General features: G+C 40.5%; 3 protein-coding genes across 12 annotated transcripts; 2 read left to right on the forward strand and 1 right to left on the reverse strand.

Annotated features, from left to right (window-relative positions):
* Positions 1–12269: 12269 nt before the first annotated feature.
* On the reverse strand, positions 12270–352001 carry stk32c (serine/threonine kinase 32C). Of its 5 annotated transcripts, none has more exons than XM_087999200.1 (13): positions 351466–352001; positions 181049–181104; positions 101844–101995; positions 56615–56788; positions 54803–54840; positions 54531–54620; positions 50560–50663; positions 50348–50464; positions 29266–29391; positions 28928–29059; positions 25809–25876; positions 24703–24780; positions 12270–13939 (listed from the first exon to the last, which is right to left on the reverse strand). In XM_087999200.1, the coding sequence occupies exons 1-13, from the start codon at positions 351497–351499 to the stop codon at positions 13795–13797; spliced, it is 1314 nt and encodes a 437-aa protein (XP_087855326.1). In that variant the 5' UTR covers positions 351500–352001; the 3' UTR covers positions 12270–13794. The 5 variants fall into 5 exon arrangements, with proteins under 5 accessions (XP_087855326.1, XP_043568495.2, XP_043568496.2 ...); XM_043712560.2 differs by having other exon boundaries at positions 351404–352001; XM_043712561.2 differs by lacking the exon at positions 24703–24780 and having other exon boundaries at positions 351404–352001.
* A 22116-nt stretch (positions 352002–374117) lies between these two features.
* LOC122561386 (leucine-rich repeat-containing protein 27-like) lies at positions 374118–447340 on the forward strand. 3 transcript variants are annotated; one of them, XM_043713150.2, is made up of 10 exons: positions 374118–374316; positions 389527–389657; positions 409376–409434; positions 414400–414558; positions 428437–428629; positions 429095–429238; positions 435299–435398; positions 439888–440018; positions 443863–443989; positions 446996–447340. In XM_043713150.2, exons 1-10 carry the CDS (start codon positions 374167–374169, stop codon positions 447050–447052), a joined length of 1251 nt encoding a protein of 416 aa, XP_043569085.2. In that variant the 5' UTR covers positions 374118–374166; the 3' UTR covers positions 447053–447340. The 3 variants fall into 3 exon arrangements, with proteins under 3 accessions (XP_043569085.2, XP_087855106.1, XP_087855108.1); XM_087998980.1 differs by having other exon boundaries at positions 443868–443989; XM_087998982.1 differs by lacking the exon at positions 389527–389657.
* A 48101-nt stretch (positions 447341–495441) lies between these two features.
* pwwp2b (PWWP domain containing 2B) lies at positions 495442–539113 on the forward strand. Of its 4 annotated transcripts, none has more exons than XR_006314915.2 (5): positions 495442–495572; positions 496331–496752; positions 499369–501012; positions 508111–508316; positions 535838–539113. XR_006314915.2 is itself a non-coding variant. In XM_043712558.2 (5 exons), exons 3-4 carry the CDS (start codon positions 496598–496600, stop codon positions 500993–500995), a joined length of 1782 nt encoding a protein of 593 aa, XP_043568493.1. In that variant the 5' UTR covers positions 495525–495572; positions 495947–496146; positions 496331–496597; the 3' UTR covers positions 500996–501012; positions 535838–539113. The 4 variants fall into 4 exon arrangements, 3 of the variants coding, with proteins under 3 accessions (XP_043568491.1, XP_043568492.1, XP_043568493.1); XM_043712558.2 differs by lacking the exon at positions 508111–508316 and adding an exon at positions 495947–496146 and having other exon boundaries at positions 495525–495572; XM_043712556.2 differs by lacking the exon at positions 508111–508316.
* Positions 539114–562201: the final 23088 nt, after the last annotated feature.

Below are 562201 nucleotides of genomic sequence, written 5' to 3' on the forward strand. Positions count from 1 at the left end.
GTTCACTCCCTTTGAGTTAATATTCGGGGATAAAGTGAGAGGCCCTTTGAAATTAATTAACAAGAAATTGACAGGAACGAAGTCAGAGGTCTCACACTTAGAGTAGGTATCGGAGGTGAGGCAGAGATTAAGTCGAGTAGATAAGTTAGCTAAACAGCACCTAAAGAGGGCACAGCATAGAATGAAGCAGGTGGCAGATTAAAGCTCTGAGACATGGACATTTTCCCCAAGGGGATAATGTGTTAGCAATGGTACCAGTGATAAGAGATCCCTTTAAAGCCATGTTTAGTGGTTCCTATCAAATTGAGAAAAAGTTGAGTCAGGTGAACTATCTAGTAAAGATGTCAGATAGAAATAAAAAGTATCGGATATGTCATGTGAAAATGTTGAAACCGTATTAGACTAGAGAGAAAGAACTGGAGAAACGTGTTACTGCCCTGCAGAATGAGGAATCAAATCCAGATTTTGTGGATTTTGATGTGCTTCAAAATATGTTAAAAAATGAAGAAATCCATGAGGAGTGGGATAGGTTTGTAAACTACCTGTCTCAGGAGCATAGAACCCAGTTGAAAGGTTTGTTACTGCAGTAAGAGGACATACATAAAAATCAGATGGGGAGGACTAATGAAGTAGACCAAAGGAATACTGTTCTGAGAAAACAATACCCCTATCAGCCTCATCCTTTCAAATCCAGACAGGTCCAGAAGGAGTGGAGGTCATGTTCAACAAGGATATCATCAAACCGAGCCAGAGCGAGTGGAGTTTGCCAATCGCCTTAGTTCCCAAACTAGACAAGACTCAATGATTTTGCATGGATTATCAGAAGGACAATACTGTTACAAAATCGGACTCATATACAATTCCTAGATTGGAGGGCTGTATCAAGAAAGTCGGACAAGACAGTTACATCACCAAGTTGGACTTACTGCGTGGTTACTGGCAGCATCCTTTATCAGAGACGGTGAAAGAAATTTCTGCATTTGTAACCCCAAATGGGCTATATCAATTCAAAGTGATGGCCTTCAGAATGAAGAACGCACCTGCCACATTCCAAAGACTCATGAATAGAGTTGTGGCTAGGTTAACAAACTGTGCAATGATCTTTAGTTAGTCCTGGAAAGATCAGATGGTACAGTTGGCAGAGCTCTTTGAAAGCCTATGAGAAGCAAAACTGGTGATAAACTTAAACAAAACTGAATTCGCGAAAGCAGAGGTGATGTTCTTGGGACATAAAATCGGTCATGGCAGGTTGACTACTTGGAATGCAAAGATGAAGGCGATCGAGGAATTTCCACGAAGAAAGAGGTGCTTCGATTTTTGGGACTAAGTGGATTGTATCGGAAGTTTGTTCCAAACTTCAGCAGTGTAGTGGCACTGTTAACAGATTTGCTGAAGAAGAACATAAATGTTCGGTGGACAAAACAATGCCAGGAGGCATTCGACCATTTGAAATCAATATTAACCACTGCACCAGTTTTAGCTATACCAAACTTTTAGAAACGTTTTAAAATTGCCATTGATGCTAGTGACATAGGAATTGGAGCTATACTCTGACAGGAAGATGAGGATGGGATTGAACTGCCAGTTAATTACTTTTTGAAGAAACCCAACATCCACCAGAGGAAATACTCCACAATTGAAAAAGAACTATTGCGTTTGGTACTGGCCTTACAACTTTTAATAATTAGTCGGAGATGGTTGTGTACACATATCACAATCCTCTTACATTCTTGAAACGCTTTAAAGACAAGAATGTGAGACTATTTCATTGCAGTCTTATGTTACAGACGTTTAATTTGCAATTCATACATGTTGCGTGTCATAAGAATGTAATCGCAGATGCATTATCATGGATTTAACTGATAAAGTATAGATAAGATTGGTATCTATTCAATGTTATACATATGTGGGAAGAAGTTACTATGAACGTAGGTTAAAGTCATATGTATGTCATGATAATGTGGTTAAGGAATAGAGAAAGAAATGAAGCCTTCTTTTTATTATGATGGTTCATTTTTTCTTAAGGAGGGAGGTGTTATGAAGGTGTAGGTGTATACTGTACTTTTAAGAGAGTTTAAAAGCTAGCAAGGACTGACTGACAACACAGAGAGTCCTGAACAAAGTAAAAATGTAACACTTGGTTGAAACAAATAGCTAGAGTTGTGTTAAACAAATTAAAATTCAGCCAATCAGTTTAAATTATGCCCCAAGATACCAAAATCCAATTGAATTTGGAATATGTTTTTGATGATATCAAAACCAATGAAATGATCCAATGTTTTGAACAGTAAGGGGGAGAACTACAAAGAGTTGCTTGCTAGCAAAATAACTCTCTGAAAGATGCCTATCCATAAGAAATTTGTGCAGCAGCAGGCCGAAAATACAGCAAAAAATCTCCAAAGGAGAGTTGACAAAGCTGACTGGTTTTGAAGCATTATTCTATATGTTTTTGTAAACCTTAATCGGGGTGTTTTTAATCAAACCAGTGTTGTAGATTGGGAGGTAAAAGATAGGTTTAAGAGAACAGAGTTGTAAATAGCTGTTATTTTAATGTTCTCTGTTGGACTTAATGAATAAAATTGTTAATTTTCACTTTAAATAGTGGCTTCTGGGATAGTTCTTTGCATCTCAAATTTTAACAGATTACAGCGTGAGGTGGGCTTTTCCATGCGTCGGGTTTAAGTTAGCAGAGGGGTTTACCCCATGTCGTAACAATCATAAGCTGTGTTTAATTGATGAATTAAAATTGCTGATTTGTGATTTTTATTATGGAATTATGACTTTTGTAGCTTTATTTCTACAACGTTTATGTTTCACCATGATCTCAGTTCCAGATACACTGTTCTTAGAAGCATTTCAGTGTCTTGTGTAATTGACACCTATGTCCAAGGTATTATCTATTCCCAGATTTGCTCAGTAAGCAACATATTGCTGTTCTGACAAATGTTTGACATTGTGTTGCAAATTGAAGCTACTCCAATTTTCTACCCCAGCACAACAGAAGCTCCATTTGATGTAAAGATCACCATCTTCTGTAAATCAAGGTTACGGCAAATATAAAATTGCTTGGTTGTTGTCACTAAGGAGGCAAACAGTCAGCTTCAGAATTTCTGTGAGTACAGTCTTGTAAGCAAGTTCAGATTCTGGTTAAAACTTGCACAAAAGGAACATTTTTTGCAATGAAATGCATTTACTATTGTCCACTATCAAGGTAAGAAAATGTGATTTGTACAATTCATCTAGGAGCTGTCCCTGTATGACAAAGCCATTACACTCTCAAAATTCAAAGATATTATTCTTGCTGCACCAACTCTCAGTAACTGCTGTGCACTTTTTCATGTGATTTTGCAATGTTTTGCATGGAAAGCATGGACTCATTCATCTTTTCTACAAGTATGACTTTATTGATGAGAACTTCTACCTTAGAGTCATGGAGTCATAGAGGTTTTTACAGCTCAGAAAGCCGGCCAAATATTCTAAACTGACTTAGTCCCATTTGCAAGCATTTGGCCTATATCCTTTGAAGGGGTGACAAAGTTGATTGATGAGGGAAGGGATGTAGATGTGATATACATGAACTTTAGTATGGTGCTTGATAAGGTTCCCCATGGTAGGTTGATGAAGAAGGTGAAGTAGCATGGGTCCAGGGTGTTCTAGCTAGATGGATAGAGAACTGGTTGGCAAAGAGTAGTAGTGGAAGGGAGCTTCTCAAAATGGAGACCTGTGACCAGTGGTGTCCCACAGGGATCTGTGTTGGGACCACTGTTGTTTGTGATATATACACATGATTTGGAGGAAGGTGTAGGTTGCCTTATTATCAAGTTTGAACATGACACTAAGATTGGTGGAGTAGCAGACAGTGAAGGGGACTGTCAGGGAATACAGCAGAATATAGATAGATTGGAGAGTTGGGCAGAGAAATGGCAGGTGGAGTTCAATCCAGGCAAATGCGAGGTGATGCATTTTGGAAGATGCAATTCCAGAGCAAACTACACAGTAAATGGAAAAGTCCTGGGGAAAATTAATGTACAGAGAGATCTGGGTATTCAGATCCATTGTTCCCTGAAGGTGGCAACTCAGGTCAGTAGAGTGGTCAAGAAGGCATACAGTATGCCTTCCTTAATTGGATTGGGTATTCAGTACAAGAGTTGGCAGATCATGTTACAGTTGTGTAAGATTTTGGTTTGGCCACATTTGGAATACTGCGTACAGTTCTGGTTGCCAAATTGCCAAAAGGTTGTGGATGCTTTGGAGAGAGTGCAGAGGAGGTTCACCAGGATGTTGCCTGGCATAGAGCGTACTAGCTTTGAGGAGATGTTGAGTAGATTTGGATTATTTTCATTAGAAAGATGGAGTTGGTGGAGGGAGGGAAGGGTGGAACTTGATTGAGGCCTGCAAAATCATGAGAGGTGTAGAGAGGGTGGATCGCAAGAAACTTTTTCTCAGAGTGGGGGCTCAATTACTAGGGGTCACAAGTTCAAAGTGAGAGGAGAAAAGTTTAAGGGTTGAAAGCTCTTTACACAGAGGGTGGTAGGTGCCTGGACCACACTGCCAGCAGAGGTGGTGGGGTGGGAATGATAGCATCATTTAAGATGTATCTAGACAGACACATGAATTGGCAGGGAGCAAAGGGATACAGATCCTTAGAAAATAGGTGACAGGTTTAGATAGAGGATATAGATCAGTGCAGGCTTGGAGGGCTGAAGAGCCTGTTCCTGTGCTGTAATTTTCTTTGTTCATTGTTCTTTGTATATCCCTCTAAACCTTTCCTACTCATGTATCAATCCAGGTGCCTTTTAAATGTTGTAATTGTATCTTATGGGATTAGGCTTTTTTGCTGGAACCTAATGTCACAATCTCCTGGTGTTTTGGTGGGCATTCATAAAATTCCACCTTTGCTTTGCTTTTGTAAACTAATAATCACATTCATGTGCACTTGTTGACTCAAACGTTACTTTTGGTAATCTGACTTCCAATCCTGCCCGTTTCTTCCATTGATGAACTTACTCACAGAGTTTGTTTTAGAGGAACAAACGCATCGAACATCATCCGTTTCACAACAAGTGAAAATCTCAGATTAGTACATTCTGTTTCTGTGTTGATGGCATTTCAGTTTTGAGTCACTGGAAACGTTTTTGAAACATGTATGGGATGTCTTTTTTAAAGAGCTTGAATACTCATTTGAATACTCATTTGCTCTTCCCTTTGACAGATTTTAAACTTATCAAGAAAACAAAGCATTTAACTCTTGTTGTGCAGTGGTAATGCACATGAGGCCTGGGTTCAGGTCCTAGAGGTGCATCATAATGTCTGTGAACAGGTTGATTAGAAAATGTTAAAATATGAAAGAAAAATCTAACTGGCTACTTGAGTCACATGTTCCTTCACTCTGGAATGATCACTGCTTCCCAGACCTAGTGCCTGATGTTCCCGGTCGTTGCTGAGGCGATTGCAAACTACCCACAATTCTCTGACCCTGTTCCTACAGCTTTCAGCTTGAGTCTCCCACTTGGAGGTGATGTGACCTGGCCTTTTCCCCTTTCGAGAGCCTACTTTGACGATCGCATGCTTTTTTGATTTGGAGCTGGATGTGGTTGCATGGCTGTGTACTGAGTTCAGAAATCCTGGGCTTCATTCTGGTCTGTAGAGGATGCTGGGATTTATGGAACATCCATACATGGCCTTTGGGAAGATGTTGCTTGAAAGTCTGAGGAGGCTTCCTTCATTGGCCGTTTGGATGTGACTGCCCAGTACACAGACAATCATGTGGATGTGAATTAGAATTCATATAGGGTGGAAACAGTCCCTTTGGCTGAGCAAGTCCACACCAACCCTCCAAAGAATAACCCAGACAGATCCATTCCCTTATTACTCTACATTTCCCCTTGACTTAGGCACCTAACCTACACATACATGAACACTATTGGCAATTTAGCATTGCCAATTCACCTAACATTTTACACATCTTTTGGACTATGGGAGGAAACTGGAGCACCCGGAGGAAACCCACGCAGACACAGGGAGAGTATGCAAACTCCACAGAGACGGTCGCCCAGGCTGGAATCAAACCGGGGTCCCTGGTGCTGTTAGGCAGCGATACTAACCACTGAGCCACCGTGCGACCTAGCGTACGGATGTGTGCTGATGTGTTTTGTTTATGCAGTACCTGGCTTACAGGGAACATTGCTGCAGTCCACAGCTGTAACCATTGACTTTTTGATCTCCATTGCTCCATGCCAGGTCTGATGGTGCATTGTTCCACCATGGATGTCAGTTGGGGCTGCATGCATTCAATGACATCCCCTCACCCAACTCCGCATGACTCCCTTCCCTCCCAAGGTTGTCTTCCCACTGCACATTTTATATTGATTAGCCTTCCTTCAGGATTTACATCCTTGCTGCATTCCAGCACACTAGTCTGCAGAGTTTACTGCCTCAGTCTCCTTCCTACCACTGCGATTCCTGATAACCTTGCTCCCCCCAGTTCACTTTTAGTGACCCTCAGGATTGACCATGGGCCTGAACTTATCAAGAAAACAAAGCATTTAACTCTTGTTGTGCAGTGGTAATGCACATGAGGCCTGGGTTCAATGACATTGTGCAAATTAACTGGATGGTTGTGAATAGTAAGGGAGCAGACCCCTGACTGGTACGCATACAGCTCTTGATTGTCTTTCTGTGACTTCAGAGGGCTGACCACACGCCAGCTTGAAGACTGATTTTGCAGGCTGACCTCTTCTTACCATGGTGGGTCCACCTGACTGAAGAGGGTCTGCTCTCCTCCCCACAGTCTTGAAACATTGCCACCCAGTTGATATATTTGCACTGCGTTTGGCGTGTAAGTGGCTGGTACATGGTGTAGGTGCAAGACTGGCATAGCACAGCGCTATACAGCAACATATATATCCTCTAAACTGATCTCTGGTGTGGAGGTGCTGGTGTTGGACTGGGGTGGACAAATAATAATACTTCCAAATAAACCTGTTGGTCTATAACCTGACGTTGTGTGATTTTTTAACTTTGATCACTGCTGACATACATGACAAGTTACTCAGCTTTGCATGTGTGCTCTGAACTGCAAAGCAAGACAGAAATACCATGTGCCATTGAAATGGAGCTGAGTGGTAAAGTGCTAAAATGCAAGACAAGGCAAGGCAGGGATGCTGTGAGCGAAATGAGAGTGCACTGAGTGAATGAGTGAGCCCGAGATGTTCTCGGTCCGGTCTATGGGCTCAGTACCTTTCCCTCGCACAGAGTTTTCTGCATTTTAAAATAATTTGTTGATGGGATGTGGGCAACGTGAGCAATGCCAGCACTTATTACCTCAAGACCATTCAAAAGTCAACCATACTGTCGCAGGTTTGGAGTCAGTGGTGGGCCAGACCAGGCAAGGATGGCAGATTTCTTTCCCTCAAGGGCATTAGTGAAACAAATTGGTTTGACAATAATCAACATTGGTTATATAGTCATCATTAGGCTTGACTTTAATTTTGGAATTTTATTAAATTCAAATTTCACCATCTGCTGTGGTAGGATTTTAACACATATCCCCAGAACATTAGCCTGGGTGTATTGAATTACTAGCCCAGTGGCACCACCACTGCTTCCCCGAAAATACTCACTTGCCACAGTATCACATTGCATTGACAGCTCAGTGAACTGGCAGCTCTGTGCAAATTCTTGCCGAGAAGCTGTTTAACAACAACTGAAGCTATGCAATTTGCAAAGGCCAAGATGAATAAGGATTCAGTATCTAGGTGAATGAATTTATTGGAGCGATGACATGAAGAAAGTTCTGGCTGCTCTCAACAGTGAAGTGGAAAAAGCCACAACTGGATCCAGTCAAATATTCAGAGATTTTGTGGACGATGTTCTAAATGATGGCCAGTTGTAAGAAATGTCCATTCTTTTGGACATTGGTGCAACATATCAGCCATCAAGTGAATGTGGATTTAACCTCATGAACTTGATTTAATGAAAATCGAATAGTAATAGATCACAATGCGTTTGAAGTTAAACAAACTATGAAAAAATTTGCAATATGACTTCTGCTCCGCGGATGCTTAGACTACTCTAGTTTCCACACAGGCTCTAGAAAAATTAGACAGAACACTGATGTGCAGTTCTTCATTCAGTAATGATTTTGAGCACCATGAAGCACTTCAAATGGCAACACTATTTCACAAACATGTATACATTGAAGCTGAAACACACTTGTGAGCACATGGTTTGTGAACTTTAACTTTTAGCTTATTCTGTGCAAAGCAAATCCTTGTGCCAAACCCTCCTGACCATATCATGTAAAATAACGACTAAATCCCATTAATGCCTGTGATGCAGTAGCAAGGATTGTCTGCCTGGAAGGATGGGGTCTAGTTGCCAAGGTAGCAGATACCTGTTTATCTTTGCTCTGCCTGCACACAGTGCAGAAGCTACTCACTTCACAGTTTGCAGCGTGGAACATTATGTAGAACGGGTGGACTCTGTACCTTCAATGTCACAGTTGTGGTTGCCCCCTGGATGATGGTGAAAAGAGGACTTATGTCTACAGATATAACAATGTATTTACAGTAACTTGTCACCTGCGCCACCCATATGCTGTCAGAAAGTCAGAGTCCTACAGCACAGAGACAGGCCCTTTGGCCCAAACTGATCCATTCCAACCAAAATGTCCATCCACTGTCCATTTCCCTGCACATGGCCCATATCCTTCTAATCATTTCCTATCCATGCATTTGTCCAAGTGCCTTTTAACTGTTGTTAATGTACCTGCCTCAACCACTTTCACAGGCAGCTCATTCCACATGCATACCACCCTCTCTGTAAACATTTTGCCCCTCAGGTTCCCTTTTATTCTCTCCCCACTAACCTTAAACCTCTAGTCCTCAATTCCCCAACCCTAGGAAAAAGACTGAGTGCATTCACCCTGTCCATGCCTCTCATGAACCCCCTCAGTCTGCTATGCTCTAAAGAAAAATGTCGTAGCTTGTTCAACCTCTCCCTATAACTCAGACCATTGAGTCCAGGCAACATCCTTGCAAATTTCTTCTGCACTCTTTCAAGTTTAATAACACCCTTCTTATAACAAGGTGACCAAAACTGAACACAATACTCCAAGTGTAGCCTCATCAACATCGTGTATAACTGCAACAAAACTTCCTAATTTCTATACTCAGTGCCCTGACTGATGAAGGCCAGTATGTCAAAAGCCGTCTTCACTGCCCTGGCTACCTGTGACTCCACTTTCAGAGAACTCTGCACCTGAACTCACAGGTCCCTCTGTTCCACTACACTTCTTAAGACCCTACCATTCACCATGAAATTCTTACCTTGATTTGACTTTCCAAAATGCAAGACCTCACACTTACCTATATTAAACTCCATTTGTAATTTCTCGGCCCACATCCCCAGCTGATCAAGGTCCTGCTGCAATTTCTGATAACCTTCCTCACTGTCCATGATACCGCCTATTTTCGTGTCATCAGCAAACTTACTAATCCTGCCTTGTACATTCTCATCCAAATCATTGGTATAGATAACAAACAGCAATGGGCACAACACTCTTGCCTTTCCCTTCCACTATATCTCAGTGCATGCCCAAGTTCTGCAGTTGGGATGGAGAGAGTCTGTCCCGTAGTGGAGCCCATCAACCTTGGCAATTTGGTTGGGATGACTCTGGGGAGTTTAAGTCTCGAGGCTCCACTCACGCTGAATGATTCCTCTCCAGGGGGAGGCGCACTCTTCTTGGCTTGAATTCCCACAGTCTGAAGGTGGCGGGCAGGGTGAAGCTGAAGGCCTTGCTTACCTCTGAAGTGTCCTGAGAGGAGTCTTCTGGAGGTGGCCGAGTGTGTGTTTCCTCCTCTGGCTGGATACCTACAGGCACCATTCTGTCTCCATGTGAGGAAAGGGCACCCGGAGTGAGTGCAAGATCCTGAGCATCCCTATCGCCTTGCTGTTGTTGCTGAGCACCAATAGCTAAAGTGACAGCATGCATGTCTATGCATGTATATGGCGGAATCTGAGACTGCTGGACTTGGCTTTCCATTGCAGCCAGCACCCTGCCCATGGAGACAGCCAGATGATCACCTGCCTGAAGCAGCAGGGTCGTTGCTGCTGCAGTCCTGTAGGCTTTGCATCAGGTCAGCCAGTGCTCCTGACAAACCAACCTGCTTCGCTCATATGTTTGTATGTAGTCCCTGATTTCCAAACACCATGGGGTCCTCTTCTGGCTGGAGCTGAGCACGTGCCTAGGCTGCAGCAGTCCTCTGAGTGCAATAACTTTGGGCATTTCTTCATTGGCAGAGACATGGCAGTGAAGCTACCACAAGCAGGTGCTACTAACTTTAATGAAAGTTTCCACCGAGGGGTCAGTTTCTGAGCTGGAGGTGGGTACAGCAGACAGTCTTGCCGGTATGTCCTTTGAGCATCCATACTTTCAGTCTCAGATGTGGAGTAAGGGGATGTTTTGTGGGGCAGTCCTCTTGACCACCAGCACCATTGGCATCCCACCATGCCTGCATTAGACAAAAGAGAAAACGTGGCGACCAAGGGCTAGAAGTTGTGGCATGTACCCAATAAACTCACAGTGGAGGCCATGGGAGCAACGAACAATGAAATCTTACTTGTGTGCCAGGGCATGGAGGCTTTGGCATCTATGCAGGGGCAGTCCTGATCTTTGCTTTCAAGAGCCATGATCTTCAACCTTGTAAGGAGTGGAGAGACAAATACCAACAGCTACCACCTCTCCTTACTGTTTGGGCCCTGTGGTGAGCCATTATCCTCAATAATGTGAGAATGAGAGAGACTAAATGGGCTACGGTGGTTAGTGCTTGTGCAGGTGATGGAAAAGTAGTATGATGAGAAGGCTGTACAGAGACCATGCAGGGTGATCAGAGTGGTGTGGGTGAGAGTGAGTGAGGGAAGATGTTGCAGGCAACAGTGAGAGTTGTAGAACAAGAGTTACGGTGTCAGGTGATTACAGTTGTAGAGATATAGGAAGTGAGAGGTCAAAGAGAGTAAATAGTAGCATTTGTTTAACTTGGTGGAGTGAAGATGATCATTGACCATTTTCCCTGCATTACTGGGCATTTTGCTAGACCTGGTAGCAACCTCAGACTACGCTGGCAGGGTCTGCTGTCTTTACCTCTTCAGTTGGTTCTGTTTCACAAGGATATGTGGCCTCTGCACCATCTCATCCACCAGAATCTCCAGTTCCCTGTCCACAAAATGGAAAACCAACTTCCCCTCATTTGCCATGTCCAAGGTGAACGTCTGCTTCAATTTGCCAATGTTTGGCTACTTATGCAGTAGTCTTTATAGCATGACACCAGTCCTAGTGATACTGGTGTATCCTGGCAGTGCTAAGGATCTCCAGATGTGACAAATGGCAGAATTAGGATGGCATCAAACAAGAGAATTGCAACAGAGGTGTTGTAGGTAGTTAATGAGGCATGTTTGTGATGATAGTGTGTGGAAATGTTTCTCTTGGAGGAATACTCGCCATAATACTCAATGAAAATGACATTTTGCAAAAATATGAGAAGATTCAGTTCTTTGATTGTTTTACTGTGAACATATAAAACATTCTTAGGGGAAAACTCAAGGACCATTACTAGCCACTGCTTTTAAGGTAAACTGTATTGTGATATCTGTACCGATAAAAAAAGTTAATAATTACACAACAGCAACCCGATGAAGGAGCAGTGCTCTGAAAGCTCGTGCTTCCAAATAAACCTGTTGAATGATAACCGTGTGTTGTGTGATTTTTAACTTTGTCTACCCCAGTCCGACACCGGCTCCTCCACATAATAATAAAAAAAAATCAACATTCACAGAAATATTGACAGCGAGTTCGGTAGAGCAAGAATTTTCATTCTTGGTCTGGGAACAGAGACAGCTTTTATCAATTATCATTAGTTTGCCAGATGAGTAACTATTTTAGAATATTCAAGCCACTTAAATTGTAATTATATAGATACACGAAGTCACAAACAATGATTACTGAAAAATAAAACTATTTATATTAGTCCTGAATAATTTATGTTAATCTCAGCAGTTGCTGAGATAACTTGAGATACAGAGATTCACAGAGATACAAAGTCACAGAGATAATGAGAAAATATGGCTTCAATTTTTCTAAAGTAATCTTAGATTGTTTGGTCATGATAAATTTTGGGTACAATCTTGTATAAAATTCATTTCAGCTACTAAGTTAAATTTTGTTGTTTGAAAGTGGTTTTGTAAAATAAACAGTAAAAGCCTAATTGTTGTTATGTACAAGAACAAATTTATTTCCAACTTGTTTTTCCCAATACAGCAAGAAACTGGATCATGCTCCATTTCTTTAAATATTAAAAATTCAACATCTCAGTACTACAGAGATACAACCTCTTCTTGAAAAGTTTGCTCATCATTGCACATTTTCAAGGACCAGGGTTCAGTCCAAAACCAATGTATTAATCATGCAACAAAAAAATACATAAATAACATTTGAATACATACAATAAGTTTTTAAAATATAATTTACCATTTGTCATTTTTACTGACAGGTATCTTAAGTAAATTGAGCTACGTAACTGCTAACATTCAAAGGTTGAAATTCCCATCAGCAAAGTGTGCAGCAATCTTGTGCTACATTCCTGTGTGTGCTTTGTTTTTTTTAACACCACGTGCTGAGCTGCGTATCTTAAATTAGTTAACATAAAACCAGCGCACACAAAAATGCAGTGTAATAAAAGTACTTCATGAACATCACTGATTGAAATTTCTACCTGTTTCATCATGTCTCCCTAAGATTCTATCAATTATAATAGCCTATTGTAAAAGCAGCTGATACCAAACATCTGTAATGCGTATTGTATTAACTGCTATTTTGCTAACATATTTTGCAGTTGATCACACTATATGGTCATTCAAAGCAATAGTATACACGGGATGTGACAAATCGAATATTAATACAATTTCAAGCCATTTAGTTATATGCTAATTAGATATATCTAATTGCATGTTATGAATGAAAATGTCAGTGCTATAAAAGCTTTGGCATCCTTGCCCATAAGTTGTGCCTGCACATTTGAAACATTTTTGGAAATAGTGTAAGCTTCTGTATGAAAATTTGGTTCAATAATACATTTTCCTATCAAAGCCCACCACATAAAACTGTGGATACACAACAATGCTGTCACTATTTACACATAAAATCTTCCAGTTCTCTATTTCCCCTCCCACCCATATGAAAGATTATGAAGTGATAGAAATCTTTGTTAATTATATGTATTGTACGATAATGTAGTCCAACAGTACTCTGTAAATGTATTCTCTTCTAGTAAAATTATTGTACATTATTAATCAGCCTTTATGTCAAATTTGTATGAATATTATGACTCTTATTAGTCAGGACCATTGCATGGAAAGATTTTGACATACTATTAGCAAGACATGAACAAAGCGCAAAAACAACTGAATGAGAAATACAGATCCAACTTGTTTTGAACATTCAACATCCTATTAAACTGATGACATAATGTGCCATTATATGGTTGCATAGAGAATATCTACCTTTCAGTTCATAAGAGCATCAACCTGCCTATTTTCCAGTGTTTTTTTTTTAAAAATATACGAAATAAATTCACTGAGCAATGTTATTCTGTTGTAGTTCACTGGATATCCAGAGATTATTCAATGGATGATTTTCTTTTCCAAACGGCATTGAAAGCTTTAATAAAGCTTGTTAGCCCAGTGAAGCAGCCTGAGAAACATTAAGACAGATGGAAAGAGCAGCCTGACCTTTTAGTCCTAGCTGCTACTTGTTGAAGAACACACTGAACTACACATGTGCAGATTTCCACTTTCACCCTCATCTTCAGCAACTGCTTCTGGTTTTGCTTCTGCTTCAACTATTGATGCAGATGCCGTTGGTTCCTCTGGCCTCTTTTTTAACCTATGTACAGATTTAAAACACAGGAGATAAGAGAATATGCATTATTTTTGGGAACCTCTACTAAATATTTTTTGACAATGTGGTAAAACTGTAAATATATGAGATTATAAGTATGATCTTCAGTCAGACAGCCCTTAAAATTCATTAACATGAAACAATCTAATTAATTCAGTTTACACATAAACGTACATACACCAATCATAAATTAAAATAAGGAAGCTAATTAATGATTTTAAAAATCACACAACACCAGATTATAGTCCAACAGGTTTAATTGGAAGCACACTAGCTTTCGGAGCGACGCTCCTTCATCAGGTGATTGTGGTTTTATTAAAGCTTTCAATGCCGTTTGGAAAAGAAAATCATCCATTGAATAATCTCTGGATATCCAGTGAACTACAACAGAATAACATTGCTCAGTGAATTTATTTCATATATTTAAAAAAAAACACTGAAAAATAGGCATTTTGTTGCTCTTATGACCTGATGAAGGAGCGTCGCTCCGAAAGCTAGTGTGCTTCCAATTAAACCTGTTGGACTATAACCTGGTGTTGTGTGATTTTTAACTTTGTACACCCCAGTCCAACACCAGCATCTCCGAATTAATAATATGGCTTTGTTCAGTTGAATTTATACATTCCAACCAAGGTTAAAGTCAAACTGAATCGAAACTGTGCTGCTGAAATCATTCTTACCATAAATCACTGCCACTTTGTTTCTGAGGATAACTTTTGATTGTCTATTACTTCTGTGGCCGATGTCTTCTACATTTAATTGCAGATTGATTCAGCTAATCCTGACCCTTTTCTTTCTAAATGACGCTTGAGAGACCATATATTTCAGTTCATTGTGACTATAAATTCAAACAAACAAACTGCAAATTGTGTTTAGGTTTTGCATTTAAACAACAAGGAGTTGCGAGTCTAGCAATTCTCAGAGCAACATGTTAAAATTGCCTAGAAAAATTAATTTGGTGTAGCTGACGTAGGAAAATTCTACAATTTGCTTAAAAAGTGTGTGAAATACCCTCGTCATAGTGGCTCACTAAAATGGCACTCATGGTACTTTTCATGACCTTACTAATATCTTTTTGGAAGTTGGAATATAAATCATCACGTTTCAAACATCAGATCTTCAAAAAGTGAAACATTTCAATATGAAATGAATTCTATCACAATTTAGTGACAGAACTCTCAGTGATAACGTCAGTGGGGTAGGGCTGCAGATGTGTGAGGGCATGGGTGAGTGGGTCTGGAAGAGCTGTTGAGAAGTTGAGTTCAGGGAAAAGTGTTGGTCAGTTTAGGTTGGGTGTGGAGGTGCCTGGTCAGGGGTTACTGGATAGCGGGGTATTGGGTGAGGTTTGTTCAGAGTTTTGGATGAAATGAAGGATATTCGGAGTGTTGGAGTGAGGTTTAATTGGAGTGTTGTGTAAGAGGGAGGTTTGATGGGAGTATTGGGTCAGGTTTGATTGGAGGTGTGTCAGGTTGAGTCGTCAGCTTGAGGGAGTTGATATGGTCAGAGAAGATATTAATGGATGTGGGGTTGGTTCATTGTATCTGAAAAATGTGTTGCTGGAAAAGCGCAGCAGGTCAGGCAGCATCAAAGGAGCAGGAGAATTGACGTTTCGGGCATAAGCCCTGCTTCAGGAATGAGGAAAGTGTGTCCAGCAGGCTAAGGTAAAAGGTAGGGAGGAGGGACTTGGGGAGGGGCGTTGGGAATGCGATAGGTGGAAGGAGGTTAAGGTGAGGGTCATAGGTCGGAGAGGGGGTGGGGCGGAGAGGTCAGGAAGAAGATTGCAGGTTAGGAAGGCGGTGCTGAATCCGAGGGTTGGGACTGAGAAAAGGTGGGGGGAGGGGAAATGAGGAAGCTGGAGAAATCTGCATTCATCCCTTATGGTTGGAGGGTTCCTAGACGGAAGATGAGGCGCTCTTCCTCCAGGCGTCGTGTTGCCATGGTCTAGCGATGGAGGAGGCCAAGGACCTGCATGTCCTTGGCGGAGTGGGAGGGGGAGTTAAAGTGTTCAGCCACAGGATGGTTGGGTTGGTTGGTGTGGGTGTCCCAGAGGTGTTCTCTAAAACGTTCCGCAAGTAGGTGGCCTGTCTCCCCAACGTATAGGAGCCCACATCGTGTGCAGCGGATGCAGTAAATGATGTGTGTGGAGGTGCAAGTGAATTTGTGATGCAGTGGATAGCATCGTCAACCACGTCTGAGGGGTTCCTCAGGGGCCCCATGTCTGAGGGGCACCAATTCTAATACCGAACAACCCAGATGGCCTCCTTCTTCAAAGACCGCAATTTCCCCTCAGACGTGGTTGACAATGCTCTCCACTGCATCTCCTCCACTTCCCGCTCCTCCGCCCTTGAACCCTGCCCCTCCAATCGCCACCAGGACAGAACACCACTGGTCCTCACCTTCCACCCCACCAATCTCCAGATGCATCGTATCATCCTTCGTCATTTCCGCCACCTCCAAACAGACCCCACCACCAAGGATATATTTCCCTCCCCACCCCTATTAGCGTTCCGGAAAGACTACTCCCTCTGCGACTCCCTCGTCAGGTCCACACCCCCCACCAACCCAACCTCCACTCCCAGCACCTTCTCCTGCAACCGCAAGAAATGCAAAACTTGCGCCGACACCTCCCCCCTTACTTCCCTCCAAGGCCCCTAGGGATCCTTCCATATCCATCACAAATTCACCTGCACCTCCACACACATCATTTACTGCATCCGCTGCACCCGATGTGGCCTCCTATACATTGGGGAGACAGGCCGCCTAATTGCAGAACGTTTCAGAGAACACCTCTGGGACACCCGCACCAACCAACCCAACCATCCCGTGGCTGAACACTTTAACTCCCCCTCCCACTCCGCCAAGGACATGCAGGTCCTTGGCCTCCTCCATCGTCAGACCATGGCAACATGACGCCTGGAGGAAGAGCGCCTCATCTTCCGCCTAGGAACCCTCCAACCACGAAGGATGAATGCAAATTTCTCCAGCTTCCTCATTTGCCCTCCCCCCACCTTTTCTCAGTCCCAACCCTCGGACTCAGCACCGTCTTCTTGAAGGATGGTAGAGGAGGGCGGAGGAGGAGAAGCATTCTCAGCAGGAGTGTATAGCCATTTGGGTACAAGAGCAATCCTTTTCCCGATCTTCTTCCCGATCTTCTTCCTGATCTTCTTCCCGATCTCTCCGCCCCCACCCCCTCTCCGGCCTATCACCCTCACCTTAACCTCCTTCCACCTATCGCATTCCCAACGCCCCTCCCCCAAGTCCCTCCTCCCTACCTTTTATCTTAGCCTGGTTGGCACATCCTCCTCATTCCTGAAGAAGGGCTTATGCCTGAAACGTCGATTCTCCTGTTCCTTGGATGCTGCCTGACCTGCTGCGCTTTTCCAGCAACATATTTTTCAGCTCTGATCCCCAGCATCTGCAGTCCTCACTTTCTCCTAGTTGGTTCATTGTATGTCAGGATTGAGGGATCAGTTTGAATCTCATCCAGGAGCTAGAGTAGGTTTTAATTCCTACAACTTTTCCCAGACAACTATTAAGGTATGTAGGTAGGAACTCGATCTATGACTTAACTCAGGAATGTGAACTATTCTAGAGGGTTGCCCATGTTGGATAGTTCCCTATCAGAAGTTTTAACTTCCTGGGTTGTTCCTAGGTAGTCCGTGTTTCAGGACTTTCCAGTGATCCTCTAATGTTTCTGTCAGGGTGCATTAGTTTAGCAACTAGCTTCCAGTTAGAAGATCTAAGCCCATGCATTTTTATGAGACCTTTCATCAGGTCACCTCAAAGCACTCAATACACAATGAAGTACTTCTGAAGTGTTATAAGTAATTTTGTGCACAACTTACTGTTAAAAACAACAATGAAATAATAATCAGATAATACTTTTCAGAGGCGTTGATTGAATTGACTGTGATAAATGTTGAATTGGGCACAAGAGTAATCTAGAATAGAAGTATGATGTAATGCCAATTAGTTATTGTAAACCTAATGCTACAGTGAACCAATAATGTGTATCCAAGGCAATATAGTTTATAGAACATACTTTGTTTTAACAATCCACCAAAATGACTGCTTTCCAGGTAAATCCTGCATATTACTGTTTTGTGCAAGTTAAAGGAGCAGTCTGAAAAATTCTGTCTTCTTGAAAGATAATTGGCACAAAATTTTGAAGAGGAGTGTCATGAGTACCCCTAGAGACCTGAAAGAGGATCTATAGCACTCGAGCTAACTTCTGGTGTGAGTCATACCAGACACCATATTGGGGAGGATATTAATGGATGTGCAGTGTGATTCTGTCAGAGATATGCAGAGAAGGCAGCTTGTAAGGATAATCAGCGTGCAGTGCTGATGTGACATCACTTTTGCCATACCGGAGGTCAGTCCTTCCTCTTGTAACATTAAGCAGATGAAGATGTGTTCAGTAGCAGAGTTCCTGCCCACCCATACCATTTAAAGGGATCATCATCAAGAGGTCGTTGCTGCTTAATTCCTACTAACTCTTGCTTCAATGGTATAACAGTTTGATGCTTTCTAGTGTATTCTGAAATTGCTGAAGTTTTCCAGGAATACTGTAGAACAACATCACGATTTCTGCACAAAAATGGGTACATTCCTCTTGTAATGCAGCATGACTTAGAGATTGAACAAAATCTACTTAGAGCTGAAAGGATGGTAGAGGAGGGCGGAGGAGGAGAAGCATTCTCAGTAGGAGTGTATAGCCATTAGGGTACAAGAGCAATCCTTTTGCCTGAAGTTCAGTAAGGAACAATGTGTAAAACAGCCATGCCTCACTGGAATCTGCCCCTGCTACAGCTACAATGCAACCAAACAGCAGGAAGTGTACTGCATTGCCACAGCTGGCAACAAACTACTTTGACAGGATCTCCTTTCAGGTTGAATATTTACAACATCTCACATCCTGCTGACAGAAGAGTGGATGCTGACACCTTCTATTCAGTGAGAACTAACAACATGTCATTCTTGCTAGAGAGAGCAGGCTGAGCAATAAGTGAAAGCATCCCCATGTGGCAGGATGCATTAGACAGCACACATATTGCTTTGTGGGTGCCTCATTTTAATTCTGAGATGTACCACAGTCAAAAGAGACTAAAACAATATCAGCATCCAGGTGGGAGTAACAACATGCAGGAAATCATACTGGTCAATGTCTAATATCCTGGCAGCAGTTCTGATGTCTTTGTTCTGTGGCAGTCCTATGTGTGACCTACATTTGAGACAGCATATAACAAACCAATGGATTGCTTATGGACAGTAAGGCTTATGTGTTCACTGTCTTACTCATGGCTCTGGTACATGATCCGGGCACATACAGTATGCATTCAATGAAAACCGTGCCATCTCATGACATGTTTTGGAACACATGCATGCTGAAGTCAGGTTTCTGCAACCTGGACCCTTCATGGGGAACCCTGCAGCACTCAGTAGGATGGTTGTCAAGGTTAATGTTTCAAGTTTGATACAACTCTTCCTTAGAACTGTTCTGACAAAGAGTCATGTCAGTCTAAAAATGTTAACTCTGTTCCTCTCCCCTTGGATGCTGCTTGACCTGCTGAGTTTCTCCAGCATTTGTTTCAGATTTCTAGTATTTCACTTTTATTTCCATGTAAAGATCCATGGTCATCTGCTGCATTCTGCATAGCCTGCTCATCATGAAGGCACAGTCGTTCCCATCAGTCTGTTGCATTTAGCTCTGGAGCAGCAGGAACAGTTCACTTCTTTCTCATCAGGCTGTGCAGGAACAATTCACCTGACGTCAATAAAACAGAACCCCAATTCCACATTCGTAAACTGTCTTGCAACATGCTGTCCTGAGACTGAGCCTCACATCCACTGCTTGGGCATGATGGCAAATATAAAAGAATAAAACTGAACATTCCAAGCCATGCTGATAAATCAAATGGTATCTTTCTGCCTAGCACGATCAACTAATCACTACAGTGTCTGTTTCCTATTTATCTTTGCCTATCCTAATGCTACTCTGCAATGCTACCCCAGTGACTGCAGTATTGCTGGCGGACCGTTGCTGACTGTCAATCCAAGAGAAACTGCGGACAGCCTTGAGATTACCCATTGAGCAGCTTTGGGTCCAGAAGGTCACTGTTTCGATTGTACCATCTGAACATGGGCAGCAGTAGTTTGCACTGACTGCGCTGACAGGTGGAGATACTCAGAGTGCAAGGACTGTAATCGTGAGAGTAAGCAGACACTTCAGCAATCCAACTAATCTGTTAGAGGATTTCTCTGAGAGCCTTAAGCCCATTTGAAGCCTACAGAGAACAGATTGACCTTTACAGCAGGAGATTGAGAGTTTCCACTCCACCACCCAGATGTTGGGTAGTTTCAGCTTGTGCTGTAATGGAAGCTGAGACGTCGGGCATTAGACGTGGTCATCGCAGTTGGGTCCACAAATATGCTCATAAAGTTGGTCACCACTTTCATGTTACAAAGGATAGGCTTTTGGCTCAGTAGAAATGACGTGTCTAGAGGATGCTGGACTCTTCAAATCCACTTGACATTGACTGAATTCTTTCAGGCAGATCCACTAATTCAACAATCATCTCATTTCACATATCTATCAGTGTCTTTCTGTAACCTCTCTGATCAAAGTGCTCATTGGAGCCCTCTGCAGAGGTGCCTCTGTTACACTTGAGCCCTATGCTGCCCCACTGTCTTACCACATGCAGATCTCATTACTATGTTGCTCCTACATTACATACAGTGTTGCTTCTGAATGAATGGCTGTGAATATGAGACTGAGTGACTGGAGTTCTCCTTCAAGATTATCTTCTTCCTCTTCTACCTGTTGGTTTTCCACTACTACTGAATTAGTTTCACCTCTTGGGTATCTGAAAGGAGAAAGCCAGAAAGGTAGGGCTTGTGAGGAAGAGGGGGAACTTAAAGATGCATGCTTACACTGTTGGCTGCTTGCAAGCCAGACAGTGCATAGGATGAGGGGGAAATATGTATGAGAAGGAAGATTGGATATGAGGATACCATTATCTTCGAAGGTTCCAGCCTCATCACTGTCCAGGGCATCTACATTGTCCCTCCACTAATATTGAGCATTGGTTCTTCCATTACGATTGGGACTATGTACCTGTACACCCCCCGTCCCCCCACCCACTACCCGTTAGCTCCTGCAGCCCTCAGTTGTATATCACTTTAACCTGAAAGACAGATGAATATATCAATGAGCTTGTTGCAATCTGTTAGGATAATGTGGCTATTGAGACTAAGTAACTACAACTGTGTGCAAATTGTTATACATTATACAATTGTTGTTGTATAATGAAAGAGTCAATACTGGAGAGTGCATGTAGCTCCACCCAACCTGATGGTGTTCGAGTGTCTTGCAAAGGGAAATTGAGAGAATAGCTTTAAATCTCAGATGTGTCAACAATGTCTCCTGATAATCTGTGTAGCAATGTTTAACTAGACAAGCAGGAGGCTGGAAGAAAACAACAAGGCAGGCAGTATCAGAAACATCAAATTCTCCACCTCCTGATGCTGCCTGGCTTGCTGTGTTCTTCCAGCCTCCTGCTTGTCTACCTTGGATTCCAGCATCTGCAGTTTTTTTTTGTCTCTAACAATGTTTAACTAGTTAATGTCGCTTGTACCTATTACTACTGTGCAATAAACTACACATTGTTAAGACTTGATAGTGGCTGATCCACTACAAACGTAAAGAATAAGATCCTTAAGGCCCAGACAATGAAAGAGCATCCTTCTGCCCACAAATACCACAGCTGTAAGATGGGCTTACAGCTGTAAAAAGTGTGTGAAGGTGAGGTGAAGATATGGATGTTAGTGAAGAGTTCTGATTGATAGAGATTGTTGGGTATAGCAGGTGAGTGTTGGCAGTGTAGTACACTGAGCAGTATGTAGAGGCTGGTCATTCAGTTGATCAGATATGGCATTGAAAGTTGAACCCACTGATCTTGACCACTTACAAGAGGGCAATGGACTTTATGCAGCACTGCTTCTAGATTTTTGCGACTTGACTCTTTGTACTCTATCTGGTCCCACTGCCCTCTTCAGGGTTCCTGACTCCATATAGTTATGGGTGCATCTCTTCCAGCAAGGCCATAAGTGCCCTGTCTAAGAACCTTTGAGACCATTCTGTCTCATGTTGTACTATTATTCACATTTTTCTATATCAAAGGGACCTGTATCCACTCTTCCACTTCTTGCAGCAGAGACAATGTGCGTCCCATTTAAGAGGTTGGTGCAGGTTAGCTTTAACTACTGCCAACCTCTCACGATTTTAGGATCATGCAGTGACTCAACAGTGTGGTAAGAGCTAGCTGAACACTACAATCATGATACATTGCACTAAATGGTGTTGCATAATTGAGCATCATGAGCCACTAATCTGTTTTTATGAACAATCCATTTAACCCCCTGTGATTTTTACACAAATTGCACCTACTGAAGAATTCATGTGAACATTAAAGTTAATATCATGCATGTTGGCGGTGTTAGAGAAATTCAAATTCGTAGTTTCCTGTTCCATTATATTTATCTTGCAGTAAAGGGAACAACTTTGGCAAAACACAAATCTGCTTGACTACAGAGACATATGAAATGGTTACAATTAACATCTTTTACTTCTGCATTTCAACATTAATTTGACCAGAATGTTTTCAGTCCAATTCTTTTCTTGGAATCTCCATTCATATTTGCTACAATTCAGAAAATGTTTGGTGGAATAGGGCAAGAAAGGGACAAAGGCAACAGGAAGTCTGTTGTTTTGACCATAATGATGCAAAAAAAAGCAAATGGTCCTTTTGGTTTATGTCATCTCAACACATTTGCTCCAATAATTCGCTCCTAAAATGAAGAATATCTGGAACTCTAGGAAAGCTTTTCTGCATTGGAATGTTTGAAAAACTAGGTATTTAAGCAATACAATACACACAATTATGGTTAAAAAAAAACAACAATTATAAAGTAGAGCTGTATACCTCTGAAGATGTCTCTATAATACCATGTTATTCTTTGAAGTAGGTGCATTCCATTATAGGAGAGGTACAATAAACTATGTATTGTTCAGTGATATTCTTGTGGTACATCCACAGTCAAGAAAAAAAGGACCATTAAAAATTTAAAATGCTGAAATGCATAAACTATAAAATTATATCTTCAGATTTATTGCTACAGAAAAAAAAGTGATCAACTTACAGAATTCAAGCCACATCACTTGTAGCGTCAGCTGAAATCTTTCTACATATATTTAATGAATTGTGGGTCAATGGATTAAACATGGAAATTTAAATGGACATAATTTATAAATGCTCCCCAATCAATTTCTTTCAAATATAAATCTGCAATAGAATGAATGTAGCTCTCATGTGCAACAGAATGTGCTTACTTCAGGTCATTCAGGGAGCAAATGATATTGCTACCCAAACAGAGGCAACATATGGTGAGTCTTCACCGTCTCTTCCTTAGATCTGGGAAACTGATACAACTGATACATTCATAATAGTCAGTCATCCCACCTATACTGAAGCATTTTCCAAGCCCAAGGTACATACAGGGCCAATGAACTGAAGGTCAGCCAGAAGTCTGGCTTCAGACTGATGGTCTTCAGAGATTTACTACCTACTGGAGCAATCCTGGCTCCCTTACCTCTCCTCTAACAGGTAGGAGATAGAACATTGACATAGAACACAGAACTGTACAGCACAGGATGTCGTGTCAAACATGAGGCCAAACTTAACGAATCCCTTCTGCATTGGTCCATATCCCCTACATTTCTTGTATATTAGAATGCTTATCTAAAAATCTCCTAAATGCCCCTATCATATCTGCCTCCACCACCACCCCTGACAGCACATTCGAGACTCCTGCCACTCTCTGTGTAAAAACTTGCCCTCACATCTCCTTTAAAATTTCCCCCTCTCACCTTAAATGCATGTCCCTTAGTTTTAGACATTTCATTGCTGGGAAAAAGATTCTGACTGTCAACCGTATCTATGCATCTCAATTTTAAAGATTTTATTCAAATATCCCCTCAATCTCCGCTGCTCCAAAGAAAACAATCCAAGTTTTCTAGCCTCTCCTGAGAGCTCATATCCTTTAATCCAGGCAGTATCCTGGTAGAGCACTTCTGCACCCTGTCCACAGCCTCCACATCCTTCCTATGACCAGAATTAACCAAAGTCTTATAAAGCTCCAACATGACATCCTGATTCTTATACTCAATTCTCTGACCAATAAAGGCAAGCATGCCATACGCCTTCTTTACCACCGTATCTACTTCTGAGGCCATTTGCAGGGAGATGGTCACCAACTTCATCTACAAGACCCCAAAATGCAGCAGTATATACCTGAAACAACCCAAGAAGGAAGGAGCACCCCAACCCGCTGCAATAGCCACCAATGCAAGAAATCGTTGCTGAGTTTGTATTAAAAAGTTATAAAAATAAAATTAGTTTTGGTCTTTAAAAATTTGTCGATTTTCTAGTTTTTCCAAAATCTGTGTCTTTTGATCGCAACTAAACTATGATTTCTCAAAATTTGTGCTGTGACAAAATTACAGCCCTCCTCACAATACTCATTGCTCCCCAGAGTTACGTGCACTTTTACACTTTCACAGGTAATATCTTCCTTCTGGATTGTATAAGGACATTTCATTAAGTTTGCTGGACTAAATCAGCAATAGCAATCACTGACAAACATAAAGACCTTTTGTGTCTTTCCGAAGATTAAACCCATGTCATTACCATTTTCTAAAAGGAAGACAGGTGCCAGTCCAAACTGTTGGTTTTGATCTTGGTAAAACTTTGCACTGATTTTTCTCCCTAGGCATTTAAAAATATTTACAGTGAAATAAATCTGAAGAGGCACAATAAATATTACTGCTATAATTAAGCCAGTTTAACTTTACAAAAGAAGTTGTGTTTAACCTTATCAGTAGCAATGATTCATTCAATCTTTTTATTAGTTAAATACAAATGTATTTCATATGCCGGGCTGCACTGCTGATAGCCTAACCTAGTGATGGTAAACAGGACAAAACCACTGGTGACCTGATTCTTATCTCTCAATATCTCTTCAATACAGAGTTATTCAATTGCATTCCTTTTGTGAGCTTTAGCAACAGAATAGGGTGGGTCAACAATCATACAGACCTCCCATTTGATTAGCCCCTCAGTATATTATCAAGGATTATTGGGAGCTGGTTTGACTCATATTAAAAAAACCTAGTTTACCCTAAGCACGTCACACCATGAATGTAACCTAGAATCCCGTCCTCCTCAAAACCAGGCTGTGACGCAAAGTAATAAAAGAAGTAGAAACCATGCAAAACAAAATACGTACCCTACACAAGTGCCAATTTTAATTTGGCTGCAGCCATGTGAAATGGCTGTTCCAATGTAGAAGGTCCACTAATTTGACATTTATATTAAATCCTGGCAGACAGCAGAACAACTTACATTTATGCAACACCTAAGATGTGATAAATGACCCAATGCACTTCAACGAAGCATTATCACATAAAGTGAAATACTTTACGTGATACCAGGCTCATTAGTTGCATTTCCGCTGATGAAGTCCATTAATTCCACTTTGCTATCCTTGCAAATGTCTTGAATTAAAGACATTCAATTAAATTGTTAAAATATAACAGAATAAAAGTTTAGCTGATGGTGTGAAATAAAATTGCTTGAAAGATTAGTACCCTTGAAGTATGGGTGAGGAGATGAAGGGGTTAGTAAACCATGGGAAAGGTTAGGGTCGATATTCAGAGAATTGTTTTTTTCTGCACATCAGCTGCATTTGCTCTGTGGCTTTAAGGTTAACGATAAAATGCTCTTACCATACTTACTTTTCTCTGTTGAAGACCATAAACTCTTGTCTCACTACTTCTAAACACTCCTGGAGATACTCATTATCCTTTCAGAGAAATAAAAAGAACAATTACCAGAATTTTTGAATTCCAAACTTCTAAATGATCCTACTTGAACATATGTAGTGGTTGTGCCACAGATACATTGTTAAGTTCTGAATTTTTTACACACTTTCTTCAATCTCAAATATGTGTCTACATGTAATAGCAACTGGCCTTTGAGGGCAGAGGGCCATAGTTAAAGTATTCAACTGCAGCAGTCACTATGGTGAGTAAGAATGTGCTTTCTGTTCCACATTTTGTGAAGGTAAGGCTGGTAGGATTAGAGACCAATAGATGAATAAAGATATTGAGGTTCTAGTCAAGAATAAAAAAGAATCATCTATTAGATATAGACAACTGAGTTCAAATGAAACTCTTGAACAGTATAAAGAATGTAGGGGCATTCTTAAGAGGGAGGTCAGGAAGGCAAAGTGGATATGAGATAGCCTTGGTAAATGATGTTAAAGATAATCCAAAGAGATTCTACAAGTACATTAACAGCAAGAAAGCAACCAGAGAGAAAGTAGGGCCACTTAAAAATCAAAGAGGTTGTCTTTGTGTTGAACCTCAGGAGATGGGGAAAGATACTAAATGAATATTTTGTGTCAGTTTTTACTGTGGAGAAGGAATTGAGGCTGGAGAACTCATGGAAATAAATATTGAAGTTTTGAAAACAGTTCACATTACAGAAGTGGAAGTGCTGGAGATCTTAGAAAATATGAAGGTAGATAAATCTCCAGGACCTGATCTAGTGTATCCTTGGTCTTTGTGGGAAGTTAGGGAGGAAATGGTGGGACCCCTTGCAGAAATATTTGTACCATCTATGACTATGAGTGGGGTGCCGAATGACTGGAGTGTGGCTAATGTTGTGCCTTTGTTTAAGAAGGTATGTAAGGAGATGCCTGGGAACTATAGATTTGTAAGTCTGACTTCAGTGGTGAGTAAGTTGTTGAGAGTGATTCTGAAAAATAGGACTTACGTGCAGTTAGATAGGCAAAGAATGCTTAGGGATAGTCAGCATGGTTTAGTGCAAGGGAAATTGCGTATCATAAACTCGATTGAGGTTTATGAGGAAGTAACCAAGAAGATTGATGAGGGCAGGGTGGTTGACGTTGTTTACGTAGACTTTAGTACAGCCTTTGACAAGGTTTCGCTGGTAGACTAATTAGCAATGTTAGATCAAATGGGATTCAGGGTGAGCTTGCCAACTCGATATAAAATTGGTTTAACAGCAGGAATCAAAGTGATGTGGGAGGGTTGTTTTTTTGTAATGGAGTCCTGTGACCAATGGTGTTCCACAGGCATCAGTGCTGCATCCACTTTTGTTTGTCATTTACATAATTGATTTTGATGGGAATATAGAAGGCATGGTTAGTAAGTTTGCAGATGACACCAAGATTGGTGGTTTTAGTGGGCAGTGAAGAAAGTTATCTAAGATTACAAAGAGATCTTAATCAGTTGGGTCAAAGAGCAGACGAGTGGCAAATGGAGTTTAATTACGTAAGTGCAAGGTCTTGCATTTTAGTAAATCAAACAAGGGCAAGACTTATACAATTAAAAGTAAGGCCTTGGTTAGTATTGTACGCCTAGGGGTTCAGGTTCATAATTCTTTGAAGTTGCATTACATTTAGATAGGTAGGTAAGAAGGCATTAGCATGCTTGCTTCATTGCTCAGACCTTTGAGTGTCAGAGTTGGGACATTATGTTGAGGTTGTATTGGGTTTTGGTAAAGCCTCTTCTGGTGTTCTGTGTCTAGTTCTGGTTGCCCTGTTAAAGGAAGGATATTAAAAGCTGAAGAGGGTTCATAAGTGATTTACCAAGATGTTGCTGGGAATGGAGGATTTGAGTTATATGGGGAGGCTGGATAGGCTGCAACCTTTTTCACCCAAGGGTGAAATGGTAAGGTGAATGGCTGGTGTCTTTTCCCTCAGTTGGGGTATTTCAAAACTGGGGACATATTTTTAAGGTGTGAGGAAAAAGATTTAAAAATGATATGAGGGGCAATTTGTTTTACACAGAGAGTGGTTCATGGATGTGGAATGAACTTCAGAGGAAGTGACAGATGCGGGTACAATGTTCCAAAAACATCTGGGTAAGTACATGAATAAGAAATGTTTGGAGGGATATGGGATAAGCACAGGCTGGTGAGAATAGTTTAGTTTAGGATTATGGTCAGCATGGACTGGTCAGACTGTTTCCGTGCTTAGGGATAGCCTGTGCTGTATGACTCAATGAATGTAAGTAACAGCATAGGATTGTAAAAAAATCCTCTCAGAGTCACATTCTATTATACAGAATGTGTATTCTTGGGCTAGCTACCAAACTCCAGGTAACAGATGCAGATGCCCATACTTCTTTGTTTGAGTTAGTTTGTACTATATAGCGAACACAGCATAGATGGACTATTAAAGCACATTGCTATAGTTTTGGGTTTAAAATTCAAGACAGACCATTAAGGGGGTAACCATTAAGAGTTAATTAGATGTGACACTGAGTAATTAAAGTTAAGTGAAAAAGTGCAAGGAAAACAGGCCTGATGCAAAAACAGCCTGTTTTGACTGTGAGGAAACTGCCTGACTTTGAGGGTTGGTGGGAACCGCTGGCTTGTGTTGTGTACTTGGGGCCTCCTGGACTTGTTTTCCACTTAACTTTCAGGATTGGAGAAGTACTGTCGTTATTATGAAATGGGGATTCAGCATGTAACCTTGGATTCAGAACATCAGAGACTTTGCCCCACTCATTGAACTTTTCACCATCAGGCTGGGGTTCATGTGACTAGTGTCATGGAACCTGAGATAGAGCTCTGAGTGCCACAGTCAACCAAGGTCCCCAGTGGATAGAAAGATAAAGTGAGACTCATTTGTTTATAATATATCTATCAGTAGAATAGACAAACAATTATTAATCAATATATGTATTAAGTATTTTAACCCAATAAATTAGCTATATATTGAAGCGCACATTCTTCCTGTAATTATTTTGAACAGACCTTATAGAACCTGTTATGCACTTTCAGCTTAATAATACAATGACCCACTAAATGAATGAAGACTTACTGACTGGGAGCTATCCTTGCTGTTGTCCCTGGATTTGTTCTTTGCCAGCCTTTTCTTCTTTTTGTGCAGTGGCCTTGACTCTAGAATCATTTCTTCTAGTTCAAATGTGGGGTCACAGTGCAGCCGACCTTTCTGTTTAAATAATTGATAGTTACTGCTTGAAACTGTCATTTCCAAAGCTAATTGAGGGAACGCAGACTTTTTATTTGTCTTCTAAATACTTAAACAGTAATCTCTCATGTGAGAGGATGGACAGGTTATAGAATGTATTACAACTATTTGATTTTATCCACATTTACGATGTGCTTGCACTGAGGTAGGTGTTTTTCTTTGCTTACATTTGGAACAAAACCAGGTTCCATCTTCTTCTCATAGACAGCATCCCAACTGACGTCAGATAAGTAAGAGCAGCTTTGAATATCTGAAAGTCTGGACAGCCGGTGTTCAGGTTTGACGGTAAGTAACTGGAAACAAAAACAGTACTGTTCACTTATAATTTTAGTTTTAAATGTGCAGTTTTATTTGCCAATTGCATATTTTCATCCTACATTCATCTCTTAGACAGTATATTCCTGATCCTGGTCAGTCATTACATACTTATCTTTCTTCATATTGTCTATTTTTCTGATAAACACCAGTTCTGAGGAAGGGTCACTTGACCCAAAACTTAACTCTGATTTCTCTCCATAGATGCTGCGAGACCTGCTGAGCTTTCCCAGTACTTTCTGTTTTTGTTTCTGATTTACAGCATCCACCATTCTTTCAGTTTTTAAAACACCAGATCTCTGATAATGAATCCCTCTGCTAGTAGGAACAATTTCTCTGTCCAAACCCTCTTGATTTTGGACACCTTGATCAAATCTCCTCTCAATCTTATTTTATCCAATAAAAACCACACTCAATTTTCCAATCAATCCAGAGAACTAAACTCTCTCACCTCTGGATTGTGTTTGCATGTCTGTTTGTTTGTGTTTCTGTATATATGTGCCTGCGTATGTGTGTCCATCTCTGTGAGTGTGTGTCTCCATGTACATGTCTCTGGATGAGCATGTCTGTGTCTCTGTGTGCATGCATGTCTGTGTGAATCTGCACGTGATCTTAGTGTGAGTCTCTGTGTGCATGTCTCTGTATGATGTGTGTGTGCATGTCTATGTGTGCACGTACCTCGGTGTGTGTGTTTGCATCTGTGTGTGTGCATGTTTCTCTGTGTGTGTATCTGTCTGTATGTGTGTGTGTGTCTGTCTGTATATGTGTGTATCTGTCTGGATGTGTGTGTGTCTGTGTGTATGTTGTTAGCAGATTCTACTACAGGGGGTTAAGTGGGTGGATATTGCTTAGCAACCATAATAAGGTGTTTTATTTTTAAAATCCCCAGTAACCCTGTCTCTGAATTCAGTCTGATTGGCCCAATAAAATCCTAGTCAATGCTCTGCAAAGAGATTCTCACCAACAAGTTTAAATTGATTGGCATGTAGCTGCTGGGTCTATCATTGCATCCTTTTTTTTGAATAAGGATGTAACACTTACAATTCTCCAGCACTCTGGCATTTGACCATATCCAAGGAGTAATGGAACAATGTGACCAGTTCCTCCCAAATTCCACATTCACTTCCTTCAGTATCTTCAGATGCAGTGGTGAAGTGATAGTGTCCCTACTTCTAAGCCAGGAGGCCTGGGTTCAAGGTCGAGCTGACCCAGGGGTGTGTAAAATCCATGAACAAGTTGATTCATAAAATTGCTGCTTCCCTCTACATTGATATACTTGCAAATTGTTCTGATAAATAACTTTGGCAAACTGTGTCTTTTATCAGAGACACTTTGTGGTGTGTAGGAATCCTTAAATATTAATCAAATTAACATTTTTGAATTCGTGGTCTCTAGTGACTGAACTATCTGAAATTTGCAGTGACAGTATACGCTTTTCTTAAATTTGATCATTTTAATAGAAAAATATAAAATGTAATGATTTTTCATGTGAAAATTTTGAAAATAAAATCAAATTACATTCCACAGGCATCGAAGAGGCATTCCATTTGAATTGAGAATTTGATGCACTGTCTATATTATTGGTTAATTTTTCACACATTTTTAGCAATTATTTTGAGACAATTTTAGCTCCCTGCACCAATGCTTCAAATTTATAGAGGTTGTGAGTGAATTAGTTCCAAAAATAGCATTGGAAAAATTCAACTGGATGTCCAATCTGTGTAAATGGACTGTATGAAGAATGGCTCCTCCATTCAGAGATCTTGACTCTTCCATTCTCCCTGCTCCAGATCTCACTACAGCCTCTTTCCTCATCTTGCTGCTCCACCAGAGACAGAATCTATGATTGGAAGTGCAACAAGGGCAGGAGACAGGGATACTGTGATTTCACAGCTGAATGATTTATTTGGACCTGTACCCCCACACCATACAGTAGGAGGACAGGGCAGTGGTTATTCAGTGAACTGAGCCCACCCATCCAGGCCTTAGTGTTGGCAGCAGCTGTAGTTAGGGCAAAGGGAGTCTGACCCAAGTGTGGGGTGGATAGTAGGGCACTGAGTTTCAGAGGCTGGGAGAAGAGGGACTGATTCCAATGTGAGTATAATCGCATTTCGAAAACAGTATGGGAAATTTACTTAACATCAATTAACAAAAACATCTTACTGATGGATTCAAAATTGGAAGAATTAATATTATCTATGCATGCATTCTTTCTTATTTGTGTTATTCTCTCTGTCTAAAAAAGATAATCCTAAACAAAATCAACACAAATGCAGAAGTTAATGTTACCGCATGACTGAATCATCAAGAATGTCTCACAAAAGCCCTCTGAAACATTATTCTGACCCTCTTCTCTCCATGTTACATGCATATCATATTGTCGCATCCCAGGATGGGAATTGAAATTTAAAATAAGGTGTGAGCAATGACCCCACTAAATTATGTAGCCACACAGCACCCTGGAAGGTTTCCTGAAGGCATGGTGACATGATATGTACTACACCTACATGGTGATAGAATAAGATCTAAAGGGACCAAGCAATGAAAAAAATTGGCCCTGTACAATAACTAATTTTTACAGGGAAAACCAGGCACAAGTACAACCCCCAAGACATTCATATGTGTATGTGCAACTCTATAAAATCAAACCTTTTTAAAAAATGTAGCAAATTCAGTCACAGTGGACCCACTGTTCACTCTAAATAAGTCAATGCTTTGTTTAAATTACTAACTCTGTGAACCATTGAGTCAGTGGTGATTATCAAATAAATATTAAGACTGCAAACACCAAACCAAGACTGTGATCATTACTTTAAGTTCCCAATTCATCATATCAGATACCAAATGCTGGAGAGTACCAGCTAATGAAAGGTAAATATGAATGCATTTTAGCTAAGTAACAAGCACATTGAGTTTAGTTGCAGATTTATTACCTCACTATAGGAAAGTTCTCACGAAGATATGATCCACAGTTGCACACAGCAGTGTTACAAACAAATGATACTCATTAATGAAACTTTAAGACAATTCTGCAATTACAGATGAAGTGTCAGCAACTGAAGATGATTCACAGAGAATATAACACTTACAGTGAACAAGTGTATTGCTTGGCTTTATACTGTTAACAATTAATTTGTAAATAAATTGCATAATAAAAGAACTAAAGTTGATATATGGCATCTTCAGTTCTGTGTAGGTGAATTTTCACCAATAACTAATTAGAGGGCATTGATAAAGCCACCATTATTAAACAGGAAAAGTAAATTCTGCAGTACTGGATAGTTCAAGTAAAACAGAAAATGCTAGAGGCACGTGGTTGTCTTTATAACTTTTGTTATTCAACTTTCTGTGCTTTCTCACTTCGTAAAATCTGACAGATCATTCTTTTGTGCTTCTTGGTATTTTTAATTCCCATCCCCTTGTTCTTTTCTTAATTACTGTTTAATTTGTAATATTTTCTGGTTCTGTCAAAGCTGAAATTTCTATCTGGTTGCTTGCTCAATACACATTAATTGAAGTTTCCATGCCTATTCTTGTTTTACATGCTGTAGAAGAGATCAATTGTTCACAATATAATGGCTAAAGGTTAACTTTCCAATTCAGCTATGAAAAGTTTCAATATATTTTAGTAAAGGTTCACATAGGTGGTGGCCCACATCAATGAAGTTTTACTTGATTGAACTATTTGTGACAAATGGTGTTACACTAGGTGAAAAACAAGAAATGAAGTAGAGTTAGAAGGCAAATAATAGAGCCAGAGAGTCCAACAGGCCCTTTGACCCAAACTGGTCCATGACGACCAAACTGTCCACCTACGCTAACACCATTTCCCTGCACTTTGCCCACATCCTTTTAATCTGTTCCTATCCCTGTATTTGTCAAAATGCCTTGGTGAGCTTTCTTTAATTGGTCAGAGTATTGAGTACAGGAGTTGGGAGGTCATGTTGCGACTGTACAGGACATTGGTTAGGCCACTGTTGGAATATTGCATGCAATTCTGGTCTCCTTCCTATCGGAAAGTTGTTGTGAAACCTGAAAGGGTTCAGAAAAGATTTACAAGGATGTTGCCAGGGTCAGAGGATTTGAGCTATAGGGAGAGGCTGAACAGGCTGGGGCTGTTTTCCCTGGAGTGTCGGAGGCTGAGGGGTGACCTGAAAGAGGTTTACAAAATTATGAGGGGCATGGATAGGGTAAATAAGCAACATATTTTCCCTGAGGTGGGGGAGTCCAGAACTAAAGGGCATAGGTTTAGGGTGAGAGGGGAAAGATATAAAAGAGACCTAAGGGGCAACTATTTCACACAGAGGGTGGAACGGGTATGGAATTAGCTGCCAGAGGAAGTGGTGGAGGCTGTTATAATTGCAACATTTAAGAGGCATTTGGATGGGTATATGAATAGGGAGGGATATGGGCTAGGAGCTGACAAGTGGAACTAGATTGGGTTGGGATATCTGGTCGGCATAGATGGTTGGACCGAAGGGTCTGTTTCCATGCTGTATATTTCTATGACTCTAAATGTTAATAATGTACCCACCTGAACCACTTCTGCTGGCAGCTCATTCCATATGCATTCCACCCTCTGCACAAAAGAGTTGCCCCTCAGGTTCCCTTTTATTCTTTCCCCTTTAACCTTAAACTGATGCCCTCTAGTCTGCGATTTCCCAACCCTAGGAAAAAGACTGAGTGCATTCACCCTATCCATGCCTCTCATGATCTTATACACTTCAATAATATCTCCTCTCAGTCTCCTGTGCTCTGAAGAAAAATGTCCCAGCATGTCCAAACTCTCCTATAACTCAAGACTGTTGAGTCCTGGCAACATCCTTGTATATTTCTTTTGTACTCTATTCAGTTTATTAACACCCTTCCTATAACAACATGACCAAGAATGAATACAACACTCCAAGTGCAGCCTCACCAATGTCCCATATAACTGCAACATACCTTCTCAATGTCTCTATTCAAAGCCTTGACTGATGAAGACCAAAGGCCTTATTCACTGCCCTGTCTACCTGTGACTCCATTTTCAGAGAACTGTGCACCTGAACTCCAAGGTCCCTCTGTTCCACTACACTCCTTAAGGCCCTACCATTCAACAATAAAATCCTACCTTGATTGATTTTTCAAAATACAAGACCTCACACTTATCTATATTAAACTCCATTTGCCATTTCTCAGTCTACTTCCCTAGCTGATCAAGATTCGGCTGACATTTCTGATAACCTTCCTCACTATTCATGATACCACCTATTTTGGTGTCATCTGTAAACTTACTAATCATGCCTTGTACATTCTCATCCAAATCATTGATATAGATAGCAAACAGCAATGGGCCCAGCAATGACCTCTAAGTAAGTCCACTAGTCACAGGCCTCTATTCCGACAAGCATCCTTCCACTAATACTCTCTGCTAATAATTAGACTAAGAGTTAAAGTAGGTTATAAAAGAGCTTAGACAATCACTAGAAGATAAAAGAGGGCAGATAGGGAAGGTAGCAATGTATTGCGGATTGAAGAAAAGGATAGAGAGTGATTAGAAGTTTGTAGAGAAAAGAAGAAATGTTTATGACATGAGATGGCAATCCAAGTCGAATAATACTTGAGCTTGCTCCATGTTAAAAATATTCAGGTGTTGGTCCACTTGCAGGTCCTGCTCCCATTCATTCCAGAGGTGTGACCTGTGGCAAATTCATATGGGAAGCAGCTTACTGACAGGGCCATACTCACCAACCAAAAGCAGATGGCAAGAGTCAGATAGGGAAGATCAATCGCAGGAGCCCCAAAGGAAAGCTGGCCAGTAAAACCACTAAGAAAGATGCGCACTGCTCAGAAAGAAGGAGAGGGAGAGACTCCAACAAGATGGAGGTGTTCATTAAATGGTCCAATGACTTGTAAACACCAAAGGCTAGAATTGTCAGGGAGCACAAATAATTGATGATCTGTCAGTCGATGTGCTATGTTCAACCTTTCTGCATTTCTTCCATCAGTTTGATGAATGATTGGAACTTTGACTTCCCAATGTGAACAGCCTCTGGTGCATTGTTATGGGCTCCTGATAATGTGGATCCATGCATCTTCAGTAAAATGTCATTGTTGTACATGAATAAGAGCTACAATTCCAATTACCTTGCTGTATAATTGCTTCCCGAAATCCACATTTTCTGCCATTTCCCCTCATCCTACGAATTTTCATAGACAATAGACAATAGACAATAGGTGCAGGAGTAGGCCATTCTGCCCTTCGAGCCTGCACCGCCATTCAATATGATCATGGCTGATCATTCCTAATCATATCCTGTTCCTGCCTTATCTCCATAACCCTTGATTCCACTATCTTTGAGAGCTCTATCCAACTCTTTCTTAAATGAATCCAGAGACTGGGCCTCCACTGCCCTCTGGGGCAGAGCATGGCACACAGCCACCACTCTCTGGGTGAAGAAGTTTCTCCTCATCTCTGTCCTAAATGGTCTAGCCCATATTTTTAAGCTATGTCCTCTGGTTCGGCACTCACCCATCAGCGGAAACATGTTTCCTGCTGCCAGAGTGTCCAATCCTTTCATAATCTTATACGTCTCAATCAGATCCCCTCTCAGTCTTCTAAACTCAAGGGTATACAAGCCCAGTCGCTTCAGTCTTTCAGTGTAAGGTAATCCCGCCATTCCAGGAATTGACCTCGTGAACCTACGCTGCACTCCCTCAATAGCCAGAATGTCTTTCCTCAAATTTGGAGACCAGAACTGCACGCAGTACTCCAGGTGTGGTCTCACCAGGGCCCTGTACAGCTGCAGAAGCACCTCTTTGCTTCTATACTCAATTCCTCTTGTTATGAAGGCCAGCATGCTATTAACCTTCTTCACTACCTGCTGTACCTGCATGCTTGCCTTCATTGACTGGTGAGCTGAAAATGTGTTGCTGGAAAAGCGCAGCAGATCAGGCAGCATCCAAGGAACAGGAGAATCGACAAGTCGGGCATAAGTCCTTCTTCAGGAATGAGGAAAGTGTGTCCAGCAGGCTAAAATAAAAGGTAGGGAGGAGGGACTTGGGGGAGGGGCATTGGAAATGCGATAGGTGGAAGGAGGTCAAGGTGAGGGTGATAGGCCAGAGTGGGGTGGGGGCGGAGAGGTCAGGAAGAAGATTGCAGGTTAGGAAGGCGGTGCTGAGTTCGAGGGATTTGACTGAGTCAAGGTGGGGGGAGGGGAAATAAGGAAACTGGAGAAATCTGAGTTCCTCCAAACCGCCTTCCTAACCTGCAATCTTCTTCCTGACCTCTCCGCCCCTACCCCACTCCGGCCTATCACCCTCACCTTGACCTCCTTCCACCTATCACATTTCCAATGCCCCTCCCCCAAGTCCCTCCTCTCTACCTTTTATCTTAGACTGCTGGACACACTTTCCTCATTCCTGAAGAAAGGCTTATGCCCGAAACGTCGATTCTCCTGTTCCTTGGATGCTGCCTGACCTGCTGCGCTTTTCCAGCAACACATTTTCAGCTCTGATCTCCAGCATCTGCAGTCCTCACTTTTTCCTTCATTGACTGGTGTACAAGAACACCCAGATCTCTCTGTACTGCCCCTTTACCTAAATTGAGGTAATAATCTGCCTTCCTGTTCTTGCCACCAAAGTGGATAACCATACATTTATCCACATTAAACTGCATCTGCCATGCATCTGCCCACTCACCTAACTTGTCCAGGTCATCCTGTAATCTCCTAACATCCTCATCACATTTCACCCTGCCACCCAGCTTTGTATCATCAGCAAATTTGCTCATGTTATTGCTGATACCATCTTCTATATCATTAATATATATTGTAAAAAGCTGCAGTCCCAGCACGGATCCCTGCAGTACCCCACTGGTCACTGCCTGCCATTCCGAAATTGAACCGTTTATCACTACCCTTTGTAGTGACCATCACTATCAGCCAACCAATTTTCAATCCAATCTAGTACTTTGCCCCCAATGCCATGCACCCTAATTTTACTCATTAACCTCCTGTGTGGGACTTTATCAAAAGCTTTCTGAAAGTCCAGGTACACTACATCTACTGGATCTCCCTTGTCCATCTTCAGAGTTACATCCTCAAAAGATTCAAGAAGATTAGTCTCTTCTATTCATCTCTTCTATTCTTCCTTCTCCGTGTTTGTCCTCCCTCTGAGCTCCATGTGTCCTCTTGACCCATTTCTTCTCGCTAACATCAACCTGTTAGCTCATTTTCCCTGTGACTCCACCTACTTAATGCCTTCTGTACCCCAACAAACTTTTCTACAATCTTCATCTACATAAGATCAATCTCTGAATGAATAACTCTTGACCATCGTGCAGCTTAATACACCACTCCTGTGGATCCCATACCATGCTCGAGGCCTCAAACCTCTCGTTTTCTATCTTCCTCTCAATCTGCTACAATCTAATTTCCACCATTTGCTGACACTTCCAACCCCTGTTGCTTCTTTTCATCCATGCTCCCTAATATTTTCTGGCCCCTGATTTTTTTCTAAATTTGTCAAACTTCCCTCTAGTCTGCTTGCCTCTTTCACCTGATGTTCATCCCTAGGTCTGGATGCAGACAGTATCTAAGCATTGTTTCAGGAAATAACAGCAGCTCTCCAAAACAATTAAATGACCAGAGGCAATCAGCAATGGTTGCATCCTCATTGAAAGCCAAACCAGGCTTGCAGGTTGAATTGTGAATTGCTCGGAGTGTGGGGCTGACAAATGATGCAGGAATGCCTTCATTAATAGGTTCAAGTGAGACCAAAATTGAGGGGAAAAATGGGATTGAATTTTTTCACTGCAGATTTTTTATAGTTGCTGTGCAAGAGCTGTCACAACAGAAAAAAAAATCCTCACCTTCCATTTCCTACGGCTACAATAATCTTCTGCCAAATGTTCTGGACACAATATTATTTTGGATTGTGAAAATATCACCTAATTCTGACAGATCTGCATTTAGTTTTGCAGATTACATTCAATTCCAACAGTATCCAATTCAGGTCACATACGTGGAGTTAAAATACTATCTGTTCAGTTTGCTGGCCACAGTTGGGATACGTTTGTTAGGAAGGGTGGATAAGGGTATAGGTTGGGGCTGCCACATAATGTTAAGTGATGACCCACTGTATGCAATTTCATTCAAACCTTTCATTGCCTTATTTTAAATTGAAGTTATAGCTATAGGGCAAAGTCAGATAGAAAGAACTTCAATTATCAGCTGCATAGCAAATAATTTAGTGGACATCCATGTCTCAATTTCTGTTTTCTGTGCACAATCAAAACAACCCCAATGAGTTATCTTCCACCCTTTCTAATGGACTGAAAATCAGGGAAGCGTAGCATATTTCTGACTTCCACAGTAGGATCATTACTTTGGAAAACAGTAATCTTTGTCAAAGATTAATGTCAATTTCATGTCGATTAGCATGCTTAAAAGGGAACTGTGCAAATATGGAAGAAACTGAGAGCTGCTGTGGTAAACAGAGACATGAATGAACAAACAGCCTTTGGCAGGTTGGCTGTACTGCTCCTTCTGCTTGTGTTTATTTCACTTCCTCACCAGTCTGCCTTAATGAGGCCATAATCCCTGGAAGTACAAATACATCCAGTACACAATGCATCAAGGCCATTAACCTAGAGGTTCTGCTGTCTTACATCAGACTCTGTGGCTTTAATTAGACTGGGAAAGCAGGAAATGGAGCAGAGCTTGTTCGTACTGGATCTTCACCAAAGACTGAGTCTGCCGTTTTTATGCTATCATTTCCACTGGGAGATGCCACTCTCGATTACATAAGAACAGAAACATACACAACATATACAAAATATGAACCTTTGACACTGGTGCAAGTTCCATTTAACCACCAATCATTAGAACTCTCATGACCGAATGCATTGCTTCAGAAATTCAAGGGAACTTTGCCAACAGTGCTTTAGCAGTATGCTACACCAATGGGTTAAATTTGTGAGGTTTTGCACATGCGAATAGCTCAAGTGGTAGAATCATGTAGCACAAAAGGTCATTGCATAACACATTGTGTCTTTGAAAGAACTATTGGATTCATTCCACTCTCCTGCGCTTTCCCTAAAGCACAGCAAATTTCACCTTTTCTCCCCCATTGTAAAATTAACAGTGAATTTCAGTATGTGTTTTTTTTCCTTTAGTGCTTTGAGTTCTGACCAAAGGACTTTTTGCCAGCAACCTCGAGTGATCCTGTTGAATAAAAGAGTTATAGAAAAAAAAGCACTACTGCTGAATAGCAGTGGTGTGGAGGCAATGAAAAATATAACAGGCGATAAAATAAAGAGAAAGTATAAGAGTTATAGAAATTCCTTCTGTGTTCATTTTCAGCTTGTAGCTATTGTTTGCTTCTCAATGTAAAAAATGCACATTGTTACCTTCTTTCACATCTAATTGAATTGAATTGAATTGAATTAATTGTAGATACCTTTGCTCAATGGTCAAGACTGCTTTGAGCACTCATACATCAAAACTGTTTACACTCTAAGCATTGGCACTCCAGCAATGTTCCCCAACATAATGACCAGAGCACCCTGTCTATAATTGTTTTAATCACTGATTGATAACTTGCCCTCATAGGAAACACTTTTTTCTTTGACAAGTGCAAGAATGGTACTGTTCGATCTTGTATCATGCTATTAACTGTCAAACACACTTACTTAAAAATAAATTTATAATCTAATGAGTAACAGAAAATTAACATACTCTTAGTGTAGTTACTAATTTATTTTAGAGTAAGAAACATGAATAATTCATAATTCTATGCCAAAATAATTATAATATATCATCGAACAATGATTTTTATACCTAATTCTCAATAGTTTTGGGGTTTACAAAATCGTTATTTCATAGGACAGGATTTGAGATCTGGTGAAAAAAAGGCATATTTTCTCAGTGCTTTTCATCTTGCACTCATCAGGAAAATTTGCAAGGTAACACCTTAAAAGGAAAATATATAGAGACAAAAATAGAAATTTCTGGAAAAACTCAGCAGGTCTGGAAGCATCTAGGGTAAAAAAAAATCAGAGCTAACATTTTGGGTTGAGTGGCCCTTCGTCATTTTGTGTCTTGTATGAAGGAATAGTGCTAACTGGTTAACAAGTGAATTCTGATTGGTAGATGTGCTGCCATGGAGGATGTATTAGGTTAATGAAGATTGACAGTTGATTGTCAAGCTAGGTTTAAATTTTAAACCAGTCAGGTTGACTCTGATTGGTGCAGACATTGCCCTGAGAAATGATTGAGAGAATGGCTTCACTTATTCTGTTGAGATGAAACGGGCACAGAACAGGGCTCTATGCGTTAATATAAGCAATTTTCAGTGCACACAAATGCAGCATACTGTGAGCCAGAGTGATCATTTTAAATTGGTTGTTAGCATTATTCTTCACAGACTCAAATTATATAGCAAATGCTGCCCGATTGTGAAATAACATCTGATGTTGGACACTACGTTGTGAGTTTGTCAAACATGGGCTGGTTGGGAACGGTCATAGAGTCATAGAGACGTACAGCATGGAAACAGACCCTTCGGACAAACCTGTCCACGACGATCAGATATCCCAACCAAATCTAATCCTACCTGCCAGCACCCGGCCCATATCCCTCCAAACCCTTCCTATTCATATACCCATCCAAATGCCTCTTAAATGTTGCAATTGTACCAGCCTCCACCACATCCTCTGGCAGCTCATTCCATACATGTACCACCCTCTGTGTGAAAAAGTTGCCCCTTAGGTCTCTTTTATATCTTTCCCCTCTCACCCTAAACCTACGCCCTCTAGTTCTGGACTCCCCGACCCCAGGGAAAAGACTTTGCCTATTTACCCTATCCATGCCCCTCATAATTTCGTAAACCTCTACAAGGTCACCCCTCAGCCTCCGACGCTCCAGGGAAAACAGCCCAGCCTGTTCAGCCTCTCCCTATAGCTCAAATCCTCCAACCCTGGCAACATCCTTGTGAATCTTTTCTGAACCCTTTCAAGTTTCACAACATCTTTCCGATAGGAAGGAGGTCAATGTACCACCATAAGGAATAGGAACAAGAGTAGGCATTCGGCTCTTCGAGCCTGCTCTGCCATTCAATAGGATCATGGCTGATCTGGCATTCCTCACATCCACATTCCTTTGTTTTCAATGAAACTCTCAATTCCCCTACTGATCAAGAATCTATCCATTTCAGCCTTAAATATACACAAGGAGTCTCTCTCCATAGCTCTCTGTGGCAAGGAGTTCTAAAGACATCCCTCTGAGGGAAGAAATGCCTTCTCACCGCCACCTTTAATTGGTGCTGCTTTATTCTGAGACAATGCCCTCTCATCTTGACTCCCCATCAGTAGAAACATCCTTTTTGCATTTGCCCAGTCAAGATCCTTGCTCAGTATCTTGCATGTTTTGAAAAGCCAAAAGGATAGGCTGTTTAATACAATCTGAAGTTTGTATACCACATTGCTCATTTCTGAAAGTTACAACTACCTTTAGCCACAGACCTGGCATAAACAGTTCCTCTAATTACCCTCACTCACATCCAACTGCTCTCTTGACGCAACTTGACCATTCAACTCCTTTCTGATCCACTTGAGTGACTTCTGACTAAAGCCTATACCAACCCACTGCCTGACTAGCCCCTGACCTGAGCAACTCTCCCAATCTGAGCAGACAACTCTTGACTAGATCCAACTACCAATCACCACCCAAATACTCCTTTGACCCAGTAGAGCAGCCACAAGCTGACCAGCCTCTAGCCCACCTCAACCTGCTTCACCCATCTATCACCCAACACATCTGCCAAATCACCTATTAAGTTAGCCAGCTTATGCACTTATCTTTCCCGTTTATGTACTCCTACTCATCCATTCACAAATACACTAACATTGACACTGGGCAGCTAGTCCCATATAAAGGGGCATGCCTTCAGTGAAGATTCTTTTCACAGGTCTCTGCACTGCAGGATTTCTGAGTTGAGGGAGATTTTTCAGGAAGTTGCATGGCTGGGTTGATTTGAAATGTAAACACATAGGTGCAGGGTTTTCAGATTGTTCAGCATAGAATACAGTAATATGATGTTCACTGAGAGTATTGTACAATTATTTCTGTGAAAGTTTTACATTTTTATGAAAATTAAAGGAACCAGCACCTAAATAAAACCAAGACACCTTATTCTCTACAGAAAATATTTTTGACTTTAAAACACGCAAGATAATTCAGAGCCAAGTGCTATATTCAGAACAAATGTAACTGGAGTATATTTATAAACATATTTTAAGGTTCATGAATACCAATAATAACAATGGATATATTCATCTAGAATCTCAGATTGGTAAAAAGCAATTTATCAGCATAAAATATGTATTGTGCTTCATGCCTGTCTTTGCCCATTTTATATAGGACATTTATTGGGTGGGAGACTTTAAGATTAGATGACACAGGGACCACCAGCCTGCAATAGCAACAGTTTATATAAAGCTCCAATATATGAAGCTGCAAGACCGTTTTTGCAACACTATACATGTTTAATGCTGAGTCATCTACCAAGTAAATAACATGGATACCTACTGTTTTTGTTAATTGTGATAAAGGAATGTCTTTGTTTCACGAATGAAATTCATTAAAGCAATTTTTCAAACTTTCTGGTCACCACCTAACTAGTTGTATTGTAAGTTGTGTTACTGTTCAGAAGTATTTTAAGGTAGCTGGTTATTATACTACAGTCAGTTTTTTATAACACGATACTTCAGTTCTGGTGCAATCTTGTGTTATAAGAAAATCACACAATAGCCGCACCATTTAAACTAATGGAGCGGGGATCTGTTATAGCCAATACTGGTAAGAAAAGTTCACATTCTACAAAGAACGGTCTAAATTCTTCAATCACGTTAAAGCTAATTTGCATTGAGGAAATTAGCATTATAGCTGAACCAACTGTAATATAGAACTCACATGGGAATCCCATGTCTGTGTTCTTTGATAGAAAAGGAGAATTCTAAATGGAGATAAGCCAGCCAGTTTAGGCTTCACTACAAACACTTCACACGTTATCACCAATGCTTACACATATCACCTTTGGACAGAAGTGTACATACTTCTATTTATCAGAGTAACAAAACCAGTAGAGGTTCAGTACACAGGAAACACTGCAACATAGTTGCACCACCTGCACCATACTGATCTGCAGCCAAAATCCTCCTTCAGCACAGCACAGCCAGTAGCTGTAAATATCACAGCAGATTTAGCTTTAGGCTTGTTCCTAGGGACATCAACAACACAAGCCAAACAGTTATCTCCAGATTATAAGCAAGTAATTGATGTTGTGGTGGTGTGACAGTGTCATACCTACATGAATGATTGTAATCTCTGAAATGTGCACTCATTTCAGATCACCACCATGGCATGATACTAGTCAGACAGTTGGCAGAATGTCTTTAATTTACAACCATTTATTAGTCCAGAAAAAATTCTGAACTGATGAGGCCTCGGTTTCAGCCTGCAGATGTGTTCCATAAGGGGAAGCCACTGCAAGGCTCGAGACAACCTTGTCAACAGGATTCCTGAATCTCCAGCAGTTAACTAAAAGGCTCCTTTGCTTAGGTCCCTGTTCACAGAGAGCCTGCGCTGACAGCCTTTCAGGAAGGTCTCATGGCAGTGGGCCAGTTGGAAGGTTAGGATCAATGGTGGCCTGGGCATTGGGTCGGCAGGTAGTGGTGGGGGAGGATGGTGAGACTGAGGTTATGATGGTGGTAGAAGGGAAGAGGTAGTGGTTGGGATTGGGGCCAGGCAGGTGTTGGATGAGAGTCTTAGAGCGGTCAGAGTTTGTAGACCGTGGTTGAGGGCTGTCTGATAGTGTCTGGGAGAGAGTGTTAGTATGGGAGAGCGTGGTTAGTGCTGGGTGGGAGAGTTAGTGGGAGAAATTGGTAGTTTCAAGAAAGAGAAGTATCTAATAGCATTCAGGGAGAGCTGATAGTAGTTAACAGTGGTTGGGAAGTCTTGGAGGGACAGATCATGCCTAAAAGAGTGGTAGAGGCAGGAACCCTCATGATATTTAAGAACTATTTGGCCAAGCACTTAAATGCTGCAGCATTAATTCATTTTTTTGATTATCGTAGATCAAGGCATATAAGTTGACATTTAAAGTTTCAAGAAAGTCACTCCAAAAATGGATTCAATGTAATCACTGTGTGTAAAATATGAACAGCGTTCTTCTTACCAAAGGACCCTTATAAGTTCATCTTTCACCATGCATGGGCTGTATTCTGTGGGCATGTCTTGGCAATTTGGCCCATATTTCTGATATTTGATCCCACATGCTGACTTACAAGGTAAGTAAAACATCCTCTAATAAGTGTATAGCATTCATTACGGGAAAAGGACATTTGATTTATATGTCCAGCATAGGACTAAACATCAATTTTGGGGCTGAAAAAGATTGGGTAATGCTGTGCGCCGGCTCAACTTGCCAACCATGATCGATGGAACCATTTTTTTTCACCTGACCACTACTGTTTTGTGAACAGTGTACATGGCTCCTACATCTCCATTGTTCTCAGCATCACTGATGTGTCACAGCGTCTGTGGCTCAGACATCAGCTCATAAACCTAGAGACAAAGTTCCTTGAGTAACCAACACTCACTGCAGATGTGGTCACTGTGAATCACATTCCTTGCCCACCATCTCTACTCAGTCTAATTCAATTGGATGAAATATTTTAAACGTTTTCTTGACTGTATGCTTCAGTTTCAAGATCATTTTCTGATTTCAACGATGAGGCCAATCAAAAGAGAGATGGAAGAAATACTGACCAATCATTGACCTGTTTCCTGAGATATGTCACTCCTGCTCTGACAGGTAGAAACAGGTTGATGGGGCTCTTTGCTGCAGGTTTTTGTCTGTCAGCATCACTGCCTTTTTAATGTGGTTTCATTCTTCTCTGAAAAGGTCTCTCTGCCTATCCCCAGATTCACTCGCCCATCTACTGGACCCCTCATCTGTCTGCTGCCCTAACCACCTTATCATATTCGACTGCCACCCAACCCACTTACTTTGGTCTGACTATCTCCTCTATCCGTTCTTCAATGGTCATCCATTCATTAATATTTAAATGGACATTTAAAAGCATGCTATGGCAGCTAGTGCCATAAAAAGGTTTTGTGTATTGTCTTCCCCTTGAGGGTCCAGTACTATCATGAAGCTCTTTGATGGATGCTGCAATTTTTGAGACATCAGGTTTAGGAGACTTGCAAGAAATGTGGGGTAGCACTGGAGCAGTAATGGGGCAGATGAAAATTTGAGCTGACTGGCAAACTAACAATGGTCATCACTTGGCAGAGGATCTGAGCCAATGTTCTGGATTGAAATGCTCTTTCATTATGCTTGGCCAGATGAGTACTTCTCCAATAGTTCTCAAGAAGCTTGACACTATCCAAAGCAGTCTGCTTGATTGGGTTCCCATCAATTCCTTCAGCAATCACTCCCATTCACCACTGAAACACCGTGAAGTATTGTGTACCATCTGTAAAATGCACTACAGTAACTCACCAAATTTTCTTTGACAGTCCCTTTCAAACACACAACCTTTGTTATATAGAAGGACAATGGCAACAAATACATGAGAACACCACCGGCTTAAAATGACCCTCCAAGCCACACACCATCCTGACTTGGATTGGTATCTCTGTTCCTTGGGTATCAGTCTGTCAAAATGCTAGAACTCCCTTCTGAACAGCACTGTGGTTCAAGAAAGCAGCTCACTACCACCTTTTTGAAGACATTCAAGGAGGTAATAACTACTGATTGAGTGCACAACTTCCAGATTCTTAGAACAAATAATGAAAACCCCCGTGACAATAATTCTCTTTGGCTTGTAGATGTTGTATGACCTGCTAAGAATTGCCAGTAGTTTTATGGAAGAAATTTGATAATGAACATTTTAATGTGCTCACTACTAAAATGGCACAGCACAATTTTAAAAATTGCAACTTCCAACTGTGCCAGTGTTTCACTCGTTCAGAAAAATGGGTTCTAAATGTCATTGATTTCAGACATCCAGATTTAATTACATTGATGAATTGAACCATGCTAAGAATTGCTGGATGAAAGATTCAAGAGTTGAATAATTTGTGAAAAAGTGGATGACATTATCAGCATCACTAGCTTCAAAGGAAACTGCTTGTGTTTGGTAATGAGATGGGAACTCAGAAGCAAGCAACTGTAATCTCCTGATGTCCTTGTTTTATTGTTACTGTCCTTCAAATAAGACCTGAAGATGTTCAGTCATGGATTAGGTTAGATCCTTCATTATAATCAAACTTCTTTACATGCACCACTATGATTCCCTTATGACCTTGTACGATACTTAAGGAGAAAATGTATGATTCATTGACCTCATTTGATTTTATTAAAAGATTATGTGGTAATATAGCAAGGATGAGGTTTATATCCTGATAGCTCTGCTGATCTGACAGTTCACCTGTGACAAAGTTGTTGCTGAATTATGAATAATCAGTGTCACAAATTAGATTTAAGACTGCACGGCCCCTCTTAGTCACATGCTCCATTTATATAATCAAAACATATTTATTTTAAATACAAATTTATTAATATATATAAAGTGAAATGATTTATATTGAAACCTGTAAATGTGCTATTCCAATTGAGTGGCATTTTCACATGTGGCACAATGCCTTTCATGTAACCTACTTTAACATTCTTTCTCAGTTCTTTCTCTGACTTTGAAATTGAACATAATTGAGCATTGAAAGGGTGAAGCTGCGCTTGCCCATGGCTGAAAGTGGCAAGATGGGCATTATGGTATTTTTTTAACTGACAAAAACAATCAAAGGAAATGTTAGCTATCATTGCTATTGATACAGCTCAAATAATGGCCTTCACAGCTAGACAACAAAATCCTCTGAGTCTTACGATGATAGGACTAGAATGCAAACAGTAAGCCTCTGATAATGCAGCTCAAATGAAAACCATCTGATTTGAGATTTCCAATTTCTGTCTGAATTAGAAAGCATGACCTACCTCAGATGAGACTTTTTAAATAATTATAATTATATATAAGAGTAGGCACATATTTGTACAAGGATAGCAGTTTAAATTCATTAGACTTTGGGGAATTAAATTTTTGAAGGCAATCAGCATTGGATGCAGCGACTAGCTTTGACAAGCACCCCTGAAGAATTTTTTTCTCATCAGCAAAAAGATTAGAACCACAAAAAGGTATAAACAAGATAATCTCTGAGGAGTATCAAGAGACAAATAACATAGCAAAGGGGCAGAAACAATTTTGAAACAGGGTCACTGACCTCAAGAGAATAAATAACTGTTGCTTCACAAATTGGATAAGGGGGAAGATGTTCCTGAAATTGTTAGCTTTGTCATAGAATCGGAAAATTAGGTTTAACTATGTATAAATTTATATTATACTACAAATATTTAACAATTGGTAGAAATTAATATCCTTTTCAATCTTCTGTGCTAAGGTCAGGAATAGATATGAATTGCTTGACCAAATTTGAACAGTCATTAGTAATAAGCTAGTACATGAAGTGGCTGGAAAATGTCTTGGAGAGGACTTAACAATCGGTATTGGAATGTGGTCAATAATCCTAAGAGTCCAATGACAGGTGATAGGGGGTCTGACAAATATCATGAGATGGTGGAGCATGAGGTTGTCCAACATTGATCGTGTATTCACAGGATTGGATGTGTAGGTCAGAGAGGATGTGGCAAGCATCTATGTCAATGTTGCATGTAACCATTGTAATGTGATAGATATAAATATCCTGCCCTTGGTTGGGAAATGGAGATTGTCACTGGCCTCCGATCCCAACTATAGTTAAGAGGGTAACTGGGCCCCATGTGAAAGCCAGATTCAGAGCACTCTCTGGCCTCTCCCTCACGTGTGCTAAAGGAGCTCTGAATAAAGATCGATTTGTGCTACTGGATATGGGACTCAGACACTTCTTTAAAATCCCTTTCCCTTTAACTGTATTAAATCATGTAAACCAAGGTTGGAGTTATGTTCCTCTCCTTGGCAAGTCCAAGCATTACAAAATAGCCTCCTCAGTGGTTCTTATATTTTTTAGATTTGGTTCATTCCAAAGTTAATTGACTCTGAAACTGTAATGTCTTCTGGATAATATATCCAGAATCAAATTTCAATGACAGATCAGCATTGTGGTTGGCAGTTTACATTTGAGCATTTTTAACTTGAAGATTAGGCTGGCTATCTGGATTATGGGTAGACTCTGTTTCAAATATTAACAGAATTTGTGAGAATTCTCCATGACAATGGCCCTGATTTGGAGTGTTTCTTCCAGCTAATTTATATTATATATTTGGTGGCACCCTCCAAAATTGTACAGAAGAACTTAAGAACTAGGAGCTGGAGTAGGTCATCCAGCATGTCGAGCCTGTACTGCCATTTGGTAAGATCATGGTTGATCTTTTTTGTGGATTCAGCTCTACTTACCCAGCCACTCACCATAAATTTTACTGTTCAAAAATCTATCTATTGTTTTCTTAAACATTCAACAAGATAGCCTCAACTGCTTCTTTGGGCATGGAATTTCACAGATTCACAATCATTTGGATGAAGAAATTCTTCCTCAACTCAGTTCTAAATCTGCTCCCCCTTATTTTGAGGCTATGTCCCCTAGTTCTACTTTCGTCCAACAGTGGAAATTGCCTCCCTGTATCTACCTTATCGTCTCCTTTCATAATTTTATGCTTCTACAAGATCCCCCTCATTCTTCTAAATTCCAATGAGTATAGTCCCAGACTATACTCAATCTCTCCTCATAAACCAAGCCTCCCTACTCTGGAATCAACCTCGTGAACCTCCTCTGCACCCTTTCCAGCACCAGCAAATCCTTTCTCAACTAAGGAGACCAAAACTGTACACAGTACTCCAGGTGCAACCTCATCAGGAGCCTATACAGCTGCAGCATAATCTCCCTTTTTCAAAGTTCTGGCAATGAAGGACAACATTCCATTTGCCTTCTTAATTACTGCTGCACTTGCAAACTATACTTTTTGTGATTATGTACAAGGACACCCAGGTCCCTCTGCACAGCAGCATGCTGTAATTTTTCACCGTTTAAATAATTGTCCATTTTGCTGATATTCCTAAGAAAATGGTCATCCAATAAAATGGACAAGGATTAAAAATTGAGAGTAAGACATATTCCAAAATCAAATCTGTGCTTGTGAAAGGAAGACTTCACAGTGGATTCAAAAATTTGTTAAAGGATGAATGTGATTATGTGATTTGTACTTTTTTACTTTATTCTTATTCATTACAGAGTCCGATCATATCCACAGGAGGCTCAGAATGGTGACATTATTCTTTCTCTGTTGATTAAACTAAATCTACATGATTTATAATTATAAGCCACAACTTTAAAAATAGATAAGGAATAATTAGAATGTTGAAATGCAGTTTTCACAGTTGGGAAAGAATGACCCATTTTTCAACTTCTAACATTCAGAAGATACAGCTGGGATCAGACTAATTCTCTAGCTAATTAAAACATTGATTAACTTCCTACAAATAAATTAACATTCTCAACTTCAAAGAGAAATCTAAGTCAACCCAAAGTCCATTTTCTAATAATGCACAGATTTGCAATGTCCTTAAAGTAATATTGAGCACTATCAGCATAGTTTCCCATCTTTTATCCCTCTTGAGTTTGCGTAGCATTCCCTCAAATATTTTGTAAACATCTCAATTAATGTCTTGTACAGATTGCTTCATTATTTAATGACTTCTTGCATAAAACCAAGAACACTATTTTATTAGTGACCTTTTCCATCTGTGATCAAACAGTTTACAATTTCTCCAGAGATGTCGGTGTGTAACAACAGTGTTTTTTGGCAGTGAGTTTATGGAACTTGGATTAAACAATCAGATCTTACCTTTCTTAGCAATGTAACAACTTCTTTTGTCCAAGTAGAGGAGTATTGTACACTCACTGTACTGAATAGCTGAATCAGGGATTCAACTGTGACACTAGAATGGATGTCATATGGCCTCTGGCAAAAAGAAACAAAACCATTATCATCAAACTGGAGCACAGGTATAAGCAGTGGAAAATAACTAAAAGTTGATAAATTTCCAAAGACTGTACCCATCCTCGAAGAAGTTCATACGCAGTGACTCCTAGTGACCACCAATCTACTTCAAACGAGTATCCAGTGCCACCATTGACAAAGGAATGAAAAATCTCAGGAGCTGCCAACAACAAAGAACTGAATTAAGCAACAGAATCACTTTACCATGTAACCCAGTCTTCCAATCAAATAGTAAGCATTGCTGCATGCAAGGAAGAAAACACATGCATAAAGAAATGCAGTAAAGACTTTTAAGTGACTGTAATTTTGCAGAATACACCGGCCATAATTGTAATCTTCACAATGCCACTTGTTTAAAAAAAAAGATTCTCTACTTAATTCTAACTGGAAGAAACATTTTCTTTTGCTTTTAACAATTCCATTGATTAGTACACTATTTATAGCTTGTAACAATTTTGTGCACTGTAGGATACGTGCAAGTCTAAAGTAGATTCCTATGCAAACAATGACCCTAATATTTTAATAGCCAGGAGTTTGTTGGTACAGCATAGACTGGAGTAGCATTTCCGAAGCACGCAGAATCCACAACACTGCATGGGAATTGCCTGGGAAATTAAATTTTTCAATGGGCAATTCACGAAGAGGAACCCTTCAAAGTGCATTAAAATGAGAGATTTTGATGTATTCTACCTCACTTAAGCCTAATAGTTACCCAGGAAAAATTAGAGGAATAAATTCTAACAATCTCTAATTTCTTGGTCATGATTAAACTGAAGTTCCATCTCACCACTGACATCCTCATGAACCCACACGCTGAATCCCATTGTACCACACCCAACACCCCCCATATACCCACCCTGGCTGACCTGACCCTGCCAGACCCAATAATCTCCCGTACCATGACCAGTACCCACCCAGCCTGACTCTGCAACACTCAATCCACATCCCTGCACCACCCAGCCCAACTTTACTGAGCTTGAAATCACGCTGTACAACATTAGTAAAAAATCATTCATTAGCACATTCTGCAGTCCTTTATCTGAACAAAAACACCAACTCATTTAAAATGGAAAGGAGATTTAGAAGGTGTGTCTTGCTCTTACATTGATAAAACCTTGAGCACAGAACTCATTTAACCAAACAAAATTGATGAATTGAATCAGTAAAACAAGTCAAATTTGGCTTTGATCTATACATCAGGATTCAAACCTTCCATGTAGAATTTGGTAAGGTATTGGCTCAGAACTTACAACACAGTTACTTACAACTATTATCAAACCATGTATTTGCTTATTGACCATTTGCAGTGGCACAAAGAACACCCACCCGAGGGTTTGTAAGTCCAAAAAAAAACATGAACTACAATTTGTGCACAGATTTTATGATACTGTCTTTGCTTAAAAGTAAAATTCATCGATTTTTCATTAAAAGTTCAACAATGCATGATAATGTTTCGCAATTGTGAGGCACAAGTAACCTGCATCCATTGTGAGCAATCATGTAAACTTTGTGCCAATTAACAGCTCTTCAGTTTGAAACATTCATTCTATTCTTTGTCCACAGATGCTGCCTCATCTGTTGAGTAAAATCTGCATTTTATATTTTTATGTCACTTTTCAGAATTTGAAGTGCTTTGCTTTTGTATCTGTGCAAATAGTCAAGTGTTGTACAGCATTAAGTTAAAAATCACACAACACTGGGTTATAGTCCAACAGGTACCTCCAAAACATTGTACAACATATTAGGCTATTGGATTAACACAGTATGGAATGATTGTTTCAGTGACTTTTATTGCAGTACTTTGACCAAAAGGTGTTTGTACCGGGGAGGTGATAATTTGGGAAAGTTTTGAACGGCAGAGATCCATGGTTTCTGTCATGGAAACCAATGTCAATACACGCAATGACAGCCCTCATAAGGAATCCAAATGTATTGGCTTCCTCAGCCCTCTCTCATCCTTTCCTCCATTTCCTCCTCTAAGGTCATCACCAAATTCCCAAAGGCAAGGATTGCACCTTCGCGTTAGTACAGTGTGAAGGATTGCATCTTCACGTTAGTTACACTGTGAAGGATGCATCTTCACGTTAGTACAGTGTGAAGGATGCACCTTCACGTTAGTACAGTGTGAAGGATGCACCTTCACGTTAGTACAGTGTGAAGGATGCACCTTCACATTAGTACACTGTGAAGGATGCACCTTCACGTTAGTACACTGTGAAGGATGCATCTTCACGTTAGTACAGTGTGAAGGATGCACCTTCACGTTAGTACACTGTGAAGGATGCACCTTCACGTTAGTACACTGTGAAGGATGCACCTTCACGTTAGTACACTGTGAAGGATGCACCTTCACGTTAGTACACTGTGAAGGATGCACCTTCACGTTAGTACACTGTGAAGGATGCACCTTCACGTTAGTACAGTGTGAAGGATGCACCTTCACATTAGTACACTGTGAAGGATGCACCTTCACGTTAGTACAGTGTGAAGGATGCACCTTCACGTTAGTACAGTGTGAAGGATTGCATCTTCACGTTAGTACACTGTGAAGGATGCATCTTCACATTAGTACACTGAAGGATGCACCTTCACGTTAGTACAGTGTGAAGGATTGCATCTTCACGTTAGTTACACTGTGAAGGATGCACCTTCACGTTAGTACAGTGTGAAGGATGCACCTTCACGTTAGTACAGTGTGAAGGATGCACCTTCACGTTAGTACAGTGTGAAGGATTGCATCTTCACGTTAGTACACTGTGAAGGATGCATCTTCACATTAGTACACTGAAGGATGCACCTTCACGTTAGTACAGTGTGAAGGATTGCATCTTCACGTTAGTACAGTGTGAAGGATTGCATCTTCACGTTAGTACAGTGTGAAGGATGCAGCAGCCCACCATAATTCAGGAGGCACAAGCTGGACAGTGCTAGAGGGTACACTCCTTCACATTCAAAACTCACACAAAGGACTTTGCAGAACTTCTACAACAGTGTTTCCAATTCTGCAACAGCAAGTAAAGAGTCAAAGTCACATTGCAAGCTGAAAATGACTCCTTCTCTCGTACTGCCGGGAGCTTTCTTATGGTGTTGAACACACAAAAATGTGTACACGTATAAGAGAGAACATGCACAGGAGGGGTGAAGTTGCTAATGCCAGGCCAGGTATTAGATCAACATTAGACATTGACCAATGCTACAAACTGCTCACTTTGTATCTTTCTGGTGGACACACAGGACAGCAGCGTTATCACCCTGGACAGCATGAAGTTGGATGCAAGCCTTGCTGGGTGTGGGCAGGAGCAGACCACTGCCAATTGTCTTTTTAACTTAACTGTCTCTCACAGGACCAAAGCTACTGGTAGTACAGATCCAAGGTTTGCAGCCGCTCCAGAGTTTTAAATTCTAATTTGCCGGGAATGGATACTAGCTGGATCTCAGTAGGGAGTGAATGTAGAGTGAAGCTTGGCAGAGAGCTATCAGCAGTTAGAGCCAGATGGAGAGAGGATACAGGCTGAGGTCCAATGGAGACCGGGGGAGAGCAGGTACAAGGTGGGGCCTGGTGCAGATTGAGTGCCAGGTAGAGTTTGAAAGAACAGGGTGATCTTGGTAAAGTGTGAAAACAGTCTAGAATTCATTGCCTGTAAGAATGATGTGAGCTAGTTCCATCGTAACTTTCAAAAAGATTATGGAATAAATAATTTGTGAAGTAAACATTTACAGAGCTATTGACAACCAAAAGGAGGCTAAAACTTGTTGGTAACTCTTTTAAGAAGAGTTGGCACAGACATGATGGTCCCAATGCTCTCTTCCTTTGCTTTATTATTCTATGATGTTGCCACCACGAGAATGAAGTGCAAAGTGGAGATTTCACTGAAAGAAGCAGCTTCTTTCCAGATCACTTTATTGTCTATCAATGGAATCTGTTCATTTCTTTAACATCTCTCTAAAGGATTGATATGTAGTACAGATTTTGAATGGAAAAGGGAAAATACATTCAAAAATCATAGATTTACATAATGTTCCTTACCCATGTACGGCTTTGTTCCAGCGAGAGCGGTTGCTCTTTCTCCATCTTTAATAATCGTTGCTATGTTGAAGTCTGTCAGGTGTGCATGTCCTGAAAGAATGAGCTTGTTTAATTACAGAGGCACCAGACAATGGAACCACCAGAAAACAAATCAACACTCATACTTTGCATAATATTCACCGAAAACTAAGAAACACAAATAAATTCATCCATTATGTATGCCATTAGTAAGGAAACTGCATATGTCACCGGCTGCAAGTGCAAATTCTAACCTTGCTCATCAAGAAGAATGTTGTCAGGCTTGACGTCCCTGGAAAAGAAGTAGATAAATCCACAATTGAAGAATATATTTTAGTATGGGTACCATTGTATACATTTCCTTATTATTAATCATCTTTAGATCAGTTTTCCATTTCCTCAGAAACAAATCTATAAGTCTCAAATCATTTATCCATTTGTTATTTAATGATGGCTTTTAAGTTATGCATTACCATTAATCAATATAGCATTGTTATGGAAGCATACACTGCCACTGGGTCACCCTTCTCAGGTCAGAAATATACTTAATGCAATGTTTGTTATTGTTGTGTTGACCTATAATATTCCCAACCATACTTGGTTTGGTATATCATGTGTTGCTGGAAAAGCGCAGCAGGTCAGGCAGCATCCAAGGAGCAGGAGAATCGACGTTTCTGGCATGAGCCCTTCTTCAGGCTCATGCCCGAAATGTCGATTCTCCTGCTCCTTGGATGCTGCCTGACCTGCTGCGCTTTTCCAGCAACACATTTTCAACTCTGATCTCCAGCATCTGCAGTCCTCACTTTCTCCTTGGTATATCATGTGTCAAGAGCTTCTTTCTAGTAGGGAGTCCTACCATCATGGGGAGTTGGCAGGGCAGATCAATGTTCTGTACAAGATCCATGGGTTTGCCAGGACAACTGAAGAAGAAATTATACCAATATTACAGTCACAGTCAATATCTGAGGCAATAAGTATGTAGTTACCTCACAGAAAAATCATATCTTGAAATCATGTCCTGCTTTTCTCATGAATAATGTCACATTCGCTTGCAAGAATGCAAGGAACAACAAAAACATTCATCTTGAATAAAATTGTCAACCCCAGAAAATGTCAAGACTATCCATCTACAGTCTACTGTCAACATTTGATATTTCAAATTTGTGATATAAGCTGTAAAAAAAAATGAATTGATTGACTTGTAGTCATTGGAGTTTGGAAGGATGTGAGGCAACATTATTGAGACATGCAAAATGTTTCGAGGGTATGACTGGGCAGATGCAGAGAGGTTGTTTTGCTTTGTGGGAGAGTCTAAGGCCAAAGAGCATAATCTCAAAGTGAGAGGTAGCCCATTTAAGAGAGGAATGCAGAGAATATTTTGCTCACAGGGTAGTGAATCTGAGTAATTCTTTACTATAGATGGCTGAAGAGGTTGAGTTGTTAAGTACATTCAAGACTGAGATAACCAGGTGTTTCATCAGTAAGGGAATCCAGGGTAAAGGCGAAAAAGGCAAGAAATGAAGTTGAGGGTGATCAATGGGACAAGTAGTCTACTAGTGTTCCATGATCTTATTTGCAATTTGCATTTGCAATTTGTCTTTAGTGGGCTCTGATTATTTTACTAAATGTATTTAATTATCTATGATTTCCTGACATGTAGTGAAATAAAAGTCTATAAATACTAAAAATACTGTACAATTGAAGTCATTACATATTCTATAAATATATTAGGAAGAGATACCTGTTTTACAGAAAACGTATCCACTAAAGGTCATATAGATACATAATTCTAAAAAGAAATCTGCTAAAAGCAAGCAAGTGGGAAGCTGTATGAACAGAGATTTATACTGCTGAGGCAGATCTAGGTCAAAGCTATGTACAGAAACCCTGTTTTAAAAATATTCAGCAAGCAGAGAAGTCTAATAAATATAATTACAATTTCACTGTCAATTGTTATTTCAATACCTGAAACAGCTGATACTGTAATATAAAAGGACTCAAGTTTGTTTTAGGCACTGAGTAGAATGGCACATAAACCGAAATAATGCAGTTTTATCAGCATTTACCTGTGAATAATATGTTGACTCTGTAAATAGTCTAAGGCCAAGGCCATTTCACAGATATAAAGTTTCATTGCATCCTCCGTAAACTGGACATTTTGCTGAAGGTGATAGCGAAGATCTCCACCTAAGAGTAGGTCAACCACCATGAACATATCTTCTTCATCCTGGAAGGAGTACCTAAACAGGCAGGTTAAAAAAAAGGAGTATAACTTTCAACAAAGAAACTATTCCTCAATATACTTCTTTTGCACTGCGTGTAATTTCCGTAAAACATCAATGTATTTCTGCTTGGGATCAGTTTTATATATTTTTACAGCAATTACACATCCCTTTGAAATGAAACTGTTTTTGTATTTGATAGAGATTTAAATGAAGACATTAATATCAATTCAACAACATGCAAAATTGTCCAGATGTGCTGTGTTTATAAAGACTTGGATAAATTTGATCCAGCCAATTATAAGCACATCAGTTTACTCTTGATCAAAAGAAAATTCATGGAATATATCATCGATGGTGGCATCAAGTGGAACTTTCTCCCCGGGCCAATGTTTTTGAGAGCTCATTACAGCTTTGATCCAAACATGGACCAGACAGATGAATTTCAGAAGTGAATTGAGAGTTACTAACTGCCATTGACGTGAAAGCATTATACGACTGAGTATAATGGCATCAAAGGGCCTTAGCAAAACTGAAGTCAATGAAACTCTGGGGGAATCTTCCCCGATTGGATTCACACTTGATGTAAGAAAGATAGTTGCTAGCTAATAATTTCAGCCCCCAAAGATTACTGCAGGAATTCCTCAGAGCTGTGCTCTAGGCCCAATCATCTTTAGCTGTTATATTAATGATTTTCTGTGCAACATCATATCAGTTGTGGGGATATTCACTGATGATTGTGCCGTGCTGAGTAACATCCAGAAATTTTCACATACTGAAGCAGAAACATTCAAACTTGGACTGATTAGTGGTGAATCCTGGCTTGAAAGTTTTCACTGTTGTTTTATTGTTGTTGTGTCAAAATTCTGGAAATCCCTCCTTAACAGACTGTGGGTGCGTCTGGACAATATGGATTTATAGGGTTCAAACAGGCAACTCATTGCTATCTACTCAAGCACAGCTAGAAATGGATAACAAATACTGGTCTTTGTCAGTTATCCCACATTCATTGAATAAATTCAATTGAACAAATTAAAAGTAATAACTGAATAGTTTTAGATCTCAATTCCAATGTTTAACAATACCAGATGGTTGAAGAGACAAGTTTGTTTTTATTCATTTGAGTTATGAAATGGAATGTTTCTGGGTTAGGCGTAATGAATCTTGCATTTGTATATTCTCTACATTCCAGGAGTAGTTATAGGCACCCAATACAGGGTGCCTAAAATCCTCAAAGATGTAATAAGTTAATGATAACTGATCTCAGAAGGACTGATTATTTTCTGACTACAGTTCATACGTTCACAGGGTCATATAGCATAGAAAATGGCCCTTCAGCCCACCATGTCTATGCTAACCAAAAAAAACAAACTGTACTAATCCCATTTACCTGCACTTGGTCATAGCCTACCATACCCTGAGATTTTAAGTGCTCATCCAGGTGCTTCTGAAATGTTGTAAGAGAACCTGTCTCCACCACTGTCTCAGGCAGCACATTCCATATTTCTACCAGTCTTTGCTCTCTGGTTTGGTAAACAATCCTTGCATAAATAATAAACCTTTTCAGCCCATTTGAGGTTTTGAAATCCCTCTCAGGGGAAGTGATTACCACCCTGATTTTTTTGGCACCTAGAAAGGACAGGTGTCTCTGTGGCAACAAAGCAGTTGTGTGCTTTCCCTCCATGGCAACGAGCAGCTAAAATTCTTGCTCCACAACATTTTTGGCAGGTGATTGGGATCATTGAAATTTTAGGCTATTACTCTCATTTTCATAAGTACTATTAACATTCACTAAGCAGTGTTTTAGTAGGTACACACTGCTTAACTGCAGGCTAAATTGGATTTATATAGTTTAAACCTTTACACAGAATTAGAAATCATTTAGCTACTTAGTTTTCTTACCTTCTTGCTATTCTATGCATTAAAATTGATCATTTGAAGGTCATTTAAACTCTTTTTAGTTAGTGTAAATACAATTCACAATTAGCTAAGAAAAATTCCAAAAACAATAACATTATTTCATAAATTATATACACACCAGTAACTTGTTAAAATACAACCAACATGAATTAAGAAGAGGAGATTTGTGCTGAAAAATGTCAATTTCTTTGACTAGAAGGTTTGACTTATAAGGAGAGATTGGAAATGCTGGGACTTTTTTTCCTGGAGTGTAGGAGATGAAGGGTGACCTTCTCAAGATATGTAAAATCATGAGAGGCATAGAAAAGGTAGATAGCTGACAGCCTTTCCACATGGTAGGGGAGTCTAAAACTAGAGGACACAGGTTTTAGATGAGAGGGGATAATCACAAAAGGATCCAGAGGGACATTTTTTTCACACAGAGGGTGGTGTGTGTCTTGAACAGGCTGCCAGAGGTAGTGTGGAAGCAAGTGCAATTTTGTCATTTAAGAAACATTTAGACAGGTCCATGGATGGGATAAGTATGGAGAGATATGGACCAAGCGCAGGCAAATGAGACTTGTTTAAATTGTGAAAACTGGTTGACATGAGCAAGTTGGGGTAAAGGGCTTGTTTTTATGCTGTAGATCCTGTGATACTATAACTCTATGACTTCTTTTTAGATAAAGTAGGTGGCAACTCTTTGGATGATGCAATCTAGTATAACTTTCAGGAAATTTTTGATAATGTTCATATGAAAAACACAACTGAGCTAAGTTCCTCTAGAAACTAAAGAAACACATGGGACAACAGAAAAATATAATTGATGAGTAAGAGACAGATGACTCATGAGAAGTAGTGCCCCAGATTGGGCAATAGATTGACTGGAGTTCCATATGCTGCGCATTTCCAGCAACACATTTTCAGCTCTGATCTCCAGCATCTGCAGTCCTCACTTTCTCCTGGAATTCCATATGCACCTGTACTTGAACTTGTTTCTAAATTAATTCAGTATGCAGATGCCACAATCGTAGAATTAACTGATATTACTAAAATAGGCAGAGCAGAAGAGATCAAGAAAGGGCACAAGGTTTTATATTAGTTAGTCAATTAAGTTGACAGATGGCAATTGAAAATCAATGTGGACATTTGGCATAAGTTAGACATAGGTGAAAAATTGTATGGCTTATTCATACAATGAATGGAATTGAATTAATACATAAAAATAATGACAAAACCTCTGAGACCAATTGTAGATGAGTCAATATCTGTGCCTAGGTAATGTTGTAAAACAGTTAAGAAAGCAAAAGGATTGTCCAAAAATGTGCATGTTGGATTGATTGGCCATGTTAAATTGCCCAGTGTCCAGGGATGTGCAGGCTAGGCAGATAAGCCATGGAAAATGCAGGGTTACAGGGTTGGGGTAGGGGTTTGATCTGGGTGGGATGCTCTTTGGAGGGTTGATGGCCCGAAGGACCTGCTTCCACACTATAGAATTATAGGGAATTCTATAATTCTATCTGAGGAAAACAATACAATATGAAACAAAAACAACTATACCAACATGGCAATTCACTAATTGGAGCACTGTTTCCACTCTGGGGCAATTGTGCAGCAGTCTGATTTCTGCACCATACTTCAGTGAAGTAGGTTCCAAATTAGAAGTGTAGCCTTGTTCAATTTGTCCTTATAAGACTAACAAGCTATACTAAGTACCTATAACACTTTGGCTAAATAACATTTAGAATACAGTATTGCAGTTTAGTTAACAAGTTTACAGTAAAAGATGTACTTGCAATAAAAATGCAATATAAAGCATGACTTATCCAAAGAACACAATGAGAACACAAGAGTCATCTGGAGATACTGAAGTCAATGTTACATGTCTTGTAGAATCTCTGAACAGCCAACTGTAGACAAAGGACAACAGGGAGAAGTCAGAGTTTGAATTGGGTTTTGGACTGTGTTTTTTGTGAGAAGGAATCTGCTGTCAATGTTATGGCAAGAAAATTTGAAAGCTGCCTGCCTAACTTCCCATGAGTGCTCTTGGAAGCTCAGAGAATGAAAAACTAAATTATAAGTATTACTGCCTTTATCTGAGTGAACTGAAAAAGTGACCCTGATCAACATCTTCCAAAAATCAACCAAGAAAACTGTTATCTATGTCTGTGAAACAATGTATTATGAAAACCATTTAAGTAATCTGGCCAGTTTTGTTATTTCCTTTTGTATGTCACTTAACTGAATTTGCTTTTCTGTCTTTTGTCTGAAAGGGTTGAAAATAAAGACTGATGGTTTAAAGTACAGACCAATGAGATTACTTCAACGATTATTTTTTGTTTTGTGAAAGTTACTATATTTTAATAAATTGCCATGTCTTTTGTTTAAGATACAAACCTGTGTCAGGGATTGGTTATTCAAATGCCTGTTTAGGAACCATTGGGTCTGAATTTTGAGGGTCTTTGGAGGTTTTAGTTTTTACTGTGTTATGAATACAGAGGAACAACGGCTGATTTGGTTCAGCTGGCTGTGTCCTTATAATAATAGTGGCAAATGTTTATATTCTTTTCAACATTATTAATTTAAATATCATTCATGTTTCACTATAGTGCTTCTGCAATCTCACTGAACCACATAAAACCATATTAGATTTCACTTACAAAGTATACAATGAAACCAATGAATTCCTAAGTGTCCAAAAATAATCTATAAGATTAGTAGGCTCCATACATATAATTTTCTTTTTTACATATTTTAACAATTAAATATGGTCAAGTTTATTACCAACAGTAATGATCCAGGCACAGCAAATAGCATTTTTGGAAAGAGCCTGAGGTCACAGAGTCACAGAGGGGTACAGCACGGAAACAGACCCTTCAGTCCAACTCGTCCATGCCGACCTGATGTCCTAAATAAATCTAGCTCCATTTGCCAGCATTTCACCCATATCCCTCTAAACCTTCCTATTCATATACCCATCCAGATGCCTTCTAAATGCTGTAATTGTACCAGCCTCCACCATCTCCTCTGGCAGCTCATTCCATAAGCACACAACCCTCTGTGTGAAAAAATTGCTCCTTTCGGTCCCTTTTATAATTTACTCCTCTCACCATAAACCTATACCACAATTTCCCACGCACAAAGCACTGTTGAGAATCCCTAATCAGTCCTTATTTATTAGATTAGATTACTTACAGTGTGGAAACAGGCCCTTCGGCCCAACAAGTCCACACCAACCCTCTGAAGAGCAATCCACCCAGACCCATTCCCCTGCCCCTAATACTACAGGCAATTTAGTATGGCCAATTCACCTAACCTCACATTTTTTGGACTGTGGGAGGATAACAGAGCACCCGGAGGAAACCCACGCAGACACGGGGAGAATGTGCAAACTCCACACAGACAGTTGCCTGAGGCGGGAATTGAACCCAGGTCTCTGGCGCTTTGAGGTAGCAATGCTAACCACTGGGCCACCGTGCCGCCCATATCTTTCCAAATACATGTAAATCCTGTCCCTCAGGATCCCCTTCAACAACTTACCCACCACCATGTCAGGCTCATCAATCTATAGTTCCTTGACTTTTCCTTACCACCTTTCGTAAATAGCGACACCACATTAGCCAACTTCCAGTTTTCTGGCACCTCACCTGTGGCCATCGATGATACAAATATCCAGCAATCACTTCCCTAGCTTCCCAAAGAGTTCTAGAGTACACCTGATTAGGTTCTGTGTATTTATCCATTTTAATGTGTTTTAGGACATCCAGAACCTCCCCCTCTGTAATATGGACATTTTTCAAGATGTCACTATTCATTTCCCCACGTTATCTATCTCTCACATCCTTCTTTACAGTAAACACTGACACAAAATATTCATTTAGTATCTTGCCCATATCCTGCAGCCTTGCTGATCTTTGAGGGGCCCTATTCTCTCCCTAGTTACCCTTTTGTCCTTTGTGTATTTGTAGAATCCCTCTATGTCAAAGCTACCTCATGTCTCCCTTTTGCCCTCCTGATCTCCCTTTTAAGCATGCTCCTACTGCCTTGATACTGAAGTGATGAACTGTGCAACCATGGACAGGGAAAAGTGGGAGTGAGGACCGTATGTGGCCAAGATTATGACACAGTGGCATTGAGGGGCAGACAGCAGTCTGCAGGATGGCCGGGGAGGAAGCCAGAAGACTATCAGGTCGGTGTGGTTGCACAGTTGTCATCTGCACATGCATAAGCATCTTTTTGTTGGCAGCGTACACTTCAATGAAACATACTGCGTGGGAAACAGAATAAGACTTAACCTATAAAAATACCAACAGAATTGACAATTAGGTTATCAAGTTCAACTTGTATGTGTTCTTAGAGATCCAATGTTCTTGTAAACAAGAGTTTATTTTGATTTTGTGTGATTCACTTTCTTTCAATCTTCTCAAATGCTGTACAGCATTTTAATGCCACAGGGTCATAGAGATGTAAAGCATGGAAACAAACCCTTCTTTTCAACTCATCCATGCTGCCCAGATATCCTAACCTAATCGAGTCACATTTGCCAGCACTTGGCCCATATCCCTCTAAACCTTCCTATTCATATACCCATCCAGATGCCTTCTAAATGCTGTAATTGTACCAGCCTCCACCATCTCCTCTGGCAGCTCATTCCATAAGCACACAACCCTCTGTGTGAAAAAATTGCTCCTTTCGGTCCCTTTTATAATTTACTCCTCTCACCATAAACCTATACCACAATTTCCCACGCACAAAGCACTGTTGAGAATCCCTAATCAGTCCTTATTTATTAGATTAGATTACTTACAGTGTGGAAACAGGCCCTTCGGCCCAACAAGTCCACACCAACCCTCTGAAGAGCAACCCACCCAGACCCATTCCCCTGCCCCTAATACTGCAGGCAATTTAGTATGGCCAATTCACCTAACCTCACATTTTTTGGACTGTGGGAGGATAACAGAGCACCCGGAGGAAACCCACGCAGACACGGGGAGAATGTGCAAACTCCACACAGACAGTTGCCTGAGGCAGGAATTGAACCCAGGTCTCTGGCCCATATCTTTCCAAATACATGTAAATCCTGTCCCTCAGGATCCCCTTCAACAACTTTCCCACCACCATGTCAGGCTCATCAATCTATAGTTCCTTGACTTTTCCTTACCACCTTTCGTAAATAGCGACACCACATTAGCCAACTTCCAGTTTTCTGGCACCTCACCTGTGGCCATCGATGATACAAATATCCAGCAATCACTTCCCTAGCTTCCCAAAGAGTTCTAGAGTACACCTGATTAGGTTCTGTGTATTTATCCATTTTAATGTGTTTTAGGACATCCAGAACCTCCCCCTCTGTAATATGGACATTTTTCAAGATGTCACTATTCATTTCCCCACGTTATCTATCTCTCACATCCTTCTTTACAGTAAACACTGACACAAAATATTCATTTAGTATCTTGCCCATATCCTGCAGCCTTGCTGATCTTTGAGGGGCCCTATTCTCTCCCTAGTTACCCTTTTGTCCTTTGTGTATTTGTAGAATCCCTCTATGTCAAAGCTACCTCATGTCCCCCTTTTGCCCTCCTGATCTCCCTTTTAAGCATGCTCCTACTGCCTTGATACTGAAGTGATGAACTGTGCAACCATGGACAGGGAAAAGTGGGAGTGAGGACCGTATGTGGCCAAGATTATGACACAGTGGCATTGAGGGGCAGACAGCAGTCTGCAGGATGGCCGGGGAGGAAGCCAGAAGACTATCAGGTCGGTGTGGTTGCACAGTTGTCATCTGCACATGCATAAGCATCTTTTTGTTGGCAGCGTACACTTCAATGAAACATACTGCGTGGGAAACAGAATAAGACTTAACCTATAAAAATACCAACAGAATTGACAATTAGGTTATCAAGTTCAACTTGTATGTGTTCTTAGAGATCCAATGTTCTTGTAAACAAGAGTTTATTTTGATTTTGTGTGATTCACTTTCTTTCAATCTTCTCAAATGCTGTACAGCATTTTAATGCCACAGGGTCATAGAGATGTAAAGCATGGAAACAAACCCTTCTTTTCAACTCATCCATGCTGCCCAGATATCCTAACCTAATCGAGTCACATTTGCCAGCACTTGGCCCATATCCCTCTAAACCTTTCCTATTCATATACCCATCCATATACCTTTTAAATGCTGTAATTGTATCAGCCTCCACCACTTCCTCTGGCAGCTCATTCCATACACGCACCACCCTCTGCGTGAAAAAGTTGCCCATTAGGTTACTTTTAAATCTTTCCCTTCTCACCCTAAACCTATGCTGTCTAGTTCTGGACTTTCCCACCCCAGGGAAAAGACCTTGTCTATTTACTCTATCCATGCCTCTCATGATTTTATAAACCTCTATAAGGTCATCCCTCAGTCTCCGACGCTCCAGGGAAAACAGCCCCCGACTATTTGGCCTCTCTCTGTAGCTCAAATCCTCCAACCCTGGCAACATCCTTGTAAATATTTTCTGAACCTTTTCATGTTTCACAACATCCTTCTGATAGGAGGATACTTTGACTATCAGGTTCTGGTTGCCTCACCATAAGAAGGATAAGACTGCACTGGAGGGATTGCGGAAGAGATTCACCAGGATGTTGCTTCGAATAGAGCATTCTATCTATGAAAAGAGACTGATAGGCTTGGGCTGTTCTCTTGAGAGCTGAGTGGGGAGATGTATAGGATTATGAAGGGCATGGACAGGGTGAATTGGAAGCGGCTGTTCCTCTTGGGTGAATGGTCAATATTAAGGGGCATAATTTTAAGGTAAAGGGCAGGAGGTTTAGATTGGATTTGAGGAAAATCTTTTTCACCCGAGTGTGGTGGGAGTGTGGAATGCCTAGGAGGGTAATATAGGTGGGAAACTTCACAATTTTTAAAAGGTACACAGATAAACACTTGAAAGGTCATAACATTCAATTATATGGGTAAAGTGCTGGAAAGTGGGATTAATTAGTTTAGATAGATCAATACAGATGCAATGAGCTGAAGGATTCCTTCTGTTATATGACTCTGTGACTAAAGTTGTACATTAGCACAAGAAACATCAATAACAGCAAAAACAGATCCGGCAGATTGGAGAGAAACCAGAGTTAATGTTCGGGTTAACTGGCCCTTCCTCAGATCTCAGGATTAGAGTGGTGCTGGAAAAGCACAGCAGGTCAGGCAGCATCCAAGGCAAAAGCCCTTCATCACGGGCTTTTGCCCGAAACATTGATTTTTCCTGCTCCTTGGATGCTGCCTGATCTACTGCGCTTTTCCAGCACCACTCTAATCCTGACTCAAATTGCCAGCATCTGCAGTACCCACTTCTGCCTTCCTCAAAACTCCTCAACCTGAAATGTTAACTCTGATTTCTCTCCACAGATGCTGCCAGACCTGCTGAGCTTTTCCAGCAATTTGTGTTTTGCATTCACAGTTCTTTTGCTTTTTATTTTGTCATTAACATTGTGTTCGGCATATTATCTTTAAAAAAATGTATAGGATTATGTAAATACTAGACACTGGAATAGCAGTTCTGATGGAACTAAAGTTGTTATAATTTGTTTGAGTTGATTGAATTTGTCATGACCAGTGTTGTTGATTAATGCGTGATTAATCTGGCTTTTGGACACTAGATTTAGATGGAAGTAATTTCCTGTTATACTGTGGCTTCCTCTCTGAAATAAGCAATTCCCACTGTTTTTCTTTAAAGCTGGGCACCAGGCTACTTATTGGATTTTTCTCAGTGTTGGTTTCAGAGCTTTTGCTTTTTCAAACAGACTCTCAACCATTTCACCCGAGTTTCCGTTCTGTCCTCTGTTTTCTTCTCTCGCATAAATGTCTATGCTGCTGAAAAAAATGTCAGCCAGCCAAGTATCTGAATTGTTGTGAAGGACAACCAAATTCTCCCTAACCTGTTGAAATGCAGGATTATTTCCGTGCCAAGTCAACTCCTTTTGAGCTACTTTAAGAACTTCACTGAGGTCATTTGATGTTCAGCTAAAACGTTTATCCACCTTTTTTACTCAGTTCCTAACTTCTAATCTGCTCATGGTTCTCCCTATGCCACTCAATGCAATCTTTTCCTAAAGGAACAGTTATTATTTCCTTCATCTCAGTTTTTCCAGTTTTCATCAAAGCTTGTTTTTCCTCTGCTTCACGTGAGATGTAATCCTGTCGTTAATTGCATGATGACATTTTGTACATGCATTCTCTATATGCTTAATTCATGCTTCTTCAACTGTTAATTACTTTTTTTCCCTATAACCTGATTCTCCAATGTCTTTTTTAAACTTTCAGGTCAAGTTTCTGACTCTTTCAACACATTGGGGCAGCACGGTGGCTCAGTGCTTACCACTGCTGCCTCACAGCACCAGGGACCCGAGTTCAATTCCTGCCTCGGGCAGCTGTCTGTGTGGAGTTTGTACATTCTCCCCTTGTCTGTGTGGGTACCCTCCCAAAGTCCAAAGATGTGCAGGTTAGGTGAATTGGCCATGCTAAATTGCCCATAGTGTTAGGTGCATTAGTTAGGGGGAATGGGTCTGGATGGGTTGCTCTTCGGAGGTTTGGTATGGACTTGTTGGGCTGAAGGGCTCGTTTCCACGCTGTAGGGAATCTAACATCTTTATTTAATTTTAACATTAAGTTTATTCAAAATAAATATTCCATGTCATTCAAATTCCCAGACAAAATTTCAGTTTCAAGAGCCTTTCACAATCTTTCACAGAAGCATTGGAGACAGCGACCCTTTATCTCAAATTATTATTCATAAGTAATCTAGCCATTCCATAGGCAATTTTTTAGGAACGACATCCATGGTAACAAGACTATTAACCTATTTTACTTTTCACTTATAAAGAGTAAACAATTTCCAACAAAACCCAGTATCAATAATTCTTTCTTCAGTGAACTTCTTGGAAACAGTTTCATACCAAAGGCCACCATGAGCAACTGTGTTGCTTCTCTATCTCTAAGGCTAACAATCAAATCGCGTGCCTGACCAATTAAAGTTGGAGACACTTTATTTTAAGAGATTACTGCACATGATAAGAATCCAAATTAGCATGAATGTAGTGTGGTACAATCATGCACTACTACGGCTTGTCATCCTTGTTCATACTGGGATCTGGTCTTCCATAATATATATTTACACGAATTATGCATGCATTTTGGCATCCTCACAAGGATCTTGTAATGATCATGTCTGGAATAGGAATTGAAGTCACGAGGTGGCAGAGGTAACTGTCCAGTTTTAACTCAACCAAAAACCTGTTGATGTACCTTGTGAGGAAATTCACACACTCTCCTCAATAAGATTTCATGATAGTCTTTCGTACTAGAGGCTTTTTTTAAAAAAGTTCACTCATGGAATGTGGACTCATGCTGGTTGGTCAGCATTTATTACTCATCCTTCATTGCCTTTAAGAAGGCGGTGGTGAGCTGCCTTCGAGAACTGTTGCAGTCCATGTGCTGAAGATTGACTCACCATGCCATTAGAGAGGGAATTTCAGGATGTTGACTCAATGAGAGTGAAGAAATGGTGATATATTTTCAAGTCAGGTGGCTTGGAGAGAATTTGCAGGAGGTGATATTCCCATGTATCTGCTGCTCTTGTCCTTTTAGATGGTAATGGTCATTGGTTTGGAAGGTGCTGAGTAAGGATGTTAGGAAAATTTCTGTAGTTCATCTTGAGAATGGTACACCCTACTGTTACTGAACATTGGTGGTGGAGAGACTGGATGTTTCGTGGATGTGGTATTAATCAATTGGGGCTGCTTTGCCCTGAAATGTCAAGCTTCTTGAGTGTCTACGCAAGTAAGAAGTATTCTATCACACTCCTGACTTATACCTTGCCGATGGTAGATAGGTTTTGGGATTCAAGAGATGAGTTATTCTCTACAGGATTCTTATCCTTTGATCTGCTCTTGTAGCTACTGTATTTATGTGGTTATTCCAGTTCCATTTCATCTTCCAGGATGTCTATAGTGGGGAAATTCTGTAAAAGAAATGCTACTAAATGTCAAGAATCCGTGGTTAGATTGCTTCATATTGGAGCTGGTTATTGCCTGGCATTTGCCTGGTGAAAGTGTTGCTTGCCACCTTTCAGCCCAAGCCTGGATGTTGTTCAGGTCTTGCTGCATTTGGACATGGACTGTTTCAGTATCTGAAGAGTCATGTATGATGCTGAACATTGTGCACTCATTGGCGACCATCCCCAGTTCTGACCTTATGATGGAGGGAAGGTGCTGATGAAGGTTGGGAACTCTGAGAAACTCCTGCAAAGATGAACTGGAGCTGAAATGACTGACCTCCAACAATGACAACCATCTCAGTATGTTTCTGGCATAACTCCAACTGACAGAGAATTTCCCACCACACCCCCACCGATTCAAGTCTAGAACTCCTTTGTGTCAAACTTGGTCAACAGCGACCTTAATGTCAAGGGGACCCACTCTCATTTCACTAGCTGCTGTAAAGCACCCTTGACTGTGTATCAACTTGCACAATCCAAAGTTGGGATATATGTTACCTGACTGACATTTGTCAGGAGGACTGCAGATGCTGGAGATCAGAGCTGAAAATGTGTTGCTGGAAAAGCGCAGCAGGTCAGGCAACATCCAAGGAGCAGGAGAATCAACGTTTCAGGCATGAGCCCTTCTTCAGGAATGAAGAAGGGCTCATGCCCGAAACATCAATTCTCCTGCTCCTTGGATGCTGCCTGACCTGCTGCGCTTTTCCAGCGCTGACATTTTGTCAGGCATTAAATTCATACCTTTTTTTCAGTGCAACCCTTCTCTTGCATGCTAATGGGCTGTGGATGTCATTGGTTGGACCAGCATTTAACCCATTTTTCTAACCAGCCTACTCAGCAAGGTTGCTATACACCTCTAGAGCAGGTGGGACTTGAACCCAGGTCTCTCAGTCTAGGGGTAGGGACACTATCACTTCATCACAAGAAATGCCTATGCAGAATAATTCTAGAGAAGGTGGTAGTGAGTTGCTTTCTTGAATCACTGCAGTTCTTTGGGTGGAGAGACACCCCCAGTGGTATGTGGAAGTGAATCTCAGGATTATGATCCAGTCGCATTAAAGGAATAGAGAGTTAGTTCCCTGACAGAATAATGCATGGCTCGGAGGGGAACATGTAGGCAATGGTGTTCCATTGATAGTCTTGACTTTTGAAGTGGTAAATAATGTGGGTTTTGTCCAATCTCCAGTCCTTCAGTCTGTGCCTCCTATTTTGTAATCCACCTTGCACTATTATCATTTAACAGATTGCCTTGGAAACATAAATTGTGTTCTGCATCTGCAAGGCCGATATTTCCTGCTGATAAACAACAGTAATGATTCTTCAGTCCTTAAATACTAGTTTAGTATCTGATAATCAGTTGGGGACATAGGGAGTGAATGGTTCATTGAAAACAGAAAACAGGAAATAGGTGACTCAAATGGAATTGATTGCACTGGATGCTAAATAGAGTCAGCTATACCTTCATAAATAAAAGCAGCAATTTTCATTACGAGCAGGCTTAACCCAATTTTCCCAAGCTAATACTGAGCTTTCGGTCTACTTCCTTAATAGGAATTGATAGCTTATTTCCACATTCCACTTTCTGGAGCTGCCGACATGTGGGTGATGTGCACAACCATATACAAATGTTCTAATCTGCCATTTTCCCTGCATGTAGCACATTGTGATGTGCATACATAATCACTTTGATGAAGGCATTTTGTGTCTTGGTCTTGTGCGCCAGAGAAATGGCTCTTGAAATAGTCTGGATAATTAGGCTTTCCCTCCCACCCTTTTTGAAATCGGAAAAATAACTGACTTATTACACACAGATCGGCATTTGGCCTCTTGCAACGAATTGAATTACTTGATAAATTTTAGAGCATATGTCCAGAATCACTGTAAAAAAGCAACTTGTAGATTTAAGGCATGGTTAAAGAAGGTATCAACAATATTTTTTCATGTAATTGGAATTCATAAATCAACTTGATACAAGTTGCTATTTCAAATACTCAAAGGGGAAATTTAGTTCATGTTGAAGAGGATTATAAATCATAATTTTAAAAAGAAGCTAATAGATAAAAGGGTCTGGATGGTTTCTTTGCATCACAAAAACAAGGGAACTCTATTTTCAGGAGCAAACCTAACCAAACTGTTCAATAAAATTGCAATTATTTTAAAATAAGAAATAAGTCAAGTATCATCCAGCAAGTTACTTTTAAAAAATGATTTAACAAGAGAGAACAAACAAGCAAAATTTGGTAATGGCTGGAACCATAAAGGGATGTATTTCTTTCTGCTTTTAAGATCTGACAAGAACATTTGATTTAACAGTAATGTTTCTCCAGGACTCCTGAATGAGATACAATGAGGTACCCCAGTTTGAATAAAAATACCATGGGATAAAAATACACAACGTCAAATGGATATGGGGATAACTCATTTTAATTGTATTTCAGTAGAATATATCAAATGGAAAGAAAGCGTAGATACAATTAATTAAATTACAGCTTTCTCTTGATGGTATTTGTGTCCTTAGCCAAGAACCTTTTAAGAAAGCTCAAGACCAAACAGGGAGTAATGCACAATGATTGAGATGGAGACCCCACTTTCTGATCTTTTGATTTGATCACTTGATGGTCAAGAATTTGTATAATGATATTGGAATACTGGTGTATGCATTTTGATGTAATTTGATACATGTGAAGTAATGAACGCATGGGAGTGAATGGTGAAGCTGCACTGTATAATGGGTCTCATATACATACTCCTACTTGTCAAAATGGTTAATGCAGCCACAGAGCTACTGATTTTAAGACGATCAATGCGATCTGCTGAGAGGGAGTAAAAATTGCAGCGAAAGGAACTTTGCGTCAGGCAGTTGAAAATGTTGTGAGAAAATTGCTTAATACATTTTCGAAGAGGGGACTGTAAGAAATGCCTCACTTGCAGGCTCACTATTAGAGCAAATTGGCGAGCCAGGCTGTGAGGGGAGCAGTGAGGGAGTGGCCAGTAGTGAGTAGGGCAACTGGTAGGAGAATGAGGGGGATGGTGAGCGGGCAGTGGAATGGTCAGCAGAACAGGCAGAAGGATAGTGAGGGGAGTGATTGGTGGGGTGCTCAACACACTAGGACAGGGATTGGTGCCTTTGGCATAATCACTGCACATTGTCACCTCCCTAGAACTGGAACCTTGCTGCTAACTCCCTCTCCAATGCACTGCCACCCTCTCACTAAGGGCTTTTTCCCATGTTACTGTCCAATCCTCCCTCTGCAGATTGCTCCACTGACAAATGCCCTGAGCCTCTGGCCACTCCTGGCTGTCCTGCTGGCCACCCGGCTGGTCATTCTCCTCAATGTCCACTGGCCAGAACCCTTGCTGCGCCCTGTTTCACCCAGGGAGTGAGGCACAGAGGACTCTTTCTTAGCACTCCACTGGGTAAACAGTTTCCAATTCATTTCAGGGGCACCAAGTTGCTACATGAAATAAATGTTACATTCAAGCCCTCACCCAAGTCCTGTGTCATTGCTGGGAGGGACACCACAGGGACTGTCTTTGTGTGAACTGTGAGGGCACCTCCTACTGTTGCAGTTGCAACAAGCACAGCATAAGAAGTTGGGCTCCTGATTAAATAGGTAATTTTCACACAGGAAAGATCTTATGAAATTTTCTAATACAGCATTGATATTAAAAGAATCATAGAACACCTAAAACATGGAAGCAAACCATTCAAACCATTGATTCCACACTGATCCTTGGCAGAGCATCCCAGCCAGACCCACCCTCTCCCTGTAACCCTGCATTCCCCATGGCTAATCCACCCAGTCTGCACATCGTCAGACTGAGGGAGGAAACCACAGCGCCCAGAGGAAACCCACACAGACACGGGGAGAACACACAAACTCCACATTGACAGCTGCCCAAGGGTGGAATTAAAGCCAGGTTCCTGGTGCTGTGAGACAGCAGCACTAACTACTGAGCCACCACATCACTCAAACTACCTTCTCATTTTGCGATCAAATAAACAATGCAGGACCCAGTCGTGATAAGCGTTTGGCTTGAAACCTGCTGTCCTGTCACGTCCGTGCAAATGTTTTGAGACAGAAGATATTCCTGGCAAACTGGAAGGTGGGCAAAGTGTGGGGTGACTATCTTGTTGCTTGGGCATCTGCCCTGTGTTCACTGGATAGGCTGATTCAAATGAGTGATTGACAATGGTGCAAACTACCAGCCTGTAGAAACTGGGTTGTATTAACAAGAGCTCAATGTCAGGGGCAGTCTTTGTTGGGTCGAAATGCTTGCCAGGCAGCTGTCTTCTTCAGATGGAAGGAAGTCCCAGTGAAGAGTTCCCTAACACTTAGGCTAAAGAGCAGCATACTGCGTTTACAACTTTAATGAAATCAACACACTTTGTATCAAACGTCTGTTCACCTTCTGGTATCAGTGAACCATGCTCAATTGTTCGGGTTTCTATGTAATAAAATAATGTATCACATCTAACGTTTGTATCTTAAAAAAACCTTAATGATCTTAATATTCATCACTAATGACTGACTATTTATATTCAGTACCTGTATCTCAAATCCCAAAATTCTACATGCTTCATATTGTTGTGCATGCTCACAAAGTTCTCCTCTACTCATTTCCATTGCAGTCAGTCCTTCTCTTTATTTCACTGAAGGAGAAGCTAGTGAACAAGTATGCCCAGAGGCCAGAACCTCAAGGCCAGACACAAACACTCTTTGAGGAAAGGACTGTTGTGCTGGTGAAGTCTAAGCTTACTGTATTCCTCATTTAGTACCTGTGCATCAAGTTAATAATTTTCACAATTGTGATATGCTTTATGTGCAATGTTTCAGTATACTTTTGAAGTAATTTTGTTTTACTTTTCTCTTAAATCTTATCATTCTGTTTTGAAATGGTAGAATAAATGAAGGGAATGCATTATGTCCCAACTCTGAAAATTTCAAATCTACAGATTTCCCAAAACAATTGCTTTGTTGTGCTCTATATCTAATTTTATTGGGGTTTTCTCTATTGAAGATTTACATAACTGTAAAGTTATCTAAGATACAACATCAATAATTATGAAATGCTAGCTTTCACAGAAATATTATTCTTCAGTGAAAGATGTGTTTTATTACTGAATCTAAAATAAGTGAAACTGTCTTTTCCTTGATATAAAAATAGAAAGTATTGGAGATACTCAGCAGGTCTGGTAGCATCTGTTGGGAAAGAAACATAATTAATATATTGAGTCCAATAACTCATCTTTGGAGCTGAAGGGGACTGGAAACAATTTTTTTTATGCTGTTCATGCTCAGAAGAGGAGAAGGAGCAAGTGGTACAGATGGTGAAGGTGCCCAGAGCGAAAGGCAAATGGAATCCTAATGATAGCAGAGGAGAGATACATTGGAAGGAGAATGCGTGCTGATGGTGGGTGTACAAATTCTTTGACCTTGCTTCAGTCTTCCTTAAAGAGTCTATATAACATTCTAACCAATACACTTCACACACCATGTATGACTAACTACTAACCATCAGTGCCATTCTCCTACCATTCTTCCACACCCTGAATATTGTTTCTCCTTAAACATCATTTAAGGCATGGTGGCACAATGGTTAGCACTGCTGCCTCACAGTGCCAGAGACCTGGATTCAATTCCTGCCTCAGGCAACTGTCTGTGTGGACACTGTCTCCCCATGTCTGCGTGGGTTTCCTCTGGGTGCTCCGGTTTCCTCCCACAGTCCAAAAATGTGCAGGCTAGGTGAATTGGCCATGGTAAATTGCCTGTAGTGTTAGGGGCAGGGGTAAATGTAGGGGAATAAGTCTGGGTGGGCTGCTCTTCAGAGTGTGGACTTGTTGGGCTGAAGGGCCTGTTTCCACACTGTAAGTAAGTAATCTAATCAGTGAATACTTCAATTGAATCTGCCACCACCACACTTCCAAGCAGTGTTTACTAAACTCATGTTAAAAAAAGTTTTTTTTTCTCATATCATTAGTTTATTTTGCAAGTCATTTTATATCTGTGTCCTCTTTAATCCTTTTGCATCAAGGGACAGTTTCTCCCTGTCTACTCTGTCCAACTTTCTCATGATTTTGAAGTCTTGTATCAAATCTCCTTTTAGGCAAAGGAGACTATCCCAACTCCTCTAATTCATGCGTGATGTATCTCATCCCTGGAAGCTTTCTCTTCTGCATTCCCGCCAACACATTCACAACCTTCCTAAAGTGTGCCACCTAGAACAATACACAATGCTCCAGTTGAGGTCTAACTAGTATTTCATACAAGTTCAGCAATCTCCATTCTCCTGTAATCTATACCCTTGTTAATACAGTCTAGGATACTGTAAGCTTTATTTATTAAGCTCACTGTGCTTGCTCTGCCAACTTTAGTGACTTATGCATATATACTCATATTCTGTCTGCTCCTGTGCACTTTTTAGAGTTGCACTCTTTACTTTAGACTGTATTTCTTCTCTATCAGCTCACACTCCTCCACACTGAACTTCACATGCCATCTATCAATTCCAACTAACCATTTGTAATTTTACACTGTCCTCACAGTTCACAACGCTTCCAAGTTTTGAATCATTTGTAGAGTTGAAAATTATTGGCTGTATGCCAAGAACAAGATCATTAAGATATATCAGGAAACCTTTCTCCAGCTTGATATGTATCCATTACTCTTTGTTTCTGTCACCCCGTACGCAAATACTAAGTGTCACTACATATTGAGGTTCTATCATGTCGCCGGTGTTATGAAGGATGGGCCTGGCCTCATTGCTGTGCAGTGCTCCATGTAGCTGGACCATTCCGTATCATCTATTCCTCATGGAAAAAAATTTGCAAAAGGAAAACACCTTTTACCACATGTCCATTAGGCAGTGGTCAGCAAGTAGCATCTTTGAGTCCCGATGGGTAAAGGAAAGGTTTAATCCTGACCCAGGCTTCCCTGAGCAGACTGTTAAAGTCATTTGGCAGAATGACTCATTACCAGAACTTTCCAACAAGCACCAAGATGTGGCTTGGCTGGTGGTGAGAAGGCACTGTCTGTCAGATCCTTCATGTACACCCATTCACTATATGCCATGACACGCTGCCTCGGAGCGGTTGCGAGGAGATGAGACTGTCACACGTCTCCTTCTATATTGTGCCTTTGCAAAGGAAATCTGAAGAGTGATGCAGTGGTTTCGTCAAAGTTCGTTCCAAGCAGCTCTGTGGTGCAAGACTCTGCGCTTTACGGGCTGTTCGCTGAGATGCACACCGAGACAACATCAACAGTGCCTGGAGGACCATCAGCTCGGTGAAAGACACTCTTTGGTCTGCCTGAAATTTGATGGTCTTCCTGTGTAAGGGGTTGACCCCAAGTGTTGCAGAGTGGCACAATCCAAGGTTCAGGATTACATTCTGAGGGATGCACTAAAGCTTGGAACAGCTGCCATCAAGACACAGTGGGAACAGACTACCATCCAAGTTACTTCTGCCAAAATATAATGAGGGTCTATTCATTATCAGACACTCTCAGTCTCTCGAAATGTATGTTAATAGTATCTTGCATGAGTAAAAAATACCTTTGGTTGCAACTACTGAGAATGTCAAACTCCAATGTTTATGTTCTGTATAGTATATAACTCCTTTAGAAGGTGTGCATGTACGAACAGTCAATTTTCTATGAATTAGGCATATTTTTGCAATAAAAAACCTTGTAATTTACTTCTCTTCCAGATTTTTATTCCTTTCCATTCACTGTCATCTCCCCCTGCTTGAGATTTATAGAAGCATGTAAAAACAAACCCCATGGAAGTGCAGAATGTAAAATTGTGAATAAAATTGCATTCACTAACTTCAAGGACAACTCACCCATGAGTTAATGCAAAAGAAGTTTCTTTCTATTCAAAACAAATTTTGGAATGCACCTGTTCAGAGATGCTATTAAACCCTTCTGGAGCAGGTGAGACTTGAACCAAGGTCTGCTCAGTTTAGAGGAGGGGTGGGTAGGGACACTACCACTGTACCATAAGAGGGCCTCCCACAAAAGCAAGCAAATCCAAAAGCTCCAAGGAGTTTCACTTGCGAGTAGTCAAGGTTCCACTTAAATGGCCTGTTTGAGTCACCTTTTATCATCTGTTCCTTCTAAGTGAGAGCAAAATATCAGGTGCCAAAGTTAGGAAGTTAGGATCAATTTGATCCAAGGCAGTAAGGAAACAAAAATCATGCCTTAATTTCAACATGAATAAAGAAGAGATCATGAATAATGCAGTTATACAAACTACTATCAGAACCTTTAATACAGCCACTGAGGAATTAAGAGACAAAAGCACTGTGGTTAACACAAAACATTCTTTGTGTCTATTGTCTGTTCATGGGGTTTGGGCTTGCTATTAAAATTAGCTTTTAAAGATTTGGTAAATTTATTATGAACAGAGAAGTAAAAATAACTCTCACGTGTAAATTTGCTTCACTGCTTTAAAAAAAACAATTAAAATTTGGAACACACTAAGGTTAAAAAGGTTTTGCAAGATCAATTTTTGCGATACTCATGATGGCATGTGCCACATAACATGAAAACAAAAAGAATAAGTGTAAGCACTGAAGTGACCCAACTTACTTGGTCTGCACAACAATGAGACACCACTAGTGTCCCTGCTGACTTCACCTGCGGGAAGTATACCCCAACTCCAGCTCCGCGAAAACCGCCTTAGGGAACTGGAGCTGGATGAACTTCGGATCATTCGGGAGGCGGAAGGGATTATTGAGAGGAGTTACAGGGAGGTAGTCACACCTCAGGTACAATAAAAAGGCAGGTAGGTTACAGTCAGGGGATGGAAAGGGAAGTGGCAAACAGTGCAGGGAACCTCTGTGGTAGTCCCCCTCAATAACAAGTATACCGTTTTGGATACTGTTGGGGGGACCGACTTCCTAGGGGTAAGCCATGGAGTACAGAGGAGCAGAGCATTAGTGATTGGGGAGTCCATAGTTTGGGGGACAGATAGGAGATTCTGTGGGAACGAAAGAGACTCACGGTTAGTGTGTGCTTCCCCGGTGCCAGGATTTGCGATGTCGCCAACCATGTTTCCAGGATTCTTGAGGGGGAGGGGAGGGGGAGCAGCCCCAAGTTGTGGTCCACATAGGCACCGATGACATTGTTAGGAAAAGTGATGGGGATTTAAAGCAGAAATTCAGGGAGCTAGGGTGGAAGCTTGGAGCTTGAACAAATAGAGTTGTCATCTCTGGTTTGTTGCTCGTGCTAGTGAGGTGAGGAATGGGGAGAGAGAGCAGTTGAACACATGGCTACAGGGATGGTGCAGGAGGGAGGATTTTGGATTTCTTGGTGATTGGGGCTCATTCTGGGTTAGGTGGGAGCCCTACAAAAAGGATGGTTTTAACCTGAACCAGAGGGGTACCAATATCCCAGGGGGTACATTTGCTAATGTTCTTCAAGAGCGTTTAAACTAATTCAGCAGGGGGATGGGAACCTAAATTGTAGTTCCAATGTCCAGGCGGTTGAGAGTAGTGAGGTTAGAAATATGGCTTTAAGGTCACAAAAGTGCAATGGGAAGCAGGAAGGTGGTTTAAAGTGTGTCTACTTCAACACCAGGAATAAGGTGGGTGAACTTGCAGTATGGGTTGGTACCTGGGACTTCGATGTTGTGGCCAATTCGGAGACATGGATAGAGCGGGGACAGGAATGGTTGTTGCAGGTCCCAAGATTTAGATGTTTCAGTAAGAACACTGAAGATGGTAAAAGAGGGGGAGGTGTGGCATTGTTAGTCAAGGACAGTATTACAGTAGCAGAAAGCACATTTGAAGACTCATCTACTGAGGTAGTATGGGCTGAGGTTAGGAACAGGAGAGGAGAGGTCACTCAGTTGGGTGTTTTATATAGGCCTACAAATAGTTCCAGAGATGTAGAGGAAAGGATAGCAAAGATGATTCTCGATAGGAGCAAAAGCGACAGGTTAGTTGTTATGGGGGACTTTAACTTTCCAAATATTGACTGGAAATACTATAGTTGGAGTTTTTGCCCAATGCGTGTAGGAGGGCTTCCTGACACAGTATGTAGACAGGCCAACAAGGGGCTAGGCCAGGTGCTGGTTAATAAACTTGGCCAGGTGTTAGATTTGGAGATAGGTCAGCAATTTGGTGATAGTGACCAAAATTCGGTTACGTTTACTGTAGTAGTAGAAAGGGATAGGTATCTATTGCAGGGCAAGAATTATAGCCGGGGGAAAGGCAATTATGATATGATTAGGCAACATTTAGGATACACAGGATGGGGAAGAAAACTGCAGGGAATGGGCACAATTGAAATGTGGAGCTTATTCAAGGAACAGCTACTGCGTGTCCTTGATAAGTATGTACCTGTCAGGCAGGGGGTAAGTGGTCGAGTGAGGGAGCCGTGGGTTACTAAGGGGGTTGAATCTCTTGTCAAAAGGAAGAAGGTGGCTTATGTTAGGATGAGACATGAAGGCTCAGTTTGGGCGCTTGAGTGTTACAAGCTAGCCAGGAAAGACCTAAAGAGAGAACTAAGAAGACCCAGAAGGGGACATGAGAAGTCATTGGCAATTAGGTTCAAGAAAAACCCTAGAGCATTCTGTAGGTATATCAGGAATAAAAGAATGACTAGACTAAGATTAGAGCCAATCAAGGACAGTAGTGGGAAGTTGTGAATGGAATCCAAGGAGATAGGAGAAGCTCTAAATTAATAGTTTTCTTCGGTAAAAGACAATGTTGTTGAGGAGAATACTGAGATACAGGCTACTAGACTAGACGGGATTGAGGTTCACAAGGAGGAGCTGCTGGCAATTCTGGAAAGCGTGAAAATAGATAAGTCCCCTGAGTGAGATAGGATTTATCCCAGGATTCTGTGGGAAGTCAGGGGAGAGATTGCAGAGCCTTTGGCTTAGATCTTCATATCGTCATTATCTACAGAGCTACTGTCAGAAGACTAGAGTCATAGAGATGTACAGCACAGAAACAGGCCCTTTGGTCCAACTCTTTCAGGCTGACCAGATATCTCAACCCAATCTCAACCTGCCAGCACCTGGCCCATAACCCTCCAAACCATTCCTATTCATATACCTATCCATGTGCCTTTTAAATGTTGCAATTGTACTAGCCTCCACCACTTCCTTGGGCAACTTATTCCATGCACGTACCACCTTCTGAATGAAAAAGTTGACACTCAGGTCACTTTTATATCTTTCCCTTCTCACCTTAACCCTATGCCCTCTAGTTTTGACTCCCCCACTCAGGGAAAAAGACTTTGTCCATTTATCGTATCTATGCCCCTCATAATTTTGTAAACCTCTATAAGGTCACCCCTCAGCCTCCAACGCACCAGGGGAACAGCCCCAGCCTGTTCAGCCTTTCCCTATAGCTCAAATCCTCCAACCCTGGCAACATCTTTGCAAATCTTTTCTGAACCCTTTCAAGTTTCACAACATTTTTCCGACAGGAAGGAGACCAGAATTGCACACAATATTCCAAAGGTGGTCTAACCAATGTCCTGTGCAGATGCAACATGACCTCAATACTCTGACCAATTTAGGAAAGCATACCAAACACCTTCTTCACTATCCTATCTACCTGTGACTCCACTTTCAAGGAACTATGAACCTGCACTCCTATGTCTCTTTGTTCTGCAACACTCCCTAGGACCTCATCATTAAGTGTATAAGTCCTGCTAAGATATGCTTTCCCAAAATGTAGCACTTCGCATTTATCTGAATTAAACTCCATCTTCCACTTCCCAGCCCATTGGCCCATCTGATCAAGATCCCGTTGTAATCTGAGGTAACCCTCTTCGCTGTACACTACACCTCCAATTTTGGTGACATCTGCAAACTTACTAACTATACCTCTTATGCTCTCATCCAAATCATTTATATAAATAACGAAAAGTAGTGGACCCAGCACCAATCCTTGTGGCACTAGACTGGTCACAGGCCTCCAGTCTGACAAACAACCCTCCACCACCTCCCTCTGTCTTCTACCTTTGTGTTAGTTCTCTATCCAAATGGCTAGTTCTCCCTGTATTCCGTGAGATCTAGCATTGTTAACCAGTGTCTCATGGGGAACCTTGTTGAATGCTTCCTAAAGTCCATATACATCACATCTATCACTCTGCCCTCATCAATTCTCTTTGTTACTTCATCAAAAAACTCAATCAAATTTGTGAGAAATGACTTCCCACGCACAAAGCCATGTTGACTATTGCTAATCAGTCCTTGCCTTTCTAAGTACAAGTACATCCTGCCCCTCAGGATTCCCTCCAACAACTTGCCCACCACTGACATCAGGGTCACTCGTCTATAGTTCCCTGACTTGTCCTTACCATTTTCTTAAACAGTGGCATCATGTTAGCCAACCTCCAGTCTTCCGGCACCTCATCTGTGATTATTGATGATACAAATATCACAGCAAGAGGCCCAGCAATCTCTTCCCTAGCTTCCCACAGAGTTCTAGGGTACACTGATCAGGTCCTGGGAATTTATCCACCTTTATGCATTTCAAGACATCCAGCACTTCCTCCTCTGGAATATGGACATTTTGCAAGATGTCACCATCTATTTCCAGACATTCTACATCTTCAATCTCCTTTTCCACAGTAAATACTGATGCAAAATACTCGTTTAATATCTTCCCCATTTTCTGCGGCTCCACACAAAGGCTGCCTTGCTGATCTTTGAGGGGCCCTATTCTCTCCCTAGTTACTCTTTTGTCCTTAATGTATTTGTAAAATCCCTTTGGATTCTCCTTAATCTTATTTGCCAAAGCTATCTCATGTCCCCTTTTTGCCCTCCTGAGTTCCCTCGTCTAAGGATTCACTTGATCTATCCTGTCTATACCTGACAAATGCTTCCTTCTTTTTTTTTAATCAAACCCTCAATTCCTTTAGCCATCCAGCATTCCCTATTCTACCAGTCTTCCCTTTCACCCTGACAGGAATATATTTTCTCTGGACTCTCGCTATCTCAGTTCTGAAGGCTTCCCATTTTCCAAATGTCCCTTTACCTGCAAACATCTGCCCCCACTCAGCTTTTGAAAGTTTTTGCCTGATACGTCAAAATTGGCCTTTCTCCAATTCAGAACTTCAACTTTTAGATCTGGTCTATCCTTTTACATCACTACTTTAAATCTAATAGAATTATGGTCGCTGGCCCCAAAGTGCTCCCTCACTGACACCTGAGTCACCTGCCCTGCCTTATTTCCCAACAGTAGGTCAAGTTTTGCACCTTCTCTAGTTGGGACATCCACATACTGAATCAGAAAAATTTCTTGTCCACACTTAACTAATTCCTCTCCATCTAAACCCTTAACACCATGGCAGTCCCAGTCTATGTTTGGAAAGTTAAAATATCCTGCCATAACCACCCTATTATTCTTACAGATAGCTGAGATCTCCTTTCAAATTTGTTTCTCAACTTCCCCCCAGACTATTAGGGGGTCTATAATAAAATCCCAATAAGGTGATCATCCTTTTCTTATTTCTCAGTTTCACCCAACTAACATCCCTGGGTGTATGTCCGGGAATATCCTCCCTCAGTACAACTGTAATGCTATCCCTTATCAAAAAGGATAGTAAATGTTGTCTCTTTGTTCAAGAAGGGGAGGAGAGACATCCCTGGTAATTATAGACCAGTGAGCCTTCCTTCAGTTGTGGGTAAAGTGATGGAAAAGGTTATAAGAGATAGGATTTATAATCATCTCGATAGGAATAATTTGATTAGGGATAGTCACACAGTTTTGTGAAGGGTAGGTCATGCCTCACAAACCTTATTGAGTTCTTTGAGAAGGTGACCAAACAGGTAAATGAGGGTAAAGTGATTTATGTGGTGTATATGGATTTCAGTAAGGCATTTGATAAGGTTTCCCACGATAGGCTATTGTACGAAATATGGAGACATGGGATTGAGGGTGATTTAGTGATTTGGATTAGAAATTGGTGAGCTGAAAGAAGACAAAGATGGCAAATGTCCATCCTGGAGTTCAGTTACTAGTAGGGTACCAAAAAGATGTATTTTGGGTCCACTGTTGTTTGTCATTTTTATAAATGACCTGGAAGGGGGCATAGAAGGATGGGTTAGTAACTTTGCGGATGCCAATAAGGTCAGTGGAGTTGTAAACAGTGCCAAAGGATGTTACAGAGGGACATAGACAAGCTGCAGATCTGGGCTGAGAGGTGACAAATGAAGTTTAATGTGGTGAAGTGTGAGGCACTTTGGAAGGAGCAACAGGAATAAAGAGTACTGGGCTAATGGTAAGATTCTTGGTAGTGTAGATGAGCAGAGAGATCTTAGTGTCCATGTACATACATTCTTGATAGTTGCAACCCAGGTTGATAGTGTTGTTCAGAAGGCGTATGATCTGTTAGCTTTTATTGGTGAAGGGATTAAGTTTCGGAGGCATGAGGTCATGTTGCAGCTGTGCAAAACTTTGGTGTGGTTGCACTTGGAATATTGCATAGAGTTCTGGTCACTGAATTATTGAAATGATGTGGACGCATTGGAAAGGGTTCAGAGGAGATTTACTGGGATGTTGCGTGGTATGGAAGGAAGTTTCTTACGAGGAAAAGCTGAGGGAATTGAGGCTGTTTTCATCAGAGAGAAGACGGTTGGGAGGTGACATAAATGAGAGTCTTTCTCCTTGGATCGTGATGGCGAGCATGAGGGGACATAGCTTTAAATTGAAGCATGATAGGTATATGACAGATATCAGGGGTAGTTTCTTTACTCAGAGAGTAGTTGGAGCGTGGAACACCCTGCCTGCAAAAGTAGTAGACTCGCCTAATTTCAGGGCAGTTAAATGGTCATTGGATAAACATATGGGTGAAAATGGAATAGTGTAGGATAGATAGGCTTTAGTTTAGTTCCACAGGGGCAATATTGAGGGTCAAAGGGCCTGTACTGCGCTGTAATGCTCTATGTTCTAAACACATTAATGTCTATCCTTGGTGAGATTGCCAATCCTCCTACACCCTGAACCTTTACACCAGTTAAATTATGTGTATTGACTATTACTACATCATGTACTGTCAGCTCTGTTTCATTATACATCATTACAATTGTCAAGTCACATCACCAAAGCTTATTAACTCACATAGAGAAGACTTAACATCAGTATCTCGTCATGTGGAATTATTCTGCAATCATTTCAAGCATGTTCCTGCTTATTAAATATTTTGTTAATGCCTGCATTGGAACAGGAAGCCATTCAACTCTGAGAGTTTGTTCCACGATTTCATTATATCTTGATTGATGTAAATCATAACTCTCTCCACATGCCTTGGCTTATATCACTTCTTATAATTGGCAAGTAAATTTATCAACCTCATATCTAATGTTATTAATTATGCTTGCATTTACTGCATATTTCAGCTTCACATTTTCATCAACATATGCATACAAAATTGTTTTCTACTTTGTGTCCTGAATGGCCATAGCCTGATTTTGATATTATCTCCCCTTGTGCTAGAGTCATTCATGAGTCGTAATGGCTTTTTTTGATAATCCCCATTAATTGCTTTCTTCGCGATCTAATCCTCAGGGCTATGGTACCATTTTGTTGAAACTGCAACAATATCCAGGAGTTGAAATAATTGGACTTCAGCAATCACAATCAACTTCCCTTGTGCCAGCTTTGACTCCAAATTGTAGAGATGTCCTATTGATTTTTATTTACTTCAGCTTTGCTAGGGCTCCTCGATGCTTTACTCAGTCAAATGCTGTCTTGATGTCAAGGACAGTTACTCTCACCACACCTCTGAAATTCAGCTTGTTGTCCATGTTTTGACCAAGGCTATAATGAGATCAGGAGTTCAGTCACTCTGGCAGGACCCTAACTGAGTGCCAGTGCGCAGGTTATTAATGAGCAAGCTCTACTTGATCACACTGGCGATTACTCCTGTCATCGACTTGTTGATCGAGAGGGGACTGATAGTGCAGTAATTTACTGGGTTGAAATTGTCCTGCTTTTTGTGTATTAGACATAACTGGGCAATTTTTCTCATTGTGGGTGAGATGTCAGTGTTGTAACCGTACTTCAACTATTTGGAACATAAATCTGTTCCTGGAATATTGTCAGGGCCTTCACAAAATTCCATGACTTCAGCCATTTCTTGATATCACAATGGAGTGAATTAACGTAGCTTATGTCTAACAGCAGTGATGTTGGGGATGTCAGAAGGATGATGGGTTAAGTCCAAAATGTCAACTATCTTGCTCCTCAGATGCTGCCTGACCTATTGTACTTTTTCCAGGGCCACACTTTATTGACTCTGACTTTTCCAGCATCTACAATCCTTACTATCTCCTAGATGTCAGAAGGAGGCCAAACTGGATCATTCAGTCAGAAAGTTTGGCTGAAAATAGTTGTTAATGCTTCAACGGTGTCTTCCTCACCGATATACTGGATGGGAATATTTGTAGTGTCAGTGTGTTGTTTAGTTTTTTCCCAACATTCCCAATTGGATGTGTAAGATTGTAGAACTCTAATCTGAAGATTTCACTGGGACCACTGAGCTCGATGACATATTGTTTCTGCTATTGTCATGCATGTCTTGTAGCTCCACCAGACTGGCACCTCATCTTTCAATATGATTGGTGCTGCTCTTGGTATGCTTTCCTACACTCTTCATTAAACCTGAGTTGATCCTTTAGCTTGATGGTAATGGTGGAGTGAGAGAAATGGTAGGCCTGAAGTTACAGTGTGTGGTTGATTATAATTCTGTTGTAACATCTCATGGATGCCCAGATCTATTCTGAAACTTCCCTCATTTAGCACAGTGGTAGTGTTTCCTAGCGTGATGGACAATATCTTCAGTGTGATGGGGATGGGATTTTGTCTCCCTGAGAACGTGCCATGATTACAACATTGTCATGGACAGATAAGTCTGCAAAAGTTAGAATGGCGAGGATGGAATTAAGTAGACTTCTCTTTCTAGTTGGCTCCCTTACCATCAATCGGAGGGACAGTCTGAAAGATATGCCTTTCAGGACTCAGGCACTTTGGTCAGTAGAGTTTCATCGTCACCATTACTAAGAACAGTGTGAGATGGAGGCACCACTGTTGTTATCTCATCACAATACTCCATACATCACAAAATTACAAAATAAATTTAATTGTTTTACCTCGTTCCTGATATAGCTAATTGTAATCTCTCCCTGTTTTAAGATTAGAATTACAAAAATAATCCATCAACTAAGTTTCTTTAATAAACATAAAATTACTGATTTATTGTAAATCAAACCCTATACTGATAAGGTACAAAGCTAGTTAATACACAGTTTATAATATGGAAGTACTTTCCGTGTGCGCACGCGCACACACACACACAAAAACATTCCTTCGGCCAATAAATTTTCATGCTTGAAGGTAAAATAGATAAAGAGTAAGTTGCTCAGACAGTTGTTATCTGATGTTCAGGTACAGGGATGCTGCTGAATGAATGCAATTGCATCCGGGGACATTTACAGATGCAGTTTTCTGCGGAATGTTGTTGTATGCTGTCAGGGCCTTCTCATGTGAAAGTAACTGGACCAGAGACCCAATAGTAGACAGAGCCCATAACAAAGATTTCTCTTCAGGACGATGGAGCTGTGAAGCTTATTTCTTTGAGAGGATTCTTCCTAAATACTCCAAACAATATCTAAGACAGAAACTAGAAGCTAACAGCTATAAATCCAGGCAGGTGATCTTCAGTAAACAAACGCATGTTATCACACACATGTGACCACCAAGAAGTGCCTTAATAAAAATGTTTCAATGTCTTCTTATTGATGTATTTTTAGAAAAGCCACTTAACATCAATCCTTCTAAAGCAAGTAAAATCATTAAATATAAAGCCTTCATAATACTATATTTTATCCAGATTATTAATTCATTGAATTTAAATTTCACAGGTTGCTGTGGTAGAATGTGAACTCTTGCCCCAAGAACTTTACCATGAAGCTCTGGATTGCTCATTCCCAAAGAATTACCATTGTGAGGTTGTATGAATTGAGAAAGCTGATGGTTAACTAAGTGCTACATGTGATATGATATTATCAGCTGTATTTACGATTTTCAGAATCTTGAAAGTCATGACACAGAAACAGTTGCAATGCATTATTGGAAGTAATTAAAATCGGCATGTATGACCTGCTGTAATCATCTTTCCATTAGCTACTTAATCATTCTCTCGACAGAAACAGAACAGAACATTTTTATCACTGTGGTTTTAACCAAAAATACATGGTATTAATTAATGTTTTGAAGTAATCTGTTTACCGAATAAAGTTTCCTAGTGTATGGAATATCTTATCTCACTTTTCATTCACAGAATTTGCTTGTATTGTAGTTTAAGATCCTCTTTTTTTTTAAATCCATTTGATTTTTTTTGTGTGTTATTGTAAATTGAATAGTTATTAAAATAGCACGTGTTGAAAATGAACATGTATTGGGAATTTAATTCTGATGAATAGGCTCATCCAAAGCCAACCTTTGTCCAATACTTCTTGCATTTTTTAAAATTTCAAAGTTCCACTACCTTGGGAGTGGGGGAGTTCGCCCCTGTAAAGTTGTCATACTTCCATCAGAATTAGGGGATTTGCAAGGTTTGTGAAAGTTTGTAGCTCAGGTTGAGGTTTAGGGTGTAGGTTTGCTCACTGAGCTGTAGGTTTGATATCCAGACGTTTCATTACCTGGCTCGGTAACATCATCAGTGGTGACCTCCAAGTGAAGCGAAGCTGTTGTCTCCTGCTTTCTATTTATATGTTTGTCCTGGATGGGGTTCCTGGGGTTTGTGGTGATGCCATTTCCTGTTCATTTTCTGAGGGGTTGATAAATGGTATCTAGATCTTTGTGTTTGTTTATGGCGTTGTGGTTGGAGTGCCAGGCCTCTAGGAATTCTCTGGAATGTCTTTGCTTAGCCTGTCCCAGAATAGATGTGTTGTCCCAGTCAAAATAGTGTTTTTTTTTCTCCTGTGTGTAGGGCTATGAGGGAGAGAGGATCGTGTCTTTTGTGACTAGTTGGCGTTCATGTATCCTGTGGCTAACTTTCTTCCTGTTTGTCCTACGTACTGTTTGTGGCAGTCCTTGCATGGAATTTTGTAGACAATGTTGGTTTTGTCCATGGGTTGTACTGGGTCTTTTAAGTTTGTTGGTTTTTGTTTGAGAGTGTTGGTGGGTTTGTGTGCTACTAGGATTCCAAGGGGTCTTAGTAGTCTGGCTGTCATTTCTGACTGCCATTCAATTAGGGGAGGCAATAGCTTAGTGGTATTATCATGAGACTATTAATTTAGCAACTCAGCTAATAAGAAGGTTTGAATCAGATGGTGGAATTTGAATTCAACATAAATTATCTGGAATTAAGAATTGATGGATGACCCATGAAATCACTGCCAGCGTCGTGAAAATGCACCTGTTTCACTAATGTCCTTCAGGGATGGAAATCTGCCATTCTCACTTAGTCTGGCCCAAATCTGACTCCAGACTCTCAACTGCCCTCTGAAATGGTTTTACGAGTCACTCAATTGTATCAATCACTACAACATTTCAACAAAGAAATGAAACTGGATGGACCATCTGGCATCAACCTCGACACCAGAGAAACATGACAAAAACAACCCTGTCAACCCTGCAAAGGTCCCTTACCAACATTTAGGCTCTTGTGCCAAAATTGAGAGAGCTATCTCACAGACTAGTCAAGCAACAGCCGGACACAGTAATGTTCACAGAATCATACCTTAATTCTCTGGCAGAGAATTAAGCAACTTAGTGGAGGAGGAGGCTCTATAAATATCCCCGCCTCAATGATGGAAGAGCCAAGCACATCTTTGCAAAAGATCAGGCTGAAGCATTTGCAGCAATTTTCAGCAAGAAGTCTCAAATGGATGAACCATCTCAGCCTCCTCCAGTGGTCCCCAACATTACAGATACCATTCTTCAGCCAATTCAATTCACTCCATGTAATATTAAGACACAGATGGAGGCAATGGATGCTGCAAAGGGCCCTGGGCCCTGACAACTTTCCGGTGATAGCACTGAAGACTTGTGGTCCAGAACCAAGCTGTTTCAGTACAGTTACAACACTGCCAGCTACTTGACAAAATTAGTAACATAGAAAATAGGTCCAGGAATAGGCAGTGTGGCTTTTGAGCCTGCATCACCATTCAATGTGATCATGGCTGATCATTCAATCTCAGTATTCCATTCCCATCCTCTCCCCATACCCCTTGATCTCTTTAACTGCAAGGGGCATGTCCAGCAGACTCTTGAATATATCTAATGAACTGGCCCCAACAGTTTGCTTTGGGAGAGAATTCCACAGATTCAAAGCTCTCTGTGAAGAAATTCTTTCTCATCTCAGTCCTGAATGGCTTACCTCTTATCCTTAGACTGTGACTCCTAGCTCTGGACTTCCCCAACATCGGGAATACTCTCCCCCCATTGAGCCTGTCCAGTCCCATCAGGATTTTATGTTTCTATTAGATCCCTCCTCATTCTTCTAAATTTCAGTGAATATAAGCCAAGTCAAGCCAGTCTTCCATCATATGCCAGTCCTGCCATCCCAGCAATCAGTCTGGTGAACCTTAATAGCAAGAATGTGGAATATGGAAATGTGACAATGTGGAAAATTACCCAGATATGTCCTGTACTTAAAAAGCCACATAAATCCAAATCCAATCCAGAAGGTTACTTCTCCATCAGTCTACCCCTGAAAGTGTCATCGGTAGTGATATCAGCAGCACCTGCTCAGCAATAACCTGCTCAGTGACGCCCAGTTTGGGTTCTGCCAGGGCCACTCAGCTCCTGACCTCAATACAGCCTTCATTCAAATATGGACAAAAGTGCTGATTCTAGAGATACGGTTGGAATGACAGCCTTTGACGTCAAGGCTGCATTCGACCAAGTGTCTCATCAAGGAGCCCAAGTAAAACTGGAATCAGAGGAAATCTCCCTGGTTGGAGTCATACCTTACACATAAAAAGATGGCTGTGGTCGTTGGAGGTCAGTTATCTCACTCCAGGACATCTTTGCAGAAGTTCCTCAGCCCTCAGACCAACCATCTTCAGCTGCTTCATCAATGACCTTTCCTCCATCATTAGGTCAGAAGAGGGGATCTCTGTTGATGATTGCACAATATTCAGCACTATTTGTGACTCCTTAGATACTGAAGTAATCCATGTCCAAATTCAACATGGCTAGGACATTATCCAGAGACACTAACAAAGCCTGGACACTATCCAGGCTTGGGCTGACAAGTGGAAAATCACATTTTCCCACAGAAATGCCAGGCAAATACAACCTTCAATAAGAGACAATCTCACCACCACCACATGACAATTAATGGTGTGACTTTCACTGAATCCCACACTATCAGCATCCTAGGGGTTACCATTGACCAGAAACTCAACTGGACTCACCAAATGAATACAGTGGCTACAAGGGCAGGTCAGAGGTGAGGAATACAGCAGCAGATAACTCACCTCCTCACTCCCCAAAGCCTATCCATCACTTGCTTGCCTGGGTGCAACTCCAACAACACTCAAGAAGCTTGACACCATCCTGGACAAAGTAGGCTGATTGATTGGCACCACATCCACAAGCATCCACGCCCTCCACCACAAATGCAAGATGCACTGCAGAAATTCATCAAAGATCCTTCTCAGCATCTTCCAAAACCATGACAACTTTCATCCAGAAGGACAAGGGCAGCAGATACATAGGAACACCATCACCAGCAAGTTTCACTCTAAGCCACTTACCATCCTGACTTGGATTTATCACCGTTCCTTCACTGGCACTGGGTCAAAATCCTGAAATTCCTTCCCTAAGTGCATGCCAGGTCAACTCACAGAATGCAGCAGTTCAAGAAGTCAGTTCACCACCACTCTCTCAAAGGCAACTAGGGGCAGGCAATAAATGCTGGCCCAGCCAATGCCTCCCACATACAAAGAGTGAACAAACAAAAGTTTCAGATTATTGTCTGTTTTTTTATTATTCTGCTTAAAACAAACTACTTTTTGGATTTCGAACTGAACCTCAATCATCTGTATTCACTGATTCAGGGTCCCTAGTGAAAATTGTAGGAATTTGCACTCATCGCAAAAATATCAAAGTATCTTGGCAACCGGAATGCTGCTGCACTTATTGTAACTTCATCATCCTGGAAGAAGGCAAAAGATATAGATGAATTTATTCTGAAAAATACATGTTTTGTCTCACTGGGGTTGCATGCTAAAATCAAGCTCCACTGTTTCTGGAGCCATCAGAAAGTTAAAGATTTTATAAAACCTTTCAAAATCCTCCAATTTACCGATATTTTAGACTCAGGTTTACAGAAAGAAAGGACCATGTTTTTGCACTTCTCAAGAATAACTGTCTATTACAAATAAGTAGATTGCAGCTATTGGGAAAATAATTGTGACATATTTGCATTTACATATAACGCCCTTATAAATTCCCCCTGTTAAACATACAAGCGTGCAGACAGATACAAAACGACATGAGTGTCTTATATGGAGATAAAACTAGAAAGGCAGTTCAACGATTCTTGTCCATTGGGTTTGCTGAGATGATCCATTTGACTTGTCAGGACTTGTAGTTCCTTGACCTTTCTTCTCCTTGTACTTTAATATAGAGAAGGTTCTGCTATTACATGACAGTCGTGTTCATTTGTGAACTCACGCTATGGGAAACCACTGTGGAAAATTGTGCTGTAGAAGATCGCTATAGAAAATGACTATACCCGTTCAGTAGAAAGTTTGTGTTATCCAAACAGTGTCCATAATCTGTTAATTGCATTATAGTCAATTTGAGTTGATGAAACATGCGTTATATCAGAACAACTGACTCACAACTGATAAAGTCTCTGACCTATTGGCTAAAGTCACAGCTTACAGTCCCGATGAGGAAAAATAAACTAGCATTTTTCACGCTTGAGGTGCCTTTTTTTCACTGCAGAAATAAGGACAGCGCATTCCTTTCCAGAGGTCTGATGGCTACTGACCCCAACATTTATATCCACAGGCTGCTCAGCTAACTGGGAGCCAAGCACATAGTCACCGGCAGGCAGAAGGCCTTTGGTCACCGCTCTCTAGAACAGTCAGTTACTGCTGCTGGCAAAATCCCCACTTGTTCACACAACCTGGCTATAGGTCACTGAAAACTCCCCCACTGCTTGAACAATCAGCAGTGTAAACAGCACTTACAATGAGTCTCAGGTTTAAAATGTGCTGTAATTCTTTCCATCGTCTTTGTTATTTTGCAAAAAAAAATTACTACTCATTTTAGATCACAAACTAGAAAAATAAAATGATAGGGTCTTTACATACAACCCATGCAGAATTTTTGCTGATGGTCCTTTAAACACTGATTTTATTGCTGCCAAGTTCTTCAAAGTCTTTTTGCTCCCTGTAAATAACATTTGCCTGTCTGGACCACCTATCCATGAAGACACTTTTCCATGTATCAGCTATGATATGTAGTATTCCCTTTACACCACAAGTATATATAAATGTTCCTTACTGAGTTCCAACAGTTCTCTTTGAATGCCCTCTCAAAATGCCACAAGTATATATAAATGTTCCTTACTGAGTTCCAACAGTTCTCTTTGAATGCCCTCTCAAAATGCCCCACGACTAACACTGTATCTCTGAATTCTCTATCGAGTAATACAATCAATGTTTCACATAAAACTTCTTCGGGCACAAAATCTCTCTGAAAGAAGCATTCAAATTTTTTAAAAAATTATCTGTGTGTGCCTATCTAACTCAAGAACATTACATGTCATTTGGGTCTCGAGACTTCATGACTGACTCAAATCCTTTTCTCACCTAACATCCATGCATACAGTTCCAGGACCATTCATTGCATGTTGATCACTGCTTGAACTAGCCATTCTAAGCTTATATAAATCCACTACTACCCTGTCAGGAATTAACATACTCACTCTTGAATGGAGATCACAATCAGCCACATTTCGCAGAGACTGAGTGATTGTGACATTTGGTTACAAACAAAAGTATTCTGTCTACTTACTCAAAAAGATACAGTAAATCCTCTGTATCTGGGGAAATCACAAATTGTGAATTCACCAAAAAAAGCAACAACAAAATTCAATATCCATGGGCAAAACTTAAGTATCCTTGATTTTTTGTTTATTTTTAAACACGTTCTGCACTCACAAATTTCTTCATTCTCAGGGTTCTCAGGAATGGAACCCTCGTGGATACAGAGGAATGACTGCATTGGAATTTTCTAACTATTTGTTTTTTGCACCAGTCAATTTGAGTTACTTCAAGGGGATTAGATTGTTCCAGCAAATGTTGACCAATTGGCCAATGATCAAATGGCCTCCTTGTGTGCAATAAACCCCTATGGAAGCCCATATTTATAATTAAAACGAGTTAGTGAAGATTCAGTGACATCTAAACAAAACTGTGCTCAAAAATAGAATCTGCACACAGTGAGTCACTAGAAGGTCTCGACTGAGCATGTGCAGTTAAGCAGCAAAATAATTAGAGTCACAGAGATGTACAGCATGGAAACAGACCCTTCGGTTCAACCCGTCCATATAAATCGCATCTACTGCTCTGCCCTCATCAATCTTCTTTGGTACTTCTTCAAAAAACTCAATCAAGTTTGTGTGACATGATTTCCCATGCACAAAGCCATGTTGACGATCCCTAATCAGTCCTTGCCTTTCCAAATACATGTACATCCTGTCCCTCAGGATTCCCTCCAACAACTTGCCCACCACCGAGGTCAGGCTCACTGGTCTGTAGTTCCCTGGCTTGTCTTTACGGCCCTTCTTAAACAGTGGCACCACGTTTGCCAACCTCCAGTCTTCCGGCACCTCACCTGTGACTATCGATGATACAAATATCTCAGCAAGAGGCCCAGCAATCACTTCTCTAGCTTCCCACAGATTTCTCGGGTACACCTGATCAGGTCCTGGGGATTTATCCACCTTTAACCATTTCAAGACATCCAGCACTTCCTCCTCTGTAATCTGGACATTTTGCAAGATGTCACTATCTATTTCCCTACAGTCTATATCTTCCATATCCTTTTCCACAGTAAATACTGATGCAAAATATTCATTTAGTATCTCCTCCATTTTCTGTGGCTCCACACAAAGGCTGCCTTGCTGATCTTTGAGGGGCCCTATTCTCTCCCTAGTTACCCTTTTGTCCTTAATTTATTTGTAAAAACCCTTTGGATTCTCCTTAATTCTATTTGCCAACGCTATCTCATGTCCCTGTTTTGCCCTCCTGATTTCCCTCTTAAGTATACTTCTACTTTCTTTATACTCTTCTAAGGATTCACTCGATCTATCCTATCTATACCTTACATATGCTTCCTTCTTTTTCTTAACCAAACCCTCAATTTCTTTAGTCATCCAGTATTCCCTATACCTACCAGCCTTCCCTTTCACCATGACAGGAATATAATTTCTCTGGATTCTTGCTATCTCATTTCTGAAGGCTTCCCATTTTCCAGCCGTCCCTTTGCTAACATCTGCCTCCAATCAGCTTTCTAAAGTTATTGCCTAATATCGTCAAAATTGGCCTTTCTCCAACTTAGAATTTCAACTTTTAGATCTGGTCTATCCTTTTCCATCACTATTTTAAAACTAATAGAATTATGGTCGCTGGCCCCAAAGTGCTCCTCCACTGACATCTCAGTCACCTGCCCTGCATTATTTCCCAAGAGTTGGTCAAGTTTTGCACCTTCTCTAGTAGGTACATCCACATACTGAATCAGAAAATTGTCTTGTACACACTTAAGAAATTCCTCTCCATCTAAACCTTTAACACTATGGCAGTCTCAGTCGATGTTTGGAAAGTTAAAAGCCCCTACCATAACTACCCTATTATTCTTACAGATAGCTGAGATATCCTTACAAGTTTGTTTCTCAATTTCCCTCTGACTATTAGGGGGGTCTATAATACAATCCCAATAATGTGATCATTCCTTTCTTATTTATCAGTTCCACCCAAATAACTTCCCTCGATGTATTTCCAGGAATAGTCTCCCTCAGCACAGCTGTAATGCTATCCCTTATCAAAAATGCCACTCCCTCTCCTCTCTTGCCTCCCTTTCTATCCTTCCTGTAGCATTTGTATCCTGGAACATTAAGCTGCCAGTCCTGCCCATCCCTGAGCCATGTTTCCGTAATTGCTATGATATCCCAGTCCCATGTTCCTAACCATGCTCTGAGTTCATTTGCCTTCCCTGGTAGGCCCCTTGCATTGAAATAAATGCAGTTTAATTTATTAGTCCTACCTTGTTCCTGCCTGCCCTGACTGTTTGACTCACTTCTGTTCTCAGCTGTACCCGTCTCAGATCGATCTCTTTCCTCACTATCTCCCTGGGTCCCACCCCCCCACCTTATTAGTTTAAATCCTCCCAAGCAGTTTTAGCAAATTTCCCTGCCAGTATATTAGTCCCCTTCCAATTTAGGTGCAATCCGTCCTTCTTGTACAGGTCACTTCTACCCCAAAAGAGACTCCAATGATCCAAAAATGTGAATCCTTCTCCCATACACCAGCTCCTCAGCCATGCATTCATCTGCTCTATCCTCCTATTTCTGCCCTCACTAGCTTGTAGCACTGGGAGTAATCCAGATATTACTACCCTTGAGGACCTCCTTTTTAAATTTCTGCCTCGCTGTAATCTCCCTTCAGGATCTCAACCTTTTCCCTTCCTATATCGTTAGTTCCAATGTGGACAATGACCTCATGCTGGCCCCTCTCCCCCGTGAGAACAGTCTGCACCCTCTCTGAGACATCCTTGATCCGGCACCAGGGAAACAACACACCATTCTGCTTTTTCTCTGCTGGCCACAGAAACGTCTGTCTGTACCTCTGACTACAGAATGCCCTAACACAATTGATCTCTTGGAAGCCGACGTACCCCTCATTGCATTAGAGCCAGTCTCAATGCCAGAAACTTGCCTGTTTGTGCTACGTTCCCCTGAGAATCCATCACCCCCTACATTTTCCAAAACAGCATACCTGTTTGAAATGGGTATATCCACAAAAGGCTCCTGCACTAGCTGCCTACCTCTCTTACCCTTCCTGGAGTTTACCTATCTATATCTGAGACTTTCCCCCCTTCCTATTACTGCCATCCATCACATACTGTTGCTGTTGCAAATTCCTCATTGCTTCTATCTGTTTCTCCAACCGATCCACTCGATCTGATAAGATTCGCATCCAACAGCATTTATGGCAAATAAAATCCGCAGTAATTCTTAATCTCTCTTTAAACTCCCACATCTGACAACAAGTACATATCACTGCAAATGCCATTTTTGCTCCTTCACAATCTACACACCCAGAAAATAACACCGTCTCATTCCTCAAAAACACTGCCCCAGGTTAAATTAATAGCTATGGCTAATATTTTAAGTTTAATCAAGAGACGTATCTCCAAAAACATATAATCAAGAAAGAATCCACTATACTCTCTACTGCAGCCTTTCTCTTGGACAGACTTAAAACAACAATTAACTTATTTGATTCTGTGCTGTGAACTTCGCCCAACAGTTCCTCCAAGATTAGTTGTGAATTTCACTGTTTGTTAATTTTCCCAGATGCACTCCGATGTCCAGCGGTACACAAATTCAAACAGCAAAGGCAGTAACTGTGCAGGTTCGTTCGTTCGTTCGTTCGTTCGTTCTCTCTCTCTCTCTCTCTCTCTCTCTCTCCTGCACTGACCTCACCATGTGCTTCCTTTTAAAACTGCTGTTGTTTTGACTTTTTTTTCCAAAGTTCCAAAACAATGCAACAGCATATAAAACAGTGATTGCTGCTCCTGGAATTCGAGGAAATCACCTCTAACACCTAAAATACCTCAAAAAAAGGAGCAGCTGTTACAGCCAGAAATTTTTCCCGTCCTCCATCTTGGATTACCTAGAGTTTGGACAGAGGCAGGGGTACTCATCTCGTCACTGTCATGCATAGTATCCAGCAATCTCTCCATTGATTTTTAATTTTCTCACCAACTTCCTCCCCAGTCATCAGTGTTCTCACAGTTTTCTCATACTTTTTCCTCAGTGGTTAATATTCAAATGTGAGTCTTGACACTGTTCGGCTATTGACTGTACCAGGTATCAAAATTGAGCATGTTCCTAGCCTCCTGGACATCTTTACGTGCTTTTTGAAGAAACTTTGACACCAATCAAGCTGAAAAAATCCTGGACAACTTTCCTGTGCACACAGATCTGGCAAAGGTCTGATCAGTCATCAGTTGGATCTGTCATTCCAAGTCAATACATATGTGAACTCTGTTTCCTTCCATTAAAACTTGAATAACACAAGTGCCAACTTTAAATGAAAATTGGCTGCAATCACACTCAGAGCAGGCACAGGAAGTGGTTTGTACTGTAAGGTTGGGGTCTCTATTGTGACTGATGTGAGGCCTTCCAAAGGCAGTTTCATTAATCAGGTACATACACAGTCCAGGTTTAAGATATCTATCATACAGCATTCTGCATGTGACCAATGATATTTATTACAAATCCTGGTCACTAGCAATCTTGACCATATCATTGGTCATTAGGAAGTCAGTCATGGTCATCTCTATGAAATCGATGCATTCACGGGTAAAGGAGAAAGTGAGGACTGCAGATACAGGGAGATCAGAGTCGAAGAGTGTGTATCTTCCTTCTCATCTGTCCGCTCCGCCTTTCTCACTGACCTATCACGTTCATCGACCTATCACATTCCCAGCTACCTTCACCCCCACCCCACCCCTCTCCCTTTCAACTCTCAGATCCCTTGGACCATAAGCCTCATTCCCGATAAAGAGCTTATGCTCGAAACATTGCTTCTCCTGCTCTTCGAATGCTGCCTGACTGGCTGTGCTTTTCCATCACCACACTCTTTGACTGTAATCACAGGTGCCCCTAAAAGTGTGACGTGTGGGCTGCTGGTGAGCATGACAGCAGCACCACACGGACATGATGCATTCATAATGAGATGCACGGTGAAGAATGAAACTCCCTTGAATTGACACTTAGCTGGTCTATTTGGAAGATACCATCCTAAAACTTTACTACCTCACAGTCATTACTCAGCCCATCTTAAAACTTATCTGTTCATTGAGCCATGTGCTAATACGGTTTAGCAAAATGGGACAGTATGAAGTATGATCCGCCTGGACAACATTAGAAGCTATCACATGGATTTTTTTTCTCGGTGTGGTGCTTTAAATAAAGTTAAATCCTGAGAAATACTACAAGCGATTTCCAAGAATTTGTTTGCCAGAATAATGATAGAATGAAGGAATTAGTAAATGGTGAACGGCAATTAATCAGGTGAATGTAGGTTTATATATTATTGTTGGAGCCCTCATTTAGAATAGGTTTTAAATATTTTCTGGTGTTTCTTAGATGTTTCAATACATTTTTTTTTCACTCATGAGATGTGGGCATCACTGACCTGGCCAGCATTTATTGCCATTTGTATTTGTCAAGAGGGCAATTATGAGTCAACCACATTGCTGTGGGTGTGAGGTCATATATAAGGCAGATTCCTGATGAGTTAGACCGCAAATTTCCTTCCCTAAAGGACATTAGAGAACAAAATGGGTTTTTGCAACAATCAACAATGGCTGCCATTAAACTAGCTTTTATTCCAGATTTTGATTAAATTCAAGCTTCAACATCTGACACAGTGGGATTTGAACCCATGCCCCAGAACATTTACCTGAGCCTTTGAATTAGGTATCCAGTGATGTTTATCACTAAGCCACCACCTTCTGTTATAAAGCAGAATAGATTTCCAGCAAGGTATATACTTTCTGAATCAGAACTTGAATAACCATATTGATTCATTCCTCAGTGAGTCTGCTTCCCATTTCTATTTCCATTTCAATGTCACAAATTATTACAGTCATCACCCAAAGGCAGGAGTTTATAGTGTAACCTCTCTCCTATTGTGGGTTTGTAATTTAAAAGCTGGGTAATTTCTTGCATTCTGTCTTTTACTGAGACTACAAGGACTTTGTATTAAGAGTGCAATGACTTTGTTTCAATTGTCTGAATGATCTTCCAAATATGATGAACTATATCAATTGATTATTCACCTTGACCTAGACAACTGTGTATAAATATGCAAATTTAATTCTGTCACCTATCTGAGACATTAAACACATCTGTCACATTAAAATGCTTAAAAGTATATCTGTGTAAAATTATTTTTGAATGATATGAAACAAATATTTGCTTACCTTCATTCTGGTTGTTTTGTCATCTTAAATTGTGATCTCTATTCAAACTGACTAATACATAAAAGCATAATTTCTGGTTTCGGTTTTATAGTGATGAATGGAGCAACTGTTGTTGAACAAACACCTCCTTCACTGGTCTGCTGAATAAAGTCACCACGTTACACAGAACTATGCCCTAGGTATTCAGACATAAATACGACTGGACTTGATTGCAATGTTTCCTTGCCTCTTGCCATTGTTTAGAAATAGAAGTTCACACTATCAACATCCTGGCATTACCATTTATCAAATAAAATCTGAAAGAACTGCAGAAGCTGGAAATCAGAAACAAAAACAGAAATTGCTGGAAAGTCTCAGCAAGTCTGGCAGCATCTGTGGAGAGAAATCAGAGTTATGTTTCAGGTTCAGTGATTCCTCCTTAGAATTAAGTTCTGAGGAAGGGTCACTGAACCCAAAACATTACTATTTATAAGACTGGATAAGTGCAGTAGTCTGCCAACCCTAAAGAAGGCTTGAACCAGATGGGCTTCACAGCAATCCAATAGTTTCAGCATTACTGTTTCTGAGATAAGCCTTTTTAGGTCAGATTCTTTTGAATAACTCAATTGAAATTCTCCAGCAACCATGGTAGGAATTGGTTTCTTGTCTCCAGATTCCTCTCAAAGTGAGGAACAGTCTAGTAACACAACTACTGTACTACTTGTCCAGTTAAAAAACACTTCTAACTTTACCTGTTTCCATCCGATAGCCTCATGTTATTTGTTGCTGAAATCCTTATTCAAGCCTTTGTTACGTCAGGTCTCAATTATGTTATGAGAAGCCAGCTTTCCAACTTACACTGTCCAAAAACTTGAGCTCATTCAAAACACTGCCATGTTTATCCTAGCCAACACAAAGAGCCACTCATCTATCAATCCAATTAGCACAGACTTACATTGGGTCTTGGTCCACTCAATTTTAAAGTTCATATTTCAGGCAAATTTAAGGCCTTTCTCCAAAGATAACTTTGGAACTGAGGGAAGTAGGGTGTGTGTATTTAATTGGGTGATGTGTTGGGACACTGTATCTGTGCCAGCTAAATCCGGAGCAGGAAGACTTGTGGACAACTACATCAACTTAAGGATCTCATCCTGTTATTTCAGGCAGGAGAGGGAGCCTGAAAAGCAAGTCCTGGTGTACTTACTTGCAGGCTCCTGGGCCAATGGTGGATACATTGTCAATAGGTACAACTGTCCCCACAATGGCTCTTGCTGCAATGGGTTGTTGCCAGTCTGTTTAGCAACTTTGAAGAAGGCTCACTGTGAAGTGTCTAACCAACATTCCACATGGGAGGTCTTCCCCAAAGGAGCTGAGGTCTCCAAGCGGTGGCTGAGAAGCCCTGTTCCTGTATAAAATTATGCTCCTCTGTGTTCAACTCCTTCCATGGCCATGCCACTGCCCATCTTGGTAATCTGTTCAAGAACTCAGTTCTTCCACTGTTTATTTGTCCTACTATTGGCCACTGAGTAGCCATAAGCTTTAAAAAGTCTTCCTTAAACCTCTCGAACTCCCTCTGCTCCATTAAAGGTAAAAAATCACACAACACCAGGTTATAGTCCAACAGGTTTAATTGGAGGCACACTAGCTTTCGGAGCGTCGCTCCTTCATCCACCTGATGGATGAAGGATGAAGGAGCGACACTCCGAAAGCTAGTGTGCTTCCAATTAAACCTGTTGGACTATAACCTGGTGTTGTGTGATTTTTAACTTTGTACACCCCAGTCCAACACCAAATCACGCTCCATTAAAGTGCTCCTTAAAATATATTATTTGACCAAGCATTAAAGTGAGATGTGTGCAGGTCAGGATACCTGGATTCAATTCCTACCTGCTCCAGAACTGTCATTACATGTCTGAGCAGAGACTGTCCGAATATCATCTTCCTTGCCTTGATGTATTTCTGGATGAAAATGCCCCAGGATACTTTGCTATGACAAGGGTGCTATTTTAAAAGCTAGTTACTGCTATTGTTACTTGACTTAATTAATGTTATCATTTTGTCTGCATACTAAGAATAGCCAAAAATGAAATCTTCTCATTTGTATGAAGCTGCCATTAAACTCCCACTTTCTGTTGATTCATGTCTGCTTAGAGCAGCTAGCAGTTAAATCTTCATTTTCTAGAAATTTTTAGAAATGTAGAATAAATGATTGAGAAGTAAAAGTTTGTCAAAGATACAACCACCAACTAATAGAAACACTCATAACCACAGTCTCAAAGGATTTAGCTGTTAAGAACTTTTTTTTTAATATACAAATTGTACTTCACTTTTCCTCAGCTCTCAAGATAATGCTTCCCCTCATTTCTGCTAGAATTCAATAGATAGAGATAGGCCAGGAGATAGAATGTCAGAAATGGTAACTGAGCATTGGATACGTACCACGATGTTGTTGGAAACACTTGAAGGGAGATAGTGTGGCGGACATGTGTGGGAAGTGATGAAGCTAGATTTACAGTGTTTACAGAGGGAGGCTGATGGCATTTCATTAAAACTAGTGCTGGTAGAAATATAAACCAACACAAATAAATCAGTTTTTCTTAACGGCTGGTAGGTTTTTAGATCCGTACAGCCCAAAAAAGTTAAAAGAGGTATTCATCGCAGACTGAAGTTAGTTCAATTATCACATCACAAGCTTCATGTTCCAGATTTGGAAGCCAAAGTTCCTTTGGATTACAAATTGAGCAAGATGGCCCAATTCTAGCTTGGTTGACTGATCCAAAAGTCTAAACTACTTTGCAGATTCCTTTGATTCACAGCACTCGACGTGGCATAAAATTAACATCTCACAACTTAGGGCTGTGTTCTTACATGGAAATAAGCATGTTAACACTGAATGTAAATAGCAGTACCACAATGTATATTTAATAAAACATAAGATAGTCACCAGAGGTTTACTAAGAAAACATGTTCAATTTCCTGCAGGATCTCCAGTTCCCTGAATACATTTCGAACCTCATCTCTCTCGATGCACTGTTGCTTATTCATGTACTTCATAGCATACATTTTCTCTGTGTCTCTCTTTTGCACGATGCACACCTAGAAGGGACAAAAACAAGAAAATGGGTCACCTCTCTAAAGGAATTTACATTTAAAAGACTTCACTGGGAAAAAAAAATTGCAATCTGACAACTTGCTGAAACATTTTCCAGCTACACCTGGTTGTGGGACTTGCGTGACAATGTTAAAGCTAACTTAGAATGTTGCTACAGATTTCTATCTCTGCTGTATACTCAATTAACAATTCTGGAAATGAAAAGGATGTTACATCCCCTGTTATAATGCAGGTACTAATTCGTGACTGAGTCTGAGTGCTGTTGGCTCAGTATGTTTCAGGTCTACATCCAGCCTGAAATACTAGCTGCCAATATGCTCCCAGCAGAGAGGAAATGTTTTAAATCTATACAGGAGAGGTATAGAAAACATAATTACTCTATACACTGTATTGAAATTAAACTCCTATGGATGATTCCTATCATTAAAAACCCATAATGAATTACTTGGTTTAGCTCAGAACTGTTTAATGCCACATACTTTAAATCTTCATAGGAATAATATTAAATACACAGGAGCCTAAAATTAGAGCCAATGGATTTCATATCCTAAAGGTGGCCTTGGCTGACACGGAGCAGGACAGGATAGAAGCTGTACACCTTTTTATGAATTACAATATTATCTAGTCAGAATATCAACATGGCAGAGAAGAAAAGAAAGCCTAATTAACAAAATAGAGGAAAAGAAAAGCGAAGTGTGAGGAAAATAAACCACTGTATTTTCTGCCAGGTTAAGCAGCTGTAGAATGCTTGATAGATGATCAGGATCAGTTTGCAGTAGTCGTCTTTTAATAACCAGCATCCCATGAAGCCTAAACATTGCAGCAACATGATTTGGAATGTGAGAAGAATGATTAGCAATTGATGATTTTTAAATTCATAACAAATTGATTTGGAGCCCATTCAGTTCTGACTGATTGAAATGCTGTTAAAACTATTATTTTCCACTTTCAGATTAATTTTGATTATTAATATCATAGTAAGCCGCTACACTGTCATATTTATAGTTTGCAGCAATCAGTGCATGGAGATTTGGACTAAGAAGACTATATTAATATTGTACCCAATTACAAAATACTCCTGGATGCTAGCCAAATCCCTCAATCACAGCAGTCCTGACATTTAATTGTGGAATGATATTACTGTTTCAAAGTAACAGTTGCACCATGATGACTGTCAGCGCTTAATTAAAACTTTTAATTAATGAGATATGATTGCAAATTCCGATCGCACAATATGTAGTTTGAAATTAGACTGTACATTTTGAATGCAAAATGCACAGCTTCTTTTTATTACCACTTTCTCTAAAGAAGATATGAATAATTGCCCTTACACCTACTAAGCCAATTCACTCAGCATGCATCATGGACAGACTTCAGAACCCATGCAGAGATGTGATAAAGTTCTAGAAAATTAACTTCCAAGTATCTATTGCAGATGTCATTACATTGGACAAAACACCCTAATTAACAAAACAAAATTGGTATACTTATGTTCCTTTTACTACATAATTCCTTGCAACTAACATTCAATTCAAATCATGAACCCTTATACCAAAAAGCATTGAAATTCATAGTCCCCTTTCAAAACACCTATAATCATTTGTCAATTAAACTGAAATCACAGTTGAGATAATGGATGGTTGTAAAATCATTCAAGCAACATTTGTCCAGTAACATGATTATGCCAATAAACAAAGTGACATTGCAGAGAAGTTTTTTACACTTCTGACATAATACAATCTAATGAATATTTTTTACAGTCACTGATCACCATGTTGATTTACCTGTTTTAGTTTTGCTGGGAAATGCATATATTCAGTTCAATTTACTTCTGAAGGACCATGAGTTTATATCCTACATTTCAAACTATTGACTAGTTACAATATAGACAATTAAAACATCCAATGACTTGTATTTCCATGCACTTGGCATATGTGACAAACACATATGTTTTTGATTTTCCATTGTGGCTCATTAAAACTTCTTTTGTAAACCTTGAGAAGAGTCCCTCACTTAACTGGAAAGTAACAATTGTAGTTGTTTGATCATTCAAACGTTCTTTGGGCTGCATGTACAACTGAGTGCAATGTATTTGCAACAGCATCAGAAATTTCCTTTACTGATGTTACTCTTGGCTCAATGAGATTAACCTGTATTAATTCAATAGTCATTATAGTGTCTATTTATTGTGTTTTGCTGACTTTGATTATTGTTATTGCAGAGGTAAAGCCTTCAAGATGTCTCTTCTCAGACTTACTTTTCCCAGAGCATTGAGGACTTTGACAGTTTTCTTTTCTTTGTCAACTATTTATTGGTGAGTGAAGTGGAGTGCCAAATTTTGCTTGAACAACTGGAGTTCTGCTGTGAGGTCAGTAGCTTGCCAGTCCATTTGAGAATGTTGTTCTCCATTTGCAATGGTGTTATTGTAATCTTTCTGCATCTTAACAACATTTGTAGCAATTTATGCTGGTTGAAAAGCACTATACTGGTCTTGTGGTTACTGTTTTGTTGTTTTTCATTGTGATGAGTTATAGGCTATTGCACATTGATATACTGTGACAAATTATTGATTGTTGCTGACAGTGGATTGCAATCTGAGAGTTAATAGAGTCACTATTCACACGGAAAATATGAAAGAAAATTGGGTACTGTGTGTCTTCCTGACACTTTGCACCTCAAAATGTTCGAATTCAGTAGGTATAGGAGGACAGCGTTAGGCACTAGGTACACTCCTAAAATTACAGAATCCCTACAGTGTGGAAATAGGCCATTCAGCACAACAAGGCCACACCAACTCTCCAAAGAGCATCCCACCCAGACCCACCTATCCCTGGAAAGTTGTATTTCCCATGGCTAATCCACCTATCCTGCATATCCCTGGACACTATCAGACAATTTCCCATGGTCAATCCACCTAACTTGAATAACTTTGCACTGCGGGAGGAAACCGATGCTGACAAAAGCAGAATGTGCAAACCCCACACAGACAGCCTGAGGGTGAAATCAAACCCCGGTTCCTAGTGCTGTGAGACAGCAGCACTAACCACTGAGCCACCATGCCACTCCTGTGTGTCCTGTCCGTGTTCTGGTTTAGGATCACTTATAGAAGACTTAGATTGCACCATTAATAAAAAGCCGCTGGTTTCTTGCTATTGGGTCTGGACTGATTCAGTTACTGCTCTGTTTGTATTTTCAAATGGTGGATCTGTTCTCCTGAAGCACATTAACTGAGAAGCTAATCCATTTCACTATTTAATCGAATATACTCACAAACTTTCCTTCCCCTGTGGAGGGTACAGTAGAGTGAACAGAAGCACTTTTACTGGATTATTGCTTGCTTGTCCTGCATTTAGCCATAGTGCTGACACAAAGGTAGTAGTGACTTGGAGCTAACAAGGTAAGATGTTGAAGCAGTAGTCACTGAGCAATCTTTCAAAATATTCTTCCATCGGTGCACATTAGCTACAATCAAGGTTCTACCATATTGTGTGCTTTGCATTTTACTATGATGTTAACTCTCGCAGCACGAACATGAAATTGGGTTCTTACTGAGCACAAATATTAGAAGATTATTTACAAAGCAACTAAATATTTTACAATTTTATCGCAGACATTGGAAAAGTCTGGGATCAAGCAGAATGATTAATTGACCTTCCTCATGGATTACAAAGCACAGCAGTAGTAATTCAAGGTGGAACTCATAGATTTACACAAGAATATCATGTAGCATGATGCCACACAGATCTGAACACTTAATTCTCTTAAAGGGACATGCCTGCATGATCATACATACATACAGCATCACAACAACATCAATGATCTGAAATGTTAATACTGTTTTTCTATCTCTACAGATGCCTGCCAAACCAGCTGTGTGTTTTCAGCGTTTTCTGTTCTTGTGCTAGACTTCCATCACCTGCAGTATTTTTAAATAATATTAATCTTCCAATAATCAAGCCATCCAATGCCATTTTTCAGGCTCTGTTAAACATTAGAGGAGATTCCTGCCATAAAGCAGGAATAAATCAGCCTCTGGCGACTGTGACACTTTAAAAAGTGCCAGCTCACTAGGTCAAGAAAGGCCATTGGGTTTTGCCTCCACTTTCTCTGCTCTTCTGATGTCTAAATGGAGCTGCCGAAATTGGAATAAATCTATATTAAAACATTAAGGAAAATGTGAAACTCTTTTGTCTCCAAGCTTTTCGCCTGAAATAAAAATAGTGGGACTACCAACTGACCATATAAAGACATCTGGACATAGTCATAGAGTCATAGAGATGTACAGCATGGAAACAGACCCTTCGGTCCAACTCGTCCATGCCGACCAGATATCCCAACCCAATCTAGAATCACCTGCCAGCACCTGGCCCATATCTGTCCCAACCCTTCCTATTCATACACACATCCAGATGCCTTTTAAATGTTGCAATTGTGTTAGCCTCCACCACGTCCTCTGGCAACTCATTCCATACACATACCAGCCTTTGCGTGAAAAAGTTGCCCCTCAGGTCCCTTTTATATCTTCCCCCTCTCACCCTAACCTATGTCCTCTATTTCCTGACCTCCCCCCCACCCCAGGGAAAAAAACTTTATCTATTTATTCTATCCATGCCCCTCATGATTTTATAAACCTCTATAAAGTCACCCCGAGCCTTCGACACTCCAGGGAAAATAGCCCCAGCCTATTCAGCCTCTCCCTATAGTTCAAATCCTCCAAACCTGGCAACATCCTTGTAAATATTTTTCTGAACCCTTTCAAGTTTCACAACATCTTTCCAATAGGAAGGAGACCAGAATTGCACACAATATTCCAACAGTGGTTGAACCAAAGTCCTGTACAGCCGCAACATGACCTCCCAACTCCTGTACTCAATACTCTGACCAATGAAGGAAAGCATACTAAATGCCTTCTTCACTATCCTACCTACCTGAGACTCCACTTTCAAGGAGCTATGAACCTGCACTCCAAGGTCTCTTTGTTCAGAAAAACTCCCTTGGACCTTATCATTAAGTGTATAAATTCTGCTAAGATTTGCTTTCCCAAAATGCATCACCTCACATTTATCTAAATTGAACTCCATCTGCCACTTCTCAGCCCATTGGCCCATCTGATCAAGATCCCGTTGTAATATGAGGTAACCTTCCTCACTGTCCATTACACTTCCAATTTTGGTGACATCTGCAAACTTACTAACTATACCTCTTATGCTCACATCTAAAATTTATATCAATGATGAAAAATAGTGGACCCAGTACCGATCCTTGTGGCACTCTACTGGTCACAGGCCTTCAGTCTGAAAAACAACCCTCTACCACCACTCTCTGTCTTCTATCTTTGAGCTAGTACTGTATCCAAATGGCTAGTTCTCCCTATATTCCATGAGACCTAACCTTGCTAACCAGTCTCTCATGGGAACCTTGTTGAACGCCTTACTGAAGTCCATATACATCACATCTACTGCTCTGCCCTCATCAATCCTCTTTGTTACTTCTTCAAACAACTCAATCAAGTTTGACAGTCATGATTTCCCATTCACAAAGCCTTTTGACTATCTGTAATCAGTCCTTGCCTTTCCAAATACATGTACATTCTGTACCTCAGGATCTCTTCCAATGACTTGCCCATCACTGATGTCAGGCTCACTTGTCTACAGTTCCCTGGTTTGTCCTTACCTCGTTTCTTAAACATTGGTACGACATCAGCCAACCTCCAGTCTTCTGGCACCTCACCTGTGACTATCGATGATACAAATATCTCAGTAAGAGGCCCAGCAATCACCTCTCTAGCTTCCCACAGAGTTCTCGGGTACATCTGATCAAGTTCTGGGGAATTATCCACTTTTATGTATTTCAAGACATCCAGCACTCCCTCCTATGTCATATGGACATTTTTTGAGATGTCACCATCTATTTCCCTACATTCTATACCTGCCATCACCTTTTCTCCTGAGCACTTGGGAATTCTTTCAAAAGGGCTTTGTCGAATGGATCCTGCGAGGTCCCAGGGGCCACAGAAGGCTAATAACATGATGCCTGGTGCATTGTCGGTCTATAACTTTTGAAAATAAAATTTACAATATGCCCTATTGTGAGACAAATGAGCTCAATATTTGAAAGCTCAATATTTAAGCAATACATTTACATGGCTGTAACAATACAACTGATGTTAACATTAAATAATGATTACAGTAAAGATTTATCATAATAATACCAAAACTGATGCATTATGTCCATCAGAAAAGATTGGGCTTCATTCTCCAGAAAAAATAAGATTGTAGAGTAATCTGATAGAGGCATTGAAGATTACAAAAAAGGTTTGATAAGGCAAAAGTAGATAATTCCCACTTGTTGAGAAGACCAGAACTAAAGATGCTATAAATATAAGGTAGGCACAAACCTTGGTTAATCTATGATTAACCCACGGACTGTTTAGAATGTAGCACTTGCTACTATAAACAGTAGATGAGGAGTGTTTAAGGAGGAGCTAGATAATTATGAAAGGGAAAGGAATATGTGAATATATTAATTTAGATAAAGAGGCATAACGGGATCATGCAAAATATAAATGCTAACACAGCTGGAAGAATAATTTCTCTTGTGTGAAAGTAATGTAATGTCTGCTTGTAACAGGAAGGAGGATTATTAAGGTGACCCAATTATGTTCTGTTGATCAATATTACTCAGTTATACTTGATAAATGGATCTTACTAAACAAAGGAAATGAAGTAAAATTCTGTGGAATATGCTAATCTAAAATAAAAACTGAAATACTCAGCAGGTCTGGCAGCATCTGTGGAATGAGAGAGAGATAAAGAGAGAAAGAAACAAAAGGTAACACTTCAGATAATCAGATTTTCAATGCCCTTTTGTTTCATAAAAGGTTAGGAATAATGGATTTAGCTATAGTGCCATTGTTGGATTGCCACAGAATGTAAAAATGGAAGTGCAAATCTGGAATGAAGAGGATGCCAGCTCACACGATTTGGGCTTGTTTAAAATCTCATGGATAATGTCAAACTGGGTGTAAAAAGTCCCTGCCATCTGTTAAGTGCTCTCTGCTCTTTAAAGCTACAAGTCTCAGTGGTGATATTAGTTTAATCATTTCCCAAGAAATGGAGTTCAGTCTTTGAGAGTGCTGTTCCTCATGTGTACAACTGATCACATGGTATATTATGAACAATGCACTTGACCTAAAACTGTCATCCTGAGTGGAGTATTAGTCAATTATTAAGTGAGCTGGTGAATGCAAAGTAAAGTTCTTCAAAAACATTGGCCTATATTTTCCAATCTGTGGAAACTCTGTTAGGATTGGGCTTACATTCTCTTGTTTCAATTAATATTGAACCTGATGGATCTTAGAATCATAGATTTTTACTGTACAGAATAAGGCCATTTGACCCATCATCTCTGTTCTGGCTCCCAAAAGAGTTACCCAGCTAGTCCCAGTCTCTTAGTTAGAGGCAAAAAAAAATTGCAGATGCTGGAATCCAAAGTAGACAAGCAGGAAGCTGGGAGAACATAGCAAGCCAGGTAGCTTCAGGAGGTGGAGAAATCAACGTTTCAGGTGTAACCCTTCATGAGTCTCATTCACTAGTCCTAATTCTGTAGCTTTCTAAATTCATCACTTTAAAATATATATCAGCTCTCTTTCCAAATCTTGTATGAAATCTGCCCCCATCACTCTTCCCAGGAGCACATTCCAAATGCTAACAACTCTGAGTAGTTTCTCCTCAACTCACTCCAGCTCTCTTGCTGACAATTTTTTTTTGAAATTGTGATCTCTCGTTATTAACATATCACCTGGTGGAAACAGAATATCTTTCTTTACCCAGACAAAATTGTTCATAATTTTGAACATCTCCTTAAGGTCACCTCTTAATCCTCTCTGCTCCAAGGAGAACAAACCCAGTTTCTTGAATCATTCTTTGTATTTAAATTCCCTCACTCCTGATATTATGCTAGTAAATCTCCTTTGAACTTTCCCCAGGGCTTTAAACACCCTTTGTTAAATAAGGTGCCCAAAACCGAACACAACTGACCAAAGATTTGCAGAGGTATAGCATCACTTCCTTGCTTTTATAATCAATGCCTCTATTGATAAAGCAAAGGATCCTATAAGTATTCTTAACAAAAGTTTCAATTTGCCTGGCCACTTTCAGAGAATTATATACATGAACCCTGAGGTCCCTCAGCTCCTGAACCCCCCTGAAAGATGTACCATTGAGCCTGTACTGTCTCTCCAAATTTATCCTACCAAAACACATTACCTCACATTTGTCTGCACTGAAATTCATTGGCGAGGTATCTGCCCATTTGTCCAATTTGTCACGTCCCTGTGAAGTCACTCAACATCATCCTCACAATTAACTATTCTCCCTAGCTTAGCATCATCTACAAATTCAGAGATTTTGCCCTCAACACATGTCTCCAAATCATTCATATGTATCAGAAAAAGCAAGGGTCCCAACAACGATCGCTAGGAACACTACCTTCTACTCATCTCCAATATAAGAAATGCTATCTATACCTACTCTCTGCTTGCTACTTTTTAACCAGTTTCTAATTCATGCTGCCAAGGACCCGTCAATCCAAAACATCTAATTTGCTAACTCATCTGCCAGGTGACATCACATCAATACTTCTGAAAGTCCAAATATACAACATCCACAGCGTTACTCTCATGCACTTGCTTGTGTCACCTCCTCAAAGAACTCAATTAAATTTGTCAGACATGACCTGCCCTTAACAAAGTCATGTTGACTGTCTAGTATTAACTTAATTTTCTCTAAGTATATCTTTATCTTATCCCGCATTATGGCCTCCATCAGTTTTTCCACTGTTGACGTCAAGCTGATGGATCTGCAGTTTCCTTGAATTAATAACACTCGCTTTATTTAGTCTTTTCCATGTTAAATACCTGTAGAAACTCATACTATCATTTTTACATTTCCAGTTTACTTTCTCTCATGTTCTTAATTTTGCTTCCAATTTAGTTGTGAGTCATTCACCATTATTCTTTGTATTCTGTCCAATCATTTGACCTGCCACTAGACTTTGAGCAACCACAGGCTTCTTTTTAAGTTTGATGTTTTATCTTCTTTAGTTATCCATTGATGGTGGGTCATTCCCTTAAACATCTTTCTTTATAATGACAATATAGTTATGCTGAGCATCCTAAACTATTTCCTTTAATGTCTGACACTAGTTCTCCATTGGTCTACGTTTTAGCCAAACATACCAGACAGCTTTGGATCCCTCAGCTTTCATATGCACATAGTTATCCTTAATAAAACTGTTCTTCCCCTTTTCATTCAATAATATTATGGTCATTGCTATTTTGGGACGTTTTTATTCTGAGGTCAGAAATTATCATGTCACATTATCAGATACCAAGTGTAGTACAGAATGGTATCTGGTTGGTTCCAGAATATGCTTCTGTAGGAAAGTATCTCAGAAGAATTATTTGAGCTCATCATCTAGGTGACCATGACCAATTTAGTTTTCCAGTCTACAGATAGATTATTGATATTATTTTATCACAGGAAACCAGCATTTCTTACTGTTCCTCATTACCACCCAAACCAATTTCATCTGGTGAATCTAATGGTTTCTTTGACTAGGTGTAAGTTGCATTAAGCTTTTTGAATGGTTTTTCTATTGAAAGGCTGGCATGATGACATGTTGCATCTTACCAAACTCACCTGATCACTACTCTGTCTCCAATTGCCCATCGGAGACCAACAGATTGTATAGAACATAGAACCATACAGCACAGGAACATGCTCTTCGGCCTACAATGTTGTGCCGACCATTATATCAAATTAAACTAATCCTTTCTGCCTGCCCTTGATCCATATCCCTCCATTCCTTGCATCTTCATTTGCTTAAGAATAAGTCCCCATAAATCCACTATCCCCAGCAGTGTGTTCTAAACTTGTACCACTTTTATGTAAAATAAATTGCCTGTCACATCTCCTTTGAATGTTCCCCCTCTCATGTTAAGTGCATGCACTAATATTAGACATCTGGCAATACGATTCTAACTGTCAACCTTATCTATGCAGCTCATAATTTTATAGACTTCTATCAAGTCTCCCCTCAGCCTCCGCTGTTCCAGAGAAAACAATTGAGTTTTCCTAGCTTCTCCTTATATCTCATACCCTGCAATCGAGGCAGCATCTTGGTAAACCTTTTCTGTACCCAGGTGATTTTCCCCTTCTGGACAATCGCATGCAAGCAATCTGACAATTCCAAATGTAAACATTTATTTACAGTGACCAAAAGCACACATAATTAAAACCAACAGAGGCTGCAATTTGCCCCACAATGCAATCCAATGATGGCATCACGACCAATGGCAGTTTTGCATTCCACGAGTGCTTGTTGCACCCGGCCTTAATCTACTGGAAGCAGCTGTCAATGAGGTCCTGTCTGGCTTCTAGAGCCTGCACAGCTTAGCTTCATCCTCTTCAATGTCCTTCTTCTCCTCCTCCTCAGAAAACTGCTCCCCTCTGCCCCATTCCTCAGTACCCAGCATATTGCCACATGGCCTTCTCTAATTGAACAGAATGCAGCATGCTGGGATGCTGCTGCTCTCTCTGTCCATCCCCTAATCTGACCCAAGTAGTGGGACTACATCACCGCAACACATCAAATAGTTAGTAAAAACGTAGAAAACATCCCAAAGAAAACAATTGTTTTGCCAAAAATACTTTTCGTAAGCAATTACTAATCAGTTTACATTGTAAAATTCAGCAACAATTAATTTTGGATCCTTTTGATTAAATTAATTTTAAAAAGTAGCAGAAAAGATCAAAACTTTTTTTTAATAGATATTTTTATTGAAAATTTAACATGTTTTTACAAGTTTACAAATAAAAAAACAGCATAAACATTGATATACAATTAAATCTTAAATAAATAATAACTAAAATCTATCAAACAGAAAAAAGAGATACCGAGAAAAAAAGACAAAACTCAACTAACTTCTAATCTAACTTACAACTAACCAGAGTGTATGATTAAATCTCTTACATTATTCAAGAAAAGAAAAAAATGGATAACACAGAAATTGAGTAGTAAAGTACATGCTCAGAATGTGATAATATCAGATCGTAACAAAACCCATATTCATGTGGGATTCCTCTCCCAAGCGGTCCCTGACCAGCCAGATTTGCCATCTCAATTAGATAAAAGCCGAAATATCTATATTTGTGTAATTCAAGAAGGGCTGCCATATTTTATGGAATAACTCGGTTTTTTGGTGCACCATATTTGTAAGGAAGTCAAGGGGAATATATTCCATGATTATTCTGTGCCAATTCAAGAGTCCAGGAGGGCCCTCAGCCACCCAGTTTACCAAAATATTTTTCCTTGCACAGAAAGAGAGAATGGAAAATAATCTCTTCCCGTGCACATCCAGGGAGGGTAAGTTCGAAAAGCCCAAAAGGAGAAATACTGGATCCCCTCTAATTTCTGTTCCCAAGATTTCTGTCAGAGCATTTGCTACTTTAGTCTAATATCTACGGATCCATACGCAGTGTACAAGAGTGCCCACCTCTATTTTACATTTGGGACACATTGGAGATGCTCCTGCCTTAAATTTTGCCAATCGGTCCGGTGCTATATGGGCCCTAAGAAGTATCTTCAACTGAATGGCCTGAGTTCTGTTGCAGATGGAGATTTTTCTGGCATTTTCTCAAATGTCATTCCACATTTCTATAGAGATTTCCAGCCCCAAATCCTGATCCCATGTTTTAAGCAGATTGTCCACATCTTCCGATACTTCATCATGTAATAAATGATAAAGAGTGCTGACCGAAGGTACCCCCATAGGCTGTTACACTCTATGTTCTCTGTCTGGTTTATAAAGACTATCTAATAGTGTAGTCTTCTTCTGTATGTAATCTTGAATTTGGAAGTATCGAAAGAGATCACCATTAGGTAATCCAAATTTTTTATGCAGCTGTTCAAAAGACATCAGGACCCCTTCCTTCAAAAGATCCCCTAAACAAGAGATACCCCTGGATCTTCAGAGTTTAAAAGTGGCATCTGTAAGCCCCGGTTGAAACCCCCATGCCCCCACTATCGGAGTATAAGGGGATGTTTTATGTGAATTGCCCTCATTTTGCCGCATTATATTCCAAGCTTTAATTGTATTTAGTATTATAGGGTTTTTACAGTGATCCGTGATGATTTTTCTCTTGTTTGAAAAAAGAGGTTAATAAGTGGGCATTTTACTTGAGAAGCCTCGATGTCCAACCAGATTGATTGCGGGTCAGACAAGACCCAATCGGCTATGTAACTTAACAGGGAACTTAACTGATATTTCCTAAAATCTGGGAAATCCAGTCCTCCCCTTGCCTATGGAAGCTGTAGCTTCTTCAGCTTAATAAGGGGCTGTCTATGATTCCAGATGAAGGAACCCAGCCAGCCATACAATTTGCATAGTGCCAACCTCGGCAGCATCACCGGAAGCATTCGCATAGAGTATAGGAGACGGGGCAGGACATTCATTTTAATTCGTGCTATTCTGCCTAACCAGGAAATTGGAAGGTCTCCCCATTGCTGGAGGTCCTGCCTTATCCTTTCCAGTAAATGCACAAAGTTAGCCTTGTATAGCTGGCCAAATACTGGGGTGATAAAAATCCCTAAATACAAGAAACACTCCAGGGACCACCGAAAGGGAAAGTGGGATCGGTCCAATAAGTGGGATATACTAGTGAGGCCGCCCATTGGCATAGCCTCCGATTTTGAAAAATTAATTTTATAGCCTGAAAATGCACTAATTATATTAATAACTTGGATTAAGTGAGGCACGGACATCAGGGGATTACTGAGAACTAGGAGAACATCATCTGCATAACGGGCAATTTTATCTTTACCTGTACCAATCCTCGGGGCCGTTATATTAGGGTCAGCCCGTATAGCTTCTGCTGGTGGCTTGATTATTAGCGTAAATAGCAATGGTGAGAGAGAACATCCCTGACGGCAGCCCCTACTCACATTGAAGCTATCTGAGCCTAATCCATTGGTAATCACAATTGCTTTGGGATCATTATACAGTGTTGAGACCCATTTGGCAAACACCTTTCCAATGCCAAACCTTTCCAATGTGTGAAACAGATATGACCACTCAACCCTGTCGAATGCCTTTTCCGCATCTAATGAGACTATTACTCCCGGTATCTTTCCCTGATGGCAAGTTTGAATCACATTCAAAACCCTTCTAACATTATTGGATGATCTACAGCCCTTAATAAACCCTGTCTGATTCTCCTTTATGATATATGGCAATACCCTTTCTAGCCTCAATGCTAATATTTTAGAAAGGATTTAAAAATCTACATTTAGCAAGGACTTTGGTCTGTATGACGCACAATCTTCTGGGTCCTTTCCTTTTTTGAGAATAAGAGAGATATTTGGCTCTTTCAACGAAGGCGGGAGACAGCCCTGACTGTATGAGTAGTTATACATGTCCATAAGTGGACCAGCCAATATTCCTGTAAATTATTTATAGAATTCAGCTTGAAAGCCATCTGGGCCAGGTGCCTTACCGCTCTGAAGTTGCCTAATTGCGTCAAGTATTTCTTGGATTGTTAGGGGAACATTCAGGACCGATACCTGTTCCGGAGTTAGGTCCAGAAAGGTCAAGTTTTTTAAAAATGACTGCATCCTCCTAGCTCTATCTTCGCAATCCTGTGATTTATATAAATCAGAATAAAATTTTCTAAAGATTGCTTTAATCCTTTTATGATCATGAGTCAGAGTACCCGCACTTTCCTTGATAGATGTGATAGTTTGAGAGGCCTTTTTTTTCTCTGCGAGAAATGCTAAGTATCTACAAAATGTCTTTTGATTCACCATCACTCATAATATGAAACAAATGCCTGGATTAAATAAACAGGAAAATCAGAAATGTTATATTGTATTACACTGGTCACTTGGCATCACTGTTGGTGTGTTGACATATCTAGGTGCTGAAGTTGGAATTGCTCCGTTAGCAAGTATCGTTTGCAGTTAGAATTCTCAGGTCAGCAGTGAGGAAGCTAACCAAATTAACAGGTTTTTACTAAGTCTGCCTTCAAAACCAGAACTTTAAAATTGGTTCCAATTTAATTGGTGTCCTATTTATTAGTATCTGAAATGATGGCAGAAAAATTTAACAACACAATGTATAACACTTCTGCAGCATAAAGCATGATGACAGCTGTAAGCATGAACTTGTATTAAACAAAGCAATTATGAAAGCAAAATTTGAAGAATTTATTTGAGACTAATTTCTGTTTTACAGTTTGTGCATGATTGTTTACAAAATACCTGAATACATGGCCTCATTTCCCTCACTTGAAAGGAGAGTATGCAAGTGGATATCCGAGATGCCATTATTTTAATCACCTTCAAGAAACAATTCCAGACTGATTGCAAATGATTACAGAGGGGATTCCCTGCTGTGTGCCACATGGAAGATCATCAAAGATTCTCCTCAATCACCTCCTCTGAATGCTGAAGAGCACCTAACAGAGTCACAATGTGGATTCTGTCCACCAAGAGGTATAATGGAGCTGAACCTCATGCTAAGTCCAATTCCAAGAAAAATGTCAAATTAAACTTTTATTTATGACCTCGCAAAGACCCTCAATTGTCAAAATAGGAAGAGTCATGCAATATAATTTTCAAATTTGACTATCTGAAGAAATTCATCTCCGTTCTTCACCTGCATAATAACATACAAGTTATGAGTCTCACCAAAGGATCCACAATGGAACTGAGACATGTACAAAATGCAGTCAAGCAAGGTAATAGGTCATCTTCCGAGCAGCAATAACCTGCTTGTCACTGGGGTGGTGCTTCTCTACAAGCCAAATGGGTAACTGTTCAAACCATATCACCTCCAGATCATAACTAAGACCACCCCAACCTCTGTCATTGAACTACAATATGCAGACGATGCTTGTGTGTGCACATACTTAGAGGCCAAGCTTAAAACCATCATCAGTGCTTTCACAGGGGTATAAGAGAATCAACTTTAGGCTAAACATCTGGAAGATGAATGTTCTCTATCAGCCTGCTGTTGCAGTACATCGCTATCTCCTGACTATCAAGATCCACGGTGAGCCACTGGAAATGTGGATCAAACTCATATTTTGGAGTCTCCTTTCAGCAAGTACAGGCACCAACAAAGAAATTCAAAATTACCTGGCTTGCCAGTGCAACTTTTGGCCATCAGAGGATCAGAGAGTTTGATGGTAAGGACTGAGCCCCTCAAAACATTTCAAGAAGATAGCCTAGACCCTAACTTTTCTAATTGTTTCAAGTGGGTATAATGTGGATATTCCAGGATTGATGCAGTTGGTCACACCACTCAATTTTAAACAAAACAGAATGTATTTACAGACTACCGAATGAAACACAAACAATAGAGAACAAAATATAGAATAACTTATCTATCTTAAAACCGAACTGACTCTATCGCAACTTAAGGGCGGCACGGTGGCACAGTGGTTAGCACTGCTGCCTCACAGCGCCAGAGAGCTGGGTTCAATTCCCGCCTCAGGCGACTCTCTGTGTGGAGTTTGCACATTCTCCCCGTGTCTGCGTGGGTTTCCTCCGGGTGCTCCGGTTTCCTCCCACATTCCAAAAAATGTGCAGGTTAGGTGAATTGGCCATGCTAAATTGCCCGTAGTGTTAGGTGAAGGGGTAAATGTAGGAGAATGGGTCTGGGTGGGTTATGCTTCGGCGGGTCGGTGTGGACTTGTTGGGCCGAAGGGCCTGTTTCCACACTGTAAGTAATCTAATCTAATCTTAATGATGCTGTTCCAATTTCCTGCAGCATCCCATAAACACACCTCTTGGAAAAAAGGTAAATTCAAATACAGGCTCTAACAAGAGAGATGTCAGAGAGAGAATCAGCATGGAACCACTTTTCACTGTAGTTGTTCCTTTGTCCCCAGCGGTTTTTCTTGGTCCAAGGCTAAAAGTACACCAAACTAAAAAATTCCTTTAACTGGGAGAACTGGCCACTCCCCTTTCATTGTACAACTGTTTTAATAAAAAATAAAAGGCTTTACCCTGATTGTTGCCTTAGGCAATATCTGTTAGCCATAATCAGTGACCTAATCCCAGACAAATCAGAACCTCTACCTTTTACAACCCCTTTTGGCAAAAAAACAAGGACAACATAATCTTGTTAAAGGAGCAGCATCATACATACCTCAAACAGCACCAAGCTCATGGTTTAACAACAGCGCTAAATGACAGTTCTGTATGCATCAGAAATACGGGACAATGCACAACAGACATCTCAATTCTCTCGGTATGTATCACTCTGATGCCTCTGCAAAATCGAATGGCAGGAGAAGAGCTCTGATATCACTGTCTGCTTTCAGGCCAATTTCCCTAGCATTCAGGTACTGGCATTTATCAACCATTTGCACTGAGCAGACTACATCATCTACATGTTTGACACAAGACTTCTGAAACAAGCTCTCCACTCTGAGCTTTGTTGCCAAGAGGAATTAATAGGAATGAAGGTAAAATGCTTCAGGAATATCCTCAAAACCTCACTGATAAAATAAAATATGTCCAACAACTTGTGGGATTTCCACACCTAAGACTGGCCAAATCAGAGAAGAAGCATTTGCAAAGGTGTCAACCATCCCAAGGACTTCCAACAGGCCTTCCTGAAGGCCAAGAACACAAGATGAAGGAGCATGTAAAATCTAGCATCTCATCTACCTACATTTTTAAACACAACCTGTTCCATCTGTGTAAAGTTATCCAGAACCAGCTATTGGACTATTATTTCATCTCAGCCTCCACGATGTTGGAGTGGAAGAAAGACATTTTGGGCTTGAGGAACTTCCCAAGAAGGAAAAGGCAATGTTCTGAATCTTTTCCAATGCACTCAGTACTTCCCGTCGGCTCGGATTTGACAATAAATCATGAACAGTAGAACCTTATTGTTGCACCTATTTTACTGAGAAAAACCCATAATGTGAGAACATGTGCTCAACTTTTTTTTTGGCCAGATTAAAATAAAATGTGAATACTAAAAGTCTAGAAAGCTCCATAATCCTCTAATATTCTTCATTTTACATAAGAACAATAACATACTTAAAATGAACATCTAATATATAAAGTAGCCTATCTATCTCTTAAAAAAGAGAGGCAAGGTCATGAACAAGATTGGTTCAGTGAATTAATTCCCAATTAAAACACTCTTACTTCTTTATTCATTCAATAAAAGGCCAATGACCCAGGCTAATATTTGGAGAATGTATCAGATATCAAGAAAAAATTAAGCCTTGTGAGCCTGGAAAACCTTTAGCCTCAGAAAAATAGTAAAAGCAACAAACTATTCCTAATCCATTACCTTGCACTGACAAAGGCTTAAGAGATATTAAGAAATCTAATAATAAAAATAACTGGCCCTCAACCATTATATTTTTAATATGACATAAACTTTTCACTTCCTACCTCTCATATGCACTTGTGTACAATATCAGTATGTATGCTGTCATCAGCGATGTCTAACTGAATAGAATTAAAGCTATGCATTATGCAAAGGAAATTTTACTAGGTATGGGAACACTGAATATGTTTGCGCTCTTAGCTATGGTGTAATTTCTATAGATGAGTAGGCACAATACAGTAGATGTCACTGCTTACTTAAGAACAATACTACAAATTTTCTTGGAATATTCTTAAACTATATTCGGAGTCGATTTATTTGCAGTGGAGTATTTGCAGTACATTCAACATGATATGACTTGAAAAGTAAGCTTCCTTTAAGAATCTATTCGTGCAAAATTGCCTGCAAGCTTGTCTATAAAAGTTAATATTTCCAACAAGGTAACAGTGCAGCAAATAAAATGGTACAGATAAATCAAACTGTCTTACATACCATCCATTTAAAAAGAAAGTAACATTACAAGTGTCAGCCATGTGCAACCGCTATAATCAGTCATTAAATCTGTACAGGGCCATCTTTACCTGTTAATATTTACCAATAATAATAATGCTATGAGATGTCAGAATTGGATTTTCTTTATCATTTGATGGGATCTGTGTATCTCTGGCAAGGGCAGCATTTGTTGCTAACCTTTTGGTGCAGTGGTAAATATTTCTACTGGTCCAGCAAAGCTGCAGTTTTTCATCTTGCTCACAGTTAGAAACAACTTTTTCTACCAACCTAACAAATTTCAATGGATTCTGCCTACTGTTTGGGTTCTGCCCAAAGTCTACAGAGCCCCAACAAATTCTCTACTGGTTCTCCCTTGACAAGTTGTTTCATGACTGACTGTTCCTTAGCCCACTGTTCCATGGATAACTGCTTCTAATCCAGTTGTGTCTTGTTTTTAATTAGTTTTAATCCAAGAAGATTGAGTGCAAAAGGAGCATTCATACTCAAGCAAGAGAATTTGTGATGACAAAGTTCATAAAGATATTCTAACATTTGGTGTCCCCTTTTATTGGAAAGTTATTTACAGTATTGCTACATATTTAACTCTTTCTCTCCTGACCATGTGATTGTACCGTTGTCAGCTTAAATACTGTTTTATTAACCATGACAAACTAAGTGGTAATACAGTGACACTCACCTGGTGTTCAACTTGAAATTCATGAGATGACAATTGATATAAGAATTGTCTTGCCAAAAGGCTAGGCCTGGATCACCAATATCACCTAGGAGCAATTTAAGGTTCTGTTGTAAGCTGCTCTACCTCATTAAACTCTTTGCCTAGGCAATTATTTAACTTCTGGCTTTTCCGGGACCATATATTCTATTCTAGCACATTGTTTGAAACTGATGTGTTACAGATAAAGCATTCCAAATTACTGACCTTAAGCATTTGGTGTCTGTCCTACTTAGTGTACAGGTTTCTCATGTGTCTTTGTTTAGCTTAAAAATTGAATGAACTCTGTTGATCTCCTATTCCAAGTTTGATCTTCTCTTTGGATTGGTTTGTGCTTCCTGACTTCTGTTTCACTCAACCTCTGAAAAGCTTTCTCTAAAATCAAATACTCTTTGGAATGTAATTAATATAGTAAAGACTCAACAGCAATTCTCACAACAACTCTATCACATAGGAATTCTGATACTGAATCACTGTAGTCATATTTATGACTAATCTATAGGGATCATTAATTAAATCACCTATGGGATTTCTTGGATACCAAATTCATTAATTAAATCTTGTTCTTTCAGGAATTATATTTGTTCCGAGATTAGACAAAATGTCAAAGACTTTCAGTCCCTTGTCCAACTGTATCTGTTGCTTCTTTTAAACTTTACTGAGCTGCAATATCATTGGCTATACTCCCTATTATTTAGAGTAATATATTTACTTGCTCAGCTTCTGATTTAGTTCCTAATTGAGAAATAATTTTGTATTGAAGAATCGTTCCCTCCAAGATGTTCAATTATGTTCACTTTGAAATTACATATTTCCGGCAATTTTATTCCTGATGCCATGTCTATATCACCTTCTCCAGAATTCTTCCCAACGCTTCAGCTGATGGCCATCCCTTACTAGGTCTGAAATGCTTTTAATATTGACAGTATATTCTTCTTTGTCAAATGCTGCCATAAGGGTTTCTTCTGTTAATGTTTAGCTCTTCCCTACTGTTGACTGCCTGCAAAGAGCAGGCAACTTAAAGCTGAATCTGAAGACACTGAAAACCTCTCTGGCCTACACTACTTCCAACATATTGTATGAGCAGTTAAATCAAACTTGCACCATTGTTGACAATGCTATATGTGCATTCAAACTGAGACAGCACCTCACCATTGTGAAGTTTGCTGCTACAATCCTCTTTAAATGTAGAAAGCAACAGCATCTGCTTGAGCTAGTGAGGAAGAAGAAAACCACTTATTGGTCCAAGAGGAAGAAACTCTCGAATTGAACAAGAGGTTTATTGCATGTTGGCAAATAACTACAAGTTACATCAATATTATATTGTAATAGAAGCTGAGAAGAGGACCTGGTGTTTGGTCTTACTCCTTTGAGATCCTCAGTTGTTCTCTCACCAATCCATACAGCATCATCACAGGGGGGTGGTGCATAAGGCACCTCTCTATATTAACACTTTCAGATTCTTATACAATAACACTATCTCTCTGTGAACTAACATTAGATGGACTGCAGGTGCAAAAAGCCTGCAAAAGAAAACAGTTGAAACTCTGTTGATTGCTTAATGGGGCTATACCACATATATATCCTGCTTAAATGTATTTATAGTAAATCAAACTCGGCTTCTTGAGCTTTCAGCGTATTCTTCAAAGTGGGCCGAAGAAAGTAAAAGGGGAATCTGCAAAGAGCCAAATAGTGAATAGTTGACATGAATGATATACATCCAATTCAAATGAAATGTGACTAATATTCAGTGAAAGTGCTTCGTTGTCAGGTCATTTTTTTGTATTGGGCTTTGCTGAGTTGAACAATCTCCTTTCAGCCAAGCCTGAAAGTCAAGACAGATGGTTCTTTCTTGGAAACAGGCATAGTTTAGCTCATCCAAGTGTTAAATACATGCATGTTATCGTGGTTTCTGCAGCTAACCCAGCAATATTATGTGTGAAGAACTATGCTCTTCTTCAAAGTGATTCAATCCTATAATCAAACATTAATTGCTTTAGTGGAGAATATGTTGCAACTTTATGCTTGGCATTAAACAGAGGACTACTATCTGTAATGCAGTGTCAATATTATTCAGTAACAAATTTTCAAAAGATTCAGGTGCATTGATAGAACAAACTGGTGTAAAAAGAGGCAGATATAATACAAGAGACTACAGATACTGAAACTCTGATATAGAAATAGAAAATATCAGCATCTGCAAAGAGAGAAAATGAATTAACAATGTAATTCAATGACCTTTCCACAGAACCTTTGTAGGCATTAGTCAGCTGTCATCTCGAAAAAAACACATTTAATAAGTCAGTTTTTGACTGCTTGGGTGGTTTTCATTAGTCAGGTTAAGAGGTGCGTCTGTTGGTGACTTTATTTGGTGAATTGAGGTGAGCACACTGTGCGGAGGACTGGGCTGCATGATACATAGCCAACAGTTGGTGGCAGCAGCAGGTGGGGTTTTTGGGAGGGGGGGCGGCGGTGGTTTAGTGGAGAACAAAAGGTAAGTGAAGCTCAGCAACAACATGAAACTAGCTTGACCCAGCTTCTGGGAGGGATGGGGATGTGGCATGGGAAGGATGAAAGTTATGGATTGGCAAGAGGAGGGCATGACTTGACAGCTGTGATATAGGAGGGGTAGAAGAGATGATCAAATTGCTTGATTGTGGCAAAATAGCAGGAACGAGTATTTGACACAACCTATTATTTTAAAATTATTATTTGTGCAGAAATCAACACTCATTGGATTTCAATGAAAATAATTTTGCAAAATGGGAAGGTGAATGCCTTTTGTTTATTCAGGGAATGTTGGCATTACTGGGTTAGGTGTGCATTTATTACCATCTTGAATTGCCCAGATGGCATTAGGTACAAACCACTTTGTTGTGTATCTGGGGTCACACACATACCAGACCAGGCAAGGATGGCAGAATTCCTCCTCTCAAGGACATTAATAAATCAGTTGGGGTTTTATGATAATCGACAGTGCTTTATTATTTTAGATTTTTAAAAATTGATTTGAAATTTCACCATCTGCTATAGTGGGATTTAAACACAGGGCTCCAAAGTCCACTGATATTACCGTTATGCCACCATCCTCCCATAGTTAAAGAAGGCAACAGTGACGATTCTAAAGACAAAGAAAACAATATGTTTTTATTCATTCACAGGACGAGGGCAACTCCGGCTAGGCCAACTTTTGTTGCCGATCCCTAATTACCCAGAGGGCAGTAAAGAGTGAACCACATTGTTGTGGGTCTGGAGTCACATATTGACAGAATGGGTAAGGATGACAATTTTGTTCCCTCAAGGATATACGTGAACCAGATGAATTTTCCCTGACATGTGACAATGGATTCACAGCCATCATTAGACTCTTAATTTCAGATTTTTTAAAACTGGAAAATAATTCAATTACCACCATCTGTCATAGCAGGATTTGAACTCAAGTCCCTAGGATTAATGGTCAACTGATAATGCCACTAAGCCATCATCTCTCCTCTTATACTCTGTATCCACGGAGTTTCGACACAATCCTACTCCAATGGGCATGCCATCATGCAAATATGGCTCCAGGTAAACACAGCTATAATGTTGCTAAAAACTTGAATCTGAAAGAAGGATTTTATCAGACAAGATGATTGATAGGCAGTTGTGAAATCTTGAATGCTGAAATTAGAGCAGGCAGGTTTCAACAAAATATAATGCTTATTTCTCGAATGATTTGGAGCCCATCAAATGCAAACCTACAATTTTAACTCAGGAGAAAACAGTTCCAAATTAGATCTTCATTTGCATAAATAAGTTACAAGGCAACATTCTTGACAAAAAGTGATATTTATATTTAAAGGCCTGATTTTACAAGAGATTGGCTTTACGTAGTCTTTTTCAGAGTGAGAGGTTTTGATTCTGTTAAAGATTTTGATGAAAAAATGAGTACAATCTCATATTTTTGAAGAATTCTTTTTACAGGTTTTTACTAGTTCTTAATAAAAAATAATCCATAAAATGTTTTAAGCTAGCAACAATAGAAAACATAGCATAAAATACAGTTTCTAAATTTAAAATCTTGTTTATTATGTACGGTCTATTTAAGGTAAAAAGGAGTAGCAAAATGGATCATGTGACATGCTTTGAATTGACAGTCTTGAGGACATGTCTACTATGGGGATAAGAGACGGTCAAGCCAAACGGCTTGTTGGGAGGTACAAGGTATTCACTGATGTGGACAAAGGCAAGAATATTTCCATTGATTGTGGGCAGACTATTAGGTCCTGATTTCCATCGACAGTTCAGTTGCACCAAGGGGAGTGGGCTGAATTGGGAATTAGGTTAGGCAGCCCAGTAAGAGTCTAAAAGGCTTCCCATTTACTAAGGAGGCAGGCTGCATGGTAAGGCTGCACTGGGCACCAATACTGTCTCAAAGTTGAAAAATTAAGATTAGAAAATAAAGCATCCCTCTTGTACACTCCCCCTCGGCCAGACATATGTATCCTGTGTTTTTTTCTCCACCCCATGGCTTCTCTACCTGTCTCAAGGCTTTTTCCATCCCCTCTACTACTCATGCCAATTTGTTCTTCATAGCCCCTGCCCCACCTACCCATTTATTCATCCTCCATTACTCTTATGGCACTTATGCCTATTTACCCATCTCCTATAGCCTTCTTATATCAATTGAGCCACTCTAAACCCATTTATCAATGGCATTATTGCTCTTTATAGCCGTTTTACCATTCTATTGCATTTACCAATGGTCCGAGGCCTTTTTGCCTCTGTGTCACCCCATTCCCCCAACATTTCAATGCTCTTTATAATCCTAATGCCAACTCATACTTTAGCTGAAAATGTGTTGTTGGAAAAGCGCAGCAGGTCAGGCAGCATCTAAGGAGCAGGAGAATCGACGTTTCGGGCATGCAGCCCTTCTTCAGGAATCCAACTCATACTTTACCCTGGAGGAATTTCAATCTATTGACATTCCCCCAACTCATCCAACATGGAAACAAACATTTCCATTCAATAAGCAGTTGGAACTGTCTATCAAAATGCTCACTTGATAAGCACCCAGTGAAAATGATTCTTTGGGATATCTGTCATGCGGCACAAATTATTTTGTGGTTTTATGTGGACAGATGCTGTGAAATAGCTTTTTTTTTAACTTCATGCATTATTGTTGCTCCCAATGCAAAAATGGCTACCGTGATCCATTTGCACATACGTAGTCGCATTTATAATGTCATACAACCACAATATTAAATTTTAAACTGGTTCAAGATTTAGGAAAACACAGCAAAGTTTATCACCAGCCTGTAAATTTCTTTGGAAGGAAAATGTCTGGTTTCAATTAAAAGAAGGCTGATAGTTATATCTGTAGGCACCAGACAATTGAACAGTCATTGGAAGCATCGATTTGAAAAGAAAACATACAGACTTATGATCACTGTTGCTGTGTTTTCCTGGTTCTTACATTTAACTTCAGAAATTGTTGCAGTCTGGTGACTTGCTTCCTGCTTGGAATGAATTTTCGTGCAACAGACAGAGTTGTTTTTGGCATGTTCAGTCTGGTGTAACTCTCACCTTTCACATTTGTGGATGGCAACATTCTACCTAGTGACAGCGAAATACAACATTTTGTTTTGGATACATTCTTGATGACTTTGTCAGTCTGAGTGGCTTTGTGCACTTTTTACACACAAACATGCCTTTTTCACAATCCGAAAGGATACCTCTTCAGCAACAAAAGTGTCCTAGGACCAGGTCCAAAATGATACCTTAACCCTCAAAAGGGGAGACATATAAAGTATGTCCTCTAACCATCCCCAGTGGCCACTCATATTCCTGTGCCTACTTCTACTGACCAACCTTCCCCGCTTTTTCCTATATCACCAACAGATTGAGTATTCACAAGTAACCATGCACATAGGAGGAAAAGTATTGTCCTACTCCTGAAAGTTCTACATAACACTCTACACTCTATTGATAAGTGTACTCTACTGTCATTCATAAACAGACATTTTGGCATTTGATGACTTCTCATGTCAAAATGACAAAGGCAGATAGTTCTTGATGTATCTTGATACCTGCTGATACTTGATTTGATTTGATTTGATTTTTTTCTTGTCATGTGTACCTAAGTACAGTGAAAAGCTTTGTTTATGAACAGTACAGGCAGATTATAGGAAGCAAGGACATACAGATTATAGGGTAAAACAAAAATTTAGACAGAGGCATACAGGTTACGTCACAAAGGGCATGAGATGGGCAAGATCAACATTGGCAAGATCAGCATTATTTGAAGTTAGAGAGTCCATGCATCAATCTAATGATGGCTGGGAAGAAGCTGTGTTGGCAGGTCAACACCCGTTTATATTTCTTGGTGGGAAGCATATATTGACATTTCTTGAGAGGTTAACATTTTTTAACACTTTGAAGCACTCTCGTTTCCAGATACCAGAAACTTCATAATCCAATTTCACTGGTGAGAGCTGATCATTTAAATGGTCATCTGCATCTAGAATCAACATATTCAGAAACTATGAACTGACCCCAATCCTACCCCACTGAAAATGAGAATTGCTGTGTTGGGGATAGACTTTGGACTCCTGACTCTTTTGACATTTTTGTGCAATAGAGATGGTCTCCATCATGCCAAAAAATCAGGCCCTTAGTCTCCAAGTTTCACATGGAAGTGTTAAGGATGTCAATGCTTTAAATGATTTATTTATTTCAAAGCTTGAACGGAATTAAAGGATCTAGATGAACATTCATTAACATTTCTCATGAAAGTCAGTTTTGGGATGAAAGATATTCTTCCGTGAAAGGAAAAAGGAAACAAACCCTTGTGAATGCGGAACAGTTTTGGATTGGTTCCAGCACAATAAATTATCCACTTAAGGGATAGCATGAAGTAGAACGGTGATGTGAGATTTTCATTTCTGTTAAAGGTCACATAGCAATCTCTTCTGTAATTCAAAACATAAGTTGCCTCATGAATAGTCTCTAGTCAGTGTTTCTTCTGGTTTGCTCTTGCTGTAAACATTTTAAGATTGGAAATGTTTGCGCTTGTATGATTTTTCCAGTCAATCACTAGAAATGCAAGTGCCATTTTGAAAGGTATTCCTCTTTAGGGGCATTGCAATAATGTCCTTAGTTAAATTGAAAAACTTTCCATATTATCACAGTGCAAAGAGATAATTCCTTCACATCAGTTCTGGCACTGGTTCAACTCAGTTTTCCATCTCCTTAGCCTGTACTCCATAGGAACTCTTACACTTCAAGTAACTCACTTCTCTAATTCTCAATCTGTTATGGTTTTTTGCTATTAAACTATAAATAATAAGGTAACATCAAAAATTTTCAATATAAAAAAGCATAGAATATGGGAGCAAGCTAAGAGGTGAATTATATTTGGATCTCCTGACTTGGACATCTGTCTTCTAACTAATAGTTCCCTATATTCTTGACTCTCTTTGGGTAACACAAGATTTATAAATGCTCACAAAATAAAGCAAATTAAGCTATTATTGGAATTGCCTAAAATACCTGGACTATATATATTCAGATGCAAGAACATGGTATCACACTGTTCTCTCTTACTTAAGAAACAGAAGCAGGAGAATGTCAACCAGTCCTTTGAGCCACACTGCCATTTAATCACCTCTTTGCTGAATCTTTGCTTCAACATCATTTTCCTGAATTATTCCTGAATCCCTCAATTTTCTTTTAAGATGTAGAAATCTGTTAGATCAGTCTTGAACAGCCCCAATGACGGAGGCTTCATTGCCCAGAGGCAGGGAATATGAAAGTTTCACCAAGCTCTGAGTCTTCCTCCAAATCTCAGGCATAAATAGCACATCGTTTATTCTGAGCTTTTGTCCCCTGGTTCTGTTCTTCCTCAACACCACCAAATCTCCACCCTCCTGCATTCAGCAAGTCAAGTGTAACATACTTCCTATATCCACTCCATTGATTCCTATTAAAAAAATTGTATGTTTGAATGAGGTCACCTCTCATTGTTCTAAACTTCGGAATAATACAGGCCCAAGTCAATCAAATTTTTCCTCATAAGACAATTTCTTCATGCTAGGAATTAGTTTGTTGGTCTTCATTTATTCTCTCTCTGGCAAGTATATCTTCCCTTATGTAAGGAGATCAGAATTGCACAGAATAATCAAAACTGTAGCATTACGTCGTTGAAAGCATATGTGGTCACTTTAAGATAGAAAGTGCTTTTCTGAATTTAAAATACAGCCACAGTTGCCAGCTAAAGGTCAGGTTGTTCCAAATGTAACAACTGGCTGTCAAATGGATACCTGAGTTTTGGTTGTTGTTTTGACAATTCAAATTTAACCAATTAATTTAAATTATGCCAAGCATACCAGAAGCCATTGGAAGTTGAATTTTATTGTTTTGACACCTGGAAATCAATCAAATTATAAGAATTTAATGTGTCATGAGGAGCATATAAACCTGTTATCTTAAAAATTAGAGTGAGAACAACTGCCATCAATCAGCGAGCAACTAATTAAGAGTCGAAGAGCTATCTGCCCATCTAACATCTTGCTCTCAAATAAAGTAGAAAACACTCTCTATCAAAGGTACCTTTTCATGTAAAACACACTTACAGTAAAAAGAAAAAGAGATGACCCAGGGATATCAGCAGCCGGAAGAGTGAAGACAATGGGGAAGACAGAGACTGTGTGGTCTCGAGATTAAGTTAATGTAATGTTTAATAAGTGTGTTATTGGAACAGCATATTCTTTATAGAGTTGGAGTCAGATAGTAAGTAGTCAAGAAAAGGGGGTCTTGGATTTGTGAATAGTTGTTGTTTTGTGTTCACTATTAGAGTTAAGAAAATAAACTGTTATTTTCTTTAAATAGTAGAATTTACGAGTTCTCTGTCACTCATATTTTAACAGATTAAGAGGTGAGATGAGCTTTTCTGGGTGTTTGGTTTAATTAACAGAAGGGTTCGCCTCCGTGTTGTAACAATCGTCTCACCAAGGCTCTGTACAACTGCAGTAAGACATCTTTGCTCTTATGCTCCAATCCTCTTGTAATATAGTCCATTAGTCTATTTACCCTGTTAACTGCTTGGTGCACCTGTATGTTTTGTATTAATGGCTCATGAGCAAGGATAGCTAAATCCGTTTGAATTTCAGCACTTCACAGTTTCTTAAGAAATACAGTATTTCTGTTTTTCTTCCCAAAGTGGATAACCTCAAAGTTCTCCACATTGTATTCCATCTGCTATTTTCTTTTAAATCCACCCACTTAGTTTCTCCAAATTCTCTTGAAATGTCTTTGCAACCTCTTCACAACTTGCACTCCCACTTCATTTTGTGTCATCTGCAAACCTGGAAATATTATATGAAATCTCCAAATCATTGATATAGATTATAGCTGAGTTGGAAACACTGATCCTTGCAGTATCATTCTAGTCATAGCTTGCTAATCTGAAAAATGACTGAGTTATTCTTGTTGTTTTCCATCAATTAAGAATTCTCAAACCAAGCCAGTTTTTCATTTCCTTATCTCCAATTTTGTTCACCAATTTGTGTGGGACCTTAGTGAAAGCTGTCTGAAAATCTAAATATGCCCGAACATTAAACGTTCTTGTGGCACAGCGATAGTGCCCCTGCCTCTGGGTCAGAAAGATCTGGTTCAATCCATCTGCTTCAGAAATGCTGATTACAATTATCTACCATACCCACTAATTCCCTCTTACTGTTCTGATAGCTATATTGTCAGAAAACTCAAAGCATGATTTCCCTTTTATAGATCCATGTTGACTCTGCTTAATCCTGCCAGTAGCTCTAACAGTGCATTGCATCTTTTATTATAGATTTTAGCATTTTCCCTATAACAGATGCAAGGCTAACAGGTCTGTAGTTCTACATTTTTTTCTTTCCCTCCTTTTTAAAATAATCGGGTTACATTGGCCATTTTCCAATTGGTCAGGACTATACCAAAGTTTACTGCAGTTTTGAAGATGACTACCAACATATCTATTTTCTATTCATTTTTAAAATTGTTATGTGGGTCATCAGGTTGAGGGGACATAGCCGCTTTAAATCCTATTAATTACTGACATCACCTTTTTGTAACCATTAACATTTTGAAGTTCCTCATTGAAATTAGTCGCTAGATTCCCCACTATTTCTGGGACATTTTAAATACATTCCACTGTGAAGATAAAGCTATTTGCTTAGTTTCTTTGCCATATCCTTATTCCCCATTATAAATTCTCCTGTCTTTGCTTGTCATAGACTCACTTTTATATTTTGCTAATTATTTCCTTTTTACATACTGACAGAAAGTCTTACAGTACATTCTTACGTTTCTTGATAGTTTATTCTCAGATTCTATTTCTCGTTTTTTCTTGGTAATCTTTTGCAGAACTTTAAAATGCTCCCAATCATTAGGCTTACCATGTTGTTTAACAACTTTATAGACCTTTTCCTAATATTTGTTAATTTTTGACCACCATTGACTTATTTTCACATCTTGCAACCTCAGTGTCACATTTAACTAGGATTCGTTCTTCCAACCCTGTGTTCTCTCCACTACCCAGGCAGACAATCTCCACTTCAATCATTATCTTCTTCCTCAAGGATAGCTTACCCTGTCTGCTTCTCAAATCTTCATGGACATCCTGAAGTCTTATGTTGGACATCTTAGAATTTGAAGTGTTATTATTATGGTGTCATTGTAGCTCATAACAACTGGCTTTCAAACAGAAGTAAGGTAGTCTGAGAATGCCACAAGAAGAAGCCTCAGCTTATCTTTTGCTTTCAATGTCTGAATATTATCTGTAAGATGTGGTTGCAGAATGAAATAATTGACTGGGAAGACATTAAGCATGAGTGACAGAAAGTAAAAGCTGACTTCTGTATACAGTATTGATAGATTACCTCAGCTGGATAGCGAGAAAATCTGATTTCTATATTTCACACTCAGGTGTCATGTGCCTACTCAAAGCTCATCATTACAATTCCAGAAGGAAGGAAGGAAGTGGATAGATAATTGATTGATAATTGTCTGAAGTGAACTTGGCTCCAGGACATCTAAAGCATCAAATTTAGAATTCTCAGATTGGTGTTTCAATTTCTTCTTTCTTTTGTGTCACTCTGGATTTTAATACCCCTCAGCCTTGTCATATTGCCTCTTTACTAGCACCTTCTCAATCCTTAAACTCAGACTCAAGCCTCTTGTCCATTCTCTCTTCCTTCTTCTCATTACCGGGAGCTATGCCTTTTATGAGCTGTGCTTCAGGCCATGGGAATTCTACCACTTCTCATCCCCTTCCAGACTCTTATGGAAAGCATACCTCTCACCAATATTTCAATGTTATCTCCTGATATCTTCTTCTCTGATTTTGAACATGCTTTTCCTTTTAGTTTACTTCTGGGAAGATCCTTAAGATGTTTATATCTGCAGAAGACAATGTGTGGCTGCAAGTTTATGTTGTATATGAAATACCAAAGATTCCCAGCCCATGCAGGGAAAAGAACTTCAGTTTGAAACTACGCAAAAAGAAAATTTTGCCATTTCATTAATGTACATGCAAGAATGTTTGAAATAATCATGAATAAAGAAAAAGGCCATCAATTTGTTTTTAGAGTTAACCTATTTTTCGCAAGCAGCCTGTTCAGAGATGTTATCACACACCTCTGGAGTAGGTGGGAATTGTACCCAAGGCTTGGGACACTACCACTGCACCACAAGAGGGCCCCAGGTTATCATTTCTTGTGAGCTCGCAAAACTATTTTGCACCTGTATAGGATCAATTTGAGAGGGAGAGGGTACAGTCGGAAGTGACAGTACTTCTGTTGAATAAAGAGGACTATGGAGCTATGAGGGAGGAGCTGGCCAAAGTTCAATGGTGCAATACCTTAGCAGGGATGACTGTGGAGGAACAATGGCGGATATTTCTGTGTATAATGCAGAAGTTGCAGGATCAATTCATTCCTAAAAGGAAGAAAGATCCCAGGAGGAGGCATGGGCGGCCGTGGCTGACGAGGAAAGTTAAGAAACATATAAAGTCAAAAGAGAAAAAGTATAACATAGCAAAGATAAGTGGGAAAACTGAGGACTGGGAAGCTTTTAAAGAGCAACAGAGGATTACTAAGAAGGAAATACGCAGAGGAAAAATGAGATACGAAGGTAAACTGGCCAATAATATAAAGGAGGGTAGTAAAAGCTTTTTTAAGTATGTGCAAGGCAAAAAAATGGTTAGGACTAAAATTGGGCCCTTGAAACAGGGGAATATATTACGGGGAACAAAAAAATGGCAGAAGAATTAAATGGGTACTTCAGATCTGTGTTCACTGGGGAAGACACAAGCAATCTCCCTGAGGTAACAGTGGCTGAAGGACCTGAACTTAAGGGAATTTATATTTGCCAGGATTTGGTGTTGGAGAGACTGTTAGGTCTGAAGGTTGATAAGTCTCCAGGGCCTGATGGTCTACATCCCAGGGTACTGAAGGAGGTGGCTCGGGAAATCGTGGATGCGTTGGTGATTATTTTCCAGAGTTCGATAGATTCGGGGTCGGTTCCTGAGGATTGGAGGGTGGCTAATGTTATACCACTTTTTAAGAAAGGTGGGAGAAAGAAAGCAGGAAATTATAGACCAGTTAGTCTGACCTCAGTGGTGGGAAAGATGCTGGAGTCTATTATAAAGGATGAAATTATGACACATCTGGATAGTAGTAACAGGATAGGACAGAGTCAGCATGTATTTATGAAGGGGAAATCATGCTTGACTAATCTTCTTGAATTTTTTGAGGATGCAACTCTGAAGATGGAAGAGGGAGATCCAGTAGATGTAGTGTACCTGGACTTTCAGAAAGCTTTTGATAAAGTCCCACACAGGAGGTTAGTGAGTAAAATTAGGGCGCATGGTATTGGGGGCAAAGTACTAGATTGGATTGAAAATTGGTTGGCTGATAGGAAACAAAGGGTAGTGATAAACAACTCCATTTCGGAATGGCAGGCAGTGACCAGTGGGGTACCGCAGGGACCGTGCTGGGACCGCAGCTTTTTACAATATATGTTAATGATATAGAAGATGGTATCAGCAATAACATTAGCAAATTTGCTGATGATACTAAGCTGGGTGGCAGGGTGAAATGTGAGGAGGATAGTAGGAGATTACAGGGTGACCTGGACAAGTTAGGTGAGTGGGCAGATGCATGGCAGATGCAGTTTAATGTGGATAAATGTATGGTTATTCACTTTGGTGGCAAGAACAGGAAGGCAGATTACTACCTCAATGGAATCAATTTAGGTAAAGGGGCAGTACAGAGAGATCTGGGTGTTCTTGTACACCAGTCAACGAAGGCAAGCATGCAGGTACAGCAGGTAGTGATGAAGGCTAATAGCATGCTGGCCTTCATAACAAGAGGAATTGAGTATAGAAGCAAAGAGGTGCTTCTGCAGCTGTACAGGGCCCTGGTGAGACCACACGTGGAGTATTGTGTGCAGTTCTGGTCTCCAAATTTGAGGAAAGACATTCTGGCTATTGAGGGAGTGCAGCGTAGGTTCACGAGGTCAATTCCTGGAATGGCGGGATTACCTTACACTGAAAGACTGGAGCGACTGGGCTTGTATACCCTTGAGTTTAGAAGACTGAGAGGGGATCTGATTGAGACATATAAGATTATGAAAGGATTGGACACTCGGGCAGCAGGAAACATGTTTCCACTGATGGGTGAGTGCCGAACCAGAGGACACAGCTTAAAAATACAGGGTAGACCATTTAGGACAGAGATGAGGAGAAACTTCTTCACCCAGAGAGTGGTGGCTGTGTGGAATTCTCTGCCCAGAGGGCAGTGGAGGCCCAGTCTCTGGATTCATTTAAGAAAGAGTTGGATAGAGCTCTCAAAGATAGTGGAATCAAGGGTTATGGAGATAAGGCAGGAAGAGGATACTGATTAGGAATGATCAGCCATGATTATATTGAATGGCGGTGCAGGCTCGAAGGGCTGAATGGCCTACTCCTGCACCTATTGTCTATTGTCTATTGTCTATCAGGGATAGTTTTCTCCATATTAAATAATGATTGGTGTTAATTGAGCGTGTTATGCGGAACTACTCAAAACTTTGCATGAGTGAGTGAGAATACAATATCTAATCCGTGTGATACAGAGATCAAAGCAGACCGAGCAAGCATTCAGCAGAACAATTACGACCAGGAAGTTTTTACATCCAAACATCATTTAGAGGATGCCAGCAATGATGACTCTATTTAGGGGATTTATTCTTGCTTTCATAGACCTGGCAGGTGTCGCTCATTAGGAATGTCAATCACTCAGTTTGGTTTAAAAACATTCTCTTTCTTGAACTCTCTCATTAATAATAAATACCATATGTTTAAATACTCTTGCAGTCTGCAGCACATTTCTGTCAACGTATTTCTTCAATGCCACTTGCAAATATTTTCTCATTAAAATAATTTCTGGAACAAAGTAGATGTTAAAGGTTACACTTGCTGGATGTGTAATGTTGCAGCTCATTAGCATGCAAAATGCAGAAGCACTTTAATTAATTGGTTGGTCCACACATATATGGTAATCTACTTGTCTGCTAAATGAATAGATTGAAATCAGGTTGGACTGATTTAAGTGGCCCTATCCACTGAAAAGTCTTCTTTGCACCTTTGTAGCATGACAGGAACTGAAGACGTCGATGATGATGATGATGATGATGATGATGTACATAATGTTACAACTTTCATGTCAATGGTCACTTGCTCTTGAGACTCACAGGAGAGAAGAATGGAAACCCTGTAAAGGAGAGCTGTAATCAGTAACCTGCATGTTAGAATGTAAGTAAAGAGCTCACAAGGGAGTGTTACTCCTGGATATGGTAAAGCCAAAGATGCAGCAGACTCAGAGTAGGAGTAGGCAAGCTACATAAAACAGCCTGAAGTGCACAATGCAGACCCCCAGAAAGGAACCGGCTTAATTCCATAGAAGTAGCACTGTCGATGGATGTCAGCAGAAAGCATACTGCCAGCGGTGCTCACAAACGGCATGCCAGCAACTCAGGAGATTTCAGTATCAATTTGAACTAATGCCTCAGATTAAGAGCCATGAAGCACAGGGAAAGAAAGAGAAAAAACGCTGGCAGACCAGGAAAAAAAAGGCCTGAAGATTTCAAAGAAACAGTAGAAAGAAAAATTACAGCACTTATGCTGTTCACTGGGGTGCAGGAACCTGAAGGGATAGCAGCACCAGATGAAACACAGCAGTTTGAGAATGCTGAGGTCCCACTAAGAGATCAAAAATGAGAACTGTGCAAGCAACAGTTCCAGAGATACAGGACAGCATCAGGGTTACATATGAAAGGGCAAATATATCAGGTGAGTACATTCAGGCTTGAAGTGATGATGTCCTCATGCAGCAGCATTTAGAAAAAAGTACGAACAATTTCAAATCCACAGTCAAGGTGTTTGATCCATATTTTAGACTGAAGCAGAATCTGATGGTACAACTGGCAAGATTAGATTAGATTAGATTCCTTACAGTTTGGAAACAGGCCCTTCAGCCGAACAAGTCTACACCGACCCTCCGAAGAACAACCCACCCCCCTCTGACTAATGCACTATGGCAATTTAGCATGGCCAATTCACCTGACTTGCACATCTTTGTGACTGTGGGAGGAAACTGGAGCCCCCGGAGGAAATCCACGCAGGCACATGGTATATGATAATCCACTTGTCTGCTAAATGAATAGATTGAAATACAGAGGTTGGACTGATTTAAGTGGCCCTGTCCATTAGTCCAGAGGTTCCAGAAACAAGGAGAATCAAGAGAGTTATTTCACACAAACCTGCACCAGTTAGAGGGGTGGTGTGGATATGGAACATTAAAAGGTGAGCACTGAAGGGATTGGATCAATTTAGGAATCTGTGATGAAAAATTCAGATTTGATCAATTTAGAAGAGGAGCTGACTTTTGCAAACAGGATTTAGTCCATCACACAGGCTGAGGTTAAGGCCCAAAACCAGACCATCATTCAAGGTAGCATTTAGGCTGCCTGTAATTTAGCATGATGGCTTGGTCCCATGATCATTTACCCCAAAGCCTACCCAAAGAGCATGAGAAAAACCTCATCATCCATATTAGGATAAACAAGGCATGGTGCAAGGCAAAAATAAAACACCACAGGCATTGGGTAGGGGGAAGCTGGGTGCTGCCAAATATGGAAGAGGCAGACATTTCGAACACAACTGCATACTAAGAAATACCACATCACCATATTCTGTCAGATCAAAGGAGTCTCCCCATTACAGAGGCAACGCCTGAAAAAAAGGAAAATCACTTGCTAAAGAGAACATGCAAGTGATCAAAAATGAAAAGGAGCAAGACAAACAAATGGTTTTAGGTGAATTCAAATAAGTTCAGCAGAGGTTCTGGACTGTCATCTTACAAGTAACAGGGTTTAGCACAGAATTTAAATGAGATAAAGGGTTTCTGTTTAAATTTTGGTTAACAGCTTGCACTGCTTGAATTCAATTGATACTAAACCAACCGAGTATTAAACTGTAAGGTACAGAGACACAGATCTTTAAGTACAAGGTCCATTCACTACCACACTCAAAGGCTAAGAGATCAGTGAGATGCTATACATCTTGATAAATTGTAGCACATAGTTTTTAAACAGGATTCCTGCATTAAATTAGATCTTCAAGTGGGAGTGGTTGCAGTGCTACAAGAAGAAAATTATAAGGAATTTTATGAAGAATTCCCAGGACTCTTCAGAGACTTAAGACAGCTCAAACAAAGCGACAGCATTGTACTGTAGAAGCTTGTTAAGTCAATGGGTTTATACATTCCCTGAGAAGGCCCATAAGTGGACATCAATCATCCACCAACAGGTATCATTTGCCACTGCTAAAATCCCAGCAGAGCTGGCCAGATTAAAAGACATGGTTTCCACACCATCCTACCTGATTGCTCACTCCCCCAACACCCCCAACCTCCTAATCCCTTTTAATAATGTTGTAGCTTTCTCATTACTTCCTTCTTCACCTTTGAGCACAATCTTAGCGGGAGGACCAATCCATGCCGGGTGCTTGCCCTGTTTCTGCTTCAAGACATTCCTGGAAAATTAGGTGTTCCTGTTTCTGCTGGATGTGGATCTCACAGTACATCAGACCCACAGCTGAAACATAGTCTGGAAAATAGAGCCCACTGTCTGCATACAAATCCACCAGGTTCAAATTTTAGATGTTGTGGTTGTGTTGTACTCTTTCACTCGAGACTGTCATTGTGATGCAGAACTGTGCTCTTGCTTGGTTGTCATAGCTATACTTACGCCATTTATCTAAAAAAAGTCTTCAGTTGGTTGCTTGAGGCAAAGTAATTCTTACCTTTTTATAATACAAGTCTATATCCACCTCAGTACAATACAGCTTGTGAAATTGTGCTTAGATTCTTCTGTAGATTGATTTATACCCTCCCGAAATCAAAGATGAATAAAGATCCTTCTGTTCAACAGCTTTGCAGCTGATATATTCCTTTCACAGTTAGTTTGCGCCCTTGTACAATTGTTGAAAATAATTTTTATTCTGTGCCCTTTCCATAGCTATTAGTTCACCAGTTAACTCATCCTTGCTTTTCAGAGATGACAAAAGTCCTTTCTGATTTGTGTGAAGAATGTTGCTGGCTAGTCTAGGGTCACACTCATTTTGCAATCATAGCCTTCAGCTACTGTTCCAATCATCATAAATCTTTATTAGCTGATGTTGAAACTCTCTGGTGAGCATGTTTTGTTGAAAGCATTCCTCCCACATCAGTGTAAACTGCTAGCATGCAGTTTTCCCCAGAATCAGGAACTTCTTTATCAACTTGTATTTATACTGTGATCCCTGGTGTAGTGAATGGAATCATTGTGAATGCAAGTCACCCAAGACTCCATTTGTTTTAATAAGGGAGAGTAAAGGCAAATAAACACTGCAATGAGTTTCTTTAATCATCATGTGTATTATCAGATCTCCAGTAGTGTTGTTGTTGGATAAGCAATTGAAAAGATTGTGAAGAAAACTGTAAAGTACTACACATTAAGTGTTTTTTTTATTGGTTCCTCTGAAATAAATAACATTTTCCTTACAAGTGGCTCTGAGATGGTTGAGATCCTATAGAGGCAATTGTCCTCAGTCATGCTGGGCAAGCATTTCAAGAGTTAGAAACAATTGTTGTGGGTCAATCATTCAAATGCGGTCCCCCTTGATCTCACTGGGAACCCTACTTTCATCCTGTACCATGTCAAATGTATAATACAGCACTTCATATCTGGGCAAACTACTGCCCGTTATGCACCTCCTGCCCACAAGACCTTCTAGTCTGACTCGTGGCTGGACGCAAGGTGTACGAGCAAACATACACTGTCTGTGCTTGCACAACTCCTGCTGGTCAATCGGCATGATGAGCTGTAAAAATAATTCAAGGGAATTACGTCAAGGCTAATGAAAGTACTTTCAGGCAAGTCAGAGTTGGTCAATGGTCAGAGGCCAGAGGCGGACTTTTCTTAGAGAGTGTGGCTGCCATGTTGGAAGGGCTGAGTGTATGCAGAGGAGCAACACATGCTAAATGTGCCTAAAGATTCCAAATTAATTACAGTAATTTTGAATGCTTTTTGGTTTTGCAAGTATATACACTGCAAGTATATACACTGTTGAGGTGGCATGGTGGCTCAGCGGTTAGCACTACTATCTCACAGCACCAGGGACCCTGATTCAATTCCAGCCTCAGGCGACTGTGTGGAGTTTGCACATTCTCCCCGTGTCTGCATGGGTACCCTCTGGGTGCTCTGGTTTCCTCCCACAGTCCAAAAATGTGCAGGTTAGGTAAATTGGCCATGCTAAATTACCCATAGTGTTCAGGGATGTGTAGGTTAGGAGAATGGGTCTGTGTGGGTTACTCTTCAGAGGGTCGGTGTGGACTTGTTAGGCCAAACGGCCTGTTTCCACACTGTAGAGATTCTAAAAAACATTTCAAAACATGGAATGTTACATTTAGATTTTAATTTATTTTTATCAAAAGTCAAATGTCAGTTTTGTCCCTGCATTTTTCTCATATTCTCATTGAAGGTGTTGATTCTTACTGAGGTCTGGTGCTGAGTGTTGGCATTCCAGGAATTGAAGCAGAGATTTTGTTTTCTCAATGCATGTAATACAGGCAGCGCTGACTGGGCCGGTATTTATTGCCCATCCCTAGGTAACCCTGATAAAGTAGTGAAGAGTTGCCTGCTTGAATCATTACAACTCCCTTGGTGTAGGATCAACTATAATGATATTAGGGAAGGATTCCAAGACTTTGATCCAATGACACTTAAGAAACAGCAATATATTTCCAGGTCAGCATAGAGATTGTCTTAGAGGGGAACTTGCAGGTGCTGGTGTTCCCAAGAATCTACTGCTGTCATCATATGAGATGGTAGGTGAGTTTGGAAGGGTCTGTCTTCGATGACTTCATGAATTTCTATAGTGCATCTTTTAGATAGTACGCACTGCTGCTACTGAGTTTCTGTGGTGGAGGGAGTGGATGCTTGAGAATGAGGTGCCAGTCAAGTGGACTACTATGTCCTGGGTGATTTCAAGCTTTTTGAGTCTTATTGGAGCTGCACTCATCCAGGAAAGTAGGGAGTATTCCATCACACTCCTGACTTGTGCCTGTTAGATGGTGACAAGGTTCTGGGGAGTCGGGGGATGAGTTACTTCCTGCAGGAATTCTTACCTCTGATTTGCTCTTGTAGATGCTGTATTGATGTGGCTAATCCAGCTCAGTGTCTGCTCAATGGTAATCCCCAAGATGTTGTTAGTGGGAGCTTCAGAGGTGAGAATGCCATTGAATATTTTGGGACAATGGTTAGGTTGTCTCTTATTGGAGATGGTCATTACTTGGCACTTGTGTGGCATGACTTGCCATTTGTCAGTGCAAGCCTCTGTATTGTCCAGGTCTTGCTGCATTTGGACATGCATCTGAAGTGTTACTAATGTTTTAAAATCATCAGCGAACATTCCCACCTCTGACCATACGATGGACAGACAGTCACTGTTGAAGCAGCTGAAAATGTCTGGGCCTTGGACATTACCTTGAAGAACTCCTGCCGTGATGTCCTGGAGCTAAGATAACTGAACTCCAACCTCCCATAACCAGCTTCCCTTTTGCCAGGTATGACTCCAACCAGCAGAGAGTCTTTTCACCATTTCAAGTTTCAGGCTCCTTGAAGCCATACTTGGTCAAATGCAGCATTTGATGTCACACTGAAGAAACAAAAGCTTCCACTCCTTACAACTGTCCAGGTAGCTGCAGAATTTTAGTAGAAGGTTGTTGGATATTATCGAATGTGAAGGTGGGTTAAGGTTCGGGTCTTGTGTTTTGAGAAAATTGAAAATTAGGAACATATTCCCCAATGGTTGTGGAACATGGAGTCTTGGAATATTACCTGTTTTAAAATGTGCCATGAGATTATTAAATCCCAGCTCGAGGATTGAGAGGTAGAGTGCATACAGATCAGTGTACATGTCACAGTGTTCAGGAACTGCCCTTTGGTATCTCTGCATTTTCTTGACTTCCTTCTTGCTGTTCTTTCCCTTAGTGTTTCTTGTAACACCACATTGCAGTTTTCAGCAAAAACAACATTTATTTATATTGGGAAGACAAAAACTAATTACAGTTTATACTGGAAATCTGAAAGGAAAAGAGAAAATTCTAGAGGTACTCTGCAGGTCAGGAAGCATCTACAGAAACAGAAGAGTGACACTTTACTTTGATGCTAATGTAAAGAGTAGTCGACAAATCATTGTTTACATCATGTCAAAAGGCTTGGAAAAGAGGATACATATTTGACTTCATTATTTTCTGCAGTGTATTGTAATGTTGGTATAATCATAGTAAATGTTTTATGTGTATTGGACATAAATATATTTTTATTATAATAATACATTTCATGAATATTTATAGCAGTTGCCCACAACACAATTTGCAGACCAAGATATGGACTTCTGGTCAAAATGTTTGTCTATCCATGGCATGTTGTAAAAATGATACTAAGCTCCAACCATTTGTGCTTAGAGTAGAATGGTGATACCAATATTTCTGATGTTAATCTAGGGGCTATCCATTGGTCTGTAGTGAAGTATAAACTACAAATAAGTCTTTGCAGAAATGATCTTAGGCAACAGATGCAGTTTATTTTATTCAGTAACTATATAGAGATTACATGATGTCTTAGACATCTGTACTCTTCTGAACAACAGGTGTGTAAAGACATGTGAATATTCATGTGGAGGCTAGGCCAGATACCAATTACTGTCTGCCGGAACTGCTTCCAAGTGCCCAGACTATCTGGTGCTCCATCCAGTGGCTGTCTTCTATATGCTGTCCTGTCAGTACCAGTTCCAGTAAAAGTTCATTAATGATCAAAAGCAGTATTTGGTTGTGGTTCTTCAGTGGCATCAGAGATGGAAATCATTTCTTGTCACCCAATGAAATCAATGGCTTCGTCCATTTAAATCCAGCCATTAATCTTGAAATGCTTGTAAAGTTTTCTACTGGCTATATTTCCTTAACTTGGGCAACAGCAAGTTTCTTATGAATCTTGAGAGCAAAAATGCTTCCTTACTCAAGAGCAAATGTTTTGGTTCTAAACACAAACATATTCTCAAAACTCCAGGATTCTTTACAGTGAGACTCCTAATATTCCTTTAATGTTAGGGGCATTTCTATTTGCACTACATTCCTCCAGTGTGCAGGTTGTATCCTTGTGTGTTTTAACCAAGACTTACGATTTGCTAAGACAGAGATGTTGACCACTGTAACAAGCTTAAACTTGAGTAAGTTGTCCATCGACCTAAGTGAAGTCATATCCAGTTGTGCTGGGGGATCTCCTAGATCCCCTAGGAATGTCTCGAGTACTTTCTTCAAAAGAGGTATATCTTCAAATGAAGGTAGACGATGTACTGGATAGAGATGTTTGTGCATGCAACCACTATTGCTTCTGCTGTTCTTGAACTGCTGAAAACTTTTACATGTGACTTTGGAAGTGACTTTTTTTTAAACAAATGTAACACACTGTCATAGCTAGACACTGATTTTTTATTCTACAGTGCTAACATTGATATTAGTCGCTTGCTGTCTCATATTTTGCTTACTTTTTGTTCTTTGGCATGTGTCTGTTTAGTGCAGTTTGTGCTTTATGAAGTCGACAGTTGCTTTACTTTGGTAGAATCCCTACAGTGTGGAAGCTGGCTATTCAGCCCATTAAGTCCACACCACCCAAACTGAACCCACCCCCACCCCAGCACTCTGCATTTCCAATGGACAATCCACCCAGCCTGCATATCCCTGGACACTATGGGCAATTTAGCACAGCCAATCCACCTAATCTGCATATCTTTGGACTGTGAAAGGAAACTGGAGCACTGTTTTAAAAAATTCTCAAGGTCAGGTTCGTAGGAGAGTAGTCTGACACAGAACAAACGACCAAGAGGCGAGACTGCTAGAATATGGGCATTTTATTCCCCGCAGTGTCGCACAACGGGTCTGGTTTATGCTCACTCTACATGTTACAAAAACTGGGAGCCGTCAGTTCTTGTAGAGCGGTTGCCAACAACCCACGCTCGGCGGTTAAACGTAACCCCGGAGCAGACTCACCGAACTGGAGACTTTTCCAGCTTTTTATTCTTTTCCAGATATAAACATTCATGTGAACAGCAGAGCAAGGCTAAAAAACACATTCCATTCTGGTTACATACAGATAAGAAGATTCACACGGGACTAAGCAACACCTCCATTCCGGTTAGATTCACACATGTATTGGGACATAATTTTTAACCGTTTCACCACATTCCACTGCTTGGAATTTTACACCACATTCCACTGCTTGGCCCAATACATGTGTTACATTATGCAATTCGTTTCAGTTAATTTCAGTTCAGTCAATTCAGTGTAGTTCAATTCAGCTCAGTTCAGGTCTGTTCAGTTCAATTCAATTGTGTTCAATTCAGTTCCGTCCATTTCAATTCAATTTAGCTCAGTTCCATTTTGTTCCGTTCAATTTGATTCACTTCAGTTCCACTCAGTTCAGTTCAGTTCAATCCCATTCAATTCTGTTAACTCCGCTTCAGCCTTTTGGACATGCCCACATCCTCCGCTGTACCCCAGGCAAGGGGTTCTTCGGCAGGACTGGGATCCTTTCTCAAACAAACTGCCACGTACATGCCCACATCCATGCCATCCCGGGACGGTCGGGACCTCCACAGTTTGTTCTTCTGGTTTCTTAGTCGTTTTCCAAAACATTGTTCTGTATCAAAATCTCTCCTCAATTGCGATTGACCCTGCTCGACTACGCCAAATGTTTTAAAAAATTCTCAAGGTCAGGTTCGTAGGAGAGTAGTCTGACACAGAACAAACGACCAAGAGGCGAGACTGCTAGAATATGGGCATTTTATTCCCCGCAGTGTCGCACAACGGGTCTGGTTTATGCTCACTCTACATGTTACAAAAACTGGGAGCCGTCAGTTCTTGTAGAGCGGTTGCCAACAACCCACGCTCGGCGGTTAAACGTAACCCCGGAGCAGACTCACCGAACTGGAGACTTTTCCAGCTTTTTATTCTTTTCCAGATATAAACATTCATGTGAACAGCAGAGCAAGGCTAAAAAACACATTCCATTCTGGTTACATACAGATAAGAAGATTCACACGGGACTAAGCAACACCTCCATTCCGGTTAGATTCACACATGTATTGGGACATAATTTTTAACCGTTTCACCACATTCCACTGCTTGGAATTTTACACCACAAGCACCCAGAGGAAACCCATACGGACTCAGGGCGAATGTGCAAACTCCACACAGACAATCGTCTGGAGTCGAACATGGGCCTCTGATGCTGTGGGAGTAGCAGTGCTAACCATTGAGCCATCGTGCCTTGGTAAGGTTGATCTTCCCCTTTCAGGAGTTGATTTTCAAAGTCTCCACTTCCAAGGTGATTTGGATTGATTTTTCCAAATTTAAATCCTATTTTGACTGTAAAAGATCTGATACAGATCTGATCAAAAAATCCACAAAGAATGTTGTATGATACATATCCTGATGCTAGGCTCCATGTTCACAGGTTTCAACTAATCTATTGAAATAATTCATAAAACTGTCTGCAGATTCCCCTAGAAGTTGATCTCTTCTGCTAAGTTTTGCCCATTTGAGAAATCCATTTGTTGTTAAATTGTCAAAAGCTGTTATAATGACAGCAAAGGTATCTATATCTTGTTTAATTTTTTTTGGCGATTCATAACATCACCAACCATAAGACCTAATGAATATTGTAAAATATTAACTGACTTCAGAAGATGAGTCACTGGACCTGAAACATTAACTCTGCTTTCTCTCCATAGATGCTGCCAGACCTGCTGCGTTTCACCAAAAAATTATATTTTTGCTTCTGATTTCCAGCATTTGTAGTTCTTTCAAAATGGAGGACTTCCACCATTTTCACTTCTTCTTAGGAAGTATTTTTGAAGAAAATTGCCTTTGCCCTTCCTGTTGGGATAATTTGTGCCTTTTCCTTCCAAGAGTGGCACACTCCAATATTTTTTATAAATTTCTCTTGCTTCTGAAATGTGTTATTAATCTTAAACATCTTCTGCAGTGAACTTACAACAGATAAATTTGTTTCTGATGTTCCTGACTTCAATGTGAAGTTATGGCCCCATTATAAATTTTTGCAGCTGTATCTTCTAGTTCCTATTCATGAATGCAATAGTGCTTGTTTTGCTCGTATGATTATACAATAGGGAACAGCAGTAGGTCATTCAGCCCTTGGAGTCTGCTTCACTATTAAATAATCTCATGACTGATCTATTTGTGTTCCAAATTCCAAATTCCTATCTTCCCTTGATAATCTTCGATTCCTTTATCCCCCAAGTAATTGGGGTAAAAAGGTTGAGGGGCCAGCAGACAAATTTAGGATCCCACAAATCACATTCGATCAATCTGAAAAAGATCCATTCATGCGTAAAAGCGCTAGAACTGCAGGTGCTGGAAATCAGAAACAAAAAAAGAAATTGCTGGAAAAACACAGCAGGTCTGGCAGCATCTGTGGAGAGACACTTCTGAAGAAGGCTCACTGGACCCAAAATGTTAACTCTGTTTTTTTCTCCACAGATGCTGCCAGAACTGCTGAGTTTTCCAGCAGTATCTGTTTTTGTTCCATTTATGCATGCTCTATTTTTTTGCCAGCCAGCCAATCTTCTAGCAATGCCAATCAGTGAGCCCTGAAACCATGATCTCCGAGCAACACTGACGAATGCCTTCTGCAAGTTCAAAAGCAGACCATCAACTTCTTCCCTTAATCCACATTGCACATTATTCCTCAAAAATTCCAAATAGTTCAACACTATTTCCTTTTCATAGAACCATTCAGATTCTTCCTGATTCCTTGAGATTTTTCTAAGTGTCCAGATATAATCTTCTTTGTGACCAATTTTAACACTTATCCCAAGATGTCAAGTTAACTGGTCTATAGTTTGCTGTTTTGTCCCTCTGTTCCTTCTTGAATAGAGCAGCTATATTTGCTACTTTCCAGTCTAATAGAGCCATTTGAGAATCCAACAAATTTTGTAAAACTAACATCAACGCATGTTCTATCTCATTAACCAACTCGTTTGAAATCCTAAGATTAAATCAATTAGGATCCGGAGAATAATAGTGCAGCTCCATTGGGCTTTTTTGTTACTGCAAACCTAATAATTATAATTTACCAAGTTCCCCTATTCCTTCAACCCCCTCAGTATAGATATTACTGGGATTTGTTTTGTATTCTCTTCAATGAAAACAGAAACATGATATTTATCATTAATCCACCATTTCTTTATTATCTACTTATAACTCTCCATGTTCATCCTCCATCAAACTAACTTTCAATTTCCTTACTCTGGTTTCCACCAGCCTATGCTGACTGATATGTATTTAAAGTCTTCTGGTTAACTTGTTGCTTCTGCCTTAAAGCTTGATTTGTTTAAAGTAACTTGATTTCGTGCAGAATTTTCTATTCCATTCTTTTCAGATTCTTCTGTATTTTTTTCACTGTTGGTCTCTTCTTGGAGGCTGGTACAATTGCAACATTTAAAAGGCATCGGGATGGGTATATGAATAGGAAGGGTTTTGAGGGATTTGTGCCAAGTGCTGGCAAATGGGATTAGATTAGTTTGGGTTTCTGGTCAGCATGGACAAGTTGGACTGAAGGGTCTGTTTCCCTGCTATAGATCTCTGACTCCATGACTTTAGGGGTCCACCATTGCCAGCATGTTAGTGATGATATGAGATGACAGCCTTAGTATCAACCTTTTGAGGGTGGGGTAAGATAGCTGCCATCTATGCTAGTCAAGGGGCTTTCTAGTAGTCTGTGGTAAAGGATGATCAATGAATGAGTCTCAGTAAAAGAGGTTCTTATCTTAGATAACAGGGCGCAGTATATTACATCTCAGTAATTATACACTAGATACATTAACTCTCCCGCATATTAAATGTTACTAACAAGGCGTCGGCAAGTAATGTGCATCACCATGAGGAGACTCGGCCAGACTTCAATCGTTGCGTTCCTGATCTATCTCCAACTGCTCCAATCTACCCAATGCTCCATCCACAGGCTGTGTTCAATATCAGAGTTGGCGGAGCTACAGTTTAGCTCAGATTAACCCTTTCATGTGCATTAGCTGAAGCAACATCATCTATAATTAATATCAGTTTGACCTGCCAATTGGCACTGGATTCTGAAACAGAAACAGAAAATGCTGAGAATGCTGCAGCACCCATGGAGAGAGAAACATCAGAAACCAGGACTGTGTGGCTTGCAGGACCAATTCCTCACTTGTGGATGTTGGAATTTTTAAATTTCTAAAGGAAGATGTAATGGTCCAGAATTCATACAAGTAAAAGGAAAACAGAAACAGAGGGTGTAGGTACAAGGAATAATGAGCTGCAGGTTTTTGAGGGAAAAGCCAAGCAGAATTCCTGAGGTTAAGGAAGAATGGTAGGGTTGAGGAGATATGGGAATTTAGGGCAGAGAGCTCAAAAGGACTCCACGAAGGGAAAAGGAAAACAGGAGGGTTCACATAAATTTGACACTGTGCGATTGTGTAAATGTATGTGTAATAAGAAGTTAGATAAATAAAATATATAAAGTACTTGCCAGTATAGAAGACCACTTCCCTCGGGAAGGAAACAAACAGTGGGAGGCCATAGGTAGGAGCAGCTGAAAAGCTGCAAGCAGTCAACCATCGATTCACACGACCCAAATGACAGGTGTCGCTCATGAAATAATGAGCGTAGCTTCACATGAGGGTGATTACTGACACTCCGGTATTGCCTTTCCAACACTTGTGAATGAATGAGGATGCCGTCTGTACGATTTGAAACAGTAGGACATAACTGGCTCACATTGTGCAATGAATATAAAGTACTCTCCCTGACTCATCGATGAAAATAAAACAGCTGCTATTATACTCTGATCAGGACTATTTTGTACAGTTGTATTTTTGGATCTGTTTGGTCAAAATATTGCATAAACAAAAATAGCACTGACTGAGATTTCCAGGGGACTTTGTGTCCTGTAGGTCCCATTTACTACAGCGGTGCTCCCAGGAATAGGTTCTGCTGAAGTGAATGGCTGCCAAAGCAGAGAAGGGTCATTTTCTGAAAAAAATCCATCTGTGATGAATATCACAGCATTCAGGCACAATAAATCTTCACTTTTGCACTTTGTAGTGATTGGGACCAAGTGGACTGCATTGACTATGTGGTTCTTGATTGAGGTTGTTAACCTGTGCCAATCAGGAAAGCCTTGGCTGACCAATATAACCAGGAGACTGGGTGGTGGGGGTCCCCAGTGGAGGGCTCTCTATGCAGGACTCCTCCCCCTTTCTTTTGGGGATCTGGGGTGGACGGTGCTGCATGCAGCGGTTCACTGCAACTGCAGATTTTGGTGGTTCACGGATTCCCAGCCTAACTGCTTATTCTGTAGTGCAGTGGAATGTGTGGACCATGTATATATTGGATGTGGGTGCATGAACCCCCTTTTTGATTTCCTTAAAGACCTTCTCCTCTGTTTTTGGTTACATTGGCCATTTGAGTGGAAGATTGCGGTGGTTCACGGACTCCTAACCCAACTGCTTGTTCTGTGGTGCTTTGGAGTCCATGGACCACGTAGATATTGGGTATGGGCACTTGCACTCCCTTTTTAGTTTTCAAGAAAACCTTCTCCTCTGCATTTGGTTGCATTTCAGTCCCACACTCCTGATCTTTGGGCACCCGGTGCAGAGGAGGGAGGGTAGGTCAGAGGACATCCTCGCAGGTCTGCTACTGGGACTGCCCAAGCTGGCCATAAACAGGTCCAGGCAGCGGGTTGTGGTGAGGATCGTTATGGTCGATTGCCTGCCCCTCTTCTGCAGCTACGTCTGAGCCCATGTTTCCCTGGAGTAGGAGCACGCGGTGTCTACCAAAACCCTCGAGCTATTCAGGGAGTGCTTTATTTCTCCCTCCAACTCTATTTTGATTTAATCCCTGCCCTCCCCTTCACCTTTTTGATCATGCAGCATTGCCCTTTGATGAGAAGGGCATTGCTTGTCACTGGCCACTCGTTTGTTTCCTTACTTCCTGGTGGTGGAAGATGAATAAAGATTTACACACCCGTTGCTTTTCACTGTATCCTATAGTTGCAAACACATGACATGGGTGCTGGGGAAAAATAAATACTACCACAGTTAGGTGATAGTGTGGGGTTAAAAAAAACCGGGACATTAGAATCTCCTCAATGGAGGAACTCTGAGCTGGCTGGCTACAGCCAGCGTACTATGCACTAGTAAATAAAGGGTGACTTGGTGACAGGACCCAGTCTCTATGCAGTTATTTCACACTTCATAGAATTATTCACTCGAATCCTCATTTTGACTCAAGTGCTCTCTTTGTTGATTATGCATCTAGAAACAAAGTCATTGCAGGCAGCCTCAAAAGAACCATAATACATACACGAGTGACTAACTTCTTCGTTCTAACATTTTAGCAACAAAACACTGAGTTCACAAGGTGACAAAGTAGAGATCACAGAGAATTTCTCATCTATATGCTGTCCCTTGGCAACATCATCTGAAAGCACAGCTTCAGCTTTCACACATATGTTGACACCAGGCTCTACCTCACCAGCACCTCTCTCAACTCCCCCACTGTTGCTAAATTATCATGCTGCTTAGCCAACATGTAGTACTAGATGAGCAGTGATTTCTGGCAGTTAAATATCAGGATCACTAACACTATTGTGTTCAGTTCCTACTATAATCTCCAGACCCTAGTTACTGAGTCCTTTCCTCTTCCTGGCAACTATCTGAGGTTGAATGACATCATTCAACATCCCAGCATTGTACTTGACTCTGAACTGAATTCACAGTCATATATCTGCATTATTACTAAGATTGCATTTTTAATGTCTGTAGTCTTCTCCAACTCAATCATTGCCTGTTGAACTGCTAGTGAAACCTGGATTTCTGACTTTGTTATCAATAGACCCAGGCAGTGGTTGGTACTGCTGCCTCACAGATCCAGGGACCATGGATTGATTCCAGCCTTGGGTAACTGTCTGGAGTTTGCACATTCTCCCTGTGTCTGCATGGGTTTCCACTGGGTGATCTGTTTTCTTCACACTGTCCAAAGATGTCCAGGTTTGGTGGATTGACCATAACAAATTGCCTCGTAGTGTCCAGGGATTAGATTCTTAGATTAGATTCCCTACGATTAGATTCCCTACGGTGTGGAAACAGGCCCTTTGGCCCAACCAGTCCACACCTACCCTCTGAAGAGTAACCCACCCAGACCCATTTCCCCTCTGACTAATGCACCTAACACTATGGGCAATTTAGCATGGTCAATTCACCTGACTTGCACATCTTTGAACTGTGGGAGGAAACCGGAGCACCCGGAGGAAACCCACGCAAACACGGGGAGAATGTGCAAACTCCACACAGTCAGTCGCCCGAGGCTAGAATCGAACCTGGGACCCTGGTGCTGATGTGCAAGCTACGTGGGTTAGCCATGGGAAATGTAGGGTTACAGGGATGTGGTAGGGAGCTGGGCTTGGGTGGGATGTTCTTCAGAGGGTCAGTGTAGACTTGATGGGTTAAAGGCCTCTTTCCACATGGAAGGAGTTCTATAATTCCATCATACTTCAGATGGGACTCATACTCTTCCTTCCATATATCATAGGTCATCCAAAACTCTCCTACAAAATCTCCTTACATGCATGATGTCCCATTCAATCAACATCACTCTGTTCAGAGTTATATTGGCATCTCATTAAGCAATGCTTCAAGTTTAGAATCCTCACCCTCATTTTCAAATTCCTCCTTGGCTTTGCTCCTTCCTCTGTTGATAATATCTTGCAGCCTCACAAGGGTTTGAAACTTCTGTCTCCTTCAAATTATGGCATTGTGAATGTCTCTGATTTTAATTGCTCCACCAGTGGTAAGCATGTCTACAGTTGCCCAACCCTCAAGCTCTGAAATTCCCATATGAAGGAGAGTGAGGACTGCAGATGCTGGAGATCAGAGTCAAACAGTGTGGTGCTGGAAAAGCACAGCTGGTCAGGCAGCATCTAAGGAGCAGGAGAGTCGGCGGTTCGAGCATGAGCTCCACTTCTTGTGCGTCCTCTAAGGAACTCCTTTAAATCTACATCCTTGACAAAGCTTTTTGACCAAGTTATTGACATGTGTGGTTTGGTTTCAAATTCTTATTCATGCAGCTCCTGTGAAGCACCTTGGAACATTGACTACGCTAAGAGTGCTATATAAATGCTCATTGTTTCACTGATATCAATAAGGCAGTATTTAATAGGGATTCTTCCAAGAAGCTTAAAGATCTTGAAGTGAGGCACCGGTTTTAAAGTTAAGAGCTTTGCAATGGCCAACATAGGGATTGGAATCCAAAGGCACTCGTGATAAATGAAATCAGTTTATGGGTTTGCACATCCAGACAGTCATTCTGCACAAGACACAATTGGTAGCTCTGTTGAGATAAGGGATGCATCTTTGATTCAGTTGTCTAGGGAAAGAGAGATAAGATGGGTTGTCGTTACCTAGGTGACCGTCACCATATATGATGAGACGTTTAAAGTCATGCAACTGAAATGCTGTCCAGGAAGGTTAGGCTCCAGCTACTGCCTATTGAAAATAGCACATGGAGCCATGGTTACATCAAGGCCTGTGACAAAGGTAGCTGTGTTATTGAAGAAGTATGAAGGTTTGTGTATCCTATTAAGCCTGCACGCAGCAGAAGTCTACCACAGGAACCAAGTTTCAAGAGGGGGGTGTTTCATCCAAAGGCTATCTACATGCAAGTGTTTGATGGCTATTCATGTTTTTTTTAATACAATGTGTTTTACTTGGAACTGGTGGACTTGATCACTGCCTTTGTCCTCTCCAACAGGTCATGCTTGGCGAGCTCCCCTTACTGTTATCAATGGATTAATTCAAGATACTGCAGAAATTTAATCTTGCAGTTCTTAACAACACATTAACATTACAGCGGCCAGTCTAGTATCTGGTTCAAAGCTACTGGCTGGTCTTTTTATGTCTGATCACAGGATGTATGTGTGTCATTAGTTAAGCTAGCATTTACAAGCTGACTGCTATATCCATGGAATCATTTTCCGCGGTTTCAGCTACCCGTGATTTACTGCAGTTCAAACATATTATAGGGAACGTTCCAGCACCAGGGAACAGGAGCTGCTGGAAAGATAAATTTCCCATTGAAATGAATGGGTTCACTCCTATCCGCAGTTTCGAGCTTCTGCAGTCGATCTTGGAACATATTCCCCGTGGGGAACGACTACCCATCCCATCCCATTCAAAAAGGTACATGTTCAAATACACTCCAGAGACCCAAACACTCCAGTGCAGTACAAAAGGGAAATGAAACTGTTAGTTGTAATGTTTTTTGATGAGGTATTAAACCACAGCCCCAGCTACTAGTTTCAGGTGAATATAAAGGATATTGTGAATATTGGGATCATAGATGCAGGGCAGTTCTCGCTGAAGTCTTAGCCAATAATTATCCTGCACTCAATATTTCCAAAAGAAGTTATCTGACCATTATTTCATTGCTGTTTGTGGCATTTTGCTATGTGCAAATTAGTTGATGTGTTGCCTATATCATAACAATGACTAGACTTTGTAAGTGCACTACATTGGCTGTAAATCACCTGGGAACATCTTATAAATAAATCTCATCCTTTGGCTATCTTAATTAAAGTCTTTCCTTTCTGTTTCACTTCAAGCCATGTTGCAGTTTATTGCATGTTCCTGGGCTTCAGTTGCTGAGGTGACAGTTACTTCCTGGGAAGGGAGTAAGGACTGCTGCATGGAATCATGCTTTTCCAGCACCAGTGTGGACCAGAAGGAAGACAAGAGGGAGGAGTGCTTCTTTTCAAAACTCTTGAGCTTTCCTGTCATCGGATCCCACTACACCCAACGATCTGTTCTCTTCCTCTCAGTCCAACACCCACCAGGGTCTTCCCTTTACCTCCCATGGTCTCCCCCTTTCCACAATCTTATGTCCTGGACCATCTCATGGGTCTCCCCAGCCACTCATCTTCTTCATCCACCCACTCTCCTCCCCAGCTGCAAGCTGGTGCCAGAAGCTCAGTGAGTATGATAGCCAGCCAGCCCATCTCGCAACCTGCAGCCAGACAACAAGTTTGAAAATCACGGGGAGGCGATGGCCTGGTGGTATTATGGCTGGACTGTTAATCCAAGTAATATTTTGGCAACCTGGCTTCAAATCCTGCCACAGCAGATGGTGAAATATGTATTCAGTAAAGTATCTACAATTAAGAGTCTAACCATGACCATGAATCCATTATCAATTTCTGGGGAAAACCCATCTGGTGGACGAAAGTCCTTCAGGGAAGGAAACTGTCAGCCTTACCTGGTCTGGACTATATGTGACTCCAGATTCACAGCAATGTGGTTGACTCTCAACTGTCCTCTGACATGGTCAATAAATGCTGGCCAAGCCAGCGATGCCCTCATCTCATGAATGCCATTTTTAAAATTCAATCAGGGCCCATACTTCATTTCAGAGGGAACCTATTTTCTGCCAGTTTCTCTCCACTCTGAGAACACTTATCATCCTGCAAATGTTCAGGCTATGGTTTTCAGAAAATGCTGTTGGACCACAAAACAGTATCACAGCACAATAAGGCCAACTCACAAATCATTGATGGCATTCAGTTCCTTAGCATATTCACAGAGAAGTCTGCACATAAATATATGCTTGCACCCAACACCGGATGTACTTTGAGAGACTGAGTGCAGACACAGACTCTTTTCACACAAGCAAGGATTTGCACAGGAGGAGACATATTCAGAGAAAATAAATGTTATCATTAATTGTAACATGGTATTTATCTGCAAATATGAAAAGGTAATCTCAGTATTATCATAAGCTCATGCTGTTGATGTGCAGTAAGACTAAACTAAATCATCTTTGTTGTAGCTGAGGAGAAAGTATCCTCAAATACTCTTGCACCATGAGAGTAACTTTTTCACTTCACTGAAGTCACCATTGGTAGTAAATCAGCATCAATTAATAATGGGTAATAAAACAATGTCATAATGCTAATGTTGCATTTACACTTTGACATATTGAGAAAGTGCAGTAAACAGCAGCAGATGTTGTTATTCTTCATTCCCAGTTTTCTGCCACCTTTAACACCAACCTTCATGGTGTTGGCATTAGAAAACATAATTTAATAAGATCTATTTTATAAAGTTGGATTGTGCAAGTAGAATACTTGTCATCTACCAATATCAGCAAAATGTATGCTGATTCATGCCAAGACCTCTGGCACTTTTGATAAGCAATAGAGGAAAAGAATAAAGCATTAGGAGAAAAAGGAAGGAAAATTGCCTAATCAACATGTAATATGATCAGCAAATTCCTCCAACCATCAAGAAAATATCCCACCTGTTCAGTAACTTAAACATGTAATCATCAAATTCAAACAATCTGCCCACAGGTTCAAATGACAGTTATTACAATTCTGAAAATATCAACTAGAAACAAAACAGGAATACTAATACCATGTCTGGAAATAGTTAGAGCACCTAATGCCAGAATAAAACTTTTCAGTTGACTGCAATGTCACTAACGAAAAATTACCTGCTACTTTGTCATTGCTGATTGTGGGAGCTTCCTGTGTGCAAATTAATATTTCCCATATTTACAAAAGGGACTGCATTTCAAAATGACTTTATTGGCTGTAAAATGTTTTGGGACATCCTGGCCCATGAGAGCTGCAGGATAATTGCCAGTCTTTCTTTTCAACTGTGACATACCTACTTGGAGTGGATTTCAGTCAATGTCGCTCCATTTCAGCTGACAAGGAGATTTCCATATGAAGGAAATTTTCCATTAATTGCTGAGGCCAGAACATTATTCCACAGAGAACAGGCCAGACAGATATACTATTCAAACAATGATCAATGGTATGTAACAAACTCTTTACACCTCAGTACCTGACAAAGTCCCATGGTGTAGTCCATATCAAGTCACGCTCAAGCATGTGAAACAGCATTAGAAAATGGGGTAATGATTAGATGAGGAAGCATAGGTTTAATAAGGTAGAGATGAATCAAGACCAATTCAGTGAAAAAGATGTATCAAGAAATATAATGTCTTGAACAGGAAGTAAAAATTCTCATTTCACCCTTTCCCTCCCGATAGCAGTGACTGTAGAGAGTAGCTAAGAAATTATTCAGCTATGTACCAGTTGATTCCACTGTTTTAAAGCTGGCACATTCACTTAGTATGAACTGACACGGCATTGAATACTTGAAAAGGAGATCTTCATTCCATACTAGCGTAGAGGAGAATGAAATATTTCTAGACTCTAGTTTCTTTTGCAGTTTAGAAAATGTGGCAGTTAAATTGCATACAGGTTCTCTCAAAATAGCAATGTAATGGTGACCATCTGCTGTATAAAATAATGGTTCTGAAATGGTTAATGTAGAAGACTGCATTAATTTATTTCGAGTGATGATGGTCGATTGATAAACATTGGCTGGGACGCAAGGGAGAATTTCCCTTCTCTTTTCTCAAACAGTGACATGGGTTCTTTTACTTTTACCTGAGCAGGCAGTTTTGATCTCAGTTTGACATTTCAGTACTGTACCGGATGGTCAGCAACAATCCGTGTTCAAGTCTTTAGAACGCACTGACTTATGACCCCCATGGTGACAGTACTGGGCCAAGACTAATACCAAGGTTAATAATCCAACTGGCAGAATGAAAAGTCTCAAGATGTACCTGGAATTTGTACATAACTTTCTACTAGGGCAGGAGTATTTACCTAATTTATCTGGTAGACCCAACACTACATCCTTGAGCACTTGTTACTAAACCGCATTCAACAAAATCTATGTGAACATATTGTGGATAGAAACTGGTATGCCATTGCCCATAACTTGGGTGGTAAGCAAAAGGTTATTGATCTAGGTGTGAAGTTTTGAAGCTAAAATGTACCTTTAGCATTGCCCCAGTCATATTTGTCCCCCTTGTTCTTGGCATCTATGGACATTGTCTGAACTAAATATTAGATCAATTTAAACAGGTAAAGAAGATTCCTGGGTCTGGTGTATCTTTTCAAAATTTTATGAAAAAAATAGCAGCATGTGCTGTATGACTGCGGACTAGGTTCCCATTCCCTGTAGACATCCAAAGAAATATTAGTGAAAGTTTTTTTTTTGCTTTCTCTCATGTGAAAAATGTCAAGACTGCCATGGAACACACACTTTTACTTGTTCCAGATTAGACAGAGTCACAGAGATATACATAGAGATACATATAGAGATATATAGAGGGTCCAACCCGTTCATGCCGACTAGATATCCTAAATAAATCTAGTCCCATTTGCTAGCACTTGGCATGTATCCCTCTAAACCCTTCCAATTCATATACCCACCCGGATGGCTTTTAAATGTTGTGATTGTACCAGCTCTGACATTTCTTCTGGCAGCTTATTTCATACATGCAACACCTGCTGCATAAAAAAGTTGGGCCTTTGGTCCTTTTTAAATCTTCCGCCTCACACTAGAGGCAATAGGTTTACAACTCCCCCAACTCTGGGAAAAAAGCTTGTCTGTTTATCCTATCTATGCTCCTCATGATTTGAGAAACCTCTATAAGGTCAACCCTCAGCCTCTGGCACTCCAGATAAAATATCCCCAGGCTATTCGGCCTCTCCCTATAGCTCAAATCCTCCAACCCTGGCAACATCCTTGTAAATCTTTTCTGAGTCCTTCCCAATAGGAAGGAGACCAGAAATGCACACAATATTCCAACAGTGGCCTAACCAGTGTCCTTTACATGACCTTCCAACACCTGTACTCAATACTCTGACCTTCTTCACTATCTTATCTACCTGCAACTCCACTTTCAGGGAGCTATGTATTGCAATCAGATCTGTGAATCCTATCACACAACTTGTTGAAATTGATGAATAAAGTCAAAATAATTGAAACCCATGACTTCAATGGCAGCATTTTGAACATGGTGTCTTTACTTATCTTGGGATTTTTGCTACTAAGTGTCTCCCTAGAAGTGATATATGCTACATTGCTGTCTTCTCTACAAGCATTCATGCATGACAGCAGTGAATTCTGCTGTGAAGGGATTTTTCATTGATTCTCTTGTGGTCATCAGCTCAGATCACAATCTCCTGACCTAAGCAAGCCATGTGCATTCATCCCTCGACACTGCAATACAAGAATAAAATGTGCTAGCCTTCCAGATGATGGGGACCTGCTACTATAATATGTCCTACACAGGATAACCTTCTGTTAATGTTTAAGATGGTTCAGCACAGAACAATTTGCTGCTTATGAGAATGCATGGAGATATCAACAAGTGCTTAGCAACAAAAGCTGTTAATCCATTTCCAGATCTGTACCTAGGGGATGCTGGGTAACCTAAAGAACACTTTCAGTGTGGGATTCAGTTTCCAAGCTGAATTAACTGGCCATTTTCTTTTTGATGACAATGGCTCACAGTTTCATAAAGGACATACCACTTTTCCTGCCCTTCACAAATGGACCTCCAGCACTTGAGTCATCAGCATGTCCTCCCTCTTGGAACTTCTTGGAAAAGTACAGAAAAAGTCTTGAGCTGTCCTTCCTCCATGTACACACTTCTGCTTAAGCCATTTATGAGGCACTCTGCTTGATCATCATTTCTGCTACACCATTGGCCAGTGCAGTGTGCAGAGTTAGCCAGCGCAAATGTGATAAAAGGAGAGATCAGAGCTTTCCCAAAAACTCTTAGTAAATGAGTTAGATGAACTGCAATTGTTTTATATAGAGTGCATGATTAAACCAAAAGTCCAACCTTTTTGCATGATCTACTTAATTTCTTATTCAACTCTTTTTGGAGAATTGGCAATTACAAGGACAATAGCCCAAACATTATAAACTACTTGTTCACAAGCATACACACTTGAGAGATGGATCTTCAAATTACATTGTTAAGTGATTAACTCCGAGCTCTGAATTAGTGAAATAAATCCTATTCTTGGTTCATTGTAGCATGCTACATTAAAAAAAAATCGTTATATGTTGCTGCAATCTTCTGTTTATCCACAATTTATTCTAGACTGGACCTTTACTAAGCAATGAAATAAAAGTAAGTTTTTGTAACATCCGGTGTTGAGAACCCAGATAAGAGTATTTCATCAAGAACTGTCTGAACTATGGTGGAGGTCAGGAACAGAGTACAATATTTAAGGTTGAAATATATGGAAGTATCTCAGGTGGATGTCGCTACTTGGCCCTCTCCTAATGTCCTAAAGACACTGATATGTCTTGCCACTTTGACACACTCCATATGACATAACAAAGTAGCCATAAGTGGAGGGACTATGAGTCTTGTACAGCATCACTGCAGCTATGCTACAGCACTCTGCACTACCAGAACCAGCCACTGAGATCATAAGAACCTTTGTGCTATTAATCTGTGTTCTGTGGGAACTTTACTTACACTGGCTGAACTGAGGATATTTATTTGGTAGACAACATTGGCAAGTTCAGTTGCCATATGTGCCCTCCTTTCTGTGTTTCATCTCGGATTAAGTCCCTCTTATCCCAAATGTATGTTGTCTACAAGTTTTTGCATTTAAACACTGCAGACTGAAAGGCGAATGCTTGGTAGCTTTAAGATTTTTTTCTTTCCAATGTGTAAAATCATATAAAATCTTGAAATACAGTGAAAAATAAAACATATTTTCAGTCCACTTGGCTTAAAGTTAGGACAGTTCCCCAAAATTGATCAACTTTTAGGCATGCAAGCTTCATAAGGAAATTATAAATCATTTAAAGCTGCTTGATAGTTTTTTTTTAAAACAGTTTAGATACTGTTAGGCAGGTGGATGGAGTTTAACAGATGGTTAAATTCCAGTGAGAGATAAACTATCGTATTGTATTTGAATAGACAAGAAAATTAGATTTTTAAAAAAAAAAATACATCTCTATTTATCTTGAACCAATTAGTTCTACATTAGATATTTTTTCAAACATGACTGGCAGATGATTAGAAAATCTCAAATTAAATGATTAAAACTAAAGCACTTGGAATGTGGACCCTGGTTACTGGATTAATAATGTGGTTATCCAGATTCATTCCGGTAAATATATTGAGAAATGAAGATTTTTAAGTAATACTGTTGGCTGCAATAAAAACATTCATGTTAGCAGTTATTAATATCATTTTAGCTTTCTCTCAACATTCTGAAGTCATCAGAAATTCATTACTAATTGTTATTTGTTATGAATTTGGCAAACATATTTCATTGCTTGCCTGTCAGGATAATGGATAGTAGCTTTGTCAAGGTCATATATGCTTCTGCTGTATTAAGTATACCGATCCCAAGTTTATGCTATAGTTAGAACCCATATCAATTCCTGTCAAAGTACTGCCCCTTGGGAGACTATAGTGAAGAAAGGGTACACTGCCTATAAATTCGCTGGAACCAAAAAAAAACTACTTTCTAGGTTACGTACAATCGAGCGCTAAATACAGTACTGGCAGAGACTCACTTATATAAGAATTATTTTTGAACTATTAGATGTCACCTATCTTGCCTTAGTTGGCAAATGACCTGCTAAAAAAGACAATTATTCCACCTACCTTTTCTATTTGTTAAAGTACAGTGGTTTTCTGTCCAGAATGTTCTTTAAGTATATGCTGATCACTAGATTTTCAATGACCAATTTGTAGCTCATGGATGAGAATGTGAGAAAGACGAGCACTGCCTGTCAAGCCTGCTTCACCATTCAATACTATCATGGTTTATCTAGTGCCTCAATGTCACTTTCCTGCCTGCTCCTTAAAACTGGTCAATTCCCCGAGATACCAAAAATTTGTCCACTCAGCCTCAGGTATCCTCTAAATAGAGCATGCTCAAACCTCTGGGTTAGAGTCTTTGAGTGGAGAACTTTCTTCAGGCCTTCGTCCTAAATGATCAAATCCTCATCCTGAGACTGTGCCCCTGATCTAACTGTCTAAGATTCTTTCTCAAACACATTCTACAATAGTTTGTGAATAAGTTTGTACAACTGTTTAGTAAATCCACCAGCTTTGTTTAACTGATCTTAGTTGCCTGTAGTGTTAGGTGAAGGGGTAAGTGTAGGGGTTGCTCTTCGGAGGGTCAGTGTGGACTTGTTGGGCTGAAGGGCCTGTTTCCACACTGTAATTAATCTAATTCTATGATGAAAAGTGACTGAATGTCAACAAGTTACTTTCCAAGTAACAATACTTCCAAACTCCACACGAATCACCAACTTTCCATTGGATTTAAATTAATTTATTTCTTCGAATACCAAGATAAATGAAATATCTAAATTCAAAACATAGTGCAAGGAAAACATATTTATTTTAAATGTAATTTAATAATAACTACAACCTGGAAATTACTGTTTACAATGTTAGTGTTTGAAAATTTAATGAATTCATTTGAAATTCCTCTTTCCAATTTTCCAAATGAATTTTTACTTCCACAAATTCAATCATTTCAAACACTTTTTAAACATTTTTTATTTCATTGTTATTATTTTAAATCTAGTATGTCATACCTAGGGTAAAGTGTCGATCCACAGTATGGTATGCATGCAGGCTGTTTGGGAGTTTGCATAAAGAGAAGATACATTCTTAGTTTTGTATTGGATTTCCAGAGAACCAGCAAACAGAGAAAGATTAGAACTTAAGAGGTTGTCATTCAAATTGTCCAATCCTCAATGAACAAGATCAATGAAGCTGAGGTGGAGATGTTGAGAGAGTCAAGCTCTTAGGAGTGATGATCACCAACAATATGTCCTGGAACACCCACAATGATGCAATGGTCAAAAAGGCACAACAATGCCTCTTCTTCCTCAGGAGACTAAGAAAATTCAGCATGTCCATAAGGACTCTCACCAACTTTTATAAATAGACCATAGAACATAGAACATTACAGCGCAGCACAGGAACTTCAGTGCTCTACGTTGCGTCGACCTGTGAAATCAATCTGAAGCTCACCTAATCTACACTATTCTATTTTCATCCACATGTTTATCCAATGACCATTTAAATGCCCTGAAAGTTGGCGAGGCTACAACTGTTGCAGGCAGGGCGTTCCACATCCCTACTACCATCTGAGTAAAGAAACTACTCTGACACCTGTCCTATACCTATCATCCCTCAATTTAATGGTATATCTTCTTGCGCTAGCCATCACCATCCGAGGAAAAAGGTTCTCACTGTCCACCCTATCTAACCCTCTGATTACCCTATATGTCTCAATTAAGTCACCTCTCAACCTTCTTCTCTCTAACAGCCTCAAGTCCCTCAGCCTTTCCTCGTAAGACCTTCCCTCTATACTACCCATATCTCTATAATTCTGCTCCAACATTTAGCTGCACATGCTACAGCTTCTTCTTAGATATAAAGACAAACAGTGCTCATGAGTGTTATGATTGTTTGTCAAATAAGAGAGGCTGGAACATAGCCCAAAATCTCAAATTAGAATTGAAATCTATTATAAAGAATATTTATTAAAGATTCCATTCTTCTTCTAGTAAATGAATTGCTGTGTGGATATTGAGATAATCTATCTCATAACAGACATTACGGCATAATGCAATTGCAAAAATAATTGGAAACATTTATAGCAAGCCAAATGTTGGACTATGAATCAATGATTGCTTTGGCATTTTCATTTATCACAACATGGAGCCAGACTCTTCCAGACTTATTCATCAATGAGTAATTATAGTTATATAGTCAGAAACAAAAACAGAAATTGTTTAAAAGGCTCAGCAGATTTGGGAGCATCTTTGGAGAGAAATCAGAGTTAACACTTGGGGTCCCGTGACCCTTCCTGATTTCCAGAATCTGCAGTGCGTTTGGTTTTTAAATTATATAATATCCATTTTCTATAACAAGCAATTTTGCACCAGCACTGACTAGTATTGAATTATATTTACGGCTCCAATGTGCTTTGGATATGTAATTTAATCTTCTGAAGACCGATCATTGTATTTGATACATTTCTGAATTATTTTAGTAACCTTATCCATTGCAGAAAGATTACATCCTCTGTGGATGTGGCAAATGCTAAAATAAAAATGTTCTCCATTGTCATATCATACCAGCTTTATTCTAGATACAATATTTTGTGAAATAAAGGCTGTCACAAGATATCCATTTTCATGGATGCACAGCAACATTATATTGATGCCCTCTTTTAAAACAGTAAAAGCAATTCCCTTTTGGTTTAACAACATCCAACATACTTTTTTTTTGAATTTATATATTGACTCATACAGATGCAATTTCATACTGACACTGTATTTAACTTATCACAGATAAACTCTGGTATCTGTGAGCAAGAGCAGTCTCCTGGTTTAAAGATCCATGCTTAAGCAAAGCAAAAAGGATAGTAGTTGAAGCATCTGAGCGGGAGCAAGAGGCCACTCAGTGAAATGATTAATGTTCTGCATTTCTAATAGGCTGTATTATGAAAGTAAGGATGAAACCATTCAAGAGGCAGACCATAACGTAGCCATGGAAACAAAATTATCCCTGTCCTACATAGCACAGGCTTCAGTTAATTTAAGGGCATGCGAAGTCTGAAGGTGTTTATCAGTACTATTTTAAAAGAATAATTTTGCAAGATGATTCTTACAGTGGGAATCTCGCTACTTAGGAGAGCAGGTCCCACTTCTTGTGGCCCACAAGAATAAGTAAAAGAAATATTTGAATAACCAACCTTTGCAATCCCCTGATCTACTTCCTGTCAGATAGGTCAGATACGGGAAAGCTGTTGTAGCTGCCCTATCAGTCTGATTTTAAAATTGCAGTGAGGCCCCATGCAGCATCAGAGCCCAAGCTGCATATTTTTCACAAAGCCTTATTTCAGGTGGATGAAAAAAATGGCTGGTTAAATTGACATTCTCGAAAGAAGGTCAGAAGTCAGATGACGCTAGGTCATAGTCCAACAGGTTTATTTGAAATCACAAGCTTTCCGAGCATTGCCCTTTTGTCAAGTGAAGTTGCCCACTTCTTGTCCATCCCAGTCCAACACCAGCATCTCCACCAACTAATTTGCATCAAGCAAAAATGTCTGAAAACAGCGAGATACAAAAATGGGAGCAAGCAACAAATAAATTGAATTCTAGTTACACTATTCAATGGATGTGGATGCACTCTGAAAGAAACTCACTGACTTAATCAGAAGAGATAAGTTAAACAACTTGACAGCAATTCATTTCAAACCAAGTTGAAGGCAATTCTTGTGCACACACTTTTTCTTCTGGAGATCCTGTAAAAGCCTATTATCTTCACTCCTCCCACTCCTTTTTCAATACTATTCCTTCTCTCAGCACACCCGCAGTTAGACATTCCTGAGCTTTAGCACCTCCTCATTTGCAAGGAATTCTTTCATCTTAGTAGTCCCCTTTTGATAACAATTTGCTTTGCACCATTTTTTAGTCGACTTAATTTGCTTCATCTCTTACAGGAGAAAGCAGGTCGGACAAGAATGGCAGTCTGTTTATAGTAAGAGGGAAAGGCCCATGAAAGAAAGTCCTGACAACTGTTGGAGATGAAGAATATGGTTCCACCATGGGGATTACAATTCCACAGTCCATTCCAGAGCACTGTGCAAGGTCCATGGACTGTCATAATATTTTTCCAGGGACACAGTGTGAAATGGATTTCTGCGCTACTTTTGTATGATTGATCACTGTCAAATAGTTGGCATAACAGGATTTCCTCATGCATGCTGGATCAGCCTCTCCATGCTTGGTATCAACCTTTAGAGGGGTCATTGGACCTGTCAATGCATTTATTCTTACCCTGCTGCCAACTCAAAACATCTACCCAGAGCCAGAAGAACTGTCAATTCAGATTCATTTGTAATGTAACTCCCCTCCTGACCCACTCTCCACTCAGAAAGAATCAGATAACACATCAAACTGTTGCAACCCAGACTTCAGGCTGAACTACTAACAGATCATTTAACATGCAAATCGTGAAATATCTGAATGAAGATCAAGATAGGAACTGGTTTGTATGATAATAACTGAGTTTAATTTTGCAAAAGGTACCAAATTGATTTGGGACAGATGTGAGCATGGGAAATGTAGCATTCTCTCAAAATAGCAGCACCTCTGTTCCACTCTCCTGTCTACTCCTGCCTGTCCGCTAACCAAATGGTCAGGCAGTGACTGGATCTGCTGAGAGTCCAAGGCCTATAATGAAGGGCTTATGCCCGAAACGTCGATTCTCCTGTTCCTTGGATGCTGCCTGACCTGCTGCACTTTTCCAGCAACACATTTTCAGCTCTGATCTCCAGTATCTGCAGTCCTCACTTTCTCCTATAATGAGACTCGGAAGGATTGAGAGTCACAACACTATGTCCACCGCTATGTTCCAGAAATACTGCTCTACTCCTGTCAGCATAAGCTCACGTAGAAGGAGCAGTTGGGTAGGTAGCTGTACACAATAACCAATGTGGGAGAAGTTAATAACAGGGAAGCACTCAGTTGATAAAAAATAGCCATTTTATTAATGCACAACTGTTGGGGCTTAATCACTGTTCTATTTGCGCCTGCTACCTGCAGTGAGAGTGTTGGACAGAAAGTGAGTGAAGGCTTACCTGAGTGGATCCTTCTTGTACAATTTGTGCACATTGACTGAGTGATTGAATCAACAAGTAGATGGGTAATTCCTACAGAAACACAAATAACTTTCTTCAACTAGCCCAAAATAAAGTCAATTTTGATAAAAATTGTCTGTCCCTTTCTAACGTATTTCACCTCGATTGAAGCACTGGAGGCCAACAGCTTGTCCTTGAATACTGAGTGCAGGAACAAGAAATCAGAGTTCACATGGTAGGGGGGACACAGAAAGGTTTGGAATAGCTTGGTTGTAAATGCCCTTTAATCGCAATAATGTTGCACTTAATATCACATAGTTCACAGGTCCCCTTCATTTTCACTGATGGATCAATCTTGCAATATATTTAAAATAATGTCCACAGAACAATTTGTATGGTACAATTTTTCAACACTTTTGTAGGTTGTAACTCAACTCGCAGCAGTGATAAGAAATAATACATAGCCTCAGAGCGGACACTGGCTGGCCAGAGCATCAGAGTCATATACTAAACTTACAGCTCAGTTTAAAGGGAAGATATTTTTCAGTACACACTGCTGTTCCTGCCAAATTACTTGTACCAATTAAAACATTGTTTTTAAAGAAAATCTATATTTTCATTCTAATAGAATGAGTGGAATATGATTTGTTTGTAAATATTTGTTCCAGACACATGTGAGAAGACATACCTACTTGTTTAGCAGATTGTGGCAGACACATACAAAATGTTTGGTGTGGCCCATTCTACTGGGTCTTTACTCCTTTTTGATCTTTATAGGTATTTGTCTTTCATTGTCACTTTCTGCAGCTGCCAAAAGCACTGAGCCACAAAGGTTACAATGTGGCCAGCTAAGGTGGTAATGATGGCGTGAAGTTAGCTGCAGATTTTCCACCATTACCATCTCAGCAGTGCTAGTGTAAAGGAATGCCGAGACACAATCAGTGCTCTACTTTTGTGAGATCAGTAAAGAACTTCCAAAAAAAACTGTAACATCCCCACCAGAAAATCCAAGGGCAATCCAACACCAATATAAGGTGCTGAGGGTGCCAGAGATCTCGTGTAGCAGCAGAAATCTGGTTTAAACCAAATAAGCCAGAAGCTTAACTTGCACGGGACATTCAATCAGTGTGAAATGGAGTATAATTTACTCCAGGCAACAGGGGTCAGGCAGTTCAGTGGTCAATGGCCCGCCTTCCCAGGAATTATGGAAGGGATGGAAAGCCTGGTCTCCTATTACTGCCACCAATCTAAGACTGGCAGCACCTCATTGCAGTAAAAGCCATAGAAGGAATGGTTGAAGGTGCTGGTAATGTGCCCAATAGAGGCCCAGGATAATCAGAGACCCCATACTCAGGTGACTAACTGCAGGAATGGGAGTTGCAAGGATGGGTCACCATCTGGGGAATGGGAAAGCCAGGGGGGAGGCTTTCAGAGTATCCTCATCCCTTTATGATGTTGGGACTCTCTTGAAGACACTGGCTGCTTGAGAATGATGGACAGACGGGAGCCTGCAAACACCGGTATTCCTCATGGTGACCACCTCCACTCCCCAACCACCCCCCCCCCCCGTTCCCCACCTTTACACACACACACACACACACACACACACACACACACACACACACACACACACACACACACACACACACACACACACACACACACACACACACACACACACACACACACACACACACACCATCCCCCACCACCCCTCCTGCACACCAATGCCAGTCGGGGACCTTAAGTGTGCATTAGTTGTCAATTGGTAAGATGTAGCAGTAATCAGAGTGAGAGATGCCATAAAGGCAGGTAGGCAGTTAATGTGAGAGTTTGCTAAAATAAAGTGCTAAAACCTGCAGGACCTCATGCCAATGAACTCTCCAAAAAAAATCTGATGTATCCCAGACTTACTGAAAAAAGCACAAAATTCAGCACAGTGAGACTGATAGGATAGTCAGATATTTAGACAAAACTAGAGAAAAGAACAGACATCTCTCTTCATAATGATGATACTGTGCACTGCAACTTCAAAGAAAATGTTTTGTTGGTTTAACTTTTATTTAGCACACACCTGACCTACCTAATAATCAAGTCTTTTTGGAACAACAGGAGAAGCAGACGAGATAGTCATTCCATCACTGCAACCCCTGAGGCAGCTTGTGAAATTGGGTCACGTTGCAAACTTTCAACATTTTTAATTTTCACTTTCTTCCAGGACTTCTGTCCTCAACTGACTGCATGTTTTATCACAGCGGTACAACATAGCTTAGCAGAATATTGAAAAAAATCTCATTGTGAAATGCTTCCAATAATAATGTAACATCATTTTAAGGTTGCTACACCTCTTGCCAAAGTGATATTACACAGTACAATGGCTTCAATAAGGATCCAAGGAAGTAATTTAATTATTGAAAAGAGATGAAACAAAAAACTGTATCAGGCAGAGTCAAATGTAAGAAATGAGATCTCCTCAGTATGTTCAACTGAAAAGAACAAAAGCAATAGAGATGGTACATTAACTTATGCATAATAATACACTCATCCAATAATCCCTTAAATAGATTTTGTTATACATCTGGTTCAGAACAATCTGTTTTGGCTTTGAGGGGAGATAAACAGTACACAGAAAATCCACTGCCGATGTGCTAGAAATGTCATTGTAATAACAAAACGGGAAATTTTTCAGAGAGTTAAGCATTGTGGCAGAATGTCGTGATTTCCTTTGGAATAGCTATTAACATTTTACTGAAGTAAATACAAAAATACCAATTTGATCCCACAAATTCTCAACAAAAAATATTCAGGCAGGAACTTGCATTCAGAGCAATCATGGCACCTTAAACAACATGTCAAAGTTCTGTTCAATTATTGTGATATTATGAAAGAATGACAGAATGGGGAGGAGAGAAAGGGAAATAGCGCAAGAAGTTTCAGCTGTATATAAAGGAAAGACATTTACTATTTATCACCTCTTGGATATCTTCTTGCTTAAACTGCATTCATATTATTCAAAAGGAAATTATTGATAGTTTTGTTTGTTCTATTCAGTTCCCACCAGTTTAGTTCTGTAAAATATTCAATAGTTAAGTACTGACTTGGATGTAATTCTTTCACCCAACAGAAAGGAATAACTTCAGCACACAGCATCAAGCTAAACATTATTTTTAGATACAAAAAGGCCATTAGAACTTTGCAGCTAACAAGCCTTGAACAGTGCAGTCAAATTTTCATTTCTAGATTTGAAATTTGTCAAGATGTTGTAGCACTGTGAAGATTATGAAGCTTTAGCAGAATGTAATTTGGTTTTGCTTTTGAGGAGATGGCGTCCAGGCATATTGACAATATTATAACTGTTGGAAATGTGTTGCTGGAAAAGCGCAGCAGGTCAGGCAGCATCCAGGGAACAGGAGAATCGACGTTTTGGGCATAAGCCCTTCTTCAGGAATATTATAACTGTACTGTACTTTAAGCATCCTTAGTTAGCAACCTTAATGGATGCAAGTAAAAGACCATTCAATCTACTTTGTTCATTCTGTCCAACTAGACAGTATAACATTTAAACTAGCAAGGACTCTAATCAAGGGAAAATATTTCTGGTCATGCACAATTCACGCAGAAATGGCAAAATGCAAACAAATGCTACGGATCAAAACTCTCTGGTCATTTGGGTCAAATAGATTCATAGTGCCATAGTGTCATACAACATGGAAACTAACCATTTGAGTCAAATCGTTCGTGTCGTCCTAAATTAATCTAGTCCCATTTGCCAGCATTTGGCCTATATATCTCTAAACCCTTCCTATTCATGTACCCATCCAGACGCCTTCTAAATGCTTTAAGTGCCTCCACCACCTTCTTTGCCAGCTCGTTCCATACATGTTATCGACCTCTGCATGAAACATTCACCCCTCAGGTCTGTTTTAAATCTTTCCCCTCTCACCTTAAACATACACCCTCTAGTTTTGGACTTTGCTAATCTGAGAAAAAGACCTTGATTACTCAACCTATCCATGCCCTTCATGATTTTATAAACCTTTATAAGGTCACCCCCTCGGTCTCTGATGCTCCAGGGAAAAAAGCCCCAGTCTATTCATCCCCTCCTTACAGCTCAACTCCACCAATCCCAGAAACATCCTCGTCTATCTTTTCTGTGCCCTTTTAAGTTTAACAACATCTTTCCTATTGCAGGAACGCCAGGACTGAACAAAGTATTCTATAAGTAGCCTGACCAATGTATTTTACAGTTGCAATATGACATCTCTGTTCTAAATTTAGAGAGGCCATCGAATTTACATGGATACCTACAATCACATTGGGTCCCATGAGGAAGTACTGACATGGTTTAGACAGATTCAATGGGTTGCAGGAGGTATTTAAAAAGCAATATTTGTCCATTTGAGGCAAATGTAGCTTAGAGTTGCCATATTCACAGATGCTCACATTCACTGATACTATACTTGATCAGCTAAATAAAATGAGACCAAAGAACACTCTTCAGCCTAACAGTGAATGGTAATCACACCAATAAGCATAATAGAATGTTCAACACCCATAGGCAATGGGAGGAGACATCAGCAGATTTTTAAGATCCTCCCTGAAATAGTTAGTTTTATCAGCTTTATTGTCACTTGTACTCAAATGAGTACAGTGAAAAGTGTGGAAGTTGCTGCTTATGGTGTCATGTTAGGTACAAAAGTCCCTAGGAATAGCTTTTTCAGTTACAGTTCCTGGAAAAAAAGAGAAGTTTAAAAAATTGTCCAGCATTGCAAATTTAGGATTAAATTTTAAAATGGAGAAAACAAATTCAGAGAAGCAGTATTCCGACTCTGTCCATGTTGAAATTCAGTCTCATCATGACCGTTGGTCCACACCGAGACCATGCCAGGCCAAGAGATTGCCACATACTGCCCGATGATCACCATGTTTGGCCACTGGGAGATCGCCACAATGGGGCAATAGGGTACCATGCCAGGCTGAGAGACTGCCACGTACTGCCTGAAGATCACCACATTGGACCACTAGGAAATCGCCACGCCAGGCCTTGTCAGGTCTGTGTTGAGGCCTGGAGATCCAAGTGCAAGAGTTCTGAGGCAGCTAGGTTAGAGGCCGTGAGGTCCAAGACCAGGAGTTCCAAGGCTGGGACGTCCAAAGCCATTTGTTGAGGATAGAGGGCAGGTGAACCTTCTGCTCTAGACTCCCTAAGCTCCTCAGAGGCTTCCCAAGTTTCCTCTCTCCATGGCCTCTCTAAGCTGGCCTGCTCCCCAGTGATTGCTGACCAGGTCCTGTCAAAATCAGTCCCCTGCCACTTACCTCTTCAACCAGTTCCAACAATGATCACAGTTGAAATTGGCTGCAGTTCCAGCAGTGCTCACCTTTCCTTGTGGAATCAGAAAGCTATGTCATTGGCCAGCAGTTCTCGGAGGTAGCAGCTGCTCCCCAGTGGGGGCTGAAGTCTCATCCTCAGTAAAGTAAGACTCTGTTGAATGTAAGCCTGCTGTGGATTAATGTGCCAGAACGCAAGTGGACTCGTCACCAACGTTTACACCAAGGTTCAGGGACTCTGGTACAAAGTAAAATTCTACCTTCCTGGATAGGTTTAACAATTCCAAGACTATGTTAAAATAAGGCTGGGTAATTTTTCCCAAAGAAATTAAAGGAGCAAAATCAGCAGGCCACAAAATTTCTTCCCAATTTGTTACAGCATTATTCAGCTAGAAGCTAAACCTTCAGAAACTAGGTCTTTCAAAGTTTCACCAAGTTTCTGCTTGTGGTAGAACCCTTGTTTTCACCAGTACATCCAACAGAAATTTCTGTCAAAATTAACATTGGGGAAAGTGAGCACACGAAGCTCAAAGTTACTGTCACAAGCTGGGCCAGCTGGTAAATTGGCACGTTTCCTGAGGAAGGGCTTATGCCCGAAACGTCGATTCTCCTGCTCCTTTGATGCTGCCTGACCTGTTGCGCTTTTCCAGCAACACATTTTTCAGCTCATGTTGTTGTCAATGCGCAGTTTGATTGAACTCATAAGATCCAAAACTCCAAAATGTACAAGACAGACACGAACCCTTACAATTCCAATTGTCAGAAATCTATTGTTCAAAATATCCTGTGAGAAAATGGATATGGGAAGATTCAAACTTTAAATTTCTCTTCATATCTGCATGGAAATCCCAGTCCTTAATTTCTTTTTCATTTCTTTTCAGATGACTTTGGGGGCACAATGTGCTCAACACAAAAAAAACAACAAATCATACTTATAGTCCTATTGGTTCATTATCCAGCATTTCAGTACTAAACAAGGCACATACATATTGCCTGCAAACAGGCATCAGCACATCGATAAGAATCCTAATCAATTCTCTGTTCACTACTTGCATGTTTCAGGTCATTGCCACAAGCAATATGTGTTATGGACCAGGCCCGCTCAAAAGATTTCAACTAACTTCACTCGTTGCTCAAAGCAGGTGTAGAGTGGATATTCCAGGAGAAATGCTGCTGGTCAAACCACTTAGTTTTAAACAAAACAAAATTTATTCACAAGATTACTGACTGAAATACAAACAACAGAGAACAGAATACCAAATAATTTGAGCTATCCGAAAAACCAACAGGTTATCCCAACTTAACAATGCTATTCCCAACACTTGCAACAATCCCTATAAACACCCTTTGGCACAAAAGGTAAAATCAAACACAGGATCTTACAGGAGAGAAGTCAGAGAGACAGAGTACTAACATGGGCCTGCTTCTTTGGGTCGAGCAGCTTCAAAACTGCTTGACTGCATTCAGTGAATAGCCAGACTGCCAAAACCCAAATGAGAAAAAAGCTGAGTTGGGACTACTGGCTGCTCCCTTTTCATTGTACAAGTGTTTTTTTAAAGAACTTGTAAGCGTTTTTCCTGAGGCAGTATCTGTTAGCTATAATCAAACAGGCTCTAAAACCTTTCAAACCCAGAATTTTCAGAGTTTGTGTCTTTTACGCCCTGTCTGAAAAAAAAAGCCAAGGACATCATAACCTTGTTAAAGGAGCAGCATCATCACTTTTGTGGTGAACGTTATTGTTTTCTCACACGGAGTCATAGTCATGAGTCATAGAGATGTACAGCACAGAAATAGACCCTTCAGTCCAGCTCCTCCATGCCGACCAGATATCCCAACCCAATCTCGTCCCACCTGCCAGCACCTGACCCATATCCCTCCAAACCCTTCCTATTCATATACCCATTCAGGTACCTTTTAAATGTTGCAATTGTACTAGCCTCCACCACTTCCTCTGGCAGCTCATTCCATACATGTACCACCCTCTGCGTGAAAAGGTTGCCCCTTAGGTCTCTTTTATATCTTTCCCCTCTCATCCTAAACCTATGCCCTCTAGTCCTGGACTTCCCCACCCTAAGGAAAAGACTTTGTCTATTTATACTATCCATGCCTGTCATGATTTCATAAACCTCTATAAGGTCACCCCTCAGCCTCCGACGCTCCAGGGAAAACAGCCCTAGCCTGTTCAGCCTCTCCCTATAGCTCAAATCCTCCAACATCCTTGTAAATCTTTTCTGAACCCTTTCAAGTTTCACAACAACTTTCCGATAGGAAGGAGACCAGAATTGCATGCAATATTCCAACAGTGGCCTAACCAATGTCCTGTACAGCTGCAACATGACCCCCCAACTCATGTACTCAATACTCTGACCAATAAAGGAAAGCATACCAAACGCCTTCTTCACTATCCTATCCACCTGCAACTCCACTTTCAAGGAGTTATGACCTGTACTCCAAGATCTCTTTTTTTAGCAGCACTCCCTAAGACCTTACCATTAAGTGTATAAGTCCTGCTAAGATTTGCTTTCCCAAAATGCACCATCTCACATTTATCTAAATTAAACTCCATCTGCCACTTCTCAGCCCATTGGCCCACCTGGTACAGATCCTGTTGTAATCTGAGGTAATCTTCTTTGCTATCCACTACACCTCCAATTTTGGTGACATCTGCAAACTTACCTAACTATACCTCTTATGCTCGCATCCAAATCATTTATATAAATGATGAAAAGTAGTGGACCCAGCACCGATCCTTGTGGCACTCCACTGGTCACAGGCCTCCAGGCTGAAAAACAGCCCTCAACTACCACCCTTTGTCTTCTACCTTTGAGCCAGTTCTGTATCCAAATGGTTAGTTCTCTCTGTAGTCCATGAGATCTAACCTTGCTAACAGTCTACCATGTTGACTGCCTTGTCGGGGAACCTTGTCAACAAGGTTCCCTCCAACAACTTTCCCACCATCGACATCAAGCTCACTGGTCTATAGTTCCCTGGCTTGTCCTTATCACCCTTCTTAAACAGTGACACTACATTAGCCAACCTCCAGTCTTCCGGCACCTCACCTGTGAGAATCGATGATACAAATATCTCAGTAAGAAGCCCAGAAATCATTTCCCTGGCTTCCCAGAGAGTTCTAGGGTACACCTGATTAGGTTCTGGGGATTTATCCACATTTATGTGTTTCAAGATATCTCTTGAAAAGTTGATTTTTCTTCCATGTATTCTTGCTTCCTGCCAACATTTCTCTCTTTATCATAGCATGAAACTAATATTTGGTGCAAAATGGTGGAAAATCAAAATAATAATTAGACTCAAAAAGTGGGGCATTAAAAGGGCGATGAAGAAGCTAATGAAGAATGCTGTTCCACTTCTGTTCAGATACAGTTCACGTTTGTTAATGTATTGTCATGAACAAAATTTAAAAAGCATTTTAATATGGATCTTTAATGACTCTTAAACACACACTAAACAACCTAACAAAGATGGCTGCTATAATCATGTGGCTGGACTTTGTAATAACCTAGAGGAAATTACACTGAAGTCAACCTCAGACTGCCAATTAACCCCCATGTACCTCCTTATTATACTAATATTCAGGATGTTACTAAACTGGAAAGAGTGCAGAAAAGATTTACAAGGATGTTACTGACATGGGAGGGTTTGAGCTATAAAGAGAGGCTGGATAGGCTGAGACTTCTTTCCTTGGAATGTAGGAGGTTGAGGTGTGACCTTATAGAGCTTAATAAAATCATGAGAGGCATTGATAAGGTGAATAGCCAAGGTCTTTTCTTCAGGGTAAGGGAGTCCAAAACTTGGAGGCACAGATTTAAGGTGAGAGGGGAAAATTTAAAAAAGGACACTAGCTTTATCACACAGAGAGTGGTGCATATAACAAACTGTCAGAGGAAGTGGTAGGGGTGAGTATAATTACAAAATTTAAAAGACTTTAGGATAGGTACATGAATAGGAAAGGTTTAAAGATCCAAACACAGGCAAATGGGACTAGTCCAGTTTGGGAAACCTGGTTGGCATGGACAAGTTGCACTGAAGGGTCTGCTTTTGTGCTGTACGACGCTATTGAAAAAATCCACTCTCCTAACTCTGAGCAACGAAGGAGAAACTTCTGGTCTGTAAAAAGTAGTAACCCACACTTGTGCAAAAGTCACATTTCAGCAAAACATCCTCAGAAAATTTTCAAAGAAAGATATAAAGAGAAGAAACTGCCTCTAACTTCTCAACTGTTTGCTAATCAATCAACCCATCTCACAAAGGAATTGCATGTAGTTAACTCCAACTTTGGACTTTTGAATTCCAACTTAAAATTAAAGATATTGATAAATTGCTATATTTTGGCTTTGTATCTAAGTCATTCCTAATGCAATAATGACTTTATCTGTTCTGATTGTATATCTTTTGTTACATTTGTAAGTGCAATTGTTTTGCAAGATTTTTCCTTTGTGTAAGAGTGTGTTTAATAACCCCTACTTCCGATATAACCTTACCACAGCGTGATTACAGTTCTTGCCAAGTCAGAGTCCACAAATAGAGGGAGTAGGGGTTATACCCCCACTACATAAAAAGAGAAAAATTAATTAATTAATTAATTATGGGTAGGGATTGAGAATAGGGCGAGAGATTTGTTTAAGATCGTTCAACGTATCCATAATGATATTCATAGATTTGTATACTGTGTTTACTCCAAATTGCATCATTATTGTATACTTTAGCATTTTGGTTTGTTGATGACTAGGAAACAAATTTACACATTGAAGTGCGCAGTAATAAAATGTCCATATTTTGTTTTATACTTAAAATATTTTGGACAACAATGAACAGGCAGGTCTTGTGGTGCCAAATTAATTCGGAATTCAGAGCAGTCTTCAATTGGAGTGCTTCCTCGTTGCACTGGATCATCATGTCGGTGTGGGGCAGGTAGCAATGCAGTGGTTGGGTAGGGTGGAAGTCAAGCTATGCCCTCATTTATGGTACTTGCTGTCCGTGTCTTACTAAGTACGTATTCACACTGAGAAGTTTTTAGACATTAAAACAGCTTTTTAGAATACCAGTGAATGAGTCTGGGTGAGTGAATGAATAAGTGTGTAGTTATATCAGTGGGTAGGGTAGTGGAATAACTGAGGAGAGTGGCAGCAAAATAGGGGGGGCATATGAACATGGTGGGTAGTTGGGTGTGGGCGGCACGGTGGCACAGTGGTTAGCACTGCTGCCTCACAGCGCCTGAGACCCGGGTTCAATTCCCGCCTCAGGCGACTGACTGTGTGGAGTTTGCACGTTCTCCCCGTGTCTGCGTGGGTTTCCTCCGGGTGCTCCGGTTTCCTCCCACAGTCCAAAAGATGTGCAGGGTCAGGTGAATTGGCCATGCTAAATTGCCCGTAGTGTTAGGTAAGGGGTAAATGTAGGGGTATGGGTGGGTTTCGCTTCGGCGGGTCGGTGTGGACTTGTTGGGCTGAAGGGCCTGTTTCCACACTGTAATGTAATGTAATCTAATCTAATCTAATCTGGTGATAGTCAGAAGAGGAGTTCAAGGGTCGAGAGGACTAAAGGTGTTGTTGGGAAATTTGGTGGCGTTGGGTGGAGGAGTCTGTGGTAGGAGTCACAGAGTTGGGAAGAAGTTGAGGGTAGGAGGTGGGTTGGGTCAAGGTGGCCAGTTGTATAGATACCTAGGAATTAGACTAAGATTTTTCTTTCCAATATTTCTTGGGGATCTATTCAGGTTAGAAAATTGGGATGGTTTGAAGTCTCCATTTCTAGCACAGAATAGGAGACCTATTCAGGAGGTCTCTGACAGTCAGCAAATTCCCCTGGGAAGTTCAAACCTCCTGATCAATTCCCATAGAATCTAATGTTCCAAAATCCAGAAGATCTCAGCTATTATTAGCACAACACCACCTGCAACTCTCATTCCCATTAAAACTATCTGAGACAGAATTTTCTAACAAGCCTACTTTTTGATCTTCAAAAGACTTTTGTGAGATATAACTTCCATAGTCCGTAACTGGAAATAATACTGGGTCCATTTTAATGTTGACTGTTTGTTTGGCTGAGAGTTTTTTTATTGTTAATAATAGTGACAATTATTAAATGTTCTAATACCTCTTTGTTGTACAAAGTAATTATTAGTCTGTTTTCCTTCATAAAACAATGTGCACAGATGCCACCATAACAGAAAGTAGTCAATATTTTCGTAATCCAAATGGGCATCAACAATTAATTATCAAGGACAAAAAGCATATATTTTGCAATCAATTTTGCTGCACAGACTTTACCATCATTTTTAACATCGTAGAAGCATGTCCACATCACTCTCCAGTACCAAAACTACTTGGTTACTTGGAATAATTCTTGTTTCTTCCATTGTGTTATAAAAGGATTTTATATGTGCATTTGCCCTGGGTATACATAGGTTAACAATTACGTCGGAAGCAGTAATTGAGTTCCTTTGCATTAATGCCCCTAAACCCTAATCTATCTCCACCTTAAGTAAAACAAAAATATTTTGTCAATGAAAATTAAAATGCATTTTGCAATTTAAAATCTTTTGACCTTAGTAAGATAATAGATGATACAACCTGATGTAAGTATGATATGAAATTAATTGAATTACTTAAACCTGAAATTGAACTTGTGTTTAAATAATTCCTCTGAAGACAATTATTAAACTGACTTTATTGATGTATTTCCATTAATCCATTGTTCTGTGAATATTGTATATTAGGAAAAAGATAAGCACATTTATTATCAGTATATATCCACATTAGTATGAATTTTGAAATTATACCAGCAAAACCCCATTTAGTGTTGATCCCAACTTTCCCCAAAAAGATATTGCTGCATCTTCTTATTAATGCCAATGTGGATCTTGCTGTTGATATTGTTACAATGAGGTCAAGGGAGAATTCTAGGATGCTGGTGAAAGGAATCCAAATCTATGTTCAATTTAGCAAAGTTTGAGTATTGGATGGCAACTTACAAGTCATGGTCCTGCCTTGAAATTACTGCTGTTCATCATCAGAATAGGAAGATGCTAGAGCAATCCAGCTGCAATGCACTCTGTAGATAGTGCACTTTGCAGTCACAGCACCTTAGTGGCAACAGACTGAATGCTGTCTGCTGGTTGCTGTTGAGCTTTGAGTTTTGTAGCTGCGCCCATCCAGAGAAGTGACAATTATTCCATCATGCTCCTGAATTGAGCCTTGTAAAGGTGGACATGAATGCAGTGTCGAGTTTCTGCCCTGCCTTTGTAACCCTTTATAAGATTGCTGCAGTTTTCTTTCTGTTCAGTGGTGACCTCCAGGATATTAACAGTAGTGGATTTGTTGATGTTGAATATGGTCATAGCTACATACTTCCACAATGCAATGGTACTATCCAATAGGTTAAGCCTGGATGATATCCAGGTCCTGCTGTTGGCACTCATGCTAGTTGTGAGTGGAGCAGAATACTACAATATTAGTGAGCATTCTTACTTTACATTAATTACAGTGGGAGGTTCACTGACAAAGTCTATCAATTTTTCAATGAAGACTAGACTTAAATTGTAACTGATTTCATTTTCCAATGTGTGAGAAAATACACCTCCTTGCTCTGGAAATTATTCAATGGTAAACTACCATAGTAGATATTAAGCAATATTCTTGATGATCTAAAGGTAACACTGTGTAGCATTGAGCACAATTATACAGGAGTTGCATTTCCAGATTGGCAATCCATTGACCTGGATTAACAATCCAGAGACAAGAGTACAAATCTCACCAAGGCATTTTAATTTCAGTAAACACATTCGGAAATCAAATTTGGGGCGGCATGATGGCTCAGTGGTTAGCACTGCTGCCTCACAGCACCAGGGACCTGGGTTCAATTCCTGTCTCGGGCAATTGTCTGTGTGGAGTTTGCACAATCTCCCCATGTCTACGTGGGTTTCCTACGGGTGCTCCGGTTTCCTCCCACAGTCCAAAGACGTGCAGGTTAGGTGAATTGGCCATACTAAATTACCCGTAGTGTTAGGTGGATTAGTCAGGGGTAAGTGTAGGGGAATGGGTCTGGGTGGGTTGCTCTTCGGAGGGTCGGTGTGGACTTGTTGGGTCGAAGGGCCTGTTTCCACACTGTAGAGAATCAAATCTAATCTAATAAATTGGAACCATGAAAATACCAAATCGCTGTTAAACCCAACTCATTCATTTTGTGTTCTTTAAGGCTGGCAAGCTGCTGTCTTTATCTAATACTGGCTATATTTGACTCCAGATTCTGAGTTGCCCGCTAAAATCATCTAGAACACTAATCAATTCATCAAAACCACTATGAAGGTCTAAAACCGTTCAAAAAGGTGGCTCACCACAATCTTCTATGGGGCAGATAGAGGTAAGTGATGCTGTTGCCTTATCAATAATAGAAACATGTTTAAACTGTGAGAAACATCTTCCATCCAACTCATATTACTATCGACGGAAAACCATTGCTCAGAATTAGTAGCGTTAACTCATTTTTCTGAAATACCATTTGCTCAGATCTGCTTCTTCCTTTGAAGTTCTCTTGTACCAAAATATTGAAAATACAAACTTTATTTTTGTGCTAAATCCGAGAAGTATTTTGTCAGTTATTAATCTACTGTTAGGGATAAGCAAAACAAAACAGTTTCATGCCAAGACAGAGCTCAATTGCCCCTTTGTGCGATTTTCAGAGTGACTGGCTCTCATATCAACAGTTTTAATCAGATGGCGATCAGTGTAATGCTGTTTTATTGAAAGAGCAACTCGCATATCGCATTGACTTGTGGCTATCATATGGAATGCCACCAACAGAGGGCACTATAAAGGAGAGTGGGAATGTCATGGAGTGAAAAATGCAATCAGTGTTATATTATGGTCATACTTTAGTTGTTTCAAAGTCCCAAGAACCTAATACTCAGCCAAGAACCTCACAATTGGTTTTACCAGAGGAATACAATCTTCTTTCTAATACAAACCATCAAGATAACAATCAGCACTTACCATAAGAAATGTAAACATCAACAGTGCACCAAGTAGGCTTCACACCACTCACCAAACTACCAAATCTCATATTCCTTTACTTCAGGGAATAAGCAATTTTAAATGCGTAAACTACTCCTGCTACAATTAGTCAGCAGTGTGCAATTGATTATTGTGAGATTGCAAGGTCTTAAAACATCCATTCAAACAATACTTACCACTGTACAGAATAACTTCTGATGAAACAGTGGGATTCACAATTTTAGTCCCCATCATTATTTTATCTTCATATGGCATTACATGATTTAATTCACCTAATCTTCTGAAAATCGTGTTTTATGAAAAAATATTTGCATATCCAATGTAATGTAAATCCTTAACGACAAGGTTTAGTCAAGAGAATTAAAATGACAGTCAAAATAGTTACAGTATTTACATAAATTTAAATATCTCGCATTTCAACATGAAACCTTACTGGACAAAAACTAATTATCTGAACTTGAAAGAAATGTAATGGATTTTTTGATGCAAAATGAATACCCTTCTTATTCTCTGTGAACTGAAATCAATGCTTTCCTGTATTATAAAAGTAAGTACATTACATAAGTACGTTATTGGCATAGAGCATTTTAGTACCTCCTATGGTTGTGAAAGGTCCTATATTAAGGTCAGTCTTTATTTCTGTGGTGTGGTAAGGTATCTCAGAGTGTCACATGCCATATTGAAAAAATCTTCTCCTATTTCATTCTAAATTTGAACAGTTATTAGAAAAGTTGTATTTACCTACAACTGCCATGTGGAATAGGCCATGAATAGAATCCCTATTGTCCACATCATACAATCATTTTCTTTCATACCCATCATTCAATGTGTGTGTATCTATTTTTACTAGCAGGAATACTGACTCAAAAACGCAAAAAATTTGAAGTTATAACTGCCGTGATTGTAATGAGTTCCGGCAAGTGGACCTCATAGAATATGAATTCCCTGATTGGGGCTGTTGATTTGGTCCAACCAGGGAACCCTGACTGACAGATATAAGCAGAAGTGTCATGCATCCTGTTCACTCAGACAGCTGACTCTGAGGGAGATGAATCGGTGTCAAGGACTCTCCACGTTTTAATAAAGGGTGACTTGGTGACAGGATACTGGCCTCTGTGAAGTTATTTCAATAACCTATCTCCAATAGAACACTTGTAAAACTGTTCAATTCTTTGGGATTTAGTACAATGTATATCAGTAGAGGGAGGTTACATAAAACATCTTTTATTATTGTAAAACTTTATTTGATCTGTTTCTCAAAAACTAATAATCATGTTAACACATGTTAAATACAGAGGTAACTATACGTAAATGAGAATCTCATTGTTAAACTAGATAAGAGCATTATACTTATCAACATGACACTGGAAATGCACAAACCATACCTTTTCTACAGAAATCATGGTTTAAACGGAATTAAATTGAATCTTTCGATAACTGGAGTGTACTTGTCTTTGAACTTTCATGTCACTATAATGTACAATATGTTAAACATTGAAGCAATGTTAAATATAGATTTTTCTGACCTCATATCTAGAGAATTAATATTTAATGTTTGATATATAAAGCAACACTCACTTCGTACAATAAATTAATTATAAGCACTAGCAACATGGTATAACATAACCAGTTTCTTCTTCTATAGTTGTTTATGAGCTTAAACATCAAGCTACATTGTCCATAATTCCTTGCACAAATTATTCCAAACTATATGTTCAGTAAATTGATAAACAGAACCAATCTATCTTAGAAATTAGAAAATTTGTTTACACTTGTGGCATATATGTAATTATGCATAATGTGTAACTTGCAGTATAAATACCTTGCCAAAGCTCCCTTTTCCAATTGCACGTAGTATTTGAAAATGGTCAAAAGTCACTGCAAAAGAGAACATATTTATGTGTTAATAAAGTCACACTTATAAAGTGTTTATTTTCATATGTGAAAATTAGATTTCTCTCAATGCAGTCTCTCTTGCGTTATTGGGGCCTTACACATGTCAGTCAAAATTAGGAATTGTGATCAGTGGTCCTGGAAGAGTTAATAAATATACAATGTATAATACATAATACATGTATATGCCATAGCATCTTGGCACACATAATAATTGTAGAATGAATATTTCAAGTCCTTCATGTATTTAAATTGAGCTGATGCCAGTGAGCCACTCAGTTTGCAGTCGAGCAGGTATTTACTGTAACTGAATGACAGTATTAGTTTCTTCCACCACCTCATTTTACATTTCCTGAACATCTGCATTGTGTTTGCTGGTATCATGTATTCAAAAATGCAATTAGGTGATAACCACAGGAACTATCAGGCAGCCATGAGGTTGCATTCATTAGATGAAGCAGCCCAAGGGATTTTAGAGATGTGGTAATACATTGATAGTGCAAATAGCAAATAAAGTGCAATTTACATGGCGAATTAAGACAACAAAACTTAGTATAATGTTGGGTACAATTGTGTAGTTATTACAATAGGATGAAAGAATAATTTTAGCATTTTAAACACAGCAGGAGTGGAGTAATACACAAAGCATCTTCTAATAATTGTAGTAGCTCCATCTTATCTTATTTCTTATTACTTCTCTAAAAACCTAATTATCCTACAAATCCTACGCACAGTAGTTCAGTGGATATTTTTATGTTTTGTTTCAATGGAGCACATTGCACACAGACTAGATTTTGTCCTGTGTCGATAAGGCCGCGACCTCAAAGTTGTTTATGTTGGGATTATGGTGATCGATGTAATGTCCGAACAAAATACTGTAATGGCAAGTTCAAGAATATGGGTGATCCAAGTTTACCTGTTAGGAGCAACTCTGACATTGGGCGAGCTGCCTTATCTGATCTCCATGCACTGGAATGAACTGCATTTCAAAGGGCAGATAGCCGGGTTTACAAGCTAAAATTCCACATGTAGCCTTTCTGAGGAAGGACTGCGTGTGCACATCACCACAGAAAGCTTTTCAGACTCCAGGGAGAAGCAATCTCCAACTTTGTAAAAGTTCATAAAGTGTCATCAAAGAACTTAACTTTTCTTAGATAGTGGTCTACACAATTCATTGCACCCATGCTTCAGTAAGAGCTCACTCTATGAGCTTCCTCAGGCCTTTGGGAATGGGAGAGATTTCAATTCCAGCTGATCACAGCAAATGGTCATCATGAGTGACTATTGGAGGTTGCTGCTGATGTGAGTGATCATGGGGTCAATTGAAGGGAGTTCATATCATTTATAAAATCCCTACAGTGTGGAAACAGGCCATTTGGCCCAACAAGTCCATGTTGACCCTTTGATGAGCAACCCACCCAGACCCATTTCCCTTACCCAGTTACTTTACATTTCCCCTGATTAATGCATGTAATCTACACATCACTGAACACCATGGGCAATTTAGCATGGCTAATACACCTAACTTGCACAACTTTGTGACTGTGGGAAGAAGCCAGAGCACACAGAGGAAACCCATATAGATACAGGGAGAACGTGCAAAGTCCATACAGACAATCACCTGAGGCTGTAATCGAACCTGGGCCCCTGGCACTGTGAGGCAGCAGTGCTAACCACTGAGCCACAATACCACCCTATAGTGTCTAGTGTCTAGAAAGGATGAGTGAGCTCCTCCAGCTGCGGGGCTGGGGTTTAAATTTCACACTATCAAGGTGAAAGATGACTGAGAAAATTAACATTGAATGTTAAAGGGCTAGGATAGATATTGAAGAGTAAAGTGTTCCCACTCACTAGCCTCCTTAGTTGCATTGGCTACATGTGAGTATGACCCAAATCTACACCTTTTCAGAACCATATGCAGATTTAATGAGCATGAGGACTAGTCAGACAGTCTCGCAGTCTGACATTTCACTAGATCAAGGGGAAATCCCTTTTGCAATGTCTTACAACAGCCAGGAGTTCTCAGCATCAACGGAAACCTTATTTTCCCTTAATTAATTAATGCAGATAAAAAGGGCCCATGATGCCAGGGAGCGAGCCAAGACAAGAGGCCAATGATACTACCAGAGATTTGTCTGCTGGCAGACCCAGAGCTGGAAGGCTGCAGAGATGACAGGGGAGCATAGTATTTGGTCTATGTCAGACAACCAGTTCAGATTGGCTGGCATGAACAGTGAGGAGGATTTACACTTATTCATCAATGTGGGCTACCGTGGCAACTTACTACCACCTAATGAAGGAGCGACACTCCGAAAGCTAGTGTGCTTCCAATTAAACCTGTTGGACTATAACCTGGTGTTGTGTGATTTTTAACTTTGTACACCCCAGTCCAACACCGGCATCTCCAAATCATGCTACACATTTGAACTTCATCACTCCAGTAATTATTTCTTTCCTTCATTTGCATTGACTGTATCTTATGTTCAAGGTTGAAATGTAGGAATTTTGTTTGTTAAGTTATTGGACCATGGATTGTCAGAGCATTAGTTTAAGAGTTTTCATGGATAGTTATTCATTTTTCCATCTCACTTGGTACTTGCTTGGAGTTCAGGTTACCATAAACTATTTGAAAGCAACAATGATTAACCAAATAGTGTTAACAATGAATATTTTCTTGTGCTGCCTCAGAGAAATCCAATTATTTATCTGCATTAGAGATCAAGCCAGAGTATTATGTAATGATTAATTGTACAGTGTTTACCATGATTCTAGCAGCATCTGCATAACATTATACCTGATCTATGCCCTCCCACCTGTACGTTGATCTATGAAAATGGTCATCTTTTACACTAAGTGACAGCAAAAAGTGGTATGTTTTGGACACGATTAATGATAATCATTAAGTTAAATACCACCAGCTGATAGGTACACGCAACAACGATGGTGCAATAAAAAGCATTTGAAGCACTTTGGAAAAATTATCCTGTTTCAAGTCTAATTTGAATCGAGTAAATGTTTGCAAAAAAAAAAATTACCACCCAGTTCATTCATCAAAATTGATAAATTCAGTTAGTGTGCCTTCCATTTGCTACCATTTTAAGAAGCAACTTTTGCCATGTCTCACAACAGCCAGAAAGTCAACTGGCATCCCATCTGTAAAGAATATTTACCTCATTCCCTTGAATAACTCCTAATTTTAAACTTTTTGTTGATTTTTTTTACAGTTATATAGTCAATAAAATGTATTGAATATAATATAAATTACAATATATTAATATGAAATATTTATATCTAAAGTGCTAATAAGCACTTTAGCACTTTAGATATATAATATGATATTGTTGCTATTTTGCAGCTGTGATATTTATAAGATCAGAAATATTTGGGCTTCAAATGTCCATGGTTTGGCACAATATTCGAAGTGGCTGGTCTCTGAGTACCCAGTTATGACCCACTTTGAATGCCTTAAAAAGAGTAATTAAACATCAAAGGACTCTGCAGCATCCTGAAGATGTCAAATGCAAGTTATTTTTAGGTCTTATAGTAACTGCTTTAAACAATAACTGAAAAAGACTGGACAAAGTTGTGGTCAGTTGAAACAAATACTGCAGTTTCATCATTTGTCATATGGAAAAGGATATGGAAGATATAGACTATAGGGAAATAGATGGTGACATCTTGAAAAATGTCCAGATTACAGTGGAGGAAGTGCTGGATGTCTTGAAACGCATAAAGGTGGATAACTCCCCAGGACCCGATCAGGTGTACCCTAGAACTCTGTGCGAAGGTAGAGAAGTGATTGCTGGACCTCTTGCTGAGATATTTGTATCATCGATAGTCACAGGTGCGGTGCCAGAAGACTGGAGGTTGGCTAACATGGTGCCACTGTTTAAGAAGGGCGGGAAGGCAAGCCAAGGAACTTTAGACCAGTGAGCCTGACATCAGTGGTAGACAAGTTGTTGGAGGGAATTCTGAGGGACAGGATGTATTTGTATTTGGAAATGTAAGGACTGATTAGGGATTGTCAACATGGCTTTGTGTGTGGGAAATCATGTCTCACAAACTTGATTGAGTTGTTTGAAGAAGTAACAAAGAGGATTGATGAGGGTACCGTGGTAGATGTGATCTATATGGACTTCATAAGGTGTTCGACAAGGTTCCCCATAGGAGACTGGTCAGCAAGGTTAGATCTCATGGAATAAGGAGAGAACTAGCCATTTGGATAGAGAACTGGCTCAAAGGTAGAAGACAGAGGGTGGTGGTGGAGGGTTGTTTTTCAGACTGAAGGCCTGTGACCAGTGGAGTGCCACAAGGATCGGTGTTGGATCCTCTACTTTTTGTCATTTACATAAATGATTTGGATGAGAGCATAAGAGATACAGTTAGTAAGTTTGCAGATGACACCAAAATTGGAGATGAAGTGGACAGCGAAGAAGGTTACCTCAGATTACAACAGGATATTGATCAGATGGGTCAATGGGCTGAGATGAGACAAATGGAGTTTAATTCAGATAAATGCGAGGTGCTGCATTTTGGGAAAGCAAATCTTAGCAGGACTTGTATATTTAATGGTAAGGTCCTAGGGAGTGTTGCTGAACAAAGAGACCTTGGACTGCAGGTTCATAGCTCCTTGAAAGTGGAGTTGCAGGTAGATAGGATAGTGAAGAAGGCGTTTGGTATGCTTTCCTTTCTTAGTTAGAGTATTAAGTACAGGAGTTGGGAGGTCATGTACAGGACATTTGCTCAGCCACTGTTGGAATATTGCATGCAATTCTGGTCTCCTTCCTATCAGAACGATGTTGTGAAACTTGAAAGGGCTCAGAAAAAATTGCAAGGATGTTGCCAGGGTTGGAGGATTTGAGCTATAGGGAGAGGCTGAACAGGCTGAGGCTGTTTTCCCTGGAGCGTCAGAGGCTGAGGGATGACCTTATAGAGATTACAAAATTATGAGGGGCATGGATAGGATAAATAGACAAAGTCTTTTCCCTGGGGTCGGGGAGTCTAGAAGTAGAGGGCATAGGTTTAGGGTGAGAGGGAAAAGATATCAAAGAGACCTAAGGGGCAACTTTTTCACAAAGAGGGTGTTATGTGTATGGAATGAGCTGCCAGAGGATGTGGTGGAGGCTGGTACAATTGCAGGTGGGACTAGATTGGGTTGGGAAATCTGGTCGGCATGGATGTGTTGGACCAAAGGGTCTGTTTCCATGCTGTAAATCCCTATGACTCTATGACTTGCAAAATGAGTTTTTAATCAAATGATAATGCTGCACCAATCTCACTTAGAGCTGATACATCATGCATTCATGTACTGGAGAGGTATCTGATGTGTAACTTTTTTTTATATGAGCTCGGGAGTTATTGGCTGAAGAAACCATACATGCCAGTCAGGTATTTGTTCAATGTATCAAAAACAAATATAATTGGACTCTCAGTTTCAAGAGGAGATCTGAGCCGGTAATAGTTTTCATTTACTAAAGTTTATCAACTTACTTCCCCACTACAAAGAAAAGAAACCTCCATTGGAAAAGCTTAAACAATTGAGCTAACCAGCCCAGACTGTAACATTCAACCATATATCTCTCATCCCATTTCATGCGGCAACCTTATGACTGTTCATTGCTATTGACTATCTATGGTCACCTCTTTTTCTCACCACTGTGCTACATAACTGACCAGCAATCAAAGATATTTCAAAGCAAAATACTTTGGATTCTGATAATCTGAAACAAACGTGAACTGTTGGAGAAACTGAGCAGGTCTGGCAGCAAGTGTGGAGAGAGAAAAAAGAGTTAACATTTCGAGTCTGCTACGAGATTTCTCCAGAACTGAATACCCAGTCTCAAAAAGTTAACACCGTTTCTCTCCCCACAAGTGTTGCCAGACCTGCTGAGTTTCTCCAGGATTTTCTGTTCTAATCAATGAGGGTTCCGACCATTTGAAAAACTTTATTGAAGGTATTTACTATTTAACAGGCCTCTTCAACTGGACAGAATGGAAACATGCACAAATGTTAAAGAAATTGATATTTCTCTTTGATATATCTTTGATCTGCACTTTTCACATTGTAGCTTTATCCTGCCATGCACTTGGAATATCATGTGCAAAATGGCTGACTAGCAGGTAGCACATAGTTGACCTCTAGCGCAGCTTGACTTTCTGCATTAGCTACTGTCAATCTCAGAAACCAGAAGGTTTACAGTGCAGCAACAAAAGGTCTTTAAGCGTAGTAAATGAAAATAATTCACAGGTCTGCACTCAGATCGACTAAATCTTCCACAGGCTAAGCACAATACCTTTTTAGTTAGACATTTGTCCATTCCACTGAGCTTTGAGGCTGCTAGCCCTTTGATATTGACCCTCTTCTATTCTATGTAGTAGTGGCAGGCTCCACCCCAACTATACCCACTCTTCAAGATCATGCTCAGCAAGCCGTTCCACAGACACAAAGCTCATTATCAGCCCAATTATGCTCTCACAGAAACCATCCCACGAGAAACAAAGATGTGAAGTGGGGTAGGGACCTGGAAATTTTTCCCAGTCAACTTACCAACCCGGATTGGAAAAATCAGGCCCCATGAAAATAACTCCTTCCAAATGAAGGTTAATTATAAATCTGTAAATTGCATGCAAGTTACAAAATAGGGATGCATCACTGAACTACCAATAGTAAGCATTGTTGAAGATAGGAACTTGGATACACTGCAACTTATGAATTAGCACCACGCATCTTTGTTGCTTTCTCAATAAGTAAAACTCAAGCATGTCACATTATACTGCACTTTAAAAAGGATTGATAATGAAGGAGCTTGAAGTGAAAGTGATTTGCAAAAGATGCAAATTTGATATACAAAAAGAACATTTCACACAGTGAGATGTTTGAGTCTGGAATGCACTGCCTGAAAGTACAATGGAAGCAGGTTCGATCTGAGTACTTAAGAGGGCATCAGATGATTATTTGAATAGGAACAATGTGCAGGGAGAGAGAGAGAAGGCAGGAGATTGGTACTAATCACAGTGGTCATTCAGAGGATCAATGTAGATATGATGGGCCAAATGGCCTCTTTTTATGCCATAGCAATTCTATAATTACCAGTAACTATATGTTAGCAGGCATACCAAATTGCACCAATCATTTTCAGTAGATTGTGCATAGAATCATTCATAATACTATCTTCAAAGACTTATGCAATGCATACTTAATGGGGATATTCTATGGCTCTCAAAATATAGTTTATTGATAAATGTTTAAAATTATGCTTGAAGGCATTTTGACTTGAATATTGCAGAGTTGCAATTAAATTAAACTTTCCTCCAAACAGGTGTTTAATTGTATTGTTACAACCTTAACATTTACAAAATCCATTTCATATCAGGCATAGAGCCAAGGGCAAACATGTCAAATTGAAAATTACAGAACGAGCAATGAAACTATTTTTTTTTCCCTGCAACACACTCTACTCTGAGGTTCCTCAATACAATTTCAATACTTCTCCTGTTCATAAAGTGCATTCTTTGTATGAGCTACAGCTTGATGTGTTCCACAAGTCCAAACTTACAGTGCGTTATGGTTGAACGACCTTCGACAGCAAACCTGCCCCATTGAGCTTCTGTGACTCTGCCTCAAATTGCCTCTGAGCATGTAGACCTGCACTTTGGAATGTGCTAATCTGCAACATCCAGCTGAGGACAACTCTTTGCAATGGAAGACCAGCAAGATATGGACAGATCGAAGAATGTCTCTCATTGAGCTATTGGTCCCCCAGGTGTAGTTTATATTTGAATCAGTTTGCATTCCTGAGAACATCCCATTGAGTATGAAGTCCTATGTCCCAGCGCTGCTTGGGGTGAACCTCAACTAAAAGCACTTCATTTCTCTCCAGAACTTTCTTGCAAAAGTACATTCCACAAGGGGAAGGGTTGGTTAGCTCAGTTGGCTGGATGGCTAGTTTACAACACTGAATGATGCTAACAGTGTGCGTTCAATTTTTGCATCAGCAGAAGTGACCATGGTTCTCTTTCTCAACCTCTCCCCTTGCTTGAGGTGTGACGACTTTCGGGTTATACCGCCATCTGTCATCTCTCTCTCTAATGACAGAGCAGTGCTATGCTTCAGCAGGAGTACACAACTTTACCCTTTATCTTGACATTCCACAAATAGATGGACAACAGTTTCTTCCACAATCCTGTCACCTCGAGGGTATGTGTAGAGAGAATGAGACTCGGGATACTTAGCAAAGATCTGACAGCAAAGGCCCATCCCATTGCCAGCAAAGCTACGCCCTGGAGTTTGGTTGAAAGTCCTGGTGATGAGACATTCTGCCAATTAACTTTAACTGTCTGCTTGGGGTAACATCCAACTGGATCTACCACCTCCTTTTCCCATAGGATGTTATGTGCTGACCACTGTTTGACAGATTTGTGGTCAAGGGTATTTTTCTGCATTAATGTCAACACAAATTTCAGGTGGTGTGCCATGTTCCAGCTACTTGGCAAAGTAGCCAAACCCATCCTTCACAACTCCAGGGACAGGTACAACCTCAGCATGTAGTGGCGATACATGATATTTATATACTGAAGGTTACTCACAGCTCAATGTAACTGCACATAAAGGTGGTCATCAAGATGAGGGCAATTTTGAGTATTTTCTTCATCTCCCTTTACCTACAGATTTGTACATCATGTCCCTGTGAACATAGTTCATTTTCTTACCTTAAAATAGTGAGAAAGATGACTCAAGTGATTACAATGGTACAGCAGAGAGCAATGGGCCAGACCTGCCACATATAGGACCACTCACAGCACATCACACATGATGACCAGGTTCTTACACTCAATGAACAGGGAGCGTCGATTCACATGCCCAGCAATTGTTTTACTATTGTTGCTCATTCCTGCCTGTTTTTGGTGGACAATCTAGCCCCTCTGAGCTATGTCCCAGTACCTTCATGTGATCTGTCCTGTCATTGGAGAGAACAAGGTATTCATTAACCCAGTTTCCAAAGAACATTGCCTCACTATTGCCTCAACTTCCCTGAGCTGCCAAGGCAAATTCAACAGGTTGCAGGTCGTCATAGTTTGTGACAGTGGATTTGAGCAGAAAATGGGTGGCATGGGGAGGGTTTTAGCGGCTAGTACTGCAGACTCACAGCACCAGGAGGCCATGAACAATTCCAACCTCAGGCGATTGTCTGTGTAGAGTTTGCAAATCCTCCCTGTGTCTGAGAAAGTTTCCCCTGGGTGCTCTACTTTCTTCCCACGGTCCAAAGATGTTCAGGTTAGATGGACTGGTCATGATGAATTGCCCATAATGCCCAGGGATGTGCAGGCTAGGTGGATTAGTCATGGGAAATGCAGGGTTACAGGGATAGGTTGGGGAGAGGGGCTGGGTCTGGGTGGGTGTGAACTTGATGGGATGAATGGCCTGCTTCCACGCTGAAGGAATTCTATGGTGATGTTGTCCATGTACTGGGAGTACCGAGTGCCTCAGTAACCTGGGAGAGCCACCCCTCTTATGCCTAAATCCCTCCTGGTGGATTCAGCAAACTGTTCCATATACAACAAACACACAAGATACCAGAGAGAGGACAGCTCTGCCAGACTCCAGACTTGATTGGAAAGCTTTCTGATTCTCATGCATTGATTGCAAATGCAATAATTATGTTTACAAACCACAATTGGATTCAACTGCAGATCGCCACCACAAACTGCATTTGGAGACTATATCCATCATGTGAATGTGTGATACCTTGTCAAAGGCCTTCTCCTGATCCAGGCTGATCAGGCAAGCAGTTCAGGCTTCCTGACCCATACAAAGCTGATCATATGCCACGTAGCATGAGATTTTCAGAGATATTCTTATCGGCTACAACCCTGATCAGGGTGTATCACCATACCTGTCTGATCATTTCCCATCATGTGAACAGACAGGAGATGTAACATGTGTCCCATGTATTTTGCAGAAAATAATTTATTGGAATCAACGACCTGGCTCTACTATCACAAAGTCATAGAAAATATAGTTGTAGGTTTTGTTCTTGGGAACTATAGTTGACTTGGGGGAACCATCCTCAGTGAACTTATGGTAGGAAGACATAAAAACATTAATACTGGTGACCTTACCCATGTAATACTTGCCGTAGGCACCCCAACAAGTGTACTTGCAGCTTTCTCAAAAAGGAATAATGCTGTTTCTGTGCACCCTTTGCTGTATAAGATAAGGACAGAGCTTCCACTTATCACGCCTAGTGACCTTTATTCCTGCCAGATTTTAGTATAGATTACTAGATATTACTTACAGCATGGAAACAGGCCCTTTGGCCCAACAAGTCCACACCGACCTTCCAAAGAGCAACACACCCAGACTCATTCCCCTACATTTAACCCTTTACCTAACACTTATTTAGCATGGCCAATTCACCTAACCTGCACATTTTTGGACCGTGGGAGGAAACCCACGCAGACAATATGCAAACTCCACACAGACAGTTGCCTGAGGTGGGAATTGAACCTGGATCTCTGGCGCTGTGAGGCAGCAGTGCTAACCACTGTGCCACCGTGCCGCCGATTTTTGGTGAAGTTTGAAGTTCTCCATCAATTCTGGGACCAGGGTCTCCACCACTGATCTCACATGTAGGATCAATATTGAGGCTCATTATTTTAATCAGAAGCTGAAAATATCGGTAGATTTAGAGCATGTCACTTCAGATTCAGTTAAATGGGATCTTATGAGCTTTATATCATGAAGCATCTACCTCCTCCTGCTGTTGATTGCGTAAATCCAAGTTAAGTATTTACAGGTAGGAGGGCACATTTGGATACTTGTGCACTCAAGCAAAACTGTTGCTTTGTAATAATTTACAGAACTACTTTTAAAAATAAATGCTGCTCCTAGATTTGATGTAATTTACTACTTCACTTTCTGGATAGTTTAACAACTTCTGTAAATTTCAGTCATAAAAATGCTAAGTTTTTACAATAACAGTTAAAGCTAGAGACTATCGAATTCACTAATATGTGCACAGTTGCAATGCTGATGCGGGCAAGATATCTTGCTGTGGATCTAAGAACACTGTATCAGATGCAGCATAAACCCAAGGATAAACACATTTGAATTGCAAAAACTGAAAAATCACTTGGGCAGGGGCTGCAATGCAGGTGCCTGGGAGTGTTATTTTAATTTAATTTTGTAAGTATCCATTAAAGCCTTTTTATTACAGTTTCCCTTTAAAGGGGTGGTTATCAGTAAATTACTGTGTTTGATATTTGATTGTAGTTAAAGAGTATAAAGTGACACTTAATAATACTGTGGTTGGTTGGAAAGTTAGAATCTGCTTATTTGCAACACCTCACTTTGTAAATAAATCTAAAAGCAAGTGAAGGTTGATTTCTAACGGCCAGTTAGTGAAGGAAGAGGTCAGAGTTTTGACACCTTCCACTGTTATAACCTCCCTCATGAGCACACAACACAAACATATTTTTAATTCAAAGCCAACCAGGAGTAAATTTGTGAGAAATACTTCAGTTGTTATTAAACAAGTCATTAATAAGTCATAACATTGGTGAACTTTTTCACAAATACATGTCAAATCCTTATAATCTGACAAGTTGGCAACTACTCCATTGCTATCGATACACAGATTATTGCATCTGAATCGACACACAAATGTGATCACTTTACCATGTGTGAGAATAATCTCACACATTTAAAATTTCAACCTTTGATGAAGTGTTTTGCTCATGTAAGTTTATTTCTCCCAACAAAGAATATTTATCTTTGAATCAGAGAAACATGTAATTTGAAAACCTGACATATTTAATTATCTAAGGGATATTTCAGCATTAATGAATATATGTAACTGTTAACCATTAACCAGCAGAACTGGCATATTGCATACTAACCTAATCATAATTCACTGTAAGGCCTGATTTGAACCTGGTGATAGACAGTCATGACCAGATATGGTTTTGATCAATTAATTTTTTTTTAAGCTATTCTCATGAACCTACGGAGCAGTGGTGCTCCTCTGAGCTTGCAAAAGAATCTTCGTCCTTTCCAGCTCCAAATTACCTCTCTTATATCAATTCTAACTGCTCCCTCCAAACTCATGCATTATACCAGGTGTCATTCCTTAGAGTTAAAAGGAATGGTAATGTGCCATCTGAAATCTAAATCTCACCATCTCAGTGATTGCTGCCAGGAGTCTGAATCCAATTATTTAAATAACTCCAAGGAGTTGAGGTGGTCTTGCTCTGGCGTTGTGATCAACAAGATCCAACTGTCCACAACCCCATCTCACATGCTATGTTCCTGTCATGTTAGAGTATCACAATAGTAGCAGAAAACTGAACAAACCTCTTGTCTAGCACTTCTAATTTTCTGATGTGTTACTGCATTCGCTTATGTAGAATAAAGTGTTGAAAATCAGCCACACATTGAATAATATGTTAAAACTACAGTTGAATTCTATAAGCCAATTCAGGAACTAACTACTAAATTGAAAATGTGTAAAATTTAAGGAATAATATTCTATAAATGCTTTTAAACAGCTCGAGAAAAACTGGAGCATTCTTTAATAAGTGACAACCCCAAATAAGACTTCATTTAAATAGCTCCAAGCTGTTTGTATTTACAATCTGCACAATACTATGGGGTTCATACAGTTGCATGATTCTTTGGTTGTTCACAACTGGAATGATAACATTTAGGAATAAATATATCCTGTGAATCACTGGCAAGTGGTGACAATCACAGTGAAGCATTAATAATGTGACACAATTAGTAGAAGCTTGCAAAACTATAATCAATAATTATTAGGCTAGATGGTTCATTTACAGTATTGATTCTTTAATTCATTTTAATCTTACAGAGAAAAGCTTAAATTAGTTGGTATTTATTTTCTAAAAAATAGCTAACAGCAGAAACAATTTGTAATTCTTGCTTATGGAAAATAAAACTATGTTCAAAAGCAAACTTTTACCAGAATCACACCTCTCTTTCAGCTGCTGATAACTAACTGGGGAGTAGTATTTACTATGGTGTACTCTGTATGAACTGCTTCTAGACAGTACTGAAAACAAAAAATATGCTGGAGATCACAGCAGGTCAGGCAGCATCCATAGAAAGAAAGCAAGCTAACGTTTTGAGTCTTTATTACACTACAGCAGAAATGAAATGAAGTGTGGCAGGGACAGCATTTATGCTATAATTGGGGAGGTGGGGTTGGAGTGCTGGGGGAGGAAGGATGTTGATAGCTCAGTTTAAGAGATTGGAATGTGAGAATGGCAGAACAATGTAGGAGCAAATTACTGCAGATGATGGAATCTGTACTGAAAACAACAAATGCTGGAGATCACAACAGGTCAGACAACATCCATGGAGAGAGAGCAAACTAATGTTTCAAGACTAGATGATTCTTCAGTATAAATTAATGTTCTAGCCCTTGCTCTATCATGCACAGTAGTATATGTCATCAAATGGGAAAACCATACAAAGTAGCAAATTGGTTGACTATGTTACCTATGATCTACAGAAGAGAAGAAATAAGATTTGTGTCACAAAAATGTAGAAAAATTACATTACTAAATCATACTACTTATCTATTGACCTACTTAAAATGACAAAAATATAGCAACATCAATATAGCAACATAAAAATACAAGGAACAAAACAGGTTTAAATTCTGCCTTTTCTGTCAGAACTGCATCTCTGTACTGCTTATTGTGGATTTTGCTGCCTTTTCTGCCAATCAAAATGGTGGCTTCCCACCTTCTAAGCTTTTGCTTTCCCCCTGCAGCTAAGATGAAGGTTTACATTCTTACATGCAAAATGGATGTTTTCCCACCTTTCATATTCTAAAGTAGAACGTTTGTGCCCTTGCATAATATTTAAAATTAATTGCTGCAGCAAGCTTAATAAATCACCTTGCTGAAATCAGAGTTTAACTTGTGAATGTCCCAGTCTTATAATAATCTTTAAATTCTTCTCATTATTTTCTTCTGCTAAACTCATTGCCCTTTAGTCAACTTAGCTGCAATCTGTAGTGATTCAGATATTGTGACATCAGTACAAATTAATTTTCTAGTTCTTGCTCCATCTATTATAGATATTATACATATCCCACCATTTGGCACCATATAATGTTGAGGTGAAAACCAAGACCAAGTGGGGGAAATCTGGAAAAAAATCTCTTTATCAATATGAAACTGATTTAAGTAGTGATCCAATGCAACTATACTTAACTGGGCAACTGTTTCAGAGATTCCTTTCCTATTTAAATATCATCACTCCAAGAGAATATAATGCCTTTTCAGAATCACAGCTATATTGAAAATTGACCTCATTATGATGACTGATGGCTCTTTCAGCAGTAATGTATTTTTTTATAAAATAATGGCAAATAGAATTAGTATTTACTATAAATCACAATTAATTACTATAAATGAAAACCTAACTGCCTCATTGTTCATAATTCAAAGCTCTGGCTCTTGAAATAGCAATAATTGCATAATGGCCCTCTACTTATAGTAGCAAGTCAATGATATGATCACAATTGTACAATTGAATAGTGCTATCAAGATAGTGGTTCTATTTATTTTTGACTTAATGACTATAAAATTCCTATTTCTAATAAATCCTCTAAAACTAAAAACCAGTGTTCCAGTTTGTAGTGTACATTGACCAGTTGAAAGACAAATAATCATGACACAGTTTAGAATGACCTTCACCATAGGCAAGAGGTCTTCAATAGCTTATAATTTCATATAGAAATTTTTCTTATAATATAAGACTGAGAAGGCAACTTGATAGAAGCATATCAAATTATGAACGGTGCTATAGGGTGGATAGTCAGAGTTTGCCCCAGCGTGAAAATATCAAATTCTAGGGGGCATAGGTTTAAAATGAGAGGGTGAATGTTTACAGGAGATGTGCAAGGAAAGTTTTTACACAGAGGGTGGAACGGTGCCTGGAATGTACTGCCAGAGCAGGTGGAACAAGCAGAAATGATCACAACTTTTAAGAGACATTTAGACAGACACATGAACCAGCAGGGAATAGAAGGATATAGATCCTTGTGCAGGATTTGTTTAGAATAGTTTCAAGGTCGGCACAGTCATGGTGAGCTGAAGGACTGTTCCTGTGCTGTACTGCTCTATTTGTCCTGGGTCAGAAGTACAGACATAATCGTTATGCCACAAGAGCCCCATTAGTATCGGGGGTAGCTCCATGAGAAAGATGAGGGCATGTGTAATGCGGGATAAATTGCTTAAGGGTTAGAAAATTGATGAACATAGAACATAGAAAAGTACAGCACGGAACAGGCCCTTTGGCCCATGATATTGTGTCGAGGATTAATCCTAATCTAAAATAACGTCTCAATTCACTGTTGTCCATGTGCATGTCCAGCAGTTCCTAATGACTCTGCTTTCCACCACAATTGCTGGCAACGCATTCGATACGTTCACAACTCTCTGTATAAAGAACTTACCTCTGACGTCTCCGGTTTACTGCCTCCTAACACCTTAAAACTATGACCCCTCATGGCAGTCAACCCTGCCCTGGGGAAAAGTCTCTGGCTATCGATTCTATCCATGCCTCTCATTACCTTATATACCTTGATCGAGTCACCTCTCTTCCTCCTTCTCTCCAGAGAGAAACATCTGAGCTTAGTCAACCTCTCTTTATAAGCCCTCCAGTCCAGGCAGCATCCTGGTAAACCTTCTTCGCTTCCTCTGCAAAGCCTCAGCATCTTTCCTATAATAGGGTGACCAGAACTAGACACAATTTTCCAAGTATGGTCTCGCAGGGTTTTGTAGAGCTGCAGCAAAACCTCGTGGCTCTTAAACTCGATCCCTCTGTTAATGAAAGCCAAAACAGCATATACTTTCTTAACAACCCTATCCACTTGGGTGGCAACTTTGAGGGATCTATACGCTTGAACACCAAGATCCCTCTGTTCCTCCACACTGTCAAGAATCCTGTCTTTAATCCTATATTCAGCATTCGAGTTCAACCTTCCAAAATGCATCACTTCGCATTTATCCAGGTTGAACTCCATCTGCCATTTCTCAGCCCAGCTCTACATCCTGTTTATGTCACGCTGCAGCCTGCAACAGCAACAGCAACAGCATCTCCAACCTTTGTGTGTCATCGGCAAATTTACTAACCCACCCCTCAACCTCCTTGTCCAAGTCACTTATAAAAACTACAAAGAGCAGAGGCTCAGGAACAGAGCCCTGCAGGATACCACTCACCACTGACCTCCAGGCAGAATACTTACCACCAACAACCATTCTCTGCCTTCTGTCAGCCAACCAATTCTGAATCCAAAGTGACAAATCTCCACATATCCCATACCTCCTGACTTTATTAAGTAGTCTACCATGGGGAACCTTATCAAATGCCTTGCTGAAGTCCACATACACCACATCCACTGTCTGACCTTTGTCAACCTGTCTCATTATCTCCTCAAATAGCTTAATAAGATTTGTGAGGCACGCCCTGCCCCTCACAAAGCCATGCTGACTGTTTTTAATCACACTGTGCTTTTCCAAACATTCATAAATCCTATTCCTCAGAATTCCTTCCAAAACCATGCTGACCACAGATGTAAGATTGACTGGTTTGTAATTGCCAGGGATTTCCCTATTCCCTTCTTGAACGAGGAACAACATTTGCCTCCCTCCAATACTCTGGTACAACTCCCTTGGAGAGTGAGGAAGCAAATATGTTCGTCAGCGGTTTAACAACCTCCTTTCTCACTTCCTGAAGCAGCCTATGATAAATCTGGTCTGGCTCTGGGGACTTAGCAATATTTGCCAAAGTTTCCAGCACATTAACTTCCTCAAGCTCAATCTCTCCAAGCCTGGTTCCCGACTCCTCAAAGTTCTCATTCACATCAAGGTCCATTTTCTTTGTGAAAACCGAAGCAAAGACCTCATTTAGGGCTTCCCCTATCTGCTCAGACTCCATACACAAGTTCCCTACACTACCTCTGAGCAGCCCTACTTTCTCCCTGATCATTGACTTATTCCTCACGTATGAGTAAAATGCTTTTGGGTTTTCCCTAATCCTTCCTGACCAGTCTTTATTGTGCCCCCTCCTGGCCCGCCTCAGTCTGCTTTTGAGCTCCTTTCTAGTAAGCGAATGAACAATTAGAAAACAGAGACTAAGTGGCAAAGGACAATTATTCAGATGGAGAAAAGTCAAGAGTAAGAGAGTCATGCACCACAATAGAAATGGTGTACACATCATTTATATAATTCCAAAGTTTGTGAGAAGATTTGTAGCTCGGGTGCTCATTGCTGTGGTTCTGTTCGCCGAGCTGGAAGTTTTTGTTGCAAACGTTTCGTCTCCTGTCTAGGTGACATCCTCAGTGCTTGGGAGCCTCCTGTGAAGCGCTTCTGTGATGTTTCCTCCGGCATTTATAGTGGCCTGTCCCTGCCGCTTCCGGTTGTCAGTTTCAGCTGTCCGCTGTAGTGGCCGGTATATTGGGTCCAGGTCGATGTGTTTGTTGATGGAGTTTGTGGATGAGTGCCATGCTTCTAGGAATTCCCTGGCTGTTCTTTGTTTGTCAACGGAACGAGGACATGCCACAACCCAAAGGACTAGCCACACTACCATACATCAAGAACATCTCTGAAATGACAGCCAGACTACTGCGACCACTAGGACTTATAACAACACACAAACCAACAGCCACACTCAGACAACAACTCACCAGAACGAAGGACCCGATACCCAACATGAGCAAAACTAATGTAGTGTACAAAATTCCATGCAAGGACTGCACAAAACACTACATAGGACAAACAGGAAGACAGCTAACGATCCGCATCCACGAACACCAACTAGCCACGAAACGACACGACCAGCTTTCCCTAGTAGCCACACACGCAGACGACAAGCAACATGAATTTGATTGGGACAACACTACCATTATAGGACAAGCCAAACAAAGAACAGCCAGGGAATTCCTAGAAGCATGGCACTCATCCACAAACTCCATCAACAAACACATCGACCTGGACCCAATATACCGGCCACTACAGCGGACAGCTGAAACTGACAACCGGAAGCGGCAGGGACAGGCCACTATAAATGCCAGAGGAAACACCACAGAAGCGCTTCACAGGAGGCTCCCAAGCACTGAGGATGTCACCTAGACAGGGGATGAAACGTTTGCAACAAAAACTTCCAGCTCGGCGAACAGAACCACAGCATTTATATAATTTACATTAAAATTTGAATTTAGGAACAAGAAAATCAATATCAAACTTTGAAGATGAAACCAAACCAGAGTATAACTAACAATGGGGAAGAGTACAACAGAACATAATGGAAAACTTGTAGACTGGGCTATTAAATGACAAATGAACTGTAACATGGAAGTTGGGTAAAGAAAGACAAAATCATCACCTGCAAACTAGTAATAATAATTTGGTAAAAGTGCAAAGGTACTGAGAGAAATAAATAAATCATTAAACTTAGCCTCAAAGTAAGTAAGACAATTAAAATATTTGATGTTTCCACCCTGGGGAAAACCTCTGATTATGCACTCCATCAGCGCCTCTCATAATTTTATATTCAGGGCATTGTCTTTTGAAAAGAGAAGGCCTAGTGTTGACCAAATAGAGTTCTTTAAAATTATTACCAGCTTGGATAAACTCAGTGAAGTGAAGATGTCTACTTTTGAGGAAATTCCAAACCAAGTGATCATAAACACAAGATGGATACAAAGAAAACCAACTGCAAAATAAATTGGAATTTCTTTACTCAGATAGTGGAACCTGCTATGACAGGAAGCTGTTTCAGCAGAAAGATTCAATGTTTTTGAAAGGAAACTAGACAATTACATGTGACAATAGGCAAGATTTTCCCAGCAGGCTTCTGAATGTCACCATCAAACCCAGACTGAGGTCAGAAGCAGGGCTGGTTAGGAAACAGATCTCATTGTGATCTTCCTTAGAGAAGTAATTTAATGGGCTTTTCAATAAAGGATAGTGAGTGATCTGTGGAAGCTGAAATGTCAACCAGAGGCCTAGCAGCTAGAAAGCAGCATCAATAACAGGATGCCCAGGCAGGGAAGTGCTGTGGCTGTTTCTAAATGGAGATGCCGTCTCTCCCATAACCCTCTAAACCTTTAAAGTAAAAGTGCCTTTGCATCCAGACATGAGGGTGTTGAGGGGGAACCATTCATATTGGTTTAGAAATATTAACTCTGTTTCTGTCTGTACAGGTGTGATTTGGAGATGCCAGTGTTGGCACGAACAATGATCTGTTTGAGGTTTGGTGGTTGTTTAAAGGCGAGCAGTGGAGGTGTAGGGAAGGTCTTGGCGAGGTGCTCATCCTCATTGATAATGTGTTGCAGGTCACGAAGAACATGGCATAGTTTTTCGGCTTCTGGGAAGTACTGGACAACGAAGGGTACCCTGTCGGTTGCAGCACGTGTCTGTCTCCTGAGGAGGTCATTACAGTTCCTTGCTGTGGCACATCAGAACTGGCAATCGATGAGTTGAGAATCGTATCCCGTTCTTATGAGGGCATCCCTGAGTATTTCCAGGTGCCCGTCACATTCCTCCTCATCTGAGCAGATCCGGTGTACGCGTCGGGCTTGTCCATAGAGGATAGCTGTTTTAATATGTTTTGGGTGGAAACTGGGGAAGTGTAGCATTGTGAGGTTGTCTGTGGGTTTGCGGTAGAGTGTGGTGCTGAGGTGTCCATTCTTGATGGAGATACATATGTCCAAGAATGAGACAGATAGTAGTGAATAGTCCATGGTGAGTTTGATGGTGGGATGGTAGCAAACTGCCCGGCTTTCAGGACAACTCCATACAACCCTGTCACGGTAGGTGCTGCAAGACATAGATACCACCATTATGCGTGGGGATATCTCCCACCATGTACATGGCAGGTACTCATGCGACAGAGCTAACTTTGTCTATCTCATAAGCTGCAGGCAAGGATGCCCTGAGGCATGGTACATTGATGAAACTGAGCAACGGCTACGGCAAAGGATGAATGGTCACTGCACAACAATCAATAGACAGGAGTGTTCCTTCCCAGTTGGAGAACACTTCAGTGGTCCAGGACATTCGACGTCGGATCTTCGGGTGACCATCCTCCAAGGCGGACTTCAGGACAGGCAGCAGCAAAAAGTGGCCAAGCAGAGGCTGATAGCTAAGTTCAGTACCCATAGGTAGGGCCTTAACTGGGACGTTGCGTTCAAGTCACACTACAGTAACCACCATTGCACTATACACACACACAGACACTCCTACGCACACATGTGCGCGCGCGCACACACAGGCACTTCTATACACACAGATACACACAGACACACCTATACAAAGACACGCAGACACTCACACACACTTCTACAGACACCCACATTTCCACACTCACACATGCACCCTCTCACAGACATTGACCCTTTACACACACACACACAGACACACACATACACTCTCTCTCACAGACATTCACAAATCCCCATCCCAGAAACACACACACACACACAAACCCACATGCACGCACACATATTCATTTGTGGGGTGAATTTGAACTTGCAGAGTTACATTGTACTTTGCTCAAAAACTGCATGAATCCATGTAAGACTCTGTGAACTCATTTTTAAGATGAGAATCAGTCTAAACATTATGGAACAGACAACAGAACACAGGGGACTAACAACTTCAACATTTTATCTGGCTGACACCATTAGTAAGAGTTAACCTGAGAATGTAACTTTTAAAAATGTTTTGTGATTTACATATGAAGGAAGTGGCACAGGTGGCATGGTGGCATGGTGGCACAACAGTTAGCACTGCTACCTCACAGTGCCAGAGACCCGGGTTCAATTCCTACCTCAGGCAACTCTCTGTGTGGAGTTTGCACATTCTCCCCGTGTCTGCATGGGTTTGCTCCGGTTTCCTCCCACAGTCCAAAAATGTGCAGGTCAGGTGAATTGGACGTGCTAAATTGCCCATGGTATTAGGCGGAGGGGTAAATGTAGGGGAATTGGTTTTGGAGGGTCGATGTGGACTTGTTGGGCCAAAGGGACCGATGAGAAACTTAACAAACAATCAAAGTATTTTTCAATGTACAATTTCAGTTACATCACACTGTAAATGTTTGCTATAAATTCTATGTCTTACTATAGTGTCCTCCACAACCACCTGATGAAGGAGCGGCGCTCAGAAAGCTAGTGCTTTCAATTAAACCTGCTGGACTATAAGCTGGTGTTGTGTGATTTTTAACTTTATACAGGTGTGGGTAGCCAGGACCTGCTGATTTTCTCCAGAATGTTCTGTTTTCATTTGAAGGTCTCTAAGCCTGCCTAGGGTACTGCTCCTTCTGGCTTGCTACCAGGAGGCTTTCTCAAGGTCATCAAACTCTCTGCTGCTCCTGCTGGGAACCTGGGATCTGATTGGAAAATCCTGCTTGGCCTCCATAAACAGGCCTTTAATTGGATTACATGGATGTTTGCAGGCTGGCTTGAAATGTCACAGGGCTACAAGCCAGGCCCAATAGGCTGAAAGAGTCAGGTGAGAAAGATGGAATGGGATGCTTATGTAGTGTATTCAGGAGCAGACATGTTGGGCAGAATGGTCTATTCCTGTGCAATATATCCTATGGGATTACTGGACACCACCATTAAAAGACTAGACAAAGGAATATTGTAAGTTGTGCACTTGGCTGATAACATCTCCAGCAAATAGCAGCAATTTCTAGAGCCCCAATCTCAAAATAAAGTAGTGCAGTGTGAAAATAACTTGGTCACACTGCAACATCACCCTACATTCATCAGAAAAGACTGACTGAACATGATTGAACTTGTCAGGTTGACCAAGTCATTTTTGTTTCCCAGTGTAGGTGGGATATTCAAAGGGAGACCCTTCAAATCCCCATTGTAGCAGACTCCAAAGGAATTGCTCAGGGAGCTGAAGATTCACATATCAATTGCTCTTTTCCTTAGTTGGCCAAAAGCTGGCTGCACCAATTTCCTCACGGCAGTCTTATACCCAAACTCCAGCTTATTACGTGAAGGTGTGGAGATAATCTTGAGAACAGATGGAGAACTGTTCAACTAGGCTGCCTTCAATCAAAAACCAAAACCACTCCAGCTTCGGTCACAGAGCTGCAGTCTGCAGATGTATCTGTGGGTGTGCGCTCACTCAGAAACTGAACTCTAAGTCATTGTTGACTCCTTTTATGGTGCTTCTGAAAAAAATGGGCCTATTACAAACTCACAAAAAACTAAGGTCAACCAATTCCCAAAGTAAATCACCTCCCAGCATTGCTTAAACCAAAGGATAAGATTCAGGAAAAGGTGGACCATTTTCAGTATCTCGGGAGCCGCTTCTCAATAACAGTAAACATAGATGCTGAAATTCATCATTATCTCCAAAACGCCAGCTCAACCTTCAGCCAATTAAGAAAGAAAAAGGAAACATGATCCCCTTCATACACGATGGATAGTCTACTCATTTGATACATAGCATGTGGACAAATGAAGCAGTTAATGGAAAAGAAATAAGGGGTCTTTGCTCACAAAAGATAAAGGTGGATGCTTTAACATGTAACTAAGAAAAACCCTATTTCAGAGCAGTCAATATTTGATGCTTCAATAACCCTGTAAAGTATGTAGGTCAAACAAAAACAAGCCATACTGACTCCAACTGTTGTCATACCTCATTAATCTTATTAGTTTTGACAGATATTATATGATGATAGGATAGCTGATTAAGTACTTTGATTCAGAAAGACAATAGTATTGAGAAAAATGTTCTTCTTAGTCATGTTGACAGCTTCATGACATTGAGCTAACTGAAGTATAAAACAATTATTAATGGAAATGCCTAATGGCAAATTATGTTATGATTCCATCCTATAAGACAATGATTCTATCCTATAAAGCTGTGAATCTAGCATTTGTCTCTGAATATTGGAATAAAAAGAAGGGATGAAAGTGGATAAACCAGCTGGTCTCAAGCTAGGCACCGTAGTTGACAATGGCAAACTCAGATTACTGCTTCTTCAGTGTCACTGGATCAAAAACCTGGTATCCACTTTCTCCCTGCACCAGAGTGCAGTGGCCCAAGGCAGTTCACTACCACCGTCTCCAGGGCAACTTGGGATAGGCAATAAATGTTGGCCCAGCCAATGAAGCCTGCATCCCATTCATTAATAAAAAAGTTCAATAAGCCTTGTAATAAACCTGTGGGCAAGAACTATAACAACTTATGCTTGCATAACACTTTTAGCATCCCAACGCATTTCAGAGGAGCAATACAAAACAAAGTAGAACATGAACCTGTGAGAAGATACAAGGTTAGATTACCACAGGCTTACTCAAATAGGGAAGATTTCAGCAGTGACTTAAAGGAAGCAAGTAAAATCGAGGGGTGAAGGGAGAAACCTTCCAGAGCTTGGAGCATCCAAGACATCTGAAGACAGTGGTGGAGTGATGTTTAAGATATTAGAATTACAATGCAGATACAAGGTTGTGGGTTTGGGAAAATTTACAAACATTGGGAGGGCCAAATTTATAGAAGGATTGGAAAAGAAGAGCAGAAATTTTAAAATTAAGATATTGTTCGATTAGCAGTCAATGTATGTCAGTGAGAGGGTAACAGGGGAAATGGGACTTATTGCAACCTAAAATAATGTGTGCAGAGTTCTAGATAATGTCACAACTCATTGGGATACTGTGCTGGAAATGAAGCCCCATAATTCTTTGAGTCACTACAAAAGTTAAAGATTTCACAATACATGTACAATGATTTCCCAAGTTATCTGATTTTCAGACCCAGGTTGATAGAAAGCTCCAGTTCATTTGTAACCCAAACTTCAATTCCTACTTGTGACAGCTTACATGCTTTTCAAAACATGCAGTAACCCTTGGTTTTTAAAAAAATTCTCCCTCATTTCAATCCACAATTTTAAGAAAAAATATTTAGATTAGATTAGATTAGATTACTAATCTAATCTAAATATTTTTTTCTTAAAACTTCAATTCCTACTTGTGACAGCTTACATGCTTTTCAAAACATGCAGTAACCCTTGGTTTTTAAAAAAATTCTCCCTCATTTCAATCCACAATTTTAAGAAAAAATATAAATACAAAAGACAGTCTCTACAGTGACATCAAGTTCACAGGGGAACATCAACCAAGAATGAATTGGAATAGTTAGGTCAAGGTCTAACACATGCGTGGATCAGGGTTTCAGCAGTAGACAAACTCAGACAGAGCCAAGTTGAGTCAAGTGACAAAGGTGGAAATAGATGGGTTTAGAGATGGCATAAATAGGGGATCAAACGTTTATCCAGGATATGATGTGACACCAAGGTTTCAAATTGACTTGCTTAATCGCAGACTAGTGTCAGGGAGAGGATTGTAATCAGTGGCTGGAGAATGGAGTTTCAAACAGGGACCAAAAACATTTAATTGGAGAACATTTCTGCTCATTCAGTAGCCCACTGGGCTACTTAAGTAGCCCACTAATTCAGAAACAGTGGTGAAACCAAAAAAACGTCGCGCTGGTGTGAAGCAGCATACGGTCAGTCTAAATGTGAAAACTAATGCTGTGTCTTTGATGATGTTGTCAAGGGGAACAAATGGTCAAGAAGTCAGAGATTGATTCTTGTGGGCAGAGGTAGCAGTGCAGGAGCAAGAAGAGAAGTTATTGAAAGAGATTCTGGAACAATTAGTCAAATAAAAATGGAATAACGAGAGACACATTATCACCCAACAGACAAAGGAAAAGACATTAGAGGTAGATGAGGTGAACTGTGTCAAAGATTGAATACAGATCAAAAAGGATCAGGTGGCAACATGGTTTACCATTGTCACAGTCATGTAGGGTATAACTTCTGACTTTGATAAAGGCCATTTCGGAGGGAATCAAACAAGGGCATCTGAGAAAGATGAGAATGAATGTGATGTGACAACACCTTAAAGGAAATTGGAGATAGAATGATTGTTTGCAAGGATGGAGAGGTCAAGGCTAGGTTTCTTGAGAAGATGAGTAATGACAGTAGATTGAAAGGAAAGGCAAACATCAGTCAACATACTGGCCAAGAGGGCAAGTTGCATGATTAGCAGTTTAGTACAGATAAAATGGAGGAAGTTAAGTCTCAAGGTTAAAATGAGCTCACAAGAACATTTTGGAAAAAAGGAATTCTGCAGAAAGACAAATATTTTAATAAAGGGCAAGTTTGACTACCAATAGGGAGGGTCATGGCAGAGGCAGCTGTTCATTTCAATCCTAGTGGCAAAGAAGACATAAATTATCTGTTTTAGGAAAGATTTAACATGGCATTTTGCTGATTATCAGGGACAATTTAAAATGTCATTATTTCATTTTTTTAGGTGATTGATTAACATCAGTGATCAGCAGTTGGTTTGAATGTAAACTGAATATATAGGAAGGTGGATTGTTAGGTGAAAAACTCACCAGGTTAATAATTGCATCCAGCTTTCTAAAATAACATAATCTCATTTTCATCAATGTATTAGGTTAGAAAAGACCCTTGGGCAGTGGAATACTTCATGTCATTCTGTGATATCTTTTGGACATTATTTTTATTGGGACATTATCACTTCTTTTAATGTCTCTATAGACAGATCATTATGAAAATACGATCATTCAATAAAATTTAGGCTTTTGACTGCAAAATTATCAATTGATATCATATATTGTCCATTCCAAACTAGCGTCTACTTAATTAAAGCATTGTTCCAATTCAATTAGAAAACAGCAATCTACCAGCTTTGCACTGGTCGCTGTTTGATACAAAAACACAGAAGTGAAATGGAAAACAAATTACATAATTGTAATTACTACAGGCAAAATGGTGGAAAAGCATATGACTGTTCCAATGTGGTGTTCCACAAAGGTATAGACTCATTTAACTCTGACATCTTTCACATTCAAAGTTTTTGACTTTAATCATGAACTGTGGAAGGCAGCAATTAGCAGACAGGGCGATTCTCAACCACATAAAGCACATTGAAGGGTGAGTGAGACAGGGAATCAAACGAAACATCCAAGGATGAGGGACTGTTGCCGTCAACAGGAGACAAAACATTATTTACTTATGCTCACTCGGTTTTGAACACATTTCACATTTTCTGATGAATTGTAATATGAAATCTTTCATCTGGATCTGGGCCATCTCAAATTGTTTCACTTATTGATATTATTCACGTAGCATTAATGAGAAATAAGGTCATTCCAGGAATCAGAAAAGCTAAGTTTATCTTATTTGAAAGCAAGGAGGTTAGTAGGGATTGAATTTAAATTTTCAAGGTCACCCAAGGAACTGAAGAAGTAGTTCCACGTAAATTATTTATTATGGCAAAGGGTTTAAGTACCAGAATCACAAAGTTGCAAATCAGAAAGAAAGTTAAATAGAACTTATTCAGAGGAACACGAGGCTGAACTTTTACCATTTTATTTTCAGGGAAGGTTCCTTGGCTGACAGCAACTTTTCTTAGAATTGTAAAATACCGACAGTGCAGAAAGAGGACATTTGACCCATTGAGTCTTGCACCAACCCACCTGGACCTAGCCCCTACCCTGTCACCATAATCCTGCATTTACCTTGGCTAATCCATCTAACCCAGGGACACTCTAAACAAGTTAGCATAGCCAATCCACCTAATCTATACATCTTTGGACTATGGGAAGAAACCAGAATACCCAGTGGAAGTCCATGCAGACATGGGGAAAACATGCAACCTGCACACCGACAAACACCCAAGGCTGGAATTGAACACAGTTCATGTGAAGCAGCAGTGCTAACCACTGAGCCACCGTGCACACAATCTTTTGCTCTTCATTTAATAAGTTATGAAATCAACATAGAGAATGCTGGAGAAACTCACCAGGTCTACCAGCATCTCTGGAAAGAGAAACACAGTTAACATTTAGAGTCCAGTATGACTCTTCTACAGAACCCTTCAGTTGAACAAGAGGAAGAAGTCTCTTCGCAGGCTGATCCAGAGATAGCACTTTCATTCTGTCTGCCATCCCTAATACTGCCATGTTCAAACTAAGGAGGTTGAGCCTGCATCTGATCTGGGCATTCTAGCGAGTCTGCCCCCTCTTGCCACAAATATCCTCTGGTTATCTGTCCAATTCTTCCAGGGCAGCAGGGTGTTCGACAGAGCAGGCTCCCTCCACCTCATCTGCAGAACCCAGGACTGTACCTAGAAGGAGGGCACATAGGGATAGCACAGATGAGGCAGTGTAAATTGGTGGGACTGTTTTGTGTCTGGCTGGTGCATACGTTGCCAATGAGAATGCGTCAAGAAGCTGTTAACTGCAAAGCTTTTATTTTAATGGTTAGCACCTGCAGCCTCAGAGTTCTGGGGACCTGGGTTCAATTCCAAATTTCTGTGTTGAGTTTGCATGTACTCTCCACATCTACATGGGCTTCCGCCAGGTGCGCCGCTTTTAAAATTAGATTTATTGTCACATGTACTCACATGACTACAGTGAAAATTATACAAATCGCTACTTATGGTGCCATCTCAGCACAAAACTACCTTTGTACGGAATCTCTTTACACAGTCCAAACATATGGATGTTATGTGGATTGGCCATACTAAATTGCCCAGGGATGTGCAGGCTAGGTGAATTAGCCTTGCTTAATGTGGGTATTGGGAGGTAGGCTGGGATGCTCTTCAGAGGGTTGGTGCAGTTCATACATTCATAAGATATAGGAGCAGAATTACCCCATTCAGCCCATCAAATCTGCTCTACCATTTGATCATGGCTGACATGCTACTCACCCCCATTTTCTTGCCTTTACTCCATATCCCTTCAACCCATTTCCAATTAAAAATCTGTCTAACTCCACCTTGCCTCTATCTGCACTTCAGCGTTTCGATGATTCTATGATATTTAAATTCAAACGAGGCAAGAAGACTCTGATTGATAAAGGAATTGCCATGGAGATTGACGAGGAAATGGCTAACCCATAAGCTTTTATTTAGTTGAAAAGGTGCAATGTATAAGCATGGACACAAAGGACAGGATACTGTTTGACTGACATATTGAGAAAAGGGAGTTTGTTTGACTGACTCATTTCAAAGTTAAATTGGAACAAAAAACAAAGAGCAAAGAAAATTACAGCACAGGAACAGGCCCTTCGGCCCTCCAAGCCTGTGTCAATCTAGATCCTCTATCTAAACCTGTCACCTATTTTCTAAGAAATCTGTATCCCCCAGCTCCCTGCCCATTCATGTATCTGTTAAATACATCTCAAATGATGCTATCGTGCCCGCCTCCACCACTTCCACTGGGCAACGCATTCCAGGCACCCATCATCCTCTGCGGAAAGAGCTTTCCATGTATATTTCCCTTAAACTTTTCCCCTCTGACTTTGAACTCGTGACCACTCACAGCACCAGAGGCCCATGTTCAATTCCAGCCTCAGACAACTGTCTGTGTGGGGGTCCAGGTTCGAATCCCACCACAGCAAATGGTGCAATTTGAACTAAGAGTTTAACAAAGACTATGAAACATTGTCATCTGCTTTAGTAATGTCCTTTAGGGAAGGAAACTGCTGTCCTTACTTGGTCTGGCCTACATGTGATGCCAGATCCATAGCATTGTGGTTGACACTTAACCACCCTCTGGGCAATTAGGGATGGGCAATAAATGCTGGCCTGGCCAGCAATGCCCACATCCCATGAACGAATATATTTTTTTAAAAAATTTCAGTGATACTTTTCTATTGCATAACACCCCATTGGAACTCTTCCAATTACTCCAATCAGAGTAATCCATAGCTTCAATTTAATACCTTGATCTTTGAGCACCACTAAGCCTAGATATTTCAAATTACTCACTTTTCTAACTGTTCGCTCAATCTATACTCCTTCACGCTGGTCCTCATGTATCAGTTCAATACAACTGTCTATAAATTGGGTCTTTGATCTACTGATCTTCATTCCCCATCTTCTAGTGTTTTTCTTCAGTTATCCAGGTACTCAATCATCTCAACCACACAGCTGACCAGCGGCACATTGCCAAGCCAGCATTTATTGCCCACCCCTAATTGCCCAGGGGCAGTTAAGTGTCAATCACATTGCTATGGATCTGGGGTCACATGTAGGCCAGACTAGGTAAGGATGGCAGTTTCCTTTCCTAAGGGGCATTAGTATAGCAGATGGATCTTTTCCAACTCACTTGCTTGGTTATGACAGTCAGGTAGAGGAAAGGTCTCAGTATTAATCCTTGGGACAATCTAGCCTTGGCTTTGAAACTCTCAGTCTCCACACTGCTCATTAGTCTATTCTGACACTCCTTGTACATGCACCCACAAGGCAGAGGACTGCATGAATAGGTGTTCGCATTGCAGATGGGAAGTATATAAATAGAAGAGGAATGAGTGACTACCAGGCAGACTAAGGTGACAGGGAGTGTATTACAGAACTTGTGCTTGCTAATCAGTAACCCATTCTGGAAACTGGTGAGGGGCAAAAGTTCCTCAGCTGAGCATGGGTGTCTCAGCTTTGCTGAAAAGGGGAAAGAAGAATAGTAGAGAATTAGTTATGGGGATTCCACATTCAGGGAATCAGACAGGCATTTCTGTGGCAGTGAACATGCCTCAAGGATGGCATCCTGATGCCAGGGTGAAGAATGTCATTGAGCAGTGCTGGACATCCTTGTTGGGGAGGGGAATCAGCCAGAAGCTGTGGTCCACATTGGTATCAGTGACATAAGAAGGAAGAGGGATGAGGTCCAGGAATCAGATTTCAGGGTGAGGATGGAAATTAAAAAGCAGGACCTCCAAAGCAATATTCTCAGATTACTCTGAATGTTACATTCTAGTAAGTATAAGAATAGGAGGATGATCAGTTGAATATATGGCTTAAGAATTGGCATAGGAGGGAAGGCATCAGATGCCTGAGGAATTGAGGCCAGTTGTGGGGCAGTTGAGATCTGGACAAACTGGATAGGTTATACCATAATGGGACAGGGACTACATCCTCAAAGGGAGATTTACCAGTGTTTTTGGGGAGGTTGAAACCAATTCGAGAAGAGGATAGGAACTGGAGTAATAACTGAAATTGGAACTGGAGGAAATGCTGTATTAGATCTAGTATATGTAATGAAAAAAACCAGTGATTAATAACTTTATTGCAAAGAACCTTTCAGGATGATTAATCACAATGTGATAGAATTTTAGAGCATGTTTGATAGTGAGGTAATATATTTTAAAACAAGGGTGCTAAATTTAAATAAAGGAAATTACAAAGGCCCGAGGCACAAGTTGACTGAAGTGGATTAGGAAAAGATATATTAAAATACATGACTGAATATTGGCAAAGGATAGTCTTTAGAGAACTGTATTACATGATTTACACTTCTTCAAGGTGCAATATCTCAAAAATGGTCAGTCAACTGTAGTTAACAAAAGAAGGTCAAGATCATATAAGATTGAAAGAAAAAGCTTATAAGTTGTCAAAATAGTAATTCTAAGGATTGGTGGGTTTATGTAAGGAAAGCAGATAAGGAAAAGGAGAATACCATATAAATACAATCAAACTAAAATCAGAAAAATAGGATTTAAAAGCTTCAAAATGTATGCAAAAGGAAATGTTGGTCAATATTCCAGAATCATGAGAGTTTATAATGGGGAATAGGGAAACGGCAGAGAGGCTAAACAACTTTGTTGTATCTGTTCTTACAAAAGAAGTGACAAATCTCCCAGACTTAGAGATCTAAATGGCAGGGAAGTATGAGGAGTTGAAGGAAACTAGCATTAGTAAAAAAAAATTATACTGGAGAAATTAGCAGGACTGATAAAAGGACCAGATTATCTACATTCCAGTGGGCTGAAGGAGATAGCTATTGAGGTAATCAATGCTGTGATGATTACCTTTCAAAATTCTATGGATTCTGAAATGATTCCGATGGATTGAAAGGGAGAAGGGAGTGAGAGAGAAAAAGGAAGCTACAGACCTGTCAGTCTTATGTTAGTAAGATTGGACACTACCCAAGAGGAACTCCTGCAGCTGAGGTGACTGACATACAAAACAAGTAACAATCTTCCTTTGAGTATGTCTCTATTCACTGGAAAGCTTTCCTCCTGAGTACCATTGACTCTAATTTTAATACGGCTTCTTGATGTCACACTTGGTCAAATGTGGCCTTGATCTCAAGAGCAGTAATTCTCACTTCACCCCTGCAATTCAATTTTTTTCAGCATTGTTTGAACCAAACCTGTAAAGGGGTCAGGAGTTGGGTGGCCTTGATGGAATCCCAACTGAGTGTCACTGGGCAGGTTATTGCTGAGCAGGTGTATTTTGATATCACCGTTGAGGATACCTCCCATCACTTTAATGATGATTGAGAGTAGACTGATGGGACGTAATTGGCCAGGTTGAATTTGTTCTGCCTTTTATGTACAGATCATGGGCAACTTTCCACATTATCAAGTAGGTGGCAGTGTTATAAATGTACTGAAAAAGCATGGCTAGGGGAGCAGCATGTTCTGGAGCACAAGTCTTCAGTACTATTTCTGTGATGTTGTCAGGGGCCATGGCCTTTCCAGTATCCAGTACCTCCAACTGTTTTTTGACATCACAAGAAGTGGCAGGTGTGATGCTGGGGAGGTCTGGAGAAGAGCTGGGGGGATAGAGTGCTTGTGTCTATTTAAGACGGAGACAGACAGAATGTTAATTAGTAGGGGAATCAAGGGTTACTGGGAAAGTGGACGCAAAGAATATCAAATTGGCGCTGATCCTCTTGAATAGTGCAGCAGGCTCAAGGGGCTGAAAGGCCTAATCCTGTTCCTATTTCATCTCGTCTTTTCCTATAGTCCAGTCTGTGAGGTAGCTCTCCCCATTTTGACACTGCTCCCCAGGTGTTAGCAAGGATAACCTAATGGGGTAAACTAGTGTGTGCTGTTTCAAGTGGCAAGGTACCAGGTGGTCTGTCCAGATTCATTTCGTTTTTGAGACTTTTTAGCGATTGGTACAGCAGAGTGGCTTGCTTGGTCAGTTAAGAGGGCATCTAAAGGTCAACCTCATTGCTGTGGGTCTGGAAACACATGTTGGCAGTGCAAGCGAAGGACTACACTATCCTTCCCTAAAGTTGTTTTCCTGATAATTGGCAATGGTATTTACAGTCATTACTAAACTCTTAATTTCAGATTTTTATTGAAGTTCCACCAATGTCATGGCAGGATTTAAACCCACGCCCCCAGAATATTACCTGCATTACCAATGGATTACGAGCTGAGTGATAATACTACCAGGCCATCACCTACCCAAATTAGCTTGTGATAATAGACGGCTTATCTGATAGGAATCAGCACAACCATACAATTTTAGAAGATTTGACCATTACATCATGCGCAGTGAAATCCATTCTTTATTAATGGCTTATCTTTCAATTATGCAGAGCATAAGGCTAACCTTCTGAAAAGACTTTTTAAATAAAGTGTACGCTATAAATGTTTAAACTTATGCTAATAAGAGAATTTCCTCTAGTAACTCATTTACTGTAGTTGAAAGTGACCAGGGGCAAAAAAGTAAGGATATGAATTTAGAAGTGACCACTTGTGAAATCAGAAAATGAATGATTAACACAGTTTGCAGACATTCTTCTACTTCCCATTCTAACTGAGACATTAACCCATTCCTTAAACAAACTTGTATCTGTGCTAACATGCAGGAAAGTGATAACCCTAAACCCAAGTGTTAAGACTTCAATCCTTTTCAACCTAATCTTGGAACTGAATTCCAAAGAGATTTTGAAAGTAATACATCTCTGGAGATCAGAGATTGAATTAATTTCCTCACAAATTCTACATCAATAGCATCAGATAAAATAGCAAACAGCATTATATATGAGCTTTTCTTGGAATATTATCATACACTTATCATTCAAATCCATTGAACTAGATGAAAGCTACATTAATTAGTTTTAAGATACACACATAAACCTAAGTACGGGACAAGTGGAGCATTAGTTCGAATAAGTATATTGTTGTTCTTGAAAATGGCCATCAAGCTAAAATGCAGGCCAAAAGTTATCCATACCAATATTAGCATAGACTAGGGTGGCACAGTGGCTCAGTGGATAGCACTGCTGCCTCACAGCAGTAGGGTCCTAGGTTTGATTCCAGCCTTGGGTGACTGGCTGTGTGGAGTCTGCACATTCTCTTTGTGTCTGCGTGGGTTTCCTCCCACAATCCAAACATGTGCAGGTTAAGTGAAATGGCCATGCTAAATTGCCCATAGTGTTAGGTGCATTAGTCAGAGAGGGGTGGGTTACTCTTCAGAGGGTTGTTTTGACACTGTAGGGAATCTAATCATTATATTTTATGGAAATATCTGTCTGATGATTATTGCGAGGAAAACACTTGAAGTCACAGAAAAAATACTAAGTTATTAAACATTTTCAGGAAATTCATAGAAACTCATCAGTTCCAGTGAGTTTTTTTATTAGTAAAGTCAGTCCCACTTCACTGTGCAGTCTCAATAGAGGAAGCATAACTACCGCGCATAAAATCTGCAGTCAGCTGAGAAAAAAAAATAAAGTTCTTGCCAGTGTTACAGTACCCCTTTTTAATATTGAAGATGAGTCATAAAAGACTCTTTCGTATTTTGTACACCAGACTGAATTGCTGGGAATGAGTGCACAGACATTCAGACGCAAAGACTTACGCCGCCTTGCCAGCACCAACCTGCTCCGGGACAATTGTCTGGAAGCAAGATGACGTGCAGAAGAGCCACACCCTTGCACTTAGTGGAAAACCATTAATGGTTCCTGAAAACTGATAATCAGAAGCCAGCTGGAATTGCAAACATACTTTGCACCAAATAGACTCCAAGACTTGCCTGGCCTTAGATGTGGCCCCAAGCCACACCATGGGGGGGTTTCCTCCACAATGGAGGCCTAGCTGCGAAGGTCTATTTTAAGTTAAAACTTCTCAAAGCTGGAGAGAAGGAACTTACGATGGAAGTACGGTCTCTCTCTCTCTCTGTTTTACCTGAATGGCAGGCTGCTAGAACTTCTTGAGCTGAAGGGCCTCTACCATGAATTAGTCAATTCAGGGAAAAACAAACACACACACACACACAACATGATCAAAGAAAACTCTGCCAGCATTTTCAATTTTTATTTCAGATTTCCACATTCCACAGTATTGTGCTTTGGCTGTCAGATACCAGTTTTACTATGTCTGTTTGATCTGGTTTCAGATGATCAGATCAGTAAAGCTGTGCCATACAAATTACAAAGCAAAGGTACATTTCTCATATCCATTTTACAAAAGGATTTGGAGTCAGAGTACTGCTGTCTATACTGCTGGGTACTTCGTCAATATACTGAATGGCAGTTAGGCAAATCACGACTCTTAGTTGATAGCAGTGGTGGTTCTGGACTTGTTAATGCACTAACATGTTGTACCACAGGTTTTCATTGTTGCAAGTGCTATGCTAGAGTGCTCTACAAAATGAACTAACCTACAGACTGCACTTCAAAATACATGCTCTGGAACTACATGTAAAAACCTACATTAAAAAAGTTGTGCTTCTGGAACTAGCATTTCAATGCAAGGTTTTTAAAGAATACTACTGAACTGAGATTCCAAAATGGAATGTGTCGCTTTGGCATGAGATTATCAATGGAAGAAAACAAAACACAAGTTCTCCTTCTGATCTGTACCACTGAACAGCCTTTGGCAAGAAAAAAGACTTCTATTACTTTTGTAAATATTTGTGAGCCTGAGATCCACATTAGCGGATCCTTCTGTTATTCCAATGGATGAGTGTCCAGCAAGGAGCCTAACTGTTCACCGTCTAAACTTGGCTTCCTCAACCTGTGGGCCACAGCATAGCTCATTAAGCCTTTTAGTCAGACCTGCAAAGTGGTATTCCAAATAAAGGGAACCGGAGGGGTCTGTAAGGAGCTAATCCTCCAATTACAAGCTGCTTCTGCTGAGACATTGTTTGGAATTGGAGCAGCAGCAAAGGTCAGAGGTTTCAGGCCATTTGAAGCCTGGGGACTGACAGTAGGGAATCAGGGGTATGGGAGAGGGAAGATGAAGCTCTTCTTTCTATGCAGGTGCCAACTTCTAAAGGTATTGGAATGGCAGAATGCATTGGCAAGGCCACAAGGAGTAGTAGTTATAGACCTGGCACAAATGGTGTGCCAGACATGGTGGGAGGTAAATGTGCTTTGGCACTTTTGTAGCATCCAAGCTTCTCTTTGATGACATTAATCTCCAAACCCTGTTTTTATTACAGAGAACAGCATTCGCTATATATGTTACAGAGAACAGCAGTCCCTGTTTATATCGTACTGAACGGCAGCCTGTGTTTCGGCTGACTAGTCACGAATGATCAAGAGTGATAAAGAGAATGAGAGTGATTGTGATAGAGAGAGTGAGAGTGCGCGTGTGCGCCTGAGAGCAAGAATGTGTGCATGTGTGAGATTGAAAGTGCATATATGTACGCAGATGTATAAAAGAGTGAATATGTGTTGTTGTGTTATGTCTCACTGCTAATATGCAATATCCCTTTGAGACAAGCACATGATATCATTGCTGGATCATAGCATGGAAACTAATTGTATTACGTTTTCAAACTTTACCTTGCTGAAGCCACTTGCAGCATGTTATACTGAGGGAACCATGCTACAGGCTTACCTTAATTGCTCAGTACTAACCCAGGCATGACAGTGTGTGTATCTGTAATATGTATCTTGACACCAGGAGTTATAATACTGAATCTTTCAGTATGTCGTGACTCACATCTAGTTCTTATGTTACGAGAACAACTACCTACTACAAATATCCTGTTAAGGTAAAAAGCCCATGATTGCATCTATGGCAATGTAAGCATTAGAATGAGAGCATATGCAAGAGCAAGAGTGGGAGCGTGTGTGTGTACGTGTGTCTGTGTGAAAAAGAGAAAAAAGTGTCAATATCACCTTCCACCTTGATGTAGCGGCATAAATCAGTCTTCTCATTTGAAGCTTGTGTATAAAAATGTCTATGTGTTTGTGGTTTTGATAATAGCAAGCTAGGTTTCTAATTTGTTTCTTAAATTTTGTCATTGGCACTGAGATTGAGAAAACCGATGAGGATGTGGCCCCTCACTTATTCAAGTCAGACAACTTGGTCTATATTTGCATTATCCTGCTTGTGATGTTAAGCCAAATCCTAATTTGTAGATCTGGTTGCAGCCATTACATATGAAATCACTATTCGAGAGGTGAGTGGAAGAACTAGCTTTGTGCAAAGCTTGCTCATTCCACTGAGACCTGCATCTGTTCTCCTCAAATGTTAGGATTGTGTGATGGTTCCATTTGGATCATCTTACGGTGTTTTTCATTGCCAATGTAGGAGGATCCAATTTACAGGCTTCCCATTCCACTGGCTGTAAATTCACCAGACAAACCACAGAGCCAACTGAGCAAAGCTCAGCTCTGGTGAACATGCCTTCTCAGTACCAGATAAGTGGCAGCATGCAAGAAATTTGCAGACCTCCCAACAATACCTAAAGGATAGATAGATAAACATGCAAGTTTGTGAAGTGATATGACATCACAGGAAATTTGAGAGTTGCCTGATTGGTGAGTAACTGCTATTTAACACTGTCTGTGAAATGATGAAACCGCAAAAAATGTATTTTTAAACAATCTGTAATTATCTAGTTTATAATTATTTAAAAGAGTTTAGCATGAGGGAATTTCAAAACTGGTGATTTCATTTCTTATCTGATTCCTAAGTGGTAAGATTTATTGAATTCTAAGTTTTAAGTTAGGACAGCTGGGCGGCAAGGTGGCACAGTGGTTAGCACTGCTGCCTCATAGCGCCAGAGACCCGGGTTTAATTCCAGCTTCGGGCAACTGTCTGTGTGGAGTTTGCACATTCTCCCCGTGTCTGCGTGGGTTTCCTCTGGGGTGCTCCGGTTTCCTCCCACAGTCCAAAAATGTGCAGGTTAGGTGAACTGGCCATGCTGAATTGCCTGTAGTGATAGGTGAAGAGGTAAATATAGGGGAATGGGTCTGGGTGGGTTGCCTTTCGGAGGGTCGGTATGGACTTGTTGAGCTGAAGGGCCTGTTTCCACACTGTAAGTAATCTAATCTAATTGATTAGGAAAGGAGATATGCATTTAACAAATAATCATACAAATTAATTAGGAACATAGAAATTGTTGTAGCCCATATCGCCCCTCGAGCCTGTTTCACTATTCATGGTTGATAACGTGGCATAACTCCATATCTCTGCCTTTGACCCATATCTCTCAAAATCTTTGCTTAACAAAATTGCTCTATTTCAGATTTAAAATTAACAACTGATCCAGCATTCACTGGATGACATTTTCGAAAGAGCATTACAAACATCTACCACCCTTTGTGTGTAGAAGTTCTTCCGAACATCTCTCTTGAACGGTATGGCCCTAATTCTCAGGCTATGCCCCGTAGTTCCGGAATCCTCAATCAATGTAAAGAGCTTTTTTATTTACCCCATCTTTTCCTGTTAATACCTTGAAGACTTCAATCAGATCATCCACTAACCTTCTACATTCTAGAGAAAATAAGCCTAATATGTATAAATTGTCCTCATAGGTATCATTCTTGTAAATCTACTTTGTACTCCCTGCAGGCCAACATACCCCTGCTAAGGTGTGTTGTCCAAATCTCCTCACAGTACTCCAAGTGGGGCCTATCAAGGTCTCGTATATCTGCAGCACAACTTCTGCATCCTTGTACTCCAGCTTTCTTGATTATTTTCTGCACTTGTTTTAAAAATGTTTTCACCTAGACCCCCAAGTCTCTTTGGACATCCACTATATTTAACTTCATACCATCTAGAAATACCCTATTCTATCCTTTGTTGTCCAAAATAGATAACCTCACACCAGCTTACATTGAACTTAATTACCACAGATTTGCCAATTTACCTAGGCTACCAACATCCCTTTGTAATTTTTTGCTATCATCTATATTGTTTACAATGCTGCCTAACATTGTGTCATGGGCGAATTTAAATATTTCACTTTCTATGCCATTATCCAAGTCATTACGTAATAAATAATGTGACAGATCCTTGCTGGACACCTTTGGTCACATCATGTTAATTTGAATACCCACTCATTATCCCGACTTTTATCATAATTATTACTTTGCTTAAACACAATTGAGATAGCAGAATGGTGATGTGTATTCTAAGAATGTAGAAGCTCCTAGATGCCAGATTGATCCAGTGCACGGCCGCAAGAAATGTTTCCAGGTCAAATAGCTTCAAATCAGAGTCTACAAAATGCAGGGAAAATTATAGACAATGAGACATATCAAGGAGGAAGAATGTTCCCTCAACACTAGACTCCAAGAGGCACTCACTCCACTGATGTAAGAGTCTTCTCATTAGGTCATTGGTCAAGGAAAGAAAGGTATGACAGTAGGTCAGGCAGATAAGAGGACCCAGATGGATGAAGTACAGGAGCATCAGCAACTGTCCAACAGGTTTGAGGTTCTTTCAGGTATTTCTGGATGAAAGTGAAGGCTGCAGAGTGGTTGAGGTAACTGGCCATGGCATCTTGCTACAGGAAGCCATTCACATAGGGGATAAACAAAAAGGAATGTAGTGATAGTAAGGAGCAGTACAATCCAGAAGGCTGTAATGCCTGTCTTGTGCCAAAATTCAGGTCAACTGCTTAAAGCTGGAGATGTCCTTATAGTGGGAGGGGTGCCAAATTGTTGTAGTCATGGTCCATCTAAGTACCAATGACACAGAATGGATAAAGGAAGAATTCCACGTAGAAAGATTGTGATTATGAGCTAGGAGCAAATTGCAGAACCTCAAAGGCAATAATCTCTGGATGATTATTCACACCCTTCATCTAAGTATTTGATGTAAATTGCAAAACGTTAATGCCTGAGCACAGAACACTGCAGGATACAACTTGTCTTTTCCTATCAATCAGACAAATATGCATTTATATGTATTATTTTCTGCCAGACAGCCAATGTTTTATCATGAGCTTTTATACTCTGCAATGACCTTTGATGTGGTATTTTATCAACTGCCTCTGGAAATGCAACTATCAATGTCTCCAGGCTCCCTTTTATCCACAGTCATGCTATTCCTTCAAAGAAGAATAACAAATTGGCTAAACCTGATTTTCCTTTCATGAAACCATGCTGCATATTCCTGATTGCCTTGCGGGTTTTCCCATTGTCCAGCTACGCCTCTTTAATGGTCAATCCTTCTGCATGATAGATGTGAAATGGAATGGCCTATAATTTCCTATATGTGCCTCCCTCTCTTATTGAATACTGGGGTTACATTTGCTAATTTCTAATTTGATGGAGCCTTTCCTGAAACTAGTGAATTTTGTTAAATTAAAATCAATATAATGTAGTACTACCAAAATAGACACTCACTGCCTTTAGGATCCTAGGAGGAAGTTCATTGGAACTAAAGACTTAACAGATGGCAGTTTCATCAGTTTGTTCAATACTGCTCTTTAAGTGATTGCAATTTTACAAAGTTTGACCTTCACTTCCACCTCTCGATCCATAGCCACCACTGCAATGTTGCTCATATACACTGTGTGTGAAAACAGAAGGGAAGCAAAATATTTGCTCCCTTTGTTCACCTTTTGTTGCTTATCTATTACTAACTCCTCATTATGACTCTATTGTGGATAAACAGTCACTTAATTTACTTTCTTTTAAATTATCTGTTAAAACAGATAGCAAGGGTTTCTAAATTCATTTTTCCTCCTGATTAATCTTTTAGTTATTCCTTGCCGTGCCTTATATCTTGACTAATCATCTCACCTTCTGTACAACTTTCCTCAATCTTGATGGGTTATATGCTTTTTCCTCAATCTTGATGGGTTTCCTAACATTTCATTTCAACATGAAAGAAAAGTTCCAAAAGTAGGGGACCCACCATCAGTGGTAAATTTGAAAAGTTAAAGATAGTGCTGATCTTAAAGAAAAAACATATAATTACACAAGGATGGATGGCAGGTCAGTACACTGGACAGAATATAAAAAACAGCAAAGATTGACTATACTGAGCAAGTGGCCCTAGAAATAATGGATGTATTGGTGGTCATCTTCCAAGATTCTTTAGACTCTGGAATAATTACTACTAACTGGAGGGTAGCTAATGTAACTGCACTATTTAAACAGGGAAATAGAGAGAAAACTAAACTATGGATTAGTGAGTTTGACGTTGTTAGTGGGCAAGATGCTAGAATCCATTATCAAAGATTTTGTAGCACAGCATTTTGAAAACAATGGTAGAATCATAGACAGCATGGATTGACAAAATCATGCTTGTCAAATCTACTCAAGTTCTTTGATGGTGTAACTACTACTACAGTTGATCAGGGAAAGCCTGTAAATCTGGTTCATTTGGACATCTGGAAGGCTTTTGACAAAGTCCCATGTAAGAGATTCATGTGAAACAGTAAAACACGGGGTGGGGGGAGCAGTGTGTGTGGGGTGAATATAAAATTGGTTAAGAAACAGAAAACAAAAAGTAGGAATAAGTGTCTTTTTTTTTCTGAATGCCAGGCAATGACTAGTGGGGTACCACAGGGATCAGTATTAGGATCCCAGCTTGCATAATGTATCTTCATGATTTAGATGTGGGAACTAAATGTAATATTTCAAAATTTGCAGATTAGACAAAACTGGTTGGAAGGGTGAACTGTAAGGAGGATGCAGCGATGTTGTAGTATGATTTGGACAAGCTGATTGAGTTAACAACTGCATGGCAGAAACTGTATAATGTGGATAAATGTGAGGCTATCCACTTTAGTAGCAAAAATAGGAAGGCAGATAATTACTTAAATGGCTGTAATTTGAAAGAGAGGAATGTTCAATGAGACCTGGGTGCTCTCGCGCACCAGTTGCTGAAAGTAAGCAGACAGATGCAGTATGCAGTGAAAAAGGCCAATGGTATTTTGGCCTCCACAGCAATAAGATTCAAATACAGGATAAAGGATTTCTTATTCCAATTATACAGAGCATTGGAGAGGCCATACCTGGAAATATTGTGTGCATTTTTGGTCTTACCTGAGGAAAGATGTTCTTGCTATATAGAGTGTGCAGTGGAGGTTTATCAAGTTGATTCTTCTGATAGCAGGATGGACGTACCAGGAGAGATTGAATTGGTTAGGATTGTATTCGCTGGAGTTGATAAGAATGAGGGGGGGATCGCAAAGAAACCTGGAAATTTTTAACAGAACTAGACAGGTTAGATGCAAGAAGGATATTCCTGATGGTGAGAGAGTCCAAAAGTAGTGGTCATAGTTTAAGGATAAAGGGTAATCCTTATAGGACAGAGATGACGAGGAATGTCTGCACCTAGAGAGTGGCGAGTCTATGCAATTCACTGCCATAGAAAATGGTTGAGGCCAAAACATTATATGCTTTTAAGAAGGAGATAGCTTTTATGGCTAAAAGGATCAAGGGATATGGGGGGACGGCAGGATTAGAGTATTAAACTTGATGATCAGCCATGATCATAGTGAATAGCGGAGCAGGCTCAAGGATTTGAATGGCCTATTCTTCCTCCTATCTTCTATGTTTCAGTGTAAACATTAACGAGGAGGGAATAACTAGAGTATGAGAGAAAGTCAACTAGAAATATAAAATGAAAATAGAATAAGTGTTTCTATCGATTCTTAGACAAAAAAAGTTTACAAAGTGAATATTAGGAAAGGGAATCTGAGGAATTAATGATGGGAAATAAGAAGATGGTGTTAGATGAATTGAACAGGTACAGGTAGTTCTCCTATAATGCCATAGTTGCATTCCAGTGAAACCTCACTTAATAGAAATAATGGGGCCAATGGGAGAAGTGGGGTTAGGGGCAGATCAGCAAAAATTATCACTCACAATTGCTCAACTATCACTCAGACGTCTAATGCAAATTATAGTACAGCCTGAACAAAGGCTGAAGTCATACTTAACGAAACAGAAGTAACTTTAACACAGTACATTTTAAAAATGTAAGAATGCTGCTCCCTGTACAGTAGCTCTGACAGAAAGCTGCTCTGTCGGCAGCTGACATCAGCACGTACACAAAACGGCATGAAGACTGGCACAGAGATAGTGCATGCATAGACACTGATGTATGCATTGGCACCGGTGCATGCACAGAACAACAAGAACATTGGCGCATGCGTAGAACACCAATGAGATTTCAGCACACACATCATGTGCATGTGCAGAATGAAACACGGGAACCGATCCCCACTGGAATCGCACTATTGCCAACGGCGGGAAGTGTTCTCAAAAATACAATTCCCTAATTCTTCAGCGACGTTATAGCTAAATCATGCAACCAAAACATGCGTTTTCCCAGAATTACCTATATTTATTTTCACTCATCATACTAAAGATACATATAACATTCAAGAAATAGATGGAAATCAGGAAATGGAAGAAGTTTAAAATATTGACAACATAAGGAGAAGTGGTGCTGAGCTGCAGAGTGACAAGTTTCCAGCTGCTAACAGACTCCATCCTAGGAGCTTAAAATGAATTGCTAGTCAGATAGTTGGTTTATAGCTTTTAATTTTTAAAAATGCCCTCAATTTTTGAACACTTTAATTTAGTTGGAAAGGACCAAATGCAACTCCTTTATTCAAAAGGGGTGACAAGGCAGGACAAATATAGTTAGCTTAATATCATGAAAATATGTTAGACATTATTTTAATAACTTTACAGAACGAAATGTTCAAAGTAGTCAGACAGAGTCGACATGTTTCGTAACAGAGACATCATTTTCAAGCAATTTATTGGAATTCTTTGAGGAGGTAACATACTGTGGATAAAGGGTAACTAGTACAGTACTTGGGTTCTGGAATATTTAATAAGGTGTCACTTCAAAAGTTAGGGCATAAAATAAATGTTCATGATGTAGTGAGCAACAGGTTAGCATTGATAGAAATGGTTAGCTAACAGGAAACAGTAAGCATATAATGAATCACTTGCTAATTGGCTAAGTATAATGAGTTGGTGTGCAAAGGCTCAGTGCTGGACTTCAACATTTTACAGTTATGTATAACTTGGATGAGATGTCCACTTATATGATTACTAAATGTGATGACACAAAACTAAACAGGAACATAAGCTGTGAGGATGACATGAGGACACTACAAATGGATATAGATCAATTAAGGTAGTGGGCAAAGATCTGGCAAATGCAATATAATGTGGGAATATGTTAAACTGCCCATTTTGGCAAGAAGAATAAAAGGAAGATACATATTATCTATATGGTGAAAGATTTCAAAGCTCTGAGATGCAGAGGGATCTGGGTGTCCTACTACATGAATCATAAAAGTTAGCTTGCAGGTAACAGCAAGTAATTAAGAAAGCTAATAGCAATTTTTTTGTGGAAGGATTAAATACAAAGAGAGGTTATGTTTTATTTATAAAGCTTTTTTAGAGCACTGTGTACAGTATTGGTCTCCTTATTTAAGGATGATATAAATGTATTCAGAATGGTCTTATTAGACAACATCTGGAATGGATGAGTTTGTCTAATGAAAATAGTTGGACAACCAAGGCTTGTGTCTGTAGGAGTTAAGAAGAATGAGAGGCAAACTGATTGAAACATAAAATCATGAGGTGTCTTGATAAGGTGCATGTGGAATGATGGTTCCTCTTATGAGAAAATGTAGAACTACGGGTCTTTATTTAAAAATAAGTGCTTACTTATGTAAGACAGAGATTAGGAGAACTTTTCCCCCTCACAAATGGTTATGGGTCTTTAAGCTCCCTTCCTCAAACTTTTATGGAAGCAGAATTCTTCTTAAGGCAGAAGTAGATAGATTATTGATAAGTTAGGGGATGAAAGGTTACCGGGGAAGATAGGAATGTGGAGTAATCATATCAGGAGAAAGTGAGGACTGCAGATGCTGGAGATCAGAACTTAAAAATGTGTTGCTAGAAAAGCGCAGCAGGTCAGGCAGCATCAAAGGAACGGGAGAATCGACGTTACGAGCATAAACCCTTCTTCAGGAATGAGGAGGGTGTGCCAAAGCAGGCTAAGATAAAAGGTAGGGAGGAGGGACTTGGGGGAGGGGCGTTGGGAATACAATAGGTGGAAGGAGGTTAAGGTGAGGGTGATAGGCCGGAGAGAGGGTGAGGGCGAAGAGGTCGGGAAGAAGATTGCAGGTCAAGAAGGCGGTGCTGAGTCTGAGGGTTGGGACTGAGAAAAGGTGGGGGGAGGGGAAATGAGAAAGCTGGAGAAATCTGCATTCATCCCTTGTGGTTGGAGGGTTCCGAGACGGAAGCTGAGGTGCTCTTTCTCCAGGCGTCATGTTGCCATGGTCTGGCGATGGAGGAGGCCAAGGACCTGCATTTCCTTGGCGGAGTGGGAGGGGGAGTTAAAGTGTTCAGCGATGGGGCGGTTGGGTTGGTTGGTGTGGGTGTCCCAGAGGTGTTCTCTGAAACGTTCTGCGAGTAGGCAGCCTGTCTTCCCAATGTATAGGAGGCCACATCGAGTGCAGCGGATGCAGTAAATGATGTGGGTGGAGGTGCAGGTGAATTTCTGATGGATATGGAAGGATCCCTTGGGCCCTTGGAGGGAAATGAGGGGGGAGGTGTGGGCGCAAGTTTTGCATTTCTTGCGGTTGCAGGGGAAGGTGCCGGAAGTGGAGGTTGGGTTGGTGGGGGTGTGGATCTGATGAGGGAGATGCGGAGGGAGTGGTCTTTCCGGAACGCTGATAGGGGTGGGGAGGGAAATATATCCTTGGTGGTGGGGTCTGTTTGGAGGTGGTGGAAATGATGAAGGATGATACGATGTATCTGGAGGTTGGTGGGGTGGTATGTGAGGACCAGTGGGGTTCTGTCCTGGTGACGATTGGAGGGGCGGGGTTCAAGGGCGGAGGAGCGGGAAGTGGAGGAGATGCGATGGAGAGCATCGTCAACCACGTCTGAGGGGAAATTGTGGTCTTTGAAGAAGGAGGCCATCTGGGTTGTTCGGTATTGGAATTGGTCCTCCTGGGAGCAGATGCGGCGAAGGCGAAGGAATTTGGAATATGGGATGGAGCTTTTACAGGGGGTAGGGTGGGAGGAGGTGTAATCTAGGTAGCTGTGGGAGTCAGTCGGTTTATAATAAACGTCCGTGTTGAGTCGGTCGTCCGAGATAGAAATGGAGAGGTCTAGGAGGTCTAGGAGGGAGGAGTCTGAGACGGTCCAGGTAAATATGAGGTCGAGGTGGAAGGTGTTAGCAAAATAGATGAACTGTTCAACCTTCTCGTGGGAGCATGAGGTAGCGCCGATACAGTCATCGATGTAGCGGAGGAAAAGGTGGGGGGTGATGCCAGTGTAGCTGCGGAGGATGGACTGTTCTACATATCCAACGAAGAGGCAGGCATAGCTGGGGCCTATGTGGGTGCCCATGGCTCCTCCTTTGGTTTGGAGGAAGTGGGAGGATTGGAAGGAGAAGTTGTTAAGAGTGAGGACCAGTTCAGTCAGTCGAAGGAGATGTCAGTGTAAGGGTACTGGTTGGTACGGCGGGAAAGGAAGTAGCGGAGGGCTTTGAGGCCTTCGTGATTGGGGATGGAGGTGTACAGGGACTGGATGTCCATGGTGAAGATAAGGCGTTGGGGGCCGGGGAAGCGAAAATCATGGAGGAGGTGGAGGGCGTGGGTGGTGTCCCGAACGTAGGTAGGGAGTTCTTGGACTATGGGGGACAGGACCGTGTCGAGGTATGCAGAAATGAGTTCGGTGGGGCAGGAGCAGGCTGAGACAATGGGTCGGCCGGGGCAGTCAGGTTTGTGGATTTTGGGCAGGAGGTAGAAACGGGCGGTGCGGGGTTGTGGGACTATGAGGTTGGAGGTGGTGGATGGGTGATCCCCTGAGGTGATGAGGTTATGGATGGTCTGGGAGATGATGGTTTGGTGGTGGGGTCATGGTCAAGGGGGCAGTAGGAGGAGGTGTCCGCGAGCTGGCGTTTAGCCTCAGCAATATAAAGATTGGTGCGTCAAACTACCAGCATGCCTCCCTTGTCTGCCGGTTTGATGGTGAGGTTGGGGTTGGAGTGGAGGGAGTGGAGCGCTGCACGTTGCAAGGGTGAGAGGTTGGAGTGGGTGAGAGGGGTGGAGTGGTTGAGGCGGTCAATGTCGCGGCGGCAGTTGGCTATGAAGAGATCGAGGGCGGGTAAGAGGCCAGCCTTGATCTTAATGAAAGGTGGAGTATGCTCAAAGGGTGGACTGCCCAACTCTTGCTCCTAATTCAAGTTCTTAAATGCACAAGTTTCATTGCTGTATGGGTCCAGCTTATTTGTAAGTATTTCCTGTGACAGTACAGAATCACCACCTGGTCAAAAACGGAGTAAAAAGGCAAAATAGGGAGCAAAATATGCATGAAAATAGTTGTAAAAAACAATTAATATTAACACTGAATCTTATCTGTTTAGGATCTCTTCATGAGATCCGACAATCGGGTACTGGAACAAATCAGTGCAAAGATAAAACAGTCGCAAATAAATGCTTGGTGTCATCACTTTGTGTTTGCTCTGCTACTAATGCTTATTGCGATTCAACCAAAGATCTGCTGTCATGGGATGGCCATATTTGTCTCTCCTGCAGCTCCTCACACATTCACTGCTACTTGTCTGTGATACCTTCATCAAAATGTATATCTCAACCAGCAATGCCTCCAATCTCCATCCTGTTTCCCACTGCCAATTAGCTCAATAAAATCAAATAGTCACTTCAGTTATGAACAAAATAGTGCTAGTTATACAGCACCACGTCCTCAAGCCAGTGAAAAGAATGCATAATTTAAATTGGAGGTGTAGATATCACAACTATCCTTTTTCTAAAAAAGCAATGTGTAGGTGATGCAACAACAATTTCAGTGTGGCCATGAGATTAGTGGCTGGGGCATTGGATGTAGTAATATGCTGGGAATGTTAATCTAACTGAAGTAAACAATGCAAAAAATGTCAGGATCTGATTATTTTTAGACTTAGTCAATACTGGTAGGTTTGTGACAGCTTTCCCTTTCTAGTGTGTATGAAGAAGCTTCCAATGTGTACCAATCAAATCAATACTTGTCTCCCACCTCCATTGTTGCTTGAATTTAATTATCTCAAGCATAACCATCTTAGAATGGATAGATATGTTATGAAATATTCACTTAATTTTTACACACATTTGTAATAACTTGTTAATTATTAATTAGAATTTATGTGGCAAAGGATTAAACACTATTTAATCTGTTTATTTTTGTAATTTTTGAATAAGGCAGCTACTTCCTGCATGGAGTGTTCTTACTAGAAGGACGACTCAGAACGTGAAGCAATAGGGCACAACTGTAATGCTTCTTAACTCATATAATTACTAGAGCTGTAGCTGAAAGCCAATGCTTGAACACAAGAATGTGTGCCCAAACAAAATGTCACCTTCTGTACTTTATTCTTCCAGCAACAGAACAGTTGCACCAAAGGCAAGATTTGTCAGTTAATAGCTAACTGATGTACTGTCATTCAGTACATTTCCCTCAAGTGTGAACAAACTACAGTTCCTCATAGTTTCACCTTTCCAATGAACATTATCTTGGAGAGGTCAAAAACTTAATCTATTCACCATATGATTCATAATTTATACGTCCTTGGCCTTTAAAGTTATAAATAAATACAAGTTCCATAAATCCCAGAAGTTTTAAGGGCTTTATTTACAACTGGGTCATGTTCATGCCTTACTGAACCACTGATAAATGTCTGTTTATTTTAAATGAACTTAAAATTTGATTTTGTCTCAAGATATCTACAAATAATTGTTTGAAATGGAAATCATGGACCAACTTAGAGTGAATTTACACTGGAAAGAATAAATGATATAATCAAAGAGAAATTGAATAGAGATTTATGTTCAAAATCTTTGCGGGGATTCTTTATTGGCTGTTACATTAAAGTAGGATGCTATGTTATACAATCTATTTTGAAGAAAGTCTTAAACAGCAGAATGTATATTGATTCTTTCCAAAGGCTCCAACTACAGCTTTCAGACAGTTACAGCTTTTAGTAGATCAAAAAAAAATGAACAAAAGGAATACAGAGCTCATACCACAGTGTTCCATCTAGACAGTGTTGTGACAGAAATGAGCTGAGTGCATAAACTAGTCCCATTACTCTGTGGTTCACAAGACAAATTTGATTTACCCAGTTCATGACATGGCAAATCATATTAGATCTAGGATAAAACAATTAAACAGATTTAAATAAATACAAAATTATTAATTTATTATAAAACAAAGCCCTCCATCTTTGTGGAATAATTTGAGTGTGAAGTTTTTGTGTCTAACTCAGAGTTACAATTGACTTTATTGGAGGGTTTAATCACCAGGAGATCTAGGGAGTTCATAGCCATAGAACCTAGAACAATACAGCACAGAACAGGCCCTTCGGCCCTTGATGTTGTGCCGACCTTTTATCCTACTCTAAGATCAAACTAACCTACATACCCTTCATTTTACTATCATTCACGTGCCTTTCCAAGAGTCGCTTAAATGTCCCTAATATATCTGACTCTACTACCATTGCTGGCAGTGCATTCCACACATCCACCCCTCTCTGTGTAAAGAACCTACATCTGACATCTCCCCCCAAACCTTCCTCCAATCATCTTAAAATTATCCCCCCTCGTGATAGCCATTTCTGTCCTGGGAAAAAGTCACTGGCTATCCACACTATCTATGCCTCTCATCATCTTGTACACCTCTGTCAAGTCACCTCTCATCCTTCTTCGTTCCAATGCAAAAAGCCCTTCTCTCGCAGCATCTTACCAAAGTCAACCCATTAATTACCAATCATGCCTCATGGCATCTCTCACATCTGATTTCTGCCCATCTTGCTGCTCCCAAACAACTCATCAATCAGTGGATATCCCATAATTCATGGCATCCTTTGTGCCTGCACCATCTTTAAAAGCTGTTTGTGTACTCGGGCCAGCACTGTCAGTCTGGAACTACGGTGCACATTTGCCCTGGGCATGGTAGATAGGGAGAATGTTGCCACAATGCTTTGTAGCTGGGCTCCTGAGCACCCTACTGGACTAGGCCATGGCTACATGGGAAGATGATGGCCCAGTGGTATTATCACTGGACTGTTAATTGAGAGACCTAGGTAATATTCTGGGGACCCAGGCTCAAACCCCACCTTGGCAGGTGGTTGAATTTAATAAATATCTGGAATTAAGATAATGATGAACATGAATCCAGTGCTGATTGTTGGAAAAAGCCATCTGATTTACTAATGTCTTTAGGGAAGGAAACTGACATAATTACCTGATCTGGCCTACATGTGACTCCAGACACACAGCAATGTGGTTGACAATTGCCTTCTGGGATGGGCAATAAATGGTGGTCTGGCCAGTGATGCCTTCATCCCTTGAATGAATAAAACAAACTTCACAGCTGATCCTGGGGCCAGAGGAAGGCCATGACTACCAACCCATGTTGGTCTGATCTGCGGTTGCCATTGAGGCTAAAGGAGACTGAGCTATCTGGATGTAGGTTTCTCCATTCCACCACAGTCACTCTATGTCTGCTACTGTAACCAGCTCACACCAAGGCTCAAGCTCTAACACTCTCATTATCTCCCGCAGCCTCTTCCTCTGGTAGTCCTACACACCCTAACCCTTAACACCTCCAACTCAATGCATGCCCTCTGCATTGCTCTGAACCATCCTGCCAATGGAGTTAACTGACCTCATGGCTTATTTGTGATTTGGAGTGACGCCAATAGCATGGGTTCAATTCCTGCACTAGCGGAGGTTACCATGAAGGTCCCACCTCCTCATCCTTGTCCCGTATCTGAGGCATGGTGACTCTCAAATTAAACTCACCACCAGTTATCTCTCTCTAATCAGTCCTAAGGTCTTCTGGAACTATAGTGACTTCAACCTTTTACCCTAGTCTGATTTTGCACAACAAGAAGTAGCCAAACAGTTGGGTGAATTGCTACAACTAGTTTTGAGCAAGTTTTCCACTTACACAGTAGAGAATTTATTTACATTTGGAAACATGACAACAATAGATGAGCTCACATTGCTAATCTATTCATCAATGTACCCCTCAAAGAAGCCACAGAGATCTGCACTATAGGACTACATTGTTATGATCTCAGTCCACCATCACTCTGTGAATCAGTATGCATTAAAATTATGAACTTGCACAGTTGAGTTCATTTGTAATGAGATCATTTTTACCCAAGTAAGTGGTGCTACAGTGAGATCACCACTCAGCCCAGCTCTCATAAACATCTCAGTTGGATTCCAAGAGAAGCGTGGGAAGATGGACTGACACCTAACCTCTTACATGTTGCATATTTCCAAAATGTAGACATTGCATTGTTATATTTGAATCCGTAGATGCATATAGGAAATTCTTTACATGCCTTAATCACATTTGAAATGGAACACTCAAATGAGTTCCCTTTGCTGAAGAGAATTCTGGGTAATCCAAGATAGAGGTTGGGAAATGGTTGTGGCTGTAAGAGCTGCCCCTTTTTTGAGGTATTTTAGGTGTTGGAGGTGATTTCCTCGAATTCCAGGAGCAGCAATTACTGTCTTATATACTGTTGCATTGTTTTGAAACATTGGGGGTCAAAAATGCAAAACAATGGCACTTTAAAAAGGAAGTCAGACAAAGGCAGTGATCATATGATCACAGAAAGATACCTACACTGCTGTCTGACACAGCATGAATCTGCACAGTTATTGCCTTTGCTGTTTGAGTTCAAGTATATCTGGACATCGGAGTATGTCTTGGAAAAATGAACAAACAGCGAAATTCACAGCTGAACTTGGAAGAACCTATGTGGGAGAGCTCACATCACAGGAACAGGTAAGTACATAGATTTTAATTATAGTCTTGCCATAAATCTACAATAGTTCTTTCTTGATTATATGTTTTATTGAGATCTGTCTCTTGATTAAATTTTAAAAATATAAGCCGTAAGTATTAAGTTAGCCTGGAGCAGTTTTTTTTAGAGCAATAAGATAGTGCTATTTTCTGAGACTGTAGATTATGAAGGAGCAACGATGGCCTTTAGTACAGTGATATGCTCTTCCTGTTGGATGTTGGGGTTTAGGGAGAGTTTCCACATGAATGAGGATTATGTCTGCAGGAAGTGTCTTTGGTTGTGAATCCTATCATACTCGGTTGGAGTGGCAATTAGAGGCAATAAGGAATTCACAGGAGCTAGGGGTGTGTTGGATGGCAGTTATAGGAAGGGAGAAAAGCTGCAGATACAGTCAGGTTGATGGGTTAACTTCAGGAAAGTTAAGAGGGCTAGGCAGGTAGTGCAGGAGTGTCCTGTGGCTATCCTTATCTCAAACAAGTATGCCATTTTGGAGAATGTAGGGGGTGATGGACTCTCAGGGGAATGTAGCACAGAAAGCCATGTTTCTGATACTGAGAATGGCTCTAATGTAATGAGGGGTATGTCAGGTTCCAAGCGATTGATTGTGATAGGGGACTCTCCAATCAGAAACACACAGACATTTCTGAGGCCAGAAGTGAGAAGCAAGAATGGTGTGTTGCCTTCCTCGTGCCAGAATCAAGGATATCTCAGCAAGGGTGCACAATATTCTCAGATGGGTGAGGGACCAGCAGGAAGTCGTCGTACACATTGGCACGAATGACATAGGAAGGGAAAAGGATGAGATTCTAAAGGGAGATTATTCAAAGTTAGGCAAGAATTAAAAAGCAGGTCCTTGAGGTTGGTAATTCTGGATCAATCCCAGTGCTGCGAGCTAGTGAGGGTCGGAATAGGAAGATAGAGCACATGAATGCATGGCTAAGGAGTTGGTGCAGGGAAGGAGGGTTCACATATTTGGATCACTGGAATCTCTTCTGGGGTAGAAGTGACCTGTACAAGAAGGACGGAATGCACCTGAATTGGAAGGGGACTAATATATTGTAAGGGAGATTTGCGAGAGCTGCTCGGGAGGATTTAAACTGGTAAGGTCGGGGGGGGGGGGGGGGGGGGGGTGCGGATAGTGAGGAAAGAGGCCAATCTTATACAGGTACAGTTGGGAAAAGGAGCGAGTCAAACAGTTGGGGCAGGCATGAACAAAGCAGAGAACAAGGTAGGACTGATAAATTAAACTGTACTTACTTCAATACACGAGGTCTAACAGGGAAAGCAGATGAACTTATGGCATGGTTAGAAACATGGGACTGGGATATCATAGCAATTACAGAGGTGTGGCTCAGCAATGGACAAGACTGACATCTTAATGTTCCAGGATACATATGCTGCAGGAAGGATAGAAAGGGGTTCAAGAGAGGAGGGGAAATAGTGTTTTTGATACGGGATAGCATTACTGCTGTACTTAAGGAGGATATTCCAGGGAATACATCCAGGGAAGTTATTTGGATGGAACTGAGAAATAAGAAAGGAATGATCAACTTATTGGGATTGTATCATTATATAATACCCATTCCCCCCACCTCCCATAGTCAGCATGAAATTGAGAAACAAATTTGTAAGGATATCTCAGTTACCTGTAAGAAAAATAGGGTGCTCATGGTAGGGCATTATAACTTTTCAAACATAGACTGGGACTGCCATAGTATTAAGGGTTTAGATGGAGAGGAATTTGTTAAGTGTGTACAAGAAAATTTTCTGATTCAGTATGTGGATGTGCCTACTAGAGAAGGTGCAAAACCTGACCTACTCTTGGGAAATAAGGCAGGGCAGGTGACTGAGGTGTCAGTGGGGGAGCACTTTGGGGCCAGTGACCATAATTCTCTTAGTTTTAAAATAGTGATAGAAAAGAATACAGCGGATCTAAAAGCTAACATTCTAAATTGGAGGAAGGCCAATTTTGATGGTATTAGGCAAGAACTTTCAAAAGTTGATTGGGGCAGATGTTCAGAGGTAAAGGAACAGCTAGAAAATGGGAAGTCTTGAAAAAATGAGATAACGAGAGTCCAGAGACAGTATATTCCTGATAGGCTGAAAGGGAATGCAGAATGCCTCGAGAAATTAAAGTTTTGGTTAAGAAAAAGAAGGAATATATTTCAGGTATAGACAGCAGAGATCGAGGGAATCCTTAGAAGAGTATAAAGGCAGTAGGAGTATACTTAAGAGGGAAATCAGCAGGGCAAAAAGAGGACATGAGATAGCTTTGGCAAACAGTGTTAAGGAGAATCCAAAAGGATTTTATAAATATTGTTAAGGACAAATGAATAGGACCCCTCAAAGATCAACAAGGCAGCCTATGCGTGTAGCTGCAGGAGATGGAGAAGATACTAAATGGGCATTTTGCATCACTGTTTTTACTGTGGAGGACATGATAGGTACAGAATGTGGGGAAATAGATGGTGACGTTTTGAAAAATGTCCATATTAGAGAGGAGGAGGTGCTGGATGTCTTGAAACGCATAAAAGTGGATAAATCCCCAGGACCTGATCAGGTATATTCTAGAACTCTGTGGGAAGCTAGGGAAGTGATTTTTGGGCCTTTTGTTGCGATACTTGTATCATCGATAGTCACAGGCGAGGAGCCGGTAGACTAGAGGTTGGCTAATGTGGTGCCACTATTTAAGAAAGGTGGCAAGGAAAAGCCAGGGAACTATAGACTGGTTAGCCTGACATCGATGATGGACAAGTTGTTGGAGGGTATCCTGAGGGACATGATATACATGTATTTGGAAAGGCAGGGACTGATTAGGGATAGTCAACATGGCTTTGTGCATAGCAAATCATGTCTCACAAACTTGATTGAGTCTGTTGAAGAAGTAACAAAGAGATTTGATGAGGGCAGAGCAGGTAGATGTGACCTATATGGACTTCAGTAAGACAGTTGACAAGATTCCTCATGGTAGACTGGTTAGTAAGGTTAGATCTCATGGAATACAGGGAGAACTAGCCATTTGATACAGAATAGGCTTGAAGGTCAAAGACAGAGGGTAGTGGAGGGTTGTTTTTCAGACTGGAGACCCGTGACCAGTGGTATGCCACAAGAATCAGAGCTGGGTCCACTGCTTTTTGTCATTTATGTAAATGGTTTGGATGTGAACATCGTAGGTATAGTCAGTAAGTCTGCAGATGACACCAAAGTTGAAGGTGTGGTGGACAGCGAAGAAGGTTACCTACTTCAGAGTACAACGGGATCTTGATCAGATGAACCAATGGACTGAGGAGTGGCAAATGGACTTTAATTTAGATAAATTTGAGGTGCTGCATTTTGGAGTGACAAATCAAGGTAGAACTTATACACTTAATTGTAAGGTCTTGTGGAGTTTTGCTGAACAAATAGACTTTGGAGTGCAGGTTCATAGTTCCTTGAAAGTGGACTCACAGTTAGATAGGTTAGTGAAGAAGGCGTTTGATGTGCTTTCCTTTATTGGACAAAGCACTGAATATCGGAGTTGGGAGGTCATGTTGCACTTTACAGGACATTGGTTAGGCCACTATTGGAATACTGTGTACAATTCTGACCTTGCTGCTATTGGAAGGATGTTGTGAAACCTGAAAAGGTTCAGAAAAGAAGTGATGGAGGCTGGTACAATTACAACATTTAAAAAGCATCTGGATGGGTATATGAATAGTAAGGGTTTCGAAGGATATGGGCCATGTGCTGGCAAATGGGACTAGACGAGGTTAGGATATCTGGTTGGCATGGATGAGTTAGACGGAATCATCTATTTCTGTCCTATACATCTCTATGACTCTATGATTCTTTGAAGTCTTAGTTGAGATATTTTTCAATATATGATGTAAACTCAAATAGCTTTTAGACTCTTGGTCCAGAAAGGAAGTTGCCATCAAACTAAAAATACATTCTGTCTACAAAAATTAATAATGTGGGATATGAAATTCAGTGCCAGTGTCATGTCAAGAATGTAGGCTATATGTTCCAAAAACTGGTGGACTATATCAAAGGAGTATAACACTGCAGCTGATCAGAACAAACAAGCCCACACTTTCAAAACTTGCATCAGTGCCTAACAGTTGATGTGATTTCCCAGTTAGACAATGTGATACACTCACATGTCCTGGAAACTACATGGGGTCCTGTTCTATCCTGAATGAGCATATACAGAGGAGCCTTGATTATCTGGCATTCAATTATCCGAATATTGGATTATCCGGCAAGATCGCAAGGTCCCAATGTTTGGCTAAACTATGTTATCCGGCATTCGACTATCCGGAATACGATTAACTGAATGAAACATTCCCGCCCATCTCCTTCGGATAATCGAGGTTCCTCTGTACATGCACTGCACTTTTTCAACTCAACAAAATAGGTGACAGCCATTTGCTGGTTCATTTCTCAGGACAAGGCCTAATGACCTACCTGGTTAAAAATGTAAACAATGTTTGTTAATTAACTGTCAATCACCATTAACCACTGCATTTCCCATGGCTGTAGCTCTATTACTTGCAAAGAATCATCCCTCTTGTCTCACCATGTGTAAATGCCAACTATTTTTCCTGAAATTGGCATTCTTGCAAATTGTTCTGATAATTGCAAGAAAAAAAATTATCAACAAAATGTGTCTTTTTCAGCAAATCACAAACCATCAAATAAAAAAATTAACGTCTTCATAACAAGGGTTCAACTTCCCTTCAGACTGTTCGTCAGTTGAAACAACGTGCCCCTACTTGGAGAAATTTTGCAAAATGTTGATCATTTTACCACGTAACATACTTCATGGGGATTGAATATTCTGTGGAAAAGGGACAAAATAACGTGGCTTTTGTACGTCAAAACTTTTATTCCCTGCTCCTGAGGGACTGACTATAACAGATGTCAAATGCGAGCAAATCAGTCACCTCTCCAATTTAAGGGCACTGCAGAAAATATGAAAATCTTCAAAATAAACTACCAAATATCTCTAAAATGTCCTCCCAAGCCTCCAACCTTTGTATGGGGTTTGGTTAGCTTGGATGGTTGGCTCACGTGCCAACAGTGTGGGTTCAATGTCTGCACTGGCTAAGGTTACCATGAAAGACTCTCCTTCTCAACCTTCCCCCTTGCCCAAGGTGTGCCTACCCTCAGGTTAAAGCACCAAGTCATCTCTAATGAGAGCACAGCCCTGTGGTCAGCTAGGACAATGGAGACCTTTATATTTACATGTGTAGTTGCTGGGATGACAAATTCTAAAAAAGGAAGTAAGAGCAGTAAGCTATGCATGGTCAAGGAAAAGAGATCACATCCAGAGTGCGTCACAGTCCATGTGAGTACACAGAACTTGGAGTCAGCATGGGGAATCTGTGCACAGGAGGAGAGGTGCTCTTTGCTTGCTTGCTGTGGGATGAGCAATAAATGTTGGCCTCATCTTGTGAATGATTACAGAAGGACCTCCAGCAGCAGGTGGTGATGGTGAGGTTCATAGTTTGTAAGTCTTTTACAAGATAAATTTTCATAGGAAGAAATGAAGCCGAGAATTGGGAACCCAGAACAAAAGAAAGAGTGACTTCACAGGAAATCCTTATGTTCGCCGGTTGGTAGCAACTAATAATTTGACTGCTTATTATAAGTTACTTTCAGATAAAAGGTAAATAGGGGAAATATTTTCAGATTACAAACTAAACGACCAGTGGGAAATTTTTTAAATCAAATTGAGAACAAAGTTAAAGTTGCAGGACTAGGGGATGTGTTGTACCTGCAAGATGTGAGAGCTGATGATTCCCATTGTGGTTTGTAGTGAGCACATCTTTAGCAAGTGCGAATTGCATGAAGAACTCTTGCTCAGAGTTGATGAGCTGGAGTCTGAGCTTCAAACACTGTGACAGGTCAAGGAGAGGGGAGAGATAACTGGACGCTGTGTTTCAGGTGGTGGTCACACCCCTACCACAAATTCAGTCAGTGGTGAGGGTCAGAAGGGTGTGACAATGAGCGATATAGGTAGAGGGATTCAGGAGGTAATGCTGAAGGAGCCTCAGCCCTTGAGCTTTCTAACAGGTTTGAGATTCCTGTTCCCTGTATGGATGAGAGCAGGGACTGTAAAGAGAATAAGAAACTGACCATAACACTGTGGTATAGTGAACCATTCAAGAGGAGTTAGAAAGAAAAATGTAATTGTAATTGGGGACAGTATAGTCAGGGGAATAGACAATGCTCTCTGTGGCCAGGACTGAGAGTCCCAAAGGCTGTGTTGTCTGCTTGGTGCCCAGGTTCAGGATATCTCAATCTGGGCTGCAGAAGAACTTGGAGTGGGAGGATCACAGTGCTGCCCAAAGGGTAGCACTGAGAGTTGAACTCAGGATCTTCCAGTGACTAACCAGACACTTTAACCCACTTAGCCACAGGGTCCAGGTTTGAATCCTGCCATGGCACATGATAGAATTTGAATTCAAAATTTAAAAATCTAGAGGTAAGAGTCCAATGAAGTCCAATGAGAGCCATTGTCAATTGTTGGAAAAACCCATCTGGTTCACTAATGTCTTTTAGGGAAGGAAATTGCCATCCTTATCTAGTCTGGCTTATATGTGACTCCAGACCCACAGCAATATGGTTGACTCTTACCTGCCCTCTGAGATGGGCAAGAAGTGCTGGCCTCAGCTTGTGAATGAATAAAAAGAACCTCCAGCAGCAGGTGGTGCTGGTGAGTGAGAGCAGCTGGAGCAGTTGAACAGACCATCTCTGGTAAAGATGGCATCATTGGGAGAAAGAGCCTCATGGATAAAAAGAGTGGTTAGACATAGGATTGTTTAAACCCAATGTAAACAACAGGCTTCATTCCATGTATGTACTGTAACTCCATCTTCCTTCACCTTAATTTGCTGCACGTTTATAATGATCTGATGTTTAATGATCTTTGGGCCTTCTGTGTATTCAAATCCCACAACACATTGACAGAAGTGATTTCCCTGGAAAAGGGAACCTAACATGAATTTACAGCAAATTCCCATAACATTCACTGATTCTTAGCTACTGTGGTCCCTGAGCCCTAGATGGTTGACCACATCTAGAAACGTGGTATCATCTAATTAGATATTAGCACTGAAAGAAATCCAGAACTGAAGAAACTTAAATCACTTACAGGAGTGACTAACAATGCTATTCTTTAAAAATATGAGGTCTGAACTGAAACATACAACTGCCAAAAGTGTACCAGGTACAACAAGTTCTATCAACTCTTTTATGAGAATTATGAATCTGTAGCCAAAAATATGGATCAAATTAACAGTGTAGACATTTGGAGCTGATTCATACATTTTGTGGTTAAGGTGATCAAACCAAGCTTTCACAGAATAATTAATTACATTGGCTGATCCTTGCAATAACACAATTTCACTTAACTAATTCTGTCAATGATCTATTTACAATGATTTAGTTGTTGGAATTTATTGGCTGTTTAGAGTTAAACATTCCATACAGTGTGCTGACTCTGGCTATGGAATCATTTCTTTTTATGACATTTATTGTGTAGCTGCTAAATAAGGAGTAAATTAGGCCAGTTCCTCAGAGAGTCTTTGGCTAAGGGTAGGAGGATAAATGTTCGTGTATTACACCATACATTTTGTATCTGCTTCGCAAGTCCTACTTAATCATAACTTTTCTTCAAAAATGCCAAGAAGTTCAACTTTCAGCTTCAGATATTCATAGATGGAATACAATCAACGGTTTTGTTTCCCTCATCGAAAGAAAGCGATATTGGCATTGGATTCATTCCACAGAAAATTTACCAGATATGGAAGGATTGTTGTCGGTGTGTTTTGGGCTTGTATCATTAGCGTTTAGAAGAATGTGAGGTGACATTATTGAAACAATAATATCAGGCGACCAACTGTGTGGAGTTTGCATGTTCTCCCCGTGTCTGCGTGGGTTTTCTCCGGGTGCTCCGGTTTCCTCCCACAGTCCAAAGATGTGCAGCTTAGGTGAATTGGCCATGCTAAATTGCCCGTAGTGTTAGGTAAGGGGTAAATGTAGGGGTATGGGTGGGTTGCGCTTCGGCGGGTCGGTGTGGACTTGTTGGGCCAAAGGGCCTGTTTCCACACTGTAATGTAATCTAATCTAATGTAATCTAATCTAATCTAAAAAAATCAAAGGTTTTCTGGAACTTGTTGGACAGGTTTTTTGTTCCCCCTTGTGGGATAGTTATGGAGCAGAGAGCATAATCTCAGAGTGAGGGGACAGAGATTTAAGACAGAAATGAGGAAGATTTTTTTTCTCTCAGACGGGGATGGATCTGTCGAATTCTTTAACACCGAGGGCTGTCAAAGTCGGATTGTTAAGTATATTCAAGGCTGTGATAGACAGATGTTAAATCAGTAAGGGAATCAAGTCTTAATGGTAAAGTCAGGAAGGTAGAGTTGTGGATTACCAAAGAACATAGGACAGTGCAGCATAAGAACAGGCCCTTCAGCCCACAATGTCTGCACCAACCATTACGCCATTGTAAACTAATCCTATCCACACATGATCTGTATTCCCTGCTTGTTCATGTGTCTGTCAAAATGCTCCTTAAACTTTGCTAACATATCTACTACTAGAACCTCCCCGGCAGCACATCCCATGGTACCTACCATCCTCTGTGTAAGAAACTTGCCTCACACATTTCCTTTAAATATTCCCCCTCTCATTTTAAATCTATGTGCCCTAGTATTAGACATTTCCACCTTGTGAGAAAAACTCCAGCTGTCCACTCTATTCATGCCTCTCATAATTTTATATGCTTCTATCAGATTGCCCCTGAGCATCCAACATTCTCATGAAAACATACAAGTTTGTCCTCGCAGCTATCAGTTAACGACTTCAGTCCAGCCACATTCTGGTAAACCCCTTTTGCAACCTCTCCCAACCTGCACATCCTTCCTATAGTGTGGTGACCAGAACTGCACACAGTCCCCCAAATGTGGCCTAACTCAAGTTTTATGCAGCTGCAATATGACTTGCAAACTTTTATACTCAATTTCCTGATCAATGAAGACAAGCATACATTTTTTAACCACCTTATCCACTTTCCGGGAGCTATGGGGTTGTACCCAAGATCCCTCTGTTTATCAATGGTTCTAAGGGCCCTGCCATTTACTGTATACTTTCTTCTTGCATTTGAACTCCCAAAATGTATCACCGCACACTTATCCAGATTAAACTCCATCTGCCATTTCTCCTCCAACATTCCAACTGATCTATAATCTATTTTACACTGTCCCAACTTTCCTTACTATCTAGGACGCCACCAATTTTAATATCATCAGCAAACTTACTGATCAAATCACCTACATTTTCATTCAAACCATTAAGATAAATTATAAACAGCAGAGGTCCCAGCAGTGATCCTTGTGACATACCAATCGTCATAGATTTCTCGTCCACCCCTCCACAACTACCCTCTGTCTTCTATGATGAAGCCAATTTTGTATCCAATTTACCAACTCAGTATGGATCCCAGGTAACCTAATCTTCTGTACCAGCCTGCCATGAGGAACCTTGATAAATGCTTTAGTAAAGTCCATATAGGCAACATACACTGTCTTATCCTCATCAATCATCGTTGTCACTTTCTAAAAAAACTCTGTTATATTTGTGAGACAAGACCTCCCCACACAAAGCCATGCTGACTATTCCTAATACGGCTGTTCTTTTCTAAAAGTGAGTAAATCCTGTCTTTAGCCTCTTCTCCAATAATTTCTCTACCACTGATGTAAGTCTCACTGGCCTATAATTTCTTGTATTATCCCATTGCCTTTCTGGCCATGTTCCAGTTTTGGGGACTTTGCCTGTGGCTAAAAAGAATACAAAGATTTCTGTCAAGGCTCCAGCAATGTCCTGCCTTGCCTCCTTCAGTATTATGGGATAGATCCCATCTGGCCCTGGGGACTTACTTACCCTAATGTTTTTTCAAGACACCTAACACCTCCTTCTTCTTAATACTGTCCTTTTCCTTAATGAATAATGTAATGTACTCATTAAAGACCTCGCCTACTTCCTCTGACTCCAAACATAAATTCCTTTCTTCACCTTGAATGGAACAAGCCTTTCCCAGGCTATCCTCTTGCTCCTAATAAATGTATAAAATCAACTCATCTATGATTCCATTGAATGTGGAGCGGACTCAATGGATCAAATAACATATTTCTGCTCCTACATGGTGTTGTGATTCTTCTAAAGTTATTCATACAACAATGCTTGCACACTTTATGCTGACCATCAAGAGTGATATTTCATCTCAATTAGCTTAGCAAATTGATGGATATGCTTTGATTAAATAGCCAGCCAGAGGGATCAATTGATTAAAATACTCTGTAATGCCTTAAAGTTGTGAAAGAGGCTATACAGATGTAAGTGTTTGCTTTCACAGTGGAGATACAATTGTTTCAGGCTGCATTGATTGTCCAACAATAACTGTCCACAAAGAGACTTCCACCTTACAGTGTCAATGAACTTGCATTTTAATTCAAGGATTACAGTCTAACTCATCCATGAAGGAGCTTTGCATCTCATTGAGTGTACCTCAGTGTGGAATTAAATTTGCATTATCCAATGAACCTCCAAGTTTCATTCTAACTTATCCACATTTCCTTGAAGTCTTTAGAGAATGTAGTTGCTGTTCATGAAATCGAAACACTTAAATTTCAGTCAATAAGTGAGGAGTTCAGTATACGTGCAAAACTTTACTCCAAAAATAAATTCTTTTCAACCTAGAAGATGGTAGTGACAGCACAAACAAATCACCACACACAGTGTGGGAGTTGTATCATGGCCTCGCTTCTACACCCAGACAGACCTGTACATTTACAACAGCTAGATGATATTGCAGCATTTGATGTTCAGTATAAAGGCACCTGGCTCAGCTTCAGGCACTCTCTCTGCATAATGGAGTCAGTGAGACAGTTGATTGTCTGTGTAATTTACAACAACATCAATAAGCACAGAACCCAGATGGTGTGTGTAAGTCTATGATATTGTCCAGTACTTCCCAAGAGCTGAAAAACTACACCATGTTCTTCGTGACCTGTAACACATTATCAATGAGGATGAGCACCTCACCACGACCTTCCCCACACCTCCACTGCTCGCCTTTAAACAACCACCAAACCTCAAACAGATCATTGTTCGTAGCAAGCTACCCAGCTTTCAGGACAACTCCATACAACCCTGTTATGGTAGGCACTGCAAGACGTGTCAGAGTGTGGACATGGATACCAGCATTACGCGTGGGGACACCTCCCACCATTTACGTGGCAGGTACTCATGTGACTCAGCCAATGTTGTCTATCTTATATGTTGCAGGCAAGGATGCCCTGAGGCATGGTACATTGGGGAAACCAAGCTATGGCAATGGATGAATGGGCACTGCACAACAATCAACAGACAGGAGTGTTCCTTCCCAGTTGGAGAACACTTCAGCAGTGCAGGACATTCGACCTCGGACCTTCGGGTGACCATCCTCCAAGGCGGACTTCAGGACAGGTAGCAGTGAAAGTGATTTTTAACTATGATATTGAAGCCCTGTAACTAGTGTTGTAAATAAATTCAAGATACTGATCTCAACAGAACCACACTATTTGTTAAAAATCACACAACGCCAGGTTATAATCCAACAGGTTTATTTGGAAGCACTGGCTTTTGGAGCGCTGCTCCTTCATCAGGCGGTTGTGCAGTATAAGATTGTAGGACACAGAATTTACAGCAAAAGTTTACAGTGTGATGTAACTGAAATTATACATTGAAAAATACCTTGATTGTTTGTTTTAGAATGGACATGTTGGTTTCAGTTCTTTCATATGTAAATTCCAGAACGATTTTACAGTTACATTCTCATACTTGAATGTAATTGAATGAATAAAGGAAAGCATACCAAATGCCTTTTTCGTTATCCTATCTACCTGCAACTCTACTTTCAAGAAATTATGAAACCGCACTCCATGGTCTCTTTGTTCAGCAACACTCCCGAGGACCTTACTGTTAGGTGTATAAGTCCTGCTCTGAATTGGCTTTCCAAAATGCAGCACTTCATATTTATCTAAATTAAAGTCCATCTGCTACTCCTCAGCCCATTGGTCCATCTGATCAAGATCCCATTGTAATCTGAGGTAACCTTCTTTGCTGTCCACTACACCTCCAATTTTGGTGTCATCTGAAAACTTACTAACCACATCTCCAATATTCACATCTGGATCTGATGAAAAATAGTGGACTCAGCACCGATCCTTGTGGCACTCCATTGGTCACAGGCCTCCAGTCTGAAAAACAACCATCCACCACCATCCTCTGTCTTCTACCTTAGAGCCAGTTCTGTATCCAAATGGCTAGTTCTCCCTGTATTCCATGAGATCTAACCTTGCTGAGCAGTCTCCCATAGGGAACCTTGTCGAATGCCCTACTGAAATCCATATAGACCACATCTACCACTGTGCCCTCATCAATCCTCTTTGTTACTTCTTCAAAAAAGTCAATCAAGATCGTGAGACATGATTTCTCATGCACAAAGCCATGCTGACTATCCCTAATTAGTCCTTGCCTTTCCAAATAGGTGCAAATCCTGTCCGTCAGGATTCCTTCCAATAACTTGTCCACTACCGACCTCAGGCTCATGGGTCAAAAATTCCCTGGCTTTTCCTTATGACCTTTCTTAAATAGTGAGACCACGTTAGTCTTCTGGCACCTCACCTGTGATTATCGATGATACAAATATCTCAGCAATGGATGCAGCAATCACTTCTCTAGCTTCCCACAGAGTTCTAGGGTACACCTGATCAGGTTGTGGGGATTTATCCACTTTTATGCGTTCCAGCACTTCCTCCTCTGTAATATGGGCATTTTTCAAGATGTCACCATCTATTTCCCCGCATTTCATATCATCCATGTCCTTCTCCACAGTAAATACTAATGCAAAGTACTCATTTAGTATCTTCCCTATCTGCTGTAGTTCCACACGTAGGTTGTCTTGCTGAACTTTGAGGAGCCCTATTCTCTCCCTCGTTACCCTTTTGTCCTTAATGTATAATAAAATCTCTTTGGATTCTCCTTAACTCTATTTGCCAAAGCTATCTCATGTCCCATTTTTGCCCTCCTGATTTCCCTCTTAAGTGTACTCCTACTGCTTTATACTCTTCTGAGGATTCACTCGCTCTATCCTGTCTATACCTGACATATACTTCCTTCATTTTCTGAACCAACACCTCAATTTCTCTAGTCATCCAGCTTTCGCTACACCTCCCAGCCTTTCCTTTCACCCTAACAGGAATATACTGTCTCTGGACTCTCAATATCTCATTTTTGAAGATTTCCCATTCTCCTTTTATCCCTTTAACTGCCTAATACCATCAAAATTGGCCTTTCTGCAAGTTAGAACTTCAACTTTTAAATCCAGTCTATCCTTTTCCATCACTATTTTAAAACTAATAGAATTATGGTCGCTGGCCCCAAAGTGCTCCTCCGTTCATACCTCATCCGCCCTGCCTCATTTCCCAAGAGTAGGTCAAGTTTTGCACCTTCTCTAGTCGGTACATCAACATACTGAATCATGATCTTTTCTTGTACACACTTAACAAATTTCTCTTCATCTAAACCTTTAACACTATGGCAGTCCCAGCCTATGTTTAGAAATTTAAAATCCCCTACCATAACCACCCTATTGTTCTTACAGATAACCAAGATCTTCTTACAAATTTGTTTCTCAATTTCCCGCTGACTATTAGGGGGTCTGTAATACAATCCCAGTAAGGTGACCATCCCTTTCTTATTTCTCAGTTCCACCCAAATAACTTCCCTGGATGTATTTCCAGGAACATCCTTCCTTAGTACAGCAATTATGCTTTCCTGTATAAAAGACGCTAATCCCTCTCCTCTCTTGAATCGCTTTCTATCTTTCCTGTAGCATTTGTATCTCGAAACATTAAGATGCCAGTTCATCCCTGAGCCACATCTCTGTAATTGCTATGATATCCTAGTCCCATGTCCCTGAGTTCATCTGCCTTCCATGTTTGGCCTGTTGCATTGAAATAAATGCAGTTTAATTTATCACTCCTATCTCATTCTCTGCTTTGTCCCTGCCTGCCCTGACTGTTTGACGCGCTCCTTTTCCCAACTGTACCAGTCTCAGATTGATCTCTTTCATCACTATTTCTCTGGGTCCCACCCCCTCACCTTACTAGTTTAAATCCTCCCGATCAGCTCTAGCAAATCTCCCTTCCAGTATATTAGTCCCCTTCCAATTCAAACGCAATCCATCCTTCTTACTTCAACCCCAGAAGAGATTCCAATGATCCAAAAATGTAAATCCTTCTCCCGGCACCAGCTCCTCAGCCATGCATTCATCTGCTCTATCCTCCTATTCCTGCCCTTACTCGCTCATAGCACCAGGAGTAGTCCAGATATTCAGTAATCCAAATGCCTTTGAGGACCTCCTTTTTAAATTCCTGCCTAAGTTTCTATATTCTGCCTTCAGAATCTCTTTTTCCTTTCCAATGTTGTTAGATTACACTTAAAAACCATGCACTTATCTATTCCAGTGTTGTGAGCTCTCCCACACAAGGTTCCTCCAAGGTCACTCTGATGTCCAGAGATACATGAGCTCAAATAGCAAAGTCAGTAACTGTGCAAATTCACTGCTGTGTCAGATAGCAGTGTAGGTTTCTTTCTCTCTCTCCTTCACTGACCATGTGGTCACTGCCTTTTGTCTGAGTTCCTCCTTTTAAAACTGCTATTGTTTTGATCTTTATTCCCCAAAGTTCCAAGACAATGCATTGACATAATGAAAGAACATTCCCTCATGTCTGAGGTAGAATATTTGGATGCGATTAATGTTCATTGAATGTTTGCATTCCACATAAAGTCCATTGTAATACTGTAATGAAAACTCCATAGTACATAGAGTTACTACAGAAATACAGACTCCACAATGTGCATAGAGTTAATACTTTAATATTGACACTCCAGTTAATATATGATATAGACTGCACATATGCTGTTAATCAAGGTATGTGCTCCTTGTATGCACAAATAAAGCAGCAAATGGAAAGTGATGGCCTATTGGTGTTATCACTGGACTGTTAATCCAGATATCCAGATAATGTTCTGGAGACCCATGTTCAAATCCCACCATGGCAGATGTTGAAATTTGATTTCAATAAAAAGGCTTGGATTAAGAGTCTACTAATGACCATGAATCCATTGTCAATTGTCACGGGAAGAAAAACCCATCTGGTTCACTAATGTCCTTTAGGGAAGGAAACTGCCAACCTTACCTGGTCTAGCCTACCTGTGACTTCACACCCACAGCAATGTGGTTGACTCTTAATTGCCCTCTGGCCTATTAGGGATAAGCAATAAATGCTGGCCTAGTCAGAGATCCTCTCGTCTCTGAATAAAACAAAATCAGATTCACCAGTATTTACAATTACTGCTGCAATGTAGGCTCCTCAGTATACACAGTTAATAGTGACACTGACTCCACAATATACAGAGTTAATACTTATTACAAATTCTTTAGTATGCTGTTAATGCTCTGGTATATGTTCCACAGCACTCTGTAAACATTGCCAATCAATTCCCATAGGAAAATGGCCTGGTTAATTAATGGTTAAGTGCACAAATTTAAGTATCAAAGTTATTATTTTGATCTCAAAAAAAACCATGGCAAGGATCACGAAGAGGTGCAGTAATAATAGTTTAGTGTTATCAACATTGTTATGAAAGCAATGAAAATGGGTCACCGCTTATGATAAGAATGGGAAAAATTCGGCCAAGGACAAAAATGTCTGCCTGTCTTTTGGACTCAGGTCAGACTTTGCAAAGTTCAAAATAGCTATTCAAAAACAGGTTTATTGCCAAACCTCCGGATTTTGAAAAGTTAAACTAGGTTGTCTCAAATTAAACAAGAATGATGATTACAATACTCAGTGTTGCTGATTATTTTTATTGGACACAGTACCCTTGCTGAAGTTGAATGAGATTTTAAACATATTTTCAGTACAACCTGCTTGCAATTGTACTTTATGCCTCTCCTTCCATAAAGTTAATATTCCACGTGCTTTATTAAATGCTTTGCAGATCGGCCACCTTTTCTGATAAGTGCACAAATACCCTGACAAATCTCTCTTCTCATATCTACTTTAACATTATCCATTTAGTATGCGTTCCTGAAGTTCATTTTTCTGAGCAACACTATCACTTTCTTTGTTCATCTGTTCCACCAGCCTCTGTCCTCTTAATCACTACACTATTTATGATATTTCCAAATTCTGCATTACCTGTCATTTTCAGCATTGCAACCTGTAAACTTAAATCAAAGTTATTAATTCTATGTCAAAAACAGCAGTAGTCCTCATACTGAACCCTGGCTGATGTGACTGACTACCTCCACTCATTCAAAAAGTCATTATCTATCCATCCTGTTGTTGCTCCTGTTACGCCAGAGGCTTCAAATTTCCTTGCAAGACTAATGTTTCATATTTAGGAGAAAGTGAGGACTGCAGATGCTTGAAATCAGCGTCAAGAGTGTGGTGTTGGAAAAGCACAGCTCGCCAGACAGCATCCGAGGAGCAAGAAGATCAACGTTTCGGGCATAAGCCTTTCATCAGGAATGAGACTTGTGGGCTGGGGGTGCTGAGAGATAAATGGGAGAGGGGTGGGGCTGGGGGGGGGAAGGTAGCTGAGAATGCATTAGGTAGATGAAGGTGGGGGAGAAGGTGGTAGGTCGGAGAGGAGGATGGAGCCGGTAGATGGGAAAGACAATGGTTAAGTCAAGAGGGCAGTGCCGAGTTGGAAGCTTGGGATTAGAATAAGGTAGGAGAGGGGAAATTAGGAAACTGGTGAAATCCACATTAATCCCATGTGGTTACAGGGTCCCAAGGGGGAGGTGAGGCATTCTTCCTCCAGGCGTCGGGTGGTTAGGGTTTGGTGATGGAGGAGACCCAGGAGCTGCATGTCCTTCGTGGAATGGGAGGAGGCATTAAAGTGTTCAGTCACAGGGTGATGGGGTTGTTTGGTGTGAGTGTCCCAGAGATGTTCTCTGAAACAATCTGTAAGTTGGCAATTTGTAGAGGAGAGCACATCAGGTGCAGCGGATACAGTAGATGACATTTGTGGAAATACAGGTTCATTTCTGTCGGATGTGGAAGGATTCTTTGGAGCCTTGGACAGAGGTAAGGGGAGTTTTGTGGGCGCAGGTTTTGCATTTCTTAGGGTGGCAGGGGAAGGTGCCGAGAGTGGGGTGTGGACTGGTGATGAGCCAATACAGTATACAGTGGACAAATAGATACAGTAGATGACATTTGTGGAAGAGCTTGCTGTGTTCTTCCAGCCTCCTGCTCATCTACCCAGAATTGTTAAGCATCTAATTTTACTCTTCTTTGTATCAGGTTTTACTTATTGCCATCACAGTAGATTTCCAAATAGTTATTTGCATCTGCAGCTAACCAAAATTATTAACCTACATCCTGCATATACACACATGGCCACAAAATCAACTTCCTTTCAAAAAAAAACTGTTCATTCTAAGGCACCAATAGTGCAATGCTGGCTTCATTCATCTTGGCAGCAGTATGGGATTTGCATGTCTATAAATATTCACCTTGTTTTAGACAAAGCAGAATAGATGATCATTGTAGGCAAGTTTTAAATAGGTATCTGAACAGGCCTGCACTAACCAACAAATGTCACAACAGGGACTGTGAATCCAACAGTAAGTTGAGTCCTACTGCTACGGCATACTTTAGAACATAATTATCTAAACTTGTAATAACAATGACTCCAAAAAACTGATACTCGAAGCTCCAGCTGACAATCCCAATAAAATAACCATATAATGTAAATCAAAGCATAACTGATTCACAGGACTCAAAATTTCCTCATGAAACATAAAGCAAGACAGCCCAGGAAGGTGCTTATAGTAGCAATGAGAGTGACATACCAACTTAACCTGATGCAGATAGACAACGATCTGTTTCATCTCTTTATTAATAGACTTTGATAAAATCAAATTTTTGATTATCTCCAATTGTTGATTTCCTGCATTTATCCTACTTAATGAACTGCTTAAAGGATAATTGCAGGAAATCAACAATTGGAGATAATCAAAAATTTGATTTTATCAAAGTCTTTTAATAAAGAGATGAAACAGATCGTTGTCTATCTGCATCAGGTTAGGTTGGTATGTCACTCTCATTGCTACTATAAGTACCTTCCTGGGCTGTCATGATGCAGTTGTACTGGTGCACCCCCTCCTGAAGTGTGTCACATGTCTGAACAGGTTGATTAAAAATATCTACACACTCCTGCCTTTAACAATAATCTCACACCCCTCCCTCATTCACACCATTACTCTCACCACTCTCTTCAAATGTCACTCTCACCGCCTAGCCCAGCTTGCACTATTTATGCTGTCACACTCAATAACACCCGCAGTTTGTCAATTGCCCCAGCCACAGTTCACACACGTTCTCTGACTCTTCCAACTCTGTCCAATCATTTTCTCACTCGTCTTTTGAAAGTTCAGAAGCATTGACTTCACAACAATGCCACTGACCTCTTGGATCAAGGTAGCTATGCTTTAAAATACATAAGGAGCATAGCGGAGATACTCAGTGTAAAAAAAAAGCTTTAAAAGAGAGAACTGATGACAGTGATGTAGTTTGAGTTAAATCTGTGATAAACTGATGACTAGGTGTAGAAACAGTAAACACTAGTGCTGAAGTAGAACATCCACAATCTCTTTTTTGCTCACGACCAAATCTATCCCAGAATCTTCTCTTTCTGTCTGTAGGAGCAACGGAAACTGGAACAGCAATTTCTCATTTCATTCTATTGGCAGTGGCAGCTTAGGAATCAGTAAATAATTAATTCTTAGTCTTTTAATTAACTAGCCTTTAAAATTAATAGGAAAATATCAAACTTATCTCACTTCAACACCTTTTGATTCTAAACTTGATTGATGCTTCTGTACTGCAACTTAGATTTATTGGCAGTGATTCTCAGGAGGGTTGTCTTGTCTTCTTGATGAGGTTTATGCATGAGAGATTGCTGTTCTTACATGGCCACAGGACATATTCGAATTATGGAAGAACTTGGCTGAAACTAATGCCCTTTGAATGATTTCTGGTCTCACTCACCTGTTTCTGCATCTAATCATCAGTTGATCACAGATTTAACTCAAACTACATCAACGTTATCAATTCTCTATTTTAAAACTAGTTTTTTTTTGACACTGAGTATCTCCTCACTGCTCCTTATGTATTTTAAAGCATAGCTACCTTGATCCAAGATGTCAGTGGCATTGTTGTAAAGTCAATGCTTCTGATCTTTCGGGTTCAAATCCCACATTGAATGTTAAAGAGGGCGCATTCATAATACAACCAAACAGTGAAATCTTTCCAACAAGATGTTAATGTCAGGTAGTTAGAGTGGAAGAGATTTCTGGATAACCATGTGAGGGAATAAAAACTGGTGCCTCTATCATCACTACCAATGGTTCCAGGCTACAACATGCATGTAAAACTACAACTTAGAGAGTTGTTGGTTTAGATGGTTGGTACTGATCAGACTAGTGCCAATGTGAGTGGGTTCAATTCCTGTTCTGGCTCAGGTAGATTCAAAATTTGACCCCCTTGCCCTACACCGCCTGGAATTTGTAGGGCTATGCACGGGACCTGCCATCAAGCTCAGAGAAACCCATTCTTTAAGGAAGGAAAACTGCTGTCCTTATCTGGTCCAGTCCAGATCCACAAAAAGAACCTTGTTGATCCTCACTTCCCTCTAAAATAGCCTTCCAAGCCATTCAACTTATTCAATTACTGAAAAACCTGAAAAATGAAATAAAACTGGCTGAGCCAGGAAGGACACTAGCAAGCTCAGCCCTGTTGACCTTGAAACGTCTTCCTTACTAACATCTGGGGGCTTTTCCCAAAATCGGGAGAGCCATCTCACAGACCAGCAACAGAGTCATACCCAGGAAAACAATCAATGTCACAGACCATCTCTATCCCTCAGTATATCCTGTCCCAACAAAGGTGGCATGAAGTCAGGAGGCAGTTGGCCTGGGAGTCCTGAACATTGATACCTAACCTCATGAAATCCTTAATAATGGGGGGAACTAAACATATCAGTGCAAAAAATGAGGCTGAGCATTTGCAACAATATTCAGCTACAAGTGTCAAGTGGATAATTCATCTCATCTGCCTCCATAAGATCCCCAGCATCATAGATGTCAGTTTTCAGCCAATTCATTTCATTCCACATGGTATCAAGAAATGGTTGGGGATACTGGACACAATAAAGGCTAAGGGCCCGAACAGCATTCTGCCAGTAGTACTGAAGTCCTGTACTCCAGAACTTGTTGCATTCAGAACACAGATATTCCAGTAAAACTACAACACTGGGATCTATCCAACAACATGGAAAGTTGCCTCGGTGTGTCCTGGACAGAAAAAGTAGGACAAATCCAGCTTCGCTAATTACTGTCCTAAAAGCAACAATCGCTGGAGACACTCAATACGTCTGCCAGTATCTGTGGACAGAAGATAGAGTTAATGTTTCAAGTCCAGTGACCTTTCTTCAGAATCAATAGCAGCTGGGAGAAAGTGCTTTATATGTTAGTGGAGGGTGCGGAGGGGGGGATGTGAGTTGGGAGGAGATAGGAGTAGGCAGATAGGTGGAGATGGAGCCCAGAGAGAGAGTGAATAACAGTTAGGCAGGCAAAGAGATGGATGATAGTGTGTCAGGGAGAAAGAAAAGTTGATAATGAGGACCATAGTTAGGTGAAAATGGGTTGGCTGTTTTGAAAGACAGAGCCAGGGGTGTGCAGGTGGTTAAAGGACATAGAGGAAGGTGTTCAGGTTCTAAAATTATTGAACTTTATATTGAATCATGAATGTTGCAGAGTTCCCAAACAGAAGATGAAATGCTGTTCTTCCAGCTTGTGCTGAGCTTCACTGGAGCACTGCAGCAGGTCTGAAATAGAGATGTTCGCCAGGGAGCACAGTTTGTACCAACCATTTAAACCAACAACTCTCTAAGTTGTAGTTTTACATGCATGTTGTAGCCTGGGTCATTTTTGCAGACTAATTGTGGTGTTCTGCAAAGTGGTCATCCAGTCTGTATTTTGTCTCCCCAGTATAGAGGAGATCACATTATGAGCAGTAAATAAAGTGGACTGGATTGTGTGAAATACAGGTAAATTGCTGCTTTACCTAAAAGGTATATCTGGGGCTTTGGATAGTGAGGAGGGTGGGAGGTGGTAAATGGGCAGACGCTGTACCTTCTGCAATTGCATAGCAAGGTGATATGTGGATGTGGGAGAGCGGAAGAGGAGAGGACCATGTATCCCAGAGGGTATGGTCCCTGCACAATACTGAAAAGGGAGGGGATGGAGGGGAATGTGTGTCTGGTGGTGCCATCCCACTGGAGATTGCAGAAATGACAGCTTATGGTCAATTGGATGTGGATGCTAGTTGCATGGCAAATGAGCACCAGGGGAACCCTATTGCTGTTGTGGGAGGGAAAAGAAGAATTAAGGGCAGAAGTATAGGAAATGGGTTGGACACAGCTATAGGCCATGTCGACTATGCTGTCCCATTAGTCGATTCTCAGTCATCAGTCGTGTGATGGAATAGGTCATCAACTGTACTAACAGGCAGCACTTGTTTAGTAATAACCTGCTCATGGATACTCAGTTTGGGTTCTGCCAAGTCCACTCAGCTCCTGACCTCATTACCGTCTTGTTTTAAACATGGACAAAAGAGATTAATTTCAACGGTGAGGTGAAAATGATAGCCCTTGACATCAAATTTAAATTAGAGTCAATGCAAATCGATGGGAAAATGCTTATGTTTGTTATTGTTGGAGGTCAGTCAGCTCTGATCCAGGAGTTCCTCAGGATAATGTTCTCAGTCCAACCAGTTGCTTTGCCAATGGCCTTCCATCCATCATATGTTGAGAAATGGGATATTCGCTGATGAGTGCACAATGTTCAGTACCAATCACAGCTCCTCAGATGCTGAAGTAGTCCATGTCTAAATGTAGCAAGACATGGACAATTTCAAATTGTGGGCCAGCAAGTGTCAAATAATAATCATACCACACAAATGCCAGGCAATGGCCATCTCCAACAAAAGAGAATCTAATCACTATTTTTTGTGAAGAATTACCGTGACTGAAGTACCCACTATCAACATTCTGGAGGATACCATTGACCAGAAACTGGACTAGCCATAGAAATCACAGGATCATAGAATGTTCACAGTGCAGAAGGAAGTTATCCAGCTCAGTATGTCTGCACCAAGTAAACGAGCATCATGACCTAATACCAGTCTTCTACTTTTTCCTAATACCCTTGCACACAATTTCTATCCAAATATTCATTAAACACCCTCTTGAATGCCTTGAAATAGAATGGCTATATGAGCTGGTGAAAAGCTATGAATCCTGCTACATATACATCACCTCTTGACTCCCTAAAGTCTGACCACCACTAACAAGGCCTGATTCAAATTTGTGAGAGAATACTCTCCACTTGCCTGAATGGGTGCAGTTCCAATAACAAGAAACCTGACCACATCCAGAACAAAGCAGTCGACTTGACTGGCACGACAAATATCCACTCCGTCTACCATCGATGCACAGTTGCCACTCAGTATGTGCTATCTAGAAGATGCACAGGAGAAATTCACTAAGACTCCTTAAACAACACCTTCCAAACCTATGACCACCACTTTCCTGAAAAAGGGCTTATGCCCGAAACGTCGATTCTCCTGTTTCTTGGATGCTGCCTGACCTGCTGCGCTTTTCCAGCAACACATTTTCAGCTATGACCACTACCACCTAGAAGGACAAGGAAAGCAGATACTTAGGAAGACCATCACCTGCATGATCCCCCAGAGCATTCACCATCCAAACTTGGAAATAATACCTTTAGTTGAAAATTCCAGAAACCTCCTCCCTAACAGCATTGTGGGTGTATTTACAATGTCTGTAGTACAGCAGTTCAAGGAGGCGACTTTTCAAAGGCAACTAGTCATGAGCAATAAATGCTTGCCAAGCCAGCAATGCCCACATCCCATAAACGAATAAACAACAAGAAGAGTGAAAAGGATAGGCTCTATAGGGGGAGACCTGGAACCAAGAGTCAGAACAAAGCCAAGCACAGGAATTTTGTGAACATTCTTGATATCTTTTCATCAATGGACAATGGCATCTGAACTTAATTCCCCTTCTCTTTCCAGTAGTCTAGGAATAGATCATAGAACAGTGCTGAGATAGAATGGGGTGGCACTGCAAGAACTCCTTCTGAAGAGGTTACTGAACAAAAAGAGATGAAACAGTTTAATTCCAATAGCTGCAAACTGTAACACATTTTCTGCAGTGTCATATTGATTCTAATTGATATTTAATTGTGAATCTTGCTCTTCCTGTGTGCGCTCCGTGGAGACTGCTGATTATTATATTTAAATATACACCTTCTGTTTGACAGGTGCTAAATAGAGACTTTGGTATATAACAATATCCAGAACACAAACAGGAAGCTAATGCAGAAAATAAAAATTGTTAAAACAGATTAATTTTTGAAGGTAGCTTGGATCTGTTTGGATTTTCTGTTTAAATATTCATAACACATGTTGTAAACCTCTTCTGTTAGTTATTGTGTAATAGCAAATTAGTGCCAAGATATTTGAACACAATAGAAATAATAGCATAGTAGTGCCAAAATGCTGAGAATGTGCTAACATATGCATTCTAGCATATCCACTTTTTGAAAGCTTATAGAACAAAATACAAAATTTGACAACATGCCACCAAAGGAAAGATTTGATCTGATGACAGTTGAAGAAGTTGTTTTTAAATGATGTCTTCAAAGAGGAAAGATAGAGAAGCAGAGGGGTTTACAAAGGAAATTCCAGAGCTTGAGACATTTTGGCAACTAGATGACCATTGAGAGAGTGACTAAAATTGGGGAAGTTCAGGTGGCCAAAACTGAATTGGAGGAATGTCAATATCTTGGAGGATTGTTGTATTGGAAGAGATTACAGGAATAGCAAGGAATGAGCATCTGGTTAGATTTGACAGCAGTGTTAAAATTTAGACACTGCTGGAATGCAGACCAAACATAGATAAACGAGCAGAGAGATTACAGGTAAACAAGATGCGGTGCTAGTTAGGACATGGACAACAGAGTTTGGATGGATTCAATTTTTTTAGAGGCCATTATAAAGCATAAATGCTTTACAGATCTAAATAGGAGGACAAGTGTAAGATTCTGCCATTCCTGAAAAATAATAAATAGACTTTTGAGACTGTCACAAATGTATCCTCACTGTTCCTATGCTGTGATGGATACAAAAAGGCAACTTGTGTCATTCTTTATCGTTGCAAAGTTAGGTCATCTAAATATTTGAGCTACATTATGCTCCCCTGAAGAGCTGGTGAAATCTAAAAAAAGGAGACTTTAAAAAATACAGTATTTTTTTTTAAAACAATCATATGTGAGAGCAAGGATGCTTCTGACTTCCAAGGGAAAGAAAACTGAATGCCAATGCAAGGACGTTAGAAAGAGGAGCAGGAGCTGAGTTTGCTCCACCAGTCAAATATCATCACGGCTTAGGCTTCAGCTTCACTTTCCTGCTCACTCTCTGCAGCCCTTGATTTACTGAGACAAAAATAATCTCACCATCTCAGCTATAAATATAAGGGCCATTCACAACTCTATGATTGAAAATCCCAAGATTTATGACACTTTGGGTGAAGAAATAATTCCTCATCTCAGTCATAGATTATTTGCCCTCTAACCTGAAACTGTACCCCTTTGTTCTTGACACCCCGACTTGGGAAACAACATGCAGTATCTATCCTGTCAAGCTTCTTTGGACTCTTGATTGTACCTGAAGGCGAGTGCTGCCCCTTTAAGAGAATAGGTCAGGTGGCCCAGCACAGGAGCTTTGAGTCAGTCTAGGTCTGACTAAATAGCTGTCGAGACATGTAATAAATTGTTCCCAGTTCAAATTCCACAGGCCTACCTCATGGTCTTTTTATAATTTATAAAATGACTTAAATATTATAGTGATCACCACTCATTCTTCTAAACTCCAGAAAACTTAACTCCAATTTCCTTATGTCTTAGCTTCATATCTTAGAGCAACTCTTTGATCATAGGTACCAATAGTGAAGTATCACCATGCTGCCTCTGATGTAAATGAATCCTTTCTTGGAAACCAATACCACACACAGTAGTTTCAGTTCAATACCACCAAAACTCCACACAAATATACTAAGACTTGGTTATTGTTATAATCTAACCTCCTTGCAATGCAGACCTGTATGCCATTTGCTGTCTTATTTATTGGCTGTGCCTGTACGTTCTCTTTCTGTGTCCAATGTATAACAGTCCCTCTGAACATCAACAAGATCCATTTTTAAGAAATGTTCTACTTTTCTATTCTTATGATCTGCACATTCCCATTCTGTACTCCACCTCCCAACTTGCTGTCTATATTTCTTTGCAGACCTCCCTTAGAGGTTGCATTCTCACTCAGATTAGTATAATAAGCAAACTTATAAACTTACACTCTGCCTCTTCACTCAAGTCATTAATATAGATTACAAAGTGCAGAGGTCTCTGTACTGATTCTTACACACTCCACATCATAAACCGACGGCTTGGAAATGTCCTATTTTTCTCGACCTTTTAGTTTTTGTCTATTAGATAATGTTCTATCCATTTTAATTTATCTCGAGCATAAGCCCTTACCTCGTGTACTAAATTTTCTGAATGATTACTTTAGGCTCACTAAGCTGTTGTTCCCTGTTTCTCTCTCCCTCCTTTCTTGCTAAGTGATATTTCCAAACTTCCAATCCGTTGGGACCATTTCAGAAGATAAGGAATTCTGGAAAAATGTTGCTAGCATTTCCAATATTTCTGCAGATTTCTCTTTTTAGAATCTTAGGATATAGGACATCATATCCTTTCAGTTTAGTTCCTTCTTGAGTACTGCTTCCAGTAATATTATTACCTTAATTACCTCACTCTTATTAACTCCTCGATTACGCATATAGAGTTTCTGTCTTTGATTGCAATAATAGACATAAAATTTTTGTTCAATGCCTCTAGCATCTCCTTAAAGCAGAAGACAGACTCTATGGGCAAAGTGCATGCAAAATTAGCTCCCTTTTGATGGCGAGGAACTGGTGTCCGGTGAGAGAAGAATTTGCTCTCTCCAACACAACCTAGCACCACTTCCACAAGAGACAGCCATGCCTGCCAACAGATGTAGGAGAATTCAAAAGAAATTGGAAGTACAATTCTCTCAATGCCATGGTCATCTGAACGAATATGCCACAAAACACAACCCATCGAATTGGTGGCTTCTCCAAAGCTCTCACACAACATGACATCTTATTGCATCTTATGCAGATCCCATACTTCAATGGAGCAGACTTCCAAATTTGTATTTTGTAGTTAAAAGCTTTGATACAATCAAGGGCTTTGCATATCAAACAGTAAAAGAAACACAGTCACTAACAAGAACATTTAATGAATGTCACGTTTGAGCATAAACCAGCTATCACTGATTTCCTTCTACTCTCTAAAACGCAGTGCAGAAAGGAAATGATGTAATGCTACTGGACAGGAAAAAAGAAGCGCACTGACACACTGAAATGAAATTGAACAGCACAAACACTAATATTACACTACATTCTAAGTTATAGTTGTAGGTCTGAATTTTAACACCCAACTTGGCCCATATCCCTATAAACCCTTCCTATTCATATACCCATCCAGATGCCTTTTAAATGCTATAATTGTACCAGCCTGCACCATTTCCTCTGGCAGCTCATTCCATATACGCACCACCCTCTGCGTGAAAATGTTGCCCTTTAAATTATTCCCCTCGTAGCCTAAACCTAGGCCCTGTTGTTCTGGACTCTCCCACCCCAGGGAAAACTTATCTATTTATCCTATCCATGCCCCTCATGATTTTGTAAACCTCTATAAGGTCACCCCTCAGCCTCCAACGCTCCAAGGAAAAACAGATCCAGCCTATTCGGCCTTTCCCTATCGCTCAAACCCTCTAACACTGGCAACATCCTTGTAAATCATTTCTGAACCCTTTCAAGTTTCACAACATCCTTCCGATAGGAAGGATACCAGAACTACATGCAACATTCCAAAAGTAGCCTAACCAATGTCCTGTACAGCCGCAACATGACCTCCTAACTCCTATACTCAATACTCTGACCAATAAAGGATAGCAATCTAAATGCCTTCTTCACTATCCTATCTACCTGCGACTCCACTTTCAAGGGGCTATGAACCTGCACTCCAAGGTCTCTTTGTTCAAAACTCCTCAGGACCTAACTATTAAGCGTATAAGTTCTTTAGTTTTTCAAAATGCAGCACCTTGCATTTATCTAAATAAACTCCATCTGCCATTTCTCAGCCCATTGGTTCCATCTGATCAAGATCCTGTTGTACTCTGAGGTAACCTTCTTCGCTGTTCACTAAGCCTCCAATTTTGGTGTCATCTATAAACTTAATAACAAAACCTCCTATGTTCATATACAAATCATTTATATAAATGACGAAAAGCAGTAGACCCAGCACTGATCCTTGTGACACTCCACTGGTCATAGGCCTTCAGTCTGAAAAGCAACCCTCCACCACCACTCTCTGTCTTCTACCTTCAAGCCAGTTCTGTATCCAAATGGCTAATTCTCCCTTTATTCCATGAGATCTAACCTTACTAACCAGTCTATCATGAGATACCTTGTCAAACGCCTTACTGAAGTCCATATAGATCACGACCACCTCTCTGCCCTCAGCAATCCTCTTTGTTACTTCTTTAAAAAAGTCAATCAAGTTTGTGAGACACAATTTCCCACGAACAAAGCCAAGCTGACTATCCTTAATCAGACCTTGCCTTTCCAAATACATGTAAATCCTGTCCCTCAGTATTCCCTCCAATAACTTGCCCACCACTGATGTCAGTCTCCACCAGTTTAAAGTTTCCTGGTTTTCCTTACCACCTTTCTTAAACAGTGGCACCACATTAGCCAACCTCCAGTCTTCCTGTGACTATTGATGATACAAGTATCTCAGCAAGAGGCCCAGCAATCACTTCTCTAGCTTCCCACAGAGTTCTAGGGTACACCTGATCAGGTCCTAGGGATTTCTCCACTTTTATGCATTTCAAGACATCCAGCACCTCCTCCTCTGTAATTTAGACATTTTTTAATATGTCACCATCTACTTCCCCACATTATATCTTTCATGTCCTTCTCCACAGTAAACACTGATATAAAATGCTCATTTAGTATCTTCTTCATATCCTACAGCTACATACCTTGCTGATCTTTGAAGGGCCCTATTCTCTCCCTAGTTACCCATTTGTCCTTAATGTATTTATAAAATCCCTTTGGATTCTCCTTAACTCAATTTGTCAAAGCTATCTCATGTCCCCTTTTTGCCCTCCTGATTTCCCTCTTACTGCCTACAGTCTTTATACTCATAAGGATTCACAAAATCTATCCTGTCTATACCTGACATATGTTTCCTTCTTTTTTTGAACCAATACCTCAGTTTCTTTAGTCATCCAGCATTCCCTACACCTACCAGCCTTTCCTTTCACCCTAACAGGAATATACTGTCTCTGGATTCTTGTTATCACATTTCTGAAGGCTTCCCACTTTCCAGCCATCCCTTCACTTGCAAACATCTGCCCCCAATCAGCTTTTGAAAGTTCTTGCCTTATACTGTCAAAAATGGCCTTCCTCCAATTTAGAACTTCAACTTTTAGATCCAGTCTATCCTTTTCCATCACTATTTTAAATCTAATAGAATCATGGTCACTGGCTCCAAAGTGCTCTCCCACTGACACCTCAGTCACCTGCCCTGCCTTACTTCCCAACAGTAGGTCAGGTTTTGCACCTTCTCTCATAAGTACTACCACATACTGAATCAGAAATCTTTACTATACACACTTAACAAATTCCTCTCCATCTATATAATATATTTTTATTAAGAAAAAATAGATTTTTAAATATTACAACAAATACAAACAATGCAATTCAAAACAGTACAAAAATAGTACAAAACTAAACCCAAATAACAAAAAAGATTCCCCAACCCACCCTCCTATACGAATGTATAAACATATATAGAGAAGTATAAAATTTAAAAAAAAAACCTAAACTAGCTATTTAACTAACTAAATAAATACCTAACAACAAACAAATAAATAGTAATAACTCAGCCCAGCCAAACAAAACACTCATACATTCACAGTTCCTCCTCCCTGGATATTGGACTCATGAAACACAATCGTTATGGCTATATTAAAGCCCTTGTTAGTGTGGCAGATAAATCTGTATCCAGGTATTTCAAAAAGGGCTGCCATGTCTTGTAAAAATTCTCAGTTTTGTGGTGTACCATATTTGTGAGAAAATCCAGGGGAATATGCTCCATCACAATCTTCCGCCAACCCGACAGGCCTGGGGGGTTTTCTGATATCCAACCTAGCAAGATATTCTTCCTTGCACAGAATGTAAGAATATTGAAAAGTTTTGCCTTATGTGAATCTGCAGGAAATACAATGGGTAGGCCCAAAAGGAGAGAAATAGGGTCCTTCTTCACCCCCACACCTAAAATCCTCTCCATTGCACCCACTACAATGCTCCAATATGTTTGAAGCCTGTCATAAGGGTAAGAGTACCCGTACAGACCTTGCACTTGGGGCATGCTGAAGATACCCCTGGTTTAAATTTTGACAAACGGTCTGGGGCTAAGTGGACTCTGTGGAGAATCTTCAACTGTAAAGCATGGGTCCTATTGCAAATTGATATCTTCCTTGCATTCTCCCAAATATCCTCCCACGCCTCTGAAGAAACTTCAACACCCAGCTCTCTTTGCCACATCTTGCAGAGTCGATCAGACTCATCTGAGGTGGCACCCCCAATTGGTGATATAGAGTACTGACAGAGAGTGCACTCTTAGCCCTTAGTACCCCTCTTTTTATGTCAGATTTGTAGGGATCAGTTAAAAGTGTGGTCCTTTTTTGAATAAAATCCCTAACTTGAAAAAAACGAAAGAGGTCTCTATTAGGTAACTCGTATTTCCGTACTAACTGATCGAGGGACATCATTACATCTCCCTCAAATAAATCACCCATACAAGATATACCCCTAGCTGCCCAACGTTTAAATCCTGAACCTATCATTCCTGGCTGAAAACTCGGCATACCCACTAAAGGTGTAAACAAAGATGTTTTGCCAATATTACCTTCCCTCTGCCGAATTGCCCTCCATGCTTTAACAGTATTGATGACTATTGGGTTATGGCAGTATTCCCTAACTGTCCTCACCTTGTCCAAAAACAGCAAACTGGTCAGGGGGCACCTTGCATGGGAGACTTCGATATCTAGCCATATAGAAAGAGGGTCCCCACAAACTCAATCACTTACATAAGTCAAAAGCGAGCTTAATTGGTCATTTTTAATGTCCGGAAGGTCTACTCCCCCCCAACTGTGAGGCAACTGCAGTTTGGCTAATTTAATGAGGGGCCATTTACGGTGCCAGATAAAGGAGCTGAACCAACTGTTCAGTCTCCTGAGTGTTTGTTTATTGAAAATCAGGGGGAGCATCCGTATAGGGTATAGCAAACGAGGAAGAATAATCATCTTAATATGCGCTATCTGAACCAACCATTAGACTGGAAGTGCCTCCCATCTTTGGAGATCTTGTTTAATTATTTCAAATAATTGAGTAAAATTGGCTTTGAACAGGGAATCCAGAACTGGAGTAATGAATATGCCCAAATACACAAAACCCCCCTGTGACCACCTAAATGGGAATATATAGTCACTCTCAAGAGCCAACTCTTTCGTAAGACCACCCAGAGGCATAGCCTCTGATTTAACAAAATTAATCTTATACCCTAAAAAAGCGCCAAACGCGTGAATGCATTGTATCAGGCAAGGCACTGAAACTGCTGGATTTGTCAAGAAAATTAAAACATCACCTGCATACAGCGAGATCTTATGTAATTTTGACCCCACTTCTGGAGCTGATATATTGAGATCCCCACGAATGGCCTCTGCCAACAGTTCAATCACTAACGTAAAAAGTAATAGTGAAAGGGGACAGCCCTGCCGGCTGCCCATAGAAATAATAAAATTGCTTGATTGTACCCCGTTAGTAATGACCGCAGTGAGAGGTACACTGTAGAGAACCTTTACCCATCTTATGAAAACCTCACCCAGACCAAACCGGTCTAGAGTATAGAAAAGGTACGGCCACTCAACTCAGTCAAATGCCTTCTTTGCATCTAAAGAAATCACCAATCCCTATATTGACTGATGTTGGCATGCTTGGATTACGTTAAGCAGCCTCCTAACGTTATTGGAGGATCTGCGACCCTTTATGAAGCCCGTCTGATCCTCTTTAATAATAGAGGGTAACACAGTCTCCAGCCTTAACACAAGAGCCTTAGAGAGGATCTTAAAGTCCACATTTAAGAGACAGATGGGCCTGTATGAAGCACAGTCTTCTGGATTCTTTCCTTTTTAAGGATAAGTGAAATATTGGCCTCTCTCAGAGAGGGTGGGAGACAAACCTGACTGTATGAATCATTAAACATATTCAGCATCGGGCCTGACAGTAAACTTATAAATTCCTTATAGAATTCACTGGGAAGTCCATCAGGACCGGGTGCCTTTCCATTCTGAAGCTGCCTCACAGCTTCCTGCACTTCTTGCTCTGATAATGGGGCAATGAGAAAGGACTGTTGTTCGGGAGTCACACCCGGGAGCTTCAGACCTCTAAAAAAGGATTCCATTTTGGCCTGCCCCTCCTCACAATTCTCAGACTGATATAACTTAGAGTAGAATCTCTGGAACGCCACATTGATCTTTTTAGAATCACATGTTAGGTTCCCAGACCCTTCCCTAATCGCTTTAATGGTTTATGGGGCACTTCTCTTTCTGGCAAGGTATGCTAAGTATTTGCCTGGCTTGTCACCATGCTCGTATAACCTTTGCTTTGCAAAAACCAGCTCCTTCTTTGCCATCTGCGTGAGTATGGAATTTTAGTGCAGACCATAGTGCCGTAATCCTGTGTAGTTTGACCAATGAGGGTCTGTCAAAATAGGCCTTCTCAGCTGCCTTCAACCGTGCTTCAAGGAGACGTTGCTGCTCACCCTTCTGCCGCTTCCTACTTGTGGAATATGCAATAACTAATCCTCTGGCATAAGCTTTAGCAGTTTCCCAGAGAACAGATGAGTTATCAATGCCCGAAATTCCCTAGAGAAATACTCCACAAACTTGCTGTCCATGAGAATAAAGGGGTCCATTCGCCAGTACTTTGAATCCACTGTAACATCCTTAATTTTAACCATGAGGTACACTGGAGCATGATCAGAGATAGCAATATTACCAATTGTACAGGACGCCACCAGATGCAGGGTTACCGCAGGGGTCAGAAAAAAATCAATCCTCGTGTGACATCTGTGCAGATTGGAGAAAAACGTGAAATCCCTACCTGTAGGGTGGAGACATCTCCAGACGTTCACCAATCCTAATTCCCCACACAAACCCAATAACTGTTTAGTTTGTGCAGAGGGTATCGAGGGACCTTTAGGCAACCTGTCTACTGTGGGGTCCATGAGGCAGTTAAAATCTCCCCCTATAATGACGTGCCGAGACTTGAGACTTATCAGTTTAGAAAAAGCATCTACCAAGATTTTAAGAGGATGAGCTGGGGGACAATAAACATTAAAAATGCCATATTCTTCCCCATTTATCAAGGCTTTAAGAATTACAAACCTCCCGTATGTGTCTTTAACACATTCCAACAATTTAAATGAGAGATTTTACCTTACCAATATAGCCACTCCCCTACTTCTGGTATTAAATGATGAAAAATAAACTCGGTCAAAGCCATTCTGCTGTAATTTCAGATGCTCCTTGTCATCCAAATGTGTCTGCTGTAACAAAGCAATATCCACCTTCTCCTTTCTAAGACTCAAGAGTACCTTCTTCCTCTTAATTGGTGAGTGACTTCCTTTGATATTCCAGATACACCATTTAATCAAATCATTCGCCATAGTCTTCTGCAATTACATTTAAATTCCAGAGAGGAGGAACCCGAACCACAAGTTGCTGAGCCTTCGTGTCAGATGGTCCACCAAATATAAAAACTACATAAACTAAAACCACTACATTTAACAAACATACAAAATTATTAAAAATAAAAACAACAAAAACCAGAAAACAAACCAACATATAAAGCTCCAATAGCACTGAGTAGGGGAACTCACCCCCTGCCCGGAGGGGGCTACTACCCATCGCAAACTGCCCATAAATAGGCATCTAACCATCTCAACCACCTTCACGTCTCCCAGCTAGAGCTGCATCGCAAGCACAAGCTAAAAAGAATAAACACCTCATAGAATATCAATATGAATAAAACAAACATTCTTTTATAAAAAATAAAGGGGAATAAATACCCCACCCATCCTTTGGTATGTCCTAACTTAGAAATTTAAAATGTACATCTTAACCACCGCCAGACATAGTTTGAACCAAATTATTATCAATAGAGGGGAAAAAAAGGGAAAAAACAAAGTTCCAACCGGATTTACTCCATTTCTTTTACAGAATGATAAACGCATACCCAAGCAACAATATTTATACATACTACAATTGTTTAAATTAGGTTAGTTTGTCCACAAAGTCTCTTGCCTTCTCCGATGCGTCAAAGAGATGCATGGATCCATCTAAGGTGATCCGAAGCACTGCCGGATATCTCAGGGAGTACTGAATCCCAAGCTCCTTCAATCTTCTCTTGACACCATCATATGATTTTCGTTTCTGGATCACCGCCGCTGAAAAGTCCTGAAAAAACATGATCTTAGACCCCTCGTAAATTAGGGCCTTTGGATCCTTCCCCTGGAGTCTGGAAGCCTCCATGACTCTCTCCTTATCCCGGTAATGATGGAACCACACCAGGAAAGGACGAGGGCGTTGACCCAGAACCGACCTCCATGCTGCGACCCGGTGAGCCCTCTCTATCTTCAATCCTCTCACGCCAGTCTCCAAGTCAAGAAATTTCGGAAGCCAATCTTCAACAAATTCCGCAGGCCGCTCACCCTCCTTACCCTCAGGCAGACCGATGACCTGAATGTTTTTCTCCTGCCCCTGTTTTCAAGATCATCCACTTGGTCACGCAAATTACAAACCTGCATCTTCAGGGCTTGGATCTCTTCCTTGAATGAACTGGCATCAGCTTCCACCACTGTGACCCTGTGCTCCACCTCATCCGTCCTCTTCTCCAGGTCTCCCAGCTGCTGCTCATGCTTCTGCAGCATGAGAGAGACTGGAGCCAGCTTCTCTTCAATCTGTTTCCCCAACATCTCGCGAGAGTTCGAGAGCTGGTTCACCAGGTCCTGGAGAGTAGTCGGCTCTGAGGCTGCTGCAGGCTGACCTGCAGGCCCGGCCTCAGATGCTCCTCCTTCCTTTTTAGGCATTTCTGGACAGCTGAAAATACAGGTAAGTCAATTTTTAAATGTTTCTTGGGGCTCCACAATCTTTCCAACACCCCAAGAAATCCTGATGACCTGAGTTGGGTGGGTTAAAGGACCATCCTGCTCCTGCTGCGATGCGAAGCTCTGGAGTGTGATCTTCTCAGATCGCCGCCATCTTAGATCCCCTCTCCTCTCCATCTAAACCTTAAACACTATGGCAGTCCCAGTCTATGTTTGGAAAATTAAAAATCCCCTTCCATAACCACCCTATTATTCTTACAGATAACCGAGATCTCCTTACAAGTTTGTTTCTCAATTTCCTGCTGACAATTAGGGGGTCTATAATACAATCCCAATAATGTGACCATCTCTTTCTTATTTCTCAGTTGCACCCAAATAATTTCCCTGGATGTATTTCCTGGAATATCTTCCCTAAACACAGCAGTAAAGCTATCCCATATCAAAAAAGCTACTCCCACTCCTCTCTTGCCACCTGCCGCTCAACCCCCCCCCCCCAACACACACACACATACACACACCTTTCTATCCTTCCTGTAGCATTTGGAACATTAAGCTGCCAGACCTGTCCATCCCTGAGCCACGTTTCTGTAATTGCTATGATATCCGAGCCCCATGTTCCTAACCATGCCCTGAGTTAATCTGCCTTCCCTGTTAGGCCTCTTGCACTGAAGTAAATGCAGTGAATTTATCAGTCCTTGCTTGTTCTCTGCTTTGTTCCTGCTCACCCTGACTGTTTGACTCACTCCTTTTCTCAACAGTACCAGTCTCAGAGTGATCTCTTTCCTCACTATTTCCCTGGGTCCCACACTACCCACTTTACTAATTTAAATCCTCCCGAGTAGCTCTAGCAAATCTCCCTCCAATATATTAGTCCCCTTCCAATTTAGGTGCAATCTGTCTTTCTTGTACAGGTCACTTCTACCCCAGAAGAGATTCCAATGATCCAAAAATGTGAACCCTTCTCCCCTCCACCAGCTCCTTAGCCACGCATTCATCTGCTCTATCCTCCTATTCCTACCCTCACTAACTCGTAGCACCGGGAGTAATCCAGATAATATTTTCATAAAATTAGCAGCCTCTGATTTATCGTGGATTACAGCTTTTAAAGAGGGAGATTAATTTTCACAGGTCACAGGAAATTCAACAGCTGGGATAAGGTGTTAATTGCCTTTACCAGTGATGTTTGTGGGCCAGGGTGAGCAGTGTGCTTTATCCTTGGCCCCCATGATTCCCTGCCCATCAAAGTGTCCTCCCAAGTACAAAGATCGTGGTATTAAGGGTTAGAGCCACCTCCCCACTCTTCGGGTTTAGGATCACATCCATCCTGATCCTAAGGCAGTTCTGAAGTGCTCGTTGCCTAAGGTTCATGTCAAATTTGTCAAATCAGATTTTTCATATAGTCACAGAGTTAAACAGCACAGAAATAGACCAACTCACCCACGCTAGCCAGATATCCTAAATGAATCTAGTCCCATTTGCCAGCATTTGGCCTATATCCTTCTAAATCCTTTCCATTCGTATACTCATCTAGAAGCCTTTCAGATGTTATTATCGTACCAGCCTTCACCTCCTCCTCTGGCTGCTCATTCCACCCTCTGCAAGAAAAGGTTGCCCCTCAGATCCCTTTCAAATCTTTCCCCCTCACCTTTAACCTGTGCTTCTAGTTCTGGACTCTCCTATCCTGGGAAAAAGACTTTGGCCATTCATCCTGTCCATGCCCCTCATGATTTTATAAACCTAAATAAGGTCACCTTTCAGCCTCCTACGCCTCAGGAAAACAGCCCTAGTTTATTCAGCCTCACCCGATAGCTCAAACCCTCTAATCCCAGCAACATCCTTGTAAATCTTTTCTGAATCTTTTCAAGTTTAAGTTTGTACATTCTCCCCACATCTGTGCGGGTTTCCTCCAGGTGCTCTGGATTCTTCCTACAGTCCAAAGATGTGCAGGTTAGGAAAACTGGCCATGCTAAATTGCCTATAGTGTTCAGGGGTGTGTAGGTTAGCTGCATGAATTAGAGGAAATGTAGAGGAATGGGTCTGGGTGGGACTTTCTTCAGAGGGTCAGTGTGGACTTGTTGGGCCGAATAGCCTGTTTCCACACTGTAGGGATTCTAGGCTTATCTACGATGGTTATCTTTTCTGTAGCAGGGAGTCCAGAATTAAATGCAATATTCTAAAAGTGGCCTCACCAATGTCCTGCCCAGCTGCAACACGACATCCTCAATGCTATACTCAATATATTGACCAATGAAGGCAAGTGTAAAAAAAAACCCTCATCCTATTTACTATTATAGATTTACAATAAAAGACAGATTAAGATTTCAAGTCAAATCAGATTGGTTTTCAAGTGGGAAACTTGTGAATTGTGATAGATACATGGAGTTAAAATTCTACAGCATTTTGGAAAACCTGGATTTCCAACTTTTCTATTCAAAACACTTTCCCCCAAACCTTTTCTTGGCTAACCCTTCCTTGTTAACATTTAGGCTTTTAACTAATTACAAATTGGGTACTGAATGAAAAATAGCAGCCCAGAAACGTCTCAACTGACATTTGAAAATTTAATCACAAATCCATTATCTAAATAAAGCTAAGGGCTATAACACGATAGGGAAATGACTGTAGCATCGGAATCCAGTGGGCATTGGACACCAGGCCTACTTCCAATCACTTATAACAAACACTGCACTAATTATTTTTGTTTCTATTTTTGTGGAATAAAGAGTTATCCATTACAACATTTACTTTATGAATAAATACTGAACATGTGCATAAAGAGCTAGGTCATAATTATTGTGTAAGGGCTTCAGGATCCTTGAGCAACCTTAAAGTGATGCCACAGAAATGTACATCATTGCGAATAAATAGTACAGGGTGGGTCAAGTTAGAAATTGCACATTCTGGAAGAATGCCACAAGACTCCAGCAAGCTGGACTGGAAAATTCACTTGAGCACATGGATATGGCCATATGAAGAAGACAGATTAGACCTTACCTAATATAGCTATTAGTCAAATCCTGGTTTGTCTGTGATTACCATGTGTAGCAATATATAGAACTAATCTTTCATAAATGGTGTTATTTGGAGGCAGTCGAGAGAAGCCTCATGATCGTGGGTATGGAGGGGTTTTCTTGTGAGGAGAGGCTGAGTAGATTAGGCTTACTCATTGGAGGAAAGAAGAATTTGAGGAGACTTTATTGCAATGTATAAGATTGTTAGGGGCTTAACAAGGTGGCAATGGAGAGGTTGTTTCTCCTTGTGGTAAAGTCTATGATCAGAGGGAATAATCTCTAGTAAGTAGTTACCTAGTTAAAATAAAGATGAGGAGGAAATATTTCCTCTTAGAGGGTAATCAATCTATTGAATTACCACAAAGGGTTGTCAAGGCTAGGTTATTATATATATTTAAATCTGACAGAGACAGATTTTTAATCATCAAGGGTTATGAGGATACAGCAGTAAAGTGGAGTTGAGGATTATCAGATCAGCCATAATTTCATTGATTGCCAGAGGAACTCAATGGGCCAAAAAGCCTACTTCCACTCCGAGATCTTCTGAAGTCCAAGCCTGAAGATAGTTCTTGACTTTCCTTTCTCTTCTGTCTCAAACCCAAATTTGCAATATGGCATCAAATCACGTGATTAAATAATAACAATATCATTGCATGAACCTGGGACCTGAGTTTGGAAAGTTCCAAAGATGCATACTCTCTTACCATCCCTTGTATGTAGGTATATTTAATAAATCTTGTTAATGTTAATATTCACTTCTTTGAATTCAGACCAGATCTTACTACATCCATCTGTTACTTGACAATCCATGCCTAATCAGAAATGTATTCCACTTTCAATCAATTGTCTCATTCATATATAACGATAAATTTACTTTTTTCATTAAATTTCAGGCCTTTCTCAGGAGTAAAGTGCTTTCTCCATCTCCCAAGTTATTTCTTCTCTTACATCAATATATTTTAATTCCACATATTTTAAAACTGGAATTACTCCCAACTGCTGTCTTTTCTTCATTCTGCACATTTTCAACTTTAACGTAATGTTCCTTACATCAATGTTGAGTCACTTTAACTTATCAATTATTAATGGTTGATTACCAATGTGACAGAAATTACAGGAGAAGGCATTGGCAACAGTTGGCAAACCCCAAGACTTCATTTTATACCTCAGCACTGGGTTTGCCTTCTTAACTACCTCTCAGCTGATAAATGTTTGGAAACTATTTTGAGCTTTACGTGGTCACGTACTCTTAAAAGTTTCTGACCTACTTGAAAATTCTTCCAGACAGCTTTTTAAATGCTCGAGTTCCAGGTTATCCATACATCAAGACTGTTGCATATGTCTGGGCTAATGGGTTATAACAGCAAATTCTAAACATGGACAAGATTGTTCTGGCAAAATATCTCAAGGTCAACTCTTTGCCACTGGACTGTAAGGCAAAACAATGCTCTTCACTCCTGCTAGCATTGAAGGGTCCAGATAATGAGCCCCAACACGTTCAGATCACTTTATCTGATCAAATAGCTGCCACTCATCAAAAGAAAAGCATCTTCAATTATTGCTTTGATATTAAAATAAATGGAACTAAAAACAGCGCATAAACGTGATACTAACACCTGAACCTATTCATTATTTCAGTGTGGCTTGTACAGGGTTGACCTTCAATCAAGTTATTCAGTTGAATGTCTACTGAACATGGGAAAGCTGATGAAAGTGATTCAGGCATCTAAAGGAACTGACAGTTCACGTGAAATAGCAGAATGTAAGTAACCTAATTTCACTGATAGATATCACATCATTGTCATGATTCACTGCTTTAAAAGGATGTTTCAAGTCTTGCTCCAGAACTCAAACTTAATTACAAATGCAAAAGTAACAAAACTCCTGCAAATTTGAAATGGAACTCATATTCCATGTTGACAATGCTTCGAACTACTTGCCCAACCTTAACCTTTTGGAATGAAAATCTGCATGTAGACAGCCTGTCTCCATTACACTACATTTGTAGCCTGGCAACTCCATCTACTGATTAGGTTGCACAAACTGGTCTGACATTATAATACAAAATCAGTCTGACATCGACCAAGAGCAAGTTTCCATTGAGAAATTAAGCTTCCTTTGTTGCTAGGCTTCACAGAATAAGGCAATACTGTTTCCATGGTGATCAAAAAAGGTAATGGGAGGTGAAAAAAGGTTGAAAAGGAGTTGTAGGGATCACATTACAAACAGAATAGCTTTCTGACAATTTTAACCTTGGTGAACTTCTGGTAAGGTTTAATTCTCTTTCCTTATAAATATCTGTAGGTTATTAGAATGCTTATTTTGGTTATACAATGACTTAATGTGCTGTGTTTAAGCATATCCCAGCACAAACAAAGCAGAAAAAAACAGAACTTTGGGAAATACAAAGTTGCTTCAACACTATTAAATACATCAGTATCGAATAGAGTTTGACGTAACTGTAGCTACAGTTTAAATCTCAAAGTGCCAATACCCCATAATTCAAAGCACAACACTTCATTTCACATACATTTACTAGCATGTGGAGTTATACTTGCCTTAAATTGAAAAACTATGGTGAAGGCCAAGGTTTTGTATGATAACAACATACAAAGAATTTAAAAGGATAAAAGTAATTCAGTCAATCAAAAACTCTTGATCAGGTAACATAAAATTGAAGGCCTGAAGATCACTTGAGAAAGAAAGGAATTGTTTATATTCTAGAAAGGCCATTGGTCAAGGGTAGAACTGGAGCTAATCTTTCCATACTTAAAAGAGTATTTATTCACAGAGATTCCCAAGCAATGGACCAAGCTTTCAGCCCCTTCAGCACCTTGAACGTCTCAATGTGATCATCTTTCATTCTTATAAACACCAGAAGAATATAGATCTGATTTACTTTGCCTCTCAAAACAATGCACTCATCTACTGAGTCTTTGTTGTACTGTCTCCAATCAAACACATACATTTTTAATCAACAGACATGTTATGATGCGTCTCTGAAACACTGCACCACAAGAGTCATCAATGCAAGTATATCCTTTCCTAAATAGGAAGTCAAAAAAATCACACAGTATTCCTGGTATAGTCTTACCAAATTCTACATAATTGGAGGAACACTCCTTTATTCTTAGACTTCAATCTTTTGCAATAAAGACCAAAATTGCAAATGGCTTCATAACTTTTGTTTTTTGTATGCAGAGACCCAAGTCCCTTTAAACATTAATATTTGCAGTTTAATGCCTTTAAAAAAAATGTTTTATATTATTACCAAAGTGAATAAAATCACACTTTCCCCTTTATGTTCGATTTGCCACCTCATCACCAATTCACTTAACCTAAGCTTCTTGCAGACTCTGTATCCTCCCCACAGCTTTTATTCCTACCTCGCTTTATATTACCAGCAAACCTACATTGAGAGAACAAGGTATCTTTGATCAAAGGTTCATTATAAAGAGCTGATTCCTTGAGGCTCAATTGTGACCACGGTCTGCCAACTTGAAAATGCTGCAATTGACTACAATTACTAAACAATCAACAGGAGCAAAGATAAGGAAATTCACTGAATTGAGAACATGGTGAAGGATGAATTGGTACACAAGATGTTTGATGTGTTTTGATTTCAAGACGGGGGAAAGGAATACGTATAATGGTATAAATACAATTGAGGTGGAATGTTAAAAAAACTGAGAAAAATAAAATCATTAATATTACACTCTAGGAGTTCTGTTAGCCCGCACCAACTAACCCCATCACTCCTTGGCCGAACACTCCACTCCCCCTGCCACTCCGCCGAGGAAATGCAAGTCCTGGGCATCCCCTATCGCCATTCCCTTACCACCCGATGCCTGGAGGAAGAATGCCTTAGCTTCCGCCTCAGGACCCTTCAACCCCATGGCATCAATGTGGATTTCACCAATTTCCTCATTTCCCCTCCCCCTCACCTTATCGCAGTTCCAACCTTCTAGCTCTGCACTGCCCTCATGACCTGACACATCTGTCCATCTTCCTTCCGACCTATTCACTCCATCTTTCCCTCCAACCTATCACCCTAAAACCCACCTCCATCCACTTATTGCACTCTCAGGTACCTTCCCCTTAGCCCCACTCCCCTCCCATTTATCTCTCCACCCACGAGGCTCCCAGCCTCATTCCTGATGAACGGCTTTTGCTTGAAACATCGATTTTCCTGCTCCTCGATGCTGCCTGACCTGCTGTGCTTTTCCAGCACCACACTCTTGACTCTCTGCTTGAGTTTCACTCTAAGATCGGGGGCACCACTGTACTTAAGCAGTTAAAAATCACACAACACCAGGTTATAGTCCAGCAAGTTTAATTGGAAGTACACTAGCTTTCAGAGTGCTGCTCCTTCATCAGGTGATAGTGGAGGGCTCAATCATAACACAGAATTTATAGCAAAAATTTACAGTGTGATGTAACTGAAATTATACATTGAAAAATTGATTGTCTGTTAAGCCTTTCATCTGTTAGAATACAGTGATAGTTTCACTTCTTTCATGTGTAAATCACAAAACCTTTTTTTAAAAAGGTTGCATTCTCGGGTTAGCTGTTAACAATGGTGATAGCTGGACAATATGTTGAAGGTGTTGGCCCCCTGTGTTCTCTGTCTATGCCATGATGTTTAGATTGATTCTAATCTAAAAAGTGAGATAATGGAGTTTTATATAAATTCATGCAGGTTTTGAACTCAGAGTTCTACATGAATGCATGCAGTTTTTGAGCAAAGTACAATGTAACCCCTGCAAGTATAAATTCACCGTGGGCGGCACGGTGGCACAGTGGTTAGCACTGCTGCCTCACAGCGCCAGAGACCCGGGTTCAATTCCCGCCTCAGGCGACTGACTGTGTGGAGTTTGCACGTTCTCCCCGTGTCTGCGTGGGTTTCCTCCGGGTGCTCCGGTTTCCTCCCACATCACAAAGATGTGCAGGGTCAGGTGAATTGGCCATACTAAATTGCCCGTAGTGCTAGGTAAGGGGTAAATGTAGGGTATGGGTGGGTTTCGCTTCGGCGGGTCGGTGTGGACTTGTTGGCCCGAAGGGCCTGTTTCCACACTGTAATCTAATCTAATCTAATCTAATCTAATCTAATCTAAAATATATGTGTGTATGTGGGTCTTTGTCTGTGTGTGTGTGTGTGTGTGTATCTGTCTGGGTTGGGAGTTGTCAGTGTGAGAAAGTGTATGTGTGTGTGTAGTGAGTGCAGATTGTCTTAAGTCTGTGAGGGGGTGCACGTGTGAGTGTGGGAGTGTGTGTGGGTGTCTGTGTGTGGGTCTGTGTGTATGTGTGTCCATGTGTATGTGTGTATAGGAGTGCCTGTGTGTGTGTGAGTGTGTGTGTGTGTAGGAGTATCTGTGTATGTGTGTATAGTGCAATGGTGGTCACCTGTAATGTGACATGAACCCAAGGTCCCGGTTGAGGCCCTCCCTATGGGTACCGAACTTAGCTATCAGTCTCTGCTCTTCCACTTTTCTCTGCTGCCTGTCCCAAAGTCCACCTTGGAGAATGGTCACCTGAAGGTCCGAGGCTGAATGTCCTGGACCACTGAAGTGTTCCCCAACTGGGAGTGAACACTCCTGTCTGTTGATTGTTGTGCGGTGCCTATTCATCTGTTGTCGTAGCCTTTGCTCAGTTTCCCCAATGTACCATGCCTCCGGGCATCCTTGCCTGCCATGTACATCTTGTACACGGCAGGTACTCATGTGACTCAGCCAACATTGTCTATCTTATACGTTGCATGTGGGTCTTTATCTGTCTGTGTGCGTGTGTGTCTGTCTGGGTTGGGGGTTGTCAGTGTGAGAAAGTGTATATGTGTGTGTATGTAGTGAGTGCAGAGTGGCTTAAGTCTGTGAGGAGGTGCATGTGTGAGTGGGAGTGTGTGTGTCTTTAAGGGTGTGTGTGGGTGTCTGTGTGCACGTCTGTGTGTATGTGTGTCCGTGTGTATGTGTGTATAGGAGTGCCTGTGTGTGTGTGGGGTGAATTTGTATTTTGTGGTGTGAATTTGTACTTGCAGGATTACATTGTACTTTGCTCAAAAACTGCATGCATTCATGTGGAACTCTGAGCTCAAAAACTGCATGAATTTATGTAAAACTCCGTTATCTCACTTTTTAGATTAGAATCAATCTAAACATCATGGCATAGACAGAGAACACAGGGGGCTAACACCTTCAACATATTGTCCAGCTATCACCATTGTTAACAGCTAACCCGAGAATGCAACTTTTTTTAAAAAAAGGTTTTGTGATTTACACATGAAAGAAGTGAAACTATCACTGTATTCTAACAGATGAAAGGCTTAACAGACAATCAATTTTTCCACGTATAATTTCAATTACATCACACTGTAAATTTTTGCTATAAATTCTGTGTTAGGATTGAGCCCTCTACTACCACCTGATGAAGGAGCAGCGCTCCGAAAGCTAGTGTGCTTCCAATTAAACTTGCTGGACTATACCCTGCTGTTGTGTGATTTTTAACTTTGTACACCCCAGTCCAACACTGGCATCTCAAAATCGTACTTAAGCAGGGATGTCAAAGTTGAACTGACCAATAGAACCTAATCAGTACAAGTGAGTCATTTTTTTTTTAAATGAGACTCAAATTTTGGTTGTAGTGTTGGCGCAAGGGATAAAAATTTTTATAAATATCATCTCAATCTCAAACATATCATCTTAAATATCATTCTGAAACAAATTGAACATCATTATTCATACATTCTAGTGTAAAAATGTTTAAAATGCGATCATGTATTTTATTTTCCAGAGCACTGTCACTATTTTACCCTTATAATTTTGAAATAACCCACCAGCAATAAAGTATTCATAAACTCAAAGTGGTGTAAATTTGCATAAACAGTCAGCTTAGTTTGAAAAGCATCAAAACAAGAAAGAAAGTCATGTATTTATATAGCTCCTTAAACAACCTCAAAGCAGTTCACAGCCAAGTAATCAACTTGCAATATAGCAACTGTTGTCATGTCGGGAAACATGGCAACCAAATTAGGCACAGCAAGGTACCACAAACTGAGAGAGAAATTACCACGTACTTTGCACTGGATTGTGTACAGCCAGCTGGAGTGGGCACAGAGAACTCCATGAAAGGCTGTGCATCACACTCCTTGTGGTGGGGAAAACTGTAAGCAATTAGTCCGTGGCAGGAAGATAGCAAAGCAGGAAATTCGCCTCCTCTCAATGCTGGACAACTCATTACGCACTTTGGCCTGATTTAAAATTGTCTCCATATTTGAGTGAAATTCACACAGGTCTCTCTCACACATAAAAGCTGGCAATTTATATAGGGCTTCCTTGGCTCACTGACTTCAAGGGGACTGAATCAAAAGGCAACTGGATGAATCTTGGAAATGTTTCCTCCGTGTAAAAACTTGCTGAGCTGACACTCTGAGGGGCAGCACCTCAGGCAGGAGGTTCAGTCTTGGGTCCAGAATATAAAGAAATACTGCACAACTGTGATACAGAAGGGCCACCCCCTTGAGAAAACAACAGAAAATTGAGTCCTAAAGGGGAGCACTGTTTGCAAGGAAACTGAGAGGTAGTGGCAGCATGAGAATCGTCTCCCTAGTCTTCCTTCGTTCTCGAGAAGTGGGAAGCTGGGAAAAGTGCTGACTGGTTTGTGACATCTCAGAACTCAGTTGAACCTGTTGATTCCTCTAAATGATCTTATCTGATGGTGTGGGGAATCTTCTTTTTGTGTTGTAGGAGCAGAAATTCATATGCTGGAGATTTAATCTGCAGATTAACCTGCAGAGCATCTTTTTTTTAAAAATCTGCAAAAACAATCTCTGACACAGAGCTAGCTGGAGTTAAAATACAGTGGCAGCTTCTGTGTGGGCATCAGGTGATTCAGGCTTCCCAGATTTAGAACTGCTCCTTGCCATGATATCTGGTGGCAAGTCCACATTATCCACATTCATGAACTTGCTGCCATTTAATTTGGTTCATCTGATCACTAGGGAACGGCTCTGAATCCTCAGTGATTTTCAGGACTGCTGAAGGATGTCACTTGATCTAAATCCAGCCTTCTTTCTTCAGTTCTGATAATTGGTGAATAAATGATGGAAGCACAGAACATAGCACATTACAGTGCAGTGCAGGCCCTTCAGCCCTCAATGACATGCCGACCTGTGAAACTAGTCTAAAGTCATCCAACCTACACTATTCCACTCCCCTCCTCTTGATAATAGTAATATTTTGCATCCAGATTGGCTTACAATCCAAAAGAGGTTAAACAGCAGTGAAGTGCTTCCTCTGTAAAACACGGAATTGTCAGCCTAGATTGGGTATCTAATTCTCTGATGTGGGGCTTGATTGTTTTTTGTTCTGATGGTAGAACTACTCTCACAGCCACAGCTAACACCCAAGAATGGACAGTCCAATTCTACTGCGTTGATCGCTGGCAGTCTTTGATCTGTAAAAAAGGGTTTAAGATGTTTGCTGCAGTCTCACAAACAGGTTTTCCCATTTCACTTATGTGTAGCAAGTTTATTGATATAGTAAAATAACAATCAATTTGAGGTAAAATATATAATAGCTTACTGCAACTGAAAGTACAGACATCATAAATATAAGTTTGTAACACTATGTATGGATAACTTTTAAATCACTTAGGTCTTCATTTTGATTGGTTTTTGCAATTATCTATATGGTATACAGTATGACATTACTTAGTGGCCCCCATGGGGAGTAAACTTGTTGCTTTCATTTAAGATGGTACAACTGCTATCCTCATCCCTACACAAAGTATGTCTTCTTATTTTGCAGTCACTTGGTTGAAAGTGGGTAATATTCTTATTTTTGTTCCCACGCTCTATTTGTAGACAAGTTATATTAAGCTCTTGCCCAGAGAAGATTTTTACACCATGGACTCTCCAATAAATCCTCAAGCATCTTGATGTTCACCAATGCCCAGCCAGCAACAAAGCACCTCGAATATTCTCTTGAAAATAAATCTTCAAAAAACAGTTTGCTCATTTTTTTATTGATGTCATAACTTTCAACTTATGCACATATTTCTCATAACTTAACAAAAACCTACCTCAGTTTTGAAAGCCAGAATCTAGAATCAACATTTTGAGGGTAGAGTTTCTATGTTTCTACAATGCATGTGGAAAAGGGTTTCCTCTTCTGGATTACATTATACTGAATGGTCTAGCTTTAATTGTAGCTATAGTGACTGGAATGATGTCAGCAAGGTAGACCTCATCGAATATGAGTTCCTTGATTGGGGCTGTTAATCTGGTCCAATCAGAAAGTCCTGGCTGACAGATATAAACAGGAGATTTTTTTCCTATCTTCCTGGTGGTGGAAATTGAATAAAGATTCGTGCACCTTGTGTCTCTCACTGTGTCTCACACCTGCACACACACACACCATGGGTGCTGGGGAAAAATAAGCACTACCGCAGTTAGGCGGTAGTGTGGGGGTTAAATTAAAAAAAAGAGAACAAAAAAAATAATCAGGAGATTCAGAGTCTCTTCAGTTTAGGGCACTGACTCTATACTGGCTGGTGTTACAGTCAGTATGTTACTGTTAATTTCTGCTTCCCTTCTTTTCTGGAGGGGGAAAACCTGATTACTGAACTGGCTGAATTATTTAGCCAGTTTGTTAACTGACATTCTTTTTAGTGAGGACTGATTGTTAAACTCCTGATGCACATAATGTGTTTCAGGTATAACTCAGTTCTCATTAGGGGATTGTTGTTTCACTGGCTGGTTACAGCCTATGTGTTACTCTTTTCTTTTTACTCTTTGAGAAAAGGACAATGTTAATTTTGTGGTAGGGCTTAGCCCTTGGACTCTAGTTTTCTTTGTTTTTTTAAGATGTGTCTTCAGTTTTTATTGGTGTTTTGATTGAGCCCTTGTTGAAGACATACATTTTACCAGAGGAGCTGTTCCTGTGGGGAGGCCTAGCCCTGGGACTGGGACTCTGAAGATTGAACACCTGTATGTGTGCTGGGAGGTGAGCAGTTGCTGTATCCTGGAGTTTGGCATCAGACCTTCCTTTCAAGAGTTGACCAAACCCCTGTGAGTTAACTGCACCTGTATGATGTTCCTGTGAGTGGGCCTGGTTTTCCAAGGCTAGCCCAGGACTCTATGGAGACTGAACGCCTGTGTGCTGTGAGGTGTGCATTTGCTGCCTTCAGGAGTGGACTCTGCCCTTGGTTTTGGACTCTGTTTTTTAGCAACGGACTCTGCAGTTTGCAGCGGACTCTATTTCTGACAACGTACGTTTTATACTGGAGTGGACTCTTCCTAGAAATGGATTTTATATTTTGAAGACTGCATAGATTTGGGCTGTGTACCAGAAAGGACTCTTCTTTTATTTTATTATTTTGGTAATTAACTGTATTGTGGTGTTTCCTGAGTCTATCACCTGCCCTGTCTTGTGTGTCCCTGGGTCTGGCAGGCCTTGCTGTGAGCTGGGAGGCTCATGGGTCGTCCTGAAAGCTGTCACCCCGAAAGCCGGAGGGTGGGTAGGTCACCCTGTGAACATGAAGGTTGGTAGGCTGTCCCGAAAGCCGGAGGGTGGGTAAGCCACCCTGATGCCAGTTGCCCCGAGAGCCAGATGGTGGGTAGGCTGTTCTGAGCGCTGTCGTCCCGAGAAGGGGTAATCGTGACGGGCTGTCCTAGAGGTGGTCGAAAGGTGTCAGAGCAGCCGAGAGCCAGAAGGTGCGTAGGGGCGGGCTGAGATCTGGAAGGCTTGTGTGCTACCCTGCACGCTGTCGTCCCAGGGAAGAGAATGGGCTGCCCTAGAGGTGGTCGAAAGGTGTGCCAGGATAGCCCACTGGCTGGATGGCACATCGGGGTGGGTGAGAGTCCAATGGTATGTAGGGGCAGACCGAGAGCCAGAAGGTGAGTAGCCGTCCTCAGTGCTGTCACCCCAGGCAGGTACCGGGGCGGGCTGCCCCAGAGGTGGTCGAAAGGTGCTGAGGGTGGTTAGTGAAGCCGGAAGGTGGATAGGCCGTCCTGACTGCTGTCACCCCGGGCGGGTACCAGGGCGGGCTGTCCTAGAGGTGTTCGAAAGGTGTGTCAGGGTGGACCAAGAACTGGAAGGGGCATGGGATGGACCGAGAGCCGGAAGGTATGTAGGGGTGGGCTGCCTTAGTGGTCGGAAGGTGGGAGGGACAGGGGCTTGCTGGGTCTGTATTGTATGCACTTTATGTAACTGGATTGTCCTTTATGTACAAATGTCATTGTTGCTGTCTTTTATATGTGGAACTGGGATTTGAGGTTTGTCCTCATCTCCCTGTAAACTGGTTGAATGGTAGGGTTTGGGGCCTGGCTTTGCTGCTCTTCTCCCTTGTAAAATTGTTGTTATATACAGCTGTAAATGTAACTGTTTTTCTGTAAACTGTGTTTTGTAATCTGTTTTATTTTTTAAATATTTTATTAAACAAGAGTGTCAATCATCCTGTTCCCTCCGAGCTGGTGATGTTAGAATGGGAAATGCTATCTTTGTGACAAAACTGGGCAGAAATCCACTGTTCAGATTGTGCTAATTATGTATGGTGTGCTGATCACAGATATTGAAAATTGAAAGCTATACTACAATCAAAATGTAGCACTCATTTGAGAACACAACAACTCAATTTTTGTATTTATTTTTAAATTCCTGTCACTATAACTTCAGGGGGCACTTCTGTGGAGTTATTTCAGTACCTATTTCCTATTCTTCAACAGAAACAATTTCTCCAGAACGCCCCATCAAATCCCTGTAAGACTTTAAACACTTGGACCAGACCAGGTCTATATTCAAAGGAGGGAAATAAGCATCGTAACTGAGCATTTGCCCTGAACCAATTCTAAATGTTATTGTTAATACTTCTAGAAGAAAACTGCATGGGCTGAAGTAAACAAATTCAAAACACTGCAGTAGGTCATGAGCTATTAAAGACATCTTGTATGGTTGAAAAATTCTGCATTGTCTACATGGCACCCAATAACATTAGCACCACACATTCTGCTGCTAACATTCTCAGCAGCACCATAACATCCTGTATCGTTCACGGTTCCACTTTATTTCACACAAGCACAAGCGTTTACATAAACCTCCACAATATTTATTCTTTACCTTGGAGGGCCCCCTGAAGTTATAGTGACAGGAATTTAAAAATAAATACAAAAATTGAGTTGTTGTGTTCTCAAATGAGTGCTACATTTTTATTGTAGTATAGCTTTCAATTTTCAATATCTGTGATCAGCACACCATACATAATTAGCACAATCTGAACAGTGGATGTCTGCCCAGTTTTGTCACAAAGATAGCATATCCCATTCTAACATCACCCAAAATCCAATAATTGCATGAAGTTGCTCTGTTGCACTGCTTGTAACTGCTTAAAATTTCTGTTTCACTTGATATGTTCAAGAATTCATTTTCTGGAGAACTAGGCAAGTTTTCTGCATTGTTCCAGATGGGCCGAAGTCAACTTACTAACAATGAACAATTCTGAATCAATGTGACTATAGAAGAAATTCAATCCATACAATTCTGATCATTTATGAATCAAAGACCTGTAAACTGTTTGCATTGACATCTTTCTTTCCACAGTATCATGAAGTCCACCAGTATATTTATAAAGCTCCCTAGGTTAAAAGCAACATACTGCAGATACTGGAAATCCAAATTAGAATCGGAAAATGCTGGGGAATCTGAGTTGTTCTGGCAGCATCAGTACAGAGGGAAAAACAGAGTTAGTGCTTCAATTCCAAAGACACTTCCTTGGAATTTTTGCAAAGAAGAGTCTTTGGACTCAAAGCTTTAATTTGTTTCTTTCTCCTCTGATGTGGCCAGACCTGCTGAGTTTCTCTAGCATTTCCTGTTTCTATTTCAAATTCCTTTGGTAATCTATATGGGGATTCACAAGTGATCTTTGAAAAAAAGTGAAGCTAGAGGTCAAGGCAGAACAGAGGTTGGGCCAACAGATGTGATTTATTACCATTTGTAAAGCATTCCATTCTGCTCATAGTTTTGTAATTAACCATTATAAATTTCTGTGTCCAAATGAGACCTACTAGTTAAAAAGATGGTGCCATTCCTCCTTCAAGGCTATGATTTGGGCTACAATTCTCACACTTTTTTAAGTACCAAGACAAGACAGAAGATATCTGTCAGTAATAGGCTGCCAAAGAATCCTCAGGCACAGTAGTTTGTGACAATGCAAAACCAACTTCAGAAACTAAAGAAAGACAAACTATAATTCAGGAGAATGAGGAAGCTAAGAATGCAGGCCAAAGAGCCTGGCTGTTGTGCAAATTCCACTGATCTTGATTGGAAACAAAACTTCTTCACTTATTTATTTATTTATTCACAGAATAGAATTGTCACCGTCCAGGTCAGCACATGTTGCCTTTGAAAAGATGGTGGCAACCATGTAACCTGCTAGGCCATTTCAGGGAGCAGTTAAGTGGCAACTACATTCAGCCTGGAAATAGGGAGAGGCTAGACCATGTAAAAATAGCAGGTATCCTTCCCTGAACAACATTTGTAAATAATTGTTTTTTTTAACAAATGCAAGATAACTTCATTGACACTATTGCTGGTATGAGCATCTTATTTCAGATTGAGATAATCGACTGAATGTAAAATCTGTAACTACTGTGAGATTGGAACTCATACCTCTGGATCATGAGTTTCAGCCTCTTGGTTACTAATCCTGTATCCACAATTAAACAACATGACTGATCTTGTGACTTAACACAAAAATTATGTCCTTTGACTGCAGTAAGAATGAAGAACCCTCTACCTCCCTCCCCACGAGTATATTTATCTCTTCTCTGTATCACTATTGCTTCAAAATCATTTGTTGCACAGCAATTAAATGTGTTCCTATTCCCAGTTCCCACTACATGGTGTTTCCACTTGCTCAGTTGCTGAATAGTATGCTCAATTACCTATTCTTCTTAGTGCCAGTACTGTAGCAGAAGCCTTTGTGGTGGATGGCCAGTATAGCTCAAGGCAAGGCTAACTGGATGCTAGCTAAGGAGGTGGGAAACTGGAGCAAGGTTTGAATTTGTGTGAGAAACCTACCTCTGGTGGGAAACTTAGTGAAATTTGAATTTTATGGGGTGGGCCCTTAATTGAAATGGAGTCAAGTTTCTGTCTAATAAAAGCTGATGCGGACTGGGATGAAAGACTGTCTGATGAAGCATCCTGTCCCTCAGGATTCCCTCCAACAACTTGCCCACCATTGAGGTCAGGCTTACTGGTCTATAGTTCCCTGGCTTTTCTTTACTGGCCTTCTTAAACAGTGGCACCACGTTTGCCAACCTCCAGTCTTCCAGCACCTTACCTGTGACTATCGATGATACAAATATCTCAGCAAGAGGCCCAGCTATCACTTCTCTGATGATGTGGGACATATTCGGGCACACACACAAGCCATCGCTGAAGCTACTGGTTGTCCTGAGGAAGACGTTTTCTGCTCCAGTTTTTCACTTGTTACGAGTCACTAAGGTAGTTTGCTGGAAATCAAACCCCACTATTCCCAGACTGGAGTCCTCACAAAAGTTAAATATTTTACAAACTACGCAAAGTTCCCCAATTTATTTGATTTTTGGATATAGATTGACATAAACTATGACCACATTTCTGTACTGAACAAGAATTACTATTTATTACAAAAACAATTAGATTCTAGCTACAGGTAAATAACTGGCATATAACACTCCAACCCCGTTACTGATTCCCTCTTATATGCACAGATAGACATGGAAAGTAGCTCATTTGGCAAAAGGAGAAACAGTTCAGTAGTCTTTGTCCCAGGTTACGTTGCTTGGATGATCGTTATGTCTCATCTACTGACCAGCACATTATTTCAGTCATCTTTCTCTAGATGTTTCCACTGTTTGGGAAGATGACAGTTTCAGTTCTGAAAGGTCTCTGGCTCATTTTGAAAGTCACAGCTTACAAGAAAAAAAAACTGCTTTTCTTCAGATCTAATGTTAGTTTTGACTGCAGAGAACAGGGAAATTGTTCCCAAGCTGAGGAAGAACTGAACAATTCTCTCTCTTTCTCTACTTGTTCACAGCTCCAAACTGTTCAGTTACCAGGGGGAATCAATCAAACATTTGTTCGCAGGCAAAATGTCTTGAAACAGTTAAAGGTGGTTAAATCCCCAAGACCTGATCAGGTGTACATGAGAACTCTGTGGGAAGCTAGAGAAGTGATTGCTGGGCCTCTTGCTGAGATATTTGTATCATTGATAGTCACAGGTAAGGTGCTGGAAGACTGGAGGTTGGCAAACGTGGTGCCACTGTTTAAGAAGGCCAGTAAAGAAAAGCCAGGGAACTATAGACCAGTAAGCCTGACCTCAATGGTGGGCAAGTTGTTGGAGGGAATCCTGAGGGACAGGATGCACATGTATTTGGAAAGGCAAGGACAGATTTGGGATAGTCAACATGGCTTTGTGCGTGGGAAATCATGTCTCACAAACTTGATTGAGTTTTTTGAAGAAGTAACAAAAAAGATTGATGAGGGCTGAGCAGTAGATGTGATCTATATGGACTTCAGTAAGGCGTTTGACAAGGTTCCCCATGGGAGACTGATTAGCAAGGTTAGATCTCATGGAATAGAGAGAGAACTAGCCATTTGGATACAAAACTGGCTCAAAGGTAGAAGACAGAGGGTGGTGGTGGAGGGTTGTTTTTCGGACTGGAGGCCTGTGACCAGTGGAGTGCCACAAGGATCAGTGCTGGGCCCTCTACTTTTTGTCATTTACATTTACATATATGATTTGGATGTGAGCATAAGAGGTACAGTTAGTAAGTTTGCAGATGACACCAAAATTGGAGGTGTAGTGGACAGTGAAGAGGGTTACCTCAGATTACAACAGGATCTAGACCAGATGGGCCAATGGGCTGAGAAGTGGCAGATGGAGTTTAATTCAGATAAATGCGAGGTGCTGCATTTTGGGAAAGCAAATCTTAGCAGGACTTATACACTTAATGGTAAGGTCCTAGGGAGTGTTGCTGAACAAAGAGCAGGTTCATAGCTCCTTGAAAGTGGAGTTGCAAATAGATAGGATAGTGAAGAAGGCGTTTGGTATGCTTTCCTTTATTGGTCAGAGTATTAAGTACAGGAGTTGGGAGGTCATGTTGTGGCTGTACGGGACATTGGTTAGGCCACTGTTGGAATATTGCGTGCAATTCTGGTCTCCTTCCTATCGGAAAGATGTTGTGAAACTTGAAAGGGTTCAGAAAAGATTTACAAGGATGTTGCCAGGGTTGGAGGATCTGAGCTACAGGGAGAGGCTGAACAGGCTGGGGCTGTTTTCCCTGGACCGTCGGAGGCTGAGGGGTGACCTTATAGAGGTTTAAAATTATGAGGGGCATGGATAGGATAAATAAGCAAAGTCTTTTCTCTGGGGTCGGGGAGTCCAGAACTAGAGGGCATAGGTTTGGGGTGAGAGGGGAAAGATATAAAAGAGACCTAAGGGGCAACTTTTTCACACAGAGGGTGTACGTGTATGGAATGAGCTGCCAGAGGATGTGATGGAGGCTGGTGCAATTGCAACATTTAAGAGGCATTTAGATGGGTATATGAATAGGAAGGGTTTGGAGAGATATGGGCTGGGTGCTGGCAGGTGGGACTAGATTGGGTTGGGATATCTGGTTGGCATGGACGGGTTGGACCGAAGGGTCTGTTTCCATGCTGTACATCTCTATGACTCTAAAAGTGCTACTGTCATTGATAACTGGTCACCAGTTCATAAGCCAGTCAACACGTTGTTACCAAGAAATGTTACATCTGTGCACTCCCTCAGCTGCAAATTATCTGCAATTCGAACTTCCATTATTGCTTGATAAAGCAGTTTTTACAGTATGCTTGCCATGGGTGTAAGGTTATTTACATACAAACATAAGCCACCCTTTCAAACATTGTTTTTTTTATTTCAGTGGGTTTTGGGAGACAGCTGCTGAAGGTCAGTGGCCTCCAGGAAAATATAAACGATTAACAAGGACAGACTTTAAATAAGCTTTTGGGTCTCTTAATTAGCATTTTTAAGACAGCCAGTGAGCTCCAGGCCAAAGATACCTTCCCAACCCCCAGTTTCCAAACTTCTGGGAAACCTTATGTCATCAGAAAAACAGGGGAGATAATTTAGATGCACGATGATGCTATTATTCAGCTGTCTGCCAATTCAGGCTTCAAAATTCCAAAACCTTCCATTTCATTTAGCTACTTGGGAACAAATTGTTTCAAACCAGGATCCTAGTTCAGCTAGTTTTCAAGCACATCGGGACAGGGTGCTCTGGAAATGTTGATGTGCAAATGTCTTTGATAACATGCCACATAAGACATGTTAGCAAGATTGGGATTAATGGGACAGTGACAGCAATGGATACAAAATTGGCTTTGAGACAGAAAGCAAGAGTCATAGTAAAGTTGTTTTTCAGACTGAATGATTTTCACAATTATAAAAATAAGATTGTGTGAGAACACTTCTTCCTATTCCCCATGTCCAGTGTGCTCCATGAACTCTCTACTCTGATTTTGTTTGAGGATTCTGTTCACAATCAGATCAAATTCACATTCATCAGCTAGATTCCTTTCAGCTGTCAACATTCTCCCCTCTCTGTTTGATGCACACTTTTCCTACAAAGGCACTCGGATATAGAAGGTGATAATGATTGCCTGGATTTCTCGACTCTCATGTGTGAAGGCAGGGATCGTGAAGTCTGGCATGGGTCACCACAGAGATCAGCCACTCAATCTGGGTAGGCTTGTGTTGTATGAAAGTATGTTTATATGCTCTTGAACAGCGTATGAATTAGGGCCAGGAGTAAGTCATTCAGACCCTCGAGCCTGCTCTGCCATTCAATAAGATTGTGGCTGATACAATTACTCCACATCTCCAATAACCTTTCAAACCCTCCCTTATCCACAATCGATCTACTGCTGTCTTAAATATATTCAAAGCTTGCTTCCAGCCCCTTTTGAAACAAGGAGTTCCAAAGAATCATGCCTGTCAGAGCACAAAAAAAGTCTCCTCTCTTGAATGAATGCCCCCTGATTTTTAAAGTGACCCCTAGTTCCATATTCTCCCACAGCAGGACACATGCTTTCCATAACCATCCTGTCAAGAACCGTCAGGACTTTATATGTTTCAATGAAAGCACTTCTTACCTTTCCAAACTACAGCAGATACATGCTCAGCCTGTCTAACCTTTCCTCAAAGACATTCAGCTCTTTTCAGGTATTAGTCCAGTTAACTTAGGTGACTACATCCTCATAATGAACAGCATGATGAATCAATGCATTTGAAGCAGACTTACATTGCAATGAGTACCTAATAGTGACATTTTAAGGTGTCAAGATATGCTTCCTTGCTAATACTTTACTTGTCCAGATGTTCTAACTCCTCAGCAGGCTTCCCCAATGTGTTAAGACTTCTCTAAGGACATGGATATTTTTAGGGCTTCCAAACCCCACACTGCCCTTTGAAAACAGAAGGAAACAAAACTTTCTTCTTATCTTCATAATGTGATTCCTAAACATCAAAGAGGCACATGTGTGCTTTGCATACAAGTCATTCTGACTCCCTAAACACAGTCACAGCAAAACAGCATGTTACCTGGAAGGCAGCGGAAAATGGCTTTGCTTCCAAAAAAAACGCAGGCACAGCATTTTTCACCCCAATTCCAAGTTGATATTGAGAGATGAAAATCTCACTACATATATTTCCAAATCTTAATTTGTCTCTCTGTAAAAGGATTGAAAAGTTACAATCTATGCTATTTACTTCATCATTTGATATGAGAATTCTTCAATAAAATTGGCTATTGATTATACAAATTGTTGTGATAGGGCCAGAGATGACCAATACCCGGCACCAGAATGAAATTAACATCAGGAAAAGGAAAATCCATGTCATGGAGATTGTCCTTTCATTGCCTGGAGCTTTCTTCAAGGTTAGCAGTGAGTGTTGTCACCTTGCTGCTAAATCGGGACCAATGGCACCATGAACATCAAGAAAGCCTATTCCTAACAAGTGAAAGAGAGTCCTAGTTTCAAAACAGGAACCAAATTTTGAAATTCTTCAATGTTGAAAAAAACAGTCAGTCTTGAAACAATGTCTTGACATAAGGAAGGCACATGGTATGAGCCAAGAGCAATGCCAGGGTCTGTGATTAATGTCCCTGGCTGGCAGTCGCATGTGATGAAATCATCCAGCATGGAGACAGTTTGCAAAAGTGAGGTTTACTCTTTGTTCACAAACCTCCTTTTCCGCCTTCCAGACATGGGCTTGGCAGCTATCTATCTAATTTGCAGAAGTCAGCCAGAATCTGAGCACATCCTTCCATTGTGTGGAACACTCATACCCGAAAGATATGCTGAGTTGCCAGGAAAATTGGAAATCTATACATATAGGTTAACTACAGATGTGTAAAAGACTTCAAAACACAATTCAGGCAGGATATACACTTTCAAGAAGCAAATTACCATTTTAAGTTAATGCACATTGTCACTGGACAATCTTGTACAGATGCACAATGTGTTGCATGTCATCACATTTGAAAAGTCTTAAAAATCTTAAAATTAAACATATTTTGACAGACTTTCAGTGAGAGATTGGAAAGACAGCTGCATCACAGAAGCTGCGATGTTTTGTGCTGCTTTGTGAATTGGCAACATTCGTGTACACTATGTTGAACCACATTACATGGCCCTCATTTACAAACCACCGGCATCAATAATGAAAGAAAACACACTGCAGGACTAGTGTTCTCAAATTTCCTGACCAAACCATTCACATTCTACATCTTGCCATTTTACTCCTAGTCATGGCAACCAGACAGCCCTGAGGCCAAAGGATTAGAGTGTTTCCCCCAATTTAGTTTTAATTTTACAGTTATTGAACATTCCCAGGTTTGATTAAATAGAAAATCTACTCTTTGCTTGTCAGCCAATTTATTGCTCTATACTCAAAAATGGCATTCAGTTTGGGCGAAGTTCACAACACAGAATCAGATAAGTTAATTGTTGTTTTAAGTCTGTCCAAGAGAAAGGCTGCATTAGTGAGTACAGTGGGTTCTTTCTTGATTATATGTTTTTGGAGATAAGTCTCTTGATTAAACTTAAAATATAAGCCATAGCTCTTAATTTAAACTGGTGCAGTGTTTTGTAGAGGAATAAGATGGTGTTATTTTCTGGGTCTGTCGATTGTGAAGGAGCAAAAATGGCCTTTGCAGTGATATGTACTTCTTGTAAGATGTCGGAGTTTAAAAAGAGTTTAAGGGTTACTGAGGATTATATCTGCCATAAATGCTGTTGGATTCAAATTTTGTCAGATTGAGTGGATCGGTTGGAGAGACAGATAGAAGCAATGAGGAATTTGCAACAGCAACAGTATATGATGGATGGCAGTTATAGGAAGGGGGGAAGTCTCAGATACAGTCACATAGATGGGCAAACTCCAGGAAGGGACTCCTAGGGCAGGAGTCTTTTGTGGATATACCCATTTCAAAAAGGTATGCAGTTTTGGAAAATGTTGGGGGTGGTGGATTCTCAGGGGAACGAATCACGAACAGCCAAGTTTTTGGTATTGATTCTGGCTCTAATGAAACAAGGGGGACGTCGGCTTCCAAGAGATCAACTGTGCTAGGGGATTCTGTAGTCTGAGGTACAGACAGATGTTTCTGTGGCCAGCAGAGAAAAAGCGGGAAGGTGTGTTGTTTCCCTAGTGCCAGGATCAAGGATGTCTCAGAGAGGGTGCAGAATGTTCTCACAGGGGAGAGCGGCCAGCAGGAGGTCATTGTCCACATTGGAACCAACGATATAGGAAGGGAAAAGGTTGAGATTCTGAAGGGAGATTACAAAGAGTTAGGCAGAAATTTAAAAAGGAGGTCCTCAAGGGTAGTAATATCTGAAGGGAGATTACAAAGAGTTAGGCAGAAATTTAAAAAGGAGGTCCTCAAGGGTAGATTACTCCCAGTGCTACGAGCTAGTGAGGGCAGGAATAGGAGGATAGAGCAGGTGAATGCATGGCTGAGGAGCTGGTGTATGGGAGAAGGATTCACATTTTTGGATCATTGGAATCTCTCTTGGGGTAGAAGTGACCTGTACAAGAAGGACGGATTGCACCTAAATTGGAAGGGGACTAATATACTGGCAGGGAAATTTGCTAGAACTGCTTGGGAGGATTTAAACTAGTAAGGTGGGGGAGGGGGCAGACCCAGGGAGGTAGTGAGGAAAGAGATCAATCTGAGACTGGTACAGTTGAGAACAGAAGTGAATCAAACAGTCAGGGCAGGCAGGGACAAGGGAGGACTAATGAATTAAACTGTATTTATTTCAATGCAAGGGGCCTAACAGGGAAGGCAGATGAACTCAGGGTATGGTTAGGAACATGGGACTGGGATATCATAGCAATTACAGAAACATGGCTCATGGATGGGCAGGACTGGCAGCTTAATGTTCCAGGATACAAATGCTACAGGAAGGATAGAAAGGGAGGCAAGAGAGGAGGGGGAGTAGCATTTTTGATAAGGGATAGCATTACAGCTGTGCTGAGGGAGGATATTCCCAGAAATACATCCAGGGAAGTTACTTGGGTGGAACTGAGAAATAAGAAAGGGATGATCACCTTATTGGGATTGCATTATAGACCCCCTAATAGTCAGAGGGAAATTGAGAAACAAACTTGTAAGGAGATCTCATCTATCTGTAAGAATAATAGGGTAGTTATGGTAGGGGATTTTAACTTTCCAAACATCGACTGAGACTGCCATAGTGTTAAAGGTATAGATGGAGAGGAATTTCTTAAGTGTGTACAAGACAATTTTCTGATTCAGTATGTGGATGTACTGACTAGAGAAGGTGCAAAACTTGACCCAACTCTTGGGAAATAAGCCAGGGCAGGTGACTGAGGTGTCAGTGGGGGAGCACTTTGGGGCCAGCAACCATAATTCTATAGGTTTTAAAATAAGGATGGAAAAGGATACACCAGATCTAAAAGTTGAAGTTCTAAATTGGAGAAAGGCCAATTTTGATAGTATTAGGCAAGAGCTTTTGAAAGTTGATTGGAGGCAGATATTCGCAAGTAAAGGGACGGCTGGAAAATGGGAAGCCTTCAGAAATGAGATAACAAGAATCCAGAGAAAGTATATTCCTGTCAGGGTGAAAGCAAATGTTGGTAGGTATAGGGAATGCTGGATGACTAAAGAAATTGAGGGTTTGGTTAAGAAAAAGAAGGAAGCATATGTAAGGTACAGACAGGATAGATCGAGTGAATCCTTAGAAGAGTATAAAGGAAGTAGGAGTATACTTAAGAGGGAAATCAGGAGGGTAAAAAAGGGGACATGAGATAGCGTTGGCAAATAGAATTAAGGAGAATCCAAAGGGTTTTTACAAATATAGTAAGGACAAAAGGGTAACTAGGGAGAGAATAGTGCCCCTCAAAGATCAGCAAGGCGGCCTTTGTGTGGAGCCACAGAAAATGGGAGAGATACTAAATGAATATTTTGCATCAGTATTTACTGTGGAAAAGGATATGGAAGATATAGACTGTAGGGAAATAGATGGTGACATCTTGCAAAATGTCCAGATTACAGAGGAGGAAGTGCTGGATGTCGTGAAACAATTAAAGGTGGATAAATCCCCAGGACCTGATCAGGTGTACATGAGAACTCTGTGGGAAGCTAGAGAAGTGATTGCTGGGCCTCTTGCTGAGATATTTGTATCATCGATAGTCACAGGTGAGGTGCCGGAGGACTGGAGGTTGGCAAACGTGGTGCCACTGTTTAAGAAGGCCAGTAAAGAAAAGCCAGGGAACTATAGACCGGTACGCCTGACCTCAGTGGTGGGCAAGTTGTTGGAGGGAATCCTGAGGGACAGGATGTACATGTATTTGGAAAGGCAAGGACTGATTAGGGATCGTCAACATGGCTTTGTGCGTGGGAAATCATGTCTCACAAACTTGATTGAGTTTTTTGAAGAAGTAACAAAGAAGATTGATGAGGGCTGAGCAGTAGATGTGATCTATATGGACTTCAGTAAGGCTTTCGACAAGGTTTCCCATGGGAGACTGATTAGCAAGGTTAGATCTCATAGAATAGAGAGAGAACTAGCCATTTGGATACAGAACTGGCTCAAAGGTAGAAGACAGAGGGTGGTGGTGGAGGGTTGTTTTTCAGACTGGAGGCCTGTGACCAGTGGAGTACCACAAGAATCAGTGCTAGGTCCTCTACTTTTTGTCATTTACATAAATGATTTGAATGCGAGCATAAGAGGTACAGTTCGTAAGTTTGCAGATGACATCAAAATTGGAGGTATAGTGGACAGCGAAGAGGGTTACCTCAGATTACAACAGGATTTCGACCAGATGGGCCAATGGGCTGAGAAGTGGCAGATGGAGTTTAATTCAGATAAATGCGAGGTGCGGCATTTTGGGAAAGCAAATCTTAGCAGGACTTATACACTTAATGGTAAGGTCCTAGGGAGTGTTGCTGAACAAAGAGACCTTGGAGTGCAGGTTCATAGCTACTTGAAAGTAGAGTCACAGGTAGATAGGATAGTAAGAAGGCGTTTAGTATGTTTTCCTTTATTGGTCAGAGTATTGAGTACAGGAGTTGGGAGGTCATGTTGAGACTGTACAGGACATTGGTTAGGTCACTGTTGGAATATTGCATGCAATTCTGGTCTCCTTCCTATCGGAAAGATGTTGTGAAACTTGAAAGGATTCAGAAAAGATTTACAAGGATGTTGCCAGGGTTGGAGGATTTGAGCTATATGGAGAGGCTGAATAGGCTGGGGCTGTTTTCCCTGGAGCGTTGGAGGCTGAGGGGTGACCTTATAGTGGTTTACAAAATAATGAGGGGCATGGATAGGATAAATAGACAAAGTCTCTTCCCTGGGATCGGGGAGTCCAGAACTAGAGAGCACAGGTTTAGGGTGAGAGGGGAAAGATATAAAAGAGACCTAAGAGGCAACCTTTTAATGCAGAGGGTGGTTTGTGTATGGAATGAGCTGCCAGAGGAAGTGGTGGAGGTTGGTACAATTGCTACATTTAAGAGGCATTTGGATGGGTATATGAATAGGAAGGGTTTGGAGGGATATGGGCCGGGTGCTGGCAGGTGGGACTAGATTGGGTTGGGATATCAGGTCGGCGTGGACAAGTTGGACCGAAGGGTCACTTTCCATGCTGTGCATCTCTGTGACTCTATGACTCTATTACTATTTCAGGGAAAATTGATCAATGTCTGTGCTAATGATTATTGCAAGATCCCACTTAATCCTCCAGAGAATCACTTGAGAATTTTGGCCACTGAATTTTGAACACTGTGCTATCCCTCAAATGCTCATTTTGAATGTCAGTTCTGCATTTCTTACTTTTTCAGGATGCTGCTACTTGCATTTTGGGTTTGTTTTTCAGAAGGTTTGCAAGTTGTACTTGTGTTACTGATAAAGGCATGCTTCATTACCTGCAACCAGTGTGATAAACTGAAAGATTTCCCAGCTGATATTATATCTCTTCAGGCTATGCTTTTGTGCATTGTTCCATGACTTCATGTTTTAACTTGGTCTGTTCCAAATTAATCTAGAGGATCTTGATTGCAATTTAATGTATCTTCAGTGTCAATAACACTGCCATAGTCAAGAAGCTCATAGTTGGTAACACACTGACACCTCAAGTGTCACATCTATTGCAATCTGTGGTTATTAAATCAGTGATGAATTAATTGATAATACATTGAGGTTATAGGAAAACTATATTAAAAATAAGAGTAACATAGAAATTGGCAGCCAGAGTAGACCATTCAGCTATTTGATACTGCTCCACCATTCAATAGTATCATGGCTGATCATTCAACTCAGTATGCTGTTCCTACTCTCTCCTCTTTGGTCCATTTAGCCGTAAGAGCTCTTTTAATTTCTTCTTGAAAATATTCAATGTTTTGGCCTTGACCACTTTCTGGGGCAGAGAAACCCACAGATTCACAACTCACTGGGTAAGGGTGAGATATTGTCCCTGAAGTATCTGGCTGACCATGAGCAGATGACGTACTATTATTTTGTACGAATATCTCGTGTTGATTGCCAGATATCTGAGTTCAAGGCAATTATCACGCTCAATAATGTCAGAAGCTGACTTAATATTAGAAATATAATTATTCCTCCAGCAATGTTTCAAGGGAACTGTGGAAAGTGATTCAAGTCCCAACACTCTTGTTCCATTTCATCAATGCATTGTTATTATTTGGGAATGGGATCTATCAAAGAAACGGACCACAACAGAGAAAAAAATAGGCAAAATCATTTTGTACTCTGATATACAAGAAGGACCAGGTTAGGTAACGGTAACTTAATGAGCATGTTTGGAAGCATGGCTTAAGCAGGATAAGAAAATGATTCAAAGCTTCCCTGTTTTTATATCACTGATCAATTGTATTTAGGTACTGATCTTGCTTCGCAAACAAACACCAATTAGCAGAAAGAAAAAGATAGCGAGAACAAAAAATAATGAGAACTATGCTGTGACAGAGAAAAAACAAACACATTAGATCAGAGAACAGCAGAAAATAAAGAAACAAACAATCACACAGTACAGAGGGTAGATAGAATGATAAATTTAAAGTGGAAAAGTATAAAGAAGTCTTTCAGAAGGATTAACCAAGTGGTTACAAAAGGCACACATAAAACAAAAAAATGATAAGAAAGCAAGAAAACAGGATGAACAGGTTAGAAAAAAAATCACTCATTTTAGGCATGCTATGAAAGTAATTCAGTTGGTTATCATACAAATCTACTTTTGCCCCTGTGATTTTTTTTTAAATCTGCATGCTCTAACTGTCATCATGACACACATAGATTTCGAGTTTAGCAAGAGCATATCTTCTTAATTTCCTTCTATATTGTTGTAGGTGAATTATATGGACAGTAAAACCCTGAAATGCTGAGACAGGCCAGAACTAAATAGACAATAACACTGGAAATCACAGCAAGTCACCTCACACCTTTTGTGAGTTGTGAAACTGTATGAAAAATTGAACACTTCTTTGTCTGATCCATGCGAGCTTCTAGCCCAGTGTTTCCCAAAAACATGCCTGATGTTTCTAGATTGTAATTAGCAGGTACAATGTTGTGGGTATCAGAGATATGGCTGCAAGGGGATCAGGGCAGGGAACTAAACATCTAAGGATAGCCGTTCTATCGAAAGGACGGGCAGATGGTTAGAGGGAGTGAGATTGTTTTGTTCATATGAAATGAAATTACAATAACAAGAAGTGATATAGGGTTGGAAAGCATATAATCTGTGTGTGTAAAGTTGAGGAACTGCAAAGGGAAAAAGACCCTGATGGAAGTTATGTACAGGTATCCTAGCAGTAGTCAGGATATACAACAGAAAATAAATCAGGAGCTTAAAAAAACCCCACTAATATAATAATCATGAGGGATTTCAATTTACAGGTGTACTGGGAAAATCAGTTTGGTCACGGATCTCTAAAAAAGGACTTCATGGAATGTCTCTGAGATTTGTTTTGGAGGAACCTGTGGTGGTGCCCACTATGGAATGGGTAATTCTGGATCTGAGGCAGACTTGATTAGGGAGCTGAAGATGAAAGAACCCCTAGGGGAAAGTGACCATAATAGAATTTACCCTACAGTTTGAGAAGGAGACACTGGAATCAGATGTAATGGTATTATAATTGAGAAAAGGTAACTACAAACATGAGGGGGGAGCTGGTTAGTGTTGTTTCAAAGGATAGTCTAGCAGGGAAGATGGTAGAGCAGTAATGGTATGCGTTTCTGGGGTAATTTGGAAGGCACAGCAGAAATTCATCCTGAGGAAGAAGAAACATACTAACAAGAGGATGAGACAGTCATGGCTGACAATGGGTGTCAGGGATAGCAAAAAAACCAACATAGAGAGTATATAGGATGCTGAAGATTAGTGGGAAGGCAAAGGATTGGGAAGACTTTAAAACCAACAGAGAATAAGTGAAAAAAGCAATGGGGGGGGGGGGGGGGGGGGGGGGTGAGGGAAGAAATATGAGGGTAAATTAGGCAGTAATATAGAAGAAGATTGCAAGAGCTATTTTTTTCAGATATATTCAAAATGTAAGACAGAGGCAATAGTGGACACTAGATCACTAGAAAATGAAGGTGGAGAAGTAGAAAGGGAGACAAAGAAATGGTGGAGGAACTGAAAGGATACCTCGCATCATTCTTCATGGTGGAAGACATTAGTAGCATACTAGAGCTTTGAGTGAGTAAGGGGGCAGAGGTGAGTACAGTGATTATCACTGAAGACAAGATGCTGGGAAAGATGAAGAGTCTGAAGGTGGGAAAATCACCCAGACAGGATGCTCTACACCCCATAGTTCTGAAGGAGATAGTTAAAGAAATTGCAGAGGCATTGGTGATGATCTTTCATGGAATCACTGGAGTCAAATGAGGGTTCTAGAAGACTAGAAAATGGCTAAAATAGCACCCCTGTTTAAGAAGGGAGGGAGGCAGAAGTTGGGAAATAAAAGGTCAGTTATCTTGACCTCAGTCTATGGTTTTAGAGACCATTATTAAGGGTGAGATTGCAAAGTACTTGGAAGTGCATGGTAAAACAGGACTGAGTCAACAAGGAAGGTCATGCCAGATAAATCTGTTAGAAATTCTTGACTTGGTATCAAGCAAGTTAGACAAAGGAGACCCAGTCAGTGGATGTGATCTATTTGGAGTACCAGTAGCTCTTTGACAAGGTCCCACAGGAGGGTGTTAAATAAGACAAGAGCTCATGTTCACAGGGGTAAGTTACTGCCATGGATAGAGGATTGGCTGACTGGAGGGGGCAGACACTAAGAATAACGGGGTCTTTTTCAAGATATTAGCAGGTGGAGTTGTGCGGAGGTCAAGGTTTGGAATACAATTCTTCGGGTTATACATTAACGATCTGAATGAAAGAACTGAGGGCATTATTGCTAAGTTTGCAGATGACAAAAAGAGAGATGGAGGGATGGGTAGAGGTCAGGAAGCAAGCAGACTTCAGGAGGACTTAGACAGGTTAAGAGAGGGGGCAAAGAAGTGGCAGATGGAATATAATGCAGGATAGTGTATGTTGATAGGAAGTATAGAGGTGTACATTAAATTCTAAATGGGTAATGGCTTCAGAAATCAGAAGCACAAAGCGTCTTAGGAGTCTAGTTCAGGATTCTCTTGAAGTTAACATGCAGCTCCAGTTGGCAGTTAGGAAGGCAAATGCAATGTTAGCATTCATTTCAAGAAGGTGAGAATACAAGAGCAGGGATATACTGCTGAGGCTGTTCAAGGCTCCATATCTAAGAAAGAATGTGCTGGACTTGGAGGGGTCCAGAGGAGGTTTATAAGAGTGATCTTGGGGATGAAATGTTTGCCATATGTGGAGCGGTTGAGGACTCTGGTTCTGGAGTTTAGAAGGAAATAGGGGGATCTGACTGAAACTTACAGAATACTGAGAGGCCTGGATAGGGTGGACATGGAGAAAGTATTTCCACGAATGGGACAGTCTAGGATCCAAGGGAACAGCCTCAGAGTGAAGGGACGATCCTTTTGAACTGAGATCATGAGGAATTTCTTCAGCCAGTGGTGAATCTGTGGAACCTATAGCTGCAGACGGCTGTGGAAGCCAAGTCTTTAAGTGTATTTAAGATAGAGATAGATGGGTTCTTGATCAGTAAGGGGATCAAAGGCTACGTGGAGAAGGCAGGAGAATGAGGTTGGGAAACATATCAGCCACACTCGAATAGCGATCAGACTTGATGGGCAATCACAAAATTGTGTCACACAGCCCTCTATCTCCATCATTGACACCAAGGAGCATTAAGATTTCAATCAATGAAAGCAATGAAAACTTCTTTAATTTCTGAACATGCCTAAAAATGCGAGAATTAGTTTCTTTTCCATACACGCTCCTGTAAAATTATATATTGATCTCATAACTCTACCAAAAACCTTCAGCAGATTTGACAGTTATAACTCCAGCATATTTCCCTGAAATTTGAGTACTTCGCTGGAAGTATAATTTAAAAGTCTTTCATTGTCTTAGTTTTGCATAGTTTTGAAGTGCAAGAAATATAACACTGGCTATAAACTTAAAGTATAAAATATTGTTATTGCAAATATTTCCAACACTCAACAAAACCTCACAACTAAATCACAATTTAAGTTTTGATGGAATTGTTTAGTGGAAATGCCAGAACTAAGGAGGAATTTTATTTACATTGTATGTATAATTAGATTAAAATACTATTTTTACAAGTACACACAAACTCCCACAGCACATTTATAATGCATATCTGTTTTAGTACATAATAACCCACATGGATAAATAATACCGTGAATGCATTAACCTCTTTGATGTGGATGGACAGTCCGCTGGCTGCTAGACAGAAAGCAAAGAGTCTGGGGTTAAAAGGCAACAATTCAGAGCAACAAAAGATGGGAACTGGCATTGCACAAGTATTAGTGCTGGAACCACTAGTGTTCACAAGTTATATTAATGATTTAGATTTCAGAATCAAAAACAATCTCTATATTGTCAATGAGATTGAATTGAATTAGGCCATACCAAGGAGGCTAGCTAAAATTGTACGAGGCTACTAATAAATTCACCGAATAGGCACACAATAGACAATGAATTTCAGCATAGATTAACGTGGGGTATTATGTGGGAATTCATCATTATTAGCTATTACACAGGGCTAGAACACCATAACAAAAGCAACCCAAGCACTCGGGTTTATTTCCAAAAATAATGAAATTAAAAGTAGAAAAGTTATGTGCAATTTCCATTGTATCTGGGTTCCATCACACTTCGAGCAATATGTAAATTTCTGGTCTGCATTTTGTAAATAGGATAAAGTCCTGTTGAATGGCTCACGCCCAAAACATCGACTCTCTTGCTCCTCGGATGCTGCCTGACCTGCTGTGCTTTTACCAGCACCATACATTATCAAGTCTGACTCTTTAGCATCTGCAGTCCTCACTATCTCCTAAAGTCAGAAATCGCACAAGACCAGGTTATAATCCAACATGTTTATTTGAAATCACAAGCTTTCAGAGCACTGCTCCTTCATCAGGTATAGTGACTTCACCTGACGAAAGAGTAACACACCAAAAGATTGTGATTTCAAATACAGCTGTTGAACTATAACCTGGTGTCTTGTGACTTCTGACTTTGTCCACCCCAGTCCAACAGTGGCACCTTTGCATCATGGCTACCACTGACATTATAAATACGATGTAGAGGCAGTAAAGAGAATGCAAAAAAGATTTACAAGGATGACGCAGAATTGTACATGTGTGTCTATCTAGAAAGGATGAACTGGCTAATTTCCCAATTCACCTGAGGAGATGACAAAGGAACAAACTAATCAGAGGTCTATAAACATGATGATGTGGATTGACACATTTGACAATGGGGCAAAACCTTACCACCTCAGAATATTTCTGTTGCCACAATCAATGATCATCTGGGATGCAGCCACTTAAGAGACTATCTCTGCAAACCCCATCTAACTCAGGGCAGTTGATGTCCTCCCCAGTTAAAAGGGCCAAACAGAGTTTGCAAAGTTGGTGCTGCTTATTCATGCAAGAGCGAATGAGGGCACTGTGTAATGAAGGTGCTCACTGCAGATTTCCGCAGATTTAAAAATAAAGAATAGCCAAGATATCCGGACATTATTTTGTGGAATGGGTACCTACCCATTGTTTACAGCTACAGCTATGACCCTCTGAATTGCGTGGCTTTGTAATGGGGGCAATTGGAGGAGGCATCAATGGTCCCTACACTGACCATGCTGGGGCTGGCCTTCCCACACAGTGTGTAGCCCAGCCTGATGTTGGTAGGTTCCAATGACAGAATCATCTTGCCCCAGTTAATCTAAGTGGTTACATGCTGTTGGCAAGAAACTAGCCACTTTTACAGTGATTAAAAGCAAATTACTGCGGATGCTGGAATCTGAAACCAAAAGAGAAAATGCTGGGAAATCTCAGCAGGTCTTGCAGCATCTGTAAGGAGAGAAAAGAGCTGACGTTTCGAGTCGAACTGACCCTTTGTCAAAATTTTGACAAAGGGTCAGTTAGACTCGAAACATCAGCTCTTTTCTCTCCTTACAGATGCTGTCAGACCTGCTGAGATTTCCTAGCACTTTCTCTCTTTGGGTTTACAGTGACTCCGCAGCAGCAATATCACTTGGAGGCAAATAAAGCGTCAGGGAGCAGATCCAATGTGCCATCTTCAAATGTTACTCCCAATCATATCTCCAATGGACTGGGAAAATTCCATCAGTGAGTGCATTTCCAATTTTGATGAAATGCAAACTAGGAATCAATGTAAATTATCACTAAAAAATCAAAAGGAAAATTTGGAATAAACTACTTTGCTTAGAGAGTGTTGAAAATGTGGGACACCTTATCACTGGGAGCAGTTGAGATAGACAGTTTTTTTTTATTATTCATCTGTGGGACCTGGATGTCGCTGGCTTGCCAGCATTTGCAGCTCGTCCCTAGTTGCCCTTGAGAAGGTGGTGGTGAGCTGCCTTCTTGAACGTTATGGATACCTTTAAGGGGAAGCTGGATAAGTGTTTGAAGAAGATGAAAATAAGAGGGTTGTGCAGCTAGATTTAGATGAGGACAGAGAAATGGCACCTGACTGGAAGATAAACTGTTTGGGCAAAAAAGGTTTCTGTTGCTAAATATTCTGTGTAATTCTACCTCAGGAAGGATGTCCACTTCAGTAAGTACTGACAAGACTGTTTGCATCCTGCTACTCAACAGTGCAAATTTATTCAGAAAGAATTTAATGTCTTTGTCAAAACATCCAGACTGATATGTTTATTGAGAAAATGTCAGAATTAAAAATCATGAAACTGTTTTTGGATGAAAATAATCTAGATACTTTTCAATTAAAAAAATCATTTTGTTCTTGCCAAGGCAAATCACGTTTAGTATGAATATTTTTCTTCCAACCTCAGTTGCAGACTGCCCCATTCTGTTGAAAAGAGTTCCCATTAGACTTTAAATCTGCTGAGAAACCTTGCCCTAAATTATTTTGGTTCATGTTTCCTAGATTACACTTAAAGCTGATTCCAAACTCACTTCATCTTCCAGAGTGTTTACCCTTGCTTTGAGATCTTGGTAAGTATTCATTAATGTATCTCCAAATATAAACAGAAAACTTTGCCTGCAATTACATGGTATTATCCTATCACTTTAGTCTTTCATGATGCTTACCATCTAGTTCAAATTATGTAATAATTAGGTAAAATATCAGTGACATAGTTGTTACATCTTTATAGGAGAAAGTCTCATCAAACTCAAGAATAGAAAATAACGTGGACTGTGATCTAATATGAAATAATTCTTATGCATATCAATGCATGTTTTTCTTTGTTACACTCTTCCTAACTCTATAATTTTGCTAGCTTAAATTTTCCTGTGAAGTTTTAAATTTATTTGACTACCCTCTAATCAATAGCTTGATTAATGGAAAATGCTGCCATTAGTTACAGCCGCTTTTTCAGAACTGACAATCTCATTGAAAATGATTAGTTATGGTGCACTTAACCAAAAGAATCTGTTGCTCAAAATGCTCATGGTTCATTGCATCAAATTTGCAGTTTGTAAATCAGTTTCAATTGATGCTACAACATCCTTACCAGCAGTAAGTAGGCATAGGAATTTGTAGTCAAGGGTGTAGTGCTGGAAAATCACAGCAGGTCAGGCAGCATCCGAAGAGCAGGATAATCCATGTTTTGGTATAAGCCCTTCATCAGGAATGAGGCTTCTGGGCCGAGGGGCTGAGAGATAAATGGAAGGGAGGCGAGGCTGGGATAAGGAGAAGGTAACTAGGAATGCAATAGAAATTTGAGGGTGCAAACATGAGGATCAGTGGTCGGCACAACATCGTGGGCTGAAGGGCCTGTTCTGTGCTGTACTGTTCTATGTTCTATGTAGAGAAAGCGAGGTATGCAGATGCTGGAGATCAGAGCTGGAAATGTGTTGCTGGAAAAGCGCAGCAGGGCAGGCAGCATCCAGGGAACAGGAGAATCGACGTTTCGGGCATAAGCCCTTCTTCAGGAATGAGGAAGGTTTGTCCAGCAGGCTAAGATAAAAGGTAGGGAGGAGGGACTTGGGGGAGGGGCGTCGGAAATGTGATAGGTGGAAAGAGGTCAAGGTGAGGGTGATAGGTCAGACTGGGGTGGGGGCGGAGAGGTCGGGAAGAAGATTGCAGGTTAGGAAGGCGGTGCTGAATTCGATGGATTTGACTGAGACAGGGTGGGGGGAGGGGAAATGATGAAATTGGTGAAATCCGAGTTCATCCCTTGTGGTTGGAGGGTTCCTAGGCGGAAGATGAGGCGTTCTTCCTCCAACCGTCGTTTTGTTGTGGTCTGACGATGGAGGAGTCCAAAGACCTGCATATCCTTGGTGGAGTGGGAGGGGGAATTGAAATGTTGAGCTACAGGGTGGTTGGGTTGGTATCGCCGACTGTATCGGCGCCGCCTCGTGCTCCCACGAGGAGGTTGAACAGTTCATCCACTTCACCAACACCTTCCACCCCGACCTCAAATTCACCTGGACAGTCTCAGATTCCTCCCTCCCCTTCCTCGACCTTTCTATTTCTATCTCAGGTGACCGAATCAACACGGACATCTACTACAAACCGACCGACTCCCACAGCTACCTGGACTACACCTCCTCCCATCCTGCCCCCTGTAAAAACGCCATCCCATTCTCCCAATTCCTTCGACTCCGCCGCATCTGCTCCCAGGAGGACCAGTTCCAAAAACGCACAACCCAGATGGCCTCCTTCTTCAAGGACCGCAATTTCCCCCCCGACGTGGTCGACGATGCCCTCCACCGCATCTCTTCCACTTCCCGCTCTTCCGCCCTTGAGCCCCGCCCCTCCAACCGCCACCAGGACAGAACCCCACTGGTCCTCACCTACCACCCCACCAATCTCCATGTACAGCGCATCATCCGCCGTCATTTCCGCTACCTCCAAACGGACCCCACCACCAAGGATATATTTCCCTCCCCTCCCCTATCAGCATTCCGTAAAGACCACTCCCTCCGTGACTCCCTCGTCAGGTCCACACCCCCAACCAACCCAACCTCCACTCCCGGCACCTTCCCCTGCAACCGCAGGAGGTGCAAGACTTGCGCCCACACCTCCCCCCTCACCTCCCTCCAAGGCCCCAAAGGAAACATCCATATCCGCCACAGATTCACCTGCACCTCCACACACATCATCTATTGCATCCTCTGCACCCGATGTGGCCTCCTCTATATTGGGGAGACAGGCCGGCTACTTGCGGAGCGTTTCAGAGAACACCTCTGGGACACCCGGACCAACCAACCTTCACCCTCACCTTGACCTCTTTCCACCTATCACATTTCCAACTCCCCTCCTCCAAGTCCCTCCTCCCTACCTTTTATCTTCTCCTGCTGAACACTCTCTGCTCATTCCTGAAGAAGGGCCTGTGCCCGAAACGTCGAATCTCCTGTTCCCTGGATGCTGCCTGACCTGCTGTGCTGTTCCAGCAATAAAGTTTCAACTTTGATCTCCAGCATCTGCAGACCTCACTTTCTCCACTATGCTAGCCCTCCTCCAAAAAAACCTGAATGTCACTGACCATGTCCTGATATACCAACAGTGCAGTGGTGAATGTGGCAGCTCCAAAACATTGCCTTCCACTGTCAAGAATGAAATGTGATTCAAAAATGGCGAACACAGGTTTATGGACTCCTCCATCGTCAGACCACAACAAAACGACGGTTGGAGGAAGAACGCCTCATCTTTCGCCTAGGAACCCTCCAACCACAAGGGATGAACTCGGATTTCACCAGTTTCCTCATTTCCCCTCCCCCCACCCTGTCTCAGTCAAATCCATCGAATTCAGCACCACCTTCCTAACCTGCAATCTTCTTCCCGACCTCTCCGCCCCCACCCCAGTCTGACCTTTCACCCTCACCTTGACCTCTTTCCACTTATCACATTTCCGATGCCCCTCCCCCAAGTCCCTCCTCCCTACCTTTTATCTTAGCCTGCTGGACAAACTTTCCTCATTCCTGAAGAAGGGCTTATGCCCGAAACGTCGAATCTCCTGTTCCCTGGATGCTGCCTGACCTGCTGTGCTGTTCCAGCAATAAAGTTTCAACTTTGATCTCCAGCATCTGCAGACCTCACTTTCTCAACCAACCCAACCACCCTGTAGCTCAACATTTCAATTCCCCCTCCCACTCCACCAAGGATATGCAGGTCTTTGGACTCCTCCATCGTCAGACCACAACAAAACGACGGTTGGAGGAAGAACGCCTCATCTTCCGCCTAGGAACCCTCCAACCACAAGGGATGAACTCGGATTTCACCAGTTTCATCATTTCCCCTCCCCCCACCCTGTCTCAGTCAAATCCATCGAATTCAGCACCGCCTTCCTAACCTGCAATCTTCTTCCCGACCTCTCCGCCCCCACCCCAGTCTGACCTATCACCCTCACCTTGACCTCTTTCCACCTATCACATTTCCGACGCCCCTCCCCCAAGTCCCTCCTCCCTACCTTTTATCTTAGCCTGCTGGACAAACTTTCCTCATTCCTGAAGAAGGGCTTATGCCCGAAATGTCGAATCTCCTGTTCCCTGGATGCTGCCTGCCCTGCTGCGCTTTTCCAGCAACACATTTCCAGCTATGTTCTATGTAGGTAGATGAAGGTGGAGGAGAAGATGATAGGTCGGAGAGGAGGGTGGAGCGGATAGAAGGGAAAGACAATGGACAGGTCAAGAGGACGCTGCTGGGTTGGAGGCTTGGGATAAAGTGGGTGGAGGTGAAATGAGGAAACTGGTGAAATCCACTTTTTAAGAGGTTAATGCGCCAAACTGCCACAGCGTCCCCCTTGTCAGCTGGTTTGATGGTGATGTTGGGTTTCCATATGATTCTGTACTCTTCTTTTTAAACTGCTTATCCCCAGTGACTGGTTTTGAAGAGCTACCTCCTAACTTAAACTCTGTATAATTACATGAACTTTGTTACGAGGTGATCACAAACAAAATTTCGACACACGCCATTCGATACTGATGCTCCTCGAAGCAGCCGTACTAATTTTAGACTGTTCTTTGATTCCGACACATCCTGACAGACAGTTGAAGTCCACAGGAAAACAATTAAACTCAAGACCTGGAGCACCTGGTATGTACTGCCACTAAATTTCCCACTGATCATAGCCCAATACTGAGGCCCAATTAGCAACTCATGTCAGTCTGAAGATACACAAATTAATTTTAAATTATCCAATCAGAATTTGTAACAATTGAGCTAATCTTCACCTCAGTGAGTGTCCTGCACTTTCTGTGTTGTGAACAAGAGCCCTAAACATTTCCAACTTGAGCTACCCATCTCAGGAGCCTAAATCTGGCTCAATATTTCCACTTGACAAATCCAAAACAGGGATTTTACATACAAGGTAGTTACTAATAAATCTGATAGGGAACTAAGGGGGAATGTCTTAGAATGGTAGATTTTGAAGCCCATTCCCATAGAAAATATTTGAGCTAAACAGTTCAACCAAAGTAAAATAGTTTGGATCAGTGAGGGTAAGATTCAGTAGAAAGAGAAGCAGCATTGTAGTTGGATTAGGAGGAGACTTCTATCTGGCATTAATATCAGTACAGACCAGTTTGACAAAATGGAAAATATTTTGTCTAAATGTCTGTAAGTAACTGATTAAATTTCATTTAGTCTGGAACTTGTATAAAGATTATTAGTTTAGCTCTGAGACTTGAAAGAGGAGTCGCAGATAGATAGGATAGTGAAGAAGGTGTTTGGTATGCTTGCCTTTATTGGTCAGTGCATTGAGAATAGGAGTTGGGAGATCATGTTGCAGACATAAAGAACATTGGTTAGGCCACCTTTGGAATACTGCATCCAATTCTGGTCTGCCGTCTATAGGAAGGATGCTATGAAACTTGAAAGGGTTCAGAAAAGATTTACAATGATGTTGCCGGAGTTGGAGGGTTTGAGCTGTAGGAAGACCCTGAATGGGCTGGGGCTATTTTCCCCGGAGCATCAGAGGCTGAGGGTTGACCTTAAGGAAGTTTATAAAATCATGCGGGGCGCAGATAGGGTAAATAAACATGGTCTCTTCCCTGGGGTGGGAGAGTCCAAAACTAGGCAGCATAGGCTTAAGGTGAGAGGAGAAATATTTAAAAGGGTTTAAGGGGCAACTTTTTCACACAGAGGGTGGTACGTGTATTGAATGAGCTGCCAGAGGAAGTGGTGGAAGCTGGTACAATTACAACATTTAAGAACAGGAAGGGTTTACAGAGATATGGGCCAAATGCTGACAAATGTGACTAGATTAATTTAAGATATCTGTCAGCATGGACAGGTTGGATTGAAGGGTCTGTTTCCATGCAGTATATCTGTATGACTCTATGACTATAATGCTGTGAATCATATTTGAGAGAAATTATACATTTTTTAAATGATCAGCTATTTTCAATGCAAAAACATTGTTGTGATCCAAGCAAAAATAGGGTTATCCTAACTTCAGATATGGCCTCATCTCTGTCATTTCAGTAGCCAGGCCAACTCACAAATGATGGAAAGAAAAGGCAGTGTATTTAGCAGTGCTCACTTTAATGCAGATGAGTTGCAAGCATGGTTGCAGGGACAGCAGCAAGGAAGAGTGGTCCCTAATTAGGGATGAAGCTTGGCCAACAATCAGTGCAATTATCCAACTCTGTCATGCCCAGCTGTGAATGAGGATACATGTCCTGCTCACAAGCTCAAAGTGAAGTTGAACAGGTTCTGACATCGTCACTTTTTAGGAGGTCCCTAGTATGGCACAAATACATCTGGATACTCACCTTCAAAGGATTTCACACGCCCATTTTCCTTTTGTTCATGTCACTTAAACTCAGTGACAAATTTGTTAAGATGATGAGCAATGCAATGCAAACAGACGCTGAGGTGTTCAGACGTGGGCTCTCATTTCCTGCTGTATTTGGAGTGAGGGATTCTCCATTGAGCTCACAGCCTTGGAACCAGATGGTAGACTGGTTCTCAAAAAAGTTAGCGAGCCAGCATTTTTTATTATACTGGGCAGCAGGCACCATGCCCTGTGGCACATTGAAGATCTCATGTTAGCTTCCTAAACATCAGCCACTGATGAACAAATTGTGTTTCTGTAGTTGTACATCCTTTGTGCACTGACTACAAGCAACTCCTTTCTCTGCATGAACTTCAAGAGTTGTTATGAAGAGTTCTGATGCACATAAGTGTTCTGAAGAACGGTCTTTGGACCCAAAACATTCTCTCTCCACAGATGCTGCCAAACCCGCTGAGAATTTTCCAACAATTTCAGTTTTTGCTTCAGATTTCCAGCATCCACAGCTCTTTGTCTTTTTTATATAGTCTCCCAGATTCAGTTAATAGCTTAATTCTGATTGGAAGCTGATGCCTTCTGGACATTGATCAAGTTAAAGCCAAAAGATCACTTCACTTCAAATCTTTCCCAGGTCATCTTTATATTGATACATAGCACACTGAATTAATTTACATCTATATACACAATTAATTCACCTGCTATTTATCTCTCTAAGGTGACAAAGCCAAAAACCTTTTGAAATTCTATGAATGCAGTTTCAATTCTATTTATTTCTTTTCTTTCCCAGAATGTGTGTATTGCTGGGAAGGCCAGCATCTATTACCCATTCTTAATCTCCCTTGAGAAGATGATGGTGATTTATCTTCTCGAAACATATGGTGCAGGTACATCCCATAGTGCTGGAATGAAGGATTACGATCCAGCAACAATGAGCATTATGACATCCAGCAATAGAAATATACAAGTTTCCAAATTGACAGAGCTATTTTGAAAGAACTGAAAATTCGACAACAGTTTCAGTCTCCAACTCCCAATACCCTTCCTGTGTCCAAGTATTTCTCAGATGCTGCCTGCCCCAAGGCCTGAGTCTGTTCTGATAACAGAGCATCAAATACAGTCCAGAAACAAGCCCTGAGCCTCTCAAGACCAGGCCTAACTCTCATCACAATTTCATACCTACAAGATCGATGGGTGCAGCATTGACATTCAATCTCAGGACTTCTATTTAATTTTGGAGGTCTAAAGAAATCAAAACGGTGGTATTTCAATTTCCAGGTCGCCCTTAGCTTGTAGCACTGGTCCTTTAAGATCCTCCGATCTGGATGAGCCCAAAATAACATCAACTTTTACAGGTACTTAGCAAAATAGTTATCACTCAATCGAATGTAGAGGAAATGAAGTGGCAGAGTGCATGAAAACCCTGCCCTGCTCTCATTTCCACTTACTGCTCTTCATTCATGATTGATCTCTGTTTAGTGATGGGCAGATACTTGATAAAACTGCTATGTGTAGAAATGAAGAGGGCCTCCAACATCAAGACGCACGGAAAAAATTACAGTGGGGAAAATATAGCCTGACAAGAGTTAGCTGAGGCTGAATTATGTGGGTGGACAGGGAGCAGGAAATTGCTGCAGGACTGCACTATTGGAGTCCGGTTCCTAAGATAAAAATAGTCAGCGAACATTCATTCAAAAGGAAAATAACTGCTTTGAGACAGTGCATTGCAGACACAATGTTGGCCCCAAAATTAACTTGAAGATGCAATGGGAACAAGGATCTGGGAGTGAGTGGGTGGGTTGACATTATGGGAAGCCCAAGAGTAAAAGCAGTGCATCTCCATGTTTTTTTCTAAAACAGCAACTTAGGTATATTTTCACTTCCCAGTTGAAGTCAATTGTGCAGCAAAGGATACGCTGAAAGCCTCCATAATGCAACCTCAACAGCAACAAGGCAACTTGTAGAAAGTTACAGTTAGAATAAGCAGCAGCAGAAGACTTCTCTCTTTCAAATTCAAATGTTTGAAGGCCAAGCCCTCCTTTAGTGACACCTCACAATGCACTGCTAGAGGTGCAGAGAATCAGTAACGTGAGGAAAAAATGAACAGTTCTTCTAACGAGGCCATGGCTGGATGTGGAGCAGGAGATCAGCAGCAGAACATTCATGCCAGAGGCCCATTCAGTACAAGAAGTGTGCTAAATAATCCAGCCAGGTCAGGAAACAAAAGTGTAGTTGCATTAGCCTATAATCTGCTGCTTGCATCACACCATCCCTACATTATGACACACATACACACATTTACCTTCCATACAAAGCTATCCTTCTCTTTGCAAGAGTTTAGTTATATTTCCACCTGTCCATCTACTAGCAGCAGTCATCTCTTCCTTTCACAAATTCATACTTCTCCCTGATAAATCAACATCAGAAAAAGGTCTGCATCCATCAAATTAATGCATACTCTTTCTGTTACCTGTAGGTCTGTTCTTCCTTCTGCTGTAGAAGAGAGCACATATACCTGGGCAAAGGGAAGCTTTGAAGGGAATCCTCCATAGGTTGCATGATTCACAACAACGGAGGAACTAGCAGAGAGATCAGAGTCATTTCATCACCCCTGGTGTCACAGATCTGGAAATGGAGGCCTCCCAGCTAGTGAAACAATTAAATATCAGTGACCCACACGTCATGTGGAACTCCGTCATGCTGATTTGACTTCAACAGCAAGCAAAACATTTATATAGTGATAGGCTACAGCATACTTAATTGTCTAGGACTAGCTTTAATTATAGTTAACCTTGTTTCATTATTAATCATCTTTTCATGTTTATACTCCAGACGTACTTATTCTTGGGATGTTTATATCATTCCTTAGTTTAGTCTACCTTAAATGAAGTGAATTACAATTTGTGAAAGAATGTTACTGTGCATAGATTAATATTTAATACGTATATACAGGTGAAGATAGTCAAAGGTTGAAGGTAAAAAGTAAGAGGAAAAAGCCAAAGTATACATTAATTTGATGGATGCAGACCTTTTTCTGATGTTGAGTTATCAGGGAGAAGTATGAAATTGTATAAGGAAGAGATGACTGCTGATAATGGATGGATAAGTGGAAATATGAATAAATTCTTACAAAGAGAAGGATAGCTTTGTATAGAAAGTAAATGTGTGTATGTGTGTCATAAAGCAGGCTTGCAAAGACTAAATGAGGGGATGGTGTGATGCAAGCAGCAGATTATAGGTTAATGCAACTACACTTTTGTTTCCTGACCTGGCTGGGTTATTTAAAACATTTCTTCTACTGAATGGGCCTCTGGCATGAATGTTCTGCTGCTGACCTCCTACCCCTCATCCAACCATGCCTGTGTTGGAAGAGCTGTCTATTTTTTCCTCATATTACTGAAGAGGGATATTTCTTTTTAGATTCTCTGCTCCTCCAGCAGCACATTGTGAGGTGTCACTAAAGGAGGGCTTGCCCTTCAAACATCCGAATTTGAAACAGAGAAATCTTCTGCTGCTTATGACTCTATGACTAATTCGGGTCTTTTACATCTGCAGGGCCTTCACTCACATAACAACAGTCAGGGGACCTTGCAGGAAACAAATCCTAAAGGTGTACTGTCACAAGATTTAGGTTTACCATGCATTGGCGCAGATAGGCACATTTCAGGGGGAGCAATAAAGCAGATAAGTGTCTAAAAATATCAGACCCTTCATTACTCAGAGCATGCAAAATAGGTTCGATTTGCACAAGTTTGCCCTGTTAAACTTGACAGTCGGTTGATCTATCGTTTAAAATTGAGCAATTGACTTTTTGCACTCATCCATGCAAATGGAAAGCATCCCATCACAATCAGAGTTATGCTTTCCAGATTCTGAATGCGCTGGGAACTCTGGAGTAAGTTACTCAGCACAAAATTTCCAACTTCTGACCTGCTCTGGTAACCACAGTACTTATTTGGCTGGTCCAGTTCAGGTGTTGATGGTGGGTGATTTAACAACAGTATTGCTGTTGAATGTCAAGGGGAGACCATTAGATTCTCTCATGTTGGAGATGATCATTGCCTGACAATTGTGTGATGTGAATGTTGTTATTGCCGAGGGAGTGCCATTTGATCTCACAGTCAACGACACTTCCCATCACTATGTTAGTGATTGAGAGTAGTGTGATGGAACAGAAATGGCCAAATTAGATTCGTACTCCTATTGAAAAGACATACGTTGGTAATTTTTCACATTTTTGGATAGATGCCAGTGTTGCAGCTGTACTGGAATATATGTCAATAGGAAATCCGCCACTTCCGAAAGGATTGCATGCAGTCAGGCTATTAAATGTAGAAGTCAATGATTGAGTCGATCTTCCCAATGAGGTTGCATTATTCTTGGGTTTACCTCCCACTTGCTCTTCAGGATTATAATTCATCCAGTGAACACAAGAAAATACTTAAAACAGCAAATTAGTTGAGCTAGGAAAATCAGATAGACAGGAAATTACAGCATCGTTACTTATAAGATTCACTGAGAGGCTGTGTTTTTCTCTGTCCAGAAGCTTAAAGCAGAGTATTAAATCAAGGAGAAGAATCAGCAGTAGGGAATGTAAGAATAGGTCAGTGTATAAGAAAAAAACAACAAATAGCCAATTCCGACATCTTCTGTTCAATGCTTTCGGATCTCCCGTGGCGTTGCTCACAAAGGCTACACTTTTTAACAACAGGGGTGTTATCATCAACATGTGATATTTATAAAATGGATGTCCTACATGGAAGATGTTTACTTTTGTCATGCTAGCTGAGGAAATTAGCATTCTTAACTAGTTCAGGAACAGTGTAGCACACTGCAAGGTTGACATGGAGGGGAATAAGTAAGAGCTCAAAAAGATTATAACTGTAATTAAATAATCTCTAATATATAGTATATTAGCTACCATTCCTACATTTGTCACCATAATGTTTTTTACACTTCAAGATTAATTTTATGTTGACAATATTTTTAATTATCCTTTAGTGTGATTCAGCTTTATTTAAATGCAGGCATTTCTCTTTTTGGAATTCTAACCTTCCCTCGAATTACACTTCTGCTGTACACCACTCCATTTGCCTAATTTGTTCAGTCAACTTCTTACACTTGCAGAGTTTGCCTCTTATATCCCCCTGTATGCTTTCTTTAGCTCAGACTTTCTTATTTGCATTCCAATTGCCCTAATCGTCAATTTCTGAACTTTTGGTTTTGGTTAATTATTATTCTCAGACATATACTTACTGCCAGGGTTAGACCTACAGGCGCAGGCTGGGAGATGACGGAAGATGTATAATCATATGGAAAGCCCATCACCTTCCTGACTGTGCAGGCACAGGAAAGGCTGCGATCAAGTCAATTGAGGTTGCTAAGTGATTAATTAAGAGCCATAGAGGGGCCTCCCCATACTATGCTAATATTTTACAAGTACAGGGTATAGGCATAAGTTACGAAGGGAAGCCACCAGGATAAAAAGTCATGGCATCCCTGTATGCGCTTTTGTTAAGTACATTCTGATTGCACACCATGTAGTTATTGGAAGATAGAGGACTGAACCACTGTTGGGATAAATTGGTGAGTTTCAGGATGGCAAGTTTTAAGTAGTCGAATGGCACAGAGGTCAGTATCACTTACAACCCACAATCTTGACTTGGATGAAGTGACCAAGGATATTGTTGTCAAATATCCTGATTATGCAAAGAAATTTAGGAAAGTGAGTTGTGAGAAGGGCACAAAGGGTCTGCAAAGGGAAATAGATAAGTTGCAGAAATGGAAAAGGTTTGACAGGTGGAGTATAATTAGGGAAAATATAAGGTTGTCCTCTTTGGTGGGGAGGCTAAAAAAAAACAGATGCTGCAGGCCAGAGAGATGAGTGTCTTGATACATTCATCATCCGCCCATCAGCATGTTGGTAACCAAGCAACTAGGAAGGTCAATGGTATGCTGGACTTTATTGCAAGGAAGATGACAGGATAAAAATATGGAATTCATGATACAACTGTTCAGAGTATTGGTTAGACCACACCTACAGTACTGCAGACAGTTTTGGCTTCCCTATTTAAAGAAGAATTTAACCTCATTGGAACCAGTTCAGAGAAGTTTCATTAGGTTGATTCTTGGGATGAAATGGTTGTTTGGAGTTTGCAAAAATGAGACATGTGCTTATTGAAACATGCAAGATTCTCAGGGGACTTGACAAGATAGGTGCTGAGAGGAGGTATCCTCTCTCAGAAAGTCGCCACTCTTTGATATGGTTAATCCGTAGTGTGCAGAAAAGTCTGGGCCATTCAATACGTACAAGGGTGAATTGGATTTTTGAACTGCAAAAGTGAGGAGGGTTTTGGAGGGGGACAGCAAGAATGTGGAGTTAAGCCCACAATTCGATCACCCATGAACATACTGAACGGTAGTGAATGGCCTTCTCCTGCCTGATTTCATCAGCTGTGTTCTTCATATTCATTCAAAGAATTCAATCATTGCTGCATTTGAAAGAAGCAATTTAATTTTGTGATCTGTCTTTCTTTTCCTTGCTCATACATCACAGTTTTTTTTTAATCTCATTAGTAGTGAGTTAAATGGCTTTCCAAAAACATGTCTTCCTTTGAGTTGACTCCCTTAGGAGGGCTCCTGCTCACTACCTTCTACAAATAATTGTTTATTCTGAACGTCTTTAACATCAGAATTCGCTGAAAAATTGAGACAAGATGCATATCAACTGCTTGGGAAGTATTATCTTAATTAAATCCATCTTCATATTACATTGCCATTTTCAAGGAGAATTATGGTTTCATTCATATCATTTTGACTATATTCTTCAAGGCTTTTTGTATTTATATTTTCTCCTATCAGTAGTCTCTTGAGCCTGAATATTATTCCTCTAGTGTGGACTCTGATACTGTGCACATTGCTCTGAGGTTTTATTAAGGCTTCATAGGGACCTTTTTTTACCCATGGTGCTGAGATTCTACTTCTTATGATACAATCTAGAATTCAATTAGTTTTTCTATTTAAGATATTTCAACCACAGAGTTCTTTGAATCCCCAAGTCCCTCTGCACTTTCACAGCACTTAGCTGATTTCCATTCAGAATATAGTTAGTGTTTCTTAAAAGACAAGTGCAGCACTTCTTTCTCAAGATCCATTCTGGCAAACTTTAGCTCAGGATTCCATTTTCTAAGTCAGAAGTCACACAACACCAGGTTATAGTCCAACAGGTTTACCTGAAATCACAAGCTTTCAGAGCATTGCCCCAATCCAACTCCAGCACCTCCAACTCACTGTTTCCATTTTCTAATCTCCCATTCACAAAAGGTGGTGTGTAGGTAACCAAGGGAAACCACATGATGTTATTCCAAACACTAAAAGAAATTCTTCTTTCTATTTTTAAGGCAGAAAGTCACACTCAAACAAGGATGATTGTAGTGAAAACAATCAATGTTGGAGATCATATCGGGTCAGACACCATTAGTAAGCTAATGTTTCAAGAGGTCTTACCGACCTCATTCCTAATATGCATAATCTTGCCCTTCCAACTGTGGAATTGGAGCTAATTGCAGAGCGGACCAAAGTCCAAAAAGACAAGTACTTTTTCTACCTTTTAAACTCATGAGCAGTTGTGCCTGCAAAAATGCCTTGCATTTATTTAGCACCTTTAACACTGTAACATATCTTGCAGCATATCATAGAATCTGCATTCTGACATTAGTGTCTCTTATTTACCACAAAGTAGCTATGACATTATTGGTCAAAATTTAACATTGTTCCACATAAATTGATATTTGGAACATATGATCAAAAGTTTGCTTAAAGAGGATGGTTTTAGAAGTATCTTAAAATGGAACGAGAGACGGAGAGCTGAAAAAGTTGAGGGATGGCATTCAAGAGCATGATATCGAGGCAGCTTAAGTAATGACTGCCAATGGTAGAATGATGAGAAGTAAATGCTCAAAATGTGGAAACTGAAGCAGTGCAGAGATATCAATGGGCTGTAAGCTAAGGGACTTTACAGGAATAGTGATGTTCTAGGCTAAGAAGGGGTTTAAAAACAACAGCTTAAAACTCATTAGGGTCTAGATACTTTTCTCTTTGTGCAGAGATCTCCGATTATGATAATCCTGTCCTGAATCAAAAGAAAAAAAACAGTAAAATTGGTGAACAGGACATACTCATCTGAGTCATCTTGTATGCTTCAAGATGGAGTTCCAGTCTGATCAATACATTCATTTCATTTCCAGGTATGACAAGTTTGTTACTAGTATTGTTTGCCCATTGAGATAGTAAGCTGAGTTATCTGACAAGCAATAAGCAGAGGATCTTCAAGTAATGCTTTGAAATGTTCAATGTGCCCTGCATGATATGTTAGAGATTCTTCAAAATGCTGATCTGTTACCTATGCATTAAAGCAACAGTTAGTAGGAATTCTGTAATTTGTAATAAATCCAATAACGCCACAATGATCTGAAGGGCATTCCTCAATGATGTTTTTGAACATTGAGTTGTTATTGAGACCCAAGACTCCACGTTATAGCAAATTTTCACTTTTAACTTCAATATGCAGGAGATTGGTTAAGACAATCACGATGGAAGGCTTTACATTCCTAAATGATGGGTCACAGATCTCTTTCTTTGATCAAGTTCAGATCCTGGTCATTGCAAGGCAGACTCAACATTGGAGAATGAGAGACAGATGAGACAGTTCCTTCTCAGAAACACAACTGTCCAAAAACCTGAGGGAATTGGAAAAATGGCAACTGTGCAAAGGCTCAGCCTAACAGCTGATTCAGGTACAGGTATTCCCCCACTTTTCCAACATCCGCTTTTTCCAACATCCTGGTCATTGCAAGGCAGACTCAAAATTGGAGAATGAGAGACAGATGAGACAGTTCCTTCTCAGAAACACAACTGTCCAAAAACCTGAGGGAATTGGAAAAATGGCAACTGTGCAAAGGCTCAGCCTAACAGCTGATTCAGGTACAGGTATTCCCCCACTTTTCCAACATCCGCTTTATGTAACTTCGCTTTTACGAAAGACCTACATTGGTACCTGTTTTCCCAAATCCGAAGAGGATTTTTTGCTTTCACAGAAAACAGCAATACTTTTTTCCTATGTAAATCATGTACCTTCGCTTTACACCGTTTCCGGCTTACAAAAGATTTCCTGGGAATGCTGTCCTTTTGAACAGTGGTGGCTATCTGTATTGAAGTGCTGACAATGGATGCAAGACCATATAATGACTAGCAGAGAAATTCAACACCAAAGACATGTGATCAGACTCTCACCTCAGAACAGAATGTTGCCTCTACCCATGTAGAAGGTGCACAAGATTATGTAAGAGGTTCCACAAATAATACTCTCCCAAAATTTAGGATGAGGAAAACAAAGTGAGAGTTCATGTATAAAATTGTAACAAAATAAATTGGCTGCATTTTCACCTGAATGTAATGTGGAGAGTTATGCTAAAATTTGGCATAATAATGAAGTTGTTGGAGGATTGACAGGCTTGTGTGATTGTGGAGGGAATGTTGATTAAGCTGAGCATGTTATTCATTGAGTCAGAATAGTGCAATTGACACACATGCACTGTTCTTGCAAAGCACAATTACAGTCTTAAACAAAAGTCCAATCAATGATTCATGAGTCAGAGTCTGCATTTTTCCTTCCTCAATCTACTCCACTTCTTTCTCTACTAAGGTTTCAGGTTATCTCTCCCCATACACATGAAAAACACACAGATAATGCATTCAAACTTATCTGCTAAAACATCAAAATTGCCATTCATCTGGTCTACCAGAAGTTTGGCAGAGATGTGAATGTTGCATCTGCATTCTGTTTACAGTTAGAGAGGAGGTTTGTTTAGGTCTTTAGTCAAGATTGTAATGGATATCTTAAATAATAGTCAGTTGTCCAGTCTGTCTGAACCTTCAAGTAACAATGACAAAGTGGACTATTACAAAATGAAGTTATCATAGTTACTGCCAAGGAGCATGCGTACTTGCATCAATCTCTTTCGTAGAGAGACAATAACCTGCGCTTTAATAGAATAGCATTCCAACACATGTCTGCTTTTATTATTAGGTCCCATGGGAGTCACCTTTGAGCCTTCAATGAGATTCTACACTTTATAAAAATTTGCCATACAGTAGTACTACTACATCAGCTCAAAACATTGCTCATTGTTCATGAGGAAAATTATGGAAGTGTTTTCATGGTCAAATAAGGACTTAGATGTCACTGAATCCATAAACTTAGTGCAAGTTCAACCATACCATTATTATTATCCTTCTGTTTTTTCCTGAATAATTACTTTTCCTGAACAGATCACTTTTCAGACAGAGAAACACAGCTCCAGTATTTAAATAGGCACACCAAACATGCAAGTTGGAGCAGTAGGAGTTAGCATAGAAAGGTAAATGCGGTTTTCAATGGAGTTGAAACAGGGAAAAACCACGCCCTGTTTCTTCAGTGCCTCCTTGAATGTGGTGCTAGGGAATATTACAGACCAGGAGGAGATGCTGTACTGTTCTCTACTAATGGGAGGAAGACTCTTGCTACAGACACAAAGAATAATATGGTTAAAGGTTGCTGAGGTGACCTGCAGCAGGAGTGTGGTGCCAATGTGATGGATCCAATGCAGGAAGTATTTCTGCAGGGAAGGAAAGGTAAGAACAATGGCATTTTGCCTACGTCCTGATTTGTGTATCACCCCATCCCTTTCACTCTGCCTTCTTAAGCTTTCTTCAAGACCTCGCTTCTCACAAGAATGTAACTTGCAGCTACACCTATTTTTCTCTGTCTATATATTTCCTCAAATTTTCATTTATTAATCTACCACTAATACTCAACCTTATCATAACACTTTTTCATTAACTTTGGGGTGTTGTCGCTTTAAGATCTCAACACGCAAATGAGAAAAGCTCCCTGGTTATATCACATGATCATAGGGTCTGTGCACCGTAGCATTCAGCATAAACTGTCTGGTAAAAACAATGACTGCAGATGCTGGAAACCAGATTCTGAATTAGTGGTGCTGGAAGAACACAGCAGTTTAGACAGCATCCAAAGTGCTTCGAAATCGACGTTTCAGGCAAAAGCCCTTCATCAGGCCCTAAAGGAGCCTTCCACATCCATCAAAGTTTTACCTGCACATCCACCAATATAATTTATTGTATCCGTTGCTCCCGTTTCAGTCTCCTCTACATTGGGGAGACTGGATGCTTCCTAGCAGAGCGCTTTAGGGAACATCTCCAGGACACCTGGCAAGAAGAGGTAGAGAAGGCCCTCCATCAATGTTTCTATTAACAGCTGTATCGGGGTGGCAATGGAAATCATTGGAAACTCAACGTGTCAGATCACTGGAGATAAGGAGATGAAGGCCTGTCAGCCAATTGATTCCAGAATCAAATACCAGGCAGTCAAATGACATGCAACACTCAGTCACGTTGACTTGATGTCAACAGCAAGTGAAATCTGATCATGTACATAATGATAACGTCAAGCATTTTTACCTTGACAGCAATCATTCACTGCTTTTATCATCCATCACTAGGTCTCCTATGGTAATAATAACTGCTCTGAGGAGCTGGCTTTGAGGACTGCATTATCACAGGAATTACACAGTCTGTACCTCAGATACTCACAGCTCAGCAAGACTCGCTCAACAGAGCTAGTCAATCAAACTTCACACGTCAGTAATGAACAGATGGTGGAGACAGGGACAACTGTAATGAGTCCACAATAGAACCCCAGGACTCTCCATGTTCTGCATTCCATCTGAGCATATGCTGTATCCTGGGGCTATCAATGTGGAGGATTCCTCTGGAACAGTGTCAGAGATTGTGTGGTGCGCTGACAGGCACATTGAACTGAACATGAGTGCAGAGTGACAGGAGAACTCTTATTCAAGCATGAGCGGCAGGCTGCTGGAGGTCCATTTCAAAAGTATCAGTTTTTTTGGTAGACTGACCAAACGCATTTAGTAGGAATCACAAATATTGCAGGCCTTCAATGATGACTTGCCCACCTGGAGTGCAATCTTAATTTGGTTGCATGATACCCTAGCCTTAGTCATGTGCTACCTACTGATCTGCAGCAAAATGTCCTCGAGCAAATTGCCAGCTGATAGGTAAAGCTGGACCATGTAAGCAATGATGATCAAAGGGGACTTGTTTTCATTTCTCACCCATTGCAACCCACTCCGTGGCAGCACCTCACTTGTTAAATTGTATTGCAAAGACAGATGTCATTCCAGCATTATTGCATGTGGAGCAGTCTGTGGTAAGGTCATCATGGGTTTGGAGGTTAGCAGTCCAGAGCATTTCCCCAGCCAGAGCACCAGCTTGAAACATCTCTCTCAACTTTGACTGAGGCCATGGGGTTTGCACATATTAATCAGAAAATATAATCAGAAGTAGCTGCACAAGAAGAGTCAATGATGGGTGATGATACAATGTTACACTGTTGCAGTCTGCTCTGTATTGTATAGGGCTGGATTTTGCACAGAGGTGGTGAAAGGAAGCTCAGAGAGTATCACCATTACCCCTCTGAGACTGGCTGTGACTTCAGAAGTGGGTCATCCAGATTTAGAGTAGGAATTGTCAAATTGTGCCCTGTCACTCAGGTCTGCCACACAGGTTGGACTGGTGAGACCTCAGATGCCAGTGATCAATGAAATCAGTGAGAATCGTAACTTGCTCACCCCCAAATCACTAACAGTAACTTCATTAAAAAGTTACAGCTCATGTGTTCATATATAACTTGTTTTTAATAATGCTACGATGAATAAAAATTGATGGACAACAGGTCTGGCCATGAAAAAATAATTTTACATGCATGGAGTGCTATTAACTAATTAATTGGTAGATTTGAAAACTATTTTTAACAGCACTTCTTTTTTCAAAAAGTTCTTTTCACAATATTTTAAGCATCTCTGCTCACCCCTTCCATTTTAGAGACCTTCACCAAGACCTTCATTGATGTGTACTGAAGAGCTCCTCCAGATCTCTCCAGGCACTTGAAGCACACTTTCATACTGCACATGGCTTTGCTATGCAATATCTGGTTACGATGTATTACTTGCAGAACTTCAGAGCCTCTCTTCCAGCTTTTCAGAAGTGTTATCAGCCATTTTTTATGTCAATATCCATTGTCCTCAAGCTACCAACTCAGTTTTAAAGTACAAAGACTCCAGGAGGTTTGTACCTGCCCACGAATCTTACGCACAACTGCTCACAATTGCTGGATATCAACTGCATACTGATGGAGTGGAAAACCTCATGGATTATCTACAGATACCTTAATTACAAAATATGAACACATAATATGAACACTAACAAGAGTACCCACTCATTTTGTATAGTACAATTATAGGTGATGGTTACATTTTGCTGGCTCTGCCAAACAAACCACTGTGTATTATTCACTTGTGTGCCACCAACTGCAAGGTACTACAAAAATCTCCAGTATAACCCCAGAAGGATGCAGAGGCAAAACTGTTGAGAACAGCGGGGAACTTGACAGACGCTAGGTAAGCATATACTCCAGGTACAGATGCCAGCGCGCCTTATTGGAAAAGTCTGGAACTGTCAGCAATCCTCTAGCACAGCAGTCTGAGCCTCCTGAAACAGGAGGCTTACACATCAAGGAAGCTTACCCTGAACCTGTAGATCCTGTGTACCAGCTCTGGTGTCCAGTAAGCTTCATGTTTCTTCTCATCTCTCCTTTCTCCCATCAAGTGACAGGTCTGTCACCACTGCTGCTAACCATCTTGGTGCTCATCTGCAGTCCACACTAACATCATAAAAACAGCAACCATGTTGATCTGATTGAGCAGAGCTCCAAATTGCAAACCAAACCTCAATAATTTGAAGACTTTACTTGTACTTTACTTGAATAAATTAATCATGAATAAATTAGAATCTGTGTAAGTGCTGTGAAACATTACTTTTCCACAAGGAGATAAGACAGTAATTGTCAGTACTGTGTACATATTAGCATCCTTTCCTGATAATAGTTTCAACCCCCTCAATTGCTGCTGTGTTCTTATGTTGTTTTCAATTCAGAGTTCCAGGAAAGCCAGAAAACCCACACACTCAAAGTTAAACATGAAGACTCCTGCTCACAGAGGCCCAACTGAGCAAATAATATACATTAAATGGAAATGCACCCCTATCAGCGAGGTAGTCCATGTATAACCTAATGCTAAATAAGCACTGCCGCTGTTAGGCCGTGCTTCAGCTAACAGCCCTTCAGCCCAATAAGTCCACACCGACCCTCTGAAGAGTAACCCACCCAGACCCATTCCCCTACCGAATGCACCTATCACTATGGGCAATTTAGCATTGCCAATTCACCTAACCTGCACATCTTTGGATTGTGGGAGGAAACCGGAGGAAACCCACTCAGAAACGGGGACAATGGGCAAACTCCACACAGACCGTCACCCGAAGAGGGAGTCAAACCCGAGTCCCTAGCACTGTGAGGCAGCAGTGCTAACCACTAAGCCACCGTGCCGCCAGTCTCTTCACTTCAGGGGACTGACTCAGAGCTGACTGGACACACAGCCAGTATACTGTTGTGAGGAGGAAGGGGAAAAAAACCTAATGCTCTTCAGCAGAAGATGGAAGACAGCAAATTCGATCAAACTTCTGTACATTCCATCAATTTCACTGGCTTTAATCTTTCAACCATTTTTGAATTTTTCAGTTCCAGACTGCTAACATCCAGCCTTCGGCTTTTTATTTCATACATCAGTGGAATGAAGATAAACTGAAGAACATAAAACTCCCTCCATCTTACTCCATATAATCTTATCTGCATACCTTGCTAAACAAGAAGAAACAGATAAACGTAGATGCTGATTTTGATGTGGAATCCATTTAATAGGATTATCAAACAAAATGGGGTTGCATGAAACTCCCCTAACATTAATGCAAGGTATCCAAAGACTTCGAAGTATTTTTGGCTTGCCAGATTGGATCTGTTCCTACATCAATCCTTCCCAAGTGTTACCCAGCAGCTGAGGCACAGCAAAAGGAGATGCAGATGAGACCATTCCCTCTCAGAATGCCATCATATATATGCACCATAGCCAACCTGTGCAGAAGCCTGGAAAAGTTGCAGATAGTGAACACAATCACTGAGGCTGATCAGCTAACAGGAGAGTAATTGCAAAAACATATATTGGCCAGCACAAAGGCACACCATGATCACAAGTGTGTCATTTGATGTTTGGTGATGAGACAAGATTAAGCAGGAAATGCACTTGGACAGCAAATATTTGGGTTTACTTCCTGGATTTAGCAAAACACATTTGAACGTGTAAAAATGTCTTTAATACTGCACCACTCCTGAATCTGATGGTAGCGCAATTCACGGATATCCAAGAACTTTTCTTGCTTTCCACAAATAATTCCCATAAAATAAATTAAGAAATCTAAATTCATTCCAATAAATTCCTTGGTTTAGAGGCAATGTTAGAAAGTTCACGTTTATTTGCTGTAGCAAAAATCAAAGCAATTTTCAATGTGTAGTCAGAGCGAGACTTTACTACTTAAATACCTGTTTAAGCTGTTAATTATTTGGATTCAATGGTGTAATTAGAATCACAGTAACAAAAATGCAAATTGTGAGAGAAATGTTTTCTCATTTTGATATGATTCTTCTAACACACTTCACATTTTCCTTACCACAGGAAATGACAGCCTTGAAGTTGAGCTTCCTTTTGATGCGTAGCCAAGACTAGAAATTCTAATAGCAAATCAGATACCTAAAATAAAATAATGTCATAACAGGTTGCAGAATCAACGTGCTTTATCACAACACTTTCGCCCCTCAAGCCATCTTTTGGTTATGGTCACAATCTGCCATAAATTTCCAATGGAAATTTTAATGACTAGTTGTACCAGAGGGTGTCCTGGAATTGCAAGTAAATACTTCTCATATTTAAGGGTAATTGCATCACATTCGCTTTACTGTAACTGTTTGCTATCAAAATTAAACAAGTATGTTTAAATCATAATAGTCAAGTCCCACACAACATCAAAATAGTCTGTCTTGTATTTAGGTTGCTTTCACTTAGATGAAAGCTAAATTATAAAGGAATAACAATATGGTTGAGGTTACAATTGATTACTGTCTTTTGGGATTAATCTAGAAAATAATCAGCGAATACATGGAATGCATGATGAAGACTAATGTGAAATGATTTATGCACAATTTTGGTCAGCAGTAAGTTAACAGGTCAATCAATGTTTGAATATAAATCATATCCCATGGGTCTTCCTAGAGTAGCCTCTTTATTGTTGATTGTTTTTTTATGTGTTCATCAAAGTGAGAATATCAACCCTGGAAATGGATCATTTCCAGTTCTGGTACCTAAAATTGTCTGACTAGTATAATTCCTTCATTAGCTACTTGCAGCTTTTGATACTGCTGATCATACCATCTGCTGTCAAAATACTTTCTCTCTTGTCTAGTCTATTGGAAGCCACAATATCATAAGATATATGGCTGATATGTTTCTAAACCCCATTCTCTTGCCTTTTCCCCATAACTTTGATGCCCTTACTAATCCAGAACCTACCTATTTCTGTCATAAATACACTCAATGACTTGTCCTCCACATTCTTTTATGGCAATCTGTTCCACAGATTCACTATCCTCTGGCTGAAGAAATTCCTCCTTATCTCAGTTCTAAGGGTCACCCCTGTCTTCTGAGGCACTGTCCTTAGGCCTAGTCTCTCCTACTAGTAGAAACCCCTTCTCCACATCCACTCTATTCAGGCCTCTCAGTGTTCTGTCAGTTTCAATGAGATCTCCCCTCATCCCTCTAAACACCCTCAAGTACAGACCCAGAGTCCTCAGCTGCTCCTCTTAGGACAAGTCATTCATCTGAAGGTCATTCTCACTATCCTCCGCTGACCCCTTCCAATGTCAGCACATCCTTCCTTCGACATGGGGCTCAAAACTGCTCACAATATTTCAAATGCAGTCTGACCAGAGCCTTATACAGCCTCAGCAGTACATTCATGCTCTTGTATTCTAGCCCTCTCAAAATTAATACTGACATAGCATTTGCCTCCTAACTGCTAACTGAACCTGCATGTTAACCTTAAGCGAATCCTAAATGAGATCTCCCAAATCTCTATGTGCTTCAGAATTCCAAAGCCTTTCTCTATTTAGAAAATAGTCTCCATCTTTACTCTTCCTACCAAAAGTGCATAACCTCGTACTTTCCCACATTTTTATTCCACCTGCTATTTCTTTGCCTACTCTTTTAATCTGTTTGAATCATTGTGCAACCCTCTCACCTCCTCAACACTATCCAACCTATTTGTGTGTCATCTGCCATTGCTGTGTCATTATTTACCCATCAGCTTACACATCAACAACAGCAGGAATTTCTTGCACTGCATAGTTTCTTATCGGGTCCTCCAAAAGTCTATCTTCACTTTCCTCATCTTCTACACACTGCCCTTTGGCAACATTATCTGAAGATACGGAATGTATGCTCATGACACCTAAATCGATCTCTCAGATCATTCCACTGCTTCCATAGTATCAGACTGCTTGCTAAACACTCTGTCTTGAATAAAATAATTCTCAAGAGCTTCATGAGTCTTTAGAACTCTCATTCTTAAGAGGTAATGTAAGCAGAGTCCTTGAATATTTTTAAGACAGAGGTAGTTTTTTTTAATAAAGAAGGGAGGGGTATAGGCCTATTGTGGATAGGCAGGAATGCCAAGTAATCAGGTCAGCCATAATCTTATTTTAAGGCAGAGAAGGCTTGAGAGGTTGAGTGACCTACTCCTGCTCCTAATCCGTATGTTCATAACCATAATTTCTCTCTTTTACACAGTCAGAAGGCCAAAGCCATTGTCTATGAACTCACAACATGAACTTCATTCTGTTTGCCAGCTGCTGTGTCAAATTAAAGACTGCTTACAACTGTGTCCTCCATTATTCCAAGCAACACTGAAAATACACAAGGGTGACAGGCAACATTGTCCTGAACACCGCAAAACACCTGGAAATTCAATCATGGAGATGATCGAGGCAACAAAACTTACCCCTATATGTGGAATTGCTGCAATATCTGAGGTGTTGCTGATAGGCTCCAACAGAAACACAGATGAGAAGCAGCCATTATTGGAGCAATACTGTGACACAGATGGAGAAAAACATGAAGGTCAATGCAACATGAAGATTGTAATCATTGATCTATTGAAGCCTTATGATCGAATAGAGATCATAAGGAAGAAAATCAGAGAAGGTGCTAGAATTCATGCAGTTCTTGAGAAGTACATATGATTTTTACAGGACATATGTAAGTAGTGCCTGACAAGAAGCTGTGTGGCAAGACTGAGAGTTTCAAAGCCAAAGCTGGAGGGCACCATGAATAGACAGACCTTTGCTCTTTGTAAATTTCAGAAATGTTCCAGCTGATTAAGAGAGACTGGAAGTTCCATGGTCAATTATGTTTCTGGTTGACTTTGAGCTAAGGGTGGCAATGATGAGAATATGTCTGAGTATAGTGAGAATGAGGAAAAAACTTTGGAATATAGGAGTAGACCCCAGATGCAATATATACACTGTCAATGTCAGACTAGGGGAAAGGGGTTGGAGAGAAAGTATAAAGGGTTTGGTGAAGATGTGGAGAAAGTGAGTAGTTTCAACTTCAAAGTGACAGTTAGGGAGAAGATGGATGTATGAAAATGCAACATCTGATTGATGTAATTTGTAAGAATATATTATTTCATGGGATGTAGATGTAGCTTTTGTTTCCCACCCGAAATATCCTTGAGCTGAATGACTTGTTTTTCATTTCAGATGGTAGTTAAGAATCAACAATGTTATTCTGGATCTGGAGTTACGTGTAGTTAAGAATGGTAGATTTCCTTTCCTAAAGAGCATTAGTAAACCAGATGGATTTTCTTAACATCCGAAAATTTCTAATATCCCTCTGGTATGGTGGGTAATTTCCATGGTGAATCTGAGATTTAATTTCTTCCTGCAATCAAGGGCACTGTACAGAGACTCAGGAATTTCAGCCCAGTTTACACCGAGTACTACATTTTTCACCGAATCTCATTTTATGGTGGGTCTCCATAATGCTGGTGGATCATCTTTCTCCATTTCCTCCAAGTGTTTTGCCACTGCATTCTTCCTTCAGACCTTTGGTCTTCTCTTTCTTGGCAGTCAAATCTCAATTTATCTCCCTCTCTCTGCAACAGATTATCATACCATTTCAAACCCTTCTACTTTCTTTGACTGTTGGAGCGTGAACTTGACCTTCCTCTCATTCCACATATCTATTTCAGCATCTGCAAGCTAATAATACCCCTATATAATGTCCCTATCTTTCTAATTTTGCCAGAAGTTTCTGCACAACAACAAGACTGGACTCAAAACTGCCTTGTAGATTCTTCTTTTTTTCATTTTCACTGATATGTTTCTATTTGTCTACATTCCTTTACACTGTAGAGGAGTTAGTAATGTAGTGGTAATGCCATTGAACTAGTAATGCCATTGAACAGATGCTCAGGCTAATGCTTTGAACACACAAGTTCAAGTCCCGCCATGGAACTTGTGAAATTAAAAAACAATTAATAAGATCTGGAAGTGGAAACTAGAATCATAGAGATGTACAGCACGGAAACAGATTCTTCGGTCCAACCTGTCCATGCCAACCAGATATCCAAACCCCATCTAGTCCCACCTGTCAGCACCCAGCCCATATCCCTCCAAACCCTTCCTATTCATATACCCATCCAGATGCTCAGGCTGCAATGAGCAGCCTCATTAAATGTTGCAATTGCACCAGCCTCCACCACTTCTTCTGGCAGCTCATTCCATTCACGTACCACCCTCTGTGTGAAAAAGTTGCACCTTAGGTCTCTTTTATATCTTTCCCCTCTCACCCTAAACCTATGCCACCCTAAACCTATGCCCTCTAGTTCTGGACTCCCCGACCCCAGGGAAAAGACTTTGTCTATTTATCCTTCCATGTCCCTCATGACTAGTCTAGTAATACTAAGGCAATAAAGAAAGATCGTCCACCAGCATTCTGGAGAGATATTAGAAATGCAACCATGCATTGCAGCCATCAGTTACAAAGAATAGGTGCAGAAGATGGGACGAAAACCACACGGGATGATTTTCATATTCAGATTACTGCTCATGTTTTTACTGAACAATCAGAATTAAAATATTACAATAAAAATTAATAAATCTTCAAGTAGAAGACATTGCAGTATCTGGTTCTGGTATAACTGTATCACATCATCACAGAAGTATTGTACTTTGCCAATATGCCCTCAAACTACACTCTGTTCCAAAATTATATCTCAGCAATCATCTGTTCACCCTGGACTCAGACCAAGAATAAAAATGAGCAAATGTGGGATCCAGCCATAAACCAACTCTAGCCATTGAGTGGTAACAGCACACAAGGATATACTTACAAAAAAGGAATATTAATATAACTCAAATATTTAGCAGATGAATTCAGCCCATTGAGTAATTGTAGCAATCTGTGATGGTATTTATCCATCAAATCTATGAAAACAAAATTTATTCATTTATAAAGTGTATAATACCAATTTAATTGAAATTAGAACCCACCATTACGACAGTGTACATAGGGACTTCTGAACTGATAAACTCATTTCAGTATCTGACTCAGTTCGATTCTAAACAATGCACACGATCATTTGCCAAGTTGATTCGGTTAGAAATGTGGCAACTGATATAAAATTTCTTTTAAATGGTTTAAATCATTCTGTTAGTCCCCACAGTCGCAATGTTGATAAGTGATGTCAGTGAAGTGGAAAGAATATTTTCTGCTTGTGGAAACCAATCAAGCACTCCCAGAACAAATCTAAATCATATGAATCCAAATGTTCTACCTTAACATAAGCCTCAGAACAAGCCCTAAAAAAGGTAGAGTAATGCTTGTCTTTCATCATTGGATTTAACTTCAAAGAGTGAGTAAAACTGTTAGCTTAGTGCTGGCAAATTTGGGCTGGTTTGTGCTTTGTTGACTCACATGAATGAGCAACCAAATTGAAAGTGCTCAAAATCATTTGTCTTGACCTAAAAGTAATCAGAAAGAAAGCATTCATTCAATCCATCATCTGGGCTGGTTGCCAGTGTACTGAGATAAAAGAACAGTCCCGAAACCCACCCACTTCTTTTGTGAATTGCTATATAATCTATTTCAATATAAGATGGTAATAAAACGGAAAACGATTCCAACGTCCATGCATTTCTAATGGGTAATGCTGTTAATTTTATCTCTTCCAGAAAGTGGCTACTGAATAATGCAATGGTGTCTTGAACTTACTTTGAAAGATACTTTTAATGCATCTTTGTTATTTACATTTGATAAAGTGTGGAGTTTTCCCTCACAGTCATGTCAAACCATTCACTCCTCTGGGACTTGATGCCCTCAAGCTGAGCAAAAGTGCTGTAATATAATCCTGTGGTACTAAATTCTCTTGTCACAACAACATGACTTACATTATTTCAGGTTCACAAAACCAACAGTTTCTAACTAGTCACCGTCATTGGCTAACAGGAAGCAGAGAGTACGAATAATAGGTCTTTTTCAGGCTGACAGGATATCATGTGGTGTGACACAGGGGTTCGTGCTGAGGCCTCAACTCTTTACAATTTACCGGAAGTCCCTAGTGTCAAACTTACAAACACTTCTACTCATGAATGTGATCCCTATAAATGGTCCGTTAACAATAACTTTAAAGATCTGACATATGAACACCTCCTTGCAATTACGAATGGCTATTTTATATTGTCCTGTGTTGTGTTTTGACTTGCGTACAAATCGACTGCCTGTATATCATTAATTTGGATGAAGGTCTGGGAGGTGACTTTATTGATGACAAAAAGATAGGTAGGAAAGTGAGTTGTGAAGGGGACATAGGGTGCCTAAGTAGGTCAGTTAAGCAAGTGGGCAAAGATCTGGCAAGTGGATTACAATGTGGGAGAGTAAAATTGTCCATTTTGTAGGAAGAATAAAAAAGAAGCATGTTGTCGAAATGGTGAGAAGTTGCAGAGCTGAGATGCTGAGAGACCTGGATGTACTTATGCATGAATTGCAGAAGGTTATTGTACAGGTATAGCAAGTAATTAGGAAAGCTATTGAATTTTATTTTTTATTGTGAGGAGAATTGAATTCGAGAGTAGAGAGTTATGCAGCACATTGGTGAGACCACAGCTGGTGTACAACGCTGATCACCATACTTCTGGAAGGATGCAGTTCAGAGAATGTTTACTAGACAAATGCCTGGAAGCAATGCATTGCTTTATGAGGAAAGACTAGACAGGCTAGGCTAGTATCCTCTGGAATTTAGAACAGTCAGAGATGACTTAATTTTTTTTATTCACTCACATGACATCGATATCACTGACTGGGCAGCATTTATGGCTCGTCCCTGGCTGTCCTTGAACTGAGTGGCTTGCCAGACCTTTTCATAGAGCAGTTGAGAGTCAACCAAAATGCTGTGGATCTGGAGTCACATGTAAGCCATATCAGGTGAAGATGGCAGATTTCCTTCCCTGAAGGACATTAGTGAACCAAATGTTTTTTCCTGACAACGAACAATGGTTTCATGGTCACCAGTACAGTCGTAATTCTAGATTTTATTTTGTTAACTTGAATTCAAATTCCACTATCTGCTGTGATGGGATTCAAACACAGGTCCCCAGAACATTAACTGAGTTTCTGGATTAATAGTCTAGCGGTAATGTCACTAGGAGAAAGTGAGGACTGCACATCAGAATTGAGAGTGTGGTGCTGGAAAAGCACAGCAGGTCAGGCAGTACCCGAGGAGCAGGAGAATCGATATTTCAGGCAAAAGCCTGACTTGCTGTGCTTTTCCAGCACCACACTCTCAACAATAATATCAGTAGACAACATATTCCACCATCAATTGTAGAGAATGAATTGAAACATACAAGGTCCTGGCGTGACTTTATTGAGTGAAGAATCTAGAACTCAGGTCATAGTTTAAAAATAAGCACATGTCCAAGATGAGTAAGCATTTTTTTCTCTTAGAGGGTTGAGAGTCTTTGAAATTCCCTTCTTCAAAAGATATGGGATGCAAATTCTTTAAATATTTTTAAGGCAAAAGTAGCTAGATTCTTGATTATCAAGGGAATGCAAGATAATCAAGAATATGCAGGACTGTAGAGCTGAGGTTAGAAATCAGATCAGCTATGATCTTATTCAATGGCAGAGCAAGCTCAAAGAGTCAACTGGCCTGCTCGTGTTCCTTATTTGTCTGTTTGTATCCTCATCAACAAATGGATTTCTTTTGTAGAATTTTCATGAGCATGGAGTCTAAATAACAATACAAACATTCAAGCATAGCAAATGCACACACAGTGTAGTTAAAGTAAATGGATGTTTCTGATATGAGCAAGTAGCGTTCCTTATGGGCATATGTTAGGTCAATGCTGAATTTATGATAAACACAATCAATATGGGCATTAAAAGAATAATGTAAACATTTCCCGATAATTTCCTGATCATAGGTTAGTACAGGAGAATATACACAGGGTTTATAGCAAATACAGTTCAATGTGGACTACCTTCCAGATGACATCATGCATAAAATTTCATTCCTCTCTTTTTCTTGCACATCCATTACACACAGTTATTTCCCTAATTGTTGATGACTCCTCTCGACTTCCTCCTCAGATATCCAGCAACACACTGTCTGTATTGAGTAAATTTGATTCACTGTATATGATGCTTATGGTATATATAAACAATTTAGACTTGAATGTAGGAAGGTTGATAAGTAAATTCACGATGCTATGAACATTGGTGGGGTGATAAATAGTGAGGAGGATAACCTTAGATTATATCTAAGGATGATATAGACTAGCTAGTCAGATAGGTTGATCAATGGCAAATGGATTTTAATCCAGATAAGTGTGAGATGATGCACTTGGACAGGACACAGATAGCAAGGGAATACATGATGAATGCTTGGACCATGGGAAGTACCAAGGATCAGACAGGCTTTGGTGTACAGGCCCAAGGATTTCTTAAGGCAGCAGGACAGGTTCATAAAGAGGCTAGGAAGGCATGTGGAACACAAATTTATTAGCTGAGACATAGAGTGGAAGAGCAGGGAGGTTATGCTAAGCTGTATAAAACATCGATGAGGCCACAGCTAATATGAGCAGTTCCAGAATCTACATTATATAAGGCATGTGGTTGTAATGGAGAGGGTGCAAAGGAGGTTTACCAGGATGTTACCTGGGCTGAAGAGTTTTAGTTATGAAGAGAAATTATCAGACTGGGGCAATTTTCCTTTGAGCAGAGGAAACTGAGAGGGGACATGATTGAGTGGACAAAATTATGAGGAATTGAAAAATGTGGTTTTTCCAGCACCACATTTTTCAACTCTGGTCTCCAGCATCTGCAGTCTTCCCTTTCTCCAAAATTATGAAGGGTGTAGACAAGTCGACAGGAAGGAACCTTTCCTTTGATGGAGGAAGCAATGACCGGGGCATAGATTTAATATCAGGGGCAGGAGGTTTAGAGGAGATGTAAGGAAAAGCATTTTCACCAAGAGGGTGGTGGGAATCACTGCCTGAAAGGGTGGAAGAGGCAGAAAACTCATAACATTTAAGAATTTTGTGGATGTGCACTTGCATTCCCAAGACATACAAGGCTGTGGGCCAAGTGCTGGAAAATGGATTAGAATATTCAGGTGGCTATCTTCAATCAGCGCAGACTCAATGTGCCAAGGGCCTTTTTCTGTACTGTAAAACTCTATGACTCTATGATATAAAAAGCAGGCTGAGCAAACCAGGTACACTAAAGGCTATGGGCCCTGACAACGTACCATCTGTCATGCTGAAGACTTGTGCTCCAGAACTAGTTACACCTCAAGCCAAGCTGTTTCTCTAGAGCTACGATACTGGCATCCACTTAACAATGTGGAAAAATACTCAAGTTGGCCCTGTTCACAATCTGGCCAATTGCTAACACGTTGACCTACTGTCAATCAGCAGCAAAGTGATAGAAGGTATTGCTGATAGCATTGTTAAATGACACTTAAAAATAAATAATCTGCTCACTGGTGCAATTTGTGTTCTGCCAAGACCACTCGGCTCCTGTCTTCATTGCTGTCTTGATCAGAATGTGGATAACAGAGCCAAATTCCAGAGATGAAGTAAGAGTGACTACCCTTGATATAAAAGGACATGCAGACTGTGGCATCATCCCCAGTAAATTGGAATCAGGTGGGAAAACCCCACTAGTTAACACAATATCTAACACAAAGGAAGCTATTTGCAGTCATTGGAGGCCAATCAGCCTCAGAACAACACATAGGAGTTCCTCAGGGTAGATATTTTCCATATCAACCTGTTCAAAGATGTCAATTCTGAAGCAGGTTGGACTTGAACCTGAGGGTCCTAGCACAGAGTAGAAAGGCTACCACTGCACCACAACAGCCCCTTTAGTTCCTCAGGGTCGTGTTTTGGGTCCAACCATCTTCAGTTACTTCATCAATCTCTTCAACATGCGATCACAAGTGGAGATGTTTGCCAATAATTGCACAATGCTCCATTTCATTTGTGACCTCTCAGATAATGAAGCTGCCTCTGCAGGTACACAGCAAGACTAGGACAATATTCAGATTTGGACAAATAAGTGACAAGAAACATTCCTGCTATGCAAGTGCTAAGCAATGACCATCTCCAACAAGAGAGAATTTAATGATCTCCTTTTGACACTCGATGGCATTCCCATCATTGAACACCTATAATCAACAACATTAGGAGTTACCACTGATCAGAGATTTAACTGGGCCAGCCACTTAGATGATGTAGCTACAAAAGCATGTCAGAGCCTGGGCAGAAGAATACATCACAACCTTAAGCATGCATACTTTGAGCAGAGCACCCACCACAAGGAAAAGGCACTACCATTCACCATATCTATATCCCTCGTGATTTTAAAATGTTTCTATTTATCTCAGGTTGCGCTGGCATGATTTGTCGCAATGTGGACGTGATGCAATTTGCAGCTGACTGAGAAAAGATAACAAAAGAAAATACTAATTATAACAAACCTGACCATAAACAGAATAAACACTAACTTCATCACTGACCCATATTGAAGACTGGTGAAGCTTAGTCTCTATTTGAACCTTATGTGGGAAGCTGGAAAAATGCCTGGTTTGAAGCAAGTGGGAGAATCTACTACATTGGGCCTGTCTTATTGCAAAGTAAAGTAATAAATAGAATTAGCTGATTACTTACAAATTGTCCAAAGTTAAATAACTTTAAACCTGTTATTGCCCTTTGAGAGAATTTTTGTGTGTAGAAGTAAACCTAAATGCATAATATGTAATTACAAACCACAACAAGTTTTGTGTATCCTGTTTAAGTCTCTTATATACAATAAAGTTTGTTTTGTTTGACAAGAAGTGGGAAACTTGGCATAGTTCTATTTATTAAAATGAGGTATTGGAATTCTTTTTCAAAGTTAACAATTTGAGTTTGGATTGTAACACAATTTTCCCAACTGTAGCTCTGCCACCAATTTCAGGTTAGAGGGTAGCGGAGGGAACATCCAGCTAAAGTTTGAATCAGATATGGAAACACAGAGAGGTTGATCAGTGTAAGATCTCAACATAGAAGAGAGAGACAAAACTTTTTTGTGTTAAATGCTAGAAGTTTTAAATTTCATTCAGTGCACCTCCAACCTCCATTTCACCTTTGCCCTGATTTATCTGCCGTATCCATTCATTCCCTCATATGCTCAAAGATTCACATTTCCTAACGGCACTGATCATCAAGATATATTGAGCTACTCAGACAAGTTCTGCAGAATGAGAATTTACAAACTACCTTATATTAGTCTTGCACTCTGGCTGCTGAGTAAGCAGGTTATACGTTCAAATATCATTACAATAGTGTCTGCATGCAAAATTACTTCATTGGATTTAAAGCACTGTGGATAATCCCAGGACATCAAAGATTAACTTTACCTTATATTTATACTGAGTTATACTGAAAGATTAGCAAGCGCAACAGACTGTGCTCAGCTGGATATTTCAATGGAAACGTGACTCTGGTTGGGATATTTTCAAAATGGCAGCCTTCTCTGGCTGGTGGCTGTAAGTCTCACATAAAATTCAGACTTTCAATCTCACATGCATGAGAAATAGGGCAAGTTTTAACTCTGGTGCGTCTTTCATGTTTAAGTTAAGGGTATATCGATAGGGCAAAATAAAGAATTCTTCACTGCATCTAGCCTGTGTCATATCTTGCCAGAAGTGTTTCAAATTTACAATTAATCCCAGTGCTGGTATAAGTCATGATAAAATTGCATTCTTTATCATTGGCCCAGATCTTCTGACCTCTGAATGGTTTGCCACAGGATATAAAACCCAAGATGTGCATCAGTTCCCTGTGAAAGCCCCAACATGCTGATCCCAGTGGAACTGACTGGGAAATTTGAACTTCTGAAAGGCAAATCCCCCGACTCCCCAGAGTCCTCTGCAAAATAGGCAGTGTATTGGACCGTGAAGAGTAGCACAGGGCCTTGTTCAGATGGGCCAATGGGACAAGGAGTGGCAGATGGAGTTTAGTTTAGACAAATTTAAGGTGTTGTATTTTGGTCAGGCAAACCAGGGCGGGACTTGTACACTTAATGATAGGGCTCTGGGGAGTGTTGTCGAGCACAGATCTAAGGGTGCAGGTGCATAGGTCCTTGAAAGTAGAATTGCAGTGAGACAAGGTGGTGAAGGAGGTGTTGACATGCTTGCCTTCATTGGTCAGAGCACTGTGTATAGGAGTTGGAATGTAATGTTGCGGCTGTACAGGACATTGGTGACGGCACTTTTGGAATAGTGCGTACATTTCCAATTGCCTTTCGATAGGAAGGATGTTATTAACTTGAGAGGATGCCTAAAAGATTACAAAGATGTTGCCGGGTCAGGAGGGTTTGAGCCTCAGGAAGACGCTGAATAGGTTGGGGCTATGTTTCCTGGAGCCTCGGAGGTTAAGGGGTGATCTTCGAGAAGTTTATAAAATCATGAGGGACATGAATCGGGGATATGGTCAAGGTCATTTTTCCCAGAGTAGGGGAGTCCAAATCTAGACGGCAAAAGTTTAAGTTAAGAGGAGAAAGATTTAAAAGGGACCTGAGGGGCAACTTTTTCATGCAGAGATAGCACATGTATGAAACAAGCTGCCAGAGGTGGAGGCTGGTACAATTACAACTTTAAAAGTAATCTGGATGGGTATATGAATAGAAAGGGTTTGGAGGGATCTGGGAAAAATGCTGGCAATTGGGACTAGGTGAGATTGGGATGTCTGATCGGTATGGATGAGTTGAACTGAAGCATCAGTTTCCACGTTGTATATCTCAATGGCTTCATGACAGCTGTGCAGTACTTATCTGCGTAGTTACCCAAAAAATGGAAACAGAATAAACCAGGTATAATTCTTGGTAATATCAAAAATGACTCCTCAATCATTCATACAGATGCCATCAAAAAATCCTCTTACCCGCCCAACTTACCCACAATTCAGCCGTCTAAGCTCCCTGAACCCCCCCAAACTATCTTTTCTGACCATGCTAAGATCCAACCATCCTGCAATCCAATCTGACTAGCCTTGATCTAACTAACCTTCCCAGCCCATGCCACCTCAGCCACCGAGCCAGTTAAACTTACCACACAGCAGTTAATGCAGTAAAAAGGGGATGTGGATTGTCTTGTCTTCTCTTTATTGCAACCTGATGGTCCCCTCCCCAAGGGACTCTGCACTCTGCATTTCTAGAGAAACCAGGTTCAGAAAACCTGTCAAGAGATGCAGAGTGGTGTCTAAGGAAGGAAGTTAAAGTGGAGCAGCAGTCCAATGATAATGATTCCAGTCCTCACATGGCACAATCCAATATACGTCAAATTCAGTTTAAACAATAGGTGTATTGAATGCAATAAGAGGAAATAAATAAATAAATGGCATCCTATTACACTTTCAAGTTATAAATGTAAATATTGTCATATTTAATTATCTTTACTAAAGGGGTTAATAATCAGGGAACATAATCTAAGATATGAGGTAGAAGACCTAAAGGAGAGTTATGGAGAACTTTTGCAGTCAGGAATCTGGTGAGAATCTGGGGCTCACTGCCTGAAAGGCAGAGTTAGAAACTCTTTTAACATATAAGCAGTGTTTAGATGTTTACTTGCATTGCCATAGTCTCCAGGGCAATGGACCAAAGCTGGAAAATGGGACTGTGTTGTCAGATGTTTGTTGTGTATGGACAGGATGGACAGAATGAGCGCCTTCTGTATTGTAAATGTCTATGAGTTTATGAAAGTGTTAAGCAGTGAAAATGGTTTAACTGCTCTCTAAGCACAAAATGTTTGCAGTATCATTTAATATTTTTATTTAAGAGACTCAGCAAGGGATCAGAGTGCATCAAAATTTGTGAAGCATATAATACAGTGCACAAATCTAGTTGAAGGTTTTTGAAGCAGTCACGTACATACTGGATGTTCATTTATAGACTTCCATAAACATTTATTTGGGTTCCATATATAGACCATGAGAGAAAATAAAAGCATATGAAATTAGACGTAATCTTGGAATGGATGATAATTAGTTCTAGATCAGTGCTCAACAAGGGGGATAAATGGAATTTATTATGTTGATCATGATATAATAAATGATGTTCTTCAGGAAACAGCACAGGGGCCTCTATATCTTAATTAGACATATCAACAACTTAGATGGAGGAATAAACAGTCGTTTAAACAAGTCTGCAGATGATGCAGTCAATGAGGAGACATAATAGATTATGTTTATGGGAAGAGGAAGCTTTAAAGGACATAGACAGGTTGAGTGAGTTGAACACAATGTGACAGATGAGGTAACTCTGGGAAGCGTGAGACATTCATTTCGGATACATGGTAGAAGAATCAATAGACCTTCTTAATGGTGGAATGACTAGGCGCTGTGGAGGAGCATTGGGAATTGGTTATGAACTCATAACTAGTAATAAAAACATTAATACAATTTTGACTTTTATCTCAAAGGAGCGTAAATTTAAAAAAAGCAAGTTATGCTTCAGTTGTGTCGAGTTTGGTCAGACTCTATCTCACATATGAAGTTCAGTTTTAGCTACCACGGGAAGAATACAGCAGCTTTGCAGGAGCAGCACAAATTTACAAGTGACACAGGAGTGAAAACAATTAAATTATGGGGAGATGTTACATAATCATGGCATTAGTCTCTTCAGTTTAGACAGTTATAAGGTTGTTTTAATTGATATGTAAGAAAATTATGCAGGGAATAGACACTGAGGGTCAGAGTGTTAACAGTCAGATCATTTCTGGGTCCAAGCTCCATGCAATATAAGTGCCAGTGAGGTAATGCGATTTTTAAAAAATGAAGTTGCTAATTAATTCAGGGGAGAGTTCAGCACCCAACTAACTAGCAAGAGGAGCAGCTTGAGGGTGGTTACCCCATAAAAAAGTGTGATTTTAGGAAGAAAACAACAGCCATTACTGGGCTTTCTGGTAACTGATAGAATGCAGCAGGCAGGAGAGCTGAGGGATAGCAGTCTCACAATTCACCAAACTGTTCCAAACACACACTCAGGTACTTAACCCACTCTGCTTAAGCAGTGGTAATTTTGTGCCATTGCATGGACAGTTCAATTTGACTCTTTTATAGATATACATGAGCTTTGATGAATAGCCACCATACATAATGGCACAAAAACAGAAATTGCAGGAGAGTCTCAGCAGGTCTGGCATTGAACATCACCGCTCTATAGAAAGGTCACTGAACCCAAAACATTAACTCTGCTTTCTCTCCACGGATGCTGCCAGACCTGCTGAGATTCTCCTGCAATTTCTGTTTTTGTTTCTGATTTCTTGTATCCACAGTTTTTTAGATTTTTTAAACAATGGCTCCCTTACAGTTATACAATAAACTGCCCTGACTGTTCACTCAATCCCGTTATTAGCATTGAAAATTCAATTCTGTGCCTCTTTAATCTGTCCTGGAGGAACAAAAAGACTGATGTACCATCTGAATGTAGAAATTTATAACGCATGCCCATACCTGACCTTGTCTGCACTGGCAATTGAAAGTCTGGCTCAGAGAATCCATTTCCTCTGAAGGAGGATTTGTGAAGAAGGAAGCATAGACTTAAACTGGACCTCAGCCATTTTGGTGTGAAATCAAGAAAATACTTTCACAGATAGGGTAGTGAAAAATTGGAATTCTCCAACTTCTTAATGGTTGTGAATGTTGAATTTCAATTGGAATTTCAGGACTGTAGTTGACAGAATTTAGGTGTGTAAGGTTTCCAAGGGATACAGTCAAAAAATTGGTTAACTCATTTGAGATTCAATTCAGGCAACAGAATTACATAGCATAATAAGTTGAACACCTGCGTATGTTATACGTTCCTGAAATAAATTTAATTCTGCCCTTGTAGATCAAAAAGCAGACATATGTGGGTTTATGCTCAGTTTCCAGAAATGCATATGATCTGATCCCAAAACAAGAAAGGTATAAGCATACACTCAATGTAAAGGTCTTCATTGTTAAAACTTCCAAACTTAAAAATAAATAAATGATATTTTACGTGGATCTAATTTATGATTTGAGAAAAGCATTATTTTCTTTTTGCGCAATGCCTCCTTGAAGCCAAAACTAAAACTGTGGATAACTTTGAAAGGAAGTAATTGGTTTCTTGGTTCATCATTAGGTTTCGAGAAATGCTATGTAACCTGAGATTGTTTTGGGGATAAAAGTTGAAGCAAAAAGTGAATAGAAAGTAAATTGCAGTGTGTTGGGTTCTAACCTGTTTTCCAACAATAAAATGTTCAGCAACTACCCACAGGTTCTCAGTAAGTACTGAAATTTTAAGTACAAGCAAACTTATTCTTCAAATAAATGGCAAATTAGTTATCAACTAAGCTATAATGCAAATTGAACAATATCCCCTTTAATTGCAAACACATATTCATGCACAGACAGAACATCTCTCACATAAACACACACTGCAATTATGAGTGCAAATGTTAGGGAAAACACAATGGATCAAGATATCAATCGTAAAGGATACAATCAGGTCTTTTTTTCTCTCACAGTCCCTTCAGTTTCTTATCAATAAGTTCACATTGCTGTTGGTGCAGAATGGTGGGAAATCTTCAAACCCAGATTTAAGATTCTGCTGAGGCAATGTTAGAAATCCTGATATTTTGAAACTTTATCAAGTTTTTCCAAACTACTTCACTGAAAGACATGAGTGCTCCTTTTGTTCCAAATTTTCACTCTTACCAACTGAGATTGACAGTGCTGAATTTCACAAAGTTCTTCAGCAATTGCCCACAGGTTCTAGGTGAAAGTGAGGACTGCAGATGCTGGAGATCAGAGTCAAGATTAGAGTGGTGCTGGAAAAGCACAGCAGGTCAGGCAGCATCTGAGGAGCAGGAAAATCGATGTTTTGGGCAGGAGCCCTTCATCAGGAATCTGATTCTAGGTAAGTACTGAAAAACACCCATTGCCCCAGTCCAGACCCTGTTGCTAGATGAGTGTAGATCTATGAGTGGTCTTGAGGTCTTTTTGTTCAACAAGTAAAGCAATAAAACTTCACCCTTACTTCTCTCTAACTTTGCTGGACACTTTTTTTCTAATTTGTTTTATTGTAAATAGCAAGTGGACAATATTATTCTTTATACTATAGCAAACATGCATCCCAGTTCCAAGCAATTACATGGCAAATCATTTGCAAACCCAGCAAAGTCGAAATATCCATCTCCCAGTGATCACAATCCATAAATATATGTTTCTATGTTTCTATACCTGCCCAAATATGCTTCCATCCTAGGCAGATGAAAATCATTTTCAAAATGTGGTTCATTACCATGTAACATGACACACATGCAATAAAACATTAAAAGTTACATTCTTTAATCCTCATTCACTCTTTACACAAGGTTTATACAATTTCTTACCACTTCTTATCTTCAAACAATATCAGCATCACCCATAATAATTTGTCAGAAATTACTTTATCTTTTCCAGTGAAATGAACAATTTTTATATTATAAAGTTAAATTATGCTATGTTGTCTTTGCAGTTATTACAATATATTAATACATCAAAGTAAATCACACAACTAGTTACAAAATACACAACTTGGATTTATAAGTGTTTAACATTTGGCAGTAGAATTTTTCAATATAAATATTACGACTTGACATTGCAACAATCCATTTTGATTTACCAAAAGCTGACAACACTTTATACCTATTGATATCCACAGTACTGTACTTGTAAGTGCACCTTCAATAAATTAATCAAAGTAAGGAATGAAGCACTGCCATCCTATCAACAAAGTCTTACAATGAATTAGATATGAATCTATTTTTGTTACTGTCTTTCTTTTAATGTGATTCATGCAGCATTTAATTGACTTGGTTTAAGTTATAATGAAAGGCTGGACAGGCTAGGACTCATTTTTACTGGAGTGAAGGAAATTGAGAGGTAACGTAATATAGGTTTATAAAATAATGAGGGGTTAAAGGTAGATGTATTTTCCCTCGGATAGGGCTTTTCAAGAATGGGGCATATTTATAAGGTGAGAGGAGAGAGACTTTAAAAAAAGACACAAAGGGTAAATGTTTTCAAAGAGGGTGGTTCATGTGTGTGAAATGAACTTCCGGGGGAAGTGATGGATGAGTGCACAGTTACAACATTTAAAAGACACTTAAATATGTACATGAATGGGAAAGGTTTGGAGGGATATAGGCCAGGTGCATGCAGGTGGGATTAGTTTAGTTGGGATTATGTTTGTTTGCATGCTGTATGACTCCATGGCAATGAATCTATGACATATCAGATTTAGGAAGAAACAGTATGGGTGAACTCCAACTGCTTTGGCTAGGTTCAATCAAGTTATTTTCTGACGAACTGAATCGCTATCCTCACTTCAACTTGTATATCTGGGCTTATAGGATAAGCGTGTTATTTCTGCTGATTCCCCAAATCTATATCATGTTTGACAAAGTTTGACAAATCCCAAAGTAGTTCTACAGATTTCTTTGAATTTCATAAGCAATCATAGTAGACCTTTCTATTGTCCTCCTCAAAATGTGAAATATGATGTCTAAATGTTCCACTATTTCAGCACTGGCAAACCCGATCGTGGGAGTTCAATCTCCTCTGACCTCACTCTTACTGTCTCTGTCATTCCTGACAATTCTCACCATCTGACATACTTGCTCCTTTTTATCTTCTTCTCAAAATTGGCATTGTTTTAACATATTTATGTGTTTTAACCAATTCTTTTTCCTGCGATCTGGAGTATTTATCAAATAATTTACATTAATTGTCCTCTTAAATTACCTTGTAAGAATGTTTGAACTTTGTTTTTTGAAATTTGTCCTGTAAAGGTAAAATATACTTGCACTTTATCCCCTGTTTGAAAATCATTTGCTTTCAGCATGTGTGAATGCCCAATCCTTGCCTGTGAAGATTTCAATGTCCCTGCGTTGTATTGCATGCTTCTGTGAGTCTTTCTTGTAACATGGACACATCGTCTAACATTGAGGATTGATGTTTTGGTCTTAAAAATGTTTCCATGACCAATTTTAATGTACCTCTTATCTCATGGCCAAAGATTGATTCAAATAGACTAAACCTATTTTGGGGAATCATTTTTGCATTTTATTTGGGGAATCTCTGGTAAAAAATAAGAGGAAATCCAAACCATTATTGCATCTTGAGAATGTTCACAACAACATGCTTAAGAATCTTTTGGCATCCCTCTAAGGTTCCATGTGTTGTGGACCTCAATTACTTTATCCCAAATTGCTTATTATGTCTTGAGAAATTCAAGACAATGTTGAAACCTTGGTCTGTCTGTATTTTGACTGGTAACTCATTACAAGTAAAAAAATTGAGTTACTTGAGTTTTCACATTACTGCTTCATCAGTAATTGTCCTAAGGAAAATAAAATTCTAAAAATCAACTTGTCGCATTCATAATTGTACGGATATAGTGGTATTCCATTTTGATTTTCACCAATGGTCATAAACAGTCTATGAACACTACTGAATCAAGCATAGAATGCTGAAAAAACTCAGCAAATTTGTGGAGTGCGAAACAGAGGTAACTTTGAGTCCAGTACGACCCTTTTTCAGAATTGTTCTGAAGAAAAGTAATACCAGATTCAAAACGTGAGCTCTCGCTCTCTAATACCAGACCTGCTGAGTCTGTCTACATTTTTGTGTTTGTTTCAAAGTTCCAGCATCCACAGTATTGTGCTTTTATCACACTGCTGAATAAGTTTTCAAAAACTGATAAGGGTACTAATGGTGCCAGTTTGATCTTATGTTGAGGTTTTCCCACATGATACATACAGTATATTTTAGAGAAGTGCACTACACCCCTATGAAGATCTAGCCATTATTAATGCCTGCTTATCAATGCTTGAGTTTTGTATATTCCCATGGCTTGCCATTGGAATTTCATATGCTACCCATAATATCTTTTTACGATATCTGGGCGGCACCACAATGTGATGAACAGTTGTTCATTTTTCATCTGCACATCTGTGTGGATATCTTCTCTTCATCACCAGAATTCCCATTATAACATAACAATCTAGAACAACTTCAGCTTCCACTACAGCTTCAGTGATCACTGATTGTACTGACTTGCTTAAGCATAGATCTTCTTGTTGTGTTTCAACTCAAGAAGACTTACTCAACACTTCTTTTGAATTTCCTTATTTTTGAAAAAATGGCTCAACTCCTCTAACATCTGCTTGTGGTATCACTTTGAACTCTGGTGATGGACTTTGCTTAGCCGTTGCCCTAGCCACTATGTATTATGGAAAAACATATGGGACTTGTTCTTGTCACTATTTTGTCTTTTTGAATTCACTCAGACTGTCTGTGTTTACGCAGAAGCTTTGTTCCAGCTTATTTATTCGCAGGAGTAAGTTAAACCTCTCTACAAGTAAAGTCTGAACAATTCCAATTGTGACTGTTCCAGACATTAAGTCACATTCTTATTGCACTTTATGCAAAGTAACTGGTATACTTTCTCCACTTACTTTATTTATTAAAACTTTGGCTTGCAATGGAGTCTCTGGGGGACATTTGTCTTTCTCCAGCAAAAAAGTTTGCATAGTTCCTGTGTAACTTAATACAGTTGTGTGCTTAATCACAGTATTTAATGAAAAGGAGGTGACATTTCCTTTTGATGGAAATTCTTTATATTCTCATGTACCTTATCCACCTTTTCTACACTCACCGCAATATTTATGAACGGTCTCCTAATTGTGTCTTTAAAGCCACAATTTGCTCAGTGGTATTTTCTTTCTGAGCTCCTCTTCCGGATTCATCATTACAACTCCAGTAAGCCCCATGAGCTCCCCATACAACTTCCAGCAATCTGAATAAAGGTGTCTCACTTTGTTACAATGGAAACACTTTGGCACTCAATTCTTACTTGAGAGAGAATACCTAGGGCATTTCCAGTTGTCCATTTTTAAAATTCTAGTTATTTTCCTTACCTTTGGTCTCCCACTTTCTCGGATTCATATTGAAGACAGGAAAAATGCTTAATTTATTGGATCAGTTCAAAATCATCAGCCATCTCTGCTGCCCCTCTAGCTGGTGCAACCTTCCGGGTTCTAATTACTAGAGATGTTCATATTTTAGTTTTTCACATTTTTGAATTCTTCGAGAGAATAACTTTTCAGAGTTTCACACATACATATATATATATTCCCAATGATGTCCAAAATTACGCTTCTTCACTTTTTCAAATTCAGTCTAGCTCTGGCCAGGCTGTTTCCTTATGTTTTGAAAAGATTGTCCATATGCTTCAGAAACTAACTGATGACACCCAGAATAGTCTTTTTACTGCCCCAGAATCCATCAAAAACTCTTCTGACAATGATGCATATATCTCACGGGCTCCACTCGCCAACCTGCTCTGTACCAACACTGGCCAGCTTTTCTTTGGCTACTTCATTTGAACAAAAGAAGGATTTCTCAAATGTCATTAGGGCCTGTACAAGTTCAAACATTTCCTTACTGGGCCTCAGGTTACAGCTAGACTATTCCTCATTAGGACTTCCTCTGGACTGACGTCATTTAATTAAAAATTCCAATGTTTTCAGCTAAAATTCTTTGTTTTTAATCTCCCTCATTAGCCTTTTCTCACTCCTTGACCTCTAAATTCAGGCTTTTAGGTGTTTTCGCTATTTTCTTTTTCCTCTTTCTGAAGTTCAAGTTTAAACTGTTAACTCCTAATTTGCTTTCCATCCTTTCAATTCAAACTCCATTTCCGATTCTTTGCAATTCAAATTCTAACTGCTTCATTTCTTTTTAATGTTCAAACTGCTTTAACCAGAACAGAATCATTACTAACTCTGGTAACTCATTACATGGAATACCTGGTGTCTCTTATATTTCCATGAATCCCAAATGATGTGCGAGCATGCTAATTATACTTCCTTCGTAGTTTTTGCAGGAAATTCCACCTTTAACTCCTTTGCCAAAGATTAACTTCAGCTAAAATCTGTAAACCACTCAGGGATGCCGAATTTATTTTTAGATGGCTTTAGCTGTGTTTTTATATCGTGAGAACCCAGGTAACTGTTCTTTGTCCCTTTGCCATGATGCCGTTATTCCGCATATTGTGTTACATTGTCTACATTCAATACCCATACCAAGTCCTTCAAGCATTCGCTACAGCTCTCTTGGGAAGAACATTGGAAATCAAGGCCCACCACTCCATGAGGTATTTATCGTTTTGCACTTTATCAGTATGAAGCATGTGTGGCGACTTCAGATGGAACACTGCTGCTGAAGAATCTAACTCAGAGACTGAAACGATTCAGTGTGAAGTGAGAAATCCGACATTACCCAGGCTGAGTTGGAAAGACTGTGAGATTGCACACAGTGCCACATTTCTGCAGGAAGTAACACAAGCACTTGAAAATATAGGACTATAAAACATAGGAGCAGAAATAGCTTTGACAGCCCACTGAGTCTACTCTGCCATTCAATGAGATAATTTTGAAGACTTGATAGTCCTCAACTCCATTTTTCTACCTTTGCACCATAACCCTCGATTCCTTTATTGATTAAAAGTCTATCTCTGCCTTAAATAAAAACTTAACGATGAAGCCTAAATAGCCATTTGCAGTAGAGAACTCCACAGATTAACAACCCTTAGAGAGGAAATACTTCTTCACATCTTTCTTAAATGGGTGACCCCTTACACTGAGAATATGCTCTCCTGTCCCAATTCTTTCCCACAAGGAGAAACAACCTCTCTGTATCTTTTCTTTCAAGCCATCTAAGAGTCTTATACCTTTCAATACGGGTTCCTCTCATTTTTCTAAACAAGTATCACCCAACCCATTTAAGGAAAGTTAGCATTTCATTGGAGGCAGTTCAGATTAGGATGATCACCAGTGCAAGGATTGTCTTACAAGCAAAGGCTAAACAGGTTAGAACTCTACTTACTGGAGTTTAGAAGAATGAGAGGTGATCTGATTGAAATACAGAAATTTCTTCTCTTAAGGTTGAGAGTCTTTGGAACTCCTTGCCATAGAGAGCTGTGGGGGAAAGTTCCTTGTGTGTATTTAGGGCTAAGATAAATAGATTTTTGACCAATAGGGGAATAAAGGGCAACAGGGATAATGCAGAAAAGTGGACAAAAGGGATGTCATCAAGGAGCCAGATGGCCTAGTCTGTTGCTATTTCTTCTGTCCTCTGGTCTTATTAACTGACGTAACCTCTCCTTCTCAGACAATGCCTCCAATCCCAGAATAAACTTTGTGAATCTTCTCTGAATTGCTCCAGTGCCGGGCTGTCTTTCTTAGGTAGTGGGACCACAACTATTCAAAGTATAACAGTTATGGTTTAACAGTTGTGACATTCTACTGTTTTAGCAAGATTTCCCTGTTTTTACATTCCATTCCTTTTGAAATAAAGGTCAACAGTCCAGTTGCCTTCCCTGGTTACCACTAAACTTGGATGCAACCTTCTGATTCTTGCATAAGAACTCCCAAGTGACTTTTTGCAGTGGCTCCCCATAAAAATATTATTCAGCTCTTCCATTCTTCTTGCCAAAATGCATATATTCACATTTTCCCACATTATATTCCATCCATCAAGCTTCTGCCCACTAACCTATCCTGTCTATGTACCTCTCTAGACTCTACGTCATCTTCACTACTTGCCTTCCCATTTATTTTTGTGTCATCCAGAAACTTACAACAAATCCAAAAACACCAGGGATCATCCTCATGAACTTTTTCTGAACCTCCTCCAATGTAGTGTCACCTTTCCTTGAGTAGGTTTTCTGATACTTGTTGGTGCGCTTTCTGGTACTAGACTGCCCCACAACGGGTAACAGTCTCCCAGAATTCATATTGTCAAGCCCCTTAAGAAGCCTATATGTTCAATCAGTTCACCTTAATTCTTCAACTTCAATGAGTAGAGTCCCAACCTGTTTAGCCTTTGCTCATAAGACAATCCCTCTACCCCGGGGATCATCCTAGCAAAGCATCTCTGAAGTACTTCCAATGCAAAGATATCTTTCCTTAAATAAGCGTACCAAAACTGCTCACAGTGCTCCTGATAAAGTCTCACCAGCACTTTGTACAGTTTCAGTAAGACATCATTACTTTGATACTCCTTGAAATAAGGGCCAATATTCCATTAGCCTTCCTAATTACCTGCTACATCTGTGTGTCAGCTTTCTGTGTTTTGTGCATAACAAGCCCAAGTACCTTTATTTTGCAGCTTTCTACAGTTTTTCTCCATTTACATATTATTTTGTTGTTTTGTTCTCCCTTCCAAAATGAACAACTGTAACTTAACCAGTTAGTATCTCTCCGTAAATAGTTTGTATCCATCTCGCACCTGTCTTATCACCAAGTTTGAGTCGTGTGCAAATTTAGCTGGAGTATATACATTTCCTTCCTCCAAGTGATTAACATATTTTGTAAACAGATGCAGTCCCAGCATTAATCCCTGTGGAACTCCACTGATTCTGGTTCACCAATCTGAAAAAGAACCCTTTATCCCCACTCACTGTTTCCAGGCCATTAGCCAATTCTCTACCCATGCCAATATGCTACCTCCAACACTGAGTTCTTATGACTTAATCTTTCGTGAGGTACCTTGTCAAATGCCTTCTGGAAGTTAAAATATAATATATCAACTGGTTTCTGGCTATCCCACTCTGATTGATAACTTCCTCAAAAAACTCAAATTAGTCAGACACAATTTCCCTTTCATTAAACCATGCTGACTTGCCTGATTAAATTTTGATTTTCCAAATGTTTTGCTATTACTTCCTTAGTAATTGATTCCAATACTTATCAACATTATACGTTAGGCTAATCAACCTGTACTTAATTGCTTTTTGCCTTCCTCTCTTTTTGAGAAATGTTGTCACATTAATAGTTTTTCAATCTGCAGGTAATTCTCCAGAATTCAAGGATTTTTGGAAAATTACTACCAATGCATTCCTATCTCTGTAGGATCCTAGGATGCAAGCCATCAGGGCCAAGGAACTTATCTCCTTTATACCCATTGGTTTGCCTAATTCTACTTCTCTTGTGATGATGATGGTACTCAATTCCTCCCCGGTACTCTTTAGCATCAATGGAATTTTAACAATTCCCTGCTTCCCCCTTATTATTTCTGCAGTCTCATTCTCGAAAGTGCTATGTTAAATTCGGCCTCTCTCCACCTTTTTCTATAGTTAAACGAGCACTTACTATCTATTTACATACTACTTGCTAATTTGACCTTCTTGTTTATTTTCACCTTTTACTATTTCCTAATTCATCTTTAGTTGGCTTTCAAAACCTTCCAGACTCTCTGCAAAGCTTTTTTTTGTTGTATTAAGTGCTTAAAGTGAAATCTTTCCATTTTAAATGTCCTTCATCTTTTAATTAGTGTTTGATCAATATTGTGACCATTAAAATTTGTGACAGTGAGACATAAATGTTTGTCCAGTAGTTTTCTTTCCATCAGCACGTGGGGATTTCTTTTATTTAAAGGTTACTGGTCCCTACAGGGATTGAAATTACTGGTTTTGCTAATTTTGCATTGTTCCCCAAATGGATAATTCACATCTCCACAAGGTGCTACTGGCTCTAGGTGACTGCTTTTTAAATGATTATTTTGTTAGCCATTTTCAATCTTGTAAAAAACATAATTGTGGACCATTCTTTCAATAAAGCAAACTTCCCTTAAAATGCAAAAACCCAACCCAATCATTGATAAGCAACTTATACTGTTAGTACTGATTATGTTAGTCACATTTGCAGAGTTTTAGCTGATCTCAAGTTTACAGAGGGCAGGATAAGGGACACTGATCGGGGTGCCTAGTGACATCTAAAGATAATAAAGGCTATTAAAGTTTTCATCAGCAAAGCAACTAAGGCAGGGACAGCATTGAAGGATGTTACAAAGGTGGAATAGAAAGCCTTAGCATGGGCATTGATGTATGTTCATGAATTCAGTTTGGGATCAAATATGATATTAAGTTTTTGAAGAGTCTGGTTCAGCTGCAGACAGTCACCAAGAGGAGGAATAGAATTAGTAGCTAGGAAAGGGATTATCACTCATCGTTACAATAGTAAAGAAATGCTGCACTGTTGGAGATTAGATTCTCTACAGTATGGAAACAGGCCCTTTGGCCCAACAAGTCCACACCGCCCCTCCGAAGAGATACCCACCCAGACCCATTCCCCTACCCTATATTTACCCCTGACTAACGCACCTAACACTGTGGGGAATTTAGCATGGCCAATGCACCTGACCTGCACATCTTTGTATTGTGGGAGGAAACCGGAGCACCCGGAGCACCCAGAGGAAATCCACACAGACACAGGGAGAATGTGCAAACTCCAGACAGACAGGTGAAAATTGAACCCAGGTGCCTGGTGCTGTGAGGTAGCAATGCTAACCACTGAGCCACCGTGCCACCCCTAAATGTCTTTTTTTAGATGAGATCAGTTTTACGGATGTGAAGGCATCACAGAGGGTACAGAAAAGATTAATGAGATTGATTTAATGCATGAGGGACTTAGATAGAGACAGAACAGAAGATGAGGGGGGTTTATAGAGATGTTTTGAACAGGTTGGTGACTGTTGCCATTGACAGAAGGTGTGAGAACAAGAGGCCATGTATTTAAGGTGATTGACAAAAGAAGCAATGGCAACATGAGGTTTTTTTTAATGCAGATAGTGGTATTGCAACATACTGCCAAGAGTATGGTAGAGGCAGATTCAAGCTTGGCTTTTGAGAGAGCATTATACAATCATCTGAACAGAACAGAATTGCAAGACAATGGAGAAAAAAAGTGTGAGGGATTAGGTCGAGCTGAATTGTTCTTGCTGAGAGATGGTACAGACAGAAAGGACCAAATAGCCTCCTTCTGTGCTATAACCATGCTATGACTTTTAGGGAGAATATGGGAATTCATCCCATGTTCTGTCCAATATTTGTTCCTCTATCAGCTTCTCTCACTGCTGTGAACAGAGTTGCTGCATGCAGTCCCATATGGCTATGTGGCTGGATGATAAAGGAAGCCCCTCCAGGACTCAGATAGGACAAGAGGGAATAGTTTTCTTATGACACTGTAATATAGGATATTATTTGTGATTTTGATAAAAGCCACTTTGGAACTGATTGGAAGGATTCAGACATGGACTTCTGAAAAAAAAATCCACACGATTTTCGGAGGCAGTAGGTTCAAGGATTTAAAAAGGAAAGATGACAAGATAGGTTTCAAGGATACGCATCAGTTACTTTTCTTCCAGATAGAAGTGATGGCAGATTTGTAGGAAAGTGAGATTACTTGAGGAAATTGACAATATAGTGCAACTTTTACGACCACAAAGCAAAGATATGTCTTCAGAAAATAGCGATAAACCACACAGTGTGATTACGTTGGAATCCAGCTTTATCGCTGTTACCCAGTCGAACGTTTTATCAGGCAAACTTTAATGAGTTCTGACGAGGCATTTGTCTCTAGTGCACGTGCAAGTCACCTTTCCAGAAAATGTTACTGCTTCACAAACATTGTTTTCAAACATGTCTCAGGCGCTATGCTGAAACATGTTGAAAGTTCATTATTTTTTCATAGACGAAAGCCAAGCAGGGATTAAAAAGTTTTTAGTCTCTCTAAAATGCATACATCGTGAAATTACACATTGCAATGATAGTATTGTGGTTTTTTTTTCCTTCGCTAACAGCTTTGTGTGCAGATTAGCATCCACTACATCAAGAAGGATCTGGCATAAAATATGCTGCAACATTAAAGAAGCACCCATTATGGTATTATCCATATTACTGACAAATCCAATTAGGCATCAATGTAATCATGTCGTTCAGAGCGCAGTAAGTGTGCTTAAGGTAATACAGGATCAGAGCTCCGGATCTGTATCTGGTTCAAAATTGAATAACATATATAAGAGAGAGAGAGAGATTGAACCCGTGACTAATGTATTTCTTGTGATGCTGTATTTGGATTCTTCTTGGGGTTTCAGTGATGAATACGCAAAATTTGACACAACATTGTCCGTGACAGTTCATTTGTTGTTTCCATTTATTCTGTTTGTTGTTCTAAATAAGTGGAAATTGAACTGACCACTGAGAAGCGAAAAAAAACTTTCTAAATAGATATGAAAAACCTCCCCTTAATCATGAGCACCACCACCACCCCCCCATAAAAAGTTATTTACATTGGTTTTATTGCATTGACTAGAATCAGCTCATTACAGGTAGACATAAATGGAGATTAACCTGCCCCCGGTACGACAGAAAAAAAAGCAGAAACGGTTCGGTGCTTACCGCCCTCCTTCTCATCAAAAACCGGCCGCTTTGAAGAACTGTTCGCTCCCATCCTCTCTCACCTCTGAGACCTTTAAGGAGGCGAGCCGCTGGCATTCCTTAGTTGGTTCGACACGAGGAGGGCTGTGGACGCGAGCATCTCCCTGCTGTCACTTCAATCTCACGGCCATAACGTGCGGCTTCCCAGTCTGCAGCCTGTGTAAAGGTTGAGGAGTCTCTGAAAGGTGTTGGGAAGGGGGTTGGTGTTGGGAGAGGTGGTGGTGGCGGGAGGGGGGGGGGGGGGGGGTGGTCGCTGAGTGGAACACTACTAGCTGGAGAACAGGGCACACGGATGGTGGCTTTCGAAGCAGCCCGCTAGCTTATTCCCACACCACCGGCACTGGTACATCGCGGGCAAACGAGGAGTTCAGCTGCTGTTTGTGTTTCCACCTCATCCACACTCCCACCACCCACTCCCCCCCAAACAAAAGTCCTCTCCTTCCTGACAATATCAAGCTGGGAAATGGCTCAATTTCGTTTTTCTTTCAAATTACGGCGAAGATCCAAGAGCGAAAGACAATGGCAGGGGGCTGCTGTGATTGCCTTGCTCCTCACACACACACACACACACTGCCAGCCTACTCTCACCCGGCTTACCCCATTGTACCAGCTTACAAAGTGCGACGTGATGGGAATCCACTAGATCCCGCCCCTCCGCCGCCACCATTGGCTACCCTGCCGGCCACTCTGGGGATCCCTTAGCTCCATTGGCCGCCGATCCAGTCAATCATTGAAACTGACCACCGCTGTCACGGCTTGCAAGGGAAAGCGGGAGGAAGCAATCGAGTATTTTGTTTTTGCACAAGCGAACTCAATTGGAGGGATGTGTGATTATCCCATTTACATCGTGGAGACGACTGGGACTTTTATTTATCCAGCAGCGTTGCATTTATAGAGAGGCGGGGGGAACAATCTCAAACCGGGATGAAGATTTGGGATCTCGGAGGTCTCAGTGGCAACGGGAACATGGTCTGGTCAAAGCCTGCACACATTGAACACGACCAGCCCAAAACTGTTCAAGTGCAAGTCAACAAAGGGATCGTACAAACAGCAACAACAGTCTGCAACACGGGGCTGATATTACCCCGCTAATATGCCAAACACCCTGAACAGACAATCATGTGTGGCCCATTTCCATTTCCTTTTAGATATCCCACCAACACGGTGGTACAGTGGGTGGCACGGTGGCACAGTGGTTAGCACTGCTGCCTCACAGCGCCAGAGAGACCCGGGTTCAATTCTGTCTGTGTGGAGTTTACACATTCTCCCCACGTCTGCGTGGGTTTCCTCCGGGTGCTCCGGTTTCCTCCCACAGTCCAAAAATGTGCAGGTTAGGTGAATTGGCCATGCTAAATTGCCCGTAGTGTTAGGTGAAGAGGTAAATTTAGGGGAATGGGTCTGGATGGGTTGCGCTTCGGCGGGTCGGTATGGACTTGTTGGGCCGAAGGGCCTGTTTCCACACTAAGTAATCTAATCAACAGGAACCTTCGTGATCCACTCGTCATCCTTACAGTTTCCTTCCGACTTCCTACCCGGCGTTTGTCTCTTACTCCCACACCTTTGTGTCCAGCAACATCCAGGGCTCTTCTTAACTAAAGAGCTGTGTAAATCATCAATTCAAGATCTTCAGCAAAAAAAAATATAGCTCATAGCAAAACCCTAATTTCCTTTCATGGAATGAAGGCAGCCTCCCTCTCCTCCCGCACAGCGTGTCAACTACCTGCTGAGCAATCTCAGCCCAGTTTCGAACTGTTCACTCTAAATTCTGAATTGTACAGGTTACAAGATCCACTGGGTTTGTTCGCCGGTGGGCTAATTCCTATTGGTTGCAACGCATTTGCTTCAGAGTTTGAATACTCGTTTGAAACAGAGAGAAAGAAAGTTGTTACACCTCAATAGGGATTTTTATTTTGCCCATGCTCTGTTATTACGCACATTGGGAACATTACCTAGAGCCCCTCACCGAAGTGTGATTCTGCAGCTAATTAATGTTTAGGATTCATTTTAATCTTTCGTGTGCATTTCAAACAAGTATTTCAAGGTAAACGTCTAATTTTACATCCTGGCTAGTGTTGATTTAAGCAAAACCAGAAATAGCTCGATAAACTCAGCAGGTTAAACTGGATAAACTCTGCAGGTGTGGGAAAAAAACAAAGTTAACGTTTAGAGTCCAGCGATCCTTCTTCAAAACAAATGCTGCTAGAACAGCTGAGTTCCTAGGGGTTTTTTTTTCAGATCTTTACCATCTGATGTTCTTGGTTTTCTGGTTGATTTATGTTGCCTGTAGTTTCTGTGCTCTAAACATTCTCTAATCATAGAATCCCTACAGTGTGGCCCATGAAGAACATTCCATCCAGATCCCCCCACACTTCCCCCACAACCTATCCACATTACCCTGCATTTCCCATGGCTAGTCCACCCAGCCTGCATGTCCCTGAACACTATGAGACAATTTAGCATGGCCAATCCCTCTGGGAGAAAGTGAGGGCTGCAGATGCTGGAGATCAGAGCTGAAAATGTGTTTCTGGAAAAGCGCAGCAGGTCAGGCAGCATCCAAGGAACAGGAGAATCGACATTTCGGGCATAAGCCCTTCTTCAGGATTCCTGAAGAAGGGCTTATGCCCAAAACGTCGATTCTCCTGTTCCTTGGATGCTGCCTGACCTGCTGCACTTTTCCAGCAACACATTTTCTGGCCAATCCCTCTAACAAGCACAGAGTCATAGAGATGTACAGCACAGAAACAGACCTTTCAGTTCAACCTGTCCATGCCGACCAGATATCCCAACCAAATCTAGTCCCACCTGCCAGCTCCCGGCCCATATCCCTCCAAACTCTTCCTATTCATATGGCAGCTCATTCCATGCACATACCACCCTCTGCGTGAAAAAGTTGCCCCTTAGGCCTCTTTTATATCTTTACCCTCTCACACTAAACCTATGCCCTCTAGTTCTGGAGTCCCCAGGACTGTGGGAGTAAATGGGAGCACCCGGCGGAAACCTATGCAGATACAGGGAAAGCATAGAAACTCCACACAGACAATTGCGCAAGGTTGGGTCCCTGGTGCTGTGTGGCAGCAGTGCTAACCACTGAGCCACCATGCCACTTTGCCACTGACTAATGGGTCAATGGACAATGATGGCACGTGCATGGAATGAGCTGCCAGAGGAAGTGGTGGAGGCTGGTACAATTGCAACATTTAAAAGGCATTTGGATGGTATATGAATAGGAAGGGTTTGGAGGGATATGGGCCGGGTGCTGGCAGGTGGGACTAGATGGGGTTGGGATATCTGGTCAGCCTGGACGGGTTGGACCGAAGGATCTGTTTCCATGCTGTACATCTTGAAGACTCTATGACTCTATAAAGCTGGCAAAAACATGTCCATTCTATCCCTTACTTCATTCTAATTAATGAAGAGGACATTATTTTACTCAAATATTGTTGATATTCTGGGACTGGAGTGAGAAATGATCAATACTGAGAAGGATTGCGATGAATTACAAGAAAATATCAACAATTGCAAATAGGTATGATGTCAGCAAATAAATTTCAACAGAGATAAATGAACCAAGAAAGTTGGGGATGAAGCATATAGAAAATAAGAATGCAAATGCAAAAGAAGATTAAAGGGATCTGGGAGTAGAAAGAAACCATCAGCAAATAATGACACAGGATTTATTTCTGGAGGGAATAAATTGAAAGTGAAGAAATTATGTTAAACATAAACGGAACCTTTGTTAGAACACGCAAGCAGGAGGATAGTTCTGACATCATATTATCAGAAAGATATAGGGGAACTGGAGACTGTGCAAAAGTAATTTATAAGAATGGTACCAGAAGTGTTGGGAAATATCTATCAGGAAAGGATGAACAGGTTGGCTCCTTTGAAAGAGAGGCTTAGGAATAATCTAATAGAAGTCTTCAAATTATGAAAGATTTAGGCACAGTTAATGTGCATCCATATATGATTGTGAGCATAAAAATCAAGTAAAGAATTCAAATAAACTTCTTGATCCAGACAATGGCAAGAAAGAGGAGCATGCCTCACAGGGAGTGGTTGAAGTGAATCAGGAGGCCAGATAGACATATAATGGAGGCAATAAGGATTATGCTGATAAGGTTAAATGAGAAAAGATTGGGGGCTCAAGTGGAGCATAAATGTCAGCATGAACTGGCTGGATCAACTGCCTATATCTGATACAATTGAATTTAATGCTAAATCAGTGTGTTCTCTTTTTTGCAAATAGTAATCAAGGAGGAAATGAACACCTTATTTTACTGATGTCAACAACTTTCCTTGTATAATTATATTTTGTGGTACATCTTGAAGACTGGTTAAAAAAAAAGACATGCCATTTTAGACAAAGTAAAAAAGCATTGGGTGCTAAGTTAGGAAGGTGGAATCCTGCCCAGACACTAATTTAGGGCCTCAATTGGGCAAATCATGCCCACTTAAGGTTATCATCCCATCACCACTACTGGTATTCAACTAGCAGTGGGTGGCAGAGTTGGCACACAAGAAGCCCAAAAATGCTCTTTTGGGCTTCAGGGAAGTGGCAAGAGTAGGGAGATCCCTGACACAGCTGCATGCTTATTTAAGGGACACAGCTTCAGGAAGTTGGATTCTGCTCAGAGATAACTTCCTGACCTTTTTCCTTTCCCTGCTCTCCTGCTCCTACACCCTGCAACCCAGATCCAGCCCTCACTCATCTTTCTCTTGTGATCCCACATCGATCCTAGGCCACTAGTGGTTGCAATGCCAGAAGCTGCTCTCCCTTCTGGTAGTGCTAATGGCAATAGAGAGCCACTGGTTTTTGATTGGTGAGATTTCTTCCTGCAGGGTCCTTAATCCAGAGGTAGGTGTGACACCGGCCATTTAAATGCTGAGGCTTTTAATACCACTGGGCTTTCACCAACAGAGGCAACAAATAGGTTCCCTCCAAAAGACCATAAAATGTAGGAATAGAAGTAGGCCATTCAGTCCATCGAGTCTGCTCCATCATTCATTGAGATCATGACCAATCTGATAATCCTGAACTCCACTTTGCTGCCTTTTCCCCATAACCTTTGACTCCTTCACTGATTAAAAATCTATCCCCATCTTAAATATACTTAACAAGCCAACTTCAACAGCCCGCAACATAAAGAATTCTATACATTTACTATCCTCTGAAAGAAAAACATCCTCCACAACTCTGTCATAAATGGTTAATCCCTCTGAAAGTATGCTGTCTGGTTCTAATTGTCCCACAAATGGAGGAGAGGAAATAAATGCAATTATTATCAATGTAGAAAAAGTACTAGGGGAACTAATAGGGCTAAAGAATGATATGTCCCATGGACCTGATGGGATGCATCCTAGCATATTAAAAGAAGTAGCTAAAGAGATAGTGGACACATTGGTAGTCCAATCTTCCAGAATCTTTAGATTCTGGCAAAGTCTCAGAAGATTGATAACCTGCTAATGTAACACCTTTATTTAGAAAGGGAAAAAGAAAAAAATGGGTAGATTTGCTCAGTTAGTTTAATCCAAATATTTCAGAATTACAAACCTCCTCTATCACACCTTCAAGCAAGAACTTTTTTTTATGTTTATTTACTCATAGGTTGTGGGTGTCACTAGCTGGGTCAGCCTGTATTGCCCACCTCCTAGTTGCCCATAAGAAGCTTGTGCTGAGCTGCTTTTTGATGACAGTAATCCATGTGGTGTAGGTAGGTCCACAATGATTTCTTTGTTCAAGGAAATACATGTTATCCATATGTTTCATAATGTTTCTGAACAGTGCAGATTGTCTTGGAAAATGAAAATAAGAGGAGCATTCATGCTCTTTATACTAGTCCACTGCACTTTCAGCTGTGGGCTGAAAATTTGGTGAAGGTTTAGCTATAACTTCTTTTTACAAGAGTTTAAAATTACTATCAAGATATGAATTAAATATATTTAAGACTACTCAAAACTTTTAAAACTGTTTTAGTTTTTTTATATCAAAGGTGAATTAAATATCAAAAGCCTTTGAATAATTAGCTCATTAATGTTCCCTTTACAAAACAATCTACTGTAGTAGAATATGAGGGACATTCAAATATGTGATGAGATTAATACCATTAATTTTTTTTCTAGCAATATTTCACAAAACCTTTTTTATATATATTTGCATGCATTTCATGTTTGTCTGCTATATTGAAAATGATATGTTTTATACAACTATCCTGCAACTCATTCACAAAGACCTCATCATAATTGAATAAAAAAAATAACAGCATCATCCAAAATGATTCCAATAAGAAAGCTTCCAATCTCATAATTTGAATCATTCTTTCAATCCATGCAGACCAAAAGCATCAAAATAATATCTAATGACAAATTTAGAAGGTATAATAGGATGCAATTTAAAGTGATGTTGAAAGTAATGTGTTGAACGCTTGCACATCAGAGAGGAGAATAGAAACTTTTGAAAACAATTTCTGGATTGAATGTAAAAAAAAAATTAAAGAAATATTATCTGGAACAGGACTGACATATCCCCAGCAGTCCCACCCTTTCCCACCTATCTCCATGCCCTGCAGAACCACATACTCTGTCCCAGTTATACTCTACTTCTGACATCCTATTCCGTACCCAGCCTTGTTTTCAATATTTCCCCTCTGAAAGTTGTATCAAAACCTCCACTCACCTGTTCAAAATTTCCATCTCACTCAAACAATCACAGCAATCAATGTGATGGTCTTCCTGGCTTAGTATGAGAAAAGATTTGTTGTGGCAAGTAGCTTGTGTTCATATCTGTATAAATATCTCCAAATCAATTTTGTTCTCCTTGCTTGAGAAATATAAGCTTATATGTTTAGGTCTTAAGATTAGATTTCCTACAGTGTGGAAACAGGCCCTTCAGCCCAACCCAATGCTCCAAAGAGTAACCTATCCAGACCCATTTCCCTCTGACTAATGCACCTAATACTATGGACAATTCAGCTGACCTGCATATCTTTATGACTGTGGGAGGAAACCAGAGCATCCGGAGGCAACCCGGACAGAGGCAGGGAGAACGTGCAAACACCACACAGACAGTCACCCGAGGCTGGATTTGAACCTAGGACCCTGGTACTGTGAGGCTGCAGTGCTAACCACTGAGCCACCGTGCCACCTGGTCTAATGCGGAACAACTTCTGTTGAAGATGGAGAAATTGTAAAAAATAAGCTCCACATTGCAATAGGTTTTATTTCTAAAAATTAGTAACAAAGTAAAAAAAATCAACTTCACACTCATGGTCATTTGAACCATTGCTAACACTTAAGAGAGGGAACCAAGTGAAAATTTGGTAAAACAGCTAACTTTACCAGGACACAAGTGCAAATATTTGGAGACAGAAACTTCTAAATTCATCTCTCTGCTTTCTGAGCAATTAGGTACGAGTAGCAAATGTTGGTCTCACCAGTGATGTTCACATCTTAAGAAAGATTATTTTCAAAAAGTCACAGGAAATGTTAAAGCACCTGAATTTAAATCACTGCTTCCCAAATACTTGTGAAAAAGAAATTTACTGGGAAATGTTTGAAGTGCAGGGTTGGGGTATAAGTATATGTCTTTCAAAGAACTAACACAAACATGGTGAGTCAAATGGTCTCTCTCTGTGCTTTATGAATCTATGAAATTCATATTATGAATTATGACTGTGAAAGTCAGGAAGTTACAGAACCAAATCTTCATTTGCTTGTGTATAGAAATTTATAATCTTTCGACTATAATTAATCGATTTTTAAGCTGAAGGTATGAATAACCTATGTATTCCCACGTTTTTAATGAGACTGGTATTCACACTTTTCAACTATGCAAATTTGAGATAAATTATGGTTGAAATATTGCACTTATTGTGATGTGGTTTTGTTGTGTTTTACATAGTGTCCTTTTTAAAAATCTAAATGGAAGGTTTTTTGTTTTTGTTTTACAAGCTGAGTCTTAACACTTTAAAATTTTGATTATATAACAAGGGATCCCAATGGTCAAGATATTTCTACAATTGTTGCAAGCAATTAACTCACCAGCATATTGTATACAGTATTAAAATCTTTCTACAATTATAGCACTGTTGGCTGCTGGGTTGCCGATGTTGTATCTCCTGGGAATGTCGATATTAGCAATTGCAGGGGGTCTCCAGCTGAATATTAGCATTTGTAAGTAATGCTTGATAACTGCTGACCAAATCAATAAAAAGATTTCAAAACATCTAATTTTTAGTGTCTTGCCAAAAAAAACTGAAGGCATTACTCTTTTAACACATTTTAATTATTAACACTTGCAAGCTGAAAGTAGGAAAGAGATTAATGCATGAAAGGTTACTTCAGAAACTGGAATTTCATTTAACGGTGTTTTACTGGCTGAGAGTTTACTTAGATTAAATTATTTTAAATGTTTGTTTAATGATAAAAATGATTTAGTTACTTGACATTTTACCATGAAATACAAGAAGAAAAGCAAAGTTTTACTGAACAGTGCATCTTGAAAATCTTGTTCTGCACTTTCAGATACTTTGTAAGAATGAATGAAACCTCATTTTTAATAGAGGATAACACAAAGCATTTTACAACCAATGGATTATTTTTGAAACAGAGTTATTGTTATTATACATGTAAACTCAGAAAATCAGAGTCCAACAAAAAGGCCTGATACAAAATTGGTTTGAGTAGTATTGGTTGAAAGAAGAATACTGGTCAAAACATTTGTTCCTCTTCAGATCGTGCTGTTGAATCTTTTACATTCATTTGAAACGAGGAGTGAGGGAGAATGGGCAGAGAATGAACAATGGGGAAGCAAGGATGGGAGATGCATTCAGCCAATGACAATGAACATTTATTGGAACTATCCCTACAATTTATAGCAAGGTTAATGCTGGAAACAATCAGCGCTTGAAAGATCCAGCTTTGCAGTATAATATTGATAAAATATTGTTTTACATTCAGTATTTTGGAAAATGGGACACATATTTTATGACTGCACTGAAGAGATATTTTTGGATCAGATTTTGGAACCCATAATGAAGCCCAAACTAGCAACCTTCTAATTTATAGTCAGAATATCTGACTGAGTCACTGCTAACTGAGTCAAACTGACAGGAATACCAACAGAGCCATCTTTTGGTAGTACCATACACATTCGTTGAAATCTAGGTCTGCATGGTGTGATGGAAAATAGTTCAGTAAAACAGATTGTCATGTTCAAAATAAAAATAGACATGACATAATAATAGAAACAGTAGTCTGTGCATATTCATTGTCAGAAGATGGTAGCACTTTTTGAGTAATTCCGTGAATAGAACAGTTTTATTTTAAAATTACTTTCTTTCCCCTCTATTTTATATGGAATAATTAGTGTTCCCAGATGGCAATTGCATCTTTTTTGTTAAGTACTTCTTCAGCATTTTTTTCATAATGACATATTTTGTTCAATTATGCAAATGAGTAGAAATATGCAATTATCATATTTTGCTAGATACGTTTGGAATGTCATGTCTTATAAGTCACAAGGGCCATTTCCATTCAAGCTTAATGCATTTTCTAAAATCCTGAAGAGATGATGCCACTACTGTAAAACATGCACAGATCCTGTCTGTCATGTTCTACCTGCAGTGCCCCAGTTTCAAAGTCACTGCATTCTGCTAACCAGGCAAAAAAATGCACTTCCTTTTTTCTTGACCCCCATGGACATATGTCTCTGGGTTGTCAGATGTCCTATTTCTGTTTCTAATTAATCCTTAGAGGTTATCTTTCCTGAAAATAAAAACATTTTTGTCGCTAAGGGAGCCTTACATAGCAAGGGTGCAAACTGACATCCTGATAAAAACATTAGCATAAGTAGAAAACAAGCAAAAGATTTTAGAACAGTTTTTGCAGAAATTCAAATGGTTTCAAATGCTTCCTATGAGTTTCTGCATACATTTTCTCACAATTCCACCTATCTCCCCTGTCTGATTAGCAATTTTGCCTAACATCAAATCCAGGTGTCATGTTTGACCTCAAGCAGAACTTTCTATCCAGACGTGTTCTATGAACAACCACTTTCTTCCATTTTTGAAAAAAAAACACCTTTACCAAAAATAATCTCTACTCCCATGGTCTTAAGAATCAAGTTTATTAATGCTCACATAACATAAACTGTGACTCAATGGATGTAGTACTGCAAACATCCTTACAAAGCCACAAAGAGTTCAATTGCCCTAGTTCACACTACACTAATTCTGAGCCCATTTTAATCCCGACCTACTAATGCATCCTCATTCATCCTATCCTTAGATCATCAATTACACATTCACTTGCACACTTTGTTCCTCCACATTGATCTATCGTTTGTTGCCCATCAATCTTGCTCCACTATTGGTAACCACTCTTTCATCCATTCCCCATCTTCTCGTAGGTGCTTACTCAAAATCTTTCTCATTAAAATCTCTTTATATATTTATCATTTCTTTATTTGAATTCCATTTCTACATATTTTTCCCTCTTAGTGAGTGCATCCATTACTTTTCATTGCACAAAGCAATTCAAATTCTCTAGGAGAAAGTGAGGACTGCAGATGCTGGAGATCAGAGTCGAGAGTGTGGCGCTGGAAAAGCACAGCAGGTCAGGCAACATCTGAGAAGCATGAGAATCGACATTTTCAGGCATTCCTGATGAAGGGCTTTTGCCCAAAACGTCAATTCTCCTGCTCCTTGGATGCTGCCTGACCTGCTGTGCTTTACCAGCACTACACTCTCAAATCCAAATTCTCTCTTGAGTGTGTAAAATATTGAATGTATGAATAATTTGGGGTTCAGGGGTCAGAAATACCAACAAAAGACAGTTGAGTATTTGTACTTAACTTTAAGTTAGTTTATTAAGTTTGCTAAGAAATATGTTAGATGCGATGGCCCAGCTAAATAGACAGGAAAAGTAACAAACTGGGACACTGAGAACAATTCACTGATTCAAGATAATACAAGGTCAGCAACTGATCTCTTGCCAAAATGTATGGAATTCTTTCCATCTTCCCTGGTCCACCTTGCATCATCATAGGCCTAGTGGAATTATCGCTGGACTGTTAATCCAGCTAGCCAAGTAATGTTGTGGGGACCTGGGTTTGAATCCTGCCATAGGGGAATTTGAATTCAATAAAACTCTGGAATTAATGATGACAATGAATTGAATGTCCTTTACAATAGAAGAATATCCTTTATTGTCAGGAGTGCAGTGAAAAGTTTGACAATGTCACCTATTACGGAGCCATCTTAGGTACAAATATTTAGGTACAGGTCTTAAATACAAAAAAGGAATAAAACAAAAAATAGTTGCATTACTTTACAGTGTTTAAAGAATAAGTTAGAAATAAGACATATTTAAAGGATTGACATTGCAGTCAGATGAAAAAATTTCAAAAAAAAAATTACATTAGCTCAGTGCAAGGGCTTCCACACAAGGTCTGCCTGCCCGTGCCAGACCTCAGACCAACAGCCATCCCCACTCTGCGCCAAACATCCAGTCCACTCCACACTTACTCTCTGCTGCTCCAAGGCAAACTCTAGGACTGCTTCCTCCCATGCCAGCTTGCACACAGAACTCGCTCCATGCACAGGCCTCCACTCCGGGACTGTCTCCCCACAGCCGGCCTCCACTCTGGGATTGTTTCCTCACAGCCGGTCTCCACTCTGGGACTGTTACCCCACAGCCGGCCTCCGCTCTGGGATTGTTTCCTCACAGCCGGTCTCCACTCTGGGACTGTTACCCCACAGCCGGCCTCCGCTCTGGGACTGTTACCCCACAGCCGGCCTCCACTCTGGGACTGTTTCCCCACAGTCGGTCTCCGCTCTGGGACTGTTTCTCCACACTGGCCTCCGCTCTGGGCCTGTTTCCCCACAGCCGGTCTCCGCTCTGGGACTGTTTCCCCACAGCCGGCCTCCGCTCTGGGACTGTTACCCCACAGCCGGCCTCCGCTCTGGGACTGTTACCCCACAGCCGGCCTCCGCTCTGGGACTGTTACCCCACAGCCGGCCTCCGCTCTGGGACTGTTTCCCCACAGTCGGTCTCCGCTCTGGGACTGTTTCTCCACACTGGCCTCCGCTCTGGGCCTGTTTCCCCACAGCCGGTCTCCGCTCTGGGACTGTTACCCCACAGCCGGCCTCCACTCTGGGATGTTTCCCCACACTGGCCTCCGCTCTGGGATTGTTACCCCACAGCCAGCCTCCGCTCTGGCACTGTTTCCCCACAGCCGGTCTCCATCCGGGATTGTTTCCCCACAGCCGGCCTCCATTCTGGGACTGTTTCCCCACAGCCGGTCTCCACTCTGGGACTGTTTCCCCACAGCCGGCCTCCGCTCTGGGACTGTTTCCCCACAGCCGGTCTCCACTCTGGGACTGTTTCCCCACACTGGTCTCTGCTCCGGAACTGTTTCCCCACAGCTGGCCTCCGCTCTGGGACTGTTTCCCCATAGCCGGCCTCCACTCTGGGACTGTTACCCCACAGCCGGCCTCCGCTCTGGGACTGTTTCCCCACAGCCGGTCTCCACTCTGGGACTGTTACCTCACAGCCGGCCTCCACTCTGGGACTGTTTCCCCACAGCCGGTCTCCGCTCTGGGACTGTTTCCCCACAGCTGGCCTCCGTTCCAGGATTGTTTCCCCACAGCCGGTCTCCGCTCTGGGACTGTTACCCCACAGCCGGTCTCCACTCTGGAACTGTTTCCCCACAGCCGGTCTCCGCTCTGGGACTGTTTCTCCACACTGGCCTCCGCTCTGGGCCTGTTTCCCCACAGCCGGTCTCCGCTCTGGGACTGTTACCCCACAGCCGGCCTCCACTCTGGGATGTTTCCCCACACTGGCCTCCGCTCTGGGATTGTTACCCCACAGCCAGCCTCCGCTCTGGCACTGTTTCCCCACAGCCGGTCTCCATCCGGGATTGTTTCCCCACAGCCGGCCTCCATTCTGGGACTGTTTCCCCACAGCCGGTCTCCACTCTGGGACTGTTTCCCCACAGCCGGCCTCCGCTCTGGGACTGTTTCCCCACAGCCGGTCTCCACTCTGGGACTGTTTCCCCACACTGGTCTCTGCTCCGGAACTGTTTCCCCACAGCTGGCCTCCGCTCTGGGACTGTTTCCCCATAGCCGGCCTCCACTCTGGGACTGTTACCCCACAGCCGGCCTCCGCTCTGGGACTGTTTCCCCACAGCCGGTCTCCACTCTGGGACTGTTACCTCACAGCCGGCCTCCACTCTGGGACTGTTTCCCCACAGCCGGTCTCCGCTCTGGGACTGTTTCCCCACAGCTGGCCTCCGTTCCAGGATTGTTTCCCCACAGCCGGTCTCCGCTCTGGGACTGTTACCCCACAGCCGGTCTCCACTCTGGAACTGTTTCCCCACAGCTGACCTCCGCTCTGGGACTGTTTCCCCACAGCTAGCCTCCTCTCTGGGACTGTTTCCCCACAGCTGGCCTCCGCTCTGGGACTGTTTCCTCACAGCTGGCCTCCGCTCTGGGACTGTTTCCCCACAGCTGGCCTCCTCTCTGGGACTGTTTCCTCACAGCTGGCCTCCGCTCTGGGACTGTTTCCTCACACTGGCCTCTGCTCTGGGACTGTTTCCCCACACTGGCCTCCGCTCTGGGACTGTTTCCCCACAGCGGGCCTCCGTTCCAGGATTGTTTCCCCACAGCCGGTCTCCGCTCCGGGATTGTTTCTCTACATCCGGCCTCCGCTCTGGGACTGTTTCCCCACACTGGCCTCCCCTCTGGGACTGTTTCCTCACACTGGGCTCCTCTCTGGGACTGTTTCCTCATACTGGCCTCCGCTCTGAGACTGTTTCCTCACACTGGCCTCCCCTCTGGGATTGTTTCCTCACACTGGCCTCCGCTCTGGGACTGTTTCTCCACAGCCAGCCTCCTCTCTGGGACTGTTTCTCCACACTGGCCTCCGCTCCAGGATTGTTTCCCCACACTGGCCTCCGCTCTGGGACTGCTTCTCTGCTCGCTCTGCAGACATCTTGTCAATCCCTCGAGAGCGACCTGCACTTTTCTGTTGAGAGATGACCTGCACATTTTCTCATGTAGAAAACTCTCAAGGCTATTTCATATCACCTCTCTAAAGCTGAGGAAAGACAAACAGAACATTCCGGAAATGCTCAGCAGGTTGGCAGCACGTACAGCTCTGATGAAATGTCACAGATCTGAAACCTGAACTCCATTTCTTTCGCTGCAGATGCTGCTGGGTCTGCCGTATTTTCTGTGATTATTTTTATTTCACATTTCCAGCATCTTCAGCCTCTCGTCTTTTTGTGATGCTGAGGCAGATTTGAGGACATTTTGAGACCCATCCCGAATCAGCTTGTACAGGGATGGAGCGAGGCGGAGACACTTTCGGGAAGGAAACTGCCAGCCTTAACAGGCCTGATCTACATGTGACTCCAGATCCATATCAATGTGGATGATCCTTAAATGTTCTCTGGGCAATTAGGGGAAGACAATAAATGCTGGCCTCACCAGTGAGACCTCCATCCTGTGAATGAATAATCAAAAAGGTGGTTGCCTGATGAGGACTACCAACTAATGATGACTACCCTCCCTGAACACCGTTTAATACAGTATACTTTATCTCTAGGGCAGGTAGACATCAATGATTCATTTGAACATTTCTAATGTAAGGATCCAGGACAAATACCTGAGATGTCACAATGGTCACCTCCCTTCCCGTCCATTACTTTAACCTGAGACCAATTTTGCTTTGTCTCATGTCGAAGGCCATTTGCTAGCCCTCACCAGAACGTTACAGATAAAGAATCCAAGAATACAGCCACTTTCAGGAATATCAACATGGAAGCCAGAATCAAAAGAGCTCAACATTTCAAGGGGCTGTTAATGTTGTTTTTCCAGAGAGACAATCTACAAGGCTTCTTCACTGGACTGATAATGTCACCCTGAGAGAGTGTTACTACACAACAATTGAATTTTGTGACCCCAATCTGAAAGCAGACTAATATTTCACAAAATAAGACTGTGTTGTGTAAATATTTCATCCATCTTATTCTTGAGAAATGCTTTTGGAGATTTGAAGTGGCATGGTGGCTCAGTGGTTAGCACTGCTTACCTCACAATGCCTGGGATGACCTTGGGCGACTGAATGTGTGGAGTTTGTACATTCTTTCCCTGTCTGTGGGTTTCTTCCAGGTGCTCTAGTTTCCTCCTACAATCTAAGAATGTGCAAGATTGGGTGGACTGGCTATACTGTTCAGGGATGTGTAGGTTAGGTGGTTAGCCATGGGAAATTCAGGTGTTGGGGGTATGGAGGTGGGACTGGGCGATATTGTTTTTTTCTCTGCTGAGGTGGCCTTCTGCTATCATTGTCAATTCCATAAGAATTCTAACCTTATGCTAAAAGTTTCCATTTATAACATTTCCATTTCTTACAAGCTGTTAGTGTTCAAACAACAAGACACCAGTAAATAACTCCAATTAACTCTGTATCAGAATGCAGACCACTCAACAATCAAGAGCTGGGAGACAATCGAAGAAGGAAAGCTTTCTTACATGATGTATAAAGCTTCCTTAGTTTTTCCCAACCGCAATTTCCTCTCCATATCAGTGTAATATTTTTTCATTCTTCTTCATTCAGACCAGCCATCTGTGCCCTATTTAAGCAACACTGCACAATAGCTTTGGAACTGTGACTCAACTTGACTACATACCTATGTCTTAAAAGCAATTGCTCTTAAAAGTAAGAGCAGCAAGAATAATTCATGCTGAACTCTGAAACAGCAGAGTGAGAAAGCATTTATCTTGTTAGTAGGGAGTAACATTTGAGGAACGTTTGAGGACTCTGGGTTTATACTTGATAGAGTTTAGAAGGATAGGGGGGATCTAATTGAAACATACAGAATATTGAATGGCCTGGACAGAGTGGATGTTGGGAAGATGTTTCCATTGGTAAGAGAGACTAGGACCCAAGGGCATAGCCTTAGAGGAAAGGGAAGGCCTTTTAGAACGGAGATAAGGAGAAACCTTCTCAGCCAGAGAGTGGTGAATCTATAGAATTCATTGCCACAGAAGGCTGTGGACAAGAAGGAGGCTGGAAGAACACAGCAATCCAGGCAAAATCAGGAGGTAGAGAAGTCAACATTTCAGATATAACTGTTCTTCAGGTCCTGAAGAAAGGTTACACTCAAAACATCAACTTCTCCACCTCCTGATTTTGCCTGGCTTGCTGTGTTCTTCCAGCCTTCTGCTTGTCGACTTGGGATTCCAGCATCTGCAGCTTTTTTGTCTCTAACAGAAGGCTGTGGAGGCCAGGTCATTAGGTATATTAAAGACTGAGATAGACAGGTTGTTGAGTATCAAGGGGATCAAGAGTTATGGGGAGAAAGCAGGAGAATGGGGTTGAGAAACTTATCAGCCATGATTCAATGGTGGAGCAGACTTGATGAGCTGAATGGCCTAATGTCTGCTCCCATGTCTTATGGTCTTACAGAGAATTAATAAGGTGAAATTAAATACAAGGAATGGATGTAAAAGAATAGTGCTTATGTATCTGGAGTATTGTGTCTAGTTTTGGTGTCCTTAATTGAGGATGTGGTGGCACTGGAAGCAGTTCAGGATGGCTCACCAGGTGGATTCCAGGGATGGGAGGCTATCATACAAACAACAGTTGAATAGATTGGGCTTATACTCACTGGAGTTCAGAAGAATGAGGGGGAATCTGATTGAGGTATATAAAATGATAAGGGAGATTGATAAATTAGATGTTGAACAGATTTCCACCTTGTGGGACAGTCTTGAACAAAAGGGCGTAGACATAGAGTGAGAGGAATTAGGTTCAAAACTGAGATGAGGAGAAATTACATGTCTAGAGGGTTTTGAATCTGTGGAACTCACTGCCACAGAAAGTAGTGGAGGCAGAATCAATCAATGGGATTTAAGAAAGAAATAGATATGTTTCTGATGAAAAGTAGTGTAAAGGGCTATGGAGAGTAGGCAGGAAAATGGAGTTGAGACCAGGATAAGATCAGTCATGACCATGTTAAATGGCAGAGTGGATCAAAGGGCTCAATTGCCCACTCCTGCTCCTAATTCGTATGCTTCTATGTTATTGTATCTGCAATTTGAGTCTCATTAAGCTGCCTGGGGTATTTACAAGACTCACTTTGCATCTTTTCAATGTCACAAAAAGATAGATTCTTGTCAACTCAATGCTAATTTTAAAAAATATAGCAACAGTTCAGAAACTATTTTGTAGTGCTTGGAAGTATGTTTTTAAGCTTGAATCATTATTATAGATTAAATGAAGATTGAAATTGGTCATTTGATCGGCTACAGTAGATCCAGTGATACTCTATAGGTCCCCTGATTATGACTCAACCACATTTTATATTAATCCTGTAACAACTTCAAAAATCTTACCATTCAACAGAAAACTTTGTTATCTTTCCTAAGAAATAATTCTGGTTTATTCCATTGGACTTTAAGATTAGACCTTCTGAAACTAAATAATGACTGCAAAAGATAAATTCTAAGTTTAGATTTCATTAGAATTAGTGTGAATATATCAGTGTCAGAGCACAATTGAATATTAAGTACAGAAAACCATTGTGGGGGTTGGTTAGCTGAGTTAGCAAAATTAGCTGGAAAACTGGTTTGCAAAGTAGAGTAAACATCAACAGTGCTGTTAGTGGCCAAGATTATCATGAAGGTCCCACCTGTTCAACTTCACCTTTACCTAATGTGTATTGATGCTCAAAATTTGTCTCTCCCTATCAGAGTAATTATAGGACATTATGGTGGCTTCACTTTTTTTGAGGAATACCAATGCGATCACTGTGTTACTTCCATCATTTGTCACATGGAGCTTTTCGTCAACTCTTCTCACAGACAGTGCTGACAATACCTGCACCACATTGTTAACTCAATGTTAAGTATCAGAGTGGAAAATGTGCAGTAGCGAGCAGTCAATAATGCAACTATTGTTATGGCATGAAGATCAACAGCCAAACCAAATTAGCCTGTCTACCTCTGTTCGCAACACGGTAAATTTAAACCATCGAAGACCCCCAGATCAGCGCTCCAATCGTTCCTAACCACATTTTCGAATAACCAATACCAGACTTTGTGAATAACTAATTTCCAGACACCAGTTTTATCTTAAGCAACATACTCAGCAATTTATTATATACAATGACTTTAGCAGAGAGAAAATTAAACAACATGGTAAGCTGATTAATGTCCTTGCTTGAAACCCAAACATCTGTTTTCAGACCCCATTCATGCAAAAGACAGACAGACAAACAAACACAGTTAAGGGATAAATAAAAATAAGAAAACTGGCCAGTTTACTCAAAAGGCTTTCACAAAGCATTGTTCACAGATATAAACGTGCATTCCATGGCCTCTTTCCTTGAAACCTTAATCAGGGTCACCTTCTCAGTTCAGTCAAGCAAAGGCAGCAATACATCTAACTCAACCTTCTATGTTTTGGGCTACTGGTGTGGCAGATTAGGCAGGGAGCTAACAAATTTCAATTTATTTAATATTGTCACTTGTACCAACGTACAATGAGAAGAGAATAATGTTGCTGCCTCCGGTGCCATCTTCAATTACAGAATAAATTCATTAATAAACTAATTGTACAATTGTAAAATACTGAATAACTGATAGTAGATTGATGTTCCTGAAAGAGTAACTGCTTCAAAACTTCATCCTTCCCTCTCTGTAGACATCACCCTCTCTTCTCATCCAGTTGCCACCACTTGACATCACCCCTGGGGTCCTGCCAATGTGCTCTTTTTCTGCCGATACTAAGCTGCAGACAGTTGCACTGCGTGGGTCCTACCCTCCTCTGATGAAGGAAATCTATCGTCAGGTCCTGGCTCCGAGTTAACTGATGCTGCCACCAGCGATGGGGACGGAGATACACCCGGCCTGGATCTCTCACCCGAGGACATCAGGAAGAGGCCCCAAGGCAACCAAGTATTAAGCTGTCTCTGCAGCAGTCCAGACCATCTCTCAGAAAACATAGTTTAAAAAGAGTTTTAATTCTGGTTCTGCCCTGATAGATTGATTGTACTTGTCATTGTAGTTGTTGATTGGTAATTTAAACCTTGAGAAAAGTCAATGAGACCCACCTTGACACTGAGGTCATTTCACTCCATCTTTTATGCTTTTCATAAGCAGCGAGCTGAGATTCTCAATAGACAGTGGTGAGAAGCCACTTGGCAGGCATTAACGTTTTTTAACCTTCTTGCTAATGGGACAACTTGCCTCATTAATATTCATCCTCCCACCTTCGCAAACTCACCAAACAGGGCATGTTCCACTGGCACTGGCCGCGCACACCCCACAATACAGAGACATTAATATCCAATATGCACCAGCCTCTAAGAACCCTCATGGCACATTTCCAATCCATTCATAGGATGTTTCTGCACTTGAATACCGAACCGTGGTCTACACCATTGTAGTACTGCAGCAAGGACATTGTGCACGCACACTCTCAGCTCATGGACTGGACCAGATTGCATCGCTGGGCTCTTTGCTTTATCACAGTGATCTGAGCTCACCTGGATGCTCACAGGCTGTGTGCCTTTTTGCTCTTTGCTCCCTCAGCCAGAGATACCAGGCTCACACTATTGCTGTGCCATTAAGCATAGCCACAGGGACTGGAAGCTTGTCACAGCTGTCCTCCTGGAATGAAAAAGAGAGTGTGGATAAAAGAGTATTTCTCAGGATGGCAGCCGGTGACAAATGGTGTTCTGCAAAACATTGGGACCACAACTTTTCACTTTATGCAATAATGATCTGGATGAAGGAACTGAAGGCATTCTGGCTAATGTGCAGACAATACAAAGACAGATAGAGGGTATTGAATAGCAGGGAGGCTGCAGAAGGATTTGGACAAGTCAGGAGTGTGGGCAAAGAAGTGGCAGATGGAGTACAATGTTGGAAAGTATGAGGTCATGCACTTTGGTAGGAAGGATAGAGGCATGGACTATTTTCTAAATGGGGATAAAATTCAGAAGTCTTGAAGTGCAAAGAACTTGGGAGTTCTAGTCCAGGATACTCTCAAGGTAAACTTGTAGGTTGAGTCTGTAGTTAGGAAGGCAAATGCAAAGCTGGCATTTATTTTGAGAGGACTTGATTATAAATGCAGGAATATACTTTTAAGTCTCTACAAGGTTGTGGTTAGACCACATTTGGAGCATTGGAGCATTATGCACGGTTTTGGGCCCCATATCTCGGGAAGGATGTACTGGCCCTGGAGCGGGTTCAGAGGAGGTTCATGAGAACAGTCCCAGGAATGAAAAGCTTAACAAATGAGGAATATTTGAGTACTCTAGGTCTATACTTAATCCAGATGAGGGGGGGGGGGGGGGGGGAATCTAATTGAAACTTAGAGAAGACTGAATAGCCTGGACGTTGGGAAGATGGTGGGAGAGACTAAGAACCGAGGGCACAGCCTTAGTGTAAAGGGAAGACCTTTTAGAATGGAGATAAGGAGAAACATTTTCAGCCAGAGAATGGTGAGTCTATGGAATTCATTGCCACAGAAGGCTGTGGAGGCCAGGTCATTGAGCATATTTAAGATGGAGATAGATGGGTTCTTGATTATCAAGGGGATCAAGGGTTATGGAGAGAAAGCAGGACAATGGGACTGAGAAACCTATCAGCCATGATTGAATGGTGGAGCAGACACGATGGGCTGAATAGCCTAATTTCTAGTCCAGTGTCTTTTGGTTTTATGGTCTCCCTCCACAAGTAAGGGGATTAAAATTGTCTACAATGCTCCATGTACAGTCTAATTAATGCCATGTAGAGTTGAAGCAACATCTCCCAACTTCAATTTTCCATTAGCAATAAATGCCAACATTTTATTTGCCTTTCTTATTACCTGCTGTACCTGCTGACTAGTTTTCTGTGATTCATACACAAGGACTGATCTCTCTGCACCAAAGGAATCAGAGGCTTCACCAAACTATTTAAAAATCACCCCTTGACCTTTTAATTTATATGAAAAGCAAAATCTTCAACATTTCTTTTCACAGATGCACTGAGGCAGGGATGTTCCCTAGAAGATGAAAACAATAGAGAGAAGGTGAATCAGAAGATGATGATGTCATATAAAAATAGTCAGTTTGGTAATACAAGTGAGAAGCCAGTTAAATATAGAAGTTTAAAGATGCAGTGATAAGGAGGCAAAGAAAAAGTGAGAAGAGACTTGGAACATAAAGAGGAAACCCAAAAAACCTCTGTAATGTGAACACACCAGAAGGATAGGAAGAAGGAGATTGTGAGTCACTGAGGACAAAGAAAGAGATATTTACTTGGAGACAGACAGCATGGCTGTGTTCCTGAATGAGTATTCTGCATCTGAATCTCCCAGGGGAAAAGAAAATGCTGCCAAAGTCATAATGAAGGAGGAGATAATGAAGACACTGGATAGGATAATAATTGATAAAGAGAGGGTATTTGAAAAATTATATTGGGACAAAAATAACACTGCTGTAAACAAGGGTGAGTTAACTAGCTATTCACACTCCTAGTCAGATTGTTGACCTCTGCTCTGTCTGTCCAACTGTTCTTCTCTCTCTTTGGGCTCTAACTCCACTTATCATTTACTCCTTACCCCTCTTCCTCTACCCTGTCTTCTGCATGTAAACCAACATTTTCCTAGCTACCATCAGTTCTGAGGAAGGGTTACTCAGTCAGAAACGTTAACTCTGAGTTCTCTCAGCAGATGCTGTCGACCTTCTGAGCTTTTTCAGCAATTTCTGTTTATGTTTGTGAGTTGATTAGGAAATGTTACCATGGATTTGCTAAAAGCAAACCATGTTTAACTAACTTGGTTCAATGTTTTGCAAAGGTAGTTGAGAGGTTTGATCAGGGCATTGTGGTTGATGTACTGCATATTTCTTTGGTAGTGCAGTCATGACAGGATCAGCAGCTAAGTGTTAGTTTCAGGACGATCAAATAATAGAATTCACTTCAGGCACGTTGGTGCATTCTGGTGAACTATTTCAGCAAACTTTAATCATTACATAATGTATGTGCAGGTATTAACTCCATCATAAAGGAAATATTAGCAGCAGCTCATCATTTCTAATTGCAAAAAAAAAGACACAGAGGTAACTAAAATATACACTTCAAGATATCATGTTGTAGCATTACAATTTGTAAATCAAATGATACTGCTGATAAAACTGTCCCTCTGTTTCCCTTACTGGTCTGCTCTCTTTATACACCTAGCCCTCTATAGTACTATTCCAACAGCACTACCCAGATAAGGATAAAAGGTGGAACTTGAAACACTATGTTCCAAGTGCTCCCAGTGAGATAAAATTCATGTATTCAATAGTCATGTGGTAAGAGGTCTGTAAAGCAACCATGTATTATCCAGGGCCAACAAAAAATGCTGAAAATAACGAACTGGACTACCTGCGGTAATAAAGGTACATTAATGTTCTAAATGAATATTCCAACTGTAAAAACAAGAAAAAAACAAATTTAACCTGCAGTGTATTTCAGCTTTATTTTTAAGATTACCAATTCACTTTGTGAAGGTTTCCAGTCTCCAGTCCTCTTGCTCAGAGCTCAGGGCGTTTGCACTTTGTGTGAGTACTCTGCAGCCGCTTTGTTGCTGCTCAGACGTGTCTGTGTCCGTCGCTATGGAGACTGCGGTGTTTGTGCGGAGACACAGTCGGAGCGGAGGGTGGCCCGGCCCGGGCAGGGGGGGCTCTGATGGAGCATGGGGACATCCAGGACCGACTGGCCAGAGCTGGCCACCTGCCGACTGAGGGGACGGCCCCAACCCAGTGTAACATGGTGGATCTCAGCGGAAAGGGGTTGGAGAGCTTACCAGAGGACATCCTTCAAATGGCCAGCTTACAGGTGAGGCAGTCACCGAGCTCAGGAACAGGAGTTCCGGGAACCCCAGCGGAGGGGTGCATATAGGGCAGGTAGTGCTGAGTACAGACTGCCCTCTAGTCCCCCCGCCAGCAGTTCCAACATTGACACTGCCCCCAGTTCCAACGCTGACACTGACCCCCCAGTCCCAAAACTGTCCCTGAATCCACACACTGACATTGGCCCCCAGTCCCAACACTGACACTGTCCCCCAGTCCCAACACTGTCCCCCAGTCCCAATACTGACATTGTCCCCCAGTCCCAACACTGTCCCCCAGTCCCAACACTGACACTGCCCCCCAGTCCCAACACTGCCCCCCAGTCCCAATACTGACATTGTCCCCCAGTCCCAACACTGTCCCCAAGTTCCAACACTGACACTGCCCCCCAGTCCCAACACTGACATACCCCCCCAGTCCCAACACTGACACTGCCCCCCAGTCCCAACACTGACACTGCCCCCAGTCCCAACACTGACACTGTCCCCCAGACCCAACACTGCCCCCCAATCCCAACACTGACACTGTCCCCAATCCCAACATTGACACTGTCCCCCAGACCCAACACTGACACTGACACCGAGCCCTGACACTGCCCCCCAATCCCAGCACTGGCACTGTCACCGAGTCCTGACACAGTTCCCGAATCCCAACACGGACACTCTCCCCCAGACCCAACACTGCACCCCAATCCCAACACTGAAATTGTCCCCAGACCCAACACTGCCCCCCAATCCCAACACTGACACTGTCCCTAGTCCCAACACTGCCCCCCAATCCCAAAACTGACACTATCCCCATTCCCAACACTGACCCCAAGTCCCAACACTGTCCCCCAGTCCCAACACTATCCCCCAGTCTCAACACTGATCCCCAGACCCAAACTGACACTGTCCCTGAATCCCAACACTGCCCCCAGTCCCAACACTGTCCCCCAGTCCCAACACTCTCCCCTGTCCCAACACTGACACTGTCCCCCAATCCCAACTCTGGCCCGCAGTCCCAACACTGGCACTATCCCCCCAGTCTCAACGCTGTTCCCCAGTCCCACGCTGATCCCCAGACCCAACACTGACACTGTCCCCTGAATCCCAACACTGTCCCCAGTCCCAACACTGTCCCCTCATCCCAACACTGTCCCCCAGTCCCAACACTATCCCCCAGTCCCAACACTGTCCCCTGTCCTAACACTGACACTGTCCCCCCAGTCCCAACGCTGTTCCCTAGTCCCGACACTATTCCCCAGTCTCAATATTGACACTGTTCCCCAATCCTAACACTGACACTGTCTCCGAGTCCCAACACTGTCCCCCAGTCCCAACACTATTCCCCAGTCCCAATGCTGATCCGCAGACCTGACACTGACCCTGAATCCCAACCCTGTCCCCAGTCCCAACATTGTCCCCCAGTCCCAACATTGTCCCCTGTCCCAACACTGACACTGTCCCCCAATCCCAACTCTGTCCCCCAGTGCCAACACTGGCACTATCCCCCCAGTCTCAACACTGTTCCCCAATCTCAATATTGACACTGTTTCTATTCCTAACACTGACACTGTCCCCCAGTCCCAACACTATCCCCCACTCCCAACACTGATCCTCACACCTAACACTGACACTGTCCCTGAATCCCAACACTGTTCCCAGCCCCAACACTGTTCCTCAGTCCTAACGCTGTCCCCAGTCCCAACACTGTCCCACAGTCCGAACACTGTCCCCAGTCCCAACATTGTCCCCAGTCCCAACGCTGACACTGTCCCCCAATCTCAACTGTTATGACACGGAGTAAACTCTCCTTCTTAATTTAAAGCCAGTGACACAGACAAGATTTATCCCATGCAGTAATCTGTAAAAATTCGACTGGCCAAGTACTATCTAAAGTAAAAATTAACAACTTTATTTCTTAAAGTATAACAGAGAATAATTAACTAACCACTATTTACAATTTCTTTCTCTAACCTATCTTTGACCTTCCCTTCTATAATGCTAGTCCGATAAAACTCCCAATTAAGATTTACAAAACAACACTTCTTATCTCAAAACCAGGCAGCTGTAAGTGCTTGTCTTTGGATCGTCCTGTGTCTTTTTGTCTTCTTGCTAGGGATTTCTGTGTCACAGGTTACTGATCAAAAAGGTACTTCTAAGAAAGATTTTTTTTCTCAAGCAATTTGCTACATGCTAGGATTTGGCACTTCTCCTCTTAACTGTTCAATTTTCCCCTGGTCTTATAGCCCAGACCATCGGACTGTCATTGGCTTTTAAGATTGTCAATATACTCAATTCAGAGTTGAAAAATGTGGTGCTGGAAAAACACAGCAGGCCAGGCACCACCCGAGGAGCAGGAGAATCGACGTTTCGGGCATAAGCCCTTCTTCAGGCTGATGCCCGAAACGTTGATTCTCCTGCTTCTCGGATGCTGCCTGGCCTGCTGTGTTTTTCCAGCACCACATTTTTCAACTCTGGTACTCCAGCATCTGCAGTCCTCACTTTCTCTTAATATACTCAATTCAAACTTGTTTGGAAATCAGTATTTCTTTTCGGGGTATATTTTAACTGATTGGCTCCAACTCCAATGTCATTAGCATTGATGGCCACTTTAAAAGGTTTTGAAAAGTTTGGTGTAGCTAAAACTGGTTTGGTGGTTAATATCTATTTCAAATGGTCGAATGCTCCTGGCGTGGTTCTGTCCACCGAAACCTTGTGTTCTTCTTCAGCAAATCGGTTAACAGTGCCACTACACTGCTGAAGTTTGGAACAAACTTCCGATAGAATCCGCTGAGCCCCAAAAATTGAAGCATCTCTTTCTTCGAGATTGGTTGTGGAAATTCCTCGATAGCCTTCATCTTTACGTTCTGTGGGGTCAACCTTCCATGACTGATGTTATGTGCCAAGAACGTCACTTTTGCTTTCGCAAATTCCGTTTCATTTAAGTTCATCACCAGTTTTGCTTCTCCAAGTCATCGTTCAAATAGGTTTGTTAACCCAGCCACAACTCTGTTCATGAGTGTTTGGAATGTGGCAGGTGTGTTCTTCATTCCAAAGGGCATCACTTTAAACTGATATAGCCCATTTGGGGATACAAATGCAGAAATTTATTTCACCACCTCTGATAAAGGTACCTGCCAGTAACCATGCAGTAAGTCCAACTTGGTGATGTAACTAGCTTGTCTGACTTTCCTGATACAGTCTTCCAATCTAGGAATTGGATATGAGTCCAATTTTGTAACAGCATTGACCTATCAATAATCCACGCAGTTGTTCAATCCCATCCGATTTGGGAACTAAGATGATTGGCAAACTCCACTCGCTCTGGCTTGGTTCAATGATGTTCTCGTCGAACAATGCCTCCACCTCCATCTGGATCTGGCTGGCTTTGATAGGATTAAGCCGATAGGAGTGTTGTTTTATCTTCAAGATCTGATGCCACCTTTTTAAAGCTCCCTGGGATTCAGGATGATACGCACTGGATTTAAAGTGCTGTATACCTAAACTATCCATAACCTCCTTAACAGCCTAGCAGGAAAATTTGAACCTTGGTCCGACTGAATCTCTCTGGGTAGCCCATGTCGCATGAAGAAAGTTACTAACTCCTCTATCACCTTTTTTGCCTTGATACTCCATAATGGAATTGCCTCTGGAAATCTGGTAGACACATCCATTATGGTTAACAAGTGCTGGTTCCCACTTTTAGTTCTCAGGAGGGGACCTACACAATCAATTATAACCCACTTGAAAGGTTCTTCAAATGCAGGAATTGACAACGAAGGTGCCTGTTGCATACCCTGTCATTTGGCATGTATGACACGTATGGCAAAAGTTAACCACATCCTTGTGCATTCCAGGCCAAAAAATGTTTCTGTGCTTTAGCCTGAGTCTTTTGCACCCCTAGGTGATCTCCTACAGGTAGTCATATGCTACCTGTAACACTTCCTGTCTGTATGCTACGACAACACAATCTGGTGCATGTCGCCCCATGTCTCCTCTGTACTAACCTGGCGTGGTCTCCATTTCCATCTGAGGATTCTGTCTTTCAGATAATAACCCTCTAGAATATTCTCTACCTCCTTTTCAGGATACGCATTCACATATATATCTTGTCTTGCTGTTGCAAGGCCCTTAGCCTTTCAGGACTAAACACTTCTGTCTGACCCTCTGCCTGTTCAGGTTTTTCCTGCACCATTACATCAAACAGGGTATCTGCTAACTGAACCTCAACTCCTTCATCTTTCTCTTTACTTTTCACTTCATGCTGTAATTTATGATAGTGGGATCTGGTTGCCACACAGTCTAGGAAAATACCAGAATATTTCTGTTTTAACGCCTCAGTTTCTTGGTCTTCCTTGCGCTTCTCCACAATAAGGGGTGCCACTCCCACCTTGGATCCTGCCAAATCAAACTGAATTCCTGCAACTGACTCTCTGTCAATCACTTCCACTGTTACTTCCCCAGTCTTAAGTTGGCACTCCAACCTGATCTTACATAGGGGAATGCTAAATTTCTGTCCATCTATCCCACAAATTACCACACTCTGGGGTAACAGATCAAAAAGAGTGCATATTCACTCACCCCCTACTATCAGCAACTGGTTAGATCTGTATCTCTCAAAATTAAAACTTCCTGTCCATCTCCCCTGTTCTTTCTGAGTAAACCTTGTCTACAGAGGTGAATGCTTTATAGAGATCAGGTACTAACTCCATACCCAGCCCCTGCCTAGGCTGTGCACTCTCCTGTAGCTCCTCAGCTCTTGTTGGAGTCTCCTTTACTACCTGCACTAATGCCATTGGCTTAGCTTCTTTTACCACATCTTTTCCCACAGTGCATTTATTTAATGACCAGCATTGTGACTTTACGTGTCCCACCTTACCACAGTGGAAAAACCTGAGGCCTTTCATCTCATTTCCACCCTCTTGGGCTTCTTTAACCTGTGACAAACTCTTACCAGTGCTCTGTACCTTTGGTTTAGTAGAGTAGGATTTCCCCTTTTCCCAACATCTATACCTCACAGGACAAAAGTCTGGACGGACATCTGTTTTATGCACCAACATGTACTCATCTGCTAATTCTGCTGCCTTTCTCACTTCCTGAACTTTCTGTTCCTCCACATGAGTAAGTTTTTAAACTCCTCCAGCAGAATAATCTCTCCTAGAGCCTCAAATGTCCGATTTATTTTCAAAGCATGCACCAAATGATCAAAATGACAATGTCTAATTCTTTCGAACTCAGCGTAAGTCTGACCTGGTTCCTTCTTTGTGTTTCTGAACCGCTGTCTGTATGCTTCTGATACCAATTCATTAGCACTTAAAATCGCCTGTTTAACCTCTTCGTAATCTCATGACACCTCATCTGACATCACGGCAAATACCTCACTAGCTCTGCCTACCAGTTTATTCTGAACTAACGTTATCCATAAAACCTCGGACCACGCCATCTGTCTCGAGAATTTTTCAAATGAAATAAAGAAGGCTTCAACATCTTTCTCATCGAAATGTGGCAGAGTTTTGACATATTTTTATATATATATATATATATATATATATATATATCACTATGTTCTCTTTTAATCTCCATCCTATTAACTTGACTTTGCTGTCTAAGTCGCAACTCCTCAAGTTCAAATTCTCTCTCTCTCTGTCCTTCTCCCTTTCCTCTCTCTGTCTTTCTCTTTCCCTTTCTTCTCTCTCTTTCTTTCTCCCTTCTCTTGCTCTCTTTCTTCCTCCCTTTCTTCTCTCTCCCTACCTTTCTTCCTTTCTTCTCACTCTCCCTTTCTTCTCTCTGTCTCTTTCTCCCTTTTCTCTCTCTTTCTCTCTCCCTTTCTTCTCTTTCTCTTTCTTTCTTCCTTTCTTCTTTCTCTCCTTGCTCAGCCAAGAACCTTCTCTCTCTCTCTCTCTTTTTCCTCTCTCTCTTTCTCTTTCTCTCTCCCTCTCTTTTTCCTCTCTTTCTCTCTGTTTATCTTCTAACTCCATTTTCCTCAATTGTAATTTATGTTTTTCTACCTCTACTACACTAGTTTGTTTCTCTGACACACCTAAGTGTTTGAGTAACCCCTTTACAATTTCAGCTTTGTTTTTGTCCTTGGTTAAACCCAAATCTAACTTATTTGCTAATTCTAAAATTGTGGTCTTATTCTTTCCTTCTAAACTTTCTTGGCAAATTTGAGAATCATCTTCAAATCCCCAAACCTCTTTTGCAATTTTAAGAGCCATTTCTCTCACTTTCAATTTAATCAGCCACCAAGTCATCAAAATTAAATAAATTGTCTCACCTATGTTTTGTTTAAAGAACTAGGACACTAACATGCAAGTGTTTAAATCTGCTAGGATTTTTCGTACCCCTAAATCTATTCAAATCTGTCTAAACCAGTTCAAATCATGGACCTAGAACCATAGGAATAGGAGTAAGCCATTCAGCCATTTGAGGCTGTTCTGCCATTCAGTGAGATCATGGCAAATCTGTGGCTGAATCGATATCCCTTAGTCCCATATCCTTAATACCTCTGCTTAACAAAACTTTTCTATCTCAGATTTTAAATGAACAACTGATCCAGGTTCCGCTGCTGCTTGCAGAAGGGAATTCCAAACATCTGTCACATTTTGCATATAGAAGTGCTTCCTAACATCTCTCTTGAATGGTATGGTCTTAATTCCCTCGTACTAGAATCCCCAACCAGTGGAAATAGCTTTAACTACTCTGTCTTTTTCTGTTAAATCTTGACGACTTCGATCTAACCTTCCAATTTGTAGAGAAAACAGGCCTAAATTTGTATAATCTCTCCTCATAACTTAATCCAGGAGTGTAAACCTACTTTGTACTCTCTCAAAGGCCAGTATAACTTTCCTAATCTGCTCAGAGTACTCCAAGTGGGGTCTCGCCAGAGTTTTGTACAACTGCAGCTGAATTTTTGTGTCCTTATACTCCAGTCCTCTAGATAAAAAGGTCAGCATTCCATTAGCATCCCTACATGAATGATTTTGACACCAGGTCTTAAGCTTCCAGTGCAGTACAAAGCAGAAGGCCCCAGCTGCATTGTTGTGGATATTATATTATACGGGCTCTGTCTTAAAGACAGGCTGCCTCCTGAAAGAGAAAAGTTGCTGCATTGAAAATTCTTGCAAGTTGAGCCCCAGTGATGACAGGGGAATCCCGATTGATGGGTGGGACATTAGTGATGTAGGTAGGTAGAAGAAGAAGAGATATACCCATGGGTCTGTGAACACCATTTTCAGAAGGATACGGAGGAGGTGGCTCCTAGCCTTGGCCCAGACCTGGCAGCAGTGTTCTGGAAAGTCTGATGGTCCTATGCAGTTGGTTAACATCAGGGAATGGTCAGCACCTGACCTCTGCTACCTGCCATAACATTAACTGTTCATACACCATACCCCCATCACTCACCAGCTCCAGGCCCTGGTACTTAGAACTCACACCTAACTTTGAGAGACTGAGCCTCACCTTCACACACCAATACCGCTAGTCTCTCATCCACCCCTTACTGCCTTTGCATAAATCCGGTATTCAGCTAAGGCAAGAACTTCATTGTTCTACAAACCTGCTGACATCCTGTCCTCTCCCTTGCAGAACGAGAAGACACAAAATCAAAGGTAGTAGGACAGAGCTGATGGGGGGGGGGGGGGGGGGGGGCAAGGACCTCTTGCATGTCCTGAGCCTGATATCCACAGCACTCAATGTCATTGACAACATTGAGAAAGGTGACATTTTCCTGCCTTATGCTGCTTCTCAACTTCCAACATACCCTTGTTCTGCTATCTGGCATGATGAGGATGCTGCTGATGGTGTGACCATGGTGCCTCCTTCCTGCTTTCCACCACACCACTCCCACTTTTCCTCAGACTTTAAGTTTCTGCTTTCAGAGATGCAAGAGCTGCTAATAACCCAGCCACAGTTGCCCCAGGAGGATAAAAGAGCAACAATGCAGCACAAACAAAATGGCCCTGTCAGTTGACCTGCCGCTTGTAGGCACTCGCTCATAGACACTGCCTGTCACTTTAAGCATGGTATAGAGGTACCATCCACATGTGGTAAAACACTGGGTACAAGTGGGCTACTGCCAGGTTGGGGAATAAAGGATCTTTTGTTTGTGAGTTCACTAGAAGGAAAGTTGGCAGACAAGTATGATTGCAATGGACTTGGGTGAAAAGCTGAAAGGGAATTGTCTTCCTCCTGTCACTGACATGTAGCAGAGGAGTCCAGACCCAACTGAGCAAAGGCCATGGCTTAGAGCTTGCCATCTCCACAGTATCTGCTCCAACTCCTTCTTATGGTCGTGACATAAAGGCATTGCCATCACAACATGCAAACTAGTGCAGACATTGTATGGACCTGCCATCCCTGTTTGAATGAGAACATTTCCTCTGGCAAATTCAGGAATGCACTAAAACTTATCTGGAAACACACCTGAGTACTTTCAGACACCTTGCAATAGAATAAGATCAAAACATTTATCCTGCCTGTAATCAGGTTGATTGGCATTTAAATTAACTTGAATGTGGAGCCCAAATGCTTCTTTTTTTTCAAGATCTAACAATGTAGGTTTTGCCAGGATCTGGAATCCTGGAGCTATATCAGCCAGTGGAGGAGTATTAAATCAGGTCTGTGTCAATTCAGCAAGTGTAAAGTGCATGCAGGTTCACAGCTGTGTGCACCCATTTCAGTGGCACACAAGTAGTGTCCAGTGGCACAGCTTGCAAACATTCACTGCACAATTGAATTTTGCACTCATGGTTTTTTTTAAAAAAAATTAAAATAGATTATAATCAGTGGGATTGGCAGTTCCTGCTCCAATAAGTAGATATAATATGAATATTAATCTTTGGGCAAATCAGTTTATGGCACTTTTTTTGTAAATAGCTTTCAGTTTATTTTACTGTAGATCACACATTTATGTGTTTTTGGCAGTCTTCAGCAATACATGTGACTTAAACCTTTCTCACATTATCTTCCCATACATATCAAGTTGACACCTCCTGTATGGTTAACACTTCAGATGCATCAAAATGTATGTTGTAACTTCTTAAATTATTCAAAAAACTTGAAATGTAGCAGTAAATGTATTTCCCACCCACATCAATTCAGTGCTATTTAATACATTTTTCCATCTGTGCAGAAAGAGAATTATGTGGCCAGGTTTTTCACTTTCAATATTTAGGGTGGTAACTTTGAGTAAATACAACTGATTGCTAATTTTCTGTTACTGTGATTTGTAGTTCATGATCCCCGTGGATAATTCAGCTTGACCATGCTCTTTTCACCATGTCACTTGAAAAAAAAGCTGCCAAGTTGCCTAAACATTGCACTGAAAAGATCATTCACTGGAGCTTTTATAAAGAAACTGAACCATGAACACAATAATATAATGCCCCACGATCGGGCTAAATTTTGGACAGAGAGGAAGGAATAAAGCTGGATGGGAGGGTGAACTGTGTGGAGGATGCAGAGATGCTTGTGTGATTTAGACAAGTTGAATGAGTGCCGAATGCAGATGAAGTATAATGTGGATAAATGTGAAGTGGTCCAATTTGGTAGCAAAAACAGGAAGGTAGATTAATCTCTGAATGGTGACGGACTGGGAAAGGACTTGGTATTCTTGTATTCAAGTTACTGGAAGTAAGCATGCAGGTGCAGCAGGTGAAGAAGACAAATGGTACGTTGGGGTGCATAGTGAGAAGATTCAAGGATAGGAGCAGGGATGTCTGACTATAATTATTTAGAGCCTTGTGATGCCACATCTGGAGTGTTGTGTGGCATTTTGGTCTTCTTATCCAAGAAAGGATATTCTGGCAATGGACAGAGTACAGTGAAGGTTTTCCAGATTTACTGCTGGGAAGGAGGGACTGACATGAAGAGAGAGTGAGTTATACATATGACTTATTCTCACTTGTTTAAACTCCTTCCTACTATTAAATAAATGGAAGAATTTTTGTGCAGTACAAGTTGATCTCCCACCATGTTACATAGGCAATTTTACTTTTATTGAAAATATTGATTCCACTTTCCAGAGGATCTTTCATCTTCTATTTTCTGATGTTTTCATCCTCAACAATCGGTCACTACGGTTCAGAAAAGCGCAGCAGGTCAGGCAGCATCCAAGGAGCAGGAGAATCGACGTTTCGGCATAAACCCTTCTTCAGGAATGCCCGAAACGTCGATTCTCCTACTGCGCTTTTCCAGCAACACATTTTTCAGCTCTGATCTCTAGCATCTGCAGTCCTCACTTTCTCCCACTACGGTTCAGAGTTCAGTTACGTTAATTCACTTGATCTACTTTTCTATATTCCACAATATCTTTGATGACTCTAGATATATTACCCTGATCATCAAAATACTGCCACCATTTGGTTTGGACCAATTAGCCTTACATATGTCTGTTGAAATGAATGTTAGGCAACAACTTTTGCAGCTTGATTGGAGCTAGACCAAACATAAAACTTTGCTACCTTAGATTGGCATCCTAATAAACAACTTAGAAAATAGGAGTGAGAGTAGACCTTTCAGCCCATTGAACCCATGTCACCATTCATGGCAAAATGCCATTGTCATATTCTTGCTCTCTCCCTATACTCTCTTGACGCCTTGAACTTCTATTTATTTCATTCTTTATCTTGGCCTCTATAGCATTTTGTGGCAAAGAATTCCACAAGTTCCCCACCTTCTGAGTGAAAACATTTCTCTCAGTCAGAAATAGCCTACTCATATCCTCAGGTCATTACCCTTTTTTGTGGATCCCCTGGCCAGGGGAAATCTCATCCCTGCATTCACTCTGTCTAGCCCTATTAGAATTGCATGTTTTAATGAAATGCCCTCTCATTCTTTTTAAACTCCAGTGATCACAGGTCCATTTGACCCAATCTATTCTCACACGACAAGCCTGCCATCCCAGTAATCAGTCTGGTGAATCTTTGCTGCACTCCCTCTAAGCTGCAAATCTTTTCTTAAATAAAGAGACCAAAACTGCACACAATATTCCAGGAGTAGAACAGGACTGTGCTGACCTTTTTGTTCCTGTACTCAAACACTGTTGCAATAAAGGCCAACAAACCATTTGCCTTCCTAACTCCTTGTTGCATCTGCATATTTGCTTTCAGTGACTGGTGTGCAAGGACACCCAAGTCCCTTTGAATACCAACATTTCCTAATCTAGCACAATTTAGATTATATTCTGCCATTCTGATTTTCCTACAGAACTGGAAAATTTCGCACTCACCTATGTTGTATTGCATCTGCCAAACAATTTGCCCACTCACTCCACGTATCGTATTCACTCTGAAACCTCTTTGCATTCTCTTCACCATTCACAATCCCCCCAACTATTTGTGTCATTAGCAAATTTCAAATTATAAAGTTTGATTCCATTATCCAAATGATTGACATATATTGTGAATAGCTGGGGTCCAAACACCTACATCTGCGATACCAAACACATCACTGCCTTCCACTCTGAAAATGACCCATTTATTGTCTGCGAATAAATTCTCAATCCATACCAACATATTACCACCAATTCCGTGTGCTTTTATTTTCAACGGTAACCCCTTATGTGAAATCTTATTGACAGTATTCTGATAATCCAAATATAGTTTGTTAAACATAATTTATCTTTCGTAAATTCATGTTGACCTTTGGTATTTTGTAAGTGACCTGTTATTACATCTTTTATAAGGGGCTTACATTTGTCTGGACTAATCATTTCCTTTTTACATTTCTGCAAAACCTCTTATAATTACTTTTATGTTCTTTGCGTGCTCACTTGTACCTTTTATCCATCTTAATCAACCTCTCAGTGCTCCTTTGCAGAATTGTAACGCGTTTCCAATTCTCAATCTTGCTAATATTTTCTGACAACTTTATATGACCCCTCTACAGATCCAAGACAACGATTAATTTCAGTTTTTGGCTCTAGTTCTATTATATTTTCTTAGCTCTGTTTTTCAGTTGGAAAGAATGTATAATTGTTGCAATGGGGCATGCATTTATTCCTTAAATATGAACCATTAACCGTCCACTGTCCTAACTTTTAGTGAAATTGCCGATCAATTTCAACCTTTCACTCATAAGGTTATAAGATACAGGAGCAGAAATAGGCTATTCGGTCCATTGAGTCTACTCCACCATTCAATGAGATTATGGTTGATCTGATAATCCTCAAATCCAATTTCCTGCCTCATCCCCATAACTCTTGATTTCCTTATTTATTAAAAACTGTCCATCTCAGTCTTGATTATGTAACCAATCCTGACAGCCCTTTGCATTGAAGAATTCCACAGATTCACTGCCCTCATGGAGAAAATGTCTGCATTTCTGTTTTAAATGGGTGACTGCTTACTCTGAGATTATTCCCTCTCGTCTTAGACTCTCCCACAAGTGGAAACATCTACCCTTATGAATCTTATGTTTCAAAACCATCCATACCAGTATCACTGAGAGAATCTTCTCTGCACTGCCTCCAATGCCAGTATATTTATCCTCAGAAAGTAGGATGAAAACTGATTAGAATAGTCAGGGTTAGTCTGACTCATGCATTGCATCTCTTTAGCAAGACCTCCCTATTTTCATACTCCATGGTCTTTGAAATAAAGGTCAACAGTCCATTTATGTTCCCTAATATTTGGAGCTAGCTTTTTTTGATTAAAGCTTTCTGCAGTCTTTCTCCATTTAAATCTTCAACTTGTCTACTCTTATCAAGGTGCATAACCTCATACTTTCCCACAATATGTTATCTACCAGGCCGTTGCTTACTCACCAAGCCTATCTATATCCTTCTGTAGATTAAGTGTGTCATCCTTACTACTTGCGTTCCCAGCTATTTTTGTGACACCCACAAACTTGGCAATACCACATTCACTTCTGTCATTCATGTCATTGTACACCACTCACACCTTCATAGTTTCTTTTGTTTAAGTTTAGGACCTAAGGCTCAGATTGGATTATTTCACTTTCTATCCCAGTGAAGAATTCTATTGCATTATGGTCATGGGTGAAGCAGCCAGGTGCTCAACCAAGCCAGACCTACTGTTGCATGTGATGACAGCAGTCTGTTTGGTAAAATGTTTTGATTCTGTATCAAAATCTGCACTTGTACCCCTGCAAATTTGCTAGTCAGTTGTGCACTAAGAATTTAATTCTGAGAACATTTCATCAAATTTTAATAATTTCATATTAATTATGTTTAATTCTATACATGTGGTGGCTTAACTGGGGATTTGCACGTTCAGTTTCAATCTGAAACTGCAGTTGTTGGGTAAGGAGGTGCCTATTAGTAATGTGTATCTCTATAAAGAAATTTTATGATAATGTGTAAAGATTGCCTCTAGTACTAGCCTTTACCATCTGGCTTCTGATTTAGAACAATATAGCTACTGCTCTAAAATCTAAACAAAAGTAAGACTAATCTTGAATATTGACACAGACTATAAGTTTTAAATTTAAAACATTGCCTGTGTTTATTTAAGGATTTGTGAAATTTGTGGGAGCTTGTCAGTGTTATAATACAAATAATGTCACTATCTCTTAAAAGCTCTGAATGGCTTCATGTTGAGATTACCTTGCCTGAGATAATTCTGCAATAATATGAAATTATTCCATTTATGTCACATGAGGAACATTTGAGGACTCTGGGTTTATACTTGATGGGGTTTTGAAGGATGAGGGGGAATCTAATTGAAACATACAGAATATGAATGGCTTGGACAGAGTGGATGTTGGAAAGATGTTTCCATTGGTTGGAGAGGCTAGGACCCGAGGGCACTGCCTTACAGTAAAAGGAGGACCTTTTAGAATGGAGATAAGGAGAAGCTTCTTCAGCCAGAGAGTGGGAAACCTATGGAATTCATTGCCACAGAAGGCTGTGGAGGTCAGGTCATTGAGTATATTCAAGACTGAGATAGATAGGTTCTTGAGTATCAAGGGGATCAAGGGTTACTGGGAGAAGGCGGGAGAATGGGGTTAGAAACTTATCAAGGACATGCAAATCCTGGGTTTCCTCCACCATCAAATCCTAGCCACCCAACTTCTGGAGAAAGAACACCTTATGTTCCGCCTTGGGACCCTCCAACCACATGGCATCAATGTTGATTTCATCAGTTTCCTCATTTTCCCTCCACCACTTCATCTCATATCCAGCCCCCCCAACTCGGCACTGCCCACTTGTCACCCACCCGTCCATCTTCCATCCCACCTATCCACTCCACCCTCCTCTCTGACCTTTCACCATCAGTCCCCACCTGCATCCACCTGTCGCATTCCCAGCTACCTTCACTCCAGCCCCACCCCCTTCCTATTTATCTCTCAGCCCCCTTCACCACCTCCCCCCGCTCCCCCCACCCCACCAGCGTTCCAGATGAAGGGCTTATACCCGAAACATCCTTTCTCCTACTCCTTGGATACTGCCTGACCTGCTGTGCCTTTCCAGCACCACACTCTTGAGTCTGATCTCTCGCATCTGCAGTCCTCATTTTTCCCTGAGAAACCTATCAGCCAGATTGAATGGCAGGGGGACTCAATGGGCTGAATGGCCTAATCTTATGGTCTTATGCTTTCCCAGTGCCTGAGCAACACACTTGCATGTCTACAAATATGTAAAAGTGCAAATTAGTTGATGGCTAAAAAGATTAGGACAAACACAATCATCACTTTGAATAAAATGTTCAAGAAAAATAAATTTTAATCACATTTTCTTCTTGCTGGCAATGGAAAATGAGATTTCACCTTCACATCTCCAACTGCTAATGAAGCAAATTAATTCTATATTTTGAATTGAACTATAATTTGATTATTTAATTTGTTTAATATGATATATTCCTGGCAGTATTGAAGAGCTACTGTCTTGGAAATACTGTCTTTTGAATGAAATTTTAAAACAAAATGCAAAACGACGATGTGTTTCCTTAAAAGGATAAGATATATTTCCAGCATTTTGGCTAATATTGATCCCTCAATCACCATTCCTAAAACCAAATAATCTGGTCACTATCACGTTACTGATTGTGGGAGTTTTGTGCAAATGGGTTACTGTATGCCTTAGACAGCAAGAGTAACTATGCTCTCGAAGTACAGTACTTCACTGGCCGTAAAACACATTGAGCTGTCCTGAGGCTGTGAACGTTACTAAAACAAATGCAACTTTTTCACTTATTTAATCATAAGATGTCTATTGTCACATGAATCACTAAAATAATTTTTTCCAATAGCATTTGTATCTGGAAGGAAATGCCATATCTGAACTTTCTGAGGATTTCTTTCATCAATTACCAAATCTTGTCTGGCTGGATTTACGAAACAATAAACTCAAAAGTCTTCCTTGCTCAATCGGAGACCATAGGTTTGACAACTTTTTTTATTGACTTAAAAACATATAGTTGCGTGCCTCTTTTCATTGTGTTATTTATTACCAGGCGAGAAAATACTGGTCAGTTATTATTTTCCTGCTAAGAACCTGTAGTTATTTTATCAGAGACATGAGCACAGAATTCAAGCTAGTGCTGCAATGATGTAGTGATGATTACTACATTGTCAGAAGTGCTACACCTTGGAAAAAAAATAATGAAAGTGAGGTTTGTATGCTCTCAGGCAGATGTAAAGAATTCTGTGGTGTCATTTTGCAGAGCATTTACAATATCTTTGGTGCCCTGCCAATATTGATCCCTCAGCCAACATCACTAAAAGCAAATGATCAGACCATTATCACATTACTTTTGTGAAGTAAGTTTGGAGGATGATGGATCAGCTTTATAATTATATTCATAATTTGAATTTATGATTTGGATGAGAATAATTAGCAATCAGAATTTCAAGACGGTATCAATTTGTGAGTACAGCTAATACTGAGGAAGAATGCAACATACCATGTGCACTCATGTAAAAGTCAATTTTTTTAGACTGTTCTTAAAGGTTCAATTTATAGGGTCAACTATTACACGGGTACTAGTTTTGAGGAGCTGAAATTCATGCGGCACTTTAAAATACAGTATTATTAGCAGTAGTCAATTTGATCGCTCAACTAATCCTGGGTAAAGAAGAAAAACACAATGAATTATGGTAAAGGTAGTTACTGGATAAAAGCAAGAGAAGTAAGAATGAATTACTGGTAGGAAATTTTATTCATACATACTGGTACGAAAAGCCAACATATCAAAGATTCATTGAGGGGATCCAAGATGGTGGGCGATCCAGGAAGATCGCATTGCAGAGCTCCGCATCACAGCACAAGCAGGACGACCTTTCAATCCACCCAACTTGGAGCATCGTGATTTCCTGGGACTCCAGAAAGATCGTAGAGTCCCAAGAAACTTTTAAAAGTTAACTTACCTGTGTTTCCAGCTGTCCAGAGATGCTGAAAAAAGGAGGAGGAGTATCCAAGGTCGGGTCTGCAGCCCAGCCTGCAGGATCCTTGAACTCTATTACCTTCCAGGCCCTAGTGAACGAGCCTGCAAAATCTCGCGAGATGTTGGGGAAACAGATAGAAGAGAAGCTGATTCCAATCTTTCTCATGCTGCAGAAGCATAAGCAGCGGCTGGGAGACCTGGAGAAGAGGACGGATGAAGTGGAGCACAGGCTCACAGTGGTGGAAGCTGATGCCAGTTCATCCAAGGAAGAGATCCAAGCCCTGGAGATGCAGGTCCATACTTTGCACGAACAAGTGGATGATCTGGAGAACAGGGATAGGAGAAAAAACATTCGGATCATCGGTCTGCCTGAGGGTAAGGAAGGAGAGTGGCCTGCAGAATTTATTGAGGACTGGCTGCCAAAATTCCTTGACTTGGCAGCTGGAATGAGAGGATTGAAGATCGAGAGGGCTCACCGGGTTGTAGTGCGGAGATCAGGTCTGGGTCAACGTCCTCGTCTTCCCCTGGTGCAGTTCCATCGCCATCGGGATAAAGAGAGAATCATGGAAGCTTCCAGAATCCAGGGGAAGGATCCAAAGGCCCGAGTTTACGAGGGCTTTAAGACCATGTTCTTCCAGGAGTTCTCAACGGCAGTGATCCAGAAAATTAAATCTTACGACGGTGACAAGAGAAGACTGAGGGAGCTTGGGATTCAGTACTCAGTACTCCTTGAGGTCTCCAGCGGTGCTACGGTTCACCTAAGATGTATCGACACATCTCTTTGACACTTCAGAGAAGGGCAATAGACTTTGTGGACAAATTAACCTAATCAAGTCTTGTTGGCGTTGTCTTTTTCTTTTTTTTTCTATTGATAATAATTTGGCTTAAACTATGTTTTGTGGTAGTTGAGATATGCATTTCCAATTTCTAAGTTAAGATCTACCAAAGGATGGGTGGGGTATTTACCCCTTTTTTTCCTTTAGCAGCTTTTTATTTTATTCATATTGGCATTCTATGGAGTATTTACTTTCTTTTCTGCTTGCGTTCACCATGCGGCTGTAGCTGGGAGAAGTGAAGGTGGGTGGGATGGTTAGATGCCTACTTATGGGGATTTGTGATGGGAATTTGTCCCCTCTGGGAAGCGGATGAGTTCCCCTATTCAGCATCATTGGTGCTTCGTATGTTGGTTTGTTTTTTGGTTTTTGTTGTTTTTAATTTTTAATAGTTTTGTAGGTTTGTTAAATGCAGTGCTTTTAGTTTATGTGGTTTTAATGTTCAGTGGATCATGTGACACTAAGGCTCAGTGATTTGTGGTTCGAGTTACTCCTCTCTCGAATGTAAATGTCACTGCAAAAGGTTATGGCTAATGACGTGGTTAAATTGTGTACCTGGAATATCAAGGGAAGTCACTCCCCAATTAAGAAGAAGAAGCTACACTTGAGTCTTAGAAGGGAGAAGGTGGATTTTGCTTTGTTACAGGAGACACATTTGGATGACAGGGAGCATTTGAAATTACAGCAGAATGGCTTTGACCGAGTTTATTTTTCATAATTTAATACCAGAAGTAGGGGAGTGGCTATATTGGTTAGGAAGAATCTCCCATTTAAATTACTAGAATGTATTAAAGACACACGCGGGAGATTTGTAATTCTTAAAACTTTGATAAATGGGGAAGAATATGGTGTTTTAAATGTTTATTGCCCTCCAACTCATCCCCTTAAACTTTTCGTAGATGCGTTTTCTAAACTGATAAGTCTCGAGTCCCGGCCCATCATTATAAGGGAAGATTTTAACTGTCTCATGGATCTCACAGTAAACAGGTTGCCCAAAGGTCCCTCGATACCCTCTGTACAAACTAAACAGTTAATGGGTCTGTGTGGGGAGTTAGAGTTGGTGGATGGCTGGAGACATCTCCACCTTACAGGTAGGGATTTTACATTTTTCTCCAATCCGCACAGATGTCACACCAGGATTGATTTTTTTTCTGACCCCTGTGGCAACCCTGGACTTTGTGGCATCTTGTACAATTGGTAATATTAAAATCTCCAATCATGCTTCAGTGTACCTGTTGGTTAAGGTTAAGGATGTTACAGTGGGTTCAAGGCACTGGCGAATGGATCCCTTTATCCTCAAAGATAATACGTTTGCGGAGTATTTCTCTAGGGAATTTCGGGCATTCCTAGACATTAACTCAGGCTCGATTGATAGTCCATCCGTCCTTTGGGAAACTGCCAAAGCCTATGCCGGGGGGTAGTTATTTCCGACTTTGCCAGTAGGAAGCGGCAGAAGGGTGAGCAGCAACATCTCCTTGAAGCGCGGTTGAAGGCAGCCGAGTAGGCTTACTTTGACAGATCCTTGTTGGTCAAACTACAGAGGATTACAGCGCTGTGGTCTGCATTGAATTCCATGCTCATGCAGATGGCAAAGAAGGAGCTTCCTTTTGCAAAGCAAAGGTTATATGAGCATGGTGACAGGCCAAGCAAATACTTAGCATATCTCACCAGGAGAAGGAATGCTCCACAAGCCATTATGGCAATCAGGGAAGATTAATGCGGCATTCCAGAGATTTTACTCTTAAATTATACTAATCTGAGGGTTGTAAGGACAGGCGGGCCAAAATGGAACCTTTTTTTAAGGATCTGAAGTTCCTTGGCGTGACCCCCGAACAAGAGTCGTTTCTCAATGCCCATTATCAGAGCAAGAAGTGCAGGAAGCTGTGAGGCAGCTTCAGAGTGGAAAGGCGCCCAGTCCTGACGGACTTCCCAGTGAATTCTGTAAGGAATTTATAAACATACTCTCAGGCCTGATGCTCAAAATGTTTAATGATTCATACAGTCGTGATTGTCTCCCACCATCTCTTGAGAGGTTAGATTCCCTACAGTGTGGAAACAGGCTCTTCAGCCCAACAAGTCCATACCAACCCTCTGAAGAGTAACCCACCCAGACCCATTTCCCTCTGACTAGCACAGCTAACATTATGGGCGATTTGGAATAGCCAATTCACCTGACCTGCACCTCTTTAGACTGTGGGAGGGATCCAGAGCAAACCCACGCAGACATGGGGAGAATGTGCAAACTCCACACAGACCGTTGCCCAAGGCTAGAATTGAACCTGGGTCCCTGGCACTGGGGGGCAGCAGTGCTAGCCACTGAGCCACCGTGCCACCCACAGTGAGAGAGGCCAATATTTCACTTATTCTTAAAAAAGGAAGGTCCCAAAGGACTGAGCTTCATAAAGGTCCATTTCACTCTTAAATCTGGACTTTAAAATCCTCTCTAAGACTCTTGTGTTAAGGCTGAAGACTGTGTTACCTTGTATTGTTGAAGAGGATCAGTCGGGCTTCATAAAGGGCCACAATGCTCCAATAATGTTAGGAGGCTGTTTAATGTAATTCAAGCGTGTCAACAACAGTTAACACAGGGATTGGTGATTTCTCTAAATGCAGAGAAGGCAGTTGACCGAGTTGAGTGGCCGTATCATTTCTATACTCTGGAGCGTTTTGGTTTGGGCGAAGTCTTTATAAGACGGGTAAAGGTTCTCTACAGTGACCCTCTCATGGTAGTCATCACCAAAGGGGTATGACCAAGCAATTTTACCATTTTAGGGGCAGCTGGCACGGCTGTCCTCTTACACCATTGCTTTTTACATTGCTGATTGAACTATTGGCAGAGGCCATTCATGGGGATCCCAATATACCAGCTCCAGAAGTGGGGTTAAATAACATTAGACTTTGTTGTGGTTCTGTTCACCGAGCTGGAAGTTTTTGTTGCAAACGTTTCGTCCCCTGGCTAGGCGACATCATCAGTGCTTGGGAGCCTCTTGCGAAGCACTTCTTTGATGTTTCCTCCGGAGTTGTTCGTATGTGGCGCTTAGTCGGTTAGCGCAGGATTCCCATTTCCTGGCTTGTCTCAGCGTCTCTCGCCCGTAAGTGTTCAATGTTTGAGGAAACATCAAAGAAGCGCTTCGCAGGAGGCTCCCAAGCACAGATGATGTCGCCTAGCCAGGGGACGAAACGTTTGCAACAAAAACTTCCAGCTCGGCGAACAGAACCACAACAACGAGCACCCGAGCTACAAATCTTCGCACAAACTTTGAACATTAGACTTTGTTGTATGCGGACTTTGTCCTAATTTTTTTGTCAAATCCAGCAATTTCTGTGGCCCGCCAGATACAATGCATCTCTTTGTTTGGCGCTTTTTCTGGGTACAAGATTAATTTTGCGAAATCAGAAGCTATGCCTCTGGGTGGTCTTACGAAGATGCTAGGTCTTGAGGGTCATAATCTATTCCCATTTAGATGGTCACAGGGAGTTTTGTGTATTTGGGCATATTCATTACTCCAGTTCTGGATTGGCTGTTTAAAGCCAATTTTGTTCAATTATTTGACAAAATTAAACAAGATCTTCAAAGATGGGAGGCACTTCCAGTCTCGTGGTTGGGGCGGATAGCGCTTATTAAGATGAATATTCTCCTCCATTTGCTATACACTATACGGATGCTCCCCCTGATTTTCAATAAGCAAATATTCAGGAGACTGAATGGCTGGTTCAGTTCCTTTATTTGGCATTGTAAGCAGTCCCTCATTAAATTAGCCAAACTGCAATTGCCTCACAGATTGAGGGGAGTGGATCTTCCAGACATTAAAAACTACCAACTATGCTTGCTTTAATCCGACATGAGTGATTGGGCTTGTGGGGATCCTCTTTCAATATGGCTAGATAGCGAAGCCTCCCAGTCAAGGTGCCCCCTTATCAGTTTGCTGTTTTTGGACAAAATGAGGCCAGTTAGTAAGTATTGCCATAGCCCAATAGTCATCAATACTGTTAAAGCATGGAGGGCAATTCGGCAGAGGGAAGGCAATATTGACAAAGCATCTTCTTTTACACCTTTAGTGGGTATGCCAGGTTTTCAATCAGGTATGATAGATTCAGGTTTTAAGCGCTGGGCAACTCGGCGTGTGTCTTGCATGGGCGATTTATTTGAGGGAGACGTAATGATGTCCTTCAAAAAGTCAGTACAGAAATATGAGCTCTCTTTTTCATTTTTTTCAAGTTAGGGATTTTATTCAAAAAAACACTTCACTTTTGACTGATCAGTACAAATCCGACAGAGAGAAGGGGATGCTCAGTGCTAAAAATACACTTCATGTCAGTACTTTACATCATCAGTTGGGGGGTGCCCCTGCAGCTGAGTTTGATCGATTCTGCAGGGTGTGGGAGAGAAAGCTAGGTGTTGACATTTCCTCAGAGGCATGGGAAGATATCAATTTATAATAGGACCCATGCCTTACAGTTGAAGATTCTCAACAGAATCCACTTGGCTCCTTACCATTTGTCAAAACTTAAATCAGGGATATCTTCAACATGTCCCAAGTGCAAGGTCTGTACAGGCACTCTTACGTGTTGTCTCTGGTAGGCTCCAAACATATTGGAGTGATGTGGCAGGTGCAAGGGTGTAAGGGTGGAGAAGGACCCTTTTCTCTTCTTCTGGGCCTGCTCAGTGTGTTCCCTTCAGATGTGCATAAGAAAAGAACTTTTCAATATCCTAACTTTCTGTGCAAGAAAGAAGATCTTGGGTATCCAAAAACCCCCTGGGCCAGTCAGATTAGCGGAAGATTGTTATGGAGTATATTCCCTTGGATTTTCTCACAAATATGGTACACCACAAAAATGAGAATTTTTATAAGACATGGCAGCCCTTTTTGGAATATCTGGACACAGATTTATCTGCCACACTAACGATGGCTTTTATATAGTCGTAATGTTTGTGTTTTACGAGTCCATTATCTGGGGAGGAGGAACTGTGAACGTAAGAGTGTCTTGTTTGGCTGAGCTGAATTATCACTATTTATTAGTTTGTTCTTGGTTATTTATTTCGTTGAATAGCTAGTTTTTTTTAATTCTATGTTTTTCTACATATGTTTATATGTACGTACATGAGGGTGGATTGGGTTTTTTTTTGCTTGTTTTTTTTGTACTGCTTTGAATTGTATTATTTTGTATTTGTAATATCTAAAAATTTATTTCTTCAATTAAAATATATTTTAAAAACAGGTTCATTAAAATCCTGAAAAATCATGCTGTTCAACACTGTCATGGCCTGGTATAATGGCACACTTAAAAATGAAACATTTATTAAATTTTAAATGTGTAAGCGCCTTGAACTTGCCCACCAAATTCCTCCGTTTTCCACCCATGTACTCTCGTGTAATGGACCTCAGCAACATTAACAAATTTGTCAAAGAATTAAAGATACATGTAGCTAATACATCTCACTTTTATTCCAATATAGTGGCACAATTAAAATGATTAACTTTTTAACGATATTAACTTTTGGATGTATAGTGAACAAAATGCAGGAAATACCGATCGATTTAGTACCGGTCTGAATAAATGAATGAATCAAAACGTAGTAGTAAACCAACTGGGCTAAGTAGAGTTATGAATGAATGAATAGAGACACAATATAGTAAACAAAGAGCGATCAATAGAGTTACCGATATGAGTGAATGAATGTGATTTCGTTTAAGTAGGTTAATGGGAACGTGCAGTTTCTTTTGTAAGAGTTTTATAATGCCATATAGTAGGGTTGACTTTTACATGAGATCGATTTATACACGAGTATATACGGTAATGAAAGAAAACATTTGTAAACTTTAGACTTGGGAGTTAAATGGCAAATGAACTTTAACATAGATAGGTGCGAGGTGACCCACTTTGGTAGGAAAAACAGAAACACCTTTTGAGAAAATGAGAAACTAATCTGGGAATGAAAGCAAAAGTATTATTGATACAGATGAACATACAATTTCAGAATAGCATTACTGGTCAACAAAATAAATTGAAAATCAGAAACTAGTTTTACATGCCTAATTTTGCATTCTCAAGAAGTCACATCATTTATTTTTGAAATTTGTTAACGTTGTATTTGAGTAAATATTGAATTTTGAATATGAGAATACAGCATGTCCTCAATTAAAGTTAGGGTTGTATTCCTGAAAACGATAACTTTAAGAAAAGCTTTGAATTTCATAGAAATCAATCGTAAATATGAACTATAGTGCCCTCCTTAGCAGAAAAAAGTAAAATATTACACTTGTACCTTTTAAGTTGAAATATTGTAGCGGCTAAATTCAGACATTGGTTCAGTTAAGTGACTGTTAAAATAAAATACATTTAAAAATATAAAAGAAAAATGCAACATTCTAGTTACAGGGCTTTGTGTAGTAGATCGGTGGAGATTAAAACTGGATGTGGTTGGGGATGGGGTTGGAGAAAGGGGGTGGGGGGGTGCTTTCCTCAATGAGCTCTGAGCCTTTTGGGAAAATTGCATATTCCTGGCCATATTGTGACCACTGTCTGGATTTGTCTTTTGGGAATCTACAGAGCCTCTTGCTGCTGATGTTGTGTCGAGGGTCCACGTTGGCTAATGCATGGAATTTGCTCAATGACTGGGTGGAGGGGGGGAGGTGTGGTGTGCTGGTGTGGCTGAGCCCGCTGCGATGGCAAACAGACTTGTGTAGTTCATGGCTCCTGGGGCCGCTGATGGGTTCTGTCTAGGCTGGGATTTCAAGCGGAATACAGCTTTCTCACATTGCCGTGGGCATCACGGTGTCACAGTGGTCAGCACTGCTGCCTCACAGTGCCAGAGACCCGGGTTCAATTCTCGCCTCAGGCAACTGTCTGTGTGGAGTTTGCACATTCTCCCCGTGTTTGCGTGGGTTTCCTCCAGGTGCTCCGGTTTCCTCCCTCAGTCCAAAAATGTGCAGGTCAGGTGAATTGGCCATGCTAAATTGCCCGTAGTGTTAGGGGCAGGGGTAAATGTAGGGAAATGGGTCTGGGTGGGTTGCGCTTCGGCGGGTCGGTGTGGACTTGTTGGGCCGAAGGGCCTGTCTCCACACTCTAAGTAACCTGATCTAATTGAATTGCTATAATACTGGACTGCTGCCACGCTCCGTCATGGTTGGCATCTGCAGGCTAAGGGTAGAGGTCTACCATGCTCAGTCATAGTCAGCATCCTGTGGGCCAAGCCAGCAGAACTGAGCAGGCCCTGCGGATGGTAGCAACCTCTTGGGGTGGTGTGAGAGGCATCCGTGGTGTGGCTGGGTGCTTTATGGGTGGGAGCTCCTTGATGCAGACCATGGGCGGAGGTACATCATCAGAAGAATCTGCAAGTCCGAAGGATGGGGGCAACCTCACATCTGAGAGAGCACGGAAACAAAGAAATGGTGCTAATTGGCACAGGTCCTGTAATATAGTTTTTAAAAAATGCTAAAACGACACCTGCAACACCCCACAAAACTTTCAATCCGAATATGAAAATGCTAGGCAGGGCAGCATTAAAGGTGGACTCCTTGTAAATGCCAGGAAATAATGTGGCTATCCGAACCAGACACAGAATGGTGGAGCAGTTCAGCAGGTCTGGCAGCATCTGTGGAGAGAGAAAAGCAGATTTAATGTTTCAGATTCGGAATGACTCATTTCCAGAATTGAGTTCTCTCTACAGAGATGCTGCAGGACCCAAGCTTCTTCAGTATTTGTTCTATCATTTGTAGTCTTCACTGTGTTTTGTTTCAGTTTGATTGATGTGGATATGTTCGTTTATGATTCATTGCTATGTTTCCATGAGATTTGTTTGTACCAACTAATTTTGATGTGTGATGGTTTATTTTGATTGCTATTATTTGGTTGATGGTGAGAAGAATAAGATTCGTCAAAGAACAAGCAGTTTTAGGGGAGACGATGTATACTGGTAGAGTCACTAAACTAGCAAACCACAGGCCCAAGGTAATTCTCTCCAGACACAGATTTAAATCCCAGTTGGTGGCATTTAAATTCAATTTAAAAATCTAGAATTAATATGTAGTCTCCATAATGCTGACGATAAAACCACTGTCTATTGTAAAAAATAAATCTGGGTCACTAATGTCCTTCAAAGAAGAAAATCTGCAATCCTTCCCTGGGTGTATATGACTTCAAACCCAGAAAAATGTATTTGATTTGTAAATACTGATGAAATTACCTAGCAACCATTCATTTACATCAAACTGCTATAAAAAGTAAATTCAGAAATGAAACTGAACTGACCAGCCAACATTGACCAGAAGCTACAACAGAGCAATTAATCCTTTCAGTCCAACTGAATCTTCCTTTCTAACATCTTGTGAGCTCTGACTGTCGTTGTGAGATCACATAAAAATATTGAGAGTATGAAAAGTGAATAAGATACCTGAGAATTTCAGAAAGTTTTTGTCAAGAGGAAAGGTAACTCTTTATTTCTCAAATGAGGTAAGTAAAACTGAAGTCACGCTAAGGGAGGCACTCAAACTCTTACGTACAATAAAACATCTGCAGATGCTGGAGATCTGAAACAAAAACAGAAATTGCTGGAGAAACTCAGTGGGTCTGGCAGCATCTGTAGGAAGAAAGCAGAGTTAATGTCTTCATCAGAACCTGTTGGTAATTAGGAAAAAATGGTACTTATGCTGAAAAAGAAATGGAAGGAGTGGGGGAAGGGGGAGGTGAACAGATTGGTGGAGACGGAGCCCAGGGGATGATATGAACGGAGTAGGTCAACAAGGAGATGATGGATAGCAGACCAGGAGAGAAGAAAAGCTGAATTGAATGATATAAAAGATGGGAGTGAATGAACTGTGCTGAATGCAACCCATATGATGCGATAATAGTCATAGTCATAGAGTCAGACAGCATGGAAACAGACCCTTTGGTCCAACCAGTCCACACCAAACATAGTCCCAAACTAAACTAGTCTCACCTGTCTGCTCCTGGCCCATATCTTTGCAAACCTTTCTTATTTGTGTAGGCCGAGTAGTATGTAGGAATGTAGCTGTGGTAAAAGCAACAGGAATGCCATGACCGGAATGGGTGTGGGGTGGATGAAAAAAAATGTGGAAAGATGGAACTAGACTCTAACTTTATTGAACTCAATGTTGAGTCAAAGAGACTGCAGGATCCTCAAGTGGAAAATGTTGTTCTTCGAACTTGCCTTGAGTCTGAGCGGAACATTACATCAGGCCTGTGACACAAATGTTGGCATGGGAACACAGCAGTGTGTTGAAGTGGCAGACATCTGGAAGCTCAGGGTCATCCTCTCTATGTTTTGTCTCCCTAATGTAGGGAGACCACATTGTGAACAGTGAATCTGCTCACCTCTCCTCTTCCCCCCTTTCTCTGCCAAACTTTGGCTTCAACATAAACACCACTTTTTCCTAGCTACTGAATGTTCTGATTAAGAGTCATCAGATTTGAAATGCTAACTCTGCTTTCTTCCCACAGATGCTGCCAGACATGCTGAGTTTCTCCAGCCATTTCCATTTTTGTTACAAACTCTTTTTTTGAAGAATGTTTCAAACATTCCCATTGGAGTGCCACAAGGATCAGTGCTGAGTCCATTACTTTTCATCATTTATATAAATGATTTGGATGTGAACGTCAGAGGTATTGTTAGTAATTTTGCAGATGACACCAAAATTGGAGGTGGAGTGGACAGTGAAGAAGGTTACCTCAGATTACAATGGGATGTTGATCAGATGGGCCAATGGGCTGAGGAGTGGCAGATGGAGTTTAATTTAGATAAATGTGAGGTGCTGTATTTTGGGAAAGCAAATCTTAGCAGGACTTATACACTTAATGGTAAGATCCTAGGGAGTGTTGCTGAACAGAGAGACCTTGGAGTGCAGGTTCATAGCTTCTTGAAAGTAGATTTGAAGGTAGATGGGATAGTGAAGAAGGCATTTGATATGCTTTCCTTTATTGGGCAGAGTACTGAGTACAGGAGTTGGGAGGTCATGTTGCAGCTGTACAGGACATCGGTTAAGTCACTGTTGGAATATTGTGTGCAATTCTGGTCTCCTTCCTATGTTGTGAAATATGAAAGGGTTCAGAAAAGATTTACAAGGATGTTGCTAGAGTTCGAGGATTTGAGCTACAGGGAGAGGTTGAATAGGCTGGGCTATTTTCCCTGGAGCATCGGAGGCTGAGGGATGATCTATAAAATCATGTGGGGCATGGATAAAATAAATAGATAAAGTCTTTTCCCTGGGGTCGGGGAGACCAGAACTAGAGGGCATGGGTTTAGGGTGAGAGGGGAAAGATATAAAAGAAGGAACTCTTTCATGCAGAGAGTGGTATGTATATGGAATGAGCTGCCAGAGGAAGTGGTGGAGGCTGGTACAATTGCAACATTTAAAAGGCATCTGGATGGGTATATAAATAGGAAGGGTTTGGAAGTATATAGGGCGGGTGCTGGCAGGTGGGACTAGATTAGGTTGAGATATCTGGGTTGAAACTTTATTGCTGGAACAGCACAGCAGGTCAGGCAGCATCCAGGGAACAGGAGATTCGACGTTTCGGGCACAGGCCCTTCTTCAGGAATGAGCAGAGAGTGTTCAGCAGGAGAAGATAAAAGGTAGGGAGGAGGGACTTGGAGGAGGGGAGTTGGAAATGTGATAGGTGGAAAGAGGTCAAGGTGAGGGTGATAGGTCGGAGTAGGGTGGAGGCGGAGAGGTCAAGAAGAAGACTGCAGGTCAGGAAGGCGGTGCCGGGCTGGAAGGATCCGGCTGAGACAAGGTGGGGGGAGGGGGGATGAAGAAACTGGTGAAGTCCAAGTTCATCCCCTGCGGTTGGAGGGTTCCCAGTCGGAAGATAAGACGCTCCTCCTCCGACCGTCGGGTTGTTGTGGTTTGGCGGTGGATGAGTCCAATGACCTGCATATCCTCGGTGGAGTGGGAGGGGGAGTTGAAATGCTGTGCCACAGGTTGGTTGGGTTGGTTCGTCCGGGTGGCCCAGAGGTGCTCCCTGAATCGCTCCGCAAGTAGGCGGCCTGTCTCCCCAATATAGAGGAGGCCACACCGGCTGCAGCGGATGCAGTAGATGATGTGGGTGGAGGTGCAGGTGAATCTGTGGCGGATATGGAAGTTTCCCTTGGGGCCTTGGAGAGAAGTGAGGGGGGAGGTGTGGGCGCAAGTGTTGCACCTCCTGCGGTTGCAAGGGAAGGTGCCGGGAGTGGTGGTTGGGTCGGTGGGGGGTGTGGATCTGACAAGGGAGTCGCGGAGGGAGTGGTCTCTACGGAAAGCTGATAGGGGAGGGGAGGGAAATATATCCTTGGTGCTGGGGTCTGTTTGGAGGTGGCGGAAGTGACGGCGGATGATGCGCTGTACATGGAGATTGGTGGGGTGGTAGGTGAGGACCAGTGGGGTTCTGTCCTGGTGGCGGTTGGAGGGGCGGGGCTCAAGGGCTGAGATATCTGGTCAGCATGGATGAGTTGGACTGAAGGGTCTGTTTCCATGCTGCACATTTCTGTGACTATTAATACAAAAATATAAACTAAACTTAAAGGTGTATGATTCTGTCTACTTTAAATTTCATTTACCAAATAATAATAGTATATCATAAACCTTCATCACATGGGATTTCCAGACGTCACATAACTGCTGGTAACTACCTGCTTTGCTGTGCACCCCTGCTGGGGGCATTTAATTTGTCGTTGGACAAGTGCTTTGGGAATTGCTCTTCAGTCGGTGGACATGAAACCTGTGAGAATGGGCTGCCCAGTTGATGTCTCCTTTTTCTGAAAATATCCTGCATTCGGGTGAAAATTGTTTGTTCTTCTGAGGGAGTGACGGAAAGGACTGCTCAATATTCGAGATCCTGAATAATCTATGTCTGAAAGACTCCAAGGACACAATGATGTGACTGACACACATGTCAGAACATCAGTGACAGACTTTGAAACATTCTGTAATTTATCCTTTTACATTTTTATTTTTAGAAAGCCTGAAAAGAAATCTGCAATGACATTCATCTTTTTCTCTTTACCTGCACAAAGAGAGAGAGAGAAAGAGAGAGAGAGTGTGTGTGTTTGTGTGTGTGTGTGTTCATGTGCATGTTTGTGTGTGTGTTTGTGTGCACGCATGTGTGTTTGTGTTTGTGGGTGTTTGGTGTGTGCATGCGCGTGAGTGTGTGTCGTGTATGTGTACATGTGTGTGCACGTGTGTATGCATATGTGTGTGTGTTTGTGTGCATGTTTGTGTATGTGCTTGTGTGTGTTAATGTTTGTGTCTCTGTGTGTATTTTGTATATATGTGTTTGTGTATGTGTGCATATGTGTGTATGTGCGTGTGTGTGTGTTTTGAGGATATTTAGAGGGATAAACATTCATACTTTGATATTCCTGACTGGGTGTGTACATCTTCATTGCAAAATCTTGTTTTGATAACAATTTTGTTTCTTTAGAAAACTGGCTATTTTTTTTATTTCAAACCCACAACTGATAAAGTATTTAATTGATTATTTTAGTATCTGAAATATATTATATTTTAGGCTATGACTTTTGGAGTATTGGACAACAGTGCTCTTTTCTAGCCTCAGTTGTCATAAGTCATACTCATAGAATTATATCTTACACACAGTGACACTACCATCACTATCCCTGAATATGTCCTGAACCACTGGCAGGACTGATGCATGGAAAGTGGTGTCAAAATGGTATACAACTGGGAAAGAGTCTTCCCAGGTTCTACCTGATGCCATAGCTTTGGCATGTAAGCACTTGTCTGAATCCATGGCGGTTGCTGTGGCAAGCAAGTTTACAGGAATACTTAGTACCTGTTGTACATGTACTTTGACATTGCTGTCCATCATGTGAGCCATGAATGCATTCATATGTTTGCTCTCCAGAAGGTGTCAAGGAATCTTGACCTCCCTCCAGGTACCTCATCCCTACAAGGGTTGAGGGAGGTACCATTGCACACCAACAATGAGGAAGTGCAACAGGGAGGCCCAAGGACTGTTATCACAGGATTGTCCATTTGTCTCCTACCACACCACCTTCCTTCTGCTAGGGACCCAAATATCTCCAATCAGCTGAGGCCTTAGAAGGAACAGATTTGTGAATGTTATTCAATTTCACTTTCTAAAGTTTATTTCTTTTAAAATTCCAAGTCTATGGTTCATTTTTTAAAATTTCTGTCTTTAAGTTAAATATTTAAATGTGATAAATTCAGGGCATTTTACTTTCTGGTTTGCTGTCCGTGAGACTGCTTCAATTTGATTGCTTATCCAGCTAGCTGACATCACTGCAGTTGAATATCAACTCATCCTTTTAACTTGTGCCAGATTCAAATTGACGTTGGGAAAGAGGAGTTCTGTGTCACAGAGATCACAGGATCTTTGTGAACAGTCTTCTTTCAGGGCAAGAATCGTTGCTTCATGCTTGATTAGCATATTACAAAAAATTCTGTAGCTACGAAATTAATTGATGTGACAACAATCTTATTTGATTGCACAAATAGTGCATATAATAAATTGATTGTTTTGTGTGAAGTGGTTCACCAAGAATGTTTCAATCTTGGTACATCTTGACTGCTCCAACTTTCATAGAATCCCTACAATGTGGAAACAGGCCACCTGGCCCAACAAATCCACACCAACCCTCTGAAGAGCATCCCATCCCCCCACCTCATTACTCTACATTCTCCCTGACTAATGCACCTAACCTACACATCCCTGAACACCATGGGCAATTTAGCATGGCCAATTCACTTAACTTGCACATCTTTAGATTGTGGGAGGAAACCGGAGCACCCGGAGGAAACCCAGGCAGACACGGGGAGAATGTGCAAACTCCACACGCCTGAGGCTGGAAATCGAACCCAGATCCCTGGAGCTGTGAGGCAGCAGTGCTAACCACTGAGCCACCGTGCCACCCCAAAAGTTGTTTTGTAACAATATCATCTGGCCTAAGTGAATTAATGCCCTGCAAATTTAACTTTTAATACCTCCAATACTATATTGTTTTAAAGGTAAAATTACTTTGATTTTTACCACATAAACATTCATATTTACTACTTTTAATTGTGTTTTGTACAACCTAATAAATTTTGTGGTTGTTTCCTCCTGGCTGAATTTCATTGAGCACTGCTTCAGTTTACACCACAGGACCAGTAAATCTGAACATATGCGAACTCAGTGGTAATCAATCAATCAGCCGTTCACTACACCCACTAATTAGCTCCCAATTACCTGTTTGTCATACAGTTGCATTGTGCAAAAGACTTAATTGACATAATTGCAGGGCAATTGGAGGCTTCAACTAAAGCGTTGCACATAAAGCAGAGTTCAATTCCCATAAATAAAAATCTGCTTACAGTCAGAACATTTGTATTTTTATATAAAAGGAGGAACATCACGCATTCCAAGATGCTTTGCAAGAGATCAAAGGATGTTAATCATGAAGAGGGCATGTGTCACTGAAAGCAGAGGAAGTCCAATAACCACAGCATTGGATGAGTGGCCTGCTTACAATATGGTAATGACTGCAAAGTCCAAAAAGAAAGACGTAATTATATAAAGTTCTTTCATGATCACCATGCATTTCAAAACCTTTTGCAGCCTTTAAACTGCTGTGGCTGTTGTAATGTCGGGAATGCAGTAGCCTGGTTGATAACAGTAAACCCCCACAAACAGCAGTGTAATAAAGATCAGATCAGTTGTTTTTGTGATGTTGCCTGAGAGACATTGGCTGGGGCATGACAACACAGGGAAATAGGTGGGATATTTTATGTCATACAGTTGTACAGCACGGAAACAGACCTATCGGTCCAATTCGTCCACGCTGGCAAGATATCCTAAATTAATCTAGTCCCAGATGCCAGCACTTAACCTATAATCCTTTCAACCCTTCCTACTCCTGAAAGGGTTTTCGGTTTCATGCCTCATCTGAAAAACAGATTAGTTCATCTGTATGGTTGATTGAACTCCGCCAACTAAGTTTGCAAAATCTGAAATTTGAAGATTATTTTGCTTTGTGGATGAATGACATGAACACCTGCCAGCAAACCTATCAAAGTGCCTCACTTTAAGCCACAAGCTTCTGCTTGCTCTCCTTTTTTTTGATCTAAACTTTCCTCAATATTCCAACCAGTTTTCTGAAAATTTCTTGAAACAGCTGGCAAAGGGGAATCATTTCTGGGATTATTTTGTTGATTCCTGGATGGCAAAAAGACCACTTTCCATTTTCATTTTGATGGTGATGTGGCGTAGCCATCCCCTATCACTTGCTATGAGAGTCATCATCCCATGAAGCGTTTTATTGAAGTAGGGCTTCAAAAGCTATCACTACTTTACTTTAACTCTGGGCTGCTGCTTAAAATCAACACCACTACCAATTGCTCAGTGGCTGTTAAGAAGTTGAGTCAGGCCCAGAAATTATTTACAAGTTTGCTGATTATGTTTAGTTTGGTTTTGCCTGTTTCTGCCATTTAGTTCTTGATAATAGGTACAGCATTGCTCCTGGTACATTCTTTTTCTCCTCCTTCATGTGACTCTGAGAAATGGCCAACTGACCCTACCTTGTCAGCATTGCCTGTATCCCAAAACAAATATTTAAGAGAAAAGATCATGTACAGCTGATATTTGTTGAGAAGCACTTCATCAGTCACATTAACCTTTGTCAATCAACGGGACAATTAGATGAAAAGCAACCATCTGTCTGGATGGCTGACTTGCAGATAAAGGCTGCCCTCTGCAGTAATAACCCATCATATCAATCCAGGTTTGTATAGCAGATATGATAATTGAACAGTCAGGATTTTCATTCAATATAGAGATTCTGAAGACATACATCAGATGCCCTGACAAATCCGGAGGGGTACCCAGGAAGGAGCTAAACAGGGTTAGAGACAAGGAGTCATAGAGATGTATAGCACAGAAACAGACCCTTTGGTCCAACTCGTCTATGCCGACCAGATATCCCAACCTAATCTAGTCCCATTTGCCAGCACTTGGCCCATATCTATCTGAACCCTTCCTATTCATATACCCATCCAGATGCCTTTTAAATGTTGCAATTGTACCAGCCTCCACCACTTCCTCTGGCAGCTCATTCCATACTCGCACTACTGTCTGTGTTAAAAAGTTGCCCCTTAGGTCCCTTTTATATCTTTCCCCTCTCACCCTAAACCTATACCCTCTACTTCTGGACTCCCCCACCCCAAGGAAAAGACTTTGTCTATTTATCCTATCTATGCCCCTCATGATTTTATAAGCCTCTATAAGGTCACCCCTCAGCCTCCGATGCTCCAGGGAAAACAGCCCCAGCCTATTTAACTTCTCCCTATAGCTTAAATCCTCCAACCCTGGCAACATCTTTGGACATCTTTTCTGAACCCTTTCAAGTTTCACCATAGCCTTCCGATAGGAAGGAGACCAGAATTGCATGCAATATTCCAACAGTGGCCTAACCACATCCTTTCAGAGTTAGGGATTACTGCATGCTCTTAATTTTTCCTTCTGCAAATGATGGCTGATTAAGGCCTTAGAAAGGAAATGACCAGAGTTAGTGAATTCCTGAATGAAAGAAGACAGTGAACAAGAAAACCATTTCTAACTGCAGGACACCTGCAGGCAGAGGTCACAGGGACACCTTTAGCTAAATAATTCTTAGGTTAGCTGCAATACCTTCCTACCTTCATTGTTCACTTTTGAATACACATCCAATCTGTTAAATACAGATATTGAGGTCAGAGTTGGCTTTACTCTCAGAGTAAACTAATGGTCTACATTTTTACCTTGTCCACAAGATCAAGGCCATCTTTGTCATAAACACTGCAGTAACCCTCTGCTGTAATCCGATCCATGGTACTAACTTCAGAGGAGTGCTCCAAGTGCCATACCACCACATTTCCTTATCTTTACTTTGTCCTCCAGCACTATCATCGCAAAATACATGTGTAGAGTTTAGCTACCATTTTATGTTAACAACATATAATTTGCATCCTTGCTGCTGATCTCAACTCCACAGCCACTGTGCTTTCTGATGTGTAAAGCTAGAATTTTCTCTAACTCCGCATCAGCAAGACTGAAACAATCATTTTTTGCCTCCTTTCTGAACTCTGCATATACCCCATGATTTCCCTAACTGTTTGTTCACGCTGAACCTGACAGGTACAGAATCATAATGCTATCTTTGGAGCTTCAAAGCCTGTTCTCATATTGCCAGTCCAATTATTCTCAATTACAATATGTTACCTGTCACTGCCCTTTAGCTCACCATTACTTCCACCCCTTTGGTTTTTTTCAATCCAGGCCCCGCCCTAAGCATTCCTTTCTGTGCAAACATCAGCATCGTATCCAAATATGGGAACCTCAATTATCCATACAAGGTGGGCGTGCACTATTTCATTCGAATAATTGATTATTCGATTAATCGATTCAATGCCTTTCCTCTGGGGCTCGGGAGTTTTCTATTAAGTCTGCTCCCTGTTCAGGAGACAGCAGCAACACAACTGCATGTGAGCCCTCCTCCCCAACTGCCCTCAATCCCACCCACCGCCTGCCCCCCCCCAAACCCCATCCAACACTACCCCCACCCCCGCCCCTACAAACCCACACCCACCCCCCCAAACCCCATCCAACACCGCCCCACCCCTGCGCCCCCAAACCCACCCCCACCACTGCCCCCCAAACTCCATCCAACACCACTCCCCCACCCGAACCCCCCCGTCCACCCCAACACCACCCCCACCCACACGCCCCCAACACCGCTCTCACCTCTGTTCCCCAACACCACCCACCCAACACCACCATCTATTTTCAACATTATGAGGTATGAGGACCATTTTATTATGGTAAAGGAAATATATACAAGTATAGTTTGTTTTAATCAGTTCACTTCATATTTATGTTGTCTTTTACAGGTGCCTTAAAACATTGCTTCTTGAAGGGAACCTTATCCGAAGGCTGCCAGTGGAACTTGGTTCGTGTGAAATTCAAATTCTATTCATTGGTTCATTTTTTTCATTTCAGTAAATGTGACAAAAGCAAAACTTGACATTTCAGAGTCAAAAATGGTTAGCCAAAATGGTCCATTAGTAACAGTCTGCATAATAACTCTAGACTGGGACAAGTTTCCGTTTATTGTAGTTGACTGATTTCTTCTTCACTACTGTGTATGAAATTAACTTCTCTTGTCATTCCCTTCTCTGAACCACCAGCATTCCTCAGTTTAGTGTTCATTTACTTGTCATGCTGCTTCGTAACCCTTTCTATTACAATGACCCAAATCTTCTGTTACAGCTGGTGAGAGTAGGCTGCTAAAAGGAAGCTACTCAACTGACCCTGTGGTGACAAAAATGTATTACCTGCTATTACAATAGATAATAGACAATAAGTGCAGGGGTAGGCCATTCGACCGTTCGAGCCAGCACCACCTTTCATTATGATCGTGGCTGATCATCCTCAATCAGTATCCTATTCCTGCCTTATCCCCAGAAACCTTGATTCCACTATCTTTAAGAGCTCTATCCATCTCTTTCTTGAAAATATCCAGCTACTTGGCCTTCACTACCTTCTGGGGCAGAGCATTCCATATGTCCATCACTCTCTGGGTGAAGAAGTTTCTCCTCAACTGTGTTCTAAATGGCCTACCCCTTATTTTTAAACTGTGTCCTCTGGTTCTGGACTCACCAATCAGCAGAAACATGCTTACTACCTCCAGACGTCCAATCCTGTAATATTCTTATACGTCTCAATCAGATCCACTCTCATCTTTCTAAACTCAAGTGTATACAAGCCCAGTTGCTCCAATCTTTCAACATATGATAGTCTTGCCATTCCGGGAATTGACCTCGTGAACCTACGCTGCACTCCCTCAATAGTCAGAATGTCCTTCCTCAAATTTGGAGATCAAAACTGCACACAGTACTTCAGATGCGGTCTCACTAGGGCCTTGTACATCTGCAGAAGGACCTCTTTGCTCCTATACTCAATTCCTCTTGTTATGAAGGCCAGCATGCTATTAGCATTCTTTAGTGCCTGCTGTACCTGCATGTGTGCTTTCATTGACTGATGTATAAGAACACTTGGATCTCGTTGTACTTCCCCTTTACCTAACTTGACTCCATTTAGATAGTAATCTACCTTCCTGTTCTTGCCACCAAAGTGGATAATCACACATTTATCCACATTAAACTGCATCTGCCATGCATCCATCCACGCACCTAGCCTGTCCAAGTCACCCAGTATTCTCATAACATCCTCCTCACATTTCACCCTGCCACCCAACTTGTGTCATCATCAAATTTGCTGAAAGCACTTTTAATACCTTCATCTATATCATTAATGTATATTGTAAACAGCTGTGGTCCCAGCACCGAATCTTGTGGTACCCCACTGGTCACCACCTGCTATTCTGAAAGGAACCCGTTTATCACTACTCTTTGCTTCCTGTCAGCCAGTCAATTTTCAATCCAAGTCAGAATTTTGCCACCAATACAACGTGCCCTAATTTTGCTCATTAATCTCTTATCAAAGGCTTTCTGAAAGTCAAAGTACACTACATCCACTGGCTCTCCCTTGTCCATCTTCATAGTTATATCCTCAAAAAATTCCAGAAGATTACTCAAGCACGATTTCCCCTTCATAAATCCATGCTGACTCTGACCTATCCTGTTACTGTGATCCAAATGAGCTGTAATTTCATCTTTTATAATTGATTCCAGCATCTTTCCCATCACTGCGTCAGGCTAACCGGTGTATAATTCCCTGTTTTCTCTCTCCCTCCTTTCTTGAAGATTAGGACAATATTAGCCACCCTCCAATCCGCAGGAACTGATTCTGAATCTATACAACATTGGAAAATTATTGCCAATGCTTTCACGATTTCTAGAGCCACCTCCTTACATACCCTGGGATGCAGATATAAGGTCCCGGGGACTGAGCAGCTTTCAGGTCTAGCAGTCTATCCAACACCATTTCCTGCCTAATATAAATTCCCTTCAGTTCATCTGTTACCCTAGGTCCTTCAGCCCTATTATATCTGGGAGATTGCTTGTGTCTTCCCCAGTGAAGACAAATCCAAAGTACCTATTCAACTCTTCTGCCATTTCCTTGTTCCCCATAATAAATTCACCTGCTTCTGTCTTCAAGAATATACTCTTAAGTATACTCCTACTTTCTTTATACTCTTCTAAGGATTCACTCGATCTATCCTGTCTGTACCTGACATATGCTTCTTTCTTCTTCTAAACCAAACCCTCAATTTCTCTAGTCTTCCAGCATTCCCTATACCTACCAGCCTTTTCTTTCACCCTAACTTGAATATACTGTATCTGGATTCTCATTATCTCATTTCTGAAGGCTTGCCATTTTCCAGCAGTACCTTCATCTGCTAACATCTGCCCTCAATCAGCTTTTGAAAGTTCTTGCCTAATACTGTCAAAATTGGCCTTTCTCCAATTTAGAACTTCAACTTTTAGATCGAGTTTATCCTTTTCCATCACTATTTTAAAACAAATAGAATTATGGTTGCTGGCCCCAAAGTGCTCCCCCACTGACACCTCAGTCACCTGATGAAGGGCTTTTGCCCGAAATGTCGATTTTACTGCTCCTCGGATGCTGCCTGAACTGCTGTGCTCTTCCAGCACCACTAATCCAGATATCTGGTTTCCAGCAACTGCAGTCATTGTTTTTACCTCCGTCACCTGCCCTGCCTTATTTCCCAAGAGTAGGTCAAGTTTTGCACCTTCTCTAGTAGGTACATCCACATACTGAATCAGAAAATTGTCTTGTACACACTTAAGAAATTCCTCTCCATCTAAACCTTTAACACTATGGCAGTCCCAGTTGATGTTTGGAAAGTTAAAATCCCCTACCATAACTACCCTATTATTCTTACAGATAGCTGAGATCTCCTTACAAGTTTGTTTCTCAATTTCCCTCTGACTATTGGGGGGTCTATAATACAATCCCAATAAGGTGATCATCCCTTTCTTATTTCTCAGTTCTACCCAAATAACTTCCCTCGATGTATTTCCAGGAATATCCTCCCTCAGCACAGCTGTAATGCTATCCCTTATCAAAAATGCCACTCCCCCTCCTCTTTTGCCTCCCTTTCTATCCTTTCTGTAGCATTTGTATCCTGGAACATTCAGCTGCCAGCCTTGCCATGTTTCTGTAATTGCTATGATATCCCAGTCCCATGATCCTAACCATGCCCTGAGTTCATCTGCCTTCCCTGTTAGGCCCCTTGCATTGAAATAAATGCAGTTTAATTTATTAGTCCCACCTTCTCCCTGCCTGCCCTGACTGTTTGACTCACTTCTGTTCTCAGCTGTACCCGTCTCAGATCGATCTCTTTCCTCACTATCTCCCTGGTCCAATCCCCACACCTTACTAGTTTTAATCCTCCCAAGCAGTTCTAGCAAATTTCCCTGCCAGTATATTAGTCCCCTTCCAATTTAGGTGCAATCCGTTCTTTTTGTACAGGTCACTTCTACCCCAAAAGAGATTCCAATGATCCAAAAATGTGAATCCTTCTCCCATACACCAGCTCCTCAGCTATGCATTCATCTGCTCTATCCTCCTATTCCTGCCCTCATGAGCTGGTAGCACTGGCAGTAATCCAGATATTACTATCCTTGAGGACCTCCTTTTTAAATTTCTACCGAACTGTCTGTAACCTCCCTTCAGAGTCTCAACGTTTTCCCTTCCAATGTCGTTGGTTCCAATGTGGACAATGACCTCCTGCTGGCTCTTCTCCCCCCGTGAGAACATTCTGCACCCTCTCTGAGACATCCTTGATCCTGGCACTAGGGAAACAACACACCATTCTGCTTTTCTCTGCTGGCCACAGGAACGTCTGTCTGTACCTCTGACTACAGAATGCCCTAACACAATTGATCTCTTGGAAGCCGACGTACCCTTTGTTGCATTAGAGCCAGTCTCAATACCAGAAACTTGCCTGTTTGTGCTACGTTCCCCTGAGAATCCATCACCCCCTACATTTTCCAAAACAGCATACCTGTTTGAAATGGGTATATCCACAAAAGACTCCTGCTCTAGTTGCCTACCTCTCTTACCCTTCCTGGAGTTAACCCATCTATGTGACTGTATCTGAGACTTTCCCCCCTTTCTATAACTGCCATCCATCACATACTGTTGCTGTTGCAAAATCCTCATTGCTTCTATCTGTCTCTCCAACCGATCCACTCGATCTGATAAGATTCGCATCCAACAGCCTTTATGGCAGATATAAACCCTTAAACTCTCTTTAAACTCCCACATCTGACAAGAAGTACATATCACTGTAAAGGCCATTTTTGCTCCTTCACAATCTACAGACCCAGAAAATAATACTGTCTTATTCCTCTACGAACACTGCTCCAGGTTAAATTAATAGCTATGGCTTATATTTTAAGTTTAATCAAGAGACTTATCTCCAAAAGCATATAATCAAGAAAGAATCCACTGTACACACTACTGCAGCCTTTCTCTTGGACAGACTTAAAACAACAATTAACTTATCTGATTCTGTGCTGTGAACTTCGCCCAACAGTTCCTCCAAGATTAGTTGTGAATTTCACTGTTTGTTAATTTTCCCAGATGCACTCCGATGTCCAGCGATACACGAATTCAAACAGCAAAGGCGGTAAATGTGCAGGTTTTCTCTCTCTCTCTCTCTCTCTTTCTCTCTCCTGCACTATCATCTTACATTGTCAATGTCAAAATATATTGACTTGCCAGTATTGAAATTCTTTACTTTGAGCCTAAAGTCTGCTCCACACCGGCAAAAACAAGCTGAAATAAAACTAAAATCACAAGTTATTTATTTTAAAAAGTGTTGATGTTGTATTCAGGAGCAAGATAGTCAGGAATGCAATTGTAGACACAACATTCTTTTTAAACTCAGGATGTTTTATTGAACTGATTGATTTTCTAACAGGTAATCTGACTTCATTGAAGGCACTCAACCTCAGAAAATGTCCAATAGAGTTTCCTCCTGAAGTTATAATGCATCAAGGATTAATGGCGATCCAGGCTTTCCTCAGAGAGCCAATAAGAGCAAAAGCTGAACATACTAGTTTATCTGCTCATGATACAGGTACAGCCAGAAATCGCACCATCAATGTCTATAAAAGATTATTACATACTCGGTGTATATACAGAGATATCAGCTAAATTGTTTAACTACTATTTTTAGAATGCTTTCAGTTGCATTCTTTACGTTCATACTTCTAAGCAAATTTCTATAATTTAGTGTATTCTTTGTCAATTTGTGCTTCTGCAAAACATAACTGACGTAGGCAAGTTTATACTTCATATAAACTCCAAGTTGATCTTGCATTAAAACATCTGCAATAGTGTATCTCAAAATGACCACAGCGATACATGTTAGAGTGTCCAACAAATAGTATTAAAGCAATTGCATTACACTTCTCTCCAAATTTACAGGTACAACAGCTGTTTTGGCTCAGACCAAAACCAACGCATTATGTGAACTAAAATTGTCTGGACGTTGCATTCAGATTATGATTCAGATTAATTATTTAAGGTACTCAGGCATGTTAAATTAATTTTAAAATTCAGCATAAATGAGCAATTTGATATGCTCAAAACCAGTTTTTTCCAGAATCTTAAACTGGGATTGAATAAAGTACATTAGCTCTTCAGCAATATGGAATTCTGACTTGCAGCTGCAGTGTGGAAATAACCAATTGAATTGAGTAGCAAAGCAATTTGTAGGACTTGACCTATTTATTTTCGTCTTACACAGCATTTGGAGGGAGAACAGTCAGAGGCTGAAAATTCTGTATCAGGAAAGTAACCTCCTGTCTCTCCAAAGTCTGTTCACCATGACAAGGCACAAATCAGGAATGTGATGGAATGCTCTCCACTTATATGGGTGAGTGCAGCCCCAAAAGCATTAAAGCAGTCCATTTGATTGGCACCACGTCTAATAATTTCAACATTCACTTCCTGTACCACTGATGCACAGTGGCAGCAATAGATACCATCTACAAGCTGCACTGCAGCAACTCACCAAGACACCTTTGACAGCAACTTACAAACTCAAAACCTCTCCTGTCTAGAATGACAGGGAAGGCCACTCCAAGCCACACACCAATCTGACCTAGAATTTCATCACCATTCCTTCACAGTCATAGTGTCAAAACCCTCAATCTCTCTCCCTGACAGAAATGCAGGTGTACCTTCATTATATGAACTGCAGCTCACCACCATCTTCTCTAGGGCAATTCAGAATGACCAATATTTCCTGACTCAGCCACTGACACCCACATCTGGCTGTTCTTTTCATTAAAAGTTAATTATCTATCTGATCCTTTGCCATTGCTATTTATCCTCTGCACCAGACAGATGATCAGTGGCCACAGCAACATTATATTGATGATTTATGATCCATGTACTCTTGGTGCTATGGACTAGACCAAACTCAAGGTAGTGGCACAGGAAATTGTAGGCTTAATGAGTGCAGAGTAATATTGCAAGGACAATGGGGATACTATGGCATCAAGAGGCATATTTTGTCCTGTTTTCTTTTAAGGGAGAGATTGAGTAAGAGATGCTGAGCAATCCATGATAATGCAAGCAGCTTTTGAGGCCTTGAGTTTTTTTTTAAAGTTGGGACAATAGAAGCAGCCTGAATGGGTGTGACTCAGCTCTCACAGACCGGGATTTCTAGTTTTTTAAAAGATTTTTAAGTTTAGCTTTAAGCAGTTGCTGTTGGAGTGTCAATAGAGTTGGAAGCTGCAGTAAGTGTCTCCTGGCTGCTACTCCCTCTGAGTTTTCTCTTGATGTTTTTTCCTTCTGGGTTACCCGTGAGACATATCCACTTTCTGAATTTTGCCAAGAGGTGTGTTTATGGGATGTTCCTATATTGGAACAGTTAATTAGTATTAGTTACTGTATCTATTATTCTGTTAAGGTTTCCACTAGAGTTGAGTTGTTCTAAGTTCTTCTTTCTTTTGTTGTATTTTAACTATAGTGTTTGAATAAATTTGGTTTGCTTAATGTCGAGTAATTTGATCAATCAAATTGCACCTGGAACACAGCACTCTACATTGTCTTTAAAATAAGAAAAAGCTAAGATCCAGGCTACCTTCTTAAAATACTTTAAGGGGATCTGCCCTGGTCTATTACAGGGCATATTCTAGGATCCTGGAAACTACATTCAAGTGAGACATAAGGTTGTAGTTTCGAGGGTTAGGTGCAAACTTCTGTTAGGGAATTAAAACAAGTCTTGTAAACATTATGATTAATGCTGCAAGCTATGTCAACTTTGTTTATGTTAGCAAGAAGAGGAGGATGAACGCTTCTGGGTGGGTTGAATGACTGCCACTTTAGCAGCAATGAAAAAAACTGAGCTTCCTATAAGAACAAGCAGAGGAGGTGTTAGATGGGCAGATTGCAAGACAGAGAAAGTGTGTTAATAGGTTCTAACCAGGATGGTCAAATAGAAACTAAGAGTCATAGGCTTCCTTTGTGCAGAGAATTTATTGATTGTATCAGTCCAATAGATCTCTTCCCCAGTACTAACTGATTCCCTCCCCCCTTTTATATTCTGGGAGTTAAATCAATTAATTACCATCACTAGTTTCCTTATAGTCTTAGTTATCTGTTATATAAATACAGAGAAAGAATTTTGGAAGCAAGTAATCAGATGAGAATGGATAGAGTCAAAGTAAAGACTTGCATTTTGCTCACATCATTCTTATCCTGAAGAGGTCCTAAAGTGCAACCATTGAGATACTTTTGAGTACAGTCACTGTTTCAATGGAGGAAGGAAAGTGACTGCATTTATACTTTGGAGACCATAGTTAGGGTAAACCGACTGAATAGAGTAAATGGGAGTGTTGGACTAGGATCAAAAAGACAAAATCGCTTTACACAGTGAGATTGTCTGTATGGTCGTCACACCATCTGGCTATGTGCTGCCACATCGGGCAGTTGATTATTTTACATCTGATTCCCTCTTTGTTGCAACCATGCTTTACACTCAGTTCCTATGCCTTGGGCTGGTGTAGCCAGAGGAACTGGGCTTAATTTCATATGCACATAAAGACATTTTCAATTTCTTTAAGCTTTCAGCTCCCCTTTTATATTGTTCTAAATCTCTTGTGCTCTTCTTTATTCACCCTGCCGTGTGTATTTACATTCTATTTTAAATTCATTTTGAAAGATTCTCACTGTACAGGAGAGAATTTGAGATATATTGAAAAACATTACCCTCTTTGAATCATTATTTTAAATGCTTCATCCTTTGGGTTTTGGAAGCTGACATTTACAGAATGCAGTTTTCCTCAGAGAAGAGAACAGTACAGTCTCTGCTGTGTTGCAGGTGAAAAGCTGACTGTGTTAAGATTAGGAGCAGGACAAAATGAAAAAAAAAGAAATTACCAGTTCAAATGTCACCAAGGCTGAAAATGTAAACAATTTTTTTAATTCACTCGTGAGACATGAGCATCTCTGGCTGACCAGTTCCAAGTTGCCCTTGAGAAGGTGGTGTGAGCTACCTTCATGAACTGTTGCAGTCCACTTGCTATAGTTTGACCATTATTCCTGGATTTTGATCCAGTGACAAAGGAAAGGTGATATATTTCCAAGTCAGGATGGTGAGCAACCTTTGGCGGGGAGGCAAGGTGGTGTGGATCTTGCAGCTGGTGGTGTTTCTATTTATCTGCTGTCTTTTCTGAGCTGGAAGTGATTATGGGTTTGAAATTTGCTGTCTAAGGATTTTTGGTGAATAACCTTTAGAACTTTGCAGAAAAGCTCTTTAAACAGTCCAAATAAAGTATGATTTTACATCCTAGCAGTGGAAGAAACACCAGAAACATGTACCATGGATATAATGGCAGCTTCTTTTATGAATGCTTCTAGTATTGCAAAGGATGCATTAGATCCTTGACAGAAGAAATAGCAAAGGCAGGTGTTAATTTGCTTGAACAAGATTGGAAGATAGCCAACAGGGATGAGGGTGAACTGCCTGCCAGATGGGGGAGCCTTCATTGTCCCATCCGCGGAGGATGGAGTGTGAGATGAAATCCAGCCCCTGCCCTTGCTTTTGAACCCCTATCCCCATGATCCTCTGCCATGATACTTAGAATGAAACTCACTTAATCATCCTGCAAAAGTTGTTCAGAGAAATATAAGTCTTATTTGCAATTCTAATTTATAATTTGACATGAATTGTAAAACAATGCTTTTTGGTAGGGAAATCCCATTGAGAACAGGAAATCATTTGAAAAGCACAGAGACCTGAAATGTTCTCCTTTTATTTTCAGAAGTATTAAAATGTCTCCTCACTTTATCAGAGATTTGTGTATATCTTGCAATTCTTCATTAAACATGGCCTGAAGTGAACAATATCATAGTCTGATTGATGTTTACAACACAAAAAGAGGCCGATTGTGTCCATGCCAGTCAGCAAAGATCTGACTGCACTAATCCCATTTTTCAGATTTTGACCTAGAGCTCTGGAAGCTATGGCAATGCAGGTGAATATCCAAATGCTGTTTAAATGCGATGAGAATGTTTGTCTCAACACCCTCTCAGGCAGTAAGTTCCAGACTCCTACCACCCTCTGAATGAAAAGAAGTTCTCCTCAACTCTCCTCTTAGCTTTCTATCTTTTATGTTAAATGTATGCCCCTGGTTATTGACCCCTCCAATAATGAGAAAAGTGCCTTATTATCCCAGTTATCTGTAAGACAAAGAATATAATTTGAGACTATTTGACCGAGTTCTTTTGTGGATGGTGTTGAAACCCAGTTTCATCAATGTCAAAATTTAAAAGAATTTTGTCGTTGTAAGAAATATAGTCAATTTTACATTTCTCTTGCACATTCAAATTGTCTATTATGATACACATAAGTCACTGTGCTTAACATTATAATTTATAAATAATGTATTGCTCTTCTTTCTTCTCAAATCTAACTGATTCCTTTTCATACATGCTTTTATAAAGTTACATCATTTTAGCTCTTAATTGTAAAGGATGGAGAAGCTCACAATACATGGCCAGGTTCTGGATGTCAAATTGTGTTTAAATTGCTTTCCATTTCTCAACTTACTGGTAATAATTTGATACACTGTTGTAAGTTGAGATATATTTGATTTGGTTGTAAATTGGATTGGTGTTCTAAAGACAAATGCCATATCTGAATGGATTATATATATTTGCTCATGTCCAAACAAGGAGAACGTGAGGACTGCAGATGCTGGAGATCAGAATTGAAGAGTGTGGTGCTGGAAAAGCACAGCTAGTCAGGCAGCATCCAAAGAGCTGGAAATTCGACGTTTCAAGCTTAAGCTCTTCGTCACCATTCCTAATGAAAGGCTTATGCTTGAAATGTCGATTCTCCTGCTCCTCGGATGCTGCCTGACTGGCTGTGCTTTTCCAGCACCACACTCTTTGACTTATGTCCAAAGAAGAAAATTATTTTTGGTGAGCACTGTATGGTGATAAGAAAAGGAAGATATTATTTATTTAGCAGCTTTCACGGATTCAAGGCATTTCAAAATGTTTTAAAGCCAATGTAGTACTTTGGGAATGTAGTAATTGTTGTAGCGTGAGAAATTAATATATATCTTAAATTCATATGTACTGTAGTTAATTAGTTGCTGAGACTATTTTTGCATGTAAAACATTCTTAACATGCTTGATTATAACATGGGTAAAAAGTGAACTATGATATCAGGATTTTTATACTGCTGAATATAATATCCAGAAATGTGTTGAACTCAGTCAATAGAAGTTAGATGTCTACCAATCATTAGCACTTACTGGTCTACATTTACACTTTTTAGACAGTAGAGATGAAAGTAATGTGTAAGGACATTAAGATATTAGCAAGCTGTTTATTTAAGCATAATTTCAGTGATCTAGTCTTCATTTGTACTATGAATAATCATTGGTGGAAATTGCTTTGAAGTTATTTGCTGACAGAATTGCTCATTCTTCTATTCAAAAGCTAAAGTCAATGGTAAAAGTGTGGGGAAAAGCAATTTTTAATGATGAGGTTTTCTTTGTATTGATAACAAGTTTAACACATATGTACTATAACAACTTGATCAGCTCTGACCTCATTGAATGGTGGAACAGGCTTGAAGAGCTACTCCTTCCTGTTCCCAAATTGCTATGAATTATCTAAGAATATAACTTTAATTGCACATTGCAATATTTTCAAATCTTCTGGTAATGGGAGGATAGTTGAGGAAATATTTAACATTGTGGCATCTAATTTCTTCACCTAAAATCATGTGTGGACTATTAAAACCACAATAAATGCAAAATCTGTAATACAAATAACCTGTTACTGTTACTTGTACTAGAAATGGTATTGAAATTATAACCCCATTAGAGCTGATTTCCGTGGAGTTAGTAAAGGAGCTACATTTTTCTTTAGTTCATGTGTAATGGAAGATTGTTTGTTTCAATTTTGTAAACAGGATTTGCTACCACACTGCAGCAAGAGGCGCAGCTTATCATTGACGATTACAGGAAAAAGGTAGACAGGGGGCTTCTACCTAGAAAGGCTGTCAGTGAAGTCTGGAAAAAGATGAATGTTAGCAGTGAGTTCAAAATAGTCCAAGTAATAAGCTGATTCACTTGCAAGTGTAAATAGCAGTAGTCCCTTAAAGACAGGAACAAAACTGGGGGGCTCATGCAACATCAATAACTGAATGAACATTGCTCAAATGGTTTTAGAATAAAACTTAAACCTAGTGGATAGCACTATCTGTATTCATCGTGAATGTTCATTGGATGCAAATATATAATGTAACCTTGCTATCGTGTATTTATGATGTATGTTATAAATGTTGGTATCTCATCATGTAAAGATTATGAATTAAACAGGTGAATAGTGGAAAAATAGATAGTGTAATTGTATTCTTTAAAGTATCCTTCTTAACCTAAGTTATATCTTGAATGTGATGTGAACTTGTTTATAGTCTATTTTAACCTTCCTCCTTCTTTCAGGTGTAGGTATTTCATCTTTCTGTTAGAATCAATAGCTACACCTTGTTCTAAAGTCTGTTAAAATATTTTAATGACAAGGAAAGAAAGAACCAATTGTGTTCTGTTTAAATTTCTTGGATGCTAACCATTGTATGACTCTGTTACACTTTATCTGACAACCCCATTAAATCAGAAATATTCTTCAATGGTATTGTTGTAAATATATCTCTCCCATTGTATTTCCTTTTGAGAGAGATTCCAGGTCACTGTCGTAATTAGAAATTAGATGAGATTAATGTGACTCCACTTCACTTCCCCTGACTTATTTATTAGCCAAAATCTCCTGAATGTATCGATATTATTTCATTAGCAGAATCATGACCAGTTTCTATATTTAAGAAAAAAAAGATTAATTAAATCATTTAGAGAATTTTTTATAAGCTGGTCGAATTTGCAATATTATACCTGTCCTCAATCACCAAAATATATTTGTGTGTTTCACTGTATCCAATTCTGAAGGGGAAATGATGGATTGTGTCTTGTGATCCAGACTGTATTTTGAGAAAATGATCAACTCATTTACAGAGACGAGTTTTCCAACTGTGTAATGCTGCTTTGTACTTTGCAACTCCTTTATGAAATGAGCCTATGTATTTTTGTATATGGTTAGTTGTGATATTTATTTACCAAGTAAACACATAGAAGAAAAATACAACATGGCCTACTTCAAGATCCATAGCAATTTGATTCATTCTTAACTGTCATCTGAAATCACAATCAAGCTGTCCCATTATAGCAAAGTCAAATAGAAAAGTCAAAGGGAGTAAAACTAGACAGACTACCTGGAACCAACTCAGGAACTGGAAATGAGCAATGGCATAACCTGCCTTTCAAGCCTCCACAGTCTTCCTTACTATTATAAAGCAAAAAACTGTGGGTGCTGAGGTCTGAAACAAACAAAAACAGAAATTGCTAGATGACCTCAGCCAGTCTGCTGGCACCTATGGAGAAAAGACAAGAGTTAACGTTTCGAGTCTATGAGTGAAGAAGGGACACCAGACTTGAAACATTAACTCTGTTTTCTGTTGATAAATGCTGTCAGACCTGCTGAGTTTCTCTGGCAATTTCAGTTTTCTGTTTCTTCCTTAGTAATTTTGTACCAAAATCAGTAGAACTGTAGTCAAGCCTCAACCTGATTTGGTCATATTCACTGAATCAAACCTTACACCCAGTAACCCAGACATCACCACCATGCCTGGGTATGGCTTGCCCCAACAATAGGACAGATACTGCAGAGGCAACAATACAGTGATATGTAGTTAGAAGGGAATTTCCATGGAAGTCCTAAACATTAACTCTGGACATCATGAAGCTTCATGGCTCCTGGTCAAACATGGACAAGGAAATCTCTGACTGCTTTCCACTTACTACACTTCCTTGTTGGATGAATCAGTATTCCTCTATGCTGAACAAATTTGGAGGAATCAACTGAGGATGACGAGGGCACAGAGGTAAGGGACTTCAATAGCAATCACCAGAAGTGGCCTGGTATTACATTTAACCACAGACAGATCCATTTGATCCCTATCTGCCAAATGGGAGGAACTTATTTGATTTCATCTTCCCCAATCTACCCATAACATTGCATCTTCCATGACAGTACAGGTAGGAGTGGTATTGCCAAAGTCTTTATGAAGGCAAAGTCCTGCTGGCATACTTAGCATACCTTGCATGATATTATATAACACAAGCATAGGTGCTAAATGGCGTAGATTTCAATAAGATCTAAAGGCTCAAACTTCTAACATCCACAGAACATCATGGGCATTAGCAGCAGCAGAACTGTATTCAATTGCAATCTGTAACCTCATTGCTTGGCATATCCCTCACTCATAAGTGTCAATGAAACATGCAGGAGCATATACCAAAAGCAACTCCAGGCATAACTTAAAATGAGATGGCAATCGGGTTAAGCTAGAATAAGCATGCTGTGGCAGCACATAAGAGGTGGAGCTAAAGGATCCAGCAACCAACTGAACAGGAGGGGGTGACAACCTAAATATCCTCCTCATCAACAATTAATGCAAGATGAAGGTGAATCATTTCCAACCAGCTTCAACAAGACATATTGAGTGGATGATTCAGCTTGACTTACTTCTGAGGTCATCAAGGATCATAGTTGTAGTTTATGTAGGTGCTAACAACATAAGTAGAACTAGGAAAGAGGAGCTAGGCACTAAATTAAAAACCATAACCCCCTGAGCCACTTGAAAATTAGCATAGGGTACATAAAATTAGAGAGATGAATACATGACACAAAGAATTAGATTCTTGTTTGTGATTCCCTGGCACCAGTAATGGGAAAAGTGGCAGCTGTACTACATCTGAGCTATGCTGGGGCTCCAGTGTTCTTGCAAAGGATATAACTAAGGAATTATTGAGGGTTTCAAACTAAATATTGGAGGCAAGAGATCAATTGTGGAAAGATATGATCCGTCTAAGAGAAGCAAAATAAGAGAGGAAGACAGTAAATGCACAATGAGGGTCAGAGAAGGGCAGGAAGGGACGAGAGAAAAGACTCAGGGATAGCATCAAATCTAAGGAAAACAACATATAACTGATCAAAGATGAGAAGCAGTTTAGATGATTGGTCAGAATATAAAGAGTGGCTGAGAATAACTAACAGGTTAACAAGGAGGAAGCAATTAGATTATAAGAGAAAGCTTGCTAGAAGTGTCAAAATGAATAACAAGAGTTTATACAGGTACTTGAAAAGAAAAGACTAATTAAAGTGAGTGATGCCCCTCAAGAGTGTGAGATTTGGGATTCATTGTAAATAATAAGGAAATGTTGGATGAAATGAACAAATAATTGCTTCTGTCTTCAGAAGATGCAAAAAATATTCCAGTAACAGCACTATGGGTGTATCTGCGGAATTCAAGATGGTCACCTATAACTCTTCTTTCTCAAGGGATAGGCAATAAATGCTGCTGAGCCAGCTAAGCCAGATCCAATTAATTGAAAAAAAAAGCATGCCATCTTATATTGAGATGTTACTTCCATTTCATCACTTTCACGGAATCAATATCCAGGAATTCTCTTCTGAGCAGTATTGAGGCTGCATCTGATGGAATGTAGGATTCCAAAAGTGGCTCATCACCACCAGGACGATTAGGTAAAGACAATAGTTAGGCTTAGCCAGAAATGCACACATGATAAAATAAAAAAGAGCAAGTCTCTCAGGGCAGAGAAATGTATTGGCAAGAATAAAATAGCAGTAGGGAATGCAAATATTCAACATCATAGCCTGACAGAGGGCCACGAGGCTATAATTGCTTTCTTGGTTGCTGAGAGAAGTTTGAAGCACACACAAATATGGGAAAGGTAGCAACAGCAGTCGTATCAGATATCTATGATTGATAATGGATAAACACAACTTATAAGTTTTCAAAACAAAGTATTGTAAATACGAGCATTTACAACCCGCAAATTCTGAAGACGTTGAAGAAATGATATTTTCACATTGTTCATTGAACTGTTAGTGAGAGAGCCTGGTGCTTTAGAATTTTGATTACTGAAGGAAGTAAGGCAATTCCAGTATAGATAGTGCATAATTTACATGTAAGACAAAGAAAATGGTCTTGTGCAATATTTAAATTTCTCATGAAAATGATATCTGTGTTTACAAATTTATCTCATCTTTCTTGTACATTGGGGTTGCTTGCATTTTGTTTTACAAATTTAAACATTTATAATATGAACTCCAATATCCCAACAGCTGGTGAAACTACTGTCAAGAATTTTACTTGAGAGGAATAATTGTCATTGTATTTTGCACTTCCATTCAATTTTCTTGTCCAATCTGAATTTTTTTTTGCTAGACATCAATTGGTACTATGTCAGTGCAGAGTGGAGCCTTATTTTTTCCACAGCTTTGCTGTCACCTGGGAAACCTCAGTTAATGCAAGCATTTCAGCTTGGAGGTTGCCTGCAGCAAAAGTCAATAGCTGCAAAAATCTTAAAGGTAGAGCATTCAGTCATCAGAGACAAGAAAAGGGAAAGCAAATTGTTTTTTCAACCTTGTGATTTGACCCGCAAATTCTGCTGGATATGAATTCATTTGTACGAATTTGTACGAAAATTCCTTACAGCAACAGAATCAAACCTTAATCATTTTAACATTATAACACATTTAAACCAAGCATACTCAACATAGTAATGAATGCTACATCAAATCAAGTATGAAGTTGCACAATATTTTTATAATTGAGGTCCCCTGGAATATGCTTCCATTGTCATAATTTCTTTGTCTGTTTGTGGAAGATGGTTTAGTTCGTAGAAGTCTCTATTAGAAGTGTGTTTCAGTCAGGATGAGATATTCCATCTAGTGGCCTGGCTGAAATGTGACTTCTTCATATTTCAGTGCCATTTGTTTTGTTATAACAGTCTAAATCTCCATTCCACCCAAAAGCAACCATTTCCACGTTCTTGATGTAGTTGCAATTTGGGGGCCCAACCATTTTTAATGTAATTAGCTGGCTATAATCTGCTATTCACAGAAACGTTATTTTTTTTCACAGAAGATCATTGAGTATTATTATTGTTAGGTGGTATGTCTCATGTAAACAGCTCTAGAATATACACTTTGGCATTATAAGCAACAATGCTGTGTTTTGAATGGAAACTAATCAGTAGTTAGGTTTGAATTATACAATGAAATTACAACGTAAGTAATAGTCAGGTTTAGCAGGTACTTCAGATTGTATAAAATATAGTTCCCTGGTTTTTGGTGGCCTATATAAATGATTTCAACTTAAGCGTAGACAGCATGCCTTCAAAAATGTGCTCAGATTACAAAAGAAGGCCATGTGGTTCATTGTGCAGAAAAAAATGTTGTGACTGCAGGAAAGTATCAATGTATTGGTCAGCGGCTAATGGAATACAATCTCAACAAATATGAGGTGATTCAATTAGGAAGGGCATTCACAGCAAGGGAATATATAATACAATACTAGAAGTATGAAGCAGCACAGCTATCTTGGAGCCCCTGAGGCAGGAAGACAGGTATGTAAGGTGGCTTAGAAAGCGTTATGTATACTTCATTAGCCAAGGCATAGACCAGAGGCCTGTTACCAGTGGTGTGTCATAAGGATCAGTATTGGGTCCACTGCTTTTCGTCATTTATATAAATGATTTGGATGTGAAATTAGGAGGTACAGTTAGTTTGTAGATGACATCAGAATTGGAGGTGTAGTGGAAACAGAAGAAGGTTACCTCAGATTACAAGGGGATCTTAATCAGATGGGCAGCTGGCCAAGGAGTGGCAGATGGAGTTTAATTTAGATAAATGTAAGGTGCTGCATTTTGGAAAGGCAAATCAGGGCAGGACTTATACACTTAATGGTAAGGTCCTGGGGAATACTGCTGAACAAAGAGACTTTGGAATATAGGTTCATAGTTCCTTGAAAGTGGACTCACAGGTAGATAGGATAGTGAAGAAGGTATTTGGTATGCTTTTTATTGGTCAGAGAATAAAGTATAAGAGTTGGGAAGTCATGTTGTGGTTGCACAGGACATTGATTAGGCCACTTTTGGAATATTGTGTGCAATTCTGATCTCCCTCCTATTGGAAGAATGTTGTGAAACTTGAAAAGGTTCAGAAAAGATCGACAAGGATGTTGATAGGGCTGGAGGGTTTGAATTATAGGGATAGAGTTGGTGAACAGGCTGGGGTTGTTTTCCCAGGAGCATTGGACGGCCTTAAAGAGATTTATGAAATCATGAGGGGCATGGATAGGGCAAATAGACACGGTCTTTTTCCCTGGGTTGGGGGAGTCCAGAGCTAGAGGGCATAGGTTTAGGGTGAGAGGAGAAGAATTTTGAAGGGGACCTAAGAGGCAATGTTTTCACACAGGTATGGAATGAGTTGCTGGAGGAAATGGTGGAAGCTGGTACAATTACAACATTTAAAAGGCATCTAAATGGGTATATGAATAGGAAGGGTTTTGAGGGATATGGGCTAAGTGCTGGCAAATGGAACTAGATTGGGCTGGGATATCTGGTCGGTATGGATGATTGGACCGAAGGCTCTGTTCCCATGCTGTATTGCTGAATCTATATATAAAACTATTGTTACGTTGGAGTACTATATTCTGTTCAGGTCACTGCATTATGGGCAAAGTACGATCTAACAAGAAGAAATTTATGAGAATGTTGTCGGGAACAGATCATTTCAGCTGTGATAAAAGATTAGACAGGTGAGATTGCTTTCTTAGGTGGTGGATTTAATTGATGTGCATAAACCTACGAGGAGCCTAGAAAAAGTGGATCAGAAAGACCTAATCCACAAAGCAGAGAGGTCAATAAGTAGGAAGCATAAAATTAGGGGGTGTATTGAGGTGAGTGTTTTTCCCTAAGGGGATGGTAGTTATCAGGAGCTCAGTATCTAATCATTGAGTAGGATCAGATTGCCTATTTTAGGCCACCACATAATGTTCCCATTTTCTTTCTTCTGTGCCTTAAATCTCTATAATTCTCCATCTATCTTAGAAGTCTTAAAAATAATGTTAAATAAAAATATAATGCAGTCTATCAAGTGAAACTCTGCTTTGTAATTTGGGCTGAAAGTAAGTTTTTGACTTAAATGTTCTTTTCCTGTCTGTGCAGAAACAATTTGTCTCTGTTTATTACTGTTTAGAAATCTCAGTCAAAACTGAGTTGGGTTACTGAGTAAACAAAACTGTTGTGTGTTAGTATATGCATTCACAACATGTTTGAGACACCTCCTTTGTTAATAGAATGTAGTGTGTGCTATCTAAGTAGCAAACATGATATCTGAAATGGTTTTTGTAATGATACTGTATCCATGAGTTTCCATATGCTGTGTACCTTCAGTATCCAGAGTGTTAAGATCCACAGTTGCTTGTTATCTATATCCTGTAACTTGACATGTCGCATTAATGATGTTACATTTTCATGACTTGTCCTTTGATTTTCTTTTTAGAAATGCCATTAATTGAAAAACTACAATTGAATGTCCGAACAGGATCAAGTTTAAGTTTCTCTGATGAGAAAGAGCGCCAAAGATTCAAAACACTAAAGCAGAAATTAATGCAAGAAGAGAAAAAAGATGATTCTTCCCAGACTAAGAAGGTCTGGGGTGCAGGATTCCTATCAAGCATATCTAATATTCCTAGGTAAATGAAAGCATGAATATAATTGAATTACATGCTTTGCTGGATAGCTCGAGCCAGTGGAAGAGCAATCATAATATTCTTTCCAATTTTGCATAGTGCTGCACGAAGCAACTCACTTCTTCCACTGCTCTTATTATGCTCCAATTTGATACTATAATGAAGATTCTTTTCTGCAACAAGTTGTGGCTGGATTCATAAACTGCCTATCAGATGGTTCAAAATGTACACATGTCATCAATTAAATCCAGGGCGCTGCTAGCTATTAACCCATTCTGAGGAACAATCACTTGACCTGAAATGTTAACTGTGATTTCTCTTCACAGATGCTGCCAGACTCTGCTGAGACTTTCCAGCTGTTTCTGTTTTTGTTTCTGATTTACAGCGTCTGCATATTTTTCAATTTTTACTTGGCTTTTAGTTTGCTATTTATGATCTAAACATTTAGTCTTATATTTTGTATTTCAGAGAGAAGACTCCTAATCTAAACATATTATTTCCCGAGTTGACAGCATATGACATGACTATTCAGACAAAGAGAAAGCGTGAACTTAGATTAGCTGCAATGAAAGAACACAAAGAAAAACAGGCATTTATTGAACAGAGGATGAAGTGAGTACAGTATTTCTCTGCATCTCTTGTTAGTGAAATTGTGTGTTTTATTACAACTGTGTCCACAAAACACTTTAGTTCTGCTATTTTCACTAAATGCTGAGTGCTTGTAGCAAAACAGCCTTGATACATTTTCCTTTCTACTGAAATTATATTTATCGAGTATAGTCTTTGAATTTTATGTATGTCTTCAAAATCCTTGAAAACTTTGACTTAAAATGTTTGGGTTGTGACCAATTTACAATAAAAGATGATTTGATGATATTCTTGCAGTTAATAAAGTCTGTTTGAACAGAGTTTTAACCAGATGTGAATTTATTCTCTAACTAGAATTTGCTATTTTGTACTTCATCATGAAAATGCTAACTTTTTGACAAATGGATTCACAAAAAAAGGCTTACAAATCAATTTCAGCATTTATTAAAGGAAATAGTTTATTAAACTACTGCAACACATTTCAAATCTCAACATTTACTTTAAACATTTCATTTACTTTTCTAATTTCTATGGGTATAACGTTGTTCACCACACTGGAATCCCTCCATTTCATGGTACTCTGATTGTGCCAGTATTTTAGCCAAATTGAGCAGGAAATGCATTATTTCATTTCAGAACAAACTTTGTTAAAGTAGATATTTCTCGAATGAAGAAACATTGCACTTTTAAACAATAATGCATTGCAGTGGGGTTGAAATTGCAAAACAGGAATCAAGTTCCTCTGCAAGTTCAGAGCCTTCAGCAATCTGTCTCGACTTTATGGTTTGTGTCTAAATTTTGCTTGTGCTAATGCTTTGTTTAAGTAATAGGCCATACTCTCTGGTCAGTGTTCTTTTTAGCAAATATTTTCTCACATTATTTTTCCTTCTGGAAAATGGTGAGGAGGTGATGGGAGGATTCCTGGCCTGGTTATCAGCCTCTTCATAGTTCCTTGAAAGCGGAGTTGCAGGTAGATGGAATAGTGAAGAAGGCATTTTGTATGCTTTCCTTTATTGGTCAGAGTATTGAGTACAGGAGTTGGGAGGTCATGATGAGTCTGTACGGGGCATTGGTTAGGCCACTGTTAGAATATTGCATACAGTTCTGGTCTCCTTCTTATTGGGGCGATGTTGTGAATCTTGAAAGGGTTCAGAAAATTGATACAAGGATGTTGCCAAGGTTGGAGGATTTAAGTTATAGGGAGAGGTTAAATAGCCTGGGGCTGTTTTCCCTGGAACGTCGAAGGCTGAGGGGTGACCTTATAGAGGTTTATAAAATCATGAGGGGCATGGATAGGGTAAATAGGCAAGATCTTTTCCCTGGAATGGGGGAGTCCATAATTAGAGGGCATAGGTTTAAGGTGAGGGGGAAAGATATAAAAGACACCTAAGGGGCAACTTTTTCACGTAGGGTGGTGCATGTGTGGAATGAGCTGCCAGAGGAAGTGGTGGAGGCTGGTACAATTTCAACATTTAAAAGGCATCTGGATGGGTTTCTGAATTGGGAGGCTTTGGAGGGTTATGGGCTGGGTGCTGGCAGGTGGGTCTTGATTGGTCGGCATAGTCAAGTTGGACTGAAGGGTCTGTTTCCGTGCTGTACATCTCTATGACTCTATGAGTCAATGTTAAACAATATCCATGGTCAACAAATCCTGGCTTGTGACTTCAATCTGGAACTTCTGTCCCAGAGTTAGGGACCCAACTACTGTGCCACAAGACTTGAAGTGGTGCATATTCTTTGTTATTCTTCTGACTGCCTCGGAAATATCAAAGGCTTTTTCAGAAGCCACTTGCTGTTGCTAGAGATCATTTTTAGAGAGGTTCCCTCTGCAGAGGATTTGTGGCACGTGCATACAGGACAAACAGCAGTTTAACTCTTGCACCAATCTTACTAGGATCATATAATTCTGAACTAAAAAGTGTAATTAGAATATTTAATTCAATGTAAAATTGTGTACAGGAAACTAAATAAAGAGAGAGAAATTAAGATGGAATTAAAAGAAACAGAAGAATTATGAGGTAATTTTTTTTTCAGTTTTTAAAATTGCAAAATAAAATTTTCAGAGCTAGCAGAGACATTTGGCAGTAGTTGAGAGTTATATCACAGCATTAATGTTTTCCACAAGCCTTTAACTATTTTGCTGCTGAGTTTATTAAACAACCAGTAAGTAAAAACAACTCAATGTCCTAACATTGATTTTAAAGTTTAGTGTGTCAGAGGTACGTTTATAATGCAGCCTATAGAACAGATTTGGGCCAGTTTCTAAATTTCCGTATTTAATTGGATGTATACTGATGTCTGAAATTGCTGTGAAATTGCTCAATGCTGAAAGCCTCACATTTATTCTCAAAATAAATTTTGAGCTATCGTATTTCAATACGACTTGTGCGGTATTTACATTTATACCACAGACAAATTTTAGTTTTCTTTAAGCTTTGTTTTAATACTTTTTTAAGAGAAGTTGAAAGAAGAGGAACCTATCTTGCATTTGTGTGCAAAATTGAAAGAAAATGCATTACGTTGTGTGCTATAATTCAGCCGTTTGTTTGCATTAGAAAATGGAGGTAATAGGTTTGAATACTTTTACTTTTTAATTTCAATTTTTTTGATATGTTAATAATGTTTTTAAGTTCATTCAAATATTGGGGCTCCTTTCAATTCCAACACTCTGCCCACATTTTATTGGGGGAACAGCAGTAGCGTGATATAAGTAGTGCAAACCATCTTTCAGATGTTCAGATTTTCTGTTTGTGTATCCCAACCTCCTGCCTGTTGAATTAAACATATGTCACCAGAAGAAGCAGCTTGCAGGATGGTGACATCTGTTGGAATCACGCCGATTTTGTTTGTATAGACTTCTATAAAAAGCCTAGAGAGTCAGGATCAGAATCAAACAGAAATTGGCCTCATAGATAAAGGCAAAACACTGTGAACATTGGAAAACTGAAACAACATGGAGAGTGTTGGAGAAATTCAGCCGGACTGATGCCATCTATAGTGAGAGAAATAGTCCTAACATTTCATGTTCAGAATATGTCCCTTTTTCAGTTTTGACTCAAAGCATTAATTCTGGTTCTCCATGGATGCTAGTTCTGAGTAATATCTTACTTAATAACAACTGTTGATTGCCATTGGGAAAACAACAAATTCTAAACACTGTAGTTATACTACCACTATAGAATTCCAAAGTTTAACACATTGCTTGGTTACGCCCTATCGAAATATATCTTTAGAAAGGTGACATTTTCTCTCGATGTTGGTGGGTCTGAATTCCAAACTTAGAATTTTCTAAGTTTGAGCATTGTATTTCAATTTCATAAGAGTCAATAGTTTTCATTCAGACAGATAGTTGCTTTGAAACAAACTGCACAGAGTTACATTCAGTTGATGGAATGCTGCTGGTAATCAAAGTCCAACATGCAGCACATGCACCACCACTTTCTTGATGCTTCCAGTTTGAACCCTTTGAAAGATAAAAATAACTCATTTATGTTGAACCTTTCATGGCTGTAGGATGTTGCAAAATGCTTCCCAGTCAATTACTTTTACAATATAATGACTTTTTTTTACGGAAAATCTGTTGACAAATCAGCAATAGCAATTAGTTAGCAGACCAAGCGATATGTTCTACTAGTGTTAATTGAGGGGTAATGTTGACTAAGGCATCAAGAAATTCTATTGTTTTTCTTTAACTAGTGCCATTGAATCTTTTATATCCAGTTGGGAGGAGATAGAAGCTGAGCTAACTGTACCTCATTTTTATTTCACAGTAACCCTTCTGCATTTTCTGTCTCCCTTTCTGCTTCACTCCCATCTCAGGCTGAGAGCTCTGTATCTCCCTTTCATACTACCCCATCATTCCACTACCCTGATATTCCATGTTCACAATTCTGTAAAGATTTTTTTAGGTCCTTAAATAGCTTATACCATATGATTTTGCTAACTTGAAAGATGCATTTTCATTCGGATTTTGCTCATCACCTCTCATGGTATTATAAGCAGTTTGTGATCTGGTTGTTGACAGGTTGAAAGGCATTTAGACTAACTGTGTGAAGGTGAGGCTCAGAACTGACGTGCAGCTGCCCAAACACAAATGCAAATCAGAAATGTTGCTGAAACCTTAAAAATTATTGTAACTGAAGTAAATTTGGCAGAACAAAAATCAATGTATGATACAGCTGGGGACAAGATTTGTTTTCAAATGCTGGTTCCACGCATCAAGGAGTTTAGCTAATTTGAAACTAAATAAAGTTTTCAATACAATAAATGCCCATTCGTCAGATGTTTTAATTCACTCTGAGGTTCAATCGTTTCATCAAAAAGCATTGAGCATAGCCAATTATTCATGACACTATGAATGTCTTATAATTTTCAAAGTTCCAGAACACAATTGTCTGAAAATGTTTGAGAAGTGCTCAGTTTTATGTATCCTAAATGTTATGTATAAAGGTGCTAACTTATTTCCACGTGAGTCTCTGCATAATACAATTTGTATTTAAATCAATTGTACAGTAGAGCATTTCTGTTTGGACTTCAATGGAGTCAAGCCATCCCTGGAACCATTTGGAAATCATCAGTGGGGTGCAATATTGTGAATCCTGTCCCCATTCAGAGTACAGCTATTCTCACCAGTGATAGATATGGTTGCATGTCATAACCACCATCCTGCACAACTGACCAAGCTCATGGTTCCCTGCAACTTTTGTAGAACGCCACAACATCTGGATGATTTATGGTTCACTATTCCTGTTAAGATTTATGAATCATAGCATAGATTAAGAAAATGATTGAAAGGTACATTTAAATGTAACCATGCCACTACTTCCCCCACTCCCAACCTCATGCCACGTCCATGTCTCCTCTTTGGTTTGGGAATTATTTTGGCAGAAAGAGATAGCCAACCATTTGGTTCCCCACCTGGGTTCATTTGAAAGGGTTAACTGACCTCCACGTTTCTCAAATGCACTAGCTCAGATGGATCTATCTAAACAAACTGATGTGGATTGTTTACATTATATGATTGAAAACTTTATAAGATTATAATAAGTTATTTGATCTGTGGTCCATTTTATCAATGTGTGTAACTATGTGGACATTATTAAGAGAGATGAAGTGGGGAAAGCTACTGTTACTGCTGCTATAATTACTCTATCTGACGTATTTATAAGGTGTTTGAAATGACAGATTTTTTCAAAGTGTATTTCTCAATGGATGTCTTCTTTATCCCCAATATTTCAAATAACCTCCCCTCCCATTCCCTGACTCCCTTTCCAGCCCTCCCCCACCCTTCCCTTCCTCTAATAATCCTTCTTTCCAGCTACCAATTGGATTCATTAAGCCCATCGACCAACCAGGTTATACTGTCTACCTGTTTTCACCTATCCTTACCTCACCACCCCACCCCACTCCACCGCCCACCCACACTCCTCTCCTTTATCTCTGCTCCCCTTACACCCCACTTCTAGTCCTGAAGAAGGGTTAAACCTGAAACGTCGATTTCTCCACCTCCTGATGCTGTCTGGCATGCTGTGTTCTTCTAGCCTCCTATTGGCAAACCTTGGATTCCCGCATCTGCGTTTTCTTTTGTCTCTGAGACTAGCAAGTCTCACTCTGTTATACATTCAGCTGACTGGAATGAAGTTTTCACACATTGGACTCCTTTAATCCAAGGCAAATCTACTGATTCAGGAAAAAAGCTACCTGTCTCAGTAGCAAAAAAAATCTGCCCTTTAGCCATGAACTTGTTGCTATTGTAATTTATATTAATATTCCTTCTGATTCCATGGTATGGAGAAGCCAGTGTTGGACTGGGATGAACAAAGTTAAAAATCACACAACACCAGGTTATAGTCCAACAGGTCTATTTGGAAGCACTAGCTTTCGGAGCGTTGCTCTTTCACCAGGTAGCTGTGGTGGTCCTGGTGTTGTGTGATTTTTAATTCTGATTCCATGTCAAGCTAAAATCTCAGTCAACCTGTGTTCAGTGTTCCAATTCAATATCATTTATCACCTTACTTGAATTTGCCTTTGTTTTATTTTGAATTTATCATTGATAGGAGTAAACAGAATTGCACTTATTTACAGAGACCAGCGAGCATTGAGAGAATGGAGAGAACAAGCTAAGTTAATGCAAGAGCAGAAAGAAATAGAAATAAAGCAAAGGTCTGCAACAGAAAGGAACAAGGTACTGGCAATTTTAAAAAAAAATTCTACTATCACTTCCAAAATAATTTTATTTAACATTATCAAAGTAGATGCACTTGTACTTTGGTATGTTCTCAATATAGTTATGACAGAGCAATTGACCAGCTTAGATTTTCAAGGATGTTGACCTTGTTGAAGTACTTGGTCCACTATGAAAAGCAAGTCTCATACCTTAAACAAGAGGGTACTTGGAATATCTACCCTATGGTAAACAGGATCATGTCATGTCATGTACAATAAAGTAAAACTGATACCCCTCAGTTCAAATTATACAATGCAATTTTTTTATTTGTTTATGGGATGTGGGCATCATTGGCTTGGCCAGCAATTATTGCCATCCCCTTGATCTGAGTGGCTTACTAGGGCCATTTAGAGGAAAGTTAAGAGTTAACCACATGGCTGTGAGTCTGGAGCCACCTGTAGTCCAGGCCAGGTAATAGCTGTTAATAATTCAAAATTAGGTGTGCAGAGCACAATTTCAAAATCTGCAAAGATGAAATGTTTGAGTGTCTGAACTGTGAGGGAAATTGTGTTATATTTTTAAAAGATGTAGGCTGGTGCCATGAACAGAAATTTAATGTAGAGAGCAGTGAAATGATAATTTTGCGAGTAAGAATGGGGAGAGAAATATAAAGAAGGATACAGTTCAAAGCGGGGATCCAGAAATGGAGCACCTGAAGGCATATGGATGCAAATCACTAAACGTAGCAAGGCAAGATAAGAACGTGGATAATCCAGCAGATAGGATCTTGGACTTTATAAAGCAAGGCGAAACGAATATAAGATTAGAATTAAAAATTATTGTGTTCAGTTCTGACACCACATTTTAAGAACAACACAAAAGTATTACGAGTGGGTGCAGAAAAGATTTACAAGGGTAGTGCCAGGGATTAGGAGCCTCATTTTCACAGAAGAAAGAGAATAACTGAGGTTGTTCTCCTTAAAGCAAAAGAGGTTGAAAGTTAATGTTAAACATGTCTTAAAAATCATGAAGTATCTGGCCAAGGAGATGGGGAGAAAAGTTGTTCCCTTGACAGGAAGGTCATAGACACTAATTTAAGATCAAAGGCAAAAGGCTCAATGGGGACATGAGAAAAATCCTTTAATGCAACTTGGAGCTAGGATATGGAAGACACCACTTGAGAGTGGGGCAGAGGCAAACTCAACCGAGGTCCTTGAAAAGAAATTAGAGAACTGTCTAGGAAATAAGAGGAAAGCCACAGGGAAAAATGTCGAAGGAATAAGACCACCTGAGTTGATCCTACAGAGAGCCAATAATTACATCACAGAAGACCTCGATGTAATACTTTATATCAGTCAGTATGACTACAATTTGATAGAGATGTCACCTTCAAAATTTCAACCTGAACGAGTGTTGAATCCCAGGTCTCAGAGATAAAAGAACTATGACCCCACAATTTGATCTTTCCCATTCAGCCACACCTCTAGGAATGTAAATTTTAGATTAAAAAACAGGTTGTGTTAGTTAGCTGAATGTATTACTCCATAAACCAATGTTATGCATAAAGCTTTGTAATCAATTGCATTTTTATTTTGACATTTAATATCCATTTTGAGTAAACCATTGACATATTTCCAGAATTCATAGGGTTCTAATTGCTCCCAAATTGTTGAAAGTAACATGCACACAAGTATAATTATATTTAATGTTTACAGGCTTATCAGGAATTTCTTTTTTGAAAAACAGACTTTATGTAACTGTGCAAAGCTATGCCAACAAACTAAATAACCAATTGATGGAGGTTATCAAGTGCTGAAGTGTTTTACAACTGCCACATATTGTTACAGACAAAAATGTATAGTTTACATGCAAAGTAATCAGCAATTCTATTATTTAATTAATTTGAAATATAACACTCCCTAATGTATGAAACTCAAGAGCACAACATACCCACATGTAAATTCAATTGTTAACTCAGGTTGTTAAGTAAATGCAACAACCTATAAACAGCATCAAACCATTCACAATCCTACCAATACAAGCTAAGATGTTTCATAGATTGGGTCACATCAATGGCCAGTCATGATACAAATGCCACAAATTGGCCTGGAACAAAGTCTGCGTATTTGTACCGAAATGTCATTACCTAATCCTAAGAGACTGCAGTACAATGATGATCATCATCTTGCACCTGCTGTTTCCAGAAAAAAAAGTGTAAAGATAGGAGTGACCTTATAAACCACTTAATATGTTGAAAAGATTTAAATTGTTTACAGCTTGCCATCCTATATCCATCCCCCCATATCAGCATTTAACAGTAAAATCTATACGTAAACATTCCCAAAATAGAAACCTCTATTTAGGTATTCATAAAGGCAAAAGTTCCTGTCTGAGTTTGACCATTATGATTTGGAGATAAATCAAACAAATCATTGATGCTTTTTGAAATAAGTTAATTGTGGAAAAATTGCAGGCTGCACCTATGATTGTGGTTACTTTGGTGAATATTAGACAAGAAACAACATTGGATGTTGAAAATGTCTTCATTTTTAGTGACAGTTGTCTTATGTATATGATTATGTCAAAAATTCAGTTACAGATTTAAATTCCAAACTATTTTGATGTTTGTTGAGTTTATTAACAATATTAATAAAACTGTTAAAGTAGATTGATAGACAATAAAGCTCACGAATAGTTTGGTGTCTAACATGTTTTGGTTGGGGCACAAATAGACTACCTATTGGGAACTTATGTATCTCAGGCATGTGATTGTCCACTCATGACTTGAATATGTGAAACTTCAAAGAATATGCTTCTGGCAAGTGGCAGAAACATGAGGCAAGCAATCTTACCAGAAATACATAGGATTGGGAAGAAAGGAGCTAGAGATGATGCAAAAAGCTTCAGCTAATGGAAGCTTACTTATTGATCCAAAAGGGACCACTGATCAATCGGGAGGTTGGACGCTATGAGGATTGTCATGAAAAGGTGATGGTCTAAATCAGGCCATGGGAATTTTGCATCTTCATTTGCTACAAAACCTTCAATTCTGACACCCTTCAATAAAAAGGATGTTATTATATTGGAAAAGGTGCAAAAACCAATTTACAGTGTTACTGAGACTGGAGGGTCTGAGTTATAAAGAGAGGTTAATGGGGCTGAGACTTTTATTCCTGGAGTATAGAAGGCTGAGGGGTGACCTTATAGACGTTTATAAAATCAAGAGGGGCATAGATAAGGGGAACAGCCAAAGTCTTTTGGGCGGCACGGTGGCACAGTGGTTAGCACTGCTGCCTCACAGCTCCAGAGACCTGGGTTCAATTCCCGCCTCAGGTGACTGACTGTGTGGAGTTTGCACGTTCTCCCCGTGTCTGCGTGGGTTTCCTCCGGGTACTCCGGTTTCCTCCCACAGTCCAAAGATGTGCAGGTCAGGTGAATTGGCCATGCTAAATTGCCCGTAGTGTTAGGTAAAGGGTAAATGTAGGGGGTATGGGTGGGTTGCGCTTCGGCGGGGCGGTGTGGACTTGTTGGGCCGAAGGGCCTGTTTCCACACTGTAAGTAATCTAATCTAATCTAATCTAATCTAATCTTTTCTCCAGGATAGAGGGGTCTAAAACTAAAGGGCAGAGGTTTAAGGTGAAGGGGGAAAAATTTAAAAGGGATCTGAGGGACAACAAAGGTTGCCAAAACAATTGGTAGAGGTAGTTGCAATAACCACATTTAAAAACCATTTGGACAGGTACATGGATTGGAAATGTTGAGAGGGATATAGGTCAAATGCAGGCAAATGAGACTAGTTTACTTGAAAAACTGATCAGCATGGACGAGTTGGGCCGAAAGGTCTGTTTCAGTGCTCCATGATGCTATGAATCTATAAATTGGGTGCATCAAACAGACACATTGATGTTTCAGGACTTTGTAATGGCAGATGTCTTGCCCACTTTCAGTTGCGTATAAATCTGATATTGCTTGTTTAAAAAAACATAATTTTTGAAGATTTGGACACCAGAGTATACCGTTTAATACTGTGGTATTGAGCTGTACGAAAATCAGTTTCCTCCTGAAAATGATATTGGTCATCTTGTTACAAGTTTGGAAAAAAAAATATGGATGCACTCATGAGGGACATAGAAATTTCAAAACATGCTCCAAATGTTGCTTATAAGAGCCAAAGGAAATCTTTGACCATGTGAACTCTTTTAAAGCTATCCAGTGAGATTTTGCAATCTATCAATGGTATTTGGACAGCCAGATGTAAGAATTAAATTCATGCCATCCTCTGGATAATAACCTCCTTACCTTACCAATGTAAGCTGAAATGCAAACAGAAAATGCTCGAAGTTTGGCAACATATATCAGTTTTTATTGATGGATCGTTAACTTCAAATCACTGTTTTGCTATTCACATTTTCTGCCTGACCTGTTGAGAATTTCCATTACTTCTTGTTTTGTTTCAGATTTGCAGTATTTTACTTTTGTAATAAGAGAGTTGGTATTTTGTTCTTAGATAGTGAAGAGTGCACCATATGCTACAGATCCAAACTACTACCAAAATGTGAGAGGTGGGGATTTGAAAGGGCCACACACCTGTGAACCTATGCGAAGATTACATTCCAGAAATGAAATGGAAGAAGGAAGGTGTGTTTTCTGAATTATTTTTAATTGCATTCTCAGAAATGCTCATCAATACTAGGACAATATTAATATTAAAAGGCATACTTTTTATCTTAAATAATTACTTTTCGTATTTACGTTGTTCAAAACTTTCTTTAACAGATTAATGTTCAAAACTTCCTTTAGATTAGTTAGTTTAAATGAGATGCTTTGCTGTGAAAAGCGCTGGCATGTTGGTTCAGTGGTTAGCACTGCTGCCTCACAGTGCCAGGAGCCTAGGTTCAATTCTACCCTCACCTGACTATCTGTGTGGAGTTCGCACATTCTCTCTGTGTCTGTGTGGGTTTTCTCCCATAGTCCAAAGATGTGCAAGTCAAGTGAATTGGCCACGCTAAATTACTCATAGTGTTAGGTGCATTAGTCAGAGGGAAATGGGTCTGGATGGGTTACTCTTTAGAGGGTTGGTGTGAAGGGCCTGTTTCCACACTGTAGGGGAATCTAATCTAATCTTATTCTTCTTTCAGCACCTTTGTTATAAAGTCAGAGAGTCATAGCGATGTACAGCACGGAAGCAGATCTTCCAGTCCAACTCGTCCATGCTGACCAGATATCCTAACGTAATCTCATCCTATTTGCCAGCACTTGGTCGATATCCCTCCAAATCCTTCCCATTAATATACCCATCCAGATCCCTTTTGAATGCTGTAATTGTCATAGCCTCTACCACATCCTCTGGCAGCTCATTCCATACACGTACCACCCTCTGCATGAAAATGTTGCCTCTTACATCTCTTTTATATCTTTCCCCTCTCACCCTAACCCTATGCCCTGTCGTCTGGACTTCCCCACCCCTTGTCTGTTTACCCTTTCTATGCCCCTCATGATTTTATAAACCTCTATAAGGTCACCCCTCAGCCTCCGACCCTCCAAGGAAAACAGCCCCAGCCTATTCAGCATCTCCCTATAGCTCAAATCCTCAAACCCTGGCAACATCCTTGTAAATCTTCTCTGAACCCTTTCAAATTTCACAATATCCTTCCAATAAGAAGGAGACCAGAATTGCACACAATATTCCAAAAGTGGCCTAACCAATGTCCTGTACAGCCTCAACATGACCTCCCAACTCCTATACTCAAAGCTCTGGCCAATAAAGTGAAGCATATGAAATGCCTTCTTCACTATCCTATCTACCTGCACCAGTACTTTCAAGGAGCTATGAACCTGCACTCCAAGGTCTCTTTGTTCAGCAACACTCTCTCAGACCTTACCATTAAGTGTATAAGTCCTGCTCTGATTTCCTTTTCAAAAATGCAGCACCTCACATTTATTTAAATTAAACTCCATCTTCCACAATTCAGTCCATTGGACTATCTGGTCCAGATCCTGTTTTACTCTGAGGTAACCTTCTTCACTGTCTTCTACACTTCAAATTCTGGTGTCATCTGCAAATGTACTATATACCTCCTATGTTTGCATCCAAATCATTTACATAAATGATGAAAAGTAGTGGACCCAGCACTGATCCTTGTGGCACACCACTGTACATATGCCTCTAGTTTGAAAAGCAACCCTCCACCACCACCCTCTGTCTTCTACCTTCTGTAACCAAATGGCTAGTTCTCCCTATATTCCATGAGATCTAACCTTGCTAACCAGTCTCCCATGAGCCTTACTGAAGTCCATTTAGATCATGTCCACCACTCTACCCTCATCAATCCTCTTTGTTACTTCTTCAAAAAACTCAAACCAGTTTGTGAGATATGAGTTCCCAAGCACAAAGCCATACTGACTATCTCTAATTAGTTCTTGCCTTTCCAAATACTTGTAAATTCTGTCCTCAGAATTCCCTCCAACAACTTGCCCTTCATCAATGTCAGGCTCATCGATCTATAGTTCCCTGGCTTTTCTTACCTTTATTAAACAGTGGCACCATGTTAGCCAACCTCCAGTCTTCAGGAAGTTCACGTGTGAATATTGATGATGTAACTATCTCAGCAAGGCACCCAGCAATCACTTCTCTAGCTTTCCACAGAGTTCTAGGGTACACCTGACCAGGTCCTGGGGATTTATCCACCCTTACCCATTTCAAGACATCCAGCACTTCCTCCTCTGTAATATGGACATTTTTCACAATGTCACCATCTATTTCCCTACTTTTTATATATTCTATTTCAAGACGTAATTAATTTGTTTTACAAATTTGCCTCAATTAGCAAGTATTTTCTTCAACAAAGGATATTTTTGTTATTATAAGGAAATATGTTACCTACATAAAATAGCTTTACCTTGTCCAGCTTTTTCCTCTGTAGATTTTAGACCTCCATTAATTAATCAATTGCAGATGGAGGTATAGTTTTCTATTGAAAGCCTCGAATTGTTGTTGCTAAGGTATGCAACTATTTTCATTAGTATTATTTTCTAAGGTTTATCTATAGTTGTTTGTGTTGCTTTCACACAGACATGCAAATTTCTTGCTCATTGTAAATTTTAGTAATATTTTACCTCAGTATCACAACAGGGCCACATACTGCTCTGTAACCCTTTTAAAAATGGCACATGATTGATTTTTGAACTGTGGAGGAAATGCTCCTTTTAAAGTGACTCAGACAATATCGATGAGAGTGGTGCAGTGATAATGGTCCACAAAGCCTGGGTTAAAGTCCCATCCACTCAAAGTTTAACGATTGTTACGAGGGCAGCCAGGTAGGCCTCATAGACTATGACTTCCCTGATTAGGGCTGTTAATCTGGTCCAATCAGGGAGCCCTGGCTGATAGATAAGAATGCGAGTGTCAGACATCCAAACACTGTGAGAGTTGGTTCTGAGGAGGCTGAATCAGTGTAAAGGACTTTCCATGTGTAAATAAAGGGGTGACTTCATGATGGAATACTGGCATCTGTGGAGTTACTTGGAACTTGTTGATTAAAAAATATCTACAAAAGAGGAAGAAACTTTCCTGGCCACACATTTGACATGCTGGAACAATTGTTCTGATGTGTGTGCTGCAACAGGGTGCTTGGTAACACATTCTGCAGAGAGTTCTCAGACTATTAATGTTAGGCTCACATTGCACCAATATAGCTCTAGTCAGAAGCTGACAACTAATAGAGATGAGAAGCAGCAAAAAGATGGATGACATGGTGGTTTCAGGAGGACGTTGTGTTCCAAGGATTTCTGCAGAAATTAGCATTTGATTATTCGACTTTAATGAAGAGCATCTTCTGTTGTGATCTGCCTTTATTTTTAATGGAATGTTTATTTTCTCTTTGTTAAAAAAAATTGTTTTTAATTCAGTTAGTCTGGGAGAATGATTTGGAAAGGAAGCAATGGCGATAACTTTAGTTGATGTCTTATGTTGTGTATTATTTCATTGTTAAGAAAGGTGCATCGTATGTTTAACGTGATCCAACACTTCTACACTCTTCATCCTAACCTGTCATGTTCTCAAGGATTTGGGTTTTAAGGGAATGAAAATATTGAAAGCAGATTAATGGAAAAGTCTTTTTTTTGTCATACACTGCAATTATAACATCACTTCCTTTTATTTTCTAATTTATTATTTCGTAATGATAGAGATTTTACATCTGAAAGTGTAGGAGTTAAGTATTGGCTAACTTCTGGTACTGAGAGCAATACATTTCGGAAAGCCAAAGAGAAAGTTAAGCAGTTGACAGGAAGCTGTATTTCAATGATAAGATTTGGTTTACTGATATAAGGAGTCCACAGCTTTTGGGTTCAGCAAAATAATAGGTTAAAGTAGGAAATCTGATTGCACACAATATATAGAAAAGCAAGCAAGCAAGCAGTTTTAACCTTGAATTAAGAGATTCTCTGGAAGTTCAATATATTTTTATTAATTATTCTGCAGAGCAGCAAAAGATCAAGAATTGAGGGAACGGATTCAGCAACATATCAAACTGCTGCGAGAAAGAAGAAAAAGACAAAAGGGAAACCCTCAAGAAGAACTAGAGGCTGCAAAAGCAGATTTAGAAATTGTATGTTCATCAAACATTCTTACTTGAATAAGTTAAATTTAGCATGGCTTTGTATTTTTATAACCAATTAATTTATTGCTTTCTTTCAAGGCTTTTACGAGTAGATTTTAAGAATTAGAAAGAAAAAAATTCATTGCATTCATGGAAGTTTTTTTATAAAATGTCTAGTGGGAAAATATTGTACTTTTACTTTTAAAGAGAGGCTAACTTCTGGTACTGAGAGCAATAAATTTCGGAGAGCCAAAGAGAAAGTTAAGCAGTTGACAGGAAGCTGTATTTCAATGATAAGATTTGGTTTACTGATATAAGGAGACCACAGCTTTTGGTTTCAGCAAAATAATAGGTTAAAGTAGGAAATCTGATTGCACACAATATATAGAAAAGGAAAAGAGTATAGGGCAATTTATTTTTAACTGAGAAGCAATGCGAAAAGAAGTCACACGCAACTGCTGACCAAAATAACTGATGACATTAGAGAGATGCATACATTGCACACTAAAAGTTCATTTTTTTGCTGTCCAGTTTTATTTCCGCTCATTTCTATATGCAAAATTATAAATAAAGGAAGAACGTATGTTCATATAGTGCCTTTTATACCATTCCTGTTCCAAGCTAACTTTTGAAACATAGTCATTGCTATGACTAATCTTTGAACCGATACAAAGGCAATAAATGAGGTTACTACGTTTGATATTGTCTACATAGACATTATCAATGCTTTGATAGGTATCCTATCTTGTAAACGACTCAGTGAAATTGGACCCCATGATAGTTCCAAGGGAAAATAGTGAGTTGAATCCAAAATGGGCTCAGAGGCATGGTACAAAGGATAATGGTTCTTAGTGTTTTTGTAACTGCATTGTTATTTCCATTGGGGTTTTCCAGAACACGATCCTTTGCATTTTGTTTTCTATATCAATGATTTAGAGGGGCATATGTCATAAGTTTGGAGATGTTATAAAATTGACCATTTGATTGACTGTGAGGAAAAAAAAGTGTAAATTGCAGGAGTAGGATACCACTGGACTGGTTAGGTGGGCAGTGAGTTAAAATGCATTTAGGAAAGCAAGTCAGTCAAACAGATGGAAAAGGTTGAGGGGAAATTTAATTAAAGTATAAGTAATTATGAATGATCTAATTAAATTGGATAGGAAGGACTTATTTTACTTCAAGAAAGGTCAGTAACCGGAGGCATAGAGTTAAAGTAATTGACAGAAGTGTTAAAGGGGAGTTGAGGAGAAATGTTTTCAGCCAGAGGGCAATGGAGAGGTGTAGCTCTGGAATTCACCGAAAGAATGATGGAGGCAGAAATACTCATCACATTTAAAAACAAAACCTTACCTGTGCACTTGAAGTATCATAATGTAAAGAGCTTTGGATCAAGACTCTGAAAACGGAATCAGATGAGTCACTTTCTATCAAGTTCCACAGGTACAGCAGTGGGTTGAATTACTTACTTCTAACCATTACTTACTTCTTACTTCCGGGTTTGTAGGTAAATGTTGTATTGGATTTGCTCACAGCAAGATCCCACAAACAATAATTAGATAAGCAAACAGCCAATTTACTTCATCAATCTCCACCAAAAGTGATTGAAGTCTGCACAGAGACTTGAACACAAAACTTCCAGTTGAAGCAAAATTCAGGACTGTTTTTGTTCAAGAGTGCTGTTAACAGTGGGAAAAACATATGATTAAATTAATTGTCTTAGCTGACTTTCTTCAGTAGAGGTGATGCTTGTAGCTAGAATATTTTTGCTACTGAAATGTTTTTGCTACCATTATTTTTCAAGAAAGAAGAAAACCAGACCGAGCTCTTGACTACCAAAGAAAGTAGAAGAACCACATATTATTCCTGGCATATTATCTACATTACTCAGCTTATATCGAATAAACTAATTCTGCCCATATATTACATACATGCATATATATTCTATACATGTGTGTATATCTATGAATATATGTACATGTATATATACACACACACATCTTGCTCTTCCTGAACATATATATTGACTTAATTATATATTTATTACTCAAAAATGTATCTTTTTAATGGGAAAAACCTACTTCAAACCTGCACCGTCAAAATTTATTGGTTCCTCATAACTGCACTTGGTAGAGGAAGGAAACATAGGAACTAAAGACTGAGTGTTATAAAACAGCATATTATTTGAATCCCAGTGAAACAGCACCATTGTAATGTACTTGACATTTTTGCATTTGAATAAAGCTCCTGTGAAAGTAGCACAATCTTCCTTTAAGCTCAGCTGCCATGCTTTCAGTCAGGCAGTTCCCATTATGCAGGCCTACTTCTGTCAAATTATATCAAATCATCTTCATTCTACTTATTTTGTTTCCATTGGTTGTAGTTAAAACAAACACTGGCTGTAAGATGAAACAAGGCAAGCAGTACTGGCCTTCATTGCCAAAGGTATTCAATTTTGAAGTAGATCTGCCTTACTGCAGTTATACACGGCCTTGGTGAGACTATACCTGGAGTATTACACACAGTTTTAGTCTCTTACCTAAGAAATGATATACTTACCATAGAGGGAATGCAAAGCAAGGTTGCACTTTTTTATAAAATTGCCTTTTGTGGTTTTTGAGTTCCTTAATCTTACTTGGAGGGGTGAGTCTTGGAAATGTGTTGATATTCTTCCCAGATGTTTGTTAGTTCAGACACGTCAATCCTCAAATTTGCAACAAGAAATTAAGCTTATTTTTCCAAACAACTTCAGAGCAATCTGAAGTATGAATTTTTGAATCTTTGTTGAAGTAAATTTTGATTGGAAAACTTATTTTCAAGTGCTTACTTTTACTTCGGAGAGGGACTGGTTGAGAGAGATGACATAGGGAAGGAAACATTAACTCATACATAGTGTGAATATTAGGGGGAAATAGATAGAAGTAACATTGCACTATAGTTGTTTAGAATTCACAAACTACTTTCATTAGAATATAACTTTTAATCTGTTTAAAGATTTCTTTTTGTCTTTTTGTGTAGGCCACAGAACTGAAATCTACAGTGGCTAGGAGAAAAATCATAGGGAATCTCTCATAAAATAAGGTTATTGTGATTGCTGGAGGAATTTTATCCAGAACTTTATCTACTATCCATTCCCAAAATGCTGTTTCGAGCAAGAAATGATAATGGACTGTCACTGCACTGAAGAATATCTACAGGTGATAATGGAAGTTCAATAATTAGGGGGATTGTTATTTAATATTCTGTCAAGAGTCAAATTGAGTCAGTAGTTATGTTCAGTTGGTATATGCTGTTCAAAACATGCTACCTTATAATTATTTCTGTCTGTAACAAGAAATAAATAATGAGTTATTAAACCCTTTCCTTCTACGTATATACAAATGTTCAAGTTATATTATTTAACTTACTGCAATGCACAATATTGCATACTTCAAATAGTTAATAAAACCCAATGAGTTCAATTAATTTTGTTCTCACCCATCACAATTTAGAGTCGAAACAAATTAATGACTATTGTCACTGATAACTTATTGAGATGCTTTTCTTGAGATTGGATTTCTTTGGTAGTTTACAAGAAGTGGGAACCATTTCTGTATGAACTTATGTGGAGTGTTAGCCAGTTATTACAGGTGATTCTCCACCAATAACAAGGCTGACAAAGATCACTGTCCTTGCTAAAATGACCATGTATGAGCATTTGTCATAGCTTTTGTGGTACTACCTTAGCATTCAACAGCTAATTCAACACATTCCTGGTGCATAAAATGAGATTTCTCTAGCATTATGCTGTAACCCATCCTAAAGAGTTAGCCACAGTGTATTAATTTGGAATGCCAAAATGCTCTTTGGCATCAAATTGTTTGTTTTTGAATTATAATTTTGATCTTTATGTATGTTATTAATTAGCCTCAATGGGAACTGTCAGTGGAGAGGGTGGTATTCAAAGCTTGTTTCCTGGGTTTCCCTGGTGGAGTTGAATAATCATAGTCTGCTGACAAGACAGCATTTGGGCAGTGAGCTAAACCAGGTTACTAGTTAGCCTAACTTCTGTTGTTGGGAAAATGTGAGCCCATTGTAAAGGATAACTACTTTTCATCATTTATGTAAGTAATTTGGACGTGAGCATAAGAGGTATAGTTAATAAGTTTGCAGATGACACCAAAATTGGAGGTGTAGTGGACAGTGAAGGTTACCTCAGATTGTAGATGGTCCAATGGGCCAGATGGAGTTGAATTTAGATAAATGTGAGGTGCTGCATTTTGGGAAAGCAAATCTTAGCAGGAGTTATACACGTAATGGTAAGGTCCTCGGAGCGTTGCTGAACAAAGAGACGTTGAAATTAAAAGCTGTGCAATATTGTTTTGTAATAGGTATCCATTGCTCTGTTGGCCTCCTGTTGTTTTCAGGTATATGTCTTATGAAAACCTTTCACTATGTTTAAAAGTCTCAAAACTAAAATGATGGAGAAATTTTCATTGATAGCATTTCTGTTCATCTAGTATGGAGAGTATACACTAAGTGCCTATGACAACAAACTCCGCTGCTTTGGATCAGAGAAGGAAGTGCAAATTGGAAAGTGATGAAATTTAGAAACTTACAGTTTTATTTAAGGCATGCTGTTGTTGTTGATGAGCTGGATAGGATTAATCTATCCTGTGAGATGTTGGTTTGGAAAGTGTTCTGGTAAAAAGTGCAAAGAATTTCAATCCTCAGTATCAGAATGAACTTTCTTAATGCCATTAATAAGACTAGCTGCCTTGAAACACTGCAAACCAGTCTGGTTCATGTATTATCCAATTGATTATCATTTAGACTTTAGATTACACTTTAGTGACACAGATCTCTGTCAAAAAGAAAAATATTAATGTTGAACTAAGAGGAAAATAATGACAGAAGTCCTACCTTAATCCTTTCCCTTGCTATCTGCATTTTATCCAATTCAAAACATTTTAAATTATAATTTCCTCATATGTTGCTTCTGGTCCAAAAAGGAAATTGAACTTTTAAGGGTTCCTTTAAACAAAGGACAGCTAGAGAGAGGAACTCCTGGAATGAAGTGAGAATGATTGCCCTTAATATCAAGGCAACATTAGATCATGCATGGCACTGAGGAGCTCAAGCAGAACTCAAATCAATGAGAATTAGAGGAAATGCTGATTGACAATGCCTAGCACAAAGAAAGATGTTATTGGTTGCTGGAGATCAGACATCTTGGCTCCAGGACATCTTTGTAGGAGTTCTGCATGATAGTGTCCCAGGCCTAACTATCCACAGCTGATTTATCAATGACCTTCCTTCCATCACAAGGTAAGAAGAGGTGTTAGCTGATGAATGCAACTTCTCCAATATCAGACAGTCCATGGATAAATGCAATGAGACTTGGACAATATCTAACCTTGAATTAAACATTCACGTAAGTGGGCAATGGCCATCTCAAACAAGGGAGAAACTAACTTGTTGTTTAATTCTGACTTCCTCACTATTAATATCCTAGGGATTATTATTGACCAGAAACTGAATTAGACTGGTCAATTAAATGGAATCTACAAGATCAGGTCAGAGATTAGAAATTATGCAAAAAGTAACTCACCTCCTGGGTGTCTTTCCACTGTCTATAGGGCACAAGTCAGGAGTGTGATGGAATACCCTCCACTTACCTGGATGAGTGCAACCCCAATAACACTCAAGAAACTTCACACTATCTAGGACAAAACAGCCCGCTTGATTTGCACCACATCCACCACTGACACTCAATAACAGCAGTGTGTACCATCTACAAGATGCACTGAAATAATTCACTAAGGCTGCTTAGAAACATTTCAAACCTGGTGAGCACTACCATTAGAAGGACCAAGGTAGCAAATTACAGGAACACTCCTGCCAGCAAGTTCCCTTCCAATCCACTCACCATCCTGATGAGGAAATATATCATCATTCCTTCTTGTGTCATTAAGTCAAAATTGTGGAATTCCTTCCATAATGGTATTGTGAGGGTAGCTACACTAAATGGACTCCAGCAGTTCAAGAAGGCAGCTCACCAGCACCTTCTCCCATGAATGAATAAAGGAATATCTGCTAGTTGGATACAGTTTCAAATAAAAGTCCTTTGGATTCATTTGATTTGGTGGTTAAAGAATTGATACCTAAATGGCAGTCATCAAAAATTAGCAACAATTTTGAAAGAGAATGTTATTGAATGAGGTCATTTATAGGTTGGCAATACCATTATAAATAGATGGTGCACATCCAGAGAGAAAAAAATAGAGCTTTAAATCAAATTGAAAACTTGGATATAAATTGCTACATTCAATGTGCTACCACAATATATGGACTGCCTTTTTACACTGACAATCGATAGTTCTTTGAAGTAGTACACATTTATATGGGAACATAGAGTTGGAAGGAGAAACAAGTATACAACATGAGGGAGCAATTAAGATATTAGTCAAAGATGAAGTGTGGTGCTGGAAACACACAGATGGTCAGGCAGCATCCGAGGAGCAGGAGAAATGGTATTTCGGCAGAAGCCCTACAATCAATTCATGATGAAGAGCTTATGCCCGAAACATTGATTCTCCTGCTCCCCGGATGCTGCCTGACTGGCTGTGCTTTTCCAGCAACACACTCTTCAATTCTGATCTCCAGCACCTGCAGTCCTCACTTTCTCCCACAATTAGTCAAAGCTGCCAGACTACCATTAAAGGAGAAAGTGAGGACTGCAGATGCTGGAGATCAGAGCTGAAAATGTGTTGCTGGAAAAGCACAGCCGCTCAGGCAGCATCCAAGGAGCAGGAGAATCAACATTTTGGGCATGAGCCCTTCTTCAGGACTCCTGAAGAAGGGCTCATGCCCGAAACGTCGATTCTCCTGCTCCTTGGATGCTGCCTGACCAGAGTACCATTAAAGGCAGCAATGATCAAGGATAAAGCGTACCAGATGAGAACAGCCTTCAAACGCTAGCCAATGAGCAGATGAGGCAGCTAAGGAAGCAGTAGAAGAGAGGCAAGCAAAGAAATAGTAGGGCCTTAACAGATTAATTTGCATCCTCTTTGGCCTCAGGCGAGGATTGAGAGGGCTGGAGATTGGCCAATGTTGGTTCTTTGTTTAAGAAGGGAAACAAAGATAATCCACATAATTATAGGCCGGTGAGTCTGACGTTAGTGGTGGGGAAGCTGCGAAGATACTGAGAGACAGGATTTATTCACATTTGGAAGCGAGGAGACATGCTATGGCAGCATGGGGAAGGTCATGTCTCATCAACTTGGTTGAGATTTTTGAGGTGACAAGAATGATTGATGAGGGAAGGATTGTCTACGTGGATTTTAGTAATGCATTTCATAAGGTATCTCATGGCAGGCTCATGGGATCTGGGGTGAGCTGGCTAGTTGGAAAAAAAATACTGGCTTAGTCATAGAAGACAGAGAGTAATGGAGGAAGAATGCTTTTTGGAATGGAGATCAGTAATCAGTGTTCCACAGGGATCAGTGCTGGGACCTTTGTTGTTTGCAATATATCTAAATATTTGAAGCAAAATGTAGGTAGTCTGATTAGCAAGTTTGCAGATGACCCCAAAATTCGTGGAGTTGCAGAAATTGAGGAGGATTGTCAAAGAATACAGCATGATACAGATAAATTGCAGATTTGGGCAGAGAGATGGAGTTTAATCTGGTAAAATGCAAAGTGATTGATTTTGGAAGATCAAATTCAGGTGCAAATTATACAGTAAATGGCAGAACCCTTAAAAGCATTCACATACAGAGGGATCAGGGTAAACAGGTCCATAGGTTCCTGAACGTGGCAACACAGGTGCTAAAGTGGTCAAGAAGGCATACAGCACACTTCATCGGCCAGGGTATCAAACATAAAAGTTGGCAAGTTATGTTACAGCTGTATAAAACTTTAGTTAGACCATATTTGGAATATTGCATGTAGTTCTGGTCACCACACTATCAAAAGGGTATGGATGTTTTGGAGAAGGTGCAGAGAAGATATACCAGGATGTTGCCTGGTTTTGAGGTTTTAATTATGAGGAGAGGTTGGATAAACTCAGATTATTTTCACTGGAAAGGTGGAGGCTGAGGGGGTGACCTGATAGAGGTCTACAAAATTTTGAGAGGCAGAGATAGGCTGGATAGTCAGAGGCTTTTTCCCAGGGTGGAAAAATCAACTACAAGATTGCACAGGTTCAAGGTGAGAAGATGAAATCTTAGGGAGAAGTGCGGGGAAGGTTTTTCGCACAGAGTGTGGTGAGTGCCTGGTATGCACTGCCAGTGGAGATGGTAGAAACAAGTATGATAACAATGTTTAAGGCGTATCTTAATAGACACATAAATGGGAGGTAAACAAAGGGATAGAAACCACGTATGGGCCATAAATAGAATGTTTAAATAAGGAGTAGGAATCGGCAAAGGCTTGGTGGGCCAAAGGACCTGTTCCTGTGCTGAATAGTATTGGATATGACCAACATAACCTGGGAAGATCAGTCAAAGTCCATTTGTTGTACAATCCCTGACCTAAGGGGTCATGGAAGCGATTATAAACAGTATTCCCACAGAGTCTGGGAAAGCCCTACTATTTGGTTATTACTGACCTATTTATGAAGTGGGTTAAAGCTTATCCCAAATGGGTTTGTTCATCTACAACTGTTGCTTGAGCAATGAGATCAAAGAAGTAAATCCTCGATGGGATTTGATTAACATTAATTGAGAAACAGGTGCTCCCAGAAAACAAATCAAATGGCTCCATATTTCAACCACCAACTAGTGACAAGGACATAACCCATTGTCCTGGACAAGCGCCTTGATAGTTTTGGCTGCAAGAACATTAAACCATGACATCAGCCATCCTCAAAACAATATCGACAAGTCAGGGAAAGTGCTGATGCTGAGGCAAGTTTTGGAATAGTGTTGGAAAAGGATGATGAAACTGCATATGTTAATGTACACCATGAGCTAGTACCCAATATTCTAATCATCTCTGGTATTGACTTGCCTGACTGGTGTTCAATTCAGAATCTAGTAAAACAAGTGACCACACAGCTGGTTTTGTCTAACAACAGAAAGAATGCCAAGGGCTACACTTCTTATTTGGGGAGATGTGCAAATGCAGCACAAACTGGTCTATGATGCCACTTGGGCATTTAATGCAGGGACCTCAAGAGTAAATGTGATTGATTGATCAAAACATTCAAACAGTAAGTTTCCAAATTAAGAAAATTCTAGAAAAAGAACAAGTAATCTAGGACAACTAGCTTGGTATAGACCAAGACCTGATTTGATTAATTCAGAGCATGCCCACCAGCTGGAGAGCCATGCATGGACCATTAATTGATTGGAGGAGAAAGTGAGGTCTGCAGATGCTGGAGATTCCTGAAGAAGGGCCTGTGCCCGAAACGTCGAATCTCCTGTCCCCTCATTCCTGAAGAAGGGCCTGTGCCCGAAACGTCGAATCTCCTGTTCCCTCATTCCTGAAGAAGGGCCTGTGCCCGAAACGTCGAATCTCCTGTTCCCTGGAGTCATTCCTGAAGAAGGGCCTGTGCCCGAAACGTCGAATCTCCTGTTCCCTGGATGCTGCCTGACCTGCTGTGCTGTTCCAGCAATAAAGTTTCTCCATTAATTGATTGATCAATGTGTAGAAACATTTCTCAGACACTGAGATCAAGAATGGTCAGCACTAATGCATCATGCAGATAAGAGACAATTTGAAATAAATTCATGATAATATGAAGCCTCTGTGGATAACAAATGTGCATTTGCTTAACTTGTCACAGCATAGAGAGTATAATCTGACCAGCTACCTGCCTGCTCAGGGGTTTAATATACATGTAAAACTGATGTGGTATGTTGTTATATCTGTAAATAATATGTTAATTGACATTATTGTGGCAATCCCAATTATACCAGAGTCAACACTCATTGAGACATTACAGAGAGTAGAGAATATTGGGATAATTATGGGCCATTATTATGTAAGATATCATTACATATCTCCACATGCAGTAGAGATAGAAGGTAAGTGCCACTTTAGGTTGATGTAGTGTGGAAGGCTCTTTGGTAGTAGACTGAAGAAACAAGGTGTCGGCTTAATGCAACAGTCAGCTACACAAGGGAAACTATATGGAACCAACTCCCATTGCATATTTGGGCACAGGGTGCTATTAGAACATAGAACATAGAAAGGTACAGCACAGAACAGGCCCTTTGGCCCACGATATTGTGCCGAGATTTAATCCTAATGTAAAATATAGTAGCCTAACCTACACACCCCTCAACTCACTGCTGTCCATGTGCATGTCCAGCAGTCGCTTAAATGTCCCCAATAACTCTGCTTCCACCACCTCAGCTGGCAACGCATTCCATGCATTCACAACTCTCTGCATAAAGAACCTTTCTCTGATGTCTCCTTTATACCTTCCTCCTAATATCTTCAAACTATGACTTCTCGTACTCGTCATTCCTGCCCTGGGGAAAGGTTTCTGGCCATTGACTCTATCTATTCCTCTCATTATTTTGTACACCTCGGTCAGGTTTCCTCTCTTCCTCCTTCTCTCCAGAGAGAAAAGTCTGAGCTTATTCAACCATTCTACATAAGGCAATCCCTTCGGTCCAGGCAGCATCCTAGTAAACCTTCTTTGCACCCTCTCCAAAACCTCTGTATTTTTCCTACAGTAGGACGACCAGAACTGGACACAATATTCCAAGTGTGGCCTCACCAGGGACTTGTAGAGCAGCAGCAAAACCTCGTGGCTCTTAAACTCGATCCCCCTGTTAATGAAAGCCATAACACCATATGCTTTCTTAACAACCCTATCCACTGGGTGGCAACTTTGAGGGATCTATGTACTTGCACACCCAGATCTCTCTGATCCTCCATACTACCAAGAATCCTGTCTTTAATCCTATATTCAGCATTCGAGTTCGACCTTCCAAAATGCATCACTTCGTATTTATCCAGGTTGAACTCCACCTGCCATTTCTCAGCCCAGCTCTGTATCCTGCCTATGTCGTGCTGCAGCCTGCAGTAGCCCTCTATACTATCGACGACACCTCCAATATTTGTGTCATCTACAAATTTACTAACCCACCTCTAAACCTCCTCATCCAAATCATTTATCAAGACTACAAAGAGCAGAGGCCCAAGAACAGAGTTCTGCGGGACCCCACTCAACACTGACCTCCAGGCAGAATGCTTTCCATCTATTACCACTCTCTGCTTTCTGTCAGCCAGCCAATTCTGAATACAGATAGCCAAATCTCCCTGTATCCCATACTTCCTGACTTTATGAATGAGCCTACCATGAGGAACCCTATCAAATGCCTTGCTGAAGTCCAGATACACCACATCCACTGCTCGACTGTCGTCGACCTGTCTTGACACCTCCTCAAAGAACTATTGACTTAGCACTTCACAAGATTACCCATATGTGAGCAATTGATCCTGTCCTATAACTAGCCATGAAGTATGTTTATACCCTCGGATACTAGCTCGGGCGAGAAAAATAGAACAGATGGAAATGTACAGGAGAGAAACAGTTAACATATATGCAAAGGAAACTGTAAAGGAAAAGCTAACAAAGTACTTGAACCATTCTCCAGCGTAGTTCGACTTTTGCCTGAACATCTTGCAAGTGTTTAAAATGAGGTTCAGCAAATGCGTAGAGTATATTATCTACTGGAGTGATAAACTAGGGCATTAGGTGGTGGAGAATGAAAAGAAAGGGCAAAACAACTAAATTGATGACAATGACCTGGTCAAGGGCTGAAAGGTTGATTGCTGAAAGGGTTGAGTAAGTGTTAAATGATTAGAAGTATTTCAGTAGAATAAATGGAATGAATTTTAATGAGAAGATCTCCTGGTGATTGTTTCAAACCTGTAAGTGAAATCCAACTCCTGTAGGTTGAATTTCTGCTGCACAGTGAGTATTGCTGCAAAGGCAAAAACATTCAGTAGTGATATAAAATATGGAATTGCTGAAGTATCCTTTAAGGAATTCATTGACTATGATCTGTTAATTTTGCCTATCTTTTGCAATAGGAATCAATTCCTTGCTTGTTTTCAAAGAATATGTTAATTAAAACAAGTTGTTAATTGATATGGTATCAACTTGTAGATTTAAAAATCTACATCAGCAAGCAATTAGTAATAAGCTTGTTCCATTTTAATTTTCACCAGCCCAAATTATTAAGTAATTGCTTTGCATAATCAACAACAACAAAAGCAGAAATTGCTGGTAACACTCAGCAGGTCTGGCAGCATCTGTGGAGAAAAAGCAGAATTAACATTTAAGGTCCAGTGACCCTTCCTCAGAACTGGACCTGAAACATTATCGTTGCTCTCTCTCCACAGACGCCGCCAAACCTGCTGAGCTTTTCCAGCAATTTTTGCTTTTGTTTCCGATTTCTAACATTTGCAGTTCTCCAATGGAAGTGTTCCAGCGCCACCAATGGGAGAGTGGTGTCATTACAATACCAAATTTGCATTGGTGCTTTTCATAATCTATGTGCAGATAGAGTCATGGAGATGTACAGCACAGAAACAAACCATTTGGTCCAACTTGTCCATGCTGACCAGATATCCTAACCTCATCTAGTTCCATTTGCCAGAACTTGGTCCATATCCCTCTAAACCCTTCCTATACATATACCATCCAGATGCCTTTTAAATGTTGTATTTGTATCAGCCTCCACCACAACCTCTGGCAACTCATTCCATACTCGCACCACCCTCTGTGTGAAAAAATTGCCCCTTAGGTCCCTTTTATATCTTTCCCCTCTCATCCTAAATCTATGCCCTCTAGTTCTGGACTCCCCCACCCCAGGAAAAAGACCTTGTCTATTTATCCAATCCATGCCACATAAAACGGAAATGATTCCCCCAGGCCTTTAAACTTCCTCAACTCTCCTTCCCAAGCTGAGTCCCACTGACTCTTGGGCCACTTTATGAATTCCAAGTCATTTAATTGTGATGTTAAGGTTGAAGCATTTGCCAAAACCTATAGATTCTGAATCCAATTCAAAAGGCCAGATGATATTATATTATGGGATATTCCAACAGTGGTGAATGCGGACTTTAAAAAAGGGTGACATTATGCTATGTGGTTCAATCTATTGTTCACTAATACTTTTCACCCAGAAGTCAGCCCATCCATCCCTTGTCCCATAACCTGTGCAGTGCAGTGCCCTTGTCCCATAACCTGTGGCCTGGCCCCTGGCCCCTCACCCGAGAACAGTGACTATTCCTCTCGGCTTTTTGCCTCAGATCAAATGTAAGCTCCCAGTTGTGACTCATCAGAGGATGTCAAGATCATGGCTGGATTGTAATTGTACATTGGAGGATTGTCAATTGAGCTGAGCTGCTCATGGTGATCTTTATGTTGGCTTCGCCCTAACTTCAGTTTAGTGTCCACCCATCCAAAGCAATGCCCACTGTCAGAGCCCAACCCCAGGCCAGGGTGTCCGGAACACAGTCAGAGTGATTGTGAAGAAGGAACAGGAGGAAAGAACACTGGTTGATCAGACTTCTTTGTGAAGAGGGGTTTCCCAGAGTGCTGCAGGCTCCAAACAGTGGATATTTCTGTCTGCAGGACTTCCTCAGCGGGGCAAGATATTTTCAACATGTCATGGATCCACATGACCCTCTCCTGAAGGTATTCGAGGAGGAAGGAGGTGAGAGCCCCCTCTCTGTCCTGTCTGTGGCACCATTCTTCATTTTCCCAGGTAGAGGAGCCGATGTGTTACAATCCATGTGTCCAACCCCACCCCCTCCCGGTGCCAGGAGCGGATATTCCAAGCTTCCTGGGAAGATACAGAAAACATGATTGGAATCTGGACCCAGCAAGTGGCAGGTCAAGCTGACTCTAAAAGTTGATGTCAGTGGAAACACCCTCCTTCCAGCTTCATGATTGGAGGAAGCTGACGTTACCTGATAATTGCCTTGAATATGCTGAATCTGTGGAGGTCAAGGCACATAGCAACGGACTACAAAGCGACCCTCTGCAGGGACTACAAATACAGGTGAGGCACCTGACTAAGGACTGCAACGAACCCAAGAGAGCAAAGAGACCAAGTTGTTGTGGGGAACCACGCTGCCTTTACAAAGCCTGTCGAAGAAAAGGGCCACTAATGCAAAATGGCCAGAACTAGAAACACAATCATGGACCCCAAAAGTGCAGTAAGATGGCACCCTCCAATAAGACAACTGAGAAAAGGAATAATCAGAAGGAAGGCGTGATGTGTGGAAAAAGGAAGGAAGATTCCCAGATAATAACAAGCCATCTGAGTCTGCACCCGAGAATACAGATTCAATGGATCAGGAGGCAGTGAACAAGCAGGAGGGTGTGTGGCAGCTAGTGAGGAACAACTGTGAAAGGAAAACCCTTCAGTCACACAGGACCAGCACAGACCAGTAGCAGAGAGAGACAGATGTACGAAGGACACACTGGCAATCCCTCTCTTGAAAAAAATGGGCAGGACGATGACCCTAAAATAAGAAGAGGCAAAGCACCAAAAGGAGGGAGGAGATGAGCAAGCCGGAAAATGCTGGACATCATGAATGACCTGTCAAAATCCCCTCATCCTGATATCGGGAATAATGAGCTACTCAGTATCATACAGAGTATCATCTGGGCAATCGCAAGCAGCAAGATGAAGAGCCAGCAAGCCTTGCTTTTTGCCTCAGAGGCTCCCAAGATAACCTTCTGGTCCAGTGTCCACACTATGGAACAGGATAAGATTAGATTCCCTACAGTATGGAAACAGGCCCTTCAGCCTAACAAGTCCACACCGACCTCCAAAGAGTAACCCACTCAGACCCATTCCCCTACCCTATATTTACCCCTGATTAATGCACCTTACATTATGGACACTTTAACATGGCCAATTCACCTGACCTGCACATCTTTGGATTGTAGGAGGAACCCAGAGCCACCACGCAGACACGGGGAGAATGTGCAAACTCCACACAGACAGTCACCCAAGGTGGGAATCAACCCAGGTTCCTGGCACTGTGAGGCAGCAGTGCTAACCACTAAGCCCCTGTGCTGCCCCAAGCAATTCTTTTCCCAGAAGGTGCACAGGGAGAGTTCTGTGCTCAGCGGCCTGAACGAAGAAGATGGCTCAGTAACGTCATTCTCAGTCTGACATCCTGAGGATCAGCCAATCATTTTATGACAGAATGTGTGACATGAAGCCCACAGACAGGGCAGCCTTCCATTTGTTCCCATCCTTTATCATGGAAGTGTTAGACAACAAGATGTGGGAGGGACTGGACCAGCTGTTACCTCTGGATGAACTGACCAGGGCCCTCGAGTTCTTAAAAAGAACAAAACTCCTGGAAGTGGCAGCTTACCAGCTGAGTTGTATTCTGCTGTGTGGGTCTTGATTGGCCAGGACCTGCTGTATGACAGTGTGCCTCTGGCAGTGAACAAGTGCTAATCCATGAGGAAAAGTATCATCACTCTCATCTCCAAGCAGAAAGGGGAGAGGCAGGAAATAAGAAATTAGAGACCAATTTCACTGCTGAAACCAAATTATCTTGACTAAGGTCATTGCCAACTGGGTCAGGTCTGCTCTGGGATCAGTGATTCACTCTGACCAAGCCTGTGCAATACCGAGCAGGAAAATTTCTCGTGCACATCAGGGATATGTGCAGGACAGGGGAGTGGATGCCAGCCTCATCAGCCTGGACCAGGAGAAGGCCTTGACAGGATATCGCATACCTACAACTGGGACATGCTCTCAAAAATGGGCTCTGGGGAGGGAACCTGCAATTGGATCTGACTGCTCTACACCATAATCAGCAGTACATTCTCAAAAAACAGGAGGGTATCAGAAAAATACCCTGAAGGTGCTGGGGTATGGTTCAGCATGCTGGAAGTGCTCCAAAACTTGGAAGGAGCATATCGCCAAGGTGAGGCTGAAACCCGGCAGATGGGAGCACCGTTCCCTCTCCATGTGCGTAAAAACCCAGTCATCAGGTGTGAGGTAATCTCTCTGGTGTTGTATGTGGTGCAGGTCTGGCCCATTCTCTGTAACTGTGCTTTAGCATTCACCTGAACCATCTTCCAACTCCTCTGGAGGTCAGAGATAGAGTGTGCCTGCAGGGGTACCATGTACAAAGGTTTGGATAATAGGTAGGGAAGAATGTGCCTAACACTCATCCTGATGGCCATCCTTGTGTATGGCTGCATCAAACTGGACATAGACCCTGAATGCATAAAAGCCAAGAGTCACTACAAACTGGTTCTACCTGACCCCAGTTTACATAGTATGGGCCTGACCTTGGCCCTGCAGAACATTGCAAGTAATTGGACCATTCCATATCACCTGCCCCTCATGTAAAAATTTGCAAAAGATAAACCTTTGATCACAAGTCTGTAAGGCAGTGGTCAGCATGCAATGTTTTTGAGACCCTGTGGAAAAAGGAGAGGATGGATCCTGTCATATATTTCTCTGAGCAGACTGTCAAAGTAATTTGGCAGAATGTTTTATCACCAGAACTTTCCAACAAGCACCAAGACATTACTTGGCTGGCAGTGAGAATGGCACTGTCCACCAGATCCTTCCATGTACGCCTGCTCTCCGTGTCTCATCGCATATTGTCCATGAAGCTGCTGCAAGGGATGAGACTGTCAGACATCTCCTTCTGGAATGAATCTTAGCAAAGGAAGTCTGGGGAGAGGTGCAGTGGTTTTTCTTGAGGTTTGACCTGAGCAGCTCCATAATGCAGGACTCTGTGCTCTACCTCTGTTCCCTGGAGCGCACAGCAAGCCAAACATCGATTGCACCTAGAGAACCATCAACTCAGTTAAAGACGCTCTTTGGTCTGCCCAGAATTTGTTGGTCTTCCAGTGTAGAGTTGTCCTCAACCAAGTGTTACAAACTGGCATATTCCAAGGTCCAGGATGATGTGCAAAGGAAAGCACTGAAGCTTGGAGCAACTGCTGTCAGGGAGATGTGGGAAAAGACCATCACCTAAGGTTTTTTTGCCAAATATAATGATAGTCCGTTAGCTGTCAGACTCTCTTGGTGCCTGAAAGTGAATACAAACAGTTCCCTGCACAAGTAGGAAATGTCTTTGTATTTCGCAACTGTACAGAAGCTCTGAGTAATGTAAAAATTCCAAAGTTTTGCTTACTTTTTTTCTCTCTGCAAAGACTGTACAGAAATGATTTAGAATGTTTGTACGTACAGATGATTTTTATGAATAAAGTATATTTTTGAAATTAAAGAAGTGGCCATCCCCTCAACTTGAGGACAATGATCCTGCATCCTGGACCTGCCCCCGAACCCTAATCCAAAAACAGTGGCCCAGAGTTCTACCTGAGTATTGTGACCTCCAGGAGACCTGGCCTCAGTTATTGGACTCTGGTGTACACCATTGTTCCAAGCTCTGGTAGGATCTAAGGTTAAACTTCAGTAACTTTCTGTTGCTTCTTTGATAGTGCCTTCCAAACCATAACCTCTGCTGGGGGGGAAAGTGAGGACTGCAGATACTGGAGATCAGAGCTGAAAATGTGTTGCTGGAAAAGCGCAGTAGGTCAGGCAGCATCCAAGGAGCAGGAGAATCGACGTTTTGGGCATGAGCCCTTCTTCAGGAATGAGGAAAGTGTGTCCAGCAGGCTAAGATAAAAGGTAGGGAGGAGGGACTTGGGGGAGGGGTGTTGGGAATGCGATAGGTGGAAGGAGGTCAAGGTGAGGGTGATAGGCCGGAGTGGGGGTGGGGGCGGAGAGGAGTTTGGTGCACTGACCTTTACACCGCTGAGGCTAAACACCAGCTCGCGGACACCTCTTCCTACTGCCCCCTTGACCATGACCTCACCTCCCACCACCAAACCATCATCTCCAAGACCATCCATAACCTCATCACCTCAGGGGATCTCCCATCCACCGCCTCCAACCTCATAATCCCACAACCCCGAACCGCCGTTTCTACCTCCTGCCCAAAATCCACAAACCTGACTGCCCCGGCCGACCCATTGTCTCAGCCTGCTCCTGCCCCACCGAACTCATCTCTGCATACCACGACACGGTCCTGTCCCTCTTAGTCCAAGAACTCCCCACCTACATTCGGGACACCACCCACGCCCTCCACCTCCTCCATAATTTTCACTTCCCCGGTCCCCAACGCCTTATCTTCACCATGGACATCCAGTCCCTGTACACCTCCATCCCCCATCACGAAGGACTCAAAGCCCTCCACTTCTTCCTTTCCCGCCGTACCAACCAGTACCCTTCCACTGACACTCTCCTTCGACTGACTGAACTGGTCCTCACCCTGAACAACTTCTCTTTCCAATCCTCCCACTTCCTCCAAACCAAAGGAGTAGCCATGAGCACCCGCATGGGCCCCAGCTATGCCTGCCTCTTCGTAGGATATGTGAAACAGTCCATCTTCCGCAGCTACACTGGCACCACCCCCCACCATTTCCTCCGCTACATCGATGACTGTATCGGCGCTGCCTCGTGCTCCCACGAGGAGGTTGAACAGTTCATCCACTTTACCAACACCTTCCACCCCGACCTCAAATTCACCTGGACCGTCTCAGACTCCTCCCTCCCCTTCCTAGACCTTTCCATTTCTATCTCAGACGACCGAATCAACACGGACATTTACTATAAACTGACCGACTCCCACAGCTACCTAGACTACACCTCCTACCACCCTGCCCACTGTAAAAACGCCATCCCATATTCCCAATTCCTTCGTCTCCGCCGCATCTGCTCGCAGGAGGACCAGTTCCAATAATGTACAACCCAGATGGCCTCCTTCTTCAAAGACCACAATTTCCCCCCAGACGTGGTTGACGATGCTCTCCACCACATCTTCTCCACTTCCTGCTCCTCCGCCCTTGAGCCCTGCCTCTCCAATCGCCACAGGACAGAACCCCACTGGTCCTCACCTACCACCCGACAAACCTTCATATACATCGTATCATCCGTCGTCATTTCCGCCACCTTCAAAAGGACCCCACCACCAAGGATATATTTCCCTCCCCTCCCCTATCAGTGTTCCGAAAAGACCACTCCCTCCGTGACTCCCTCGTCAGGTCCACACCCCCACCAACCCAACCTCCACTCCCAGCACCTTCCCCTGCAACCGCAAGAAATGCAAAACTTGCGCCCACACCTCCCCCCTTACTTCCCTCCAAGGCCCCAAGGGATCCTTCCATATCCGCCACAAATTCACCTGCACCTCCACACACATCATTTACTGCACCTGCTGCACCTGATGTGGCCTCCTCTATATTGGGGAGACAGGCTGCCTACTTGCAGAACGTTTCAGAGAACTCTGGGACACCCGGACCAACCAACCCAACCACCCCGTGGCTCAAAACTTCAACTCCACCTCCCACTCCACCAAGGACATGCAGGTCCTTGGACTCCTCCATCGCCAGACCATAGCAACACAACGGTTGGAGGAAGAGCGCCTCATCTTCCGCCGAGGAACCCTCCAACCACAAAGGATGAACTCGGATTTCTCCAGTTTCCTCATTTCCCCTCCCCCCACCTTGTCTCAGTCCCAACCCTCGAACTCAGCACTGCCTTCCTAACCTGCAATCTTCTTCCTGACCTCTCCGCCCCCACCCCCACTCTGGCCTATCACCCTCACCTTATCCTCCCTCCACCTATCACATTTCCAATGCCCCTCCCCCAAGTCCCTCCTCCCTACCTTTTATCTTAGCCTGCTGGACACACTTTCCTCATTCCTGAAGAAGGGCTCACGCCTGAAACGTCGATTCTCCTGCTCCTTGGATGCTGCCTGACCTGCTGCACTTTTCCAGCAACACATTTTCAGCATAACCTCTGCTACCTAGATATAAAAGGTAGCAGATACATGGGAACACCACCACCTGCAAGTTCAGCTCCAAGCTTCACTCCATCCTGACTTGGAATTGTATCATCATTCCTTCACTGACACTGGGTCAGAATCCTGAACTCCTCATTAATATCACTGCCGGTGTATCTCCAGCCCACGGACTACAGTGGCTCAAGAAGGAAGATCACCATCAACTTCTCTGGGGAATTTAGGATGCGCAATAAATGCTGGTCTAGCCAGCAAAAACTATATCCCATGACAAACAAAAATAAAGCTGACTATATATATTGCAGACTCTACTCCCTCAGAATTTTATTAAATATGTAGGTGCTGACTGGAGGAGTGTGCAGAAATAAAGCACTTCTCCACTGGGGATGAAGACAAATCAGCAGGGCTTACAACACAATTGGAATATACAATAATGCTGATCTTTGGAGAAAATAACACAGTGCCATGTTCAGCTGCTTAGTATAGAAACAAAAATAAAATGCTGTTACTGATTTTCAATCTCTTGCTATTAGGGACATAACTTTTGATGCACTACATTGCTTCATAATTTTTTTTAGTATCAAATCATTATAGATGACATTAGCTCCATATCATAAAAAATAAATGTTATTTATATTGTGCCTGTATTTTTTTTATTGTACTTAATTATCTTCCAATAACTTGTATCTGAGGCTCTTCGAGGCTATTAATAACATGGACCTAGAAATAACGACCAACACACTTCATACACATTGTTCTTGATTTACATCCAGGGTCACAAGAGCGCAACTGGCCTAAAATACTGCCTAAAAATTCAATCATTTCAACCAAGTCCTGCTTTGATTAATCCTGCAGAAAAAATGATATTCAAAAATTAGCATAAGAACAAATTGGAAGTATTAATAAAAATTAATAGGACACGGGGATCCAATCCATGTCAGTGAAAGGCAAATTTATACTTCAGAGTTGTGTGAACACTAATGTCTATTACAGCACAGACAGCAATAGGAGATGGCATGTAGTATTGGTGCCATATTAGTAATTCAGAGGCCCAGATAATACAGTAGGATTCAAATCACAGCAGATGGTTGGAATTTTTTTTTAAAGTCTGCAATGAAATGTCTAATGATGACCATATAACCTCAGTGGATTGTAAAAATGCATGTGGTTCACTCACGTCCTTTGGGAAGGAAATCTGCTTCTGGCCTACATGTGACACCAAACTCACAATAGCATCGTTAACTGTTGACCATCCTCTGAACTAACCTTACCAGACACTCATCTGGACAACTACAGGAGGGCAATAAATTCTTGCCCAGCCAGAGAAGTCCACATTTCTGAATGAATTAACAAAAAGTGAATAAGTTCAAGTTTGTAGAGGATGGAACGTGGGATGTCACCGGGGAGAACATTGGAATAGTTAATTCCAGACATAATGCAAGAATACCCTAGCAGTACAGTCAAGTGCTAAGAACATGCAGATTTTTTGGATCGGGTCATTTGCCTAAATATTCACAGATTCAGGGACTGAATTAATGATGGTAGGATTGGAAAATTTTGTGCACCAGATACTTAAAGAAATAACACAATTACACAATAGTATCAGAATCAGATGATAAAAATGCTGAAAGGTACAAAAGGCAACCCAACTCATTAGATACCTTTGCCAAAGCTGAGGGAAGTAGTTTAGGAGAAGTAGCCTAAATCAGAAAGTGTAGGCCCAATTCAGCAGGCAAGTTCTCAGCAGCTCTATATCATAGTAGTGCATCATTGATTTGATGGGCCAAATAGCATCCTTCTTTACTTTTATGATCCTAGATTAAATTGTGAAGTGTGATCATCTTGATAAATCCAGATTGTAGCATTAATGAAAGCAGGAATGCCCTGGCTGACCTATAGTGCCATTGACCGCACAGCCCTGTAACACATGAAAGCATCATGTATCCTTGCAACAGATGACCACAATTCAGTCTCCATATCTCTGCAGTGTTTTATCAGATTATTTATTGTTGTCACTCACACTGTTCCAAATCATATATACTGTACTTAACTGACAATAATTTTTAACTAGAGATTTTATAAGGATTTTCCTTTGTTTTGTTTCAGAAATGTGAACATCATCAATTTACAAATGATAATAATTACAATCATTAAAAGTGGATTCTATGGGCAAAACTTTTAGGTCTTGCCAGGGTTAGGAATAGATGCAGATGTGATACAAAAATACCAACACCAACCAATATGCCAATTTTCCAACATCGTTCCTGGTGAAACAGGTTTGGTACACGGAAAGTCTGATCAGTTTCACGAAGCAGCCGGCCTATTCAACTCATTGAGAATCTTACTAAGAAAAGTCAAAGGATGTCAACTTTGTTGGCTTTCAGTGTCCTGAAGCAATGGAGGGCAATTTAGCAGTCAGTTAGGGTGAGCCAACAGCCCAGATAGGACTATATAAACTCCCCTTGCCAGGGTGGAATGCAGCCCCCAGTAGCAATGGCATGGCTCCAAATCTGTTTTTCATACACTTTTTTTAAAAAACTTAGCTGAGATGGCACCTTCATATTGAACCAACAAATAGGTTACTTATTCCTTCCTGCAGCCGACTGTTTCTATTAAACTCGGAGACCTTTGTTTTGCCATCCTGCTGCAAGAATCTGCCTGCCACCCTTCATTGGACATGAAAACTGTTTGTGTGTCGATTAAGGGGCTTCTCCAGTCAAAATCACAATGGGTGACTGTTATTCTCTGATATTGGGTTCAGGACCCAGAAAGAAGCCCAACTCCTGTTTACTATCTTCAAAACAAAAATTTAACCCTGCATATTTGCCAGCTATTAAAGTTACTTCTGTTTTAATCTCATTAAGTATCAGAATTTATAACCTTTTCTGTGGTCTTTGCCTTTTTTTCAAGGTAGCATCTCCTGGGAGCAGCATTTCTTCACTTCAAGGCTGCATCATAATTACTTGTTCAGTTTGTGTATGCCTATACCCTGACCTTGTGTATTGTGCAAATCATTCCAATGTGACCAATGCACTGAAATTCCACAAAGCTGATGTTTAAAGGTTACGAATGTCTCTGACACCTGTAAATACTGTTGCTCTTTGTCTGCTTGTGCATTTTCCTTAACCATCTGTTTAAAGTATCATTACTAAGAGGTGGCACTGTAGTACCACACAGCATTGTAGCAATCAAGCTGATAACAAAGCATTTGCATGCTTTCCTGGGACTGTGTTGTGATCAATCTACCCATGAATCCTGACTATCAGGATGTCATTATTAAAATTCCAATGATTGGCACAGTATTATGTGAACTTTATAACAACTCCCTTGTGCACAATTGTGATGTTAGCTTTATTGAACTTGTGAACAAAGGATGTGCATTATAATGAATTAAAGATTCTGTTCACATTGTATTCATGGTTTACTAAACAACGAGCAATCATTTCATTCTCCTTCCTTAAACCTCCTACTTAGTTTTCACTGGCAGCAATAAAAGAGTTATGTATGTTCCCATGTAATCAGCACATACATCAGCACACAATGTGATTATCTTGGCCTCATAGATTGTTTGCACAATCATTTTAAGTGTAGGGATGGGCGACTTCATCAGATACAGGAATGGCTATGCAGGGATGTGAAGAATGGAATTTGCTGGGTAACTTATTCCCATTGTTACCTTGAATTAGAGGCCTGAAAAACACTAGTAGCCTATTCTCCTATGATATAAATTGTTGCAATCACTTGAAATTTGGCATTATTGTACTTGTCCTGATGACTGAAAGATGGAAAGCTTTAGCAATGTGTATCCTTTTCAGCAAAATACCTGTAATTCAAAACATTCAGTGGGCTTTAATGTGTGCTTTGTCTCCAAAAGGGCATTTGAACTTAGTGCTGCATTGCTTTTTATCTCTCATAACATAAGAATTGGGCATAAGTAACATGAAATTACATTATATTTATTGTAGCTTACTGGCATTTATGCATAAATATTACATTCAGGGCACTTCAGTGTCTGGGCTAACTTTAAACTATTCAGTTCTAAAAAGTGGCATGCTTCTATTAGCATCACATGCTTCATGCCTGAATTAAGATATACTTTGATCCCCTCAGGTCACATGTGCTATGATACAGAGATGAAATCATGAGTATGTGTGTCGAAGAATTGAGCCCAATTGAAGAGACCACACAAGCCAAAGTGGGTGAAATTGACAAGCTGTTTATTACAAGTGATATGGCTGGAAGAGAAATTGACTAGGCTGACACAGAACTGACAGTCTGTCCAGGTAGATCAAGGCTTCTCTTCCCTGAGCTGAGAATCAAGCCAGTTTTTAATAGGAATACTGTACAATGATGCTAATTAAAAATAGTGAAAATACGATGGTCTTGATAATCAAGTAATAAAGTTACGATGGTGATAATCGCAAAGCAGTTATCAGAAGAATGTCCTGAATGTAGATACAATGAAACATCCTGGCAGCATCAATGGGATCAGGAGATTCCAGCTCTCTTCGAGGGTAGATGAGAATATCCCTTTGCTTGGCATTGTTTCCATTGTTGCTCTCCTGTGAGCGAGGTATTCTGGTGCCTCTCCGTCTGACCTGAACTTTGTGTGGTTTTGGTATCACTGGGGTATGAGACTGCCCTCAGGGCTTTGGGACAGCAGTGTTTATCGGGTCCAGGAAACTTATTGTCAGGTTGTCTTGGGAAGTGTATTCCCTGGTCTGCGAGTGACTGTGGTCATGTCTGGTCTCCCTTGTCAGTCTGTTTGGTCAATGCTGAGGCATTCTAGGTGTTCCTTGAATGTTTAGGACAGGCTTGATTTTCTGTGTTCTGTATGGCCATGCTGTGGGTAGGCAGGGTGGCAGATCTTTTCCCACAATGTTTCTTAAAGGTATACTCATGGACTGTGAGACATAACATGTCAAACTTCTTCAATGACATTAACCAGGTATAATTGGCTTATAAGCCTGATGCTATAAATCTAGAATTACAGGCTGTAAAGTATATGCATGATTTTGCAAAATTAAATCCATCCAGAGCAGGATTTTCTCTTCCCTGATGTGACATGGGCAATGGTGAACAAGTTGGAAAAATGCAACAAGCTTGAAAAAAATCAGAATCTCAGAGAGTTGTAGAGCATACAGTATGGAAGCAGACCCTTCAGTCCAAGCAGTCCCTGTGGACCATGTTCCCAAACTAAACTAGTCCCACCTGCCTGTGCTTGGTCCATACCCCTTCAATTCTTACCTATTCGTTAACTTATCCAAATGTCTTTTAAATGTTGTAACAGTACCTGTATCCATCACTTCCTCTGGCAGTTCATGCCACAAACAAACAACTTTCTGTGTAAAGAAGTTGCCCATTGTGTCCTTTTTCAATCTTTCTCCTCTCACTTTCAAAATATGCCCCTTAGTTTTGAACTCCCTCACCTGAGGAAAAAGACCCTTGTCATTCACCTTATCTATGTCCCTCGTGATGTTATAAACCCCTCAACTTCCTATACTCCAGTGAAAAAAGTCCCAGCCTTTCCAGTCTATTTTTACATCTCAAACCCTCCACTCCTGGCAACATCCTGGTAGATCCTGGTAAACCATCTTCAGTTTTAATAATATCCTTGCTATTGAGAAAAAAGTTTCAAATTTTTCCCCTTACGCTTTAAATGCCAATTTAAGGGTCTTGCCATTGTTATTTCTCCACATTTTCTGCATCACTTCCAATTCTCCTCTCTTTCCCTGAGAAACGCAAATCTGCGAGTTCCCAACAGGAGAGTCATTTCTGACATGTATCTGTGGCTGCAGCTTGTCAGTTGTTTCTACTGGCCATCATTCAACTGCATCTGCAGAACATGGGCAATAATGAAAAATATGGGAGAATTGTGTAAGAAGTTAGATAAGGCCTTTCTTGATACCAGGAGCAATTTGTTGCACTTTCAAGCAAAGTTGCATGTACTGAGATGAGACTCTCACTAGTGAGCAGCAAAATGCCTGTTGAGGAGGATTATTGCTTCTTAACATTCTCATTAACAATAGATTTCACCTCATTATCATGCAGCTTTCATTTTGTAATACCCATTGCAAAGAAACAGGAAAGCAACAATTCCTAACATGTAGGTCAGACAGGTCAATTTCAACTTGTCACTTGTTCCTCTCGGCCATCATCATGGACATGCTGCAGCTGTGTCTCAGACATCAGCCACACACACACGCCCCCAACATGCACAGATGCTGGCATACAGCAACTGACAGTCTTTTAGAACACCCATGAGATCCAGGTAATGTTCTGGCACCAGTTTGAATCCCACCATGGTAGATGATGGATTTGAAATCAATAAAAAGGTCTGGAGATGGGTTCCATATCCCACAGTGCCCTTTGAAGTCTTGCAAGTAGTGTGCTAGTCATGGTCAGACTCCACCTAAAGTCGGTGACGATATCAGTATGCAAGGTCCCTCAGCAGATGATTGACCATGTTCCAGCCCCTCGAATGTGTGCAGACTCCACCCTTAACCGAAAGATACCAGGATCCTCAGAGAGACAGCAGCAGAGGAGATACCCCATGCAAAATGAGACGATTGTTTGAAAAATCATGAAGTGTGTATGGCATGCAGGCACCTGTGTTGCAGGTGTGAGATTTACGTTCACTTTGATATACAGTGTCCTACAAGCTAAATGGGACTTGACTGAAAGCCAGTTCCAGTAGATGACAGCTAGATACAGCAGAAATTGTGAAATGTAAAGTAATCGGCGGTCATCATGCCAGCTGCCAGCTTGCATTGTCTGGTGAACTGCTGCCTCTATTTGTTTCATTCGTGTTCACCTCTGACAGCAAATAAAACTCACTTTGGAAATGTCCAAAAGCTTGCCTGTCTGCGACTATTGCCTACTGGACAATTAAGATTCTGGTGTGCATTGAAGACAATGTTATAATGAATTACAGTGGAATTGTAAGGATGGGATGTGGCTAAAGACAGGCAAGCTGTATGACCTTGTGGTTAGACAGAGGCAAGTAGAGCTGAATGTATCACCAAGTGTCATCTATGCTAGATAATAAAGGCTTTCTTTCTGTCAACAACTGTATAACATATGTACATAAGACCATGAGAACTAGGAGCAGGAGTAGGCCATTTGGCCCCTTGAACCTACTCCACATTGAATTAGATCATGGCTGATCTTTTTGTGTCCTCAACTCCACATACCCACCCTCTCACCATAACCCTTAATTCCTTTACTGTTCAAAAAAATCTATCTTAGCTTTAAAAGCATTCAGTAAGGAAGCCTCAACGACTTCACTGGGTAAGCGATTCCATAGATTCACAACCCTCCAGGTGAAGAAGTTCCTTCTCAATCCAATCTTCAATCTGCTCCCCCTAATTTGGAGGCTATGCCCTCTTGTCCTAGTTCCAACCACCAGTTGAAACATCCTCTCTACTTCTTTCCTATCCATTCCCTTTATAACCTTGCCTGTTTCTATAAGATCCCTCCTCATTCTTCAGAATTCCAATGAATATAATACCAGTCTACTCAGTCTATCCTCATAAGCCAACCCCTAAACTCCAGAATCAACCTTGTGAACCTCCTCTGCACCACTCCAGTGCCAGCACATCCTTTCTCAAGTAAGGAGACCAAAACTGCACCCAGGTGTGGCCTCACCAGCACTCAATACATCTGCAACGTAACCTCCCTGCTTTTAAACTTAATGCCTTTCGCAACGAAGGTCAAAATTCCATTTGCTGCCTTAATTACCTGTTGCACCTGCAGACCATACTTCTGTGATTCATGCACAAGGACACCCAGGTCCCTCTGCATAGCTGCATGCTGCAGTGTTTTTACCATTCAAGTAATCATGCTTTTACTGCTATTCCTACCAAAATGGATGATTTCACATTTATTAACATTGTATTCCATCTGCAAGACCTTTGCCAACTCACTTAAACTATCCATGTCCCTTTGCAAAGTTTCACAGTCCTCTGCACACATTGGTCTACCACTGAAATTAATGTCATCCACAAACTTTGACACACATGAATGGTCCCCAACTCCATCATCTTTATAATTTGTGAATAATTGCAGTCCCAACACTGGTCCCTGAGACACACCACTAGTCACTGATTGCCAACCAGAAAATCACTCATTTATCCGCACTCTATGCTTCCTATTAATTAACCAATCATCTATCCATGTTAGTACATTGCCTGTAATGCCATGCATCTTTATCTTATGCAGCAGCCTTTTGTGCGACACTTTGTCGAATGTCTTTTGGAAATCTAGATACACCACATCTACTGGGTCCCAGTTCTCCACCATGCTTGTATTGTCTTCATAGAATTCCAGTAATTTAGTTAAGCATGACCTGCCTTTCATGAACCCATGCTGCGCCTGTCCAACGGGATAATTTCTAACTAGATGCCTTGTTACTTCTTCCTTGATAATAGATTCAAACATTTTCCCCACTACAAAAATTAAACTAACTGGTCTATAATCCCCTATCTTCTGTCTACCTCCTTTTTTAAATGGTGGTGTCATATTTGTTGTTTTCTGATCTGCTGGAACTGCCCCAGAGTCCAGTGAATTTGGGAAAATTACCACAATTTCTATTTCTCTTGCCATCTCTTTTAGCACCCTGGGATGCATTTAACAAAGGCCAGGAGACTTGTCTATCCTTTGCTCCATTAGTTTGCCCAACACTAACACTTTCATGATAACCATTGTTTCCAGGTTCTCACCTACCTTCATCTCTTTGTCAGTTACTGGCATGTTATTCTTATCTTCCATTTTGAAGACAGACACAAAATACCCTTTCAGTGCCTCAGCCATTTCCTCATATCCCATTACTAAATCCCCCTTCTCATTCTCTAAAGGACCAATGTTTATTTTAGCCATTCTTTTTCATTTTGTATATTTCTAGAAACTTTTGCTAGCTGTCTTTATATTGGCTCTAAGGTAGAAGAACAGCTTGTAGATATGAATGTTTGAGTCTGACGTCTAGCAAGGAAGGAGCTGTCCTCTCTGCAGTGAAAAATACTTCAAATCTGACAGAAACTAATTTATTTTCCCTTACCAGTTACTGTAAGCTCTGGCGCTTAATTAATAAGTGAGAGAGTTAATATGTGAACCAGTCACTTTGTGCTTCTTGCAAGCAAGAGAACATACTTGGAGGAAGAAAATGAAGGAGCTGCAAGTCCTGACAAGCCAAAAGGATAATCTCAGTGACCTCAGTGGACAGGGACCACTGAACTGCATTCCCAGTCTTTCCCTCTGCCCATGTCATGCAGATCTTTTTGTGCCTGTCATTCTATGCGTACAGGAGGATTTTTATAAGGAGTTATATGTCGATGGTTCATTATTTGTTATTGTAGCTAGAATCTAATTGTTTGTAATAAATAGTAATCATTCTTAAGAACACTACAGAAACTTGGTCCAGGCCTCTGTCAACCCAAGCCTGAAAGATAGATAAATTGAGAAATGTTGAATATTTTTATAAAGTCTTTAACTTTTGTGATCATCTGGGAATAGCTGGGCTTGCTTTCCAGTGCACTAAGTTAATGAGGCATGACAACTGGGGTACAAGGGCTACCCCCTCCCTACATGGCTGCTGATACAGTTACAAAACCCTCACATTGGTGCAGAATGCAGGCACAGCACTGCTCCCTCTTCCATCAGTTCCATAATGGTACAGACTTTATGCCTCAGTAGAATGTGGTTTTGATGTCTGGACTGCTCTAGTGGGGCTTTTAAGTGTGGACCAAAAAGATATGCTATATCACCGTGGCACACTGTGCCCTTCACAGCTGGAACTGAAAAAGGAGGTAGGTCCTGAATCTAAAGGAAATGGGGGGTCGACAGCAAGTTTCTGAGGATGAGGATGAGGATATTGTTAAGGAGATCCTTCCAAGACAGCATGATAGAACAATGCATCGAAGAACACAAGAATCCAGGGATAAATTCATTGAAGTCTTCTTCCAGGATAAATAAATTAGTTTGAACTTTCAATAACTGCTAAAGTTTCTACTGGTTATATGACAAATAGTCCCTGTTTACTGAAAAGGACACGTGAACCATGTCATTTTTGTATCATTTGAACTTCTCTGTCACTGAATAAAAATTTTCCTATCCATTTGATTGTACAATTTTTATCTTCAGGTGATCCCAGTTTTATATGTCTTACTGACCACTTAGGAAACAGCATTAGGTAGGAAATTTGGTTTTAAGGCTGCCATTAGGATACCGCATTTAAGTGTTGTGCAATGAATGTTCTCATGATAGCTAACATTTTGAGAGAAATCTCTTTTTGACACCTCTATCATTGGTTAGCCTTCAATCTTCCAAAGTGCACGCAGACTGAAAAGTTACTCTGAAATATGTGAACATCCTGCAGGACTGTGTTGAATATATGAGAGGCTGTGATGAGGCCAATTTTCTCTGCAAACCACAATACTATGAATTAACATAGAAATGTAAACTTCCCATTGTATATCGCCCAGTTTGAAAGGCAACACCCTCCCTTGAAAGGTGGAATGATCCTTTCTTTCTGAGGATGTGTGGAATCTTCACTGATTCCATACTCTCACTGGTAAATGTATGTATGTGTGGAATGATACATGCAGTCCAAGTCCTAGCACAATCTAACATCAATGGTAGGGAAACTATTGGAAAACATTTTGTGGGACAGAAGCTTAAGAGACAAGGATTAATGTCAGCATGGTTTTGTTGGGGGTAGATCATGGTTAATTTTTTGAGGTGAATAGATGTATGGATGACGTTAGTGCAGTTTTATTTTGTTTATTTACTCAGGGGATGTGGGCATCACTGGGTGGCTGGCATTTATCACCCAAGTTGCCTTTGAGAAGGTGGTGGTGAGTTATCACTACATATGTATGCTGTAGATAAACACCCCCTTAGGGTGGGAATGATGTAGTCTACATGAACTTCAATAACGTGTTTGATGAGGTCTTGCATTGCAGACTCACTAAAGAGCTAAGGGCCTGTGGGATCCAGAGCACTTTGGCAAATTGGATCCATTGTTGACTCAGTGGCAGGAAGCAGCAACTGATAGTCGAAGCATGTTTTTGTGACTGCAAGCCTGTCTCCAATGGTATGCTACAGGATTTGATCCTGGATCCCTTCCTGTTTTGTGTGTAAATTAATGATCTAGATGTGAATGGACCAGGTGTGACCAGTGAGTTCACAGATGACATAAAAATTGGTGATGCGGTAAATAGCGAGGAGCAAACTCGACCACAAGATGATATAGATGATATAGGTCCATGGCAAATGAAATTTAATCCTGAAAACTGTGAGGTGATGCACTTTGCGAGAGCTAACAAAGCAAGGGAGTACACATTGATTGGTCGGCCCCCCCGGAAGTACAGAGGATCAGAGAGATTTTGTTCTGCATGTCCATTAAATCTTGAAGGCAGCAGGAGAGGTAGATAAGGTGATTAAGAAGACATATGGGATACTTGTATTTATTAATCAAAGCACAAAATACAAGAGCAGAAAGGTTATTGTGAAGCTGTATATCATGTTAGTTACTCCACAGTTGGACTAATGTGTGCAGTTCTGGTTGCCACACAATAGGAAGGATGTGATTCTACTGGAGGGGTTTGCAAGGGAGATACACCATACACCAGGATATTGCTTGGGCTGGAGCAATTCACCTGTGAAGAATGGCTGGATAAGCTGGAGTTGTTTTTCAAAGTGCAGAGAAGGCTGAGGGGGCACCTGATGGAGGTATATAAAGTTATAAAGGGCATAGAATAAGGTAGATAGAGAGAAACCTTTCCCCATAATAGAGGGGTCAATAACACGGAATTACAATATTCAGGAAAGGAGTGGGAGGTTTAGAGGACATTTAGGAAAAGTAGTGAGTCTGTGGAACTTACTGACTAAAAGGATAATAAAGGCAGGCTTCCACCACCCCAGCTATGTATGTTGGGACTGCACTTCAATGTAGTGAGACGGACAGTAAAAGGAAAACATAAGAAGTGCAAATAGACGGACACATAATTGTAAATAGCCTTATTCTTTTATGTTGTTACTTGCACTCTTAAAGTATCTGTTCTAGTATTATTTTTCATATTGGATCTGATTAAGCTGGACTGTATGAGAGATGATCAGCCTCTTCATAATCCCAAGATGAAAGATATTGTAATGACCAAGCATTGCTCATCTCTCACATGAAACCGACTCTTGACTGCGATAACCTGAGGCATCAAGGATCCTTGAACTGCGACACCCAAGGCTGCAACCAAAATGTTGCACTTTGATGTGGAATAAATTGAAGCTAAATACAGTATGCAGAGATTATCATAGAGTCATTGTGTCATAGAAGTTTACAGCGTGGAAAGTGACCCTTCAGACCATTTTGTCCACGCCAATTATCTAACATTTATCTATTCCAATCCCTTTTTCAAGCACTAGGGTGATAGCCCTGTATTATATGGCATTTCAAGTGCTCATCTAAATAGTTTCCTACTGCAAGCTTTTGCATTATTGGCAGCAAGGAGGGGGAGGCACTATTTATCTCCAGAGTGCCCTGGAAATAAGATTCATGGCTGTGTGTGTGGTGTTCCTCCTCATGAGTGATTGCTGGCACCATCTGCTCTTCCTGAGAGGAAGGCTACCTGGAGTGAGGATGAAGTCTCTTGTCTCCCTCTTCCCTTGCTATTAATGCTGATCGCCATGACTACAGAATATTAAAGAACTATTTAGATGAGCACTTGAAATGCCATATAATACAGGGCTATCACCCTCGTGCTTGAAAAAGGGATTGGAATAGATAAATGTTAGATAATTGGCGTGGACAAAATGGTCTGAAGGGTCACTTTCCACGCTGTAAACTTCTATGACACAATGACTCTATGATAATCTCTGCACACTGTATTTAGCTTCAATTTATTCCACATCAAAGTGCAACATTTTGGTTGCAGCCTTGGGTGTCGCAGTTCAAGGATCCTTGATGCCTCAGGTTATCGCAGTCAAGAGTTGGTTTCATGTGAGAGATGAGCAATGCTTGGTCATTACAATATCTTTCATCTTGGGATTATGAAGAGGCTGATCATCTCTCTTACAGTCCAGCTTAATCAGATCCAATATGAAAAATAATACTAGAACAGATATTTTAAGAGTGCAAGTAACAACATAAAAGAACAAGGCTATTTACAATTATGTGTCCATCTATTTCACTTCTTATGTTTTCCTTTTACTGTCCGTCTCACTACGTTGAAGTGCAGTCCCAACATACATAGCTGGGGTGGTGGAAGCCTGCTTTGCAGGTGGCCCTGTTGGCCTAGAAGGGTTGGGCTGTAATCCTTGTGGAATTTAAGGCTAGAGGACCCAGACCTGTTGTAAATTGTCCTGCACAGATGCAGGCTCACTTTCCTACTGCAAGCTTTTGCATTATTGGCAGCAAGGAGGGGGAGGCACTATTTATCTCCAGAGTGCCCTGGAAATAAGATTCATGGCCGTGTGTGTGGTGTTCCTCCTCATGAGTGATTGCTGGCACCATCTGCTCTTCCTGAGAGGAAGGCTACCTGGAGTGAGGATGAAGTCTCTTGTCTCCCTCTTCCCTTGCTATTGATGCTGATCGCCATGACTACAGCAAAGGAGTGCATATCTGGCAGAAATTGAGTGTGCTGGACTTCACTCAAAAAAGAATGAAAACCGCCTGGACATTCCATTTGGTTTCACTATTTCTCCTAGAACAAATTGACTGAAAACAGCCAAACTAAAAGACCACAAAATTTTAATTATTTGTTCCAGTTTGAGAAACATTGTACTGGGACACAATACAACATACAAAATGGTTTTACATCCTTTTATAAAGTCATTTCCAGTAATTTAAAAATCAGTTAACACACAGATAAAGGAGAAGACAGATTTTATTTAAATACTTTTCTTTTATGATAAAAGTATTTTCAGCTCAATTAGCAAAGCTGTTACAAGTTATCACTCTTAACTAATCCAATGGATGTTTTTAACATTCTAAAAGGTTTCCAGATTGTTTTGGTTTATGGAAATATTTGTGTTTAATTAAATATAAATGAGTTTGAAATGAAAATTCAGTAGAAAACCTCACTTTTCAGTATTTATACCCAGAATACCAATTGTGGCCAAAGTTGAAATTCTACCTTGTTATGTACTCTGCTTTAAGGTAAACTTTGTGTACAGTAAGTTTGAAGATCTTTAAAATCTGCTAATGCTGCATCTGCTGCTGATGGTGAATTAATATGGGTGGTACGTTGGCACGTTGGCACAGTGGTTAGCACTGCTGCTTCACAGTGCCAGAGACCCAGGTTCAATTCCCGCCTCAGGCAACTGTCTGCATGGAGTTTACACATTCTCCCCGTGTCTGTGCGGGTTTGCTCTGGTTTCCTTCCACAGTCTAAAAATGTGCCGGTTAGGTGAATTGGCCATGCTAAATTGCCTGTCGTGTTGGGTAAATTTAGGGGGGTGGGTTGGTGCGGACTTGTTGGACCGAAGGACCTGTTTCCACACTGTAAGTAATCTAATATTATAAAGATCTGGTGTGCAAATGATGAATCTATAAATCAGTAAGACTACGTATTTATTAATGGTTATTCTCACAGCCATAGCTCATATTTAGCACAATGAAAACTTACTACCATTGAAAAAGTACACATACTGGAATAAACAAGCCTTATATGTTCAAGTTACTTACTTCTTACCTATGGCAAAAGTGAGGACTGCAGATGCTGGAGATCAGAGTCTAGATTATAATGTTGCTGGAAAAGCACAGCAGGTCAGGCAGCACCGAGGAGCAGGAAAATCGATGTTTCGGGCAAAAGCCCTTCATCAGGTTTCATTTCTCATGAAGGGCTTTTGCCCAAAACGTCGATTTTCCTGCTTCTCAAATGCTGCCTGACCTGCTGTGCTTTTCCAGCACCACTCTAATCTAGACTACTCCTTACCTATTTCAGCGCAAGGCGACACTGGATCTCAAATTGTTCAATGAGATCTGATTAATTAATAACCTTTTCATGAAGGTATCACTGTGTATTAGCTACCATAATAGAATTGAATTATTATATTCAGTTTGCAGGAGAGAAGAATGGGTCAAAGACTAGTTGTTTAAACTGAAATAGGGGTAATTATAAGGATATGTAGTCAGAGCTGACTAAACTAAATTAGATTAAAGGATAGATAATTAGAGATGCAGTGACATATGTTTAAAAAGATATTTCAGAAAATGTTAAATAATTACATTCCAACAAAAAAGAAAAATTCCAATTGGTGGAGCCACCATCCATGGTTACCTTAAAAAGTTAAAGACAGTATCAAACCCGAAAAGATATCATATAATTGTGCAAAGATAAGTGGCAGGTCATAAGATTCGAATGAATTTGAAATAAATTCTAAACAATTAATAGAAAGGGAAAAGTAGAGAAGGCAAGAAAGCTAAAAAAGCTAAAAACATAACATATAGTAAGTTTCTACGGCTAGAATTTATAGGTACTTATAAAAAAGAAAATCACTAACAAAGATAATGTTGTCCTGAAGAAATGTGTCTGGGGAACTAATAATGGAAATAACAAGACGGCAGATGAATCAAATGGAAGTTTTGCATCAGTATATATTATGGAGGATACTAGTAATATCCCAGAATAGCTGCAAATCAAGGAGGGAGGAATTCAAGAAAATTACAATCACTAAGGAAGTGGTACTGAGCAAATGACTGCAATTGTGGGCTAACAAGTCTTCAGGTCCTAATGGATGTCATCCTAGTATCTTGAAAGAAATGTCCAGTGAGATAGTTAATATATTGGTTTTAATCATCCAGAAATCCCTAGATTTGAGGAAGGTTTCATTAAATTGGAAAATAGCACATGTGACTCTTGTAAGCAAAAAGAAAGGAAACAAAAATCAGGGAAGCCAGTTGGCTTAATATCCATCATAAGGATGATGAGAGAAGCTATGATTAAATAAATTATAGCAGAGCATTTAGAAAAATCAGTTAGTCAGAGTCAAAATTGTGTTATGGAGTCATAGAGTCATAGAGATGTACAGCATGGAAACAGACACTTCGGTCCAACCCGTCCATGCCGACCAGATATACCAACCCAATCTAGTCCCATCTGTCAGCACCCAGCCCATATCCCTCCAAACCCTTCCCAATCATATACCCGTCCAAATGCCTCTTAAATGTTGCAATTGTACCAACCTCCACCACATCCTCTGGCAGTTCATTCCAGACATGTACCACTCTCTGATGAAAATGTTGCCCCTGAGGTCTCTTTTATATCTTTCCCCTCTCACCCTAAACCTATGCCCTCTAGTTCTGGACTCCCTGATCCCAGGGAAAAGATTTTGTCTATTTATTCTATCCATGCCCCTCATAATTTTGTAAACCTCTATAAGGTCACCCCTCAGCCTCTGACGCTCCAGGGAAAACAGCCCCAGCCTGTTCAGCCTCTCCCGATAGTTCAAATCCTCCAACCCTGGCAACATCCTTGTAAACCTTTTCTGAACCCTTTCAAGTTTCACAACAACTGTCCGATAGGAAGGAGTCCAGAATTGCACGCAATATTCCAACAGTGGCCTAACGAAATGTCCTGTACAGCCGCAACATGACCTCCCAACTCCTGTACTCAATACTCTGACCAATAAAGGAAAGCATACCAAACGCTGCCTTCACTATCCTATCTACCTGAGACTCCACTTTCAAGGAGCTATGAACCTGCACTCCAAGGTCTCTTTGTTCAGCAACACTCCCTAGGACCTTACCATTAAGTGTATAAGTCCTGCTAAGATTTGCTTTCCCAAAATGCAGCACCTGGCATTTATCTGAATTAAACTCCATCAACCACTTCTGAGTCCATTGGCCCATCTGTTCCAGATTCTGTTGTAATCTGAGGTAACCCTCTTCGCTGTCACCACACCTCCAAATTTGGTGTCATCTGCAAACTTACTAACTGTGTCTCTTATGCTTGCATCCAAATCATTTATGTAAATGACAAAAAGTAGAAGACTCAGCACCGATCCTTGTGGCACTCCACTGGTCACAGGACTCCAGTCTGAAAACCAACTGTGAAAACTGTGTTAGATTAGATTAGATTAGATTAGATTAGATTAGATTAGATTAGATTACTTTACAGTGTGGAAACAGGCCCTTCGGCCCAACAAGTCCACACCGCCCCGCCGAAGCGCAAACCACCCATACCCCTACCCCTACATTTACCCCTTACCTAACACTATGGGCAATTTAGCATGGCCAATTCACCTGACCTGCACATCTTTGGCCTGTGGGAGGAAACCGGGGAGACACGGGGAGAATGTGCAAACTCCACACAGTCAGTCGCCTGAGGCGGGAATTGAACCCGGATCTCTGGCGCTGCGAGGCAGAAAGGGAAATTATGTTGTGAAAGGGAAATTATGTTCACCTCATTTATTGGTTCTTTGAAGAAGTAACTTGTGCTGTGGATAAAGGGGATGGTTTCCAGAAATAAGTTGATAAGGTACCACTTTAAAAGTTATTTTGGTGGAAATAACAGCTTATTGTGTAGTTGGTAACATACCAGCATGGATAGAACTTTGGCTCGCAAGCAGAAAACAAAGAGTGGGCATTAGTGGGTCATTATCTACTTGTCAAGAGCCACAGAGATCAGAAATGGGACCTCAACTATTTACAATTTTTATCAATGACTTGGATGAAGAGACTGAGGATATGCTTAAATTTGCTGATGATACAAAAATAAGTGGGAAAATAGTTTATAAAGTCATAGAATCATAGAGATGTACAACACAGAAACAGACCCTTCAGTCCAACTTGTCCCAACCCAACCTAATCTAATCCCACCTGCCAGCACCCGGCCAATATCCTTCCAAACCCTTCCTATTCATATACTCATCCAGATGCCTTTTAAATGTTGCAATTGTACCAGCCTCCATCACTTCCTCTGGCAGCTCATTCCATATATATACCACCCTCTGTGTGAAAAGGTTGTTCCTTAGGTCCCTTTTATATCTTTTCCCTCTCACCCCAAACCTATGCCCTCTAGTTCTGGACTCCCCCACCCCAGGGAAAAGACTTTGTCTATCCTATCCATGTCCCACATGATTTTATAAACCGATGATCCAGGGAAAACAGCCCTCGATTATTCAATCTCTCCCCATAGCTCAAATCCTCCAACTCTGGCAACATCCTTGTCAATCTTTTTTGAATCCTTTCAAGTTTCGCAACATCTTTGCAATAGGAAGGAGACCAGAATTACACGCAATATTCCAACAGTGGCTTAACCAATGTCCTGTACAGCCACAACATGACCTCCCAACTCCTGTGCTCAATACACTGACCAATAAAGGAAAGCATATGAAATGCCTTCTTCACTATACTAACTACCTGCGACTCCATTTTCAAGGAGCTATAACCTGCACTCCAAGGTCTTTTTGTTCAGCAGCACTCCCTAGGAACTTACCATTAAGTGTATAAGTCCTGCTAAGATTTGCTTTCCCAAAATGCAGCACCTCGCACTTACCTAAATTAAACTCCATCTGCCACTTCTCAGCCCATTGGCCCATCTGATCAAGATCCCATTGTACTCTAAGGTAACCTTCTTCACTGTCCATTACACCTCCAATTTTGGTGTCATCTGCAATTGTCAAGATAATGGGAGGAGATACAAAGGGGTATACATAGATGTAGTGAGAGGGTAAAAATCTGGCAATTGTCCATTTTGGCAGAAAGAATTAAAAAATCATGTTATCTAAGTGGTGAAAGATTGCAGACCTCTGAGAAGGTCTTGGTATCCTCCTGTATGAATTGCAAAAGGCTTCTTTGCAGATGCACCAAGTACAACATTTGGCCAAGCATTTGATCATCAACGAAATATCACTTTCTGGACTGGTGTAATTTTTGTTCTATGAAGCAGCTTTGTACATTTTACTGCATTAAATACAGAACTGCAAGTGAGAAGTACAACAGCATATGGGCTAAGGCAATGCAGCTGAACTATACCATGGAAAGAGAAAGTACTCGTTCTTTGTGAGATAGAGGGCCAGAATCTCAATTCAGAGTCAACTAGAATGCCAGAGCTGCAGTCTGACTCATCTCTTGGCAGCTGCTAGGAAAGGGGACAGTGCATTAGCAGAGTGTTGCAGCAGGACGCAAGGTAAAAACAATGGCCATTTATCAAAACCAAGTAGAACTAATGTATAAACTAAGAGATCTGAAAATGAACATGTCTATTAATCCTGATCTTATCTATTGTCCTCAGTTTAATTGAAGTATATAGATAGACAAGGCAACAAAGCGGACAGCATGTCTAGACTGATGCATTCCTACTTGAGAAATAACTTGGACAACAATTCTAACACAGCAAATTGTATGAATAATGCAACAGAAACAAAGCAATACTTGTGCCCTCATAGACACAAGAATTTGTGGAAAGAGCATCACATGAAGGAGACAGTGTGGATACAGAAGGAGAAGTGATTTTTGGAAGACAGAGTGAGGACAGAAAAAAACTTTGGTATGGTAAGAATTAGAAACATTTTTAATTAGGAGAAGAATTTAATCAGAGAGAGCAGATAAAATAAAACATGCAGGTAGAATTTGTTCTGATGGCACTTCAAAAAACAGTGGGAAAAACACCTCCAATTGCATTAAGGTGCAATTTTATTCAGTTATTCAAATAATGTTGGGACCACTTCAAAAATAATGCACACAAAGGAAAAGACAAAATGTTTCCATGCTGGCAAATTCAGAGAGGGTGCTCAGTATAAGAAACCTCAAGGGATAAAATACTCCTTGATAATGTGACAGATGGGAATTGATGGTAAATTTTCAAATTAAGGCAGGAAATTACATTTAAACTGTCACCTTTTGGTGCCAAGTGGAGATACAGCTGATTATTACATTACAGGTTACAATTAATATGTGAGTCGAGAGTGCAGTGCTGGAAAAGCACAGCAAGGCAGCCAGCATCCAAGGAGCAGGAGAATTGACGATTCGGGCATAAGCCCTTCATCAGGAATGCCCAAAACGTCGATGCTCCTGCTCCTTGGATGCTGCCTGACCTGTGGCGCTTTTCCAGCACTACACCCTTGACTTTGATCTCCAGAATCTGCAGTCCTTACTTTCACACAATTAATATGTGACCCATACAATAATTTTAACACTGATGCTCTGTAAATATAAAAATGTACACATTGCTAAAAAAAATGAACCTGAAGCTATTTCTCTTGCACTTTTCAGGACTAGGAAGCAAGAAATCAAACTTAGCTAAGGAACACCAACTTACGCTGTATGAGAAGAGGTTGCTGATTGGGTGGACTATGATTGACCTGGAGATGCAGCATGAAAACAAAATGTTGAGGGTGATTTGCTTGAGGATTTTAGGGTTTTGAAAAGAACAAGTTGGGTAATAGAGAACGCTTTTTGGTGGAGAATCCTAGGGCAAGGGAACCTAATGTTAAAATCAAAGTGAAGTCATTCAGAAAGGAGATAGAAACACTTCTTTGCGCAAAAGGTGGCAAACATATGGAAATCTGTCCCACATGTTACAGTAAATCTATCAATAATTCATAGTTATAAATCAGAGATTAGATGCTGAAGATATTAAAGAATGAAAGATGTGCCTCTTTATGTAAGTTTTCTCATGACCTCCAGATGTCTCAAAGTGTCTTTTAGTCAATCATGTCCAGTTTGAAATGTAATCGCTTCCGTTATGTAAGAAGCACAGCAGCAAATATACACTTGGAAAAGTCCCACAAGAAGAATTGTGATAATGAATAGTTACATCTTTTTGTAATGTCGATTGAAGAATAATTTTGGACGCAAGAGACTTTACTTCAAATTTGGACCTTTACATTGGTCCAGTAAGAAGACAAATCCTTGCTTTAATGTCTCATTTGAAAGACAGCACCCCGCTCCCCCCACTCACCACCCCTCCTCTCCCACACCGCACCCACTCCCCCACCCCCAACATTCAGCTGTCATTCACTGGCTGACCTTTAATTCAATTCAAAGATGACATCTATTCATGCTCAAAGGTTTCTACTGATGGGCATTAAGTGACAAATGGGTCACACTCAGAATGTTGGCCAAATATAGCATGACCACATGAGGTTGTGCAGGATTTGCTTATTTTTCTTTCCTTCTATGGCACTGCTGTACCTCAACATTGATGCATTTGGACACAAAATATGATGCAGCTTGATGGACTATTTGCCAATATTCCAAATGACTTTGTTTTCTTATTTTATGGTCTTTTTGACTGTGGACCAAAGAGGAAAAAGAAATGTTTTTAAAGTGAAGGAAGTAACCTGACATTCATTGTAAGTCCTAGTTACACAGCTGTTTGTTCAAACAGTCGTGGAAACCGCTTTTGCAGACGAACTGAAGCAGCAACTGACAACAAGTAACTGATTGATCTGTGGACGAGTGACCAATTATCAATGATAAAGGCATCTCTCCTACCAACTACAAGGCCATTTGCTTCCCAGTAGCTCAACAGATGGGGTTGTGAATGTTCAGGGCAGAAGCTATTGAACTTCAGCAGGCAGTGGAGCAATGTTTTTAATTAGGTCATTTGATGGAGGTGTCATCGGTTAGACCAACACTTATTGCTCATCTCCTAATTGCCCAGGTGCAGTTAAGAGTCAACAATATTGCTGAAGGTCTGGAGTTGCATTTAAGCCAAGAATGGCAGATTTCCTTCCTTGAAGAACATTAGCAAATCAGGGTTTTTATGACAATTGATAATGGTAACCATTTGGGCAGCTTTTTATTTGAAATTTCACTTGAATTCAAAGTCAGATTAAAGATAATTAATGTATTTCCCCTTTCCAGTTGCTGTAAACTGTGACTTTTAATTGATAAGTCAAAGACCTTTGTGAGCTGGAACCAGTGCCTCCTACAAGCAAGTGAATGTCTCTTGAGTGACTGAGAAGTAACGTTCTGATGAGCAAAATATTATCTCCACTGTCCCTGCAGACAGGGTCCTCTAAACAACATGATTGCAAGTGCTGGAGACTCCATTTAGTGGCATTATGCACCATGCCGGCAGTCTGGGATATGCGAAAATCTCTTCAGACACAGCTTTAAGAAAGCTGCTCATGCAGACAGCAGCTGGGAGAGCTGAACATTTGTATACAATACAGAAGAGAAACTCATGGCAAGATCAAACAAGGCAGAAATTATAGTCAATGCTGGAAAGCACCTAAGATCAGAAGACTGCTTGGAACACTCTCAACCTACTGTATTCATCATCAAAGGCAGTTACAAATTGCATTGGGAGCCGATGGTCTGGAAGAACAGGCCCAAGTTGGGGTTCAGTTGAAGAATGAATGAACACTGGAGGCTCTGTGAGTTTAATGGAAATCCCTTGTGGGCATGCAGAAAGCTTTAAAAAGCTGCATGATTTATAGGCTGAGAAATTGAAAAGTAAAAGAAGTATTTACAGCTCAGATCGAGTTTAGCTATTATAGCAAATAGACACCACACAGCACAGCTACAGTAAGGGAAATCAAGGGCCACAGAAACAATTTAAGACTGGATCACAGACACAGAAACACTACTTAGCGTAAATTAAAGTGATAAATAGTCAAACTAAAAGCCTAAGCAGACACACTTTAAGAGAAAAAATGTTAGGACAATACTAAGGCACCAGAAAAAGTAAGAGATCCATTGCTTAAACTGTGGTAAACGCTGTAAGCACATACTTAAACTGCACACAGCAAGACACACAGGAAAAATGTGAAGCAACAGGGTTTATTGAATAACGACTACAAACAATGGGAGTCATCTAAGAAAAGCTGGTACAGGAATGGGATTCATCTTATCAAGCTTCAGAAAACAGGATTCAGTAAAGCCATTGAGACAAAAGGATTCAATCTACCTTTCTTCCAATTTATCCAGCTGCAGTTCAGACCGCCATGGTCTATACACTGTAGTGGCTGGAGAAACTGGAAGTGAATATGTTGGCATAGATTAAGCTTACCAATCAGTAGGCATGCACTTTCAGTTCAGCTGTGCAGCTGCTTAGATGGAAAGTTGGATTGAATCACTTATTCAAGCCACAGACAGTGGGATCAACTCAGTCTGGCAGAGTCTTTGCCAGATTTAGTAGTCAAAAAGAAGATTTGACTCCAGAGAAAGCTATTTAGTTCTTAAGACATAAACCCGAAAAGAGGAACACGAGATACCACTTCAGAGAGTAAGGTGAATATCAGATACTAACAGTCGATGTCAGCACTGTGGAATGCAGAGACCTCAGGCACAAGCACTGCCCAGGTATTATTGATATTGTTCCAGATTTTCTGGGGAGTGTCAGTTGTCAATATCAAGTTGCATTCAGTTGCAAAATTCCAAATCCCAGCCATTTTTCTGCTCTATTTTTCATTGATTATTGAACACTGTTCAAATATTTTTGACCAACTCATATGCTATATTTAGTTTTTCATTGAAACTCAAAGCTTAGACTACAAACATAGTCACTGAGCTTACTTTATAGTTTTCTTTCTTTAATTATTTTAAGGGGTTCTCTCACCTCATGTCCATATATTAGTGGCAATCTCATACAGTTGCTACTCCTGCTCTTCTTTTTCATGAAAGAAGGAAGCTCCAGATTTCTGACAGGAAATGCTGCTCAGGGTTGAGTGTTTAGAGTATTTGGAAGTGCATGGTAACACAGGGCTGAGTCAGCACAGTTTCATCAAGGAGACGTCATGCCTGACAAATCTGTTAGAATTTTTTGAGGAAGTAAAAAGCAAGATAGATGAAGGTGAGTCAGTGGACTTGATCTATTTGGATTTCCAGAAGGCTTTTGACAAGGTGCTGCACATGACACTGCTAAATAAGATAAAAGTCCATGGTATTCGGGGTAAAATACTAGTTTGGATTGAGGACGGCTGACTGGAAAAATATCTTTTCAGGCTGTCAGCTGGTGACAAGTGGAGTTTGCAGGGGTCAGTGTCAGAACTACAATTATTCACGTTTTACATTAACGACCTGGATGATGGAACTGAGAGCATTGTTGCTAAGTTTGCAGATGACAAAGAGAAGTGGAGGAACAGATAACGTTGAGGAAGCAAAGAATCTGCGGAAAGACATGAACAGGCTCGGAGAGTGGGAAATTGTGAGGTTACGCACTTTGACAGGAAGGATGGGGCATAGACTATTTTCTAAATGGGGAAAGGCTTCGAAAATATGAAGCACAAAGGGACTTGGGAATCCTGGTTCACGATTCTCTTGAGTCTAACATGCAGATTCCATTTGCAGTTAGGAAGGCAAACGTGATGTTAGCATTCCTTTCAAGAACACTAAAATACAAGAGATGTATTTCTGAAGCTTTATAAGGCTCTGGTCAGACCACATTTGAAATATTGTGAACAGTGTTGGCACCAGAGCTAAGGATGGATGTGCTGACATTGTACAGGATCAAAAGAGTGTTACAAAAATGATCCTGGAAATGAAGGGCTTGTCATATGAGGAGCAATTGAGGATTCTGGGTCCTCTGTAGTCGAATGAGTTAGGAAGATGAGAAAGCATTCTTTTTGAAACTTACAGAATACTATGTTTCTACTAGTAGGAGAAACTAGGATCCAAGAGCATTTCCTCAAAGTGAAGGGATGATCCTTTAGAACTGAGATGAGGAGAAATTTCTTCAGCCAGGTGGTGTCGACTATGTACACTCAATGCTACAGAAGGCTCTGGAGACAAAGTCATTGAGCGTAGAGGTAGAATCTCTATAGTGTGGAGTCCACACCAACCCTCCGAAGACTAACACACCTACACCCATTCTCCTATTACTCTACATTTATCCAGACCCATTCTCCTATTACTCTACATTTACCTCGATCAATGCACCTAGCCTACACATCCCTGAACACTATGTGAAATTTAGTATCGCCAATTCACCTGACCTGCACATCTTTGGACTGTGGGAGGAAACCAGAGCACCCAGAGGAAGCCCACGCAGAAATGGGAAGCATGTTCAAACTCCACTCAGACAGTCACCTGAGGCTGGAATCGAACCCGGATCACTGGCACTATGAGGCAGCAGTGCTAACCACTGAGCCACCGTGCCGCCCTCCACTAAGCCACCATACCATGTGTTTAAGACAGAGATAGATAGGTTCTTGATTAGTAAGGGGATCAAGGGTCATGGGGAGAAGGCAGAAGAATGGGATTGAGAAACATATTCGCCACGATCGAATGGCAGCATGGGCTCAATGGGCAAAATTCTGCACCTGTACCTTATGGTCCCTCAGAAAGGCTGATAGATCTCTCATAGAGCCGACAGCAGTCAGCTGCCGTATTTTGAAACTTAAAGGTCTGACAGACACTTTATAACATCTGCTGACAAAGGTTAAGTACCTGAGGTAGGTGGTTAAGATGCTTGGAGGATCGGGTGTCAAATGGATGCCAGGTAAATCAAGTGCCAAGTAGGTAGGGTATTGTGGTGCCAGTTAAATAGAGGTGTCAATTTGATAGGTTACCAGCTGGGGTAGGGGTAAGGTGCTAATGTAAAAGATGCATGGGAACCACATGTTAAGGTAAGTCAGAAATGTGGCTCTACATAGAGGTGGGGAAGGTAAGTGTAGGGAATGGGATGTTATGGGCCCAGTGGTGGGAGAATCACTCAGGTCTGGAAGGTGGATTTTATCTTAACTATCCTGTCTGATAATATCCCTTTAAGTTATTAACATAACACTCTAGGTGATCTTTCCTCCTATTTGCAAGTGTTCATTACATAATTCACACAATGGAGTTGCTTTATGATATGATAAGGTGCAGTGAACCTCTAGAGACAGGTAATAATGCTAATACATTGTCTCCAGTAGCAAAATTTCCAATCCTAGATTTTTTCTGCTCCAGTTTTCATTGATTGTTGAACGCTTTTCAAATACTTGGGCTGAAAACATAGTCATAGAATCATAGACTCCCTACAGTATGGAAAGACGCCATTCAGCCCTTTAGGTCTGCACCAACCCTCCAAAGACCATCCCAGACTATCTCCATGGCCCTGCATTTATCAGGGCTAATTCACGTAACCTGCATATCCCTCGACATTGCAAGACAGTTTTTGCATGACCAATTCATCCAGACTGCACATCTTTGGACATTGGATTAGATTAGATTAGATTACTTACAGTGTGGAAACAGGCCCTTCGGCCCAACAAGTCCACACCGACCCGCCGAAGCGTAACCCACCCATACCCCTACATTTACCCCTTTACCTAACACTACGGGCAATTTAGCATGGCCAATTCACCTGACTTGCACATCTTTGGACTGTGGGAGGAAACCGGAGCCCCCGGAGGAAACCCACGCAGACACGGGGAGAACGTGCAAACTCCACAAGTCAGTCGCCTGAGTCGGGAATTGAACCCGGGCCTCTGGCGCTGCGAGGCAGCAGTGCTAACCACTGTGCCACCGTGCCGCCCACTGTGGGTTGTGGCAGGAAACTGGAGCACCCAACGGAAAGCCAGGCAGAGATGGGGAGAACGTAAAAATTCCACACAGACAGTCACGTGAGACTGGAATCAAAGGTTCCAGAGCTTTGGTTTATTTTTTTTTTCTTTAGTCATTTTAAGAGGTTCTCAAAACTTATGTCCATATATCAGTTCAAAAGGACTGAATCATGTTGATTTATTGCAGCATCCCAAATAGCAAATAATCACAAGTGAATTCTTTTACTCCATTCAAGAGACTGTTTTGGACAATAGCTCTATTCAAGGGCTTTCAAATTTGATACCATCTTTCTAATGTTCCTTGAAATTTTGGGTGGCAAGATGATGATGTAAATTGTTTTAATTCCTGATGAAGGGCTTATGCCCGAAATGTTGACTGCTCCTTGGATGCTGCCTGACTGGCTGAGCTTTTCCAGCACCACACACTTTGATCTCCAGCATCTGCAGTCCTCATTTTCTCCAAATTGTTTTAATTCCCAAACTTTATCATTTTCTTGGATATTTGAGACATTTGAACTTTGATATGATTGCATTTCTTTGGGTAATTTATATCTTGTAAAAAAAATTGAACTCACTTGTCCTCTGTCATTTTGTATATTTTACAAAAGGCACTGCTTTTGAAAATCCTGTCAACTCATTCATAATTGATAAAAAATACTGATTCTCACTCCTAGTTTTAGGTTAGGGTCCTACACAGCGTATTAAGGCCCTTGTAAACAATTCTTCAAAAGCTTGTATTAGAACTAAAAGTGCAGGTTTAATGGCTGGTTAGGATTTCCCCATTACAAGATATGTATGGTGTGTCTTGAAAAATTCAATCACAAAATGCAATGTTGGTCCAAAAAAAGTATTAATATTTTATTCTGTGTTTTCCTAATATCTTAATTATTCACCCTTGCAATTTCATGGGAAATCATAAAAAGAAGTATGCTACTCAGATGGAACTGCTACCTGCTGGACTACTACCTATTCTTCATTGCCTGATATTCAAGGGACCTCCATTTCCTCAGTAGTGCTTTATCTTTCAAATAACTCTTTGCCATTGTTTTGATTCCATTTCGAAAGAGACACTTTCCAAATAAGAAACAATCCACAATGTTCCTCCCATAACATTTCAGTTTATTTTATCATTGTTTGTTGCCCCACCACCCTCAGTGAGGCCAATATCTTTGAACCATAGAATAGAATCATAGAATCCCAAAAGTGTGGAAATAGGCCCTTCGGCCCACAAAGTCCACACAGACCCTCCAAAGAGTAACCTACCCAGGCCCATTCCCCCAGCCTATTATCCTATATTTACCCATGATGATTGCACCTCACCAACACATCCCTGAAAACTATGGGCAATTTTGCTCCACTATCTTTGGATTGTGGGAGGAAACCAGAGCACTCAGAGGAACCCAACGCAGACATGGGGAGAATATGCAAACTCCAGTCACACTGGGGAGAGAGCATTCACCTGCTCCATATGAGGGAAAGGATTTTGTCTACCTCCTTTTCAAAACAGTGCCGTCATATTTGCTATTTTCCAATCTGCCCCAGAGGGTAGCAAATTTTTGAAAATTACTCAAGTGAAAAGGAGGAGGTGTGGCTCAGGTAGAGACAGCTGGGATCAAGGGAATCCTGGAAATGTAAAGGCAATACAGAGTTTATTGAAGAAGGAAGTCAGGAGGATGAAAAGGGGACATGGAATAGCTTTGGTTAAGAAAATTAAGGTGAATTCAAAAATGTTCTTTCAGTATATTAAAGGAAAAAGAATAACTAGAGAGAAAATAGGACCCAGGCTGGGACAGTGGCTCAGTGGTTAGCACTGCTGCCTCAGAGGGCCAGGGGCCCAGGTTCAATTCCAGCAGCTAAGTCCCCAAGATAAAATGAATTCATTCCACAGGGATTTATTGCACAACTTCAACTATAACGTTTCACTTTACTAGGTCACTCTTCGATCCAACTCTGCATAATAATGTTGGATTGTAACCGTCATACTGGAGGGACTCACTGATATCTTCAATCTCTCCCTCCTACAAGCTAAAGTCCCCATCTACTTCAAGAAGACCACAGTCATCCCAATACCAAAGAAAGCAAATGCAACATGCCTTAATGACTACCACCCAGTGGCTTTGACCTCCATGACCATGAAGAGTTTTGAGAGGCTGGTCATGGCTCACATCAACTCTAGCCTCCAAGCCTGCCTTATTCCCCTGCAATTTATCTAATGATGTAACAGGTCTATAGTGGACACCATTTCCCTAGTCCTGCACTCATTCCTGGAACATCTGGACAACAAGGACATCTACATCAGATTCCCACTCATTGACGACAGCTCCACTTTCAACACCATAAACCCCTCAAGACCTATCTGAAAACTCTGACACCTAGGTCTCGCTCCACTCTCTGCAACTGGATCCTCAGCTTCCTGACCCATAAATCACAATCAGTGAAGGTAAACAACTGCACCTCTTCCACAATAACACTCAACATTGGAGCCCCCAAAGGATACCTTCTTACTCCCCTACTGTACTCCCTGTACATCCATGACTGTGTAGCCAAATTCCAAACAAATGCCATCTACAGGTTTGTTGATGTTACAATCATGGTAGGATGGGTATCAAACAACCAACGAGTCAGAATACAGAAAGGAAATGGAGGGGTTGGTGGTGTGGTGCAATGGTAACAACCTCTCTCACAACATCTGCAAAACAAAAGAACTGATCATCGACTTCAGAAAGAAATGAAGAGAACATGTACCCATCTACATCAAAGGAGCAGGGGTTGAGAGGGTTGAGAGAGTCACATTCCCATGAGTGATGATAACTGACAAACTGTCCTGGACTTCCCATTTAGACGGGTCAAGAAAGCACAACAATGCCTCTTCTTCCTCAGATGGCTTAGGAAATTCAGCATGTCCATAAAGACCCTCACCAACTTTTAAAGATGCACCATAGGAAGCATTCTATCTGGGTGCAAAATGGCCTGAAATGGCAACCACTTTGTCCAGGACTGTAAGAAACTACAGAAGGTAGTGTGCATAGCCCAGACCATCATGGAAGCCAACCTTCCACCCATGGACTCCATTTACACTTCTCGCTGCTGCGGAAAGGCTGTCAACATCATCATCTCACCTCAGTAATGCTCTCCTACAAACTCTTCCATCAAGTAGAAGACACAGAAACTTGAACGCATACACCAATAGGTTCAAGAACGGCTTCTTCCCTGCCATTATTAGACTAATGATTAGACTGTCTAAGGTCAACTATTGGTGATCTTGCTTCACACACCACCTGTGCTGTATAACCTGTCTGCCTCATTCTGTCTAACGGGTAAACGTAGAGCAATAGGGTAGGGGATTGAGTTTGGGTGGGATACTCTTCAGAGGGTCTGTGTGGACTTGTTCGGCTGAAGGACTTGTTTCTACACTGTAGAGACGCTATGATCTATGATCCAATGGTCTGCATGTCCTTGCTTACTATGATCTGCCTGTACTGCTCACAAACAAAACTTTTCACTGCACTTAGGTACATGTGACTGCAACAAATCAAATCAAATTAAATCAAATATATATTTCCAAACAATATTTTCTCTGTCATTTACTTATCTGGTGGGAAATTTGTATCATCAGCCAGCATTAGCAACTGACTTGCTACCATGTCTCTAAATGTTGTTCATGGTTTTCTCCTTGATTTAATGAATAAGAAGATAGCTCTCCCTTCAAGACAAAATATTCAGAGCACCAGTGGTCCAGTTCTCTTTTCAATACTTAAGGAAAAACATTCTTGATTATCCTATGTCATCAGTATCTTCTTGGTAGATGCTAAGGAAACACATCTCCTTTGTACTACAGCCACAGTTTTAATATACATCTCCTTTTCTGATGTGCTCTGTTCTGAGCGTTTCTTAGGCATTCCAACACTACAATCAGTCTTTCATTTAATTTTCACCCATTGGCTTTGGCATGTTCATTCTTATTGCAATAGAATGATGTTACTTTCTTGATTCACCTTTGGATTATAACCTTTCTTCTTTATTATTTTGGCATGCTTCTGTTTGTTCCATAAAACTAGTGCCTCTTGCACGTGCAGAATTTTATTCCTCCAGTTTCCTGGTGTATGCCCATGTGGCCATCTCTCCACGTGCAATTCTTTACGTAAGATATCATTAAACTCTGCCAGAATGGCTGCTTCTTGGATCTTTGATACTTGAGACCTACCTAAATAAGTCTTATGGTTTGCTGGAATACTATTTCTTAATACTTCCATTATCATTATTTCTCTTAAATTCATAATTTTTAAATCTCTGTCTTCAGTGATCAATGTAGCATTTACTTTTGCTCCTGCAAATTTTTCAAATGTCGGATGAGGCTTACTTCTTGTATTTATTTAATTATTAAGCTCCAGGGACAAACTCGTAAGCATTGAGTATTGCTTTCTTTTTAACAGTCCCATGGTCGGCAGTTGTTCTTCTGACAGGCTAGCATACAACTTCATAGCAAATGGAAGAGCTTGTTTGTGAAGGAGGGAGCCCACTGAAAGGAACACATGACGAAGCCTTGTCAAGAACATATAGAGGCAAAATCAGGGTATTGTAGAAAGTCTGCAAATCTTTCAATTGCTTATCCTTTGATTCTACAAGCAGCACCTACCCTTGTGTGACAGACTCTGCAGATTGAGCTTTGGACAGTTCAACCATTTCAGAAGCCATTAAACCTCAGTGGAATCAGTCACCCGGGTTCCTCAGGGGCTGACTAAGAGATGCTTCCATTACGTCATCAATCCAATTATCTTTCAAAATGTGACACTGGATTGAACAAATACATTGCAAACTTGCGAACTGGTTGTCCAATCCGAACATAAAAGTTATGATAGTGCAGGGTTCCTGATTGAGAACCCAACGGCTTACTTGTTTTGTTTCGTAGTTTTTAAATTGGGGCGTATTTGTAAATAACTTTCACCAGTTTATTTGGGTTATATCCTAGTCTGTTGCTTTTAAATGGTTGAGGACAAACTATTGCACGAATATGAATGATCTCATTTTGGCTTTGATTTATCTCTTTGGAGCTTTCAGAAGTTTAAGAATATTTATGTTGGCAATGAGTTGTCAAACAGCAACACGGGCAATGGTAAATTAATTCGCTCGCAAGTGAGCTAAATGTATTGGTGGCACCATAACTAACAATAATAAATGACATATAATGGAGCCACAAGAGGACGCTATCTGGTGCTTCCGCAAGACATCGTTTGTATCGCCTTATTAGTCATCTTGCTCATTAGGCCACTGTGGGGCGTTTGGTGCTGGCAGCTTTAAAGACTTCAAATGGTGTACCTTCAGGAAATCGTCTACGTGTAGTGTTCAGTCGGTGCATTCTCAGGTATTATTTATTGCTCTTTTTACACGATGGCGTCTTTTTTTTATCCTTTAAATGTGATCTGAGGCGTTTCTCTCAAAGTAAAAATCTATTTAATCTCTTCCTGATTTGTTGAAGGTACATATATCTCGGTTTTAGAATGACCAGTTTAAAGTTTCTTGTTAATTGTACAGTACAGACTTGGATGTATTTACTTATTGTTTTAAAACAGACGTTGCGAAGTAATTTAAACCTAATCTTACAGGACGAAGTAGAAGAGTACATGTTTAAGCACTATACTTGCAGCACAATTATCTTTTAAAATGATTGCATGGGTCCTTTAAGATGTTGGTAGTTGACTACACAATTGATCTAACCCTGCTTGCTGTGTTCAATAGGCCTGTGACCAACACAAGAACCAGATTTGAGCTGACGTCTATCGATATCTTACCGTATTTATTAAAGATCTCGGAACACTAATTGGTTATATTCCATAATTGAAAGCTATCTACATTAAGAGTCGAACGCCAGCAGCTGTTTAGAAGTGTGATATGTGTTTCCATTATGAAAAGAATGAACACAGCTACATCCTAATTAAGTATGGCTCTCAATTTTCCCTAAACATTTCTGCTTGGATGAGGATTATAGTTTTGTTGTGTAAATTGCATAGAGAGCTTGAGGAAGTGGATCAGACGTTGGGGGCGGGATGAAAGGTGTTTTTGTTTGTGTTATTTTATGTGAAATAGTGAATTTGTGTGTTTTTCTCTTCCCCGCCCCCCAAGGAGCTGTTCTCCAGCAGCACAGCCTGCACTCCAAGCTTCTGCTGCACCGCTGCCTCGAGCTCCGGGGATGGGGCGCATGCGCCTGCCGCTTCGCTCCGGGCCCTGTGACTGAGCCGGCCTTTGATTGACAGGTTGAAGGACGAGGCGCGGGCACGTGCCGGCGCTCGCTCCCGCCGCCGCTCCCGCAGCGTCTCCCCTCCCCTCCCCCCCCCCATCCCCCTGGTCCTGGTCCAGGGCCCGCACCTCGGCGTTACCCCGCCAGCGAACATGGCGGCGCTCAGCCCGGAGCCCGCAGTGGGGCGGCTCCGAGCGGGCGCCCAGCTCTCGGTCACGGTGGAACACGTCGTCAGCGGCACCTTGGTGGTGTCCACCAACTTCGGAGGGAGCAGCTTCACCGGGATCCTGATAGATATGGCCAAGAAGTAAGTCCTCTTCTGCCCCCAATTTCTCCCCCCCCAATACTGCCTGAGCTGGGAGTCACCTAGATTAGACTGTGAACACCAGGCCTTCAACAACTGGGGCAATGAGTAACTAACATCAAATTAAATACACACTCAGATATGACCCTCCTCATAAAATAAGGGTGTTTTTTTTTCTTTAGAAAGTAATACTTAATGTAACCTACTTTATAACAACGTGGAACTATTTTATAATGTCCAGTACCACCATTCTGCCTGGCCATTTGTATTATTGGCACCCACTTAATGGAATTCCCATATTTTTACTTCCCTACTGCCTTTCCTATATTTTGGAAATTTCACCCAGGAGCATATCAGAGTTGTTTTTTGTTCTATACAGGTTTTGTAATTAAGTGCTCTTTTACCAACATAAACTATCAAAATGTTATTTAGGAAAATTAATGTACAGTAAACTGTTGTGTCGGCTGTACGACCTACTTGTTTGTTTGTTGATTGACACCATTATCTTTGACTTTTCAGCAACTTTTTTTTTTACAAATGGTTTAGTTTAAATTGCAATAATTTGCATTGCTACTTACTGGTCAGTACATGGACCCATCTTTCATTTATAATGCAGTAAGGTAAAGATCCATATGTAATATGCATCTTAACCATGAATTTACTTGATTAACTTAATATATTGTAAACACAGACATCAATTTTTATTTTATCCCTTTTTGCTTGAATAAATGTCATATCAATTTGTCTTTCACATACTATCCCTAACCTAAATCATAAACTAATGTACTGCATTTGTAAAGTTTATCTTATTGTGGCAAAAAAACGTTGGGGCTGTTTTACACTGGCTGATGCTATACATTAGTACTTGTTTAAGGATAACTAGACGTGATGCACACAAGATGTTCTGATATCCTGTTGCTCTTTCTATTGTGGTAACAATAATTTGTTTGGCTAGATCAGTGCATTCTTTTAAAAGTTGCAACAGCAAAAAAAAAAGTGATGCCTCAAACTGAAGCTTTAGATAGCCGCAGTAGTGACCTCTGCCCCTATAGTTCAGAGATAGCAAGCTTTTTATTTTAAAAAGTAAGAGTTTAACTTTATTATTTTTGACTTCCCTGAAAAATATACATGGTTCTTCACTATTAAATTATATGATTTGATTCAGTTCAAATTGTGCTTGGAGTACTGCTGGCATTGAATATTCACTGAGTGCCCTACCATTTTTGACCCTTTTGTCAGGTTGATGTGAGCCGGCAGGAATTGTCTTCTACATTCTTTGCAACATTGGGAATGGTTATATCGTTTTGGGCCTCTTGTTCCCCTTCACAGTCTCCCTCTTTTAAAATAACAAATTCAGGACATGAAAAAAATCTGCAACAAAATCAAACTTAAAATGTTCATTATAGTGGAGCAGCTGCTGTGCAGTTGCAGTCCTTTTCCCTGGTGAGTCTACTCAATTAAAATAAAATGCATGCCCTGAGTTCAGTCTCAATTTGTGTAGGGCTGACGTTGGCTTAGGTTACAATAAGAAAATGAACTGTTAGGTGTATCACTCCTCAATATTATTGGGGATTCAATATTCAAACATTTATAGCTACTGAAGATGCTCAATGATATTTATTTTGGCTTTAATACAGTCACCCAAGATTTGTAGATGCATAATGGCCACTTGGATGGGTCATGGAATGTGCCCCCTCCCCCAACCTTCCCTGTTAATTTTGGTATGGAGGAAGAAGCTTGCTGTTCTATTTTGTAAGATGTTCTGAATGTGACTTTTTAGTGGTCATGCATAAATTTGTGGGTGAGAAGTCTTAATTTCTCAAGTTCCTTTTTTCAAGATGGAAATTTAACTTAGTATCACTTCACATCTTTTTCCCCCACCCACCCTCACAACCCCCTTGACTTGATAACTCTGATATTTATCATTTCTCCTATTTTAAAAAAAGTTTAGTTGTGTAAAACTGTAAAGAAACGTTGTGATCAATCTTTTGAATTGTATGCTGACATCATTGTCATAAGAAAATATTACAGACTTGATCAGAGTTGATATTTTGAACATGGTGCTTTTACTTGCAAATATGATCTGATGTATGTTCAGATCAGCTTCCTCCCTGTCGTTTGCAGGAAATAGAGCATTGTCGAAGTTTAAAAACACCATTGCATTCTGTTGCTTTTTTAAAACTTTTATCACTTTGCTGTTGGTCCTTGTAATAGACTGACCCTGCTTTTAAATAAAATGCCTTTTTTTTGTAGACACTTTAATCATGTGGTAAGTATCTACATAGTTTTGCATGCCATCATATCATTGGTTTCAAATTTCTGAACTGCAACTATTTTCTGACTCTGCCCTTTTGTTAACTCCACAAAGGAACCTTTTATGCTAGACATTCAAGGCCATTGGATACTGAAAATATGACATAACTAGCTTCAGTGGTCAAATATGTTCAGCCAAATTTTGATCTTTTTGATTGTGATGCTTAGATTTAAATTCCAGTATTAAAAGCTATGATCTTGCAGTTTAGCAAAGTGCAGTGCACAACTTGTATGAATTCTGATCAGAGTCAGGGTGGCTATTCATTTTGTGTTTTTTTTTTTCCTTAAATTATTTTTATTTGCCAGGTCTGGTTTGTATGGTGTTCTCCCAAGCCAGTTTGCCAAGCAAGAGGAGTTTGCCGCCAATTCGTGTGCCAGTGACGTTCTTGATGGAAAAGAACAGGCAGTGTGTCAAACTGAGTCGCAGCTCTGCAACATGCAAGTTTCCAACACATTAGGCAGAGAACAAATTTCACCTATTCAGCCATTACCAGAAACTGTGCCTTGCTTTCCACCTTATTGCGAAGGTGTACCTCTACCACAGCCATTAGTATTGAGACAGACTTACAATCAATGGGTTCCCCAGCCACCACCTCGGACAATCAAGCGTACAAAAAGACGCCTGTCAAGGAATCGCGATCCTGGTAAGCTTATAATGAGCACCATCAGACTGCGACCAAGGCAGGTACTTTGTGAAAAGTGCAAAAACACACTAAATCAGGAGGAGGATGATGATGACAAAGATAGACACAACAGTAAGAATGAGAAAAAATCTAGCATGGAGGAAAATGAAAAGAGAAAACCTGAGGTAATGTGCTGTGAAAATAGGAAAATAAAAAAGGAAAAGAAAGATGATAAATTTTCTGGTGAGCTGGTACATCGAAGCCCTGTGATAAAAATATCATATAGCACTCCTCAAGGTAAGGGAAAAGTTGTAAAAATTCCCTCACGGGTACATGGTTCAGTTGAGCCCTTTTGTCCTAAAAGGTTATTGCAAAATGAAAGTGTGGACCAGGACAAGAATGCAAATTGTGAGGAAATGGAGGTTCTTCCAGAAAAGTCATTCTCTAGTCCACCTGGAACCATTCCAAAGCTAAAACTGACTAGACCGTTGCATTCCAGCGCAGACATCCCACCACCTAGAATTCGGTTAAAACCTCATCGGCTCAGTAATGGGGACAGTGTTGCAATTTATAAGGCTGAGCTTGTAGATAATGTAAATAGCAATGCACAGCCTAAAAGGAGATCAGATAATGGTACACTTCATTCTGAAGAATCTACAGGAAAGAGTTCAGTAGAGACGTCAGGGAGTTCTGGGGAGGAGGACCAATGGCGGTACAAGAGGAGTCGTCGAAGCAAGGATCAAGATGATCTGACTGTGTATTTAAGTTATAGGAAAAAAAGAGCAGATTCGTCTAGTTTATCAGTCTGTAGTAATGATAGTTTAGATGAATCGAAGTCTTCTAGTTCAGAGATGACTTCGCCAGAAGTATGTGATTTTGCACCTGGAGATGATGCTTCTGTGTCGTCGTCTTCCAAAGAAGAAAAGACAGTGCCTCCTTTAACTGTGAGACTTCACACCAAAACTGTAATGAAATGTGTAACAGCTGAAGGCAGGACTATATCTGTTGGAGATATAGTATGGGGGAAAATTCATGGCTTCCCCTGGTGGCCTGCCCGCGTTCTCAGCATTAGTATTAACAAGAAGGAAAATGGGGCTCCACAATGGCAGGAAGCCAGAGTGTCTTGGTTTGGATCACCTACAACATCGCTACTTTCTGTATCAAAAATCTCCCCATTTTTGGAATATTTTAAATTGAGGTTTAACAAAAAGAAAAAAGGAGTGTACCGCAGGGCGATTACGGAAGCTGCCAAGGCAGCTGATCACCTGACACCTGAAATTCGATCTCTTCTTTCACAATATGAAACTTAACTGAGCAGCAGCAACAGGTGAGTGACAAACAATTTTTTATTGAATTTAATTATGTGGACTTCTCAGTAATTGTTTTCACGCTTTAAAATTAAGCAAAACTGTTCACTCCAATATTATGGGAAATTGCTCCCTGTGAATCTGATGTATCAACTGACTCAAGTCTGCAGACTGAAAAGTATTGTGCAATACCTTTCTGGCTAAGAACATCCAGTCTCTAGCAATAACAAAATACCCTTTGGTCTATCAAGCCCTTGCCATATAATCATGGTGTGTACTGTCATGATTGGGTGCTGCCTACATCCCAACAGTTGTATGATTTCTTGGGAAGTAGTTGTATGATTTCTTGGGAAGCAAAGAAAAGTGTCCAATTAGGAGAAAAAGTTTGGGTTGGTATAGATTCATTCAGACAGTCTGAACTAGCCCAGCTGGCAGTCTTGCCTGTTGTTTTACTATCTTTTTATAGAATGAGATTTTTGCTTCTATCAGGAACTGGTTACAGGTCTCAAGTGAAGACTTTTTGCTTTAAATACAAGAATGGGCCCTTTGTTCTATGGCTCCCATCAGTACATGGTTTACAGGTGGCAGGGGGGTGGGGCTTCTAAACTGGCCCTCCATGGAGTAACCTGTGTGAATGATCCTATGTTTTTCTACATCCATTAAAATCTATTGTTGGAAGCACAATCTTGTCCTTCCATTTGAAATACCACCTCCTACCTAATAACCCCCAAAGTCATGCATCTATAACGTGATAGCCTTTGTTTTAAGTCTTGATATAATTGTTATTTGAGCTGGGAATCATCCTTGTGGTTTTGGCCCTTTTTCCAAAGCCCCTCAGTCAACAAACAAGAGGGCCAAAACTGGGTGCAGTATTCAGAATATATTTGAATCAAGGTCTTGTTTGAGACAAATGGAATGCTTCGTTTTGTATTTGAATAAGTCGATTAATACAACCTATCATTTTTGGATATAGCTCTGTGGCATTGGTCATGGCCTTTTTTTATTAAGGATGAACTTTAACTCCAAGATGTTTATTTTAACTGATTATTTTTTTGCATGAGGGATTTCGGTGTATTTGGAGCCCAAATACATAATTCTACACTTCATCTCAATTAAATGCAATTTTATGCACTTTGGTATATTCACCCAGTGAATTAAACCTGCTGACACAAATATGTTCCCCTCCATACTCTCCCAACAATTAGATAAGTTTTATCATCTATAATGTTCCTGCTAAGCTCCTCTCAGTAGCAGAACTGCTTGGAAAGTACTGTGCAGGCCTTGATCTATTTAAAGATAGTACAGCCTTGCGTGGTGGAAAACAAAATTAAAATATTCATTATCTGCCAATTTGCAGACCATTCCAGTATAAGCATTCTATCTACCTTAGATGAGGCGTTTTTAAAAAGAAAACGATCATTTATTTTGGTAAGGGTGTCGCTGATCATTAGTGTCCTGAGCAGATCCACAGCCGTCAATAACTTCCTGATGGGAACGCAGCCAATAGTTGGTCCATTTTAAATTTCAGCTGATTTCTGGAAGTTTCCGTCTGGTAGAATAAGGTGATGAAGTACTAAGTTCTTATGTTTCTGCCTTGCTACCTTACTAACTACTTCTACATTTTAAAACAAAACCCAATTAATATAGTATTGGGTCTTTTTCTATCTCTCTGAAGGAATCATGAGGCACTCTAAAATAAGCAATTATGTGACCTATGTTAAACATTCAATTAATGGGCCTACAATGCCCTGAATCTCACCTATTATCCTTTGAAAATCTGGTCATTCTTCCTAAAATCCAAAATTCAGTGGCCTGTAAAAAGCTGTGTGCAAATGAGTTGTATCGTGCATGTTCCATATATTTCCATCACACTTCTGGGTTGCTGGTAAGATGCTTATAAATTCCATGTCGTAAGTTTTACATTTAATCTCCTACTATGCAACAATATAGCTTGCTATTGAGCGACATTTCTGGAGTGAGGATTGATAGAAGGTAATAATTTAAAACTATTTCCTTACCTTGAGTTCATTTTAGTCTCTCCTTTTGAGAGATCTTTGAATCAGTCCTGTACATTCTTTAAGAATCCTCTGACTATTTAAGCTGCAAGTGCTTTACCATACCCACTATTATTGTTCATCTTCTTTCTTGATGTCCTCTTAGCTGCTCTCATTTCTCTTATTTGCACATGTGAATTCTATTCTTGTTCTTATGCCTCAATAGGGTAGCACACTGGTAATAAAACTGTGCTATTCCCAGAGTCATCACAGATTTTCAAGATTTTCTAAAAGTATGCAGAATTGCCCAATTTATCTGTTGTTTGGACCAAGGTTGACATAGCACATAGCAAGATTCTGTGCAAATAAATTACAAATAGATTCTAGCATCAGGCAAACCATCTACATATAATTCTACTAGTTAAAATCATAAACCCCCTTGTGTGCACATAAAAATCTTTTTTTAGAAAGGGTATTATGGTCAGAGAGACCGACCGAGAAAGCAGTTTCATGGTCTGTGCGCTGGGGTTCATTGAGATGTCATGCCCTTGATCTTCCTTCTCGGGTACTTCTGCTAGCTTTACGGAGGCACAGAGTCACTGGTTCACATTTTGAAGTCTCTAACTAATTGGTTATGAGCAGGAGATTTTATTGCAGATAGGAGACCAATTCCTTCCTTTCTGGAGATCCAATGGCATCACACCAAAGCATTTACACCCATATGTTGATGCACTAACTGGGAGCCAATCATACAGTTGTTGGCAAACAGAAGGCCTTTGGTGCCAATAACTGGTGACCAAATTCTCCAGATCAATCAGCAACTTGTTCTGGTCTCTTACTTGCTCGCTGGTTTCCAGATTTCCACCATTGCTTATTTGCCTGCTCTCATTGCTCTGTCTGTGTCTGTCTGTGTCTGTCTGTGTCTGTCTGTGTCTGTCTGTGTCTGTCTGTGTCTGTCTGTGTCTGTCTGTGTCTGTCTGTGTCTGTCTGTGTCTGTCTGTGTCTGTCTGTGTCTGTCTGTGTCTGTCTGTGTCTGTCTGTGTCTGTCTGTGTCTATTGAAAACAGTCTTTATTAACATTTACACATCAACAAAAATGTTTTCAAGTCTCTATTGTAATTTTAGATCCATGTCTTTTCCTTTTAAAACTCTTGATAATAGCATTTTGGTTAGAGTAGTTTTTAAAACTGACTTGTTTCTGCTTAGCATTAAATTTCTGCATTGTCTTGCCCAGTCTGTTTCCAAATTGTCAGCTACTTCTATAAAATTAGCTTTCAAATAATATTTTGTGCATCTGTGATGACAAGTTACCTAATTGTGCCGAGCCAAATCTCCTTGATTTGATGACCAATGCACGTTGCACTTTTAGTTTTGCCCAATTTGGTTTAGTCTTTAGAAGTGTGATACCAATGCACACTTTAAGGTTGTGGAATGTACAGGGCGTTAATATTGGCTGTGCGATGCAGCATTAGAGTTCAAGTGAATTTTAATTCTCTTGTTTTTATTTGATGGACCACAACAGTTGGAGTACTTGTATGAAATTGATTTGCAATGAGGATTTCTAACTTTTAGTACTGTACAGTTTAAAATTAATTTGCCATAGTGAGGATTCCTGTTTCATGCCGTTTCATGTGCATTTAAGCTATGCTGTGATTTAACCTCTTTTGGACTAATTCACTTAGATCCAGTATGGAATAGATCAATGCATTGAAAAAAGGTTTCTCTCCAGATGTTTATACAGCTAATAAGGAATGTATTATTTAACTGTGTTATTTAGCATCAGCAATTCTCTAGTTGTCATACATAATGAAAACTTGATTTATGTAACCAAATATTAATGGCTTTGTATCAAAATATGTAATTCTACAAATCATTAGATTTTGATTAATAACATTGTATTTTAGATGTTTTTAAAACTTTATGGATGCCATAAATATAATATTTAAGTGTGACATTTCCTCAGAACAAAAACAAGTTAGAAATATAATAAACTGAACAAATGAAAGTGCAAAAAGTAGGGAAAAAGGTTTATGCAATTGTGAAGGAAAGGAGAGATTAATTAGCAATAAGGTTATATGGTACGAAGTCAGGGGATTGCAACAGAACTTGTGGAGGGTTTTATTTCTTGTTTTTGCACTTTGGGTTCCTGTAACTCATCCTTTGTTTTCTTTAATATAAAGCAGACTAGAAAGCTGAAGTAGTGAACCAATTAAAAAAACTAAACAGGCAGTATCTGTATAGCGAAGTAGATGCTCACTTATTTCCTTAGGTGCTGCCTGAGCTAATTTTTTTTTGTATTTTTATCTTTGCTTTCATAGAATTTGGTTTTGGTCCATATAAATCCACTAATTTGACTTTTAAGCTAAAGTAACTTGAAATAGTTAGGCTCTTTAGTCACAGAGCTAATATTTGTGCTTTGTAGTGACAATGCAGTCATCAATTCCATGTTTTGGGAAGGATGCAGTCTTTAGGGATTTAAAAGTCTGCTCTTGCCTATTTTTAGAGCATTGTCTCTAAATAGATTTTGATTATTTGATGCGGACCTCATCTGTTCAGTATTTTGATGTCGGGAGTCAGGACACTTGTAAAGCCCAATATATTTCACCGTATTAATGCTTCCTCATTTCTCTTATTCTTTCCTATTTGTTGCTCTTAAATTGTGTTCACTGACCAATAATAATGTTGGTATGGAGTCTGTCCTGCTTTATTATAAGATGTTTCTATCATATATTGTGTTAGGTAAGCCATTATGCTAGAATTTTTAAAATTTAACTTGTAAAGATAGCTCTTTTTTTTGTGCTAACCCTGTAAATGAGTGTACTGCCGACTGGATGCATTAAGCACTAATGCCACATATCTTTCATTTTTGACATTCTTAACTCTGTGTGGCTAGCTGCCACATTTTCATGCAAGATAGCCAACCAGCTGTACAATTGGCTTTGCCTTGTGTGTGACTTTGTCAACAATTCATTAAAATCACTTTCTACATCCTGTTTACTTGGGGATGTCTGGATTTTGCAAAGATATATTATTCATCTCTGGAGCAACTACATTTTACTGAAGCTTTTCTCCATATATGTTAACTTACATTTTGCTGACCTGGGGTGTCGCTGAATTACTGTTGTAAACATTTGAAGAGGCAAGGATTGATGAATATACTTGGTTTGAGAGTCATTACTGAGATCTACTTTTCTTTGAAATTCAGTGGTTCATTTGAATTAGTGTGAAGATGACATCTTAAAATTTCACACAGCCGGAAATTCAGGAAGACTTGAAAAGTCAGTTGGGTGGAGCAGTAGGATATATATTTTCATGTGTAGGATATATGATGTGATATTCATAGCTTCAAAAAAAGAGCTAACCCTCAGGGGAAAAATGTTGACTGAGGTGGATAAAGAATTATGGTTCATATTTCCCTGAAAGTGAGTTCAGATTGACAGGCTGTCTTTATTTTTATATGTAATGTTATAAAACAGTTATGCAAAATTTCATTTAGCTACAGTTCAAGTATTCTGTGCAGTTTTATCATGCAAATCATAAAGTAAATCCATGTGACTAGCAATAATGGAAAACTTTAGATCTGGAAAGATCCTTTAGGGAATTGATATGGTGGAGGAAGATTTTTTTTTTTATATCCCTTTTAAAACTTTGATAACCAAACAGCATCTGAACAGTCTTTTGCCTCACTTTTGCACAACACAGGAATTAAGAGGCGAGTGGCGCAACCATGGCTTATCAAATAAATTAGGGATTGTATGAGATCCATGGAGGTAACATATAAAACTGCCAGAAAAAAAGATTGGGGTTTTTTTTCTCTTCTGCAGAAGAGAACACAAGTTTGATCACAAGGGGGAAAATCGAATGAGTGAAATTGCAGGGAACATAGATGTTTTTACTGTCAGTTTCTATAAATATGTGAAATGATAAAGATTAGTGAATGTAGGTCCCTTGCGGTCAGAAACTGGTGAAATTATAAGGGGGCACAGAGAAATGGCAAAAGAATTGAATGCAAACTTTCTGTTCCGTCCACAAAAGGTTGCACAAATAATCTTCCAGAAATGTTAAAAAAACAGGGATCTAGAAAGAGAGCCTATTTGAAGGAAATTGGTGTTAGAAAGAAAATGGTTCTGAGGCAATGAATGGGGTTAAAGCCTGACTATTCACCAGGTCTGATAATCTACATCCCAGAATACTAAAGGAAATGGCCATTGAAATATTGAATGCATTGGTGGTCATCCTGGAACAGTTCCTGCAAACAATAGGAACAATATATTGGCTTAAAATGAGAATTGGTTGACAGACAAGAATCAGAATGGAAATAAATAAATCTTTTCCTGAGTGGCAGGGAGGGACTATAATGGCAGGTATTGCAAGGTTGAATGCTTCAGCCCCAGCTCTCTCTACTCACTCCCAACACTTCGGCCAATATTTTGATCATCTGAAAAGGTACCTCAGATAAATATAGTGTATTCTCTTGAAAATGTCTGTTTCATGAAGTATAAGCAAATTCTCTACCTTTTGTGAATTTTGGTTTGGCAAATTAAGTATGGTCACTGTTCCTGTGTATCACACGTGATTGACTACAGAGTAAACTGTTTTGCACAATTAAGTAACTCTTGGTTAATGTCTGCAGTAAAATCAAATTTTGTTCGCGCTGGAAATGTTCGATCTATATTTTTAATATTTTTGTTTTGATATTATTGTTAATCATCAAATTTCCACTTTTTTGGTGGATATGTAGATTGGAAACCTTGGTCATGCATTACCTGTCTCCTTTCTGTTTGTGAAGACCAGGGATAACTCTTAAATCCTTGGATGATTTTAGGTAGTGCAAGGAGCATTGCAATTGACTGTAGAATCTCCTAGTATAGGACTTTAGGAGAAAGGCATTTATGGTTTAAGTGGGTGGGAGAGGTTGAAAGTTGCCATTGGGGTGCATATACTTTAAATATTATAGCTTTGTGGACAGCTTTCTCTGCGTCTTCTGTCCAATTGCAGCATTCAACTGTCAACAATCCTAATGTTTTTTCAATTTTTTCCAAATATTTTCAGGATTACAAAATCCTAATAATTGTTAAATTTAATCTTTTATAATCTGTGCCAACCTGCCTCACCTCTTTTGCAGAAGATCTACTGTATCGATAGAATAGAAGAATGGGTAGAAGAAAGAAGCGGCGAAACATAATTGTATCTGATAGGCAACGATCACAAGACTGACTCTTTAACTCAGTTTTTGATTTGAAATGACTGAAAGTTTGCATGGAACGAGCGCGATCAACTGACTTCTTAAGAAAGCAAAACTGTAGTTGCAAGGGAAAATGTGAACCTTGAGTAAGTGGGGTTTCCTGATTTGAACTACTCTCTTGTCAATCTTGTTGAAGAGGGTGTGGAGTTTGTGAAATTATCAAAAGCTACTTGGTTTGGATTGAATTTACTAATAATTCAGTTTACAGGTAATGACGGCTTTAGATACTTAAAGCCTTTGCAGTTCATTACTTGAAGATGAAAGTGTCTTCCAGTCTCCCTTTTTAAAATTGTCTCTTGCTGAATGTTTATTTCTGGATCAATGCAGTTTGGCAACAGCTTTGATAAGACGCTCAAGTCTCTTGTACTTGTACAATTTTTGAACAATCTTATTTATTTTTTCTAAAAGTATTTTTAAGCGCTGGAGCATGGCTGGCAAGATCAGCATTTCTTTTTGCTCATCCTTAATTGTCCTCGAGAAAGTAATGGTGAGCTTTGAGCCACTGCAGTGCATCTCGTGTAGGTACTTCTACAGTGTCATTAGGAAGAGGATTTGACCCAGCGACAATGAAGAGTCAATGAGCTAGTTCTAAGTTAAGATGGCGTATGACTTGGAGTGTGTGTGTGGCAGTCAAGGCTGACACTTCAGTCAATATGCAAATTTTTTTTTCCCAGGGAAACCCAGGAAAGGTGCACCACCTACAAAAATCTGTGGATGTTGGGTCAATTTGAGACTTTAATTAGGTAACAGTGCACCAGGAGAAGTTAGGAGCTTGGGTTTTCAAAAAATAAATTGAGGTCCGAATCAGTTATGATCTGATTGAGTTGTTTTGGGGTATCATTCCAGTGGTGTCTCTCTTAGGATGCACCAAGTCCCATGGAAAGTTAGCCATACAAACTCCATCATCCTTATTGAAGTTAAGTCTATCATGGTACCACCCAGATCATTTAAAGTTGGCTCCACTGGTCTGGGCACTGTATCCCCATGCCAGTAATTGGCCTCCAAAGCGCATTCTGTTTTCAGAAAGTTAAGGATTGCACCTGATCTTGAGGAGAACAAAAAACATTTTAAAGATATGTTTGAGCGCCTCGTTGACAAGTAGACCGAGACAAGGGATATGCCACAAACCATTCGCTTTAGCAACTCATCATCCAACAAGCTATAGCACAGTCAGGAACACTACCCCACAAACTCTGCCATAAATGACAGGCAGAATGAGAGAGGGTGAACATTCCTCCTTGGGGAAACTGTTACACCTCTGTAAAAAGAGCTGTGGCTCCAGGATGGAGCTTGCTCAATCACCTGAGGGCTCAAATCAGGAAGGATGGCTCATTTTGATGGACTGACGAGGGGTGACCTAAATAAATGTAGAATTGGTTTGAAGGGGTTGAATTGTCCTCTCCTTTCATTATTTTATAGCATCTCGACCAGCTGGAATTTTAAAATTTAAAATAGCTAGTGTAGTAGTGAGAGAGTGCTGCTTTGTCAAATTTGTGTTTGTGGCTTAAGTGTTTAAAGTTAGCCCTGATCTTCCTGTTTTGCTGGACAGGATTTTCCATGGGACAGGGAGTTCTTCTGGTTTTATGGTCAACTTCCAATCTTCATTTAATAGATCAAATATAGATTAAGCAGCAGTTCATCTTATTTGATGTTTGTCACATGCTAGTTTCACCATTTTTCTGAAAGTAATTTTATTTCTGAGTAATCAGTTTACATGATTTTATATATAATATAAATAATCCTCAGTTTCCCTCCATATGCAAACACACTGGGGCTAATTTGGCTATAGCATTTTTCTAACAATGGTGCTTGGAACATCCTGAGCAGGTCTTTTAAAAGACTGTGACTGTTCATGTGTTTGTGGGAAGTGATGGTTATAATAATTTTTCCCTGGAGGTAGCATTATAGACTTTCTTGGCTAACCAAACATGTCTCGATTAGACATGTTTATATCTGTTGAGAGAAGAGCTGATGTGAGAAGTTATTGAGAATGGTGTGATTGACCCCTGCTAACTAGGTTTTTAATTTTCTGATGTTGGTTTGGAAGAAAAAATAATTAAATGTTCCTTTTGTTTTCTGCTGAAGTATTTACACTAGCCATACTTAAACACACGAGAACTAGATTTTATATGTTTCACATAAAGTAGGTCATTTTGATTATATGCGATGGATGATTGAATAAATATTACAACATCAATTATTGAAGTCCCCTTGGTATGAAATTTAAATGAATGTTTGCTATTGCTGACGATCTGTTGCCTTTCTGAACTTTTATTTTGATCTTGAACCTTGTTGTACTTTATTAGTAGTGATCTATCAAAATAACTACTTTATTCCAACTGTAAGGGCTTAATTCATTTACTGTCTTTTTCTGTCATTGTGTAAACTGAGCACTTCCTTACAATAAGAAATATCCAAGTACTTAGGACTAAGTTTATCACTGATACTGCTATGAATCATTTCTCTATTTGGGCATAGTACGAAGATGGCTCTGATTGGAACACTGTTATCACTTTAGTATGACTTCACCTGACCTGTGCTTTTCTGTTTGTGTATTTTTTTTGATAATTGGATACATTCAAGTACAATAATTTGGGGATAGAAATTTTTTAAAAATGGGCTATAAAAAAATTATTCTTTTATAATATTTGTGAAAATAAATGAGAAATAATGATGGTTGGTGAATATCAAGCTTTGGGTTTAAAAGCCCAAAGATCCTAGGTGTGCGATAAATCTAAGGGAAACATTTAGTAGCAGTCTGGAGAACCAAAGGATGAAGTTAAGATTATTCATGGGAATAATATGACTGGTTAAGAGGGTTTTTTTTCTTAGAAAGAACACCTATTTAAAACATTTTAGGAAGATCGCTGAAATAGTTGTATGGCTATTTGACTGCAGGTGCCTTTAACAATAAATGTAGAAGCTGTTTTAATCTCAGACTGACTTCATTTCCTGATTGTTTAGACTAATCTGTAGTGCAGAATCTTAATGAAGCATCGCATTTCAGTGCAAAGTGTTATGTATCTCTAGTTGCAGCAGAATGAACAGATTTCGAAGAACATAAGAAATCTGCTGAAGATTTGTAGGGGGAAAACAATGTGCCTGAAGAGCTTTCTTAGCAGTGGCCATCTCTGAAGTGCTTCATTGCAGGCAAAGTATTGCATTGGCATTTGAATGAACTGTCAAAAATTTAATTTTTGCCATTTAGTTTTTAAGGATTAGAAAATAACTGCATTTTGAAGGGTTTTCTTTAAGAGGTTTTGATCTTGTGTGGATCAAAATGTAATTAGTTAGACTAAAGTATGAAATATTCAAGATGTTTCTTTCAAATGATTCCTTCATTCAAGTCATTTTTGTGAATTACATTCAGTGCTCTCCACAGAGACCCCTGAATAGTCAGCGGGAAATTGACAAACAAATTTATAAGGAGATCTCTGTTATCAGTAAGCATGCTAGTCTGGTTATGGTAGAGGATTTTAACTTTCTGAAAACTGGGACTGCTACAGTGTTAAGGGCTTGGATGGAGAGGAATTTGTTAAATGTGTACAAGAAAATTTTATGATTCAATATGTGGATGTACCTTCTCGCGAGAGTGCAAAACTTGACCACCTCTTGGGAAATGAGGTAGGGCAGGTGACTGAGTTGTCAGTGAGGGAGCACTTTGGACCCAGCAACCATAATTCTATTAGTTTTAAGATATTGATGGAAAGGGGTAGACAACATCTAAAAGTTGAAGTTCTAAATTGGAAGAAAGAGACTTTTGACAGTATTAGGCAAGAATTTGGATGTGGATGTTCTCAGGTAAAGGTAAAGTTGGAAAATGGAAAGCCTTCAAAAATAAGATAACGAGAGTCCAGAGACTGTGTATATTCCTGTTAGGGTGAAGGGCAAGGCTGATAGGTATAGAGAAGACTGGATGACTAGAGAAATTGAGATTTTGGTCAAAATAAGAAGGAAGCATATGTCGGATACAGACAGCAGAAATTGAATGATTCCTAAGAACAGTATAAAGGCAATAGGAGTATACTTAGAACATAGAAAATTACAGCGCACTACAGGCCCTTTGGCTCTCTGTTGCGCCTATCCAAGCCCACTTAACCTACACTAGCCCACTATCCTCCATATGCCTATCCAATGACCATTTAAATGCCCATAAAGAGGGAGAGTCCACCACTGCTACTGGCAGGGCATTCCATGAACTCACGACTCACTGAGTAAAGAATCTACCCCTAACATCTGTCCTATACCTACCACCCCTTAATTTAAAGCTATGCCCCCTCTTAATAGCTGACTCCATACGTGGAAAAAGGTTCTCATGGTCAACCATGTCTACCTTTATCAAGTACACCTCTATCAAGTCACCCCTAAACCTTCTTTTCTCCAATGAAAACAGCCCTAAGTGCCTCAGCCTTTCCTCATACGATCCTCCTACCATACCAGGCAACATCCTGGTAAACCTCCTCTGCACCCGTTCCAGTGCCTCCACATCCTTCCTATAGTATGGCGACCAAAACTGCACACAATACTCCAGATGCGGCCGCACCAGAGTCTTATACAACTGCAACATGACCTCAGGACTCCGGAACTCAATTCCTCTACCAATAAAAGCCAGTACACCATATGTCTTCTTCACTATTTACCTGGGTGGCAACTTTCAGAGATCTGTGTACATGGACACCAAGATCCCTCTGCTCATCCACACTACCAAGTATCCGACCATTAGCCCAGTACCCCATCTTCTTGTTACTCTTACCAAAGTGAATCACTTCACACTTACCTACATTGAACTCCATTTGCCACCTTTCTGCCCATCTCTGCAGCTTATCTATATCCCGCTGTAACCTGCCACATCCTTCCGCACTGTCAACAACTCCACCGACTTTCGTATCATCCGCAAACTTGTTCACCCAACCTTCTAGCCCCTTCTCCAGGTCATTTATAAAAATGACAAACAGCAATGGTCCCAAAACAGATCCTTGCGGAACACCGCTAGTAACTGCACTCCAAGATGAACCTTTTACCATCAACTACTACCCTCTGTCTTCTTCCAGCCAGCCAATTCCTAATCCAAACCTCCAACTCACCCTCAATGCCATACCTTGTATTTTTTGCAGGGAAATCAGAAGGTCAAAAAGGGGATATGAGATCGCTTTGGCAAATAGAGTTAAAGAGAATCCAAAGGGCTTCTGCAAATACATTAAGGCCAAAAGGATAACTAGGGAGATCGGCAAGGCCACCTATGTGTGGAACCACAGGAGATGTGGACATGCTAAATGAGTAACTTGCCTCAGTGTTTACCGTGGAGAAGGATATGGAAGACAGATAACATGGGAAATAAATAGTGACCTCTTGAAAATTGTCCATATGACAGAGGAGGTGGTGTTGGTCCATTTTGGGCATAAAAATGGATAAAACCCCAGGCCCTGATCAGTTGTATCCTTGAACTCTTTGGGAAGCGATTGCTGGGCCCCTTGCTGAAATATTTAGATTAGATTAGATTACTTACAGTGTGGAAACAGGCCCTTCGGCCCAACAAGTCCACACCGACCCGCCGAAGCGAAACCCACCCATACCCCTACATTTACCCTTTACCTAACACTACAGGCAATTTAGCATGGCCAATTCACCTGGCCCTGCACATCTTTGTGACTGTGGGAGGAAACCGGATCACCCGGAGGAAACCCACGCAGACACGGGGAGAACGTGCAAACTCCACACAGTCAGTCGCCTGAGGCGGGAATTGAACCCGGGTCTCTGGCGCTGTGAGGCAGCAGTGCTAACCACTGTGCCACCGTGCCGCCCACTTTTTTTCTTTTACAAATATGGAGACAGGTTAGGCGCAAGGGAGGGGAATCTCACATTATTTAGATTAGATTAGATTACAGTGTGGAAACAGGCCCTTCGGCCCAACAAGTCCACACCGACCCGCCGAAGCGAAACCCACCCATACCCCTACATTTACCCCTTACCTAACACTACGGGCAATTTAGATTAGATTTGTATCATCGATAGCCACAGGTGAGGTGCCAGAAGACTGGAGGTTGGCTAACGTGATCCTGTTATTTAAGAAAGGTGGCAAGAAAAGCCAGGGCACTAGAGACTGTTGAGCCTGATATCAGTAGTGAGCGTGTTGTTGGAGGAAATCCTGAGGGACAGAATTTACATGAATTTAGAAAGGCAAAGACTAGTTTGGAATAGTCAGCTTGGATTTGTGTGTGGGAAATAATGTCTCTCGAATTTGATTGAATCTTTTGAAGAACTAACAGTGGATTGATGAAGGTAGAGCGGTGAGTGTGATCCATAAGGACTTCAGTAAGGTATTCAACAAGGTTCCTAATGGTAGACTGGTTAGCAAGGTTAGATCACATGGAGTAGAGGAGAACTAGTTATCTGGATGCAGAACCTGCTGGAAGGTAGAAGACTTACCAGTGGTGTGCCACAAAGATTGGTGCTGGGTTCACTGCTTTGAGATTATATAAATGATTTGGATGTGTAAGTTTGCAGGTGACACCAAAATTGGATGTGTAGTGGACAGCGAAGGAGGTTACCTCCGAGTACAACCAGATCTTGATGAAATGGGCCAGTGGCTGAGGAGTAGCAGATGGAGTTTAATTAAAATAAAAGCAAGGTGCTTCTTTTGGAAAAGCAAATCTGGGCAGGATTTATGAATTTAATAGTGAGGTCTGGGGAGTGTTGCTGAACCAAAAGGTTCATAGTTCCTTGAAAGTGGACTCCGATAGATAGGATAGTGGAGAAAATGTTTGGTATGCTTTCCTTTATTCTTCAGTGCATTGAATATAGGAATTGTGAGGTTATGTTGAGCTATACAGGACATTGGTTAGACCACTGTTGGAATACTGCGTGCAATTCTGTTCTCCTGGCTATAGGAAAAATGTTGTGAAACTTGAAAGAGTTCAGAAAGATGTACAAGGATGTTGCCTGGATTGGAGGGTTTGAGCTATAGAGAAACTGATAATTTCCCTGGAGCATTGGAGGCTGAGGAGTGATGTTAGAGGTTTATAAAATTGAGGTGCATGGACAAGATAAATAGGCAAGGTCTTTTCCCTGAGGTGGGGGAGTCCAAAACTAGAGGGCATAGGTTTAAGGTTAGAGGGAAAAGATTTAAAAGGGACCTAAGGGGCAACTTTTTAGTGCAGTGGCTGGTGCATGTATGGAACGAGCTACCAGGAAATTGGTAGAGGCTGGTACAATTACAACATTTAAAAGGCATCTGGATCGGTATATGAATAGGAAGGGTTTAGAGGGATAGGGGCCAAATGTTGGCAAGTAGTACTAGATTTATTTAGGATATCTGATCCACAGGGATGAGCGGGACTGAAGGTCTGTTTTCATGCTGTATATCAATGACTATGCTGAAAGTCCTTTGTGGCAAGTGCTGATATTTAATACTGGAAACTGCATTGTGATTTAGTGGCATAATCAAAAGTAGATAGTATAGTGCAGAAGACATTAGCGGTGACTAAAAGCGTAGAGTTTATTTTTAAATAGTATCCTTAAATATTGATAAGCAGTGGAATTGATGGGAACTAATGTAGGGTGAAGAATGCTAAAGATACAACCTCCGAAGATGGGGGAAAGACAAGGGATTGCAAAGAGAGGGTTGATGTCACAGTCATTTTTGGAGTGAAGCAATTTAAGATAGAAGAAAGTTGCACAGAGTCGGAAGGTTAACATTCGCAAGGTGGTTTTACGCAAGGTAGATGAAATGTGGGATAAATGTAAGCAGTTTTAGATGATTTGAAGCATGAAAGATGGAATGTGACGTTAGAGGAGTTAAATACTGATCAGATTGTTATGACGAGATGAGAAATGGTGAATTAGTCACCTTTTTAAACGCCCTCCCGTTGCGTCAATTTTTTTTTAAAGCATGTAGCTATCGAGCTTCAATTAAAACATAGGACTAACTAAAATTGAGCAATTACAAGGTTTTGTTGAGTGAAACAAAGGAGATTTTTATTTCTTGCTAATCTCAAAGGGAGAGCATGTTAAAAATGTGACATCAAATACAAGATAGAAGTTTTAAAGGGGTGTCCGAGTCACAGAGATGTACAGCATGGAAACAGACCCTTCAGTGCAACTCATCCATGCCGACCAGCTATCCTAAGCTCATCTAGTCCCATTTGCTAGCACTTGGCCCATATCCCACTAAACCCTCCCTATTCATATATCTAATCGGATGCCTTTTAAATGTTGTAATTGTACCACCCTCCACTATTTTCTTTGGCAGCTCATTCCACACACGCACCACCCACTGCATGAAAACAGTGCCCTTTGGGTCCATTTTAAACCTTTTTCCTCTTGTACTAAACATTCCCCCACCTCAGGGAAAAGACCTTGTCTATTTATCCGGTCCATGCCCCTCATGATTTTATAAACCTCGAGAAGGTCACCCCTTCACCTCCCGATGCGCCAGGGAAAACAGCAGCAGCCTATCCAGCATTTCCTTGTAGTTCAAGCCCTCGCAACATCCTTAAATCTTTTCTGAACCCCTTGAAACTTTAGATTTTTAATTGATGTTGCAATTGTTCAGTTATTGATGGTGGCAAAGTTTATAAAAATCTTTTAAGGTATTGATGAGTGGTTGTTTCCCCAACTTGCTTTTCTGCCCAGGTTTTGCCTTCTGAGAGGCTTGAAAAACTGAGAGGGTAGAGAGAGTGAGACTTAGACCTCTTGTTATAAATCCATTTTTCCTTCTCTGCTTATCTACCAGGTAACCATTAAAATACAATAATCTCCCTAGCACAGATGCAGAATATCTGTCTAGCACAGATAGCAGGGAAAAAAATGTCAGTTACCTCAGTCTTCCATTTGTGTGAGAAATGCAAGAGGCAGCTGCTACAAAATGAATGTGTGTCTTATTAAAACTGGCACAAACCAATGGTTCCCATTTAAATCTGGGAATTCTTGTTGTGAGCACATAGAAATGCTTCAAAATCAGTCTTGGATTAGTTTTTAATCACACTTTTAAAAAAAAAAGACTGCAAGAATCCTACCCATACAATGCTTACAATCACACGTGAATTTATTTATGTGGATTTATCTAAAGATCAGAGCAGGTAGTCAGCCTGCTCTGTCTCAACTTCTAGATATTAATGACTTTGTGAGAATAGGAAGTACCATAGCCAAATTTGCAGATAGCATTAAAATAGATAGGAAACTTAGTTGCAATGAAGAAATAACTAATTTTCAAGCGGATATGGATACATTAGGTGAATGTGCCAAAATTTGCCACAGTTTAACATGAATTAAGTTTGAGGGCTTCAGAGTGCTTTGGTGCAGTGTGATTTGGTGTCCTTATGCATGTACAGTTTGCAGGTACAGCAGGTAATAAAGGCAAATAAAATTTTGGCATTTATTATTAAAGGAATGAGAGGAGGAAAATGTTGCTGTAACTGTACAGCACACTAGTGAGATGGTACCTGGAGTATTGCATACAATTTTGGTTCACATTCTTAAGGGGGTGGGTGAAGGAGGGTAGAGAATGTGGTAGTTCAGATGAGGTTCTCTGGATTTGATTCCAGAGATTAGGGGTTTGCCTTATGAAGGCAGATTGACCAGTTTAGGCCTGTACTGCCTGGAGTTTAGCATCTTATACACCTCCATTAGATTCATCTCCCATTCTTCTAAAGGGAATTATCAAAGTGGACATATGAGGGAGCATCCTTGTTATGTTGACACCGTCCTGTTCCCCCTTGGTCCAGGAACTCCTCACATACATTCGGGACACCACCCAAACCCTCCACCACCTCCATAACTTTCATTTCCCTGGCTGCTGACACCCCATCATCGTGGGAACATATCCATCTGCCATGTGGAAAGCCTCCAAGCCCTCCATTTTTATTTTTTCTCCTGCCTACCCAACCAGTACCCCTCCATTGACACATTTATTTGATTGGCGAAACTAGTCCTCACCCTCAACTTCTCCTTTGAGTATCCCCCTTCCTTCGGACTAAAGGGGTAGCCATGGGCTCCAGTTATGCCTATCTTTTCATCAGATACATGGAACAGTCCATCTTCCGCAGTTACACTGGCACTACTTATACCTCCATTATGTTGATGATTGTATCTGTGTCACCTCGTGCTCCCATGAGGGGGTTGACCAGTTCATCAACTTCACTAATATCTTCTACCCTGACCTCAAGTTCACCTGGACCATCTCGATACCTCCCTTCCCTTCCTGGACCTCTGTCTCCATCTCCAGCGATCAAGTCAATACTGACATCTATTTCAAACACACCGTCTTCCACAGTGAGCTGAACTAAACCTGCATCTAACCCCCCCCCCCCCCTCGCTATCCCTTACTCCCAATTTCTCAGCCTGTGCCATATCTGCTCCCAGGAGGAACAATTCCACTCCAGGGCATCCCAGATGGCCTCCTATTTCAAGGACCGCAATTTCCTGATCTGCGTGATCTCCTCAACTTACTGCACCTCCGCCCTTGAATCCCACCCCTCCAACTGCAACAAGGATAGAACCCCCTGTTCCTCACCTTCACCCCACTAATCTCCAGGTACAGTGCATTATCCTTTGCAGTTTCCACCATCTACAATCAAACCCCACCGCCAGAGATATATTTCCCTGACCACTCCAATCTGCATTCTGCAGAGACCATTCCCTCTGCGACTCTCTCGTTAGGTCCTCCACCCCGCCCTTCAACCAAAGCCAACCCACCCTCCACTCCAGGCATTTTCCCTTGCCTCCATGAAAAGATACAAAACCTGTGTTCACACCTTCTCCCCTCGCCTCCAACTAAGGCCCCAAAGAATCCTTCTACATCCAGCAGAGATTTTCCTACATATCCAAACAACTCATCGACTGTGTCTGTTGCGTTTGATGTGGTCTCCTCTGCATGAGGGAGACAGGGCGCCAACTTGCAGAATGTTTCCAGAAACATGTCTGGAACACATGCGTCAAACAACCCCACCATCCTGTGTGGCCGACCACTTCAACTCCCCCTCCCACCCCACCAATGGCATGCAAGTCCTGGGCTGTCTCTGCTGCCAAAGCTAAGCCACCCGATGCCTGGAGGAAGAACGCCTCATCTTCCACCTTGGGACCCTCCAACCAAACGGCATTAACGTCGACGTTACCAGTTTCATTGTTTTCCTCTCATCCCAGATCCAACCCTCGAACTGAGCACAGCCCACTTGAACTTCTCCCAACTGTCTATCTATCTTCCCATCTATCTGCTCCACCCTCACCTCCAACCTACCACTTCCACCAAACCCCCCCCTCAACCAGAATCTACCTATCGCTTTCCCAGATACCTTCCCCTCACCCTCCTTTTTATGCCCGAAGCATAGACTCTCCTGCCTTGGATGCTGCTGACCTGCTGTGCTTTTCCAGCAGCACACTTTTTTTTTCCCTACACTGTTCCCTCATGTAGGATAATCTTGAGTAAGTCGCCATAGTTTAAAATAAGGGGTAGTAGATTTGAATCAGATAAGAAATTACTATATCTCTGAAAAGATTGAGTGCCTGTGGAAATCACTACCCCAGAGTGTGGTAGATGCTGGGACGTTTAAGGAGGCGATGGATGTTTTTAATTGGTAATGGGTTGCAGGGTTATGGGGAGTGGGTAGGAAAAATGGAGTTGAAGCCGAGATGGGATCAGCCGCAATCGTATTAAAAGGTGATGCAAGCTCGAGACTGAATTGCCTCAACCTGTTCCTAGCTCTTATGATTTCTCCTTTATATGTCTTCTCCTTCCCATTTGATGTACTTTCAATTGACTCTATTTTGGCAACCCAGCAAATTTTAGATTAATATCGACAGCTTTTAACATGGAAGTTTCAGGCTTTTGTCCCAGTGACTCTGGAGCAGTATTTAGAATATCAAATTAGAATTATTTGTAGCTTGATGATGGAATATGTAGGTGATGGTGTTTCCGTGCATCCACTGCCCTTCTCCTTGTGAATTTAAGAGCTTGCAAGTTTGGAAGGCAGAATGGCAGCTGTGGAATAGTTTTCAGTGTTTGAGTAGTTAGTCACTGGAGTAAATCATTCCATCATTTTTGGGCCTGTGCCACCACTTGTATAGATCAATCATGATCTTAGCATCTACAGTACAACTTATTTTGAGTTTGTAACTTTTAATAGTTTTGTCCAGCAACTCTGTCAAGCAAACATTTCAAAACATAATCTCAGTATCTTTTTGATGAGCTACTTCCAGATTTTGACTGATATGTGGGGAAAGTACTATGTCTGATACTATCCATGAATGATCTAATCATTTTTGATAAGGGACAATACCTGGATCATAAGTGCTTTGGAAAGCAATGACTTACCCTCGGTGAAGAAGTTGTTGCCATGTTTCTCATAATGTCTTGAGATGAAAGCCATTAAGTCTTGGTCTGGAAATTTTGCTACCTTTTACTTTTATCAGCTTCTTGATTACATTTTGTTTATTTGAATTATCCTTGCACTTCATTTAATTGTTTAGTGTTGCCTATTTTTCTGATATTTTGGCCTCCTCTTCTCAAAGACTGAATTTGTATGTATTATTTCCAGATGTTCAACTGATTCTTAAAGTCTCATTCATGACCTGCCTTTCCCCCTTTTGAATTTAAGAATTCTATTTGGTTATTGTTACTGTTATCTTACTAATTGGTTAGAATCTCCCTGGTTCGGTTCAAGAATACCATTCTTCCAGAAAATTCAATGTTGTTGTTAATGTGGTGCATTTAGCACACAGCATCCCAGGATGTTTCACAGGAGCACTGAACTACTGGAGTATTGGGGAAAGTGGACAAAAGCTTGATGAAGGAATTAGGGTTTAAGTGTCTTATAGGCAGAAAAAGAGGTAAAGTTTAAAGAGCATTCCAGAGCTTTGTGGGACTTGGTGACTAATGATATAGCCAACCAGTGATGACAAATTTAAAATTGGAGGTGTTCAAGTGGATAGAATCTGAGGAGTAGATATCTTGGAGAATGAGGGATGAGTGAAATTGTGCAAGAATGTGATTTTTAAAATGGATGTGGTGCTTAATGTCAAGATGTAGGTCAGTGGGCATAGGGATGATGGCCACAGGGGATTTGCTGCAAGTTATAACATGCAGAGTAAAGTTTTGAATGACGTTATGTTTATGGAGGGTAAAACGTGAGAAATCAGCCAAGGATGCCGAGATAACAAATACATGGGTGAGAGTTTCAGAGACATATGAGCCAAGATGTGGGCAGTTTTGGTAATGGTGTTGAAATGTATAGTCAATTACTACCTTTTGTCTCTAGATGTTTAGCTTCTCTCATCTTCTGTAAAAGAAAATGAAGTCCATAGCTGTATATAATTTTGCAATAAGGCGCTCTGATTTTCAAATTACCTAGAGGTTTAGATTAGATTACTTACTTAGTGTGGAACAGGCCCTTCGGCCCAACAAGTCCACACCGACCCGCCGAAGAGCAACCCACCCAGACCCATTCCCCTGCGTTTACCCCTTCACCTAACACTACAGGCAATTTAGCATGGCCAATTCACCTAACCTGCACATTTTTGGACTGTGGGAGGAAACCAGAGCACCTGGAGGAAACCCACGCAGAGGTTCATAAACAGCTCCCAACAAGTTTTACATCCTATTCTGTTCCATCCAACCTGGAGTTTCTAAACCTACTCCTTCTTACTGACATCTTTTCTAATGTCACAACTGTATCCCTTGGGACAAGGTGGAGAAATTATGACTATTTTCATGTTCTTTCTAAAGACAACTTGACATATTAATCTCCCAATTATGTCGTTTTGTATCCAGGTTTTGATGATAGCTACTTTGTGCCTTTTTTTGAAGCTGACTTGAGGTTTGCTAATTCACTTGGTCTGTGCTATATGTATCAATGCAGAAAATTGAATTTAGCAATCAATGCGGTAGTCCTTTTGTGCTGATGTTGTCTTCAGCATCTATCAAAGCTTGTCAAATTCTTTATTCCTGTTTTATCGCTTGTAATTTTGAGTTATTTTGTCAATTTGAGGTTTTATTTATTGCTTTTGGCACTATTGGTAACTTGAACTTTGCTTTCATTAGGTTTTGTTTCCCCAAGCCTTTCAGTTTATGTTTCTGTCAGCAATCTTGCCCCATCCCACCCAAATTCGCTTCATATCTGTCACCAAAAGGAGCATGGCCGTGAAGAGGGGATTAGGGGTAGGGTGGAGAAACCTCCAAGCTGTTGCTGTGGACAAGTGTCGAACTGAAAAATGATTTCGTGAAACTGGGCACTTGTTGAGAATAAATCATACCTTGTGTCGATTTGCAACTTCTTACGACTGTTGTGGAGCAGCTGATATCTGATTCTAGAGATACAAAGATTAAATTATGTGACTGGTAGGCACGGTTTTTGGGAGATGGTATGTTGAAGTAGACTAAGAAAATGCGACACTTTGTAAGAGGACAGTGGGGGTCCATTGAAACAGAGTTTGATTGGGTGATAATGGTTTTAGGACAGTACCTAAGGAACAGGAGTCATTTCCAATATTAGCTGGCAAGGGGTTAAAAAGGATAGATGACCTTCAATTTTGTGAGAATGTGGTCAGCAATGGGCCTTGTGGAAAATGGTAGAGAAACTAGAAGATGGGATTGGGGAATTGGGATTCATGATTATGAAAGGAGTAGCCAAAACAGTTGAAGCTGTTCTTTCGTTGAGAAAGCATCTTTGAAAGGTAAGACAGTGGAGAAATTAAGCTGGGAGTCTCCGATTTATTTCGAGGTTGATCCTCAAGGATTGTATTGGCAGGGCAACATGATTCTAATGGCACTTGATATTGTTCAGCTCAGTATGGTTATTGGGGATAAACCAGTTGTGACAAACTTATTCAATTTGTTCATTTGACTGGTGATATGCTCTATTGAAAAGAGTGGAATCCCATAATGTGGATTAGGCTGTGGATTTGAAGGTGTTGATGAGGGTCAAATGCATAAAGTTGAAGGTGACTAAGTGGTGCAGCAAAAAAAATTAGTTGAGCCAAAAGCTAAGCATAAGTAGATAGAATGGAACTTTGTCCTGAGTAAAGATATTTTGGCTGGAATAGGATTCTTGAAATAAACGATTTATGTCCCCAAATTTTACTAGTTGGGAGTTTCTGGTAATGCTTTTGTATCAGTGGTTTATCTGTGGGAATTCCCATAAATAATTTCCCAGTAAACAATGATTTGTTGTTTGAAGAAGCATAAATGTTTTCTGCAGAGATTTTTTTCAGCATATACATTTACAGGCTTTTTGGCTTCATCTTGACAGCTTTTTAGTAAACTTGAGCATGTTTTGTATTTGTCTTAACCTGGGCAAATCCTAGCCCAATTTTTGAAGCCAGTTTTTTTTTTATTACAATTTGATTTCACACTCCAGCAGGGAAGCAAACTAAAAGTATTGATAAAGAAGCCTCTGCTGTGGGCCTTACAAGCATTGTTTTCAGAAAGGATTAGACATTTTATATTCCTATAAAACTGCAGGTCTTCGATGTATTTAATCAATATTTTTCCAATATATTATTGACAAACCTCTGGAACAGGTTGGACTTAAATTTAGGTCTTCTGCTCTAGAGAGGGTCACTAATACTGCACTACAAAAGCCCTAACTGGCAGATTTTAATTTTGCTTTCAATCAACACATTATCACACATGTCTAGGGCAAATGGAACTTGAACCCGGGCCATGTGACTGGCAGATCTCTCATAATTTACCATAGGCCTATCGAGATGCTGTAGGTATCTGAAGCAGGTGAGACTTGAACCAGATCTGCTGGCTTTGATATAGGGACTCTACTGCACCAGAGAAACCCCTCTGGCAGATCTTATACTGGGTTGCATATTATACAGATTGATTTGTAGCAGAATGGGAAAATTGTGCTGTGAAATTTAATTGTGCAGGGCCAACTACATACTTGCAGATGGACCTGCAGTAAAATGCAATTTGAATTTTATACTTTGGCCTGCACCCAGACTCTGTGCTCACGAGCTACTTGGTTGCAATCCAAGTGAAGCACAATCCATTGTTGAGGCCCCCCCCCCCCCCGCAAACTTCAAAAAACCTGAGATTGATCAAATGGCAGCCTGATCCTGGGGCTGTCTCTAAATTGTGTCGGAATATTACTTCTGTTTTGACTTGCTATAAGTACTGCTACAGGAAGTTCATCATCATTTTACTTTAAATGAGAATCTCTGATCCAAGTTGGATTATATACATTTAAACACCTGTTGAAGACAGATTTTCAAATCAATATTGAGTTTGAAATTAGGAATACTTTCTTTATTCCTGTACTGAATTGTTTTACAGTTGAGGCCAACATAGCATTTGATTTCCTAATTGCTTGCTGCACCTGTATGATAGCCATCACTGACTCAAGAACTAAGTCCTTTAGTGTTTCCCTGAGTGTCTTCATGTAAGAAGTACTTTGCATTTCTCATTTTCCTGCCGAAGTGGATAACTTCACAGTTTTGAAAATTGTATTCTATCTGCCATGTCTCTCATCGAGCGTATTTAAAACCCTTTGAAGCCTCTTCACCATAATCACCACTTGCATTTCCACCCCAGTTTTGTCATGAGTACACTTGGAAATATTATATTTGGTTCCCACATGCAAACAATTGATATAGATGGCAATTTCCCCTTGTTTACCCTAACACCACCTATTTTAAAGAAAAATCCCAACATGTTGTATACCTTGTGAATGAGTTGCAATTAAAATTTTGAAGCCTTACCAACTCATAATTAATATTAAACATTGGCATTAGCTCCTCTTGTGGAATGCAACTTTTGTTCATTTGGTTTGACATTTTTAAATTCTGCATGTGAAATACTAAGCTAAAGGTAGAAACTTTGATCCAACTTTTAAAATTTCTGTCTCTACGATTTATTTGGTCGTCAAGGATAATTGATGCATTTGATTTCTTGATTTGCGGTTTGAGAATACTTCATTGTTGTTGGGCATTTGTCTTGGTTGATTGTTACTGTTGCTGGATGCCTGAGGATCTCCTAGACCCAACAGCAAATTTACGTTAATGTTGGGAAAGGTGAAAACTATACTATAGAGATCACTTTATCTTTATGGTTAACTTTCTTTAATGTCAGAAGTGAGCATCATTTACTTCACTGCTAACTATAAAATCAAGGTCATTATGTCTAATAGTTGCCTAAAACTGTGGAAAGAAACAAAACTTTTCAAAGTTGATCAGCTGTGCAATTGAATCCTGTTGCAGTATAAGCTGTGAATGTAAATAGTACTTTGGTGTCCATGAAAGTGGACTACAATAATGGGAACATCTAGCTAAGAGTTGAGTATCCATTTGTCTACCTAGTATTCTTGGTGCAATCTGGGTCAATTAGACTGGAAAAGCAGGCACTATTCTGAAATTGCTGGTACAGCTGCCCACAATAGTATATGTTTTGAGATCTGTTATGTTAGTTCAAAGTTCAGTTCAACCAAGTCACATACTACCCAGAAACTTCACCCTGACCTGGGCTTTTCCTGACAATTTCAGTCGTCTTATTGTGTCTTAATTCCAGATTTTTATTGAGTGGCTATTGAGTAGATGTGAACATAGGAGATATGGTTAGTAAGTTTGTAGATAACACCAAAATTGGAGGTGTAGCAGACAGCGAAGAAGTTACCTCAGAGTACAGGGGAATTTTGATCAGATGGGCCCAGGGACCGAGGAGTGGCAGATAGAGTTTAATTTGGATAAATGTGAGGTGCTGCATTTTGGAAAGGCAAATCAGCCTCGGACTTAGACACTTAATGGTAAAGTCCTGGGGAGAGTTGCTGAACAAGGCGAACAGGTTCAAAGTGGAGTCACAGTTAAACAAGATAGTGAAGAAGACATTTGCAGTGCATTGAGTATAGGTCATTGGTTAAGTCCAGTGCAAAGCTGTCTACTTGATTGGCATTCCTTCCACCAACCTAAGCACCAATGTATAGTGGTTGAGTGTATACCATTTCCAAGATGTGTTGCAGCAACTCATCAAACCTCCTCAATCATACCTTCCAAATCTGTGACTGCTACTACTTCAGTAATAAGCAACAGGACATTACTTAAAAGGTTTTTGAGTTGAAGGATCAACCAAAAGGCTCAAATGGCTGAATGCTCTACTCATAGTTTTTATGCTTCTATATGTTTCTCTTTAGTCTCTGAAGTCTAGATATATGTATAGCAATGTTTTTTCATAGCTATATGCTTTCTTCGTAAAATATCTAGTTCCTCATTCCAGGATCTATCAGTTATGAATGTATCAGTATTTGAATGCACATTAAATCTCTAGAAAATTGTGATAATGACTTCAAGGAGTATGATTTGTGTTTTAAGAATGTCCAGTAATCTGGAATGTTCAGGCAGACTTGAACTAGTTAATAATTAGAATCTAATTTGTCTTCTATAGCCTTCCCTACCACAACTAACCTTCATAGTTAAATCTCACACTTCTTTTTACGCTCCTCCAGTTGTGGCATGTTGTTGTGCATCCTGATTTTCTTTGCTTCATTATTGCTCATGTGTCTTGACCAAGTCTGGAGTTCCTTTCCCAAACCTCTGTGACCCTCTTTTTGGCTCTTCCTCCATCCCTCCCCTTGTCCACCAAGCTTTTTTAGACCTTTTTATCCTGAAATCTCCTTATATAGTGCAGTATCCGGTTCTGTTTGATTTCAGAAGGTATCTAGGGGTGTTTTTATCATTTTTTTTTCTCTTTCTAGGAAGCTTCATATTGGGGAGGTAAGAGAAGTTGCTTGAGAATGATGGGAACATCTGTTGGGACCTGGGAGAAGGTCACTGCAATGCTGAAGTAATCCATCTAAACAGCACTTTTGTCATGATAATATAGGGCCAAAAGCAGGTCATACAGTCTCTCTGACCTACTAAGCCATTCAACAAGATCATGACTGATCTGTCCCAAGCCTCCTTTCTTTCATGTCAGTTCAAACATGACTGCCACCTCCCTGATATTTCAAAAATCTATCTGCATTCTCTAACTGCTATCAGTGGTCTGGTCTGCACATCTCTCTTGGGTAGAGAATTGCAGACATTCATTACTGAGTAAAGCAATTCCTTTGCATCTCAGTTTTAAATGAGAATAGAATAGCCATTTATTGTCACATTTACCATTTTGTAAAGAAAAATACAGTGAAAAGTGTTTGTTGCTAAACCATGGCACCCATGTTAATAACAGAGGGATAGATTTTTAAAAGAAATTAAGACAAAGTCCATCTTAGTTCACTTGCTGGCTCCTGGATTGCTGCAAGTTAGTACTGGTGCACCATGCCGCTGGAATACTGGGCCGGAAGACTCCACAGAAGCTGCCCCAAGGGCCATTCTCATTGATTGCAGGAATGAAGATGTTGCAAAGGCCACCCAAACGATTCTCGGGCCACCGAATGACGGACTGAAGCCATCTCCTATGCTGAAGCCTGTGCTAATGTAGCAGCTGACATCTGGTCCCTGTGCTTGCCAGCTGCCGCCTCAATGTCAATTCCAGAGTCCTGCTCTGTGCTCCCCAGCCACCTCTGTCATCCATTAGGGTCCAGTTTCCCAGGCTCATCAGCTGCTGCCATGCACCGGACCCTGAAGAGGATGCCTTCATATCATCATCCATCGATACAACGCAAATTACAGTGTAATAGAAGAATATAATTAATAGGCATTGTCCTAGCAGCAATTTGTGCAAAGAATTTCATAAGGAAAAGAATCTGATCATACTGTGTTTAAGGAGTCTGATGGTTTGGGGGAAGAAACTGTTGGCACAGTCTGTCCATGAGACACCGAATGCTCTCGTATCTTCTGTCAGATGGTAGGAGGGAGAAGAGTTTGAGTGAGGGGTCACTGGGGTCTTCCACAGTGCTCTTAGTCTTTTGGATGCAGCATGTGGGACCTACCCACAACTTCTTTCCTTTGCTATTCCTTATTTTGATCCAAATTGAGTGCATCATGATGTGCATTGCACCAACATTATTAGAGTTGATATTAGCCTTTATTAATAAAGTTAAATCCCATCCCACTCCAGCGTTTGCTTTTTTGGCGATTCTTCTGAAATGTTGAATATTGAATTTCCAGTCTTGGTCATTCTGTAACTGTGTCTCCAATGTCTAGTCATATTCATTATTTTTTTCTTTGTCAACTCATCTGTTGTTGCAATTACTGAATGCATTCAGATAAGAGCCTCAAGCTTTTACTTTTTATTTTGTTTTCTGGTTCTGTAATTTCTATTGCACTTCAAATGGTGTGCAATAACATCTCTGAACAGGTTAATTTTAAAAAACTGCGAAATTTCGTGCAAGTTTAATCAATCCAAACGCTGCTAAGTCATTTCTGCTATACTATAAGGTTTGACTTTAGTGAACTGATATTTGGGCTTTCAACTGCAGATTTGTATTTCCAAGAGTGTGTGGACACTGTGCCACCCAGCATTGGTGTTAGCAAAAATACAGTCAATTTGGTGTACACCAGCAAACATGTCAGCCTGCACGTGGCAAACACACTGGCATACACGCACAGCAAACCAAGAATTCAAAACACCTTGCCTTTTAATTTGCTATCTGAAGACTTATTAAAATGACTAGATTAAGACGGGTGCTAAAATGAAGCGAGTTTTGAAAAGGGAAATGATTTTTCTAATTTTTTTGATCACTTAATTGCAGAACCTCAAGTCGTTCTGTAAAAGGAGCTTTTCAGGCAGGTGTGGCAGTGACTATGAAGTTAATGTGTTGCTAACAACCCAATTCTACATTGACAAAGTAATGTTCTTTCTAAGATTGCTTACAAGTGAAATATTTAGTCCATTCTATTTTTCTCCATGATTTCTGCCTGGAAGGTTCTGGGAGAAGGATGGGAATTGTCAAAAGTACGCTCGCTGGAGAAGTATTAAATAACTCTCTACATTCTGCATTTCTATAATTCTCCACATGTGCAGATGCCATAAGTTGCTGTCAGTTTCATTGGAGTAATGATAAGTGCTGACAGTTTGACTTGCTACCAACATATGATCTGGGACATTTTGCCTGTGTAATAGCTGTTATTCCAGCAACAATATCATTCCACCCAATATTTTGCCCTCCATTTGAAACCAAGGGAAGGATGTTTTTTTTATTTAAAAAGAGATATTTAAACAGAACCCACACTTACACTTGATTGCATTTATTTATCTAATATTACCAAACTTAAGATTTTAATGTCACTATAATTAGTTATCCTTGCACTTACTTTCATTTTGCAAAACTTGGCAAAACAGCCTCTAGTAACAATGTTTTGTGTTTCTCCTTGATTTGCTTTCATTATGGCAGAATGATGTATTTCAGGGTCACAAGCATATTGAATCAATTTAGTAAAATCAATTGTTTCTTTGCCATCATTATTTGTACTGCATTGTTCAAAAATTACGGGTTTTGACAAGGCGAGGAATGGTAACAAGAGAATGCAGAGTGAAGATAGTTGGTTAAAGAATTTTAGCAGAGGGTGATAGGGTACCTTCATTGTACTGGGTTGATGTCCATCTTGAGTTCCTGGTGATATTCTTTTCATTTGATTCTGTGTACTGAACAGTTTGGGTTTAGAATTCACTGCTTCAAGGGGAGTGCAGGCAAACAACTTCTGAAAGAGAATTAGATAAAAAAAGTTAAGAAAAATTGCAAAACTATGTGAAAATATCAGGACCGTGGGATTACTTGTCTAGTTTGTTCAAAGAGCAGGCACAATATGCTGGATACTCATCTCCTACCCTTTTGATTCTAGGATTTGATTGCTGTTTGTTTGTCAAGTTTAACCACGAGTTGTCTTGTGCTTGTTTTCTGATTAATTCACTGCAGCACGAGGAATGTTGGGCAGTGCATCTGTATTTGGGCTAAAGTTTTCAAATGCTGATTCACTTTTTTTTTAAAGTTTGTTTCTGGATTTTTATGTATACAAACTCACTTTTTAAAAAACCCACTATCACTGCCCAAGTTCCTCATGGCAAAATGTGCCAGCGCAGACTCGGGGGACCGAAGGGCCTGTGCAGTATTGTTCTTCTTTGTACTGTGCCAGGCCCAACCAGTTTTCACTGCTTCATCTGTGCTCTTTTATTTCCTCCAATAGACCAGAGTGGAGGTTTTCATTGCTGAGTGTGCAACATTCAGCACTATTCACCACTACTCAGACATTGAAGAATATTGAGTCCACAAGCGTGATCTGAATGGTACCTAGCACTTGCCAGTTATAGAACCAGATGTTGTACTGATCTGCAAGTGCCAGGCAATGACCATCTCTAGGAAGCGAATATTAACCGTCTGCTCTTGACATTCTTTGGCATTACCATCTTTAGATGTACCATCACAAATACTCCAAGTTACTATTGACCAGAAACTAAACTGGATCATCGATATATATATACAGTACCTTCAGCATCAGGTCAGAGGCTGGGAATTCTGGGATACGAGTGCCCAGTAGGCTACTTTTGATAAGAGAACTGGTGCAGGATCAACCAACAGCTGTCTCCTCACTGCCTGTCCACCATCCACAAAGCCCAAGTCAGGAATATGGTGGGATACTCTCTATTTGCCTGGATGAATGCAGCTCTAACATCACTTGAAGCCTGACACCATCTAGGATAAACCAGTTTGCTTCATTGCCATCATATCCAACACCTTCAACATTCATTCCCATCACTACTGCCCAACAGGGGTGTTGTGTAGCATCTAAAAGTGCACTATAGCAACTCACCAAGGGTCCTTGGGCAGCACCTTAAAACCTGCACCTAGAAGGACATGCAACAAATGTATGGGAATACCATCACTGCTAATTTCCTTTAAACCACGCACTACTTAGAATTATATTGCTGCTCCTCTTTGTGGTCAAAATCTTGCAGATCTAACTGCACTGTGAGTATCAATCCTCCACAAGCAGCAGTGTTTAAAGATAGCTCATCACTACCACCATGGGATCAAACAGAAATGAGCAATAAATGCTGTTTATAGCCAGAGATGCTGACATCACATTAACATTTATTACAAACAAAACTTCCAAGGCCAGCATTTATTGCCCAGAGGGCAGTTGAGAGCCGACAGCATTATTATGGGTCTGGACTCACATGAGTAAGGTTGGCAGCTTCCATCCCTAAAGGATGTGAAATGTTATGAAATGTCCTCTCTCCCTCCCTTTCTCTTTCTACCTCCTCCCCTACGATTTTACAAACTATAAGTTTGGGCGGCACAGTGGTTAGCACTGCTGCCTCACAGCGCCAGAGACCCGGGTTCAGTTCCCGCCTCAGGCGACTGACTGTGTGGAGTTTGCACCTTCTCCCCGTGTCTGCGTGGGTTTCCTCCGGGTGCTCCGGTTTCCTCCCGCAGTCCAAAGATGTGCAGGTCAGGTGAGTTGGCCATGGTAAATTGTCCGTAGTGTTAGGTAAGGGGTAAATGTAGGGGTATGGGTGGGTTGCGCTTCGGCGGGGCGGTGTGGACTTGTTGGGCCGAAGGGCCTGTTTCCACACTGTAAGTAATCTAATAAGTATTATTAACAGGCATGTTTTCAGGCAGAAACAACTTTTTAAATTTACCAATATCTTTGAAACCAAAATTCTAGGATATTGTTATCTACCTGTCATCTTGAGAATTTAAAAATGAGACTAGCATTTTTACAATTGCATGTGAATATTTATTATAATGTTCAGTTCTACATTACATTGTATTCTCTGCCACGTACCCATTGTTATCTAATATTTAACAGCAATCACTTGTCCAGATAGTTACTATTTTGAGCAAAGTAAATATTCAGTGTTGTATTCCCTTCATGAGCTGTAGCTGTGGAGCGAGTCAGTGATAGTTATAACATGACTATCTGCTTGAAATTTATACAATGTTTAAATCCACCTTAAAAATTCTTTTAGATAATTAAAAAATGTAAAGTGGTGATTTAAAGAAAGCTGTACTCGCAATCGAGTATAATTTCTTTTGAGTAGTTTTGTCTCCACCTTCAAAGGAAAGTTGGTGGTAAACTTGACCCTCCTAACTTAGCTAATCTGTCCATGTTTGTGTGCTGCCTTTTAAGAGTTGTACTCTGTATGTCCACAAAAAACGAGGTCTTGTCACTTTTTTTTTCTTTATGCTGTCTCTTTATGAATACTTGACATTCAACTAGCCCTTCCATTCGATCTCTGTCACAGGTATGTGACTAGCCTTCAGCCACATCTCTTCAAGTTTCTTAGCATTTCTGTATTGTTTTCCTTTTTAACTTGGCATTGTATCTATCCGATTTCTATCCTCCTCCATTACTGAACTCCTACCATAGAAACAGGAGTAGGCCATTTGACCCCTTGGGAATACTCTGTCATTCACTATAATAATGGCTGATCTTTGAGTTCAATTACCTCATCCCGCCCTTGCCGAATATCCCTTGATCCTTTTACCAATGACCTATATCAAACGCTTTGGCCTGAAACACCTTTTTTTTCTCTGATAGTGAATTTTACAGGCTTACCATTCTGGATGAAGAAATTTCAACGTAACAGTCCTCAAAGGTTTACCTCACATCCTTAAACTATGACCCCAGGTCTTCTCTCCCCCAACATCCAGAACATCCTGCATTAACCTTTCAAACTCTGTAAAAATTCTTTAGGTTTCTGACATCTTCCCTCATTCTTCTAAATTTCAATGAATACAATCCTAACTGACTCAGTCTGTCCTAATACGTCGGTTATGCCATCCCAGGAATCAATTTGGTGCATCTTTGCTGCACTCCCTATGTGACATGAACATCCTTTGTCAGATAAGACCAAGACTGCACACAATATTCCAGGTGTGGCCTCACCAATATCCTGTACAATTGCATCAAGAAATCCTTTTTCATGTCCTTGAATCTTCTCGCAACAAAGGCCAAAATGCAATTGGTCGCCTTCTCTATGTACTGCACTTGCCTGCTTGCTTTCAGCGACTGGTGCACAAGGGCATCTATGTCTTTTTGAACATGCCCCTCTCTCAATTTACAGCCATTTAAATAATAATCCACATTCCTATTTTTGCTACCAAAGTGGATTACCTCATGTTTATCTGCATAATGCTGCCATGCATTTGCTCACTCGCTCAGCCTTCCCAAATCACATTGCTACCTCTCTGTATCCTCCTCACAGCCTTCTATGGTTTTGTCTCCTTTTTTAAATCGTAGTGTTATGTTAGCTATCCTCCAATCTATAGGAATTGTTCCAGAGTCTAAAGGATGTTGGAAGATGACCACCAATGCATTTGTTATTTTTTTGGGGCACTTCCTTTAAGTAATCTGGGATGTAGATTGTCAAGCCCTGGGGATTTATCAGCCTTCAATCCTTTTCTACTCCATGTTAAATCTTTTTATTGATGCTAGTAAATGCGCTAAGCATTTCAAGCACATTCTGTTTTTATTTCACATTATATGCGAAGGTTCTTTTACTATTTGTACTTGAGAGAATGCCTTCTTTTGTACAGAATGAAAAGTTTTAACAGCATTGTGTATTTGGCCTTGTACAGTTTGAAGATGGTGCCCTTTCCCTAACTTTGTTTAAAAACATTTCTATAATTGGTGTTAATGTGCTGCTGTTACCATTCTTAAGAACCTGCAAGTAAGTCTACTGCAGGTTTCCCCATCATTGTTACTGAAGCATGGATTTCCAGATAGTTCTTTGAACTTGTTTTGTACTTTGAAGCAAGGAAATGGATAAACTGCTATTAAGCTTTCTGTTAACTAGTAGAGTTACTCTGCTGTAACCTTCCAGTCAAAGAAGTTTCTCAGTGCATAATACGTTGTATGTGGATTAATTGACATTTTCCATAGTGAGTTCAGTTAGATCTAAATGTTCAGTCGGCATTGACTACAATATTTAGTGTGTTGATGAGCCAACATTTTTTAAAATGACATCCACTTTTAGTTTTAGAATTTAATTTTGAAGGTTATTTTCCTGGGTATTCTATGTATCCTTTTCATTTGGAGCCCTATATTTAATTTTCACTCCTGACTGTTTACAGAGGGCTTTAAGTAAATTATTCATTTGATGGTGATTCAGACAGACACTTACTGTCTAGCCAGGTTGAATGGTCTGTTTTCCAAAGGGATTTATGTGCATTTTGCCATAGAAACTTAATGTGGTTAAACTAAAATATTTTGCCTCATTGACGATGTCTCAGTCACAGTAAAATTTTACTCCTACACTTTCCTTCAAACTATGGTGTGATAAATTGTGAATGTTTACTGATGAGTTGCTAATTATCTTCACACTTGTTTTGAAGTTTTTTTTTGCAAATGTAACTGAACACAGGTCTTTCCAATTGTTGATAAATGCAAGGGTTTAGAAGCGACACCGATTGAAAGACATTAATAAGCTTTAAGTCGGTAACTAGAATGACCGACTGCAACACATGTTTGTGCTGTGTTTTATATAGCAAATATATAATTAAAGATTTCTTCTGCATATTTCTTCTGATTTACTTCTTTCAATGTCTAGGTACCTTTTGTGATCAAATGATCTATTGTTGTAACCTCAAGACCCCTTTCACTAACAGTCTCTGAGCTTTTCTTGTCATGACTGACTCCTTTTGACTTTAATCTGTTTTGAAGCAGATATGTCACAAATTGGCCCATGGTCTGAAAGACCTAAATCCTTTTGATCAGTTTGCTTAGTTCCTAATTTTGTTCTTTCTGTTTGATATCTATCTGCGAACTTCACTTACTATACATTAAAATTTAAAAAAAATTTAACTCATGATATCCTTTTTTGATAATCCCATGCATTTTGGAGGCCCTTTTTTTTTGTTATGGCAGTTTGTTTCCAGGACCAAGTTTCATTTTACCTATTTTTGGTGTAAAAGTTTCTCCTCCACCTAATGGGACAATACTCGTCTATTGTTTTTGTGCAGTTTCCCTAACATTTTGAAAAATCTTAATTTGGCACGAAAATCCTCTACGGTATCTCTTCCTCTCCATTAAACTTGCCCAAAAGAGTCGTGGGTGACACATTTGAAACTTCCCTGAAGCAGGCACTTGATCCTTTTTTGAATGAGACGTTAACCCCAAAGAACTTTTCTTGGGTGGAGGCTTGGACCCAAGACACTTTTTGAAGAAATTAAGATCTCTTGGATCCTCAGTCCTCAGACATTTTGGGTGATTATTTTTGCAAATTCATTGGCATTTAGCAGCATATCATTATCACGGTGCACTAGATGCAAGGCTTGCAAAATGCTAATGTTACCTCTTCTCCAGCATTCACTGGACCGGTACCCAATGAACAAGTAATGCTGAACAATAACTTATTGTTAATTATAAAATAATTTAAAGCAGTTCAGTAGTATAGTAAATCGTGAAGTTGTAACAAATTTACCATGGGGAAAAGTTACTTAAAATGAACTGTTACTAAGAAGAGCCCATTGGCTAACTGGAAATTCCATGGTGCTTTTTAGTTTTTTTTAAGTAAAAGCATAGATTTGCAGAGCAACTTTAAATCCAGCATAGGATATAATGCATTGCTGTTGCAGAAGAACTTACTGTGCACATTTGTGTAGTATGACTTATTGTTTATTATGAAAAGGTAATGTGCAATACTGGAAATGTTTGATCAGTGCCAATACTTGTTGTTACAGCTTTCTTGAATCAGCCATTGATGCAGTAACTTTCCTTTCTTTTTTTCTTGAAGATAGCTGAAGATCAGGGGAAAGATGAGTGGATATCCTTCCCATGTTTTAACTGTCTCTGAGCTTCAACTAATATTCCATTTTGTATGGCAATTACATGGCTGTTGGATCCTGGTGAATTCTACCAAGTTATCTTGAAGGACTGAGCTTGAGCTGTGACAAGCAAGAGAAAGGATCAAGCAGAAGGAAGTCTGACTTTTCTTTTGGACTGTTAATGGCTATGATGTAGCCCATATTCTTATGGGTGGACAGTGAATGTTATAATTTGGAATGTAACTATTTAAGTCACTGTTTTCATTGTCTAAGATTGGTTTCAATTGAATAAATTACTGCAAAAAAATTCCAGGGTGAATAATCGACAAAGACTAGAGCCTTTTTTATTTTGATTCAAATGATTTTTTAAAATTATATAGTGCAGTAGTTTTAATGCAGTGAACATAACATGTCTTTAAATACTGCAGATGACTATTTGTCTCAATGGTTACGAGATATTTTGGGTGTTTTTTTTTTGTAACTTCATTGGCATTTAGCAGCATATCATTATCAGTGCACTAGATGCAAGGCTTGCAAAATGCTAATGTTACCTCTTCTCCAGCATTCACTGGAACTGTACCCAATGAACAAGTAATGCTGAACAATAACTTATTGTTAATTATAAAATAATTTAAAGCAGTTCAATGGTATAGTAAATCGAAGTTGTAATACAAATTTACCATAGGGAAAAGTTACTTAAAATGAACCGTTACTAAGAAGAACCCATAGACTAACATGTTGGCCCTTCCATTTGCTCTCAAGCAATATCATGGATAGCATTAACCTGTATCTTTAATCATGTCATCTTTCAGTGTATCAATTCAAACTAACTTTAGTGGCTTTCTTTAAGGTATTTTGAACACTGATGCTGAAGTAATTGAGCAAGCCATGATATTAAGTTTAAATGTGCTATTAACAGCATTGGACATTGCATAACAGGTTGTGTTAGAAGATGCAAATGTAATCCAGGCCACTGTAGATCAGTAGAGCTGTTCTATTGTTTGTTCCACCATTGCATTTTCACTTCCAGTCCTATTATGTGCAGGAAGTTTACCAAAAACTGAAGTGCTTCCATAGAAATAAGCCAAAATTAATTTAACGGGGAGGAAAATGCAGTTCAAAGAAAATCAGGCCATGTGAAGATTGTTTGCATAATATCTGACTTGGTGAAAGGATTAACAATTTTGAGGAATGCATTGCTTTTATCTTTTGAAGGGTGTCTCCAATACGTTATGAACCTTTACAGTGAAATTCACTATGATTGAGCCAAGTTTCTTTAAAGAAGCAGTGATTTATTCCATCATTACTGAAAAGACAATACCTGCAAGAATACTGGTGTCTTTACCTTGTCTATGCTGCAAAACAGCTCTTTAGAGCACTTAAACACTATCAGTTGGTAAGTGTACCTTTGGATCCACATAAATCCAGCACTATACTTTTTCAGTTTTTGGTCAAGTGTGGTGTTTGCAACTATATAATTGAAATTGGCAGCCTGACAGGTAGGAGTGAAAATTTGATCCTTTTGCAAAATGCTTGTGTGCTAACATCAAACAAATTAGGTTCAGACTAGAACATGTACAGAAGGATGTTTGCAGTTCTGGAGGTTGCTGAATCCTTGTGGAATTGCATTGAAGCATGAGCTGATACCTTCAGAAGGGCAAAGGTGAATCCAAGAAATGGAGTGGAAATGTTTTCCAAAACAATTATTTTGTATGCATGCATGGAGTTAATGGATCAGTTGTTCTCTACTGTTATTTTGTTGGAGCAGCGCATCATGTTGCATGTAGGTGCATTCCAGACAAAATGTCCACCTGTATTCATTATGAGCATTTAGAAGAACTGAGCAGACAACTTTGAAAAGTATGGAATAATTCAATTTTTTTTTGTTAATTTCAGGTATATATATCTAGGGAACCAGAGACTTGTCCAAAGATGCTACCAGCATTTCCCCATGTAAGCCAATTCTTGTCTCAAAATTCTGTTTTGGGGTGTTCAAAGAAACCTGAATGAGAGCAGATATATTAGATTTGCAGATCTTCAGTGTAACGGACTTTTTTTCTGTACAGTTTGTCAACCTGTTCCTGCAAAAACTTGTTTCATCTTTTTTTCATCTTAATTGTTTCCAGTACCTTCTGAGAAGGAATGTTTAACAAACTCTTATTGTAGTACAGTTGCAAAAGAACTGCGTTTATCTTATTTATAACCCCAGTTTCAAAAATCACATGCTTGTTCGTACTTCTGGTGAAATCACTTTTTAGCGTGCAAAGTGGTTTTAGCAGTAAAAACATGGCTGCTGCTTCCTTTACTGGAATAATTCTTCCTTGTGCTAATAGTGAAGCCTTAAGAGCTTATATTTGGGTGGGGCGTGGGGAAGAGAGATAAAAAATTAAATCCTGCATGTACAATAGCTTTCATCCATCAGTTTACCAAATTGTTTACAAGAGTTGATGCAGATGATAGGTGCCTTCCTACTTATACAGGGACAACTTCAACCAGTGGCTGCTGCCAACTATAATCATTTTTAGTGACGACTCTGCTTTATGGTGGTGTGGAGACAGAAGATTGGACTCCTGTGTACACTTGTGAAGCCATAAGACCCATTGTTATGTTGAACAACACATTTTAGATTTAAAAAACCAATCTGCTGTCATTTGATTAATTTCATTTTCTTAGGAAAATTGAATGCTGAGGTAAAGCTCTGCCTTGCTTATTGACAGTTTTGTTTGCCTAAACACTGGAGAGTTCCACTGTGTTAGAATCTACTCTGATAACAAGATGGTAAAAGGCTGCTGCAGGCAATTGACTTGTGTGTATGGCTCTCAATGGTTATAGATAGCAGAGCAAACCAACTGGATTTAGGTAAAATGCAGAATTAAAAGACTCCTTGGAGTCACTTACAAGCTGTGGCATGTGAGGGACAGCATAGAACCTCAACTTCAATGACCCTGCACTGAAAATGTCAGCCTCAATTGGATTTGATTTCCTGGGTTGTAAACTGCAGTGAATGATAATAGATTATATACTCTACAGGAGATTTTTTTAAAGTGATTGTAGCAATGAATTTTAAAATGTGCTCTGCTGTACTTGTAAACGCTAGTGAATTGTATTCAGTCTTTGTATGACTTGCTTTACAACAGATTGACATTGTGTATTTACTAGTGCACTTCCACCGTACAAACTGCTGATGTATTGGGAGTAGCAACAAGATAAAAAGTTAATCAGCAATAAAGTCTATTGAAACTCTTTGCATTTCATTCATTTTCTTTAGAACATTGGCCGTGCATGTGGATTGTTATAGCCCTAACAAAATAGTTAGAATGTTTGAAATAGCTTATCCATTTATGTATAAAGACTTCCTATTTTATGCTATTTGAGATTTTAATGGGAGGGGAAGGTGAGGAGAAGGAAACCAGAGGTTACCTAACAAAACACTTTGATTTGATGATACAACATTACACTTTGATGAAGCAAAATAAAATTAACTATCATGATTTTTCCAGTTCTGTGCTGTGCATAAAGTATTTTAACCAGTGGAACATAATGGCAGTGTTTAGTATACAAGCTGTCTTTGTTGTATGCTCAAGAAGATGAGACTTTCTGGTACTCTTTTTCTCAAAGGTCATATTTTGTTTCTTAAATGTTCCCTTTGTGTTTACTGTAAAACCGATCTCAGAAAAGTAACTATGATGGTTCCTCACTGTTTTGATTTTCACATGTTACTGGGATTTTTGTCTTCTCCAGTAAAGACAGACATTTTACATTCCTTGTTTTTTATTATCAATTCACAAGTCATTGCTTACTTTATTGGTGCAGGCTTGGAGGGCCGAACGGCCTGTTCCTGTGCTGTAATTTTGTTTAGTTAACCTTAATTAATAATTGTTCTGAAATTTCAAAATAATTTCTAAAGTAGGTTAAGTATTTCCATTCACCTTGTTAGCTGTTTTAAAATTGTTTTTAATCTCCTTTTACATTTTGTTTTCTTGGGGGCTATTCTAGCTAAAAGTTGACAAAAGCCCTGGACCTGATGACCATTATGCTATTGCCTTGAAAGAAATGGCTTCAGAAATGTTATCTGTAAAGTAAGCTATGATTTTCTCAACTTATATTTTTGTAAATGTTCCAATGAATTGCAAAATCATAAATGCAAGAAATGAGGGAGACAATACAGAAAACGGTAGCCTGACATCGGGAAATGCTGGAAACTATTATGGAAGAGGCAATAGAGGTCAGATAATTGGAATACAATCAGGCAGAGTCAATATGATTTTATGAAAGGGAAGTGCTGTTTGACAAATAATTTTTTGATGGAGTAACACAGAGGGTAAATGAAGGAGAATCTAGATGTGGTGAACTTGGATTTCCAAAAGCTCTTCATGAGCCGTCATGTTGCAAAATAAGAGCTTGAGGTATAAAGGATTGTGTTGGTGTGGATAGACAACTGGTTAGCTAAGAAGACATTGAGACTATGCATGATCGTCATTTTTGGGCTGGGGAGTGGTGCAGTTGGTTGATATAACGCAATTGTCCAGTTCTCATGCAATCTCATGTTATAAGAAAAGTGTACAATAGCTGCACCATTTAAACTATTGGGACTGGAATGGCTTTATAACTAATACAGGTAAGGAAAGTTCTGCAAATAAGTCTAAATTGTTCAATTGCATTAAATCCAGTCTGGGTTGAAGAAACGCATCCTGGCAGAATCAACTGTTAACTGTTCTTTTCCAAATGTGAATAAATATGTACCTAAGTTTCTTCTCCAATAATTACCATACTACTGATGTCAGGGTCACCAGCCTATAATTTTCTGGATTATCACTGCTTAAAGAAACAACATTGGCTATTTTTCAGTCTTCTGTGGCTAAAGAGGCTAGAAGAATTTCTGTCAAGGCCCCAGCAATCTCCTCCCTGGCCTGCATCAGTCTCCTGGTATCAGGCCTTGGGGACTCCTCCACCTTGAATGGTTTTCAACACCTTTTTTTTTCCTCTGAGTAATTTAATCTATGGAATTCCCCACCTCCCCCAACCCCAAAAAGACTTGGGCACATCTGTTCACAGCTGAGTTAGATTGATTTCTGATGATCAAGGGAGTCCAGCCTTGAGAGAAGGCAGAAAGACCAGTGGAGTTCAGGTCACATTCAAATCAGCTGTGACCTTATCAAATGACAGAACGAACACAAAGGGTTGAATGGCATACTCTTGCTACTAATTCTTGTTTTCATGAATGTATGTTCAACTTGTGTCAAAGTACTGAATGTATAGTTGGAAGTTTTTCGTATTGAAAATAGATTAAAATAAATATTGAAACAAAACACTAAGGTCCTGCAGAGTATGAAACATTTGTTGCTGTGTCAGCTTCTGGGACTAGTATTGCATAATGACAAAACAATTCATTGTAACGGTATTTCGTTTTGGATTGCTTGTAAATGAAAGTAGTCACCTTGTTTTATTTTTGCTGTTTCCTTACTCTGTTGCATCACTATTCTGAATGTTAAGTCACTGGAATGGGCCAAAAATGTGTGATATGTTTAAATGTTGGAGAGAGATCACTTGCATCTAATAGTTTTCAGATTACTTGATGTTTGATAACACTAAATTGTAAATTATATAAATGTTTTACTTGACATGGAAGAGTGAAAAACTGTTCTGTTAACCTGATTTTTTAAGGAATATTAACTTATTGAGATTTGGCAAATGGGCACTTGTTTTGAAATTAAGGTATTCACCTTAGAGCAAAACATCTGTTCTTGATGTGAAAATCAAGAACAAGCAAATGGATTCAAGATCCAAGGAATGGTCCCTCAGTTGTCTAGTTAGCTTAGTGGGTTAAAGTCTTGCAAGTGTTTTGGCAAGTAACCCTACATTGTGTCAAGCAGCCCAACTCAGTACTACCTACAGTTAAATTCTAAAGCAGGCAAAAGGCACACTTTTTAAAAAAAACAAGGTGATTTTGAGCAGATTAATCCAGCCTTGAGCATATGCATTCAAATGAAGAGTGAAGAAATGCAGAGTATGGTTTTGCAAGTGTAAATCCTTAAGACAACCAGTTAGGAAAAGGATAAAAGATTTATCTTAACTGATCAAAATTGAATTTTAACATCACAAATTCCATGCTCCATGTCAGTCATGAGGGAGTACGAGGTGAAGCTGGAGACTAGAAACTGTTCATAAAGAAAATCAAAAATTAGTTATTAAAGCCTACACACACGCGCGCACACACACACACTGGGCTGCATTACAAAGCAATGACTGTGGAATTGATAAATTAATTGACATGTAAGAGAAGTTCTTTCTGTGAGGTGGATATCACTGATGCAGCCTCTGTTTATAGCCCAGTTCTAGTTGCATTTTAAAAGTGGATACGATCCATAATATTAACTGGGCTTGTAAGTCCTTTGACCACGTACTTTATTTCACCTTTTGTGTAATATGCCACCCATTGGTCATGACTGCAATACCTATTGTCAATAAAGTAACCTCTAATAAAATGTCGCACTAAACGTGGTTCAGGTCAGTATACAAACTTAAAAGACCCATCAAGAGCCTTAAATTTGTTTCTACTTGTATATGAAATATTTTCAGCAGTCAGTCTGTCCAGTATCATAAAATCATTATAGCCTGCTTCCACACTGGAGGGATTCTATTTGGTGCACCAAGTACACACTGACCCTCTGAAGAGCAGCCCACCCAGACCCAGTGCCTTACTCTATCTCTGTTACCCTGCTAATCCCATGGCTAATACACCTAGTCTGCATCTCTCTGGACATAATGGGCAATTTAGCATGACCACCTGATCTAACCTGCACATCTTTGGACTGGGAGGGATCCGGAGAACCTAGAGGAAACCTACAGAGAATGTGCAAACTCCACGCAGACAGAATTGAATCTAGGTCCCTGCTATTGTATTAATTTTTTGGAAAATTGATAACTAAGCATTCAGCTGAAGATTAGAATTGGCAGATCTATCTGGCCAGGTAGTTGAAAAAAAAATGCAAATGCAGAGGTGAAGAGGATCTGCTTCACTAATTCCGAACCCCGTAACTTCTGGGTTCAAATATATATAGTGAGAGTTTACTAGCATTCTCCTGTGACCCTAATACTGTCAGTATATTTCAATTTTATTGATATGATGTAAGACTAAGTAGAGTAAAACTTGCTTTTTACTGACTTATTTGACCTGTAGCAGCTTTCTATAGTGAAAGAACTGATGGTGTTTGTCCTCATTTTTTTAATAAAAAGATCAGCAATGCAGGAATCAAATAAATCGCATTCATGATTTATCTGAGCATGTGTATGGACTTCTCCATTGGGAAGTAGTGGATGTAATTAACTGATCCACATGCAAGTTATTACGTAAATAGTAAGGATCTTGCATTGAGAAGTACAATAGAATAATTTGATTTATCATGTGACCTTATCAATGGTTGAATTCATTGATTTATATTTATGCTGTGTTCTGTTTAACTGAGTGGTATGTTTCTTACGGTTAGTAAAACTGAGCTCAGAGCAGGAGAGTATCATAAATTTGGGAATGAACTTGGGAATCATATTTTCCAGGCAAAAAGGTAATGAAGATTTGGAATTCTTTCGCCTCAAAAGTTTGTTAATACTAGGTCTGTTAGAATTCTCCATCAAGTTTTAGATTTTTGTTGGACAAGAGATCCAGGGAGGTGGGAAAATAAGATTGTGGATGAGTCATTATCCACTGAATAGCAGAACATGCTGGAGGGGTTGAATAACTCCTGTTTGTATGACTCCATTAGAATTCATATGCTTTATGGCTTGACTTCATTGATCTAATTACCTTGGTTTGTGCAGTTATCTAAGGCAGCCAGTCAGGAATTAACAGTATCTGATAAAGCCATCGAAGTAATCCCTCAGTTCCTTGAGACTATTTGAGTCCGCTGCTATCGCTCACTGAGACACAAAACGCAGCTAATAGATGAAACCTAACAAGACATGGTCCAGACAACTCCTGCAGCAAACTGTAAAGCTGATGATTGTAGACTGTTGCTCAAACTTTGAGATACTTTAACAAAACTAGGAAGAAGAGGTGCCACGTAACAACTCTCTCAATGTCATCATTAAAAATCACACAACACCAGGTCATAGTCCAACAGGTTTAATTGGAAACACAGTAGCTTTCGGAGCGACGCTCCTTCATCAGGTGATTGTGACAATCACCTGATGAAGGAGCGTCGCTTCGAAAGCTAGTGTGTTTCCAATTAAACCTGTTGGACTATAACCTGGTGTTGTGTGATTTTAAACTTTGTGCACCCCAGTCCAACACCGGCATCTCCAAATCATAATGTCATCATTGTCTCACTTTCCAAGAAGGGTGATTAATCAGTTTTTGTGAAATGTAGAGGCATTCGGTGCACTTTGGAGAAGATTTTCACATAAAGTCTCCTGAACTGCCTCCATTTGTTCGGATGTAATTCGAATGTGGTTTCCAGGGCAATTGCAGATATGATCTGTTTTTCTGCAAATCCAGTAAATGTGTCTGGGATAGTCCATGGTGTCCATTGATTTGTGATGGATTTTGAGTCCATTAACTACAAGCCCCCTTGGAAAGTCCTCCTCAAACTCAAGAAGCCTTTCAATTCTTGAGCAACAATCCTTTACAATGGAGATCCCATTCTCAAGGGCAAATAGTGATGGGCTATTAATGCTGGCCAGCCAGCGATGCCCAAGTCTCTCAAATAAAAAAAAGTGCCTTTTTATTTGCAGTTAATCATTAAACAAACCTGGGCACCAACACCAGAGCAGGAGTTCAATGTTTACTTCAGTCTAGTCATGAACTTATTCCTGACCAATTTCCACACAAGTTATGATTGAATTTCAACTCATTGGGAATCCCAAGACACTAAGCACCAAGACTAAAGAGACCCACCAGCATATCCACGATTTACAGTATGTTAACAACTCTGTCATTGTGGCTCACATCACAAACAATATTCAGACCTCCTTCAACCTTTCGAATTCTTCACATTAGGATAGTCCTCTCACTGACCGTCAACAAGACCAATATCCTCTTCCAATCTTCTCTTGGAAAAGCACCTATGTCTCCTGCTATTGTTATTAATGGGGAGACATATTTTCTCAAAAGGTCACCATTGAAGTGGAAGTCGAGCATAGAATTAACTGTGCCCTCCTTTGGAGAAAGGACTAAAGTGGAAGGGAAAAGAGCTGAACTGTAGCTTGATAATTTCCCCATCCCAGGAACACTTTTGACCTTCCTGCCTAAACATATGTGGCTCCAAGATTGGCCTTTTGGGTCACTGGAGGATACATTAAACATGAAGCCTGTCAGACATCATTCTTATTTTGAGGGACTGATGGTGATGATCTGTGGCGTATTGCTTGGTCCTGCGCTCAGCTTTACTTCTCCAACAGCAATACCCATCAAGATTACATTTTTGCACCTTTGCGACATCGTCGACCTGTACTTCTCAACTTTCTCCTGATATCAAACGTAAACCAATCCTTTTAAATCAGGATTTGGAGATGCCGGTGTTGGACTGGGGTGTACAAAGTTAAAAATCGCACAACACCAAGTTATAGTCCAACAGGTTTAATTGGAAGCACACTAGCTTTCGGAGCGTCGCTCCTTCATCAGGTGGTAGTGGAGGGCTCAATCCTAACACAGAATTTATTGCAAAAATTTACAGTGTGATGTAACTGAAATTATACATTGAAAAATTGATTGTCTGTTAAGCCTTTCATCTGTTAGAATACTGTGATACTGTGAACACAGAGGGCCAACACCTTCAACATATTGTCAAGCTATCACCATTGTTAACAGCTAACCCGAGAATGCAACTTTTTAAAAAAAGGTTTTGTGATTTGCACATGAAAGAAGTGAAACTATCACTGTATTCTAACAGATGAAAGGCTTAACAGACAATCAATTTTTCAATGTATAATTTCAGTTACATCACACTAAATTTTTGCTATAAATTGTGTTAGGATTGAGCCCTCCACTACGACCTGATGAAGGAGCGATGCTCTGAAAGCTAGTGTGCTTCCAATTAAACCTGTTGGACTATAACCTGGTATTGTGATTTTTAACTGTTAAATCAGGACATTCTTTTAATTTGAACAGTGTTGCATAAACATGTTGTTATTGTCACTTTATGGCTCATTATATTCCAGTTATCTGTTAATTTCACTCCCCTGCAATTTCTCTAAACCTCTTTGCTTTTCAGATATTTATCCAATTGTATTTTAAATTAGTCTATTGAATCTGTTTCTACCACCCTTACAGATCACAATTCAATGAGTAATGTTTCCTAGTGCCATATCTGACTCTATTGCATCTCAGCTTAAATCTATTATCTCTGGCTACTGGCACTTTTCTCAATGTAAACCACTTATATTGAGTCAAGAGTGTGGTGCTGGAAAAGCACAGCAGGTCAGGCAGCATCCGAGGAGCAGGAGAATCGATGTTTCGGGTGAAAGCCCTTCTTCAGGAATGAGGCTGGGAGCCTCCAGGGTAGAGAAATAAATGGGAGGGGGAGTGAGGTTGGCGAAGATGGTTCAGAGTGCAATAAGTGGATAGGGGTGGGGCTGAAGTTGATAAGATGGGGAGGGGGGGGGTGCAGGTATGTGAGAAGGAAGATGGACAGCTGGGGCAGGTCATGAGGATGGTGCTGAGCTGGAAGGTTGGAACTGGGGTAAGGCAGGGGGAGGGGAAATGAGGAAAGTAGTCAAATCCACATTGATGCCATGGGGTTGGAGGGTCCCAAGGCGGAAGATGAGGAAGCTAGTCAGAATCTTGAGCACTATTTCAAAAGAGAATGAGTCGTATCTCTCCACCAAATTGACATTCTCCATCTCTGGTATCATTCTAGTAAAAACATCCTGCACCCTCTTTAAGACCATGACATCCTTTCTTGAAGTAGTGCCCAGAAATCAACACAATGAGGATCTAACCTCTGCTTTATGAAGAGGTAATATAACTTTCTCGCTTTTGCATGACAAGCCTCAATATATGATGCTTTTGTAATGTTTTCATAACATCTTTCACAGCTTGTCTAGTGTTTTCAATGATTGGTATATCTACATATTACACTGAGATTGTGTCCCATGGTAGGTAGTAGGTCACCTGATACTGAGGTGATCAAGGATTTCCTTACTTAGAAGTTGGTAGGTTTTGGGGACTTTGCAGAAGCTCAAGCATTGAGGGATTTGAGATTGATCAGGTTCTGGAGACTAATGATGTCAAGTAATATAGAGATATTGTGGGAAAGTAGCATTGAGGAAATGATCAGCCATGACCTAATTGAATGGCAGAGTAGGCTGAACGGCTTAGAAGCTTGCAGACCACACTTGGCCAGGTCATTGATAGTGAGGAGGATGGCTGTGGACCATAGGAAAATAGAAATGTTTTGATTGAGTGGGCTGATATTGGCAAATGGAATTTATTCCAGAGAAATACAAGGTTATATATTTGGTGAAGGCAAACCAGGCAAGAGAATACAGAAAAAGTAGGAGGCGATTGAGAGGAGTAGATATAGCAAAATATCTTGTAATATATGTCTACAAGTAGTGAAAGTGGCAGGACAGGTAGGTAAAACAGTAAACATACTTGTTCAAAAGTATTTAATTTTGTCCAAGAGTATTTTCTGTCAAGTCTCCCAATGAATGAATTTGGGCTGATTGACTTGTAATTGCTGGCTGGATCACTCTTCCTTTTTATAAGAGGGACAAAATGTTTACAATCATCCAGTTCTCTGATGCCACCCCGATAATAAGAAAGTTTGAGAGATTGTGACTTGAACTTCTGCAATTTTCATCCTTATTTTGATCAATAATCTAAGATGTGTTCACATGGACTGTCTGACCTTTATGCATTGAGGGCTGCCAACCTTGTGAATTTGATTCTATCCAATATTACCGTGACCTCCTGTTTTAGTATAACCGTGGCAGCAGCAGCATCTTGAGTGAAGAAATGCAAAGTATTCAATCCTTACCATTTTCCTTTTAAACAAAAATATTTATTTGATCCTGAAACAATGCCATTCTTTTTTGACTTTCCTCTTGCTATTTAAATATTTATAAACTATGTTTGTGTTCCTGTTTTATGTTTGCCACTAAGCTATTCTCATTAAGAATAGTGCAAATGATGGATATTTGAATTAATAACTGAAAATGCAGCAAGTACAGCAGGTAATGTAGCATCAATAGAGAGAGAAACGTACACAAGCTGTACAGTCTGGTATTTCATCACTTAAGGGCCTCTCCCTACTGCCACTGATATTTTACCAGCAATAGATGAGCACTTTTCCACTTAAACTGGTAAAACTTGACACCCCCGGCCCACCCACCACCCCCCCCCCCCCCCCCCCCAAAAAGTCCTGCTCCATAAAAGAATTCAAGGAATGTGGGACTCTCTGATTGCCATCAGCATTTGCAACTCCTACTCAAAAGCATGTTTCTACTAATAAGACCAATTCCCCACAATCTTGCCAACAGTTCACTATTATGGTCATGCAGGAACTGCTGCATTTCTCCCAGTGGCACGATTGAGACTGAACAGTTGTTGATCGTTTGGTTGGAGGCAGGACATCCCGCCTTAAAGGTGCTGAGGCCATGACTTATGGCAATTAAATGCCTGAACAACATAAAATGCAATCATCGGTTCCAGGACTAATCTTGAATTTCCAGTTGGTGGGCAGAGCTACTGCCTTCACATAAAATCCCAGCCAAAGTTAAAGTTTTGATTCGATACTGTTTCATTAATAATGGGAAATGTAGAAATGTGGCTGGTTCTGCATCATCTCAATGACCAGGGTTGGGGGAAGAATGAATGTGAATGCCTGTGATAGGAGGAAGACGAGAGATCGAACGAGAAAAGTGTTCATTTTTTATACTTCTTTAAATTCAGAGACTGTCAATCATAATTATCAATCTCATTAAATGAAAATGTTAATTGTGAATTTTAAACAAAAAAGAGTTTAAAATTAAATCATACAGTTTTCCCACACGTCGTTCATCTGAGCTGATTCTATGTCACTTAGAAGTGAGCTGCTTCTTGGCAACCTTGGATTATCTGCGTTCTAACATTAGCATGTATGTGGGACTTTTAATGGATTTACACAGGGCGGACACTTTGTGAAAGAATTCATGCACAATCCTTTTTCTGGATACAGTTTGGTTTGTTAAATGCATGATTGACTGTTGTTTGATTAGCCTATTCCTAAATTGTCTTCCATTGGCTTAACCAGGCAAGAACTACTTCCTGCTCCCTCAGTGAACCTGTCTGGTTTCAATCAATCTAATGTCAACTAGTTTGCTGTAATTTAACAGCTCTATTTAGATTGTTCTGTTCAATTCAGTGGTATCACTGCAATTAATAATTGTTGATTGAATGAGCAAGTTTGGCACCTATCTGATTTCCACACAACAAACACTGTTACTGCCAGTCAGGTAATTCTTTCCTTCCAAGAAGGATAATCATGTATGACAAAATTATTCCATAACGGCACAAGTCACAAAACAAAGGATGGCTTTAGAGGAGGAATAAATGGGAGTCTGCTGCCAGCCAAATTGGGAGCAGAGGTTACAATCTGACGTTGCTGACATCGGTGTTGGCTTTGAGGATTATGAACTGCTTTGTTTCTCTCCTCGCTGATGCTTCATTTGCTGAGTTTTTCTCTTCTGAGTTTATTCTCATACTTTCGCTCTACTCTTTTTATTTCATTTTAAGAAAAATCTCTTCTGTACCTTCTATTATCAACCTTGCATCTAGTTCCATCTATTCCTGCAATGATATAACTTTTTTGTGTATTTGATTCTTCGTCACAGTCCATCTCTATTTTGTCTTTATCATGGTTCCTATCTACAAGGAAAACTATGGAAATGAAAATTGTCTAAATTAATAAGTCTCCAGTCGTTGAGTTGATTAAATATCTTGGATGCAGCAATTTTGCAGGTCTGATTATTTTATTTCAAATCCGATAACTGTTCCCTTTTCCCCAAGTTGTTAGTGATTATTTACCAATTGAAGTTGTGAAAAAGAAAATCCATGACAAATTGTTTTGTAAATCAGGCTCTATGATACAGAAGAATTAACCTTTATCAAACATTTAAGCTCCCTTAAGAGCTGCATTTTGATTTTTTTTTTCCCTTGACCATAGGTTTTGCAGTTGTTCTGATTAAGTGTTAAATCAGTCAGCTGCAGTCTTGGGAAGTACTGCCTGTGCTATCTGCTTTGAGAAACTGGGCTTAATAGACCAGGGCTGAATATATCTCTGACTATTTTGATATGCTCTCCTTTCAGGCTACCATTACACTGTTAAGCTACTTCATGGTCTGTCAGCCTGCATTGTGAAATTGTTTTAAATTGTTCTGCTTTTCCACTGTTGAAGGTCTTCCATTTGAAAGCCTCAAAGTTATGCCTGAATGAGTGAGTCATTATGTTTTTTAACAACATGACAAAGACGTAATTGCTGTGAGCCATCTTTCCAGCCCCAGAAGTTGCAGAAAATTTCTTGATGTCAATTTTTTCACCTCACACTTGCCCATCTCTCTCTCTCTTCATTCTCACTATTTCTTCCCCCTCTCTTTATTCCTTCTCTCACGTTAGTCTCTGCCCTGCCTCTTGCAAGAAGAATTGTGTTGTTGTACTGCCTGGGAAGCAATGACATAGTGGTATTGTTACTAGACTAGAAATCCAGGGACCCGTGCAAAGTTCTGGATTCAATTCCACTCTGTGGTTGGTGGATTTAGAGTTCAATAAAAATCATCTGAAATTAAGATCCTAATGATTACCATTGTTGATTATCATAACAGAAACTCGTCTGGTTTACTAATGTCCTTTCGGAAAGGAAATTGCTGCCCTTACGTGGTCTGATCTAAACCAGGATGGGCAATAAATGCAGGCTCAGTCAGCATCACTCACATCCCATGGGTGAATGAGCGTACATTTATGAGAATTGGGTAGAAAGAAAATTAAACCTTAGGATTATAATTTATTTGTTCTTTAGGCAATGTTAACTGCTTTGGAAACAAATTGGAGTATTATTACACAGTTTTTGGATGACAGCCATGAATACTGGGTGCCATTTTGGCTGAGTGCTGTTTCTGTGACCTGCTTTCCAGAGAATTGAAGTTTCAATGTCACAGAGCAGAGCCAAGTCACTTGCAAAATTGAGTCCAATAATAGTATGCAGTACTGCTGTGAAAAACATCCTGATTTACTAGCTATTGAGCATTTTAGAACATTCTGCAGACATTAAAGGCACTATATAAATGAAAGTTCTTTCTTTGCTCAAAAAAAAGACGAGATGTTGAATTAATATAATAAATAGCCAAGTCCTTTCTAGATTTGGAGGTCACTGTTTTTTGCATATTGTGCATATTTTTAAAAGTCTCATACTATATCATGGGGATCAGGTTTCAGGTTGCATTTGTCCAAGTCTGAGTGACCTTTAGAATGATGCATTATTTCCACATTGAACTAGAAAAGGAATAAAAGTACACAGTACTATTGCAAGAAAACTGACTTGTTTAATTTGCAAGTTTAGGATTAAAAAAAATACTGTGCCAATTGATCATGTTTTGGGATGCATTAGAAATTTTTTTAACTCAAAAATGGTTACATTTACTTTTTTATTCAAGTCTCTTAACTCCTGCTTACTAAATAGAATTGGTCAATTGTGGCATTCATAGCGAAACAGGAAGGTTTCTCATTATTTTTTCCACTGACTCTAGATTTTCCAGGACTGGGAGTACAGGGTGATGTCATGTAGAACAGGACAAGCTGCTAGAAGAGGAAGGAAGAGGAAGGCCACATGTATAGGGATCTCCTACCTGAACTTTAGCAAGAAACGGTACTTGAAACGCCAGTGCTTTACCAAGGAGGTTGTTGCTCAAATTTGCCGTCTTCTGCAGCCACAACTCTAACTTCAGAGCCAGTCAAAGATGTATTATCAGTAACTGTCAAGCTAACTGTGGCTTTGAAAGGCTGTGCCTGGTTCCTTTCAAATTGTTGCTGCAAATGTAAAACACAGCTCTCAGTTTGTGTTGCAGTGCTGGTTAAGGGAGGCTTTTAAGGCTCTGAATGGAAAAAAAAATAGACCGCTTCATTTAATTTCCCCATGCCAGAAAAGCAGGTAGAAGATACATCAGAATAAGTAAGGGACTCCAGTATTGCCCATGCTGCAGGATACAGTTGAGTTGATAACCTGTTGGTATGCGTGTTCCTGCTATCAACTCTGCCATGTACCTGACTTGAAAGAGATTCCACTCTTACTGTGCAACTTGTCCGTGAATGTGGGCAGCAATGAAGCAGGTCATCCTGACAACAGTCATCATGCATTTTTTTTTGTTGTCAGCCTTGTGACAGTTATATTATAGCCACCACGGCAAACTAAAGTGTGACTTGACAACAACACACAAACATCTATATGGAAGATGTACAATGTCCTACTGCTACAGGACATCTGATAAACCAATCACATGGTGTGTTGAAATAATACATTCTACTGGATAGACCACTCTCGAGGATCTCTGCAGTACTCTGTTCAATGGGTGAGAATTTGTGACGATTGTCTGCCTGCTGGGCAACCTCATTATCAGGATAAAAAGCCTTAAATTCATCTGCAGGCAAGAAGCTGAGGAAGAAGGAAAGTTACAACGTAACTTTGTGGCCCAGGCAGTATTGAAGATCTAATTCAGTGCTAATAATATGAGCTCCAATTCCCCATTCACCACCAGTCCCATGGACCTTGACTTTTTCTCTATTACTAATCATTACGGTGTTTACTTGGACATAATGCAGCATTAAAAGAAATGTGTTTCTTTATCATCACTGTCTTGTGGATCATTTAGCATTATCTGGTCAGGTTGCAATATCTGATAATGTCGCAGTTGGTAGTGTATAGAATATGAAGATGCATTCATTGACTCTGACCATTGCTGGCGTTGATTTCCATGGCTATACACTCTCAGCAAGTACACAAAAAGGACCTCCTGGCCTATTGAGGACACAGGATATTCCTCCTCAGTTCCACCTTGTCAGTACATTGCCCCAGTACATCTCTGTCTGTACTTTCCTTTAGTCAGTCAGTGTTGTTTTTTACACAGCACCATTTCCACACTGATGTCCGCACCCGTACCAGCTATAGATTGCTTGCCTTTTCAAGAGGAGATGGCCATGTTTAAATAGTGTCAGGCACCTAAGAAATCGAGGCACCTGCAGGTGCAATGTGAGGGCCACTGGCTGTAAACCGAAATCTATATAATGAGTCAGTCGCATCGAGTTAGCATGCTGGCCTCCTACAGAATGGGGATGTTTTAATCATCAATTCCCAATACCCATGTCTAACTTGGAGGCGAACCAATTTAACCCTCAGTGACTCTGTGGAGAGATGAGCAATTTTAAGTAGCTGGTTATGAATAAGCTCATGGAAATGCAAGTTTTTTTTAAAACAAGGATCAATTTAACTTGTTTGTCTTACACCTTGTTTAAAAACTGAATCAAAGTTTCATGTTTAGAACTGTCTAAGTCAACGAGGCCAACAAACTATGGAATAGATGAATTCACAAAACTTTAAACATTAAAGAGAGAGATTTGAGGGAAAACAGTAATTTTCTGACCATATCTTTCCTCACAAGATGTGTGCTCACGGGTTGTCTGTGGACTTCAAAGGCAAGGGTGCAACTTTAATGGTTTTCCATAGCAAGAAATTCATCTCTAATGACTATTATTTAGTCTATTGTTATTTATTTAAAGTCTACATGGTTTGAAAGTTCAAATGTTGTTCATACATAGCTTTGCATCATGAAGCCTTAGGAATGGATTTATCCTAGATTTTGATGAATGGAATTCAGTAAAAGGATGTCAACAGCAAATATAGAATGACAATGACTTTTTTTTAACCTCCTATTAACTTAATAGCTTTAACTTTAAACCTGAATGTCAGATGCTTTGTTGAAATTTACAAAGTTCTAAGAACAAAACAAAGTGACAAACGGGTCTTCCTTTTTACTACTGATCACTTACCCAGATGTCGAGGCTTGGAGTTGGGACTCCCTCATTTTTAAGGTATGAGCATTGAAGTAATCTGGATGTTGGATGGAAAGGTCACAGATTGTCACATTCTTCAAATAAAACCCACAACTAGATCTAGTGTTTTCATCTAAAATTTGGTAAATTAAGAAATGTGCTTTTGTTTTGTGCTTTTTTTTTTCATTTTATCACATAACATTTAATGATATAAATGTGGTTTAAAAAGTGAGGACAAGAAAAGTTTTTTTTTCAGGTTACTGCACCTACAACATCTTAGTAAAATGTGAATGAATTTTAAAATATGGTTTTGTTTTTCTTCACAATTTATTGACTTAACAGGAAGCTAAGACTGGTTTGTAACCAAAGACAGGTGAATTTAAACTTCACAGAGTCCAACTAAACAATGGTTCATTGTATGAAAAGTATTCATTTTCAAATTATAATATACTGGAGAAATAAAGTTATTGAACAGGTTGATTTTTTTTGGTGTTCTCAAAAACCTACTTTACAATGGGATTTATGCTGACTAAAATACTTTTTTATGTGCATGTTATGGAAAGATGATTATTTATTCTGTCTCATCAGGGACATCTAAATTATGACATGGTCCTTGCGTTTTAAATGCTGTTTTGCAATGATGGTTGATGTCTTGCAAAACTTTCCCTTAGACATTTATTTTGCTTTCAGTTGTACACAGAAAAGCAGTGTCACAACAACCAACGGTCACAGTTGTTGCTGGCTAATATTGAAGCCACATTTCAACTGATCTGTTCAGACTTTCTCCGTTAGCTCAGGAACGTTGGTCCCACTGACTCTGAATGAGTGGCAGCTCACAGTTGTATTGTGCTTTTCATTTGAGGAAGATGCTTAAGTGCGTGGCAGGCAGAACCAACATGAGACCTGCAGGACAAAGACTTAGGGAGGTCTTGAATGCAAAGGAAGGTTTTTTTTTAGGAAACAGTGTGGTTTATGAGGAATTCAAGGGTGACTGTTTTGGCTTTAAAGAGTAGGGGAGGAAACTAGGAGGAAGCTGGAATCAGCAGATCACAGGCTTTGTATGAGGCTGTTTGGCTGCACTTACTGACAGCAAGAGACTTTGCATTGATTTGAAGGCAGGGATGTTCCAGGTCAATTTGTTGCAACATAGAGAGTTCATGAAATTTAACAAATATGGGGTTGATAGGGAATGTGGAGGCTTTTGCAGATTAACACAAGTTAAACTATTAAGTTCCAAGGAACAAGGTTCAATTCCAGCCTCAGGCGACTGTCTATGTGGAGTTTGCACATTATCTCCATGTCTGTTTAGATTTCCTCCGGGTGCTTTGGTTTCCTCCCAGCATCCAAAGAAGGCTAAGAGGGAAATGTAGGGTTACAGGGATAGGGGGAGACGGTGGGTCTGGGTGGAATGCTCTTCAGAGGGTCAGTATGGACTTGATGGGCTGAATGGTCTGCTTCCATGATGTAGGGATTCTGTGACTCTAGAAGAGTCCATAGTGTTGGCAAGTGACCAGCGACCTAAACAATGAGACCCAAGAAAACATCAGCTAAACAGTTTCTACAAGCAAGATCTGATGAAATGCAGAAAGGCCAAGTTTACCACAGGTTAAAAACAAACAAGGACCAGCTCAGATCTGTCCTGCATGTTGAACAGGAGAGCTCAAAATTCATTAAGAGGTACTCAACCAGAGCAATACAGAGAGAAGTTATGTTTGTTTATTGCCTCGTTTTGGCCAGATCCCTTGGCAGTATGGAGTAATCATATTTTGGAAAGGGACTGGTACACCTAGGATGATCTGGCCTAACCTCATTGGGTGCAGTGACCCATGCCCTGTGGCCCCATTAGCTGAAGTCCGACACTTCCAGAGTGGGTCAGAAAGAGCAGATGAGAAGGGACATCTGACAGCCATTCCTCACTGGGGAATTGGCTAGCAAAGACTCCATGTGAGACCCACCTTCATACCAAGAGGACCCTCAATTCACCTAATGACAGAATTCAGTGAATTAAATCCAGCAGCCCAATCAAGTTCACCAGAGTGGGAATGTCATTTTTCAGGCAGTGAGCCTAGATTGGGGAAAAGCCATCTTAATTTACTGTATAACAGTTGTTTCTTTTAACTTATGAGTGTTTAGTACAACTAAGTTTGAGCCACAGTCCTTTGTTTGTCTGACACAGTAAGTGCACCTGGGTAAATACATTTTATGAGTAATAAACGAGTCGAAATGTCTGTACAGAATATTTCACAGGCAACAATGGCACTATATGATTTGGGAGCTTTTGTAGGAGCAAGCTAAGCACGGTGGAAGGAAATGCTGAGATTGGGCCAGATTTTCCAAGGAGTGTCAATCAAATGCAAATTCCCTCTTCACCTTTATAACAAATAAGGTTGACATTTTTGACTGGAACTTCTGAACATTGGTCCTGCGGGAATGGGGAGCCATGCTTTCATTCTGACAGGTCTGTCATAGTGCCAGGCAGTCAAAGGTAGGCAAGTTATGCTCCCTTTCCTCAATAGTCAATTAGAGTATTTTGTGATTTAAAGATTCTGTGTCTCAGACAGACACTTTGTCAGCTTTTGTGAAAGGATAAGAACTTAAGTGTGACATTATGGTGTCAGAAGGGTAGGGCATTGGATAGTTGGGGTGCAGATGGGTAACATGCTAAGGAGAAGGGTGCCAGGTGGTTAGGGTGCTAGTTGGATAGGGCGCAAAGTAGCAAAGGGGCCTGATAAGTGAGAAAGTGATTAGAGTATATTATGGTGGGCGGGGGATATCGGGCCCTTGGTAATGTGGGGTGTCAGAGACGGGAGGGAATATCGGGTTGGTGATGCGATGGTGGCATGTTCAATTTTGAGGTGGGTGGTGAGGTGTTGGGTCCAGTGGTGGGGAAATAAGGGTGGATGCCAGGGCATAGGGGGTGTCTGCTCTGGTGATGGCAGAAAATAGTTCAGGTCCTGCAGTGAAGGTGAGGGATTCAGATCCTGGGGTTTCTGGGGTGTTGGTTCCTGAGAGTAGGGGGATTGACAGGTCTCTAGCGGGTGGGAAAGTTTGGATCAATTGGTGAGGGTAATGGGTAGACAAAGATCATGGTTCTGGCAGCAGGGGTGGGGGTGAGGTGGGGTTCGGGTCTGGGAGAAAAGGGATTTTTTTGGGTCAGGTTCTGGGGTAGGGTTTGTAAAGGGTTTGCAGTTAAGAGTGTGTGAGGTCAGTTAGTTTAATAGTTACTCAGGAGATGGATTAGGTATTTTACAGAGTGAAAAAGTGTGGCACTGGTAAAACATAGCAGGTCAGGCAGCATCCAAGGAGCAGGAGAGTTGATGTTTTGCATAAGCCCTTCATCAGGAATGTGGCAGGAGCCCAAGGGGGCTGAGAGATAAGTAGGAGGGGGTTGGGCTGGAGGTAAGGTAGCTTGGAAGGTGATAGGTGGATGCAGTTGGGGGGTGATTGTGATAGGTTGGAGTGGAGAATGGAGTGGATAGGTGGGAAGGAAGATGGGCAAGTGGGAGAAGTTCAAGAGGGGGATGCTGAGTTGGAGGGTTGGACCTGGGATAAGGTAAAGGGAAGGGAGATGTGGAAACTGGTGAAATGGAGATTGATGATGTGTAGTTGGAAGGTCCCTAGGCAGAAGATGAGATGTTCTTCCTCCAGGTGTCTAGGATTTGGTCGTGGAGGAGGCCCAGGACTTGCATGTCCTTGGCGGAGTGGGAGGGGGATTTGAAGTGGTCGGACGCAGGGCAATAGGATTGTTTGGCACTTGTGTCCTGGAGATGTTCAGGAGACCACATTGAGAGCAATGGACACAGAAGATGCAGTGTTTGGATGTGCAGGAAAATCTGTCAGATGTTGAAGGAACCTTTTAGGGCCTTAGATGGAGGTGAGGGGTGGGGGGGGGGGGGGGGCGCAGGTATTATACCTCTTGCAGTAGCAAGGGAAGGTGCTGGGAGTGGAGGATGGGTTGGTGGGCATGTGGACCTAATGAGGGAGTTGCAGAGGGAATAGGCTCTGCTGAATGCTGATAGAGATGGGGAAGGAAATATATTTCTGGTGGTGAGGTCTGACTGTATGTAGCGGAAATGGTGGAGGATTTTTTGTTGTATCTGGAGATTGGTGGGATGGAAGGTGAGGACCAGGAGGATTCTATCCTTCGGCTCCATCCTACAGTCTAACTTACTTTTTGACCCTGATCTCCAGCATCTGCAGTCCTCACTTTCTCCTAGGTATTTTTCAATCTAACTTTACCTAAGTATCTGTTTAAAAACTTTACTTAACTATAGGGAAACACTCCAAAGAAAGAACAAGCAAATTTCTCATTGGAATCTTCATATTCCCAGGCAGTTCCCTTGAAATCTGGAGTCTCCATAAGCAACAGTCACCGTTGCTGCAGTAGCAGGTATCTGGCTATCAGAAAAATCTATTAAATTTCAGAGAATCGTGTCATGGCTGAAGTAGAATTTTGATGTCAACAGAGGATAAGAATAGAGATGATTCAGAAATCGAAGATTAGATGTAGGAAAGGAAGCTAAATGTACGGTTGAACAAATGGAGGACTTCATTCATAAACATTGAAAATAAAATGTCACTATGTGCACACTTACGAAGTATAAATGTGTTCTGGCCTAGACATCCTAGTTTTAGCTAGTTAATGAAGCGGGATAAACTTAATAACCACTCTTTTCAACAAACAATCCTCCCTCAACCCAGTGTAGTTGAGAGCGTTCTTCAAGGGGCCTAAAAGCACAGCACTAATGTGGGTATATGTGTCTAACTATCATTATACAGATAATATAGTTTTAAAGGAGTTGCAAAAGGTTCAGAATGTTCTTGTAAGTGTCTTATTTTTCATGTATGGATTCTGCCCATCTGCATTGACAATTACGCTGCATAAATGGTGTTAATATGCACCTGAACCAGATGTGAAGAGCAGTAATTGGTTAACAGAAGGGAATTTCCTCTGCTGACTTTTCTGTGCAGTGTGATATGTTTATTACAACTGCCAATAAAGATGGTTTGTGTTTGTTTGCACAATACTGTTTGATCTTTCCTGCAGATTGGTGTGTCTGGAGCTACCTGGTCAATATTTGTCAGTTTATTTTGCGATAGAAATTAGGAGTTTTGCATTTGGTGACTCATCATCAAGGGGTGAGAAACCTCGTCTAAGCATTCTAACAGTCTTCTTTTTCATCCTCCACTTTGACAAACTCCAGCCTACCTCATCCTCTACACATCCTGTTTAGCTCATTCAAATGTCTGTCAAAATCCCCAGGAGGAAGCAATTTACTTATTGTTCACCAGCTTTCACTTTCTTAACCCCTGAAGTTTTTCACTTTGAAACAAAATCCTTACAAATAGTCATGGCTTTCCACAATCCAATTAATTGAATCTGCCTTTCCTAAAGCCTTTGGATCAAATTCCTTGTTCCTACAAAGCAATGGCACAGTTGTTGCATCCCTACCTCTGAGACAGAACCTTTGAGTCCCACACTCTGAATTGGAGCTATGGAATGCCTTTGTAGTGTGGCTAAACTGATTGATTATGAGCCAGTTAATCCTTCCAATCGGCCAGATGGCAAGTGAAAGATAAAATAGGCATTCAAATAAAAGCAAAATATTGTGGATATCTGGACTGTATAATTTAAAAAAAAGAGAAAATGTTGAAGAAATTCAGCAGGTCTGTTTTGAGTTCAATATGATTTTTCTTCAGAACTGAAGATTTAATGTATAAAATAAGTGTTGCATCAGGCATTGTTACATCTGATAAAATAGCCTGTTGAGTAAAGCTCATATAAGCAGGAACAAAAAGTGGGAGACTCTGCTGGTCAACTATCCTGAAGGAGGCAAGGGTAAATTATTGCATTACTTTGCCCATTGGAATGGACTAAGCCAATGGAAGTCCCTAACCCAACCCTCAGATTGAGAACAGAAGAAAAGACAGATGAAGTACATTGTCTCATCTATCATAATAAATGCCTTACTAGATCCAATTGGGGGGGGGGGGGGGAGAAGCAATGTACTTTTATCAACTGTGGGCAAGTGTTGCTAAGTCTTGTGTCGAACGCTCACATCTCATTTCTCATGAATTATTTCTGGAAGGAAAATTCTTTCACATCTGTCATACATCAAGGTGTAACACCTAATTGCTTTTAAACTGTAAAATGTGTGTTTCTCAATTTACCACCTCAGACCTGTCAACTATCCACCAAGCTGTATGTCACAGTCTGTTTCTATAGTTGGCACTAAGCTTTTTTAATCAATTTAAAATTTAAATCTAATTTGCCTTGAATATGTTTTAAAAATACTTGACGTTTAGCTATCTTGGTTTTATTTCCTTCATCCTGCTGAAGGTTGAACATTGTTTAAAATTATTCAGTTTGAATTGATTTACTTGTTGGTGCTTCCCCTTCCCAGGACCTCTCCATCCTTGTGAATCATCTCAATTAAAGGCTGCAGTTTCTCACTAGCTCTCACTAGTTAACCTGCCTTCTGGCTGATCAGAACTATTTGCCACTCAGTGTTTCTCAATAGCATGCACACCTCCTACCTCTCTCTTGGGACGGTGCTGTGTAACTTTCCTCATTCTTAGTGTGGTGTAGGTGGAGGGCCTTCGGGCTCAGGTCTTTAATCTTCGATTATAAGCTGGGAGCCAGTACTTGCATTCTATTTATAGGCAAATAGCTGGATATTTGACTGAGTGCATCCTGCCCAAGTCTTCCATTATTTATGAAGTGTGAATTTAACCTGAACGTGCTTTGTAAGTGTGAATTTCAACTTGATCGCCTTTTATCCTGTATGAGGGGAAAGATGCGACTTTGCAGCAAGTCACTGGTTGCTGCTTACCTGGCAAATGTGCAGCACCAAAGTTCTGATGGAGAAGTTAATTTGGCACCATTTTTGTTGGGAGCCTAGGAATATTCAAAATCATTCTTTGTGCTAATATTTCTCAATTGGTGACACCAACAGAGGGGAAATTTCCATCTGAGAGTGGAAAGCTTAGTCAAGGTAAGTATGTTTTAGCACTCTGAAACATTACATGCTCCATTATCCAGCTGGTTTCAAGAACACAGAATACACTTTACATGGAGAAAGAACAGGAGCCAACTATTTGGCTTCTCAGGTCTGTCACATGACTGATCTGACTGTACTTTTAATTCCATTTTCAAAGGCTTTTCTTCTTACTCTCCCTGTGTTAACTTCACTATCCCCTAAGAGTATAGCCTTGGTCTTTATTTCTTGTCTTTCTCTGGTGGTTTCATCTGAAGCATTTACCATGTCCCATTTCCCTAATGACACTGTGCATGCTGATCTGTACCTGCCTGATTATAGCCTCATTGTAGCCTCTGGGATCTCTGATTTTAAAAGAGTTGACCTTTTGAATCATAGAATTCCTACAATGTGGAAATGGGCCATTCAGCCCATCGAGTCCACACCAACCATCCAGCATCACAACCACCAACACCCCCCACCATGTCCCTGTAACGCTGCACATCCCGCACCTCGCCTATTCATCCCAATTTCATATGGTGAATCTACCTAACCAGCACATCTTTGGACTGTGGGAGGAAAGTGGAGCACCCAGAGGAAACCTACGCAGACACGGAGGAAGTGCAAACTCTACACAGTCACCCATGGCTAGAATTGAACCCAGGTGCCCAGTGCTATGAGGCAGCAATGCGAACTGCTGAGTCGCTGTGCTGCCCACACCAGCGTTGGTGGACCTGCCTTTCTTGCTGCCTGAAATGTAAACTTTGGAATTCCCTCCCTGAACCTTCTTAACCTCTCTCCCTTTGCTTCGTCCAAAAGGTGCTGTTCAGAATTGGCAAATTTAAGCAAGCTTTTGTTCTTCTGCCTTGATATCCCTTTATTTAACTTGATGTCAAATTTTGTTGGATAATGCTCCCATGGTGTATCTGTCAAAGCTTTACTGCACTAAAGGAACGAAATAAGTGCATATTGTTTTTGATTTGTGACCCACACAATAAGCCCATTGCGTTAGCCTTGAATAAAAGATTGGCATTGACCTCATCAGCTGGGGAAGAATGTACGCTGGACCATCCATCACAGTGATCCCTGCTTCAGCAAAGTGGAACTGGCTTGGAAGCAAGGCAGATGATAAAGAGCAAAGATGTCGAGCAAGAAAATAGCTCAAGAAGAGACACAGTCCCTCGTTGACCACAGGCTGACCAATAGACTGACTAATGTCTGCCTTCCAGTGCAGAGTTGGATTTTGTTAGCCTTTTGCTTGTCCTTTTCCACCTCCTTTACCTCTCACTGACTTCACCCCAATTACTTCCACTCTCTCTCTCTCTCTCTCTCTCTCTCTCTCTCTC

This window comes from Chiloscyllium plagiosum, unplaced genomic scaffold (genome assembly GCF_037043375.1).
Source record: "Chiloscyllium plagiosum isolate Xiang-an unplaced genomic scaffold, Cpla_swu_hap1 HiC_scaffold_22, whole genome shotgun sequence".
Lineage (NCBI taxonomy): Eukaryota > Metazoa > Chordata > Chondrichthyes > Orectolobiformes > Hemiscylliidae > Chiloscyllium > Chiloscyllium plagiosum.

Bases quoted from the DNA above. Each gene is read 5' to 3' on its own strand.
- LOC122561386 (XM_043713150.2), top strand. From the start codon at position 374,167: ATGGAGCATGGGGACATCCAGGACCGACTGGCCAGAGCTGGCCACCTG. The intron at 374,317-389,526 runs GTGAGGCAGTCA...TTTTTCCAATAG, and splicing joins TTCAAATGGCCAGCTTACAG to CATTTGTATCTGGAAGGAAA. The intron at 429,239-435,298 runs GTGAGTACAGTA...ACTTATTTACAG, and splicing joins TTTATTGAACAGAGGATGAA to AGACCAGCGAGCATTGAGAG.
- stk32c (XM_043712560.2), bottom strand. From the start codon at position 351,455: ATGGGAGCGAACAGTTCTTCAAAGCGGCCGGTTTTTGATGAGAAGGAG. The intron at 56,789-101,843 runs GTGACTATCTTA...CTGCCTGTTTAG, and splicing joins GTTTTCTTAGTAAACCTCTG to GTACTCCTTCCAGGATGAAG. The intron at 25,877-28,927 runs GTAAGTCTTCAT...TTTCTCTGAAAG, and splicing joins GCAAGGATAGCTCCCAGTCA to GATAATGAGTATCTCCAGGA.
- pwwp2b (XM_043712556.2), top strand. From the start codon at position 496,598: ATGGCGGCGCTCAGCCCGGAGCCCGCAGTGGGGCGGCTCCGAGCGGGC. The intron at 496,753-499,368 runs GTAAGTCCTCTT...TTTATTTGCCAG, and splicing joins CTGATAGATATGGCCAAGAA to GTCTGGTTTGTATGGTGTTC.